We start from the raw sequence: 469,834 nt of genomic DNA, 5'->3' as shown, positions 1-469,834 counted from the left end.
GTTGTCTTTTTGTTTTGTTTAAAAATTTAAATTAACCCCAACTCTACATACAATATGATGGGGGCTAATTTAGCTACAACAAGTCAGGAAAAAGATCTTGGAGTCATCGTGGATAGTTCTCTGAAGATGTCCGCGCAGTGCGCAGAGGCGGTCAAAAAAGCAAACAGGATGTTAGGGATCATTAAAAAGGGGAGAGAGAATAATAAGGCTGAGAATATATTATTGCCCTTATATAAATCGATGGTACGCCCACATCTCGAATACTGCGTACAGATGTGGTCTCCTCATCTAAAAAAGATATACTGGCACTAGAAAAGGTTCAGAAAAGTGCAACTAAAATGATTAGGGGGTTGGATTGGGTCCCATATGATGAGAGATTAAAGAGGCTAGGACTTTTCAGCTTGGAAAAGAGGAGACTAAGGGGGGATATGATAGAGGTATATAAAATCATGAGTGATGTGGAGAAAGTGGATAAGGAAAAGTTATTTACTTATTCCCATAATACAAGAACTAGGGGTCACCAAATGAAATTAATAGGCAGCAGGTTTAAAACAAATACAAGGAAGTTCTTCTTCACACAGCGCACAGTCAACTTGTGGAACCCCTTACTTGAGGAGGTTGTGAAGGCTAGGACTATAACAGTGTTTAAAAGAGAACTGGATAAATTCATGGTGGTTAAGTCCATTAATGGTTATTAGCCAGGATGGGTAAGGAATGGTGTCTCTAGTCTCTGTTTGTCAGAGGATGGAGATGGATGGCAGAAGAGAGATCACTCGATCATTGCCTGTTGGTCCACTCCCTCTGGGGCACCTGGCATTGGCCACTGTCAGTAGCCAGGATACTGGGCTAGATGGACCTTTGGTCTGACCCGGTACGGCCGTTCTTATGTTCTTATGTTATGTTCTTATGTTTCCCTTTGAAAGAAGGGGAACTAAACCTGAGGCTCTCTTTCACAATGTGTTTGTGTACATTTGCATCTAATTATCTGTGGGGAAAGAAGCAAGGGTTTTTGTTTGTTTTGGTTTTTAAGCTCATTCAGTTTTGAGATAGAGTGAAACTTGTGCTAACGGCCACTCCATTTGATGTTAGGCCTCCTTAGGTGACCAGACAGCAAGTGTGAAAAATCAGGATGGGGTGGAGGGTAATAGGTGCCTATATAAGACAAAGCCCCAAATATTGGGACTGTCCCCATAAAATCGGGACATCTGGTCACCCTAGGCCTAATCCCGTACAACAGGGAAATTGTAGTAGTTTCTTTTGGAAGCATCATATTTGAAAATGATTTGGGCAAAAAGCAGAGTGTAGGCTGGGGCAAAAATACAATACAGTTGTGCCCTGGTTTATGTTGTCACATATATCAGTATTGTCACTGGTGTCAGAAATTTGAATGTTAAAGATGGCATGAAACGAGAAACAGAAAGAATTGTGGGTGTTTTGCTTCTTTATAATGGATTCAGAAGCCCTGGAATGATTTTTTCCAAAGGTATTTTGTCTATCTGTGTTTGTTTGTTTGTCTGTTTTTTACCTTAGAAATATCTGGAATATCAAGCCTGGTCTTCCCCGCTTTTTCTCGAAGACTCAGAAATAATAGTACTTCCCTACATCAAAGGGGTACTGTGAGGATAAACGCATGAAAGATTTTTAGATTCTCAGATACTGCTATAATGGGAGCCATATAAATACCTCAGATATCTAGATAGATATTAAATAGCTATTAAAATGATACCCAAAGAGATTTAAGCAATCTGTATAAAATTCACTTCCTTTCATGATTAGTCACATGGCACTTCCTCATTGCTTGTGATGATGTCACAATCCCACTGGTTCTGGTGCTCCAGTTGCCAGAGTCCATCGTAGATGAGAAATGAGTGGATACTGCAAAAGGAAGCACAAAAAATAACTCTGTAAACAATAAGGCCTTTGTTACGTGTCATGGAGAAGCAAAAAAAAAAAGGACACAAATACATTTTGATATCTTTTGCTACTCACCTTGAAATCCTGATCTTTACAGGGTTAATAAACAGTTTTAACCCATTTATAACACATTTTGGAGATGTTAAAAAAGGTAGAAACAAAGCTTCTTTTGCAACCCCAGATGGAGCTCAAGTGTGTTGCAGTCAGATCCTGAATATACTGTTGCCAGCTCACAATTTTATTGTGCACCTGGCCATATTTGGTGGTTTTCTTGGAAACCACAGCTCCTGGAGTCATGGAATTAATTACATGGGATTCAGATTGCATGATGTAAAAGTTTCTAGCTCTCATAGTTGTGAAGAAGAGCTTGTAAATAAACCACAGGCACCCTAAAGGCTCATAACCTGGAAGGCAAATAAAAAGAATCTACAATATATTATGTTTAAGCCAATCTCATGATTTTGGGGGAGTCTGACGTGATTTTTGGACAGTTGGCAGTGCTGCCTATTGCTTAATTACACTGGCATTACCCTGGGAGTTATCAAAACTGTGAATGTGTTTTTTATAGTTTGTTTATTCACTTGCAACTCCCTTTTGCTCTATTTTTCAGGTTTTCTTCTTTTTGGATGAATTCTGAAGTTAAACATAAAACATTTTGAAAATAGACTGGAGATTCGTCAAATGAAACAGACAAAAAAGTACTGAGAGTAAGTTTACAGCAACAGAGTTTCATAAAAATTCAGTGGAGGGTCTTGGGTACTAAGCCCTTTTGAGAACCTGGCCACTGATGTCCCTAACCCTAAATTTGACAGCCTAAGAAACCTTCCAGATTGTTTAACCTGCAGGTCAGCATATCAGGCAATAATGTTTCAAATGCCTTCAAGGTGACTTAAAGAAAAGCACTCTGGAGCTCTAAAGCTTCTCTCTTTCACCAGCAGATATTGGTCCAATGAAAGATATTACCTCACCTACCTTCTCTATCTTCAAGGCAATACTCAGGTAAGAGCCCTTCTGTGCAAACACTTGGGTTAAGACATACTAACAACTTCTTTAGCCTTTAAGGATTCTAGAGGCCCTCAATAAGTGCTCTCTGAGGGCACGTCTTCACTAGCAACGTTAAAGCGCTGGCCGCAGCAGCGTTTTAACGTGGCAGTGTAGTCACGGCATAAAAAAAACACCTCCACGCTGGGAATAGTTACCAGCGTATAGAAACAAATATAGTCTCTGTTCCAAAGTGCTTAACAGACAGCTTGCAATATCTTCTTACACTGAAGTGAAAACAAGATCAAAACTACACACAGACCACAATGATAAAATAAAACAAATACTAAACCATTACTGCAAATGGATAATCCCACTCACGCTTCCATTGCACCATTTGCATCAAAGGTACTTATAGCTCCTTTGTTTTGTCCCAAAAAGTCAAAGTATTTGTCTGACATTAAGTTTTGATAAATCATCTGACAGCTTGTTTGCAATGGTTTCTGATGATTCTGTGCACTAGAAATTGTTATTTTTTGGTACCAAGTTTGTTCATACTTGTTTCAACAAAATTTGCTTAACTTCCTTCTGAAACATTGTGTTATTTCCACTGCTAGAGATTCATCGTATAGTATCCATCAGCTAGAGTCTGGGTGTTATTGCAAAATCCCATATTTTCTGTTAGCTAGTAACCTTCTCCAGCTATCAACTCCAGTGACTTGGAGTTGTTATCAGAAAGAAGGAGGAGAATTCAGAAAAGGATGTAGTGGAGTGTAGAGATTTGTGAGGGTGAACATGAGTGCAGGAATAGGGACAGGATGAATGGAGGAGGAGACAGAATGATGAGAGCAGAAAATATAGTAGGGTAAAAGGGATGAGGAGAAGGAAGTGGTAAAGTGAAGTTGACAAGGAGGAAGAGCGGGAGAAACCAAGAAGTGTTTGGAAAGCACCTAGCATACAGGGAATGATACCACAAATAAATAAATACCTAAATAATAAAGAAGTGTGGAGAAGTAATGCAAGTAAGTTGTGAACTGTCAGAGAAATTAATTAGCCAGCACACCATAATGCAAGAAGTTAATCAATAAAATAAACCAGTTAAGCAATTTCAGATAACCAATAGAGCTGGTGGACATTTTTCATTTTAAGCATTTTTTCAGTAATAAAGTGACCCATTTCAAAACTGGCAATTTTCACCAAAAATTGATTTTTTTTTTAAATCATGGTTTTTAACTAAACAAAATTGTTGCAGGCTTCTGGGGTTTTTTTTTTTGTCCCCCCCCCCCCCCCCATTTCTCACCACTTGTTTCATTTTCACCCCTTTTCAGTGGCAAAATGAAAATAAAGGGAAAAAGGGGAGAAAGGAAAAAGAGAAAGGAGGAAAAATCTAAAATGGACACTGAATGTTTTATTTTGAAAAAAATAATTAAATTAAATATTTTGGTAAAACTTTTTTCACAAATTCCCCCAAGCCACCAAAATTATTTTTTCTAAACCTGCAATTATTTTGATTTTTTTTCTGAAAAAAATTAACATTTATTGACCAGCTCTAATTATCAAACAGAGCAATAAACTGAAGTCAAAGGTTTTACATCAGTATAAAACCAGTGGAAAAGACTTTAGAATCTGGCTCATTAAGTCCCTGTACTGTATCTCAGTTCACATTTGTGATGTCTGATTCTTGGTGGTCAATACTGTAATGAACTAGCTTAACAATAATATGTGAGCAGAGGGCAGTGTGATGAATTTTCTAAGGGTGAATATTCTATTGCTCTTCAGTTTCCGCACTGAGGGAAAGGTTCTGACTCTGTTGAGGGAAAGGTTCTGTCTCTGTTGAGAGAGAGTTTGAGACCCGGAAGGACAGAGAGAAAGGCAGCTGTTTCTGGTGGCTGTCAGTAGTCCCTGAGCTAGGGTTTCTGGAATTAGCTGTGTGCAATTTGGTCTATCTCGATTTAACAGGATTTATGTACATAGTGTAAATAAACAGATTACATTGTTCCTGGCTGCATAACTTCAGTTTCTTTCCGTCAATACAAACTGATGAGCTGTGAGGCCATGAAACTGCATATGAGTATCAAAAGATGGTGCATGTGTGCAAACACGCATACACACACTATAAGCCACTTGTAAATTGTATTTTGCAAATAGTTACCCTATTTGCACACACAGTCACAGTAACTGTGCAACCAGGTAGTTTCACATTCGCATGCACCGTTTGATACCGCAATCGCTTCCCTCACCTGTTTATAACTCAGAGCCTTAAACTCTCTGACTTGCTTTATCAATTTGTAACAAAACCTATCTCTTAGGGATGCTATGAGGCTTTACTAGCAAATGTTTGCAAATTGCTTTGTAGGTTTAAATACTACATAAGAGCAAATATTACTATTAGCAGGACTGGCATCTGTGCCAATAAATGGTTTGTTGTGCTATCAAGGATAAGCAGTTCTCTCTCAATAACATTGGAGGGCATGCATTTTCATGCAGTGAAAAATTTTATGCATCAAAAGACTCATTTTCCAACCATTAAGTAGCTAAAGAAGTAAAATTCAGTGAAAAGTATACTGTTCCTCCTCAAACAGACCCCAGACCATTTGAAAAATGGGCAAATGGAGTACTGATTCTAACAGTCATTCGAGCCATTTGAGTCAGTGGATATGTACTGACCCACATCATGTGGCAAGGATATTAGTCTTTTTTTAACCCTGGTTGATGCCAGAAAATAAATTCCAGCCAGTAACAGTGTGATCAGCATGTTACATCTTTATTACATCAATCATTACTCCAAGATGAACATGAAGAAACACAATAGGAATTATTCCATTCTAGGAGTGAGAAAGCTTCCTTAGTTTCATTCACCCTATTTTGGCTTGGCATAAGAAAAAGACAGGCTATTTTAGTCTACCAGAAACTGTGTATTAATATTTCTCTACTCTACTTGAACCACATGTCATGCAGGCTGTGCATCAAAAGATCATCTCTTGCTTTGTCCTTTGGCCTCTTCCTGTGTGTTGACCCACTACAGCCTAATGGCAACAAATTTAGGCCTTGACTATATGAGGAAAATTGGCCTTTTAGCTATTCTGGTTTAATTTACCTTATTCTAGAGTAACTCCCCCAGGTGGACATTCTGTTCCACAATACAAGTGAATAGAGCGACCACTTTCTTAGGGAGCTAGTCTGGAATAGCTATAGCAAAATAATTTATTCCACAATAGCTATGCTGGTCAATTTCCCCATGTAGACAAAGGCTTTATTGGGATGGACACTTTTGTTCAGGTTCCTTGCCCAAGACTGAGAGGGGGGAGTAGATTCCAGTAATTTGACTCTTCAGCACTTTTCCTTAAACGTTATGGGTTTCTCCTCTTTTTGGGGACAGCTGCAAGAATTATTGACACAATATTAATCTTACTAAAAACAAGATTAATTAAAACCAGAGAAAATGGACTTCACATACAAGAAATAGTTTGCTTAAACTCCTGCGAATGTTTCATCTTAATTAGCTTCTGATCTAGGGCTGCACCTTTGCTTTTCAAATATTTCCCCCAATTACCTGCACACACAATAGCATTTGGACTTGCTGCTTTCTCTGGCAGATGGACTGTTGCAGATATGAAGAACTTTTAATGATGATTAATAGCCATCCTTCAAAGGCTTTCCCAATGTGCACTTAGACACATGTCTAAAGGGAAAGGGATATTTCCCCAAGGCTGGCAGGAAATGGAAAGGTTGCAAATACTCTAGGTACAATGTGCAATTCTGATCTCCCATGTTTAAGAAAGATTAATTCAATCGGGAACAGGTGCAGAGAAGGCTACTAGGATGATCCGAGGCATGGAAAACCTACCTTATGAGAGTAGACTCAAAGAGCCTGGCTTGTTTAGCCTAACCAAAAGAAGGCTGAGGGGAGATATGATTGTTCTTCATAAATACATGAGAGGGATAAATACCAGGAAGGGAGAGGAGTTATTTAAATTAAATGCCAATATGGACACAAGAACAAATAGATATAAACTGGCCATCAACAAATTTACGCTTGAAATTAGATGAAGGTTTCTAAGCCTCAGAGGAGTGAAGTTCTGGAACAGCTTTTCAAGCAGAGAGGGGGGCCAAAAACCTATTTGGCTTCAAGATTCAGCTTGATAAGTTTATGGAGGAGGTGATCTGATGATATTGCCTACAGTGGCATGTGGCCAATCTGCAATTGCTCTCCAATGGCTGGTGATGGGACACTAGATGGGGAGGGCTCTGAGTTATTACAGAGAATTCTTTCCCAAGTGTCTGGTGGATCTTGGCCACATACTCAGGGTTTAACTGATCACCATATTTGGGGTTGGGAAGGAATTTTTCCCCAGGTCAGATTGGCAGAGACCCTGGGTTTTTTTTCCCTTCCTCTGCAGTAGGGGCACGGGTCACTTGCAGGTTTAAACTAATGTAAATTGTGGATTCTCTGTAACTTTAAGTCTTTAAACCATGATTTGAGGACTTTAGTAACTCTGCCAGAGGTTAAGGGTCTATTACAGGAGTGGGTGGGTGAGGTTCTATGACCTGCAATGTGCAGGAGCCCCAGGAGGTCAGACTAGATGATCATGATGGTTCCTTCTGACCTTAAAGTCTATGAATCTGGCCTCTGCTGCTTCCTACAAGTTGTACACAGACTGACTCCATCACTCCCTGCTTACCTGCCGTTCTCCAGCTCCTGCTGCAGCCTACTAGGCAGAAGCTCTGTGGCTCCTGCTTGCCATGTCGTCCCTCAGAAGCTTGCTATGCAGATTCTGCAGAGAGAGGTGTTACATCCTGGGTTAGGGTCTTTTAGAGAGTTTCTGCTTCCCCCCGCCCTATAGAGTGGGACTGCCCCTGTGAAACAGCTTTCTCGATTAAAAATTTCCCGCACAGGTTTTTTTCTTGTAAATGGCAACCCATCAGCATAATCTTATTATTGATCCAAGTCCTGCAGCGATGGGGGCATGGCAAAGCAACGGGTGGAGATGACCACTGGTAGTTGTAGTAGCCACAATCCTGCACATAGGGGGCCTTGGGACCAAAGGCCATTCAACTCCATCCCTGGGTCAGCAGAGAAGTTCGGCAGCATCCTAAGCGATTGAGCAGCCCTTTTTAGGATAGCACTTCTCACCCTTTTTAAAGGAGGGGGCTAAAAAAGGTGCCCTAAACAATGCCTGCCCCATAACATCTGGCCAGACTACCACAGCTAGCTGATCATCCTACAGCAGTCAAAAAACAACACGGAAGAAAAGACTCATTTTAGGAGCATGGAATGTCCGCACCTTTATGGATGGAGGCAATGCATGAAGGCCTGCAAGAAGAACAGCTCTTGTCTCTAGAGAACTTGCCTGCTACAATACTGATATTGCAGCACTGAGTGAGACTGGACTGTCCAGTGAAGGCTCCCTCAGTGAGCTAGGAAGCAACTACACTTTGTTCTGGAAAGGAAAAGCAGAGGATGAAGACAGGATACATGGAGTTGGATTTGCAATCAGAACATCTTTCCTGCAACAACTTCCTGATGGCCTGAATCAGGGGCGGCTCTATATTTTTTGCTGCCCCAAGCATGCCAGTCAGGCAGCCTTCAGTGGCATGCCTGCGGGTGGTCCGCGGTTACGCGGATTCTGCGGCGTTTCTGCGGGTGATCTGCCGGTCCCACAGCTTCGGCATACCCGCCGCCGAATTGCTGCTGAAACCACGGGACCGGTGGACTTCCCGCAGGCATGCCACCGAAGGCTGCCTGACTGCTGCCCTCACAGTGACTGGCAGGCTGCCCCCCGAGGCTTGCCGCTCCAGGCACGCGCTTGCTGCGCTGGTGCCTGGAGCCGCCCCTGGCCTGAATGAACGTCTCATGAAATTTCAATTCCCCCTGAATCCTTTACGGCATGTTACTGTCATCAGTGCCTATGCACCTACACTGACCAGCACATAGGAAAGCAAGGAGCAGTTCTATTCTGACCTGGACTCCATCCTCAGATGAACCCCTGCATATGACAAGCTCATCTTGCTGGGAGACTTCAATGCTAGAGTTGGTAGAGACAGCAGTGACTGGAGAGATGTGATGGGACAATATGGAGTGGGAAAGATGAAAAGTATTGGACTCCTCCTCTTGGGTAAATGTGCAGAATACAGTCTGTGCATCATTAACATCAACTTTAGGAAAAATTAAATATATATAATGTCATGGATGCACCTACAGTCCAAACAATGGCACCTGATCAACTATGCTATTATCTGCCAACAAGACATCCGTGATGTCAGAATTAGCAGAGCTATGCATGGTGCAGAATGCTGGACAGACCACAGATTGGTAAGAGCAGTGCTTAACCAACATAGAGCACAGGTGCTCCAAGCTCAGCAGAACAGCCTTCAACATAGCAAAGCTCAAGCAGAACTGTACAAAGCAGCAGGCCCAAAGCCTATTGAGGTTTCACAACATCTTGAGTAGCAATTGGGAGGAAGAAGAAATGCCACAAGACTATAAAGCTGCTATTATTGTATCACTGTTCAAAAACAAAGGCAGCAAAGCTGACTGCAGAAACTACATAGGCATTTCTTTCCTCTGTACAGCAGGAAAAATACTCACTCACATTCTACTGAACAGACTCATTTGAATATATCTGAGGAGAATCTACCAGAAGCACAGTGTGGTTTCATACCAGGTTGCAGTAATACCGACTTCATTTTTCCTGGACCTGCCTCATGACAAAAATCTTTAGAGCAGAATATGGACCTGTATGCAGTTTTCATCAACTTGACACAAGCCTTTGATACAGTCAACAGAAAGGGTCTACGGCTATTCTACATAAACCGGGCTGCCCAAGGAGGTTCATACAAATAAGCCATCTGTTCCATGACCACATGACAGTGCAAGTGCTCTCCAGTGGGGACTCTTCTGATACATTTGAAATCGAATGTTTTTGAGAGATGGACTCTCTATAGACGGCACATTAAACAGTTTGAGCAATTTCACATGCAAGTCCTGGCAAACCAGATCAAGGACTTATCTGTCTCTGTCCTTGTGTGTCTATCACTACGAGAATATTTTAGTGATAGATCCACAAAGGGGACTTAGGCTGAGTGTTGCAATGCCTAATGTTTAGGTGCTCTGCCACCGAGTGCCATCCACTTACCCAAGGATAGGGAGCCTGGGTGCCTAACAATGCACAGGGAGAGTGAGGCACCTAAAAAAGGGCTCCACAAAAGCCAGCTTGCTGAGTGGGGAATCACCTAAGATAGCCAGTTTGAAAATACAGAGGAAACAGGTGTAGTCTAAGCCCTTCTCCCCCATGCCCTGGTTGATTTTGGCATAGATGTTAGCGTTTCTTCTGCTGGTTCGGAGCTCTGCCTGTACAGACTCTTCTTCCCCCACAGCAATAAGATCCACTACTTCCTGTGTGCTCCAGGCTGGAATGTGTTTGCAGGCTTGAGCATCCATTGTCAGCTGTGCTGACGAGCTCTCCATGCCGATCAAACAGGAAATGAAAATACAAAAGTTCCTGGGGCTTTAACAGGGGGGCAGCTGTTTCCTGTATACCTGGCTGAAGTGCAGTGGAGTTGAAAGCGCTCTCCAGAGCGGTCACAGCGGAGCACTGAGGAGGCCAATTCATTCGAATTACACAGCGCAGTGTCTACACTATCCCCATGTTGACACGTGGATATCGACTAAAGCGATACGCGTCTCATGGAGGTGCAGTACAGAAGTCGACTTTACAAGCCCTTTAGGTTGGCTGAAGGGACTTGGTAATATAGACACATACATTATTAACTCGACCTAACATGGCATATGTTGACCTAACTTTGTAGTGTAGACCAGGCCTAAGTCTGGGTCAGAGGGAGACATCTCTCTCCACTCAGGATTCACAGCCATGCAACTTCTCTTGGAGCTAGGTACCTAAGTGCTTGCTCGGCTCCCCCCACCCCAAAAAGTAGCATGACTGGAACTCGGGTTCTTGCACCTTAGATGCGTGCCCTACCCATTTGGCTATAGAGACAGACTCACTCACTCTCTGGCCCAGTGTATATTTAATTAGTCAGACACAGTGGAACAGTGTGAACAGCAGAGGCGGAGCGCATTCTGTAACAGAATGCCCCACAACCCAGTGGATAAGGGCACACTTTTGCAAGGAGGAAGACCCAGGTTCAAATTGCTGCTCTACACTGAATGGGCAGGGGGAATTGATCCTGCATGAATAGTCTAACCACTGGACTAAAGGTTAGAAGGGGGATGATAATTTCTCCAGTACTGTTTTGTGTAGGGTCTGATCTGGTAAGCAGCTGCTGAGAACACCCACTGGATCGAGCCCCATGTGTGAGATAGGCACGGCAACACCTAGTTTGGGAATCCCACTGGAGCTTAGGTATGAGCTAGGCGTCTGAGCACCTAGACAGAGGTGACTGTGCACATGCCCAATCACAGATTTTTAGTGCCATGGGGACTTCACCAGTGGAAATCTAGATTGGGGCTTTAGGCACCTACAAAGTTAGGCAGCAGCTGAGCAGAGGTTTGGAGGATATTTGCATTTTGGATTTAGGTGCCAAAAGTGGCAGTTAGATGCCTAAATCTCCTCATGTCCCTTAGTCCCTCACAGACATTAATTATTGTATCTTCTGAGAGTTAGGAATTAATATCCCCATTTTACAGATGGGGAATGGAGGCACAAACAATTTGAGTGATTTTTACAAGAGCACAAAGGAAAACTGTAGCAGAGCTGGCCATTGAACCGAGGGCTCCTGAGTCTCCATCCAGCTTCTTAAACACAAAACCATCCTTCCCTTCTTAACAGCATAATTCTTCTCACAACTGATATTCTCACACGGATAATACTTGATTATAAATATTCTGTTCCATTCTAAAAGGAGAAGGCTCCAGGCAAATGCAACTGTTTCTATGCACAAATGTCCCATGCAGCTATCAATGTTCAGACTTTTAGTCAGACCTGAGCTTGCCATCTGAAGTCTTTAATGATTAAATAATTATCTTAAGCCATTTGCAAGACAAAAACTAATGTCCACCATGATGACAATTCAAGATGAATCACAGGACACAATGGATGATGCTATGAGCAAGAACCTTCCTGAGTGCTGTAGTCACAGCAGAAATATGATTTTAGATATAATGTGTGATTTTTTTTTTTTGGCAGATTCAACAATTTTATAGATATTTTTTCCTTCTCTGGCTTGAGGTTGGTTGGAACACATTTTGATGGATTGAGCATAATAGGAGATTTGGTCAGTTTGCTTCTTGGAGCTGGGGTGGGCATGGCAATTGTAATGTGTTTGATTCGCCACCACTTTGGACTTTGCTCATTTGGCCAATATGTGAATTTAAAGATTTTCACTCATGACTCACTGTAGAGTAGATCCATGCCATTTTAGAATAAAACTCTGCCCCAGTTTATAAAGCTGCTTATATCATTTTCATAATTGTCTCAACTTTGCAAGGTGCAAAAAAAACATCAAAAGGCAGGAAATTGAGTGCTAAGGCTAGTGCTTTTTATTGTGCGCTACAGTGCTTTTCTTTTATCTTCTTTACAGTAGTGAGTGTTGAGGACAGATTGTCCGACGTAATTTTCTATGTCCTAATTTTTGTCATATTTTGTGCCACAATCTTAAAATTCTTGAAAAATGGATCAGTTGAGGTTTTGGAGGATACTGTTCAAAGGCAGATGTGTGGAGACCCAAGAAGACTTCCTTAACCAGGACTGGAAAGCAGCCAGATTGAAGTTTTGAGTATCACTAGTGTCAGGGCCGGCCCTAGATCAAATGACGCCCCAGACGAGGAGCGTCTACTGACCCACCCCTTCCATTGTATGATCACTGGCCATAAAGTTTAGGCAGAGTTTAGGGTCACTGGCCATAAAGATGCACCCCGAGCCTGGCCCCCCCCCAAGCTCAGCACCCCAGGTGTCTGGGTTAACTGTCCCTAAATCCGGCCTTGACTAATGGGACCAGAAAAGGAGATTGTGGCTAGCTGCAACTGATATGGCAAAATGGTGAAGCAGATATCCCGATTCTTCTGCCCATGGATGGCATCTCTCTAGCTGAAATGTCTCCAGGACAGACAGCCCTGAGTAAATGCTCTTATAGCATGGCACCCTACAAAATATCAGGTTTCAGAGTAGCAGCCGTGTTAGTCTGTATCCGCAAAAAGAACAGGAGTACTTGTGGCACTTTAGAGACTAACAAATTTATTAGAGCATAAGCTTTCGTGGACTACAGCCCACTTCTTCGGATGCATACCTACAAAATATGGATCCCTTTGCTGCTACACACTTTTCCCATACCTAGGACTAGCCCTGCTTTAAACTAGACATGTCTTGATTCTGAATGTTAATTAGCTCTTAAACAGTGCAGTTTAAGAGGGATTCTGTCTTTGTAGTGCATTCTCCATTCTAAGGGATAAATTCTTTTTCTCCATACACATTCAGGATTCCAGCTGATATTTTTTGAGAGCTCCACATGCATATGGAGAGAACTGCCCCCTGCATTTTAGAGAGAGAGAGAAATTTAATCCACCATAAATTGGCTTAATAGTTGTTGTGTGAGGATTCAAAAAGAATTTATTTTGTGTATTGAAAAAGGTGTGTAGCCTCCATACCTGATTTGTTCAGGATATTAGAACACATTAGCCCTGAGGTTCTGATCTAATTCCAATTAGGGTCATTACATTCTGCCTATAGTACCTGAATGCCTCACAGTTTCAATTAGATGATGTACTCTTCCTTGCTTTCTCTGTGAAATTGTTTTGTAATAAACGTAATAAATGTTTGTCCCTGGAATAATTTGCCATAGCTTCTATTTTATCTTTCTATCATTACATGATAGAAAGCATAAGAGGTGTTTCTACTTCAAGCTGTACAGTTGTCTCTGTTGTAAGTGCAGTTCACAACTTACAGAAAGAAAGAGGTCACTTATTATGATCTCTCATTCATGCAGTGCATACTTTATTGAACAGACTGGCAAGACTAGCCTAGGCACACAATGATTATGGGAATAGCAAACTATAGTGGCTAAGCTAGGTATAGAGATCTGCATAGCACAGTGCTCACACTCTGCAGAACATAAAAACTGGAATGACACCAAGGGAGTGGGGGATGTTCCAGGAGGCATGTTTATTTTGGGGGTTGGTACAGAAACTTGGTTGGGTGTTGTTTAAATATTTCTTCAGAAAGTGATATTTACATTTCTGATGTTTACATTTTGTATTAAATAGTCTGGTATTAAATATATTAGTTTCATTTAAGAAAGAGACAGAAAAGGAAAATTAACACTTGAAATGACTAGGTGCACAAAGCAACTTTGTGTAGAGATTAGTGTCGTCCATGTAAACACTGCTGCCAGCACTTACATTCCTTCCATTAGGCCCTGTGCACACTGTGGTTTGTAACTTTTTAAAAACCCTTTTAAGACACAAACAACCTAACACAACTGTAGCTAGAGATGGGCTTGAGCTGCAAAATTGGAATCTGGAACTGAATTCTGATCTTCCCTACTCCAGGATTTGGCGACATTCAGATCTGGAGGTTTGGTCTGAGCCCATTTCTAGCTGGAACACAGCTTGCGTCTACAGTATCAGGTAAGAAACCCTCTATAGCCTGGTTTCAGCTAACAAAGATGTTTTTTAAAAATCCCCTTTCACACTGGCTGCAGTGGCTGTTCATGAAGGGCCAAACCCCACCAGTAGTATCACAACTGTGTTTAAGTGTGTTACTTCAGGTTGCAGAACCACCTGCTGCCACTGGGGCACACCTGGTGGGTCTGGGAGAACTCCAGCCCCTGGAGGCCGCAATACACCCGGCTGCCAAGAGAGGATCTCTGGCCCTGTAGCACATAGCAGAGTGATGATGCAGAACAAAAGTATCTGGCAGGTAGCCCCACACAGCTATTTGAATGTGCTCTCTGTTACCTCTTCTCCTGCTTTTCCAGACTAAATAACAAGTAGGTGGGGGGCTTCTGATGTATGGTGGGTGTCAGGCCAGAGGGAGAATAGTTCTGAGCCTTGGGATGGGATATTTGGGCTTGGAGGGTTGTGTGTGTAAATGGGGTTAGGTTGATGGTGTATTTGTGGCTTGGGACTGTCTGATGGGAGAGGGGGTTCAATGTTGAAGGAGTGATTCTGAGCTGTGGAGATTCTGAGTAAGAAGAGAACGGGTTATCCCTTTTATATTACTGTTGGTAATATACCACCCTGGCCTGTCACCCAAGCTCACATTCCTGGGGTAGTTTTTAACTGTTCTTTCACCCAGGGCCAATCGTGGGGGGCAGGAGGTCCATTTGGCCTGGGCCTCAAGCTCAAAGGGGGCCTCAAATTTAGACACTTGTTAATTTTTTGGCGTTTGATAAGTTTCACAAATTGTTTTTACGCGCATCCCTATTGGACCAAAATGTGACATGCTCTCTCAGCTTAGAGCTGCAAATTTAAGCAAATAAGAGACATGATTTGATAAAAGACATATTTTTTAATTGATATAGATTTTGTCATATTAAAGAATTAAAAATATTCATAAATATTAATAAAAATATATCGGTCCCGATGGCACAAGATTAGACTATGATGAACCTGTTTTCTCAGATCAGCTGATTATATAAACAAACCACTAGTAGTGGCTGGTGCTGGATCAAGTGTGTGTTGAAAGGTAGAGAATTGTTATATTTTAGTGTCTTTATAGTTTGACGTCTAGTTGACTAAGGAATTATTTATTGGTGATAATTCCTCATTATTGTCTTCATATGGTAGCTAAAAGAGGTGACTGGTTGGTTGGTTGAGCCCTAGCTTGATAGCTTGGCCATCATCATAGGCTTTCGTAGTCTATAGGCCCAAATTCAAGGTGAAAATTTGTGAGGACGATCTTGTATAGTGAGTTTTGTGAGAGAACACGTTTGAAATTTTTGGACATTATCCCACTGTCTGTATCCATGTCTGTGTTTACTATATATATATATGTCATCCCTTTGTCTTCAGCTCAGCCTGTTATATTATACCTTGCGTGCTTGAGTTTTGATTCAGTGATAAGGATAATAACCTGTGTGAGTGTTTCATTTTGTGTTCTTAATTAAGTATTCCTTTGTTTTAAGTCTTTTCAGCATTTGTGTATCATACAGCATTTGTGTACATGTTTACAGTAGAAGATTACAGGTGTAGATAAGCTACTTATTTATAGCAGAATATTTCAAGTATGGATAGGCTACATATTGACCAGATAGATCACTATGAAGAGGAGATTTGAAAGTGGTCCAAGCAAGAGACAGCGAAAACAACTGAGTGAAGCAGCAGCTAAGAGCTCAAAGCCAATAACTTCATTTCTCAAACCACTGGAAAACACACCTTACCCAACAAACAATGCTACAGATAATGAAAACTCCGCAGCTGCAACAGGCAATATTTCAATGCCAATACCTGAACATGAGGACAGTAGTCAAGAAGGAGATGTGCCAATAGTAACAGATGTAGCAGAGGATCCTGTGTACAGTCAAGAAACTCAACAGCAACAGGAAGATATAGATCTTACGCAGCAAGAGCAATTCATGAGTTTGACTGTGACTGACATTGGAATTATTGACAAGAGCAATGCTGCTCAAATGCAATCTTTTCTTCAAATTAGTTGTTGTGAAATTCCAAATAACATTCCACAAGATGCTGATAATCATGCTTTCCCTACTCGTCTGCTGACGAAAATTCTTCCAAATGGTGAGACCTGCACAAGAGACTGTTTATGGAAAAACAATCTCTGTTCTGTGAATCCTGCATCATTTTCAACAAAAGTGCTGCAAATGCATCTGTCAAGGCTGATTTCCCACTCTGGCACTCTGAGTGCAGAAGGTGGGGCCCTGCAAGGATTCTAAAAATTAATACTGGCCACTCCAGGCTTGTATTAAGCTCCCAAGGGAATTCCTTCCTCTGGGGTACCCTCAAGCCCTTTCACCCCCCCACCCTCCGGGGAAGAGCTTAGAAAGAAAAACAAAGGAAATCTGCTGTTGCCACCAGCTAATTAAACATGTGCACAAACCTCTTAGGACACAAAAATCCAATCCTGTTCTTAAAAAAGATAAATTTTATTAAGAAAGAAAGAAAGAAAGAAAGAAAGAAAGAAAGAAAGAAAGAAAGAAAGAAAGAAAATACATCTGGAAACGCAGGCTATTGCTAGATTTAAAAAAAAAAAACCCTTACAAGGATTAAGCATCAAGAATAACTTTCTTGAGATCCAGCTTAAAGGTTACAAGCAAAACAAAAGCTTTTGGGGTTAGCACAGAGGAGTCCACAAGCCGTAAAGAAAAAAAAGGAGATAAACCTCATTACGCCTTCCTAGACATTTCCTGATCTACTTACATATCTGGGGTTTCAGATGAGTAGTTTCTAGGTATAATGCCGATAATTTTTCATACCTGACCCCAAGCTTCTTACAGCATAGTTGCAGCCCTGTGTGCCTCTCTCCGAGAACAACAACAACAGACAGACAAAGGGGAAGTTTTTTCTCAATTTTAAAAAGTTCTAACCTTCCCATTGGCTCTTTTGGTCAGGTGCCCACTCACTTTCTTTTACCTATGCATAGCAGTGATACTTTTTAACCCTTTACAGGTAAAGCAAGTAGTGAACAGTTACTAAGAGGCATTTTATAGCTAACTGGCTGGATGTCCATAACAGGGAGCTATCCCCACTCCCGCTTCATTTATCACAGCATCAGTTCTCTCTGATCAATCAGTATGGAGTATCAACAGAGGTTGGAAGAAGTTGAAAGACCAAATACCATCAGATGAGAGTTCAACGTCATACAAAGAAAACTATATTGTATGGAAATCAGCCAGTAGGGCAGCATCAGCTGAAAGTTCAGTTGAGAATTTACTCTTGACTGAACTCTCTACAGAAAATAATAACTGGAAAATACTCCTTGAGTGCATCCTGAATGTCATCCTTTTTCTTTCTGAGTGGGGATTGGCTTTCTTTGGTTCCAGTCAACGTATTGGTGATCATGCAAATGGAAACTCTCTAGGCATAGTTGAGCTCCTCAGCAAATATGACCCATTTTTATCAGAACATGTCTATTATCTCTCCACCCGCATACAAAACAAGTTTATTGAGCTATGTGGGTCATTCGTACAAACAACAATTCTTGATGAGATTCAAAGTGCCAAGTATTTTTCAATCATTGTTGATGTCACTCCTGATTGTTCTCACAAGGAACAGACTACTATGGTTATTAGATATGTTAAAATTGTAGACCGCTCAAAGTTTTCTATTGAAGAAAGGTTTATTTTGTTTAATAATTTCACGAGAAAACTGAAAAAGAAATTGCTGCTCTAGTACTAGCAATTCTAGAAGGTTTTAAGTTAGATTTTCAAGTCTGCATTGGTCAAGCCTATGACAATGGATCTAATATGGCTGGAAAGTACAAAGGTGTACAAGCAGTTCTGCTTGAGCATAATTCAAACTGTATTTTCTCCATCTGTGGAAACCACACACTAAACCTTGTAGGTGTTGAATCATGCAAAGAGGCAATTACTTACCTTGGAACTGTTCAGCAAATGTACAATCTCTTCAGTAGCAATCCCCAAAGGTGGGAAATTCTGAAGCAATATCTTCCTGTTTCACTGCATGGGATGTCCAAAACTAGATGCTCTGCATGGATTGATGAAGTTCAACCAGTTGCACAGCATTTGAATTCAGTGAGAGAGGCTTTAAATGAGCTTGAATCTCTCAATCTCACTGCACAGCCTCGAACTGAACTTCAATCTATTCAGAAGCACATGTCCAAATTTGAATGTATTCTGATGTCCTCTTTTTGGATGAAGCTACTTACAATGATCCACCAAATTAATCTGGTAATTGCAGCACACAATGCTACACTTGATGTTGAGCGGGATAACATTGAAAATCTTATCAATGACATTCAACAGATTCGTGAACAATGGGATGCAATCCTGACTGAGTCAAATTAGTAGCACAGAATATTGGCATTTCATCTGAGTTCTCCACCAATTGCAATTTACCTACTGAATCTGATGCCAAGCAGCATTATAGGGTCAATGTCTTCCTTGTCGTCATTGACTCTATTCAATCAGGTCTTGCACGTCGATTTGAGTCACTGCGACTAATTTGTACCCTTTTCAGGTTTCTTTGGCAGTTCAACAGATTGAGTAAAAGATCCGCTTTCTGCAGCTGAACAATTTCAGCAACAGTACAACAAAGAAATCTCAAAAGCTCTCAGTGACGAGGACATCTTCCGCAAACGAATATATTCCACAAACTTTAAATTGGATTGCAAGCCAAAGGAATTACTTCAAGAAATACTCGAACTTAGATTCTGTCGGGTGTTTCCTAATATCACAATTGAATTGCATATTTTTGTCAGTTTGCCTGCATCAATGGCTTCAGGTGAACGCACCTTCAACATGTTGAAGCAGGTAAAGAAGTATTACGGTTCAAGTATGGGACAAGAGTATTTGAATGGGCTCTCCATGCTTAATATCAACTGTGACATTGCACGAAAGCTAGATTTTTTCCTCAATAATTAGTGCATTTGTACAGAAAAAGGCTACAAAAGCATTTGTCAAATAAAAAAATATTGAAATTATGTCACTCTTTTTTTGGTGCCTTATTTTGTTTTCATGTGTCATCATTTTTTATTTTTATTATAGCTCGGGGCCTCAAAAGCTGAAAGTGGCCCGGGCCTCTCTGGGTGGGCCTGTTTTCACCCCACACAGATATCACCCCGCTGATAGAAATGGTGGGATTTGGTTTCTCCACAACATTTAAAAAACCTGTCTTCCTCTCTACCCTTAGAGCTAAAACAATTGTTCCTGGTCAAGTTATCTCCTACTTGAACCACTTCCTCTCTGACCTCACTGTTTCCCACCTTGCACTCTGGATGGGCTGGAGGGAGCAGCAGCCAAAATTATCTTGGTTTCCCACTGTTTGGACCTTATTGCTCCCCTATTCATATCCTTTGTTCATCTAGATCCCCTTCATCTCCCAGATTAAGTCTCAGTATCTTATGTGAAGCCTTGAAGTCTCTGTACAACATGGCTGCTGCCTAGTCTTTGGTCTTGATTCTGATTGCATGGGTCCCTCCCCCCATCATTTCCGCCCTCACCACTTGTTTTGTTTCTGTAGCGGAGTGGTTACCCGCTCCTGCCCTGCGGGGCTTGAAACAGCCTAGGAGAGGGCTGTGGCTGGGGCAAGAAGCCTGGGCTGATTGGGGGAAAGTAGACTCAGCTGGGGCCATGCCCCAATCAGGCCCAGCTAGCTCCTATAAGAGGCAGTGAGCCAGGAGCCCACTCAGTCTCTCTCTCTGCATTCAGAGAGAGAAGGGCCTGGCTGCAGGGAACTTTACCAGACACCTAGATTGGGAGCAGGGCTGGGGAAGGGCTAGAGGAGCTGGGAGCTCCAGCCTAGGAAAGCCCCAGGCTGCAGGCTTGGCAAGGCCTAGTAGGTGTAGGGTTGCAGGGGGCAACCCACAGATAGGCAGAGGCAGCAGGTCCGAACCCCCTTTGCCTATGATGAGTGGCTTACACTGCAGTCTGCCCCAGTGAGCGGGGTGCTAGATGGGGACTGGCAGTAGCCGAACACTGAGGTGAAGTGGGGGTAGTGGGTGGGGGTTCCCCTGGGAGGGGGAGACCCTGAGGCTGTGAGGGGTTGCTGCCAGAGGGGCAGCACCCCAAGTAAACAGGGCACCGGGGTCCTGGAAGGGACACGGGGCCAGCAGTAAGGCAGATCACCGGCCTGCAGAGGGCACTCTGGACGCTGGGAGAGCTAATTCCCTGAGGACGACCAGCAGGAGGTGCCGCCGGTTGAGTCTGCGCTGTGTTACAGTTTCCTTGTCTCACTTCTGTCTGTCATGACCTCTTTATCCCAGTGCACCAGGCTCCATCCTCTTGAAAACAGTATTCCGACACAGGGTTTACAAATACTAACCAATGACAATAAAATGTCGTTACCACTCCCACTAAGAAAAATGTTCTAAGTTATCTCACTGGGGGATTTCCCAGTACATCTTGTCTAACCTCTGTCTTTTAGGCTGTGGGGAACCCCTTCAAAGTTAAGGAGATTAATGGGGCTCCACGTGGGTGCAGAACTATGCCTGTTGGAGTCCAACTGAAGAATTGGGGCTTAACTTTTTAGGTGCCTGTTAGAGAGACCCTGTCTGTATTTATGCATTGTAATTCACTTAGTACATTGTTGGCTCTTAAAAATAATAATGGTAAGGAATGAATCAGAACAAATGAATATATTCTTTGCTCTTTAAACAATGGAACAAATGCTTTTTTATTTGAGGGTGTGCTCACTTTTATTTCTAGGTTTTATTCATATGCTTCTGTATATTATATTATGTAGTAAAATAATTTTCTTTCCCTCATATAAAATTGGTTTAGAAAAATGAAAAATCAGTTGATGGCAAATTAGGATTATTTTATAGTTATATCTCAGAAACCAGTATAACTTAACTAGTGAGAAATACGAACAGCCCTGGAAAACTTCACAGTATTGTCTAATGTTGTATTAAGGAGAACCTTATGTAAAGATCAGGCTACTGTGTTATTTTTTCACTTAGCCAGTAGAGGGAGCAATTCACCATGAAAAGCCAAAACTAGACAGAACTAACAATATTAATGCATTGACATGTTCATAGATTCTAAAGTTGATATTTGCTATGAGGCAAATTCTGATCTCAGTTACACTAATACAACCCCACTTGAGTCAGTAGAGTTACTCAGGTATAACAGAAGACAGAATTTGGGCTTGTGTGAGTATTGCACATAGCCACATGTAAGCTTTGGAAAAGTGACTAATGATTTTGGATGTTTCAATTTTTAGGCATCCAATGTGAGAAACTTTGAGAAGGTGAACTTTTCAGATGGTAGGTGCTGAGCACTTTCTAAAACTGAGGCTCCCTTACTGTACGTTTCAAGAAGTCAGACACTCAAAAATGGAGGCAACTAAAATCATTAGATACCTTTGAAAATCTTGACCATAGAGATTAAAATAATGAATATCAAAAGTAATGAAAATATTAACATCATTTAAATGTTAATATAGGAAGCAGAAGGATAGGGTGGGAAAGGAGAATGGAAACTTCAAGTGATTTGGGGTACATTTCAGAAATACATCCAGACATTTCAGGGATTAATCAAACCAAGTCTTAGAACTTCTTAAAGTACATGAAATAACAGAAAAGTGACAATATTCAGTGATAAATTCAAAATATACATACATTCCTATATATAGCATTAGTAAGAGAGGAAGCATGGTTCAAGGATTAGAGCAATGAACTGGGAAACAGGTGAAAGCGGTTCTATTCCTGGCTCTGTCACATGTTCCCTATGTGAACGTGGGAGTTTGCCGTTGACTTCAGTGAAATCAAGATTAGTTCTCTTGCAGTGCACAAGGTGACAATGTTAGGTAGTAGTCTGTACATTCCGTATGCAAGGGAGATAGAGAACCAGGAGCTTCCTTTGGCTGCTGGAGAAGACCGGGGCTCTCCACAGGTCAGACACCTTGGAATAACTGAGAAGCCACCACTGGTATGGTAGTCTTCTGAATTCCCCATGTGTGGGGGTATGGGACCCTGCATACCCCTTACTCCTGAATTTTGATGGGTCATGATTAGGCCCCCTCTGTTTCTCCAAGTGCCATTGTATAATTATTTAATGTGGTTATCACAAGGGTAAAAACTTTCAATATCTCAAAACAGCAAAAGCTTTTCAAAAGAGCCTAAGTGACTTAGGAGCATAAGACCTGTTTTAAAAAGTGACTTAGGCCAGGTCTACACTAAAAAGTTAGGTAGGCCCAGCTACATTGTTTGGGGGAGAGGGGGTGAAAAATCCCCCATCCCCTCCACCCCCTGAGCGACATAGTTAAGCCAACCTAACCCCTGGTGTAGACAGCGCTAGGTCGACTGAAGAATTCTTTCATCGACCTAGAAACCACCTCTCAGGGAGGCGGATCAACTCCAACAATGGGAGAACCCCTCCCATTGCTACAGTAAGTGTCTACACTGAAGCTCTACAGCGGTGCAGCATTTCTAGTGAAGACATAGCCTGTGGGACTGAGGAGTCTGCATTTGGTAAGTCTGCCTGTGTTCTGTGCCTTTCCCTGTAGTAAGTTTGTATTTACTACTGTGATGCTTCTCTGATCCATAACTCAGGCTACAATTTAGTCACGGAGATTACGGCAGTCACAGATTCCATGACTTGACAGGATCTCCCATGAGTTCTTCTGCTTCAGCTGTCAGCTGGAACCAGGACACTGCTGCCCCTGCCCTGTAGCTTTGGGGCAGGGAGGCCTGCAGCCAGGCTGTGTGCCCCTGTCCAGCAGCTGTGGCCAGCTCTGGAGCAGGGGGCTGTGCACCCCCCATGGCTGCGATCCTCGTTGTGGCCGCTGGAGCTGGGGCGATGCCCCCTGCCATGGTGGGGGGTTCGGCCTGTCAGTCTCCTCACCCCCACATGAGGCTCCATTCCTCTTTTTTCTCTCTCTCTCTCTCTCTCTCTCCCTGGTTATTTTTAGTAAAGTCACGGATAGGTCCTGGGCTCCGATAATTTTTGTTTATTGCCATGACCTGTCTGTGACTTTTACTAAAAATAACCGTGACAAAATCTTAGCCTTACCCATAACAATTCATAGATTCTGTGTCCTCTAGCAATCTCTGTATCTGTATGCTCTATAACAACCTAGCGTTGTGTGTTTTTGATGTGTCTTCCCAGTAGGCAGCATACTGTCTTTTCAGGGTTTGACCTAACCATGTGTTTCCATGTTTGTTTTTGAAGAGTTGCTTTTGTATATTTTTGATTTAGTAACTTGCATTGTTGCCTCACACGAATGTGTCTATCAGATTTCCATTTCAGGTACGGCTTCGCTTTCTGATGAAGAGAGTGTAACAAAAAAACAAAATATTATTTTGTGTAGATGTCTAACGTGGAATCATCCTAGTTCTGCCCTGCGGGCTTCAGCCACTGTTGGGAGTGTTCCTGTAAAAAGATATTGTAGCACTTGTTTCCAGACTTGCAGATGCAAGAGTTTCTGTAGGGTTGTCGTTCCATTGAGTATATTCTGCTGTTAAGAGTTGTGCTCCGGACTTGCTGCCCTGCTAGAAACATGGTGCAAATTAAACCGCCAAACAGTTTCAGCAGTAGCTTTTTATGAGTTTTACTACAACAACAACAAAATCTCCAAGGAGAAAGAAACTTATTAATTTAGCAATAGCGCTCACAGCTTCAATGCACTGTACAAACATTAACTAAATTAATCCTCATCGCAATTCTGTGGGTTAAATACTAGTAAGTAAATGTTATTGAGTTAAATATTACTGAGGATTCTGCCAAGCATTGCATAAGGTCAGAAGAATACCTAGCTAAAATCGATCTCAGTAAATTAGCATGGTTAGCTCTACATCCAAAGGCTCCTAAGGAACCATTGAGATTGTCACAGGGACCACTCCCCTCCCTCCTCTCCCCACCCACTGGCAATCACGTAGCCTGTTACCACAGTTGTAAACATGTGAAAATAATATTCTAAAGGCAATTTAATAGCGCTGTAATGGGATCTACAAACCCCATACTGAACAAAGGCAGAAGGGGAAGGGCAGCCACCCCTGCCTACAGGCAAACCACACCCCCATGCAATTACCATAACTGCCAATCACCCTCAGCTGCAATCAGTGAGGAAAACAAGGCCTGCTATAAAAGGAGAGAGCTCCGAGACTAAAGGGAGGCAGAAAGGTCTGGGACAGCAATGAGGCTACGTCTCTGCACCAGGCTGCCTCCAGAAACAAAGCCCAAAGGGACCAAAGCAGACCACTAGGCCTACTTGCAGGACAGGGGCCAAGAACTATCCTGACCAGGAGCTACCCAAAGAAAGCCAGTCAGGGAGCAGTAGAGACCCCCTGAAAGGTGACATCAGGGATGGCTGACAAGCTGGAAATAAGGGAGAGAGCTAGCATGATGTCACAAGACAGCTCTTCATGGAGTACCAGCAAGTGCTCTGCAAAATAGTGGTCCATGGACCACAGTTTGGGAACCTCTGCTCTACCAAATTAGAGTCTTAGTCCTGGTCTATACTACAAACTTAAACTGGTATAACCGCATCTCTTAGTGGTGTGGAAAACACCCTTGAGCGATGTAATTATATTGACCTAACCCCAGGTGTAGACAGTGCTACTTCAATGGGCGGGCTCTCCCATCACCATAGCTATCACCTCTTGGGGAGAGGAGTACCTGCACCAATGCGAAGCTCTGCCATTGGCATAGGCAGTGTCTTCACTAAGCACTATGGAGGCACTGCTGCAGCCCTGTATGTGTAGACAAGCCCTTAGTGTCTTCAGGTGTCTCTGCAGGAGAGTGCAATGTCAGCTGCTACATGCTGTGCTTTAAAAGCATAATTTAGCCCTGGGTGCCTAATGATGAAACATTAAGCTCCAGTCTTCTCTATATCCCACAGTATATATCCATCCCTTAAGAACGTCCACATTTTACCATATTAACATGTTAGATCTTGTTGAAAGGGAAGTTACTGCTTTTATTAGTTATTTAAGAGCAGTTTTATGTAACATTTTCATGTGTGAGCTTATTTACATAAGCCATGTCTACAGATAAATGGAGGTATTGTTATAAATGGCTGTGTGATTGTCTCTGTATCTTTTCTCATCTTTTAGCTCTTTTTGGTTGTATTTGCAGTCTGCATGCTCTCTTTTGTGTATGTGTGCAGTCATTTGTGCATAACGGCTTTAACATATATGCACACAAAAAGAACTAGCATAGATGTACTTTCCGCTGGTAATTTTTCTATTGCTTTGTAATTGTCCAGTAGAAAGTACATGGTCAGAGGAAAAAGGTTTTAATAATAATGGCAAGCTTGCTTCCATTTAGCTATAGTTGGAAAGCCATTCAGTCTTTGATAAAATAGACCAGTGAGACAGGAAATACTGAAGTGACGGACTAAATTTCACAAGTAAATGATTGGTTTTTCCTTTTTGTGTACCATTCTCTACTGAGAGATAGACCTTTTAAGGCAGTTATAAAGCTGTTCCCTATAGATACAACTGAAAGTCTGAAGCTAAAAGAGATTTTCCATAAGAGAGAGCACACAGCACAGTTCATTTAGCTTGCATATTCCGGAGATTGTGTGAAAGATTTTTTTAAAACCTTATGGAGGTGTTGTGCCTATAAAACCAGCTGAGCAAATTATAGGGGGTGTGTGTGTGTGCGCATTTCCCACGCAACGTTTTGAAAGTTTTGCTTGGTGTATGTTTTTCAACCATATTACATTTGAAAATAATTTTTTTACAGAAGAAGATATACCATCTGTTCGCTAATTACACGGAGACTATGACTAAGATCTACTAAAGTGTGGGCCTCAACTGGTCATGAAGATTCTATGAATTTGGGACCAGATTTTCAAAAATGCTTGAGTAGGTTAGGCACCTGTTTACGTGCTTTTAAAAATCCCACTAGGTGCCTATGCATATCTTTAGGTGCTTAAAGATCTTTGAGCTATTATGATTCTAGGCATTAAGGGCCAGATTTTCAGACTACTAGCCTGGCCATGGCAACCCTTTCAAATAGGGTGGAGGTATCCTTGGAAATTACACCCACAGTATCACAATGTGGTATCTTCCAAAGATCTTTCCTTTTTATGTTCATTTCAGGATGCTGGAATGAATAGGGTGGGCTTGAGTTCTACAAGGCACAGACAATCATAGATGCAATGCTGCAATGACAGAGTTAACAACAAAAATAAAATTAAAAACCCAACCCTATGATTTTTTTTTTGACAAAGCATCAATTGGAACAATTCCAGGCCTCAAATTAACATGCAGACAAGTATGAACTAACAATGTCCATTCATACATACTTCAAGCCCCTTTTAAAATGACTGATTTATGATTTTATCATTTGATTAAACCCTATACAAAAGCTAACCAAGAGATGTCAAAGTGCTGGATTGCTGGTAGCTGAAAAATATGCTTGTGTGCTGTTTTCATAAAGAAGGTCAGCAATTTTAATGTGGAAATATCTGTGTCCGTATGATTGTTGCTGCTTATCTAGAAGCACTGTTATTTGGATCCCTTCCCCCCAAAATCAAATTCTGGCTATACACACACAGCTTGTAAAGTACTATACACTATAAATATGCCCCTCTCATCAGAGAAGCAACAGAGATGTATTTTACTACCACAATTTCAGTTTTGATGGCATAGAACTGTTAGCATGTGTCTTAGAAGCTATTGATTAATACTAATTTATATGCATGTATTTTTTCCTTTATTTAAAGCTACTGCTGCTTAGGTACACCCAGGACTGTCTAATAAAAAGCTAGGCCCCTTATGCTAGCATTTGGGAGGTAGATCATATGGATAACCTGTTAAGGCCCACACTGAGCACGCAATGAAATGCCATTGCGGCTTTCAAACCTTGAAGATGTGCTCCCAGTTGTCAGGCTGTAGAAGCATGGGTGGAGAGAAGATGAGGGTAAGGAAGTAGGAAAAGGACAGACTGTGGGAGGAAGATGGGGGGGGGGAAAGGAGGAATGAGAGGGAGACTCACAGAAGAGGGAAAGACAGATCAGGAGGAGAGAAACTTGGAGGGGGTTAGAGAAGGAAGGAGGGATGGAGTGGGAATAGCAGGGTCCTTGACAGTGAGGGTCTGGGTATGTGGAGAAGGCATCCAAGGAATAGAAGTAGGAGAGAAACTGGAGAAGGACATCAGTAAAGAGCAATGGGGAAGAAAGGACAAGGACTGGAGAACGCTGTGGGAGAGAGAAATTGGGGAGGAGAGAGGAACATAATGCAGTAGAAAGAAGTGAAGATCTAGGGAAGGAAAAAGGTACAAGATTTCAGGGAAGTTGTGGTAGTGAGAGATGAAGAAAGAAAACAGTAAAAGAGGAAAGGAAAACACTACACAGAAGATAAGAAAAAGAAAAGGATCCATTATAAATAGGGGAGAGGACAAAGATGAGAGGAAAAGAGCAATAAAATATCCACATATCTTCTTGGGCCTTGTCTACACTACCAAGTTTTGTCACTAAAACTGCCCTTTGTTGACCAAAACAGTGAGTGTGTACACACTGCGAGGCTAATTTTGTCAGGCAAAATGCCCAGTTTTAGTGTCAAAATACATCCACCCTCATGAGAGATTTAAGTCTTTTTCCTATACATTTTTGTCGACAAAAGTGCCAGTGTAGACACCATGCTTGATTTCATCTCTTTAATTGGCCTCCAGGAGGTGTCCCACAATGCCCACCCTGACCACTCTGGTCAGCAGTTTGAACTCCACTGCCCATCCACCCCACCCACCCACTTAGAACTCCCGGGAATTTTTGAAATTCCATTTCCTGCTGGCTCAGTGTGGAGAAGTCCCATCACATCTTCCCAGGTGACCATGGCGGATTATCGCAGCAAATGCTCTCCTGCTTGGACCACTGCAGAGTTGTTGGATCTGCTCAGTGTATGAGGAGAGGAGGCTGTGTAGTCCCAGTTGCTCTTGAGCCATAGGATTTGGGGTACCTACAGGCAGATTTCTCGAGGCCTGTATGAAAAGGGCTATGAGCGGGACACGCTGCAGTACAGAGCAAAGATAAAGGAGCTGAGGCGGGCATACCATAAGGCAAGGGAGTTAAACCGTCGCTCAGGTGCTTCACCTAAGATGTGCTGGTTCTATAAGGAGCTGGATGCTATCCTCTGTAGCAACCCCACCTCCACTGTCAAGAGCCTCTTGGATACTTCATAGGGCATGAACACGGTGGAAAGAAGATCTAACACGGAGGACGAAGTTATTGATGAAGAGGTGGAGTTAGATGAGGATATGTAGCTCCTGATGGGGTCGCGGGTGGGGCAGGCAGCCAGGAACTGTTCAGCACTCCGGAGGTGTCTAGTCAGTCTCAACAGTTGCTCTCCGGCGAGCAAGAAGCAGGAGATGAGACTCCTAGTAAGTGGCTGTGGCTTGTGTAGTGCAGAGGTGGGGTCAGGGCATAGAAATGTGAGAGGCTGGCTGTGTTTTTGTGAGCTGGACATTTCCCTGTGTAGCTAATCGGTACAGCAGAATGGTGTTGATGCACACTGAGATCTCATGGGAATCCTCCAGAGAGATCTCCAGGAAAGTTTCCTGGAGGTCCTCGGCAATCCTCTGCCCAAGGTTCCGTGGCAGAGCTGCTTTGTTCCTTCCCCCATTGTAGGAAACTTTCCCGCGCCATTTGGCAATCATTTGTGTGGGGCACATAGGCAAGCAGAGCAGAAGCCACAAGCATAGAGTAGATGTACCCTCATTTCCCTGCTTACCCTTAGCAGTGAGATGTCTGCTAGAATGACCCCTGCCTGTGGAAAAGTGTGGGAGAATTTTAGAATTTGTTCCCTAGAATGCTGCACCACGACCTTTGCAAAGAGTGCGTGCTCTTTTGTCCATGTGAAGTGCCTCCCCCTGCCAATACTTATCATACTTTGGGTGTTCACAGAGATGTGTGCCTGGCTAGGGTCAGTGAGAAAGTGATGGCAATATTGCAAAAGGTGCATTTAAATGAAATGTTTCAATGCTGTGTGTGAATGTAATAATCCCGCTTCTGTGCATTGTCCCCTGTGCTTCACCGGATGTGGCCTTTAGGAACACCCCACGCACCTCAGCTAAGTGTCTCCGCCAGATAAGAAACCGCTCAAGACGCAGCAAAGAAGACATGTTCCAGGAGGTTCTGCAGTGCTCCAATCCAGAAAAAAAGGGAACGCAAGGAGTGCTGGGATGCCGAACGACAGAACAGAAAAGAGAATCATGCGTTTGTTCAGGCCACAACTGAGTGGATGATTAATGTAATAGAGGAAAAATGCAGATGCTGAAGTCCTTAATAATGCTGCAGACTGAGCAGATCAGTGCTCAACCTCCAGTGCAGCACATTCAGAACTCTTTTCATGCCCCTCCCCCCCAACTCCGCCTGCATAGTCCTTTTTGCTTTCTGGGACTTCTCGGTTTCCCCTTCACTCCACCCCCTCAGACAACTTTCACAATGATAGCTGGACCTACACACAGCTCTGAAAGTCTGCCCTTCCCTGGTACCTCCTTTCCCACCAAGTGCCTTTGTGTGCGTGTGTGTGTGTTGTTTCTTGTTTAATAAAAGCAAAGTTTTTGAACAATAATTCATCTTTGTTTCCTACAAATTGAGATAGCAGGCACTACCAATACATGAACAGGCAGTTTAATCACTTCCTTACTGGAATATAATATCCCCATTGTCACCATTGCCCCCTAGGAAAACTACATGTAATGTAACATTGAAGCACCTCTGACAGCGATATGTTACTGGTGCTCATTGTCAAAGTGCTGCCTCAAAGCCTCCCTGATTCGAATAGCCCCCCTCTGACAGCCTTGGTAGCTGGCTGCTGAAAATCAGTGGCCAAGTGGTCTGCCTCAGTACTCCACCCCTGAGCAAACCTTTCACCCTTAGCTTCACAGAGATTATGCAACGTACAGCATGCGGCTATGACCATGGGACTATTATCCTCAGTGAGGTTTAGCCTGCCATAAAGGCATCACCAGCGTGCCTTTAATCTGCCAAAGGCACATTCAACTGTCATCCGGCACCTACTGAGTCTGTTGCTGATCTGTTCCTTACTGCCGTCCAGGTGTCCTGTGTAAGGTTTCATGAGCCACGACTGTAAGGGGTACAGAGGGGCCCCCAGGATCACTATGGGCATTTCAACATCCCCCACTGTAATCTTCTGGTTAGGAAAGAAAGTTCCTGCTTGAAGCTTTCTGTACATGCTGGTGTTCCTGAAGATGCGTGCATCATGCACCTTCCCAGACCACCCCATGCTGATGGCAGTGAAAAGCCCACAGTGATCCACGAGCACCTGCAACACTATGGAGAAGTACCCCTTCCTATTAATGTACTCCGTCGCAAGGTCATCTGGTGCCAAAATGGGAGTATAAGTGCCATCTATCGCCCCTCCACAGTTAGGGAAACCCAATTGTGCAAAGCCATCCACTATTTCACGCACATTTCCCAGAGTCACGGTCCTTTGTAGCAGGATGCGATTTATTGCTCTGCACACTTGCATTAACGCAGCCCCAACTTCCCCCACTCCAAATTAATTTGCAACCGACCGGTAGCAGTCTGGAATTGCCAGCTTCCACAAAGTGATTGCCACATGCTTCTCTACCAAGAGGACAGCTCTCATTCTGGTGTCCTTGCGCCGCAGGGCTGGGGTGAGCTCCACATACAGTTCCAGGAACGTGGCTTTCCGCATCCGAAAGTTCTGTAGCCACTGCTACATCCCACACCTGCATGACAGTATGATCCCACCATTCAGTTCTTGTTTCTCAAGCCCAAAAGCAACGATCTACCATAGCTCCTGCTCTGTGAATGCCAAAGGCAATCTAAAGTTGCTCCTATCCATATACACAGAATTTCAGGCACCTGCGAGTCTTCCTCAGTTAGGAATTTCACAATTAACTGCACTGCCATCCACAAAGTCTTCATGACAGTTAGAGCAGAGCAGAGCAGGGTGGGATCCATTCCTTCTCACAAAAATATTGGGGTGCACAGCAAAGAAGGGCTGTAGCAAAAATGCTGCGAAAGAAAGCTGGAAGCCCATGGAGTGCTGGGATGAAAGTAGTGCATCACTGGACATTAGCCCCGTCCCAAGATGCGCTGTGATCCGCTCCGTCTTCCCACAACACCTAGCGACAGAAGGTGTCGAGCTGGACTGTGGGATAGGTACCCACAGTGCATTGCTCACACTGTCAATGATGGTGCCTCCACTGTGGATGCGATCTGCTGACAGAGGGAATGAGTGTGGAAATGAAATTGTGATTTTTATTATGTCGACTTTTGGGTGTCAACATCACTTTTGTTGACACAAATTGGTAGTGTAGATACGGCCTTAGTATTAGAGCATCTTATAGCTCCCTGGAGCAAAGGGAGAGAGAAAAGGGGAGGGAACCTTCAGGCCATTAGCATTTGAGAAGAAAGCTTCTCTGTGTGGGGGATTTCTAGATTGATCCTAGTGCATTGTGAGCATTGTACTAGTCCTTTTATTTTTCCAATTCAAACACTGCCTCAGCAGAGCATCAGATCTCTTATTTATCTCCACTTTGTTCCTTTGGATTGGAGAATACAAGACATTTACATACACAAAGCAGGTGGGAGTTTGGTCCTTGGCATAGATAGGTGCTGACATCCTTTCTAGATGTCAGAAATGGGGCAAACCAGCTCTCTCCTTACAGTTCCAGACACCTGCTCCCTTTGCTCCCATTGCATCTGTTACACCATCTGCTGCTCTGTTTATGACTTATTTGAATACCAGACCATCATCACATTCTGCACACGTTTGTCATCAAAAGCCTGGAACACATAGAACAAATACAGCCAACTGGCAAATTTGTGTTACCCTCAGTGGTTTTGAGGTGTACAACCATCCACACCCCATTTCTGCTTCCCATCTACTTTAAAATAATCTTGTGGCCAGCTCCAGGGATACAGCAAGATATGTGATATTTAGAATTTGGCTTGCTTCAAATTCTCATCTTGTCTATTCCAGGACCTTGAACTTCAAGGTTTAGCACAGATACAGCTGGGCTCCCAAGTTTATAGTTTTCACAAGAGAGAAAGCTATAATCAAAACTGTAAAGACAACTTTCATTACACCCCCCAGTTTTAATTAACTAAAAAATAAGTGTTGTCCCTCTGAAGAATTTCTTCAAGATTGATTCTTATCTTTTTCTTTTCTGGAAGTTGGAGGAAATTCTGTTCAGTTGCTTTTAAGCTAAATAGGTGGGGGGAAACACATGGCATTTCCCCCTTTTTTGTTTAAAAACACCCTACTTTTTTAACAGTGATAATTAAAATAATAGCTGGACTTCACATATGATTGCCTAGTTATAATATCAGTTTAATAGAAAATAATTTGTACAGGTGATTAAAAGCTGTGTATTCCACACATACAGCAAACATTTGTAATAAATATAAAAAGATATATAACTTCTTATACAACTATGCCTACCGAGGTTTCTGGAGCTACAGAAAACTCAGCTACACAACTGCTGCTGTGCCAGGGTTGTTTTTCCTGGCTCTTTTGTGTTTTTTTATGACAAAAACCAAAGAACCTTTTACTCTCAAGGAAATGAAATGCGGATGCTTACACAAATGCTACTGCGTGGCCTAATTCTAACATAACTCCATTGATTTCTGGGGAATTACTCCAGACTCACACTTGGGTGAGAAGAAAATCAGGTTCTAAATGTTATTCAAGGTTGAGACTGCAGAAAAATAAGGAAGCAATGTTAAAGCACAGAGAGCAGTATTACCTCACTCAGATTACATGTAACCAGCACTTCTGAGTACTGGTCAATCTTCCCCTCTTAAAAAGCCTTTCTCTCCCACTATCACAGGTTGATTGGCCCCGGTAAGAAGGAATAGGTCCATTCACCTGTGACTAATTAGTTACCTCTCAATGGGTCCTGATAGAAAGCATCTGTTAGCTATAACAACCTGGGCAGCAGCTGTAGCCCCTGCCAGCAGAAGCTTGCCTGAGCAACTATAGGGAGGTAAGGGAAAGAGCAAATAGAGAGAAAGAATGGGGGAGAGTTGGCCTAGATAAAGGGGAAGATCTGACTCAGAAAAGGGCAGGCTAACCCCCAGAAAAGAGGGTGATTCTGGAGGTGCTCAGCAGGACTCACAGCCAAAGAAGGCTGGGGAATCTGCTTGCAGAAGTCCTGAAGTAAGGGTTATGGCAAAACACTTTTAAGAAGCTTTAAGAATGGCCAGCAGGATGGAAACCCTGGAATATAGGCACAAGAAACATGAACAGGGATTATTATCTCTCGGGAAGGTGACCTGGAGAGGAGGGATTGGTAACTCGTGAACTGTTGTCTTTTCAGCTTATTTTAATTTGGGGTTTGTGAACTATTGCTCTGGGACCTGTGAATAGATATGCACTGACTTTAAGTGATGCCCCAAAACAGGGCTCTGATTTGACTAAAAGGGACATCCATTATTTACTGGGGGGGTGAGATGGCTGAGACTGGTTTGTGGCAGGAAGGATGGGCAACTCAGTTGGCTCTGAGGACTGCAGAAGGTGAAATTGAGGCAGGATGCACCTGCTGTGCTGCAGTCAGCTGCTTGATGGGCCCCTGGCAGGGTGACTCTCATGAAGAGGCATTCTCAGTTAAGACCCTCTTGTAATAATAGCACTGCTGACTCTGTTGCTGAGGCTACTGGGCCAGCCCATGGAGCGGGGATTAGGTGCTTTGGTGTATATACTAAGGAAATAATAGCATCTCTCTCTCAAGTATACTTTACATCTCTAAAAATGTAACTGTAATGTAGACCAGCAGCCATTTTGTTCTCAGAGTTGCTGCAGCTTATGTAGAGGCAATACACACTGTGCTCTCTCATGAACACTTTAATTTTGTTCTTCCTAGTTGACTTTGAAAGTTGTCATTAAAAGCCATTGAAACTGGAAGTATATGGTTGCCTGCATTGCTACGGTCATAGAAGGAGCAACTTAACAGCACTTCATGCTATGAATGGATGTGTCTTTGGGCATGTCAGTTCTGTAGTGCCACCTGTGGTACTGTGAGCACTCCTTGTCTCAATTTCCCCTCATCTAGGCATTCTGTCTTTCCCAGGGATTTCTTGTGGCTCAGGCAGAGTTACTGTCCGAGATCAACTCCTTTCTGAGGAACAAAAGACCCAAACCAACAGAAGATTCTTGTGCCCTGTTTGGGCTCATCTTCAGCCCTCCCTACAGCCTCTGGTCCCAGTCTCTTCTGGGTTACTTTTAAGACACACTCTCTCTCTCTCTCTCTCTCTGGTACAGAGCACAGACTCCCATGCTCCTTCCCTGGAGTACCCTCATGCAGTCTCAGCCCCTGTGAACTACCTTTCTGCCTTAGTTGTTTCCATGGACTCCTTCCACAGAACTATCCTCACTCCCTGTGATTTCTCTCTCAAACAGACTTTTCTCAACCCTTTTATGAGGCCCTGGTGTGTCAGGATGTCACCTGATCCCAATTAGTCCAACCCCATTAGGGGCAGGCCACTCTGTTATCACCTTTCAGTCTGTATTAGAAGATCAGATTCTATTCTATGATCATCTATTTGGAATCTGGGGATGGGTAGGTGCAAGCCTGCCCACAGCTAAAGGCTCCTCCTCCCACCCTAAGGAGAGGAGCTAGCAGACCCAGATCCCAAGCAATTCCAGGTAACAACTAATGAGAAAACCAGGTTGGGTGTGAGGGTCAGAATCAAGAATCCAGAAAAGGACACCAAGCAGAGAATCCTGGTCAGTGCCCACTGCTCCTCAAAGGTGTCTAGGGAGCTGGCGGACATGGGCCAAAGGAACTCTGCCCGGATACGTGATCTGAGGGAGGAGGGGTTCTCGCATTCTTCTCTTGAAGCTATTGCACTCTGAATAAATTACTTGCATAGTAATTGGCAGAGGAAATTGAACTTGGGTCACCTACACCCTAACCACCAGACTAGAGAATCATTCCCACGCACTCTTTTCCTGGCCCAATATTCATTGTCATTATGAATTGCCACAGTGAATGATAATAAATAGTCACTGGGCCAGGAAAAAGGTGAGTGAGTCCAGCCTAGTAGGTAGGATGTGCACCTAGCCCAAGTTCAAGTCCCTCCTCCATAGCAGGTGGGGGAATTGAACCTGGGTCTCCCCCATCCTAGGAGAGTTTGCTAACCACTAGGCTAAAAGCAGGGCACCTTCTCTTTTGGCCATCTTGTGACTCCCCATGAAAAATTGAATTGCTTTGGTAATGTAAAAACACTGATTTTTTTTGTCATTACCAAAACACTTTGGGAGGTTTTCAGTTCAGCTGAAACTATTTGGTGAATCTGTGAGTAGTTTCAGGCTTGAGCACAACTGCATCTTTCAGCAAATAAACCATTTGCCAAAAAAACTTTGTTCAGCTCTACACAAGAATAGGAATATATTGGCCTAGTAGGGCTACAGTGCTGCTAACATTTGGCCTTATTTCTAACAAATGGATGAGTTATATCATTACTATCCTGGCCCTGCTCAACTTTTGCTGCTTCCTGCACCCTCGGTGGTAGAAGGAAATAGATGCTGTGTCTCATACTTTGGTAAAGTGCAGAACAAACATGTATGCAGCAAACTCAGGGTACATCTACACTACAGCGGGGAGTCGATTTAAGATACGCAAATTCAGCTACGTGAATAGCGTAGCTGAATTCGACGTATTGCAGCCGACTTACCCCGTTGTGAGGACGGCGGAAAAATCGACTTCTGATGCTTTTTGTCGGCGGCGCTTACTACCACCTCCGCTGGTGGAGTTAGAGCGCCGATTCGGGGATCGATTGTCGCGTCCCGACGGGACGCGATAAATCGATCCCCGAGAGGTCGATTTCTACCTGCCGATTCAGGCGGGTAGTATAGACCAGACCTTAGTCACTTTGAGTGGAGAATTCAGCTGTGCATTGCTGCTACCAACCCTCAAACTAGGATCCTACTGGACCCTAAATAGCTGTTCTGTGACATAAACCAAAGGGAGTCTCTGACCAAACCCGTAAAAGCTGTTCTAAGCTTTCCTCACCCTTTGCGTAACATACAAATCATGAAGCCTCCGTTTTTTTTCATCTTCACAAAAGACTGGTGCACATTACACTTAAGCTTCCACAGACCGAACAGGTGTCTAGTTTTCAGTGGGTCTCTTATGCACTCACCTGTATAAATGCTTTGCTGCATTGACACCACCACATGCTTGGGCATACCGTTGCCTGTGCACAGGTGGTCGTGTTTTCCCCCACAAAACCCATTTGAAAGTGCTATGCATGTACCCATATGCATGGGTGAGCACACTTAAGTGCATGACTAGCGCATGCTGACAAATTTGTGTATGTATGAAGCTGAAGCCAGGGTCAGAAAATCAGACCCTGAGTTTCCTCCTGAATAGGAATGAAATCATAATGTTGCATTCCTTATGGCATATAATCCCATTTATAATATCTCAATATGGTCGATTATAATTATCAATAAATGTCAGCTAGGGAGAAAAAGAAGTGCTACTTTTCCAGCAACTACTTACATAAAAAAATCCTGAAACGCTTTTCTGTTGCTCCTGGACTCTAGACTCACCTTCCCACTGGGAAGTATTATAGACTGGACAGCAGGGGGGCACAAATTTCAGGAGCAGCACAAACTGATGCTATAAAATGACTGGAGACTTTTACCTTGAGATTTGTCAAGATATCCTCTGTTTTTTTTCATACAATAAATAAATGCTAATTGATGAAGCCCTTTATGATTATACGGCGGGAAATTGCTCCCTGCTTTACACATTTTGCAACAGAAGCAATGGGAATGAAATACATCACTGAGCTCTGATGCCGAGTGTACTGATAACCATTCCCATAAGTTAATTATGTGGATAATGTTGCTTTCTAAAATAACATGTCACTCAATGAGCATCTTCTGATGCTATAATTGTTTCCCCAGCAGTGCTGAGTTGAAGTGAATGGTGGGAAACATAGCATTGCTTGTTGACTTATGGAGGTGTTTGGGTACCAAAATAGTAGATGCTTTCTTGGGTTTCTGAAGCATATCTACAGCTATTCATTCTTTGTCAAACTGTTTCAGCCCATTGTCTCAGTGGGTCAGATGCTAATCTCTGCAGAACACAATGGATTTACTTCAGTATCATTAAAGGAATAATTTGAACCAAAATTAAGGATTAGATATTCTTTCCACCATTAAGTACGTGTGAGAATGTATTACATCTCTGACATGTAACATGTTAATCACTACTGATAAAATAAAAAAATCCTTTTACTTTACAAAATCATCTGTAGCAAATATTTATTTTATATTGCAAATCCACTATTGGAATAATAAAGAGCTTCCAAGAGTTAAGTAGCACTTTGTCTTACAGGGGAAATACAGGTACCATACTGTAGTAGAAGGAAATGTTGGCTGTGGTTTTTCCACCCCATCTTTTGCTTGAAAAGATAAAATTTCCAAGTTAATTATCCCTCTCCTCCCTCTCATGTGCACACAAGGCATTTCAAGGTTGCTGGCTACAGCCAACACTCCCCTTATGATCGTGAGAAGCAGACAGTAGTAAAGAACTTCAGTGAAGCTGCGTGGGTGTGAATAAGAGAGTATGACTAAGCCTACGTCTATGCTGCATTGCAGTTCGGACAACAGAGGTTTGAACAGCAGTGTGCACCAAAGAGTGCACTGTTACTCCCCCATGTGGACATTGCAGGCACAAACTAAAAGGTTCCTAGTTTACGTTAATGTAGTCCTGTTGGAAGAGAATGCCATTAATATGAATTAGGAACCTTTTTGTTCACACCCTCATTGTCCACACAGGGGAGTAACAGCACAGCATTTTGGTATGCACTACTATTCACACCTTTGTAATCTGTACTGCAGTACAGTGTAGACATTCCCAGGGTGAGCATTAGTTAAACTTCTTAATAGTGAGGAGACATTCTGGGTAGCAGGCATTGTGTTTGCCATAATGATACTCCATCAGATGATAGATGTTGTATATCTCCAAGTGCTTAATGTGACAGTCTGTACTCTTATGTTCACCCTTTTTACAAGTCTATGATAAATTTTGTACGAAATATGCTTTGTGAGGTGTTATTTGAAAACTCATAATCTGCTGAACATAATTGTCCTGGTAAAATGGTGGCAACGTTATATTTAAAGTTATGAAATTCTACTGTATAAGGCATGTTCCAAGTCTGGGGAAACAGCTTCAGACCAGTTCCCCAAAGACAAAAGGCTAGCCAACACCTCAGCCAAACATCAATGTAATCAAATGAACTATCACCTAGTTAAGCGGCCATTCTTTGACAGGACAAAGGGTGTAAGTGAAAAATTTACATCTGGCAAAGGAACAGATTTGCTGTCACCTGAACCCTATGATTTTTAAAGAGGAGAAAAAGGATATAAATATGAGGAACAGAGGCCCCAAATCACCTCTCTCCCCTCATCTCTAATCATAGGATCAACAACATTTGAAAGACAAAGGAGGCATCAATGAACTGGGGAAGGGGTCTAAGTACTTAGTAGGACTAAGTATTATTTAGACCATCCCTAGGTTTGTCTAACCTGTTCTTAAAAACCTCTAGTGATGGATATTGAACAACCTCCCTAGGCAATTTATTCCAGTGCTTAACTACGCTTACAGGAAGTTTTTCCTAATGTCCAACATAAACCACCTTTGTTTCAATGTAAGCCCATTGCTTCTTATCCTAACCTCAGAGGTTAAGGAGAAATGGGGTAATTTTGGGCCAATGGAGAATTTTGCAGAAATTAATGTTATGCACACATAATTTATTTTTCCCCACAGAAATGGGCTGCAATGCTGCTAGCCACCACTAGGGGTTGCTGGACCCAGGAGAGCCCAGTTTGCAAATAAAAGACAAGGCTGAAGGGGAGAGGGAGGGAACTGGAGGGTTCCCGGCAGCTGCAGTTCCCAGCACACCCTGAAGGAATAAGGAGGCGACGCGCAAGAAACTCTGTGCAAGCCCGGGACCCAGCATTAGGCTGTTTTTCCATCTGGATCCCTGGGCTCTGGAGAGAGAAGGGTGTGAGTGTCTGGGTCTGGGGGGGGGGGAGAGCTGTAGCTGGCCTCTGGGGGTAGAGGATGTGAGTGTCTGGGCTGGGGGGAGGGGTGTGAGACTTTGGGCCGGGGAGAGTTCCACAGCTGGTCTCTGTGGGGGGGGGGGCAGAGAAACAGGAACTGGGTTGTCGTAGGGGTTTCTTTAACTCTCTACTCCTGTGGAAATTTTTGTGCATGTGTCTGTATTGTTATAGACATACTTGCTGACAGGTCTTTTGAAATAAATTACCAAAATAATTGAAACTGGAGAGATTATATAGTGTTACTTTGACAAATAAAATTTGCAGAATTTTAAAATATTGTATGCAGAATTTGTAATTTTTTGGTGTATAATTCCCCCAGGAGTATTTTATGTACATGAAAATGGTTATCATGGCTCACCTCAGGGCCTGGCTACACTTGCAGATGTAGAGTGCTGTAAGTTAAACCAGCCCTCAGAGACCGTAGTAGGGAAAGCGCTGCAATGTTTCCACACTGTCAGATTCAAGCACACTGGAGTGGCCACATTAGCAGCTCTTGCAATGGCCACAGAGAGCAGTGCATTGTGGTAGCTATCCCAGCATGCAAGTGGCTTCTATGTGCTTTTCAAATGGGGTGGGTGGGTTAGAGTGTGACAGGGAGTGTGTGGTGTGTATGTGGGGGGAGAGAGAGTGAGTTATGGGGGAGCTGAGAGCATATCAGCATGCTGTCTTGTAAGTTGAAACAGCAGCAGACCCTCCTTCCCCCCGCCTCTCTCTCTCACACACAGCATTCCACAGTAATGGTTTGCTTTGTCCCAGAGAAGATAAGCATGCCAGCTGTTAGAAACGGAGCTTTGAAAGGGCATATCCGCATTCTTGCAAATATTCCAAAACAATTGACTTAAAGGGATTATGGGACGTTTCCGGAGGCCGATCAGAGCGCAGTAATGCAACACCTCGTTCACACTGACACCCAGGAGTTTCAGCCGAGGCGCACCAAGCGTTATGCTTCTTCTGGAGGTGGATTACCAGGAGCGCTCCAGCTGCAGAGTCCAGGAGCTCTAAGTGCCTTGTCAGTGTGGATGGGTCATGAGTTAGGGCGCCCAGGGCTGCTTTAATGCACTCTAACTTGCAAGTGTAGCCATGCCCTCAGTCTTCTCTTCTCCAGACTAAATAAACCCAAATTTTTCAATCTTCCCTCATAGGTCATGTTTTCTAGACCTGTAATCATTTTTGTTGCTCTTCTCTGGACTTTCTCCAATTTGTTTACATCTTTCCTGAAATGTGGCACCCAAAACTGGACACAGTACTCTAGTTGAGGTCTAATCAGTGCGGAGTAGAGCGGAAGAATTACTTCTCATGTCTTGCTTACAACACTCCTGCTAATACATCACAGAATGTTTGCTTTTTTGCAACAGTGTTACACTGTTCACTCATTTAGCTTGTGATGCAGTATGACCCCCTGATCCCTTTCTGCAGTTCTCCTTCCTAAGCAGTCATTTCCCATTTTGTATGTGTGCAACTGATTGTTCTTTCCTAAGTGGAATACTTTGACATTTATCCTTATTGAATTTCACCTATTTTTTTTTTCAGCCTATTTCTCCAGTTTGACAAGATCATTTTGAATTTTAATCCTTGTGATGTTACACTCTATGATTTTATGAAAATATGCTAATGAGTGTGAATGTAATGTAACTGGAATATGCTTTATGCAAAAGGTCTCTTGTAAGGTATCATTACAACGCTTATAATCTACTGAGTGTGGTCATCCCATTTGTATAAATGTATCACTCTTGTATCTGAAACTAGAAATATGAAATATAACTCTGATCTTATTGTAATTATGCAAAGTGTGGGCCATTAATGGTGGCTTGGAACTTGATGGCTTCCATTAACCAGGAGAATTGTTATATATGGCTCTGTTTACTTGTAAGTCTTCCTGCATACATGTGTGCTGGCAAGTGGGTAATGAAGGCTTACAGTGACATGTGATCATGTCACCTGAGCTGGAATCCATCTTTAACCTGGTGCTTTTCCATTTAGGAGGAGGGGTGGGAATCCAGAGAGGGACAAAGGATTTCCCGCCTTGTACAAAAGATATATAAGGGAGTGGAACAGAACAAAGCGGGCTGCAATCATGAGAAATCCCCTAGCTAGTACCTGAGCTGGAACAAGGACTGTACCAGGGGAAAGGATTGGGCCCAAACTAGGAAGGCGTCCAGTCTGTGTTAGAAGCTTATTGAAACATCTCTGAGCGTGAGACTTCATCTGTAATCACTTTCTTACTGTATTAGGCTTAGACTTGCGGGTTTTATTTTATTTTGCTTGGTAATACACTTTGTTCTGTCCTTACTTGGAACCATTTAAATCCTACTTTTTGTATTTAATAAAATCACTTTTTACTTATTAATTAACCCAGAGTATATATTAATACCTGGGGTGGGGGGGGCAAACAGTTGTGTATATTTCAATGTTATAGAGGGCGAACAATTTATGAGTTTACCCTGTATAAGCTTTATACAAGGTGAAAGGGATTTATTTGGGGTTTGGACCCCATTGGGAGTTGGGTATCTGAGTGCTGGAGACAGGAGCACTTCTTAAGCTGTTTTCAGTTAAGCCTGCAGCTTGTGGGGGACGTGGTTCAGACTTGGATCTGTGTTTGCAGCAGGCAAGCGAGTCTGGTTCAAACCAGGCAAGGGACTGAAGTCCCAAGCAGCCAGGGAAAATAGGCTCAGAAGTAGTCTAGGCACATCAGGTGACAGTCCCAAAGAGGGTTTCTGTGATCTAACCCACCACAATCCTATCCTCCAAAACACTTGCAACCCCTCCCAGCTTGGTATCATCTGCAAACTTTATAAGTGTACTCTCTCTGTCATTATCTAAATCATTGATGAAGATATTGAATAGAACTGGACCCAGAACTGATCCCTGCAGAACCCCACTTGATATGCCCTTCCAGCTTGAGTGTGAACCACTGATAATTACTCTGTGGGAATGGTTTTCCAACCAGTTATACAGCCAACCTAGCTCCAGATAGGTTCTATTTCCCTAGTTTGTTTATGAGAAGGTCGTGCAAGACAGTATTAAAAGCCTTTTACTAAAGTCAAGATATACCACATCTACTGCTTCCCCCCCTATGCACAAGGCTTGTTACCCTGTCAAAGAAAGCTATTAGGTTGGTTTGACATGATTTGTTGTTGTCAGCATGGATTTGTCTGTTACTTATCACCTTATTATCTTCTAGGTGTCTGCAAATTGATTGCTTAATTATTTGTTCCATTATCTTTGTGGATACTGAAGTCAAGCTGATTAGTCTGTAATTCCCCGGGTTGTTCTTATTTCCCTTTTTGTAGATGGGCAGTATATTTGCCCTCTTGGTTAAGCCAGGGTGATCTCTGCCATACTTTCTATCTTTCCTACACAGTGGGAGGTTTGCTCTTGTGCCCTTAATAATGTCTCTTTGAAAAACTGCCACTCTCTTGAACTGTTTTTCCCTTTAGACTTGCTTCCCATGGAATCTTACCTACCAACTCCCTGAGTTTTCTAAAGTCTGCCTTCTTGAAATCCATTTATTGTGCTGCTTTCCCTCCTGCCATTCCTTAGAATCATGAACTCTACCATTTCATGATCATTTTCACCTAACTGTCTTCCATTTTCAAATTTTCAACCAGTTCCTCCCTATTTGTCAAAATCAAATCTAGAACAGCCTCTCCCTGGTAGCTTTCTCCACCTTCTGAACTAAAAAGTTGTCTCCAATACATTCCAATAACTTGTGCCCTGCTGTGTTAATCTGTGCCCTGATAATATGTGCCCTGCTGTGTTATTTTCCCCAGCAGATCTCTGGGTAGTTGAAGTTCCCCATCACCACGAAGTCCTGTGCTTTGGATGTTTTTAAAACAGTGTCAACCACCTCTTCTTCCTGGTTAGATTGCTGAAGACTGTGTGAGAGCTAGCCAGGAGTGGTTGCTCTCATAGTGAAACAGTGTAAAAGGCACCCACGTTGGAGAAGTGAAGGGCCACAACTGTCCAACAGTCCAAATAGTACCCTGGGGAATGTTACCTAAGTAAGCCTCAGAACACCCTAAGAGGAATGCATTACCAGTCTGCCTATGTTATATAAGAGACAATTGAACAGAAAGGAAAAGACAAGTAATTTAAATCATGCCTGGCCGGGTTCCGCAACTGTTCCTCACCTTGAGGAGTATTTACTCAAGTATGTAATCTTATTGACTTAAATGGATTTATTCACATAAAAGTGCTAATCGAAGTGAGTAAAGGTTGCAGAATCTGGTCCAAAGTGAGTATTTTGAGAGCTGGACATTGGACTCAGGAATTCTGATTCCCAGGGTCTTGCTTTAACCAACAGACTCACCCTTATAATTACCAACATTGCTGTGTAGCACCTGGAAATTGTAGGTTTTAATACATCATTCTGTTTTTAAAACTACAAGAATGTAAATGTGTGTACATAAAATTTCAGTATGTGTTCTTTGTTCTCAGCTTTAGTCCCGTGGCAGATGGAGGGAAAAAAAATTGGTTCAGATGTGCGGTAGGGGGGACTAGATGCAAAGAAAATTATCCTGAGGAGAAACACAGAACTATCAGAAGTTATTACATTTTCTTTAGCAGTCAGTGGACCCAATTGAAGGTGTTTTTTTTTTTTTTTTTTGTATTATTCTAGTTTGTGTACAATCATTTTGGGTGACTGGACAACAAAATGGCATATGAAATTTAATGTTGATAAATGCAAAGTAATGCACATTGGAAAACATAGTCCTAACTATACATATACAATGATGGGGTCTAAATTAGCTGTTGCACTCAAGAAAGAGAACTTGGAGTCGTTGTGGATAGTTCTCTGAAATCATCCACTCAATGTGCAGCGGCAGTCAAAAAAGCAAACAGAATGTTGGGAATCATCGAGAAAGGGATAAATAATAAGACAGAAAATATCACATTGCCTCTATATAAAGCCCTGGTACGCCCACACCTTGAATACTGCATGCAGATGTGGTCGGCCCATCTCAAAAAAGATATATTGGGGAAAAAGTTCAGAAAAGGGCGACAAAAATTATTAGGGGTATGGAACGACTTCCCTATGAGGAGAGATTAATAAGACTGGGACTTTTCAGCTTGGAAAAGAGGTGACTAAGGGGGATATGATAGAGGTCTATAAAATCATGAGTGGTATAGAGAAAGTAAATAAGGAAGTGTTATTTACTCCTTCTCATAATACAAGAATCAGGGGTCGCCAAATGAAATTAATAAGTAGCAGGTTTAAAACAAACACAAGAAAGTATTTTTTTCACGCAACGCACTGTGAACCTCTGGAACTCCTTGCCAGAGGGTGTTGTGAAAGCCAATACTATAACGGGGTTCAAAAGGGAGCTAGACAGATTCATGGAAGATAGGTCCATCAATGGCTATTAGCCAGGATGGGCAGGAATGGTGTCCCTAGCCTCTGTTTGCCAGAAGCGGGGATTGGGTGACAGGTTATCCTCAAATGATAGATCCCCTATCTGTTCATTCCCTTTGGGGCACCTTCCATTGGCCACTGTCAGAGGACAGGATACTGGGCTTGATGGACCTTTGGTCTGACCCAGTATGGTCGTTCTTATGTTCTTATTTTGAGATAACACAAGCTGATTCCCAAGCTACTAGGAGAATGACAAAATACCTTTGTGAAACATTGGCACCAACCACCATACAGGGGCTCAATATTTCGAGCCAAATTTTTGTTTGTAAAGGATTTCAACAAGTTTGAGAAAAGAAATTTTGTTGTTTAACAAATGATCTTTCAACAGTGAACTGAAACTGTACTGTATTGTTCTAAGATGTTGCCAACTTTCAAACATATAGTTGGGATTCTGTACATCCCTGCTTCATTTCCGTATTCATTCTTATTTAGTTAATCTACATGGTATTTATCAAGGATTAACCTCACTATACACTGCCTCACAATAACGATAGTGGAAACTGCAATAGGCTCTATTAACATCTTTCTACTAGTCTCTTGATTTTAATTGTTGGACCAATAGCACTAGTACAATCAATTTGAAAAATTTACTCTTGCATTTTCACTAGCATGAGCCGTAGCTTGACTGCAGCTATTAACAAACCACCATCAGGCAGAGCTACATTAAGAAAGGCAGAAGGTTCACTCCCCTAAGCATCAAAGGCAGCAGACATTTATGCTTTTGTATGTGGAGGAAAATTTTTTTACCCTTTTTAGTGTCTGTGCAGAGCCAGCCATAATTTGGCCACAGCTGTGCATGATTAGATACCTTACAGAGGATTCAGAATCTTGGAGTGGGGAGAGTCCACCAGTGTATAAGAACCAAGACATTTTTAGCTTCTAGCATATTGCAGAAGAGCTACATCACTGAACACCGCTAATGCAACAGCTGCTGCCACTTGTGCTGCCAGGAACACTGTTGCTCTTAGGTGACACTTCACATTGTCAAGTCCTGGATCAAGTGGCCAACACAGAATGTTTATGGATGAGGAAAACTAATTTCAGTTCCCAAATGTCTTTAATCAGAGGCTGTCTCTAATTATTACTGAGTCCTCCATGGCTGTGGAGTTTTGAAGAGGTACCTTGTAAAAGAAGATGTGTATGGAATAAAATCCTGGAGTAAATCAATACCGTAATTGATAATATACTAAGAGGAAAACTAAGAAATGCAAATAAGCTGGTATGGTGCAGGATGAAATTTCTCAACCTCAAAATAGTAAATGTCTGATATATTTGTAGTTTGCAGTGTTGTTGTAAAGTTTTGTAATATATTTTACAATATAAACCCAAATGGCGTAGTACCATCTTATACTTTGTTTATGGACTAAACCTCATCCTGTTACTGACTAGGTAAAATGCTGTCATGGTGTACTATCCTTTAAGGAATTGTCTGGCACTTACAGCCAGGGCAAGGCAGGGGGAATACTTCATTGCACTAGGCTTGCTTCAGCTGTAAGTTCCAGACTGCTCTGTTAAGGGCTAGCACACCCTGCCATGTATGCCATCCGCAGTTTAGGAATGCTGGAGTAGTGCAGTACAGTACTGTACAGCATTATTTTATATACTACCTGTATCCTGAAACACTTTGTAGTGAAAACTTAGGCTATGTCTACACTACCACTGATCTCGTTATAATTTGCGTCTCTCAGCCGTGTGAATAAGCCACCCCCCTGAGCATGGGCAGTGGGTGAACTGCCAGCTCAGGGAGATTAGCCCCAGACCGGGCTCACCCCTCCTGCCCAAGGCTCTGCGCCTCCCTTCCCCCACCAGAGCCCAAACCCCCTCACTCCCTCTCCCTGAGCACCGGGCAGGCGGCATGTGGCCCCCACTACTCCCTGAGTACCGGGCGGGAGGTGCGTGGCCACCCCCAAGCACCAGGCAGGTGGGTGGTGCACGTTGCCCCCCCCCCCCAGCCCCTGAGCAATGGGCGGGTGGGAGGCGCGCTGCCACCCCTGAGCACTGGGTGGGTGGGGCACCCCTCCCTCTGAGCACAGGGCAGCAGTCCCAGTGCCAGCAGCGCCCCCTCCGAGCAATGGGCGGTGCAGCCTCAGTGCCCAGGGGCCACCCAGCACTGGGTAACCCCAGCCACCCCAAACCCTAGTCCCAGCAGGCTTCCCGGAAGACAAGTAGCCTGCCTGGGCTCAGGCTAAGGGGGAAAGGCAAGCAGGGGGCCTTGGGGAGGAGTGTAGGTGGGGCCATGCCAGGCTGTTTGGGGAGGCATAGCCTTCCCCAGCCTATGATACACGCCGCCCATGCCCCTGCGCGACATTAATTACACCACCGAAGTGCCACTGTGGACAACACTATGTCAGCAGGAGAGCTTCTCCTGTGACATAGCTGCCTCCACTCGTTGGAGGTGGATTAATTAAGTGAACAGGAGAGCTGTCTTCTGTTGGCTTAGAGCACCTATACGAGAGTATAAACTCTAGTGTAGCCATAGCCTTAGAGATAAATAATGGCAGAGGGAAAGAGGAATTAAGAGGTTTATAGTTTTTGTTTTAAGGCTAGAAGAGACCATTATGCTAATTTAGTCCAGGGGTGGGTAAACTTTTTGGCCTGAGGACCACAGCTGGGTATGGAAATTGTATGGTGGGCCATGAATGCTCATGAAATTGGGGGTTGGGGTACGAGAGGGGGTGAGGGCTCTGGGGTGCGGCCAGAAATGAGGTCAGCACGCAGGAGGGGGCTCCAGGATGGGGCAGGGGGTTGAGAGGGGGTGAGGGCTCCGGCTGGAAGTGTGGGCTCTGGGCTGGGGCCAGGGATGAGGGGCTTGGGGTGCAGGAGGGGGCTGCAGGCTGGAGGTGGAGCAGAGGGGTATGGAGTATGGGAAGGGGCTCTGGGCTGAGGCAGGAGGTGTGGGATGGGGTATCAGCTGAGATATTCGGAGTGTGGGCTGGGGCTCGGGCTGGGGCTGAGGGGTTCAGAGTGCAGGATGGGGCTCCAGGCTGGGGCAGGGGTTTGGAGTGCAGGGGGTGTGAGGGCTCTGGCTGGGGGTGCGGGCTCTGGGGTAGGGCTGGGGATGAGGGGCTTGGGGTGCAGGAGGGTGCTCTGACTGGGACCGAGGGTTCGGAGGGCAGGAGCGGGATCAGGACTCGAGTAGGGGGTTGGGGTGCAGGTGAAGGTCAGGGGGCTGGTTCCAGGTGGCACTTACCTCAAGCAGTTCCCAGAAGTAGCGGCATGCCCCCCCTGGAGGCACGGCCAGTCGGCTTTGCACGCTGCCCCATCCGCAGGTGCCGCTCCTGCATCTCCCATTGGCCGTGGTTCCTGGACAACAGGAGCTGCAGAGTCGGCACTTTGGGTGGGGACAGCGTGCAGAGCCCCCTGGATGCCCCTATGTGTAGGAGCCTGAGGGGGGACATGCCGCTGCTTCTGGGAGCTACGCAGAGTCATGATACGCACGGAGTGGGGCAAGCCCCTGACCTGCTCCCCAGCGGGAGCTCGAGGACCGGATTAAAAGATCTGACAGGCTGGATATGGCCCATGGGCTGTAGTTTGCCTCCCCACCCTCGATCTAGTCTGACCTGCATACCACAGGCTATAGCATTTAGCTAAGTGATACAGGCAAAGAAAAAAGATGTGAATGGAGTTTGAGAGCTGATAAATGATTAAGAAAGGCTGTTCCAGATGCCATGAGTTGCAATGGAGAAGACTCTTGCACCAGAAATGGCTAGAGGGAGGAACAGAGATCAGGCCAGTGTTAGATGGGAATAGAAAATGGGGATGGCAATAGAGAGACAAGATCGATGATAGGCTGGAATGAGTCCGTGGACAGTTTTCCCATATGTAAAAGACCTACAGACTTTAACTGAGCATATTGATATTGAAATTAAAACACATGGGCTATGACTTAAAAATAGGAACCAGGGCCGTAACTGGGCTGGGGGTGGGGCAGAGGGTGAGTGGGGCAGCCTCCCAGAGTGCAAAGCCGAAGGGGTGGAAAAATGACAGGAAAGAAACAATAGGGGGTGCAAATATGCTTATATTCATAGAATATCAGGGTTGGAAGGGACCTCCGGAGGTTATCTAGTCCAACTCCTGCTCAAAGCAGGACCAATCCCCAGACAGATTTTTACTCCAGTTCCCTAAATGGCCCCCCTCAAGGACTGAACTCATAAGCCTGGGTTTAGCAGGCCAATGCTCAAATCACTGAGCTATCCCTCCCCCTTGCTCGCCCTGGGCACTAAAATGCCTAGTTATGGCTCTGATAGGAACCCAAAATTAGACTTAAATCCCTGGCTAGGTTTTCAAAATGCTGGATAACCTTTTGAATGCTTAGGACTTTTGAAATTCAGGTTATTTGGATATTCAACTATTGATTTAGGAGCTCAATTTTAGGGTCCTGTTTTTAAAATCTTGCCATAAACTACAGCTACCCCTAAAAGGCTGCATAAGCACTGCTGCAGGATGAAACACAAACCAAATACAAACCCAACTGTTAAATCCAAATAATAAACACAATCTTTTGTCCCCTGAGGATCACCAAAATGGTCTCTGGCAGATTAACAACTGGAGCAACTGCTGGAAAGTTCAGCTCCAGGAGCTGACAGCAATATCCTAGCTGATTGTAACTACTATGTGAGAATAGAAGATTAGACAAGTGGATGGCCTCATCAATTGGGTATAGGTATTTGACAAAGGTGCAGGGCCTCATCAGTCCTTGCTCCCTGAAAAGCTGTGAGATGGCTCTGCAAGTCTCGTTGGAGGGTGTAATGGGGTGAGACCAAGTGGGTATGGGGTTGTATGGTGGCCCTAACTACCCATGGCCCCTGTATTTAGTCCTTCATGCAATATATTTCTATTTCTAAATGGAACAAGACTATAGCAAGAGGTCTTTATTCAGGTCATTCAATACATATATGCATATATTAAGCTATAGTTACAGAGAGAAAGGAGGATCCAGTGGTTAGGGCACTAGCTTAGAACTTAAGAAACCCAGGTTCTATTCCCTGCTCTCACAGGCTTTGAGGTCACTTTCTTTCAAGTCACTTAATCTTTTTATGCCTCAGTTCCCCATTTGTAAAATAGGGACGCTCATACCTCACAGGGTCTTGTGAGGATATACAATGGTAATGGGAGTAAATAAGTACCTAAGTGACAGATTTGTGTTTGATTGTGGTGGAAGATTACACTGATTTCCCAGTACAAGGTAGAGTAAGGCCGCTGCACCAAATTTTTGAGAGATTATGGTATCAGATACTGTAATACTGAGCACCATGTAAATACGTAAGATCAAAAGATAGAATAGATGGAGTTAGGGACCTATATCTATGTTCAGAACTTAAATAAGTGGCTTAATTTTTCAAAGGAGCCTAAATATGAATGGAAGTATCTAATTTCAGGGTACCTCATTTAGTAAGTTTATTCCTGAAATCTAACGTGTTGGCCCAAGAGGGTTGGTTCTACCTGCTGCTCTCACTGAAAAATGTCACAGCAATAAGGCTGCATTGGTAGGCAGACATCAAAAAAGGATGAACAGGAAAATATTGGTTTGAAGAAATTGTTTAGAAACAGTTAATTTCCATCAGATCCCTTGTAGCACTGACCAGATCCCCCAAAATGGGGTTATCTGGCACGTAATTCCTCCTGCTCTCAGGTGAGACTTTTCAAAGAAGTGTCCATGTTTGTATTCTTTGTTATAATGTACTCCTTTGTGCTGATTCGTGCTCTTTTCCCTTTATTACATTTTGAACTTTTATAACTGCTCAGTTACACTCACATACTCATCAGCTAAGTGACTCATTGCGTATTGCTTAACCCACAATGATGAATATTGATTTTTATATCATGTGTTTAGGACAGGGAGCGTTACTTTGCAGAAGTCTTGCTATAAATAAAAAGTAGCTGGGGCACCCTTTATCATCATAAACTTCTTGTGATTCAATGTTTGACTCACGATTTTCTGCCTCTCAGTTGGCATCACCTTCACGGCCTTTCACACCATACTCTCTCACCACCTACATCTCAGCTTTCTCTTCCTCCTACTCGCCCTCTTGCTCATTATATTCCTTCCAGTCCTCCTCTTACTGCTCCCTTCATCTCCTTCTCCCATTCTCGGCTTTGCTCCTTCTCTCTGTTGCCTCTTATGTTTGGAACAGCTGTTCATCTACCTCTTGAATACCAAATGCCTTCCTGGACTCCTTCAAAGCCCTCTTCAAAACATCCTGCATGAGTCTCTTGAACCTTGATTTTCCCAGTGTTGTTAATAAAATTCTCCCATACCTGACCGGCTTTGTTTTTGTTGATGTAAAATGGTAAGGTTTTCAGGGCATGGCCCTGGTCTTACTTGTTTTGTAAAGCACCATGTATGCTACTGGCACCCTGATCTTACTTGTTTTGTAAAGCACCATGTATGCTACTGGCACTATACAAATAATATTCTGGCAGATGTCACCAGTGTTGCTGTTGCACATAATCTTCTGAGTTCTTTTTCTTAGTGTGCGAGCAAATGTTCGGTCCTGGGAAGACATGCTGTGTTGTTCTTAGGGTTTTGTTATGCAAGGTTCTGATCTGTACAGAGGCAGTGGCCCTTGGAAAGGGATCTGTGCAAGCAGCAGCTGTTCAGAATGTTGCCAAGTTATCCACTGGTGTCAGAACTGATGTCAGAGGAAGGAGTAATAATTAACTAATCTCCCCACTGCTGCTCCCAAGTGGATAGGGTCATTAGAAAGATGCCAGGTTTGGGGATTAAAATCTGTGTGTCTCTTATATCCCAAACTTTTTTTAAAGGTGAGTAATAGACCAAACCCCATATATTGTTTGGTTTCATTTGTTGCTTAATTTAATTATGCCAAAAGGCATATAGCATCAAAAACATGTGGATTCCTGCAGTAACAAGCAAACTACTAAAACACTAGTTTTGTTATGTGACTAGATTTAGCCTGTCTTAGAATCAGAATTTCTCTCTGGCAGAGCTGGAACAAGGAAATAAAGAAAATTGCAATACTGTTAGGCAGAATAATAGGAGCTATTAGATCTCTGTTTTGAAGACAGACTGGCACTGCTTTTCACAAGCCTGGTTGTGTCTTAACCTCTAGCCCCTGAAGAAAGAAATCTCTCTTTTTACTGAGAATGATTGTCTAGTGGTATCCAGATTCTGAAGAATATAAGCAGCAGGCAACAAATTTAGGGCCCAATGCTGCAAAATTTGCTGTCCACAACAGATATTCTGACATGGAAAGACTAAGGAAGATCAGACTAAGAGCTCAAGGGAGATCAGTAGCTGAGCTAGTGATCATGAGGAAAGAAAGCACTGAGAGGGAACCACTAGGAAGAAGGACGAGGCATGTATCCTAACTGATAGTTTCAAATTGAGGAAATACTTGCATAGCCTTACTGACCATAATTCTGGCATTGTTTCAGATATTGTGATATTTTTCCAAGAAGACGTTTCAATTAAATTCACACAATATTTCCATTGCAATTAGCCATTGTGCCCTCTTCGATACTTAAACTACCCACCAGAATGCCTCTTCCTTTCACAAGGGGAAATACTTATTATTTTCTTTCATTTCTTGCTGTTGCAGTTCTTGTGTATAATAAAGCCATCTCCCCAGAGTATTACACTCAACTCTGACCCCATAGCTATTCTTATTTGCATGCTCCCAGGTGTCACTCTTAAAGACATGGTCACACATATTGCATTTATGATGAGTTGTGCTGAACACTATTTAAATTTCTCCTCCATGCTCCATGTTTAGGTCAGACAAGTACTGGGAAAAGCAGAAGGAAAACTTTTTTAAAACTTCATTTGATTTCATGGTATTTATAGACAGTTAATTCATTGTCTGATGAAATTGTGACAACAGAGTTAATTCAACCAACTGACATTCAGGTTGAATTCAGTGAATACATTTGGGGGAAAAAATTAAAAGCAAAAATGTCTGAAATGTCAATTTTGGAAATGATGTTATCCCACTTTCACACACAAAGAAACTGAGGCATAGAGCCTTGTCAGGTTGAGGTGAAACATGTCCTTGTTACTGTTCCCTTCGTCCTCCTTCTCTTGCTCTATATGGTTGATCACAGTCCACTGTTGCATCCTGTTGGAATGTGAGCTCTTTGCATAGTGCCTAGTAAAAGGGGGCATTGGTTTCTTTACTATAATACCTATAACAAAATTGGAGCCACAAAGGAAGCCAATGCAGGCCTTGGAGCACTGGTATACAGGATCTCTCTGGTCAAGCCAGGAATCAAGCAGGCTACTATTGTCACTGATTAAATCTCAGGTGTTTGCTTTGCTTAGGGGTGGTTGTAGTTCTGCAAGAGAATTTAAGAGAAATCCCCTCTTAGATTCCGTTCTTGGATTCCTACCGTGCTTTGAGGGGGTGGCAGCAGATGGCAGCTTTCATTCATTCTCTCGCAAAACAAAATAAAAGCATTAATAAAAACAATAATAATGTATTTCATCTCTAACATAAGCTGATACATTCCGGGAGAAGATGATCTAATAAGTCTTCCCCAGCTCTAACTTCTAGGATTTTTCCCATCTTTGTCTGTTTTTCTAATAAAGAAAAAAACAACGTGTTCCACGTTCTGCAATGGAACAATAGAGAACAGTGTTTGCTGCATATTTACATAACTTTTTTAACATGGTGCGGCGTAAGTGAACATAAGAACATAAGAATGGCCCTACTGTTAGACCAAAGGTCCATCTAGCCCAGTATCCTGTCTTCCGACAGTGGCTAATGCCAGGTGCCCCAGAGGGAATGAACAGAACAGGTAATCATCAAGTGATCCATCCACTGTCGCTTATTCCCAGCTTCTGGCAAATAGAGGCTAGGGACACCATTTCTGCCCATCCTGGCTAACAGCCATTAATGGACCTATCCTCCATGAATTTATCTAGTTCTTCTTTGAACCCTGTTATGGTCTTAGCCTTCACAACCACCTCTGGCAAGGACTTCCACAGATTGACTGTACGTTGTATGAAGAAATACTTCCTTTTATTTGTTTTAAACCTGCTGCCTATTAATTTCATAGTTCTTGTGTTATGAGAAGTAGTAAACAACACTTCCTTATCTACTTTCTCTTCACCAGTCATCATTTTATAGACCTCAATCATATCTCCCCTTAGTCGTCTCTTTTCCAAGCTGAAAAGTCCCAGTCTTATTAATCTCTCCTCATATAGAAGCCGTTCTATACCCCTAATCATTTTTGTTGCCCTTTTCAGAACTTTTTCCAATTCCAGTATATCTTTTTTGAAATAGGGGACTACATCTGCACACAGTATTCAAGATGTAGGCATACCATAGTTTTATATAGAGGCAACATGATATTTTTTGTCCTATTATCTATCCCTTTCTTAATTATTCCCAGCATTCTGTTGTTGTTTTTTTTTTTTTTACTGTCGCTGCACATTGAGTGGATGTTTTCAGAGAACTATCCACAATGACTCCAAGATCTCTTTCTTGAGTGATAACAGCTAATTTAGAACCCATCATTTTATATGTATAATTGGGATTATGCTTTCCAATGTGCATTACTTTGCATTTATCAACATTACATTTCATCTGCCATTTTGTTGCCCAGTCACCCAATTTTGAGAGATCCTTTTGTAGCTCTTCGCAGTCTGCCTGGGTCTTAACTATCTTTAGTAATTTTGTATCATTTGCAAATTTTGCCACCTCACTGTTTACCCCTTTTTTCAGATTATTTATGAATATGTTGAATAGGACTGGTCCCAGAACAGACCCCTGGGGGACACCACTATTTACCTTTCTCCATTCTGAGAACTGACCATTTATAGCTACCCTTTGTTTCCTATCTTTTAACCAGTTACCAGTCCATGAGAGCTGTGATGTTGCACTCTATATAATATTATGAAAATTTGCAATGAGTGTGAATATAATGTAACTGGAATATGCTTCATTCAAAAGGTCTCTTGTAAGGTATGATTACAAAGCTTATAATCTACTGAGTGTGGTCATCCTATTTGTATACATGTATCACTCTTGTATCTGAAACTAAAAATATGAAATATAACTCTGAGGTCCTATTGTAGTTATGCAAAGTGTGGGCCATCAATGGTGGTTTGGAATCTTGATGGCTCCCATCATCCGGGACAAATGACTGTGGATGGCTCTGTTTGCTTGCAGGCCTTCCTGTGAGTCAGGCTGGCAGGAATGAGGGCTTGAAGTCTTACAGTGACATGTGATCATGTCACCTGAACTGGAATCCATCTTTAACCTGGTGCTTTTCCATTTAGAAGGAGGGGCGGGAACCCAGAGCTGGACAAAGGATTCCCACCTCATGCAAAAGATATATAAGGGGGTGGAACAGAACAATGCAGGAGGCTGCAGTCATGAGAAATCCCCTAGGTACCACCTGAGCTGGAACAAGGGCTGTACCAGGGGGAAGGATTGTGCCAGACTATGAAGGCATCCAGTCTGTGATAGAAGCTTATTGAAACATCTCTGAGGGTGAGATTTCATCTGTAATCACTTTCTTACTGTATTAGGCTTAGACTTGCGGGTTTTATTTTTTTGTTTGGTAATTTACTTTGTTCTGTCTGTTATTACTTGGAACCACTTAAATCCTACTTTTTGTATTTAATAAAATCACTTTTTACTTATTACTTAACCCAGAGTACGTATTAATACCTGGGGGGGCAAACAGCTGTGCATATCTCTTTGTCAGTGTTATAGAGGGCGAACAATTTATGAATTTACCCTGTATACTCTTTATACAGGGTAAAACAGATTTCTTTGGGGTTTAGACCCCGTTGGGAGCTGGGTACCTGAGTGTTGGAGACAGGAGCACTTCTTAAGCTATTTTCAGTTAAGCCTGCAGTTTGTGGGACGTAGTTCAGTCCTGGAGCTGTGTTTGTAGTAGGCAAGCATGTCTGGCACAACCAGGCAGGGTTCTGAAGTCCTAAGCTGCCAGGGAAAACGGGCTCAGGGATAGTTTCAGCACATCAGTTGGCAGTCCCAAGGGGGTTTCTTTGACCCAACCCATCACAAGAGTACCTTCCCTCCTATCCCAGGGCAGCTTACTTTGCATAAGAGCCTTTGGTGAGGGACCTTGTCAAAGGCTTTCTGAAAATCTAAGTACACTATATCCACTGGATCCCCTTGGTCCACATGCTTGTTGACCCCCTCAAAGAATTCTAGTAGATTGGTGAGGCATGATTTCCCTTTACTAAAACCATGTTGACTCTTCCGCAACAAATTATGTTCATCTATATGTCTGACAATATTGTTCTTTATTATAGTTTCAACCAGTTTGCCTGGTACTGAAGTATGACTTACAGGTCTGTAATTGCCGGGATCACCTCTGGAGCCCTTTTTAAAAGCTGGCATCACATTAGCTATCCTCCAGTCATCTGGAACAGAAGCTGATTTAAATGATAGGTTACACACTACAGTTAGTAGTTCTGCCGTTTCACATTTGAGTTCCTTCAGAACTCTTGAGTGAATACCACCTGGTCATGGTGACTTATTTCTGTTTAATTTATCAATTTATTCCAAAACCTTCTCTAATGATACCTCAATCTAGGACAGTTCCTCAGATCTGTCTCCTAAAAAGAATAGTTCAGGTTTGGGAATCTCCCTCACATCCTCAGCCATGAAGACCGATGCAAAGAATTCATTCATAAGCAATGGCCTTATAGTCCTTGAGTGCTCCTTTAGCACCTTGATTATCCAGTGGCTCCACTGGTTGTTTAAAAGGCTTCCTGCTTCTGATGTACTTTTAAAAAAAAATTGCTATTACTTTTTCAGTCTTGGTCTAACTGTTCCTCAAATTCTTTTTTGGCCTTCCTAATTGTATTTTTATACTTCATTTACCAGTGTTTATGCTCCTTTCTACTTTCCTCACCAGGATTTAACTTCCACTTTTTAAAGGATGCCTTTTTGCCTCTCACTGCTTCTTTTACTTTGTTGTTTAGCCACGCTGGCTCTTTTTTGGTTCTCTTATTATGTTTTTTAATTTGGGGTATACATTTAAGTTGCGCCTTTATTAAGGTGTCTTTAAAAAGTTTCCACGCAACTTGCAGAGATTTCACTTTTGGCACTGTACTCTTTAATTTCTGTTTAACTAACCTCCTCATTTTTGTGTAGTTCCCCTTTCTGAAATTAAATGCTACAGTGCTGGGCCGCTGTGGTGTTTTTCCTGCCACAGAGATATTAAATTTAATTATATTTATTACCAAGCGGTCCAGCTATACTCACCTCTTGGACCAGATCCTGTGCTCCACTTAGGACTAAATTAAGAATTGCCTCTCCTCTGGTGGGTTCCAGGACCAGCTGCTCCAAGAAGCAGTCATTTAAGGTGTTAAGAAACTTTATCTCTGCATCCGGTCCTGAGGTGACATGTACCCAGTCAATATAGGGATAAATGAAATCCCCCATTATTATTATTGAGTTTTTTATTTTAATAGCCTCTCTAATCTCACAGAGCATTTCACAGTCACTATCACCATCCTGGTCAGGTGGTCGGTAATATATTCCTACTGCTATATTCTTATTATTAGAGCATGGAATTTCTATCCATAGAGATTCTATGGTACAGTTTGATTCATTTAAGATTTTTACTTCATTTGATTCTACGCTTTCTTTCACATATAATGCCACTCCCTCACCAGCACAACCTGTTCTGTCCTTCCAATATATTTTGTACCCTGGTATTATTGTACCCCATTGATTATCCTCATTCCACCAAGTTTCTGCGAAGCCTATTATATCAATATCCTCATTTAATACGAGGCACTCTAGTTCATCCATTTTATTATTTAGACTTCTGGCATTGGTATATAAGCACTTTAAAAACTTGACTCCTTTTAGCTGTCTGCCATCACACAACGTAATTGAATGGGACTCTTTCTTATTTGACTGTTTCTGATCAGACCCTACCTGTATTTTATCATTTTCCATTCTCTCATCCTCACTAGGACATAGAGATTCTCTATTAATAGATCCTCCCCTAAGGGATGTTCGAACCATGTGCTCCTCCACACCTGTTGACTTTCCCCCAGCCCTTAGTTTAAAAACTGCTCTACGACCTTTTTAATGTTAAGTGCCAGCAAGTGTGCAGAATTCCATTGTGGCCAAGGGCAGCATAAAGGGCTGCACGCACAGCAGGTGTGTCTCCTTCTTGCTAGGTCTAGGAATTAGCTTTTACCCTGTATGGCACCCTGTGATGGAGTGTTAGAAGCTACCCGTTGAGTCAGCACTCTGATCTCTTCGGGTACATCTACACTACGAGAACTCTCAGCATGGTCCCAGCTGTCCTGGGCCAGCTGACTCAGGGTCACAGGGCTACAAAACTGCAGTGTAGTCAGTTTGGTTCAGGCTGGAGTCCAGGCTCTGAGACCCCATGAGTGGGGAAGGTCTGAGAGTCCAGACTCCAGCCTGAGCTCAAACATTTACATGATCATTTTTATCCCCGCAGCCCAAACCCCATGAGCTCAAGTCAGTTGACCCAGGCTGTCAGACTGTGTGCTGTGGGTTTCTTAATTGCCATGTAGACATATCCTGAGTCACCAATAGTGTCCTCTGGAGAAGGCTGATTGGGGATATGTAGCTAATTAGCTGATCAGGCTGGGAGGACTTACTAACCAATTAGCCATCAGCTGAGGGGTTTGAAAGAAGACACAGGAAGGCAACGAGAGAGAAAACTTGGGCTAGCTGAGCCCAATAAGCGCTGAGATCTCAAGAAAGGGAGACTTCTGTTTCTCTCTGGCTCTGTGGGAAAGGTCTAACAGGCAAGAAACACTGTAAATACTTTGCTGTGCAAGACTGTATTGATGAAGGGAATATATACACAGTTGCCACTTACTGGACAGGGTCTGAGATGTTTCTGGGGCATCAGAGGAGGTGGAAGGAGCCTGCCCCATTGCCCGCACTGTGGTCAGTCTCTCATTGCAACTCACAATGCGCTCTCTTCCTGACTTGGTCTTTCGGTCAGGTCACTATACACTCTCCCCCTCTGCCACTTCTAGGGTATCAAAGTCCCACCGGACAAGCTGTCCAGATGCTGCCTCAGACAGCCTTCCATTCCACTCTAGGTCTTGTGCCACTTCCTAGTGGCTGGTAGGGGAATCTAGTCTCACCCACCACTCCAGGTTCTAGCCTAGGGACCCTATGACTAGCATTCCAGGTCTGCTCAGTCTCAGTGCCTGTTGCTGTTTCCCAGGGCTCCTTCCTACCCTACCTGCCTACCTCCTGGTCTATCACTGGATTTACTTCCACAGCATCCTCTGCTCCTCATGGCTACGTCACTCCTCTTGGCCACTTGCCAGACTCTCTAGTCCAGGAGAAGATCCCAGGGCTTAGTCTTCCATTGGATTTCCTCCTTGTCCCTCACCAACTCCCTTTGCCTCTAGGGACAGATTTCAGGACCCTACCCTTCAGCCATTGCCACTTCCTGGCTTTATAATTCTAGCCCATCTCCTCCCCCAGTTGGGCTTCATTTGGGGTTAGGTCTTATCAAGCCCCCGGTTCCTCTTCAGGTGCAGCATATGGTTAATTGCCCCTTGCTGGCCCACATTAAATTGGTCAGGACTTGACGAGGTGAACACCCCATCCTAGGCATTCATACACAGCTCATAAAAAGATCAGCTGTGGCCTTTCAGTAATGTTAGTAACATACATTTCTTGTCATCCTCTGTCTCATAGCGTTGTTACATGTGCCATTGTAAAAGTGCCAAGGACTACTTCAGAAATCACCTTGGACTAGATTCCGATACCTTTGTGCTGTGTAGCACTTTCCGCCATGAATAGTCCCATTAACTTCAGTGGGGCTCCTATGGGGGTATGTTACAGTTCAACAGTCAGGGGATCAGAATCTGTCCCCGTGTGACCAGCCTAATAATGAGATCAACACAGTCACTTTATTATTTGTGTGGTATGATGTTATCGTTGCTTTGTGGTTAGGGTGGTGCTCAGATGCTAAACAACTATTTAGACTCCTATTCTCAGCTCCAGACCCTTTGCTCAATGGTTGCTGTTGAGCATAACTCTCATTCTGTCGCTGTTATAGCAGCTGGGTTTGCTACCCTTCCCTGTCTTCATCATTGCAATGCAAATCATGTAGTTTCACTGACAAAGCATATGTTGTTGCCTTTTATTAACACATAAGCATTGAATATGCATGCATATGCTCTATAATTACCAAGCAGTACTTCACATAAAGAAGTCTGAATCTTGCAATGTGCACAAGATGAAAATGGCCTAACACGTTTTTCCTTTTGAGTGCATTCATGGCTCCCTTTCAACATCAATTCCTCCTGATATTAGGAATAAATTGGCAGTCAAGGCTCAATCTGTCTGCCATTGAAATCAAGGACTTCAGCTCAATGCTATTGATTTCAGAATGAAGAAGACAATGTGAAAGCTGATTTTATCATTTTTTGATGGGGAGGGGGGAATCTCAACAAGTTATATACATCAGAAGTTATACTACAGCTATATGACCTTACCTTTTAGTAAAGTAGTAATATTTTTATCCTTCATACTATTACAACTATAGAGTGGACATCTTTTTATTTTTATGGATCTTTTCCTTTTTCAGGGTGGTTGTATTTTATAAAAGGAATGAGAGGAAAGGTGTACAACAAACTACAAATGTGTTTAAGGCCTTGAAGACGTTAGGACCTCAGGCTAGTTATCCACTAACCCTGGTCTCCTTGGGGGTGGAGATACTCAGGGTATTATTGTCCATTCTACTATGTAGTATTTTTCTTACCACAGTTAAGTACTGTGGTGATAATAATCACAGAGGACGCAGTGAAGGACAAATACCCAAGAAATAACACTGCAAGAAGCTTTAAATGACATAACATTACTGTAAATAATGTTGCCCACAACTTCAGCTTCATATTTTTCATGCCAGTAGTTTACAATAATGAAAACAAGAAACTACAAGTTGAAAGTGGGATGGAGGCAGATATGCTTTACAATGAGGGGAGTTCCTCCTTCTATAGAGCAGTTGAGAGGTATGATCTGTTGAACCAGTTGTGCAACAAAGAATCATCATACAACCTTCCCTAAGCTGCTATGGCCAAGGTTAGTCAAAATACTCCAGAGAATTCAAATCTCATGTGTGAACACTACACTTGAATGTTGTCGCTGGAAATGTTGTAGGGGAAACATCCTCTAAAAACTATTTATTTCTCTCTTAAATACTAAGGGAGATAAGTGAGAGAATGATACTGACTTAATACAATAACTGAACCATTAATCTTCTCTCACTTACTTCTTTTCCTTACTACTTTTTTTAAGAAACAAAACCAAGAAAACTAGCAGCAGCAAAGAACATGTTTAAACGGAGGAATCGTGATTGTGCTGCTGTCGCCCTCATTCTTTTTTACCCTATCCCATTTCCTCCTTGCTTTTAGTAACCCTGACTTATTGTATCATGTCTCAAACTTAGAATGGGGCAGGTACACACCTATCTTTATCTTGTAAATAGCACCTAGCACACTTCAGGCAACTAGAACATAGTAAGTAACAAATGTGAGATGGAAGATATTAGCATATGTGGTATGACTGTGATTCCTCCCGCAGCAACTTCTGTGACTTCAAGAAAAACAAATGTAACACAGCCCAAGGTGAAAAAAACATTTGTAATGGGAGAACCATGACACACTGATATTTATATGGACATGCTGCTATTCCACAGCAAACTTCTTGAGACCTGATATATGCTAAGGACTGAGATTATGGGACAGTTTCTTAACCGGTATAAATTGGCAGAGCTCCCTTTACTTCAGCGGAGCTCATCTTTCACCCTAACTGTGTACCCTGACCTATGACTGGTATCCACAATACAGACCCCACCACCACTACAGCAAGCATCCTTGCTGGCAGTAGAGGCCAAGGAATGAATGAGCATGCACAAGAAGTGGGCTGTAGTCCACGAAAGCTTATGCTCTAATAAATTTGTTAGTCTCTAAGGTGCCACAAGTACTCCTGTTCTTCTTCATGCACAGAAAGCCGCCTTTCCTCTCCTAGAAGTCTGCTTAGGACAGGGTAAGGGCACTGTGACAGAATATACCCATGTACACTACTGTAGTAATCTTTGTACAAAGTGTGCCTTGTGAAGTATCATTTCAAAATTCATAATTTGCTAGTCATTATCCTGGTAAAATATGTGTGGAAACATTGTATGTAAAGTTATAAGATTCCACTGTATGGTGTTACTAAAATATGTTCCAAGGCTGGGGAGTGGCCAAGCCAGTTCCTCAGAGACAAAGGGCAAGCTAGTGCCTCAGCAGGGTGTAAACAAGGTCAATGGGCCATTATCTGTTAAGTGGCTATTCATTGGCAAGTAAAGGGGCCTGGGCAGAAAATCTACATCTTAGCAAGGACACAGCCTGGGGTTCCCATCCACACAGTCTGCCTGTAGCCATAATCCCTGAAGATAGTTCTCAAAGAGGGGAGAGGACTATAAAAAAAGACAGGGGAAACACCCCCAGGGACGCCTCCTCTTCTCTCTCTCTCTCTCTCTGTCCATTGATTCATTGCAAAGGAAGCAACCATTATACAGAAGAAGTGGTCCTGGCCTAGAAGTTTGGCCACTAACACTATTGAGAGCATGTGGTGAGAAAAACTTTGCTTTGAATTTAACATAGTTTGTTAAGTTGAACATTAGTTGCATTTTATCTTTATTTCTCTTGTAAACATTTCTGACCCTTATGCCTCATTATTTGTGTTCACTTAAAATCTATCTCTTTGTAATTAATAAACTTGTTTAATAAGCTTGAACGGAAGTGTCTGGAAACCTCCATTTGGGATAACGGGATTTGTGCATAACATTTCTATTAATAAAATTACGGACTTTATATGAGCTTGTATTATCCAGGAGAGGGCTGGGCAGTATAAGACATACATTTGTGGGCGGAAATTTGGGGCTAGGAGTGTGTGTGGGTCACCCTGTTGTATAATTCAGGCTGGTAAAAGCCTGGATGTGACTGCCAAGCTACAAGTGCACACAGACATAAATGGGGGTGATTTACATGCTAGAGACTGTCTGTGATCAGTCCAAGTGTGGAGGCAACAACAACAAAGCAGTGTAAAGGGCACCCCAGGTTAGAGGGCAGGGGTGACACACCTACTCACTAGTCTAGATTATACCCTGGGTATGTCACAAGCACATAGATCAGGGGTGGCCAACCTGAGCCTGAGAAGGAGCCAGAATTTACCAATGTACATTGCCAAAGAGCCACAGTAATACGTCAGCAGCCTCCCATCAGCTCCCCGCTCCCAGTGCCTCCTGCCCACCAGCAGCCCCGTCGATCAGCGCCTCCCCCTCCCTCCCCACACCTCCCGATCAGCTGTTTCCTTGCATGCAGGAGGCTCAGAGGGGGAGGAGTGAGGACATAGCAGGCTGGGGGGGACAACAGGAAGGGGTGGAGTGGGGTAGGGCCTGTGGCAGAGTCAGGGGTTTAGCAGTGAGCACCTCCCGGCACATTCGAAAGTTGGCGCCTGTAGCTCCAGACCCAGAGTTGGTGCCTATACAAGGAGCCACATATTAACCTCTGAAGAGCCGCATGTGGCTCTGGAGCCACAGGTTGGCCACCCCTGACATAGATAAAGCAGCGTGTGTTGCCTTTTTTCCAGGATTGCCAATGTAGCAGCTGTCATAAGTTCTAAATTCAGAGCTGTGCTACAGAGATCCTCAAAATGTTTGAGACTTCGTTTTTGCATTTCTCTCCAACTAATCCGCTTCCTTCCCAACTGAAGGCCAATCTTGATTCATCAGAGCCCAGCGTTCACTATATTTAGCTACATTTAACTATTTTTAATTGTCTCCTCTGTAGATGAACTCCACTTTGCCTGCATACAGCCTGTGTATTTTGGCCCAGGTAGGCGAAGTGTGGAGGGTCTGGAAAGGGAATTCCACCTCAATAGCCATGCCAACACTGGTCCAATGAGCAAGGCTACTGCACACCTCCCCACATCCATTGGAGTAACACCCACAGTCCCTCCAAGGCAATTTGAATCTGGGGATCCTCAACACCAGTTAATCAGACAAAAAGTGTCTAAAATTGGGCACTCAAAATTAGTGGACACTGAAAATGTTGGCTTAAGCTTTTATCTATGGGCAAGGAAGCTGAGGCGATCACAGCAATATTACTGTCTCAGGATCCTATTCTCAGCAAGCACATTTGAAGCTTATACATAGTGTACCCTCATGGCCATGTGTTAAGATGGCATCGTGCCAGCTCCCAAGGGGATGTGCCAGTTTTAATAGGACATATGGGCTAAGAAAAGACATATTTAGTAGGGCAGCCTGCCTAATGCTGCAAGTACCAAATCTTCTGCCAAAAGTCCCCTTTATAGAAAACTACAGTCCTGGTTACACGTGATCATGCTTCTCAGTGCTTTTGTTCCTGAAGAGTCTACCTACTCTGGGGAGGAAGGGCAGACAAAGGGGTTGTGGCAAAAAAAATAAAAATAAGTGTAGTACCACAGGTGGTTATGAACTCATTTGAAACACATGGGATGATAGAACGTATGTTACACAAAAACACACCCTTGAGGCATGTTCTGTAAAGGCAGGACCATGGTAAACGATGGCTCTGGGACGAGATTTTTCATAGAGGAGGCAAGCAGCCGGACCCCCCAAATACACATTATGCATTTTCCCTGAGAAGTGGAAGACCAGCAGTAGATTCGTAATACATACTGACTGGTGAATGATGCCCTTTCAATGTCTTTTCTTTAAAAAACAAAAGAAACAAAAAAGGCTTTGAACCGATCAATTCTGCATCTAATTCGTGCCACCACTCGTGACCTAACTGTATGTGGGTTGGCTAAAGCAAGATCACCATTGTGCGGGGGTTGATTACGATTAATAGATCAGCTGGCTCTCAGTCACAGATGAAATACAAAAGTAAATTGACATAAGGGAAACTTGTATTCATTATGAGACAGAGGCTGGAACCTTTATCATATCTTTGACAGGTGTATTTTCCTTTAAGGACACCAGCTGCAGTAGTGTAAGCTAGCCTAGTAGGGGGAAGTGATGTGGGGGAGGAGGAAAGAAGGGAAAGTGTTCACACAGCTCATGTCTAGCTCTTCAGTCATTACGATGTCCTCTGTGTTGGGGCATATTCCATATATAGTGGGGGCTTGGAAGGGAGAAGGGAAGATTTATCTTCCCGTTTGCAGCAGATAATGGGGGATGGGTGCTTGGGTGGCAAACAAGGGCAGTAGCCAGAGCTGTTCATTAGGCTTTCTGAATCATCCTCTGACAAACTCCACATGCTCATGCAGTATAACCTCTGTGGCCAAAAGCATAGGACTCAGATTTTGTATCGAATGCAAGAGCCTTGTATGGGAGAACTTAAAGGCTGCATAATCCATACTGCAAATTCAATACTTGCTGGGCAACGGCATCAAATAACATCTTCCTTCTAGATACTGAAACACAGCAAATAAAGTGATTATTATGCTGTATTTTACCACACTCAAAAATACGCCTGATACTTTACAGAGAAATACAAATATGTGTCCCTGCCTTAAAGAGCTTGCAATCTAAGGCACCAATCCTTCAGTCAGATCAGGGTGAGTGCTGGGCCTATGCAGATGTGACTGCAGGATCAGAGTGTACTTTACACACAATGTGATGAGTGAAGGCAACAACCAGTATGGTGGGGATCAGGTGACAGGACAATATTATACCAATAAAATCACATGGTGATTCAATTAAAGCAACTGTACAACTAGATGGGTCCATTCAAAGCTTTTGTGACCAATCCCACCATCAGTTCTAGTCTCTGCCTTGATCTTTGGGGTTCTCCTCATGAGTTCACCCACTCTAGCCTCCAGGCAATATTGCTCACTGGGTTTGGACCCGACCTCAGAGGGGGTATATGTTCAGGATACACTTTTTTCCTTTCAATATGTCTGCTTAAAGGTTATGAGGTTCTCTCATCTTTGAAGATTTCTGCATGGAATTATCTGTACAACATTAGTCGTAACAAAAACAAGATTTATCGAAAACAGAAAAAAAAATGCAATTCAAGCAAAAGAAACAGTTTGCTTGACGTACCTAGATTTACACTTCTCATGAGCTGAAAGAGATGAGAGAGTCTCAGCTTAGTTACAAACTTAAAAAAAAAAGTGAATGGTTTATGACCCTTGAAAGCAATGTTATTTCTCTGACTGCTCAGGTCCTTTTGTCAGCATGGCGTTACTATCGAGCTAGAGTTGTGAATGACTCCTGTCAGGACCCTGGGCTGGAACCCGGTGGAGTAGGGTGGGCCTGGATCCCCATACTGCTTGCGGCTGCTCCACCCCTGAGGTGCCTGCCTACCCATCTTAGACCAAGATGCCTGTGTTTTATTTATGTATTTTTAGTGGGGCTGTCGATTAATCGCAGTTCACTCACGCGATTAACTCAAAAAAATTAATCGCTTTTAATCACACTGTTAAACAATAGAATACCAATTGAAATTTATTAAATATTTTGGATGTTTTTCTACATTTTCATATATATATATTGTATTCTGTGTTGTAATTGAAATCAAAGTGTATATTTTGATTACAGATATTTGCACTGTAAAAATGATAAACAGAAGAAATAGTGACAGGTTTCAAAGTAGCAGCCGTGTTAGTCTGTATCCGCAAAAAGAACAGGAGTACTTGCGGCACCTTAGAGACTAACAAATTTATTTCAGCATAAGCTTTCGTGGGCTTTTGTTAGTCTCTAAGGTGCCACAAGTACTCCTGTTCTTTTTTTAGAAGAAATAGTATTTTTCAATTCACCTCATACAAATACTGTAGTGCAATCTCTTTGTCCTGAAAGTGCAACTTACAAAGGTAGATTTTTTTTTGTTACACAACTGCAGTCAAAAACAAAACGTAAAACTTCAGAGGCTACAAGTCCACTCAGTCCTACTTCTTCTTCAGCCAATCGCTAAGACAAACAAGTTTGTTTACATTTACAGGCGATAATGCTGCCTTCTTCTTATTTACAATGTCACCAGAAAGTGAGAACAAGCATTTGCATGGCACTTTTGTAGCCAGTATTGCAAGATATTTACGTGCCAGATATGCTAAACATTCGTATGCCCCTTCATGCTTCAGCCACCATTCCAGAGGACATGCTTCCATGCTGATGACGCTCGTTAAAAAAATAATGTGTTAATTAAATTTGTGATTGAACTCCTTGGGGGAGAATTGTATGTCCCCCTGTTTTACCCGCATTCTGCCATATATTTCATGTTACGGCAGTCTCGGATGATGACACAGCACATGTTGTTTGTTTTAAGAACACTTTCATTGTAGATTTGACAAAACGCAAAGAAGGTACCAATGTGAGATTTGTAAAGATAACTACTGCACTCCACCCAAGATTTAAGAATCTGACATGCCTTCCAAAATCTGAGAGGGACGAGGTATGGAGCATGCTTTCAGAAGTCTTAAAAGAGCAACACTCCAATGCAGAAATTACAGAACCCGAACCACCAAAAAAGAAAATCAACCTTCTGCTGGTGGCATCTGACTCAGATAATGAAAATGAACATGCGTCGGTCCACATTGCTTTGGATGGTTTTCGAGCAGAACCCGTCATCAACATGGACGCATGTCCCCTGGAATGGTGGTTGAAGCATGCACATCTGGCACATAAATATCTTGCAGCACCAGCTACAACAGTGCCATGAGAACACCTGTTCTCACTTTCAGTTGACATTGTAAACAAGAAGCAGGCAGCATTATCTCCTGCAAATGTAAACAAACTTGTTTGTCTGAGCGATTGGCTGAAGAAGAAGTAGGACTGAGTGGACTTGCAAGCTCTAAAATTTTACATTGTTTTATTTTTGAATGCAGTATTTTTGTATATATTTCTATATTTGAAAGTTTAACTTTCATGATAAAGAGATTGCATTACCATACTTATATTAGGTGAATTGAAAAATACTATTTATTTTGTCTTTTTACAGTGCAAACACTTGCAATCAAAAATAAATATAAAGTGAGGACTGTACACTTTGTATTTCGTGTTCTAACTGAAATCAATATATTTGAAAATGTAGAAAATATCCAAAAATATTTAAATAAATGGTATTCTATTATTGTTTAACAGTGTGATTAATCGCACGATTAATCACACTTAATTTTTTTAATCGTGAGATTAATCGTAATTCTTTTTTTTATTGCTCGACAGCCCTAATTTTTAGTACTATAACGTGCATTTAAATTACATAAGAACTGGTGGTGATATACTGAACACAGTAATAGAAATGCCTTAATATGTATTATTTGATAGAATTCTTCTGATGCCTTAGGAAAATAATATGCCTTTAACAACTCTGTGTGAAAGATTATTGTTCCCTTTTCAAGCTAACAAAATGAGGAGATTTAAAAAACTAAATATTAATGTTGTATTCAGACTGATAAAAGATCTCAGAGTTAAGGCAGGTACAGATCCTCTGACCTTTGTTCAGATTGCTCTCCTTTGTCTTTTCAGTTATATGAGTCAAGGACAGAATGGTTCTGCCTTACCTTTGAACTTGCAAGGTTTAGTTTACTTTGTATCAGCATTGTAATTAAGCCATAATTGATTACAGTGCATTCCTCGGTGATTATTGCACATCTTTGAATAGTGTTTCAGCAAACACTCAGTGCCTAAAGCCCGTTGGCTAAAATGCAAAAAGTGCAAAACCACTTGGAAGTAATGTACACAGTGTAAAATCTTGTCCCTATGGAAGTCAATGGGAGTTTGCCATTTGTCTTCAGTGGGAGCCAGGATTTCATCCAATGTCCAGAGTATTTTATTATTGCTTGAAATGGAAGTGTCGATACAAATATTGGGTCAGATCTTTTCTACAATTTACGTCAGTTGCAAAACACCCATTGACTTAACAGGCGGTAGAATGAAGCACAGGGATAAGACGAAATTACCAGGTAAAACTGAAATGGATAAGAACTCAAGAACAGCCCATTCCGATAATTTCATTTATGCCTGCCATTTTTAAAGCCATTTCACAATGTTGTTGAAAGTAACTAAAGTACAGATTATGTCCAAAATAAATTAAATCCATGGATTTAAATGGATGGCACACAGCATTGCCATAGCTACAAGAGGCATAGCCCCAATTCAAGTATAAGAGAGAGAAATGATCCATTCCATTGATGTTCTAAATGAATTAAGGTGGGATTTACAAAAGCACCAAGCATTGGCTTAACTCAGCTCCACCGGAAATGGATGGTAAAGCTCCCATTGACTTCAGTAGGAGATGGGTTTGGTCAAAATTGAGCCCTTTTGAAAATCCTGCCTCTAAAGTTTCAAGTGATGCCCGATGCTAAAGCAGCACCTGAGTGATGACAGCAAGAATCACACAACACAAAGCCTTACTAGGAGTTCAAAGAAGGAACAGCCACTGCGAGGGTGCAATAAATTGGGGGGGGGGGAAGGGAGGGGTGTCTATGTGCACACAAAGGGATAAAAGAAAAAACACTTGGTCCAATTTATCTATTACTATCATGCTTGTCTTATCGCAGACACACAATGAAAATGTTTTGGTTGGTCTCCTGGCCAAACTTGATACCACTCGCTTTTAATACTTTCATTATTTTATGGTGTCCTGGCATGATAAGGCCATTCATCCACTGAAGATATTTTTTTTACTCTGCTTAGCCAGCAATTTATCTTTTAGTCAAATCATAAGCTTCCCCACTGCCCCACACACACACACTACAGATATTATCCTGTCCTCCTCAGAGGGGAGATTTAGGCCAGCATGGAACCAAAATTGTGGGGGTGAGAATTCTTTCCTTCCAGTCCCCTTGAGGAGCTGCATATCACCCAGGCCAATTACTTGGGCTATGCAATGAGACTGTGAAAGAATGATCTATGTCAGGGTGGAATAACAACAGGTGATTTGACCTTGTGTGATACACAGGTGCAAAGGAGTCATGCTGTTCTTTACAAGCAATTCCTGTCTCCGACCTGACAAACTCACTACAGCTAATATACCACTTTCATGGTATAGATCCATGAAAGGTAACTTGTGAGGTCTCCAGTGAAAGACTGTAACTTATCGGTACTCATAATCATGGTGAGAAGTGTGTACAGGAAATATTTAAGGGGTAACATAACTATATTGAAAATTATGCCCTGGTGGTTTTCGAGCAAAAGTGAGTCACCAAGGAATCATCTGTCTCAGCAATGTCCCATTCAAGTGGGAAGGAGTTGTCACACCTCCCTGGTTAGCCAGTTATGTAATGTGCTGCTCAATCATCTCCCTTTGCACCAACCCAGAAAAGTCAATGGAAAACCATCAAAGACAAACCATAAACATCTAAACCACTTGGAAGTGAAAAGGAAGGACAATACAACAAAGCTACAATACTACAATGCATTGGTGACCTCCCAGAAAACACCATCCTAGCCACCATGAATGTGGAGGCTCTCTACACAAACATCCCACATACAGATGGAATACAAGCTGCCAGGAACAGTATCCCTGATGATGACACAGCACAACTTGTTGCTGAGCTCTGTGACTTTATCCTCACGCACAATTATTTCAAATTTGGTGACAATATATACCTCCAGACCAGTGGCACCGCCATGGGCACCCGCATGGCCCCACAATATGCCAACATTTTTATGGCTGACCTGGAACAACGCTTCCTCAGCTCTCGTCCACTCACGCCCCTTCTCTACCTACGCTACATTGATGACATCTTCATCATCTGGACCCATGGGAAGGAGACCCTGGAAGAATTCCACCACGATTTCAACAGCTTCCACCCCACCATCAACCTCAGCCTGGACCAATCTACACAGGAGGTCCACTTCCTAGACACCACAGTACAAATAAGCAATGGTCACGTTAACACCACCCTATACTGAAAACCCACCGACCGCTATGCCTACCTTCATGCCTCCAGCTTTCACCTCGGACACATCACACGATCCATCGTCTACAGCCAAGCGCTGAGGTACAACTGCATCTGCTCCAACCCCTCAGACAGAGACCAACACCTACAAGATCTTCACCCAGCATTCTCAAAACTACGATACCCACACAAGAAAATAAGGAAACAAATCAACAGAGCCAGATGTGTACCCAGAAGCCTCCTGTTACAAGACAAGCCCAAGAAAGAAACCAACAGAACTCCACTGGCCATCACCTACAGTCCTCAGCTTAAACCTCTCCAACGCATCATCAGTGATCTACAACCCATCCTCGACAATGATCCCTTGCTTTCACAGACCTTGGGAGGCAGGCCAGTCCTCACCCACAGACAACCCGCCAACCTTAAGCATATTCTCACGAGCAACTATGCACCGCATCATAACAACTCTAACTCAGGAACCAATCCATGCAACAAACCTCAATGCCAACTCTGCCCACATATCTATACCAGCAACACCATCACAGGATCTAACCAGATCAGCTACAACATCACCGGTTCATTCACCTGCACGTCCACCAATGTAATATATGCCATCATGTGCCAGCAATGCCCCTCTGCTATGTACATTGGCCAAACTGGACAGTCACTATGTAAGAGGATGAATGGACACAAGTCAGATATCAGGAATGGCAATATACAAAAACCTGTAGGAGAACACTTCAACCTCCCTGGCCACACAATAGCAGATGTAAAGGTAGCCATCTTACAGCAAAAATACTTCAGGACCAGACTCCAAAGAGAAACTGCTGCGCTTCAGTTCATTTGCAAATTTGACACCATCAGATCGGGATTAAACAAAGACTGTGAATGGCTATCCAACTACAGAAGCAGTTTCTCCTCCCTTGGTGTTCACACCTCAACTGCTAGCAGAGGACCGCACCCTCCCTGATTGAACTAACCTCGTTATCTCCATACTGATTTATACCTGCCTCTGGAAATTTCCATTACATGCGTCTGACGAAGTGGGCATTCACCCACTAAAGCTTATGCTCCAATACATGTTAGTCTTAACGGTGCCACAGGACTCTCTGTTGCTTTTTACAGATCCAGACTAACATGGCTACCCCTCTGATACAATACAACAAAGGGATCCCCTGTCTGTGAATAAAGACAAAAGACTGATTCAGTATATCACAAGGTAGACAAAGGTTTCAGAGTAGCAGCCATGGAGAAAGACACTCTGCATCCATTTGCTGAGGACCTTGAAGAGCAGGGGTGCTTCAGGAAAGACTGAGCCCTAGCTCCTTGGGCTGGCAAGTGCTGCAAAAGACTGAACATTGGGGTGAGAATCTACTTTATTAAATAGGAATTAAAAATATCTATAATAAGCTTAGGTCCTAGTTCCCATTGTATAATTTTTAACCATTTTTAACCATTTATTTCCATCATTCTATTTTAATCTCTATTCTTTCCTAAATAAATTTATTTTTGTTTTACTATAAATGAACTCCAGAAGCAGTGGGGTAAGATAGAGCTGGCAAACTGCGGTGCATTGGTACTTTGGGAACAGATGATCTGGGAGTTCTGTCAGTGATTGGGGTTGGACACTACATGGGGACGTTTCTGAAGGGACTCCGGGGCTGGAGTGCATATATTACACTGGTCTACAATTTTTGAGAAGTCGTCTGCTTCAGAGATAAAATGTTTATTTTATTATGTATTTTGATGTGCTGAATTCAAATATGACAATTAAAACAACTGATTGGCTACTGTTTCTAAGATATTTAAGTTTTTACATTTTATGTCTATGTATATTGTGTAGATAGTACAGTTTTAATCATAAATTGTAATCCTAGGTCTTTTCACGTGTTTATGGTTGCTTTACATGATAATATTTCACCTGTCATGTTCATGTAACCCTTTAAAAATCAGCAAAAGGGTTACATAAATACAATTTATTATGAAACAAAAGGCAAAAAACTATTATGTACATAGTTTAGTCCTATTCAGTGTCTATTTGGCGCTTCTTGGCTCATCTCTTGTATTCATTAAATGGAGCATCTCTTGTCACTGTCCAGCAATAGTCTGCAAGCATTGTTGGGCTCCATTTGCCCTGATAGCGTTTCTCCATTGTTGCAATGTCCTGGTGAAATCGCTCGCCGTGCTCGTCGCTCACTGCTCCGCAGTTCGGGTGGAAAAAAATCTAGATGAGAGTGCAAAAAATGTATCTTTAGTGACATGTTGCAACCAAGGCTTTTGTATGCCTTGACGAGGTTTTCCACCAACAACCTGTAGTTGTCTGCCTTGTTGTTTCTGAGAAAATGTATTGCCACTAACTGGAAGGCTTTCCATGCCGTCTTTTCCTTGCCACGCAGTGCATGGTCAAATGCATCATCTCAAAGAAGTTCACGAATCTGAGGCCCAACAAAGACACCTTCCTTTATCTCTTTATCTTAGCTTCACTTAAGCTTGGAAATTTTCCATGAAGGTACTTGAAAGCTGCTTGTGTTTTGAAAATGGCCTTGACAAAGTTCTTCATCAGACCCAGCTTGATGTGTAAGGGTGGTAACAAACTCTTCCTTGATTCAACAAGTGGTGGATGCTGAACACTTTTCCTCCCAGGCTCCAATGACTGTCGGAATGGCCAATCTTTCTTGATGTAGTGGGAATCTCTTGGACGACTATCCCATTCGCAGAGAAAACAGCAGTATTTGTGTATCCAGTCTGCAGACCAAGCAAGAGAGCAACAACCTTCAAATCGCCACAAAGCTGCCACTGATGTTGGTCATAGTTTATGCACCTCAAAAGTTGTTTCATTTTGTCATAGGTTTCCTTCATATGGACTGCATGACCAACTGGAATTGATGGCAAAACATTGCCATTATGCAGTAAAACAGCTTTAAGACTCGTCTTCAATGAATCAATGAACAGTCTCCACTCATCTGGATCGTGAACGATGTTGATGCCATCACACCATCGATGTTGTTGCAGGCTACAAGATCACCTTTCATGAAGAATGGGACAAGATCCTTTTGATGATCATGGAACATGGAAACCCTAACATCACCTGCCAGGAGATTCCACTGCTGTAGTCTGGAGCCCAACAGCTCTGCCTTACTCTTGGGTAGTTCCAAATCCCTGACAAGGTCATTCAGTTCACCTTGTGTTATGAGGTGTGGTTCAGAGGGGGAGGATGGGAGAAAATGTGAGTCCTGTGACATTGATGGTTCAGGACCAGAAGTTTCATCCTCTTCCTCTTCCTCGTCTGACTCAAGTGAGAATGATTCTGGTGCATCAGGAACCAGCAGTCCTTCTCCGTGGGGTACTGGGCGTATAGCTGATGGAATGTTTGGATAATGCACAGTCCACTTTTTCTTCTTTGACACACCTTTCCCAACTGGAGGCACCATGCAGAAGTAACAATTGCTGGTATGATCTGTTGGCTCTCTCCAAATCATTGGCACTGCAAAAGGCATAGATTTCCTTTTCCTGTTCAACCACTGGCGAAGATTTGTTGCACAAGTGTTGCAGCATATGTGTGGGGCCCACCTCTTGTCCTGATCTCCAATTTTGCAGCCAAAATAAAGGTGATAGGCTTTCTTAACCATAGTGGTTATACTGCCCTTTTGTGATGCAAAAATCACTTCACCACAAACATAGCAGTAGTTATCTGCACTGTTCACACAAGCACTAGGCATCTCTGCTCACTTTGGCTAAACAGAAATGTGTCCCTTTGCAAAATCAAACACTGACAAATAAGAGAGCACGACACTGTATGATTTCTAGAGCTGATAGAGGGCAATTTGTTCAGCAGAGTGATGTAAGCTTCCTTATGATTGCATTATCCATGACTTCTAGGAATAACATGATGCAATTTATATCATGTATGACGTAATACCAGCTTTAGATTGCATCATTCATTGTTTTGCCTAAAAAGCGAGTACTGTCCAAACCCAGTCATAGATTTATTCATAGATCCAGTCAAAGATGTATTTTAGTCATTTCTGGTTTAAATTGAGATCCCTTCCCTTTATAACTCACTTATCCTCTGCCATTCCCAAGTCAAGGGTCGTATATACTGACTCAATAGAATATCTTGAAAACTAGAGTCAATCAACAATTTTAAGCATCATTTTCGTTCTCAGTGACCCAGAATTAGTAAAGTTTGACTACATTTATTTCAGAAGCATTTTGGCTGTAGAGCAGTGTAATCAGTGGGACTCTTTCATTTTTACGTCATTGAAATAATATTTTCTCATCTCCACGTTCATTTCTTGTTGTTTAGATTCTGTCTGACTACCACAAAAAAGCATTTGACATAAATACACTCTTACCAGATAGCTGTGCTGTTGCCAAAACTTGCTGGCCCTAGTCCAGCCAAGCACTTCAGTGTACACTTGAAGTGCTTTGTTAAACATGAATGGATGTAAGCATTTGCTTTAGAGTTTTGCAGAGTTAGAGCCTCTGTGACTAACTGGTATATTTTTGTACATTTTATTTAGGTTTATTAAACAAAAATCTATCTAACCATCTGCTGCATTTTTATAGAAGTTGAGATATTACAACATAGGCATATTAGCTAATCTGGTCAGCTCAGCCCTGAAATATAATTGAACCAGCCAGGCAAATAAATACATAAATAAATGTGTCCCAACAATCTCAGTCCTGGGATGTTCCCCAAACCCATCCCAAATATTTAGGAAAATAGACAGGCATTGCAGCAAGCCCTCAAGGTCAACAACACATTGGCAGTATCAACATCATATGGGAAATGTTTACTTACATTTCCAAACTGCAAGAGGCTTCACAGTTGTAAAATATTTTTTTAGAGGAAAATCCTGCAAGACAACTGATCTAAATATGAATGCAGTGCTCACTCCTTTCAAGACTCCTGCTTTCAGATGATGTCTGATACTGTGTTGGTGAGTTATGAATACTACAGTGTGCTACTTGAAACACAGTAGTAAAAGATTATTCAAATAACAGTGGAAATGTTTGTTTCAATTTATTTCTTGGCTGTATTGCGGCTGGTTTCAACTCTTACATAACAGCTCCTTTCTGGATGAAGCTACTGTGCTCATGCTGTGAAGCCTGTGTCTGTATGACAAACTTTTTTCGGAGATTAGGGGAAAGGAAAGCCAGGCATCATCATAGGTGCCTGAGAAGTGGGGGGGAGGAGAAGGAGGGTGTAAAGGGCCAGTCCCTCAACTTTTGAGAACTTGAAGTCAGTAAGGGCACAATGAGCAGCAGGGTAGGGCGTTGGTCCTTGACCAGAGTTGGCTGGCAGCAAAACCACTGCTCTGCTGGCATGACAGAGGAGCAAGTGGGCTGAATTTGAGTGAGTGGCTTGCTCCCTCACACACACTTTTGCAGACCTTCCAGAGCCCCTGGGCATCAGGGTTCATATTCAGAGGATGTGTAGTCTGGTGTGTTTGTTTAGTACTCATAAGGGAAGGGAAGGGTTAGATTTACCTGGTGCTGTGTCCCTTTAAGGATTGAAAGTCTGCTGAGGGAGGTCAAAGGTTGCAGCACCAAAGTTGGATGTGCTCTAAAAGGACTGAAAAGAAATGGGGCTTGGGCAAACTGTATTTTTTATACCCTGTTTTATTAAACTCCAGTTTTAAAACTGTGCCTGGTCTGGGAGTGTAACATTTGGTGAGCCATGCAGGAGAGGCAGAGTTTCAATGATGTGACTTTTCTGAGATGAACCTTCCTAGAAGCTGCTGTAGATGGGTTGAGGAAAGCTTACGGGGAAGATTTAATTGTTTACAAGCACTATGGCTGGAAGAGGACCTGGGAGGTCAGAAGACTTTTATACCAGCTAAAGAATAAGTATTTAAGAGAAGTCTATGACTCTGGACATTTCTGGGACGAGTCACAGCGAAACTGCAGCAAAAAGCCATTTCGCTTTAATCAAATGTCTAAGAAACTACTTAAATGAGCAGGAAGATTTGGAAGAGTTATGTTCTTATGAATGGATCACTTATGAAGATCAGGGATTGCCTAAATTGCTGGCATTAAAACATTTTACACTGCATTTATACAACAAAGGAGGAGCAAAGTGAAACAACCGAAGTAGAAACAATTCAGAAACAGTAGGCTAAAAACTAAAATTTCTTGAAATACAGTTTTTCAGGAAATCATGAAAGAAATTACAAGCCAAACCCCCATGGAAAATCTGTTATCCCAGAAAACAGAACCAACTTTAAAGAGAGGAACAGGACAGACTGGGAACTCCCCCAAAGTGGAGAGGCTAAGCCGGTGATACTCAGAATGAGGTTGGGGAGCCACAAGTGGCTCTTTAATGTGTCTCCTGCAGATCTTTGAAGCACTTGATATTAAAACAATGTGATTTTATTAGTAACCGATCTAAGTTATTAACTAATTGTCTAAGTTATTAGTAACCAAATATAAGTTATTAACCAGAGTTATTAGCGAACTGGTCAGCCATTTTGCTGTGAGAATAATATATCTAAACATATATAAATGAAACAATAAATTCACACTACTATGGCTCTTTTGACTAATCACTCTTTTGATCACTAATTTGGCTCCTGAACCATTGAGGTCTGAGTATCACTAGCTTAAGCCCAAGAAGTTTGGTTCATCACATTCGGAAGGAGTACATTGAGGCAGAGATCATGGAAGTTGTGATTGAGGCAGTTTGCCCATGATTGAGCCTCAGGGGCTACATAGAGGGAAATCTAATCTGAGCCTGCCAAAACTGAGGTGCATTTTAAGCTCCTATTATCAGGAAAAAGAGGTGCAACTGAACTTCACCAGAAGCTCTCAAGAGTAGCACAAGAGCCAGAAGACACACCTTGGGACTTCCTACTCTGAGCATCTGATCTGAGACAAAGTATGGTTTGCCTCACAAGAATCTGACTCTGACCTAAGATATGACCCTGTCCTTGTACAAAACACGTTTCTCTATTCAGTCCTGACAGGACCACAGAATGACAATATTCAGCCTGATGCAACCTTATTTAAAAGATAATCAGGGTGCAGATAAGACCTATTTTGAGACGCTGCATACTGCTGCAAGTGATGAGGTAGAGAAACAGCAGAAGAGGGGAAAGAGGCACATACTAAGCCTGTAGCTGGTAATTCTATGCAATTGCCCTAGACAGTGTTTCCCAACCAGTGTTGCCATCAGCCCAAACAAGGGTGCCGCGGGATTTTTGAAGAACTACATATGAACAAAGAAAACCCTTCCCTTGTATTTTAATTAGTGTCTGGACTTTTGCTGTCTGGGGCGAGGCCCCTTTCAAATATTATGCATGCGTCACATTCCATTCCCCAAAGCAAGGTTAAAATAGCAACTATGAGTCCTATGGAGAGGGGGTGGAGGAGAAGGAAGGAAGGGGGGAAAGCCATCTTCTGATTGGTTGTCTGCGTCACTGCCCCGCCTCTGCCAGGGGCAGAGCAACCAACCAACCACAGCTCAATCTCCCTCTCCTCCCCCAACTTCTACTGTAAGTAACGGGTCAGCTCCTCTGCCCCTCCACCTCCCTCCTGCAGCCACTGGCTGGGGGAAGAGCCCCTAGACCTGCTCCCCCCCCAGTCTGGAAGAGGAGCAGGGACCCTGCTGCAAGCCCCCAGGATGGGGTGAGGAAGCTATGTGGACTGAACTGGTGTGAAGTGGGGGCTGGGTGGGAGCGGGGGAGCTGAGGTGGCAGAACTGGATGAGACTGGGGCAGAACTGGGGTCTTGATGTGAATGTGTGAGTCAACTGAAAATACTTATCACAGTCTGTACAATAAAATTAATGATGTTAGACTCTAACATTAACTTTATTGCATAGACTGAGAGTGCCAAGGGTGGTAAACAGCTTAAACTGAGGCGATAAGAGGGCAAGTTCATCTGGAGACATATGGTGGTGTGCCTCAAAATAATTAAAGGTATCTTTGGTCATGGCAGAGAAAAAGTTGGAAATCGCTGCCCTATACAGAGCATGGGTTAAAAGCAAAGCAGCATCTACCTCTTCCAAAGAAAAAAGAAGTATCCAAAGGCGATTCACTAATTAATGAGATACGGATACTAAAGGCCAGTATTGACTGATTACGTCAATGATGTGAATGCCAAAGTTAACATATTAAAGCAAGCTGTCCAGGCATGTGACAAAAGAACTAATAATGGTATGAGCAGCCAGGCAGACAGGCAGCCCCAGAGAAGAGAAAGTGCTAGCAGCAAGCAATCTGGCAGAAGTTGTACTTGTGACCACTGTTTCAGATGTGGCAGTAAAGAACAGGACCAGTCAGGAAGTCACAAGAGAGCAGAAAAGAGCTGGCACTCCATCTGATTTACCAGGAGCTGCCTCCATTTGCCATCTAACACCCAAGAAGCAAATCAGAATAGCTAATTTAGTTGGAAAGAGATGGGTAGTGTACAGTCTGTATATGTGGGGATGCTAAAGAAATCTCACCTGCCTACCAGTGCTCCACTAACTAATATAGTTACAACAGAGCCATTTGGGCTCATATCAAAAAGTTTCTAGCATCTTGACAGAAGTAAAGAACGATATGAATACATCTTAGTCATAGTGAGTTACTTCACTAGGTTTGTCCAAGCCTATTCTACCACCAAAAAGTCAGGCAAGAAAAGATCTTCAATGACTTGGTTTTAAAATTTGGCTTCCCCAAAATAATCCAACATGACCAAGGCACAGAGTTGGGAAATAATTTATTCAAAAGATTACAGCACTACTGTAAAATTGAAACATCTTGCACAACCCTATTCCACCCACAGGGCAATCGGCAAGTAGAAAGGCTGAACCAAACTCTGCTGGTTACATTGAGAACTTTTCCAGAAGAACAAAAGTCAAACTGGAAGGACTCTCTTAATAAGTATTCCATGCCTATGATTATACTCAAAATGAGGCTACTGAGTTCTCACCCTTCTGTTTATTAAATGGAAGATCATGATTAAGCCACTAACTAGTCTGCCCACTAACATTGCATTTGGTTGACCTATACATTCTGAATCTGCAACTGGGGACTAGAACAGATATTGCAATCCCATGCAGTATTTTGGGGGATCAATTTGTACTAAGTTTATGCATCATTGTGCACCAGGGGCAAGGTTACCACAATTCCGTCAGGAACTAAAAGTGTGTGTGTGTGTGTGTGTGTGTGTGTGTGTGTGTGAGAGAGAGAGAGAGAGAGAGAGAGAGAGATTAAATGGAATCATTGAAACTAAACAATATTAGAGAGGTACCACCCCTAGAGTGGTTTAAATATACTGGCTTAAAATGGGTTTTCCAGAGACTAGAAGACAAAAGGAAGAGCTTTTCACATAAAAGGATGAACTTGAACTACACAAGGCCTTTTTTCTGCTCAAGCAAATGGACATGACCTTCCATCTAAGAGAGACCTACATTCTTTGCACAATGGTTGGAAAAAACTTTGGCTTACTAGGCCCCATAAGACTGATGGGTGACTCCTAGTATGTTTAGTGTGTGTTTAAAACTCTTTATTATGTTTTTTCTGTAATGCTTTTACCTTTAAGAACAAGTGTGCTTGCTTAGAACGACCTATGTGGTAACTTGTAACTGCTGACAAAGATCTTGGCGAGAGAGCAATGCATAGGGGCTGGCCTATAGGCAGACCGGCTTGCTGGGGATATCACCATGTAAGGCAGGGAGCTGCGCTGCTTTAAAACTCCAGTCAGGAAGGAGAGAGACACGGGTTTCCACCCAAGAGAGGTGATGGCTAGGAGCTGGAAACATTAAGTGGATGCCCTCAAGGGACCACAGAAAGAGAATACATTTGCAAAAAGTGACAAAGAGTCCTGTGGCACCTTATAGATTAACAGACGTAATGGAGCATAAGCTTTCATGGGTGAATACTCACTTCGTCAGATGCATTTAGTGGCATACGAAGTGGGTATTCACCCACGAAAGCTTATGCTCCAATATGTCTGTTAGTCTCTAAGGTGCCACAGGACTCTTTGTCGCTTTTTACAGAGCCAGACTAACATGGCTACCCCTCTGATACAATACATGTGCAGTTACCCTGAAACTGTGACAGGGACAATAAAGATTAGACTGAGAAATGGAAACAGGAGATGAAAGAAGTTAGTGAACTGCCATCAAAATCTTCTCAACAATCTGCTGCTCATGGAAACAATCGTGATCAAAAAGTGCATGGGGCTGCCCTCTTGCCAGGTGACAGAATATTTGTCTAGAATCTTTCAGAGAGAGGCACACCATGCAAATTCAGATCCTGTTGGAAATATAAGATTCATGTAGTACTTGAAAGGAAAGGGGGTATCCAGTCTATGAAGTAAAAGCAGAAGATGGACTAGGATGTGTTAGAGTTTCCCATTGGAATCATACTTCCCTGTGACTTCCTTACCCCTGGATATAACACCACACTCTAAACCACAACAATGAAAGACACAGAACAAGGCAAATTAGTGCAATAAGAGATTAAAATGAGGACAGGAATTTGGCCTCCAGTGATTCTGATAGTGAGAATGATGATGAACTACATTGTGTGATGGTACCAGATACAGCCCATGGCATGGAGACTCTGAATGCAGAGGGAGAAACATTTCACCCACATTTGGCTAATGAGGATGCTGATGTTCCTGTAAACTTGGAAACTGCTGATCAGGCTGATGTGACATTTGTAGCAGTCACAGAAAGACATGAATGCCAAAATGAGACCACGGAGCCCCAAACCAGTAGTGCACAAGACAACCACTCACCAGAATAATCCAGTGACATGCTGTGACTCACTGTATCTCAAAGTAGCATCCTGCAACTCCCATATTCATCATTGGTATATTGTTGTGATATTTCATACAAAGCATGCCATGTAAGATACCACATGAAAGGTCATGAGCTACTGACAAGCTACTCATTGTTCTGTCAAAATATGTATATCGTTAGTGTGTATGAAGTTATTAGAGTTTGCTATATGGTTGTTATTGAAATATGTTGTGGGTTTGGGAGATAACCTCTGCTAGCTCTACAGTGACAATAAAGGTGGTGACCCACATCCAAATGGACATTAAGCAGCGATCATGAGCCATTGACCAGCAGCAGAATTGTAAACAAAAGATTTACAATTCTGTACGAGACAATTGCACAAGCACCACACAATGGGGATTGCTCAACTCTGTGACTCAGCAAGGTCCACCTGGACATGCCTGGACTAGTATCTTTCCTGGGACGTGAATTGAGAGTGTAAAATAAGGGACAGTGGCATCATGAGATCACCTCTCCTCCCCCACCTACACTGAAAACAACAAGAATGCTGGGAAAACAAAAACTTTGAACTGAGGCCACTGGTCCCAGGTTAAGAAGGAAATTCAGCCTCTGTATTAAGAACTGTAACCTACCTGCAACATCCAGTGAGGAGAGAAAAGCTGTTTGATTCACATCTTGCTTAGTCTGCAAGTTTCGGGTTCAGAATGCATGTTTACTTTTTATTTTCTTAGGTAATTCTCTCTGACCTTTATGTCTACCACTTATAATCGCGTAAAATCTATCTTTCAGTAGTTAATAAACTTATTTTAATGTTTTATCCTTATCAAGGGGTTTGTCTAAAGTGCTTGAGAATCAGCTCAGATTACAAAGGCTGGTGCATGTCCACTATCCTTTGACGAAGTGGCAAACTAATTAATGAGCTTGCGTTGTCCGAGAGAAGGTCTTGAGCAGTATACGACAGAACGTTTCTGCAGTGCAAGGCTGGGGGGATTAGCTTGTGTTTCCCTCTGTATAGTTCATGAGTGGCTTAGCGAGCATTGATGCAATGTAGCTGGGTGTGTCTCTGTATGCTGGTGGCTGAGTGATAGCAGTGCCTGAAGGGGTTTGCTGCTTGTCACTAGCAAAGCATTGTGAGCGACAGCCCAGGCTGGAGAGTTAAGGGGGCACAGCAGTCCCACAGTTCCAGGTTGTACCCCAGGATCCCATCACACATACGAGGTCATCTGACTAGAGAGAAAAGAGCCTCACAGACACTGACATATGGACAGTTATTGACACCTACTTGTCAGTGTCTAAATCCAGCAATGGGACTGTTGAATGCACCATGGAGTTATCCTCACATTTGTCACATGCCATACCAAGTGCCTATTCCTGAACCTTATCCTTTATTCTAGCCAAGATTCATGTAATATTGGTAAATGAAGTGATATTGGCTTTGTAGAGGGGCACTCACCTCTTGAGCACCTCCTAGCAGGTGAGTGTGGTACTTTTCTTGCCCCTGGTATTCCCTGGCTGCTGTCCAACCTTGGTGGGTCTTCAGTGGCTTGGTCCTCGGGGTGTTAAAGAGTCCAATTAGTATATAGTCTATTTGTCCTCTCTAGGACCTTCAGCTGCAACTGTTGATCCTTTAAACTCAGCCCTTTGTTTGGACTCCCAGAGAAGCCCTGTCCTCTTCTTGGGGCTTATTGCACTTTACCCGTGGCTGATAGAGGAACACGAGTCCGCCCACTACTCCAGGTTCCAACCCAGGGACTCTATACACAGCAGCCACGTACTGCTCAGTTTGACTAGTTGCTGCTACTTCCTTGGATCTCTTCCTACCAGGCCCTTTTAGCTCGAGCCCTATCTATCTCAGGGCTGAAATCCTCCAGTTCTTCTCTCCCTGCAATCTCTCTTAATCTCTTCTCAGTACAGGAGCCTCCTAACTCTCCTTCACAAAGCTGGAGTGGGCCTCAGGAAGCGTCTTCCCCAGCTGGCCCTTTCCTAGTCTGTCCTTTTACCTCCAGGCTGGGAGGGTTCACCAGGCAGTCCACCCCTGCTGCGGTCTTCTCCCTGTTAATTTAGGGCCCTGCAGGAGCTTCCTTGTTCCCTGCTGTATCTGTTGGCATCTCCTATGAAGGAGGAAGCAGCAATCGAGGCCGGCTCTAGGCACTAGCAAACCAAGCACGTGCTTGGGATGGCACATTTTCAAGGGCGGCATTTGGGCCATTTTTTTTTTATTTTTTTTTTTTCCTTCCGGCGGCAAAAGCCTTGAGCCGGCTCTGGCAGCAGCAGCGCATCGCGCCCTGGGGCCGCTGCAGTTCACGCTGCGGGGGAGCAGCACCCGCACCAGGGCTGGGCAGGCTCCAAGCTGGGGACAGTCTGGCTGGGGGCTGCCCCACGGGGCACGTGGAGCTGCCTGCAAGTGCCACAGGGCGGCTGCCTCCCAGTGCGCAGCCGAGGCTGGGCGAAGCGGGCTGAGCCGCCCAGGGACTGCAGCAGAGGGACCATAGAGGGCGGGGTGCTGCTGTGCGGGGCCCGTGTCCCGCTATCTGGGGCTCCACTCCCTCTGGGGCTGCCCTGCCTTGGCTCCTCAGACTCCTGCCAGGGCGGTCCCCCGGCTCTGCCCTCTTGGGTCCCGGCCAGTCCTGGAGGCGGGAGCCCCAGCTGGAGGGACCCTGGGCTGAGGCACGGCCCAGGAGCCCCACTGCTTACCCCTACCCTGCCAGTGCCAGACCGGCTGGAGGTGAGGGGGGAGCAGGTGGAGTCAGCACTGGTGGGAGGGAGCCCAGGGCTGGGGTGGCAAGGGGTGCAGTTGGAGGGGGGAAGAGAGAGCCCAGCGCTGGGGTGGCAGAGGGTCCGGGGGGGGGGGGGAAGAGAGAGCCCAGGGCTGGGGCGGCAGGGAGTGCAGTGGGGGGGGAAGAGAGAGCCCAGGGCTGGGGTGGCAGGGGATGCGGTGGGGGGGGGGGGGAGAGAGAGCCTAGGGCTGGGGCGGCGGGGGGTGAGGGGGCAGCCAAAATTTTTTTTGTTTGTGGCAGCAAAAAACCTAGAGCGGGCCCTGGCAGCAATTATATTGACCCCTTTTTCCAGTTCATTCCTTATTGGCTAGGTGAGAGGGGAGCCTTGCCCCACCCTCTCTGCATGACTTCTGGCCCTACAGCCTTAAAGGAACAGTAATAGGATTCCTTCTGCAATTATGATTCATTCCTGGAGTCACTTCTTCTCTGGCTCTATCCCTCTTAGGTCTCTATCTCTCTCTCTATTGGACCCTTAATGGGACATGCCATATGTTGGAGTGGGCTGAACACTAGGCGCTACTGACATTAAAGGGCAGACTGGTCGTCACAGGCTTATGGTATAATTATTGTTGTTTTATAGTTCTGGATAGTTTGTAATTATGTTAATTTAGAATGTTTTCTAAATAGCTTGCCGTATCCCCAGTGACTTGGAGTTACATGGTTATACCGTTGATCACATCCCCAAAGATAGGAGTTATGGATATTTCAGGTCTTCAGAACTGACTATTCAGAAACTACCGCAGAAACTTTCTGCTTAATGTGAAATAAACTGAAGAGAAATGCAGAAACTTTCACAAATCATTACCAGAACTTGTGACAGAGGAAAGACCCAAAGACTAAATTGAGAATGGCAGGTAGAGCTGGTGGAACTCATGGACTACTGCTTATAAGTCAGATGGATGTCTGCCTGCTATATTTGGCTAATAGACATGTCGGCATGACATTACATTTACAAGGGGACAGTACCACTCATAAACAGGTGTGGAAGAATTAGATTTTTATTGGTGAATGTTGATTTCACTTTGCACACATAAATATTTCCCGTGATCATAACTGAAATGCACAGATAGGCAAAGTAAGAAAATTCTGCTTGAGAACACATTCGAATTTGATTTAAGAGTATATTTGTATATTTTGACATCTGATCTTGACAAATTATTTTAACATTTAAAATTTGACAATTTGTATTTTGTAAAGCTTTAATGTTTTGAATCTCAGAGTCTGTTATTAAATAATTGTCTGACAGCCTATTGCCTGACCTCCACATAATTTTGTGCAATTGTGAAAGTTTAAATTGATAAAAGTAAAAGTATAAAAATAAACATTGAAGGTTTTCCCTTGAAATTATAAACAAATTAAAATGGAAGTCTGCTATGCCTACTCATAAGGGAGTAGATTTACTTGTGCCCTGTCCCTTTAAGAACTGAAGTTCTGCTGAGGGGGTCAAAGGGAACAGTTCTGGTTGCAGCAGCAAAGTTGAGTGCACTCTAAAAGAACTGAATACGAATGGGGCTTGTGTAAGCTGTATTTATTTGTGGGTTTTTTTATACTAAGTTAAATAAAACAACACCTGGTCTGGGAGTGTAACTTTTTTTTTAAAAACACACACACACACAATTGCACAAAACTGAACACCCTAGCTCCGCCCCTGCTTTGAGGTCCCATCCCCTGCCCCACCCCTTCCCCGAGGCCTCACCCCCTGCTCACTAAATTCCCCCTCCGTCGGTGGCTCACTCTCCCCCACCTTGAGTCACTTTCACTGGGCTGGGCAGGGGGTTGGGGTGCCCGAGGGGGTGAGGGCTCTGGCTGGGGTGAGGTGGGGCTGGGGATGAGGAGTTTGGGGTGCAGGAGGGGACTCCAGGCAGGGGTGTGGGGCCGAGCGTTTGGAGTGCAGGAGGAGGCTGTGGGTTGAGGCAGGGGGTTGGGGTGTGGGAGAGGGTACGGGCTCGGGGTGCAGGCTCTAGGCTGGGGCCAGGGATGAAGTGTTCAGGGTGTGGGAGGGGGCTCTATGCTGGGGCAGGGGACTGGGGTGCAGGGGGGGTGAGGGCTCCAGTTGCGAGTGCAAGCTCTGGGGTGGAGCCAGGGATGAGGGGTTTGGGATGCAGGAGGGGGCTCTGGGTTTGGGGGGGGCTCAGGGCTGGGGCAGAGGGTTGGGGCTCAGAGTTGGGGTGTGGGCTTACCTTGGGCGGCTCCCAGTCAGCGGTGCAGTGGAGCTAAGGCAGCCTCTCTGCCTGTCCTGGCATCACGCTGCGCCCTGGAAGCGGCCAGCTGGTCCAGCTCGTAGACAGGGGGGCCAGGAGGCTCCGCGCACTGTTCTTGTCCGCAGACACTGCCCCCCTGCAGCTCCCATTGGCCGTGGTTCCTGGCCAATGGGAGTGTGGAGCCGGTGCTCAGGGCGGGGGCAGCACACAGAGCCCCGTGGCCACCCCACCTAGGAGCCGGACCTGCTGGTCGTTTCCAGGGTGCAACACGGTGCCAGAATAGGTAGGAACTAGCCTGCCGTAGCCCTGCAGCATTGTCAACCAAACTTCTAATGGCCCAGGCGACAGTGCTGACTGGAGCCACCAAGGTCTCTTTTCGACCAGGTACCTGGCAACCCTACACACACATTCTAACACACTGGGGCCTCAGTGTTGACTGGGCCCTGCGAACACTAGTGTAATGCAAATATTAAGTAAATACCTAATTGCTTAAATAGGTGTAAAGAAATCAAAGATGGTTTAATTTACAAACCAAGAGACAGGAAGAAGGTGAAAAAATCTGAATTAATTGGTGGGAGCTAATTTAACATACCCATCTTACAGTCTCCTTGCCAGTGGCTGGTTGTGCTTAGTCGTTGGAGCAGGAGTTAGGCCCAATAGCTGGAGTGGGAGTTGGTAGCCAGAAATTGGAATCCAGGGTTAGAACCACAGTCGGAGGCCAGAGGCCAGAGCCAGAAGGCCAGAATTGGAGCCAAGGGTCAGAACCTGGCATGAGGCAAGACAGGCCCAAGGCAGGAGAAGGTCTGGAACGAGGCAGGAGCAGGAGCTATTGCAGCCATGGGCAAATGATGTGAGCTGCTGCTGGACTGCTGCTGCTGCTGGGATTGAGAGCCGCTGCTGACTCTTATAGCCAGTCAGGCACCCCTACTATAGGTCAGCTGCACTTGTTAGGTTGCCTGGAGACTGGCTGTGCTGCAGGCCCTGATTCCTGATAGCACCCCTCCATTGAGGGCGCCTCCCATGGGCTTTGGGGCACTTCCAATGGAACTCTCACAATAGAGCTAGGGTGTGGATGTTCTTTACTGTTTCCCAAGACTGGTCGTCTGGACTGAAACCTTCTCCTAGCTCGCCGAGATCTGAGGATTTGGTGGACCAAGTAATCCTCCTGTCTATGAACTGTTATGGGTAGTGATGTGTTGGAGCGGTCTGGACGTGGGTTCTCAGTGTAGGGCTTTAAAAAAGTGAGATGTAGAAGACAGAGTGGATCTTCAAGGGCTAGGGAAGTGATAACCTGAAGGCCACTGGGTTCACCTGTTCTATAATCTTGAAGAGGCCCAGGTATGGGTAGTCTAGCTTGGCAGATGGATGGTTTGATTTAAGGTTATAGACAGAGAGCCAAACCTTCTCCCCTATGATCTGATTATGGGCAGCCTGATGATCTTGGTCCACATGGTGGTTATAGGCTTCTTTGACAGACTGCAAGTATTCTTTGAGCTCCCAGTGCACCCAGCATAGGTGGGTAGTCAGTACTGGGGAATATATGGGTAAGTCTGGGTGGAAGTGAGCGTGAAAGCCATAATTTGCAAAGAATGGGCTATGTTGGGTCAAGGCATCGATTGCATTGTTAATGTGAATTCATTGTAGCACAACAAGGGAAGTCAGTCATCCTGGTGGTAACTCAAAAAGCAGTGAAGATACTGCTCCAAGATTTGATTGGCCTTCTCTGTTTGTCCATTAGTCTTCCAATGATATGTGGCCGAGATGAGGGTCTCAATGACAAGGAGTCTGAGAAATTTCTGCCAGTATTGGGACATGAACTGGAGACCCCGGTCTGATGCAATGGCTGTTGGTAACCTGTGGTAGTGGAAGACATTTTCCAGGAAGAGTTGAGCCATCTCTTGTGTGGTAGAAACAGAACAGCACAGGATGAAGGGCACCATCTTGGTTAGGAAGTCAACAACAACCAGGATTACATGGTATCTTTGGGACCATGGCAGTTCTACAACAAAATCTATTGATATAGTAGACCAAGGCTTCAGCAACATGGGCAGATGCTGGAGGAGACATAGGGGGTCTGATTGTGGGTTCTTGGTATGGGCTCAGAGATTACCGGACTTTATATAATCCTTGATGTAAACTCATAGGCTTGGACACCAGAAGCTTCTCATGATCAGATTCCACAAGTACCAAATTGTGGCACAGTTTCAATACTTGTAACCTAGGTTGTCCCTCCAGAACATAAATACAACCCTTGCAATAGAGAAGGGCATTCTCTAGTTGGAACTCTGAGTTGGGTCAGATATCCGCATTGTTCAGGATCTAGTGGATCTGTGTTGAGAATGGGTCAGCAGGGAGCGGATAGAGGATATCAGACCATTGACAAAGTTGGATTTCTGGAGCACGGTGGCAGAAGGCTCTTCACCAGGGTAGTAGAAAGAGAGAGCCTGAGACATGAGGCCTGGTATAAGAGGCCTGAGGCCTGAACTAAAGTAGTAGTCAAGGCCTGCTAATATAAAGCAAAGTTAGCAAAAGTCAGGCTGTGAGCAGAAATCACGCTGTGCCTGCATGCAAGTTCACAGAACCTGGCAAGAACAGGGCTGGTCCTGCAAAAACACACATTCCCGGGAAGTACTAGGCACAGGACACTCACACAAACACATTCCAGAAGGTGGTACCAGAACACCCCGATACCAAGTATGGTACAAACACACTCCCTGGAGATAATACAAGGACACACTGACCTCCTCTTAAAGATAAGGTCAGATGACAACGTGATGCCAAGAGATGTTTTGATCGAACCAACAGGTATAAGGTAAAGGGTGGTAACTAACCATGTCAGAGGGGCAATGCGTAACTTGTTTTTATAGGTGTCCAAAGAGGGGTCTCAGAGGGAGTGTCTTTGGAAATCAGGCCTTAGAGCTGCTCCCAAAAAACATGTGTTATGCCAACCTACACTCTTTGAGCTTAATTCTCCTTTCACTTTCTTTTTTTTTACACCAGTGTAATTCAATTGACTTTAATGGAGTTACTGCTGATTTGCACCAGGGCAAATGAGAATAGAATTATGATCTCTTAGCCTTCTATATCAGCAGGAGAAAAAAAACTTTTGTAGTGATAATCAGAATGGCCCATTTCAAATAAAGACTGGGAGTGGATGAGTCATTACACAAAGTAAAAACTATTCCCCTGTGCTAATTTCCCCCCTACTGTTACTCACACCTTCTTGTCAACTGTTTGAAATGGGCCATTCTGATTATCACTACAAAAGTTTTTTTTCCTCCTGCTGATAATAGCCCACCTTAATTGATTAGTCTTGTTAAAGTTGGTATGGCAACACCCATTTTTTCATGTTCTCTGTGTAGATATATCCTCCAACTGTATTTTCCACTGCATGCATCCGATGAAGTGGGTTTTAGCCCACGAAAGCTTATGCCCAAATTAATTTGTTAGTCTCTAAGGTGCCACAAGTACTCCTCATTCTTTTTGCTGATACAGACTAACACGGCAACCACTCTGAAACCTCCACAATAGTTATGGCTGGTGGAATGAAGAAAGTGACTCTTTCAATTTGGTTTGTTGGATCATCTAAAATTGAATCCTTATTGAATATTAAGAAAAGCAGAATTACAACCATAATACCTAAAATATGCACAGCTATATTATAAGCATGGAAGAGATCTATGAAATATCACTGTGATCCATCAGAATATGAAAACTACTCCATTAGATAGAAATGATCTAAAGTTGTGATCCAAAGAGATATTCAGTGGGATTGTCTTACTCCTTCGAATTCTTTGTCAAAATCCAACCTTTCTCTCAAGCACTCATCTTTTCTTCAGCTGTATGTAAACTCAAAATCTTGTCTTTTTCTACCAACAGAAGCTGGTCCAATAAAAGATATTACTTCTCCCACATTGAATCTCTAACCTCCTGGTACAAACACAGCTACAACAATACTGCAAACATTAAAGATCGTGTCTTTATTCTCTTTAAAAGCACCATGCACACTATTGCACTAGATAAAAATGTTAAATAATCATCATCATCATCCAAATAAACAAGCAGACGCTAGTATTTTTAAATAAAGCAAGAGGGGATAGAACATCACTGAATAGACTGAACCACTGCAAAATCTTAGCTTTTTCTATTATTTGTGCTCATAATTTTTTTCCCCTGCTGAAGTCAATAGTACCAGCTGTCACTGAAATAGCAGAAAATGCTACCAAGAAGCCCATTTTAACATGCCAATATATATGCTTACATTTACATTGTAAATCCCTATTACTTTTAATCATGCCTTGTCAGTGGACTCATTCAAAGAAAAGATAAATAACCCATGATCTTCACAAAGCACAGATGGTTTTGGTTTTATAGACTTGATTTGAGCAATATTAATAGAGCCACAGCCTAGGCAGAAAATGTACTTTGGGAAATCAGTAGGCTGTTTCATCGGCTTACCAAATAGCCTTATGATGATGAACTGTTGCTGGGGCCTTTTGGACATTAACATACCAACAAATATTCTATTTGCCAGGAGTTTGCAAATTCCCAGCAACAGTTTATTATTATAACCTCCCATCAAATGGAAAAGTATAAGACACAAGTTCCCAGCAACAGGTTATCGTTACAAAAGCCATTATGTGTGTCAGTGCATCAACGTTATGATTCAGATCCTCAGCTGGGGTAAATCCAGGTCACTCCTTTGATTTAAATAGAAAGTGGACCATTATGCCAAGAATCCCAATTTACTGCTCTGAAGTAAAATGTTTATTTTTTTTTCTGCTGATAGATTTTCACTTTTTGATCTGACTACCTTTGACAGGGTGGCAACATCTAGGAATCTACATCGGAATACAAGGCTTTTCTCTTGAGTCATCCTGTTGTCAGTGATCTTTGCTGATTTATAGGGACAGGTGGATTGTGGTAACTGCGTAGACTTTCCGTCCTTCATCAGTTGAGACTGAGCCGATCACAACACATCTTCCAATCTTCTCTCGCTCTGGCCATTCTTCGCCATGCCTGTCCATATCTCGTTAGGAAATCATCCCACCTCTTTTTTCAAAATTATTGAAAGTTTTCAATTTTTGCAATGTTTCTATGACATCATTTAATATGTGTATTGAAGTTTCATCAATTTTAATATACATAATTTTTCAAAATATTAAAATGTTGGTTTACTGAAAACATGGTTTTCAATATGAAAACCTAGTTTTGGGCAAACAACATTTGATTTTAAAATGATTTCAATAATTTTTAAAATATTTTTTCATTATATTTCCATTAACATTTAATAAACATACAGAAATATCGTCAATTTCAAGCCCTGTGAAACAATCATTTTGATTTTTTTTTTTTAATTGTGAAATAGTTTTCCCATTTTTGACTACTTCTAAGCTCAGTGTTTTTATTGGGACTGAAATGATCATTTAAGGGTTACACCTCCAGACAGTATCTAGCTGAATTTTGGTCAAAATTCTGTTATTTATCTTTGAATGAATAATTTTCAAATGTTATGTCTTTGAAGACAAATACTAGAAGATGGTGCCACTCTTTTGGTATCTGCAGCAAGGCTGGATTGGCTGCTGTTTCTTGGGGCACTTCTTGGGGCACCCAGGGCTGTGAGTCACCTTATTGCCACCTGCGTCCAGCAAAAAGGAATCTTGCCTGTGCCAGCTGGGTGTTAGCTCCCTAATCCAACCAGCCTGTCAGCCTCTCAAGCACTCTCCTCTGGGCTACATCAGCCCTGTCTTTGTCCTGCAGGTTGATACACTGCTCTACAGCCAAAATGCTTCTGAAATAAATGTAGTCAAACTTTACTAATTCTGGGTCACTGAGAACAAAAATGATGCTTAAAACTGTTGATTGGCTCTAGTTTTCAAGATATGCTGTGGGTCAGTATATACGACCCTTGACTTGGTTATGGCGGAGGATAAGTAAGTTATAAAGGGAAGGGATCTCAATTTAAACCAGAAATGACTAAAATACATCTTTGACTGGATCTATGAATAAATCTATGAGTGGGTTTGGACAGTACTCGCTTTTTAGGCAAAACAATGAATGATGCAATCTGAAGCTGGTATTACGTCATACATGATATGAATTGCATCATGTGATTCCTAGAAGTCATGGATGATGCAATCATAATGAAGCTTACATCACTCTGCTGAACAAATTGCCCTATATCAGCTCTAGAAATCATACAGTGTCGTGCTCTCTTATTTGTCAGTGTTTGATTTTGCAAAGGGACACATTTCTGTTTAGCCAAAGTGAGCAGAGATGCAGTGCAGATAACTTCTGCTATGTTTGTGGTGAAGTGACTTTTGCATCACAAAAGCTCAGTATAACCACTATGGTTAAGAAAGCCTATCACCTTTATTTTGGCTGCAAAATTGGAGATCAGGACAAGAGGTGGGCCCCACACATATGCTGCAACACTTGTGCAACAAATCTTCGCCAGTGGTTGAACAGGAAAAGGAAATCTATGCCTTTTGCAGTGCCAATGATTTGGAGAGAGCCAACAGATCATACCAGCAATTGTTACTTCTGCATGGTGCCTCCAGTTGGGAAAGGTGTGTCAAAGAAGAAAAAGTGGACTGTGCATTATCCAAACATTCCATCAGCTATATGCCCAGTACCCCACGGAGAAGGACTGTCCGTTCCTGATGCACCAGAATCATTCTCACTTGAGTCAGACGAGGAAGAGGAAGAGGATGAAACTTCTGGTCCTGAACCATCAATGTCACAGGACCCACATTTTCTCCCATCCTCCTCCTCTGAACCACACCTCATAACACAAGGTGAACTGAATGCCCTTGTCAGGGATTTGGAACTACCCAAGAGTAAGGCAGAGCTGTTGGGCTCCAGACTACAGCAGTGGAATCTTCTGGCAGGTGATGTTAGGGTTTCCATGTTCCGTGACCATCAAAAGGATCTTGTCCCATTCTTCTTCATGGAAGGTGATCTTGTAGCCTGCAACAACATCGTGTGATGGCAGCCCTCAACATCGTTCACGATCCAGATGAGTGGAGACTATTCATTGATTCATCGAAGAAGAGTCTTAAAGCTGTTTTACTGCATAATGGCAATGTTTTGCCATCAATTACAGGTGGTCATGCAGTCCATATGAAGGAAACCTATGACAACATGAAACAACTTTTGAGGTGCATAAACTATGACCGACATCAGTGGCAGCTTTGTGGCGATTTGAAGGTTGTTGCTCTCTAGCTTGGTCTGCAGACTGGATACACAAAGTACTGCTGTTTTGTCTGCGAATGGGATAGTCGTGCAAGAGATTCCCACTACATCAAGAAAGATTGGCCACTCCGACAGTCATTGGAGCCTGGGAGGAAAAGTGTTCAGCATCCACCACTTGTTGAATCAAGGAAGAGTTTGTTACCACCCTTACACATCAAGCTGGGTCTGATGAAGAACTTTGTCAAGGCCATTGACAAAACACAAGCAGCTTTCAAGTACCTCCGTGGAAAATTTCCAAGGTTAAATGAAGCTAAGATAAAGGAAGGTGTCTTTGTTGGTCCTCAGATTCATGAACTTCTTCGAGATGATGCATTTGACCATGCACTGCGTGGCAAAGAAAAGACGGCATGGAAAGCCTTCCAGTTAGTGGCAATACATTTTCTCGGAAACAACAAGGCAGACAACTACAGGTTGTTGGTGGAAAACCTCCTCAAGGCATACAAAAGCCTTGGTTGCAACATGTCACTAAAGATACAATTTTTGCACTCTCATCTAGATTTTTTTCCACCCGAACTGCGGAGCAGTGAGCGATGAGCATGGTGAGCGATTTCACCAGGACATTGCAACAATGGAGAAACGCTATCAGGGCAAATGGAGCCCATCAATGCTTGCAGACTATTGCTGGACAGTGACAAGAGATGCTCCATTTAATGAATACAAGAGACAAGCCAAGAAGCACCGAGTAGATGCTGAATAGGACTAAACTATGTACATAATAGTTTTTTGCCTTTTGTTTCATAATAAATTTTATTTATATAACCCTTTTGCTGATTTTTAAAGTGTTACATAAACAGGACAGGTGAAATATTATCATGTAAAGCAACCATAAACACATGAAAAGACCTAGGTTTACAATTTATGATCAGAACTCTATCTACACAATATACATAGACATAAAATGTAAAAACTTAAATATCTTAGAAACAGTTGCCAATCAGTTGTTTTAATTGTCATATTTGAATTCAGCATATCAAAATACATAATAAATAGCACATTTTATCTCTGAAGCAGACGACTTCTCAAAAATTGTAGACCAGTGTTAGTAGTAGTATTACCATAGTACCTAGGCGTCCCAGTTATGGACCTGGACCCAATTGTGCTACAAATGCAGAACCAAAAGACTGTCCCTGCCCCAAAGAGCTGAAAATCTATGCCTTTCACTTGTACTGTTTGAGTTATTAAATGGTTGGATGTTTTAGCTTTTTATAAAGCAAAATACACTTCACTGAAATCTATTGAATGCGTATTTTAAATAATTGTGTCTCTATTCAACAGTGAAAGTGAGATCAGGGAGATATGTTCTGCTAGTGACCTACACACATTTTGTATACACAGAAAGTAGAGCTTCTGAAATAAACAGGAATGAAAAGCAGAATCACAGTGACTAAAAAGAAAGCTAAAAGGTCCACTCGATGAAATCTGATACAACTGTGTCAGGATCAAAGAACATTAAAAGATCCTCTCATAAGATTTTCTCATAAAATTTTTCACTAAAAGACAAACTTGTATTTAAAATTGTTGCATTTTAGTTTGGTTTGTTTTATTTTTAAATTATAAGATTAAAATCTGCCATGGAACCACTATTCTAAATGCTAGTTTTCGTGGCTCCAGTCTTTTATCCTATAAAAAACCAAAGGGCAGATCCTTAGCAGATGTAAATTGCCATAGCTCCACTCACTCTGTTGTGGATCCGTCCTTGTGCACATAACGTACCGTTTATCAGAAAACCAAGAAGGTCTGTTATAGTGGAAGTGATAGTGTAGTAGTTGCTAGATGGACAGGTGTGGCCAAACTGAAATGATGGGAAAAAAGAACACCTTCCTGGTAGATGTCAGCCACCGTCTGAGAGAACTGAGGGGAGAACTTCATGCCCTCACTTACTAGAAGGCTTAGGACCCCTAATAATCCTAAGGGGGGCTCCCGTAGTTGTCAGAGGGGATTGCTGGTTTAGTGCTTTGCCCATATCAAGCTAATCTAGTTTATCTATCTAAACTAGGGATTTACACTGTGCATCATCATGTTATCGGAGGGCCTTGCCATTCTAAAAGTAAACATCTCTTCTCTTTTTACAAACAAATCTTTGAAATTTCCTCTTCAACCCCCACTCAACAAGGCTGTAGATTTCTTTTTTTGTTTGTTTGTTTTTATATTCCCCTGACTGAACTGTATAAGAGATCACATGGATGGAACTTCTAGCTGTTCCAGTCAGCGTGGGCAGCCTATACCAAGAACTAACTGTCTCCAAGAAGGAATAATTTTTGAGCTTCTGCTCTGCAGGTGCACTGTAATAAGGTTAGCAGAGATCTAAACTGGCTGAGAGACATTAAAAAATGTAGGTAAAGGGTTAAATTCCACAAGGGAAATGTGGGAAGGAACCTACCCTCCTGATCTCATGGAGCTATAACCCTTGTGACCTTTGCACTACCTCCCCTATGAGGAAAGAAGAGGGATAAGAAGAGATACTGTGCTTGATTGGAGGGAAGAAGAGGAGTGAATGGTGGATCCATAGTATTGATATTCCACTGCTCTGTCCATTCTCAACTTGATCAGCTCCAAAATCCCCACCCCCCACCTCCATGATTGGGTGCCAGGAGTCCTCATAGCAAGGTGCTCTGCAGTGTGCATGGTGAAGGTTTGTATCCCATGAATGATTGGAATCCACGCACATAGGACCCTCTATGTACACACCATGCAGGATTTTTTGTCAGGGGGATGAGTTACTCTGTTACCACGCAACTCCTTAAAACATTGATTACTATGCACGCATTTCTGTAACTGCGTTCCACAGTTCCCAGAGTGCGTGGGGCAGTTCCTTCTGCCTCATGTTCTTGAGTTCTACAAACAAAAGGTCCTTTTCTGTGCCCATCTCTGCTCCCTCACCATACCTCATTCACATTGGTTGTCCTTGGCCAGTGAGGACCCAGGGTTCAGAAGTACATCTGTGTGAGTTCACCTCCCACCTAGGGAAGAAGGCACCTTGCTTGCTCTGCCATCTGAGCCCTTGCTCTGGCTAGCCGCTTCACCAGCCAATCATTTGCCGGCCAACTGTCAGTCACCTTTCTGCTGCTACCTTCCTCTCTGCTGTGACCTCTGCACATCAGTCTCCTAGTAATTTTCAACTCTTTGCAGACTGGGCAGAAACACTGCCTCATCTCAAGTGATTTAAGCTCTCATTTGAGCACTTTAACATAACAAAAAGGCTCCCAATAAGGCCTATTTAGCTCATTGAACAGTGGGGAGGAACAGGTTAAACCAGACTAGGGACCCTTAGGGAGAATCCACACCTCCTGGCTGGGACGCCTGTCCCCACCCCTCTTACTTTCACAGGGATCTGGTATTTGAGCCCCTGCCTTAATGAGTTCCTTTCAACTGAGGTGTTCCTTTCAACTGGCCCTCAATCAGGACAGATTCAGCACAGTTCTGCTCCCGTTTACTCATGCAATAAAGATAACATGGATAACAACATTTCACTACCCCTGCATTCAGTACTACAGTGTTTTGTAGCCCAATGCCATCCAAAGTTGATAACACAGCGCCTGTCTGCTGAATACCTACGCAGAGTAGGTGTGTTCATGTAAATACAGTTTGCTCCTGAAGTCTTTCCCCCTCCCAGCTAGCTGTCAGAGGAGAGTTCATTCAGACCCTGCTTACACATAATTAAACATTAAATCCAATATTTGGGCTTCTTGGCTGGTACTTTCAATGAGCTTCGTATGGGCCTGATCATGCCAATACTTACATGCATAATGCTTACTATTAGACATAGTCCTTGTCATAAACATACTGCTAAGGGTAGCATAAAATCCCTCCTTACCTGTAAAGGGTTAAGAAGCTCAGATAACCTGGTTGGCACCTGACCAAAAGGACCAATAAGGGGAGAAGATACTTTCAAATCTGTGGGGGAAGGTTTTTGTGATCCTTTGTTCTCTCAAAAACAACAAGGAAGTCTGGTGGCACCTTAAAGACTAACAGATTTATTTGGGCATAAGCTTTCGTGGGTAAAAACCTCACTTCTTCAAATGAGGTTTTTACCCACGAAACCTTTGCCCAAATAAATCTGTTAGTCTTTAAGGTGCCACCAGACTCCTTGTTGTTTTTGTAGATATAGACTAACGCGGCTACACCCTGATATTTGTTCTCTCAGAGTCAGCAAGGAACCAGGACAGGGAAAATACATCTCCCTAAGCCATAGCTAAACTAAGCATCTAATATTGCAGAAATAGTAAGTAATAGTAAGGAAATGTGTTAGATTGTCTTTTGTTGTAGCTTGTGAATTTTCCCTGTGCTAAGAGAGAGGTTTATCCCTGTTTTTGTAACTTAAAATTTTGCTTGGAGGGAAAATCCTCTGTGTTTTGAATCTTTTTGCTACCCTGTAAAATTATCTTCCATTCTGATTTTACAGAGGTGATTCTTTTATCTTTTTTTTAAATAAATTCTTCTTCTAAGAACCTGATTGATTTTTCATTGTTCTTAAGATCCAAGGATTTGGGTCTGTGTTCTCCTGTACCAATTGGTGAGGATATTATTCTCAAGCCTTCCCCAGGAAAGGGGGTGCATCGCTTGGGGGAATATTTTGGGGGAATAGGTCTCCAAGTGGTCCTTTCCCTGATTCTTTGTCTGAATCACTTGGTGGTGGCAGCAGCATACTGTTCAAGGGCAAAGTGGAATTTGTAACTTGGGAAAGTTTTTAACCTAAGCTGGTAAAAATAAGCTCAGGGGGTCTTTCATGCGGGTCCCCACATCTGTACCCCAGAGTTCAGAGTGGGGAAGGAACCTTGACAGTCCTGTTATTATTATTACCTGTTTGTGTTACAGCAGTGCCTAGGGCCCCCAGCAGAGATTAGCCCCATTGCACCAAGGGCTGTACAAACACCAGGCAGGAGAGTCCTTGCCCCAAAGAACTTACAGTCTGAATAGACAAAGCAGACTAGGAGGGGAGACAGAAGCATGCAGAGGTGAAGTGACTTCATAGAAGTCACCATCTTTGGTAGTGTCTACAGAATCAAGGCCTTTGTAAAGTCCTGTTAGACACAAGGAGAGTGTGTCTAATGTCTCTGGTATAATCACTTCAGTTAAAAATACATACAAGGTGCATGAGGCAGCACAGAAGGAATGATTCTTAATCCAACAATAAGGGGGAATTCACAATTCAAAATTAAAGTTTTAAACACAGTTTGTGTAGGGAAAACAAAGTAAGATGGGATATGACAATGTTATAAAGAGCCACAAATGGTATATAGTGTGGCAAGGCACCTACTTTGACTTCTAGGCCTCTGTGTTTCTCCCTCTGGCAGAGGTGGAGGGCATGGAGTAAATCAGTCCTATGGTGGAGGCTTTTAGTTTTTCACTCTGGTTTATTTTTCAGTATTTACAAAGTGGGCCTCAGGGTAGGCCCAAACAGTTCTCTTAAGCCCAGCAAACACCCAAATTCATAGCACAAAAAGAAATACCTTTTTCTGCCACTTCTCCAGAGTGTTGTCTTATTACATTGGCTTCTGGGGGCCAGTCCTTTCACAAATGGTTAACTGGCCTATTTCCCCTATAGATGAGGTAGTCAATAGGCAGGCCGCGGGTCAACTCAAATCCAGACAGCCAGATGCTTTTGAATGGACTGTGAAATCTTTTTATTTATTATTATCATTATTATTTTCTCTGGAGTCTGGATCTTGACCAAGAAATTTGGACCTTGACAAAAAATAATTGATTACCCCTGCCCTAGGCAGGGCAGCTTTCCACCCAGAAGCCTTTTTCTTCATGCTATCACTGACCCAGCTGCAGCTTGTTTCTCATTCCACCTCTCTCTCTCTCACCAGAAGAGGAGTTTTTAAAGGTCACTAGCAGCTCTTAATTGGACTCAGGTGTCTCTAACCTGAGATAGCCTCTTTTCAGTTCATCAGGAAAACGGCCTTCGCCGTTCTAGAGCTGATATACCTCCCTAGTACCTTCCACCACTCTCCTATATCTGTCAGGTCTGAGTTTGTCACAATAGGGAAAACCAGTCATTGATTCTACTTCCTCATGCCCCAAAATTCAAAACAAGGCAACACACCATTGAATGAAAATGTAAGAGTAGGTCTATGCAGACTGAAAGTTATTACCATCTGTTGGCAGTTTGGATGAAAACAAGTTGGTGGTCTCAGTCCAGATCTCAGTGGACAGGTATCCACACTAAAAAAAAAAAAAAAAAAAAAATCCAGCAAACAGTTACACTCACTGACTCAGCAGAAATTGAGTGATCATCAGGACTGAATGCCCCTCTGGGTTCCTCCAATGTATGCCAGCATTCTCATGCATCTGATATAATAGCAATGGATCACCCTGAAATAGGAAAACTCTGTCCATGCTCTCTTTTTCCAGCAGCTGAGAGTGGGAGCTACCAGAGGGTCTCCCTGCTCTGGTATGATCTTCCTGTGGCCAGTTAAGCTGGTTTTAGGGCTGCTTTACACAGTCAGCCCAGTGCAAAGCAGCTCCAGTGCAGGTGAGGAATAGGGCCTTTCTGTATGGTTTTGTTTGCCTGTATTTCAGTATATGACCGAAAGCGGTGAGAGCTGAAAGAAATAGCATGTAAAGGTACTCCGGTGGATTCTTTGCTGTTATTGGGGGTGAGCCATAGGGCCTTCAATATAGGGCCTACTGTGGGTTTTCACTATGCTTCATTGTTCCCAGTGATGTTGAGAAGTGTTGTTAGGGATGTACTTACACCTTCACCACCCCAGGACATTGCAGTTTGTGGAATGAATTACAGCAGGCGCTTATATGAAAACATAATAAGTTGATGCTGATGTAGTGAATTCATTATGGGAACATTGTGTGTGTGTGTTTAGAATAGATTATTTAGTTAAAGTTTACATGTCAGTGAATCTTTCCATGCTAATGTCTTGCTTATTATAATGATTATGCATATGCTAACACATATCTTCTTAAGCACTGGGTTGCCTAGAAGAACTAATATTTAATATGGGGCTTAGGACTTGTAAGAGTGTGGTCTGCCCCTTTAAAGGCTAGGAGCCTTGGGGCCAGTCAGCCCTGATCAGTGAGCCCCATCCTGTTACATTTGCACTGGGTGTTGGAGCACACAGCCCAGCAGCTACAGTTGTACTTTAGAGACTAACAAATTTATTAGAGCATAAGCTTTCGTGGACTACAGCCCACTTTTGCGGATACAGACTAACACGGCTGTTACTCTGAAATCTGACAGTTGTACTGTTTCTGCTGTCCTTTCAGTAGGAGTGTCTGCATCCATTCCTGCTGCACCACCAACAGGCAGACCATATCCTTCATTCAGTAGCCTGTCACCCAAAGTTTCCATTCTCTCCCCTTATTCCAAGGGCAGTCGTCCTGCCTGCATTCTCGACCACGTGTGCAAGACTTGCCATCCCAGAGCAGTCCCTTGTGGCACAGTGTGGCATTGCAACAGCTCTGCCTCAGCTTCCCCACCATGCTCTTTCGACTCCTTCAGATGGAGGTATGAGTTGGTCCTCCAGCCAAGAGGCTTTAGAGAATTCAAACCCTTCCAGGGTAACAGAGTCTTTTAGACAAAGTGCAACAAAAGCACAAAACAAAGGAATCTTCAGCCCAGTCAGGATTGGCATCCAGCCGGCTTCCTTGCAGACAGGCCCCAGCTAGAACAGCCTGTCTCAACCACCACCACCAAGTACCTAGACAATCTAACAATCTGGTCTAGGTCCATCCTCTACAATGGGCTCTGGCCAGCTACAGTCCTCAGACAGCGCCTGGCCATCAACCAGGCTTCTTGCCCACAAGTAGGAGCAGTCTGTCTGCTTTCCTCCCCATTCAGCTCTCTGACTCTGGGACCCATTTTTCTAGAAACTGCAGGAATCACTCCTACTATCGCTACTGGGCTTCCGGCTCTGAAGTCCAACACCTAGTGCAGGTATGACGGGGCAGGGCTCAATGAACAGGGCTGACTGATCCCCGGCCTCCTAGCCCTTAAAGGAGCCAGTCAGGACCCCACCAAGTGCAGGGAGGGATGCATACATGCTCACAGTGCAATTAGGCAGACTTGAGAGCTATCTGAGTTATACACATCAGGATGGTATTTTTTGACAGTCTCTATTTGTGGTACAAGCTATATACTTATTAGGATCAACATGAATACACATCTGTTACTTATATTTTTCTTAGATATTGTATGCAATTGTTACATTACCAATACGCAGTGAAATATTTCAACACATCAGTGATTGGAACTATAATATTATATTGTACTTCTCCCCTTCCCTCCCCCCCAGTAAACTGGTTCTTGGCCCCAAAATGGGCGTTTGCTCTTTTTTTAAAGTGGTATTTGTCCAACACTGAGAGAAGGCACTTACAGACCAAAGGACTGTGAGTTTGCATAACAGACTGTATACCATGTTTCCCCTTTTCTACCGATATGTTCAAATATTTAATATCAGTAAAGAAAATGGGGGGAGGGGGCATACATTTTAAAGGGATAAAAGGAAATCATTTTTAGTGCCATATATAAACAACCCAGGCAATTTACTACTGGAGGATATTAGTGAGGAAATGGTTTAGTGAAATTCAGAAAAGGATTAGTCATTTTTATTAATAGGAATAACATCTGCTGTTACACAAGCTAGGTGAAAAAGTTACAAGGGATATTTTTCTTCATGCTGATCCCCAGCTAGGGCTGGGAAGGAATCCCCCCTCCACCTCTCTGGTATAGCATTGCACATTTGGCTAGGGACATTACTGAGGCTTCCTTTGAATCATCAAGTATAGATCATAGTCAGAGGCATGGCTCCTGACTGTTCTGGTATGGCAACTTCTATTGTTCCTCACCTCCAATATGTAAATATCACAGAGTGCCACGGCATTATTCCCTTAGCTGCATCCTGTTCTATTCAACTATTCAAAGCTTGATCCTTAATTATGAATTTCCATCCATAATACATGGTTAATCTGATTTTTGTCTGAGACTTTTGAATAATTTAATGGACCTTTGGTATATAAAAGAATAGCTCTGAGGCCTGTTATAAATCACTCAAACTGCACACTGGAGATTTAGGATGTCAGCAGCATCCCTCAAATGAGTTACATCTCCATATTCACTCTAGGGTCATCTATTATCCTAGATGTAGTATCTAAAATGGAATTATGCATGTAATCTTCATAAGAAAATAAACCCGTAATCTCCATGATAAATGTGATGCTAAGGCATCATAATCCAATAAACCTGATGCCTTAATGCCAGAGAACACTAGTTTTCTGCTCTAGCATCAAAGATCGTCTCACTCCACAAATACACACACATATTTTGTGTGGAGAGCTGTTTTATCTCATAATAACAATTCTGCAGGCACAGTAATGTGTAAAAACAGAAAACCTTTGCTATATTCCATGAGGCCCCTAGATGGCCCCAAAGTGGAATTCACCCTTCCAGATCAGCTATTTGTCAAAAACTTTTACAGTATTTACTATGACATTTGGGTTCTTTGAATCACAACCAACTATTCATTTATTATTCTATACTTAGTAATCATAGATTATAGTAGTGAGAAATTCTCACTAGGAAAAAAAATCCACGTCAGATATTGATATGTCAAGATAGACGTATGTAAAGAGCTGAAATTTACTTGTAAAGATGAAAATGGAAATATGATTTAAAAAACCCTCAAGTCACAGTTGGATCTATCTGTGTGCCAAAGGAATTGTCAAAGACTGGGGTGGTTCTTTAAAGGATTTGGGCTCAGCACTACCTGTGCCTTGGCATCTGGTCCCAGGTGATGGATTTGGACCTAGTTGATGGGCCAGGTTACGAGGCATCATGTGATCGTAGTTCCAAGATGGGTCTTCCTATAAGAGAGAGCCTGCTTCATCAGAGAGATAAGACCAGGGCAGTCACTTGAGAGACAGGCAGGCAGGTGGGCAGGAGGAGGAGGAAACAGAAGCAAGTGCACACCCCCACACACAGAGAAAGCCTGATATAAAGGTAACTGAGGAGAAAGACCTGTACAGAGGACCCAAGATGAGACAGGACTGAGGAAGAGGCTGTCTATGCCAGCCAGGTGAAAAGGCCTAAAATGGAACTATGAGTAGTGAGGAGCAGAATCCTAAAGAGGCTTGAGGAAATGCCAGGGAGTAGGGCTGGGAGCCTGGGTTTGGGATAGAACTGTTAAGCCCAGCAATGGAGTGAAGAAATTGTGGAGAGGAGGGAAAGTCTTGTTTTGACATTTGAACTGTATTTTTCTGACTCCAAAAGAGGGTGTTGTTTGACTTGCACAAGAGTCATGTGGCAGTTTTAGAGCCCCTCAAAAGGGGAAACTGAGACAGCAGCAAAGTCTGATGCTGGATTGGGCATGACCCTGTTATAGCCATCAGCACTGAACTACTGCAGCTCTAGTTTGAGTGCAGTGGTATTAATTTGAAAACAGAGGTTCACTATTTGCTTAGTCATATTCTAGCAATTTGCCACCCTCTTAGCTTCTGTTTGTGTTGCCTAGGTATAGATCAGCCTTACTGCTTAGGCCAAATCATCCCTTCCCTCAGGAAAGCCTGTAAGGCCAGGAAATTAGAGTCTACAGTCAGAGTTCTTGTGGAATCCTTTAAACAAGAATATATGTTTTCCATTTCTCTCCTTCACCCTGAGAGAGCAGTGGGAGAGAGACCCTCCAAATGTATGGATTTCAAGATATCTGTGGAGCACTGGAGCATTCACATGGGGACCTATTCTTGCTTGTGTAGCCAACAAACCCCTTGCTATAGAACTATATTAAAAAACCATGCACCAGCCTAAGTAACTACATTTCCATGGAGTTTCAAAGGGGTTTGTGTTGGGTATGTTGGGGGAACTTGTTTTCACTGTGGCTACAGAAAACCCAACAACACTGTCCCTTCTTAAAAACCACCTTGCCATCATCCATGAACCAAATCAACAAAATCTAACAAGAAGAGTCACTATGAACATAAGACATAACCTCCCCTAGGTTTTTCTTCTTCTTCTTTTCCCTTTGACCTGCAGTAGCTCTTTTTTAATGGATTAGTGTTGAAGAGCAGAGTTCAGATCCTGGCTTGGGCTCAGGTACCAATTTTAAATGAGTTTCTAGGTTTCATCCTAGATCCTGTTTGTAAACAGTGGGAAACTATCACATTATTTGGCATAATTAGACATATGAAAGAATTGGTAGCAGATTTATTTTACATCAAACTCCTGTGAATTTGCATACTCACTGTTGAAAATCTGCTTTTATTTCCTTTGAACTATTAAAAAATTTAAGGCAAGATAAAGTCTGAGTTTGGATATATGATACCAGGTCCCTGCACACCCAGTGTAACAAATTATCTTACTTTTCAACTGGATTTTATCAATGAGCAGAAAGCTCAGAAATACCAATTTTAATCACAAACCTTATTTACAAACACAATTTACAGTTTCAGTGAAGAGGGGAAAGTTCTTGTGTCCACTTTCATGTTATCACACCAACCAACACTATTTTCTGGTAATTTTTCATTTGACTGGATCATTTTTGATTTTAGGAGGTTGATTTTATCATTACCTCCTCTCTAATCAATTACTTTCTGCCCCTATAGTTGAACATTTTCCACCTGGAGATGGACATGAGCTATAAAACTTGACTCTTTATTTGGATTTTTGACCTACTACCCCAAAACTCAAGATTGTTTGTATCTGGGATTTTGTTTTAGTCAAGGGCCAGCTGCAACATTTGGATTTTCTGAACTTTCCCAAAGTTCAGGGTTTTTGGTTCAGACTCATCTCTGTAAAATGCAAAAATGGAGTAAGGAATATCCAAAACCACTCTGCATTATAGTTATTCCAGTATTGGCATTGCTTTATAATGACAAGTAGCTGTCCTTTTCACAGATGTATGCTGTTGCACACCTTAATTAGATTAGTGAGTTTAATTATATATGGCCAATGAGTGATCAGATGCTAATAGAATCATGAAAAGTTAGGGCTTCTCTAATTTTACAGCTGACAAGGGACACTGTAAGTATGGAACTACAGATGCCTTTTCGGCGCCTCTTAATTGCCACAGAAATTGATGCCTAAGTGTCACTGAATTTCATGACCAAGCATAATCTTATTTAAATGGAAAATCTCATGCCTGAATGACATTATGAAACTAGTTTTTAAATTTCATTTGCACGTTTTAGGTTAATCAACATCCTAAGCAAGGTGAAACTGCCCTGGGTGTCTTCTGAGCAAAGCTCCTATTATTCTGAAAAATTATTTAAAACCTGATGGATTTTCAAAATGGCTTTAAAAATGGGTAACATGAAGCTACTAATATTCCTGAAGGAAAACAATAAAAATTGATCTTGAAAAATGGTCAGGACTTTCCCCAAGTCCTGGCTACAATGTCAGGAGCATATGGATTGGAGTTTGGGAAATGTGCGTCTAAGCAAAGGTTTCCTTTTCCTATTCACCTGAAAAAAGGAAGATTCTTGACCCTAAAACTAGTTTCTCATATTTTTTTATTTGGTACCACAGGGTAGCATGGTCTTCAGGTGATCCACCCTTCTAGCAAGTGCTGAAACCCTGCATGTAAATGAAGAGTAATTCCTGATGACTTACTGTAGCAAGCACAACTCACTAACCCCAGTTAGTGAACGAAAAGGAGTTATGGCTTGGGCTCCCCATTCCAAGAGAGCTAAGGGCTAGAAAGAAAGGTCCTACAGGAAAACCCAAAGAATAGCCTGTTAGAGAGATTGTGTGTGTGTGAGAGAGAATGCACATATGAGTGAGTTTAGGCTGTTTTTTGCTGTTGCTGTTATTTCAACTGTCAATAAAAGAAGAACCCTGGGAAGTAAATGTCTACATTACACAATTCCCTCGACTGATAAAACCCTGAGTAACTTCTCAAATCAGCCTAGCATGAGAGAGCACGATCACAATGCCCATAAAACAATCAAGTTCCGCAGGTTGCTCTACAGGCCCGCCACTCCACACTGGGGCTGTGCTCGGTCCTGTGAGATGCAAAGAGTGATGGGGGCACATCCTGTAGCATTACTGCAATGCAAGTGCGCCACTCTGCACTGGAGATGAATAAAGTTGCTGGTGCTGGAAGCCATGTGTGTCTGGGGACCAGGACACTGAGCAGTCCTACATGCACAGCGAGGTGACTTCTGGCTAGGGAACAGCCAATAGGTAGATAACATGACCAGCCAGAGGGGGGAAGAGTCCTGGGGAATTGTGGGAAGGCACTGGAGGACTAACAGCCATCAATTGTATTATGACACTAAGTTGTGTGCACACTAGAGATAAATGAGCAACATTTGAAAGCTGTTTGCTTGAGGTCTGCCCTGATTTCTGACCATGCTAGCTGCCTGAGGTAATGGCATGAGCAAGACAGGACTGAAGGGGGTTTGTATCTGGAGGGGGAGTGAGTTAATTGGAACTGAGTCAGACCTCAGAGCTAAATTAAATCTCTAGTGAAGAGAAGCCAAAGAAAGCTAAGTCTTGCCCTTATAGAACACTAACACTTATGCTGTGTTACAGTGTTAGAGTCCTGTAAGGATCTCAGCCCATTAAAAAGGGACCATATTATCCTTTTTGCTTGCACTGAAGCTAATGCGTGGGAGGGAGATCCTGAAGTCATTGTTTGAGTTGCCTGCTTATGCCCTGGTTAAGTTTGTCATGAAATTGGATGTTTTATCTGCATACAGGGGAACACTGAGCACTGCCATTGCAGCATGACCATAGAGACCAGGAATGCAAGTTCTGAAGTCCCTTTACTGGTTTACCTTAGTGACAGGGCTGGAGAGTGGCCCTGAGCAGGGAGGATGTGATAAATGCCTTCTTTCATTTTAGACTGGTCAAGAGATTGCATCCTTTTCTCTTAGATGCCAATCTTCAGAAAATTATCCTGTCTTTGATACCTCAAAAATAAGCTACTGCAATACACTCAACTGGGGCTAACTTTGAAGCTTCAGGTAGTTCACATTCTGACTTGAGTTTTGAGCAGGGCATCTAGCAAGAGAATATTAGACCTATGCTCTGTACTGGCAGATGAGATAACATCCTACATTGTCTTGGTCTCATAGACTAACCCATGCCTCATCATGATACCTGAATTGGCAGAAACTTAACGGAGAGAGATCTTATCTAATCCATCTATTTTATCTATTTGCTTTGGGCATTTATAGATAAATGCATCACCAAGGTATCCAGCTGCCAATGTCCAAAAGTAAAATCGGTAGTAGGGCATTTTTCAGAGCAGGCCTTTGTCTATGGCAGGGGTTCTCAAACTGGGGGTTGGGACCCCTCAGGGGGGGTCATGAGGTTATTACAAGGGGGGTCGTGAGCTGTCAGCCTCCACCCCAAACCCTGCTCTGCTTCCACCATTTATAATGATGTTAAATATATAAAGAAGTGTTTCTAATTTATAAGGGGGGGGGGGTCGTACTCAGAGGCTTGCTATGTGAAAGGGGTCACCAGTACAAACGTTTGAGAACCATTGGTCTATAGATTCAGTACTGCCATACAATCCCTTTTTGAGTCAGAGTAGCCCCTTTAAATGTGATATAGGACACTGAGCTTTCCCTAAACTGCAGGTTCGGACTCTGAAATCATTTAGGTTATTGAATAGATTTCCACATTTATGCCCTTTGTTCGGACTATTACATTTTGTGCTTTAGAAATATATTGTTTTCTCTTAATCTAAACATCCTAAAGCAATCACGCCTAAAGGGAGACCAAAGAAATGAATAGAATGCTTTATTAGTATATTTTAAAATTATACTTAAAACATTATTTTAAAATGTAAAACATTATCATCTTATACCGAAAATGTAGGTTTCATTTATTTTTAAAAGCACAAACCCTAGTGTCATTATAATTGCTTTTATGAAATCAGTACCAAATATTTGGAAACAGCACTTGTTTGTGTTTAAACATTTCCCCCTGCTGTGTTTGCAACCTAAACACTGCTGCACAGAACAGGGTGAAACTAACTACTTTATAAATAAACTCACTTGCTTGTTTGAGAGAAATGTACACAGGAACAAAGGAGCATAAACAACCACCAGCCAGTCAGGCTTTTACAGTCCTTTCGGTCGGAATAATCTCAGGCAAGCTAAGTGAGGACATTTATTTTTTATTATTATTTACATCTGATTGTTAACCTGTCAATGCCCGTTTAATTTTATGGAGGCAATTGCACATCTTGGCCACTGAGAGTCTCCCTCCCCCTTTGTCTCCCGGAGAAACTGACGCTGAGTGGAAGCCCAGATTGAGGGAGCGGGGAATACTGGGGACCGTACAAAGCCATCTCAGCACTGGGAGCATGAACCAAAAGCGCTAGACAAAGAGCAAAGGGTTGGCAGGAGTCTCATCAACAGCTAAGGCGATTCCTCCACTTCTCCGGCAGCAGCATCCCCACACAGCCAGGGGCGCGTTACAGGCAGTCCCCCCCACCCCCCGCTCTCCCCTCCTTCCCCCTTTCTTTCATTTGCAAAAATTGCTACCGAAAGGGGGTGGGGGAAGCCAACAAATCAACCCAACTTGGCGGTTTTTCCGCCCCTACCGATCGCGTCTTTGATTGGGCCGCTTAGGCTCTTTCCCCGCCCCAGTAGGCGGTGGCGGCGGCTGGGTCTCCCTGCTGCTGGGTCGGGACTGGAGCGTGGCTGGAGTTTGTGTGAGCGGGGCTCTGGCCGGGCGAGAAGGCGGCGGCAGGGGCGCGGGGAGCTGAGCGGGGCAGGCTCTGAGCAGCGGCCGCTACTGAGCCAGCCCGGAGCTGCGCTTGGGGCTGCCGTCTCTCGTTCTCATCCACCGGGCAGCAGCTGCGGGAGTGCCCGCCCCGGCCCCCAGTCTGCACGGAGCGCCCTGCCCTGGGGGAGGTGCGGGGCTCACCTGGATTTATTCGCCCGCGCGCTGGCTGTGTGCATCGGCGGGGCAGTGCCCGCTGCCAGCAAGCCCTGCCCGTGCACGGCCGGGGAGAGGGCTGCCCGGCTTTCGCTCCCTCCTCTGCCGAGCGGGACGCTCGCCCAGCGGGATCCATGGCTAGCGGGGCTGTGGAGCCGGTCTATGGACTTTCTGAAGACGAAGTAAGTCACTGGGCGTTGTGACCCTCTATCCCCCGTTCCCGGCTGCGGTCCCAGCTCGCTGCTCGGAGGGGCCCGGCAGGAACGCCCTTGCACCGGCCCCGGGGCTGTCCGCACAGCGCTGGCTGGGAGGAAGCTGTAATGCGACTCGCGGACACCCAGCCGGGAAGGGCGCTCGCGCGGGGGCCCCGGCGGGCAGCGAATCGCTGGGACGGGAGCCCCGTGGGTAGCAGAGCCCGGCTCCCCGCCTGCAGGGTCCCTGGCTCCGGGGAGAGCCCCGGCGCCTCCTCCCCCCACTGCGCTCCCTTAAGGGCGAGGGTCGGGCAGGGAGGCGGAGCGTAGCTTCCCACCCATTGCCGCTGGCCCCCGGGAAGCCGGGGCGGCGCTGGGCGAAGGCTGAGGAGCCCTTCGCAGCGCGCTGCCGGCAGGTGCTGTGAGGCCGGGGGCAGGGCGACCTTTGGTTGGCCACGGTCTCTGCTACAGGGCTGGAGCTCGGGGCGGGGAACCCGCTGGGCCCTCGCGGTAAGGTCCCCGCGGGTGGGAACGCCGGGAGCACCGGTGTGTGCGAGCCGCGGGGCGGCGACTCCGCAACCCGTGCTGCATTACTCAGCACGCAGGTATTTCCTAGCCTCGTGAACGGGCTGAGGTGCCGGCAGCGCCAGCCTCGCTGGGGTTCCCCTTCTCCTCCCCCCCCCTTGGGGAGGGAGTGGAGACTGCGTGGGGTTTGACAACGGCATGGCCGGGGGCTGGCAGAGCCATTGTCAGCCTCCGCGCTGGGTTTAAACGGGGTTCACGGGAAGGAAGGTATTGTGTGCGATCAGTGCCGGCTGCAGCTTCTGGCTGTGTCAGAGCAATCGGTATGTCTGCAAGTGTGACTGTAGGTCACCGGGCACACCCTGTGTGTGTGTGTAACATCGATTTACATCATAATAATGGATGTGTGAGGTGCCTACGTAAATTATCTTTATCTGGCAATGAGGCCACAGTTCAGAGCAATTTTTATTTTTAAACGTATAGAACCTCCAATCTGCTCTCTTGCATAAAGCTCATAACTGTTAGTGTTTAGATCCAAAGAGCAGGCAGTGTCTTTATTTTACGAACATACTTACCATGCACATATACATTGTCTCCAACTCCTGTGCCCTCAGTTTGTTGCTTGACTTCATTATAAACTCTTCTGGGCAACGTCTGCCTCTGCTTGTGTAGCACCTAACACAATAGGGCCCTGATCCTGACGGCCTCTTGAGTGCTGTGTACAGTAGAATTAGGTACAGCATAAATCTGTTGGGGTATGGCCCCTGTATTTTTATTTGCCTGTAAAGACATGTGGCACTATATATATTATATCTTGGACATTTCAGTTAAGTTGTACAGACACTCTTTATGCCATTGTAGTGTTACCTAGGCCTGCCTTGTTCTTTTTCTCTTATCTGATCTTTCACCTTGTCAGTAGAAAGGAGGCAGTGTCCCCCAGAAAGTGGCAAGATGCAGACATTCGGGAACAAAGAACCAGGCTTCAGGCTGAGGTATTGTAGGTGGAAAGACAGCTGCTGTTCCCAAGTCTTATTTAAGGTCTCTCTGAACACAGTGTAGGAATACACATTGCTCAGGAACTAAATACATTTTGTTATATATAATGAATGAGACTAGATGTTTGGGTTGCATGCCAAGTGTTTTATATCTGGGAGCTAGTGTCAAAGTTGGCCTTGTGTTTAATGGTGTAATGCAGATGGAGCTTGATTGTCTTATCAGTCCTGTTGGTTAGCCAAATTATGTAGTGTATGCTAGTTTTATTAACTAGTGCCTTGTGTAGAAACATGGGTGGTGCTAAAAAATAGAACCTTTGCAGACAGAATAATCCATTATACTGCATCTGATTGGAGACTGCATTGTTGAGATGCTGTGTGTGTGGTGAAGAATAGTTACCTTTGGTGAGTTTGCATAGTGGTCAATATAACAAATACCCAAACAAAGGTTGACATGCTATGTTAATAAACTCTTCCAATTTCATGTGTCTTCTTAGTGTCAACTTTAATGCTGCCACAGGCCAGCATCTTGAGAACCAAGGAAGTAGATATGATGGGCATCATAGCAGGAGATTAAGTGTAAATGCAGTTAAACTACTCCAGTTCTTATTGAAACTGACTGTTGTACTCAAATTGAATCAAATCTAGGTGACTTCATTATTGAATTCAAACTAGATAGGATCCTTTGTGTGTGGGTATTGGAGTGTTGATGATTATTTGGTTTATAAAGCTGTGAAAGCAAACAGGTAAAAACAAGTTTTGTACAAACGTGGGGAAGAGAGAATGCGTTAGAATGGGTTTAGCTGTTCAAATGATTAAGATGAAGACAAAATTAGAGTCTCTCTGCAATTCCTTTCCTCCCTCATCTGGCTTTATAAACCTTCTTCATGTACTCTTCAAAAGCAATCTTGGCTACATGTGAATTCTCAGGAACAAAATACAGTGGAAGCTCAATCTAACGAACTCTCAGCATGTCTCCTTGTTTTATTGACTGGGATCATCGGAACACTTCTGATGTCACCCAAGCAGATCAGATAACCAGGATTCTATTGTAGTATGAACTGTAAAAGGCTCAGAATCCTGCATTGACATAGGCCTGTTACTGTAATGGTTGAGGGCTTTAATAAGCTGAAGAAACAACTAGGGCAACTGTTGTATCCTGCAATACTTTGCCACATCATGGAGGTTTGGGGCATTCGTGTCTCAGAAGATCCTAGCAAATGTATAGATGTCAAGAGAACTGAGGGAGAGCTTTTTCCCTTTGATACTAGTGCTTGTAAAAGGTGTTGTTTTTTTTTCATTTTATGCACAGAACGTATATGGCCTATACAGTGGAAATGCAGGCTTCCCATTCTCCTTCACCTGAGTAACTCAACCCTGAGTTGGAGGGAAGGAGAGGAAACAAGTTCCCAGTCAGGATTAGAGACCCATTGTGCTATAGGAAGACATGGTCCCTGTCCCAAGGAGTTTACAATCCAAGAAAACAAGTACATCCCTCCGGAGGCCAATCTAATATTGTTACATTTTATGTATGAGCTTCCTATGCCTACTATGTCTCTGGCCCCTCTTCTAAGGCTGTTCCATCATTGCTGGCACAAATGCAGTGATGTTTGTGGTAGGCATGCTTGTCCATTGGGAACTGGACTGAGATTACCAGTTTGCTGCATGTGATGGCTGCTTAGTAGCCTACATGGGTAATAACTTTCCATTGCTACTGCCGTGGGCTGGTTTTGAACCAGTAATCTGGAGGTGAAAGAACCCATATCTCTCAAACCATCTGGTCTTCTGCAGACTTATTTTAGATCACAACTAGTTTTTAATTCTCTTCAAAGAAGACTTGTTTTGTTACACTGTTGGTGTGTATTTAGATGTTTAGTATCCATTCTAGACCCTATGTGCTTACTAATTGAAATAATTCATTCAAAAAATTAAGTTTCATGCATTTCATGACTGCCCACATAAATAACAATGCAACTTGAAAATAGTTAAGCACAAACTTAACTTCTATTCATATGTAAAGCCCTATGGTGTCAGTCAGTAGGACTATTTGCATGACTAAAGTGAAGCATGTGCTTGAGTATTTGTAAGATTTGGGCTTAAATTACAGCCCTTGGATAGTACCCACAATTTTCTATAGGTCTCTCTCATACAGAAGTGTTTGTCTTCAAAGAATTTGATATGCATTTATTATATTCAGGTTTTTTGTTTGTCTGTTTCCTCAACTGTACAAATAAACATGCACTTAATGTCACAACTCATTAAATAAGTAGAACTTGCTGTTCACTGTAAATAATTTTAAAATGTATAGTTGGTAGTTACACATAAACAAATTCTACAGATTCTTTATATATAGTAAAGTATTTGGGTACTGATATAAGCATAGTACTCTGGTGGGAGCTTTATCTATAGCTAAAAAATGCTAGTCCTTGGTATTGTCAGAACAATACTTCAGATTTCCCATCTTGAGTATACTTTCTCTCTTCCACTCTGCGCTGCATGCCTTTATTGTAGAGTCTTCATTTGTGCGATTTCCATTCAAGTGGGAGCTCCTGGTATGGAATAAGAACCAGAGATCTTCTTTGCTGGTTTGAGGGAGCTGAGGCAGAGAAAGTGCAAAACTATGGACAACAGTCTAGGTGGAAAAAGAAGACGGATATTTCTGCACTTGGCAGCATATAGAGTACAGACACTGCATGCCCATGCTTCTGAACCCCCAGGTAAATACTTTAGGCATGTAGACAGTCATGTAAGCAATTCTTCCCATTTGTACAGTGCTACACACCACACTGACAAGTGTGGACACAATCTGCCTTTCTCTGTGGTGTATAGCTACACATGTAGCGTCTGTATTCTATCCACTACTATAAGGGTAGACATAGCATATGTGGGCTTCTATTACGGTCCTCTGTTTCCTTGCCCATGTGCCTTCAAGGCTGAAGTATGTACTCAAATCGTGCAGGAAGCCTAATTTGCAAATACTGCTACCCAGCCAATCAGTCTGTTGTTACAGTGTTAGTATATTAACATCTTGATATTTTTTCCCCCACTGGAGGACAGAGTGTTGCCCTTTGTTGAATCTGTGCAACTCGCTTTTAATTTAATACATTTGAGTTTAGTTACATGAGCATAGCCCAAAGAACAATTTAACATTCTTTCATGTTCTTTCTCCCAAGCATATCTTTGCAAAGATCAGATTTTACAGCTCCTTATTCCAGTAAATAAGAAAAATATATTTGGAGAATAAGCTCCATCAAACACACAAAAGCTATAGCAAAAGAAAATCCTATCTTCTGATTTTTTCTTTATGTATTTGCATAGTTTGTAGCCTTGAACATTTTTCCTGCCTTTGTGGTGTGCCTCCCCTACCAGTCAAGGGTTTTTTCCTTTTTTTCAGATTAGAAATAACTTGCACAGTTTTTGAGTCCCTCCTTAGTTTGTACAGTATAACGTGCTGACATAAGTTACCTCTTCAGTTGCTTTGTGATGCATTGTGAACTGTCACAGAGGAATTTGTGTGTGGAAATTACTCCGTCTCAAGAGACAACAAAGATGAAACAAAATAGCTCAAGTGATAGTCATCACTATACACCAGTGGTTACCAAACTGGGGTTCGTAAAATGTTACAGGGGGTTCTCGGGGGGGGGGGGGGGGGTGTGTGTGTGTGGAGAGGGCGGAGGAGGCGGGGAAATTCCCTAATGGCGGACAGAGCTGTCCCTAGGGACCCTGGGCAGTAGGGTGACCAGATAGCAAGTGTGAAAAATCGGGATGGGGGTGGGGAGTATTAGGAGCCCATATATATATATATATTTTGTTTTTAAAAAAAAGCCCCAAATATCGGGACTGTCCCTATAAAATCAGGACATCTGGTCACCCTATTGGGCAGCACGGGGCCAGCAGCCTGGAGCCCTTGGGCTTCCAAGAGCTAAGCAGATCAAAGCAAGCCTATCTATCACACTGAGGAGATTTAAACTTCAAGACTCCTTGTAAGAAATGGAAAGGGAGGTGTATATATTTTGCTGTTTTTAAAATTAAATAGGCAGCTAGTATTGTTTTGAAAATTATTATGAAGAACAAGTTTAAGCTTTGTTGTAACGTGTGTTGTTTGCCTGGACTGCTCAAGACCTGAATGCTTGTGTAGGAGGAACTCTTTGAGTTGTCTTCTTAAATACCTTCATGCTGTTTCACATCTGATACTCCTTGATGAAACATAAGAGCCTTGTCTTATAACAAAGGATATTCAAAGCGATACAAGCTACGAATGTGAGATCTTGGAAGAGTGTTGCCGTTTTCATACAGTAATAATACTGTAATGCTAAATAATAATTAAGAATAGTGTGTAATATGCATGTCATAAAAACAAATTCTATATTTCCAAGATCACTGCTTTTATCATTTATACTCTGGTAAAGGAGAAAATCCCTGGAAATATTCATTTTGATGAGGGGGTTCGCAAGTTGTTAAAGTTTGAGAACCATTGCTCTACACTGATATCCCCTCCCTCATTAATTCTCATGCAGTAGACTAGGTCAAGTAAGTATGTGTTAAATAGACATTAGCTTGGATTTGAAATACTAAAAGAACCTTTGTGGCACTGCAACATTTTTGAATAAGCAATAATATAGCATTTAGAAATGAAACCAGAGAACTTAAAAATGTTATGGGAAGTGATACTAGTTGACTATATCTCTATCTTAGTCTGCAACGTCCAATTAGAGTAAATTTTAACATTTCATGCTGAAATTTTAGGTGACTTCTGTGATTTTGATGCAGTGTTAACAATAAATATAGCTCCTATAAGATTCTCTCTGGTGGTAGATTGTATCACAGATGATGCATGTGGGAAGTGAGGTTGGCTTTTGGCATGTTATGTTTGGCTGTTCCTGATGGAGTTCTATTGTTCTGGAGCAATCTCCCTTGCGAAACCACTTGCTTGTGCTGTAGAGCATCATTTGTACTGCTAACAAATGTGAGCTGCACAGGTTTCAATGGGATTGTGGTATGTAGTCTGTAACATTCCCAAAGAAGAAACGATTACTGCTGGTTTCTTAAATGTATTTAAACCAGGCTATTAGTATCACGATCTCCCTTGGATCCCGAGGACTTCTTGTTTTTTCTCTTTCTGTGGCTGATACTGGAACAGCAGTTTTGCTTTAAATTCCTAGTTTCACTTCCTCGAATACATTTGCTTACTCCTACTCCAAAGGTGAATTTCTCCACCTTCTGGTCCCATGTCCCTTTCTTATTTTAGAGAGGGTCAGGCGCACATGAGAGTTGCACCAAAACAGCTGGGAGACTTTCTTTTTGATACAGTAAAGGAAAAATCAGAACTGGTTGTGAAGTAAGTGTGTGTAATTTTGTGTGCGCTTTTAGAGACGAGTCTGAATCAAAGCCAGATCTGAATATCCCGGAGGTTCGGCTCAAGATCTGAACTCTTCAGGAGCGATGAGCCCACAGTGATCTTTTTAAAAACCGAGACTCCAACTTGGATTTTGTGTGGGGTTTCCAAAACCACCTAAGTCAATTAGTGCTTTTGAAAATCCCTTTCTTAATTTACATTGAGGTGAGAAAACACCTGACTGATTGGAAGATTTTCTGTCTCAAAGTTTTTAAGTCACATATGTAATCTCTTGAAAATGTAAAAAATAAATACACCTCTACCCCGATATAATGCTGTCCTCAGGAGCCAAAAAACTTACTGCGTTATATTGAACTTGCTTTGATCCGCCAGAGTGCTGCTTTACCGCATTATATCTGAATTCCTGTTATATCGGGTTGCGTTATATTGGGGTAGAGGTGTATAATCAGACACTTATCTATGATTTGTCTTCCTACCTTTTCTGAATAGTCTATGATAAAACAAACTCTTGAAGTTAGTCATGACACAAACAATATGCTAGTTATAAGCAACCGAAAACATAATTGCACAACAAGTAATTTTTCTGTCTTTGGACAAGCATTAAGTGAGTTTCAGTGGAAGATCTTCTAAACCTTTTTTGATTTCTCTTCGTGATACTCTTTTACTGTAAACTAGATTCCTAACACAGTGTCTAATAACCTTCCACCAGATATGATGTAAAATTCTATGTTCAGATTACAAAGTTGAGATAAAGAAGCATTCTCTCTTTTGAAGCTAAAATGTAAAGATGTGTTTTAGGTTGAATCTATCGGGTATACTGCTATTAAACCCTTTTGTGGGGCATTAGTAATGAAATGAGGCCAGTAAAAATTCTCACATGCCAGTCAAAATCTTCTTTAAACCTAGTGAGTTTTGTCATTTATCATTTAATACTTATGGGGCCAGATCCTCAGCTGGTGTAAATTTCCATAGGTCCACTGAAGCCAAAACTATTTACATCAGTTGAGGATCTGCCCAATGGCGTTTAAAGATTGATGAGCATTGATGTTGTCAATGGGCTGCCTTCACGGTGTGGCTAAACTTAAAGATTATCTGCTATAGAGATTGGCAGCCTAGCTTGCAATCCTAGAAACAGGGATGCTTGTTTACTACACAAATATAGTAAGCTTTTTTTAAAAGCTGTGTACAGCTTTTAATATTTTTTAAACAGCATCTTTAACTGTAATATTTGTCAACTGTTTTGAATAGTAAAACATTGAAATGCCATTCTGCTGAAAGAAAACTTAAAAAAAAAAAATGACTGGTGTATATAACAAAGGCAATAAACTGCTAAATAACTGAAGATTTCACCATTATTAGGCAAGAAAGGCAAAAGTTAGTGTTCCCGTCTTATTGGAACACTCTGGTGCTATATAATTATTCTGTGCTGTATTCAACAGTCTGTCTCTTGAATATACTTGCAGCACAAACACTAAAACAGACTATATAGCTGTGGCTTCCAAAGTAGCCTAAGAGATTTGGACACCTAATTATCATAAAAAGAATGGTATCTACATTGCACTGTAACAATCCCACCATCACAGGTTGACTAGCCCCTTAAAAGTGAGCAGGGTCTAGTGCACCTATGACTGATCACCTGCTGCCTAATTGGGCTTAAGGGAAAGCACCTGGGCCTGATAAAGGGGGAAACAGGGAGAGGTAGCTGTGGCAGTTTACATTGACCTAACCCATGAGTAGACCAGGTCTTAGAGGCTTGTGCTATTCTCTATTTGGAGTTGTTCTTCTGGTTAAGAGCACAGCAACTTGGCTGTATCTTTTCTATGCCTAATGATAGGACCTAATTGCAGTGGAAACAGTGACCCATAATTAAAAAATGGACTGGAGACTCTCTTCAAAATAAAATAAACTACAAAAAAAGAAAATAAAACCAAAACATTTTAAGAGACCAAAATATGGAAAATTCCACCTTAAGCCTGGGGCAAGTGCTAAGTATTTTAGAAAGGTATGAGTGTGCAAAGGCAGGGAGGTTGGTAACCTCTCTGAGACATCACAGCCAATGCTGCTATTCTTAGTTTACAGTCACTTGCAATTGTTGGAGATATGTACCATACAAAAAGGCCAGTTATGTTACTGTAACTGCATACATATTCCTCCTCCCCACTTTGGGTACTGTTCAGAGTTTTGATTAGTAAAATAGAGAACTGACCCTTGCATCAAGATCTTGTGAAGAGTATTAGCTGCATTAGATGTTTGCATTTAATAAGCAACTGGCACTATTATGAGTGTCAAGGATGTAAGTAATTACATATGTGTTTATTGTCTTGCTGTGACTTAATAACAAAATTACTGGGTTGCAGTTGTCTGTGTAGTACAGTAATTTTGGATATTTTTTAAAGGCTTGCCTTTAAACCTGCTTTTAATGAGTAATTGGTGTGTACTTGATATCCGCAGCACTAGCAAATAAAGTACTAGCTTAAAGTATTTAGAGTATTGTAAAGTAGTGTAGTTTGTTGCATTAAAATGTGGGTTTTGTGGTCTGGCCAACAATGTTTTTGACTACAGTGGAAAAAATAGGCTGTCTGGTACATTCTCTTGAATGCTGGCAACGTATTGTGCTGGATCTCTGCAGCAGTTTCAGTAACACTACTAAGGTGCTTGTGAAAGAGAGCTTAGCTTCTCCATCTCTTCCATTTGTCTCTTGGTACAAAATTGATTCAAGCGTCATTTCATGGGCTGGCCGTTGGAGGGCACTGCCTAATGGTAGATGAAAGTGATCCCTTCTATCATTGTGCATCATTATGGCTGTCTTGAAAAAGAAACCTTGGCATCCTGTGTAACAGCCCAACGTAATTCTAGGGAGGCATCAGGCTTCTTGATATTATGAACATGGTTCTGTGAGGCTGTAGCTACTTAATAAGCCTGTGCTATGCAGTTTTCTTTTTGAGCTGCTATACCCAGTCAGACATTTGAGTGAAATTTGGCTAGAGTTTTCAGAGGGGAAGCAATAGGGGTGGGCTTTCGGATGTTGGAAGAAGCAAGTATCGGGGGTAGCCGTGTTAGTCTGTATCTACAAAAACAACAAGGAGTCTGGTGGCACCTTAAAGACTAACAGATTTATTTGGGCATAAGCTTTCGTGGGTAAAAACCTCACTTCTTCGGATGCATAGCGTAGAAGTGAGGTTTTTACCCACGAAAGCTTATGCCCAAATAAATCTGTTAGTCTTTAAGGTGCCACCAGACTCCTTGTTGTTATTGGAAGAAGCAGTATCACAGTCTGAGGAGGTGATTGGCATCTGCAAGTGTGAGGGCTTCACAGGGCATAGCCCCTGCCTCTTGTAGCCTGGATGTAGCTCCTCCTTGACTATAGACTATCTGTATTACAGACTTGTTGCATCTTCTCAAGGGAGCTGTGTCAGGGATTGTGGGATAGGTGCAACAATCCATGGGTCTCGGCCACACTGTTGCAGTGCTGCATCTGAAGCTAACAGATACATGCAACAACTATTCACAAAGTCCTGGTGCAAGAAGAAATGGTGGAGTATTATCTAGTGTAGATGAAACCTTGGATTTCAAGTGAGCCACTTGCATGAGCTGATACCTGAAGCCAGGTTTAGCCCTGCTGACTGATTTAAATTACTAAATTCCCATCTTCTTCTAAACTTGAGAACAGTAGAACCTCAGAGTTACAAACACCAGAGTTGTGAACTGACCAGTCAACCACACACCTCATTCGGAACCAGAAGTATGCAATCAGGCAGCAGCAGAGACAAACAGAATACTGTACTGTTTTTTGTTTAAATGTAAACTACTTTAAAAAAAAAAAAAAGTATAGCAGTATTTTTCTCCAGCGTAGTAAAGTTTCAAAGCTGTATTAAGTCAATGTTTGGTTGTAAACTTTTGAAAGAACAACCATAATGTTGTGTTCAGAGTTCTGAACATTTCAGAGTTATGAACAACCTCCATTCCTGAGGTGTTCATAACTCTGAGGTTTTACTGTAATACAGAACCCTTTGAGGCTTAGGGCTTAAACAAGATTTGTAAGGGGTGTAAACTGGGTTTTTTGTAAGTAGATTTGAAATCTCCTGCCCTCCAAACCACAGCGAGCTCTGGATACGTGATACTTTGCATTGTAACAGCTGGGGGGCAATAATAAATCATAGGCGCAAAACCAGAGATCTAGACTTTTCAACAGAATCTTGACCCATTCAGAGCTTCTACGTTCTCTTTTTTTGCAATGGAGTAACTATGGAGTAAATCCTACTAACTTTTGGTTCCTTTTTTCTCTCTGGCTTTCATTCATACTTCCTTGTAAATGTTAATTTTTAATGGCTTTGCGTAAGAAGATATTACTACAGCAGCAAAACAAATGTCATCAGATAGCCCTGTGCCATGTGACAGAAACAAGTGCAATTCTGTAAACATTCCAGTTCAAGAATATGATTGTATACCAGGAAAGAACAACACAGTTCTACTGCTGGTCACTGCAACTCAGTTTCATGTTTACCATCAGCTGGAATTAAGAAGTGTGTGGCTTTCAAAAGCCTGCAACCCACTGTCCTACTGACTTTGATATTGTAGCTTTTTGATAATAAAAGCTAAGGTATGTGTGATGGGTTGGATCACAGAAACCCCCTTGGGACTGCCAACTGATGTGCTGAGACTACTTCTAACCTGTTTTCCTTGCCAGCTTGGGACTCCAGAACCTTGCCTGTTCGAGCCAGATGTGGTAGCCTGCTACAAACCCAGACCGAGGTCTGAACAAGTCCTCCAAAAGCTGCAGGCTTAACTGAAAACAGCTTAAGAAGTGTTACTGTCTCCAGCACTCAGATACCTAACTTCCAATGGGGTCTAAACCCCAAATAAATCCGTTTTACCCTGTATGAAGCTTTTACAGGGTAAACTCAAAAATTGTTTGCCCTCTATAACACTGGTAGAGATAGATGCACAATGGTTTCCCTCCCACCCCCCGCCCCAGTATTAATACATATTCTGGGTTAATTAATTAGTAAAAAGTGATTTTATTCAATATAAAAAGTAGGATTTAAGTGGTTCCGAGTAATAACAGTGAATTACAGAATAAAGTGAATTACCAAGCAAAATAAAATAAAACACGCAAGTCTAAACCTAATACTGTAAGACAGCGATCACAGATGAAATCTCACCCTCAGGTGTTTCAGTAAGCTTCTATCATGGGCTGGATGCTTTCCCAGTCTGGGCCCAATCCTTTCCCCTGGTACAGTCCTTGTTTCAGCTCCGGTGGTAGCTAGGGGATTTCTCATGACTGCAGTCCCTTTTGTTCTGTTCCACCCCCTTTAGGGTGACCAGATGTCCCAATTTTATTGGGACTGTACCGATATTTGCTTGTTCGTCCTGTGTGCCGACCGATGTGCGGTCGGGACACTGGACAAACAAGCAATTTTGCCCTCCTGGAAGGGCTCTCGCCCCACCCCCACCCCGACTCCGCCCCCTCCTTCCCCTATTGGCTCCCTCCCCAAATCCCCGCCCTGGCCCCGCCTCTTCCCCAAGCACGTGGCATTCCTCCTCCGTCCCAGGCTTGCCGCCATTACAGCGGCAAGCCTGGGAGGGAGGGGATGGTGGTCGGCTTCCGGTTCCTAGAGCTGGTGAGTACGGGCACCGGGCGGGCAAGGGGGCTGCTCCCCCAGGAGGGAGACGGGGTGGCTCCGGGGCTCTGGACCCCGGCAGTGGTGGGGAAGAGTGGCTCGGGGACGCACAAGTGGCCAAGTAAAATTTATTGGCTCGGGGGGACCCCGGCTGGTCCTCGCCCCTGTAGGGGGGTGGTAAGGAGCAGAGTCCCCCCCCCCCCCCCCAATCTCCCTTGCCTGCCCACCCAGTGCTTCCAGCTCCAGAAACTGGAAGTTGGCCACCACCGCCCTCCCTCCAGGCTTGCGCCGGCATTACAGCTGCAAGCCTGGGCGGGAGGAGGAATACCACTCAACTGAGGAGCCAGGACGAGGGGGAGGGGGACTCAGCTCCTTACCTGGCCTGCGGCGGCCGGTGGGACATGCTGGCGCGGGGCGGGGACGCTACCCCCCTACAGGGCAGGGTGAGGAGCTGGCCAGGGTCCCCCCCCAGCCGATAAACTTTACGTGGCCACTCGTGCGGCCCTGAGCCACTCTCCCCCGCCGCTGCTGGGTCCGGAGCCCCGCACCTCTCCCGCTCGGCTGCGGTCCAGCGGCTCCTTCCCTGCAGGGTGGCGGGATGCGCCGCATGTGCCCGGGGCCTGCTAATTCCCCCGGCACCTGCAAAACGCCTTCCCCCCCCCCCCCCCCCGCCCCGCCCCCGCGTCCCGATATTTCATGTCAGTGATCTAGTCACCCTGACCCCCTTGTATATCTTTTGCATAAGGTGGGAATCCTGTGTCCCTCTCCGGGTTCCCACCCCTCCATCTAAATGGAAAAGAAACAGGTTAAAGATGGATTCCAGTTCAGGTAACATGATCACATGTCACTGTAAGACTTCAAGCCCTCATTCCTCCCAGCCTGACTTGCAGGACGGCCTGCAAGCAAACAGAGCCATCCACAGTCAATTGTCCTGGTTGATGGAAGCCATCAAGATTTCAAACCACCATTAATGGCCCACACTTTGTATAACTACAATAGGACCTCAGAGTTATATTTCATATTTCTAGTTTCAGATACAAGTGATACATTTATACAAATAGGATGACCACACACCGTAGTTTATAAGCTTTGTAATGATACCTTACAGGAGACCTTTTGAATGAAGCATATTCCAGTTACATTATATTCACACACATTAGCATATTTTCATAAAATCATAGAGTGCAATGTCACAGTATGAATTTAAAACACTTCTTGTGCAGCAAATAAATAAATTGGCTGTGGAAATAAGTAAAATGTTGATAAGGAAGTACTGTCAAGTCTGACGTGCCCAGACTCTTACTTGGTGGGTGTGGAAACTCTATTTAAAACAAACAACCAAAAAAATATAACATAAAACTCTCTGAACTGCTTGTCCCTCTAAAATGAGAGCTGCTACACAGATACAGTCCTGACTGGGCAACAAATGCAGTATATGTAATTGCAGTTTTCTCCCTGAGGTCTTGATCTTGATTCTTATGAGCTGGCAGGATATGGCTACATGCCATATTTGTGCTTTTAGAGATCAGGATGCTTGTAAATTTTAAAACCCTACTAGTCATGAGAATGGAGGCAGGAAGCACGGAGGAGAGCACATGTGTGATTGCAAGCCAAAACCAAGCTGTTAAATCCATTTCTTTTGTCTTTCTCTTTGGATAGGTATTCCTTCTTTTAGTCTTGTGATAAAGGAAAATTAATTTTCATTTTATTGGAATTATTCACACCAGCTCACTGTCTTTATTAATATAATATATTTTATATAATATACACACACACCCCACACACACACACACACACACACACACCATGCAGGAACTAGTGTTCAATAATTTCTTGTTTTTTTTTAAGCTTTGGGAAAGTTCCAGTTCTAGGCTGGAGATAAACTACCATATTTCCTGTACTTTATTATTTAGCAAATTAAAAATTATCTCGATTGCACAACTTCTACTGGACTTTAAAATCTCTTCCTATGTATTATCACACCAAATAGCATTACAGGGTCTATGCATGAGAGTGAGTAGAAATAAGACTTTTAAAGCCTGGGAATCTTCGCAGCAACTGAATGTGTTTGGTGGTTGTGTCATCGGAGAACTTAGATTCTGGCCTATTGCAGTGATACCAGGCTTGAGATAAATGATATCAAGAGTACCTCTCTGTAAGGTCTTCTTTCTCCTTGTGCATGTGCAAGTGGAGCAGCAAAATTAACTTGACAAGATTTCTAAAGAACCTCTGCTTTCCACTTGGTTCCTCTGCTCATGCCTGGGTTGGGGTGGTAGGAAGGTAGAGAAAAACTAATCTCCGGGTAATAAAATGAAATGGGAAGGTGAAGCCATCAAAGATTGGGATTTGATTGCATTTATTCTGAGATCTATGGAGAAAAAGTTTGTTGCATTGGCTGAATATAAATAAGCAAACCCAACAATGGCAAACTGCTGGATGGGGCTGCATGTTCCTTAATGTGTTAGATTATTTATTTCAATATTTATATAACTGTAGAGGTACCTGTTCAAGGAATACATATATTAAGAATGGCCTAAATACTGTAACATCAAGCTAATATATACTTTCATCTATTACAGGTTGGGGGAACATGGGAGTGGGGGGGGGGGGGCACTACCTTTCACATGCCACAATATTTGGGTCCTAATAGTTTAGGAAGATTTCATGTCCATATGTATATGTTCAGAACCATCAAGCTATCCAATTTAAATAGCTGTCACTTGTTTGCAAAAACTTATTTAACTTTCTTAGAGTGACCTTTTGATAAAGAACTCAATTCTGACACAGCGCAAGGGCTGGGCCTGCCCAAGAAACGCTCCGGGACCCTGCCCCTCCGTAGGGCAGGCAGACTCAGCCTGACAGGATCCAAGTGCAAAGGGACTTAGTGCGAGGGGGGATCCAGGTGTGGGGTGAGAAGGTTCTGTGTGGGTGGCTCAGTGTGGGGACTGGGGGCAGGGAGATCTGGATGCAAAGGTGCTTGTTTTCGGTGTTCCAGATGTAGGGGCAATGGGACTCTGCAGGGGCAGTCCAGATGAAGGTGGTTGGGGCTCAGTGGGGTTGGGTTTTGAGTATGGGGGCTTGTCAGGGTGGTGGTTTAAGTGTGGGGGGGCTCAGCAGGGTTGCTCCAGGTGCAGGGGGTGTGTGGATGTGGAGGGAGAGCTCAGTGGGGTCTGAGTATGGGGGGAGGGAGGGTTCAAATGCAAGGGTTGGGGGCTTATAGGGGGTCTGGATGCAATGGGGGTGGGGTTCAGCAGGGAGTGCTGGGTGTGAGGGTGGGTGGGACTCTGGTGGAGGTTTGTGTGTGTGTGTGTGTGTGTGGGGGGGGGGGTCTAGATGCCCAGGGGTTGGGCAGATAGTGGAGCATCTCCCTGTACAGTGACCCCTCTTCTTGGAGCTGAGGAGCAGTGGGGTGTGGGAGGGTGTAGAGCTGGGGGAGCTTTCTGGGAGTGGGTCAGCCCTGGCCTCTCCCTACAGGGGAAGTGCACTCCTACCTCATGCCTAGCCCAACCAGGACTAGCATTTGAGCTTGGCGCAGGGTGTAGGAGCCACACATTGGGGCATCTCCAGCCCTGGGTGAGGCTGGGAAGAGCCGGATGCAGGAGAGGGGGCTCTGGATGTAGGGGATAAGGTTTGGTGGGGTGGAGGTGTGTGGGGGTGCTGGGAATGGGGGGGGGGTCTGACCCAGCACCAGCCAGGGTATCACCAGCAGTAATTTACCTTTCCTCTGGGTGCCCGAAATGGCGCACCTGTGTTGCTGGGGAGGGCATGTGACTGCTCTTGCAGTCATTTTTCTGTGGGGAAGCAAAGAAATCTGCAGACACATGAATTCTGCATACGTTCAGTGGTGCAGAATTCTCCCAGGAGCAATGTGCGTGCTATAGGTGTATGAGTTCTCTAGCAAAGAGATCTGCGAGAGCAATTGTGAGTTTGTTCCCTATGCTCGGGGATGGGGATCAAACAGGGCTGGCCTTAGGGAAAATAGCGCCCTGGGCAAACTTGTATTTTGACAGCCCCTGGTCCTCCCTCAGCCCCTCCAGGTTGCCCCTAGGCCATGGTGTCTTCCTCGTCCCCCGCCGCCATTGCCCCAAGCTCCCTTCTGCGGCTTCGCACTCCGGGTCCCCTTGCTCCTTGCCTCTTGACTATGGCGCCTTGGGTGGTCGCCCACCGAAAATGCCGGGAACAAAACGAGCCCAGACTTTGACTCTGTAGGGTCCTTACATTGTTCACTTTTGCTGATTGGTGTTGAGAGAGCAAATCTGGGCTTTGATGCAGTGGATGATGATGTAGTAGGCAGTTACATAATTGGCTGCTCAAGACACACTAGTTGTTCCATGGAGTAATATATATATTATTACTACTGGGGATCTCTCATTCAATCCATGGATAACTAATAACTATTTTCAAGTAACTCTGCTTAAGTATTCTAGCAAGACTTTGACCTAACCAGATCTTGGTTCACTGAACTAAATTATACCTGCATTTAAAAAAATCTCAGCCAGTATTTGCTTGTTTGGACTCCACAAAATGATCTTTAAACTGACTTTTGGAATAAGAATCTTTAACAGAGCACAAGACTTTCTGCAGTCACTGAGCCAACTCGTAGTTTAACATAGTAAATTTAAATTGGACTGTATATATGGCTTGTTGCATCTGTCAAATTTTTCAGTTTATTGGCTTGTAACTCATAGTTCTTTGTTTCTATGGGCTTGATTTGATGTAGTCTTGCTTAGTATTATGACCATTATCTAAATAAATCAGTAAATGGGGATGTGAGAAAAATATGCATTTTTTTTTATAGCACTTCAAATTTGAAGAGGTATCTAACCAGAATCAAGATTAAAGGCAATAGAACTTCCCTCACACCACTCCCTGTTCTTCCAAATAGGCTTTTACAGTGTGTACTGTAATACCCTGTTTGGGAGAATGGGGAGCTGTGTGGGGGAGATGGTTGCCTTTAGATGCCTCTTCAGAATTTAAAGTGCTATAGTGAATGAGTTGCTTAACTCCTTAAATTGGCCCAGTGTATGTCATTGGTGGTTTTAGATAGCAACGAATCCTTGTAGGATCTTGGGCCAGTTAGCTCTCTGGCAGACAGGAACTGAGGGCCATGGGTGTCTTCTGTCTGGTGAACTTTAAGGTATTTTTTTAAAATGCCAAATTATCAGAGCAATGTAACTACAGGTGATTCTTGGATTGCTCCATTGCCTCTTACTGGAAGACCAGAACTCAATTAAATCCTATTTTACTTCTTACATAGCACAATAGTATATGACACTGCATTATAAAGGTTCAATGCTACAAGATAAAAACCCAGAAGAGCAGCAACCCACCTTCCAGTATAGCCCTCAGTACTTGTAAGACTAATGATGGACCTATTACTCGTTTTGACAGTACAGTTACATATCCAGATCTATTGGAAGCTTCTGCAAGTGCACTCCTCCACCTTTTTGTACTGTGAAACCTTCTCTTGATTACTAGCTATGGCAAAAGTCGTTGCCTGTGGTCACAAGGGGAAAGAGACTATAATTGTCTCCTGCTTGGTGAGAAAAGAGTTGTCCTTTGCCTACTTCGAAAAGTGCAGAATCCTGAAATGTGGTATCTGGCACATCCTAGATACTTGTCATGACGACCCAGGTAAGGCTTGCATTTACCATTAACTTGGGTCCCTTTTTTGTCCATGTATTGCTGGGGTGGGAAAAAAGGACACATGTTCCATCAGTGACTGCTGGGAAGTTTGGGAAGCTCAATTGGCAGGTTGACTACCTTGATCGCACAACCGGGAACAGTGCATTGCCCTGGAAACCCACTATCAGCATAACAGGTCCCACTGCCCAGGAGAAGACCAGTAATTACTTGAGGTAACAATCATTCATTGATTCACAGGACAGTTGTCATTATTTAAAAAATATATATAATATTAGTGGTGAGGAAATGGCTCTTCTTTGGCCTGGTCTGGTATTGTGTTTGAAAGGTATGTGGTGACCCTTTACAGCTCCTTAGCAGGCAATGTGCTCCTATTTTGCTGAGGAGTAATAATAGTTCACTGCGAAGTATTTTTTCGTGTGCCAGACTTCTATGTAAAGTTGTGGTCCCTCTTGCAACAGCTACCTTTTCTAAAAGGAGAAGATGTGAGCTCATTTTGGGTTGTTTGTGTATATAAATCCACCAGCTTTTATCCAGTATTCTTTTCCCCTCAGTCCACTTCTAACTGGAAAATATTAAGTGTGTTCAAACTAAAATGAAATTTTGAACAACTATGCTTGAGGAAAAAGTGTGAACAATTGAGTGTGACAGACATGAATCTTAAGAATCAGTGAGGCATGAGTCTGTACTAAAATGTAAATGAAAATATCCATTAAAAACCTCCATAGTATAAAGAAATTCAAGTGTGTGGTTTCCAAGGTAACCATAATTCAGCTCTTTTGCGCATTATGGGATTAAAGTTATGGTCAGCTTTATAAAATTAACTTTAATCCTATAATGTGCAAAAGAGCTGAATTGTGGTTGCCTTACCCATAATTCACACTCCACTGGTGGTAGTAATAATGGAACTGTAGCGCAGACAGGACTTTGGTATTTTTACCACACCTTATCCTCCAGTCCTGGTGCCTCAGCAAATGTGCTCCATCATTGCTAATATGGCATCCTATTCACCTTGGACGCTATTTGTTTTTAACACTGCCTGTTACTGACCCATTGTATTCTCAATGCTTGTTTTAATACCTGTTGTTTCAATTGTTGAACAGCAGTAACTCCACCCTTCCCCACCACCATACTTCTAACAGTGGTTTTTTTTTTTTTTTAAAGTGTTACAGGTCAATATGCACTTTAATTAAACTGCTCCTCCCATCCTCCCTGCTACCAATTGATTGACTTAACAGTTATGTGCAGAATGCCCTCACATGAGTGCATTATGCAGACAGAGATTTCTGTTGGTTAGGTCCCTCAAACTCGTATTGTACAGCTCCACCTCTGGGCTTTTCTCCTCAGACCACCAACACATTTATCACTGGGTGTATCTAGTTCTAGTGGTAATACAAGTATCCTCAGGTCCTTTGTGCAGTAAGTAACTTACAACTGGATGCCTCAGTGGTGTAGGTATTTGCATTCTAGGGACTGCTTAAGTGTGTGTGCAGCGGGTGAGGCGTGGGGAGGGTGGAAAGGATGGAAGTGTTAGGATTGGGTGAAAAGCAGAACTAAATGCCTAAACCTTAATTGGGCAACATAGGAAGTTAAATGCAAATATTAATTATAATCCAGTTTCCTCAAATTCTGTAATTAGTTGTGAGCACCAGTAAACACCATGACCACAATTTTTTTTTATTTTTTTTTAATAAATCAAGGAATACAGAAGTTTCTCAGCATTAAAATTGCAGTATTTGAAATGTGAAAGCTAAGGCTTTTGAATTAACCGTAACTCTGCCCTGCTGAGTCTGTATATTAAGAGAAGTATTTAACACAAATAGTGTGATTAAAGTACTGAATGTGAGAGTTCACGTTGCTGTGGAAACCTGAATTGTAACACTTCATTCTCATTTTTGCACGTATCAAACATTTGAAACATTATAAATGAACTTACTGTAAAGCTGATCTACAAAGGAACCTGCTTGATCCTTGTGCCAACTCTACAACTGTACAAAGAAAATCCCAAAACTATTTTTTTTATATCCTTCCTGTAATCTCGTTACACTAGAAATACCAGTTTTGTTATCTTTTGGAAACAACTCTTCTGACATCCCTGTGGTGCTTTGGAAAAACAGAAGAGGTAGTGCTCTTCGGACATCACAAGAGCCTGGTTGTTGATTTAACTGAGAATGGATGGGAGATCTAGGCTGATTTGTCTAAATTGGTTTTGTTTTGTTTACTGTTCTTGTTTAACACCTATTTAGCTCAAACTCCTGACAAAGGAGAAAAACCTCTTGTGAAATCATTAATCAACTCCATCAAAAATAGGGAAGATAAGACTTATGGGGTTAGTCTCCATTGCCCCTTAGCACAGCTTCAGTATAGTATTTGGGGGAGGAGGAGGGAGGAAAGCTGCCAAGGAGCCATTTGTAGCTCCCTGACTCTGTCACCCAGCTCTGGCATGAGTTAAAACTGCAAGGGACAGCTTTTAACTTAACCCTGAGAGCTTCCACCAGCAGTGTATCTCTGCTCCGTTTGTGGTCTCTGCAGTGTTTAATTTATGCCAGGACTGAGCCCCAGCATTGCTAGGCTTGGCAGTTCATAGCCCTGGCATATTTTTGGGCTTGCTGCGTCAGTTATGAAAGTAAAAAATTGCTTGAGCCCCAGCACGTCTTTCATTACGAATTAAGCACTGGGTCTCTGAGTACACTCCCTCAGGCGTCTGGCCTTATGCCTCTACCTATTCTGAGGTGAAATTCTGCAGTTCTTCCATTCTTAGACCAGGCCCTGTGCTACGGCACCTTGTGTATCAACCGTGCTTATCCAATGGGTCTGACTGAGTTCTGGCACCTGTGGTTCCTCCCATTGCGGGTCTGTGACCAGGAGTATACAGGAATCGGACAGCCTTCTTAACCGAAATATTGCTCACATAATAGTGCGAATGAGCATTTAGAGCGAAACTTGTTTTTAAATAGTCTACGCACGTCTGTCATATGTCTACACTACAAATTATTTTGGTACAATTTATGTCATAAGTTATACTGACCTAAGTGCTCGGAGGAGCTTTCCTGCCGAAGTAGTTACCACTTCTCATGGAGGCAGGAGTTAAGCTGACTGTAATTCTCTTGTGTTCCCAGGACTTTTTGAATACATTTACATGACCCACAACAGCAAGCCTTGGGGATTTAGCACTCTAAAGATAGCTATGTAGACAGCTCTTGGGAGTTGTGGCTTGGATTCTGAAGCCTAGATGGGGAGTGGGCTTCAGAGTCAGGGCTCCAGCCTGAGCCATGACTTCAAAGCATTGTGTGCACGGCTATTTTTTAAAAGTCCTAGCGTGTGCTCTGGTAGCCCGTATGGGTCAACCCAGGCTGGAATTATCCCTTAACAATCCTCAGGTGTTGGAGAAGTGACTTATCTTGAGCCATTCTTTCTTTTCCTCATCTTTTCTAACAGCCCACCATTACCTTAAACAATGGTTTATTAAGAATAAGCTTTTCAACTGTATACTAGTCGGTTGGTGTGAAGAAATGGCTTCAATTTTTAAGCCATGACTACCTTTAAAAGAATTCTCCAGTATCATTGAAAAGACCATGACCTTCTCTCTAGGTCAGGGGTTCTCAACCTTTTTCCTTCTGAGGCCCCCCAACATGCTATAAAAACCTCCAGAGCCTGGGGAGGAAGAGGAGGGAATGCCTCAGAGCTCATAGCTTCTGCCCTGTTGGGGGGTGCCAGGGCTCAGACCACTGGGCTTCAGCCCCACGGCCCCTGGAATCCGGCTCCACAGACCCCTTGTTGAAAACTGCTGTTCTAGGCCATGTCCTAGACAAATGGGAAGTGTGTGGTGATCGATAGATAAATGCTAAGAATGATCTGCATTATGCCATTAACTTTCTGAAAATCTCCCTCCAGAGATTGCAAATCTCGTGCTCCACAAATGCCATGAGTACCTTACATGTAGTGGTGTTGTTGTCATATTGGTCCCAGGATATTAGAGGGACAAGGTGGGTGAGGTAAAATCTTTTATGGATGAACTTGTGAAAGACAGGGTTTCAGTCTTAGAGGTCAAAAGCTTGTGTATCTCAGCAACAGAAGTTGGTCCAATAAAAGATATTACCTCACCCATCTTGTCTCTTTAAGTACCTGATAGACATGATCAAGACTGGGCCATGCTTGAAGCCAGTGGAAGTGAAATTTTCAGGATTGGCTTGTTTCATTGTAGGGTTCCAATAAAGACTAGAGGAGGGAAGAGGGGAAAACTCTGGGATATTTCTCCCCTAAAACGTACTAAGAGCTAAACAATATGTACAGACAGTGATTCTAATCTGGTGACCAATCTCCATGGAAGAATTCCTAATATCAGTAGGTATAGGCCTATTTACATATTTCCATCAGAAAATGTCACTGCAAATAACTAAGATTTACATATCTAGACTCTGAATATCCATGCAAGACATGGCCATTTGGGCTGGCCACCACCTTTTAAAATATTTACAGAGATTGTATTGGTTTCAAAAGCCTTCAGGGGAAGGAATAAACTTCTGACTTCTGGGGGCAGGGGAGAACTAGAAAGACACAGTCCAAAGAGGTAACAAACATAAGACTGCATGTGGATTTGCAGTGATGTCATGTCAAAGATTACTTTGTTTTGGGATTGTACCAACCCCACACAACTGAAGGGGGGAAAATTCTTTGAGAAGGAAGAGTCCACAGCATGCTATAGTAAGAAGCAGAAACAAAACTAAAAGGCAACTAACGAAAGAAATAAGAAGTATTCAGACTTGCTCAATTCCCTTGAACAATACTGGTGTTTGTTACATTCATTGGATGCAATACCCTGGTGTAACTCAGAATTGAAAAGACGCTATTGTTAAAAAGCAGTAGGGAGCAATAGAAGTAACACACAATAAAACTGTAGATAAGGGCTCAGAACTGCTTGCAACCTCTAACTTTGGTGGGTAGCTGTGACTGGCACTTTCGGGTAGTTTAAGGAACAAGATCCACATGAAAGCAAGAACATCTATTTTCTAGAGCCAAGAATGGAAGCCCTCCTCCACTAACACAAATGTAGTGATAACCTGAAGCAATGACATTGTGCAGAGGTGTGTCTAGACCAGGGGTCGGCAACCTACGGCACATGTGCCAAAGGCGGCACGCGAGCAGATTTTGCCTGGCATGCAGCTGCCAGCCAGGGTCCCGGCCGCCGGCCCAGCTCAGCCTGCTGCCGGCTGAGTGAACGGAACCCCAGGCCGGCAGGAGGCTGAGCGGGGCCAGTGGCCAGGACTCCAGACCGGTGGCAGGCGTGCCCCCTAGCTCCCCCCTCACCGCGCTTGGGTTCTGCGGTTCCCGGAAGTGTGAGCCGCCGGGGCGCAGGGCCCTGAGCCTGCTCCAGGAGGGGCGGTGGCGGCGGTTCCCACTCCTGGGAGCCGCAGAGCCAGAGCGCAGTGATGGGGGGGGGTGTGCCGGGGGGTGGACAGGGACCACTGCCCGCATGCATCCTCTGCAGGAGTCCCGCCCCGGGGGGGGCACCGGGCCGCAGCCCGGGCAGGTGCACCCCCCGGCTCCCCCCTCACCGCGCTGCGGTTCTGCGGCTCCCGGAAGTGTGAGCTGCCGTTGCTCCTCCTGAAGGTCCTCCCTTCCTGGAGCTCCCCCCTCCCACTGCCTCAGCGCTCTGCGGGGGAGGGGCTGTGCGCGCGGCAGCCCGGCAACGTGTTTTGCCTCCATGTGGCGCGAGCGTCTGACCGGCATGGGCATGGTAAGGGGAGTCCTGGGGGAGGGGGAGTCAGTCAGGGAACAGGGGGAGGGTTGGAAGGTTCAGGAGTTCTGGGGATCCTGTCAGAGGGCAGAAAGTGGCTGGATGGGGCGTGGGAGTCCCGGGGGTCTGTCTGGGGGTGTGGATAAGGGTCGGGCAGTTGGGACGGGTAGGGTCGGAGGGGGGCAGTTAGGGTGGGGGGGGTCTCAGGAGGGGGCAGTCGGGGAACCGGGAGGCTTAGGTAGGGGGTGGGGTTCTGGGGGGCAGTTAGGGGCGGGGGTCCCAGGAGGGGGCGGTTGGGGGTTCTGAGAGGGGCAGTCGGGGTGGGAAGTGGGAGGTTTTGATTGTTGAAATATGGTAACCCTAGGTGAGAGGGGAGCCGGGGGGCGCATGGGGGCTGGCGCCCGCATGCATCTGCTGCAGTCTGCAGGAGCCCCCAGCAGAGGGGAGCAGGGCTGCAGCCTGGGCAGGAGGGGTGGGGGGGCATGGCTGCTCCCCACCAGCGGTGTCCCCACCTTTGCAGGGCTGCTGCCTCCCTGCACCGCGCCGGCTCCTCCATGGCTGAGGCTTGCTGCCGCCGCAAACAGAATGCTTTGGCTGAAGGCGGCTTCTCCCTGCCGAGCTGCTGCTGCTGCAGTGGCCCAAGCCCGGCAAAGCCAGTGAGTGGACTTGGGGCTGGGGCCAGTGGTGTGGGGTGGGGAGAGCTCGCGGGGGCGCTGTGCACCATTCAGGGGGTGGGGAGGGGGGAACCTGGTCTGGGGAGCAGCCCCTGGGCACGGCTGGCCTCTGGGCACCAGCCGTGCCCCAGGAGGTGCGTGCACCCCAGGTTAAGAACCGCTGCACTAAACTGATACGATATACATTTTAATTTAATTTTAAATGAAGCTTCTTAAACATTTAAAAAACTTGTTTACTTTACATACAATAGTTTATAGACTTAGAGAGAGAGACCTTCTAAAAACGTTAAAATGTGTTACCGGCATGCAAAACCTTAAATCAGAGTGAATAAATGAAGACTCGGCACACCACTTCTGAAAGGTTGCCGACCCCTGGTCTAGAGCTTCAGTCTATGCAGTGCTCAGTCTGTTACTGTGGTTGGAATTAGATGTTCTGTCCATAGCAATCAAATTAAGAGTCACAGTGATGGGGGTTTACGTAGGGTTACCATATTTTGAGCCTCCAAAAGGAGGACACTCCACCGGACCCCGGACCCACCCCCAGCCCCGCCCACGCCCCAACTCCGCCCCCTCCCCTGCTTCCCGCGAACATTTGATTCGCGGGAAGCCTGAAGCAGGTAAGGGCGGGTGTGGGGGGAGGAGGAGCAGCCCAGGCTGGCCCCCCTGGCCTTTCCAGCCTGGGCCGGGCCCGGCCCCCGGCCGAGCACCCCTGGCCTGCCCAGCACTGCCGGTCCCTGGCCCGGTCCCCGGACCCCCGGCCGAGCACCCCCTGGCCCCGGACCCCCGGCCGAGCACCCCCTGGCCCCGCCTGTCCCCGGACCCCCGGCCGAGCACCCTTTGGCCCCGCCGGCCCCCGGATCCCCGGTCGAGCATCCCCCGGCCCGCTCAGCACCCCCCAGCCCTGCCGGCCCCCCGGCCCGCTCAGCGCCCCCCGGCCGAGCACCCCTTGGCCCCGCCGGCCCCCGGCCCCCCGGCCGAGCATCCCCCGGCCCGCTCAGCACCCCCAGCCCCGCCGGCCCCCCGGCCCGCTCAGCACCCCGCAGCCCCCCCGGCCCGCTCAGCACCCCCTGGCCCAGTCCCCGGATCCTCGGCCGAGCACCCCCTGGCCCCGCCGGCCCCCGGACCCCCGGCCGAGCATCCCCCGGCCCGCTCAGCACCCCTGAGCCCCGCCGGCCCCCCGGCCCGCTCAGCACCCCCTGGCCCGGACCCCCGGCCGAGCACCCCCTGGCCCCGCCAGCGATCGGTGCCCCCGGCCCCCTGGCAGCGCTGGCCGGCGCTCGGCCCCCCGGCCCAGCACCGCCACCCGCATGTCCTGATTTTCCCGGACATGTCCGGCTTTTTGGGATTTCCCCCCAGACGGGGATTTGGAGCCCAAAAAGCTGGACATGTCTGGGAAAATCCAGACGTATGGTAACCCTAGGTTTACGGACCCCCATATGGAGACTTATGCTTTGTCTACACTACAGAGTTTTATCGACAAAAGGCAGCTCTGTGATGTGACTTTTGGTAACAAAAATGCCATGTTTTGGCAACAAAATAAAACCACCCCCACGAGAGACATAAGGCTTTTTGCACAATTTTTTTGTCAGCAAAGTCCAGTGTAGACACCACCCTTGATTTTATTGCTTTAATTGGCCTCCAGGAAGTGTCCCACAATGCCCATCCTGACCGCTGTGGTCAGTAGTTTGAACTCCGCTGCCGTGCAGCCAGGTAAACAACCATCCCCCCTTCCCCCTTAGAAGCCCCAGGAATTTTTGAAATTCCACTTCCTGTTGGCTCAGTGTGGAATTGCATCTTCCCAGGTGACCATGGCAGCTTATCGCAGCAAACGCTCTCCTGCTTGGATCACTGTGGAGCTGCTGGATCTACTCAGTATATGGGGAGAGGAGGCTGTGAAGTCCCAGCTGCGCTTGAGCCATAGGAATGTGTGTGCCATCTATCACCTGCCCACAGTTAGGGAAACCCATTTCTACATAGCCATCCACTATTTCACGCACCTTTCCCAGAGTCCTGGTCCTTCATAGGAGGATGCGATTACTTGCCCTGCACGCTTGCATTAATGTAGCCCAACGGTCGACTTCATGATTCCAAATTGATTCCTGACTGACTGGTAGCAGTCTGGAGTTGCCAGCTTCCACACAGCGATTGCCATGCACTTCTCTACCAATAAATAGGGCAGCTCTCATTCTGGTGTTCTTGTGCTGTAGTGCTGGGGCGAGTTCCACGCACATTTCCAGGAAGGTGGCTTTCCGCATCTGAAAGTTCTGTAGCCACTGCTCATGATCCCAAACCTGCATGATGATGTGATCCCACCATTCAATGTTTCCCGAGTCCCAAAGCAACAGTCTATCGTCTGCAGCTGTTCTGTGAATGCCAAAAGCAATCTAAAGTTGTTCCTATCCATATCATGCAGGATGTCAAGCAACTGGGAGTCTTCTTCAGTTAGGAACCTCGTGATTAACTGCACTGCCATCCACAATATTTTAATGACCGTTATCAGAGCATCGGAGAGCAGTGCGGGATCCATTCCTTCTCACAAAGATGCTAGGATGCACAGTAAACCAGGGCTGTTGAAAAATGCTGTGAAAGAAAGCCAGAAGCCCATGGAATGCTGGGACAGAAAGCAATGCATCATGGGACATTGAGCCCAGGCCCAAGATGTGCTGCGATCCACTCCGCCTTCCAACGAGACCTAGTGACAGAAGGTGTCGAGCTGGACTGTGGGATAGGTACCCACAGTGCATTGCTCACACGGTCAATGATAATGCCCCAACTGTGGACGCGCTCTGCTGACAGAGGGAACGAGTGTGAACATGCAATATTGATTTTTATTCTAGCGCTTTTTGAGTGTTGACATAACTTTTGTCAACAACACTCTGTAGTGCAGACAAGGCCTTAGGAAGGGAAGGAGAGTACTAGGCCGAGAGGGCCGCACCTCTCAACAGCTGTAGAGCATGCTCTAAGTGAAGGATCGTCTCAAAAGGGGATTTTTGTCAGCTAGGGAGAGAGAAGGGGAGGCTGTCCAAAGGGAGCAAGCTGGTTTGCAGCTTCTGGAGGCAAAGTGATCAACAGGAGAGGGTCTGGACCATGTGGAAAGACCCACCCAGGAGGGTAGGGGCCAGCTTGACTCTTCCTCCACTCCCTACTAAGTGAAGATAACTGGACACTAGGAAGAGGCCTGCAGAATGCTTATTTGACTGACTGACAGTTTCTGAGACTGAATGGGAACTTCTGTGACCACACCCCAAAACGAAGAGAATGAGGAGGTGAGAACCACTCCAGGGGAGAATGGTCAGGTGCACCAGGAAGAAGTAACCAATACACACAGCCATTTGGGTGCTGGGATGGGACTGGTGGAGAGGGAGGGCCTGGGTCCCCATACCTTCCCCCTGCCCACCATCTCACCCCCAGACTTTAGTAGGGGAAGAACTGTCAAGCTGTGGCCTACACACTAGGCCTGCTGGCCCCTAAAAGAAACCGTCTACATTTCTTTTGACCATTTAAATATAAATGGAGCCTTCACAGTACCTTGTTCGTATATAACAATACAGTTTGGGAATCGCCTTGAATTTCTTGCCTCTGTCAAATCTCAGGGCTATTCTATTTATTCAGCTCAAAAACCCAAAGAATCTTGGAGCAGTATTTGGTAGATGTTTGTAGCAAAGATGGGGCGAAAGGCCTTATCTAGCCAGTCTTCCTGCTACCTTTGATAAATGTGTAGTGTCTGCTCGTGCTGCATAGTACTCTGTGTATGCCAGATAATCCATGAAAAAGAAATGAAGTACGTAGTTAAATTGTGCTTGTGCAATGGACTGTCCTTATTTATAATGGAAGCAAAATGCAACCTTAACTATCTATTTTTAGAACCTTACAGCTCTGACATAGGAAAAACTTGTTCAGTCTGAAAATTGCCATATTTAGTCTTGGTACAAAGACAATGTTTCTGAAGTTTTGAAGAACGAGAAAAGGCTGTCTGATCAAACATACCTGCCTTTCATTGGTTGATATTCAATCCCAGGGCTTGTCTATACTTACCGCGCTGGTTCGGCGGCAGGCAATCGAACTTCTGGGTTCGATTTATCGCGTCTAGTCTGGACGCGATAAATCGAACTCAGAAGTGCTCCCCGTCGACTCCGGTAATCCTGCTCGCCGCGAGGAGTACGCGGAGTCGACGGGGGAGCCTGCCTGCCGGGTCTGGACGGGGGTAAGTTCGAACTAAGGTATGTCGACTTCAGCTACGTTATTCACGTAGCTGAAGTTGCGTACCTTAGTTCGATTTGGGGGTTTAGTGTAGACCAAGCCCCAGTTATCTCTCACCTTTCTATTAAGTTCTTTCTCCCCTTCCCTTTTTCTCTCTAGAAACAAATCTGCATGCTTATTGAACTCGATCACTGTCTAGTTTCTGATTTAAACATCTTCTCTGGCAACATTTTCCATCCATGTCTATTACTTGTTATGTGACATAGTAACTGTACAAGTGCCCTATCTAGGCTTTGTTACCTTCTATCTACTTCTCCTAATCCTGCGTGTGTATGTGTGTTTAGCAAAGGCACTAGGGTTCATTTACTTTAATTTGCCAGTCCTTTTCTTAACTTGGCTCTTGCTTCAGCAGTTTGAGTAGATAGCTAAACCTAACTTTGCTCATCTAGGTGAGCAGAGCGCTACACCAGCAGCAGTGAAGCAGTAGCTCTGAATGACCGCTGCTTTGTGCAACCATCACTTCTTCCTCTAGGTGGAGTTTAAATTGAAATCTCCAAAGAACACTTGCTCCATGAGTACCAGCCTCGCCTCTAGCCCCCATTCCCTTATGATCATTTTCTTACACTAGTTATTTCTACCAGAGAACTCATCTGCTGGAGAGCTTTTGGAAAGTGAACAATAGGGGTACAAACATGTCCAAAGCAAATACTTACTTGTAGCTCTACAAAAGGTTAACTCAATTAAGGACAGCCCTTACACAAATGAATGACTCCCACTGAAATCAGTGGGTGTTCAGCACTTGCTTAAGTGCTGTGTGCAGGGCCGGCTCCAGGCACCAGCTTACCAAGCAGGTGCTTGGGGCGGCCACTTTGGAGAGAGGCGGCATGTCCAGCTGTTCGGCGGCAATTCGGGGATGGTCCTTCACTCCTGATTGGAGCGAAGGACCTCCCGCTGAATTGCGGCCGCAGGTCGTGATCGTGGCTTTTTGTTTTGTTTGGTTGGTTGCCCGCTTGGGGCGGGCAAAACCCTGGAGCTGGCCCTGGCTGTGTGAATAGGGATTCCATGCTTCTGGGAGGATGTTATTGCAAGACTTTCACCTCCTGGTGTGTTGGTGCATTTTTGTTGCTTTGAAGACCAAAAGATTCAGATAAACATTCACATTTATCCATATTAAACTTTCTGGGGCTTGTTCATAAGACTTGCAGCAAGCAACTTCTGTAGCATAAATGCAGATAAACTTTTGAGTACTGGTATTCATTTAAAAAAGTTCTGTGTGTATGACTGTTTCCCCCTTCCTTCCTTTGATGCAAGTCTGAGAGGATGCTATTGCTTTAGAGATGAATTTCCTTCTTTGACTGTATAGGCTGACTTCTTCCTCTAGGTGGAGTTGAGATTGAAATTGTGAAATCTGTCTGGCAAACATGTTTATAAGATCAAATAGTGTTCATGGGCACAGTAAGTTTCAAAGGAGCACATAGCAGAAACTGCACTTTTGTACAGCACCTCACTAGTACACAGCTGTCCTTAAATCCAGCATTTGAAGACAACTGGAGAAAAATGATCGGTCACTCAGTGCAAGACACTTGAAGAGCATTCTAGTAAGGAAAGGTGAAGTACAGCAGCTCCAAAGTGTAGCAGAGTTTTATGGTTAAAATTCCTTTCCTATCCACATCCTGTTCTCTATTCTTAAATTTGTGGGTGAACTTAGTGCTCCTAGAAGAGTGATTTAACAGCACTAGTTAGCAGATAATGTATGGATAAGTTATGTGCAAACTTCCCCATGCAGATTTTTTTCGTTGCATTTCTCTCATGATAAAGAGCACTTCCCCATGTTCTGTGCTACAATGGAGGAGAGATTCAGGAACAGAGATTGACTATTGTGTTTTTCTGCTTCGCTTTTTCTTTTTCTTGAGACAAAATATTTATAGTGCTGAGACAGTTCCTATTTTGTGTGCTTTTGTTGCAGACCTTAACTGGGATGTAGTTCAGGAAACTAAAACAAAACCCTGAATCTTGAAAATCCCATCCCACATAAGTAATTAGGAAACTTTTTTTTTGTCACTGTATGTAATTCTGTGAGAACCTTTAGTCTCTGCCAAACTTTCGAATATTAAGCTACAAAACCCCTAAAGCATCCAGAAAATGTCAACAAAAGCTTAATGTTTCTTCTGTACTAGTAACACAGTGAATGAGGTAGAAGCTATTTACTTTACAATTCTGCTAAGAGTGGTGGTTGGTTTTACTCTCCTCCCCCCCCCCCCTTTTTTTTTTTTTTTAAATTTATTCTTCTCCCTCTTTCCACTTCTCCCACTCCACCAAAACACATCTGGGTTTTGCTGGTATGAGGTCCTGCTCTGATGTGATAAATAACTGAATTTCTTACAAACTTTGTGCAATATATTGATTCTGAATGTGGCTTTTGTTAAGCTTGGATGATCTGCATTTTGCAGCCAGAGTGCCTGGCAATAAACAAAATTGATTCTTTGTTTTGAATAATGAGCTCTGGATTTTTCTAATGAGTGTTTCTCAGTGTAGTCAGCATCAAGTACCATTTTAGTAACAAGTGATTGAGCTAACCTCCATTGCGCTTGTCCCTTAATCATCCTTTTTTGATGATCGTATTCTACAAATCTCGAATGAGTTCATTATACAGTCCCCTTTAATGTATAGGTCCAATTCTCATTTGCAAAATAAAGATGCTTTTATTCCAGGGTGACTTCTTCTAGTGAGGCTGATTTTGTTTATGGTTCATTCCTTTTTCGAAGAAGGAAAAAAAGCGGGGGGGGGGGGGGAAGGATCCTCTCTTTTTCAATAAAAAGAAGCTTGTTGGTTGCCTGTTTAATAGCCTGGCAAGAAATAATCACTGATTGCCTCAGGACAATTGCACAGTTCACCAGTCTTCAATCTGAAAGCAGGACACAATTTAAGGCTATGTCTACACTACCACTTACGTCGGTATAACATACGTCACTCCGGGTGTAAAAAAGCCCCATCCCCGGGCGACATAAGTTACACTGATCGAACCGCTGGTGTGGACAGGAGAGCTTCTCCCACCGACATCGCTACTGTCGCTTGCAGGGGCCAGAGTAATTAAGCCACCAGGAGAGCTCTTTCCAGTCAGCTTAGAGTGGCTACCTGCAATGAGCTCTTCCAAAGCTCTGCACTTGGAAAAACTGACACCTCTAAATAAACCAGTATTAACCATGTACACATGAGAATTCTGCCCCTGAGAGGCAATAATACAAGTCAGGGGAAGTAGCTGAGGTTACAAATGATCAAATAGTTCAAATAAAAATTTTAGAACCTCTCCTCCCCACTCCCAAAAAGGTGACATTGGATTGCTAGCAATAATCTCATCAGATAAAATAAATGGAAAAACTAAGAACCAACTTTTTTCTCTGACAAATGACTCTAATTTAGGAGATATTTCCTGTAGCTAAATTATTTCAATGACTGCTGCAATATTAATCAGATTCTTGTTACTCTTTAATAAAAGAAAAAACAAAAAAAACAGCTGCATTTTTGTATTTTTTTTTTTTTTTTTTTTTTTTTTTGCGCCAGTGTCTTGTCTGTTAACTTTCTCCTCTAGTGTATATGTTGATGTGGTAATCAACTTCCTTTGCTAAACTTGCTCTTTCTAGTCAGGATTACCTGCAGTTGTTCATTGTCAGTTTCTCAAGCCCGATCAGTCTCTGCCTGCATAATATCAGGATTTTTTTTTCTGTCTTGACTGACAAGATTTTAACCTCTTTTAAGCATACAACAGTGTTTCCTTGTAGCAATTCAGACGCTTAAATGGTAAAAATCCTATGTAAACATGAAAAAAGCAAAAGACTAATTCAAGGTGAAAAGGGCTTGTATTTATTTTTAAGGTAGGTGTGTGTGTGTGTGTGTGTGTGTGTGTGTGTGTGAGAAGCCAAGATAAATATCTTGTGTGCAGGATTGCTTTGGCATTGTAGAATAATCCTGCTACTGCATAGTACTGTCTGTATGTTCAAAAATAAAGATGGTGGTTGGGTGGATGACTCTCTCTCATTCATGACTTCCAGACCCGACAATGGCAACTAAAATAAAGCTACATGCTTTCTGGAAAAACTTCAATTGGAAAACAGTGTAGTGCTCTGCCTGCTTGACGATGGAGGCTTTCTCTTCAGTAGGGTTACCATATCTCATAAATAAAAAGAGGACCCTCCACGAGCCCTGGCCCCGCCCATTTCCCCACCCCTAGCCCCGCCCCAACTCCACCCCTTCTCCACCCTAACTCCGCCCCCTCCCACTCCCAGCCAGGGGGAAAGCGCTGCCCCAATGCTACCGGCTTCAGGGTTTGCTGGGCAGCCCCCAGACCCTGCGCCCCCAGCCGGCGCTTCCCCAGCGCAGCTGGAGCCCGGGAGGGGAAGCGCCCAGCCGGGGGCGCAGGGTCTGGAGGCTGCCCGGCAAACCGTGAAGCCGGTAGCGCTCGGGCTTTGGGCAGCCCCTATGCCTCCGGACCCTGCGCCCCCAGCCGGGCACTTCCCCTCCCAGGCTCCGGCGGCGCAGGGTCCGGAGGCACGGGGGCTGCCCGAAGCCAGTAGCGCTCGGGCAGCCTGGCTCTTAAACAGAGCCGAAGAGTCGGGGAGGAGCAGAGCCGCAATTTTCCCGGACATGTTCGGCTTTTTGGCAATTCCCCCCGGATGGGGGTTTGACTGCCGAAAAGCCGGACATGTCCGGGGAAAAAGAGGACGTATGGTAACCCTATCTTCAGAGACTGATAATAGAGGGGTTGCTACAGATACGTTACCACACTGCTTTCTAAGCAAGCCTATTGTATTCTTAAGGTAAAATGCACTTCAGAGAAAACCATATTAAAAACAATAAAAACCTACAGGCATGCTAATAAGCTTACCAGAGTTCACCCTAACATGGGTTCTGGCAGGCCCAGTTCTTCCAATTCTACCTTAGGGATTGGGGTCTTACGGACAGGCCACCTGGGCCACACTTGCTGGATTAGGAAGAAGGCACTGGGTCAGTTTAAACTCCAAAAGTATTGTCTTTGTGTGTTGGTCTCTGGAGAATCTAGTTTGAACGAGTTTATGCATATCCTATTGCGGGGGTGGGGTGGGTGTCTTAAGGCTGATAATGGAGGCAGTTCATGGGCATCCCCCCTCTACTAGAGAAAGTACATAGAGTGCCACAATAACACACACAGGGCTGTATTTTTAACACAATGTACCTATAAGGTATTAACCTTAATTCCATAAGGCTTGTTCAGAACATTACAGGATATTGTCTATCGGTCACAGTGTGCTTGAAAGCTTGTGTGTCACCCACAGAAGTTGAACCAATAAAAGATATTACCTCACCCACCTTGTCTCTCATATCCTGGGAATAACCTGGCTATAACAACGCTGCATACTTAATTTGATAAGATCACAGTTTGGCTTGAGAAAACGTAACCCAAAAGATTAACACTTCCTGAAAAGCTATAAGCTATTGAAAACAAGTTTTTTAAATCTGGGCTCTTGCCCTGATAACTATAATCACTACTGAATGTTGAGGAGTGGGAGGGGGGAAGAAAAAACTTAGAATTGTAAAAAGGCTGATGGAAGTGAAGTATAAAATAGAAAACTTGATCAAGAATGCATTCTAAGCTAGGGTAACCAGATGTCCTGGGTTTTTTTGGACTTTTTCTTGTATAGGCGCCTATTACCCCCTCTCCCCCCCAACCCCTTTCACAGTTGCTATTTGGTCACCCTATTCTAAGCAAGTCTTAAACTAATTTGAGTGACTTGTACAAATTTCTCTGTCATTGCTAACTCTAGTTGAGAATTGGAGGCCTTCATTCCCTTTTGTGTCGTGAAAGAACTGCATGGTTAATATAGGAAAACAAATTGCCCATGAAATGCATGTGTTTATGGCGCTGCTTGTTAATTAAAATCTGTGGACCCAGCAGAAGGCTATTTCCATTTTAAACTTAGAATAATGGAATATAAGAGTTGGAAGGGACTTCGGGAGGTCATATAGTCCAACCCGCTGCTCAAAGCAGGACCAATCCCCAACTAAATCATTCCAGCCAGGGCTTTGTCAAGCCTGACCTTAAAAACCCTTAAGGAAGGAGATTCCACCACCTCCCTAGGTAACCCATTCCAGTGCTTCACCACCCTCCTCGTGAAAAAGTTTTTCCTAATATCTGACCTAAACCTCCCCCACTGCAACTTGAGACCATTACTCCTTGTTCTGTCATCTGATACCGTTGAGAACAGTCTAGATCCATCCTCTTTGGGAACCCCCTTTTAGGTAGTTGAAAGCCACTATCAAATCCCTCTTCCCCCCCCCCCCCATTCTTCTCTTCTGCAGACTAAACAATCCCAGTTCCCTCAGCCTCTCTTCATAAATCATGTGCTCCAGCCCCCCTAATCATTTTTGTTGCCCTCCGCTGGACTCTTTCCAATTTTTCCACATCCATTTTGTAGTGTGGGGCCCAAAACTGGACACAGTATTCCAGATGAGGCCTCACCAATGTTGAATAGAGGGGAACGATCGCGTCCCTTGATCTGCTGGCAATGCCCCTACCTATACAGCCCAAAATGCCGTTAGCTTTCTTGGCAACAAGGGCACACTGTTGACTCATATCCAGCTTCTCATCCACTGTAAGCCCTAGGTCCTTTTCTGCAGAACTGCTGCCTAGCCATTTGGTCCCTAGTCTGTAGCAGTGCATGGGATTTTTCCATCCTAAGTGCAGGACTCTGCACTTGTCCTTGTTGAACCTCATCAGGTTTTTTTTGGCCCAATCCTCTAATTTGTCTAGGTCCCTCTGTATCCGATCCCTACCCTCCAGCGTATCTACCACTCCTCCCAGTTTAGTATCATCTGCAAACTTGCTGAGGGTGCAATCCACGCCATCCTCCAGATCATTAATTAAGATATTGAACAAAACCAGCCCCAGGACCAACCCTTGGGGCACTCTGCTTGATACCAGCTGCCAACTAGACATGGAGCCATTGATCACTACCTATTGAGCCTGATGATCTAGCCAGCTTTCTATCCACCTTATAGTCCATTCGTCCAGCCCATACTCAGGGCTGGCGCTTCCGCTAGGCGACCCTAGGCGGTCGCCTGGGGCGGCATTTTGCCACCCTCGGCGGAAATTCGGCGGCGGGGGGGTCCTTCCGCTCCGGGTCTTTGGAGGAAATTCGGTGGCGGGTTCTTCACTCGCTCCGGGACCCACCGCCGAAGTGCCCTGAAGATGCAGAGCGGAAGGACCCCACCACCAAATGCTCAGAGGAGGAGCGCTGCCGCCTAGGGTGGCAAAAACCCTGGCACCGCTCCTGCCCATACCACTTTAACTTGCTGGCAAGAATACTGTGGGAGACCATATTAAAAGCTTTGCTAAAGTCAAGGAATAACACATCCACTGCTTCCACTCATCCACAGACCCAGTTATGTCCCCATAGAAGGCAAGTAGGTTAGTCAGGCATGACTTGCTCTTGGTGAATCCATGCTGACTGTTCCTGATCACTTTCCTCCAAGTACTTCAGAATTGATTCCTTGAGAACCTGTTCCATGAATTTTCCAGGGACTGAGGTGAGGCTGACTGGGCTGTAGTTCCCCGGATCCTCATCCTTCCCTTTTTTAAAGATGGGCACTACATTAGCCTTTTTCCAGTCATCCAGGACCTCCCCCGATCACCATGAGTTTTCAAAGATAATGGCCAATGGCTCTGCTATCACATCCGCCAACTCCTTTAGCACCCTCATATGCAATGCATCCGGCCCCATGGACTTGTGCTCATCCAGCTTTTCTAAATAGTCCTGAACCACTTCTTTCTCCACAGAGGGCTGGTCACCTCCTCCCCGTGCTGTGCTGCCCAGTGTAGCAGTCTGGGAGCTGACCTTGTTTGTGAAGACAGAGGGGAAAAAATCAATCTAAGATATGTCGACTTCAGCTATGCTAGTCTCGTAGCTGAAGTTGCATATCTTAGATCGACCTAGAATGAATTCGCGTCCTCGTGGCGCGGGATCGACGCCCGCGGCTTTCCCGTCAACTTTGCTTCCACCTCTCACCGAGCTGGAGTTCAGCAGTTGACGGGAGAGTGATCGGGGATTGATTTATCGCGTCTACACTACACACGATAAATTGATTCCCGATAGATCGATCGCTACCCGCCAATCTGGAGAGTAGTGTAGATGTACCCTGAGGGAGTCAAAGTCTGCTTTTCTGAAGTCCAGGGTCCATAATCTGCTGCTCTCCTTTCTTCCTTGTGTTAGGACCCTGAACTCAACCATCTCATGGTCTCTGCCTCCCAGGTTGCCATCCACTTTTGCTTCCCTTACTAATTCTTCCCGGTTTGTGAGCAGCAGGTCAAGAAGAGCTCTGCCCCTAGTTGGTTCCTTCAGCACTTGCACCAGGAAATTGTCCCCTACACTTTCAAAAAACTTAACCTTTTAAAACTATATGTTGTAAGTGTATCACTGATGAACAGAGGGTAGGTAAAAACGTTTCAAACCTTGGGTGTTTAAAGTTTGGGCATCTCTAAAAAACATGGATTTAAATAAGACTTATCTTGAGGCCACAGCCTGTTAAGACCAACACTAAACTCTGATATGAAATTTCACAAGAATAGTAGCTGATCTCTTTGTGAGGTTCACCTGTACTCTGCTATAACACGACCCGATATAACGCGGTAAAGCAGTGCTCCGGGCGGGGGGGGGAGGCTGTGCACTCCGGCGGATCAAAGCAAGTTCGATATAACATGGTTTCACCTATAACGCGGTAAGATTTTTTTTTGGCTCCCGAGGACAGCGTTCTATTGGGGTAGAGGTTTATGTTGATGTAATCTAAGTAGCTGAGAGGGGAATCTCTCCTTTTTATCTCCAAGACTTTTCCCCCTTTCTCTAAAAACTGTCCTATTCTTCACTTCCCCAGGTTAAACAGCTGCTTACAGTATTTGTATTCTGGTAGTGGTCAGAGGCCCTGAAAAGCGTCAAAGCTCGTGATGCTGCGGGCAGTGTAAATGCACACAGAACAATTCCTGCCCTGAAATGTTTGCGTTCTCTATGAAGGGATTACACTGTAAATGGGTGTAACAGCTAATGAAGGTAAACAATGGCAGCACCTGGTTATATATGAGATGGGGGGGGGAGTGGGTTCACTCCAAAGGAGTCCCTGAAGATCCCTTCAAAGGATTGGGACCTAATTTTGTAATTGGCTTTGGGTTAAAAGGCATTAAGTATGAATGTAAGATATGATCTATGAAAACCGCTGTTTTTGATGGACTTTAGGAGGGAATATAGCAGCTTCCAGTGTGTCAGGCAACTTTTTCGTAACTGAAATGCATCTTTTGAAATAATGTTTTGGGGGGTGGGGCAGAGGGAACCTCAGTTTAGTCAGACAAAATTGTGCTGGTATGTACCTTCCTTAAAGTCTGGCCTGTTAATGCATTTTTAAGAAGAGTTTTTAAAAGTGCTCATCTTACATCATTTACACTGATTTCTCATTGGATCTAGTCTAAAATGAATAAACAGTAAATTGTCTCCATACATCATGTGGCGAAACTGATCAGTAAGATTTTCAAATGCAGTCATGGTGTGTTTTGTTGCGGATCTGAGAATTGCTAGGTCATGTGGACAGTGAAGAGGAACTGGAGTTTGAGGGTTGCGAAATACTCATGGCTCTAATGTGAACAGAAAGAGTTGCCTTTATTGCGATTAGCTTTAATGGCTGTCTAAACTAGACAATGATTTGAGACAGGAGGGGAAAGGTGCATCATGAAGCTGTTATATAATAAGATATCTAGGACAGCTTTGGCTTGCCTGGAAGTACAAAAACAACTTTGCAACAGAAGATAAGCTAAGAAGAAGTGCATAGGTTTGTTTGGTTTTGTTTATCCTGCTAATGATAGACAACTGAATGTATGTACAGGTAATGTAGCTCTGGAACACTTGATGATTGGGTGGAAAAATTGTGTTAAATGTCTATTGCACCTTACAGTGATTTGGACTGTCAGCAACATTGGCTTATATTGTATCTAATAGCAAGGATTGAGTGATTCCTTGGAGGGCACCCTGACAACGGAATAGTGGTGTTAGGTCCCCTCTCCCTTTGTCTGTTCTAAATAAACTTTTTGTCGTCTTTGAAGAATCCTATTACATGTGACCACTCTCAATACTTCAAAACAATGATATAACTAAAATGAAAATCTGAAATTTATATTCCCTCCACAAGCCTAATCTAAATAAGGTCGTCATGACAGTTCCTGTTTTTAGGAAAATATCTAAAAAATGTTTTGGTTAATGTAGGGATTCAGGTTTCAGTGTTGCCTTTTTAAAGAGGGGGTGGGAGGGTGGAAGAAGTTAAGACTGTAATATAGATCAGTAGTTTTCAAACTTTTTTTCTGGCCACCCAGTTGAAGCAAATTGTTGTTGCCGGTGACCCAACAGAACTGGGGATGAGGGGTTCAGGGTGTGGGAGGGGGCTCTGGGCTGAGGCAGAGGGTCAGGGCTCTGGGCTGGGGGTGCAAACTCTGGGGTGGGGCTGGGGATGAGGGGTTTGGGGTACAGGATGGGGCTCCAGATTTGAGGGGGGGGCTAGTATGAGATGATGCCCTATCTGTTGGGACCTGAAGTCCCTGTGGGTTACATCTCCAGGTTAGACATTATGGCAATCTAAATCTGTTGAATTGGGCAGAAATTTGAATCCCTTTGGAGTAGTAGTGAATGTGGCTCATTTGGTGAGAGCTGAGGGCCATCATGATCAGTCACACGTGGTTTCTGATTTTGGGTGGTAAATGTAATGTAAAGAGCTTTTTTCCCCCTAGCAAAAATTGGCTACCCCGTGTCACACATCATGGTCTGAAGTAAATAGACTAAAATTCAATAAGGACAAGTGCAAAGTACTTCACTTAGGAAAGAACAATCAGTTGCACATACACAAAATGGGAAATGACTGCCTAGGGGTTCTAGTGGATCACAAGCTAAATATGAATGAACAGTATAACACTGTTGCAAAAAAAAACAAACGTTCTGGGATGTATTAGCAGGTTTGTTGTAAGCAAGACACGAGAAGTAATTCGTCCGCTCTGTGCCGATAAAGCCTCAACTGGAGCATTGTATTCAGTTCTGGGTGCCATATTTCAGGAAAGATGTGGACAAATTGGAGAAAGCCCGGAGAAGAGCAACAAAAATGATTAAAGGTCTAGAAAACATGACCTATGAGGGAAGATTGAAAAAAATGGGTTTGTTTAATCTGGAGAAGAGAAGACTTGGGAGGAGGGGGCATGATAATCATTTTCAATTATGTAAAAGGCTGTTACAGGGAGGAGGGTGAAAAATTGTTTTCCGTAATCTCTGAGAATAGGACAAGAAGCAGTCGTCTTAAATTGCAGCAAGGAAGGTTTATGTTGGACAATAAGAAATACTTCCTAACTGTCAGGGTAGCTAAGCACTGAACAAATTGCCTAGGGATGTTGTGGTATTGCCATCACTGGAGGCTAAGAACAGGTTAGAGAAATACCTGTCAGGAATGGCCTAGTTATTACTTGATCCTGCCTTGAGTGCAAGGGACTGGACTAGATCTATTAAGGTTCCTTCCAGTCCTACATTTCAGTGACCTGAGATTCCTTTCATCATGCCATATAGCCTAGGCCCAAATCATGCACGCATGTAAATGTTCGCAAAACTCTACCTACATGAATAGTCCCTACTGAAGCCAGTTGGACAAAGATTGTGTCCATTACAGAGATCAAGAACCAGGCACACCTCTGGCACTACATACAAATGCAATAAATACAGTACAGACCTGTTTACATGCGAATCTGCTTAACGCGCAGCAGTGCCATGCTTCCCACTGCTACCTATTTAACATGTGAGACTCGTTAACATGTGGTACAGGAACTTGCTATGTAGTGCTACAGATTTGCTCACTAACTCACTGACCTAGAAATCGACAGGAAGTGCAGAGTGGAAACGTGTTGTACGTCTTTACCGCTGACGGGGGGGAGAGGGGAAAGGGGCATCAATGTTAAAGCGCTGCTGCAGCAAAGGACCCTGCAGTGCCTTAAAGTCCCTCCCCTTTTGTCCCCCTCAGTCACTGATGGGCGGGGGGGGGCGGAGGCAAAGGGAGCAGCTGCCCTGGGGCTGGCGATTTAAAAGCAGCAGTGGTGTCCAGAGCCCCGGGCCCTTTAAATCGCCACGGGAACCCCGGGCAGCATGGACTAGGCAGCCTGGAAGGGCTGGCTGGGGGATGCTGATCCCTAGCTCTGCCCCTTCCACCCAAGGCCCCGCCCCTTCCGGGGGCCAGAGCCGCCCCCGCTCTGTACCAGTAAGTGTCCTGAGTTACTTTCACCCCGTGTAGTAGTAATAGTAATGTTTTTTTTATTAGATTACACATTTGAATTTATATTCTTGCAAAGCGCCGTTAACAGATAGGCCTGCATTATTTGGGACACTGTGAATACGTATGTAATCCTAGATAATTATATATGTGTGTGTATCTATCCATCTATCTATTAGATAGAGATATAGAGAGAGGTAACTTAAGATATTTCAGCATGGCCCTCTTAACCCGCGGTCCGTTAACACGCGGTCGTGACAGCTTGACTCCTGACATCTGCGCGTAAACTGGTCTGTACTGTAATGACTTTAACAATGATTTTAAAGGTATTTACATATTTCATCCATGGTACTAAAAGAGAATGTGCTTGCAAGGTTTTCTATCCTGATGTCCTGATTACTGAATGTTCCTTTTGTACAAGTCTCTTTCCCAATTATAATTTAAATTAGAGTTTGGAGCTCTGACCCCCTGAAGTCCTAGGCATGTGACTGCTGGATGCCTTTCCAAATATCCCTGTTCCCCCAAAATAATTAAAATTTCCTTGCCAGTTAAGTTTTTAAATGTAAAATCTGATTTGGTTAAAAACAAAACATTTTTGTCCGGTGCTCATCGGCATAGTATTTGAACATCATGATAGTGGGATTCCTGCAAACTTGTTTGTTGGTTGTTGGAACGATGATCAGTCATTTCCCAGCAATTTTAGTAAGATGCACAGTGGTAAAACCATGATGCTTGAGTGAATATAAATAAATGTATGTATTGTGTGTTTTTTCTCTTTGAGGTTTACCCTGTTGCCCAGATTTGCATGGCTAAATTGAACCAATGTCATATAATTTAGGCTCTGATCCTGCACATGGGCCCTTGCACTCTCATGCAGCTCTAAGGAAATTGTTGGAGTTCTTCAAGGGTCCACTTTGTTTATCTGATTGCAAGATCGAGGCCTGAGTTTTGTGTGTGCTGTGTTGTTCACTTTTGTGTTAGAAGTGCTTACATCATGTTGGCCGAACATATTATTTATAGCAAAGATACGTGTCTGGTGTCCACAGTAATGTTCACAATTTTTCCTAAATTTGTACTTAGATCAGGTATTTTGATTTGTTTGTTCCCTGAGGCTAGCATTTTAATGTTTTTATTATTCAGTCACTCTTGGGTTGTGGATTTGGATGTATTAAGTGATTGAAAAGTAACTCCAGCACACACACTGGGACACCAGATTTCAAATTAGAGAAATAAAAATGTATTCCCTACTTGATTTGAATTGTGAAGGAAGAACAACCAGTCCCCTAACAAATTAGCTCTTACTTTTTGTAAGATGTTTAATTCCTCACTTAATTGATGATTTTCTTGATGACACCTCAACAAATGATATTAGGATACATTATTAAATTGAGTGCATTCTAGTAGTAATGTCTTAACTGAGGGATATAATTATTGATATACAGTAATAGGTAGTCTGTGGTGTGAAGAGAAAAAATGTAAACTGTTGTGTGGTTTATTTATTTATTTATTTTATTTATTTATTTTTTAAAGAAAAATGTTCCAAATTTCTCAGACTTCCATATTAACTGTTCAGCTGTCAAGTAAGAGATGGTGGGTTTTTTTTTTTTTTGTTTTTTTTTTAACTGCTGCAAACTCTGCCTTGAATCAGTCAAGCTGTGTTTTCATTCATGCATCATTGTCGGTAATAAATAATTTTGCGAGCATAACATACGTCCCATTGAGCCAAGATAGAATGTAGCTCACTGTTTCCTGTAGCTCTGTTATGTTATGTTAGCTCTGCGGTGTGACAAGTCTCAAAGATAATAAACACTTTATTTTTGGCAATAAAATAAGTAGATCAGAGTCAGAATATTTGCAGGGGATAGATCTATTAAGTAAGAAGGTCCATTTTTTTTTTTTTTCCCTTTTATATCTTAAAGGTTTAAGAATCTCCAGACATCTCCCATCCCCGTAACTATGTTTAGGGTGGGAGAATTTTGGTTCGTTTATTCCAATATATTTGGAGTTCTGTCAACAAATTAAATCTTGCTTTGAATGTACTGTGCACTCCCAATATTGTACTTTGAGCTGGTAGAACCAAATTATTTCCAGCACAAAGAATTTATTGGTGAATTAAAGAACAAAGTATATTTTAATAGAATGTGTTGCTGCCCCTATTAAAAATGCAAAAGGACAGTAAGAGGCTACTGTATGTGGCCTAAATCTTTAAATGTAGTTGGAATTGTTTTTTTTTATTTATATATTATATTTCTCAGAGGCCAAATGGGCAATTAAATTTAATTGAGTATAGAAGAATTAAGCCTCCCTCTTAAATATACCATCCCTCCCCCCAAGACAGTAATGCACCTGTTCATATCAAGTGAGTTTTATGTATTCCTCTTGAGTGAAAAGAGGGTGGGCTAATAGTAGAGCGTTCCCCATGAGGACTGAAATAAATTGTCCCTTCTCCCCGACCCATCGGGGAAAAAAAAAAAATACCCAAACCAGTCAACATTGGCCATCCTTTCTGGCCTGAACCCTGGTCTTGTGGCCTTTGGGACAAAGCTACAAGATGCATCTAAATCATATGAGCTGCTGAAGAGGCCTGGTTAGATCTGCATGGTGGAGCTGCTTTGGGGTTGTTATCGGGGTTGTTTTATTAGTGGTTTTGGGCAGATGGAATGAACAAAACTAAGATTTTATGGAGAGGCGGATGTTAGGGTGTAGTGCCCAGAAATATGTTAAATGCTTCACAGAAGATGCATCAGGACATACTCCTTGCCCAAAAGAACGTCTGATCTCAAACTGCTTTGCTTAATTTTCAGTCTGTTTAGCCTCTGAGACTTGCAAACCTCAGTAAAGCACAAGTTGTGAAAGCTCAAATTCTGGCAGACTGTTATTTAAGAAATGAACCTTTTCTTTTGATCTCTTGCCTGGATTTTTATTATTTATATTACTGTAAGGTTTAAGAGTCCTAGTCATGGACCAGGACCCCATTGTGCTAGGCAGTAAAACAGAAATAGAAAGCTGGAATTTGAGTGAGTGATCACTTTGATGCAAATGAATTTTCCACACCATCCAGTTCTGCCTCTCTGCTCGCAACTGTGCTTGAACGGTTTATCCCACTGGTGGTTTTACTGTCCACACTGGAGTATGTACTATAACAGGAGTTGGCAACCTTTCAGAAGTGGTGTGCCAAATCTTCATTTATCACTCTAATTTAAGGTTTCGCGTGCCAATAATACATTTTAACGTTTCTAGAAGATCTTTCTATAAGTCTATGATATATAACTAAACTTTTGTTGTATGTAAAGTAAATAAGATTTTTAAAATGTTTAAGAAACTTCATTTAAAATTAAATTAAAATGCAGAGCCCCCCGGACTGGTGGCCAGGACCTGGGCAGTGTGAGTGCCACTGAAAATCAGCTCGCGTGCTGCCTTCGGCACGTGCGCCATAGGTTGCCTACCCCTGCACTATAAGGTGGGGAGACGGATCCAAGACCTTGTCTGAAATAAGGTAAAAGCCAACATGTTAGCCAACATGTTAGCTAACAGGTACTAAGTTTGAAAATTCTAATGTGGACAAGCAGTGTCTATTAATATATGCTAAGATGTCAAGGAGGAAAGTCTAAGGAGAAACCTTGGCTTTAACTCCACCCACTTTAGCACATGTTAAAATAGACAATTCCTTGTCTACACTAGATAATTTTTTTCAGTGTTAGTTGGTGTTCAAACTATTCTAACAGATTTCAAAATTATACGTTTAAATTCTAGTTTCCGCAAGACCAACTGGCGGTGTGTGTATAAGATTCTTTTATGCTTCCATGTGAGTTGCTTTAAAAAAAAGTTACAAGAAGAGAGAGCCCCTGTACTTGGCCTGTGTTCTACAGGAGAATAGACTAGATGATCACAATGGTTCCTTGTGGTCTTGGAATCTATGAAAGAAAGGTAGAAAGTTCCCTCTAAGCTGTGCAGCCATGCAGCAGGCTATCAAGGGCTGCGCAGGTATACAGCCACAGGGGCCTGGACTGGAGAGGTAAGGGGCCTGCAGGGCTATGGTGGAGAGAGATGCCTCTCCCCTGGCCCCAACCCCGGGGCTGCCATGGCAAAATTACTCTGGAATAAGATTGTGATTGTTGGAGAAACTTTGATACAGATTCATTCCAGAGTGTCCCATAGACAATGTTTATTGGCATTTTTTTGTGACTGCAACTTTGGGATTGTCCGAGGAAGATTCATAGAGTTTATGGCCAGAAAGGGACCATTAAATCATCTAGTCTGACCTCATGTATATCACAGGCCATTAAATTTCACCCAGTTACCCCTATATTGAGCCCAATAGATTGTGTTGTGCTTTAGCCGGTGTCCCAGAAGAGGATCCACTCTTGATTTGAATACCTCAAGAGATTGAGAATCCACCACTTCATTGAGACAAATTACCAAGGGATTAGTCACCCTCACCATTAAAAATTTGTGCTGCTTTAGCCCTTTCTGCCACAACTTTGCGCTGGGAGTCGGGATGGATTAAGCATCAACGATATTTAAAAAAAAAAAAAAAAATGGGATTTTAAAAAATGTAACTGAAATACACCGTGACCTGATATAACAAGAATTCGGATATAACGCGGTAAAGCAGCGCTGTCGGGGGGGTGGGGCTGTGCACTCCAGCGGATCAAAGCAAGTTCGATATAACGTGGTTTCACTTATAACGCAGTAAGATTTTTTTTTTTTTTTTTTTTTTGGCTCCCGAGGACAGCGTTATATTGGGGTAGAGGTATACAGGCTTGTTTAAAAAAAAAAAAAAAACAACCCTGAAATTCACCATTTACATTAAGGCCTAAACTTCTCCTAATCTATTCAAACCATTTAAATTAAATACATAAATAAAAAACGAAGGAGCTGCCACGTGTTTTTTTTTTTTTTTTTTTTTTTTTAAGTCAAACCACTGAACTGTTAGAAGCCACTAGCTAAATATCTGGAAGCAGAGTTTGTTGAAGTTCTAAACCAACTTTTAACAGCAGTAGCCTCTTCTTAGATGCAGAGAGAATTTTTTCTTCATTTCAGTCTATTCAGTTCCATGACTAGTTCATTCAAAGTTAGGAAACCAATTGGGAGTTCAAAAAGCAGGAAAGCTTGTTTTCCTCTTGGAATATATGAATAAAAACAAGGATGACATCTACTAATACTAAAATCTTGAAGGTCACGGTGACCAGAAACAATCAGTTCAATTCATTAGCTACAGATACTTTCTTTTTAAATAATTCAGTTTGTTTTAAATGCAAAACATATTTTGATAAACCTTTTTTCTTATGTATCTGGCATATTTAAGGTAGTTTTTATCCAATAATAAAAACGCTGGTTTGGGACATTAATTGAATTTAAATTTCCATCCAAATAGAGCTTGACACGGATCACCGGGGGGGGGGGGGGGGGGAAAGAAATGCATCATTCACCATTTTCTAACAAAATAAAAACATAAAAATAAAGATCTGAATAAACATAACTTAAGCTATATAATTGCTTAAATAAGGTATAGGTGTTCCCTCCCTGGTGAGCAAAAAGTACCAAATTTAGTGTAAATGTTGTATTTACACTAGTTAGCAACCAATGAGAACCAGCCTTCCTTTAGGAAAATAAGTACAAATGAAAATGCTGTTGAAATTAATGTTTAAATCTAGGTTCTACTTTTTGATTTATGGTTAAAATTGGTGATCTAAATCAATCCACCATGCTTGCTCAGTTGTTGTTTTTTTTTCCAGTATGCCCCCTTAGATTGTTCTCCCTCAGAGCCTTCTAGGATATAGTCCCCGATTCTGTAGGAATGGTCTGCACTCCTTATTCATAAATGTAATTATACATTTGGGTGCATTAAAACGTTTGAACGGGCTCAGCTTACTTTGTGATCCAAATGGGTCTGTGTGACTTTCCTGTCCTCGTTATTATTTTTCTGTCAATCTTTATCATCTGCAAATTTTATCAGCAGTGATTTTATTTTTTAATATTATCTTCCAGATCATTGATGAAAACGTTGAATAGCATTAGGCTTAATACTGACCCCTGCAGAACACCACTAGAAACACCCTCTTTTGATTATAATGATTCCCCATTGACAATACTTCTTTAAGAACTGGCCAAGTGACAGTTCTCAATCTATTTAATATGCTTTGATATTGTACGTTGCTAATTTTTTAAAGAGAATGTCATGAGGCGCTAAGTCAGATGCCTTTCAAAGTCTAAATATATTACACCTGCATAGTTATTTTTATCAGCCAAACTTATAATCTCATCAAAGAATTAAATCAGGTTTGTTTGACAAGACCTATTTTCCATAAAGCTGTGTTGATTGACATCAATTATATTCATATCCTTGAATTCTTTATCAAGTGATCTCATGACAGCTTTTCCATTATTTTGCCTGGGATTGATGTCAAGCTAACCAGACTACAGTTATCCTGGCCATCCTCTTATCCTTTTCGTATACACCTCTACCCCGATGTAACATGACCTGATATAACACGAATTCAAATATAACATGGTAAAGTAGTGCCGGGGGGAGGGGCTGCGCACTCTGGCGGATCAAAGCAAGTTCGATTTAACGCGGTTTCACCTATAACATGGTAAGATGGGTTTTTTTTGTTTGTTTGTTTTTGTTTGTTTGTTTTTTGGCCCCTGAGGACAGCGTTATATTGGGGTAGAGGTGTACTAGAACAACATTAGCATTTTTCCAGTGTTCTAGAATTTCTCTGGTATTGAGGACTTATTAAAAATTAATGTCAATGGGCCAGAGATCTCCTCAGCTAGTTGTTTCATGATCCTTCTGTGCTAGTTACTCGGGCCTTCCAATTTTAAAAATATCTATCCCTAGTAGATAACAGTTAAGGGTAATAAAGTTTTCATTGTGCTAAGATCCACAAGTCAATTATGAGTCCTTCAGCCTGCAACCTGTTTTTGTTGGCAAAATGAGTTCTACCAGTTGCTGGCAGCAGGTGAATACCTGATCTCCTGAATCTCCCTTCAGGAGATTTCCCCCCCCCCCCCCACCTGCCTTTCCCTAGTGGTGGTGACTCAGCCAGACCTCCCAATTGCAGAGCTTCTTTGAGAGAGATTCCAAACTTCATATCAAATCTAAGAATTATTAAAATGAATTGTTAGACTGTCTAGTTCCCAGCCATGTCCTTGGGCTGGGAACAATAGGGGACTTAGAGCGGAAGCAAAACTGAGTCAGGGGCATTAGCAGTGGCTGGTGTCCAGCAGACTTCAGGGAGCAAGCTAGGCCAGCAAAAGGATAGGTCTGTCTCTCCTGATTTACCTCCTTCCCCATTATTGAGTGCCTCTTTGGGGAGTCTGGGCATCTCTGTGGGTGTAGTGCAGTTCCCCAAGCCCAGTCTGGGTCTAGTCCCCTCCCCATGCTCCCCCAACACAAAAAGAACCAGAAGGGCAGCGCACCAGATGGAAGATAGTGCTTGCATCGCTATAGCCAGCACCAGCAGCACTGCCTTTGACTGTGGAGCTCAGCCACCACCTCCCGCTCCTTTCGTGCCATGGAAGAGCGTCAGATGCAGCATGGATGCTGCCAACATCAAAGTGCGATAAGGGTTCTTCAGGCCCACTTCCCTCCCCCTGCTGCCAACTCTGTAACACCTCCCTCCCCAATCCAATGACCCCTGCTGATATCCCAGGTTGGGGTCTCCAAGGGAAATGCAGACCCACATGGACCCCATACAGTAGAGGGGTGGATCTGGGGAATCTATCCTTAAACCCCTAGGCCAGTAACCTTCTTGAAAGTCACAGAAGAGGCCCATGTACGGGAGAGCAGACAAGAAGGCCAGCCTCTTTGATACCAGGGAGGTTACTCTGTCCCACTCCCACTTCTAACAGGAACAAACTCCCAAAGAGAAAATAAATTAAACAAAATCAGCACATGATTCTCTTGCTCACCTTTCCAGGGTGTAGCATGGCACATCAATGTAGAAAAGACCAGACCACAGACAGGTGCTGATTCCTGTGGGTGTGCACAACACTCCAAAAGGGAACTCTCCTTCCTTAGGGAAGAAAAACCCGCTGCCCAATCCACACAGAGTTAAAGGATCAAACAGTAAATTATCCAAATAAAACAATAAACAACGCCAGGCAATAGGCTTTCAGGCAGAGTAATAAGTCCTGTGGAACTATGCTTAGGTGATCTGTATAAGCTATTGATGTATATTTCATCGTTTTATTTATTTTTTATTATGATTATTAAAAACCATCTGGGACCATTAGATCTAGTCTGACCTCTTGTATCTCGCAGGCTAATCGTTTTCGCCCAGAAACCTGTATAGTCTGCCCAGTAAGTTGAGTTGTACTAAAGCATTTCAGGTTTCAATACCTATTTAGTTTATGTGCCACAGACCGAGAAAAGGAGAGACTGAGGTGCCTCCAATGTCAGAGCCCCTATGATAGCGGGCACTTCGATTAATGGAAGTGCCCAGATGATCCTTGCTGGCAAATCAAGCCCCAGGCTGCAGATGGAGGTAAACCCCCTTCCCTCTCTTCAACCCTCTGCCCCACAAGAAACACACAGTGGCACTGGAACGGTTTTTGGAGTGGGGGTGCTGAGTTGCACCCCTTTTATCCCTGTCTGTGCCCCTCACTGTTCCCTACAGCGGGGACCAGGCGTAGGGAGGGAGGAATGTGGACGGGGTAAGGTGGCGGAGGCTGGGGTCACAGCTAGGGGCGGGAGTGGACCCCTGGGTGTGGGGTTGGCAGCTGGGACCCCGCATGCAGGGCCAGTGGCCGGTCGGGATCCTGGGGCCGGCGGCCGGCTTGTAGCTGGGGCCCTGGGATGCTGGCAGCCAGTGTGCAAAACCAGGGGGTGCTGCAGCACCCCCTGTACCCCTACTTACCATGGCTATGGAGAAACACATTGGTTCCCTACCAATCTGACCTGGGGAAAATTCCTTCCCATCTCCACATCTGCTAATCAGCATAATCCTAAGCATGTGAGCAAAACACACCAGCCAGGCATCCAAGAGTATTCACTGTACCCCCTTCAAGCACTAATCCACCTCGCCTAGTGTTCTCTCCAGCTTTGGCCAATGTCTCTAATGCTTTAAAGGAAGGTTCCCCTTCGTCCCAGAGAATACATCTGGCCAATTACGTATCGGAGAAGGAAGTCCCCATCCCTCCCTTGCATCTCCCAGGGTGCATGAAGAGAGATATAAAGAGGGATTAGATGAGATTAGATATCATTTTATGAGATATGCTTTAATCCAGTTTCTGGGAGGAATTTTATGGACTGTGTGGAGCTGTTGGGGGGAATGGGAGGGTAGGTGGGCGGCTTCTTCTGGTATTTGAATCTTAATTGATGAAGCCTCATTCATCTCCTTACTTCATGGGGAGAACAAGACTGCCTGCGTTGCCATCAGCATGCTCCTAGTACCTGCAGCTCTACACTAAGATAATGACTACAGTGTATACCAAATCTCATGCTTCATGGCTTCAGCTGGTCACCTCAGGGGTCAGAAAGAAAATTCTGCCAGACCTAAAAGACTGGGAAAGTATCAAGCTGTTGTTCCCAGGTACTGCAATGATCACCATGCCCAAACATCCAACCAGTTGTTTCCAGTTACTGCTGCAGGTTGCCAGGCCTCCTCATCACCACCACCTCCTAGCAGCTGGCTATGGAGTGACAAGATGTGGCAGAACAAGCATACTGTAAAGGGTCTCTTGGCTCACTGTTTAGTCTTTTGCTCCTTCCACCTCTGGCTTCCATTGTATGAGGTCAAAACGTTTTTCAGTTTGCAACCTTCGGAATTCAATCTACCTTCAGTCATGACAATAAATGTGGCTGTCCAGGGTCGTCCCTAGGGAGGTGCAGGGCCCGGGACAGGCATCAAGTTTCTATCTGCCAAGGGGTGCTCCCCTGGCCCCGCCCAAGTTTGCCTTTTCCCGTCCCTGCCCCACCTCTTCCCTGCCCAGTTCTGCCCTCTCCCCCCAGCACGCTGTGCCCTTGCTTCTCTCCCCCCAGTGCTTCCAGACTCCGTGAAACAGATAATCAGTGGTAGGCGCTGGGAGAGAGAGAGAGGTGCTGATCGGCGGGGCTGCTGGTGGGCAGGAGGCACTGAGGGGAGAGGGAGGGGTGGTTCCTTGGCCCCCCGCCTCATCTCCCTGCCTGTCTCCTGCCTCACCTCCCCGCCCACCTTGGCACAAAGCGGGTGGCCCCCACAAAGCACAGGGCCTGGGGTGGTTGCTCTGTGGCTGTCCAGTATATGGGCTAAACAATCTGGAGCTTAATAGGCAAAGCTTAAATAACAATAGCATTTTAATATTCTATTACGAAAACAATTTACATCTAATCACTTGCTAGTGCTTTGGCAAATTCCATCTTGCCAATAATGTTGAAGGCTTGGTGATGTCATGGTACAGAAGGTTTTGACTTCCTTATTTTTGTTGTTTTTAGCGGTCTTACTGCTGCTGTGGGCTGGCTTTTAGAGGTGTTCTCTTGAGGTGTGCTGGGATGAATAAGCTGAGTGGAGAGTGTAAGCATTAGCATGAGTGCAAATATGTGTAAGAGTAAGAGCATCAGACAGCGTGTAAGCATGAGATGTTCATAAGGGTTTAGGAGTATGAGAATACCGAGGAACTTCTTTCCCATCATCTCGCTGAAGGTGGAAAAGACATCTTTCGTGGACTTGACTGGATTCAAATATCAGGGAGGGGTTGTATCTACATGTAGGAGGGTTGTAATTTTTCTATTCAGTGGTTATATTGCTTCTGTCTTTGTATCAGGAAACTGAGAACATCTGTAAATTAGAGTGTTAACACTTCCTTTTATTCATTCCCTTTTCTGAGAGATCCATTTAGTTCCATCAGGGATTAATAGGAATTGAAATTATATTTACAAATGAGTCCAAAAACTCCTATTTTCAATATAAAGTCTATCAGCTCATAAAATAGTTCTTAAAAATTTAAATGATGTGTAAAGAAAATATTTAAATGTACATGATTAAAGAAGCTATTGTCCTTTCTTACCGTCCTTGGAGAGGTGGTTCTTATCCTCCTGAGTTTGGTAAGGAGTTGCTTAAGCATTGCCAGATAACTAACTCCCCAACTAACATAAATATTTTGATTCTCAAATGGCTTCTTATATTTGTAAACAGTTATAGTATCAAATGACCTTGCTGTATTTATACATAAAATATATTATTATACACATAAAATTGATGTCAGGCAATTAAATGAAAGGTTTGGATTTAGATATAAATTATTTGCTAATAAACATCTCCAAAGGAAGCTTATGCCCTTTAAATCATTTGAGGGACAACTTAAGGTTTTTTAACATGAGTTAGAGAGAACCAATATCTTAAAACTTTTTCCACCCAGAAATGTCCTCCAAGTTTAAAGAGTGAAGACATTAGAGTGTTTATAACCTAAACTGGTTTCAGTAAGAATATTTTTGGTTTTCATTTGTGTAGGTTTAAAACTAAATGGCTTTCTCCTTCCAAAAGAAGAGAGAGTAAAGAGAGCTCACTTTCACAACCTGCTGTATAGCTCTGATAACATGTTATAAGCATCACTACTCTTTGGAATATCTGGAATAGAGAGCACCATTCCATTCTTTTACACAAGCAGGTCTTTGTAAAATATCATTAACTTGAGATAAAGATGCTGTCCATACCAAACTGCTGTCTTGTTGGTTGTTTGCCTTTTGACTAAATGGTTGCTAGACTTAAAACCTACCATTGAAATATACTCATAATTTGTAATTAGAATCTATCAAGTGTTCTATACAACACACGGATAGCAATAACTAACTTATATTTTGAAAGACGTTAATGTGAACTCTCATTTTCTAAGCATGATGTGTGTGAAAAGAATTGTACTTCCTAAACTCAGTTGTCAAAGAAAAGTCAATATTGGCATTTTTTAAATTCTGATTGTAGGTTAATAATAACCATTTTGCATCAATATTGAGGTCTGCCCCTTATTGCCCCTGAAATCAACTTTTGAATGGTATAGAGAACCAGTTTAGAAATATTAGTTATTAAACTCTAAAAGCATTAGCACCTCTACTTATAAAAAGTTTGCATCTGTGATAGCAGTTGTTTTCTCAGAAGCTTCTTAGAGTGAGACTCCCTGAGTAATGTACAGTGGCTTAGAGGAACGTGACCTGCAAGGGCCATAAGTTAGATCATCTTCTCTGGGGTTTTGTGTTGTGTACACATGAGGTAATCTGTTACTCTCTCAACCCTCTTGCCTTCCTATTGCTTGGGGTCAGTAATGGGGATCATGGTGCAATATTTTTTATACTAGATCCGTGTTACAATGTACCATAATGTGAACCAGACCAGCAATATCACGTAAGGTCTGTCTGTATGAAAATGATTGTTGTTCTGTTAGTGTAAGGAGGAAAGAAGCGGTTGGTCAGAGATGTGCAGTATGGGGATGCAGGGGGACTTTCAGCTCCGTTCCACAAACCCCTCACATTGGTCCTCTCCCTCCCCTCTCCCATATTTCTGTTTCCCTTCCAAAAATGCCTGCACAGACTTCATCAGTCTGAGGGGCCTCTGCGAATGGCTGCCTTTCTGTGGAAAGGAGTAGGGATTCTGATCCCTCAAGGCACATCTGCACTTCTCTTCGTGTTGTAGTGATAGCTGTGCCAACATGCTCCAACTAATCCCTCTGCCCTTCAAAACCTCTACACCCAAGACACTGAACAGCAGTTGAAGTGCCTGTAGATAAATGCAAATATTCACATCCGTGGAACACAAACAACGGCATGTTCTCTTACTGGTTCCTACTTGTGCCCACTCATTATGACAGCACTTCATTTGAGCAGTTCCTAGGTACTACTGCAAGCTCAAGAGCTGGAGAAGAAGGATTTATCTGGGGGGCAGAGCTCAGTCAAAAGGGGATTTAGAGGCTTGTAGAGATAACATAAGGAAACTGAGCTGACTCTGTAGACAGGGAGGGATGTGACCTTGTATCTGGGGGTGGGGTTGGGAGCAGGAAAAGAATAATTACCTTATAGGGAGACGCCAAACAATCCTAGCTAATACAACTGCAGATGCACTTAGCCAAAGAATACCAGCAGGGAATGCTACATTTTTAGGGCATGGATATAAACAGACAAACCAACCACTCACTGATGAGTACAATACACCGTAACTGAAAACAGCTAATCATACCCATTAGATGTATTCCAAAGTGCCTAACGGGTAGATCTAGCTCAGTGGTTCCCAACTTTAACAACCTGTGAACCCCTTTCATTAAAATGTCATCTTGCGAGCCCCCTCATAAAAATGAATATTTCCAGGGATTTTCTCCTTTACCTGAGTATAAATTATAAAAGCAGTGATCTTGGAAATATAAAATTTGTTTTTATGACATGCTTATTGCACACTTTTTATTATTAATATTTATCATTACAGTATTTTTATTACATTATGAAAACGGCAACACTCGTCCAAGTTCTCACTTCCGTAGCTTGTATCACTTTGAATACGCCTGTTCTAAGACAAGGCTCCTATGTTTCATCAAGGAGTATCAGATGTGAAACAGCATGAAGGTATTTAAGAAGCCAACTCAGAGTTCCTCCTACACAAGCATTCAGGTCTTGAGCAGTCCAGGCAAACAACGCACGTTACAACAAAGCTTAAACTTGTTCTTCATAATAATTTTAAAAACAATACTAGCTGCCTAGTTAATTTTAAAAACGGCAAAATATATACACCTCCCTTTCCATTTCTTATAAGGAGTCTTGAAGTTTAAATCTCCTCAGTGTGATAGATAGGCTTGCTTTGATCTGCTTAGCTCTTGGAAGTCCAGGGGCTCCAGGCTGCTGGCCCCGTGCTGCCCAGGGTCTCTAGGGACAGCTCTGTCCGCCATTAGGGAATTTTTTCCCGAGAACCCCCTGTAACATTTCACGAACCCCAGTTTGGGAACCACTGATCTAGCTATACCCAGCCTTTGATTAACTGTCACACACTGCTGCAGAGTACACGCACTCCGGGTGGGGCAATATGCACACCTCTTGCTGTAAACATGTAGTATAGCCAAAATGACACACGGGGCAACATACCCCATCAAAACACACGTTCCAGTGACAATCCTGCATGCTCTCCTACTTTGCCTCCAAAGCACATACAACCTGCTATGCCTTTGAATACGCATATGCACACATCTCTCTTAAACATTTAGATAGTGCACCACAGGATATTTGTAAACTGGCACAAAGACAGCACAGTATCTAAAATTTAACCCAAAGCAAACGCTGGGGGGGGGCGAAGGAGTCTTGGGACTGCATTTCTCAGGGATAAAAACATAGCCTTTCTGAAAAAACTTAGGAGAGTAACTGTTTTTGGCAGTTAACACAAAGTTAAGTTTGCCCATCGCTGCAGTGTGCCCTTCCAGAATGTTGTGTGCACCTATATTAAAACTTCGGAAAGCTAAAAAAAAATCCAAAGCTGAGATACACACCTTGTCCACTATGGATATTTATTCTGCCCTCTTTGAGAGATGCTGTAACATGCACCTGCTACTTAACACTTCTGGAACAGAGCACATGAGCATTGTAGGACAAATCCTAACACTTTCTGCTTGTTAAGGCAAAACTTAGGGTTGGGTTAGGGGTGGGGACTAGCAGCTGCCTACTCTCTGATACAAAGCCTATACACAATCCATATCAGATTTGCAAATCCCTTTACTCTTGCCCTGACTATTCCTTCTGAGATACTGCCTTCATTGACCTCTCACTAAGCCCTGGTGATTGTTGTCATGTATGCTACAAAACAAGTGGCGAATTAGTCACTGGGTCAATAGGGACTGTGCCCAGGGGCCCCGGTCAATTGCGGCACCCCCGTGCACCAACTTGCTCCACCCACACCTGCTCCCTGGTAGAAGCGCCTGGCAGGTGGGGAAGGGCAAGCCCCCTCATGCCCTGATCCCGCTCCCCGGCAGGAATGCCGGGCGGGGAAGGGCAAGCCACCCCCCCCCAATTCCCTGACCCAGCTCCCTGGCAGGAGTGCTGGGCTGGTGGGGAGGGCAGGGCAAGCCCCCATGTCCTGACCCCATTTCCCCGGCGAGGGGGCAGGGTCTGCAGGTGGAAGGGGTGAGGAGGGGCCCCTTGCTCTGGCCCAGGGCCCTACAAACCCCTAATCTGCCTCTGTACAATACCCATGGCAAGGAGACATCCTCATGCACCTCTATTGACAAAATGTAACTGCTGAAATGGGACATACTTTTGACAGTACATATGTGCTTCTCCTCATATCACTGACAGTTCTGCCAATCTGCTCCAACTAATTCTTCTGCTGTTCAACACAGTTGTACTTAACAGAGTGACTGTCAATTGGAATGCATGCTGATAAATGTTGGAATTCAAATGCGTAGAATACAATAAAACATGACCGATTCTTAGTCTTTTCTCATGTCTACCTTTGCTGAGCCAGTCCTGGTGGCTACTGGTAGATCAAGAAGGGCAGAATTAAGGCTGTGTTGTGGAGATATTGAGTGTTTTCCAGACCCTATTAAGGTTAATAATGTTTCGATTAATGGCCAATTGATCCGACTGTGATAAGGTTCTCCCCCCCCCCTCCCTCCACGCCCCCTCTGCAGAAATCCGGCTATGCAGAACTAACGCTACAGAGTTGAATATCTTGTGGGGAGTCTCGGGATGGATGACAGGGACACTCATGCTAAGGGCAAAGTAAAACCTTAGATACCTTTATCAAAATAATGGATAAAGCTAGAAAAGGCCCTAGCCACATAACCTTGATATTGTATTATCTCTGTCTTATCTGTGGCATCACACTATGCATACTCAAAGTCTTTGAGGACTTGGTGATAAGAGACAAAAGAATTAGCCCTCTCTCTGGCATGGTCCAAGTTCCTCAATGAGTTGAAGGGTCAAGTAGTAGCAAAGCGGACCGCAATGGAAGTTGACCAGGAAAGATGAAGCCCCGGACCACGTGGTGACTGCCCTGTTATAGGGCTTGAGCATCATCTGCTCATGCTCAGTCTTCCATGCCTTTATTTTGCCTTTTCACCCACATAATACTGAAATGTACTTATTCTATAGGTTAACATATTGATACGTGTAACTGCCATTTCAGCTCGTTACCATACCCGTCACCCCTCGCTTAAGCAGATTTTATGGTTATTACTTCCTTGTTCCTTGCAGTAGCACTTACTGGAACGTTCTAACTCCTACCATTGAGCAAGCTCTCCTTAGCTCCCAAAACCTAAAGGTAACCAATAGGCCATTAATCTAGGCCAAGGGTTATGGCCTACTTGATCACACTTATGCTAACTTATCCTTCAGCTAATAATCTTACAGGATACAGGCCTGTAGATTTCTTGTGGGCTGAATATAATGAAAGCAGCTAAATAGAATGAAGGCAAGCCAGTGAATATAATAGGCAAGCTTGCCCTGTTGGCTACACGAGTACCTTAAACCTAAAAAACAGGAAATAGAAGTTTAAGTATAGGTTCACATGTTCTGGAACAGCACAAGGCGGCACTGGACAAGCTCAACTCTGCTTTAACAGGTGTTTTTTTTATTTTTTGAAAGTTTATTCATCTAAGGAATTTAGCTAACGTGCTTTAATAAACAAACTCTCTGAAATATGTTTATTTCAATTCAACTGAATTTTCAAACTGATAAGTTCCCTGAGTCAGCCATCTGAAGATAGGTGACACTATGGATCATGTATAAATCTAAATGATACCTTTATAAAGACATGCTAACTGGTTCGTACTTCAAGCTGTAATTATGGCTTTTCATTAATCAAAGTTTCATAATAGTCCAAAGCAATAATCAGTACTGTAGGGGTCTCTGGTATCTCTCTGCTGCAAAAATATTATGTTGCTCAGTCCAGCCAATTATGTAAAAAATTACTTGTTCAGGCCCATTGCCAAACAAGGTGAGTCAAGGGAAATTGGTCTGCCAAAAACAATACAAAAAAAAAGGCAAGCTTAACTTCATCCAAAAGAGGTTGGTGCTCACTAGACACCACAGATGTCAACTCTGCCCAGTTCGCTTCCAATAACGCTTTGATCTAGATTTCTAAATACATTTTCATCTATTTGGAGTTCTATTCACACATTGTATAAAACTTTGCTATGGATAATGCTAAGGGCAAAACTCTCTTCTCCCCCCCGCCCTCCCCCCCCAAACAAAGCACAAAAAACAAAACAAAAAACCCAAACAAACAACAATAACCAAAAACCAAACAAATATTCTGGCTAAAATATAATTAACTTACGTATATGCAGAATATATAGATCTGAATATCTGGACATACACTGCATCAGAGGAGTGATGGAATAGCCATACCAAAACCGCACTTTACAAAAACTTAGGTGATTTTAAATTATATTCTCCTATATAATTCCTTCCACCATTGCAGTTAAAGTCACCAGTTCCAAAAGAGGAACTGGTGAAGATGACTGTGATGGGGTGTACATGTCCTTTGAGACTCCCTACAAGAGACCCTGCAGTCCTTCTACACCCGGCCCCAGGAAGCAGCAAAGTGGCAGGAAAGGAGCAGCCAATCAGAGCAGAGCAATCTCAGATTAAAAAAAGCTGCAGGGCCTTAGCCAGTCAATTCTTGGCTGGGATCAGAGGAGTGAAGAAGGGTGCTGCTCTCTGGCCTGGAGATGGAGAAAAACCTGAGGACATTGGCCCAGAGAGAGGGCTGGAGATAAGAGGCCCAGTAGGAAGAGGCCCAAGGAAACAGTAGTGATGGATTGAAACACGCAGTATGTGGCTAATGTGTGTAGGGTCCGTGGGTTGGAACCCAGGGTAGTGACTGGGCCTGGGTTTTCTTACCAGCCATAGGTAAAGTGGTATAAACCCCAAGAAGGAGGAAAGGCTTGTTTGGGAGCCTGAATAAAGGGACTCAATTTAAAGGGCCCAGAGCCAGGGTTGAGAAGACCTTAGCAAGGGAAAATAAGCTATTAGTTATTGGACTCTTTAATACCTGGGGATGGGTTCATTTGGACTTGCCAGAGGGTCAAGCCCCCTTCTGAAGACCAACTAAGCATCCAGGAGCTTGCAGGGGGTGGCAGGGACAAGACGAGGAATGCAGTATCTTGCCTAGCTCGAGGTGAGTGCCTCTTTACAATGAGGAAGAACATGGTTTTCTTTAACCTTTGAGAGACCATCTATTACTCAATTTAAGGAGCATTTTAAAAGAGAATCTTTCATTCTTACACCATTCCACCATGGATGGTTCAGGAAACTGCAAACAAGTATGTCCCCAAACAAAATAGTAATAGGAAGAGGAGGAAAAAAAGCAGAAATTGATGCTCTTTGAGGAAGGGTGGCTAAGATAAAATATGCAATTTATGTTCACACTGCATATTGATTAAAAGGTTGGGTATAAACTAGCTGCAGTGAACTGCAGGTTTTATTTGAAGAGAATATTGTATGTGACTCTGTATATTTCAGTGACCATCTGGTGACTTGAAGACATGGTTTTTCTTTTTCTTTAAATCCAAATATCATTATTCATTGATTACTCCAGATCTTCAGTCAGTCTTCTCATGAACAATTGGAATACAGAACAGTAATCTCTATAGACCCAGCAAACTTCAGCAAAGGGTGAAATATCTAATGAAATGACATTGATATGTTCTTATAAGCATTGAGTGATGCTTTTTTGACACATTCAGATTTAAAACAATCTCATGTCCTAATTTAGGATAAGAGCCCAGGTATATAATTTTGCTTACATTGTTGTTGCCTCATCAGATTTACTCAGTATTGTATTTTTCTGTTTTGAGACATGCCATAATGTCGGGAAGAAACAAAATTTTTCTAATTTTAAACAATAAGGGTGAAAATCTGATACTTATTGTGGCAATATTCAAATGGCAACATGGCAACATTCAAACTCATGAAGCATTACAAGCTCATGAAGCATATACATAAACAAGAACTTCCCCTCACCCCCTGGCAATTTCACTCAAAGAAAATGCAGAATGGTAGTAGGTCACCACTCTATCAAGATAGCCTTGGTAAAAATGCAGATCCGTGGCCTGACACAGTGCTCTGTGCTGTGTGGTGGTGTGGCTGGCTCCAGCCGGGCGGCATGGCTGCCTGTCTTGGTGCTCTGGGCGGTGCAGCTGTAGCGCCGCCAGCCACCGGTGCTCCAGGCAGTGCGGTAAGGGGGCAGGGAGCAGACGGGGTTGGATAGAGGGCAGGGGAGTTCAGGGTGGTGGTCGGGGGCGGGGGTGTGGATAGGGTTCAGGGCGGGGAACAGGGGGGTTGAATGGGGCCAGCAGCTGCAGGAGGGCAATCAGGAAGGAGGAGGGGGGGTTGGATGGAGTGGTGGGGGGCAGCGGTTCGGGGGGAGGTCAAGGAGAAGGGGTGGTTGGATGGGGCAGGAGTCCTGGGGGGACAGTCTGGAATGAGAGGAGGGGTTGGATTGGGTGGCCAGGGGCAGTAAGGGGCAGGGGGTCCAGGGGCGGTCAGGGGACAGGGTGGGGTGGATGGGATAGGGGTCTCGGGGGCGGGGGGCATCAGGGGACAGGGAACGGGAGAGTTGGATGGGCAGGAGTCCTGGGGGGGCTGTCAGGGGGCGAGAAGAGGGGGGTCGGATAGGGGGTGGGGGCCGGGCCACACCTGGCTGTTTGGAGAGGCTTAGCCTCCCCTAATCAGCCCTCCATACAATTTTGGAAACCTGATGTGGCCCTCAGGCCAAAAAGTTTGCCCGCCCCTACGATAGTCCCTTCTGACCTTAAAGTCTGAGTCTAACCTCTTGGGGTTAACTTTTTTATAACTGAAACCAAAAACTTGCAACACTGACGTCTGCATTCAAATGTTGATTTATTTCCTTTATCTCAGATGTTATCATACTTGATTGCCTGCAGGAAATGTCAGTGAAATGGCAGTTCTTGTTGAAAGATCTGTAGAAAATGGATGTAGCGAGTGACTTTTTGGAACTATTTTGTAAATTCACTTCTATATGTTAGTCGGTAAATATGTACTTTAGTTTTCTGTGAAGAACAGTTTTACTCTGGAAGTGGCTGTATGTGTGTGCACATTAACTTCAATTTTTTCCCTTGGTTTACAAGTCAGATGTATTGGGTGCTTTTTCTAGGAGACAATCCATTTTTTAAAATATCACACCTGTCTTTTTTGTTTGTTTAGAATGGCAGTAACTGAAAAATATTTTACTTTGTGAGTTTTGATGGCACTTTGTGTAGAGTCAGTTTCACTGTCTCCCAGGTATAGTAAACTTCCCCAGTTTTATGGAAGACCCATAAACAAATAGCTATAGGTGGGTGAGGAACATTAAAAAAAAACAAACAAAAAACAGTTTTAAAAACACTTGCTGGGGTAACAGTTTGTGGGGATTTCCTGTGTGTTAAACTTCTGTACCCCTTTCAATCGTCACTGCTGCAAATTCACTCTGAGGAAACAAAGTCCAACTAGTTTTTCTGGCTCAGAGATCACCAATAACTAAAGATTGTGTAGACTAGACTTTGCTCTCACTTAAATTGGGAAGTTAGACCATAATCTGTTAAGCAAGAGAGAAAGGCATGTCTACACTATAGACCTATATTGGTATAACCAGGTCACTCAGAAGTGTGAAAAATACACACCCCTGAGTAATGTAGTTATACCAACCCCTCCTCCTCCAATAGACAGCATTATGTCGCTGGGAGAGCTTGGGGAGGCGCTGTATATGAAGACAAGCCCTAAGTCTAGCTGTGTGCAACTACATCTGTGTTGGTTCTACAATGATAACAGGAGTGAAGTAGTGTAAATGTCCTCTCCAAAAATGCGTGCTTTTTGGAGTACAACAGAGAACAGATGTGAGTTGAATGCCTCCCCCTCCTCACCCCCCCGCAATACCTGGCTTCCTTTAGTCTGTTCTTTTGGTAAGTCCCCATTCTCTCTACTTTCCCTCTCCCTTCAATTAGGAGGTGGAAGGGCCTTCTTCCTGCTGAGCAAACCCACTTAGGATCTCTTATCCATTCAAAGTACTATTGTTAATGTCCAATATTCTCCATTGTTTCTGGTCTAGGAGAGATATACATTCAAGTTGGTCGGATATGGTGGATAGACCTACAGAAGGCTTTCATGATACAATTTCATAATGCCAGCCAGCCACAATTCAGAAGTTATACAAACAGATCCCCAATTCATCACAGTTGGATGTGGCTGCGAAAAGTTGTAAAAACAGATCAGTGCTCACATGGGGTGTTAGCTTCTTTCTAAAATACGGAGTATTGATATTTTATAAGCAGATTCTTGTAAGGAAATATCTATATAAAGAGGGGTAGTAGCTAAGCTAAGTTTTTCAATATATGGTGAAGTGGATGCCGCACTGGACTGGGACTCAGGAGACCTGGGTTCTATTTCTGGCTCTGCACTGGCCTGCTGTTCTGTGTGGGGTAAGTCGTTTAACCTTTTTACCTCAGTTTCTCCACCTGTAAAATGGGGATGATGATACGGACTGCCTTTGTCAAGTACTGTGAGATGTGTGGATGAAAGCCCTGTATAAGAGGTTGGGTCATCTCTTCTTCCCTTGAAATGCAGGACCGCTGTGACCAAGACAGTTTTTAAAATAATCACTTGTGTGCATTTAGCCTGTGAGCAAGTCTCTTGCCTTCCAAGTCTGTTGCCTTCCAGAAAACTGTCATGTAATGTGAAAACAATACGCTACCACTTAAATAAGTGGGGGGAGGGATAGCTCAGTGGTTTGAACATTGACCTGCTAAATCCAGGGTTGTGAGTTCAATCCTTGAGGAGGCCATTTAGGGATCTGGGGCAAAAATCTGTCAGGGACAGTACTTGGTCTTGCTGTGACAGTACTTGGTCTTGCTGTGAAGGCAGCGGACTGGACTCACTGACTTTTCAAGGTCCCTTCCAGTTCTATGAGATAGGTATATCTCCATATAATAAATAACTAGTAGCTACTGTAAATGCTTGTTTCTATTAACCATGTGAAAATTAAGATCACGTAGTTCTTCAGATTCTGCTGTCTTCTTAATTATAATGTGTAATGGTCCAATTCAAGAGCTGGTTCAGAGGCATAATATATTTAATAAAAATCAGTTCTAATTAATGTGTTTAGCACAGAGAGCTAATGATCAAGCCTGTCAAATATGAAATTCATTTTGACCTGCAGGAGTTTAGGTTACTAGTGAAAATTAGTTTGCTGAAACCATACAAGAAGCCCTCAGAATCCCACCCCTCTCCTTTGAAAACCATGAGGTCCAAATCTGACCACATCCTTTCTCTGCCTCCAGTTCCTGGTGTGATGGTTAGCTAATATTAATTTTATTCAGATATGGGGCTTTTTGGTTTGTTTTTTAAAAAGGATAGATACCGTGTCTCTTATATGCTGTGGGTTCCTATCCTATTGGTTAAAACACATTAGGGGCTGGTCTCCATCACTGTGTAAGATGATGTAACGTAGGGCTTGTCTACATTATCTGCTAGATCGACGGGCAGCGATCGATCCAGCGGGGTTCGATTTATCATGTCTAGTCTAGAGGAGATAAATCGAGCGCTCTCCTGTAAACTCCAGTACTCCACCAGGGCAAGAGGCACAGGTGGTGTCGACGGGAGAGCATCGCAGTGAAGATGCACGCGGTAGGTAGATCTAAGTAAGTCGACATTAGCTACATTATTCACGTAGCTGAAGTTGCGTAACTTAGATGGATTCTCTTCTCCCCTTCCCCCCCCCCCCCACCGTGTAGACCAGGCCTTACAGTTTGCTCAGGGGTGTGAAAAAGACACCTCCCTGAAAGACGCAAGTTACATTGACTTAAGTGCTGTCCACACTGGCGCTATGTTGGCAGGAGATGCTCTCCCAGCGACATAACTTCCACCTTTCGCGGAGGTGGAGTAATTATGCCAATGGAGAGCGCTCTCCCATCTGCATAGAGTGTCTTCCCCAGACGCACGATGTAGCACCGTGGTGTAGACTTGCCCAAGGGGCAACTGGATCTTGTCCCAGGTTTTGCCTATTTGCTCTGAGAAAATCCTCAACTTGATGTGTGAAGGAAATGCTGAATGTACTTAAAAAACTAATCCAAGTATAAATTTTGCAAAAATTCTCCAGATCGAACTTTTTTCATTTTGATAACTCGGCTAGGTAAAACTCTTACATTCTGTTGTCCTGGGCTGTTCATCGAAAAACAACCCCCTTCCCCCCCCCCCCCCCCCCGAAAAAAAAGCTGTTCTCTTTCCTGTTAGAAAGACCAATCTATAGCTTAAAAAAACCAAAAGGTACATTCATCCAGTTTCACAAGTTGCTGCTGCTGAAGACACCTCTAATGGGACATTGATTTCTGTTTTTCTGTCTCAAGTTAAATAGCTCTTGTACCCTGGAGACTTCTGATATCTTAGTTCTATTTCCTGTGCTGATGAGATAATAGACTTGAGCTTCATATCCTTAATGCTTCTGTTTTGTTGTCTCACTGCAGAAATGCTGCTTATTAGTTCAGTCTAAAACTCTATTTGGTATTGTAGTGTGATCCCAAGAGTGTTAAGTCATCACAGGAATCTTAGTGCAAGTTCACACCAAATATAAATGTGAAGTTGAGTAAAATATTCTAGAAATGCCCAACCTCAGAAGCATCCATGCACAAATTGGGCTTTCCACAGAAGTAGTGGTTGGCCATGTGCCTCTTCTCTCCCCCCCCACCCCCATCCTATAAATAGAAAACCATCTACTTCCTATAACGGCACTTCTCATTGAGAGAATGCAAACTGGCAGCTATGCTTATAGATTTATAATATGTTGACTGGCCTTGGCCATGCTCATGGGCTTTCTTCGTCCATCCAGTGTGCAAACACGGAGGTTACAGCTTAATGCTATCTGGCTTCCTCTTCATGCTTTTGTTTCCTGCAAAGTAGGAGGAGTCCAAGTCAATATGGTTTTATGCATGGTAAAACAATGTAAGGCCTTCTAGGATTGAAATTTTGGGAACTTGTTTGAGTGAAAGGTCCTAGGGGGTTTTTGGTCTCTGCATACTTTTGTCTTGTCCCTGTGATGACCTTTTTGCATCTTTCTGGTGATTGCCTCTGGGAGGAGGCCCTTACTAAGCCAGTTGGAACACACAATTGAGGAAGCTCAACTCCAATTAACACTACTGTGGTTCAGCGCCCCTCCCAAGTAGACTGTCCTACTTTGTTGTGTGGATGATGGGACACACATGTAACAGTGTGTTTTAAGTAAGGGGAAGACCAGGAGCTGCCAGAAGTCTAAATTGCAGAGAAGGGAACCACTCCTTTTTACTCCTCACCTTTTCTTGAATCTTCACCAGTTTATGCAAGCTCCTTGTTCCCTTTTTACTGTTGCTTTGTCCTGGAGTCCTCTCTGGGTTTCCTAATTTTGTTTCAAGATCGTGGTCCCTGGTTAATTTGTTAATTTGTAGATGTGGCAAGTGGAGGTATATAACCTCCCTTTCTTAAGGGGGAGGTTACACTTATCTCTCCTAGCTTAAGATTGGACCAGACAGAGGATGTATCTCCTTCTGGTCCAAGCACTCCTGGTTTTCACACCTGATGACCCTACCTGTCAGACATACCGTTTGATACTGGGAACTTAGGTCACAATTTTCCTAGGGCCGTTCCTGTCTCTTATTCCAGAGCCCTGGTGTGCTTGATCCACGGGTGCGAGAGTAAGGCTCATTTGATGAAGTATTTTGAGCACAGAAGGAGTACTGTGTTGGTCATACCTGTGTCACAACTGTAGTATACCGATATGGGGCTGTAATGGTTATTTCTTGCATTTGTCTTGTCTGCCACATTCCCATCTGAAAGACTTAAAAGATTTGCGCTCCCTTCAGAGTGGAAATCACAGGTGGGTTTTATTTTTTACCCGCAGGGTCTCTTTCTTTAATTGAACTGGATTAAACTCCCATCCTTTTGTTTTAGGATTAATTTATATTTTTGGCCGCCTTTCATACTTGTTCTTATTTCTCAGTGATCGTTCTCCTGCAACCCTCAAGGGCGGTGGATCAGAAGTTTGATATTTAAGGTCACATTCCAATGGCCATTTCTCATTTAGGAAAATTGGGGAGTTATGGGCAGTGTCAAGCGTACTGTGAATTCCCTTTCCATGGGACAAGTTTCTGTGTAGCTTTTTACATTTTTTGTTTAGACTGCCTGAGGTAGCTTGACTCCTCTGTTTCATATTAACTGGCTCAAAATGGGAATGCCTGTAAGGCCCTGTTCTTAGTCATTGGAAATGTGTTAATCAGTCAGCCAGCAAACCGGTAAACCACAGCGGGAGGGCATTCAAGCCTGTCCTTTTACAGAGCTGAGCGCATTCTTGGGTGGAGATAGGAAGCCTTAGTGAATGAGGCATGTGAATGGGAACCTAATCTCATCTTTAAACTGGGAGCTTGTTGGGGTATATGGAATACTGATCTTGCAGGTTGTTGCTTGGGTAATTATATGTTTGAATAGTGCCTAGCACAACAGCACCTCAATTCTGATGATGCCTCTAGGTGTTGTTGAGACACAAAGAATTAACTATCATATATGCTCATCTTGAATTAAAAGTGGGATGTGTGTGCATGGGTTGAATTGTGCTTCAAGCTTCCCTTAGTTCTGTTTGCACAGGTTGCTATGTAACCTGTCTGAAGAAAGTACAGTACATGTCTTACTTTCTAAAGTAAAATGTAAAATTTTGTTGCACTATAACTTCTTGTAATGCATTACTCTTAATGTGGTTATAACATTGATTGATTGGTTTTAGTCCACAAGGCAGAACCAGTGCTAGAATGTTTGGTGCCCTAAAAGTACTAACTGCACTCCCACATGTTGATTGTCTAGCAGACTTGGTGCATAAGAACTAGCCCAGTCTGGTGTCTACACAGTATTTTGGAGTAAGTCTCTCCCAGTTGCGTTGGCAGGCTGGGACTAGAAGGGCTCTAAAATTAGCAGTAAAGACAGCACTTCGAATTGCAGCTTGGGCTCTGAAGCTTATGGACTGTAATCGAGTCACCCCTTAATCTTTTCTTTGGTAAGCTAAATCTTTTCTTTGGTGAGCTCTCTGAGGCTATCACTAGAATGTTGGTTTATTAATCCTTTAATCACTCTTGAGACTCTACTCTGAACCCCCTCCAATTTATCAACTTTCTTCTTGAATTGTGGACATCAGAACTGGGTACGGTACTCCAGCAGCGGTTACACCAATGCCAAATACAGAGATAAAATAACCTTTCTACTTGAGATCTCTCTTTATGCATTTTAGGATTTCATTAGCCCTTTAGGCCATAGCATTGCGCTAGGAGCTCATGGTCAGCTGATTATTCACCATAACTCCCAAATTATTTTCAGAGTCACTGCTTCCCGGAGTAGAGTCCCGCATCTCATAGCCTACAGACTTTGTTGCTAGATGTATACATGTGACTTAATACGCATACATGTACATGTTGTTTGATTGCACCCAGTTTACCAAGTGACCCCAAAGAAACGCACTTGCTCACTGATGATTCCCTGTTTATAATTGCATTTTGAGACCTATCGGTTAGCCAGCTTTTAATCCATTGAATGTATGGGATATTAATTTTGTGTTCTTCTGTTTTTCAAATCAAAATGTAGTGTGGTACAAAGTCAAACACCTTACAGAAATCTAAGTATATTGCATCTGCATTATATTACTTTTATCAACCAAATTTGTAATTCCCTTTAAAAACAAAATCAAGTTAGTTCGACAGAATCTATTTTTCATAAACCCATGTTGATTGGCATTATTTATATTGCCTTCAATTTTTTATTAATAGAGTCCCATATCAGCCACTCCATTGTCTTGCCTGGGATTGATGCCTTGCATTGTATGAATGAAAGAACTGTTTGCATAAAGTTCCTTGGCATAAGTAGCTTTCCAGAGTTGTGGTATTTCTATATTTTCTTTCAGTGGAAATTTGCCTCACTCATCTCTCTCTAGGTTTAAAATCAAAAACGCCTTTACGGAGAAAAGCATTGCTGTGATTCATGTTGAGCTTTCTTCAAATTAAATGAGGTCTGCTGGCCTTTCACCTGGTTACCTTGGTAATGAAAATTTACTGTTTTGTCATTCATACTTCCTCATACTGATCGATACTCCTTAGTTTCCTGGCTTCTTCACTTCTTCTGCTTAAAAGTCCATGTTTCTAAAAAGATAACATCTTATAGTGAAGAAACTGCATGTTTGGTAAGTTGGTTAGTTTTCATTAACTAGTCAGAGGGCCTTTCAGTATATCTGTATGAGTTTTTATGAATCTCTAGTCTTACGGTTGTATGGGGACAGTCTAATTTTAATGTATTGGAAATGAAGGTGTCTGTCTTGTATGAACTGCTGAGAAACAAACTGTACAGTAAAGGCTTTGTTATCTGGCATGTTGGGAGGATGAGGGATGCCGGTTAGCCAAAAATTCTGGTTAACTAAGAGTTATACTTACCAATGGAATACCAATTTTCAAAGAATTGGAATACAGTAAAATGAATAAAGTATGAAATAGTATACAGGTACTCACCAATCCAGTAGTAGTACTGCACTGCAAAGTGGGTAGTTTCTTGAAGCAAACAGTAACCTACTGTATAGAAAACTTTAACACTACATATGACTATGGGCAGCGCATGGCATACACCCAGATCACTAAAAATACACTTAACACTAAAACTGTACTGAACATAATTTAATTTTTCTTTGATTCAGAAGGATCTTGCAGTGTCTCAGGGTCATCATTATCAACATCAATTATCATTGTAGATGTAGAAGTTGTAGGAGATTGGGCTGAATCTGTAATAACCCTATGACATATCCTCGAAGCTGCTTTTTTGAATAAATCTCTGATATCAGCTTGCTTATCTTGTGCCTCTTTTACATAAAAGTAGACTACAAAACTTGCAATTGCATAACCTCCTGGGCAGTATACTAGTCCCGGTTACTAGACTGAAGATTTGTATTGGGAGAGATCAGAAATGCCGGTTAATGGAGCTTTCTGATTGATAAAGTTCTGGATATAACAGCTTTTACTGTACTCTGTAACGGAGCAGTTCTTGCCAATTTGAAGCATTCTGTTAAACTGTGTGATTTCATAATAAAGCAGGAACGCTTATTAACCAGTTGAATGTGTAGTACTGCACCTGGACAAGTAAAAGGAGAATCTAATTCTAATGTAATAAACATTGAAATTCATTAATATCGGAATGTTGTGAATGTTTCTCTTAATGTTTAGTTATAATAAAGAGTTGTTTTAGTCCATTTTGGGAGACTTAATTTTCCTCTGATCTTGTTTACACTATATTGCTGAAAGGATTTGTTGAATGCTCAAATACTATTTAAATAACTTCTCCGGTCTGTCCTGTGCTAAAATATTCATAATTTCATTTCAGCCAAACTTAGTGTGTTTTAGGCTTTTAGAAAAAGAAAGTTCTTCATTTGGGTTTCCCGGTTGGCTTACCTCCTGCAGGGTTCCCTTTGCCTGTGCAGAGCATGAGTTCCTATGGTACATGTCTGGAAGAACAGATGTTGAGAAACTGTGGACATGAGAGTAATGGTTGCCCTTAATTAGCAGCAAACATCAGGAGACATCTATCTTGAACCTTTCCCAATTTGGGCTCGGGGGTAGGGAGAGTGTATATGTCCTTCTAGCAAAAGTGTATAAGATCAACAGAAGAAAATAATTTTTCCCAAAATGGACTAAAAATAACAAGCTCTTTACTCGATTATGACGAAACATTAGAAGACAAACTTGCACAACATTCTGAGATTGAAATTCATGAATGTTATATTAGGTTATAATTGGATTCCTTTTACTTTTGTATACACATACACTTTTTATTTATTTTTATATTTTAAGGTACTCTAAATTTGCCTCAAGTTGATTTGCAGGAAAAAAACAAAACTAAATTTCCCTTAGTTCATAGGGAACAAAACTAGCTCTTCGAGATTATTCTCTGAAAAGGATGAGTTTAGGAATGGAAACAGAGAGCAATAGTATCTTTTGTTTGGTGGTTTCTTTTTGTTTGTGTTTTTTAAGACAAATTTTAAAAAGAAACCTATAGGGTTGCCAACTTTCTAATCATACGAAATGGAACACCCTAGCCCCGCCCTTTCCAGGAGGCCCCGCCCCTGCTCAATACATTTCCCCCTCCCTCCATGGCTCACTCTCCCCAAACCTCACTCACTTTCACTGGGGTGTGGGAGGGAGGTGAGGGCTCTAACTGGGGGTGTGGGCTCCGGGGTGGGGCCAGAAATGAGGGGTTCAGGGTGGGGGGGGGGGCCATCCGGCCTGGGACAGGGAGTTGGAGTGCGGGAGGGGTTTGGGCTCTGGGGTGGGGTTTGGGTGAAGGGTTTGGGGTGCAGGAGGGTGCTCTGGGTTGAGGATTAGGGGTTTGGAGGGCAGCAGTCGGGGATCAGGGCTGGGGCGCGGGAGGGGTGCAGGCTCCGGGAGGTGCTTATCTCAGGTGGCTCCCGGAAGCAGCAGCATGTCTCCCCTCTCCCCCCCGCCTCCCAGCTCCTACGCCAGGTGCAGCCAGGCAGCTCTGCGCGCTCCCCTGTCTGCAGGTGCCGCCCCCGCAGCTCCCATTGGCCGCGTAGGAGCCAGAGGGGGGATATGCCAGCTGCTTCCTGGGAGCCGCGCGTCACAGAGGCTAGCAGGGAGCCTGCCAGCCCCACTGCGTGGCACTGCCAACTGGACAGTCAACAGCCTGGTCAGCGGTGTGGACCGGGCCGCCAGGATCCCTTTTCGACCGGGTGTTCTGGTCAAAAATCAGACACCTGGTCACCCTAGAAACGTAGCTTGTTTATGTTGGGCTACATGAATGATGCAGTAGATATTGAAATGGTTTTGCACTTTAGGGCACTTGCAGGAAAACAAATGTGTAGTTCATTTCATAACATGGAAAATGTGTATTAAACTTTCATTCCCATAATTTTGTAAATACTACGAATATATTTTTTAGTCTATTTTTTTTTTAAAGAGAACTGGGTCTTTGCTTATTTGTTGGCCATTAATAAAACCTAGTTGCTTTTTCATTTTATTATTTTTTGAGACTGAAAAAAGCTAACTTTGAGCTCAAACATGAGTTGGTACAGGCTTACTCAAGCCTGTCCTCTGTAAAATGGCAAGATGAATTATTAAAGCAAAAAATGAAGTTGTGCAATCTGTTAAGAGGCTATAGATTTTGCTTCCTGCTAAAGAATAACCTGCCTGCCATTTTTAGGGCTGCAAGAGTATATAACTTCATGTTAATCATTGGTCAAAACAAAACTCAAATTGAACGTGCTTAGCAATAAATTTAACTTGAACGTCTAACCAACATTAAACACTTCATGGTCTCAGAACTCTACAAGCTGAATGGATAGACTGCATCCGTACACAAATGCGCGCGCGCGCACACACACGCAGAAAATTGAAGATACAATAGTTAGAAATTTTAATATTCTCTTATTTAATCTTTTGTGTGTTAAAATTCTATGGAATTAGAGCAAAATATTGTATATGATTCTTCGGTTGATGTATTTCAACCGGTGTAGTTTAATTCTGAGTCCCATTCCAGAGCCTAGTAACAGAAGCTCTTTAATGTTTCAGTGCAGGAGACACGAGTACAACGCCAGGTTTTATTCCATTCCAGGGCTGGTTTTAAAGGGCTTGGGGATAGCACATCCAGTCCTGCAGTTGCTCAACTGCAACTCTTAACTGATTAAGGAGTGGCACTGGCTGGCATTTTAAGAAGACCTTGCAAGCTCTGCTGGCTGGTGGATATAACATTGCACTCTCAGGGCAAGGAGGATTAAAAAGGTTAGAAAATTCCTGTGTGGTGTTGGGATTACGGGTATTTCTAAAGGAAGAAGGGATAGCTTTGGGGGTGAGGGCTTTTTTTGTTATGTGAGAAATGTTTGGGGCAAATGTAGAGTAACAAAATGACAGGAGCGGAGTTGAAACCTGCACAGGGGTTATGAATGTATTCACCTTAAGATGAGCTGAATGAAATGCAACATAGGAATTGTCAGACTGGGTCCTAGCCAAAGTCCATTTCATCCAGTGGTCTGTCTGTGATAGTAGCCAGTACCAGTTGCTTAAGAAGAATATATAAGAATCCCACAGTAGACAGATGTGGGATAATCTGCCACCTGCATTCAAGGCCGGCTCTAGGCACCAGCAAACCAAGCACGTGCTTGGGGCAGCACATTTTTAGGGGCAGCATTCTGGCCATCATTTTTTTGTGTTTTTTTTGCTTAGGGTGGCAAAAGCCTAGAGCCAGCCCTGCCAGCAGCAGTGCAGGGGGGGCGCCCTGGGACCGCTGTGGTTCGTGTCGGGGAGCAGTGCCCGCACCTTGTGGCTGGGTTGAGCGGGCTCCAAGCATGGGACACTTGGGCTGGGGGCCACCGGGTGGGGGGAGCTGCCTGCAGGTGCCGCAGGGCAGCAGCCCCCCGGCGCCGGGGCTGGGTGAAGCAGCCCGAGCCACCTAGGGACTGCAGCAGGGCGGCCAGGAGCAGTAGCAGCAGCGGGGCCATAGTGGGGACCGGTGTCCGGGGCGCTGCCATGTGGGGCCTGCGTCCCGCTCTCCGGGGCTCCGCTCCCTCTGGGGCTACCCTGCCCCAGCTCCTCAGTCCCCTGCCGGGGCAGTCCCCCAGCTCTGCCCTCCTGGATCCAGGCCGGTCCTGGAGGCAGGAGGCCTAGCTGGAAGGGCCCTGGCCTGAGGCGCGGCCTGGGAGCCCCGCTGCTTACTCCAACCCTGCCAGCGCCAGACCGGGTGGAGGCGAGGGGGGAACGGGTGGAGTCAGCACTGGTGGGGGGGAGCCCAGAGCTGGGGAGGCAGGGGTGTGTGGGGGGCAGCCAAAATTTTTTTTTTTTTTTTGCTTGTGGTGGCAAAAAACCTAGAGCCGGCCCTCCCTGCATTAGTTCTCATCCTGGTCTCTAATAGATAGACATTGGCTAAAGACCTGAACCATGAGGTTTAATATCCCTTCTAGAAGTTTTGTTAGTAGTAACAGCTTTGAATATGTTTGTTGTCTATATGTCAGTGCTGATGGGTGAAAGTCAATCATTGTAACAATAGTTATGTGTGCTGCTTTTACTTAGTAAAATCTAGAGACTGAAGAGACTCTTTAGGTCCCCTTATTGATCTCCTATGCCAGTACAGGACTGTTCACTTTTGTGCTTCAGCCTACAATCTTAATGTCTAATAGACACATTGTGATATCATGGTAGTCCTGTTGAAATTTTGAAAACACTCTTACTTTGTTAAATAAATATTTTTTTCTTTGAAATAATGCAGCCCAGAATGAAAATCATTCATTGCTATCTCTAGAGATCCCTTCCGAGATAACCCATGTCCACACCTTGTTTCGGGTAAAATTTCATATAGCTTGTAAAATCTCAGGGTTGTTTCGGAATGTTCCCAGGTATGTGACTTGTAAAATCTGATCTTTGGCTTTATTTTAAGAGCCAAAGGCAGGGCAGAGTTGAATTATTGTGTTGTTTATGTGGACATAAACTGCTTTGATTTACTCGCTGGATGTTTAGTCCTCTAGAAATTTTGCTGAGGTTTCCTACACTGCAAAATAGGTGTTAGGATTGTATCTTCTACTTATAAAACATTTTTCCTTTAGTAAATGATACTGATGCTGTTGTCTGTTGCCTAACTGACATTTAGTACAATTTATGTCACTGTTTTGAAATGTTTTGTTTTGACTGCTTGATTTAGAACAATATTAAACTTTGAATTACAAGGCTTTTATAAATGCACAATTTGTGCAGCTGCTGTTCACCTGTTCTACAATGTTTGATGATGGGAGGCGCAGCCATTCCAGAATGTAACTAATGGGGAGGGGGAGGGGAGAAGAAATTTTGTGCAAGCAACTAAGATGAATAAGTGTGTTGTTAATGAATGATGAGAGTTTGCCTAATCAGCTGTGGATGAGAACTTCAGGAGGAAGATAAAGGCTCAAGTATAGGAAATCTTTTTGATTCCAACTGCAGATATGTTACCTTTCTTTAACCAAAAAGGTTGGGGAGGGGGACAAACTTTAAATTAACAATGATTTTATGAGCTGCTTGTTTTGCTCTCCATTTTATAAAGGAGACCCCCATAATTAGAATAGTGCTTAGCTTTTTGTTATAATTTTGTTTTGTTTTTTTGTAATTTCCCTTCCTATCTTCATCAACACTGAACCAAACCACCTGAGTTCCTAGGTATGTGCTCCTCTGCTAGAGAACTGTTTTTCTAAAAAGGCTTATGTGTAATTGAACAAGATATCAATGAAAGATTTTACAAAAAATTAAGTATTTTACTTTTTGGTAAATTGCTATATTTTTGTTTGAAAGTCATCTTAGAAATGGCTTGGCCTGTAACTTATTCTTGTAAAATGTAATTTAATTTAAATGTTACCCAAATGGAGCTCTTAAAGTAGTTATTACAATGTTTTTGTGCATTGTTTGGATGTTATCACATTTTGCTCAGGTGAAGAACCGGTTTTGGGGAGAAGGAGCAGAGTGTCTGGTATATGACAAGAAATCCCCAGGTCTGAGAGTGAGGGATCTACAACCTATCCTGAAGGAACCAAACCCTGCCCCTCCGCTGTTAATTGATTTATCTCATTAGACTGACCTAACACTTGGTAAAGCACCCCCATCCTTTCATGTATTTATACCTGCTCCTGTATTTTTTTTTACTTCATACATCTAATGAAGTGGGTTCTAGCCCATGAAAGCTTATGCCAAAATAAACTTGTTAGTCTCTAAGGTGCCACAAGGACTCCTAGATTTTTTTTTTTTTTTGGTCTGATTGTCCATCTTGGCAAGAAAAGCTAGCAACTTACCCTTGTTGGGTCCAACTGCCCAACGGACCTTACTGGCTCCATGCACTAGACATGCTCCTGCATGGAGTAGACAGAAAATATTGTATCTTCTGGGCCTGTGGGGAGAAGAGCCTTAAAAACATAGACATCTACAAGCAGATTGCTTGGCAGTTGCAGGCAAAGGGATATGACAGGGATTAGCAGCAAAGTTATGTGAAAGTGAAGGATCTGCACCAGGGATACCACAAGGCTAGGGAGTGCAACAATAGATCTGGTGCTGCACTGTAGACCTACGTCTGCAAGGAACTGCATACGGTACTTGGCAGAGACACTACCACCACTCCACAGAGCATTGTGGATATGTTGGAGGAATATAGAGAGATCGCGATCTCTTCTGTGAACAGTCAGGAGGAGGAGAAGGGGGGGGACATGGCAGGGGACTCCAGCTGTGCCCGAAGCCAGGACCTATTTGAGGTGTAGCCAGTCCTGCCAGGCGAGTGCAGGTGACCCTGACGAAGGAGAAGGGAACTTGAGTAAGTGTGTGCGCATGCATTTTTACAGTGTTTAAAGATGGTGCCTAGCCCATGTCTCTCTCTGTCACTCTAGTGTGTATATATAGATACAGTGCCAATATACATTGCCACTTCCCTATACTCAGACCTGTGGAATAAGGATTGAAATAAGATTATAGATTCATGCAACTGAAAATCCTCTTCTCTTCCCCCACTTCTCCTTTCCCCTGGCAGGGTGTATGCACCTAGAGTGGTGCTGTGAGGAGGTGCTCCAAAGCTGAAGTGTTTAAGCATTTCTTATTAGAAGTGTTTATGGGAATAACAGAAGGGAGTTTTTACTTTTACTTTTCTCTTTCCCTTGCAACTGTAAATCCGATGCTATTTCTGGCTAGGGTGACCAGATCCGAGAGAGAAAATATCAGGACGCAGGTGGTGGTGAGCAAAAAAAAAACCAACCACCAGTTTCGCTGCACAGGGAGGGCCCGGGGCCGGGAGCACAGCGCGGAGGCTGCTCCAGCCCTACAGCCCGCGGGGCAGCGCGGTGGGTCTGGGCCAGGGGTGGGAGGCGCGTCCCACCGGGAAGGAGCTGCAGCCGCTGGAGCGCTGCGCAGCTGAGAGAGGCGCAGGGCTCTGCGGCAGCAGCGGGAATTCGGCCCGCACCGCCCACCCAGCCCCTGCCCGCTCTGTGCTGCCCCCGCCTGGACCCACCGCGCTGCCCTGCGGGCTGCAGGGCTGGAGCAGCCTCCGCGCTGTGCTCCCGGCCCCGGGCCCTCCCTGTACAGCAGCCCGGGAGCCGGGCAGGAGCCCTCTGGTGCGGCGGGGGGCTCAGAGCTGAGCGCCCCCTGTCTCCCTCCCTCCCTCCCTCCCTTGCCAACCCCTCTTTGCCTGCCCGCCCGGGTGCCGGAGCTGACTCAGTAGCTCCAGCATCCAGGCGCCGCTGCCACTCCCTCCCTACAGGCTTGCGCCGCCATGCAGCTTCATGCCTGGGAGGGAGGAGGAATGCCACATGGTTGGGGAAGAGGCGGGGCCAGGGATTTGGGGAGGGAGCCAATGGGGAAGGGAGGGGGCGGAGCCGGGGCGGGGGGGGGTGCGAGAGTCCCACTGGGAGGGCAAAATTTCTTGTTTGTCCAGTGTCCCGACCAAACATCGGTCAGGACGTGGGACAAAGAAGCAAAAATCGGGACAGTCCCGATAAAATCGGGACGTCTGGTCACCCTATTTCTGGCCTGGTGACCTTGGAGGGTGCCCCCATCATGTCCCTGATGATGAGAAAGAAGAGGACTAGAGAGGACATGTTCTTTGAGATCCTGCAAGTCAGTGGGCTTGGAGACCCAATATGACCACCAGTAGGGAGAAAAAAGGACAGGAAACAGGCCTAGGAGTCCCACGGGGACAAGGAGAGGGAAATGAACCAGGTCATAGTGGGTCTTCTCAGGCAGCAAACCGAAAAGCTGCAGACCCTGGTTGACCTACTGGTCCAAAAATCGCTTTTCACCATTTGCAGTCCTTGGAGAACCACGTGACGTTATGCCCCCATGTACACATCAGTACTTGTATGACTCCATGCTGTGGGACAGCAAGGAGAACCACAGCTTTACATACGCTGACCTGTGAGACCACAGTTGGCGTACGTGTAGCCACAATGGACTATGTTTGTGCACTCAAATGGATGTAAATGTTTACTCCTTTTCATATTTTAAAGTTTCCTCCCCATTAATTTGTTAAAAAATTGTATAGCATTGGATGTCTTTTTTTTTTTTTTGCATATTGATTTTTCTGCACGTTTTTTCCACTCAATAAAAGTCTATTTTTGGAAAATCAGATTATCTTTATTAGTTTTACAGCAAATATTGCAGAATGCAAACCATACTTGTAAATGCACACCGAGCACCACATAATTGATAGTTTCAGGAAAATACCCAGTCAGCCATAAACATACAGTAATCACTACACTGTTAGACACACCTAAAACTCCAGCACAGAACACAACTGTGGCTGACTGCTAAAGTGCCTTATAGTGATAGACTGAGCTCCTTGACGCTAACAAAGAGAAGGTTATAGAGAGGAATCAAGTCATGTCTTAAGCATAGACGTGGGGGAAAAATGTTTAATAATCATAGAATTGGAAGGGACCTCGAGAGGTCATCTAGTCCAGTCCCCTGCACTCATGGCAGGACTAATTATCTAGACCATTCCTGACATGTGTTTGGAGACTTTTAAGAGTAGGTTAAACAATGATGGAGATTCCACAACCTCCCTAGGCAATTTATTCCACTGCTTAACCACCCTGACAGTTAAGAAGTTTTCCTAATGTCCAACCGAAACCTCCCTTGCTGCAATTTAAGCCCATTGCTTCTTGTCCTATCCTCAGAGGTTAAGAAAAACAACTTTTCTTCCTCCTCCTTGTAACAACCTTTTACATACTTGAAAACTGTAATGTCCCCTCTGTCTTCTCTTTTCCAGACTAAACAACCACAATTTTTTCCATCTTCCCTCATCGGTCATGTTTTCTAGACCTTTAATCATTTTTGTTGCTCTTCTCTGTACTCTCTGTAATTTGTCCACATCCTTCCTGAAGTGTGATGCCCAGACCTGGACACAATACTCCAGGTCTAATCAGAACAGAGTATAGCGGAAGAATTACTTCTTGTGTCTTGCTTACAAAACTCCTGCTAATATATCCCAGAATGATGTTCAGTTTTTTTGCAACATCATTACACTGTTGACTCATTTAGCTTGTGGTCCACTATGACCCCCAGATCCCTTTCCGCAGTACTCCTTCCTAGGCAGTCATTTCCCATTTTGTATGTGTGCAACTGATTGTTCCTTCCTAAGTGGAGTATTTTGCATTTGTCCTTATTGAATTTTATCCTATTTACTTCAGACCTTTTTCTCCATTTTGTCCAGCCATTTTGAATTTTAATCCTATCCTCCAAAACACTTGCAACCCCTCCAAGCTTGGTATCATCCACAAACTTTTGTAAGTGTACTCTCTATGCCAGGGGTCAGCAACCTTTAAGAAGTGGTGTGCCGAGTCTTCCTTTATTCAGTCTGATTTAAGGTTTCGCGTGCCAGTAATACATTTTAACGTTTTTAGAAGGGCTCTTTCTATAAATCTATAATATATAACTAAACTATTGTTTTATGTAAAGTAAATAAGGTTTTTAAAATGTTTCAGAAGCTTCATTTAAAATTAAATTAAAATGCAGAGCCCCCCGGACTGGTGGCCAGGACCCAGGCAGTGTGAGTGCTACTGAAAATCAGCTTGCGTGCCACCTTCGACACATGTGCCATAGGTTGCCTACCCCTGCTCTATGCCATTATCTAAATCACTGATGAAGATATTGAACAGAACCGGACCCAGAACTGATCCCTGTGGGACCCAACTCATTATGCCCATCCAGCATGACTGTGAACCACTGATAATTACTCTTTGGGCTCTTCAAATTAGCAAAGAACAGTAAAACAATACCATGACTGGGAAGTTGAAGCTAGACAAATTCAGACTGTAAATTTTTAACAGTGAGGGTAATTAACTTACCTATTTGAACAGCTTACTAAAGGTTGTGGTGAATCACTGAGAACTTTTAAATCCAAGATTGGCTGTTTCTCTAAAAGATATGCTCCAAGAATTATTTTGGAGAAGTTCTATGGCCTGTGTTATATAGGAGGTCAGATCAGATGATCACAATGGTCCCTTCTGGCCTTGGAATCTAAGAATTAACCCATTGTTGTATGGGTCATAAGTGATCTCTTCAGCACTCTTTACTGACTCATGGTGCTATTTAATGGTAGTTTTGGTAGAGCCAGGAAATGGAAACTTGTGTTATGTTGGGAAAAGCAGACGATGTAAACCTATTAATTTATCACTTTTGAAGATCTCAAAGTTATACACTTAACTACCTAAAAAACATACTCCACTTGATTTTTGTATATCAATAATGGCAGTTACAAGTATCTTTCCTATAGTTTATCCTTGTCCTGCATTACCTAAAACTCCTTATTACTGAAAAGTGCATTCCTTTATGGAGTGGTGCCTTTATTGGAACATCTGTTTTTAAAGACATGCACCTAAAAGCAGTATAGTGAAGAAAGAGTATACTTTTTGAGGTCCGATCAGGAAGAATGGTGGGACAAGTCTTTGTCTTTGAGGATTTACTTCCATGCAGTTTTCTCTTCCAATGTGAGGGAAGCAGAAGGATAAGATTTCAGTGAACGGTGCTGATCTAGAATGTCATGTGGCACATACTATCAAATATGATATTAGTTAGGGTGACCAGATGTCCCATTTTTAAAGGGACAGTCCCATTTTTTGGGACTTTTTTTTATATAGGCGCCTGTTACCCCCCGATCCCATTTTTTCACAGTTGCTATCTGCTCACCCTAATATTAGTATATTTCCTCTATTGATGAGACTCATACAGAGGCAGTGAATCAGGTTAATAAACTTTTGGCCATGCCTTCTATGCTGAAAATCATTTGGTTCCCCCCTCTTCTCCCCCCCCCCAAATCTTTCAGTTCAAACTAGCACAAGATGTACACCCTTTGAAGCCAATGAAGAGACTCCAGCTGACTTCAAAGGAAGTTTGATCAGGCCTTTAACTTGTGACAATCTCATAAGAACAACACATGTCCTTGTAAGATTGGTTATTGCAATTCCTTCCTAGGAGGATAATAGTACTTCAGACGGTAGCAGACTGTTTAGCTCATTAATTTGAATGACCACTATTGTATTATTTCTGCTTCTCTGTTCGGTACATAGAACTTAAACTTCATGTTCATTTAATAATAATAATTAAAAAAAAAAAAGCAAATATGCTACAATGTAATACAAAGTTCACCTTGCCCCTTGCAAACAATGGGTATATCAAAAGTATCTTACTGGCTGATTAAACAAAGTTGTGATTTGTTTGAGAATTCAGTATAATTACACAAGCTGGACCTTACTACACTTTTTTTTTTTAATTGTTTATAGTTTCTATGAAAACTGTAACCAACTTCAAGCGCACCTAAATGCAATACCTATGCTTTTTGGGGGACAAAGACCGCCAGGTCTGAGACCTTTTCTCTCTCTTAGCACACAGTGGGAGAATCTTTAGCACTATGCACTGTCTCATATGTTCATGTGTGTGCTTTCTTTTAAAGATGCCAAGAGAGACTGAATACAGCACAAAAACTCCACAACAGTGCATTTAAAGCTTCAATTTAGTACATCTCTTGAACTGGTGTGCTTTGGGAGTTGCTGAGTCCCATCCATTACTTTAAATTTCTTCTTAGGAGAATTTCAAAACACCTGTGAGTGGAATGATACCTTACATAGTGGTGTTTAAGTTTAAGGAGGGGCAAAATACCACCACAGCATAAAGCAGAGTCTGCTGACTTTAGACATAATGGTGGAAACCTTAAATAACAGTTGTGAGTTCAGGTAGCTGTCTCTATAAAGTCCTCTGTGACTGTCCCTCACTACTTATCAACCTTTATCATGTCTTTAACAATGATGCCAACTGTAAGCCCTCAGTTTATCCTACAATTATTTCCTGGCATTCTTCCACGCCTACACCCTTTGCATGAAAGAATCTTGTGCTTCTCTGCACAGGCCTCACCCGTTCTAAATTGAAGTCATTCCTGAAGACCATGTCTGTTGTAATGCCTATAAGAAAACTATGGACACCTCCATGCTTGTAAACAAATTAGGATATGTAAAATATACCCAGTTCAGTATCTGTTTGTTAGTTGCCCACCCACTGTACTGGTCACTTTCCCTGTTTTAGACGGTAAGTTCTCTGGGGAAGGGATCATACTTCCTCAGTTTGGAAAGCACATAGCATGCTGTGAGTGCTGTTGGAAATCAGTAATAATAAAATGAAAAGTCAAAAACCCTGTAAGCTTCGAAAAGGTATATAAATAGTCAAGCTTTTGGTCGTGAGACATCCTAACTATTGAGAGGAGGGGGATTACGAGGAAACTTTCCCTGCAGGCAGGTTCTACCAAAACAGCCTCTCCTGGGTTTCTTCCTTTGAAGCATGTGACTCTGTCTGCTGTCAGAGGCAAGCTAGTGGTCTGCTTTTAGAATGGACCTCTGGCCTTCCTAATCATGTGGAAATCTTAAATACAGATTTAATTGATGGATTCACTTTGTCAGCTATCTAAAACAAATTGGAGTAGGCATAATATGATCGATAGTACAAACCTGTGAGAAATTCACTGCTTTTTGAACAAGCTACGAGCAGCGGGCGTCTGTTACAATAACGGAACCTTAGGGTCATCCATTACTAATAAGCTGTTTGCAGGTAAAAAGATGAAATTGACACACGTGATGGCAAGACCAGTTTCAATGGGATCTTTCTCAAAACTGTTTGTTTGTATTATTGTAGCACCTAGGAGCCAGGCCCCAAGCAACATTTAGCTGGGCAGAGGGCAAACTCGTAACAATGGGCTGCCATTCCATCCCACACAGATACAGAGGTACAAACACACTCCCTGAGATTATACACAACACTAAGTCAAACTCAAATGTCCACAATATAGCCTGACTTCCCCCCCTCCCCCATGGTGAAGGGCTTGTGGCCCTCTTGCCAGGCCCCTCCCTTGGACCAGGCCCTGGTAAAGTGTCTCCATTTCCTCCTCTTCCTCCCCCTGCCCTTTTACTTGGGGCCTGCCTAAGAGCCTTAGTCATGCACCAGGATGGTGTACAAACACCCCCACTCCCACCACCAAGTGTCTGCCCCAAGGAGCTTGCAATCTAAGACGAGACAATAGGTGGATACAGGCAGATGGGGAGTAAAAAGAAACAGTGAGATAATATTGCTCAGTATGACAGACTGGTCTTAGCACACAAGCCGCCTAACTGTTACCAAGGGTTTTGTAGGCATCACTGCAAATGAGAGTATTTTTAAGGAGGGGTTTGAAAGAGGATTCTTTTCATGTTGGTGACAACCTTTTTATTTAAAAAAAAGGCTGGCCAAAACACCGCGCACACAAAAAAGCAGTGTCAATATTGATGTTCAAAGACAGTGGAATGTGTCAGCATGATCGACTGCTGTGCAAGGTGATGAGCTGGTAATTTGCATTTTCAGAAACTGTCACACAGGTCTTTGAAAAGTAATTTAAAGCTTTGTATCTGCCAGAACACAGAATGTCCTTTATTTCAGTGGTTCTCAACCTTTCCAGATTACTGTACCCCTTTTAGGAGTCGGATTTGTCTGGCATACCCCCAAGTTTCAACTCACTTAAAAACTACTTGCTTACAAAATCAGACATAAAAATACAAAAGTGGCACAGCACACCATTACTGAAAAATTCTTACTTTCTCATTTTATCTGTATGAAATTTTAGTTTGTACTGACTTTGCTAGGGCTTTTTATGTAGCCTGTTGTAAAACTAGGCAAATATCTAGATGAGTTGATGTACCCCTCGAAGACCTCTGTGTACCCCCAGGGGTACACGTACCCTTGGTTGAGAAACACTGCTTTATTCCTTTGCTTTTGGAAAATCTATGGGGCATGAGAGGGGGAGATTGGAAATCAAGATAAAAATACTTGAAATTTTGTACCATATCTAGATCTCATTTGCTGTTTCTGTGTTTTGTTTTTCTTTCCTCATGCATTGGTACTCTAAGTACACATTATTTGATAAAAAAATTTAAAAAATTCACTATTGGCAATTAATACCAAAATAAATGTTGTTCTTTTCAAAATCATATGGCCTTGTATTGAAGAGATGAACTTGAAATCTGAGAACCAGGAATTCCTGTGGAAATTCTCTGGATCATTTGAAATTTCAAATGGCCCTGTTATGCAAATAATCCCGCCTCACCCCTCCTTTTCAGTGCTCTGGCAGTTACTTATTCTTGCCAGCTTTTGCTATGGCTGGACTAAGAGCCCTTCATGTCTCTGTTTGGCACTGTTCTCTGGGAGCTGAACTGTGCAGCTCCCTCCATAAGGCTTTCAGAGTTTAACCAGACTCCTCCTATTCAGAGACTGACAGTTCTTTCATGTTTGGGAAGTAGTGATCCAACACCTTCAAAAGGTCACTTGTATTTGCATGAGTAAAACACCTCTGTTTTTTTCTTTCTTTCTTATTTTATTAGGACGAGTCTCGACTCCTCAGAGTTAAGGTTGTTTCTGGCATTGATCTAGCAAAAAAAGACATCTTCGGAGCCAGGTATGTGTGTTGCGTTCAGCACTTGTTTGAAATTTATAGTACGGGCACTATAGCAATTTTGTAGCTGTTTATAAACACAATGAAAGATTCTGTGATGTGATTGCAACCGGTGTAGATCATGGGATGTCTGTTAGGAGGCTAGCAAGCAATTTAGTTTCACACCCTCTGGAATAGTCCCTCCCACACCACAGAGTACTCCAGTTTTCTGCCGCTGCAATAGGCACCACAGAAGGAGGCAGCTCAAGCTTTGGTAGTGGTTTTAGATACTGTATTTAAAACGACTTTTTTTTTTCTTCCCCTCTGATTTTAAGAGGGGCAGAAGGCATGAAGGCTGCAGTAACTCACTTCAGTTTCTGATAAAGCACCACTCCTGCTATTGGTTTCAGCAGCAGTTGTGCTGGTGTTTAGATACAGAAGCCTGATAGAATTGTTGCACTGTGATTTATTGGTTGGTTTGTGTGTATGGGTGTTTTTTTGGGTGTGTGGGGGCATTGCGGTTAGGGCAGTCAATCTTATCCAGATGTCACTGGTAAAGTTCCTGTGTACTCTGCCTTTTAAAAAGAAAGTGGTTTGAAAGGTTTCTCCAATCCAGTCCATGTGGGAGAAGGCTAGGAAGTGTTAATGTGAAAAAAGCATGGAACAGACCATGCTGATATTTTTGCCAAATAGGAAGCCTTTGCACTCCACGTGAAGGGCCTGTTTAATAAAATGCTGATTTAGTGGAGTGAAAGATTTCAGGCTGAGGAGTCAGCATTTATGCAAAAAGGAGTACTTGTGGCACCTTAGAGACTACCAAATTTATTTGAGCATAAGCTTTCGTGGACTACAGCCCACTTCTTCGGATGCATAGAATGGAACATATATATATATATATAATATGCACACATACAGAGAGCATGAAAAGGTGGGAGTTGTCTTACCAACTCTGAGAGGCCAATTAAGTGAAAGGAAAAAAAACTTTTGAAGTGATCATCAAGCTAGCCCAGTACAGACAGTTTGATAAGAAGTGCGAGAATACTTACATGGGGAGATAGATTCAATGTTTGTAATGGCTCAGACATTCCCAGTCTCTATTCAAGCCTACGTTGATTGTATCTAGTTTGCATATCAATTCAAGTTCAGCAGTTTCTTGTTGGAGTCTGTTTTTGAAGCTTTTCTGTTGCAAAATTGCCACCCTCAGGTCTGTTATTGAGTGACCAGACAGGTTAAAGTATTTTCCGACTGGTTTTTGAATGTTATGATTCCTGATGTCAGATTTGTGTCCATTTATTCTTTTGCGTAGAGACTGTCCAGTTTGGCCAATGTACGTGGCAGAGGGGCATTGCTGACACATGATGGCATATATCACATTGGTAGATGTTCAGGTGAACGAGCCCCGGATGGTGTGACTGATGTGGTTAGGTCCTATGATGGTGTCCCTTGAATAGATATGTTGCAACCATTTATGCATTTTTATGCAGCCATTTCACAGATTTCCCTCCCCCCCCTCCGACCTGCTAAGTGTTTCAGGAATCACTGGAATATGCAGGCTCGCAGTTCAGTTAGGGTGAGAATTACAGAAGTTTTTCAGCTGAAGACCAGTGGCTGGATGAAGAGAGAGAGCCAGCCAGAGGGCATAAACCAATTTTCACACAAGTGGCTGCAACCTGTCAATCAACAGAAAGTGAACAGTCCATGGTCTGCACTGATATAACCTCAAACAGGGTGACAACTGGCAGAAATGAAAGCTGTGGTTAAGTGTTTCTGATTTAAAAAGTATGGAAAGGCCACTAGGCTTACTTCCAAGTTCTTTCCTTTTAAAAATTATATATTTTAAAACACTTTTTGCTCCCAGCCTAGACTTATTGTGCATGCACTAATCCAGTGGTTCTCAACCTCTTTTCATTTGCGAACTCCTAAAAAAATTTCAGATTGAGGTGCGGTTCCCTTTGGAAGTCTTAGATGTAGTCCACGAACTCCCAGAGATCTACAAACCACAGGTTGAAAACTACTGTTCTCTGGTAACGACAACCTTTCCTTTCGCGGATCTCTTAGATGTAGACTGCAGACCTCCAGGGGGTCTGCAGACTACAGGTTCATAATCACTGCACGAGACAGCTCAAGCCACAACTTGCAGTCCTGAAGGAGTGTCCACTTAAACATAAAAACACTCTCTGAGAAGCGATATTTCTTGAACAACCATGCAAATTAATAGGACGGGCATATTTGAGAATTTTTGGAGTGTGCCTACAAGGTAAACAAATCCCAACCTCTGGCAGACGACTGATAGAGAAGGAGTGAATTCTAAAGCCAAGGACCCTTCACGTAAATCATTTAACCAGCAACCCCCTTTTCAAGTCCCCTTTAAACTGAGTAGGTTCTAGCTTGAGTATCCCTGCTGACCTCAACCATGTTGCATGAGGAGCGAGGTAGTTTCCAAACCATTTAGAGCTTTTTAGGTTAAGACCCACAGCTTGAATTCCACCAGAAAAGTTACTGGCAGCCAGTTTAGCGCTGAATGTAAAAAGTGGACTCCCTTACTGCAACTAACTCTAGCTTCATAATGTATTAATGAGCCTTCCTATGGATTATTTTGTGTTTTCTTTAATTATGCTAAACTGTAGTCCATTCGTTTGATTATCTAGTTTGAAACTACTTAAAAGCAGTAATTGAAGGTTTAATCACCTCTTGATTTTTTTTTTTTTTTTTTTTTTTTTTTTTTTTTTTTTTTTGGTGAATCTTGCATAAGACGAAGTCCTTTCTTTCTCCTCTAAAATTGCTATTTGAAATAGCTTTTGACTGCTGACTATAAGCAACAAAAAAGCGGCTCATGTTTGGAAGTGATCAGATACATAGTGCTTGCTGAGTAGACTAGTAATAGTACTGTTAATAGTGTTGGCTAGGGTTACCATATTTAGTGCCTCCGAAAGGAGGACACTTTAAAGGGGCCCCGGCCCCAGCCCTGCCCCCAGCCCCGCCCCAACCCCGCCCCCTCCCCAAAGTCTCCGCCCCCTCCCCTGCTTCCCGCGAACATTTGAGTCGCGGGAAGCCTGAAGCAGGTAAGGGGGGTGTGTGTGGGGGGAGGAGGCGCGGCCCACCCCCGGCACCGCAGGTCCCCAGCCTGTCCCCCGAGCCCCCGACCCAGCACCCGAGCCCCCGACCCGGCCCGGCACCGGGCCCCCCCGAGCACCGCCGGCCGAGCCCCCGGCCCGGCACCCGAGCCCCCGGTCCAGCACCCGGCCCCCCCGAGCACCGCCGGCACCCAGCCCCCGAGCCGCCGGCCGAGCCCCCGGCACCCGAGCCCCCGGCCTGGCACCCAGCCCGGCACCCGGCACCCGGCACCCGGCACCCGAGCCCCCCGGCCCCGGGCCCCCCCGAGCACCGCCGGCACCTGGCCCGGCACCCGAGCCCCCGGCCCGGCACCCGAGCCCCCGGCCCGGCACCCGGCCCCCCCGAGCACCCCCGGCCCCCCCGAGCACCGCCGGCCGAGCCCCCCGGCCCGGCCCCGGGCCCCCCCGAGCACCGCCGGCTGAGCCCCCGGCCCGGCACCGCCGGCCAGGCCCCCCGAGCCCCCGGCCCGGCACCGGGCCCCCCTGAGCACCGCCGGCGGAGCCCCCGAGCCCCCGGCCCGGCACCCGAACCCCCGGCCCGGCACCGGGCCCCCCCGAGCACCGCCGGCTGAGCCCCCGAACCCCCGGCCCGGTACCCGAGCCGCCGACCGCATGTCCGATTTTCCCGGACATGTCCGGCTTTTTGGGATTTCCCCCCGGACGGGGATTTGGAGCCCAAAAAGCCGGACATGTCCGGGAAAATCCGGACGTATGGTAACCCTAGTGTTGGCTAACTTGCACTACAGGAGTACAATTACTTGCACATCCCATGTTAGCATTTATCTCATGGGAGACCTTTCACCTACTCTTTCAGCTGAAGGTGAGATGCTGCAGTAGCAAAGGGAAGAGGAAAAATGGGAACAAATTCTGGATGAGGGTGGAGTGGAGAAAGGAGAAAACAATTTCCATTAAAAAAAAAATTAAGACTAGAACTATGTTTTGTTAACTTTGGTTTTCAGCTCTTTAATTTGGCTCCAACCTTTTTGTACTGGTATAGACAGTGATTGGCTTTATATATTTAATTGTTGCAAATGAAGAAACAAAATCTGGCCAAGTTGTAACTAAATTTGACCATTCATGTAGTTTATTTAAAAAACAAAACAAACTAGTGTTTGGGTAGGCAAATTATCTTATCATAGAGAATGTTCGTGTTGGGGTGTAAGGGCAAATTTAAAAAAGAATCTGAGGAAAATGAAAAATTCCTTAGCATACATGTAATTCTTTACAGGATACATGGGAAGCTTTATAATTGAATCCCTGGCACTGTAGTATCTTCTCCATCAGCCAGACCTCTCCTACGTTGTAAATATTTAAGATGCCTTAATCAAAAGAGAGTCTGAAGTTTGCTGAAGAATGAATATACCTCAAAAATCAGTGTTATATCTTTGAGTTCAAATGCTTAAGTTGTGTGAATTGGCAATGAGTTCTATTGATATGGCCCTTAAATATTTAAAGTAACTGTCTCAAGTCCAGTAGGGTTTTCATTAAGCTAAACAGTTGAAAACGTAAGTTGGAGTATGTTTTTAACGTTGTTTGAAATAGATATTTGCTAAAAATGATATTCTGGCATTCAGTTTTACTGAAATGCTTGCACTGCTGAGCTGACAAGCTTCTCAGAAAGGTTTTTGTGGGAAAAAGTTTTTTTAAATGGATTTGCATTTTCTGCTGCTAGTTTTACAGTTTATGCTGCTTGACTCTAATATGATTAAGTTTCCACAAATATCTAGCTTTCCAATGTAATTGTCAAGCATACCTCCCCTAAAAATTATCATGCTGATAAATTGTGTTGAGTTAATCAATAATCAATGAGGTATGGAGCTCTACATTACTTACGCTGTAGAACCTAATTTCAAATAAAACTGTCTGGAGGAAAAGTGTGAAATTCTAAAGATTGTTAAATTTTCTGAAGCATGGCGTATGTGTGAGATCTGCTAAAATAGCACTCAAATAATCCTATCGAAGAGGGTGGTGTTTTTTTGGTTGGGGGGAGGGGGGAGAAACGCGCATACAGCATAACTCTGTCTGCTGTAAAAAAAAAAATTTTTTTTTTGGAGGGGAATTGTGATGGGATAATCTTTCAGCACCCTGTCACGGGTTCAAATCTTGTCAAACTCAGCAGCAGCTGAAAGCCATTGTGACATGTTTGTTTTTGTGAAGTCTGTGGATAGTCGCAGTCTAGCTGCTGGGCGGTAAGTGTCCACGTCATGGAAAAGCCCACCACGGTTGCCACCCTTTTTGGCAGACGCAACAGAGAAACGAACTGAGTGGGCCACGTAGCCTGAACCATCCTCTTGTTCATAGGTGGGAGAAAGTACAGAGATGTGGAGATCAGTGAATCAAAGGGCTGGAGGTAGGAACAAAGAGGTTGTTCCGCAAATTAGTTCAGTACTTTTCTTCAGAAAGACCCCTGATTGTGCCAGGTTCTATTTTGCAGATTTCTGGTGTAAATGCGTGTGATGGTGCCTGAGTTTTGTATAGCGTGCTGAACCCACGCATGGCCCAGTCTCTGCAATGCAGGAAAGGGGGTGCTCATCCTCTCTTCCCCAGTCAGAGGTGGACTGGTAGATGTTGTCTCTGCCTCCTTACATGTGTTCCAGGCCTATGAAGCCTCTACCTTCCCTCCAGGTGCCTGCCCTCAGGAGGAGAGGAGATGGTCGGACTCTTTCCTCTGGCTCCTCCTGTTGTCTAAGTCTGAATCTGCCTTTCGCCTGGTGAGTGGAGCTCTTATCTGGGCAGCCCCACACAGAAAGGAAGGGTGGGGTGGGTGAAAGCAGGGGCTGCGGAATGCCATTTGAAGTGGGAGGCATAGGTTCTTTTCCTCCCACCCCTGTCTGATGCTCCTTTTCCCCTCTCAGGTACCCTTTCCCATCAGCAGCTTGGCACCTCTAGCCCATGAGCCCCTACAAATCTCCCCCTACCCCCAACATTTGAGTGAGTGGTGCTATGACCTGAGCACGGGGTTGCAGCACCACTAAGTGACCCCACTGCTCTGCGCTCTCTGGGTCTTCACAGCTGAAGATGAGAGAGAGCTTCCCAAACCTATGCCAGTCTTTTTAGGTGACACATCTGAGGAACTGTCCCGGATTGAGGTGTCATTAGAGGAGGTTTTTGGAACAAACTGATAAATTAAACAACAATAATTCACCAGGACCAGATGGTCTTCACCCAAGAGTTCTGAAGGCACTCAAATGTGAAATTGCAGAACTACTAACCGTGGTATGTAACTTAACTTATTTAAATCAGCTTCTGTACCAGATGGCTGGAGGATAGCTAATGTGACTCGAATTTTTAAAAAAGGATCCAGAGGCAATCCTGGCAATTGCAGGCTGGTAACCCTAATTTCAGTACCAGGCAAACTGGTTGAAACTATAGTAAAGTACAGAATTATTGGACACACATATGAACATGAGAAGGAGAGAAGTCAGCATGGTATTTGTAAAGGGAAGTCATGCCTTGCTAATCTACTAGAATTCTTTGAGGGGGTTCAACAAGCACATGGACAGGGGGAATCCAGTGGATATAGTATACAGTACTTAAATTTTCAGAAAGCCTTTGACAAGGTCCCTCACCAAAGGCTCTTAAGCAAAGTAAGCTATTATGGGATAAGAGGGAAGGTCCTCTCCTGGATCAGTAACTGGTTAAAAGTTAGGAAATGAAGGGTAGGAATAAATGGTCAGTTTTCAGATTGGAGAGAGGTAAATGGTGGTGTCCCCCAGGGGTCTGTACTTGAACCAGTCCTATTCAACATATTCATAAATGATCTGGAAAAAGGGGTGTGGCAAAATACCCTCTTCTCCTCAGCAGCCTCAGTCCTTTTTAGCCTTGGAGAGACAGGCTTGGGCAAGGCAAATCCTTATAGGTAGCACAGAGTCCAGCTATTCCTTTCCTCAGTCAGTCCCGTGGGCTTGTTTTGCTTCCCTTCTGGGGAGGGAGTGCAGCCTTCCTTCCTGGAAGGGTTCTATGTCTTGCTACACCTAGTCTACTGGCAGCTTCCCTGCTTCTCTCACACCCTCCCCTTCCATGCTGGGAAGGTTTAAAAAGGTCTCAAACAGTTGGAGCCAGCTGAACCTAATTAGTTCCCTGGTAACCCCTTTTCCAGCTGAACCTTATTTCCCCCTGGTTATCTCTCCTCAGTGGATAGGGAGAGGCCTTTTAAACCCCCTGGGACTAATTACTTACCACCCCTCCCCCCCCCCGCCCCCTTGTAGCTGTTTGTCCTGGGTTTACCACAGGGTAAACAGTGAGGTGGCAAAATTTGCAGATGTTACAAAACTACTCAAGATAGTTACGGCAAAAGTAGACTGCAAAGAATTACACAGGGATCTCACAAAACTGGGTGACTGGACAACAAAATGGCAGATGAAATTCAATGTTGATAAATGCAAAGTAATGCACATTGGAAAACATAATCCCAACTATACATATAAAATGATGGGGTCTAAATTAGCTGTTACCTGTCAACAAAGAGATATTGGAGTCATTGTGGGTAGTTCTCTGAAAACATCCACTCAATGCAGCAGCAGTCAAAAAAGATAAGTGTTGGGAAACATTAAGAAAGGAATAGGTAATAAGATAGACCCAATATGATATTTACCTATATAAATCCATGGTACGCCCACATCTTGAATACTGCGTGCAGATGTGGTCATCCCATCTCAAAAAAGATGTATTGGAATTGGAAAAGATACATAAAAGGGTAACAAATATGAGTAGGTGTATGAAACAGCTTCCATATGAGGAGAGAGAAAAAAGATTGGGACTTTTCAGCTCAGAAAAGAGACGACTAAGGGGGGGAGGATATGATCGAGGTCTATAAAATCATGACTGGTGTGGAGAAAATAAATAAGGAAGTGGGTTTGTTTTTTTTTTACCCCTTCTCATAACACAAGAACTAGGGGTCACCCAATGAAATTAATAGGCAGCAGGTTTAAAACAAACAAAAGGAAGTGTTTCTTCACACAACACACAGTCAACCTGTGGAACTCTTTGCCAGAAGATATTGTGAAGGCCAAGAACAGGGTCCAAAAAGGAACTAAGATAAGTCCATAGAGGATAGGTCCATCAATGGCAACCCTATCCTCTGCTTGCCAGAAGCTGTGAATTGGTGACGGGATGGATCACTTAATGGTTACCTGGTCTGTTCATTCCCTCTGAAGCAGCTGGCATTGGCCATTGCTGGAAGACGGGATACTGAGCTAGATGGACCTTTGGCTGGACCCAGTATGGCTGTTCTTATGGAGTGATGACCTGCTGCTGTTGTACACATGAGCACTTTTGGGTCTGGAACTGGCCTCCGCTCCACCAAAGGCTCAGTTTGGAAGATACGGGGAAAATGTCACTCTATGATGCACCTACCCATACCCTTGCCAGTACAGGACATCACTCCCCATGTTGGTGGGGCATTGTTGCCCACAGCTACTGGTTGTGTAGATCATGTGCTCTGTGGATAACTGAAGGCTGTTAATTTCCCAGTGCTTTCTTTGTCTCCTTTCAAAAGTGAAAAATATGGTTTGAGGAAAAGCTGCTATTTAAATGCTCTTTGTGAGGAGGGCAGTCAGGTGACCTACACTAAATATTGATACACTTATAATCTGGAATGAGTGACTCATAAAGTGTTTAATGAAATGGTATTTTGAAAACTAGCATTAGAACTGCATAATTACAGTCATAGTAGCTGATAAGCTACTTCAAGGTTGAGTCATGGCAGTATTTAATACTGGGGCAGAATGTGAACACTACTGTGTGCCTATGAAAGGTGCCTTACAAAACATGTTGTATCTTACATATAGAACCACCTCAATGGGCTTTCTTTTAAGGATTTAATATCAGGAATTACTGCTATGGGTCATCTTAATTTTAGACATCAACAATTGGCAAGTGATCATTTTTAGAGTTTGAAAGTCCTCTTTTCCCACTGATTACTTCTGAAGAAAATCACTATCCTTTGGAATACTTGAGAAAGTATTTTAAAACAAAAATTGGGCTCCACAATTTTTTTTTTTTTTTTTTTTTTTTTTTAAATGAAAAACTGTAACTGTTTTTGATCTGTGGTATTGCAGTTAGGCTGTAATTCAGGATATTCCAGAGTTGTTCAGTTAAGGTGGCCAATTGAACAAAAGAATAGATTGGCAGTTAGAATAGCCCTCATCATTGACCTAAGAATGCACTCCACTGGAATGTAAAGTTCTATTTCATAGAGCGGTAGCTAAATTGGAGTGATTTCTAGGTGTGCCAGATTTCTTCCTAAGCAATTTTGTTAACATTGAAATAACTGCGTCTTATCTTTTTTTGGTCTACTCAGTATGGCATGCTTTTTATAAAAAAAAAAAAAAAAAAAAAAGGGGCAGGTGGGATCTTAACTGTAGAGTAACAACTTTTAAGTATTGTAAATCAATATCTAGTGAAACTCAGTAGTTTTGGATGGAACATTGCTAGCTCTGCACTGGGCAATAACAGAGTATTAATTTCCGTGAGCAGCTTTGTTTGTGTGTAACCATTATTGCATGAGCACTGATGCACTTACATATTTTACAACCTGAGGTTGCTATTGAAATTACGGCATTATAATTTGAGTAACTTTTTAATTCTTTCTCTTAAAAACGATTGTTTCTTAAATGTTTGGGTTAAATTATTGAAGGAATTCCTTCTCTTGTTTATCATCCAGTGCAAATTATAAAGCCATGAGTCATAATCGTGGTGCACACTGAAAACAGTGCTGTATTTATTTTTTCTGTATGTATTTGTATTGTGAGAGTGCCCAAGGCTTCAGTCAGGATTGAAGTCCTGTTGGGTTATTCACTGTACAAACAAATAAAAAGACATGGTTCCTGGCTCAAAGAATTTGTAATGTTAAAATATAATCTCATGTCCTGACTGGGTGTTGTTTACTAACATTTCAGTGATGTGTCTGTGAGCTTCTCGTCCTTTTCTCCCTTGTCACACCTCCCTGCCCCCCGCACTCAGTAATGAATTCCCCCATTCGCTGCTTAAGTGAGGCTCCTGTGGTGGTTCTGATGACTCTTCCAGTAATAAGTATTTACAGGATCATGCCTTAAATCTGTTTTTTAAATAGATGAATAAAATAGATCTGATCTATTTTTGGAAGTGTGGAACTTAACTCGATTAATCTAGGTCTTCTCTGTGTGGGGACATGGATTCATAACTGTAGCGGAATAATGATTATACTGTAGTTTTGCCAGAGAAATTATTCTGCTATGGCTCGGCCAATCCATTTCCCCATGTAGACAGGCCTTTAATGTTCAGGTATGGCTGTTCAGCAGCCCCTGAAAGTTAGGGTCCATGTTGCTAGTCCAGTGCAATACTTTACATTAACTATCTTATAAAAAGAGATCATCATAAATCACGTGTTGAAGTTCTGAATGATTTACTTTATATAGTTCCTCTCCCCTGCTGTCTTGTTTTTGCATCATGTTAAATTTTATAACTTTAAAAAAAATTATTTATTACACATATAAGCATATTTTAGGGATTTAACATTTAGTAATCTTAATTCAGAATTATTAAGGAGTATTTGTGTTGGGTATCTAGGACATCTCTGAGGATGGAATTTGGTTGGATGTATTGGTGGGTTATTTGGCTTAATTATGGGCAAATCTTTTTTAATAGGTATATGCATGCATGAAATGCTTTCAGAATAGAAGGCAATAAATGCATTATTGGCTGTATGAAAGTTACGCTGACATTCTTACTCCAGCAAATTTGGAAAGAATGAAGGGTATGTTTTGGACATGGGACTAAATTACTCTGCTACTACTTCCAGAGTCTTCGAAAAATATACTATACGTGAAATTTTGGCTATCTAAAAGTTTTTTAAAAAGAAAAGATTTGCAACCGAATGATTGAAAAAAATCCTTAACATGAAACTACATTTTACTTCTAACTGCATCATTGTTCAGTATTTGCCACCAGTGGGTTCACTGATAGACAAGTTGAAGTTGTCCCTGCTCTGAGGAGACTACCATCTAAAAGGCACAGCTAGGACAGCAAGCTTTTATTTGCCCTAAATTTTCTGCTCTTAATACCCTTGGTTAACTTCAATGGTGGGCGTGCTAGAGCCAACAGACTCCAGGTTGCTGCTGGCATTTTAAGAACATAATTTTGAGCAAGTCTGTGTGAAATGTGGCTGAATTCTTCTGGTTTACATCAATTCTGTTCTTATTGATTGCTGTGGAAGTAGCACATGTATAACTGAGAAAAGAAAACTTGGCTCACAGATAATAGATGACAGACATTTATACCTTTATATTTACCAGGGCTCCCATTATTGTTTGTTCTGTTCAAATAATGGGCAAAGAAGCCTGGTATGAAGACCCAGAGGTCATGTTAGCTTGGAACTAGGGTGACCAGATAGCAAGGGTGAAAAATTGGGACAGGGGGTGGGGGTAATTGTCACCTATATAAGACAAAGCCCCAAATATCAGGACTGTCCCTACAAAATCGGGACATCTGGTCACCCTACTTGGAACATAATTTTTAAATACACTTTTCTTCCCACTGTTCATTTCCTCTGCAGAAGGCAATTGAGTGACGTGAGTTAGTGTCAAGAAGTTTAGATTACTTGCCTACACAAATTCCTTTTTTAAAATGCACTAGTACACAAGAATTAGTTGTTCAGAATACCCTAATAAGGAACTTCTGTATAGATTATATTCATGGGAGCCTGAGCTCCCTCTGGTGGTTAATTGAACATATACATTTTATCTTTTACTTTAGCTAAAATACATTGATTGACTTTTTAAAAATAGTTAATGGTATATTCAAATCCTGTTGTCATTAATTGTCATTGTCCTTGCTAGTAAGATGACTTCTTGAAACTAAAAATAAACTAACTCAAATTAAGCACGATTTTTTAACAGTGAGGTTAATTAACTACTAGAACAACTTACCAAGTGTTGGATTCTCTATCGCTGGCAATTTTTAAACCAAGGTTGAACTAGAGCATTTTTTCTTTCTTAACCCCCTCCCCCCAACCCAACCCTCCTAAACAAAAAAACCCAAAACAACTCCACCCTCCCCAGCCCCCCATCCAAACAGGAATTAATGCAGGGAAGGCCTATGGTTTTTGTTACTCAGGAGGTCAGACTAGATGATTTCTTCTGACCTTAGAATCTATGAAACCCTTAATTCAGCAAAATAACATAGTCATATGGGGTGTTTTAAAAAAATGCTCATAATTATTATCCTTGGACATCAGGGATTGAGCAAAAACACACTCAGGACAATGCCAGCCTGACAAAAGAGTAAGTAATGCTGTCAAAATAACATTGTAGTGGCACAAAACAGAACATATTTGTGTGACTGTGATTCTATTACAATATTTAGTCTAGAGGGTCTTTCTGCAGGTGAGGCAAAAAGAAAAGCTACGTCTACAGTGCAGTTACATACCCATGGCTGGCCCATGCCAGCTGATTCAGGCTTCCCAGGTTTGGACTGCAGGGCTGTTTAATTGCGGCATAGACGTTCAAACTGGGGCTGGAACTCAGGCTCTAGGACCCTGCGAGGTGGGAGGGCCAGAGCTCTCCAAGCCTGAAGGTTTGCACTGCAATTAAGCAGCTGTTTAGCCCAGTCCAGAGAGCCTGAGTCAGCAGGCATGGGCCAGACACTGGTGTCTAATTTCAGTGTAGACATACCTAAAGTGTACAGTTCTGCAACCCTAACTCAAATGAGTAATTACTTACATGAGTAATGATTGAATCCAAGAGGACTGCTTGCCTAAATAGTAATTATTTAAGTAGGTTTAGACAGGTTGAAACCCTGAAGCATGAGCTTTAGGAACATAAGATATAACCTGGAAGCCCCGGGCTGTTGAGCCCTGTCCCCCATCATCCCAAGCATCCCCGTCATACAATTGCACTCATAAATTTGCCCAGCTCTCTTTTAAAACTGAGTCGTTTGACCCCCCCCCACTCCCCAACTCCTCTTGGGAGGCTGTTCCAGATAAAATGGGAATTAGCTGTGTTTAAATTTAAAAAAAACACACACACAAAAATAGCCCTAGTTAAATTTTAAAATGAGAGAACGTGCAGAGGTTTGAAGTGAGAGTGCACACACAGAAGGAAAAGGGGTGGGGTGGAGAATTGAGCATGGGTGTAAGCAAAGGTTATTTTAAAATAAGGTTAGACATTCTCAAATTATCTAGCCCTTGTAAGTACGTGAGCTTTATCAGTATTGCCCTCCTCCTTCTCTCACCCACTGTTTAAGCCCACTTGTGCATCTGGTCATAATAGGGGTGGTGTTTTTCTTGAGGTAGGATGATCCTGTGGTTAAGCACCAATTTGGGATTCAGGAGAGGTGGGTTCAGTTCCTGGCTCTCATATGCTTCCTGTGTGAACTTGATCTCTGTAACTCAGTTTCCCATCTGTAAAATTGGCATAGTACTTCTTTTTTTCCTGCCTCCTTACTGGTCTGTTATATGGGGCAGGACTGTCTCTTGATACTTGATAATATCAGTTATTCCAATCCGCCTTTCAAGCCAGCCACTTCTTGTTTGGCAGATTTCTTAGAGGCATTGTTGCAGAGGTCAGTCTTGAAGAGGGATTTGAAAGAGGGCACAACAGTGGCTTTAAACTAAAGAAGTGTATTCCAAGGGGCAGAATGGAAGATGCAAGCATTTATACAAGAAGCTGATAAACGGGTGGTCGATGCTGGTATTGTGAGTGGAGAGGGAACGCCATTCAATAGAAAACTGACTGATAGTAAAGTTAATGGTGTGTGTAAGAAATCTTCATTTGTAGAGGTTGAAAAATGCAGGTTAATTCTGGCTGCTGTAAAAGAGGGGGGAAATTTTGACAACCACGATCATGAGGTTTGAGGTCAATAATGAGGTCTAGATACATATGTATTAAATTTGCAATCTAGTGTGTGTCTGATGGTATTACATTAAAAAGCGGTTGTGCTTTTATTTTTAATGCAACAAAGCTTTCTGTAAAACCTCGTGTGCTCTTCCCCGACCCTCCCTCCCACCCCCCGTTCTAGCCAAGCCATCCTGTCCGCCCCCTTCCCCATCCGCCCCCCTCATCAGGCTTCTGTTTGCACTTGAAAAGTTGGGTAATGCACAGAGATTGGGCTACTGTGGGCAATAAACGGTATGCCCCTCTATGTTGTGTAGGCAGCAGCAGAGGGCACCAGAGGGCTTCATCTGTCTGCAGCACCAAATGGAAGTTTTGTGGGCCTGATTATTGGGGCATTCAGGCTTTTCTAGCTTCCCAATTGGCATCAAAGGGTTCTGCCCATTGATACCTAGAATACCCTGAAATTTTGGAATGGATCAGATGTAGTTTTCAAAAGTTACCTAATTATATAAAGATCACTAGTTGAGTATAGGGCCTTGCTTTGCTCGACCCACTAGTAGGCATTGTTGAAAATTTGTTGAGGGGTTTTATGAAAAGTTTTTAACTATTGTTTGGAAATTTGTGATGAACCAATTTTGAAATGAAAACTTTTCCTTTTGATGTGAATGGAAATGAATCTTCTTTCCACTTTCTTCCCAGCTTATTTCATTTTGAATCATTTTGTTGAAAAATAAGAATCTCATGAAACACTCTGATTTGTATTTTTTTTGCATGAAATGAATAGTTTCATTAAGAAAGCATTCACATTTTTCAGCCAGCTCTGCTTACTAATGTTCTTTGTGTATTGATTTGTTTGTAGATCTTACCTAATTATAGGAGTGCAGGAACCCACTGGGGAAGTTCACGGGGCAAAGTCCAATGTTCAAACAAATTCAAGGGGAAGAAGTGGCTCTAACTGAGGGAACTAGTGTTGTGCTTTTTTTTTTTTTTTTTAAACATAGCCTTCCAAAGAACTGAAGACAAACACGCATTTCAGAGTGAACTGAATTATGGTATAAGTAACACCTGCTATTACTATAATTGAAAGAAGCAAAATAAGCAGAGTATTTTTTTCTACTTTGAGAATTTGACAGCGCTGTTTCAGTGGTAGCCATGTTAGTTTGTATCGGCAAAAAAAGCGAGGAGTCCTTGTGGCACCTTAGAGACTAACAAATTTATTTGGGCATAAGCTTTCATGGGCTAGAATCCACTTCATCAGATGTATGTACAGCGCTGTGTGTATAGTCAGCTTCACTGTTTCCCCTATGTTTCCAATTGGTTTTTTTTTTTTTTCTTTTCTTTTTTCTTTTGTGGGCCTTTCACACAGCAACAAGGAGAGGAAAAAAAAAACATTGGCAAAATAGGAAAATGTGGCTGTGGAACCACAGAAAGAGTGAGGTGACACTAGTTTGAATTTATCTAAGCTGACGATTCTAAATTGACACTGTCCCTTTTTAAGTGTTCAAAGTGAGTTGTAGTTGGCACTCACCTAAGTGGATCAATAAACTTTGACATTGGCGTCTTTTGAGTTTTGATACCAAGGCACAATATTTGGGATGTTAGACTAATCCTGGTTAGAAGGGAAGTAAGCCCATGTGATTAATGAGAGGGGAGGAGGTCTATAAGACTGTTGTTAGTGAGATGCAGTATTGCTAGTGCAAGATGTTCCACAATTGAGTCAGACCCCCAAAACATGAAATACTTTTGGTAACTGAGCCTTTACAGTTTGTTTTCCAGCTTTTCTCTGCAACCATGAGGGCTAGAATCTTTTTTATTTAAATAAAATAAAAAGCTTTGCTTCTCAGGTAATCCCAGGACTCCAGCGGGTGGGGATTTAAGAAAAACACCAGATACAGCAAGAGGCGGATGATAGTGCTAAATTGAAAACACTGAAGACGCAGCCCATGTTCTGAAAGTTTGAGAAACTCTGGATAGTGGGACCTCACTTGGTATCCGCACCTTATCTCAGGCATTCTGTCTCCCCCAGATAGCATGTTTAAGAAGAAATTAATAGCTTACTAGCTGTCTGTGCACAAGATACTTAAAAAGGTAACACTTGGAGTTGAATGAACCTTTTAAACATTCTATTAAGATGCTTTTTGTGAATGTGATCTGCAGTGGGAGATGGATTTGTGCCCCCTTTTGCTTCTTTCAAGAAATAGTCTGAAAGTCTCTCTCTGTTAATATTAGAGTATATGTGTCACAGGAACTGGCTTCTAATTTTCCCTGGGGATGTTCAACCCCCGCTCAGCCCAAGGCCCTGCCCCAATCCACCCCTTCTCGCAAGCCCCCACTCCGCCCCGCTTCTTCCTGCCCCCACCCATGCTAAACCCCTTTTCCCAAGGCCCCACCCCCACCTGCCTCTTCACCCTTTTTCTACCCCCTCCTCTGAGCGTGCCCTGTCCCTGCTCCTTCCTCTCCTGCTCCCTCTGAGCACCTCCTGAATGCCACAGAACCACTGTTCCATGGTGTGCAGGAGGGGCTTAGAGGGAGGGGAAGGAGTTGATTAGCGGGGCTAGCGGCAGGAGGGAGGGGAGCTTGTCTGCCTGCGGGTGCTAAGCACCTGCTAAATTTTTCTCCATGGGTGCTCCAGCCCTGGAGCATCCATGAAGTTGGCACCTATGATATGTGTAATGTCAAGTTTAGTCTTCTCTGGTTATGCTGGAGTACTCCTTATGGATCAGATGTGGATAGCAAGCTCCCTCAGACTTAAACGGAAAAGGCAGAAGTGTTGAATCATTAACAACACAAATTTTTGTCCTTAACATTTCTCAGGTGTTTGAGTTAAATGGTTGCTAGCAACATGTATTTTAAGTAGTTTGAATAAAACACACTTCCTCTCTCTGCTAATAAGGATTTTTACTTGCATGATGCACATAATAAACTTACAACTTCACCAGAATCTTGCAGTCTTTTAGGAAAAAGATTAGTGTATAAAAACCAAAGCTTAATTTTATATGGGGCAAAACCTCTCTGACCTCCCTCCTCTACTGATCACTTTTAGCCATCCAGAAGAGGTTTCCATTTTTTATGCTTTACTAGCCTTTTTCCTTTTAAATTTAGGGGTACCCCAAATCTGACACAGAAGGACATACTGGCAGCTTGTACAGATAAATTTTCACTGCCTCTTGACATTAGGTTTTTTTTTTTAAGAAAAAGTAGTCATAACTTGTATCATAGAGTCAAAGTCTTGTCTCTTCCTTGATGAATGAATTGAAATGTGCTCATCTGAGTTCATTAGCAGTAAAAGCCTGCAATTCTCCTCACCTTGCAGTTATGGAGGGTGCACAGCGGCAGTTATTACCTCAATTCAGCAGTCTGGTCTATGTGGGCAGTCTTATGCCTCATCAGTGTTCCGTTGGAGTCAGTGGGGTTTCCCAAGGGCACAGGAGTTTGCCTGTGTGGTGGTAATTGCAGAACTGCAACCTAGGCCTGTGCCGGTATATTTGACTTCATACACCTCATATTTCAGGTGGATCTTCCATATCCTTTGCTTGTCTGGAATTAATGGTTATGATTTAACAAAATCTGTGTAACAATGGGAACATCCTGAACCTTTGTAAGCCTCCCAAGTAATCTGAAAATATTGTTCTAATTTGTCTACTATTCTTTGATACTCCACGGGTGCTTCACTCTGTAAATCCAGAGTAATTGAGCAGGATTTGATGTCTTTTCCATTTAAGAACATTAACTTATGCTTGGGAGGAGGGAAATGCTTTTTAAAAAAAACAAACAAACAAACAAAAACCCTGCCTTCCTGCTAACATACTTATTACAACCACAGAGTAACCCTTGGAGCTGTACAAAACGTGAAGTAGAAATTATCCATTCAAAAGTAGGTAAATTCCAAAACTACTTGTGATGTAAGTTGTTTTTTTCTGCCTAATGCAATGAAATAAAGATATTGGTCAATCATTAACAACTGTTTAAAAACCTGCCCCAAAGCCTTTCCTCGTGAAACAGCTCCTAGGTTAACTCAACTTTAGACAGGTGCAACAAAACAAAGTGTCTCTTTAAATCCCAGTACCTTGACCTGTGTGGTCCAGGACATATTAAATACAACTGGTAAAATGAGTGTTGACAGATAAAACATCAACCAAACCTATAAAGTATAGATCAGTAACATGATTGAGCTGATAGGATAGTTATGTAGTGCTTTTCCCACCAAAAAATCCCCAGGTGCCCTACAGCACGGAGGTATCTCTCTTCATCTGCTTAGGACACAGAAACGGCTGCCTTTGAGATGGAGGTTGGCAGCCACACAGGTAACTGGTTTGCAGTATATTGCACAACTGGTAAGGGAAAGTAGGAGGAAGTTGCACTCTGGTATCAAGGCAAATTTCCATTTAAAAAAAATGACCACTGGGGATGTAATCCATGTACAGCAGACAGGATGTCCACTTTAGAGATCACCAGGACTGACTGTTCTCTTGAGAGACTGATTCATTTGTATGCAGTGTTGGTCCCAGGATATTAGATGACGTAGGTGAGGTAATATCTTTTATTGGACCAACGACTTCTGTTAGTGAGAGAGACTAGCCTTTGAGCTTCCTGTTGGCAGGAATGACCTGCAATTGCTGATGCCACCCACCAGGCACCATTAGAGCACCTGCTGAGCAGGTAGTTACATTGCCACTGGTTTTGCTGCCCTCCTCATTGAATCTAAGCAGGAAAGGAGGAGCCAGGAGAAGGCAGCTGCAGCAACAGCAAATGGAAGAGGCTGGTTCCAGACAACACCATCTTCTCCCTCAATTTTCAGTTACCCCATATGCTAGCATCCTGCCTGGTCCCCACTCAGCCATCCAGACATTGACCTGCCTAGTGAACAGTTGTAATTTTGCTCTGAATGTAGTCAAACCAAATGTCTCAAAGCCAAAACAACCAAGAAGCTAGTATAAATGCTGCATGATACACTTTAACATTTCTTAAAAGGGCTCCAGAGGTGACCCTGGCAATTACAGCCTGGTAAGCCTAACTTCAGTACCAGGCAAAAGGGGCGAAACTACAATAAACAGAATTATCAGACACATAGATGAACATGATTTGTTGGGGAAGAGTCAACACAGCTTTTGTATAGGGAAATCCTGCCTTACCAATCTGTTAGAATTCTTTGAGTGGGTCAATAAACGTGGACAAAGGTGATCCAGTGCATATAGGATACTTAGACTTTCAGAAAACCTTTGCCAAGGTCCCTCATCAAAAGTTCTTCTTCATCAAAATAAACAGTCATGGGATAGAAGGATCAGTAACTGGTGAAAAGATAGGAAACAAAGGGTAGGAATAAATGTTCAGTTTTCACAGTGGAGCAGGGTAACTAATGGGGTCCCCCAAGGATCTGTACTGAGACCTTTGCTGTTCAACATATTCATAAATGATCTAGGGAAAGGGGTAAACAACGAGGAGGCAAAGTTTGCAGATGATACAAAACTACTCAGGATAGTTACATCCAGAGCAGACTGCCAAGTTACACGGAGATCTCACAAAACTGGGTGACTGGGCAACAAAATGGCAGATGAAATTCAATGTTGATAAATGCAAAGTAATGCACATTGGAAAACATAGTCCCAACTATACATATAAAATGATGGGGTCTAAATTAGCCTTTACCACTCAGGAAAGAGATCTTGGAGTCATTGTGGATAGTTCTGTGAAAACATCTGCTCAATGTGCAGCGGCAGTCAAAAAAGCTAACAATGTTGGGAATCATTAGGGAAAGGGGTTAAGTAATAAGACAATAAACACCATAATGTGAATTTATAAATCCATGGTACACTCACCTTGTCTACTGCATTTGGTTCTGGTTGCTTCAACTCAGAATTGGAAAAAGTACAGAGAAGGGCAACAAAACAGCTTTCATACAAGGAGAGATTTAAAAAGACTGGGACTGTTCAACTTGGAAACAGAGATGACCGTTGGGAGATATGATATAGGTTTGTAAAATCACTGGTGTGGCGAAAGTGAATAAGGAAGTGTTCTTTATTCCTTAATGTAGCATGTGAACCAGGGGTCACCCAATGAAATTAGTAGGCAGCAGGTTTAAAATAAAGAAAAGGAAGTATGACTTTACATAATGCACAATCAGCTTGTGAAACTTGTTGCTAGGGGTTGTTGTGAAGGCCAGAAGTATAACTGGATTCAAAAACGTATTAGGTATATTCATGGAGGCTAAGTCCATCAATGGCTATTAGCCAAGATGATCAGGGATGTAATCCCATGCTCTATGTCCCTAGATCTCTGATTGCTAGATGTTGGAACTGTATGATAGGGGGTGGATCACTTTAGTATTCACTCCCTCTGAAGCATCTGGCACTGGCCATTGTTGGACGACAGGATGCTGGGCTAGAGGGGCCATGGGTTTGGCTCAGTGTGACCATTCTTATGTAACGTAGCAACGTTTAAAAGGAAATTTATGTATTAACATTATCAAAACCTATTATTTATCAAATGATTCCAGTACTTCTGTGACCAACCTCAGAACCAAAAATGTGTTGTTACAGATCATCACAAAACAACTTTTGAAACCCAACTATTCATTGTAAGAAGTTCAACATAACCACTGACCTGAACTTGCTAGGCCTCTGACAGTTCCTTTTATAATCATGAGTTTTCCATCAAATATGTAGAGACACTTGGATTAAAGCAAACAAACTCCTCCTCCTATCTCTTCCTATACAACAGCATCTCTCAACCCTTCCAGATTGTACCCCTTTCAGGACTCTAATTTGCCTTGTGTAGCCCAAGTTTCACGTCACTTAAAAACTACTTGCATACAAAATTAGACTTAAAAATACAAATATCACAGTACACTGTTACTGCAAAATTGCTTACTTTTTAATTTTTATCCTATAATTATAAAATAAATGAACTGGAATATAAATATTGTACTTACATTTCAGTATACAGAGCAGGATAAACAAGTCAGTCTGTATGAAATTTTAGTTTGTCCTGCGTCACTAGTGCTTTTTATGTTGTAAAACTAGGCAAATATCTAGATGTGTTGATGGACCCGCTGGTAGACCTCTGTGTATTCCCGGGGTACCCATTCCTCTGGTTGAGAATCACTGCTATAGAAAATGATAATGGTTGATGAGAAGCAGTCATTGCCGCTGTTGACAATGTATCTTTGTCCCCTCCAAAAATTCCGTGGGGTTGGGTCTGTTGGTAAGGTATACCAACTTCACACTGACTGGAATAGGGTTAACTATCTGCTATGGGCTCAGTCAACTCTACCCTGCTACACCTGCTTGGATGAAGGAGTTAAAAGGGGAGAGCACCGCTCAGCTGGGGGCTGACTGGGAAGCAGACCTGACCTCCAGCTCCTGATGAGAGAGAGAGACCGAGACCTTGCTGGGGACAGGGACTGCTTGAGAAACTGCTGTCAGCCAGATCCAGGGGGAAGGTAGGTCTGATGTGGGACTACAGTCAATGGCCTACCTACAGTGTCCTTTAGAGACTGCTGCCTGACAGAGCCTCCCTGAGGGAAGGGAGGCCTGACACAGGACTGCTGTTGGAACTTACTGCCAGAAACTTGCCTGGGAAACTGCCACCTGTTAGGGCCTCCCCAAAGGAAAGGAGGCCCGACACAGGGCTATTTGTTGCTCCTTTGCTCCCTGTGCCTTGTTTGTTATGCAGCAGGTGGCCTTACCTGATGGGAGCAACAGCCAAATAAAACTCCTTTTTGTTTCATTACATTTGACCAAGGTTCTTGGTAGTGGTTTGTTCTGTGCCCAGGAGCAACGTGGGTCACAGCCTGGTAAAAGTCAAGATGTTGCAAAAAGTGGAGTTGATAGTTGACATTATTGAAACCATAACCGGGATGGTGCTAGGAAGCACTAGTGCTGGAGAGGTGTAATTGAGGGCAGAATTTATATTGATCATTATGAAGTACAGGGCAGGGGCGGGGGAATAAATCTTTGTACATAGAACACGTTGGCTCTGGAAGCCCAAGTGACCCAATAAATATGAAACCACATGATGCCAGATTTAGTCAGTTTCTCAGGTTACATGAACTTTATCCTTTTTTGGAGGAACAGGTAGTCTCTATTCAATGTTGTCTCAACACAAATTGATTAAATCTGTAGTAATTTTGGAAATCAGTTATGTGCACATTATGCTAACATTCACTGGCTGTATCAGTAGTGAAAACAAAATGACTTACTACATTTTTTTTGAGAGAGAGACAAGGTGGGTGAGGTGATATCTTTTATTGGACCAGCCTCTGTTGATGAGAGAGACAAGCTTTCGAGCTACACAGAACTCTTCTTCAGGTCTTTTCTTCAGCTTGTCTCATCGACAGAGGCTAGTCCAATAAAAGATATTACCTCACCCACCTTTTTCTCCAATATCCGGGGATCAACGTGGCTACAGCAACACAGCATATGTTTTTTGAGGCTTATTAAGGTAAATTCAAATAAGCTGGTATAAATGAAGAAAAACAACAGTTTCTAAAGGACTTTAAACTTACTCCCTTTCCATTTGCTCTTGTAACTTTGTCTTCGAAGGTACTGTGGGGCTTTTAGACAGAAGATATGGATAATTGGTATTGCTACAGTGTATGAAATCATCTGAGGTTGCATCAGGTAGATGACAAACCCCAAATTACTTTCAGAGGTAGGGTTACAGACATGTAAATGGCAAATTCTTTAGCCCTGTAATGGTACCTGCAGGGGTACTGCATTTTTTTCCTACTATCTTTTAACATTCAATAGAGTTCTTTTCCTTATAAGCCTGTTTGTATAAAGAGAAAATATATTAGATTTTATTCATGTAGTTCTCAGCTCTAACAGGAGGCTATTAAGAAATGATGTTCATTTTAAATGCAGTAATTGACAGGTTACTTCATATCCTTTTATAGAGTCAAATACAGCATCTTTTATGAAAAGAAATTTGAAAACTTCCAAAAACAAAATAGTCGTAGGAGCCTTAGAGCTCTTTAGATATCACCAGTTTATTCAGGCTTTTCCAGGGATAATTGGAGCAGGTATAACTTGGCAGTTTTTATTATGCTATTTTGCTACGGGGCAATACAGGAAAACTCTAGTTTGTATTGCATTTAATGCCACTAGTGTGCATTAGAATACACAAAATTCCACATACAATAATCATCCCATCAGTGAACAAAAGGCGTGAGTATCTTCAGGCCCTGCACTGAAATCCTGATGCATGTGTAAGGTATGCAAAGAACAAATTTCATCAGAGACTAGTTTAGCCAGAGGGATTTTCCTTTCTGATTCACCTGACCCGGTTAGTTTTTGCTATAAAGTGTAGTATGTAAGCACAGTTCACTTTGCTCTAGTATATGGCCGTCAGTTTGAAAATATAACAACATCAAGGAGCTAGGATTTAGTGGGATGAAAACTCATTATGTTTGAGCCTGCTGGTGGCACCTGATTCAATGTAAAGAAACCTCCTCTTTAAGCATTACCCACATACTGGAGGTTTTTGTCTGAGTTTGTAAATTGTCTTTTAAAATCATGAACTAGCCCCCTAAATCAGATTTTTAAGAGTTGGACCATTATACTGTAATTGTTCAAGAATGTATTACTGTTCAAATTCCTGTCCAATCTAAATTATAACTGATGTGTACAGTTGCCATTGTATCTCACTTAAACCATGTTTGTTTTATAGGGCAAGAGTGATATATTACTGCATACGTACTGCTTCTGTGCTGGGGGTGGGGTGGAGATGCATTTGTGTCTCTGCTTGAAGTTGTGTTTTAAATGCACTCCAAGAAGCAGTCGGTCTCTGTTCTTAGATCTGCAGTATGCAATCATAATAGGGTGAATTAGGGGGCAGAGTGGAAGCCTTAGCTTTCTGTTCACTTGGTTTAGTAGGCTAATAGCATCTAAATATGTTGGGTTGCTCCCCCACCCTAGTTGGATATAATAACTGTGATAGTGAGAGGGAGGTGAGGCAGGATGATAGAAAATCCCATTTTGTTGTTATTCCCCCCCCCACACACACACACCTTGCTCAAAATAAAACTAACCCAGCCAGTGTGGGTGTTTTTCCTTGTTTTTTCTTTGGGGGGGCTTTTTTGGAATATTAGTGTTACACTGAGTTGTTCTGCAAGTCCATAAACTATTATTGAAGCTGTCCAGCCCCTGGGCCTCTTCACTTGACAGTAGTTAACCTGCTGGTATGCGGAGGCCACTACCTATCCTACCAACCAATCACTGCCTATTATGCTGCCCAATATTATCTCATGATTTCCTTATTCTGTCTGCACAAGTTATCACTTCTCTTTATACATTGGATTGTAAGCTCTTTGGAGCAGGGACTATCGTTTTGTTCTGTGTTTCAGCAGTGCCTAGTTTTTTGATAATACAAATGATCTTGATCAACTGGAGGAAAGAGGTGGTAGTGGTGACCTGACGAGCCATTACACCAAGTTAAGTTACCACATCACTTATAACATTTTATCAGTAAGCGGTTTTTGGTGATAGCAGTGTTCTTCCTACATAGATCTGATTTAAAAAAAATAAAAATAAAAAATCCATGCATTGATTCTCTTTCTGTTTTTTAGGTAATGTTTTCACCTGCCTTGGTTCTGAGGGATAATGTTGGACCAAATAAGCAACCTTGGAAAACCAGTAATTTTAATAGACCACACCTCTTAATTCTAGCTATATGATATATACACAAAAAGATTTACCAATACTCTACTGCTGGGTGGAGCTCTGCTATGTTGGGTGGTGTGAAACTGTCTTGTGGGAAACTACTGATTCCAATCCCGCAAAGCACCTCACCCTCTTTCCCAGCCAAAATGTGCGTTTGGATGAGATATGCAGAATGTGATGGTGCCTCTCATCAGCCAGCTTATTGTAACAATGAATTCTAATACAAACGAGTGAAACTTAATTGTGTCTACATTTGATTTCTCTTCACAATGGTGTTGTCTTCACTAACTCATTTCTGTACCCTCAGTTCTCCTTATTTATGTGCATCTGAATCCTCATTTAGGGGTATGCCTGCAGTGGCTTCTCTTTAACCCACTGTTCTTCAGTGTGTTGTACTTAGCATAACATTTTTTAACCCCATCTTAGTAAACACGTCCTCATGACAAGTTAACCATTGTGAAGTAAGTTCTTAACCTGCTGTGATTTCCTACCTTCATTAAAGTATCTTGAAATCCTTTATCTCCTGCTTTGGCAGTCACAATGATGCTTCTGTGAAGTGTTTCTATTATTAAATGTGCATCTCATGGGCTCAACCAGTCACGACTATGCATCTTTCAAAGTATGCATTGACTAGGTACTTAGAATGCAACATACCTTCTTCAGGTTAAAATCAAGATCTCACCACACTTTTAGATGGGCTTATTCCACCCAAAAGATTCCCAACAACAAAGCTTCAGGATCTGACTGTTTTACCTGCTGAAATCTACAAATGTGCAAACAAAGCTTGCTGCAAAGATTACACGAGGCATTGCTACTTTGTTGGGAGGAAGAAACTGTACCACAAGATTTTTAAGGATGCTCGTTTCATTCAACTCTATAAAAACAAAGGAGACAGAAGTAATTGTAATAGCCACAGAGGTGTATCTCTTCTTAACATCTTGGGAAAAATCTTAAGCTGTATTCTTTTACCTAGCTTTCAAACTTTAGCTGAGAGAATCTATCCTGAGAGCCAGAGTGGCTTCCGCTCAGGAAGGTCCACCATAGACATGGTCTTCTCTGTAAGACAACTGCGGAAAAAGTGCAGAGAGAAGCATGTTCCACCGTACACGGCTTTTATAGATGTAACGAAAGGCTTTGACGCGGTGAGTTGGTCAGGGCTTTACATTATTCTGAAGAAGCTTGGTTTGCCATCTATATTGCTAAACCTTGTGAAATCCTTACATGATGGCATGAAGAAACTGTGATGTATGAAAACTAAGAGATTGACTTGAGATTGTTTAACATCCACAGAGCAGTGAAGCAGGGTTGCGTACTGACTCCTACATTGTTTAATATTTACTTCTCATTCCTGATTCAACATGTGTTCCATGATATTCGCGACGGTGTCTATCTTAGCATTAGACACGATGGAGGTTTTTTAAAGATTGCAAGGTTCAGTGCTAAGACGAAAGTGAAGGAGATCATCATAAAGACCTGTTAGCAGATGATGCATCCCTTGTGGCTCTCACTGTTGATGCCTTACATCTTATTACCAAGTTCTCTGATTCATGCAAAATCTTTGGGCTAGCAATAAGCTTGAAGAAGACTGTTCTGCACCAACGCTCTTCAGAACCAGTTCCAGATATCACCTTCAATCGTATTCATCCATATGTTGTTGACCAGTTTTGCTACCTTGGCTCTCCTGTTACCAGCAATGTAGATCTCAATGCTGAGCTCACTAGTAGAATCAGCAAAGCAGCCAGGAACTTTGACCTTTTGCAAGACAGAGCCTTGAACAATAACAAATTCTCAACTAAAGTGAAAATCCGTATTTGAGAGTTGTTTTAGCCCCTCTTCCATATAGCTCAGAAACATGGATGACTTACACCAAACATAACAAAACACTAAACAATTTTCATATCAGATGCCTGCATAAAATTCTTTGAATAAGATGGCAAGACAGGGTGACAAATGTGGAAGTGTTAAATTGTTCTGGTATGTCATTCGTGGGAACGTTGATTAGTAAGAGAAGACTCAGGTGGCGATGATTTAATATCCTTTGGAATCTCTGTGGATGATTGGGAAAGGAGTGCAGAATGCCCCTCTGGTTGGCAGAGCCAGCTTGTAGATGGAGTGAGGCAGACCTGGATCAAGCTTTGTGGTGATTGGCATCAGAGAAAGAAAGAATCTGCTGCTCGGATTTAGAGCATTGCTAGTGTGTGAGTGTGTCCTACCTGTGGATGGGACTATCGTTCGGACATTGGACTCAGTGGCCATCAAAGAACTCCTTGGCGCATGCGACTGTGCCTCCGTCCCCCCCCCCCCCCCCATCCACTCTTGGGAGGTATCCCCATTTTGTTGTGATCATTACTGAATAAACCACCCCCCGAGCGACATAAGTTACACCGAGATAAGTGCTGGTGTGGACAGGGCTATGTTGGTGGGAGAGCTGGCATAGCTACTGGTGCTCACAGGGGTTGGAGTAGTTAAGCTGACGGGAGAGCCGTCTTACGTCAGCTTAGAATGGCTACATTAGAGAGCTTACAGCTGCAAGCTGTCTAGTGTAGCCATAGCCTAAGTGAAGATGGGGAGAAGATTTTAGTCCCTATTTTCAGAGAATATGTTGATCGATATATTTTATCTCCAGTGCCAAGATGTTTCTGGGGACAGGTACATAAGAAATACGTGACTCTGTAAGAGAAGAACTGCCATATTTAGATTGTGATGGTAAGGGAGTGTCAGGCTATCTGGAGCGACTCAGAAGCTTGAGTACGAACCTCAAGGCAGACCGTTAAGAAGCAGGACACAAATCCCAAGTATCTAGTGTGAACTTCTCAAGTACTAGAACAGCCATAACATGGAGTCTCAGACTCCGGTCCATCTTGATATCCAGGCAAGCTTGCCTTTGTCTCTTGCACCAAAAATCACACCAATATTCATGTTGTTCGCACTCCTGAAGGACGAGTCACTTATCCGAGGTCATTTGCACTTTAGATCCTATACCAAAACAATACTTGTAGCCATTCTATAATAAATTAACTAAAGAGTTATTAACTAAGAAAAAGAAATGGGCATTATGTATAAGGCTAAAGCAGGTAAACACACACACAAATGAATTATAATCTTAGGTTCCAAAAGGCAATATACAGCCTATTATAGAAGATTCTATGCCCTTTAGAGCTAACCCAGGGCAAGCACTGGGGATCCCTTGCTTATACTTAGAAATATTTGCCCCTCAGAGTCTAAGCAGCATAAAGATATATTTCTTTCTTGTCAGGGATTTTTATTCCCTTCCCCCAGAGTTCAAGCTGATGGTTTGAGTCCTCATGTACATCTCCTCTTCATCAGTGTGGGGGTGGAGGGGAGCAATCACGGAAGACTTTTTCCTTTGTTTCACAGTGGCTCATTTGGTTTCAATTGGCCTTCTTGTGTGCAGAACCCAGCGTCTCCTGTAGGAAACTAGCCTTTATGTTAATCAGTGCTTTTTTCCTATTTTACGGTGAGTTACACAGTTACCGAGGTTTACCATGCAAACACTTAATATAACCTTAAAGCAGATGTACAGATGTTAAGGGGTACAGATGTTAAGTTAGAGTAATACGTGCAGCATCCTACAAGCATTTCATAAAGTCTAAACACTAAATACATTTTTATAAATCTAACACCTATTTTGATAAAGCTAACACGCAGGGGAGCCAGACAGGTTTCCAGCTATGCATTCGTCAGTGTTCAGCTGGCGTCTAGGGACCTTGGCATGAGCTGGCAGCTGGTCTGCCAGCGTCACAAGGAATATCATCTTTTGTCTATCAGATAATTTTCCTGGCCTTAATTTTCTACTGGCTAGAATTAATAGGTAGAAGTAGCACAAGTGGGATTTCTATTGGGACGCTCCTCTATGAATTCAGATGTCTTTTATTTTTCATTATAGTACTTTCATTGTATATATGTACAATTTAAAATGAAATATGTAAAAATGTGACTCTCCTAGGCCAGAGTTGAGGATTTTGTTTTCCCTTGCAGCAGTTGGTATTCAGTATCTCCCTAAAATAGAGCAGGAAATGTTAATTTTTTTATTATTTTTTTATCAAGTATTTAATTAAGTGTAAACATGGATTCTGTTGATTTAATAGTGAATTTTGTTCTGAACGCAAGCTTTGCCATGTTATTGTACTGGTTCATAAAGCATATTATTAATAATCTGTGCTACAGAAATAATTTATTGTAGGTAAGTCTATACTGGAGGCACTTGAGCTACTTTTTAAACGCAGTAGAACAAATATGTCAAGCCCTAGGAATACAGTTTTCTGGAATGCAGCTTTTCAGGATAAAAAACATTCCAAAGCGCAAGTATTTCTGAACGTATGTAAGTGGCAAACAAATGACCCTGTGTTCTAATGAATGCCAAGAAAAAGGAACTGCTGAATCTGTCTAAGGCCCCAGTCCCACTTTGGGATCAGCTCTACTTGTACACCACTAGTTTTTAATTGTGTAAGAAAGCAGGGCTTTTCTGCAGTTAATCATAATGAATAAGCAAAGAGGCTATTTGCAGCATATGCACAATGTGTAAAATATGGCACGTTTTTCATTAAAAGTTCTATTAGTTTCAGTTTTTGTTAGAACACTGATATCAAGTGGCTAGAGCTACACACAATAGTTTGAATTAACCCACATTTTGTCAAGCAGAATTTTTTTTTAAAAGCTGTAAGTCTCGGGGATCACATGACTGCTTCTGCTCCCGGATCTCATGTGGCTGCTTCTGCATCTCCTTCCTCTCCAATGGTTCCCTAATTTACTGCTCCACTTATGGGCTGCTTCCAGTGACCCCGGATCACTGTCCCACGCAGGTTTCTCTCTCAGGCCACGTCTATACTAGAAAGTAAGTTATGTCTGCGTACAGCTGCCGAAGTTTGTTGCTTGGGCACGTGCACGATTTGGGTGCCTGCATCAGCACTGTGTGCACTCAATGGGAGTGCTTGTGTCCGTGTCAAATGCGGTGAATCACAGATAGGTATCTCAGTGTGCCCTGCACTGCAGGCTGGCTCAATGCTTTGTGGGACATTTTTGCAGCATTTTTGTGGGATACCAATGATTTGCCTAGGGATTTCTGGAAGCTTAGGGGGTTAAGTTCCCACCATGCCACTTTCTCCATCCCATACTTTCCACATCCCATAATTTTCGTGGCATTTTTAAAAAAATCCCACAATCCTATCTGGTGCTTTTCAGTCTCCGGCATCTATCTGTAAGAAGCATGGTCCTGCTGAGCTCAGCACAATTCTCATGAGTGTTGCTTCTGGGCCTGAAAGACAAGCACTGATTGGTGGGATTGCCTGCATATCCCCGTTATGGAGCCACCCCCTTGCCAGTGAATACATCGACAGAAAGGGATACTTTTCCCTGGCTATGCCAGGGCTAATTGCTCACTGGGGTGCTTCACTGATGTAGGTGTGGGCTGGTCAGGGAAGGTGCATGACACTTGCATCTTTAAGAATACAGGACTTTATCCTGTGTAGCTTTTCGAATTCTTTCCCAAGGGCAGATTAGCATTGGCGATGTTGACATGCCAGTCTTGATTCTGGGGAATTCAGCCTACTCCTTGCTGCCTTGGCTCATGGAGCTGTAACCTGGTCACCTCAACACCACCAGGGAAAGGTTCAATTACTGATTCAGCAGGTACAGAATAACTGTTGAATGTTGTTTTGGTAGATTGGAGGGATGCTGGCAGTCTTTACTAACTAGAATGGATCTTAGCCAGAAAAACATCCTCATGGTTATAGTTGCCTGTCACGTATTGCATAAAATCTGTGAAGTGAAGTGGGAGAAGCTGCAGCCGGGTGAGGTGGACCAGCAATCTGCTGAGTTTGAACAGACAGACACAAGGGCTATTAGAAAAGCTAACTTTGGATCTGTGTTGCTGAGGGAGGCCTTAAAAGACAATTTTAGTAGTCAGCCACAGTGTTGTCTGTTAAGTATAGGTGGATTTTTGCCTCCCACTATGAATTCTTTAGTGCTTGGGGTAAATGAATAAAGATACTTTGTGGTTTCCAAAAATAGAATCTTATTGTGCGCAAAGAAGCGGGGAATAAAATTTAAAGTGCAACCAAACACATACATTGTTCAAAAATTTATTTTTACCAATACTAACAGGGTGAACTATACTTGACTTTGTTTTCATTTAGGATTTGAAAGAGGGAACACTTATGTCCTGTAACTAAAACATACAACAGTGTAGCAGGTGACATGTACTTTGACTTCTGGTTGGTGTATTTGTAGCAGTTCTCCTTGTTGTGTGGTGGGGTAGATATAAGGATGTTCATCATGGTGCCATGTGGCACCATGTTGGGGGTGACCATTGAATTCTCCCAGAACTGAAAAGACTACAGAGTTTGGGCTTTTTGGGCATGTAGGTCAACAGTGCACTGCAACAATTGGGTTTGTTGTCTGAGCAACCCCACTATGTCCTGGTGTATTTGGATTGGAAAGGCAAATATAGTGCCAGTCTTTAAAAAAGGGAAGAAGGAGAATCTGGGGAACTACAGACCGGTCAGCCTCACCCCTGCCCCATCCCGGAGCCGCCTCCCACCCTCCAAACCCCTCGGTCCCAGCCCGGAGCCCCCTCCCCTGCACTCCTGCCCCAGCCCGGAACCGCCTCTTGCACCCTGCACTCCTCATTTCTGGCCTCACCCCAGAACCAGTACCCCCTCCCACACCCCAACCCCCTGCCTCAGCCCGGAGCCACCTCCCATACTCCTAACCCCTCTGTTCCACCTCAGCCCCCTCCTGCACCTCAAACCCCTCATCCCAGTCCCCACCCCAGAGCCTGCACCTGCAGCTGGAGGCCCTAACCCCCAATTCCATGATCATTCATGGCCCGCCATACAATTTCCATACCCAGATGTGGCCCTCAGGCCAAAAAGTTTGCCCACCCCTGGACTAGCATCACATAAGAGCTCTCTGGCAGAGGCAGGGATAGCATCCAGTTCTCTAGGGCATCATTCAATTACTTACCCATGAAACCATCACTTCTCTTCCTGCAATACCCTGTCTTATTCCCTACACATCTTCCAATCTAATGGCCCTCCGAACCTTATCAGGCATCTGTCCCATGAGTCTAAATGGCCCACCCCAATGCGCAATCTGAGCCATCTAAAAACATCCAGCTGGTCCGACTCCGAACCGTGCCCAGGAAACATCTGTACGTGCTCGTGCTCCTCACCATCCATTTCCTTGCCCTTGTGTCCTGCCCTGACACCCAAGTGGCAGGACATGCCACCTGAGGAGGGCAAGGAACACCAGTGGACCACTTTCGTCCCACAGCCTGATAGCCATAGTCAGTGCCTTCACAGAACCATGAGCACGGGCCTGTACCTGGCGCCTCCCCTGACACCTGTTTCTTTTGCGGCAAAAAGGAGACCCTAGCTCACCTCTAAGTAGCATGTCAGGTTGCAGCCTGTTCCAGTTCCTCCAGAACCTCTTACTGAGGTTTTGTCTGCTCTTCTCCCTGCACCTTCTGATCCACGCACACCCCATCCATGGCTCCATGAAGTCATGAGGCCTCCTCCTGGTGCTGGCCAAGATGGTCATCCATCACTCCAGGAGGAGGATGCTGGACAGGGACATGCTCTCTGTGACTGTAGGACCTATTTCTGATCCCTTACCCGATCATGGCTCCAGGAAGAGGAGTTCAGGGTGTGGGAGACGGTTCTGGGCTGGGGCAGGGGTTGGGATGCAGGAGCAGGTGAGGGCTCCAGCTTGGGGTTCAGGCTCTGGGGTGGGGCTGGGGATGAGGGTTTTGGGGTGCAAGAGGGTGCTCTGGGCTGGGACCCAGAGGCTTGGAGGGTGGGAGGGGGATCAGGTCTGGGTCTAGGGGTTGGGGAGGAGATTAGGGGTGCAGGCTCCAGGCGACGCTTACCTCAAGCAGCTCCCGGAAGCAGAAGCACGTCCCCACTCCGGCTCCTATGCAGAGGTGTGGCCAGGCGGCTCTATGTGCTGCCCCGTCCGTAGGCACCACCCCCGCAGCTCCCATTGGCTGGGAACCACAGCCAATGGGAGTTGCGGAGATGGCGCTTGGGGCAGGGGCAGTATGTGGAATCCCCTAGCTGCCCCTATGCGTGGGAATCAGAGGGGGACATGCTGCTGCTTCCAGGAGCCACGCAGAGTGGGGCAAGGTCCCAACCCTGCTCCCTGGCTGCAGCGCTGGAGCGGGGCAAGCCCCTGATGCTGCTCCCCAGTGGGAGCTTGCAGGCCAGATTAAAAGATCTGACAGGCCGTAGTTGGCCAACCCCTGTGCTAATCACTCTGATGCTATCCTGATGAGTGCCATATAAGAGCTCTTGAAGAAATTAATAATTCTGTGTTTAGAGCAGGGCTTGAATAGCGTGCTGTAAATAAGGCCTATAAGGCCTGGGGCCACACATACAAAAATGAGGAGAAAATGGGACTGTGAGGAACGCCATCCATCCTGATTGCTGAATGAAGTAAGAAAGAATAGTATGTGATCATGTCATTGAAGACTATCATGATGCCTACACACTTGGAAACTGAATTAAGATTGCATGGGCAACCTTAATTTTGGCATTTCCTAACTTTTGAGTGCTTGACACGGAAAAATTAACATTTTTAAATGTAGGTGTAATCGGGTCGCACTCACCTCTTGCGAGTGCCCTGTGGCCGAGTGCGTGTGCCTGTACGCTCTCGCTACTTGTTTGTGGTGGGTCTTTGCTGACTCAGCTCTCCGGCCGAATCTCTCACAGTCTGTATGTGAAATAAAAACAAAGCAAACCCCTTCCAGGGGACAAGTCCAACTCAGCCTATCTCAAAGTCCTCAATAAGGTCTCTTGATCTGCAGCCCTATCTTTGAGCTTGCTCCTCAATCAGTCCAGCAGGGCCTATCACAGTACCCTGGTTTGAATTGTCTCAGCCCCTTCTGGGCTCTCTCAAATTGTCCCTGCTCTTCGAGCAGACTTGGTCCAGGCCCTGGTGTAGGACACATCCCCCCCCCCCCAGGACTCCCTCCCTGGAGACTCTTCACTTCTCTGGACCTTCTGGCTGCAGCTCTTCAGCTGGGCCACTAAAAGAGTTCAATACCTCTTCTGGGGTGCATCAAAGTCCTGGACACTTTCCCGCTGGCTGGTGGGTGAGGGCGAGGGGAGGCGTAGCTCCAGCACATTCTTCACCCTTGTCCTGGTGGAGTCTCAGCAGCCAGCCCAGAGCACCATCCACTTTCCTCCAGCTCTAGCAGGTGACTACTGTCAGTCTGGCCCCGCAGCTCTTCTTATACTAGTCTGCTGGGCCCTGATTGGTTGCTGCCCACACAGCTACTCTAGACCGCTTGGAGGACCTCTCTACTGCCCTTTTCTGGGGCAGGGTGTGGCAGGGCCACAAGGGCTTCCGCAGGGGGCCTCAGGGCCTAGTCCACTCCATCACAGTAGGAGTTTTTAATGTAATTTTATATTTATGTTAAAATAAAAGAATGTATAGTCCTTGTTCGTTTAAGTGCAGTTCTGCTCTGAAGAGCATCTCTCCATGTGTCAATGTGGGCTTCCAGACCTATTGGGTCTCTGTGGTTTCCTTACTAGATTGGGAGAGGTTTTTTTAGTTGCTGGAGGACAGATTTTGCTGAGCATCAGGAAGATGGGTGCTGGCTCTTTGGCTTTCTGTGGTTACTGTATCTTTTTGGGGTGTCATTTTCAAAAGCATTTAAAGGGTGGCAGTTGCACCATTGACTTTATGGGAGCAGAAGCAGGCCAATGCTGTGTACTTATGAAAATCCCAACTTTTAGGTCTAGGACATATTCTCAACCAGGGGATCATGATCAGATGTCGGATTTATACTAAAATGTGGGAGGAGGTTCCAGGGAGGATTTTGATATGGAAAAGGTTTCCCAGGCTGGAAATGGTGAATCAAAGAAGAATTTAAAATGCTTTGTCATCTAGCAGTCAATTGCTGCCGAGGTGGCTGGAGGCTAAACCTGAGAATGAAATGGTGCTGGGTGTTCTTGTGAATAGGAACTCTCTCGTTGTACTAATGTTTAGTGCATTGGATTTTGGTAAGAGTGAAGCTGCGGCTTCTGGTGTGAGTTGGAATGGTTTATGTGGAGCTCATTTGGATCATTTGGGGGAGGAGATCTTTTGGGGGCTGTGGAGATTGGAGCAAGACCTTTTTTGTTCATGGGATGGTAGAAGGAGGAGGCGCCATTGAGTAGCTGCTGCTAAGCTGTGTAATCCACTTCCATGAGTGTAATGTTTAGTGTACAGCCCCTTAATTATGTAGTAATAGAACTATTTTACAAGAATTAAATTTATATGGCACTCGCAGCTGTTGGTTTCTGACCACCTAACAAATTAGAACGGAAGAAAATGGCAACATATCTCAAAACCCATCCTTGAAACTGCATACAGATGTAACCTTCAAACCTCACCCCAGCATTAAACAAATATCCTCCCCATCAGCAAACCAAAGCAGAAACCATGTTTATTGCCAATAATGAGTTCTATTCAAAAACATTTCTTCTGTTTCAAGGGAAAAAACAGTCTGATAGGGCCTACTTGGACAATCAGAAGTCCCCCAGTAATATTTAATGTAAAAATTCAGTTCCTGGGTAATAGGCAAGCAGTGTTCATCCCAGACTATTGTGGGTGTAGACTTTTGAATAGTTGTGTAGCCACATTCCTTAATAGCCTTTTTTTAAGACTAGTTTGCAAGAGTAGCTTCAAATAGAGTATATTCAGTGACCTGGCGAAGAGGTCACAAAGATTTGGGTTGTCATGGCAAGGTTCATGTCTGGAAGAACATGTTGCAACTCTCAAATGTTCCTGAGATTGAAACAGTGGTGATCAACCACTGCTGAACACAAGCTTTATGTTCAGCAGGAGGCCAAAACAGTCTTCTGTTTTTGTTTCTGAAGAGTGAGTTTGGGCCTTCCTGCTGTTAATTACTTGATTAGTACATGTGTCTACACTGGTGCCTGTAGTAGAAGTGTGTGTCTGACATGTGACCACTGTCCTAATGAGCCAGCAGGGGTTATGACTTGTGGAGTGTCAGTTCTTGTGCTCTGCACTTCAAAATATAAAGAGAAGGGTCCTTCTCTGCGGAATTTGCCACAAAGTGTGTTTAGCTTTCAGCTATTGACAGAACTTCTCTTCTGTGGAATTTGTCCCCACCCCCATGCAATACCGTGGTGCCAAGTTCTCTCCTGTTGTGGAGCTTGGTTGCACAGGCATCTAATAATAGTGCTTTTATGTGAAACTTTTCAGCGTCACGACTCTGAATATATATTAAGAACCTTTTCCTTTTATGCTAGTTAGGTAAATAGAAAATTTTCTTTGGCTTATGATGTTCCTATATTTTAAGATCTTCAATTATGTCCTCTGTGGCTCTTCAAAGTCAAGATGTGAACTGCTTCCTGTTATACCTATGCATTGTACAATGTAAAGAACTGCTATTAATTCTTCAGTGTATTCCTCTCTCGTGTCCCAGTTTTCCTTCTAGTGCAGCTAACCTATCTAATGTATTAATCATTTTCACAGATATTCTTGATCTTACTGTCTCATCCAGTTGCACATTTTGCTCATTCAGTCTACAGCATGTTCCTGTGGAAAAAATAACCTATTTTGTTTAACACTGTGAGGCACAGTGAGTCCAGTCTGAAACACCATCTTCAAAGCAACCTACCTTTGATCTACATTGCCCTGTAGAGCCCTGGCCAGAAGGTGTGGAAGGCAGAATTCTCTCTGTGGTACCCAGTCCCGAACCCACAGTCTTTCTGTGGGGCTGTGGATCTGCATACAGAGGAGGGGATAAGGTATTGTCATTCCTATCCACAGTATGAGGAATCCACACACTGCTGACTAAGTTTGGTGGGAGTTCTCACAGGAGTAGGACTATTTCTGACAAAAAGGCAGCAACCAGCCAGAGACAGCCTGGCTCCATGGAATCGTGTTGGCGAAGGGATGGCGTGACACAGTGGGTAGGAGAAGCAGGCATGGAGTTTCTGCTGAGATAACTATGATGCGTCCATGGAGCGCCATGTGTCTGGGTGTGGAGGACATCAATTATATATACCGTATATACTCGTTCATAAGCTGAATATTTTTAGTAAAAAAGGGAAGCACCAGAGAAGGGGGTTGGCTTATGAACTGGTATAGAGAGGGAGAGGTGGGACACAGTCCCTCCCCACAACAGAAGGAGCAAGGAGAGGCAGCAGAGCCAGAAGGGAAGAGGCGGGGCCAGTGTGTCTCTGCTTCTGGCCACGCTACTCTCCCCCCCCAGCCTCTGAAGCAGCTGCAGCTCCGGGGCTGGCAGGCTGCAGCCGTGCTGTTTGGCCCCGCCCCCCAGAGCAGCCTGTGGCCGCGCCACCCGGCCTGCTGGAGCATGCTGCGGCTGTGCCACCTGGCCCAGCCCACTGGAACATGCTGCGGCCGTGCCGCCCGGTCCAGCCCGCCGGAGCAGGTTGTGGCCGTGCTGCCCACCCTGCCGGAGCAGCTCCGGCCAGGTCAGAGACCTCCTCCCCTTGCCCTCCCCAGATAAGGTGGGAAGGGATGGGATGGGGAGAGTGTGAGGGTCCCGGGCTAGGCATGGGGTCGTGTGTGTGTGTGGGGGGTGGTCACAGGGGTTACTCCCCTGACTCCCAGCTTCTTCCCCCTCTCCCAAATTTCCCCACCAGTTGCTGTCCCAGCCCATCAGGGTAAGCCGCTGGCACGCCGGGATATTTTGTTTACCTAGGTTTATCTCTGTGCCTGTGGATGCTCGAGGTAAACAAACCATCTCGGCCCGCCAGCGGCTTATCCTGATGGCCCAGGATCCAATGTTTGCTGACCCCTGAATTATAGGGTCGACTTATGAATGGGTTATAAAAATTTTCCATTTTTATTTATCCATCTTGGGGGGGGGGGAGGCGTCAGCTTATAAACGAACCGGCTTATGATAGAGTATATATATGTGTGTGTGAATATATAAAAATAATATGGGGGGGGCAGTTTTAGTTCCCCTGTCTTAATTTTAGTTTGCATTTGCTAGAAACCTACAAAAACTTCCATTACTTATAGACTTTAAGGTCAGAAAGGACCATCATGGTCATGTGGTTCTCAACTGGAGGTATGTGCACCCATGGGAGTACACAAAGGTCTTCACCAACTGATCTAGCTATTTGCATAGTTTTACAACAGGCTACATAAAAAGCACTAGCAAAGTCAGTACAGACTAAAATGTCATACAGACAATGGTTTGTTTATACTGCTCTACTTACTGAAATGTAAGTACAATATTTCTATTCCAATTGATTTATAATGATATGGTAAAAATGAAAGTCAGCAATTTTTCAGTAAAAGTGTGCTGTGACACTTTTTTGTATTTTTAGGTCTGATTTATAAGCAAGTAGTTTTTAAACGAGGTGAAACTTGGGGTATTCAAGACATATGAGACTCCTGCAAGGGGTACAGTAGTCTGGCAAGGTTGAGAGCCACTGATCTAGTCTGACCACCTATATGTCTCAGGTCACAGAACATCACCCACCCGCTAATAGGCCCATAACCTCCTGCTGAGTTGCTGAAGTCCTTAAATCTTGATTTAAAGTCTTCAAGTTACAGAGAATCCACTCTCTACTTTAGTTCAAAGTGGTGAGTGATCCATACCCCATACTGTACAGGAAGGTGAAAAACCCCCATTGTGTCTATTAATCTGACCTGGGGGGAATTCCTTCCTAATCCCTATATGGCAGTCAGTTAGATCCTGAGCATGTGGGCAAGATCCACCAGCCACACACCCGGGAAAAAATTCTCTGTGGTAACTTAAAAGCCCTCCCCATCTAGTGTCCCATTTCCAGCTGCTGGAGATATTTGCTACAAGCAGTCATGGATGGGCAATATACCATTGTAGGCAGTCTCCTCATACCATCCCCTCCATAATCGTATCAAGTTGGGTCTTAAAACAAGTTAGGTTTTTTACCTCCCCATCTTTCCTTGGAAGGCTGTTCCAGAACTTCACTCCTCTGATTATTAGAAACCTTCATCTAATTTGAAGCCTAAACTTAGTGATGGCCAGTTTATATCCATTCTTCTTCGAGTGCTTGCTCATATCCATTCCATTAGGTGTGTGCGCGCCGCGTGCACGATCGTCGGAAGATTTTCTACCCTAGCAACACCGGCGGGTCGGCTGTGGAGCCCCCTAGAGTGGCGCCTTCATGGCGCTGAATATATACCCCAGCCGACCCGGCGCCCCCTCAGTTCCTTCTTACCGCCCCTGACGGTCGTTGGAACTGTGGAGCGCGGCATAGCTGTTCTCCACTCTCCCTAGCTTAGTTAGTTATTCGCAGTTGTAGTTATAGTTATAGTTCTAGTGTTTATAGTTAAATAGTTAAATAGTTTTTAAAAAAGTTGTTATAGTTGTTATAGTAGTCTAGGGGATTAAGGGGGTCGTCTCCCCCGGCCGCGGGCCCGGGCTCATGCCCAACGCTCCCGGCTTCAAGCAGTGCGCCTCCTGCGCTAAGCCTATGCCCACGAGCGACCCGCACGATTCCTGTCTGAAGTGCCTGGGAGAGTCCCATCAAACAGATAAGTGCAAGATCTGTAAGGCCTTCAGACCAAGGACCAAGAAAGAGCAGGACTTTCGGCTCCAGCAACTCCTGATGGAGGCGGCACTTAGTCCGGACACTCCCTCTACAAGCCAGGCCCCGGCACCTAGCGCCTCGGTGCGCAGTGCCCCGGCAGCACCGGCCATGCCGACCACGCGAGTGGCGTCGGACAAGCCTCCCCGGCACCGGACCTCGTCGGCACCGCAAGCGCAGCAAGTGCCTCGACGCCGGTCATTATCCCCGGGGCATAAAAAAGCCCATAAGACGGGGGCCTCCCTTCTGAAGACGCCGGCTCCCCCAGTGCCGGGGATAGAGCCGAGTCCGCCGGTGGAGCACCGAAAACAGGTGCCTCCAGCACTGTCGACTCCGGCGCCGAGGCCGTTGAGTCCGGTGCAGATAGCGTCTCCACCGAGACCGGCGGTGATACAACTCCCGTCGACTCCAGAGACCTTCGCGGCGGCGAGAGACTTGATAGCTCTCACGGAGCCGGTACCGCCTCAACCGACGGCACCGTTGACTCGCCCGGTCCAGTCGAGGGGGAAACCTGCCTTGATGCGCCCTCCATCGCAAGGGCTGGAACCTCGGCACCGGTCCAGGTCCCGAAGCAGGTCCCCACGCCGCTCGCAGTCCCGGCGCCGAATATCACCTCGGCACCGGTCGTACTCGCGGCCAAGATCTTCGTCGCGGCACCGCTCTACGTCTCGGCACCGCTATGATCGTCGGCACCGATCAACGTTGAGACGTAGTTCTCGGCACCGCTACGGTCGACGCTCGGCGTCGAGAGGCCGCTCCCGGCACCGGGCATACTCCAGGTCCTCGTCGAGGTCCAGATCCGACTCCCGGCACCGACGAGGTCATCGGCACCGATCGCGGTCCCGGCACCGTTCGCCGGCACCGCGTAGAGATAGATCATCTCCAGACCGGCACCGTGCGGCACCGCAGCCCACGGGGATCGTTTCGTCTATCTCGGCACCACCATGGCCATCAAGATCGGTGTCTCGCTCCTCGGAAGACCTGTCGAGATTGGCATACCCCCCTCAAGGGCAAGCCGAGGAACGGGACTTGGGCCATTGGCAGGAGATGACAGAGGACCATTCTCATGGCCCATCTCACTGGTCGTTTTGGACCCCGTGGGCGTACCACCAGGAGCAAGGGGCTCCGATACCCTCGACCTCTCGCTCGGGCCACTCCGTTAGAAGGGCCCCGGAGTCCACCATCTCTCGGCCTCCGCCAGGGGGCATGGAGGCTTCCGTGTCCACGCCACCTGACACCATGGACCCAAGCACAGGTGATGCTCCGGCCCAGGAGCAGGGGGACCAGGACCCTCCCTTGGATCCTGTACCACCGGAGGCATCTTCCTCTTCCTCTCCGGATGAGGCAGTGGCGGGCACATCATGTACAGGTCCACCTCCGATAGATCTTCGGGCTCACCAGGATCTCCTGCGTAGGATGGCCCGTAATATGGACCTGCAGGCGGAGGAGATAGTGGAGGTGCAGGACCCTATCGTGAACATCCTCGGAGCGGATGCCCCATCGAGGGTGGCGTTACCCCTGATCTGCACGATACAGGCCAATGCAGCGACGATATGGCAAACTCCCGCCTCTATCCCACCCACAGCGAGAGGGGTGGAAAGGAAATACTTTGTCCCGTCTAAAGACTACGGGTACTTGTATACCCACCCCCAACCGTGTTCACTGGTGGTGGCATCAGTGAACGCAAGAGAGCGCCACGGTCAGCAGGCTGCAGCGCCTAAATCAAAGAAGGTGGCTCGGACCTCCTTGCAGGCCTCCTTGGACATAGCGGACTCGGCTGCGAGGACCCTGGCTTCGGGTATCGCTATGCGGAGGATCTCCTGGCTTCAGGTTTCGGGTTTGCCTCCGGAGCTGCAGCAAACCCTACAGGATCTGCCCTTTGAGGGACATGGATTGTTCTCGGACAAAACGGACTCTCGCCTGCAGAGCCTCAAGGACTCGAGAACAATCATGCGCTCCCTGGGGATGCATGTTGCGGGCCCTCAGCGCAGACCATTTAGGCCGCAGCCTCAGCGCTTCTACCCCCCCCGCCTCGCCAGAGACAGGACTCGGCCCGGAGGCGAGGGCGAGGTGGTAGAAGAAGGTGGACCGGCCCTCAACCCAGCCAGAACCAGGGGCCACCTAGACCACCTTCAGGCCCCAGGCAGAACTTTTGAAGGTGCGGTCGAGGACAGCGCCCCAGTCATCCCCCAGGATCCAGCCCCCTCCTTTCGGGATCGCCTCTCCCACTTCCACCGTGCTTGGTCCCTTATAACTTCGGACCGTTGGGTCCTCCGCACGGTGGAGAGGGGATACGCTATCCAGTTTTCTTCTATCCCCCCCTCCCACCCCCCTTCCCCGTCCCTCTTCAGGGACCCTTCTCACGAGCAACTTCTTATACAGGAGGTTTCTACGCTCCTGGCCTTGGGGGCCATAGAGGAGGTTCCGATAGAGTTAAGGGGCAGGGGATTTTATTCCCGTTACTTCCTGATCCCCAAGTCCAAAGGAGGTCTGCGGCCCATCTTGGACTTGCGCGGACTCAACAAATTCGTAGTAAAGTTGAAGTTCCGCATGGTCTCTTTGGGGGCCATTATCCCTTCCCTCGATCCTGGAGACTGGTTCGCCGCCCTCGACATGAAAGACGCTTACTTTCATATTGCAATTTACCCGCCTCACAGACGCTTCCTGCGATTCATGGTAAGCAGAGTGCACTACCAATTTGCAGTCCTTCCCTTCGGCCTATCCTCGGCCCCAAGAGTGTTCACTAAATGTATGGCTGTCGTGGCAGCGTATCTTCGTCGACAAGGGATACAGGTGTTCCCGTACCTAGACGACTGGCTGGTACGCGGTCGCACCAAGGAGCAAGTTCAAGCTCACGTCCACATAATAGTGCACACATTCAACGAGTTGGGCATCCTACTCAACAAGGACAAATCCACTCTAGAACCTACCCAGAGAATAGAATTCATCGGCGCAGTTCTAGACTCCAGACGTGCACAAGCCATCCTGCCAGACAACCGCTTTGGCACCATCAAGAACCTCATTCAAGGGCTCAAGACCTTCCCAACTACCACGGTGAGGTCGTGCCTCACCCTGCTGGGTCACATGGCTTCCTGCACGTACGTAACCAGGCATGCCAGACTTCGGCTTCGCCCACTTCAAACCTGGGTGTCATCAATATACCGCCCACATCGGGACAGCCTGAACATGGTGGTCACGGTCCCGAATTCGGTCCTGACCTCCCTCACCTGGTGGCTAGATCACAATGTGGTCTGCGAGGGGATGCCTTTTCACACCCCACAACCCTCTCTGCACCTGGTCACAGACGCTTCATCTCTGGGTTGGGGCGCCCATCTCAACGAACACCATACCAAGGGCCTGTGGACTGCACCCCAGTTAGCCCTGCACATCAATGTTCGGGAACTGATGGCGGTGTGCCTGGCGTGCCAGGCATTTCTCAATCTCCTACGTGGCCGTTGTGTGTTAGTTCTCATCGACAACACCACGGCCATGTTTTACATCAACAAGCAAGGAGGAGCACGTTCGTCAATTCTATGCCAAGAGGCCATTCGCCTGTGGGACTTCTGCATCGCCCACTCAATCCATCTCACGGCATCGTTCCTCCCTGGAGTCCAGAACACTCTAGCGGACCGACTCAGCAGGTCCTTCCAGACGCACGAGTGGTCTATACGTCCGGACATCATACATTCCATCTTCCAGAAGTGGGGGTTTCCCCAGATAGACCTGTTTGCATCTCGAGGCAACAGGAAGTGCCACGTGTTCTGCTCCCTACAAGGTCGAGCTCCGGGCTCCCTCTCGGATGCGTTTCTCCTTCCCTGGAAAGACCACCTGTTTTATGCCTTCCCTCCGTTTCCTCTGGTCCACAAGGTACTGCTCAAATTGCGCAGAGACCAGGCACAGGTAATTCTGATCGCTCCAGCGTGGCCGAGACAACATTGGTACACCACACTGTTGGAGCTCTCGGTTCAGACACCGATCCCGCTTCCATTATGTCCGGATCTCATCTCTCAGGACCACGGCCGGCTGCGTCACCCCGACCTGCAATCACTCCACCTCACGGCGTGGCTGCTCCATGGCTCACCCAAGCAGAGCAGCAATGCTCGCACTCTGTCCAACAGATTCTGCTGAGCAGTAGGAAGCCCTCAACACGCACCACGTACCTGGCCAAGTGGAAGCGGTTCTCCTGTTGGTGCGAACAACGAGCCACGTCCCCGTTGCAGGCACCCATTCCTCTCATTTTGGAATATCTCCTCTCCCTAAAACAGCAGGGGTTGGCGATATCTTCAATTAGAGTTCACCTGGCCGCTATATCGGCCTTTCACCCAAGGGAACTCGCGTCCTCGGTATTCTCTAACCCGATGGTCATTAGATTCCTCAAGGGCTTAGACCGGATGTACCCACAACAACGTCAGCCCGTCCCGACGTGGGACCTCAACCTGGTTCTCTCCAAGCTCACAGGTCCTCCATTCGAGCCACTGGCCACCTGTTCACTTCTGTACCTATCCTGGAAGACAGCCTTCCTCGTAGCCATCACCTCAGCAAGGCGCGTTTCTGAACTCAGGGCGCTTACATCTGAGCCCCCTTACACAGTTTTTCATAAGGATAAAGTGCAGCTTCGTCCACATCCTGCCTTTCTCCCTAAGGTGGTTTCTCCTTTTCATATCAACCAGGATATATTTCTCCCGGTCTTTCATCCTAAACCACATGCCACTCGCCAGGATCAACGTTTGCATTCCCTGGACGTACGCAGGGCCCTGGCCTTCTATATTGACCACACAAAGCACTTTAGAAAGACGACGCAACTTTTCGTTGCAGTGGCCGACCGAATGAAAGGCTCACCGGTCTCCTCACAACGCCTATCCTCCTGGATTACGTCTTGCATCCGGACTTGCTATGATCTGGCAGGTGTCTCAGCACCGCACCTCACCGCCCACTCCACGAGGGCCCAAGCTTCCTCGACTGCTTTCCTGGCACATGTTCCGATCCAGGACATTTGTAGAGCGGCGGTTTGGTCATCAGTCCACACATTTACAGCTCACTATGCACTAGTGCAGCAGTCCAGAGACGATGCTGCTTTCGGATCAGCGGTTTTGCACACAGCAATGTCTCACTCCGACCCCACCACCTAAGTTGGGCTTGGGAGTCACCTAATGGAATGGATATGAGCAAGCACTCGAAGAAGAAAAGACGGTTACTCACCGTTGTAACTGTTGTTCTTCGAGATGTGTTGCTCATATCCATTCCAAACCCGCCCCCCGTCCCCACTGTCGGAGTAGCCGGCAAGAAGGAACTGAGGGGGCGCCGGGTCGGCTGGGGTATATATTCAGCGCCATGAAGGCGCCACTCTAGGGGGCTCCACAGCCGACCCGCCGGTGTTGCTAGGGTAGAAAATCTTCCAACGATCGTGCACGCGGCGCGCACACACCTAATGGAATGGATATGAGCAACACATCTCGAAGAACAACAGTTACAACGGTGAGTAACCGTCTTTTTCTTCTTGTGCCAACATGGGCCTTTGACTGGCTGCAACAGAACATTTTTTACCCTCTCCTTTTGGGCAGGCAGTCATTAAAATACACTTTTCTGAAAAGGAATAAATATGCTTGTTGGAACTGGAAGCCAAGATCAATAGAGTTGTTTTTAAAAACAACTTAAGGTCAGAGCCTCAGCTGATGGACATTAACTTAAATGGTGATACATCTATGGACATTAGCTGAAGATTGGCCCGTAAAGTTTTTGAAGGGTTTTGAGAGGAGGAAAATCAAGTTAAATAGGTTATGGTGGTTTTTTTTTTTTTTTTTTAATAAATCTCTTGGGTTTTATAGGGGCATAGGCTAACATTTGCCAAGTAAGTGGTTTTTTTAAATGGTTTTCAGAGTTGCCTTACTTTCATGTTGTCCTGTGTTCCTTCATAACTGTTTGGTTTTATGGTAATTGACAGCTAGTCTTGCCATGTAAAACAAAATTGCTCCTTTTACATGGGGGGCGGGGGGAGAATCAGCATGCAGTGTTGCATTTTGGATGAGACAATTGCATTAGATTATTTCAGAAAGATTTATTTAATAATCTGATGCCCTACAGCAGCATCTTGCGCTGTCCTTTTGGAGACGAGAGTTAGGAGATTATCTTGGGGATTTTCTTTGTAAAGTTGCTGCTCATATGCTATTGTAGATGGGGAGGTAAGGCACTATCAGATGGCCAACCTGTTCCTCTTTGTAACAGGGTAGGACTCACCACTGTGCCACCTCTTGCTGGTCGTTCTGGGAATTAGCTCTGTCTTTCTGCAGGGCGCCCTCCTCCAATGGTGTCTCGCCTGCCATCACTTCTGTCCAGACCCACGTCCTCTCAAGGATTGCAGCATACTTTTCAGGACACAGTCCTCCGGCCATGCCCCATTCTGTTCTCGCTCCTCCCCTCCCCCCGGGGGAGCAGCAGTTGTCTGTCCAGCCATTCGTCTCTGTGGCCGACTGCAGCCCAAAGTTCTAGCCACTTGTCTCAGTGGCAAACTGCAGCCCTTCACTGGTCACGCCCCTCAGTGGCAAGTGGGGGCGGAGGAAGATCCAGGCCCACCTACTACTCCAGTTCCCGACCCAGGGACTTTCTAGGCGGCAGCCACATGCTGCATCTCCTTCAACCCCCACCGTCCATTTCCCTAGGCCACTTCCCCTTAGCACCTTCTCTGCCCTTGTATCCAGGCTTCATTCTTTCAGCCAGTCAGGCTGGATCACCCTCTTTCTCCCCTGACCTGGCCCAGCACTGGTCTGTCCAGGGGGCTAGCGGTTCCCTCAGCCCTGCAAGGATCCAGTCCTTTCTCCTGGGCTCCCAAGAGGGAACTGACTCCTTTGCCCTGCAGCTCTCTTTATATATGAGCCTGCTCTGCCCTGATTGGCTGCTTCTTGCAGTCCCTCACTGATTGGCTGTCTGCTGCGTAGCCTCCCCAGGGCTGCTTTTAACCCTTTCTCCACCAGTGTGAGGCAAATTCTCCATCACACTCCTCTTCAGCATACAGACTTGCTCAGCCCTAATGATGCAGACCAATTGCTCTTCTCTGTAATAAGGCTTGTAAGAGGGATGTAGGTTATGCTTTTAATACTTTGGGAACAAACAAAAAACACTGTTAATGTAGAGTTCTAAGACACCAGATCCTGTCACTATCACCTGTAGGCAGTGTGAGAGGACGTGGGTGAGGTAATATCTTTTATTGGACCTCCTTCTGTTGGTGAAAGAGACAAGCTTTTGAGCTACACAGAGCTCTTCAGGTCTGGGAAAGGTACTCAGAGCGTTACTGCTAAATATAAGATTGAACAAAATTAAATGGTCTGTTCAGTAGATACCACGCTCACCTTGTTGTTCTAATAACTCCTGTATGCAGTGTGTTGTAGCCACGTCGGTTCCAGGATGTGTATGTCTATCTCCAGATTTCCTCTCTGTTTCTTGATTGCCTGTTACTCCCCCACCTCCGCTGCCCTTGCATTTTTTTGGCCCTTGGGCAGTAGCGTGGCTGCTAGAGTCTGGTTGACCATAATAGCAGATTTTATGTAGCTTTCATCTTCACAAAAGAAAAAACATCATTGTATTGGGAGAAGAAACAGCAGGAGAAGCTGATAGGGCTAATCAGCGGAAAAAACCACCCACCCTGAAATTAGTAGTAATGATGAATAAGTGACTTTCATTCTAGTGTATTCTCTTTTTCTCCGTTTTTTAAACTTCCCTGCTCATGGAGTTGCCAATTTCCTTCCTGATGATATACTGTAGAAAGATTCAGATTCAAACTGAGCAAACCACCTTGATATTTACTTCATTTGCATGTGTCTGCACTTAGGAACATAGGAATTGCCACACTGGATCGGCCCTGGGGTCCATCTAGTCCACTCCAGTATCCTGTTTCTGATACTGGCCATTACCAGAGGCTCCAGAGGAAGGTGCAAGAACCCCACAGTAGGCAGAGGTAGGATAATCTGCTCCCACTTTAGGTCTCAGGCTTATTTCTAATAGGTAGAGACTTCTGTAAGCCTTGATGCAGTAGGTTTAATATCCCTGCCAAAATTTTTGGCATCATTAATTATAACTCTGGATATTCTTATCCATATAAATGTCTAGTCCTATTTTGAATCTTGCTAATTTCTTGGCCTCAATGAATTCCATAGTCTAATTATACATTCTGTGCAAAAGTATTTCCTTTTTTCATTTTTGAGCTTGCCACCTTTTAATTTCATTGAATGCCCCTTTGTTCTTGTGTTGTGGGTTTCAACAGAAATTTAACATGATCTGCTTAGACAAGTTGGTAGCATGGAAGTACAAGAACTCTTCTGAGCAAATCTGCCATTGTGAGATATCCAGCGTACAAGGTTTGGTTAAGCATGAAATGTTTGGTTGCTTATCTAAAGTTTGAGGCCTGCACATCAGTAATGGAGCCTCTTTGCATGTACCTGTCCCTCACCTTGTCTATTTGTTTAAACTCTGCCAAACCTGTTTATCAACTCAGGCAGCGTATTAGAGCTCATTAGCACAGCTGTTTCCCAGCACGCCTGTGTTGACTGTTTCTGCTCCTAAAAATCACCAGTGTCACTAAGTTTGCTTATTTCTTCTTCCACTTATAGTTAAAGTACCAGATTATTTGCATTTAAGAAAATTCAGTGGATTGCAATGACCTACAGGAAATTCAAATTTATAGGCAGATGCACTTTTGTTCTGAGCTAAGATCATTTGTTTTCATTCCCGTAAGCGTGCGTGTGTGTGTGTGGTGGTGTTTTGTTTTTTAAGTTTCTGGAGTAAAATATTTTATAAACATTTTCATTTATTTTTATGCTTTTATTTGGGCAAAGTGAGAGAAACAAAACCGTAAAGATTAAAATTTGTTCAGCTTTTTTTCTAGAAAGACTTTTGAACCTGTTGTGTTCTTCATGCATTACTATAGCAAATAAATATTCAAAATTCATAAGCACACTGAGCTATGACTATTGGAGCAGAGGGTTTTAAAAGAACTACCTGGAAGGGTGGAGACACTATAGGTGGAGTTTAGTTTTTTTTAAACTCCTCTTTCACCCACAGGCATTTCTTTGTAGCTGGCTTTGATATGAATCATCGTTATACCTAGCAGCTCTTTGAATACCTTCTTAGTTATGTTAAAGCTTTGCTAAACGTCTGGAAACGTAAGCTGAGGTGTGTGTCTGCTTGTAAAATAGATTTGGGATTTACATTAATACTGCAAGCTTTTACTACTCTTGGATATGGTACATTGCTGGTTCTGACTGTGAGCAAGAAATAAGGTAAGGACAAAAAAGTCGGAAATATTTTTCTCCTGAATGTAAGTGTATCTTTATTCGAGAGACAAGGTGGGTGAGGTAATATCTTGGATCATCTTCTGTTGGTGAGAGAGACAAGCTTTCGAGCTTACACAGAGCTCTTCTTCAGGTTTTTTATTTGAGCGCAGTCAGTAGGAGCGTCATGCTTTGTTTTCGGAGTGGTATCTGAGACTTATATAACAATGAAAACACCGTGCGCCTTATTTCTTATCTGAAAGGATCCAGAATGTGCTTGGTGTGATATAAACACCCAGGGAGACGCAATCTGTACCCTGAAGAGTTTATACTCTAAACAGAGAAGGCAAAGTGCAGTAGGCAAAATATAAGCAAAATGTTTGAGGTGATATTTCCTAAGCATTAGGTACAACTAATCCTTGTGCCTTTTTGTGTCTTCCTACAGTACAGCCAAGCAAAAGAAATGCTTATAGTGACAAAACATCATAATTTTAATAGGCATCCTGTCGCAATAAGGCTGCTTTTTTTACTGTCTCATGATGGCTATTATTTACTTTTTCTGCTAAGTTTTTATTTCACTCTTAAAAATGTTTTTTGTGCTGATGTTTAGAAGTTCACCAGTATTAACTTGAAAATGGTGTGTTGTTGTGTAGTTCCCTTACTGCTTTTAAATTTAAAAATCTCCTAACAAAACATAGAGCTCTGTCTTTTGCAAATATTGATCAGTCAGTCTGGACTACACAAAAAACAAAGGCTTTAACATAACTTTAAATGTGTTTAGATGAGCTTGCAAAACATAGAGCTTTTCTCCCACACCCAGATGTAACCATCTCCTATCTGCCATGATTGTATCACCATGCACAGGCAGACACTACTTTGGAGGGGATCACTGAAAATTCTTCAGCTCACTTAAATATTGAACTGATTGTTAGTTTATAAAAATGAATGCAGAGGGTATTGTTCCCTCCCTCATGGCTTATCTCCTGTAAGAGAAATGTAGTTTAGTTGCTTGTGCCAGGTTATGTGCATAATCGTCAACATTTTAAAGTGCTCTAGGGCAGCATTTCCCAAGCTTTTGAAAGCTGAGTCCCACTTCAGGAAAATGACTTCAGTTGTGCTCTCTTCTGTTGAAAAACCCAATAGGGTTCAGAGAGGAGCCACAAGCATAATTAAAGGATTAGAAAACCTGCCTTACAGTGATTCACTCAAATAGCCCAATTTGTTTATCTTACAAAGGGAAGGTTAAGGGGTCACTTGATTCCAGCCTGTAAGTACTCACATGGGCTCTTTGATCTAGCAGAAAAAGGTATAGAAGATGATCCAATGGCTGGAAATTGAAGCTAGACAAATTCAGACTGGAAATAAGATGTAAATTTTTAACAGTGAGAATAATCAACCATTGGAACAATTGACCAAGGGTCACAGTGAATTCTTCATCACTGTCCATTTTAAAACAGAGATTGGATGTTTTCCTAAAAGATCTGCTCTAGAAATTATTCTGGGGAAGTTCTTGGCCTGTGTTGTATAGGAGGACAGACAACATGATCACAATGGTCCCTTCTGGCTTTGGAATCTATGAATCCTACCATGTCAGCAGAGCAGCATGGAGGAAACTTGCGCTGCTACCTTGCTCCAGCTTCAGCTGGTTCTTTCCATCCCCCAGTGGGCATGATGCCCTGTGATCTGGGAAATGATGCTGTAATTCTCTGCAGTTCTCAATATGAACTAACTAGAGCCTGAGAATCGCTTTGTCTGTAGCTTCTGGAAGGTTTTATATGCATTCTGTTCAATGTTAGCACTTGTGCTAGCACTTTACAAACATTGTCTAATGATCATGATATCCCAGTGAAGGTAAATACTAACCCTCTTTACAGAGGAAGGAAACAAACACAGGAAGGTTAAGTGACTTGACTAAGGCTCAAGGAGGAGTCTGTCAATGCCCTGGTCAGAATGCAGGACTTTCTTGCACTATACCACACTGATTCTCTTGCACTTAAGTTTGGCTACAAAGGGAAGAGGGGTCTGAGCAGCAGGCTCAGTTGCGGACAACTGGCTGGAGCTTCTAGCAACTGAAGCTATGTGTAAGCAGGTTGAGTGGTGTTGGCATCTTTCTTCCACAAATGGACCTGTGCATGCCCCTCTTTCCCCCACCCGCCCACCAAATAGACTGACCATGGGTCTCACAAGTCCCAGAGGCCAATCTGTGAGGTAGAAATATTTTTTTTTAATGAGCAGAAGTACTCTGTTCACATGTATGATCCCTGAAATCAGAGGTCAAGGAGTCACAGCAGTGGGCTTTGGGGGTCCTAAAGATCAACTCTAGAAAAAGTGACAAAGTCTATGAACAGGCTTGGCAGAACTTATCAGCTGTGTAATATTAACATTCACTGTTATGTTACCCAGGGATTTGTAGAGAGGGGGTGTGCGTGTCCACGCAAGGGAGTGAGAGGGACCTTCAGAATCCCTTTTGTTCAAGTGGCGGAAGAGGCTAAATCAGAGCAGCAGTCAGATTATATCCCCAGGCAGGTCTCCCAGCCAAGAGCAGGTGGAGAGCTGAACCTTGGCTGCCACAGCAGGAAAATCCTTCTCTGCTTCCACTTTTAAGTCCAGCAAGTTGGTCTCTCACTAGTCAGAATCACATGTGCTGTGATAGTCACTGGAGAGGGTTGGATAGCACAAAGGAATGTCTGCCATTTTGCTTTCAATAGCAATGGAGTCATGTTCAAGACCTCAGTTTCCTTTGAAATAATAGTACTGTTTTGAAACATGACATTCCCTTTCATAAGAGGGGCCTGGCATGTAAGGACTTGGATCCCAAGTGATACTAAATTTTATTTTGGGGGGGGTAGGTGGCTGCAGGTTTTTTTAATAAACTGAAAAAAACATTCTGGGGACATAAGTCTTACTGCTTTCTCACATGTGCCTGCACACTCCTCTTCTATTTGTTATAAGTGGAATAAGATAGCATGAGGTTATTGATACCATGTAAACTGTTTCATGACAAATGTAATAACTCCATTGCCCATCCCCACATGTTAGCTATCATGAATAGGGTCCCAGCAATCATGAGATTTTAAATAAATTGTTGGGGGTTCTGTTTTTTTTCCCCTTCTGGCTTCTGAGCCTTTCTTGACGGCTGATAGGAGTGAATCTCACAGCCTGTGTTGACAGATGCAGGCTAGTGGTGCTTGGATTAGCATGCTAAAAACAGCTGTTGTAGATGTTGCTTTAACATTCAGGCTTGTCCCTCCCTAAGCTTCATCACCTGAGTGTCCACATTGCTATATTTAGTATGCTAGCACAAGTGTGTCAACCCAGGCTGTGCAACAGTGCTCCCAGCACCTATGTAGACATACCCTCAGGGGTTCATAATTTTCCACTTTCCTCCACAACCCGCAGGACCTTTTTAAATGAAAGCTGACATTCTCCGGAGACTGTATAGCTTCAAGAGCTGGGGCTTTAAGAAAAAAATGCCAACTATCGTGAGAGTTGACAAAACTGTAATAAACAGAAAATAACTGAGTATGTTTTGGAGCTTCTGGAGAAGTCTTGCTTCAAAAATTTGACATCTCAAAGCTCTTGCTGCTGCTCTTTTTACAGAACCCTCCAATTAGGCTCCTAAGTTTCATTTGCGCACTGTTCTTAAACAGGATTCTGTTTGTTTGTTAGAAGATGCAAAATGCTGTTAATCTGAGCATGCTTTGGTATTCTCTTTGGGTTTGTGTAAATAACTTCACGATAGATGAGATTAGCCTTTGTTGATCCACTTGGGATATTGTGTGCAGGGATCCTGTCTGCAGACATTTTACAACTAATGCACTCCCTTCCACCCTCTGCCACCACTATGCTAGGCTAATAACTGAACGCCTGTCATGGTTCCTACAAATTCCGCTTCCTCCCCAAACAACAACAAAAAAGCACCTGATTTTAAATCCCCTCCTTGTTCATTGAATAAATGCTGTTTGTCAATAGACTTTTGATTAAACTTTTACGCAGCAAACTTGTAAGCAGCAATACTACTGTCACGTACAGATAATGTATACACCTCTACCCCGATATAACGCTGTCCTCGGGAGCCAAAAAATCTTGCCGCGTTATAGGTGAAACCGCGTTACATCGAACTTGCTTTGAACTGCCGGAGTGCGCAGCCCCCCCCCCTTCCCCCCGCCCCCGGAGCACTGTTTTACTGCGTTATATCCGAATTTGTGTTATATTTGGTCGCGTTATATTGGGGTAGAGGTGTAACCCGAGGAGAAAAATCTCTCCCTCTCCCCTTTGTACAAAGCAGAGGCTTGCTGGACAGAGGGATGATGATTAAGAAGCTGTAAGAGGAAATAAAGGGGCGCAGAAGTTTCTGTGGCAGTTAAGGTGCGCACTGCACTTAGGGGCAGGGCAGTGACTTCAGAGGTGGAAGTTGATCATAGAATCCAAATGGTGCATCAGTATAGATGAATGGATGTGGATCAAGACAGTTGTCTGAGATGAGTGAATGTGCCTCAGGTGCTGACATAGGATTCTTTTGCAGAGCGTTAACTACCCTATTTCACATTAATTTTCCAGGTAACAGAAACTATTGTTAAATTAATGTGGATTGGTTTGGAGGAGTACAGACTATCACAGGGTTTTATGTAAGGATAAAAAGTGTTTTCCTGGTAATACACTTGGGGGGAGTTTTATTAATGCTAAATAAGAATTGCAGTCACTTCTGAAATTCTCATTTGATTAAATAAAACCCATTGATAGGGAGACATTCAGTCCTGTGAAAAACAGATGGGCTCAACACCTTTTTTCCTATTTGTTTAATGCAATGTGTGCTTGCTAATTGTGGTTTTGTCACAGAATAACTGCACGTATGAATCGGTGCTCTAAATGCTGATATTAAAAAATACAAGTTCCATGGAATAAATTGACTGAACTAAAAAAAACCCAAAGCGGATCAGAATAAATTACAGCACAACTGATTTATTCTTTAAAAACAACCAAATAAAAAATCAGAACAAAAAAACAAAAGCACAAAAACCCCATGCATACCCCTTTATCTGTACAAACATTTTATTTATACTTAGCTTCATTCTTCAGCTCCCAGGTACCTTTAATCACAGTTGGTCCTACGCACTATATGTTCAAATGAGTCAATGAAAAGTTCAATGTGCTCCAAAGATTCTATGACAAATTTCTCAAATGATGTGGCAGGGTTTCCAGTAACTGACTGTAATTAGACAATTCTTTACATTGCAGTTACATAAGCTCTTGGTGACTAGAAGATGTCTGACTAATGTTCATTAGTTTGGTTATTTTTAGATAACCAGAAAGGGTATTTGGAATAAGTTTTTAAAAAACTGATTATTTAAAGTTAGGCTCCTATGTTTACATTTTAGGCAACTAAATCAGCAGTCCATTTGATAAGTGCTGAGCAACCAACCGATCCAGATAAAGTAAGTGGGGGTTATGCATGGGAGCGAGGGTCCAGTTGCTTGGAGAGACTGTCAAATCAGATTTCAGAGTAACAGCCGTGTTAGTCTGTATCCGCAAAAAGAAGAACAGGAGTACTTGTGGCACCTCAGAGACTAACAAATTTATTAGAGCATAAGCTTTCGTGGACTACATCCCACTTCTTCGGATGTCAGATCCGAGTATTGGTTTACAGATAAGAGCATCAGGTCATTCCATGGGACCATCACCAGCCTTACCAAAACTGTTAGGAGGTAGTTATCAGGAAACTTGTGAAGTGTCAACTGGTCAAGTGAAAAATTCTCTCAGTTGCTATCTGACCAGGATCGTTAAGCCTCAAGAAGTGTTTTATTCCAACCAGCACATATATCTGGCTCAGTTTTTAAAAACTTCAGAAAGAATCATGTACAATTTTAAATGGCTCCAACTTGGAATGATGAGCTGTACCAAATGTTAGCGTTATGTTTGGCAGAAATGGCACTTTATAATACTTGTTGCCAAGAACAATTCTTATTTCTCAACAGTAACTCTTGTCAGTTCTCTAAATAAAAACATGCAGTTGTTCTGTGACAAAACCACCATTTTGAGAAATGTGTTTAAAGAGCTTTTATTGATTACATTTGCCACTTGTGTTGCTTTGGCAAGTAACTTTATTAAAGTATCTATAAAATCGAGATACTTGCTTATGTGCCCCTCCGGGGTATTGTGAGGGTACTTTTAGAGTATTTCTTTAGTGCAAAGATGAGTGATTGACACTCACATGTGACCATTAGAGTTGCCCTAATTGAGGTAAGAGTGCACACACTGCAAAGCCCTACTCAAGTTACTGCATCCACACTATCATTGTACTCCATTGTGTGAGGTGAAATGCCTCCTGGGGCATATCCCAGAGTTCTTAGCGCTACATTAATTTGAGCTGCTATCTGAATACTTCCACAGTGTATTGTGGAAAATCTTATCTTTCCTTTCTGGCCACCTGTGCAGAAATGGGCTCAGCCCACCAACTCACCAATTTCTGTCTGCGGCCTTCATTTTGATGCACAGCATAGCTCCAACTTGGAACGATGAGCTGCACCGAATGTTAGCGTTAATGCAATTCTCAATATTAGCAAGTGAAATATTTTGCTTATCAGCTTCCTTAATGCTAAGGGTCATTACAGCCATAAGAACATTAAAGACCCAGTACATCACCTTCCGACACAGCACTGAATTTGTTTAAAGTAGAAGTAGAACAAGTTTATTAACAAAAGAGCATGGATTAAGTAATACCAAGTAAACCAGAGAAAGGTAGAGGTGGTTACAAGCAAATAGAAGTGAACACACACACCTAAAAGTCTAAAACTTAATATAGCAAGATAGTCTTTGTTCAAGATGGTTTCTCTCACCTACAGTTTCCTTTCCAGCTTTTTACTTGCCAGGACCCATCACAGATATCGGAGGGTTTGGTTTCTTTGTCTCCTAAAATGAAGGAGAAAGGTGGAGTCTCTCTCTGTTCGTTATATCCCTAAAGGAATGCTTTTGTCTTACAAGTCAAGACGACCACCTGGGGATTCAGTCTCCTGGGTCTCTTGGAGCCATGTTATTCTCTCTCTCTCTTAAGTTCAGGATTGGGATATAACCCCTGCCATTTAGCTTTGTTTACTGCCAATATGTAAATTGATGTAAACCCACAATCCTTTGTTAAGGACAGACCTGCTTATCTTTACCTAGGCTAGGCTGTCTGGCCTTAAACATGTTTTAAGTAACAGCATACAGAGGGAATTCATAACTTGACATATAACATTAACACACACATTTTGCAATTATATTAATAAGTAGCTTTCATGTGATGTCTCACAAGGCATATCTTGTACAAATATCAATGCCTTAGTGTGTAGGATGTGAATACATAGGTGCCTACAGTCACAGGGTTTATTTGGCTGCTTTTCATCTGACTCTTCACTCTGACCTCCTATCCCCCTGACTCTCCCGAGGACCGTTCACATGCTGGCTTCCAGAAATGCAGTTGGTCTAAGGTTCCCAGGCTTGAGATTGGCAAACTTCTGGCATGGGGCTGAAATGCCCTCCTACCATTGGCAGCAATCCCTGGCAGAGAGGCCAGTCTCACCTCTCTTTATAACTGGTACCGACTACAGGCCTTTGGTAACTTGCCACAAAAAGAAGAAAACATACATACACCACAGTAAGAGAGCCTTTCCCCAGTTACACTAATTACACACCCACACTCTTCCCACCTTGTTTCTGTAGACTTGGTGAACCACCAACAGTGAGGTACTGATGTTGCCACAACTCAATGCCAGGCTTAAATAATATATGGAGATATACCTATCTCATAGAACTGGAAGGGACCCCAAAGGTCAGAGTCCAGCCCCCTGCCTTCACTAGCAGGACCAGGTACTGATTTTGCCCCAGATCCCAAAGTGGCCCCCTCAAGGTTTGAACTCACAACTCTGGGTTTAGCAGGCCAATGGTCAAGCCACTGAGCTATCCCTCCCCCACAGGCTTCATTTAATCTGTGGATGGGGGGGGTTGAGATCAACATTTTCCTCCTCTTAGGCTGCCCCTGTACCCCCAGACTAAAGGGCCCCACCAATCTGATTATTCTAGAAGCACCAGGTACCTGCCTTTCACACCCCTACTTCTAGTAAAAATGTCTCTGCCACATGAAGGCAAGTGATGGGGAGTTTGACTGTCAGAGGCTATCATGGATGTTGGCCTTTTATGGGAAGTTGTAGCGTAGCGAAGACTCACCAGTGCAGCGCCTCCTGCTGGTCGTCTTGGGAATTAGCTGTCCAGCATATGGAGCGCCCTCTGCAGGCTGGTGTCTCACCTACCGCTGGCCCTGTGTCCCTCTCGGACCCCTTTACCTCGGGGATCTGCCCCAGCAGTATCCCCACACTCTGGGTCTCCCCCTCCCAGGGGAACCCCCACCCACTATCCCCACTTCACCTCAGTCTTGGCTACTGCCCAGTCTCCATCTAACCCTCATTCACTGGGGCAGACTGTAGTGTAAGCCACTCATCACAGGCCAAGGGATTCGGACCTGCTGCCTCTGCCTACCCATGGGCTGCCCCGTTGCAACCCTGCACCTATTCGGCCAATAGTCAGGCCTGCAGCCTGGGGCTTTCCAGGCCGGAGCTCCCAGCTCCCCGGGCCCTTCCCCAGCCCTGCTCCCAATCTAGGTGTCTTGCTTAGGTCCCTGCAGCCAGGCCCTTCTCCTTCTACAAGCAGAGGGAGACAGACTGGGCTTCTAGCTCACAGCCTCTTATAGGGGCCAGTTGGGCCTGACTAGGGCATGGCCACAGCTGAGCGTACTTTCCCCAGTTAGCCCAGGCTTCTTGCCACAGCCCTCTCCTAGGCTGTTTCAAGGCCCGCAGGGCAGGAGCGGGTATCCACCCCGCTACAGGTATCCATAGGGGACTGGCTCTGGTGCTCTCTGGAGTGGAGTGTATATGCCATGTTATAAGGGGCGGCACTGGCTCCCCCAACCCTCAGTTTCTTCTTACCATCAGTGACGGTGCTGGAACGTTCCTTTGCTTGGGCAAACCTTTCCTCCTTTAGAACTGTTCGTTGCGAACCTTCTATTGTAAATAGTTATATCAGTTAGTATTAGTTCCCTTAGTGTGTTTTTAGTTATAGTGCCCCAGATGGGAGTTAGCCTTTGGATGGAGTATGCCCTGCTCCCTGGGATTTAAGAACTGCAACTGTTGTGGGAAGCCTATGCCGGTCAGTGACCCCCACACTAGTAGTTTAAGGTGTTTAGGAGAGTCTCATATTAGTGAAAGGTGATGCATCTGCAAGAGCTTTAAGCCTCGCACTAAAAAAGAGCAGGATATCCAACTTAAAGCTCTCCTTATGGAGTCGGTGCTGACACCTGCACCAGAGCAGCTGCGATCAGACTCCACGCACAGCACCGTCATGGGACAGGTGAAAATCCACCTCCACAACACCGGCCAATAAGAAGAGGAAGACCGGGAGAGGTTGTCTCCTGCTCGCAAGGGAAATGAGAGGGCGGGAGGAGAGCCTAGACCCACGAAGGGCGGCTCATCATCCCCAAGTGGGAGTCAGACCCCAGCTTCGGTTGAGTGGGTTAGCCCATCCCGGGATGCGCCTGCCACCCCAGACAGCAGCATGGGAGTCCGGCACCCGGAGATTCAGTTGACCCCGAAGGTGCTGCAGGCAGCACAGGATATTTTGTCTCTCCCGGTGCTGCCCACACCAGCTCCCAGATCAAGGGGTAAGCCTGCCCTTGGACCACCCTCTCGGTCCCCATCAACGTGGCTCTGCTCGCCACCTCAGGGAGCATCTCGCCAGCTCTCGACTGCTCAGAGCCACTGCGCCTTGGATGTAGAGCTGTCTACTAATCAAAGCCCTCAGCGCCAGTCTCTGGATTCTGGACATTGCTCTGCGGGCTCGAAGTGTTGGTCGCTGGTAGTATGGCGTAGAACTACCAAGGCACGCACGATCCCGCGACCCGGGTACCGGGAGCATCGTAGCCGTTCACCCTCAGTACGATGCTAATCCTGTGAAAGTCTCCATTGGGACTCAGTACAGTCACCGGCCTACCGACATAGATTGCCTTACCAGCGTTAGAGAGGCTTAGGATGCAAGGTACGTGGTCCACAGAGGAGCTGAAGTTGTATATAAACCTCAAAGAGCTCAGGGTGGTTTTCCTCGCATGGTTTTCTGGCCAAGTTGTTCAAGTGCTGATGGACAAAACAGCCTTGATGTTTTACATCAACAGGCAAGGGGGGGTAGCATGCTCGTCAGCCCTCTGTCAGGAGGCACTCTGCCTATGGGATTTCTGCATCCAGCATGCAATACACTGGGAGGTCTGTCACCTTCCCTGCCTCAGGAACATGCTGGCAGATCGCCTCAGCAGGTCCTTCTTCTCTCACCACGAGTGGTCACTCAACTCAGAAGTGATCCAGATGCTCTTGCAGAGGTGGGGAACTCTGAGTAGACCCATTCGCCACCAGGCAGAACAGGAAATGCCATCAGTTTTGCTCCCTGCAGGGCTTCGGCAAGGGCACTCTCTCGGACGCCTTTCTCCTGATGTACGTGTTCCCGCTCGTCAGCAGAGTACTGTCAAAAATCAAGAGGGACAAGGCTTGAGTCATTATGATCGCCCCGGCGTGGCCGCGCCAGCATTGGTTCGGCACGCCATTGGATCTGGCAGTAGCCCCCCCCCGTGGCCGCTGCCGGACTGCGCAGACCTTTTCTCGCCTCCTGCACCCCAACCTCACCTCCCTTCACCTCACGGCATGGATGCTGCGTGGTTGAACCCGGAGGAGCAAGCCTGATCCAGGAAGATGTGGCAGGTCCTTTTGGAAAGTAGAAAACCTACTCCACTAAGGCAACGTACCCGGCAAAGTGGACGAGGTTCTCCTACTGGGCATCTGAGCGTAGTGTCTCCCTGACGCACTCTTCTCTGAAGTCCATTTTGGAATATCTGCTCCTGAAGAATCAGGACTTGGCCCTCTTTTCTATCAAGTTTCATCTAGCTGCCATCTTGGCTTTTCATCCGCTGATCCAGGGTTAGTTGGTGTTCTCACACGCAATGTTGGTCAGGTTCCTGAAGGTCCTTGAAAGGCTCTTTCCTCCTGTTAGGGATCCTGTCTCACAATGGGACCTCAATCTGGTTCTCTCCAGACTCACGTGTCCGCCCTTTGATCCCTTGGGCTCTTGTTCCCTTTCCCACCTATCGTAGAAAGTCGCCTTCCTTGTGGCAGTGACATCGGTTAGACGAGTGTTTGGCATCTGTTTTACATCCTTTCTGGCTGGTCAGGGTCAGTGTCTGAGTGTATGTAAAAGCAAACTGATTATACAGCACTAACAAAATTTTATGGTCCCCCACATAGACAGTACAAAGTGGATAAAATTCAAGTGACTCTGTTACTATAATTTTCATTCATTAGGATGTCATTCCGCTGCATCTGTACCGCTACTACTTTTATTCTTGTGTGTGTGTGTGTGTGTGTGTGTGTGTGTGTGTGTGAGATAACCAAATACAGATTGTTTTACGGTTCCTCATACTCAGGTATTGACCTTTGCCGTGTTTCTCATATGTAGTTGCAATGCTATTCATGTTTACACCACACGGAGATATGATATGATCCCTGTCCTCAGTCAACAATAATGCCACTAATCCCCTTTCACGTGGAGATAACATTTGGACGGAAGTACTGCATGCAAATGTTTATACAACTGTTCTGAGGAGGTTTTTCGTGGTAAATTTAAAATGCCATTGCGGTATGCTTGAATAATTAGGAACTTCTCAGAAAAACATTTTCCAAGGTTATTTGCTATTAGAAATTACTCACAAATGGTAAAATGACACTTCAAAATTGCCTGATACTTTTTCAAAGATGCCAAGAGCCCACAACTTCCATTCTTTCTGCTGGGTACGTGGCTACCTTTGGCAATTTAATAAAGCTATGTTTACACTACGCACCTTTTAGCGACACAGCACTAAAAGGTGCGTGGCGTAGCCGCTCTTTGTTGGCAGGAGAGAGCTCTCACACCAGCGCTTTTCGTCGGTAAAACTTTTGCCGTTCGTGGAGGGTGGTGGTGGTATTTTTTTCACATCCCTGAACAACAACAAGTTTTACCGATGAAAGTCCAGTGTAGACAAAGCCTAAGACATACAGGTTTACCGCTTATGGGCCCAATCCTGCCAACACTTACTCAGTGACACTATGCTCTGTAGTAATTTTTCTTAAGATGACACCTCGATAAGGTGCAGGAAATTGAAGATCATTTTCTATCTGGTTCATCTGATGTGGAACAGAAAAAGTTATCGATTCTCCAGTGTTAGAATAATTCTTCCCTTTTTAAAAATTATCCTCCTCATTTAGTGTATAATTTGCTCTTTCTAGACACGGTGGGATGAGCCTTTGGTATGAAATTTATTATTTTGTAAAGATAACATATGTATCTTTGGCTGCCCTTCCTGCTCCACTGCAAATTGTTGGCAGTAGTGGAAAAAGGACTTTTTCCTTTCATTGAACAAACCATTTATAGATAGATCTATTAAGTCAGTGTTTCTCAAACTTTTTTTTTCGCGGACCACTTGAAAATTGCTGAGGGTCTCGGCAGACTACTTAATGATCTTTCCAAATGTTGTTTGTACTGTTAACTAACTACACCTCTACCCCGATGTAACGTGACCTGATATAACACGAATTCGAATATAATGTGGTAAAGCAAAAGTGCACCGGGAGGGCGGGGCTGTGCACTCTGGTGAATCAAAGCAAGTTCGATATAACGCGGTTTCACCTATAATGCGGTAAGATTTTTTTTTTTGGGCTCCCGAGGACAGCGTTATATTGGGGTAGAGGTGTATTGTAAACGCTTTGGATAAAAGCACTATAGTAAAAAAAACCCTTAATAATAATTGGTTTTTTTTGTTCTACAAATAAAAGCACACAACTCCTATTTTAATATCAGTAGTCTTACCTTTCTAATGCAATGGATGTACCCTCTCTCCCCCGGTGCAGCAGTCCCTGAGTTAAGGCTGGGAAGGAGGAGGGTCTCTCCCCTGCCACGGCAGCTGCAGCCCTGGAGCTGGCGAAAGTCGCCTCTTTCTCCGTCTGCTGCAGCCCTGCACTCCCAAATTCCCCCCTCCCCCTCTTCTTACCCCACTGCCCCTTATTTCCCCCAAGACCACCACCTCACCTTACATGTGCGTTTTCTTCACGGTCCGGACACCTAATTAGTGAAGCCACGCCTGCGCCTGCCTGAAACGGTCTGCTGACCACAGTTTGAGAACCTCTGTATTAAATGATATCTGCATCTAAACCTTTTAAAGGGTTTTCTGACAGGCTCTTTAACCATTGAATATTTCTGTGGGTGGGGTGATCTTCCTATCTCCAGGGATATCTCCCAGTGGAAGCAAATGGCCATATCTAGGAGAAGCAGAGATTTTTGGAGCGTCAAAGTGCATTTCTAATCCAAAAATTAATCTCAAAATCAGATATGCTCACTTGACGTGCAACATCCAGCCCTGCAAAACCAAAGGTTGGTATGTGACCGTCATGCTGGATTTGCATCTCCTTGCATAGAATCAGACGTAAAAAGATGCAGTAGGAAGCATGGATACAGAACAGAATGATGTAGCAAGGCAGCCAGCCAAAATCAATATGGTGGAGAGGAACTGTTTTGGTGCAGATGATAGTACATTTGAATCCTCTGATATAGTGCTTGTGAATGGCAATAGTGTACTCTGTAAATTCAATAGCTAATCCTTATCTGGCTACCTGCCATTGCAGACTACCTAGTAGAAATTTCTACACCTATAATTCATGTTCCAAGAAAGTTTTTAGACTTTAGTGATAGCTTTGACTGCAGACAGCTATCTCTTAATAACTACAGTGTAACTTTATTTTGTGAGAACACAAGGTCTTTCCTGACTGCATTTCCCCTCCCTTTTTAAAGAGAACAAATAATGCTGAAAGATAGATCTTGGGCAGTATGTCTATTAAATAACGTGAAGTATGTAAATGTGGGAACAAAATTGAGTGGAACTCTTGGAGCATCCAGCCAGATAGCCTGTACGGATATAATTGCTCGACGCAATCTGCTGTACGGTTTTATTTGTCAGAATAAAAGGCAACTTGTTCCAGCAGTAAACCTTAAGAATTTTACAGCTAAATTAGCAACCTACTAAAATTGAATACATCTCAGTTGCCTATTCACAGTAGATTCAAATTAGGTTGCCAGTTGGATGAAACATTTGCTGCTTATTGCAGATTTACAGGCTGCAGTTATTGACAAAAAGAGGCTTGGCATAAAGTTCTACTGTATTTTAATTATGTACAGGGTTGCCAACCCTCCAGGATTGGCCAGGAGTCGCCAGGAATTAAAGATTAATCTTTAATTAAAGATTATCATGTGATTAAATCTCCAGGAATACGTCCAACCAAAATTGGTAACACTAATTATGCATGCTCCAGGATGTGACCTTAGCCATGCACCCGTGAATGTTTGTAAATGTCATATTTGATCAATCTGGCAGAATAGCATAGAAAGATGTTTGTTTTCTGGTTGTACTGAAACGGTCTCATTTATTACATTGTTTGATGAACATAACCAGCGGTCAGAGTTAAATGTAAATGAATGTTAAAGTACATAAACACATTCCTGCCTTTCTGAAACTTGTCATTATACAAGCAAAGGCACCCAGTGAGCTAGTTGGTACTAGAAGGAATATTGCCTATGTAAATTATCTTAGATTTCATTTTCAACCAACCAAAAAACAAAACAAAACACATGTTTGTTAAAGGTGATGGTGATTTTTTTTTAAAGAACTATTTGAATTATTTGAATCTAAAACTTGATTGATTAATATTTTCACAGTTAAAAGTGCTGAGTTGTGTTTGCAATGATTGGTGTAGGCTTATTATTCATCTTGAGTATCTGGGGATGACCACCATGTATTTGTCAGTGTTTGAGTCCTGACATTTTTATTTATTTTAGAATAAATGTTGTGAACTTGAAAGTTGAGTGTTTGTTGTTCGTTTTATAAAGTTTTCTTAATCTAATGGTGGATCAGAGCCAATACCATGTGATTTAAATAATCCCAATGCAAATAATAAATAGCTGAAGTGTACAATTAATGAAAAACCAAAAGGCTGACAATATATTCATCAGAATTCTTTGAATACTGATGGCTGACTAATACATTAATCAAAATCAGGATTTTCATGTAAGCCCCTCTCAAAACATAAAAAGGGGCTAAACTCACAATGTATGCTATTCAGAACTAATAGATGATCAGCTCTAGTTATTTAGCTTCAGTAATGATGGGCCAAATGCTCCTGAATTTACATCCTCTGCAGCTGCCTGAAGTCAGTGGGGTTGCATAAGGTGCGAGTCAGGACAGGATTTGGCCCATTTTGTTCACAACCTTGGTCTCTATGCAAACAAGAAATCTATAAACCTTCCTCTTGTTTTAAAAACAGATATGCTTCAACTACAAAACAAATTCATTTGGAATGTGCCCGATTATGCATGGTTATCCATTACAATGACAGTAATTTTTCTTCATGCTCTGGCCTTGAGTTCGGTCTAAAGTTTGGTCTATACTTACAAGTTAGGCTGACATAATTGCATCAAGGGTATGAAAAATCCACAATCCTGACTACGCTGACTTAATTCTCAGTGTAGATGTAGCTATGTGGATGGAAGTATGCTTCCTTCAACCTAGCTACCATTGTGCAAGGAAATAGTATTACTACTACATTGGAAAAAACCCCTTCTGTGCATGTAGGCTGTGTCTACACTGTGGGATTATACTGGCATAGCTATGGTGATGTAACTAGGCAAGTATATTCTCTGCAGACTTGCCACATTTTGGTCAGCAAAGACAAATTAAAAAATGGTTTGGGTTACAGTTTAAGGTTTAAGGGTTAAAAATGCTACCTATGTTTTAAGTTGCGTTTTTAAAAAATCAGACTTTAGAAGCAGTTTTTAAATAAACCATTTTAGTTTAAGTATCAGAAGGGTAGCCGTGTTAGTCTGTATCCACACAAAAAACGAGGGGTCCGGTGCATCTGAAGAAGTGGGTTTTTACCCACGAAAGATTGTGCCCAAATAAATCTTAGTCTTTAAGGTGCCACTGGACTCCTTGTTGTTTTCATTTTAGTGTTAAAATTTTTGCTTACAAAAAAATAATTGTAAAAGCCTGGTATTGGTATCCTCTTGCCCAGGATTACAAACACAGGGTGGGTAAACGTCATCTGAATTCACAGAGGCATATCTATGCTGCATGCTTCTTTTGGTAGCGCATAGAGTTCAAACACACAAAGCCCCCCCTTGCATGTGTGTTAACAGCCAGTGAGGCATGGCTTACACAGGTAAATACACACTTGAAGGGTGGGGTATGTACACGATTACATACCCTACATGGTTCCTCACTTGTCCAGGCTGTCTCCCCCTGTCTACACCAGTGGTGTAGTGTCCCAATGCCTGTCTGCTGCTGAGCCTTTCCTCATCACAGAGAGAGACTGCAGCAGGGGAAAGGCTCTAGCAGGGGGTTTCGCTGCTGCCTTTCTTCGCTGCAGTGAGAGGCTCTAGCAGTGGGTTACTGTTGAAGCCTTTCCCTGCTGCCAGTCTTTTACTGACCTGTACTACACACTGCAGTGTGGATGCAGCTCGCTACACGTACCCTACATGCTGCTGCCAGTGGTCATAGTGTAAACCGGGGTGGCTAACCTGTGGCTCCGGAGTCACATGCGGCTCTTTAGAAGTTAATATGCGTCTCCTTGTATAGGCACTGACTCTGGGGCTGGAGCTACAGGCGCCAACTTTCCAATGTGCCAGGGGGTGTTCACTGCTCAACCCCTGGCTCTGCCACAGGCCGTGCCCCCACTCCCCCCCTTCCCTCCCCCTCCCCTGAGTTTGCTGTGCCCTCGCTCCTCCTCCCCCCTCCCCCGAGCCTCCTGCATGCCACAAAACAGCTGATTAGGAGGTAGGGAGGGAGAGGGAGGCACTGATTGGCAGGGCTGCTGGCAGGCGGGAGGCGCTGGGAGCAGGGGGGGAAACTGATGGGGGGCTGCTAATATATTACTGTGGCTCTTTGGCAATGTACATTGGTAAATTCTGGCTCCTTTTCAGGCTCAGGTTGGCCACTCCTGGTGTAAACCTAGCCACAGTGGAATGTAGTTGCTCTAGATACTACTGTGGAGTATGTCTTCCTCCCTTTTTGTACTGTTTCAACATCAGGAACAAATTTAGCCCAGGATTTGAGAACTAAAATGCTTTGGCTGCAGAATGGAGCCATGGGGTGAAATCCTGACCCCCATTGACTTGAGTAGGACCAGGATTTCACCTATTGTGTTTGAAAGGGGCATCAGGTATTTGGAGGCGGAGGCTGTGAGGACATGCAGATTCTACATAGTACATGGTTTTGTTTTGATAGGATTCCAAGATTGGTTCTAATACTTTAGATCTCACCAAAAGATCTGCTATACATAACTAAACACCAATTGGCCGAGGCTTAAAAAAATTATTATATGGCCAGACCAACCATGATCAGTGGTTCTTGATACTATTGCAATGTAGAGCAATAATTCTGTCAGTATACTGCATCTAAACCTGCAAATTATGTGGTATAGGACTTCTGTAACTCTTAAGCAATCTAGTTAGAATGGATTCTTAGTCTGATATTATAAAATTTAAACTCAACTATACCACCTGACTGCAGCTTACGTACCACAATTTGAGAACCACTGAAATATGACATTTGATTTCACCCCTCCTGAAGAGTCCCTCTGAAGATTAGAAAGATTTTAAATACTAATTTTAAAAACATTGTGTGAAAAATTCACTAAGAATATATAGGCTACCCATGTATGTACTTCTGTTCTTGTTCTTTCTCAAGGATGTTGCCTCATCTTTAAGGGTCTCCAGCTCAGTGCTTAATTTGTAATGCTGGGGCGTAAGCAATTTTTTTTTTTTTTACTTTCATAACTGATGCAGCAAGCTCAGAGGTGCCGAGGCTGTGAACTGCCAAGCCCTGAGGTGATGAGGCTGTGAACTGTCAGGCCCCGAGGTGCTGGGGCTGTGAACTGCCAGGCTCAGAGGTGCCGTGGTTATGAACTGCCAAGCCTAGAGGTGCCGGGCCCGGCTCAGCCCTGGCAAGCCCTGGCACAGATTAAGCACTGCTCCAGCTACAAAGCACACAAAGAGAAATGACACACCTGATCAGAGGAGAGCTTTAGAATGGATAAATACACTCACTGTAGAATGTAATTGCATCTTCTCAGTATATTTTGTTTGAAGTTAACTTGAACTGGATTTCTAATAAATGTCCTGTGTTTATAAGGCTACATGTTTGATATTAGTCAGATGAAGGTAAAATAAGAGTTTGATGTTCCATATGTTTTATACCCAGACCCCTGGCTGAAAATGATGTATTTTTGCATACATGTGTTACTTAAACACTTCAGCCAGGCTGATCCAACAAGTGACATCACCATTTAATTGCTTCTGCATGCTGATACAGCAACTGCTTTCTCAAACTGGCAGTTGCCTCTTCAGGGTCTTTTTCTTCGTTTGTTTTTCCCCTCATCCAATTGTTGGCCTGGGGTTGCATAGGCTGTGCTTTTCATGTACACTGTGCTATGAATTTGTTAGGGAGTGGCTGAAATAACTCATGAGATTTCAACTCTTGTGGATTATGTCCCTCACTGTACTTAGTTTTTTATAAAGTTTTTTCTTGGAAAAGTACAAAATTAAACAAAATAAATGACAAGACATTTAAATTAATGACCATCACTTTGTAATTGACTGGAGAAAGTGGTGCAAATTTAATTTGTACTCCATGTAAATTTATGATCTCTTGCTTTTTATTACTTTTTGTATCTAGGAAAGGTCCCATGCATGACTAGAAGATCAGTGTGTAATCAAAAAAGTTGTTACTGAACTTATTAAAATCTTTTAAAAGAGAAAAGATTGCTTCTGCTATGTTTAAAACTTCAGTGAATCCATTTTGTATCTTTCCCTGGGGGAAATAGCCATGCCTTTCACCCCTGGACGTGGCACTGAGCATTCTGTCAGGTGCAGGGCTGGTCTGAGTGCCCTATGTGAAGTTTGGAAGGAATTTTCCACCAGGTCAGATTAGCAGTGACCTTGGGCACTTTCACCTTCCTCTGCAAAACTGTCTGTTCAACAAATGCTTGATTTTCGCACACCCTTCCTCTGGTGCAGTGGTTCTCAACCAGGAGTACACGTACCCGTGGGGGTACGCATAGGTCTTCCAGGGGGCCCATCAACTCATCTAAATATTTGCCTAGTTTTACAACAGGCTACATAAAAAGCACTAGCGAAGTGAGCACAAACTAAAATTTCATACAGACAATTACTTGTTTATACTGCTCTATATGCTATACACTGCAATGTAAGTACAATATTTATATTCCAGTAGATTTATTTTATAGTGATATGGTAAAAATGAGAAAGTCAGCAATTTTTCAGTAACAGTGTGCTGTGACATTTTGTATTTTTATCTCTGATTTGGTAAGCAAGTTGTTTTTAAGTGAGGTGAAACTTGGGGTACGCAAGACAAATCAGACTCCTGAAAGGGGTACGGTAGTCTGGACGGGTTGAGAGCTGCTGCTTGGGTGGGTCTGCAGCAGTGCTTGTCAAGTACTGAATACTATTCTGTGAGATGTATCAACATGCTCAGTTATGCCGGTATACTAGCAAGAAAGCTTGATTAAATGTGTAGTGGTGATTTACTTTGAGAAATAATATTTGAGGTGCATAAAAGAACATTTTCTTGGGCAAACCAGTTATGAGGAATTACTGGCCTGAAGAACAGCACTGGAATTTAATCATACTCATTTATATATTCAATGTTGTTTTCTTTTTTAAAAGTACATCAGTGTGGTGTTTCCTATTACCATAGAAAGTGGGGTTGGAGGGTGGGTGAAGAAGTGGTATAATTTTTTTTTTTTTTAAAGGCTGATTTTAATTCATATGAGCAGGGTATTACTAGAGACCTAACACTTGTAAATTTGCCAGTCAGATTACTTAACGTCCTCAACATTCCTCTAAGTTTAACATTATGGTCTCACAGTAGCAATACTATTGTTAAGGTTGCGCCAGAATTTTCAGTTTCACGGTGTCTGTATCCCAGTGTCTCACTCTGCCACCCTCTTCCCTCCAACCCCTTTTTTGAAAACATACCTTGGGGAATTTGAACTAAATTTCAGCCACTAATTAGCTTGTGGGGATTGATTTCAAATGCACATTTTGTGTTTGCATGTGATTGGTTTCCTGACAAACAATAGGAAAATCGGAACACTGGAAAAGACTGATTTCCTCCCCCTCCCCTCCCCACCCTGCGCGCAGTGCTACATTTGCTGTCCCATGCTAACTAAGCAGTCACATGACATAAGAGATAATTCACCACTCCCTCCCTTCAGTTAATTTGCATACTTGGTGATTTCTCCGGTGCACTGAATGAACCAGGGTGTGTGGTTTAAAAATAGAAAAGAGGGAAATACAGGCTGTATTATGATGCATACACACAAAGAGGATGAATTAAGGTTGCACGTTCGTTATAAATGCATACAATCAGAGGAAGATAGACCCTCCTCCAAATATTTATAATGTAAAATGACATTATTATTATTACTTATTATTAAAGAAGGCCAAGGAGAAGGGGATAAAAAAAACATAAGCAATGGACCAGGATGATTCGTTGTCCATTTCATTTAGAAAATATTGTTTTTATTAATATCCCAAAGTTCATTCTCCTGCGGAAGGGGTGTGTGTGTGTGTGTGTGTGTGTGTGTGTGTGTGTGTGTGTGTGTGTGGCAGATGAAAAATAATGCACAGGAAGTGAGATTGGGCGCTTGGATGGTAGTTGAGGGATGTGATCAATGGAGACAACTGAGGGGGAAGGAAGATAAAGGGTACTGTAGTCTGGAAGGTGGAGATAAGGGGTTTTTGAAGGATAATATTTGGAGGAACAAATGATGAGACTAGAAATTTGAAAAGAAGAATGAGGGAGTAAATTTTTGGAGGGGAGTATTTACAGCCTTGTTCTGTGTTGGGGGGGAGGGAGCGGAGGATGGGCCAGAGGTACCGTGTGGGTCGGTGTTCTGCCGCCCTAGCTTTGCTGTAAAATTACTCCGTTGGACTCCTATGCTTCTGGGACCATTTGGCATGAGAAATGGGGGAAGTATCCTTCCAGTGCCTGTAAAATGGGTTATAATACTTAGAACATTTGCTAATAAAATGAAGAGTCCTTCTTTGAGTGTTTGCACATGTCCATTCCAATGTAAGTGTGTGCACGCCCCCGAGCACAGTTGCCGGAATTTTTCCCCGTAATGGTATCCATCGGGTCAGCTCCAGCACCATCTGGTGCCATTCACTCATAGCATTGCTACAAGGGGCCCTGTCAACCCTGCACTCCTTCAGTTCCTTCTTATCACCTGTGATGGTTGCTGGAACTTCTCTCATTGACCAGGACATGCCTGGGTCACCAAGCTTCAAGCCCTGCACTTCTTGCAGCAAGTCAATGCCACTGAGTGACCCGCACTCGAGTTGTCTCTTATGCTTTGGGGCATCTCACAGGAAGTGGTGCTGCTAGAACTTCAGGGACTTCAAACCCCGCAGCAAGAAGGACCAGGAAGTGGGGTTGAAGGTCCTTCTCATGGAGGCAGCCCTAAGACCTGCTTCAGAGCCATGCTCAGAATTGCCACCAAGCACCTCAGACAGTGTACCAGTCAGTTCACAGTACTGTTGACTCCATAGGCATTTGCAGCAGCCAGAGACCTGCTTTCACCAACAGTCCTGGTGTTCCCAGAGGTTCTGGAATCGGTACTACTGAGCGGCAGAGATCCATCTCCCTGCCTTCGCCCGGTACCACTGCTGTCCTCTAGGGGAAAACCCCCTTTCGTAGGCCTCTGCTCAGACTTCTCTGTGGCGCTGATCACCAGCACTGAGGGGGTCAGCACTGCTTTGGTCTCCTCACTGCAGTTCATCCCCTTCATCGGAGTCCGAAGTGGGGTCCTACTCTCCCCACCGTCATAGCCGCCCACGCTGCTCCCCAGGCCATTCCTACCATGCTGTGGCCCCAAGTGAAGGGGTGCCCCTGAACATCCGGCCCTAGATGGGCTCTCCAGCACAGCTCCGCCACATTGGAGACCAGAGATATTGAGGATTGGGGCTGCGAAAAAGGCACTCCCACATAGACCATGTGTTGGTTCAACCCTCATGTCAATGAATTGAGGACTTGAACTGAGGACGGTGAGCACCAAGTCCAGATGATGTCGCAAAGGTGAATATACCATGGCCAACTAGGTCTGGAGAGGTCTGAGACCCAGTCTTGTGTATTGCACTGTGTATGTGCATGATGCCATGTGGCCCAGAAGGTTCATACATTTCCAGGCGGTCGTCATCAGATGTGTTTGAAAGGACCTGATCAGGCTGTGACTGACTGAAACTGATCTTCTGGAAGCAAGGTCTTCGCCTGTACGGAGTTGATACCCACCCCAATAAACTCTCTACTTTGTACAAGGATAAGAGTGGATTTCTGCTTGTTTATCAGTAGACCTAATGCCCGGAAGGTCGATTTGGATGAGATGGATGTAGGATTCCATCTGAGCTCTGGACTGGCCTCTGACTAGCCAGTCGTCGAGTTACGGGAATATGTGAACTCCCCTTTTTCCAAAGACATTTGCTACTACCAACATACATTTGGTGAAGAACTGTGGGGCGGCCAACAGGCCAAGCAGAAGACCTGCAAACTGGTAATGAACTTGGTTGAGGACACATATTAGGAACCTTCTGTGGCCTTGGAAATGCAATATGTGGAAGTATGCGTCCTTTAGATCAAGGGCAGCATACCAATCCCCTGAATCCAGTGAGGGAATGATGAAACCAAGGAGATCATGCACAACTTTAAGTTGTTGAGATGATGCAGATCTGTGATTGGTCTGAGACCATCTTTGGCTTTCGGAATAGAACCCCTTTCCTCTTAGATGATGCCAAACCTCTTTCACGGCTCCCACTCAAAGGAGGAATTAGACTTTTTGTTTCAATAGTTGTTTGTGATGAGGATTCCTGAAGGGGAGTGAGGGGTTAAGAAGATGAGATAGACAGAAACTGGAGGGTGTATCCCACTTCTATTGTGCTTAGTACCTGATGGTCTGAGGTAATGTGGGTCCAGACATTGAGGAAGTGGGAGAGTTGGTTGGAAAACACAGGGGTAACTGGGTCCGGTACTGAGGGGATTGAAATGTCCTCAAGTGTCTCGTCCAAACGAGTGATTTGAGCTCCCTGAATGGGTGAGGGTGGACTGCACTAGCACTGTTTAGGAGGTCAGTGGAGGGGGGGGTGTCTACATTTGAACTCCTTGTTTTTCCTCCTTCAGTGGTCTTGTGTGGCTGGCTGAGCAAAATAACGGCCAGTCTGTTGGGGCCTATAGTGTTTTCTGGATATGGCTCGGGCATTACAGTTCCAGATATTTCAGGGTCCCAAGGCTAGAGATGATGCCAACTTCAGCCACACAGTCTTGCAGTCAGCTTGTTCTTGAACTTCAAGCCCACCACTGCTTGTGAGTCACCTACATCGGAATGGACATGTGCGAACACCTGAAGAAAGAACAGTTACTAACCTTTCTGTAATTGTTGTTCTTCAAGATGTATTGCATATGTCCATTCCCAATCCCGTCCTCCATCCCCTTTTATTGGAGTCAGTCGATAAGAAACTGAAGGGGTGTGGGGTTGGCAGGGCCCCTTAAACTGACACTATGAACGCGCAACATCAGAGGGCACTAGAGCCAACCCGACAGGTACCATTAAGGGAAAAAATGTCCAGCAAGTGTGCTCAGGGCACGCACACACCTATGTTGGAATGGACATTTGCAACAGTTACAGAAAGGTTAGTAACTGTTTTTTCCCCCCACTGAAAATGAAGGTGATAATTCAGTTAGAGAGAACATGGGCTGAGAGAAAAGGAGGAGTGGGTAACATTCCAAAATGTTTGTACTTTTCTTGCAGGACTGAATTCCAAAATAGCTTAATCACAGACTAGTCACAAAGCATATGTTTCTTATTGTTTCTCAGTCTTGCAATGACACTATGTGCCTGAGTCTCTTAATTTCATACTTTGCTGTACATAGGTGGCTGGTATAATTTCTGTTGTTGCTTGGAATTCTAGGATTTGGTTACTGACACAATTTTTCTTAAGTGAATGTTTAATCATTCAGTGTCTATGGCGTGTCTGTTTACGTTTTCCCCCAAATTGATTGGAGCTATAAAAATTGTATAGAAATGACAGCTCAGGTGCATAGGTTAGTAGGGAGCAAATAACTTGGTTATATGAAATCGTGGTTGCGCAATGGACTTAACTTGAAGCAATAAAAGACAAAAAAAGCGGTTAAATATCTGTAATATCATTTCATTAATATTTAAAAACAAATGGTAAATATAAATAAAGCTATAAATATGGAGATATACCTATCTCCTAGAGCTGGAAGGGACCCTGAAAGGTCATTGAGTTCAGCCCCCTGCCTTCATTAGCAGGACCAGGTACTGATTTTTGCCCTAGATCCCTATGTGGCCCCCTCAAGGATTGAACTCACAACCCTGGGTTTAGCAGGCCAATGCTCAAACCACTGAGCTATCCCTCGCCGCACAGGCTAATGTCCAAATTGTTCTTTCTAATGGCTCTGTTAGTATAATGCAATCTTGCTTTTATTGCAGTTAGCAAACAGTTTCTATTCACCTGTTAATGTTCATGTTTAGAAGTGCAAGCTGACATGGTTGTTTATATTGCTTTTTGTACAGTATGTAAATGTATATGCCAATTAGGTCTGGCCATCCCTGCTGTTGGGCCAGTAGGTTCTGTCTCTGTTCTTTTCTGGATAGATGTTTTACCTGATGTGTTGCACAGGAAGTCCTGAGATACATATTTCTGAAGTGCAGAGCTTTGCTCTGTGTGAGGGGAATCGAAGGTAGAGTGACCGAAGAGAGAAATCCTTTAAAAAGAGTACACTTGAAGCTGAAACTCCAGATATGACAAGCTGGCCCCTTCCACTGATATGTCATGCTTAATTTACATTTATACTCCGAATGCCAGATTGATTAATGAGCAGCCCTCTCAAATTTTTTTATTATACAATACAACCAGAAATCTGAGAGCCTGATTATGATCTCTTTTACACAAGGACTAATTCTATAAAATTGAATAGATTTGCTCTTCCAGATTTATGTTGGTATGAGCAAGGTCAGAATCTGTCTTTGAATTTTTAATAGCCACGATAACCTTTCAATACCATTCCTTACACTCCACCCACAGTGGTTGAACAGAGTGAGCTAGAAATTCAGCCAGTGGTGGTAGGTCGGAGACAATGAAAGCAAGATAGTGTGAAGGATACTTAGGTCTTGTGGGAGGCCAGAGGCCGAGAGGTGCATTTGGTATGGCTGGACATTGCCCTCCTCCCCACCAGGCAACATTTTACTAAGTCTAACAAAATAGCCTGATTTTTCAATTAGTGTCTGGTACACTCTGCATTTTGATTAGGTTATTGTGACAGTAAATATTTGTTTAATGCACAACATTTACTATCTAGCTACAGTTCCATTGAATTAGATACTTTTTTGTTATTTAATGTGATGCTTTAATCTCATTTAAACCATGGTGATTAGTGTGAATTTAATTACATTTTCAGCAGCTCAGCTATTGATATAATGACCAGCAAGCACAGTGTGGAGTATTTATTTTTTCTTTTCTTCATCCTACTGTGATATTTCATTTTCAAAGGTAAATTAAACTTCTTGTGTGGTGTAAATTTACTTGCGCGCCACAGTGATACTATCAAGTAGTTTAGTTAGTTAATTAGATTTCAGTTAGTGAAAAGTAGTGGGGATGAAACCATGAACAATTTAGAAAATCCTTTCAAATAATTTGGATGATCATCTGGATCTGTTTTAGAGTAAATATGCATCCGAAGAAGTGGGCTGTAGTCCACGAAAGCTTATGCTCTAATAAATTTGTTAGTCTCTAAGGTGCCACAAGTACTCCTGTTCTTCTTTTTGTGGATCTGTTTTGTGCATCCTTTCTCCAGTCAGGCCCAGATTCCATCCCACTGGCTGTGTTGCAGTCTCGGAAAGACGACATGGAAGGAGTTCAGCAGTCTAGTTACTACTCTCTTAAGGGTTTCCTTCCTCTCCAGGTGGAGTGAATGGTCCAGTCCCACATTCTGGTGTTGAATCTGTGTGAGGTTATTCTGCTTCTCTGCTGTGTAGCAGCAGGATGCGTTAATTGCTTTGTTGGGTCCTAGCAATTTGCTGCCACTTAAACCATAAAGGGCAGGCTGCAGTTGATACCCCAGAGTGAATGGTGGTATTGGGAGTTGCACAAGCTTGGTATGGGGCAGTTCAGGTTCCTGGAGCATACCGGGTTCTCTTCTCCTTCAGCTCCTGTGAGAGTTCTTTCATATATTTTGAGACTTCTCGGTACTGCCATGCACATTGTCCTAGGAATGAGACTGGGTGGCTCACTGTGCAGCTTTGATGCAGTAGGACTCACTAATCCCTCTGCTGGATCACAATAACCTGCCTCTTCAAAGTGTGTACTCCATTTGGGCCACCCAGTCTCATTCCTAGGAAAATCCCCAGTGTTGGTGGGAAAAGTGGCCCTAGATGTTACCCTAACACTTCACCACATTTTTCAGGAAGGCTCTTTTCTGTAGGAGAGGGAGGGAAAAATGAAGGGAGCATAACATATTGGATTCTAGGGGCCATATTAGAAACCGGTTTACTTTTCTCCTTCCCAAGAGACAAAATCAGGTAAGGAAAGAGTTTGGAGGCTAGTGGAGCTGTAGCAGCTGTTCTTGGCTGCATGGGTGAGATTTTCCCTCAATGGAGATAAAATTAATATGGAAGGGAATGGCAGCTGCTTATGACCTTTGTGGGTTCGGGAGTTGGGGATAATACCTCCTTCCTACAAATTTGGTATTAGCCCAGCTTCACCAGAGAAGGGGATTGGATTCACATAGTGACCCCAGGCACTAGTAGAAGACGTGGTGATTGCCTCAGGCCTGGGAGTAAGATGGGCCGGATAGGCACAGGAAATGTTGGAATGCTATGGATTGGAACATCAAAAAGAAGGGGCATGCTGACAGTCTGAAGAGGCTGTGGTCTTAACTCCCCACCCTCCACCCCTCTTGGCTGGTGCCAGTACATGTGTATTAGGAGATATCTTATGATATAAAATTGTGACCACTTGGCCAGTAAAGATAATTACTGTCTCCATCCTCATTGGCCCCTGCCATTTGCAATAGACCTTTTCCAAAACCCAAAGGTTAGAATTTGGTCAATTACTATTTTAATTCTGAGTGAAACATTTATTTCTGTTAAATGGATATGGTGGACCAATGGGAAATTGGATGAAAATCTGCAGAATATAAATAGTTAAGAATTACTTAGGCAAGTTAGATGATTTCAAGTCGTCAGGGCCTGACCGGGTACATCCTCTGGATAATATTTAGTCCTGCTTCAGTACAGGGGATTGGACTATCGAGGTCCCTTCCAGTTTTAGATTTCTGTGATTTTATATATATCAGAAACTTTACATACATACATATATACTTTTTTTTTTTTTTGTCATTTAAGTGCATGCTCATCTCAGGTAGCTCCTCATCTCAGTCATTTCTTGTTATGTGGAAAAAAACAGATGTTCAGTTCATTTTCTGATACTATAATTAGTCTTTAACATATTTCTGTTTGCACTTGCTTGATTAAATAAGGTTAAAATAGGTTTAATACAGAGACTTTTGCCCCAGTAAACAAGTTTTTTACTAGGTGTATTTGAGGCTATTAATTATTTGTGTAATGAGACTAAATGAACAATTCACATTGAATTTACATCTATTATAGTTGTCAGTAAAATTATAACCCTATTAAATGTGACACCTTCTTTTGCAGTGACCCCTATGTGAAACTTTCCCTGTATGTAGCAGATGAGAACAAAGAACTTGCTCTGGTGCAGACAAAAACTATAAAAAAGGTACGTGGTGGTTCTTCCTTCACTGTGTTCTGGAAGTATTGAGAATGCTGGAGCATGCTTCTTCTCTACACGATATTACAGTATTGATTTAAAGATATTGCCTGTGAATGTTTGTATGTATATTGGATAACATTTTCTTTTTTTTTTTTGTTATCAAACTCTTCTAAGCCAGTGCATGCATTTGCCTGTAGCCAAGTGCAGACTGTGAACCATAAAATAACTACTTTATATCAAAAACTTCTCAGTTGAGGTTTGATGTGTTGAATTGCATTGTTGCTTGCTTTTGTAAGATTTATTTAAAACTAATACTAAGCTCTAATAAAATATTCTTTAATTCTTTAATTCCCAAGTCTTTCTATATCTATTTGAAAATATTGCATGTGGGTATTAAAATGTAGGGCAGAATTGTGAACTACTGAAATTCATTTTGAATAATCTCTGAAGATGTTTTAAAAAAATCATTTCCAACTGGTACCAAACCTAAGAGTATGAACAGTGAAAACTAAAAACAGTTAAAATTGAAGGAATTAAAAAACAAAACCCTCAGGTGTTTGCTAATTACACTGATGTGGAAACTCCTTTTTATATATATATATATATAATAGTGTTTTTGATCTTATGTTGTCCACTTTAAAATATGTTTGGCTTCTACTAACTTTAGTTTCAGAGCCTATCCAAATCTGTTTTTAGTTTTGGTGAAAATTCTTAGTGAAAAATTCAGCTCTACTTAGTTGCTACAGTAACAGCATAGAACATAGTGTTTTGGGGGATTGTTTTTAAATACGTTTGACATTTATAACAAAATAATATAGATATGTGGGAGGCTTTCTTTTGATAATGGAATTTTTTTTTTCATAAGTAGGATTCACCTGTCATCCTGCTATCATGGAATTTTTATTTGTACACTATGAACTCTTACTCTTTTTATATCAATGGCAAATGTTTAAGCCTGGTCTGTATAGGAAAGTCTTTTTAGTAGAACCTAAGATTTGAATTTAAACAGATATATGTTCTTTCCTGTATTTATATATTGTTATTCCAGTTAAACTAATCTGTAAAAAAGGAACTTTTCATGTCGCTTGGGATGGGATTTAAACTATATGAAGAATAAAAGTTCATTTCTTGACCGATTTTATTTTTTAAATAAAAAATTGGATTTTTTAATTTAAATTAAATAACTTTTTTTTCCTTTTTACAAATATACCTATTTAAAATTAAATTTTAAATTGATAACTGTTCATCTATTTAAATAAAAAAATAAACAGTACATATTTGCTGCCTAAATTTAAAAGAAAGGCAAACCACTGAACTGGTGGACGTCACTGGCTAAGCACATGAAACCATAGTTTACTGAAGTGCAAAATCAGCTTTTGACAACAGTAGTCTTTTCTGCAGGTTCAGAGAGAATATTTTCTTCTTTTCAATTCATTCAACTAGTTCAGTTTAAAGGCTCATGCATTCAAAGATAAAAAACTGACTGGGAGTTGAAAAAGCAAGGAAGTTTGTTTTCCTCTTCCAGTTTATAGTAAAAACTAGGGTGAATTGATGACATTTACTAGTACTAAAATCTTGAAGGACGTAGTGACCATAAACAATAAATCCACTAAGCACAGATTATTTATTTATTTATTATTATTTTGTATTATCATAGCTAGGGGCCTTATTCATGGCAAGAATATATTTTATTTTTATAATAATCAGTTTTAAATGCAAAACATGTTATGATAAACTTTTTTCTTATCAATTAATTTTTCTCATCAACTAATGTAAATAATTAAAAAATAAATTAAATTATTTTTGTTCACTTTAATTGATTTCTAATTTCCATCCAGACAGAGCTTAATACAAATCATGAATAAAAAATTAATAATCTAATAAGTAGAAAATGATGCATTTCTTAACACAATAAAAATAAGAAAATTGAATACGTATATTTTAAGCCATGTAATTGCTTAAATAAACATGTATAGATATAAGCATATTCTCCTGCCTAGCAAAAAAGTACCACATTTAATGTAGAGGAGGCTATATTTAGTTTAAAATCAACCAGTTTTAATGGTTACCAGCCAATGAAAATCAGCCTTTCTTTAGGAAAATAACTAAAAAGTACAAATGCAAAATAAAATTAAAGTCAGTAATTTAAATCAAGGTTTCCTGTTTTCTGATTTAAGTCATAATTAAAATAGTAGATTTAAATTGCTTTGATTTAAGTTGGTTTACCCTGCTTCATATAGGGGTTTATACCTATAACTGGTAAAACTTTCCCTTGTAGGCAAATCCCTGAGGTGGCAGAAGGCTCCTTCTCTTGTAAGCAATAATGTGGGGTGCTACTGGTTGTGGGCAATATAATTTTATAAGATATGAAATTATTCTAATGTTGGCCACATAGGCACTGGTACATGCGATAAAACCCTTCCCCCACATGGAGCCCTATTGAGGTCAATGGGTCTGCCCCCATGGATCTCTTTATTGGACTAGGGATTACATCTGCCAGAAAACAGTGAGTTTGTTGTTGTTGTGAAGTGGACAGTAGCTCTGGAGTTGGGATTGTTTTCAAAGTGTTGTGATGTTTTGATTAGCTGGAAGGTGGTGAAAGGCAATTATTTTCTGTTTTCCGTATAATCTGCGCTCAGAATACCTAGGGTTACCATATTTCAGCGAGCAAAAAAGAGGACGGGAGAAGCCCCGCCCTAGCCCTGCCCCTGCCCCTCCCACTTCCCGCCCCCCCTGACCTCCCAACCCTCCCCCCGTTCCTTGTCCCCTGACTACCCCCTCCTGGGACCCCTGCCCCTAACTGCCCCCCAGGACTATCTAAGCCTCCCTGCCTCTTGTCCCCTGACTGCCCCAACCTTTATCCACACCCCCACCCCCAGACAGACCCCTGGGACTCCCACGCCCCATCCAACCACTCCCCACCCCCTGACAGCCCCCCCCAGAACTCCCAACCCATCTAAACCCCTCTGCTCCCTGTCCCGACTGCTCCGATCCCTCTCCCCACTCCTGCCCCCTGACAGCTCCCCCCCAGAACTCCCAACCCATCTAAACCCCTCTGCTCCCTGTCCCCTGACTGCTCCGATCCCTCTCCGCACTCCTGCCCCCTGACAGCCCCCCCCAGAACTCCCAACCCATCTAAACCCCTCTGCTCCCTGTCCCCTGACTGCTCCGATCCCTCTCCCCACTCCTGCCCCCTGACAGCTCCCCCCCAGAACTCCCAGCACCCTACCCCCCCGCTCCTTGTCCCCTGACTGCCCCCTCCTGGGACCCCTGCTCCTAACTTCCCTCCAGAACCCCACCCCCTACCTAAGACTCCCTGTTCCTTGTCCCCTAACTGCCCCCTCCTAAGACCCCCCCCCCAACTGCCCACCAGGACCCTACCCCCTACCTGTACCCTGACTGCCCAAAACTTTCTCCACTCCCCCCAAAAGCCCCCCCCCCGTTTCTTGACTGCCCCCTCCAGAACCTCCCTGCCCCTTCTCCTGCCCCCCTTACCCTGCTGCTCAGAACAGGGTGTTGGGCTCTGTGCAAGCCGGACACGTGGCTAAGCTCCCCAGCACAACAAAACCCGGTCCCTGGCCCTGCACAACAAAACCCGGTCCCTGGCCCGGACCGGGTTGCAGGGGAGAGCTGCCCTTGTATCAGCACAAAGTGCTCTCGCTCCCGTTTTGCTACGCTGCATGGCAGTAACTGCTCCCAGTTGCAAAAGGGGAGGGCTGCACTTTGTGCTGAGACACTTGCTCAGAATGCAGGGCGGAGCTCCTCTCCAGCTGCTCCGGAGTCCAGCCCGGGACTTTCCTGCAGCCCTCCCAGCCGCTCCGGGGGAGGGGGGAAATCCCGGACATTGTGAGTGCTTTACAAATTCCCCCCGGACGCTATTTTTAGCACAAAAAGGAGGACATGTCCGGGTAAATCCGGACGAATGGTAACCCTAAGAATACCAGTGTATAATGTTGCTGAGAAAGGATGGAAAATCTGGTTTTGCTTATTTCTTTTTGAATTATGTTATTACTACTGTTCTAATTGGTATAGCAACTTTTATGGTGCTCATGTCTTTTCTCTTGGAGGATTTTCTCCTTCTTTATTAGTATATTGTTTGTAAAGCTGCTGCTGTTTCGTTGTTGTCTATGTAGTGATTGCCAGGATCCTGTGTAGTATTTCTGTGCTGTACTTCTGATTGTACGTTCTCTTGTCTGATTTTTTGTTTTTTGTTGCTGGGGTTTTTTTAGGCCCAGGAGTAGTGTCATTGAAGCGGCTGGGATAAATCTTGTGGTTAAAGCGAAACACATATTTAAATGCTTTTTCTGAATCAGAACCTTAATGTTCTCCCAAAACGTACATGTTCCATTGTTCCCAATAGGTATAAAGGTTGTCATGGGAACTACATCCTAGCTTCTGCATTAGTGAAGGAGACCCAGATAGAGGATTTGACTTTGAAAGGAAAACTACAATGTCATATAGAGCAGTTTTTTTTCAACAACCAGTCCATGGACCGGTCCCTGAGATCTCCCTGACACAATTTTGGAAGGCAGCAAACCGGTCCCTGGTATCAAAAAGGTTGAATATCCTCTATATCAGTGTTTTTCAGTATAATATACAAAATATAATTTAATGCTTTATCTAGTTACAAAGAGGAGGAAGACACTAATATTTTTAAAAATTTCGGAATGTAGTAAACACTCCAAATAAGCTTCATGTTTGACAACATCACGAGGAAGGGCAATACAGTATTTTGTTTAAATTTAGTTTTAAACTTAATTTTATTGAAAAATTTAACAATTTACAATACAGAGCTACAAAATACCAAAATCCTGAAAAATAAATTAAATAAAAATAGTTGCCTCTCCAACTGACTTATGAAAACAATCATAATGCTCATAAACATATCGAGAGAAATTCAGTGCTTGTGTAAATGTGAGGAAGACATGAACATTTCTTAAAGGGGCAACTCCTACCATATTTTGTCATAGGTGTTTTTATTTCTCCCCTGGACAACTTTCTCTCTCCCAAGACTCTGTTCCCTGGTACAGATAACCACTCTGCCTTTGCAGGGCAAACAGCGTACTTACACTTCTTAGTATCTCACTTCTTAAAATTGTCACAGCTGCAGATAACAAAGATGCAAAGGTGTAAATCTGCAAGACCAAGTATACGAACTTAGCTGACAGGTCAAAATATTAGGCTTCAAGAAAAAGAGCAATGTGCTGGTAAAGCCCAAACTTCTAAATTTGAGAGGTCAAACCATCTCTCCTGACCTCAGACCAGACACTTTCACGTTCTCCACTTATATGGTGCTAGTCTAGACCTATATTTGTAATCAGAGGAAACATAGTACCTTGTAATTCCTCCACAAAAAATAAGGTGCAAAGGAGACAAATGCAGGTAAGTCTCCTCTGCCCTCCCTGTCCTGAATATTTAAACAAATGTAATCTGCTTGGCTTCTGTTTTAAAAATACTTGGATTTTTCTTATTCCATATCTGGGGGTGGGGGAGGGAAGCTTCATTTTTCATTGTCTTTGTTTGATTTTAGATATTTGAAGAGCAGTACAACCATGTTAATGGGTGAAGAGGAAAAGTGTAGTAACATGACATTGTTTGTACATATTATAAGCATTTGCTTTCTAGACCTGGTCTTTACTCGCATTAGAAAAGCAAATATTGAAAAATACTTTCTTTTAAAAAGCACCAACCATCAGTTAAACTGAAGGAAGTGCTAAGATTAATATTATAGTTCCAATAGCTACTATGATTAAATGTTTCACTGGAACACCTTATCCAGAATCCTCTGCCATCTTATACTGCACTCAGTTTTTAAGGGTAATTGCTGTTTATGGGACCAATCCTGCCAACATTCTTGTGGTAGCCCCATTGCCTCCAACAAGGCTAATGATTAAGGCTACGTTTTAGTCACGGGTATTTTTTAGTAAAAGTCATGGCCGGGTCACGGGCAGTAAACAAAAATTCATGGTCTGTGATCTGTCCATGACTTTTACTATATACCCCTGACTAAATTAGAGTGACCAGACAGCAAGTGTGAAAAATCAGGACAGGGGAGGGGGGTAATAAGCGCCTATATAAGATAAAGTCCCAAATATCGGGACTGTCCCTATAAAATTGGGACATCTGGTCACCCTAGACTAAATCTTGGGTGCTCTGGGGCGGGGTGGCCCGGGTTGCTGCGGGTGTTTAGGGGGGTGGCCTGGGAGTGCTGAGGGGGTTGGCAGCGTGCGGCCCAGGACCCCTGCAGCTTCCGGGATGGTCTGGGGACCCCTGCTACTGTGGGGGGGAGACAAGGGGGAGTTGGTGGGGCTGGCAAGCTCCCTACCTGGCTCCGCGCAGCTCCCTGGAAGCAGCGACGTGTCTCTTTGCTCCTAGGCAGAGGTGCGGCCGCGGGGCTCTATGCATGACCCCGCCCTGAGCACTGGGTTTGCAGTTCCCATTGGCAATGAACCACGGCCAATGGGAGCTGCGGGGGCGGCGTCTGTGGGCAGAGGCAGCATGCAGAGCCGCCTGGCCACACCTCTGCCTAGGAATCGAGGGATATGTTGCTGCTTCTGGGGAGCCCCCTGAGGTAAGCACCATCCAGAGCCCTCACTCCCTCCTGTGCCCCAACCTCCTGCCTCAGCCCTGAGCCCCCTCCCACACCCAAACTCCTGCCGCTTCTGGGGGGGCGGGGGGGAGCAGTGGTCCAAGACTGCCCCAGCAGCGGCTGGTGTGGCTGGCCCGGGGCTGCCCAAGCTGCTCAGGTGGCCTAGGTCCAGCTGCACCAGCCACTGCAGAAGTCACGGAGGTCCTGGAAAGTCTCGGAATCCGTGACCTCCTAGACAGACTCGCAGCCTTATTACTAAGTACATTACATGTTGGTAAGTGTTGGCAAAATTGGAACCATCATTTGATGATCAAATATCTTCTTTGGATATTGTGTCACAATTGGGAACTGATGCTAATAGACGGTAGCATGACTGCTCTTATGGTAATCAGACTCTTTCCCCCAGTTACTCTTGTAGCCAGAAAATTCCCCCTACATTTTAATTTTGTTCTCTGAATTCGTGAAGCTAACAGAATATCACGGATTCTTGAGTATAAATAGGTAATCGGTAGGCCTGTTCATTTTGATAGATGTAGAGCATTCCATAACTCCTTATCTGATTGAAAAATACATGCACCAAGCTTAACCCATCAAAGTTGAATGTGATGACAAATCCGTTTTGGCACTCACTTCAGGTGCAAATAATAATAATGCAGAGAAAGAGAGAGAGAGTTCACTGCCATTTATTACTGATAACAGTCATGAACCCTGAGAGGAAAAAGCTGCTGAATACTCTCCCTTTGTGAACAGAATAATTATTAGGGCTGTCAAGCAATTAAAAAAATTAATCGTGATTAATCGTGCTGTTAAACAAAAATAGAATCCCATTTATCTAAATATTTTTGGATGTTTTCCACATTTTCAAATATATTGATTTCAATTACAACACAAATACAAAGTGTACAGTGCTTACTTTATATTTATTTTTATTATAAATATTTGCACTGTAAAAATAAGAGTATTTTTCAGTTCACTTAATACAAGTACTGTAGTGCAGTCTCTTTATCATGTAAGTTGAACTTACAAATGTAGAGTTATGTGCACAAAATAGCCGCATTCAAAAATAAAACAATGTAAAACTTTAGAGCCTACAATTCCACTTAGTCCTACTTCTTGTTTAGCCCATCGCTCAGACAAACAAGTTTGTTTACAGTTGCAGGAGATAATGCTGCCTGCTTCTTGTTTACAATGTCACCTGAAAGTGGAAACAGGCATTCTCATGGCACTGTTGTAGCCCTTGTCGCAAGATATTTACATGCCAGCATGGGAGCATGTCCTCTTGAATGGTGGCCAAAGCAGGAAGGCGAATATGAATGTCTAGCTTATCTGGCACGTAAATACTTTGCAATGTTGGCTACAAAAGTGCCATGCATACGTTTGTTCTCGCTTTCAGGTGACGTTGTAAATAAGAAGCAGGCAGCATTATCTCACGTAAATGTAAAAAATGTGTTTGTCTCAGTGATTGCCTGCACAAGAATTGGGACTTAGTGGACTTGTAAGCTCTAAAGTTTTACACTGTTTTGTTTTTGAGTGCAGTTATGTAACGAAAAAAAATCTACATTTGTAAGTTGTGCTTTCACGATAAACAGATTGCACTACGGTACTTGTACGAGGTGAGTTGAAAAATACTATTTCTTTATCACTTTTACAGTGCAAATATTTGTAATAAAAATAAATATAAATTGAGCACTGTACACTTTGTATTCTGTGTTGCAATAGAAATCAATATATTTGAAAATGTAAAAAAAATCCTAAAATAGTCAATAAATTTCAATTGATACTCTATTGTTTAGTTCTTTTGTGACGATTAATTTTTTTCAAGTTAATCGTGTGAGTTAACTGTGATTTAATCAACAGCCCTATTTTATTCCGGAATGATTTGCCCACATGTGGAACTATGGCAGAAGAGGCATTGCAAAATAGCATATGCCAATCAATTTCCCCATGTAGACAAGACCTTATGCTAGGGTTACCATATTTCCTCATTAAAAAAAAGAGGACACTCCACGGGGCTCTGGCCCCGCCCCTTCCCTGCCCCAACTCCGCCCCCTCCCCTGAGCGCCCGGCATTCCCCCCTCCCTCCCAGCCAAGCGAAAAGGGCTGCCTGAGCGCTACCGGCTTCACGGTTTGCTGGGCAGCCCCCAGACCTCCAGACCCTGCACCCCCAGCCGGGCATTTCCACTCCCGGGCTCCGGCTGCACTGGGGAAGCGCCCAGCCCGGGGCACAGGCTCTGGAGGTCTGGGGGCTGCCCGGAAAACCGTGAAGCCGGTAGCGCTCGTGCAGCTCTGCTCTTCAGCTGCACAGCTAAGGTGTCTGAGAGGAGCAGCAGCAGTCGCCGCCGCGGGGGAATCCGCCTGCAGCTCCCCCCAGACACCTTAGCTGTGCAGCTGAAGAGCGGAGCTGCACAAGCGCTACCGGCTTCACGGTTTGCTGGGCAGCCCCAGACCTCCAGACCCTGCCCCCGGCCGGGCACTTCCCCAGCACAGCCGGAGCTTGGGAGGGGAAGCGCCATCCTAACTGGCTCCCTAGGGCCCTATCCCCTACCTGTCCCCTGACTGCCTCCTCCTGAGACCCTCCCCCCATCCTAACTGGCCCCCTAGGATCCTACCCCCTACCTGTCCCCTGACTGCCCCAACCCTTATCCAGACCCCCAACCCCAGACAGACACCAGGGACTCCCACGCCCATCCAACCACTCCTCACCTCCTGTCAGCCCCCCATCCCAGAACTCCTGACCTATCTAAACCCCTCTGCTCCCTGTCCCCTGACTGCCCCCTTCTGGGACCCCTGCTCCTAACTGCCCTCCAGAACCCCACCCCCACCTAAGCCTCCCTGTTCCTTGTCCCCTAACTGACACCTCCTGAGACCCTACCCCCTACCTGTACCCTGACTGTCCAAAACCTTACACCCCCAACCCCCAGACAGCCCCCTCCCGAACTCCTGACACATCCAACCCTCCCCCTGCTCCCTGTCTCTTGACTGCCTTCTCCGACCCTCTGGCCCCATTACTGTGCCGCTCAGAACAGCGTGTCTGGCTCCACGCGCAGCCCGACATGCTGCAGCGCCCCCCCACGGAGCGCATAGCCTGGTTCCCGCCTCGCAGAGTGCTGCGGAGCAGCGCGCTGGGCAGGGGAAGGAGCTCCAGACTGCCAGAGGCCCGAACGTCCGGCGATCTGCGAATGCAGTGAGTGAGTGATCTCAGCTGCAGGGGAAAGGAGGGGGGAAGTGGAGGAGGGGCTCTTTCTGGCTGCCAGAGCCCAGTGCAAGTGGCACCGTCTGGCTGGCTGCCCTGTCAGCCGCGCGTGCTCTGCATGGGGGGGGACGTCCGGACATTTACAGATTCCCCCCAGACGCTATTTTTAACTGAGAAAATCTGGACATGTCCGGGGGAATCCGGACAAATGGTAACCCTACCTTATGCATGATTGAAGTGCATTATCAATAGCCTAGTAGTTAATGTGAAGGTAGAAAGGGATTCCACAAATCTTTCTCCTTAACTTTTTATTTCCATTCATTACAGTCTTGGTGGATGGGTATGTCATGCTATAACTTTAAATGCCATTAAATGTAGTTTTTGTTTGCTAATTAGCATTTAGCTTTCTTCTTAATCCATTTTAATACCTCTCTGCTAGGCTTAGCCTTGTGATGGCCTTTACTATAGAATTTAAGTTAAAACTACTTTACAACTACTTGGCATTCAGTGAGGCCCATAGGCACCGACTTCTGCTCCTGCCGGTGGGTGCTTGACCCCCCCTGCCCCTGGCCCCGCCCCCACTCCGCCCCTTCCCCCAAGTCCCCATCCCTGCCCTGCCTCTTCCCACCCCTGCCCTGCTTCCACCCTGCCCTCATTTCACCTCCTTCTCCAAATCCCCACCCCGCCTCCTCCCTTGAGCCCGCTCATAGACTCATAGACTTTAAGGTCAGAAGGGACCATTATGATCATCTGGTCTGACCCCCTGCATGATGCAGGCGCTGTGTCCCTGCTCCTTCCCCTCCCTCCTGGAGTGCCACCAAACAGCTGTTTGGCAGTGAGCAGAAGTGCTAGGAGGGAGGGGTAGGAGCAGGAACGCAGCACGCTCAAGGGAGGAGGTGGGAAAGAGCCGAGGGGACCTTGGCTGGTGGTGGTGCAGAGCACCTGCTAATTTTTCCCTGGAGCACCCTCGGAGTTGGCTCCTATGGTGAGGCCCAGAATGTCTGTGGCATTATTAGAGTCTTGGTCCCCTATTGGGAAATAGGGACGGTTACACATTTTTGCTTCTGAAGGCTGCGCACGTTGCACACACCAGGGGCTCTTTACGTTCCTCCATTCTTGCTTCCCTCAATTTCCCTGGGTGCCACCCTCCCATCCCGCTCTATATCAGGGACTCCTGTGATTCCCTACCCCATTAAGCCAAGAGTTCTGTGTTCCCCACATTCCCCCATCATGTCAGTGGCTCACTGTCCTCCATTCTTCATTTCTTCCTATTCTCCCCTCCTCCCCCCACCACTTTTCTTTTTTTTTGTCTGAGAGATAGATCATTCAGGATGTCAACATTTTAAAACTATTGATGGGCAGAGCTGAGATGGAGGTATTGCTATGCTGGAAGATGTTAATGGCCGCTATCAACTGGTTCTTTGATTTATAGAGAATTGGTGGTTGAAACTGCTGGCTCTGCTGATCAGATGCCAGGAGCTCCATGTGTTCCTCTTTTTCCTTCTCCTGCTTTTCCAGTTTTCACCCAAACCATTAGGATTCTGCCCACTGATGCTTAGAACATTCCCTGAAATTTTGGAATTGGCTGGATAAAGCATTCAGAAGCTATTGCATTACATACAGAAAGAGAAATACCATTGAGTTAAGTGCAAGACCTCACTTCCCTCTGCCAATTAGAACAAAAGCCCTCACTTTGAGTGGGATTGTTGTCCCTCACGACAATGGAAATATTGAAACAGTGACAGGTATTTCTTTAACTTGTTTGAAAAAATGGCATGGTAGACTTAGGAAACTTAAAAACAAGTATTTCCCAAGGCAATAAAACAAATCACTGCAGTTTTCCTTGCAATGTGCTGAGACATAGGATTGTTTAGTATGCTTTGATACTTGGTGTTGAGCCTGTGATTAAGGGCAGCTTGTGGTCTTGTGGCACAATGTGATATAGCTTTAGGTCTGTGTTTGGCTTTTTGGGAGAATTAACGTTTTGTCCCCAATTCTGAGCTGTATGGAGCAGGGATGATCAATAATTAGGGTGGAGAGAGACAGGGGGCAAGGGTGCATGTATGTGTGTGTGAGGGAAAATCATTTGACATTAAAATGATCTGAATGGGGACTTCAGATTATTCTTTTTCAAAAACTGAATTACACATATTGCTAATATTCTTATTACTAATCTGTTCATCTTGATAATCTTATATTTGGTCTCCTTTTAGGTTGTAAGCTAAGTGCATATTCTACTCAAATCATTAATACAAAATTGTGGTGCTCTATAGCCTTTATTTGGGAAACTGGGGGAAAAAAGCCCTAAGCAAATTCAACAAAAACAAATGTTACCTTTTTGCAGTCTAGAGCTATAACTTTCTTTGGAGAACTAAACTCATCCTTGTATTTAAAAACTGGTCATTTTCCTTACTTTGGTTTATATTATATTTCATTAAAATTAGTCTTCATTACGATCTCTCTGCAGAGGTCCTCAATCATTTCCCTTCTACTGATAGATTCCTATTTATAGTTAACATCTATTTCTGGATCATCCGGCTGAAAATACCCTCCCACGCTCAGTTTGCTTGGTAGATGAGTTTTAAATCATTTGACAGCAATGTTTTTATTCTTGGTGGTTGTTGCTATGAAATATTAGGGTTGTTTTTAATTGACTTTTAACAGAGATTGTCATATGCATGCACTTGTAAGTGACTGCAAATATACTGACAGCCTCAATAGCCTTTAAGATTTTAATAATGATGTTTGCATAAAAAAAATTTAATTTCTTTTACAGACACTGAATCCAAAATGGAATGAAGAATTTTATTTTAGAGTAAGTTTTTCTTTACTTGTAATAAATTGTTTAACTACAAGTAGATTAGTAAAATTAAACACACCACATTGTAAAGGGGTGGGAAGAAACTTATTATTTTTAGTATTTTACCCTTTAAATATTTCTTGTGTATTTCAAAGAAAAATCACTTGAACTGACGTAGTTACTGGCTAATATCTGTTCTAAAAGATGGAATAAAACATAGGATTTGCCATATGGTTTAATGTATGAAACGTTTGTTGCACAAATTGATAATTGAAATTGTTGCACAATTCTTTTTATACATGCTTTGAGTTGATGTATATAGAAAATGTAATATGCTTCACTCAAACATGCATTTTTAGCATATCATGTTTGCTGTGGTATTAAACTGGTAATGTAGTAGCAAATAACCAGAAATTCTTCCTAGGGCTATATGATAGCCCAGCATAACTAGATGAAAGAGACTAAGTAAGTGTTTCATGGTTAAAGATCTTGAAAGTTGAGCGAGCATGACAAAAGTAGTGAAGTGCAAACATAGAAAAGGAGGATTGAAAGTGCAATTTTTGGCAAGTAGCATAAAAGCAAAGAGAAAATATCAAATTTATTTTATTCTTGTAACTTTTTAAACGTGTGTCAAATCATGTTAGAAATGTTAATAGAACTGCACTTAACATCTAGTGCTTTTCTATTATAAGTAGTAGTTCACATTTTCATCATAAAACATTAAATATTCACAAAATGTGAAATAATAGGCTCAATATGAAAAAAATACCCTGAATTAAATGTAATATATTTATGGAACATAAATAGCTAGCATGAAAAATATCTCTGATCTTCAATTATTACAAAGAGTTTTCAAGGAGTAGTTACTTAGCTTCTGTCCAGTTGTAGTTTTTACAAGAATAGGTTAGGTAAAATTTCAACAGTTTAAATTTAATCTTCAGAACAGCTGTTTGAGAACAGAGAAAGGCATTGTGGATTGTTAAAATGGTAGTATCCTGTCAAAATGCATTTTAGCTGTTGACCATTGTGCTAATTTGGTAATTTACAAGAGAATATTTGTTAATATCTAATTTGGGGAGATTATAAATGCTTTAAAATGTCAATTCCATTAAAATAGCTTTTTACAGGGTGAAATTTAATAGATTTTTTGATCTCTAAAGCAATCTTCCCAGAGATAGCTATTTTGATTCCTATAATATATAGTACAGAAGGCACTTAAATCTGTTTCTTTGAGTAATGCAGAATCTCTAGGAATTGTCTTGGCACTAAACTCAGTATGACTGGCCCCAGCTTTTTCCATTTCAGTCACAACAAGATTTGTTATATGCAAGATTCTCATTAGTAGAACGTTCATCTGGTCATGTTACACTTCCACATATTAAGTTTGACATTTCTGATTCTTGGGATTCCCCGTTAAAGGCTACAAGAAAAATGTCTTAGAAGCAAGCAGCAAATCAAAATGTTTATCCATTGTCAGAATTATGTGTTACCAGTTGCATCATTAGTATTTATTCCCAGTTAACGTACTTTGCTAAACATAATTTTGAGTACACATCAGTAATTTACCATATGGTTCCAGTTACCAAAAAACCAAAGCAGTAAAAGCCCAGGAAATACTGTGTTAAGAACAAACTTAAAAGGAATCCAAACATCAAGGCACCCAAACAGCCTTAACTCTGTCCCTGTAGTGATGTGCTGGAGGGGAAGAAGCAATCTTTGTCTCTATCTTCTCTAACTGGTGGTAAAAACTGGTAGTAGTTTTTACCACCAGTTAGACTAGGTGAGGTCAACACTATCCTCCGCTTCACAGCCCTGTGACTGACCTCACCTAGTTTACCTTATGGTATTTTGTCTTCACTATGTATTTACTGCAGACCCTTGGAGGCACAACACCGGAAGTTTTCAACACAAGGTAAACTAGGTGAGGTCAGTCACAGGGCGGTGGGGGAGGAGAGCGATGACCTTAGTTTGCCTCATTGTAAACACTGTAAGTGCCTTGTCTCCTCTTAAGGTTTTACAATGTGATAACTATCACCTCTTAGTTAACTCGCTGCCAATAAACAACAACAACAACAACTTTGTGTCAGCGAAGACAAAGCCTTATGACAGGTCTATACTACCACTTAAGTTGATCTAACTTACGTCACTCAGGGCTATGAAATAGACCCCCCTCTGAGCAACGGACGTTAAAGCGACCTAAGTGCTGTCCACACTGGCACTATGACACTCTCCCACCGACATTGCTTCCACCTCTCACGGAGGTAGAGTTATTATGCCGACGGGAGAGCGCTCTCCCATCGGCGTAGAGTGTCTTCATCGGACAGTGGCGCAGCTGCTTTGATGTAGTGCTTCTAGTGTGGACCTGCCCTAAAATAACCTTCATGCATCTCCAGCAGTTCCATCTCTTAGAAAAGTTTGCACAGGGTATGCCTTCTCACCTCCTCAGCAGTGTTTCTGAAGTGGCATATGTGGTTAAATGGGCTAGGAACAGTGACTGACTGGATCTGGGCAGAGGTTGAAAAATAGAGGAACTGCATAATTCTGAATGGCATGTTCAGAATCCATAACAAAGGGGAATATCCTTTAAAAATTCTATTTCCTGCATCACACTTGAGCTATGAAGTTGCAGTACCAAGAAAGACCCTATAACCCTATGTGACATCCATAAAATGTCTCTGCCTCTTTGAAGCTTTCTTAAGGAACAAGGATGTAGTATACTAAGTGCTCTATTAATAGCTGTAAGTAAAACATATTGAACACCAGAACATTTCTAGTTGTACATTTAGGACATAAATGTGTATTTACACACTAGGTATACTTAGAGATATATACAAGGCCTGTCAGACCTATTACTATTGCCTTGGATTGGTCATTTAGCAAATTATTGTACCCGTGAATAGTTTGTCATAAAGATAATGAACATGAAGTAACACTATATATATTTTTTATAGGTAAACCCAACTAATCATAGACTCCTGTTCGAAGTGTTTGACGAAAACAGATTGGTGAGTGTTCTACTGTACTCCTCTTTGTGTGTGTTTTATTAATCACACCGCTAAATATGGAAGTAACATAGCTCCTGAATTTTAGTTCCTGGAAATTTGGCATACCTTAAATTAGTTTATTTTGTTTCAGTGGTGTAAATATGTACACTAAGGAAAGTCAAGTGAGGTATATAAAGCAGGAAATTTGGCTATTTTATTGGCTGAACATTCATAACACTCATCTTGAGCCAAAGTTATCTTATGCAGTGGAGACATTTAGGGAAGCCATAATGCAGTTACTTACTTTTTTAAATCTTCTTTGCCATTTTTGATAAGATTAAATAGGTGTCTAAGCAAAAATCTCTAAGGTCTGATTTTGGATACAGTTGATGTAAGACATCAATATAATCACAATTTATAAATGTACTTTGAGGAAATTTTAAAAAGCAGTATTATTGGAATAGCATACGGTCTGACCCACTAACAGTATATTTATGAACACTTTTATAATAGAGGATGTGGCGCTATAGCACAAAATATTTGGTTCCTTCAGATTAGTTAAGTATAGTACGTCTCTGCCAAACTTGCTTACTATATATTGGGGGAAAATTTGCCAGATATATTTTGGGTAGTTTGAATATCCTTTTGTTAATTAAAAAAAACCTCTCATTAAGAGAGAGGTTTTTTTTTTTCTTTCAGCTCCATCAAAGCAAATGTTAACATAATGCAAGGAAAAAGATATAAACTCTGTGTAGGTAACCTTTTTCAGGGGGAAAAAATCTAGAGGGCCACTCATTTAATGTTGTGAGGAAGTACAGTAACAAATCCGTGGCAGGGTGGCAACATATATGGAGACTGTCTGTGGTGATCAGTGTACTGAGAGACATTTAATCTGTTTCACAAACCCAGGCCTCTACCATTTAAACTAGCGGAGAATCTTGATTAACTTTTGCTAGTTTTAGCTTATTATCCTCTTTGCCGGCGAGCAAGAGTGGAATAATATCAGAAAACTTGAACGAGTTTTATGTGAACCAGCAGAGGGTAGTGATGTGCACAGTCAAACCAATATATGACAGTATAGTGGTGGTCGTTAAAAAGACATTTTTTAACCATTACCACACAGGGACATCTGAGAGATGGCAATTTCCCTTCTCTCATACTAGTGTGTGGTAACTTTGCACCCTTTTATTTTGAGCCAATATTTGTATTAAAAAAGAGCACTTATGGTTAAATATATATTAGGATTCCAGGTTATGTGCCTAGATTGAGGGAGTATTGAATTGATTACTCTAAGATTAATTTCTGTAGCATGAGCATATTTTTAGGATCTAAAACAGTTTACTATGTTTGTCTGTTTTCTGTTACAATTTATGCTGGGAATAAATACCTACTTGTAAAGCTTACATTTGTAAGATTTGCCCCAAGAATAATTTTCTTGCTTGTTCATCTCATTCCTAAACCAGTTGTTCGAGACTGCAGTAGGTTCCCCCCCAATCCTTGCCACAACAGAGACCATGGATGCAAATTTAGTCTTAGAAGAAAAGAGAGACTTACTTACTTAAATAGCACAGAAACATGCTGTTGTCTGAAAAGTGAATTAAAATAATTCTAACACCTGTGCTTGCACAAGGCAATCTACAGTGCAGTTACTGTGTAGCAAATACCCATGTTTTTCTCATTGTTGGCTCATAGTCCGGTTAAAACAATAGAGGATTGTACTGGCCCTTGGCAGTTTTATCGTTTAAATCAGCTTCAATTTCTCTTATACTTGGTTGTTTTCTGCATTTGAAAACAAGCTGTTGTAAAACAGTGGTTTAAATGTCTAGACGTAGTATTGACCCTACACCTACAAGTCAGTGTAGAGCTGTTGAAAAAACTAATTCTTTGGAGCTTTCATAGGACCCAAGTTGCCACTCGTTGAATTGAATTATTTTGTCTCTCTTTTGTAGAGAAACTTTTTGTTTAAACGGATGTTGTTTCTGATTCATGCAAAAATGTTCTAAAACTTCAGTGCACCTCAGCTGTGACAGCCCCTTTTTAAACACTGAGATTCTGCAATGTGGCAGGGCTGAATTGGGATGTTTACTTTAATTTTTGGTTGTATCCCATATGTTCTTCTTTTGAAATCTTTTGGCTTTCAGCAAGCATAGCTATACTCCATGCTGGCAATCAGACGGAAATATTGCTAACTTTCTCATTGGAAGGCTGCCAGCGTTGGGCAGCGTTTCTGTACGGCGCTTAAGTCAAATCATTACAAAACTACATGCATACCCTTCTTCAGTTTTCGCTCGTCTTTGCTGCCTGGTAAAACTGAAAAAGAAACGGTCTCCTGCCATCTTGTTCATTTCTGCTGCTATCCTTGTCTGAGAAGTCTTTGTCATATGTAAGGTTTCTTTGTTGCAATTTCTAAGGGAAGAAAAGGATCTGTGTGTAGGATGAGTAGGTTATGCTGTGTTTACCGTGGTAATGTGAAACTTGTGGGTTTTTTCCAGAGTGAATAGTTAGTTACTTAATCTTTTAAAGAACTAGTGAAAAAATTCTAGAGTATAACCATGGACTAATATTTATTTATGTTCTACCATGGTAGTCTAATGCTGTAGCATTAGGGGGTTGACAGATGAAGCCTGAATTTGTCTACTTGAACCAGTTTTGTTCTTCTCAATCTGCATTGTGAAGTCCACTTGAACTTTTAACACTTAAAGTGCTTTTGTGGCAGTTAACATTTTTGTACAAAAGTGCTCTGTGAACGTGATGTGGCTTAGATTTATAGCAGTGCCGAGTGTGCTTGCTGCCTTAGTCAGCTGTGAGACCTCTCCCGCGGGGGCAGCTCTTTTCTGATGGAAAAGGAGCAGCTGTGAAGGTGCTGTTTCAGGCTCTTGCTGGTATTAAAAAAAAAAAAAAAAAAACACTCACAACTAACTTGCAGTGGAGAGGGGGAACCAGATCATGTGACTCCAACCATCCTACCCTATGTCACAGTGTGTAGGAGCGCTGATTGCTCTTATCCAATCATGCCTGGAATGCTGCTTGCCACTTGGGCTATTTCTGCTATCTGTCGCTATCAGTGCTGCAGTGCTAACAGTTTGGCAGATGGGACACTTTTTCTTGGAGTTTGTCTTTGTTTTTTAACTTCTGGCAGTGCCTGAATTGTTGCTGTTCTCCCTCTCTCCCTTTCTTCTCTTTGTTAAACCATGGCCCATCGGCTGCGGTTTCATTTTGGCTCTGGCCGAAGCAACACGGCCCCTGAATCTGAGATCCTAGACCGAGAGAGAGAAGATGACTTTTTCATGGCATTCCACACTTTGCCAAGAAGAAACAGTCCTCATCCTTTCTCCCGACATGGAGCGGATTATGGTGGCGGTGATTTGCAAGAAGTGGGCTCCTTAAAAAGAAGCACATCGATGTTTATTCCACAGCTGCTGAACAATATTGAGGTGCGTCCAACAAGGAGCTCATCTATGCAGATTTCTCTTCAGCGCAAAGCTGTGAACGGCTGTGCTGATGAGTGTGGAGCCCCAGAGTCTCCTGAGGAGACTCTTCCATGTAAATTCTCAGACTTCAGGGAGCATTACACGTGCCCAGTTGACAGTCATTCTTTTTCTCCAAGCAGTCCACAAGTAACCCCAGAGAATTCTCCACCGAGGATGCCTGAAGAGACTGGGCAACGGCTTAATGGAGCTGTTTCCTGTAATCACAGAATATTTTGTACAATTCCTTCCAATAACCAGAATGATGATGTTGCAACGACTGCCGAAGAAGATGAAGCAAGTGAAGCGGCTTCAGGGTTAAACATAAGTGGTGTAAGAATTCAGCATCGCGCTTCAAGCGCAGATATGCATCAGGTTATGCTATCGCCCTTTGGTTCCGAGGTTCAGGATAACGCCCCTGCCTCTGAACCCAGACGCTGGTCTTTGCAGCATCTGCCAGACACGTCAGCAAATTCAGGGAAAAAGTTGTTTGTTTTCCAGTTGCAGCAATCACAGGCAAGTGGTCCAGGTACAGGAAGTGACTATAATTTTGGTTTTACTGGCACAAAAGGGAATAGATTGGTCAGGTATCCTCGCATACGGCTGGAGAGGAGTACTTCCTACCCTGTCCAGCCGCGACCAGAACGAATTAGCCTTGTAGAAGGCGGAGGGAATTCAGAACTGCATGGAAATAGCAGAAATGGGTCAGAAATATCTAGAAGCAATTCGGTAGAGAGGATTCCTCAAGGGCAGGGATGCTTGTTTAAAATCAGACCAGATCAAAACACAAGGCAGCAACACTTCAGAATTCTTGTAACCCGTGGTACTGAAGAACAAAATCAAGTTCCTGATGAAGACATCCCTGATACCTCTGGGCCTACAGTGACCAGTGCCACAGTAAGTAACATGCTGAAAATGCTTCCACTTGTGTTCCAGCAAAATGTAAATGGTAACATAGAAAAGCTTCTGAATTCTAGGTAACTAAAGAATTTCACTCATTAATACTGGTAAGATCTACATTTCTCTGGAACAATCTGTAAAGCATCCCTAACTCTAACCTAAAATAGTTTTGCTTCCAGTGATGATTACATCCAGTGCAATGTTTTGTTGGAGTCCTAATGTCTCACATGTTGCTTAACACAGTGTTACGTCAGCTGAAGAGTTTTAACAAATTGGAAAGCCCAAGTGTTACTATTTGCTCTTATTTCTTCATGAGTTTGCTAAGTCCTTGCTGTACAAAGAATTACATTTTTGAAACAAATGCTTTAATGCTTTCCATATTATTTTAAAATATATGTATAAATGAAATGTAAATATAATTGCAGTTCAGGACATTGTGGGGGACAGAAATCAGTAAAGAAACCAATTTTGTTTTCTCAGTACCAAGCGATGAGAATTGTTTTATTTCAAAGAATACTTTTGCTCTTGACCTTCTTTAAAATAAAAACTTTTCACGTTGTCGTTTCAGTCTCATATGAAATGTGATCAAACTACTGTAAATGCAATTTAGGCATAATTTGCAATATCTTATAATATAGCTTTGGTATGAAAGATGATATAAAATCTTCTTATACTGCCTACTTCTCACGTAATATGAGAGAGAGAGATGAAGTTCTATAATATTTTTTTAAACATACTTTATAGGCCCATGCGTGGGTAAAACTTACGGGGGCATGGATTGTCATTTGCTTGAATTGCTTTGCCGTGCAATTTAACACTGCCCACTTGAGTTTCTAAGCTCAATGATGCTGTATATAGAATAGTAAGTACCCTATCTCCAGCTGTGAAAACAGACTCACAAGATCAGCTTTTGGTCTTTATTGCTTGTGTGTGTTCTCATTCTCTCGTGGTCTCTTTCAGTGAAATGTAGTATAGAAAGACAGCTGCTAAATACAGTAAGACCATATGATGACTCTGCAGCTTTTATAGCAAAAACTAACTGTGAAAGTTATTCCAAGATAACTTTCTTTTTAGCACGTCAGTATACGTTTTTAAACACATGGACATGAATAACTAGCCCTCACAGCCTCTGTGGGGAAAATTCTTCTCTTCTGCTATATACCATATCACACCCTTTCTGTATAAATTGCTAAATGTGTTTGCTGTCAGCCTCTGAATATTTTACATTGAGTATTCCTGCTGAAAACACCTCTAGTTCTTTTGTTTGGATTTCACTATCACACTCAACAATATGTTAAGATTTGTTCTTTCATTTAAAATATCTTTTTTTGAGAAGTTTTTATCTTGTTTACATTAGAGTTAGGCCTTGAAGTGTAAACTTCTTATCTGGACACAGATTTTCCTGAAGACTTGAGGACAGGGCCGGCTCCAGGCACCAGCTTAACAAGCAGGTGCTTGGGGTGGCCAAGGGAGAGGGGCGGCACCTGCGGCAATTCGGGGGCGGCAGGTCCCTCACTCCCTCTAGGAGCGAAGGACCTGCTGCCGACCTGCCGCCGCCGATCGCGGCTTTTTTTTTTTTTTTTTTTTTGCTTGGGGTGGCAGAAATGCTGGATCCTGCTTGAGGATGTCTGAATCCTGGATTTTGGGAGAAAAAGAGCCACTGTGAAGTTTTACTCCAGGCCTGTCTCTTCTCTTCTACAAGTACAGTTGATATTCTTTAGACACCCTCACCCAACATCCAGTGGATTGCACACAGCTCTTCATCATAAACCATTACTCCACATCACCCAAGTCCTATGTCTAAACTGCCCTTTTCCACTCATTATCCCTGGTTCATTTCCAGCACTGTAAATATTATATAAATGTTTCCATAAATCAGACAGTGGAAGAAGATTTGGACACAATCAGATTTGTGTAACTTCCCAAAAGGTTGTTCATCCCCCCACTTCATTGTCCCTGCAACAGTGCCCATCTCTGTTTAACTGGAGAAAAGAATCCCTGATATCTCTCCTGAACTTGGCCTCCATTAAACAGTAAATTTATGTTTTGGGGTATAAATTTATAGATTTTCTAAACCAGTTATGCTGCTTGCTACTGAGTGAACCCTTGGCAATCCGTTTTAGCCCCACATAAAGTTAGTCAGTGAGTCGTGTACCTTGGCAGTTGCGGAGGCACTCAATCTAAACAGGGTTTAAAATCTTTATTGCAAATAGGTTTCTTTAATTAAGACTTTTTTAAAGATATATCCTACTTTCTTCACATTATATCTAGTGAGCCCAGAAATGTTCTGGGTGGAGGCAGCTTACTAGACACATTTACTAGGTGGAGGAAAGCTAGACAATGAAAACAACTTAAGGATGAAAGATTTTCTTTATTTAGTCTACACACACAATGTTTTTCAGTGGGGTGTCATTTTTAATTCATTCCTTACAAGTTTGTTTTGATGGTCCCATGATGATGATAAATTGTGTGCAGAAATGATTGTTTCATTAAACTGGGGAGAAAAGTTTTTCCTGTTAAAGCTCTTAGGGTAAAATAATTTCTAGACTCTTCCAGTTAAGCTAGTTTGTGTGTATTTGATTGATATAGGGCATGGGCCCTGGACTGTAGACAGCAGCTGCTATAGCCTTATTTATCTTGAGTGAAAACATTCATGCGGGCGTCTGCAGTCCTACTGCTACTAAGTGTTTATGATCTTTCAAATATCTTCTGTTTTAATCAGAAGTGTTTTTGGGCAGGCAGGATATATTTCATTGAGTTATCATGAAATATTAGGTAAAATAAGAACATATGACCAACTTGAAAAAATGTATTGGAAATCTCGGTAGATTCTTTGAGTTACTCTGATATTTTATATGCAGTGTGAAAGTTTTCATGCTGTGTATGTCTGCATATTAAAAACAATAGTTATTCTGTCTATTGATCGTGTTTATATTATTGGGTTTTTGTGTATGTATGCTAGAAATACTGTGATAACTGAACATAAAAAATCCCATGTGAGGGGTAGCTGGTGTTGGAGAATATCTGAGTATTCCAGTGGGCATTTGTTATTGTTTTGTTTTTATCTTGACAAATAAATTATTGCAGTATTGTATTATAATTACTGAGAAGGAAGACCTAACACCTCCAGAGTTTTGGAATGCAGTCCTGCAGTTGTTACAACTGAACTTTCATTCTTTTTCTTCTTTCCTCAGGAATATCTATCTAACCAGATCCAACTATTACAGTAATCACTAAATCCCATTGAAAATTGTCTAAATTTTGCTGTTGGAAAATTATGAGCTTGGAACTACTTTTTAGGTGGCTTTTTTTAATGGATTTATTTGGGCCTACCTGCTTTTAAAAATCTAAATTTCTACAAGATTCTGATATAAGCAGATAAAGATTCTGGTTGTGTTTATACACCTATATCTGTACTATACAAGCAAAGGTATGTTGCCACGTACTTACCTGGTGCTATCCTGTTCCCATTGAAATCAGTGGCAAAAACCACATTAACTTCAGAGAAAACAGGATTGAGCTGAAAATATGTGCAAATATACAATCTCTCTTCCTCCTTGATGGCTTTCTTGTGGTATATATGAAAAAATAAAACATTGTAAATAGATATTTTAAGAGAGAGCTGGACTATACTTCTACTATATGTGGTTGACACTTGACTATAATTTCTGTATATAGGATTTCCTACTTACTATTTAAAAATTATATTTTTAAAAGAATACCTGTTTCCAATATACTAATTAGTCATTAATGGAAACACAAGAAATACTAGAAATGAATTGATCACATTATCTAGTTCATTGTAAAAATATCTGCTCTTTTCAGATAACTGCATCAGAATATTCTCTTATGGTATGTCTACACTGTAATCTTAGCCTGTGCCGCCACATGTGTTTTTGCCCAAACCCCACTACCATCCACATGCACAACCCTCAAACAAGGGTTTATTTGCACTTTGAACCTGTGCTTGCTTGCACAGAATTAAAGCCTGAGCTGTGCTTTATACCTGGCTGGAACCCCTTTGCTGTGAGGGTGCAGACAAATACTAAATCATTCAAATACTAATAGTCTTCCATTTCCTTCCTGCTATTCAGATTCTCCCACAATTGATAGAAATGACTGGGAAAGAATGCTAGAGCATCTCAGCACACACAATCACAGGATATTCCCCCAGACACACACAGACCAATGCAGAAAAGTGAGGACACAGTAGCACGGGTAGGGCTTTGCTGTGTCAATGCTCACACTTGGGCTAGGCTAACCTGAGTGCTCAGACCTGGGTGCCAATCACCTGCTCTAACTGTGCAGTGTCCCTACCCTAATGCCTCTGCCCTTCTCTGTTTGTTTTCAGAAGATGGGAACATAGACAACGAATGCTCAATCTTCAAACTCCCTCTTGTAACAGATTCTTGCTCCTATTTAGTTTATTTGTATCTGTTTTATACTTGGAGTATATTGAGCTGCACTCTCCAAGGCCTCCTACCCACTTAAAATATTCAAACATAAGCATTTTAAATGTTCTTCATTGGAGCCAAGTAACTGTAAATACCCAGAAAGATACTGGAACAAATTATGAATCAGGATGGGTTTTTTTGTTTTGTTTTGTTTTTTAAATGGAGATATCCTATCTCCTAGAACTGGAAGGGACCTTGAAAGGTCATTGAGTCCAGCCCCTTGCCTTCACTAGCAGGACCAAGATCCCTATGTGGCCCCCTCAAGGATTGAACTCACAACCCTGGGTTTAGCAGGCCAATGCTCAAACCACTGAGCTATCCACCGCGTTCAAACCTGGAGCATAATAAGATGACAAGTAATAGCCAACATGGATTTGTGGAGAACAAATTGTGCCAAAACAATCCTCCTTTGACAGAATAACCAGATTAGTGAGGGTGGGGTGGGGATAGGGCAGAAGTAGACATGTTATGTCTGGACTTTAGTAAGGTGTTTGGTACAGTCCCATATGGCATACTCATAAGCAAATTAGGGAAATGTGGTCTAAATAAAACTACTATAAGGTGTGTGGACAACTGGTTGAAAGACCATGTCAGTGGTTTGTTCTCAAACTGGGAGGACATAACTAATGAGGTCACTCACCGGTCTGGGACTATTCAATATTTTAATTAACACCCTGGATAATGAAGCGGAGAGCGAACTTATAACATTTGTGGATGGCATCAAGCTGGGAAGGGATCTCAAGCATTTTGGAGGACAGGATTAAAATTCAAAATGACCTTGAAAAATTGGAGAATTGGTCTGAAGACAAACGCGAAGTACCTCACTTAGGAAGGAAAAATCAAATGCACAACAACAAAATGTGGAATAACTGGCTAGGTGGTAGTGCTGCTGAAAAGGATCTGAGGGTTAGAGTGGATCACAAATTGAATGAGTCAATAATGCAATTCAGTTGTTGAAAAAGCAAATGTCATTCTGAGGTATATTAACAGGAGTGTCATGTATAAGCCTCAGCTGCAGCAGTGCCTCCAGTTTTGGCCCTCACAGCTCAAGAAAGACTTGAATAAATTGAAGAGAATTCAGAGGAGAGCAACAAAAATAAGAGGTTTGGGAAAAATAACCTATGAGGAAAGCTTAAAAGAACTGGGTATGTTTAGTCTAGGGAAGAGAAGACTGAAGGGGGGATGTAAGTCTTCAAATTATATAAAAGGTTGTTATAAACCAGATCGTCATTAATTGTTCCTCTTGTCCACTAAGGGTAGCACAAGAAGTAATCTTAGTTTCCAGGATGGGAAATTCAGGATATATATATTAGGAAAAGCTTTCTAACTGTGAGGACAGTTAAACACTAGAACAGGTTACCTAGGCAGGTTGTGGAATCATTATCATTGGAGGTTTTTAAGAACAGGTTGGACAAATACCTATCAGGTATGGCCTAGTTTTACTTAACCCCTCCGCAGAGAGGGAGAATGGACAATATGACCTCTTGAGGTCCCTTCAAGCCCTGCACTTCTGTGATTCTACGAAATCAGGATGTATAGAGAGGGTAGAGATTTGTGCTCTTCAGACTTACATAAAATGAGTAATTGACAACTGAAAATTGTATGGCTACAATGTCAGTGAGGATTTCTTACGTTTGTTGTCTTGTTCCCAGAATCCCCAGGCTTTATAGAATGGCATTTGAAAGTTGTCTTGTGCGTGTGTTTGTAAAACAGAAGTATTACATTCTAAATGTTTTCGTAATATTCTTTGACTCACTATCTCTTTCCATAGTCCCAACTTTTTTGCTTTTTGCACCTCTTGGAGACAAACTTGCTACTACTTGTTCTTACAGCATTGGCTGCCTTAGGTTTTATGTGTAGAAGCTCATTTGGTGGATTTCTGAAGCTTTTGAGGTTTCTAAATAAGAGTTGCCTGCAAGTTACCGTGATCCCCATGGAAAGGCACTACTGATGGACAGTTAAACTGGCGTTTCTTTAAGCCACTTGGAGAACCAGAAGATTTCATTGCTCCCCTGATCACACTGGAAGTCATTTATTTGTATTTTCTATTATCCTGGCTACCACCTCAGGGATATGCTGTCAATTCCACTACGAATCAGTGTGGTGGGAGCCACTGGTGACAGTGAAACTTGATTATACTGGTGGCTGAGTGTTTTACTAACATAGATCATTCAAGCATAGTAGCGTCTAACTGCTGCTAATTGTTCATGTAAAGACAATATCACTGTATGCTGTATATATGATTGCAAATATGTATTTGCACACAGTATTCAACAAAGTAAAGGCCTTTTAGCCACATGCCAGCCCTGCAGTGGTTGTGGGAATGAGATCTGAGCGCTTATATCCAGATCTCTTGCAGAGAATACCCCTCCATTTCTATAACCAAGCCGCCAAGAAAATGGCATTACCTCAATCTCATTTGTCAAAAGTGTGTTGTGACTGGGATGTACTGTGTGCTAATTGATATGTAGTCTTAATTGTAAAGGCAAATAAGCAATTTCACTCACTGCAAAGGTGGGCTTGTTTCATTACCTGTTTGGTCGTGTGTTCTTGGAGCACCATGCTTCAAGGCTTCTCCACTGTGCTAACTCCGCACATGATCTGTGGAGAGCCAGAGTGTTTTCACCTGGTCAGTGTTACTGTAGAGCAGAATGTCTAGGATATGGAGGGCTGAAATGCTCTAACCTCCCAATGATTAACATTTCAAAAAAGGCACAGCCGAGGACTAAAAGAATGCAGCGTAGTTAGATAGAAAAGATGATGTATTATTGTACTTCTGTGCCTTTGATGTCACCTGTGTAGACAGGGGGATTGGTCCCTCCTCTCTGTGGAAATCAGATAGTTAGCAACTAATAGCTGATCATTTTGAAATGGGTAGTGACATCTGTGTACTTGAGCTCTTTTTATGCTCTCTCCCCCCCAAAGTATAACCTCAGTGGCTTAGCTGAAAACCGATTCACCGAGTGCTCGTGAAGGAAGCAGCATTCCAAGAAATAGTATCTCAGGCCTTCTGTGCAGGCAGTAACAGGAAATGAGGCAAATTCTGTAGTTGTTTCAGACTAGGGTGAAAAGGCTCAGGAGTCTCTGATGGCAAAATGCTTATATCTTTCAAGCTTAAGTCTCCTGTCATGTAATATACTTAGACTTCTGTAAGGCATTTGACTTGGTATTGCACAACATTTTGATTAAATTATAATGATATAAAATTAACATGGCACACCTTAAATAGATTTAAAAGCTGGCTAACTGATAGGTCTGAATGTCATTGTAAATGGGGAATCATCATCGAGTGCTTGTGTTTCCAGTGGAGTTCTGCAGGGATTGGTTCTTGCCTTTGGGCTGTTTAACATCTTGATCAATGACCTGGTAGAAGACATAAAATCATCAATGATAAAGTTCCCCAATGACACAAACATTGGGGGAGTGTTGAATAACGAAGATAACTGATCACTGATGCTGGGCAAATCGGATCACTTGGTAAGCTAGGCACATACAATTTGTTTTAAGACAGCTAAATGTATTCGTCTAGGAACTAAGAAAGTAGGTCCTACTTACAGGATGGGGGACTCCATCCTGGGAAGAAGTGACTCTGAAAAAGACTCGGAGGTTGTGGAGGATAATCAGCTGAATATGAGCTCCCAGTTGATGTTGGGGCCAATAGGACTAATGCTATCCTTGGATGCATAAACAGGGGAATCTTGAGTAGGAGTAGAGGGTATTTTATCTCTGTATTTGGCAGTTGTATGACCGCCGCTGGAATACTGTGTCCAGTTTTGGTGTCCATAGTTCAAGGAGGATTTTGATAAATTTGGAGAGGGTTCAGGGAGTAGCCACAAGCATGATTAAAGTATTAGAAAATATGTCATATAGTGATAGACTCAAGGAGCTTGATCTATTTAGCTTAACAAAGGGGGAGGGTTATGGGGTGACATGATCACAGTTTTATAAGTACAAATATTTAATAATGTCTAGCAGAGAAAGGTATAACATGATTCATTGTCTGGAAGTTGAAACTAGACAAATTCAGACTGGAAATAAGGCACACATTTTTACCAGTGAGGGTACTTCACCTTTGGAACAATTTACCAAGGTCGTGGTAGATTCTCCATTCCTGGCCATTTTTAAATGATGATTGGATCTTTTTCCGCCTAAAAAGTATGCTCCAGGAATTACTTTGGTGAATCTTTGTGACCCGTGTTCTACAGGAGGTCAGACTAGATGATCACAATGGCCTTGGGATTTCTGAATCTCTGTCCCGCATGTCCTGTTAATGTAACAGCCATTTTCTTCCCAAACCTTCTACTAAAAATTGCTGGGGATGCAAGTTAGATCCCATTAGACTGCAGAAAAGAGGATTCTTTACCTGGTAATTCCTTCCTGTAGCCCAGACCCGCCAGTGCTGATAGCCAACCATCAGTATGTAGGCAACAAATGTCTGCGCATATTTGTGTTATGGCTTGTGTTATTCATGTTAATTGTTGAGAGGAAAGGGGAGGAAGGAAGGAAAATGCTATTGATAGTCATCTGTCTGATTTGAAGGTGGGACTAATCTATGTACTCTGGTGGATCAAAGCTGCAGGAAGTATTAACAGGCAAAGATTTTATTGAGTCGCTCTCTTGGTTTTTCTCTTTCAAATAAATGAAGCCCTGCTGAGACTAATGAGACACAACATAAACTTTGCATTTAAATGAGACTCTTTCTAGGCCATGACAAGTCCAAAAGAGTCTATATGCTGAGAGAGGGTTTAGATACTGACCTGGTGTGATTTATTGCAGAGCATTGCAAGGTAAATTTACTGCATCTTTAAAGGCCAAATATAAATGAAAAATTGGGCTGAGGAAAGCCAGTTAACATTGTAAAGAGGTGACCTGTTTCAAGCAAGCTTGCCTTACCAGTTTACTCACTGAGATGGGAAACCCAACTTTCCCCTTAATTTCACTCTTCTTGTTGAATCCTATAGTCAGTCACCAGCCTGCCCCAGGCACCCCATGGCACTTCCTTTTCCTAGAACGCTTCATTGTATACAGCTGGCCCAGCTCTCCTATTTTTCAGGTGTCTGAGTATAGGGAGCAGTGGTCTTTCTGGTCTGGGGAGAGGATTAACTGCTTCCCTTTCAACTTCTGGAAAGAGTCTATACAAACTATGAAGGAATTTGAAGAACAAATAGACAAAATGATTTAAAGACAAATGGTGCTTCTGGTGTACTTCAGAGAATTTTAATTATTTATTCATCCAACTTGTTCTTGAGTGGAAGATGAAATAGGTTAGGACCAACCCTCACTCCATTCAAATTGCACAGAAGGCAGAGATGATAGTTTTCTTTTTGTATGTATGTATGTTTATTGCTCTGACCTGTTGTACAAGGATATAGAGAGAGTTTTCTTTGCAAAAATCCAAATCCAGATGCAGTCACATGCCTGATGTCCCTGAAATGGCAGATGAAAGTGATTATGGATGAGCAGAGCTGAATGTTTTTTGCTGCTTCCTTTTAAAAACTTGTATTAAATTTTCCAGTCTTTGTAAAACAGATAGAATGTATCCTGCTTTCTTTCCTTCCTTCCAGCAGCTTATTTGTGAGGCTACACTGGAGTAAGTCACTTTAAAGCCAAACCTGACCTCCAACAAACCCCTCTGGGTGCAGAGGGCTGTCTTGTATATGAACATGGGGAGGGGGCCCAAATTGGGTTATATGCCTCTTTCCAGGGAAGGAGCATGAGGGAGGCAACTTCACTGATTTCAACGGGAGTTGAGGGCATATAGTACCTTGCAGGTGGTTTCTGTCTTGCAGAATCAGGCAGCATCATTCCTATAATACATTTATTTAAAGACTCAAGCACTGAAAATGCTATGTCTGCTCTTTATCCACAGCCCTCCACAAAGTTTCCTGGAGTCTGTTCCACACTCTGATAGATGTCCCTTTTGGAAGTTGTTTTTCCTGAAAGCCCAGACTTTTTCCTCATTTAATCTGTAAAGAAACCAGAATAAAAGCTTGACTAGGAGTGCTGGAAATAATATCACTTTTTATAACAATAATAAAACATTTGCTCTGCCTGGAAAATTCGTATGTTGAGTTTCAGCCCAGAGTGATCTTTTTGTAAAAAAACAAAACAGAGTTTATATGATACTTTGTTTATAACAGAAATAATGACACAGAATTTTAACAGTGAAGGTGACAGTCAGAGTGACTTCAGCATAGATACCGGTACATCAACAGAACATTCTAGACATCCGTACACCTATACAGTGTTACTTAGTTTGTGATATCAAACTAGGGTACCCACTTGATGAAAGGCACCGAGTAATACAAAATTTAAGAAATGGTCATTTTGGGGGGGCTATTTATTTCACAAAGACTGCTCTAAAGCCAGCAGTTTATCTCCTGTTTTGTTTTAATTCTTTCCTGATTATCTCTCTATGAAGTGCAGTGTTAAATAAGTTCACTTGAAATATGCTGACTTTTTTTTTTCTTCAGTTAAGATGCTTATTGTAGCCTCTAGATGCCGACACATAAGTAATGAAAAAAGTGTATGTTAGTGACGTTGGCAGTATGTCAATCCACGCTCTGCAAACTGCTAAAACTCAACCCTATGTGTGTCATCTCCACCTTTTGGCAAAATCCTGAGTGAACAGATAGGCTGGGCAACTGTGACAAGATCCTTGGGGTACAACCTGGAATGGCGTACCGCTGTGCTGCTTAACTCTCCAGCCTGGGCTATCTCTCACAATGCTTTGCTAGTGACAAGCAGCAAACCCCTCCAGGCTTTATCATCATTCAGCACAACCGCATATGGAGCCCCTCACCCAGCTAAATTGCATAAATGCTCCCTGAGCCACTCATAAATCCCACAGAGAAAGGCACTAGCAAATCTACCAAGCCCCTAGCCTTGACCCCAAAACTGTACCATCTTGCCCTGGTCAGAAGCCTGGCCAGTGTAAGTTTATTACCCAATCCGCCCCTCTCTCAATGTGGAGAGCAGGGTTCCCTCTAATTTTTCCCACCCATGAGCAGAATGAATTTTGTTATGTCCACCAATATGGAGGTGATGTGTGACACCTGACCTTCATATTGGTGGACATAACAAAATTTATGGGGTGGGGGGTGGGGCCGAGGGGTTTGGAGTGTGGGAGGGGGCTCAGGCTGGGGCAGAGGGTTGGGGTGCAGGGGTGTGAGGGCTCCGTCTGGCGGTGTGGGCTCTGGAGTGAGGCAGGGGATGAGATGCTCAGGGCTGGGGCAGAGGGCTGGGTGCAGGGGGTGAGGGCTCTGTCTAGGGTGCGGGCTCTGGAGTGGGGCAGGGCATGAGGGGTTTGGGTGCAGAAGGGTGCTCGGGCTCCCTCCCCATCTCTCTCTCCATGCAGCAGCACCTGCGCTGGGTGGGGAGAGGCGCTTCTCCCCACTGTGGCAGCTCTTGGGCTGCGGCTGCACAATAGGTGCCCCTCCTCCAGCCCTAGCAGGTCCAGTCTGGGTCTGGTGTGCTCCAACGGCGCCCCGCCCCGGCCATGCCTGGGTCCGGGCCACGCCACCCTGGCCATGCCGTCCCAGCAGGTCCGGGTGCCCCAGCTGTGCTTGGGGTTGGTCTGGGCCGTTCTACAGCAGAGTTGGGGCCGGGGAAGTTGGGGGCCGGGCTTGATAGGGGTCCTGTCTATATCAGCCACTGAGTCCACAGGACTGTCTTAACTCCATTATTTATAACTCCCCCTCCACTCTCCTGTGCTCTAATTGGCTCATCTCTTGGAGTGTGACAGGGTGTGACCTGCCAGTTGGATTGCCTACAATTAAAACTTCCTATACTGCTTCAGAAACAGTTACTGAGCATGTCTAGTAACTGTGACACCCTATTTCTGGGCACAGTGTAAAATGCTGCAATATAAAGCATGTGGGTAATGGTAAGAGTAGATCAGTAATATACAGTCAAAATTTATTACCATACAACAACACACAACAGGCCACAACTTACTTTGCAGTACTGTTGGCTTACGAGTGTTATTGGGCACACAGAAGCATGTAGCCCTGGAAAGTGATGATATGACTGTTTTATTAAAAAAGCAAAATACTTGAAAATCCCATAGTAGTTATCAAACCATAAAAATCTTTTGAAGCTGAAGGGTGGAGCACATATTAATCCTCGTTAAAATACTAATCTGTACTTTAAACCCTAACTTTCACATGCTGTTAAATTTTTGTTTGAAAATATCCACCCCTCCTGATTATAGCTATGTCCTATTTTAAATTAATACCTCTTACATTGGTCCATTGTTTGAAACTGCTTTTATTTTAGGTCCTAACCATAAAAAAAGCTGTGCATATCAACATAGTGCATAACAAAATCATATCTTTTAAAATTGATTCTGTGAAGTTAAAATTACACTTTAAACAAAAATACATTAAAATTGTTTAGATTAAAAATGTTTAGATTATTAGAGCTGCAGCTGTTACTTTCCACTTTTTTTTGTTGTTGTTGCTGTTTTACTTTCTGCATTTTTCTCAGCTTGGACCATGAAAATTTAATTATATCAGTTTCTTCTTTGTTCACTATAACAATTGTCTGTTTCACTTCTAGGTCCCGAACACATTTGTTAATTTCAGGTTTTGAAAAAGTGTTTTTTAATCTAAGATTAAAGGTAATTTGGGGTGTGTTTCTCTTCAAAGGCAGAGTTAGAACCTCACTTCCTAATTTATACATATGAAAAGTCCTCTTTTCATATCTCTCTGCAAAGCTTTAAAACTGTAGAGTGTAGTAGTTGCTATATTACTAACACTTCATTATTTTTAGAAACTCTATCAGAGAACACTTGCCAGTGTACTGAACTATTATAAACAAAAGTGAACTATACTTGCTGGAAAATGAACACAGTACTTTTGGTGACGCATTAGCCATACTGTGCTGTTTATTCATATACTGATTTGCAAAATTCAATAATTCATAATGAAGGAACCCAGTCATTAGTGTGAATTAGTGAGGTATGTGTTAACTGCAAAGCCCAAATTAGCTTTAATAGTTTCTTCATGTCTTATGTTTTTCAGTGTGGCTACATATACTGCTGGCCTTATGGCAGTGTAAAAGCCTTTGACAGCTTTCTTGATGCAGACAGCTAGTATCCCGTTTGAGATTCAGAGGGCTTTCAAGCTCTGACCATTTAATTAGACCTTTTTAAAATAAATGATATTAAGTGCTGTGTAAACTTCCTCAGAATTAAGTTACTTGTTGCATTGTTATTAGTTGCATTGAAACAAATGAGAGACTAGACAAGTATGCGAATTGTCATGGATGAAGATGGAATACTTTAATTCAGAAATATAACATTTCATCTAAAACCTTTTTCTTTTTGGAGCTGCGTATTCTGTGAAAAGCAACAGTTATAGAAAATTTCTACCTCTTATGTCCACATAGGATACCAGGGTTGGAAGGGACCTCAGGAGGTCAGCTAGTCCAACCCCCTGCTCAAAGCAGGACCAATCCCCAGATAGATTTTTGCCCCAGATTCCTAAATGGCCCCCTGAAGGATTGAACTCACAACTCTAGGTTTAGCAGGCCAATGCTCAAACCACTGAGCTATCCCTCTCCACCTCCCCCTCCTATCAATCTGTGGAGTGGTTGTGGTGCCTAATAAGTTTTGCCCAATGAAATGTAGTGAGTTAAGTTAGCCCTACAATGCTTACTATGAGAAGTCAGTTAGATTCATGGATATTTCTAACCTAGTTTGTATCGATTTAGAAATTAATAGTCTGAATCTCTAATCTGATTAGCAGCTAATACGTTTTTTGTTAGCTTGTGTTTTAACCTCTAATGCAGATAAGTAACTCCATTATCATCATTTTTAATAATGTGTCTAATTTAAACTATTCCAGCAGGATTTTTCTTTCTGAAATTTTGCAAACCAGACAACCGAAGATCTGTCCGCAGGGTTCTGTAACAGACCAGTTGTTGCTTCATGCATCTTTTCCATTTCCGTTTCCTAAATATGTAATTTAAAATGGGTCAGAAATTATTAAGAAGTTTCCAGAACCCATCCAGAGGTTGCCAGGAATGGGGTTAATCATCATCTTCAGGGTAGAGGGAGGACTATTGTGATTTTCCCTGTGTGCAGGGAATTTTAAGGTAGCGTTGCTGGGGCAGGCAGGTGGAATTACTTGAGGAATGTTTTGATTCTGGTAGTGAGAATTGCAAAGAAAGGATTACTGGGAGGAAGGACTAGATCAGAGAGGAGAACTGGGATTCCTCTTGAAGTTGGGTGAAGCAAGCTGAGAATTTGAAGCCTTTCCTGGGACTTCACCTGAAGAAACCCCTGTTGTGTGTTTTGACTTGTTAGGGTTCACATGGTTTTACAATAAAGCATATCACAAAGGTGTTGAAACTCCCCTTAGGCGAGCAGATATCTTTCCTGCATCAGTTGAATATAAATTTCAGGAAAGATCCCTATTTACTTCCTAATATGAGCCACTGTACGGAAAGTGTATCTTACAACACTAGGAAAATACCATTTAAAAACACTGGTGTTTTTTTCTAAGGGGATTTAGTCATGATTAGTCATATTAACTGTAACTTTCAGCGTCCAAGCTTTTGCAGAATGGCTAATAGTTGGATGCTTCAACACTTGGATGCCTCTAAATGTTTCTGACAACGGAGGTCTGGTTCCATTACTAGGGCTCCTAGGTGCTACGGTAATACAAATAATAATGGAAGCCGTTGTCTGGTCTTCTCTATGTTCTTCTTTGGCACTACTTAGACCAGGGGTAGGCAACCTATGGCACGTATGCCAAAGGTGGCACGTGAGCTGATTTTCAGTGGCACTCACGCTGCCCGGGTCCTGACCACCGGTCCGGGGGGCTCTGCATTTTAATTTAATTTTAAATGAAGCTTCTTCAACATTTTAAAAACCTTATTTACTTTACATACAACAATAGTTTAGTTATATATTACAGACTTATAGAAAGAGACCTTCTAAAAACGTTAAAATATATTATTGGCACGCGAAACCTTAAATCAGAGAGAGATTAAATGAAGACTCGGCACAGTACTTCTGAAAGGTTGCTGACCCCGACTTAGACTAACATGCCTTTAGAAGATGGAGGCTTTGGCTGTACAATGACTCAGAAGAGTTAATTTGCTTGGCAGCTTCTACCCATCCACCCAAGTTACCTTTGTAAGGAACTGCTAGGTAGATCCCAGGAGTTTTAGACCAATGAATCAGAACTGCAAAAACCTCATTTACAGGTATGAATATTAATATTTGTCTACTACATTGGTCAACACTAAAAAAGTAAGTCAAAATAGCTTAAGCCTTTTTCCCATTCCTACAATGACATCAGTTGCTCAAAGCTTAGACAAATGTTTCTTTTTAACGTCAATCATTAAGTTAAAGTTGCAAAATTAATTTTGGAAAGTGAATCATGTTATTTTTAGGAGCCTATGTGTCTGCTGCTATCTGCCGGTATCTCCACTGTATAATTTCTTTTCCTGCGCGTATTATTTCTAGTTATTCACCTTTTTGCCTGTTGTAAGTGTAGGGCGTTCAGCATCAGCAGTTTAGCATTAATAAAACGCAAATCAAAATGGAGAAATCTAGGGGTGGAATATAAAGTATATTTTAAAAATATTATAACTAACTTACATTTTGGGGCTTATATATGCTTTGTGTGTGTGTGTGTCAAGTCCTAGGTATTGAACCTGAGTACTGAAGTAAGTTGGCTATTTTGGGCAGAAACATTCATTCCCTGAAATCAGAAGTTGCAGAGTATCAGCCCATGTAATAGTTTTTTGGTGTGTATTAAATGCCAAAAAAAAAAAAAAAAAAAAAAGGTGGCAATGCAGTGCCGATAGGTAAGTTTACAAGACCAAGTGTAAGAACATTCCAAAGTGTTTCTTTGGTAGCATTATCTCTGTCACATTGTACATCTTGTATTATATGGGTCTGGTGTTAACTAACCAAGTTAAACATGACTTAGCATTCTTTGTAGACTGGGACTGTTGTAGCTACCGTTGTCACCTGGTCATGGATAAACCCAGCTGAAACCATAGGTTTAATCACAATGAGCTGACATGATATTAAATCAGATTTGTTTTTTCTATACTGGCTGCTTGGTCTTGTTTAATGTCCTGTTAACACTGCTTCTCAAGGTCATGTCCTAACACAACCTAATTTTCTACGGAAGACCAGACTTATCAGAGTAAGGCATTAAGCTTTATATTTAATGAGGAAGAGAGAAATAAAAAACAATACTACTTCTGTGCAATCTGAGAATATTGATGCCCCCAGAGCAACTTTAAGGACGACCTGCCTTGTGGGTATTTGAGCTGACAACCTTCATATTTCATTATGCTAATTTTGGTCATTTAATTTACTAGTATTAAAAAAAGGGGGGGGCTATAAGAGACAAACAGAAGCAGGGGGAGGGTTTTTAAGGAATTCACTATGCAGTAAATACTATGAAAGCCACCTGTGTGCACTTAATTAACTACCCAAGCAAGTACAGTGCATCTGTGCTTAACTGTGCATCAGGAGATTTAAGAAAATTTCTTCTTTCTGTACTCAGTAGACACTTTTTAAAATTATTATACCTTTTTTAATAAAACCTCACTATTTTTCAAACTGAGCAACCTCACTAGTCCATAATTGTTTCTATGTCATGTTAAAAACATCAAGTTTTCTATATGAGTTTAAAAAATATTTTTTTAAAAGAAGTGTGGGAGGAAAAAATGGAAAATTTCACCCTAAATGGTTAATATTTCATAAAGCTAAGAGCGTATTAAAATGGGGAGGAAGGCAGCTACAGTGCAGTTTTTCATAACTGTAGAGTATGCTACAAGTCATCTTCTGTAATAAATTAATAAAAATCTTGGGCAGGAGTAACTGCCCAAGTTAATGAGAAATCAAGCTCTATGTGTTGCACTTTGCAGGACTTGTTTACCACTGTCAAATTATACGTGGGCCATTCAGCAAACATTAAAAAAAAAAAAAAAAAAAAGTTGATTTCTTTTGCCAGCTTCATCCAAAAGGGAGCAGACTTTTCAGAAAGATTGGCTTCAGTCCTGGGCAGGGAGGGGGGCTCAGATTACACGCCCCCACCTAGGGCTGAAGCCCTTGGGCTCTTCCCCCGCCCCCCTTTCTCCCGGGTGGCTGGACTCAGGCAGGCTCAGGCTTCGGTCTCCCCCCTGGGATTGTGTAGTAATTTTTGTTGTCAGAAGGGGGTTGCGGTGCAATGAAGTTTGAGAAGCGCTGTGCTAGAGAGTATTTTTCACATCTATTGTGGCCAGCACTTGAGTCACCATTCCAACTGTTGTCCTCCAGCCAGTCATGTGCTGGTCTGTCACCGTTCAGTCTAGAAGTGTGAAACAGAACAAAGGAATCTATCAAACAAGAGAGCAATTGTAGTGGGGAGACATATTAATCAGCAAGGGTTTAAGCAGTGCTGCTGAAAAGCAGCCACAATGCTTAAAACCCTTTTTCCCCAGCTGCTGAGCTGTCTGCCTTCTTTTCTGGTAGGTTTTTTGTCTTGACTAGCATGCCGTAGCATTGGTGGACTCGCCAGGTGACATCAATCGGAATGCTTGTGTCAGACGCCAGCCAAAACAGATGCGGGAAGAGTAGGAGGAAAAGGAATTCAATGTCCTCAATTTGCAATGCCAGCTTCATTCTCCATGGAGCTGGTGCGTAGTTTTTTGTTTTGTTTGTTTTTTTAAACTGTTCCTTTCTGTAGCAAATGTTAGCCTTGTGAAATGCTGGAGTTTCAGTGAATTTGGAATTGGAAACAGCTCCTTATTAGATATTGCTATGATCCTCAATTTTTTTGTAGAATTTTATTAAGGTTGCTGCAAATAATTTCAGAAGTGCTGGAGATTTCTTGAATTTCCAGCCTTCCTTTTATATTGCAAACATCAACATAATAAGTGGGGTTTCCTCTAGGTTGCAAAACTGTATATTTGTATTACTGTTACGACATCCTATCTTCCCATTTGTTGTTGCATTCACATATTCAGTCTGATCTTCATACTTGAAGTCTCTGCCCTAAAGAGTTTACAGTCTCTTACTTGGTACATCACCTAGCACAATGGAGCTGTTCTCATTTATGGGGACTCCATGTGCTACTGTAACATAAAAACAAATTTTCTTTTACTGATAATAGATATTATCCCTTAACTGCTACCCAGGACTGTAAATTACATGCACAGTGTCACATCATAAATATCAAATTGGAAGTACTTTTTTGCCATTTATCGACACTATAAATATGTTGACAGGATTGAACGAGGCTGAGAAGTATGAAAGGTTCTATATAAAACCATATTCTGCTGGCATGTGCAAGAATTAATGTAACTAAATTGTTTAAATTCTTATGTGATTATTTAATATTTCATAATCTCCAGTAGGAAAAAACTATGTGAGGAGAAAAATGTTGGAGATGATTGGTGGAGTCAGTGAATTAAATTGTATTTTCTGTTTCTGTTTCCTGCTATATCTTTGAAGCCAGGGTGAGGTTATAGATTTCTATAATCTAATGAACTCTACATGGTACACTAGGTCATGTCTCAAGAACAGTGAAGTCTAACAGAAGCATAATTCATCCAAGAATTTGAGCTATAATCTATCAGATGCTTGCTTTTCAGTTCACTCTTGCTTAGATAATGTATAATCCAAGTTGAACAGGAACTGCTGGGCACTTTATTATGGAGAAGGCACATTACAGAACTGGAAAAATGGAAAGGACAACGTTTGTGGAAAGTTGATAAGTCATGACTTTTTTATTTAACTGTGTTTGTTACTAATGAGTCTTGGTATTGGAAGTAAATGGATGAATCTTAATTTTTAACATATTGTTTGTCTTGTGATAGAAATAGACATTTGTGTTTGAGTATATAATTTATTTTAGAAAGAATTTTAAGAAATTAAAAGCACTATCTTTCTTTAACTGGTCTATAAATCAGAATTTCATTGACAGCAGCAGCATATTTCAATGATATAATTTGCCTTTGCTCTTGCATGCATGTTTTTGCTGCACCATATTAAATAAAAACAGCTGTAATACATATTTGCATAATACATGCCCAGAATTTAGAGCTCTGCCAATGTTTTGTAACCATTAGCAAAACTGTTAAAGACCTGTTCATCTTGAGAAAAATATTACTCCAAATGCTGCCAAGGTTTAGTGTCTGGTTGGGCAATTTCTGCGTAAGTGCCAGTCAGGGAGCTTAGAAAGACTAGATTCTTGGTAGAACTTGCTTAGCTGATTTTGGGGAAATTTTTCTGAATAAGACTCAGTATGTTTTTCTTACTTCCGTTCTATCCCATTTCTCCAAATTTGCTCAATTTTGCCAATTCCTTCATTTTTTCTCTCTCATTGCTCCCTTTTGCTTAACTTCAAACCAGGATGGTTTCATTTACCACGTTCCCTTCCACATCACTGAGGAGTGTAACCAATTTGGAACAGAGTTTTGAAAATGTTAATGTGACATTTATTTAGAAACATACATGCCGTTTTTAAACATAGATGTACAATAAAAATGTAAAAGTCACTGTCTTAATGATCCTCCAGGCTATTGAAATTTAACACGGATGTATCTTCAGCTTCTCAGAAATAAGAGAAAAGTAGTGAGGCTCTGCTTCTGGTAGCTTGACATAACTCGTAGGCCTTCAGTGGAATTGTAGCTTGCATAAATAAATGTTAGTTATTGTTTGTGTGCCCGTACAGCCAAGGATTTTATTAAGAGTTCTCAGGGGTCAGTTGAACATTTTAGTGGCTTTCAAAAACGGTCTCTTGTCATTTGACTATGGTGTTTTATGTGGTCAAGTTAGTGAATTTCAAGCACCACTGGGATTACTGGTGATTCAGCCTGCCTTCAACTGTTTACAGTGGCATGTGTCCAAGACTATGGTATGTTTAAGTGGTGTATGAAATTGCAGAAATTAGTGTACCTTAACAATATGGAAAGTTGGGAATGTTTTTGTCTTGAGTGTAATATATTATGATTAATTGCCAAGTGGTCAGATGTATATTTGCATTTATTGCAATATTTATTCAGAAATCTTAATAGAGGAATATTACCACGGTGTAATAAAGGTGTTCATTGTGTGTGATAAATAACTAAAAATATGTTCCCTCTTAAAGAACTCCTGTCATACCACAGAAACAATTCTGATGTCTCAAATCCTTGCTGGAAAATGATCTGCATTTACATAGAATAAAGCCAATAAATTTATATCTGAATAGAAATTAACAGAAATTATGGGGAAAATGCAGAAAAGATACATGACAGTTAACCGAGGGTTTTATAAAAAAGGATAGTGATTTATATTTGCATGCATGTGTTTGCCATGTGTAGATGATACCTAAATTCCCACCAATACTTTAAATCCTATTTACTTCATGACTTAGTCATCTTAAATGGATAAGTAAGTATAGCTTTAAACATATTTATACTTATTACTTAATAATCTAATACTATTAAATAAAGCATGAATGACTGTCCTGTTTAAATATACTGAGCCATAATTAGAAGATCTAGCAAGAGATAATTATAATCCTAATGAAATGTGGTGAGGCCAGGAAATACCTGCCAGGAAAAGACCACTGTGAATACATAGTAATGGTAGATGATTTGCAAGAAAACCCCAGAGCTGGCACATTTAACCCTTTTTAGAGTTTTATTGTAAATAGGGTTGCCCAATTTGGTTGGATGTATTCCTAGAGATTTAATCACACGATATAATTTTGAATTAAAGATTAGTCTTTCATTCTTGGAGGCTCCAGGCCAATCTTGGAGGGTTGGCAACCCTAGTTGTAAACCTAAATCTCCTCTCACTTTTTCACACCTTCTGGAAGAAGTGGGCAGAGGTTTTTCTGGTTCAGTTTTGCCCTACTTTCCCTCCCTCCCCACAGGCACTCTTTCTGTCCCCAAGATCACCCAGGTTCCATTTCCCCATTTTGTCATCCTGAATGCACACAATCCATTCCTCACAGGGACACTATTAAGTTAAAATGGTAAGATAAAATAATAATAATAAAATCCACAATTGCTACAAACTACACCTGCAGTTTCACTATAATTGTTTTTTTTCCCCAATGAAACTTATTACCTAGCCTTTTTCTTAATATGGTCTAGTGCATAGTCTGTTACTAGTCAGTTTCACTTTCAGAATTTCATATATTGGCATAATCCTGCAACGGTTAGCTGCTTTTCCTTTTTCCATTTTTCACTTAAAAAAAACCTAAGTAAAAAAATAAATGTTGTTGTAACCCTTGTCCTCCTTTTTTTTCTTTCACTCTCCCTACAGTTGTTTGCTGTCATTCCTTGTATCATGTCTAAAAATAGATTGTTAGCTCCATGGGTCACTGTTCTTTAATACACTTACCAAACTTTGTGATGTCTAAATAATTAACATTTTTGGAGGATGCTTGCACCATTCTGAGAGTCTTTTTTTTTTTTTTTTTAAAGTGCCATTTCAAAAAAAATGTTTTAAAGTTGAATTAACATATCAAATATTAGACCAGGTAGCCAATATTCAGATATGCCCCTCTGTTTAATGGAGAAAAGTCCTTTAATCAACTGCTGTAGATTAGTCATTGGCTTTTTGGGGAAATGTTTTGTGGTGTCATCTTTGACTAAAAACTGAGTGAAAAGAACTATTACTCTTGGACATCAGTTCTTTGTTAGGATTGTAGGTAGCATTTTAGCACTTGGAACTAGTAAACATTGATTAGTATGAAAAATATGGCATGTAACGCTTCAGAAATCCCCATAGGTAAATCTGGGTGAACAATAGCTTGGTGATAACTTGCTTTGGCAGAAGAGGAGAGCGAAAAGGAGGGGAGTGTATTTTTCATGTTACATAGCCATATTTTGTTATGTGATGCAAACATTTGGTGAAAGTGCTGTGTAAGTGCTATATACAGTAGCCGCTTTCTGTCCTTTTTATAAAGTTATAATTCCTGGAAATGTGGGTTCTAGCTAGTTATATACAGGCATACATTCTGCACATAGCACAGCCAACACGCTTTGACCTGTTGTGCCACTGCTGTTCTATTCTTGATCTGTTTACTGAGGAAAGTTGCCAATTATTGTACTAAATTATGAGGGGGTGCTTTTACAATATGGAGAAATAAGGGCTGAGGGCTAAATTGAAACTGGCAAATTTATTGCATGCTTTCAACATAAGCTTTTAGAGACAGAAGGTGAGTGTGTTTAACCCACTTCTCTAACCCTCTATTTCTCTCCTCACTCACCACTAATAGTTTAAATTTTCAAGTCCACTAATTCATTCATTAATTTACGTAGACTAATCGTTTTCAAACTAGAGCTCCCAGCGGCAGGGAGGGCTATGACAAAGGGAGAGATTAAAATTTTTTGCCCGACTTTTCCTTAATTGCAGGAGTTTTGATGAACTGCAGTCCAATTGACTCAATTAATATTGGTATAATATTTTATGTTGAGAAAATGCTGTTGCTATTTTCTGTGCTTTATAAGTTGTCAGTAATATAAGGTGGAATCAGTTTATCATTTAAGATAATATACTATGTAAGATAGTGAGAGTTTTTAATGGTATCAAGATAGAATGATGGTTGTCCAAGAAATCTTGTTGATACACATATCAGTTTTATTGTACCCATGTAGCTAAAAAGAACATACAAAGGCCTGGTCCCCACTAAGTCCCCAAATCGGACTAAGGTACGCAAATTCAGCTACGTTAATAACGTAGCTGAATTCGAAGTACCTTAGTCCGAACTTACCGTGGTCCAGACGCGGCAGGAAGTCTCCCCCCGTCGATGCCGCGTACTCCTCTCGGCGAGCTGGAGTACCGGCGCTGACTGTGAGCACTTCCGGGATCGATCCGGGATCGATTTATCACGTCTTAACCAGACGCGATAAATCGATCCCAGAACATCGATGGCGTGCCGCCGGACCAGCCGGTAAGTGAAGACTAGGCCAAAGTTCCTAACCCCAGATAAAATAAATTATAATTCTTAAATGTGAAGTGGTGGTCAGGGAAAAAACAGCTGGACAGATTTTTTTTTTTTTATAAATAATTTAATCTGTGATGAGAAACTGTACACATGGTTAAAACCTGATACAAATTTTAAGAGCCAAGCTATAAACTTGTCAACAGAGTTTATAATGGAAATGATGGCAGACGCTTAGCTAAGAATTTCTCAAATAAATTTAAAACCGATTTCATTTTTTAAATGTACTGACATTCTGGAAAATGAGTAATTTAACTTATGAAATGTGAAAGATCCGTTTGAAAATAATACTCTCCAGTTAGTTTTACTCAAACCTACTGTTAATTTTGATCGGTTTTTGACATGGAATCATAACTATTATTGGATCTAGCCTTTTAAATTTTTAAGCAGAAGAATCTATAAAGTCAGAGTTTAAAATAAAAGGTTGTTATTTTGAAATAGCTGTTGCTCTTGAAATGAGATGTTGACCGAATAGACTTAGAAACCTATAATTGCAATGCATTGTAAATGGATTTTTAAATCCCGTTATGCTGATGGCTCAACTGTGAATCTGAAGGTCGTGGGAAAACTTAAGAGTTTTAATAACTTTGTTATACTAAAATGATAGTTCACTAATACAATCTCTTGTTCTAAATGGCAAATGGGGGTATGAGCTTTCAAACAGATTATAAAAGAAAAAAAAAAGTGTTTATCCACTGAATCCTCATCAAGTTTCAGCCCACAGGCAAGACTCATAGCCAAAATTTAAACTTCCAAAAGGTTTGAGTGTAAATCCTAAATGTTGATGGGATAGCAGAATTAGGAAATAAGATACTGGATATTTGTTCTTTCTTTAGAAGGTGAATTTGGTTTTAATAAGTCTGTTTTATAGGGAATTTTCTAGACAGACTATGGTAGGAATGATTAATCTTGGCCTGGCAGAGATTTGGATGATCAAATAAGTTTTTTTTCCCCCTCCTCTGATTAAGGTCTAGATAATCCCCTCTACAAGGAAAATCCAGTGTAAAGAAAAGGAAACTGAGATTCCGATGGAGTCTTCTGTGGAGCTGCTGGTTGTTGCTCTCTCTCCCAAGGAAGGTCAGGGAATTTGTCCCTCCAGATCTACAAATGTCTTAAAATCTGCAGAGGACCAACTCCTCCATACAGTTCCCTAATGACCATGTTGCTTTCATGAATCATGTTCCCATCTTTTCCCTTTTGTTTTCGATCAACAAAGGAGCAGTCAGTGTTACCTTATGCTAATGTAGTCCGCATCTTTTTATCAGTCCTCTGGGTTGATTGAGGACTGCTGTAGAGCATGCCCAGGTCTCCAGCCTGATGCCTTCCATACCACAGATGCATGGCCTGGCATGGGCATTTGGAGGGGCTTGTGCTCCTCAGGACCTATACTTCTCCCCCCCCCCGCCCCCCCCAAGTCCACTCTCTCTGGCTTCCCCTTCATGCACTGAAGCAATGAGGACATTTGGACCCTATTCTGATAAGAGAAAGATTAAAGAGAGAAGAGCAGCAGAAATTAAACTTAATGCCTTTTTAAAAACGCAGTGGGTTGCAGGACAAGTCCAGTATGAATTTCAAGGTATTAAAACAAATACAGATGGAGATTTAAATGATTAGTGCCACTGCCAATAATTAGATATGAACAGGGGCATTTCACCAAGTTAAACATTTGAGTCCTTGGAGACTTAGAGGTGAGAGCTGATTTCTTTTAATCTTTAACAAGGTAGATTACTCATTAAAATAACAATCTAAAGCACGAGGATGACAGGAAAAGGAGAACAAAGAAGAAAGTTGCAGGGAAATGGAAAATGCAGCAGTGGAAGACCTAAAGATTTTTAACTTGTGACCACCTACATTTTATGCAGCACACAGGAGCCACATGGCAATTAATAGGGACAGTGGGGAAGAATTGATATCCTGCTTCAAAAACAGACAACTACTGCTTTGAGATAAGGGAGCCTTTAGCTTTCAGTAGTATAGGGTCTATGTCAGTTGAGTGGTTCTTGCTGTATCCAGTAGAAGCCAATGGTACACATACACATTAGCCAGTTCATTACAGTTCATCCCATTTAATTTTTCTACTGGTTATGTGGATCACCAGAGTTTTTAAAGTTAAGCTACCAAAACACTGGGTGCTTGCAATAAGTGATCCTGAAAATAAGTACAGTACTTTGCTAATGCTCACCACTGCAGGCTTTAGGGGGTGACTTTACATTTAAAATGTCTGGGGATAATGCCCACAAACTTCCTAATATTTTCTCACATTGCTGGCACTAAGTCCTTATCATATTAGATTATTATTTGTCCTGTTTTGATGTCTTGGGGAGGAAAAATGGGGGATCTGGGTTATTTCTCCTTAGGCAGGTATTAGTAGAGCACATAATTGTGGAATCAAATATTTGGAACTTGATTATGCACTTTTATCTTTATAACTTATTTTTGTAAAGTACCACAGTATAAATAAATTTTGTCTAAAACAATGGCACAGAAGCACATACACTTTTCTCTGTTTGGCTTAGTTCATTTGTCATCAGTTTTGCTACAATTTCAACTTGGTGAATTTCAAGGTCATTCTCCACCTTCTTCCAGTTTAAAGATGTAAACAACTCTAGTTAAATTATGGACCTTGCCCAATCTCATTTCTGGCATCATATGCTGCCGGAGCATGGGAAAGGGTGCAGGGAAGCAGGTCAGAGCTTGGAATGTTATGTGCAAAGTAAGAATTGTTTAGTGTCTGTGAGAAATTGCTGGTAGCAAAGAGTAGCTGGTGTATTAGAGAGGCAGCAGTCTCTTTCACATAGTTAAGGTTAAAACAAAACTTCCATTGTAATCCTGATTTTTGACACTGCTCCCTAACTTTTCTAAGCCAATAACAATCCCCTTGAAGTTTCACAGCTCAGATTGTATGCCAGGGTAAAAGTGTCAAGGAAGGTAAGGACAAGCAATTGTTGTGTTTCAGAGACATGAGGGTCTTGTATTGAATCATTCTCACCTGGACATGTTCTTTGTGCTGTTATGACCCAGATCTAGAAACTTTAGTTTTAGTTTAATGTGCTCTCCCTGGAGAGGACTGGTGCCTTTAATTAACTTTGGGGGGTATGTTTTTAGTTTAGTTTTACGTGTGTTAGGAGAGCTGTAACATATTAAACATGAGTTGCTGGCTTCTGCGTGACTGTGGAATGGTGTATCTGCCTGCGTTGGGCTTCTCAAACAAAGCATCATTGTTTTGTGCTTCTTGGAAAGCATACAGATGCTGTGGGTGTCAGGCTGGGTAAGACCCATAAGACTTTTTGCAGGGTCCTGCTTCTCCCAAGACAAGACCAAGGAGACATGATGACTGGGAGAATGTTGTTCTTCCTCTACCAGCGCCTTCCCTCTCTCTACTTGCTCTGGAGAAGAGAAACTCCTGGACTTCATTCCAGGTTCCCATGTAGGTATCATCTAGCTTGACCGCCTTTCTTGTGGGGTGACCTGGTGTCTGGTTTTTACCAGAACACCTGGTTGAAAAGGGACTCTGGTTGAAAAGGGACTCTGGGCCATTAAAAGTCCAGTCGGCAGTGCTGCAGGTCTAAAGCAGGCTAGTTCCTACCTGTCCTGGTACCACGCTGCGCTTTGGAAGAGGGCATCTGGTCCGGCTCCTAGGTCGGGGGGGTCCACGGGGCTCTGCGCGCTGCCCCCGCTCCGAGCACCGGCTCCGCACTCCCATTGGCCAGGAACTGCGGCCAATGGGAGGTGTGGGGGCGGTGCCTGAGGGCAAGAGTAGCGCTCACAGAGCCGCCTGCCGCACCTCCACCTAGGAGTCAGACTAGATGCCCGCTTCCATAGTGCCAGGACAGACAGGAAGCCTGCCTTAGCCCCCCTGCTGTGCCGCTGGCCCAGTGCCACTGGAGGTAAGCCTGCTCCCCAGCCCTGAGCCCCTCCCCCCCAAACCCGGAACCCCCTCCGGCACCCGAAACCCCCCACCCCCATCCCAGAGTCCACACACCTGAGCCTGAGCCCTCATCCCCTCCCACGCCCCAACCTCCTGCCCCAACCTGGAGCCCCTTTCCACACCCTGAACCCCTCATTTCTGGCCCCACCCCAGAGCCCACACCTGCAGTTAGAGCCCTCACCCCCTCCCACACTCTGCCCCAGCCCAGTGAAAGTGAGTGAGGGTGGGGTAGAGTGAGCTACCGAGGGAAGGGGAATGTAGTGAGCTGGGGGAAGGGGTGGGCTAGGGTGTTTGGTTTTGTGGGATTAGAAAGTTGGCAACCCTACTTTCTGGTGAAATGTTAAGCTAATGGAGGATAAAACATGGAGATAATACAGCCAAAAATTTACTTTGTGGCTGGTCAGTGAATTGGCATGTCATCTGCAGTATAGCTTCTGAATATAGTAACTGTCATCAAAATAACAATGTTCATCATAATTATTTCCTGCATTGTTAAGGTAAAATAAAATAAAAATCCTATGGAAGTGGAAAAATAAGACAACAGATATATTTACAATTTTTTATTTAAAGTTCATAGGAAATTAATTCATCTGTGATGTACTTTCAATGTATTTTAGGCATTACAGATTTGTGTGTATGTATATATGTATGTATATATTACACACACACGTACTGGTGTTATAAAGTAATAACATCATAACATGATATGGATACCCATGGTTAAGTAACAAGAATGCGTAGCCCAGCACGCAGTAATCAGCACTATTGCAGTCTCTCTCGTCTTGCTTAAACAATGTATTTGTTCGGTGACCTATGCCGGAGATATTTGAGATACTGAGGAGTTCTTTTGGAGACAGGGTGTCCTTTTTCCAGTCTGCTTGGAACTGCCCTCCTTTTTCTTTGCACTAATGTGTCTCACTGCCCTCTTTCAAATATCTTCAGGAATTTTTCTTTTTGCAACCTTTCCACTATTAACTGCTGCTCCTGTGCCATTTACGCTTGTGCTGGCATGTGAATATGTATTTTTATAATATATGAAATTGACAAAGTAAATAAGAAGTATCCACACAAAGAAATAGGAAGAGTGATGTGGCAAAACATATGTGGAAAAAATACACGTTTCCCCAGAGCAATATTCCTTGCAGATTTACTATTTTACTCTCCACAACCCCACCATGGTATGTAGTAAATGTATTTGGTCTGATTTAGGCTTCCATCCTGCAAGTTACTGCCATTAGCCTTCCAACTGCTTCATGCAGGTGCAGCCCCATTGCACAGAGCAATTAATAGGATTGTGGATCTTATGCCCCAATCCTGCTACCGCTTATGATATGTACTTAACTGATCTGTCGCCAGTAGCATCATTTAAATTGATGGGGTACTCCTATTAAAGGTATTTGTGTGCATGGGCGTGGAGCTTATTTTGTAAGTTCCTTTTGGCAGAGACCTCAAATTTTACTTACCTGGGAAGTGTCATGCACATCAATGGATTTATGACTTTCTAATATACAGATTGTCTTAAAAAAATTTTCTCCACTTAGATGGTTAAAATAACATTAATTATTTTAACATGGGCATTTTTATTGCCGGACTTGCTAAATTATCTTTTTTTGAATAAAATGTAAGTTAGACTTATTTATAAAAGGTGATCTTGGTGGATGAGGAAGCAAGAGGCATACCATGCTCAGTTAAGGTTATAACGCATATGGCTATTTGGGGGGGAGCAGAGTTTTCAGAGTTTCTCAGCTTAGCCAGGGAAGACTTAATCTGATCTGCAATCTCAGCAGTCAAGAGATAGTCGCTATGAACGGCATCCTGAAAGACAGCCAAGGCCGTCCATGTAAATCGGATGACGACATCCTCTCACGCTGGGTGGAATATTATCACAGCGCCCTGAACCAACTGCCACTTGCTCAGAGCTGGACAGTTAGGCAGCCACTCTGGTTTCATTTCCAAACCCTTGTACCGTTGCACCAATGTTGGATGAAGTGAAGTGCGCCATCTGCAAACTGAAAAACGGATGCACAGCCGGCACTTATGGCATTCCCCTAGAGCTGCTAAACTGCACTCTTGACCCTGGGGTAGAATCACTTCTGGCCATCTTTTGCCTGGTGTGGAGAATTGGAACCTTGCCAACCACCTGGAAGGATGGTATTGTGATCCTCACATTATAAGGGCAAGGGAACAAATGTAAGAGGCTACAGGCTGGTCACCTTATTGTCTGTGCCAGGGAAGGTATTTTCACATGTTCTGCTGGCGCATTTGGAGCCCCTGCTGCATCGGAAGCATCACCCCCAACAGTCAGGCTTTATGAGGAATAGGTCCACATTAGACACCATTTTGGCCATCCGCTTGTTGTCGGAGACACACTGTGAGTTCAGGAAGTCCCTGCATATAGTGTATGTTGCTCTTAAGACTGCGTTTGATTCAGTTGAGTGAGTCGTGTTATGGAAGATCTTAAAGGACATAGGTGTCCCAACTATTCTGCTGGACTTGATTCGCAAGTTGCATAACAGAACCACTGCTCATGTTTGTCTGGGGAGTTGGATGTCGGCACCTTTTAACTCGGTATCTGATGTCAGGCAGGCTATGTCTTGGCCCCTGCACTCTTTTGTCAGGCCATGGAATGGGAAGCATTCCGTCAGGTCCATCAGCATTGCTCTCAGACCTTGCTCTCTTGCTCTCAGACCTTGACTACATAGATGACATTGTTCTTCTAGTACAGAGCCCCAACAGGTTTTGTAAGGTACTCCAGCAAATGGAAGGTGAGCTGGCTAAAGTTGGCCTCCATGTTTTGTGATCAAAAACAAAGCTGCAAAATCTAGGATCAGGCCCACCCATGACACCAATCTCTTTGAATAGTGAAACTACACAGCATTCTCCAGCTTTTGCTATTTGGGTTCTATGCTCACCAGCTCCTCCAACTCTCACACGGAGGTTCTCCACCACATTGGCATCGAAGTCTTTGCCATGGGTCACTTCTGTTTTTCTTATGTTTAGATGTGTAACCTATTCATTAGTTGTCCTATCAAAACCCTACACGATATTATGCTTTTCTCCTTCCTCCTATCTGTTTTTCTTATTTTAATATCTTAATTTTGAGTTTAACTTTGGCTGTTGTTGAAGTGGTTTCTCATTTAGTTTGAGAACTTCTTGGAATATTATCAGGTTTGGTTGTGGGCAATGACCAGCAAACGCCAAAAAGATCCACCAGATTTCTCAGTAGTTATATTTTTTTTCTTTCTCCCTGTAAAATTCTGACTTGATGAGTTAATTTTTCTAATACCAGAACATCCCACACTATTTGATACCAGTCAAAAGATTTACGGGAGTCACTCCTCTTCCGCCGCCTTGCTCTTCTAGCAACAACTAGGAGATGAGTATCAATTCTTTGTGGCGTTTTTAATAAGATAAGATGCAAAGTTTTCAAGACAATTTAATCAAAATGCTAACGGGTTATCTGACAACTGACACCCTGTTATCTCCCTTCTGGGGTCTTCAACAGCTTTTTAAAATGTCTTAATATGTTGGCACATCCACCATATGTGGAGAAATCCTCCCGTTTCGTTACTTTCTCTCCAGCATTTGCCCATCCTGTATCATAATGTTGTTTTATTTAAAGTGGATTTAGGTACCAATGATCAAGAATTTTAATTTAATTTTCTTTTACGACTGTGTTTGAGGGGTGGGACGAGTGCTGCATATGTTCTCCATTTCTCAATTTTGGTGTCTCTGCCTATGCTATTAGCTTTGCATCTTTTCAGAAACCTCGATATTTTCTTTAAGTAACAGTTAAAGATTACTATGTACAGAATGGAGAGTAAACCATTGTGTTTCAAGGATGTGTAGTGAGTAGATTTTCAAATACTGTCAATTTTCTGCTTAGATTTGCCTTTTTGTGAAAGTGGTTTGAAAAATGTCTCAATTGTAGGTATTGTTATACTGGAATTTTGGTGTCTTTTGCTAGTTGTATTTTATCAAGTGATCTAAATGTATTATCTTTAAACAGTTGGGCGAATTTTGATATACCTATGAGTTCTCGTAGGTCAAAACTTCCCATGCTTTATTGGGGTTAAATTCTATATTATCTACTTTGGGTGTTACATGGGATGGGTATGGACTTAGCTTTCTAAATAAATTATCCCAAGTTTCCATTGTTGCTTTCATAAAAGGGGGTTATATAATGGTTTTGGCTTATAGGATTTCTTTATCCAGGGGATGATGTTGAGTTTGATTGCACAACAATGGATATGGAGTTTGATTGTGCAGTAATGAGCTAGTTCTGTTCTACCAAGTGCTAATTAGGGTTTGGTGTTATCCAGTATATCAGGTTTCTGATCTTACTAGATTGATAATAATGCTTAATGTGTGGTAGAGCTAATGCACCTTTTTGCCATGACCTTTGGAAACTAGATTGCGTAACCCTGGGTTTCTTATTTCCACAAATGAATTTGTTCATCATGGGTTGCCATTGATCTAATATATTTCTTGGGACCAAAACTTGGGAGTGTTCAGAAAAGGAAGTTAATTTGTAGTAAGATATTAATGTTAACTACTGCAATTTTGCCTGATCATGATACATCATAGTTTAACCAATTTTTGAGGTCTGTTTTGATTTTCTTACTCAAAGGAATATAATTAATATTACATAAATCTTGCTGTTTTTTCAATAATGTGTATTTCCAGGTGTCTTACTGAAGTAAATACTCCTTTCTATTTATCGTTTATATCTTTCTGTAGATCAGAGCCTATACCCACATCCAGGAGTTCTGACTTGTAGTTTATTTTAAATCCTGATATTTTGCCAAATTTTAAGATTTGCTCATTCAGTTTTAGAAGTGTTGAGCTGGATTCATAACAAATACCATGACTTGGTCTGCATAGGTTAATTTATGTTCCCTATTTTCTATTGAATATTTGTTTATATTAGGATTATTTCTTATCAGTTGGGCAAATGACTCCATCACCATGTCAAAAAGAAGAGGCAATAATGGGCGTCCTTAGCATGTGCCCCAAAAAACGGGGAAATTTTCCGATCCATGTCCATTTACTCTTACAGTAGCGCATGGGTTATCAGTTGTGCAAACTGATATTTAGTAGTTCTAATATCTGCTAAAGGTTACGTTTAAAAGACCAACCTTTTCAACATCCTTGAAGGAGAGCATTATGAACATAAGAACATAAGAACGGCCATACTGGGTCAGACCAAAGGTCCATCAAGCCCAGCATCCTGTCCTCTGACAGTGGCTAATGGCAGGTGCCCCAAAGGGAATGAACAGACAGGTTATCATCAAGTGATCCATGCCCTGTCATCCAATCCCAGCTTCTGGCAAACAGAGGTTAGGGACACCATTCCTGCCCATCCTGCCTAATAGCCATTGATGGACCTATCTTCCATGTATCTATCTAGCTCCCTTTTGAACCTAGTTATAGTATTGGCCTTCACAACACCCTCTGGCAAGGAGTTCCAGAGGTTGATAGTGCGTTGCGTGAAAAAATGCTTGTGTTTGTTTTAAACCTGCCACTTGAACATGCAAGTTCAATGTCTAAATTCTCAAAGCCAATCCTACTAAGAGACTCATAGATTCCAAGGCCAGAAGGGACAATTAGGATCATCTAGTCCAGTGTTTTTCAAAGTTCGGGTCACAACCCAGGACTAGGTTGTGGCATGTAAGGCACTGGGTTGCCTTGTTCAGCACCCAGGGACCCTAGCAGCTCTGGTCCCGGTTGGCAGTGCTGCCCAGCTAAGGCAGGCTAGTTCCTACCTGTTCCAACACTGCGCTGTGCCCTGGAAGCAGCCAGCAGCAGGTTCTGCTCCTAGGCGGGAGATAAGGAGGCTCCGGCGCTGCCCCCACCCCGAGTACCGGCTCCGTACTCTAATGGGGGGTGGGGAGGGGGCGGTGCCTGGGGGCGAGAGCCGCACACCTCTGCCTAGGAGCCGGACCTGCTGCTGGCCTCTTCCAGAGCGCAGCGCGGTCTGTGGTGTCAGGACAGGTGGGAAGCCTGCCTCTGCACTCCATCTGCGCTGTTGACCAGAAGCCACCAGTGGTAACCCCATGCCCCAGCCCTGAGCCAGTTCCCACCACAGAGCTTGCACCCCCAGCCCAGAGCCCTGACCCCTCTCTCGCACCCCAACCCCCTGCCCCAGCCCCCTCCTACACCCTGAACCCCTCATTCCCAGCTCCATCTTGCAGCCCTCACCCCTGCACCCCAACCCTCTGCCCCAGCCCTGAGCCCCTCCCACAGTCCAAACCCCTCATCCCCAGCTCCTCTGGGTCACGGGCATCAACCATTTTTTTTTCAATTGGGTCCCCAGAAAAAAAGTTTGAAAATCACTGATCAAGTCTGACCTTCTGTGTAACATAAGCCATAGAACTTCCCCAAAATAATTCCCAGAGCAAATCTTTTAGGGGGAAAAAAATCCAATCTTGATTTAAAAAAAATTGTCACTGATGAGGAATCCACCACAACCCTTGGTAAATTGTTCCAGTTGTTAATTACCCTCACTGTTAAAAATTTATCTGATTTCCAGTCTACATTTGTATAGCTTCAACTTCCAGACACTGGATCATACTATATCTTTCTCAGCTAGATTGAAGAGCTCATTACTAAATATTGGTTCCCCATGTAGGTACTTCTTGAATTGTGAGCACCAAAACTGGACCATATTCCAGTTTTTAATCCATTTAATGTGTGCCGTGTTAATTTTATATTCTAGTTTTTTAATCAAAATATTGTGTGGAACCAGGTCAAACACCTTGCAGTAGTCTGTTACATCAACACTTTTACTTTTGTCAACCAAACTTAGCCTTGTTTAAAAAAAAAAAAATCTGACAGGATCTGTTTTACATAAACCCATGTTGATTTGCATGAATTAGATTATCCTTCTTTAATTCTTTATTAATCAAGTCCCATATCATCTGCTTCATTAACTGGCTTGGGATCAATGTCAGGCTGATAGGCCTAAATTATCCAGGTCATCCCATTTACCCTTTTTTTAAAAATGGCACAACATCTGGTGTCCAGTCTTCTGAAACTTTCCCAGTACTCCCAAGACTTATTGAAAATCAACATTAGTGGTCCAGTGAGCTCCTCAGCCAGCTCTTTTAAATCTCTTGGATGCAAGTTATCAGGACCTGCTCTTTTGAAAATGTCTAATTTTAATAGCTTCTATTTTATATCCTCATAAGATACTAGTGGAATGGAAAGTGTTGTCATCATCATATGATGTGATGAGACTGCATCATCTGTTTTTTCCCTAAATGCAAAACAGAAGTATTTATCAAACATTTTTGCCTTTCCTGCATTATTATTAATAATTCTACCATTTCCATCTAATAATGGACCAATACCATTGTCAGGATTCTTTTTGTTTCTACCGTATTTAAAAAACTCCTTTTTAAGGTCCTTAACTCTTTGGGCCAGAGATTTCTCTTTGTATCCTTCGGCTTCTCTTACCAATTTTCTATAATTCCTAACTTCTGATTCATGTTCATTACTATCAACGTCGCCTTTCTTCTATTTGTTATATATATTTTAAAATTTTTATAGCTGCCTTCACTTCCCCTCTAAATTAGGTCAGTTTTTTAACCAGTTTACCCTTCGTTCTTGATTTTGGACTTTTGAGGCATCTAGTAAGGTGTTCTTAAAAGATTCCCAATTATCATTCACATTTTTCTGATTCAATTCTTCTTCTCAACTGATGCCCTCTCCCTATCCATCCATCTGTTCTCCCTGATTCTCCTCTTCCTCACCAATTCCTGTTAGATTTTGGACTTCTCTTCTAAGCAGCTCATTTGAGTTAGCTCCCCTTCTCTTCTCCACAAGAGCTGATGAAACTGCTGCTTTTTAGGATGGTGGCTGTGACTCCCTCCTCCCTCTCTCCTTCCCCTGTTGGCTGCTCAGTGCTTCTCCCTCAGTTTCCTGCAGGTCTGTGCAGGACCCTAGATATTCCAGTAATACTAGTGGATACTGATTCTTGCCGTGTGTGTGTGTGTGTGTGTGTGTGTGTATATATATATGTATGTGTGTGTGTGTGTGTGTGTATATATATGTATATAATCTTTTGTAACCCTCACCCATATTATGTGACTAAAGACAGGAAACAGATTACCCTGTTTCCAACAATTTTGTGTGTCTTACCTTTATTACAATAGGGCTCTGAATAGGAAGCATTTTCATTCATGGTCATGAAATAAATCTTGCCTTGCTGTCCTTTTCCTGGCATTGTCCGGAGTTTTTGCATGTTACTCATGTTTCAATAATACTTCAGAATTTGGCATGGTACCGAATGTTTCTGAATATATTTTAATAACTAGTTGTCATCCTAGAGAACTATTTTGTATGTTAAATGTTAGCTGTGTGTTTCATGTACGGTAGCATGCAGGATCTTGTACAGTAGCCTTTTCTTACTCAGCTGCCACTATTTTGGGGCACTATTTCCTAGTCATTGTAACTTTAACTCTAACATGGTGTCTTTTGTTTCTAGCTTAATCCATGAAGGTCCTCTGTCTGGATGTTAGACATTTCTAATTTATGGTAGGGCATTACTCTTGATCAGGCATGCACAAGTGTACATAGTGTCCTGGGAGCCAATTCTGCAGTGTCTCATAATTAACTGCTCTTAATGGATGGAAACAATGCCGAGGGATTATGGTAATGAAGACTTTTCATATAATAGATTCTGATTGAGTGAGAACAAACTCATTCCAGTGGTATTCTAGGGAGAATCACTCATTCAGTAATACATACATGTCTATTAGAGCCTTTTATGTGCCTCGAAAAGACTGAAAAAGCATGCAGAGTCTGAAGGAGCACATTTTTTACTCAGAGCAATCTTGATAAGGTTCCCTGACCAGTCTCTTCCACTTTCTAGCCAACTTCAGGCTCTGGGTTTTCTTCTCAGAAAGCCTTGTGAATAAATAAAACTAAATGTTTCATCTAATACTATAAAACGTAACTTAAGTACATCATCCTGATAACATGTCGTCATAATAGAACTGGCTTTGGCAATGAGAGAGCGAGAAAGAAAGTATTATGGAAATTCAAGTTTTAATTCATTGGGACAGGCATTTTTTATGTAACCTTCTGCACATACTAGCAAATGAACAGACAACATCATTATGTACAATAATAAATAAATAACAGAAATTAATTGGGTTGGAAATGCAATGAAAACTTGAAATTGGTGGTGCTGCGCTTTTCAGTTTGAGAGGATGAGATTTGAAATGGGTAAAATGACTGTCGCAAGAATACTTTATTCTACTCTCTATTCTATGGTTATATTATATCCTTTATAGTTGAACACACCAATGAAACAGCATTTATTATGGAGCCAGTAATAGAAAGTTATTTTTCAGATGCTAGATTAAAGTAAGCATAGAAGCTCTCTTCCAACAGTTCTTTTTTTTAAAAGTTACTATTTAAAAAGTATTTTTTTTAAAAGGCTCCACTATGCGTAATTTCTGTATCAAAATTTAAAGGGCTAGAATCTCTTGTACTGGCCTAATAGAAAGAGCCCCACCTAACTTTCTGCTACGCCATGGAAAATTTGTCTGCTGATGAATTAGGTTTAAAGGTATTTAAGCCAATAATGTTAAAATCCAAAAATCCAGTGTCTGGACAGATTGAGTCCAAATATGAAATATTTATGTGATATAAATAAAGAATATGAAAGAAACAACCAAGTTGATTTGATTTGTCCATGCAATAAAGCCAGCAGGTAAGAGATAAATAAATGGGTCAACAGGAATTTCATGCTTGAATGTGCTAGACAACAAATCCCAGACCTGAAACCAAAGATCTGAGATATAGCTATAGTTCCAGAAAGGATGATAGAATATACATCTGTACACAATTTTAAACAGGTTGCAGATTGCAAAATTGCTAATTTGAAATGCGGGGCTAAACGAATTAAAGCTCTAGACCAGGGGTAGGCAACCTATGGTATGTGTGCCATAGGCGGCACGTGAGCTGATTTTCAGTGGCACTCACACTGCCCGGGTCCTGGCCACCGGTCCGGGGGGCTTTGCATATTAATTTAATTTTAAATGAAGCATCTTAAACATTTAAAAACTCTTATTTACTTTACATACAACAACAGTTTAGTTATATATTATAAGCTTATAGAAAGAGACCTTCTAAAAACGTTAAAATGTATGACTGGCACGCGAAACCTTAAATCAGAGTGAATAAATGAAGACTTGGCACACCACTTCTGAAAGGTTGCCAACCCCTGCTCTAGACTAAACGTTATATTGGATTTCCTTGATGTCAGAGATGAAAATTGCTGAAATGGATATAAGGGTCTGATCCAGAGGTCACTGAAGTGTTCCGTAAGCCTCAAATCCTCAGGCCTCAGTAGGATCCCATATTCTCTTTTCATTTTTAATCAGATAACCTCCTAGTTAGTGGCTTAATCTCATAAAGAGAGTATACACAAGTGGAGCCCAGTCTATTACAGCAGGATTTTTTAAGGAACCTCCCCCCTTACAATTAATAAATATAAGTGGGTAATGGACAACTTAATCTCTGAGCCTTAAAATGGTAAACAACTAGTAAGGTGGAGGAATTATCCAAGGGCAAGGAATTATATTTAAAGTAGAAGGAAGATCATCTGGGAGTCTGCTGGTCATTTCACTTGCTATACACACACATATCTAGATCTATTAATATTATGTAAAGAGCAACATGACAGATTTGGGCAGTGAGATCGTATAGTATGAATTCTGGAAAACTGACTCCTGTGAGCTAAGTAAAAAGCATCAATCTCTTCTGAGCCTCACGAGAACCGATTTCTGCTCAAGTAAATCTTGTAAGTATGTGACTGAGCTTTTTGATACAGTCGATAATATACATGGAAGCTTTTGCAATTTATACAGGAGACCAGGAAATAGCATTTTAGACACATGTATATGTTCAAAAAAAGTGGGAGTGACCATCGATATTACAAAGTTTGACCTTGTATATAGAGTGAATACATTTGCAACAATTATTAGTCCCAGAAATTGAGCTGAATGCTGGGACTTTTCAAATGGGAGGGGAAAAAATTAACACAGGAGGCTGGAGTCTGCACCAGCAAGATTCTCTGATATTTGTATATCAGGGCCCCGGGCAGAAGGTGCAGGCCAGCTGGGAGCTAGCCTCCGCAAGCCTGCAGTTCACCCGCCGCCTATGGGTACTGGTAATCTCATTTCATGCTTCAAGTTGTAAACTGATTGTGACAAGGGATTTGAAGGGTTGTTTCCACATGCACAGCATTGCACAATTAGCTACCTACATTTGCCAGAGCTTTGGATAGGTGTTCAACAAAATGGAATAAAATTATGGTATGTTTTTCCTTCCTCTGAAGTTTTAGGTATTGGCCACTCCTGGAGGCAGGTTATGGTATATTATGGATCAGTGGTCTGATCTGCTATGGCAAATCATATGTTCCACGTTATGGCGAATCTTTAATCAGTCAATTAAATGAATGTATATATATGAAACAGATGTATTTTTCATTACAGAATAAAAGGTATGGTATTTAGATGTATGAGGATTTATACAGAGATGCTGGAAAAGCTCACATTTAAGGGAGTAGTTTGGAATGGAGTATCTCTCAACATTGTGTAAGAGAAGCTAAAAACTGTAGATAAGATTGTATCCAGCTACTTCATGGCAGGAGATACTTAAATCATTTACTTGCCTCTTAAGTGACTGAAATGTTGGTTGAATACAACTCTTTTGTGGGGGGAGGAGAACAAAGTCTACTAACATATTTGATGTACTCAGAAAAGTACAGAGTAAATCCTGTAAATTTTTGGTATCTTCAGTGTAATTTTGACACCAGTAAACCCACTATAAAATCCTTGTACACAGTCACAGCTCAGCAGTTCACTTTGGGCTTTCTCACATAATAAATTACAATGTAACTTCCTGCTAAGAAGATAATCAAGAAAATACTTTAAAGGAGTATTGATAGTAATACTATATATTGATTTACCCATGGAGAGCTTGTAGCATCTTGGTGTTCTTACATGTAATGCTGGAAATTAAATTGTATTACTGCTTTATGGCCACAGGATTCAAAAGGCCCTAATAGCTTTGAAGTATTTGCCCAGAAAGATTGAATTACACAACATTATCAGACTCAATTAAATAGTCTCAGATTAAAAGAAGACTGGAAGTGGTGTTAAGGCTGAGAATACCTTAAATCCTTCTTTAAGTTTTTCTTTCTTTTAACTTCTAGGGCCAGATCCATCAGTACTGTCTGGCTGCTTTGCCCCACTCCAGAGCAGCACATTTTTCCTCCCTCACGCCTGTCCCTCAGTCACTGACTGGAGTTGCTCTTTTCCAAATCCATCCTAGATCCTATCCTATCTGGTATCTGCCTCTCGTACGCCACTGAAACAGCTCTTGCCAGTCTCTAATGAACTTGCCGGTCTCTAATGAACTGTTTCTAGCCAAAGCTACCTTGGACACAGCTAGCCATGCTCATCTTCTTGAAATAGTGTCCCGTTCACCACCCCCAACTTTCTGGGGAGGTTCCCTAGGCTTCCCTTTTCTCCCCTATTCTTCTCCCTCTACACCTTATCTCTGGGACTCTGTCCTCTCCTGATTCTCCTCCTCCATCTCTTATCTCTGAGTAAACTCATCCTCAAACACAAACTCTCCTTTTCTATCATGCCTACAAAATCCTTGACAGTGATTAGTCTGCTGTTGTGCTGAGACCACTAGATATCATGCTGACCAATACTGTCTCATTGTTTCCCTGTTCTCCCCTGTCTATATGTCTGCATTCATCTGTTGACTCTTGGCTTAGATTAAAAGCTCTTTGGGGCTGGGACTGTATTTCTCCCCCCCCCCCCCCCCCCCCCCCGTTTGGATAATTCCAAGCATGATGGATCCAATATCAATGACTAGCGCTCCTAAGTACTATGTAATACAAATAATTAATAATAAATTAATGATGGGAAATATTGTTTAATGGTTCAAAAATAACTTCCCCCAACATGCATCTCAGGAGCCCATTCTCCATCCTATGTAAATCTTGTCCACTTCTAATTCCCTTACATACCCATCCCACAAACCTGAAAACTAAGGTTTAAAACTATATTCACATTCTGAAAAATGGAGTATACAATTCTATACTTTTTGAGATGACTTGTGGCTAAGCATTCTAGTGTTGTTATATAAATTCATGATGATACATTAGTCTATGTGGGAGTCCAGTCCTACTTCCATTTAAGGTAAGTCAAGCACTCAAAAGTTAGGAAATGCCAGAATTAAGGTTGCTTGCGCATATGCGGTATGACAATAGTTTCTTTAATTACATGATCAAATATTATTTTTCCACAAAGTATATGGTGCACATAATGGATGGTACTCAAAAAATTAGCAGCTATTCAATATTTTGTTTCCTCTTCATTGTTCAATATGTGGCTCTGGGCCTTATTTACTGCACACTTTTCAAACCCAGCTCTGAAGACAGAATTATTAATTTTCTCATTGGCTTTTCTGTGGTGCCCATCATTATGGTATCTGAGTACTTCATGAACACTAACGAATTTATTTTCACAAGACCCTTGTGAGGTGAGGGAGTTGTATTTATCCCTAGTTTATAGATAGGGAACTGAGGCACAGAGGTTAAGTATAGAAGCATCCCATAATTTTGGGTGTCCAATTTGAGACATGTAGGGTTTGTTTTTGAGTCCTTAGCATTATACAGCCCTTGCTATGTCCAGAACACAGCTCCTGTTGATTTCATTTGCATTTGTTTCATTTGCAGTTGTTGAGTGCTTAGCATTCTGTAAAGCAAACCACAGGAGCTCAGTACTCCCCAGAATCCTCATCCAATCTCTCTCCTGCCCCCTCCCCTTGGTTTCTTGTCCCAGTCTTCTTGCTCAGACAATCAGTCTCTCCACTCACCCCAACTCCAAGTCCTAGTTTCCCTCTCCCCACTCCTTCCCCTCAACCCACCTCTTTTTACACACATTCTTTAAAGGGAACGATCAGGAGATGGATTTAAAAAAAAAGACAAGGTGACAGTGTCCCTTTAACATTTCAACATAAGCTCTCCATTTGGAATAAATTTTATTCTTTCACTTGCTGTTCTTTTAATTTGTTGCCAAATGAATAAAATAATCCTACTGCCAGGTTTGCTGTTTACAAACGAGAGGAAAGGGTAAATGTTTCAAATATTCAATGCTAAAAATATCTTTCTGTAAACTCATATCTAGTGCAAGTATTGCAGTCTGATTGTGAAAGCTAGAGAGAGGTATAGTAACACATCATGGTATTTGAAGAGACCAGAAACTGACAAGGTGTCTCTGATTGGCTGTTAAAACCCTTCTCTATGAAAACACATGACAGCATGAAAAACATTTTCCAGCATGATTGCTATCCAGGTATGAAACCGGTTAGTGAAAACTGAAATAACAACCATATTGTGTTAGCTGTATTTTCAAGAAGAAGAAAAAGAAGCGAGGCTCTGGGGGATGGATGCCGGTGTTTTTTTGTCAAAACATCCTTACATTTTGTGTGATATTTAGAATAGAATTAGCAATACAGAGGACCAAATCGGTGAGGGAGAGATTTTAGTGGTAAATACCATTTTAAAAAGAAGGCTAACAAATCATTTGATAATTAGCCAAGACTAGAATTTAATTATCTGTTTCTATGCCACATTTGATGTCACCTAAAACCATTCAACCATTTCCGACAGGGCTATAGTTGTAGTGATTTTTTAGCTGTGGCATGAGTAATGCATAATGTTGAACTCTGCTTCTGTTAGATGAGTTTTTTCATTTTTCATTTTTGCGTGAAGCATAGCATAAATAAATATAAATAAATACTGTGGTTCACAAAAAATTTAAATGAAAAAACTCATCTAACAAAAGCAGAGTTCAACATTATGCATTACTCCTGCCACAGCTAAAAATCAGTACAACTATAACAATGTCAGAAATGGCTTTTGGTGGCATCAAATGTGGCATAGAAACAGGTGTGTGTGTGTGTGTGTGTGTGTGTGTGAGAGAGAGAGAGAGAGAGAGAGAGAATGGGTGATGGAATGGATCACTTGATGATTACCTGTCCTGTTCATTCCCTCTGGGGCACCTGGCATTGGCCACTGTCGGAAGACAGGATACTGGGCTAGATGAACCTTTGGTCTGACCCAGTATGACCGTTCTTATGAATGTGAGAGAGAGAGAATTAGTTACTAGATAAAACATGCCCACCACAACCTCTAGGTACATGTACAGAAATATAAATCCATATATGTTCAATAAACTAGCGATTGTGTTATAAACTAACGATTGTGTTATAAAAATAAACATTTCCCTTCTCAAACAATCTTGAATACCTTATTTACACTTCCCTTTTAAAAGAGCACTGCCATTCAACTTTTAACATAAGTAATTGCAATTGCACCAGGTTATTTAATTTATTAAAAACACAAAACAGCTGATCTAAATTAATTTCATTTATCTGAGTATCTCAATGATGTTTTCAGGCTCTGTATAAAATTGTCTTTCATTCTAGTCTTAATGATTCTAATATTTTCTTTCTAATGTAGATTTTAAGATGTTCTGAAAATTCATCATCTTTACCTATTTAAAAGATTTGTTTAGTGGGGACAAATTTGTTCAAATCATAATTATCAGCAGAGTACTACTTAGCTGCATAAGTATGATGAAATGTCATTGTTGACAAAAGGAAAATGTGGATCTCAGTGGTGCTTGGGAATTAGTCCTTAATAAAAGGAAGCATTGGCACAATAAAGGTAGTCTAATAAGAAATGATCATGTAAGTCACTTTTTGGTTGTACATTATTAATTTAAAATAGTTTAGTCTGTGCAAAGTATAATTCTTAGAAAGGTTGCATTAAATTGGCAGGTGATATCATTCATTTAAATCCCCACAAATAACAAAATGTCTTAGTGCAATTTAGTTAATAGGAAGAAGAAAAATATATTGGAACTTGGCCAGCAAGAATGGTACTGGAATAATCCTATCATTAAGTAATAAATGGGTTTAATAAAATTATCGTCATGGTTTCATTCATTCAAATTAAATAAGGGACTTGCTGTGCTACAGATCTACAATAACTGTACTCAGAAATTTAAAATGTAGAAAGTAAATATATTTTAAAAATACACAAAAGAAGTTAAAGGAATAATGGATAAACCCATCATGTCTAAGTTAAGAAATCATACTATCTAGTTTTTGTTTTTTAAAAAAAAAACTTTGAATGTTTATAATAATATGTGAGTCTTTCTTTTTCACTTTTAAGATCCCAAATTAATGGGGAGCTAAAGTTCTTTCTCCTCCATGTCATCTATTTGTGGGGCGGAGTGTGTGTGGGGGGGTAGGTTTTTTAAGCCAAACCAACCAAATTGAAGATCTTCCAATTACATTTTTGATAGGTTTTTAAATACATCAGGTTGGTAGTCCCGAAATATGATTTTTTAAAAAAAAATACATCATATCTATGTACACTGTTCATACAATTACTGGCATGGCTTTTCCCATCTGTTAATCTCCTAGAATAATTGTTTATAAAAGAAATGTTGGCTCCCTCTTAAAGTAACAAAACCAGAGCTTTGCTATAATTAGGATTTGAGGCATCGGTATGTAAGCTCAAGGAGTGAGAATGATAGCTCTATTTCGAGGTGAACTAATGGTTGCATGTACAGTTATTTTCAGATAGCAAATATCTATGCTTTTGGTTTGGTTGGTTCTTCCACCTAAGCATATGTCATTTTATTAAGTTAATTTCAATGAGGAATTAGTGCTGTATAAGTGAGAAACTCATTACGACTCTGGAAACAGTTTCCTGAATGGCTTGCAGTGATGTTACTTCTGTGTTGTATCTCATGTGTAATGCACAAAAACTCTCTTGCTTAGTTTTACATATAAATTAAGTTTTATAACAATTGCTCAGCCAGAGGAGAGCATTTTTACCCCGCTATAAGCTTTCGTGAGTATAAACCTCACTTCTTCGGATGCATAGAGAAGTGAGGTTTATACTCACGAAAGCTTATGCCCAAATAAATCTGTTAGTCTTTAAGGTGCCACCAGACTCTTTGTTGTTTTTGTAGATACAGACTAACACGGCTACACCCTGATACTTTACCCCGCTATAGCACTCACATGGTTTTAATCACTTGCTTTTAGCTTTATGATTTAGGACATGACACTTGGTGTTAGCGTCCTTTCGTCTGCGACAGACAGTGGGGAATTGCGGCCTATGAAGTAGATAATTTGCAGTGTCTCATGTGACTGAATAGTCCAATCCGAGATTGGCATGATCTTTGGCAGTTATTGCAAATGTACGTATCTTGGTTTGGAGCTGCTTGCTTCCTACGGGCTCTTTTCTCTTCAAGCTGTAGGAGCCAGCTTCTATCATCGATTTTGATACCCTGATGGAGACAATGGCACCACTTGTTATGATTACTTGCCAAGATTTCCTTTTGGTCAGGATCAATTCCAAATTCCTTCATAGCTCACTTGCATGTGTCTTTATAGCGAATCTTGGGACGTCTTGTTCTTGTTCTCTCTGATAGCTCCCCGTATAGCATGTCCTTGGGTATGCATTCATCTTCCAACCTACTCAAATAGTCCAGCCAGCGCAGTCATCTTTGCTTGAGTAAGGCTGTCACACTTGGTAAATTTACCCATCAAAGAACCTCAGCATTGGTGACTTTATCCTGCCATTTGGTGTTGAGTATGCAGTGTAAACAACGTAGGTAGAAACGGTTGAACCTTTTCCTGATGAGCATAAGTTGTCCATGTTTCCCCACCATACATGAGAGTGCTGAGGATGCAAGCTTGCTACACTAGCATTTTGGTTTTGATGGTAAGCTTTGAATTGTTTTATGCTCTTCTAGCTAGTTCGCTAAAGGTGGTGGCTGCCTTTCCAATGCAAACATTTAGTTCTTCATCCAGTGGGAGGTTGGGGGTCACTGTAGAACCTAAATAGCTGAACTTTTGGACTACTTCTAGCTGGTTTGCATTTAAGGTAATTGAAGGATCTTGTGGAACCCGCTTGTCCTAATACAACCGTTTTCTTGATGGGAAAAGCACATGCCTGACAGGCACTTGAAAGGCGGTCCATGAGTTCTTGTAGTAGATCTTCCTTGTGGGCTATGAAGGCAGCAGCATCAAGGAATAGAAGTTCCCTGATTAGCACCTTTTTGACTTTGGTCTTTGGCTTAAGTTGGGACAGATTGAAGAGTTTCCCATCTGATCATGTGTGGAGATGCACTCCATCTTTCATGTCCTTAAATGTGCAGTGCAAGAGTACTGAGAAGATTTCAAAGAGTGTAGGGGCAAGAACACATCCTTGCTTCACTCCGCTTTTCATCTCAAAGCTGTTCAAAGTGGACCCATCAAACTGGACAGTTGCTCTCATGACACTTGAGGCATTCTGTAACTACCCCAAAGCACACTTTCACTCCTGTCTTATGGAAGTCATAGCCTGTTGTATTGTCACACTTAGCAACATGTTCTGTACTCACTTACTGAATCTCTGCAATTCCTAGACTTGAATTCAACGCATCTCCACTGTTCCCTAGTTAATAGTATTTGAAACTGACACAGATTGGCAACAAAGAAATGAAAGTGAAAATGGCATCTGAAAATACTGTTAAACAAAACTTTCTAATTATAAGGAAAGTTGAGTACTTGAATAGGCTACCAAGGGAGATTGTGGAATCCCTGTTACTGGTGAGACAAACACCTGTCAAGGATTGTCTAGGTTTACATGGTCCTGCCTCGGCACAGCGGGATGGACTAGATGACCTCTCGGGGTCCCTTCCCGCCTTACATTCCAAGATTTATTTAGTACAAAGTTTAAAGATAAGCTGGCTGTGAAACTGATAAAAACATTTGTTACCATTGCTGCCTAACACCAAGCTCTGATAATTAAAAAACATAACTTGCATGCTGAGCCATTATAGAGCTCTGTTTGTAATCTAAGGATAGAACAAGGACTTCTGGGACTTTGCAGTTAAGTTACAGTTAGGTTCAAGCAGAAGCAGCAATGAGGACTGTGGATAAAAAACAGAAATGATCCCCATATCATTAACCCTTATGTAAGTGATCTAGTTTTCATGATCCAAACCAAGCAAATACAGGGATAATGTCACTTAGTATTGAAATGTAGCAATATCTGGGGATGGAGTATGGGATCTTTTTAATAGTGCATAGAGATAGTATACCACAAATTTTAAGATGGGAAGCTAGGAACATCATGATCAACCAGAAATGCAGAGGGAATTTTAGGTAGGCAGAGTGTAATCACCCAAACTGGAATTTGACCAGCCTCAATTTCATGTCACCTCTGAAAGTACAGTACAGTTTCTGTAGCATCTTTGATTTTTTTCCCCCTTGATTTCCCCATGCAAGTACTGATCAAACATCACCCTCCTTTGCTTCTAAATACTGATGGCAAGCCAACGTGATATGGCTGCAGGTGATCAGGTTGGAGAACAAGCCATATATTATTTGGGGGATTAATAACATCAATTAAAATCTTCCTAGGCCATTCACATCACATCTTTTATCCAAATTGTTTTATTTTCCTTATTTGTTAAATGTCTCTAATACTCTGGACGCAGAACTATTGTTGTGATGTCTGCAATATCTAGTAAATGAGTCAGATTGCCTCGTAATCTCATGAATGAGGTAATTGTCTAATGGCATTAAGACCTCAGATAATAGTGTACCTTCCATGGTGTTGAGACTAAATCCCTTGAATTACTCTTAAGGTACATTGTCACTTAAATTTGTAAAATACTATCTGCGCTGTATATTTTCAGAAATGGACAGTCTATCGCTTAATTTAAAAAACAGTTACAGAGCACCAATAAAACTTACAGCATTCTGACTTTAAATATGTTATGTTTTTAATGTGTGCTGAACTGCCACAGTCTGGGTTGTGTTAGACTCCACAAGACATGATGGGGTGACCCGGTTGTTAACTCCTTTTGGGTATGAAACAACTGAGACTATTAGAAGTTGCATGTAACACTTGACATCATTGACATTCAATCTTATTCTGTTCTAACCTTTATAAAATGACCTTTCATGTTCGCACAGAGGAAAACTGATACTATATCAACATTATGGAAATGTATAACTTATGTCCCCTTGGTTTTTTAAAGCACATTTTTATAATTGTCTTGATGGTGTTTGTTTAATCAAGCACTTGCTGTAAAATTGGGTTAATGTTAATTGATGTTGAATGCTGGTTGTCTTGTATTTGATCATCAAAGCAATGTATCTAAACATTGTGTTCAAGAACTATGGAATTACACTGTCACTGATTGCTTTGAACTGAAAGTCACTTTCACATTCTGCTGTATTTTTGCAGAAGCAGCTCAGTAAAAATATGGTTTTTAAAAGAAGAAAAAAAAGCTATTCCTGCACTTAGTGGCCTGTGGTAGAAACAGAACATACATTGCATTTTCATTGTTTGTTTGTTTTAATTTTAGTGACTATGCCCATTTTTTTTTTCTTCTGTTGATGTTGCTGCAACATCACCTAAGGACTCTAATCATGGACCAGTAACCCCCATTATGTTGTACGTAACAAAAAGACAGTCCTTGCTCCAAGGAGCTGGCCATCTAAATTGAAGACCAGTGACAATAGATGGAAATGACAGACAGACAAAGGAAGCATAAATTAACAATGAGACTATTCTGTTCATCATGGTAGGCAGTAGTCTAAGCACACCGGGTGTCTACCTATTGCAGAACCTTTTTTTGTGTGTGGATAACATGGCAGAGGAGAGTTTTTATGGAGTTTTTTGTAGGTAACATGGCACAGGAGAATTTTTATGGCGGGATTAGAAGGACAGGAAGATGGCTTTGTGAAGCTTTTACAAGCACAGTTACTTAACTTTGTTTCTTTATTTTGAATATAAACAAAAAGCAGTGAAAGCATATGGAAGTTTCCCCTGGTGGAGAGAATAAAAGATGTTAACGTGATGTGAAGTACTTGCTTAGAACAGACTGTTTATTTTGTGGGGATGAGGGTAAACATTTGGATGTCTTTACCTAGAACCCTTCTAAAATATGTCTTAAATAACTTTGTGTATTTATCTGTTCTTGGGCATGCCTGGCATTTTAGTTTAATGCAGTGTTGATCATATAATATTATTACCATTTTCCAGTCAGCACGTCTGGAATGTATGTTCCCTCTGCATCCTTCATTCAGATAATTTCAGCCCATTGAACTAAATAAGCATTAAGATGTCTTGGAATTTTTGAAATTACAAATTAGACTATTGTGATAATCTTGGAGTGCCAACTGTGTAGGAGATACCAGTGCAAATGTACTTATTTTGTAAATCGCTACAACGTTAAGCCAGGTCAGGTAAATTTATATGCATTGCTTTACACATTGTGGATCTTTTTAGCTTTGAGTGTATAAGTGGACATTTAGATCTATAGTACAGACCCCTACCACTGCAGGTAGTTTAGTAAATAGTAGCAATAGTAGTAAATAGTAGACTATTGTCTTGCCAAATTACCCCCTGCTCCAAAGCATGCAGGTATTAATCTCAGTTAAACGGTTTTAAGAATTTTTTTTATTATGTGCAAAACAAGTCATTGTTCCCTAATCACATTCTGGGAAAGGGCTGAACCATTTTAGCTGAAATTTTCCCAAAAATTGAGCCTAAGGCAAACACTTGGCATGCAAAATTTCAGCTTGAATAGTTAAAGTTAGGCAAAGTTACAAGCAACCTTAACTGTGGGGGCACTGCCCAGCCCTGCCTATAAGAAACATAATGTGTTGGCCTTCATTTATTATGCTGTATGTTCCTCTTTTCACATTTGATTAATGTATATTCACAAAAGACTAACTATTCCCAAGAGATTGCCGGACTATGGACATTAAATATCATGTATTCTTCTGATAAAATCTTTAGTAGGTTGGTCTTATGTTTTTTGTGATGGGGTAAGGGGTTTGTAATAGAAGTGTTTAGTTTAGTAACCAGTTGGTTTATATAGATATTAAGTTTTCCAGTGTGTTTTTTATAATTAGATATTAATATAATTGCTTTTATTAATTTTTTTTTATTTTATGTAAGTTTCTAAATATTGTATCAATTTTTGCTTGGCTTTGCTTTACAAGGTGTAATTACATCTAATCTTATTGATAGTTCAGTGAAAAACTAAGGTGACTGACTGAAAATACCTGATTACAATGTTTTATCAGGGAATAATGCATTTAGTTGTAGTTAAGACTGAGTCCTAAAATGTTTAAGAACTCTGAAATATAACAACCCACCAGTTCATATGTAATGCCAGTCAGCTTGCAGAGCCAGAAGGAAGACCATTTATTTTTTCAATAGTATTTGGCCTTCTTAAAATTTCCCAGCACCTTCAGCAGCCCATGCACTCACTCCTTGAACAAGATCAGTTGCAGTAACAGGCTGCACTGTTCTATTTCAAGAAGTGACAAAAAGTTATTTCAAGAAGAGATGTTGGAGTGCTACTAAGAGAGCCAGAAATGATGCAAATGCACCTACTCTGGGAGCACTCTGCCATGTGGAATTTCACTGATCCTTTCGGTAGCACATCTTCCACACAATCCCTAGTGAGATGGAGACAAGACACCAAAGTTTTTGCTTAACTTTATAGTAGGAAAAAGGCTAGCATAGGAAGAACATTCTTACAGATTAGCTGAAGATATAATTATGTTAAAAATATCCGTGACTGGAAGACCTGATTCTTTTTTCCCGCCAAGTTTTTTGTAAGATATCTCTGCTGAGTGATTGTTTGCCAAAATATCTGAAGAAATCTCAAGGATATCAGTACAATGGTCCTTTGGGGAATGGAGAAGTTTAATTCTGAAAGGCTTGCCCCTTTGTTTGCCAGTCCAAATGCTGAGCCTACTGTCTCAGCAAGATCATCTTGTGAGAAATTGTAACATGCATGGGAGTAGATCTTCTATCGGCAACCTCCTTTTTTTCTGTGATCCCACCCTTATCTGTAAATGTTCCGTTTTTTTGTGATTTTCCTTCCATAAGACCTCTGTAGCTGACCCTTAGTTGTCTTGTAAATCTTTTCCAGAAAAGTCAGTACACATAGTCATAGATCACAGAATATCAGGGTTGGAAGGGACCTCCGTACATCATCTAGTCCAACTCCCTACTCAAAGCAGGACCAATCCCCCGACAGATTTTTGCTCCAAATCCATAAATGGCCCCCTCAAGGATTAAACTCATAACGCTGGGTTTAGCAGGCCAATGCTCAAACCACTGAGCTATCCCTCTCCCATGGGAGTCAACAAAGCTGGAGGGTTGCCTGTCTGAATCAGATTAGACAGGGACTATTTTGTCAAGGTTCTCTCGGCTTCCTTGGCTAATTAGTCGAGATTCAAGAATGCTAACCTAGGTATTTTTTCCTTTGCCTTTTGAAAAGCACTATAGGTTGAATGTTTCAGGGTCAGCTCAATAAAAAGTTTTGTTTTGGACCTACTTTCTATAAAATATAATACCTTTTTAAAAAATAGGATGGATCCACTTCATCTTTTTATAAATGGCATTCTTTTATTGATGGATTTAGAGGGAAGACTATTTTTATCTACAAATTGTGTTTGTGACTCTCGCCTCAGACCATATTATATACCATTCACTTTTGTTGTAGTTCTGCTTTTTTAAGGCAGATTTCCCTATTTTTCCCGTTTTAATTTGTGTCCTGTTTCTTAATTATGGAAGATTCCTCATATTTGGAGAAAATAATAATAAACCCCATTTGTTCTGCTGCCTGCCTGATGATTGGATGGCAGGGAAGATATCCATCCAGTCATAGAACTGTAATCTTTAGGTGAATAACTGCTTCCCTTTCCAATAATTTAGGGACATGTTTCTACAGGTTTGTTCAGTGTACTCTTGAAAATGTTTGAATACGATGGTCTAAAGCTGTGGGCTAGTACAGATGAATTGTAAAAATTCTTCCTCGCACTTGTGACTTTTAAATAGATCCTTTCTTGGAAACAAGGTACATGAAAGATTATAATATGAAAATAAAAGATTAGTCATCCAGTGTGCAGTATTCCATTTTAGTGTAAAGCTAATGTGCACATGCACTCTTAAATTTTAATTTAGTTTTAATTTTTTCTTCCTGAATATCTCTCATATGCTTACTCCAATCCTTTCTGCTACAACAGAGGCTCTTAGAATGGCATAGCTTTATTCCATGCAAGGAATTTGCTTTGAGTGCTGACTTCATTGTCTGGATACAAGCTAGGTTTTCAGATGAGCTTTTAAGAACATGTGGTTTTACAGTGTTTCTTCATAGCATTGATATATCCTCACTCACCTGCTGAACACTCTCTTCAAATTGTGATTTAAAGTGCACTCACTTGTGAAATGGAATTGTAAAGGATTAATGGCTAAATCAATGACTGCTAATGATGCTTCATAGCATCACTGGGGCTTACTTCCTTTAACTGCCTACAACCTTTAACTGATGACAGCTGTCTTCTAAATGTGATCTTTAATGACACCACAGATAAAATATGGGTGAACTCTGCTACATGACAAAATTGTTCGTATAAATTGTATATTCTACATATTAATGTCCATTTCTAAACTAATATCTACCTTACTGCATGAAGCTATGATCTCTGCTAGTAACCTCTGATATTAACATTACGGAATTGTAGTTCACGTCCCAGTTCTTATTGCTCTTCTAGAGCACACCGAAAATGAGATTCAGGGTGCTTTTCAAGCTACTTTTTCAAACATCTTATTGTCATAGAAATTGGAGATGGGAAAAGACCTATTAGCTTAACTACTTTATTCCCCCAAGTGGAAGGGAGTACCAACAATAATATAATTCCTGCAGCAAAGAAAAACCTTTTGTATAAGACGAATTATGATAAAACTCTAAAGAAACTTTAATAAAGGTATGTTTAATTTTATTAGTTTACAATATGTGAATCTGCAACAGAACACATACAACTGCCATTCAAAAGGGAAGTAAATTAACATGAAAATATTCAGCCTTTGTCTGACACATACGAGTAATTACCATGCTTTCTAAAACTGGCTTCTGTTTTTTGGATGGGAAAACCCTTCCATTTGAATGAGTGAATGTTTGAAAGGACATACATAAATTTAAAAAACCTGCAGGTTGTTCATTTCCTTTCTATGTTTTTCTAACCAGGTCTTCCTGATTTTTAATAACTCAGATACTACAATGAGGAGCACAATGCTTATAAATATATTTTTAAAAGGTGGCTTATGTATATTTATAATAATTGAGTGCCAATAATGCTGAACACAAAGAGTGATGTGGCCCCTCCTTACAATTTAAATGTTCTAGTTCTACACAGACAGCAAAGTCAAATGTAATTGATTCCCAAAATACATAATTCTGAAACTTCATTCTGTTGACTACTGTAGCCTCCCTTAAGTCTCAAGTTATGTGCCCAAGCTTTGTTTCTTTGTAAAGTCCCTTTCCATACAGAATCCATGCAAGGTGTTAGTTAAAGGAAAGCAATTTTGTGGTTTTGACATTTTCTGCCATTCTGTTTGGAAATACTGGATGGCATCAAGAAAAGTGTGAACCATTCTTCAATTTCTTGTCTTTCCTAAGCTTCTGTTACCCTTGAAGTTGCTGCCTCAGATGAACACAGTGGATGAATTGCAGAGCATTTCATCTTTTCTCCTTCTCTGTTTCTTCATGCACAAAGCTGCAGAGGCCATCCACCTGTTCACTCAGTGTGTACATCTTTGGTCCTTCTCATCCTGAACTACAAATTTCCATGACTTTTAGAAGGTGGCTTAAAATGTTAGCTTTGGAGTCATGGGTTTACTGTGGATTTCAAACTAGGATGTATGGGTTTTTTGTTTTTTTTTCTATTGGGGCTTCATTGACCTTTGAGTGTGCCTCATGCCCACTGTGGAGAAACTAGAGTTGTTTTCATAGTACATTTCAACTACTCTGACTATGTTGTAATTGGGTTTTGATGTTTGGGGAGAATAGCACTGCATTAACATCTCTGCTCCCACTGGATTTGCTGGGTGACTGGAAATATTTCTCCCTGAATGGACAGCTGGAGCAGGTCTGCTGGCTCTGAGACTCTCTCCCAGTATAATATTCGCATGGATATTTCAATCACTAAGTAGGACATCTAAGGCCTTTTCTGCACTTGAAATTCATCAGTCAGTGACCATTAACTGTCATAATCACAATGGTGCAATCCTCTAGTGTAGATAAGGAAAGCAGCAATTTCCTCACGTATTGACAAGACCTAAGACTCTGGCTATTGTGGGCATACACAAGGGGAACAAAGGGGGTCTCCTAGTTCTTGCAACAGCACTGGGTTCCTACAAGACAGACTGGTAGGTGAACTAGATGGTTGGGTAGGTTTACATCTTTGTAAGAGGTCATATACAGTACATTTATATCCGATGTGAGAACAGAGAAGTGGTTGCTACTCAATTCAAAACGGTATCTCAGTAAAGGAAAATGAGACCACATAGGAAATGGTGAGGTGTTTGTGTCTTAAACACTGTATATAGACATTTTTAATCATGATATTTTGCTAATTTGTTTTTTTTAAATCCAGTCCACTTACTAACTCTAACTGCCATGAACTTGTGTGTCAATTTAACCACCATAATTTCTCTGTTCTGGGAAAAATAACCTTATCAGCCTGAAATATCTCTTCCAAAGTGGGCTTCTTCCTTTTCTGGTGATGCAAGTTAAAATAGACAGAGGATGTCCTTGCTCTGTACTGTATGCATTGGTGTTGTAGCCATGTTGGCCCCCGGATATTAGAGAGACAAGATGGTTGTCATTGGACCAACTTTTGTTGGTGAGAGAGACAAGCTTTTGGGCCTAGACAAAGCTCTTCTTCAGGTCTGTACTGTCACATAAGAGGCAGAGGTTATGTTTCTCAGCGTCTGTTCCTTAGAACTACAAAGGGCTGTATGTTGCATAGGCACCATGTTCAGATCATGGTGGTGGTGGAGAGGTGGAGGAGGACAAGGTATCTGTTGGTGAAAGGGCCCCTTCTTGGTAACAGTGTTGAGCCCTGAAGGGAACTACACTGACGCATGTTGTCAAGCTATGGATTATGGGGCATAACTATGGGAAACACTGAGGTTTGGAGCACTGAGAGGAACACAAAGATACAAATGAAAGTGTTCCAGCAGTCCAATACTTATGCTTATAGTTGCTTCTTTGCAGAGCAGATTGGCTGGTATTTTCCCTGATTCTGTTCCTATCCAACAGGGATATTTTAAAATATCTCTTGACATCTGGCAGATAATCATTTGGTACAGATGATAGACATTATACACTCAGATAAAACAGTTTAATTCCATAGCTGAACTGCTCTGGAGTGTGCTAGTCCAATTTAGTAACCCAAAGCGTAGCCTCATCACACAAGCAGAACTGTGGCTTGGGATTTTCAATGCCTCCCACCCAAGCCCAACGTAAAGCATGAAGACTCACCTCCCACCCCCTCACCATATGCGGCTGCTATCTCATTTGGCCCACACTAAGGACATATTACAGATAGAACAGAACAAATACCGAAGAACAATGACATTTATTCAGGGATTGGTCCCTTCAAAGGGTAACACATGTTGGTTGTCTTACTGCCAAGGCTCTGCCTCTTGATGGCCCATCTCAGCTGTGAATGTGTACGTTGGCTGACTCAGAGGTTTCTCACACAGAACAAACACTGCAGTTCAAAACAAGGCACTTGCAAAATCAGTGTTGCCATTGCACATCCTGTTGTTGACTATCTGAAATGGCACAGGCTGCTAGCTTTAAATTCATTGGGCTGAGTGCACTATTTTGTTCTTTACAGTTCCATCAATTATCCAGCTAACGTTATTGTTGCTTTAGTTTTAAAAGATTTTGAAGCACGATAATGTGCTGAGAGTAACCACTCTGACACCTAAGCTGGTCTCAAAGGATTTCCCATGAATCTGATATGGTAAGGTTTCTTTTTTGCTGGCAGCTGCAATTATCCATCAATGAACTAGATCTACCTTTTCTCTGCTACTTGTGTATATTTAGAGAAACGACTATGCTTAACATCATACAGGATGCACCAGGCCCACTCAAAACCACAGTAATTTGATAACTGTGACCTCAGGCAGTCAGACAAATAGAATAATTTCTGACATATCACTGCTAGCCAGACAGAGAAGCATGACTGCAGACAACTGACTGACTCTATTGTGTCATTCTGAGCATTGGTCAGTTGGTGAAGAAAATGGTCCTGATTGGTAACTTCCAAGCTATTCTTCATGTTGAAGTTGTCTGGGGTTTGGTTGGAAATGCAAATTTTAAGTGGAAAAGTTAACAATATTGTTGTATACAGCTGAAGTGTCCTTGCTTCTCAGCTGTCATCCTGCTGTGCTGCCAAACTATAATTAAGTCTCCTGGTTGGGCATGCTTCCTCATTGCTGGGAAAATTCCAGTCCCTACTTTCTCCATCTTGCAGGCAGAGGATTGTAACCCAGTGTTGTGTTGCCAATATCAGCCCTGTGGTAAGAACCTCAGAAGAAACATAGAGGAGGGGCAAGCACCAGGGATGAAGAACTAGCAGACAGCCTGAGGGCTTCATCCTCAACTGATATATATTGGTATAGCTCCACTACTTCATTGGAGCTATGATTGCTTACACCACCTAAGGATCTAGCCCTCAAGGTGGAAGGAACTGGGAACAATAGAAAGGAGGGAAGAGTAAATGAACAGTGTGTGGAGATAATGGTGTCCAATATTGTATCCACATTGGAGTCCTGAGAGGTCAAGTGGTATGTGTAACAAATGATAAAGATGTTTGGCCACAAATTCGAGTTGTTTATTTGATAATGCTTTGATCACTGTGATATTGAGTAGAGAATCATAATGATAACAAGTTGTGTATGTCCAAACCTCTATGGGTCTTGTTTAAAGAAGAAGGTAATCACACCAGCCAGCAGTCCAAGTATGCAAGCCAGTGTGGGGACTAGGTCTAAGATCTAGAATTAAGTATCTTGAGTGCAAAGAAGTGATTCTAACTATTAGTCTAACTATAGCCCTTGGTAACATAATGGAACAAATGTTAGAAAGATTTTGTCAGTGCCACGAGGATAAACAGCAACACAAGCAATAGACAACAAAGATTTGTAAACCACAAATCATAGCAGATGGTTTTGATCCCCTTTTTTATTCAATATAAAGTATTAGTGGATGAAATGCATTTTAATTTTAGTAAAGGATTTATTATTGGAGTTGTAAAATTATTTCTTTTCACTCTAATATGAATGTCATGTGCAAGCAAAATCTGTTAAATTGTGCCTGCAAAGGTCCTGTAAACTTCACTGTTAAGACTGGGTTATTTAATATCTTCAAAGAGAGGTTAAAATATAGACAAGAAAAAAATGTGATTCAACTTAGAAAAATGCAGGCTTGTGTATCTGGTAGAAAATAATCAAAAATGTAGATTTTCAATTGCAGGGAGATAACTGGTGGAAAGCAGAAATGCCATAGGAGAAATACTGTGGACAGTAATAATAATAAAAAAAAATTGCCATATGGCATTCAATGTGGTTTATGGACTACGTATGCAGAAGCATCAAGCCACAAGGCTAGGAAGTCCTAGGAATTTATCATCACACCTTGATTGTGTTAATTTCTTAGCACATCTGTGTCAGGAAAATGTGGGGGGAAAAGGAGAGAAATTAAAAAAAAGGGGGGGTGGGAGGGAGGGAGACAAAGATAATTCAGAAGCTGGAAGATGCGTAATACTTGAGAAATAGTTAAGGTTTGCTACACACTCAACATACCTAACACACACAACCAAGGCAATGAAGAAAAGTAGTTACCTAACAACAAAAGATACCCTCTAATCCTCCATGCACAGCCACACATGTCCCCACTATTCCTTGACTTTAGCAAAGCTTTTGATATGGTCTCCCACAGTATTCTTGCCGCCAAGTTAAAGAAGTATGGGCTGGATGAATGGACTGTAAGGTGCATAGAAAGCTGGCTAGATCGTCGGGCTCAACGGGTAGTGATCAATGGCTCCATGTCTAGTTGGCAGCCAGTTTCAAGCAGAGTGCCCCAAGGGTCAGTCCTGGGGCCGGTTTTGTTTAATATCTTTATTAATGATCTGGAGGATGGTGTGGACTGCACTCTCAGCAAGTTTGCAGATGACACTAAACTAGGAGGCGTGGTAGATACACTAGAGGTTAGGGATCGGATACAGAGGGACCTAGACAAATTAGAGGATTGGGCCAAAAAAAACCTGATGAGGTTCAACTAGGACAAGTGCAGAGTCCTGCACTTAGGACGGAAGAATCCCATGCACTGCTACAGACTAGGGACCGAATGGCTAGGTAGCAGTTCTTCAGAAAAGGACCTGGGGTCACAGTGGACGAGAAGCTGGATATGAGTCAACAATGTGCTCTTGTTGCCAAGAAGGCTAACGGCATTTTGGGCTGTATAAGTAGGGGCATTGCCAGCAGATCGAGGAACGTGATCGTTCCCCTTTATTCGACATTGGTGAGGCCTCATCTGGAATACTGTGTCCAGTTTTGGGCCCCACACTACAAGAAGGATGTGGAAAAATTGGAAAGAGTCCAGCAGAGGTCAACAAAAATGATTAGGGGTCTGGAGCACATGACTTATGAGGAGAGGCTGAGGGAACTGGGATTGTTTAGTCTGCAGAAGAGAAGAATGGGGGGGATTTGATAGCAGCCTTCAACTACCTGAAGGGGGGTTCCAAAGAGGGTGGAGCTCGGCTGTTCTCAGTGTTGGCAGATGACAGAACAAGGAGCAATGGTCTCAAGTTGCAGTGGGGGAGGTCCAGGTTGGATATTATTAGGAAACACTATTTCACTAGGAGGGTGGTGAAGCACTGGAATGCGTTACCTAGGGAGGTGGTGGAGTCTCCTTCCTTGGAGGTTTTTAAGGCCCGGCTTGACAAAGCCCTGGCTGGGATGATTTAGTTGGGAATTGGTCCTGCTTTGAGCAGGGGGTTGGACTAAATGACCTCCTGAGGTACCTTCCAACCCTGATATTCTATGAGTTACTGTGTATCATGACCTTAAGGTATATCATGACACTACTCCTCTATCATCCGTTCTGCATAAACCCTATTTATCAACCTGCCCCCTCCTCGCACAATTAGTTCTGGCTGTTTTGGTGTTGTCCTTTGGTAAAGAGCATGATGAAAAGCTGGCATCCATGAGGAGAGGATAAGAATTAACAACCCTTCCCCCCCCGCATACCTTAAGTAATTGCTGAAGTTGAGTGCAGGACTCTTGAGTGAAGTAGTGTCTATGTGAAACTTACAGCTGTGAGCTAAAATAAATGTTTTACTTAGGGTTACCATAATTCACAAATAAAAAAAGAGGACCCTCCACGGGGCCCTGGCCCCGCCCATTTCCCACCCCAGCCCACCCCAACTCCACCCTTTCCCCGCCCCAACCCCGCCCTAACTCCGCCCCCTCCTCCCTCCCACTCCCAGCCACGTGGAAAGGGCTGCCCGAGCGCTACCAGCTTCACGGTTTGCCAGGCAGCCCCCAGACCCTGCGCCCCCGGCCGGCGCTTCCCCAGCACAGCTGGAGCCCGGGAGGGGAAGCGCCCAGCCGGGGGCGCAGGGTCTGGAGGCTGCCCGGCAAACCGTGAAGCTGGTAGCGCTTGGGCTTCGGGCAGCCCCTATGCCTCCGGACCCTGCGCCCCCGGCCAGGCACTTCCCCTCCCGGGCTCCGGCGGCGCAGGGTCCGGAGGCATGGGGGCTGCCCAAAGCCCGTAGCGCTCGGCTCTTAAACAGAGCCGAAGAGTTGGGGAGGAGCAGAGCCGCCGCGGCCGACGGCTCTGCTCCTCCCCTGACTCTTCGGCTCTGTTTAAGAGCCGAGCTGACTGAGCACTACCGGCTTCGGGCAGCCCCCATGCCTCCGGACCCCAGCCGCTGGCCGGGCACTTCCCCTCCCGGGCTCCGGCGGCGCAGGGTCCGGAGGCAAGGGGGCTGCCTGAAGCCCATAGCACTCGGGCAGCTCGGCTCTTAAACAGAGCCGAAGAGTCAGGGGAGGAGCAGAGCCGCCACGAGAGGGGAAGTGCCTGGCCGGCATTTTCCCGGACATGTTCGGCTTTTTGGCAATTCCCCCCGGACGGGGGTTTGATTGCCGAAAAGCCGGACATGTCCGGGAAAAAACGGACGTATGGTAACCCTAGTTTTACTGCCGCCTTGTGCAGAGCCCTGGGTGCAGGGCCGTCAACTGGGACCAGTGGTGTGAGGGGAAGAGGGAGCAGCTGGGATGGGGGGGGCTGGCAGCTGGTACCCTGGGGGTGGGACAGCAGAGGAGTCCCGCAGCTGGAGTTTAAATGTTAAGGAATACCTTACCGATCAGACAGATATTTATCGGTTAACCGGTTAACATTTTACATCCCTAGTGAGTGGTGTGATCTGTCCCTTGCATCGCAATAGGTGATTTACTCTACAACACCTTAAATGTCAACATAAACTATTTCATTTCTGATTATTTTTGTTGTCAGCTACTATGTTTATCCCACAATCCCAAACTGTCTCCAGTCATCTCCCAGCCACCAAAATTGCTACTCCTCGCAACATTACTTCTCTGATGCAATGGAAATTGGAAATGTGGGAATAGCTTAGAATATATAAATAACCCAGGGGCTGTTGTACTGATTGCATTTTGTATTTTCAGAATTAATTGATTAAATACCTCAATCTTTAATGATGCTGCTACAGAATCCAGGGACCTTATTGCAGATTCAGTACTGCCTCCATTGGAATAAATGGACCTTGTCCACTGCAAGCTATGAGTTAATACAGAGAATTAATTTTACAAAAGCTGTAAATTGTATAAAACTACTAACTTGAGGTTAATTTTCCGTATTTGGGAAGTGTATTAGACTTTTGGCATATGTGGAAGGAACGGTGTAACAGGAAAGAAAGGTGTGTTTGAAATCTCTCTCAATATACTCCTATAGCTTCCATTTTCATTAATGGGAGTTGCACATGTGTATTGATGAGAGAATAGGCATTACATAATTTTACAGAACCATGCAACTTAATGTGCATATTCTGTTTTGAGTATTCCAGCTGATGTTATAGGTGATAATTGAGGAGGAAATTTACAATAGCCTACTTGGATCAAAATACCCCCAAGAAGATAGAGTATTTGGGTCATACAGAAGCTAAGATGAGGGATGTGTGTTAATTCACCCAATTGAAATAGAAGTTACATGCTAATAGCGCTCTTCAAATATGTGCTCTTCAAACTTAAAATGCCTGCAGTTTTGAGATAAGTAAGCTGCATTTCAAGAGGATCTTTGGAACCTAAGTTTAGGGTTTGCATCTATAGTAGCAAAAGTATTGTATACTGAGAAATGCTGACAGTTTTAAGCCACAAAGCTGGAAGGATAAAACAAGAAACTCCAGGATACCGGGAGGAGGGGGGGAAGGGGAGAGTGGGATCTAGTATCCAGGTCAAAGTTTGAAGACATATTGGTGTGCTCTCTGAAATTACTCACCATACCAAAACATAAAAATAAAAGTGTTAACCCCACGCTAGCAGGTGAAACTCCACTGACCTTCCTGCCCTCTCACCCCCTTCATTCTTTTCTCAGTCAGGAAGCTTTGCCTTTCTGTGAAATTCTAAGGCTCTTAACTCAGAATGGAACTTAGTACTTGGACTTTCCTCTCCCTGGAAACTACAGTTGATAGCGTTTCTTCTTAATTTACAGTGGATACCATTTCTTAATTTACCACCTTGAAAACTCTAACATCACAGCATGTTGAATGGCTGGTCTGGATGTTAAGGCACAACCTATGCACAGTAGTGTCTTCATGCAAACTACTTGGTCCAAAAAAAACCCTCATTGGGGAGACTTGTTAGTGATCAGACGCCACTGAAAACCACAATGCTTGACAATGTGAGAAATCTTGAAGTCCTAGCAGTCAGCATCCTTTTCATAGATGATTTATTATGGTAGCACCTAAGACAGGGGTAGGCAACCAAAGGCGGCACGCGAGCTGATTTTCAGTGGCACTCACACTGCCCGGGTCCTGGCCACCGAACCGGGGGAATCTGCATTTTAATTTAATTTTAAATGAAGCTTCTTAAACATTTTAAAAACCTTATTTACTTTACATACAACAATAGTTTAGTTATATATTATAGACTTATAGAAAGAGACCTTCTAAAAACATTAAAATGTATTATTGGCACGCGAAACCTTAAATTAGAGTGAATAAATGAAGACTCGGCACACCACTTCTGAAAGGTTGCTGACCCCTGACCTAAGAGCACTAATCCTGGACCAGGATCCCATTTTGCTATGCGCTGTACAAACACAACAAAAGCAGTCCCTGCCCAAAGAGTTTACAATCTAAGAGCTACCCAAAGTGCTAAATCTTAATAAACACACCGGATAATACTGCTTATATGGGGGAGTTGTATGTTCAAAGTATTGCATACACATTCATCCACAGAACACCTCAGTCTGAGAGAGAAGTAAATAGTAATATTTCAATTTAGATATGGGGAAACTGAAGGACAAGGGGGAAATAATGTGCCTAAATTTGCACTGCGACTCAGTGATAGATATAGAACTCAGGACTTACTCATTCTCTTGACCACAATACCTCTTCTCGCCAACCTGACATTTCCCCATGTTTGTTGTATTTTCTTTGAACTAAAATGCAGATAACCAAAAGTAGTCATCGGTTCCAGAGGAAGAGAGCACTAGGCTTGGGGAAGAGCTAGATAAGGCGATCTGCAATTTATAGGAGCTACAATGTGGGCCTCTATCATCTGCTATACAGGCTGTTCAAGGAAATCTGACTTCTTCCCAAACAAGCATTTTCAGTTTTCCTGTAGATGGCCCTAATCCTGCAAAAGTATACAGAAGTATTTAAGTGAGTATCCCCACTGAAGTCAGTGGGAGTATCCATGTGCTTACCATTAAGTGCATCTGTATGTTTGCAGAACTGACGACAAAAGGTGTTAAATTCCCAAAAGCAAACTCTAGATAGAACCAATCTAAACATTTTAGTGTGATAGTGTATTCATTAATGACCTGACTCAAAGGCCATTGAATCAGTGGACTTTGATCAGGCTCTAAATGTGGAGAAAACGTTGTGATTACCATTAATTTTCTATTTTTAATGAACCAACATGTTACTTCTATAAAACAAATTTAGATTTTTGGTTATAGAATTTCTATTATTTTGTGGTGTTTTCTGTTTTAATTGAAAAAGATAGTCCTTGCCCCAAAGAGATTACCATCTTCTCACTACACATTTGTCCAGCACTGAGCATAGGGCAATCCTGTCCCTAACTAGGGTCTAGAGAGGTTATTGTCATACAAACAAATAATATTCAAATATTTTGGAGGTAGAAATAAAATTCTTAAGGGTTGTTAAGTAAAATATTAATGCAGTACTGACTTAATAATGCTCTGCTATGATAAATATGTAAACTTGGCTTTAGAATGGCCATGTGCACTTCCTGGAATCTGTGCATAGTGTGGTTATAAATGAGCACCAGGTTATTTGGGCAATCACGAGAGCTGGTATCTGGAGTGGGGTTTTTTTTGTCTGGGAGGCAACTGATTTTTGACAAATTTGTTAAACAGTTCACTAAAATGATGGGAAATTGTTCCATGTAATACATTAATGAATGGGAAGAATAAACCTAGCCTGCAGATTTGCCAATAAGAGAAGTGGACACAGACTTGCACTGTTTCACTGCTGTATATGTATCGGTTACCAAAGGTTCATTCCTTTGGAAATGTCAGTACCCAAGAATCTCTTCAGATCAAGCTGCAGGAATTCCTCATGCTTAGATAAGATACTAAAATGAATGACTGATAAATATAGTGTTATAAATATATTTTTTAAAATGGCTTTAAAACAAGCTCAATTCATTTTAAATGCAAATTAGCAAGGTTCATTTATTTATACACTTTAAAAATCCATCCATCTTAAAAACATAACACCACTTCCCATATCAGTAGTTTCTTCCACCAGTTCTCTGTACCTTGCTGAGTTTTTAATGAGCTGAAAGGATCATGTCTGGTCTCTGCTTCCTTGTTTGTGTGGCAATATCACAGCTATTACCACATCTGTAGGAAGAGCATTTGTTTAGTGCCAGCAGTATGTTTCTATGATAGATAAGATATGACAGATAGATTTAGATTTCAGACCATACATCTTGCCAGATGATTTCTGAGCTATCCATATTTTAGTCCTAAATTACTGGAGGCAGTATCCCTCTCAGATTATGGTCACATTGCTTGTATAAATAATGGAAGAGGCAAAAAGGGACTCTCACCTGGAATGAAGGATATAGTAACAGAGTGCTCCCTTCCCTGGAACCCTATGGTCATCCTATTGGAGTTCCTTTGGGTCATTGTGTATGGATTTGAGGGAGAAAGATTGAAAGGGAGTAAATTAGAAGACTTTTTCCTGCTGAGCCTACAGATTTCCAATTAGATGTCAGTTTGAAGTAGCACAAACTTCCACGGTTCCCTTACGTGCCTCCTGCTACTGCATAGCTGCAGAAAGAAATTCAGAAGCAATACAATTCCTGGATGAGAGGGTCAGCCTTCTGTGCAGATATGTGGGTCTCTAGGACTGATTACTTGATCCCAGGGATCAGTTGGATTCACAGCCTTGCCTGCATCTCTATCTTTGTCCCTCCAACCTGAGCGCACAATCACTTGCCCAACTCTTCTGCCTTGTTGTTAGTTTTTTCTCCATAGGAGAGAATGATCTAGTCTTGAGCTAGTAAGTGAATAAATTGTCATATAAACAACAAAATTATAATAAAGAACAATTTACAAATCAGATTAATTGTAAATCCAACCTGCAGTATGTATGTGGATTCCACCTGTACGTGAGAAACATGGTACAGCTCAGAATATGTGCTCTGTAGGTATGTTCCAGGGAAATAAAGTGGAATCGGAACAATCCATGTGGTTGAATCCATTGAAGGGTGTGAAACCACTGTTGAAGGTACTGTGTCAGTAAGATGGCTAGTTAATAAGGAAGTAATTAGAATATTCAGTGTTTTAACGTTTTCTTCAGAATTGTTTTGCGAAGTGTATGGACAGTGGCTACCCCAATGTGTTAAAGTTGCTGTGCTTGTTTTCACAGAGCAGTACACTACAGTTCATGTTCTGACTTTCATAGTAAATTATCGTTTGGCAATTATCATATTTTCTGTTCATTCATTTTCAGTGTTCGTTTTATCACATTCAAAACCATTTTATAATCTCAGATACTGAACACATGCTATTTGAAATAACACAGCATTGGAGGCAGAAGGAAAAGGCTGAAGAGGTGCAGTGTCTGGCTATAGAGCACATATTCTTCTTGACTGACTTTTATTTCCCTCTTGGGAGGCCTCCTATTATACACACCAGCAATAAGGAGTCAGTTCAGCACAAACCCAAGTAGAAAGGTGAGCCACCTCTTGGATTTGCACAGTGAATGTGTTAAATGCTGGGCTGGGAAGTGATAGTATTTGAGGAGAATTCATCTTATCACTGAGATTTAGACTGATTCACAAACAAGACTGTAGAACAGTTCCTGGGGCCATGTCAGCAGAATTGTAAAAGTCTCTAAGACTATTAATTGCTTCAATAGTTTAGAGCCATGATTTCCAAGCAGTTTTTGAAATATATGCATGATTTAAACAAGTCCCATTCCATCCAGTATGCAAATATAACTGGAAATGCTATTGCCAAGCCTTATAAGAATGAAAAAATTAGTGATGCTTTTCTCCTTTAAAAATGTTTTTTTGATGAGAGCTTGCTGCAATGCTAGTCTTTACCTAGATCTTAAGTGGGCAGTCTTGGAACATTTTCTTTCATTCTCAAGGCCGACTCTTCTCATTTCCTCTAACATGGTTAACTTCTCATATCCCCCCCCCCCCCCCCCCCCGACACCTAAAATACTGTGGTCTTACCTAACATTTAGTTCATGGCAAGCTGAGACGTGACTCTAGCCTGCCATGCTCTGGCAGTCTGTGTGGAACCTGCTGGCATGCACTAACAGTTTGTTGTTAAACTTTTAGCTGCCCCTGCTTTGAAACAAGAGTAGATAACGTCCACTAACAAACTGTTAGTGCACATCAGTGAGGTCACATGTGGCCCACTAACATGTGGTAGATTCACACCTCAGCTTGCCGTGAACTAAACGGCTACGTCGACAAACCCTGTATCTGTAAACTGATTAGTGAAAGAGCACTTTGAAGCCATTGCACAAATTATAAGTTGCTTTTTAAACTACAGGAATTAATGGTTGTTTTGACCACAATGCACATTCTATATTCTGAATGTTACCCAGTGGCCACACATTCTTTGATTTTTCATTTTGAAAGCATCATTGAGTATAGCAAAGATTAAACAGATAATGTGAACCTTTCTGTAAGACCCTGAAAAGCTTTCTTTTATCTTCTGGACTTCTTAGTAGGGTTACCATACGTCCGGATTTTCCCGGACATGTCCGGCTTTTGGGGGCTCAAATCCCCGTCCGGGGGGAAATCCCCAAAAGCCGGGCATGTCCGGGAAAATCGGGAGGGCTGGGTGGTGCTCGGCCGGGGCCCGCGGTGCGGGGCCGGTGGCATGGTGCCGGGCCGGGAACTAGGGGCGCAGTGCTGGGCGCGGGGCCGGACGGGGAGCCGGGAGCGCGGTGCCGGGCCGGGATCCGGGCTGGGAGCCGGTCAGCCGGTCCGGCGGGGAGCCGGTCAGCCGGGCCGGCGGGGAGCCGGTCAGCCGGGCCGGCGGGGAGCCGGGCCCGCGGGGAGCCGGTCAGCCGGGCCCGCGGGGAGCCCGGGGGTGCGCCGGGCCGCCGGGGGCCGGCAGTGCTGGGCGGGCCGGGGGTGGTCGGCCGGGGCCGGCACCCCAGGGCCCGAGCCGACCCAGGCTGGAGCCGCCGGGGGGCCAGCCTGGGCCGCGCCTCCTCCCCCCCACACCCCCCTTACCTGCTTCAGGCTTCCCGCGAATCAAATGTTCGCGGGAAGCAGGGGAGGGGGCGGAGACTTTGGGGAGGGGGCGGGGTTGGGGCGGGGGTATGGGCGGGGCTGGGGGCGGGGCCGTGGGCCGTGGAGTGTCCTCCATTTGGAGGCACAGAATATGGTAACCCTACTTCTTAGTAGTAGAGCATGTATGATTACAGTAATTATTGATGGGTTTATTTTTGCTGCTTTGAACTATCCAATTTGACCATCCATTCTCCACCTTTATTACTACACATCAAATGTAATCGCATTGTGGGTCAGTCTCTCTGTCTTTCTATTTGTTTGTTTTTGTGTGGTTTGTACTACTGTACTTCAAGATGAAGTTTGTGGTGTCTCAGGGTTAAGAGACTTAAAGATATGAATGCAGCATTTTGGGAACTGGGAGGGAGTGGGGGATGTTCTGTGTGTGATTTTAGTAAGGCAGATGATATAATAGACAATAACTGAGGAGGTAAATTGGAAGCATTTTACCACCTTAAAAATAACCACAAGAGATGTCAATACTTAGAGTGAGGTTATGTTTGTTGATTCAGTGTAGAGTCATAATAAGCATCACTTTCACTTGGGTTGATAGTCTTTTTTTAAAAGATGTTTTCATTACGTTCTGTATGGTGCACCTAGAAGGCGAATGCTGGCCTTCTAATTAAGGCATAGAACTTGGAGCTGGGTAATCTCTTTTCTATCCCTGACACTCCTTACAAGGTAAAAATAGGTTTAATACTTATTTACTCCTGAGTGTTAAGAGTCTCAGTTCATTAATATTTGGTATTCTTTTGATGGACAGCACAACAGAAATGCTTTCAGCTAGGTTAATGTGATTTTGTCTGCTACGTGATGCATACATTGCAGTAGTGCAACTTCAAAGAACTATTTGAGCTTGCTCTGTTAAATAGAACAGGCTCTAAAGTGAATATTTCTAACAATTGCATTGAAGTATTTGAAGATCAATTTAATTTATATTAAGTTTCTCTAAAACTGTAAATTAATAGTTTAATATGAGTGAAAATTTTATTCTGTTCACATCACAGTGGAAAAAATATTTAGCAGTGCTTCACATCTGTGGAGCACAAAACGACTTACAAAAGCAGTGGGAGACAGTGGGAATCAGCTGCAGAAATGCTAATAATTTGTCCAAAGTTACACAAGTCAGTAGGAGAGCTAGAAATAGAATCCAGGTCTCCTGATTTAGTTGTCCTGTGTCCTACCCACTGAACCATACTATCTTGCCACTGAAGTACACTGCCTTTTAATATATATTAGGGTTATCCTAGCTTGTTAAAATTACACATTCACTCAGATAGTCTGTTTATATGACTTCATTGGTTTTGACAGCACTGTCATGGTTTGAAACCTTGCTCTGTTAAATCAGGACATCCAATAGTTACTTGTAGAGCACCTGTTTAGGCCAGTTGGCTTTATCCAGTTCTTGTTTTATACTTGACAAACTATTGACATTCTAACTAACTTGATTTTTCCAGTTTATTTTTATAAACCTCTTTACTTTCACTATGCAAGTGTTGTCCTTGATGTGCACAATGGAAACAGAAATAGGAAGCTTTATGGTTTTAATTTTAGCTCAGAGCTGTTCTGTCGTCATCTTTGTTGGAAATTACATGTGGAACAGGAATATTTAAATTCTGTGCAGTAAGCTTGTAGGTTCATTACTACATGTAAGATGCCAAAAAAAGACATGGATAACTTCGTTATGGGCTTTTTTAAAAGTACAGCAATTGGGGTAGTAACAGGTTTCAAAAATCTGAATGTAGAAATGCCATTTTGTGAACAGTACAGTAATAAAGCTAAATGCATATATTCCGGAGAATGAGCTGGCTCTGCGGAATGGTAAAAGGACACTAAAATCTCTCTCATCCAGGTCGTCAATTCAGTTTTCATCTATCAAAGAAGTGAGAGTACCACGGTTGTTTAGCTTATTTCGTAACCTAATTCTCCATGCTATCCAGTCAGTCATGAAATACTTTATTTGGTGCTGACACACTATATTTTTAATGTGAAGATATATTTTGTTCTTTACTTTCTCTGTTCTGACTGCACAATAGCTCTCTAATATTAGAATCATGAAAACATGATATTGGGCAAATGGGAGGATTGGAGGATGCACTAACTGCCTTAAAATAAAAAAAAAAGGGGGGGGCAGGAAATTCAGCATTGTTTTTCTTATGCTTATTGTAATGTTGCTTTTTTGAGATCAGTTGTCCTTGTTTTGCATTTTTAATAGTAGTATAACACTAAAATGAATTGCATTCATATTGCAGGGCGCTACCACTGACATTATAATTATTATGAATGCAAGTTGATGGGACAACTTCTGCTGGAAAACATCTTCCCCTCTATTGGTGCTATAAGACGCATAGGTGCTTAGTACTTGTTAAACTATCAGTTGCAACTGTCCCCCAGTAAAGGAATCCAAACAGCTCCACTGACAATGTAGCAAAGTTTCTGTCCTGGAAGGAGATGGTTGCTGTTGAATCATAGCATTTTATTTATTGTATGTCATCATTATGCCAATGAAAACATTGAGATGCTTGGTTTTTCAGCTATCGTTGTACTAAATGTTTTACAGCACAATTAGAACGATGTGGTCCCTGCCCCCAAAGCGTTTACAATTTTATTTTAGATGTAACCTATCAATCAAGGCAGTGGAGTGAAAGGTTGACAATGGTTTTAAGACATTTATATTTTTGAAGACTCAACGTATTGTTTTGTTTTTGTTTGTAATAGTGGAGAGGTATGTGAATAAAGAATTCAGCACTTCAAACACTGGGGTGAAAACTATTCTTTCAAGCATTCCATACAAAGACTATAAAAATATACAGTACCTTGTTCCATTGTTCACTCAATACATCAGCTGTATAAACTTGCAAGATTCTTGTTGGAACTGCAAGGGATCCACAATAAATCATTCAATCCAAGTAGAGAGGAAACCTGCCCTGAAAGAGGGCTCAACCAGAATATAAATCCAGAACCCCTTTTATTCTGTGTGTGTTGTATTCGATAATAAGACCATGTCTCTGTCTAGAGATCAGGATGATCTGAAAAGTAAATTCAAAGCCTGAGGCTGCAAGCACCATAAATAAAATGATTCCACAGGGCTTCGGTCTGTGTTGTAGAGCGGTGCTGTTTTCACAAGAACCACTAATTGCAGCGTAGTTATCATAGTAAGGGCAGACTTTACTTCTTTACCACATCTGTTTAGAAACTAATGTAGTTAAAGCAGTACAAGCCCTTTGTCTTTTTATGTGCAACAGAAATAAACTGTGCTGATATTAATACCTTTATACTGGCGATGCTGCATCCATGTGCTTTAACTATATCTGTTTCTAAATTGATGTAGTTAGAGGTACAAAACCTGCATGTAGATCAGCTGTAACATGCAATGTGGGTCATCAGAAGGGGGATTGAAAGCTTAATCAAAAGGCTCCAGGTATGATGAATCACTGCATCTCGTAAGGTAAATACTTCACAGTCGTTGAGAACACCCTGATACTTGTTCTTAAAAAATATATACACTGATATTTTAATTTTCTTTTGGTAGAACATTAATAAGCAAGCTCTTAATATGGGAGTCAATTGTTGTTTGTTGGAGAGGAGCAGCACTCTATATATGTGGCTCTTTAGTGTAAAAGAAGAGGCTATGAAATTTTGAAGTAAACATGACTGGGTAGTAACTTAATTTTCGCTTTTAAACGCCCATGCAGTCTACAATATGCACAATGCCAGGAGTCCCAGTGAAATACATGGGAATATACGTGTGAGAGTTTTTGATATGTTGCATTGACAGCAGCTTATTAGAGGAAACATTAGCTAAAACTTGTTAGTAGTGCAGGTGCATACAGTGGCCTAGGAGAACCTTTTGGAGGGACATAGTAGAAATATAATAAATATTTTGCTGAAGTCCAGGAACCATGCCTGCCAAGTAGGGATGGTTATCATGTGTGGGGGTAGAGTCTAGGCTTAGTAAAATATTAGTACAGAGTTGTCTCTGGCTCCACTGTGACTTGACTTCAGTTTGCCATTTCCCCCCTTCCTGTTGGTTTAAAAATGAACTAATAAACAAACATTTTTTTCCTTTCTGTTTTATTAACAGACTAGAGACGACTTCCTGGGTCAAGTGGACGTGCCACTTAATCATCTACCAGTAAGAGATGTTTATATGCTCATACGTAATGGATCTCAAATTGAATAAGGGCCAACAATGTGGTGCTGTTGTGAAAAAGGCTATTATCATTCTGGGGTGTACTCACAGGAGTGTTGTGTGTGAGACATGCGCGGTAATTATTCTGTTCTACTTGGCATTGGTGAGGCCTCACACGGAGTACTGTTTTGGATGCCACTTTAAGAAAGTTTTGAACAAATTGGAGTCCAGAGGAGAGCCAGGCTTAGAAAACCTGATCTATAAGGAAAGGTTAAATATACTGGGCATGTTTAGTCTTGAGAAAAGAAGACTGGGGTGGAGGGAGCTGATAAATCTTCAAATATGTTAAGGGCTGTTGTGATCAATTGTTCTCTATGTCCACTGAAAGTAGGGCAAGAAGCAGTGGGCTTAATCTGCAGCCAGGGAAATTTAAGTTAGATATTAGGAAAAAGCTTTCCAAGTATAAACCTGGGAGGATGGACTAGATCAGGGGTCGGCAACCTTTCAGAAATGGTGTGCCGAGTCTTCATTTATTCACTCTAACGTAAGGTTTCACATGCCAATAATACATTTTAACGTTTTTAAAAGGTCTCTTTCTATAAGTCTATAATATATAACTTAACTATTGTTGTATGTAAAGTAAATAAGATTTTTAAAATGTTTAAGAAGCTTCATTTAAAACTAAATTAAAATGCAGAGCCTCCCCGAACAGTGGCCAGGCCCCAGGCAGTGTGAGTGCCACTGAAAATCAGCTCGCTTGCCGCTGGACTAGATAAACTTTTGATGTCCCTTCCAGCGCTACATTTCTATGATTCTGTACTCTGCCTTGTCAGTGCCTTGTGTGAGAAACTTTTACATAAATGTTATACAGACTTTTCTCTCCACCGAAGGTGTAATCCCATCTCTTTACAACCACCATTGCTACAGCAGCAACATTAGTAGCTATCAGGAGAGTGTGAGGCACCACAAACTAAGGAAAAACTCAGTGGCCCCACAAGTCACAGCAGCTTGGAGACGTTTTCCTCCTTGGGAGTGTTGGGCCTGGAGACAGGGCAGCTAGAGACTCTGAAGGCTGTCATCCATTTCTATTGCTTCTTCCTTAGATCTACCTAGACTATTCTGTGTCAAATGGTGACTGAAATGCTAGCCCACAGTTTGGTCATTTCTCAATTAACTACTGTAATGTTCTTATAATCGTCTTCTGGCCTCTTTTCACACTGCTGCCTCCACTGTTTGGAACAATTTTCTTTCCTAGTCTCCTCCAAACCTTTCCTTAAAAATCACTATTTTTACTTTGCTTTCTGTTGCTGACCTAACCCAACTCCACCACTCTTAGGCTTGTGTTTAATCCTATAAATGTGTGCGTTGTCTGTCTAAGATCATACACCATTTGGGGCCTGGAAAATGCCTAGCATGTTTTGAGCACTACTTCAGTCCTAGTAAGAGCAGTAGCCATAGGCTGCGGTATGAGAACAGGGCTGTGTTAAGGGGGGGTTAAAATGGTTCCAGTGCAACCATATAAAGGGATCCTTTTTTTTTTTTTTTTTAAACTTCACTCTTTTCTTCCATTGTGGGGCTCCAGGCTTCTCCATTTCATGTCCCAAATTCAGGGGCTGCATTTAACGCTTCATTGATATCTACACCAAAATAAGGGAGGGCCTTTCTGGAGATGAGGTTGCAGTGAGATGCAGTGGCATTGGGGCAGCGGGATTTGGGCGCACTGTGAAATTCAGTAGGATTGGGATTCTCTCAGATATGTGAAGGTCTGTCTGCAGATAGGGAGCTGGGGGTGCAGTGAAATTCACTGAGTTTGGGAGCTTTGAGGATTTGGGGGGGGGTTCTGTGGGGACACTGGCCTGGTGGTGCAGTCAGATTCAGAGGCATTGGCATCTCTGTGGCTGGGGGTGCAGTGGGATTTGATGGGGTGCGGAGTCTCTCTGGGGGTGGGGGTACAGTGACAGGGGGAAGTTGAGGAAGGGGCTCTCAATCCTTGGGGTCTGTGCTGGGGCTTTTTCTGCCCTCCCATTCCTGCTCCTCCCTGCCCCACCCCGTTCCCTCTCTTCTGGCCTCAGCTCAGAGCCTGTCCCTATAAGATGCTGGGTGGCCAGTGTGGGAGGATGCATGCCCCCTCCGGCATCTCCTGGCCCCTCCCCAAGTTCTAGGCTGCACCATCCCTGCCCAGAGCTGCTAACTCTGCTCCGCTTCCCCATGGATGCAGGCATTTCCCACTCCCTGTTTGCTGATGGGTGGGCCAATGAGTGGGCAGTATCTATCCATGGCAGGGTGGAGTGGAGTCAGGGTAGCTGTATGAGGCTGCAGCTCTGGAGGAAGCTCTGTGTAGGCCTCAGTGACCCTTCTCGAGGTTCAGAAAATGTTGGGCGGTCTTCTACCCCCATCCCCAGTTCAAGCACAGGTTATAGCTCCAAGTTTCACAGAGATATTAGCTAGATCTTTCACCAGCTACCATAATCAGTCCAAACCTAGCAATTAATTTGTGAAGAGCTTGATGGGTGAATTGTTATGGTCAACTGTGATTTCTGACATGAATAGCTGCAAGCACAAGAGTGGTGCTCACATGCTGCAGCAGGCCCGTGAAAAAGATCAGAAAAGTTTGAGTCTACAACGTTGCGTGAAATGTGCAACGTTCAACCATGTTCCAGATGAAAAATCGGCAGAAGATTCTGCTGCTTTCATTTCTGAGCCTTCCTTAGCTAGTGAGGATGTTGATTTGGGTTTATCATGTTTGTTGAGTGCCAGAGTATCTGATTCTAGACACACAAAGCTACCCGCTAGTTGCTAGTGCAACTTATGGATGTGGACAATGAATGTGGTTTGATTATTGAAAGCATGGGGCAGAATTTTCACTTTGACAAGACAGATCCAGCTATTTGGCTCCAAGTGATGGATTCTGTTAGCCTGTTTTTGGTAGACAACTGTCTCATTGTTAATTTAGATCAAGACTTTTTGCCTAATGAATGCAAAAGAAAGCAAGTATTAAAATAGTGGTTCTTTATCAAATGCCTAATGGGAAATTACACCAGTGATCTTGGTTCATGTACAGTTAGTCTTGCCACTTCGTTCTATTTTGCTTCTTTGCTTTTCCAGTCAAATGCATCATCTTCCTTTTATAAAACTGCATTCACAAACTTCTTCCACTTTAGTGTACAAATTTGCCAACACAAATGTTCAAAGGAATGCATGGAGGCAATCACTCGCTGGATGGAATTTGCAGAACAATTGTAAAAGGTTCTCACAATTGAAAAGGGTATACAGACCTGCTATCAAGTGCAGAAGAACATGTTGTGCCATCATCTTTTGCTGTATTTAGGATTGAGAGATGAGAAATTAAACAGTCCTCATAGTGCCAACTTTTGGAGTTTACTTGAAATGCTTGCAAAGTATGATAGTATGTTGCGAGATCATGTGGACGCTACTAAAACCAGTACTGCAAAGGTGAGGTACTTATCACACCAAATTCAAAATAAATATATAGGTAGGATCGCACGAAAGATATGGCAGACTATTTTTGATGAGTTTAGGATAGCTAAATACTTCTCTGTTATGTTTGTTTGCACTCCAAATCTCTTCTGAATGAAACAAATATATCAGGTGTTAAGGTATGTTGAGGTTCTGAAAACGGAATGAAGGTTGTTGAGAGCTTTGTAGATACTCTTCCCTGTTCTGGTGTGGATATTAGAGAAGCTGGGGGGGAAAAGGGTTTAGTTATGGCTGATTGCAAGGGCCACAGCTGTGACACAGAGCTAATGTGGCTGCAGCATACAACAGTGTTGAAAATCAAATTCAGCAGGTAAATCAACATGTCTTTTGTCCCATGTGCTGCCCATTCACTGAAACTATGGGGGAAGCTGCTTCAATGATTGTTCCTCAAGTTGGAATTGTTCAGAGATCGTATACCTTGTTTTCCGCTTCTACTAGTCATTGAGATATGCTGAAAAAGCATATTAGCATGAAAAATAACAAGATGGTCAGCAAAGGCAGAGGGAATCCAACCACTAAAAATCAAGTTGAGGGTGTTTTTGATGCTTTTAGACACGATCATGGCTTCACACAATCTTACACTAGAATTTAAGTTGGAAGCTGATAGCTTGCAAACCAGAGCTTTCAATTGTTGTTTTGGAAGAGATACAATATACTATCTCATCAAAAATTAACATTATGAGCAACAAATTTGAGTCTGGATCTTGACATTCAAATGGTTTGCAGTTTACTTGGTGGCCTTCAAGATGCTTTGTCAGTATTATGGGCTTTTGGGTTCATCGCATCTAAGAAAGCTCCTGCTTCACAGACTGAAATGTTAGGCATATCCATGCAGCCCAAAGAGAAATAAAGTCAAAAGAGAAAAATAATGCCAAGTGAACTTGCAAAGAACAAAAGATCATCAGATCCTGAAAAAGTTTTCAAAACCCATCTTAGACACAATATTAACACAATTGGAGACTAATATGCATATGTATGATGAAGTCAGAGAAAGGTTTGCTTTTTTGATTAGCAGGAAACTAAGTCTCAGCAGCGAAAACCTATAGAGGCACGCTTGAAACTTAGCAAGCATCTACCCAGAGGATTTAAAGTCTGAGAGTTTTGAAAACAAGATTGAGCTCTTTGCCAGTTTTTGCAAATTAATTTTTTAGGATGACTTAGAAACAAAGGTACCCATTGATCTCCTTAGCTACATACATGAAAGGTCTTTAGATGTGAGTTTCCCTAACATGGAAACAGCACTGCGTATATTTTGCTGTCTTCCTGTAACCATGGCTGCTAATGAAAGCAACTAAAATTAATCAAGTCCTATCTAAGAATGTCCATGAGACAGGAAAGATTAAGCAATCTGGCAGATCTATGGAGAACTAGGAAGCAAGGCAGATAAGCTGGGATGAGCTAATAAATTAGATTGCTTCAGAGAAGGGTAGGAAGGTCCCTTTGTAAAAGTATTTAGTGCTGTGTGTGTCTTTTTGCTATTGGTGGTGAGGGGCAGATTTGAGTCTTCAAATCAGACCTGGAACACCCGGGTTACAGCACTGCATGAGAAGCTGCTGAACAGTAGCTGGAGGCTTTTTAAGAAGCCCCCATTCATCTAGCTGGGGTTCTTTTGGGGTGACAGGTCCTTTGTGACTATTTTCTGTTACAGAAGAACTCCCCAGAAGCTAATAGTGAGTCTTCTACAGACATTACGTGCAGAAAGGAGTAAATAAGGCAATCAAGTTAATGAAAATTCTACTTTAAAAATGTAATTTTTTTAATGATTGACCTTTGACTGTAGCAAATGTGACTAAAATAAATTTTTACTGTTTTGAATTATTGAAGAGAATTCCTATCCAAATAACACTGAAGTAATAGTGCAAATTTAGTAATGATATTCAGTATCATTTAGTATGCAGTATTACTGTTGTATGAGTCAACAATGTAATACTGTTGCACAAAAAGTGAACGTAATTCTGAAATGTATTAGTGTTGTGAGCAAGACACAATAAGTTATTCTTCCACTCTACTCAGCACTGACAAGGCCTCAGCTAGAATATTGTGTCCAGTTCTGAGTATCCCACTTTGGGAACGATGTGAACAAGTTGGAGAAAGTCAAGAGGAGAGAAGCAAAAATTATTAAAGGTCTAGAAAACATGAACTATAAGGAAAGATTGAAAAAATTGGGTTTGCACAGTCTGGAGAAGAGAAGACTGAGTGGGAGCATGATAACTGTCCTCAAGTATGGAAAAGTTTGTTGTAAAGAGGAGGGTGATAAATTGTTCTCCTTAACCCCTGAGGCTAGGACAAGAAGCAATTGGCTTAAATTGCAGCAAGGGAGATTTAGGTTAGACATTAGGAGAAACTTCCTAACTGTAACGGTAGTTAAGCACTGGAACAAATTAATTACCTAGGGAGGCTGTAGAATTTCCATCATTGGAGGTTTTTAAGAGTATGTTAGACAAACACCTGTCAGCATAATACAGGATGGTCTAGATAATACTTAGTCCTGCCTCAGTGCAGGGGACTGGACCAGATGACAGATTGAGGTCCCTTGTAGTCCTACATTTCTATGATGCAATGATTCTATTTTAGAAATTGTGAATAATACGAACTCTATGCTAGTTGTGCAATCTAAAACATTCTCAACCCTCACACACACACACACACACACACACACACACACACACACACACACACACACACACACACACACACACACACACACACACTGGTGTGGGATGGAAGTCTTCCTTCTCAAGGAAACTGTAAATGCAAGTGGGGACTCTCTCACAGGAGCTTTCTAACTTGCTAAGCGTTGCCACAGACCTCTTTTTATCTTTGAGGTCTGTTATGGCTGGACCCCTTTTGCTTTAGGTTTCCTGAAGGGCCAACCTACCAATCTTAGTAGCTTCCTTTGGAGCAATTACACCTCAAAAATGCTGGAGATACTGTGCTGGGTCATGGAGGAGGGATGCAGCAAGGGAAAATGTCAAATGGCTGAAATTTAAAACTCTGAAAAGTGGCTACCCACTACTAGCTCTATATGTTATAAGGCGTTTTGCTCAGGACCAGCCTAGAGAACTAGCAAAGTGGCAGGCCACAGAGTGCCCCACTTTCCTTACAAATTGTGCAACTCAGAGCTTGACCCAGTCTCCCAATCCAGCGATAGGACTGGGGGTGTAAAAAACTCATGGTCTTTTTGGTAGCTCGCGTCCTCTCTTGGTCAGGGCTCTGCACATTGAAGAAGCTGAAACCTTTCTTTAATATGTGAGTTAAATATGTGTTTGTCATGCAGCTGTTGTTGTCCTATTCACTATTGTGGGGAAATAGAGCAGGGGGGCCTTCTTTTTAATAGCCAGAGCTGTGAATCTGAAGGCCCCTAAATAAACCCTCCAACAGAGATCTGTTATGCTAGCTGCCCGTGCACAAAGCAGTGCAGGCCAGGGCCCAGGCCAGGGCCTGAACTAGACTAAACTGCACAGTTTTCTGCCAAACTCGGTCAAGGGTCATGTCCAGAGGAGGGTGGAGGGGCAAGGAGGAAAAGAATAGAAGAAAAGCCCCAGCAGCAGCACTAATGAAATATGTTCATGACTAATGAAATATAATAACCACTTGTGTGAAGCAATAGGTAACTTTAGCTAAATGCAGTTTCTTGACTCATGCAGCTTCTCCTTTGGGTGATCTGTGACCCACTCTGTGATTCCAGCTATCTGCAAAAATAGCCAATCATAGATCCTCTTTAGGCGTCCCATGGAAACCCCCCCACCCCCAATCTTTAACCAAAGGATCCCGGAAAATAACATGTGTCTTGAGAAATGTACCCAAACTGGTGCCAAGTACCACCCCTGGGGAAAACCACCAAGCACCCCTCTACCCAAATAAACACCCACTTCTCGGAAAAATGAGGAAGGTACCTAGGGGGGAGGGGGAGGAAACTGACCCCGACCCTAGGTTCTTAACTTGCGGTTTAGGGGAGGAACTGACCCCAACGCTAATTTCTTAACTCATGACGCATTGTTTGTATTTCGTTTGCGGTTTGACGAAATAAAAGCCCGCCTGCGAGCGGCCCTCAGTGTGTCAGTCTTCGGACTGCACCCCAGTGCACTGGTATGTATGTCAATAAACTGGCCTCGGGCTTGAGTCTTTGAACTAAAATTATTGCGTGGGTGTCTTTGACCACAACACTATATAATAGAGCTTTTAAATACATTTCTAAGCTACACTGTTTTGCATACAGTATAAGTTTTGGAGTGGCAGGGGAATGGATTATTTAAATATTTACTTCATAGGTGAAGTCATTCCAGTTGGATCAATAAATGACTGCCTACTTATCACCATTTATTGGTTGCAAAAAATCCAGGTTTGTTTTTTTCCAGTAAATATTTATGCCCAAAACAAATTTTCTTTTCTTTTTTTTTTTTTTTTTTTTTGCCTTTTTATGCTCCTGATATTCTGCCACCTATTATTTCCCTATTTTAAATTGACTAAAAGTGAAAATGTAAACATTTGAGAGCCCAGGGCACAGAAAGCTTGGATCCCACCAAAAAAAAAAAAATTTCTGCATAAATAAATGCTTATAAATAAATCCTTGCTCCATTTTTGGTAGACCTTCTATCCATTAATGTTTGTAAATAAAGCAAAGTAACTCTGTATTTTATATCTTAAGATATGTTTGACTGATATAGTAATGTTTAATTTCTTGGTTGCAATCCTAACATTATTTGAATATCCTTTTGGATTTAATAAATACTATATACCTTATCCTTGTATTAACTTACATCATATATGAGGGTATAGTTTTCAGTTAGTTTATACTTTAATGTATGAACATAGTATTGCATGGAAGTGACAAATATTTACATGACAATAGAAATAATAGTATTATAAGGGATCCCTTATATATGGACAAATCAGAACTAATTCCTATGCTATGTATTATCGGAATGGGGTCCAATATCTTTTTTAATATTCATATTTAGCGGGAGAGGGATGTGTGTATTCCATGTTGAGATATTGCACATATTCATTCCGAGCTCATCATTTTTTAAAGGTGAGGTCTGCTTGAGTCATAACACTGTTATTGGCTGCTTGTATATTAAGTAGTTGGAAGAGTATAGTGTAAGTTGTAAAGCTGCTGGACGATCATGTATTCTGATAAGAAAAATGATAGCACTTCTAGACCGAACAGCACATGTACTGTAATGTGTGGGCGAAGGTTGTCCTTTATAGATGTGTATGGCAATCTACAATTTAGATGTGAGAAACCCCACTACTATAATATGTAGTGTAATGTCATACAAGATACTATAGAGCACATATGGTGTGAACAATCACATGCTATTTTTACATTTGTTTTTAGTAGTGTGCGTTAGCCACAATTAAAATGAAAAATAAAGAGCAAGAGCTGACATAGAGGCGCATATTGTGTAAGTGAGTTGAAAAGGCATTAGCTGCTCCCAGTTCTGTCTCCACAATCCGTAAGATGTCTCAACACAGAGTTCCCCTGTGCATGACTAAGATTCCAGACTCTGTAATTGTGAGTTATCCACATGCCTCATAATAAGGTAACAGTAGTATTTTGATGCTAAAGGAACCAGATAGAAAGCTACTTTGACAGATGAAATGATTATCAATTTTTTTTCTCATTCTTTCTTTTATTACTGAAAAGCATCATAGTAAACTTTCAGACTTCTTTGATTAAATTTTCATCCTGTCTGTTCTGTTGACTTGTTTGGCAAGTCTCTGGATTTTTCTGTACTTCAGCTTTGCCATCTACAAGATGGAGCTAATAAAGCAGAGTTCAGGACTTATTGTATACGCTCTGTACAGCACTCAGAGTGGTAAAACATTATAGAAGTAAGGAGTGATAAATCTCATCTCTATACATATTTTAGGATCCTGTCCACTTACTAACTCTATCTTCTTTAAAAGAATGAAATGCGTCTCTTATAGGAATTCAGTGGAAACAGAATGCAGGAAAGGAGGACTTTTCAGCTGAAAAAACTGCACGGTACTTTAATAAAAAACCCTGAAGAAATTAGTGTGGAGTTTTTTAAATCTTTGAATATTGATCAGTGACTTTTCGCTTTTCACTTTTTTTGCAAATACAACACACAAAACCTTGAATTTACAGTAATTTGGAAAGGAGGATGGCTAGTGATAGGAATCAGTGCTCCTGGGTCCACTTTCCAGCCTTATGGTTCTATAATGACCATGGACAAATCAGTTGAGCCCATGTTTTCAGAAGTGTCCATTACTATGGAGTGCCCAGTTGGAGATACCTGTAATGCTCCCTCGTTCTCCAGTGGGAAGGGAGGCCACTCTGCCTTATTCTGTTCGGGTTCAGTCCTCAGGCTCGGGTCGCATCGGGGAGGGGGCGAGCCATAAACGGTCTAGAGCTCTGGGCCTGTCTGACAGAGGCAAGCAGACAACAGTCGGGGGCTCTTGCCCCTCTGCGGGCAGCGCCCGGCATAGTTTCTAGCTCGTAGCCCCTCAGTGGGGTTGACAACACTTAACAGTCTAGGGCCCTAGCCCTCGGGCTGGGCTGGTGGTAGGCTGTAGCTTAAGCCTCCCAGCCCAGGCAGCCAGCAAATACACCGAGTCAATAAGATCTAGCCCTTTGGGCAGAGCAGAGTAGGGGGCAGGCTTTAGACTGGGCTTGTGGGCTCAGGCAGCCAGTAAACAAATGCAGTCAATTAGCTCTTGCCCTTTGGCAGGCAGGGCTGGGTCCAGCTTTTTTGCTGCCCCTAGCGGAGGGGGGGGGGGGAAACCCGCGATCAGCGGCAGCTCTACCCCGCCGCTTCATTCTTCGGTGGGAATTCAGCGGCCAGTCCTTCCCTCCGAGAGGGACTGAGGTACCCACCGTCGAAGACCCGGACGTGCCGCCCCTTCCCATTGGCCGCCCCAAGCACCTGCTTCCTGCGCTGGTGCCTGGAGCCGGCCCTGTTGGCAGAGCAGGGAGCAGGCTTTAGCCTAGGCTTGGAGCTCAGGCAGCCAACAAACGCACACAGTCTTGGGGTTCAGGTAAGGGGGAGCGCCGACACAGTCTGGGGGCCCTGGAAGGGGTTTGCGCACTGGCAAACAGTCTAGGATGCTAGCAGGGAGGTTCACGGAGCACAGGCCTCCTGGCCTAAGGTGGAGAGTCGGCCACCCCATGGTTGGGGTGGCAGGGGGATGCAGGCCTGCCCTGCTTCACCGCGTCCCAGCCCAGGGCCCTAACAGTGGCAGAGTGGTCTGCTACTGGGTCGGCAGGGATCCAGCCGCAACACACTGACTGAGACACGGTCAGCCCTGTGGCCGGCCAGTCGTCGGCTACCCCTGGGCTACTGCCTACCTCCCCGGGGTTTGGTACCTCTAGCCTCCACAGGTTCTCGGGCTCCTCGGAGTATACTGCCACTGGCAGTCCCAGCAACTCCTCGTCTGCATTAGTCTCCTCTGGGGGCAGGGCACGGCAGGGGGCAGGTTCTGTTCCTGGGTGCCACAGCAAGGCAGAGGCGTGTCTCCTCCGCTGGCTTCGGCCCAGCTGAGCTTCAGAGGCTTCCTTTTATACTTCCTACCCTGCCCTGCTCTGCCCTGGTGCTTCCGGCAAGGGGGGTGGGGTGGGTTTGGCTCTGCCCACCAAGGGGAGTGTAGTGCTCCCTCCGGTCCAGAGAGAGGCCACTCTGCCTCACTACAATACCCTTCTGATTTTCAGAGATGCTGAGGACTTGGAGCTCTTATGGTCTTCAAATGGAGTTTTGGGTGCCCAGCAGCTCCTGGAAATCAGATTTCTGTGAGCAGACAACTAGTGTACAATTCCAGAATTGACAACCCCAAGTGTTCAAAAATCTTGAATTGGGCCCCAAAAATTCATGAGTTTTAAAAAAAAATAATAATTTTGAGTCTTAAGGTTCATGTTCCCAAGCTTTTCCACAACCTTAAAGGCTAGAATGGGGGTGGGGTGGGGAGGGTGTTAAGTGAAAGATGAGATTCTCATGTAAGCAAAAGACTCCAAGAGCTGCGGCTTTACGAAAACCACCAAATATCATGACACTCATGATAAAATTAGGAGAATTAGTAACATTGCACATCAGAAAATCTAACTTCTGTGCCTGATGTTACTTAGCTGCCTTGTGAATTTGTTGGGAGACTTAGATGTCTTTGTGATGTGATGTGATGTGATGTGAAATCCTGAAATGAAAGCTAATTTTATAGCTGAATAGTGTTTTATTAAACTTCAAATGAGTAAGAAATATTATTCATATATTCATGCAGCTCCTTCTGGCTGAAATCAGAGCACAATGCACTGTACTTTTCAAACATTACTGTTAGGTGGCTGGAGCAAGTTACAGTGACTTGTTTTAATCTGCTTTTTTTTCTTCCTCTCTTCACTGATTTGTAAATATTTCAATAGTGTACAGTAATTCTTCACTTAAAGTCATCCCGGTTAACATTGTTTTGTTGTTACATTGCTGATCAATTAGGGAACATGCTCATTTAAAGTTGTGCAATGCTCCCTTCTAACGTCGTTTGGCAGCCACCTGCTTTGTCCACTGCTTGCAGGAAGAGCAGCCCGTTGGAGCTAGCTGGTGGGGGCTTGAACCAGGGTGGACCGGCAGCCGCCCTATCAGCTCCCCACTCCCATAAGTTCCCTGTGCAGCAGCTGCCCAGCAGGCTATCAATTGCCGGCAGTTCAGCTGTCCCTCCCCACACTGCCATGTGCTGCTCCTGCCCTCTGGCGCATCTTCCATAGAGCAGGGGGGACACACGACAGGGCTCAGGACAGAGGGAGCTTGCTGGCAGCAGCTGTGGTCTCAGCAAGCTGATCTAATTAATAAGGCAGTGTACTTAATAGTAGGGTCAGCGTACCTAAAGGGGAAATGCGCATCTCTCTCTCTCTCACACGGTGTGTGTCTCTGCAATACTGTCTCCCCTCCCTCCATTGTTGCTGCCTTGTAGAGTGTAAAAGTTAACCCTTGAGGGCTCAGCCAATTGCTAGTTCATCATTTAGCAGTAAGGCATTCCCTGGGAAATATCCCACCCTCTTGACTCCTCCATCTCAACCAAGCTTCACAATCATCATCACTGTGTGCCAGTATTAAATTTTTGTTTAAAATGTTGTGTGTGTGTGTGTGTGTGTGTGTAACCTAACCCCCTCATTTACATTGATTCTTATGGGGAAATTGGATTTGCTTAACATCGTTTCGCTTAAAGTCTCATTTTTCAGGAACATAACTGCAACGTAAAGTTATGTTACTGTACATAAACAATTGCTGGTCCAACTTACTGTTGGTGTTTATAGCGACATCTAGTGGACCTATTATTCAATAATATGCAACACCTATAAATATCACCTCTTACTGCTAGACAAGCGCTTCCTTTGACTTTAACTTATTCAAACATGTTTTTCAAGTGTTTTTAGTAAACCCTTATAACAAATGTAGTGTGTATTTGTGTATTCTTGAGAGTCAGCACTTCAATTGTATTTTTTCTATGACTTTAGACAGAAGACCCAACCATGGAACGGCCATACACATTTAAGGATTTCCTTCTCAGACCAAGAAGGTAAGGGGTTTTGTATCCAACGAAAATTCTGTTTAACTTAATAAAGAAATGATGCTTTATTTTTAAAAGAATGCTGCCTAATTAATCTCCTTTGTTAATATTGTCTTGTTCTTTAGCCACAAATCTCGGGTAAAGGGTTTCTTAAGACTGAAAATGGCCTATATGCCAAAAAATGGAGGACAAGAGGAAGAAACTACTGAACAAAGGGAGGAATCTGAGGTAAGAAATTTCACTTATTTCCCTTACTATTTCCCCCCAGTCCCATATTATAACCATGTTGAAGTTTTTGGGCTCATTAAAGATCAAGTATAAACTCAATGGATGTGGAAAAATTGGAAAGAGTCCAACGGAGGGCAACAAAAATGATTAGGGGTCTGGAGCACATGACTTATGAGGAGAGGCTGAGGGAACTGGGATTGTTTAGTCTCCAGAAGAGAAGAATGAGGGGGGATTTGATAGCAGCCTTCAACTACCTGAAGGGGGGTTCCAAAGAGGATGGAGCTCGGCTGTTCTCAGTGGTGGCAGATGACAGAACAAGGAGCAGTGGTCTCAAGTTGCAGTGGGGGAGGTCCAGGTTGGATATTAGGAAAAACTATTTCACTAGGAGGGTGGTGAAACACTGGAATGCATTACCTAGGGAGGTGGTGGAGTCTCCTTCCTTGGAGGTTTTTAAGGCCCGGCTTGACAAAGCCCTGGCTGGGATGATTTAGTTGGGAATTGGTCCTGCTTTGAGCAGGGGGTTGGACTAGATGACCTCTTGAGGTCCCTTCCAACCCTGATATTCTATGATTCAACACAATGCCTTCCTGTAGTGCATAGAGGAAGAGTAAATGATGATTTTCGAAGAAATGGACTAGGGGAAATTACTATTGTGTGCTGGGTTATTTAGCCTCATCTTCCTTTGTCATGAGTCATTTCAAGTCAAGGCCATTATTGTACATTTTGCTGTCATCAGAAAAATAATGTATTTAAGACTCCTTCCTCCAAAGAACCTACTTAATTATAAGATTTTATCTTGATTAGACAAATGAAGTTTGTCTCAGCTTATTATATTTGTGTCTTTTTGAACCTGGCAGGTTTTCTTCCTTTAGTGCCCAGCAAGATGCACTAGCTGGCTCCCTCTACCCTACCCTCCTATTCCCCCCTCACCTACACTTCCAAAAAAACCTTCCTGAACTGGATTTTTGTTAAGTGCTATGTTTGTTTATTATTGCCAGGTCTGTTTTTATGCTAACCCATTTAATTAAGTTTTTGCTTTATTTTTCACCAAAAAGGAACTTTTTTCCACAGCGATATTTTCATGATGAAAGCAAGCATGTTTTTGTTTCTTGTATCATTTTAGTGTTAACCTCTTTATTACAAATAATTTTTAAATGAATTTACTATGTTCTCTTTTATTTTTATTTTTTCATTCTTTCCTTCACTCCTCTTGCCTTTCCTTTTTAAGAGTGTGTATCTTTACCTCTCTTTGCTAGACTGTTTGTTCCCTTGGTCTAATTTTGAAGTAGTCTTCTTTTTTCTTTCTTTTTTTAATATTAGTTACCTTCATAAATAATTTAAAAAGGATTAATAAATGATTAATAGATGCCATATGCGTATGTACAGACATAAGTCCTACATCTCATGCATGGTTAAAGGATATCAGTAGAAGGTGTTATAAAAGTCATCCATAAGCTACCTATTGACCAGTGGACTTAATAACAATTGATTAAAACATTTACTAATTTATTATCCCTTTATAAACTATTTCTTCAAGGAACTCTAATATAAAGTGTGGCCAATTTTAAGTACCACTACTTCTCTTCATCTTTCTACTTCCTTGTTCCTCTCATTTTTCCTGGTGCAATATGTTCTCACTCTCCTTCCCATTACTTCCTCCTTGCTCTCATTTCCTCTTTACTTCCACACACTCATTCCATCTTACTCCGTCACTGTGTTGTCTATCCACCATTCTCATTCTCTCTCACTTTTCCACTCTTTTCTTCTATTGTATCCCTTTACCCCTTTCCCCATTGCACTTGTCTTCCTTTTCTGGAGTCTGGGCATCATTGTATTGTCTCAGTGAACATCTCTGCCCAATGTGAAGCTGCATTCAAAAAAGCTAACTATATGTTAGGATGCATAAGAAATGAGATGGGGAATAACACTTGAAACATTAGAATGTCTTTATACCTTTATATTAAATCAATGGTATGGCCTTACCTAGAATACTGTGTTCAGAACTAGTTAATCAGTCTCAAAAGGATAATGCAGAACTGGAGAGGGTTCAGAGAAGAGCAACAAAAATGATCAAAAGGCTGGAAAAACTCCCATATGAAAAGAGTGAAAAAGGATTGGGAATGTTAACCTTAGAAAGGAGATGAAAAAGAGTGGACATGATAAAAGTATATAAAATAATGAGTCATCTAGAAAGGATAGATTAGGAACTTCTGTTCTCCCTCTCTTCCCTATCTCATAATACAGGAACAATGGGCATTAAATTGAGTTAAAAGGTGGAAAATTATAAACCGGTAAAAGAAAATACTTTTTCACACAACATGTGACTAATCAGTGGAACTCATTGCCACAGGAACTCATTGAGGCTAAGAATTTAACAAGATTCAAAACGGGACTGGACATTATATGACTATCAAGAATATCCAGCATTATAATCAATGGCAACAAATATTTTGGACGGAATATTAGACTTTGTGCTTCAGGATGAGACCTATGCTGCAGGATAGATTATTCCTCATCTGATTACTGCAGGGTTCTTCCTCTGAAGCATCTGGTTCTGGCCATTGTTGGGGACAGGACACTGAACTGAATGGACTATGGGTTTGATCCAATATGGTGATTCCTATGTTCCTCTTTATCTGACAGTTTTACACTCTTCCTGCATACGTGCTCTCTCTCTTCCCCTCTTACATATATGTGTTCTGTCTCCGCTTCAGGGAAAGTTCTGACTCCCTGTGTACAGTGTAGCAATGTAGCTGGGGGTAGCACGGGTGATGGCTTGGGCCATGCTGCACAAGTTTGTACCCAGGTGGTCTGGGCAGGTGTGTACTCACGTGGCTAGCCCGAGCAGCTACCTGCCCTACCCCCCAGTTACACTGCTATTTTTAGCATGCTAGCTCAAACATACCCTCAGGGCAGGTCTACACTTAAAAAGCGGCAGTGGCACAGCTGCACTAGAGCGCTTCAGTGAAGATGCTAACACACCGCTGGGAGAGCTTCTTCCATGGGCTTAGTTAATCCACCTCCACAAGAGGTTTCAGAGTAGCAGCCGTGTTAGTCTGTATCCGCAAAAAGAAGAACAGGAGTACTTGTGGCACCTCAGAGACTAACAAATTTATTAGAGCATAAGCTTTCGTGGACTACAGCCCAGTCCACAAAAGCTTATGCTCTAATAAATTTGTTAGTCTCTAAGGTGCCACAAGTACTCCTGTTCTTCTTTCTCCACAAGAGGCAGTAGCTATGTCGACAAGAGAAGCTCTCCCATAGCGCTGTCTATGCAGGGGGGTTAGGTCGGTATAACTGCATCGCTCAGAGGTGTAGATTTTTCACACCCCTGAGCAACATAGTTCTACTGATGTAAGTTTGTAGTGTAGATCCAGCCTTAGTGTCATCTGTCCCTCCACCCTGTAGTGAGACAGTAATAATAAACAACCTTCGTGAGTGACATAAATTAATGCCTGCATAAGCTTCTGCCACTTGCGGAGATGGGTTTTTTTTTATGCCGATGGGAGAGCTCTCACCCATTAGCATAGAGTCTCTTCACCACATCTGCATCACTGCAGCGCTGTACGTATAGACATGGCCTAGGTGAGAGAGACAAGCTATCGAGCCACACAAAGTTGTTCTTCCGGTCTGGAAGAGGTACTCCCAGCATCACAGCTAAATGCAAGGTGGAACAGACTGTTTAATACATTAGTAGTTAGCACATATTGTAAGGGACCATTCAAGGTAGAGTGGCCCATTAACACCTCTGCAGTCATAGGACATGATATCCTTAAATTCCAGCGTAAATTGTGGTGTGGGGTCTTCTTTGAGTTCTTTTATAGTAAATGGTGTCGGAAAGTAATCGGTTGGCCTTGTTAATGTAGTCATCAAGGTTGAGGACTACAATGGTGCCCCCTTTGTCTGCTGGTTTGTTCACTATCTCGTGGCTAGATTTCAGGGCCTGTATGGCTGTCCTCAGCAGTGGAGAGATTATGGTGGATGTGATGTTTAAGAATTTCAAAGTCAGTTTTTTTCATGAAGCTATCAAGGTGATGATCAAGAGTGTGGTTTCATCTGCTTTGTGGTGTCCAGTCAGATCTCCACCCTCCTAAGCATCTGCCCAGCCTAGCAAGAGGGACATGTAGTTATGATTATCATAATGTTTGTTTTGGTAATAAGTTAATCTCCCTCTTACTACTGATGTAGGTACTGATGCTCTATACCAGGGGTAGGCAACCTATGGCATGCGTGATTTTCAGTGGCACTCACGCTGCCTGGGTCCTGGTCACCAGTCTGGGGGGGAGGGGTGTCTGCATTTTAATTTAATTTTAAATTAAGCTTCTTCAACATTTTAAAAACCTTATTTACTTTACATACAACAATGATTTAGTTATATATTATATACTTAGACAAAGAGACCTTCTAAAAACATTAAAATATATTACTGGCACGCAAAACCTTAAATCAGAGTGAATAAATGAAGACTTGGCACACCACTTCTGAAAGGTTGCCGACCCCTGCTCTATACCTTTGCAAACACACCAGCTCTTGCAAGTGTTTCTGAAATTCTACCTTATTCAATTACAGTAGTTCTATTATGATTTTTCTTTTATCCCCTCTTGAATACTTTCCCTCTTCTGCAGATTACTCAGTAGTTAAAAACCTTCAGAAAAATGTATCCAAGTATTTTATATTTGGCATAAACACGATAGAATGCATTAGATAAGTCTCCCTTTAGAAGGATTACTTTGAATCAACTGTCTTCATGCATTTTTCATTGTTCCTTTCTTGGCAGGACTGACTGTGCAGAGTGTAAAAACTCAGTCACAGCAATTGCCTTGCAGTAAATTTATATAACATTCTAACATTCTCAACTCTTGTCTTGTTAGGCTTAATTTCAATTAGATCTCATAGTGGATGTTAGTTAAAGCCCAACTGTTGTTTTACTTTACCATGAGTCTGCAGTTGTCATATATCCATATTGTGACAATAATCTCTGTTTTACTAAAAAGTAAAATTTTTGGCGGCATCTCATCCTAAAATATTTGTCTGTCTGTGTGTGTGTCTCTCTCTAAGGGTGGGGGTTAGGGGGAAGACCTCTAAAGCATATCTGCATTTTCTGGAAATTAACATAACACCTGTTTTTAAAAAAATAACTTTTTTTCAAAAAAATTATAGGAGTGAAATATTTATTGATGAATTTACAATTAGTGTATTGAAGCTGTCACTATAAAATCTAAAATATGTCTCAAAATATTACATAAGGCAAAATGATTAAATAGAGTAATTATTCACCTACACAGGAATTTGAAGAGACACCTCAAATAATATGTTCCTAATAGCAGTGGTAACTGTGTGGTTAATGAATTATTTACAAGGTTAAGTACATTTTATTTATAAAACAAGTTTGATAGATGGATCCCTCAGTCACTTTTCAGTGTATAAAAAACTGCACTATTTTACTCAACGTCTCTGCTCTCTGTCCCTGTTTTGTATTCAGAGTCATTCTAGGCTAGATCTACAAAGGGACTTACACGTTGCAATGCTCAGTGTTGCAACATCTAACTTTTAGGTGCCTTGCCATCCAGTGGAATTCACAGCCCTGACTTAAGCACCTAGGTGCTCTAAACAATGCATGTGAAGCGTTTGGGATTCACACAAGCCAACATGCTGAGCAGGGAGCCATCTTAGCTGGCCAGTTGAAAATTCCAAGGAGAGGGTATGTCCTCAGTCCTTTAAAGGGACTTATCTCTGCTTAAATTTCCCCCTCTGCATGGTGAGGAGAAGAGATTTAAAATTGGGTCTCCCTTCTCTCAGGTGGGTGCCCTAACCACTGGACTTCAGAATCATTCTCATTCTTTCTGGCCCAATTCACATTTAATTATTTATACACAGTGGAACAGCTTCAACAAGAGAGACTGAGAGAGCTCCGCATCAGAATATCCCATCGTTTTGTGCTTAAGGGAGGAAGTGGGAAATCCAAGTTCAAATCCCTTGTCCCTCTCAGGCCATTTCCCACTCCCACTCCTCAGGCAATTTTGTGTGAGTTTAGGCATGCTCAGAGCGTGCCTACCAGATCAGGCCTTGCAGGCAAGATAAGCCAAGGAATGCCTAGTTTGAGGATCCTGCTGTGGCTTATGCATGAGATGGGCACTTTGGCACCTAGACAGAGGCAGCTGCATGGATCTTCATTGGCAGAAACTTAGGCACCTGGGAGACTTTAATGCTGGAAACTCAGACACCTGAGGATTTTAGGCACCTACAGAGCAGGGGCAGCTGAGTGCAGGCTTTGAGGATCTCTGTGATTGTGAAAAGTTGGACTTAGATGTCTGAAGTGGCAGTTAGGTACCTGAGTCCTTTTGAGGATCTAGCCCCATCAGCCTAGTTAAAATATGCTTTTATATCTCTTTACTTTGTGAGCTGGATCTCCTTCTGGCTCACGCAAGGTCCTGATATTACAGGACTCTGAACGTGAACCCTGAGAAGGTGAGCATCATCAACTCCAGTGGAAGTCAATGGGAGTGGAATGCTCTTACGCCTCACTTAAGCAAAGTGCTTAAGTGCAAGCATAACTTTGCACATGTGCAACTGGGGGGGAAAGTTGCAGACTAGGAGTAAGAGGAGGTTTTTAGATTCAAATGGGGGTAGAATTTGGTGTACAGAATCTTGTACTGAGGATGAAGCATAATCTAGAAAGAACCCATATTGACAGCTAGTGACACAAGTACAGGGCTCTTTGCTAGTTCTAAGAAAAGTAATTTACTAGGGGGTTGGGAAAAGGACAAAGCATACTTTTTTAATTTTTCTTAAATAAATGTTAACTTCCCATCTTCTCCTCTACTTGGACAATTCACGGGGCTAATTTCTGTTGAGAAGTGAGCTTACTATAACACAGTGTCTGTTAGCATTATACAAAGTACTTGCTAACATTGAGGTGTTATTGAGAGAGTTTAAATACATTCTACGATCTGAAAAGCTTATACTGACTTTCTTTTGTTTGCCAAGATATGAGGTATGTTGTATATCAGTGGGACAGGTTCTGTGTCATTCCATTTGAATTTTATTCTTAATTTTAATTCTTAATCCATCACTTCAGAAACTTTTAAATATAAGAAAACATTATATCCCAAATCCACAGGAATTTAACTTTTGTTTAACTTAAATTTTATAATTCTTTTTTATTCCTAAGCGTGCATGGGAGGTGGTTGACTCCAATGACTCTGTATCTCATCATCAAGAGGAGTTACCACCTCCTCCACTGCCTCCTGGATGGGAAGAAAAAGTGGACAATTTGGGACGTACTTACTATGTCAACCATAACAACAGGACAACTCAGTGGCACCGACCAAGTTTAATGTAAGTATCAGAGCAGTTCAATAAATTGATGGAACATGCAAGATTATGAGTAAGGATGCTTATTCTTTCAAACAAGTATTATTATTATGAATTCACAATAGATATCCCAGGCAGTAAGCAGAACAAATCTTAAAACAAAAGACCTAAAGACTTTTATGAGGTATGTTCATACGTTGTTCTTTACAATAACAGATTAGTTGTAAATTTGATGTTAACTGAGATAAATATCGGGGAATATAATTTGGTCTGAGTGTGTGGGTTGTTTGTTTTTTCATAAACCACTCTAGTTAGTTGAGAATTAAAGGCTAAGGTCCTTCACTTGGAGATGAAATTGTACTCCTTTAAAAAGTGGTATTCTCTTTTTTAAAAAACTGTGTGGGAGCTAATGAAACAAACATCTAGACCATTTTACTATTTTAGACACATCTGGAGTTAATCAAATTTTTTTATATGAGACAATCTCCAAGCACATACAAAATCTTAAACACTTCAATAGGTATTCATTACCACAGGGACATGGGCTCAGGAAAAAAGGAGTGTTTTCTGTATATAATAGTCCCAGTTTGAAACCAGGTGATTCCTTAAACACATAGGGCCCGATCCAGAATCCTCTGAAGTCAATGGATGTCTTTCCAGTGACTGCGGTGGATGCTGGATCAGACCCATAGAGACAGGTTCTACAAGGTGTTAAGTGTTTTCTTTATGTTGCTGAATGCTCTCAACTCTTTATTGGCTTTAGCAGATGGTAAGGATGTTCAGCAGGATTGGGCACATAGTGAAATACCCTGTCCTGCCTTGGGATCACCTAAATTAGGCCCTTGTACCTCTGACTGCAAATTGTAGAAATTAGAAAACCTATGTTAACAAACTAGAGGGTAATCTAGTTGAGCCCTCCATATACATGTTATCTCTGTAAAATAGACTTAATGAACAAGTTTAACTGAACAGAATTGGTTGTAATTAGTTTTGCTGCTTCAGGGTGTTGGTTTACATTTCCCATCTGGTCAAAAAGAGGGATTTTTGTTTTGTTTTTTGTTTTTGTTTTAACCTAGACTTTCTCTCACAATTCAGTTTTTATAAAGGCAGACTGACTTCCACTTTCATTGAGCCTCACTGACTAACTGTAATTTGTTACTGACTAATTTGTTAACATATATTTACATAGTAACCATACAACCTAGATCTCTGCTTACCATTCCTCTTTGATTTGTATGCATATGACATTTCTCATGCAACTCCCATTCGCAAGTGTGAGGTATGCTCACACTGAAGGGCAAAATCTGACACGTACTAGAGTTGGAAGAGCCTTGGGGAAATTTACAGAAGGAAACAATGCAGCCTGCCTTAGGGGTGTTCTCTGGCCTGCCAGGTTAGATAATTTACAGTGGCTGTGCTGAAATTGAAGTTCAGGCAGTCACCTCAAAAGCCCAGCTTACTCCGTACGATGACATCTCGCCTGACACACATTTGTAGAGATCCTGAAGTACGGAAGAGCCCTTGTAGGTCACCAATCAGTAGGAATTTTCAAACTGTCATCTTATTTCTGTAATGTTCAGTTTTCCCCTTCTTTATAGATGTCAATTGAAGCTTAGAGACACTGGCTTCAGTGGTGGTGCATTTATTAATAGCTGTTGATTAATTCTGATAGTAAATTATAGATTTTTCTTAATGGTGTTACAATATTTGAAGGCAGGGGGACTTATGGTAAGAAGCTCTCAGTGTTTTTAATGTTCTGTCAGCTTTTCTTGAACCTCACATATGAATATCTGTAAATGATTTGGTAGTTGCGTTAAATATTGGGGGAATAAAGGGGTCACAAAAGGTATTAGTATCTGTATGGTTATTGGAAAATGCCCCTATACAAAGAGCCGTATCTCCTTACGAGGGTTCAAGAACTCTCCAGTTTTATTCATGTGTGGTCTAGGTGTCAAGATACCCATATTAGCTTTGTGCCATTATAGATAAGTTATTTGTGCTTCCATGTGTATATATAAAAAGCTTGCATATTATGTACATATATGTATTGTGGATAAAGTGTGAACAGCAGTACAGTATTATTCTAACTCCATCATACCCATATAATAGTTAACACAAATTGGTACCAACAAGGCTATTAGGGGCATATTGCAGGTTATTGGGAGGTCTCTGCTGACTAGATAGATTATTTATTTGATAAGAGTGTGCTTACAAGAGGAACTGTAAAAGAGGAAAGAGAAATCTGCAGCACACCTTTTGAGTTTAAATACAGCTAAAAATATTTCACTTTGCTAAGAGATTTTAATATACACCAAAATGTATAATTTATGTAATCTTCTACTGATGGCAGAGATCCTTTCATGTTCTTAATTCTACATTTCTTATTGTTACAAAATACGGTAGGCCATGCATAATTGAGTAGGTAAGATCTGTACTGAAATCAAACATTAGTCAAACACCTACATTTATTTTGCTGTTTGACATGTAATTACTCTTCTTCCACGATGGGATAATTATTACAGTAACATCTTTTGAATATTAATTTATATTTATTATCATAATTATGTAAATCTGTGTTGTCTACATTTCTTAAAACCCTACTGTTTATTTCTAGGTTTCCTCTTAGTTAGAGACTTGGATACTAATATTCTTATGCAGACAGTGATTTCTAATTAGATTATATATTTATTAACAATAACAGTTGTAATAATTAACATGATATTGTGCCTTTTTATTCTATACATTTTGCATCGCTTTTAAAACCAACTGATATAATGGAATTTGGGATGTTATATACTGAATGATGGGGCTGTCCTCAGTTGTCTTATCGCTGTGGACTTGTCAAACAAACATGATTTCATTTTTTGAGTACAAGTTCGGTTGATAAAGATAACTGGGTAGATGTAATACACCTCTACCCCGATATAACGCGACCCGATATAACACGAATTCGGATATAATGCGGTAAAGCAGCGCTCCGGGGGGGCAGGGCTGCGCACTCCGGCGGATCAAAGCAAGTTCAATGTAACGTGGTTTCACCTATAATGCGTTAAGATTTTTTGGCTCCCGAGGACAGCGTTCTATCGGGGTAAAGGTGTATATTGAAACTTTGTAAGGCATTTGACTTAGTACTGCACAAAAACCTGATAAAAAAAAATAGCACAATACAATATCAGTAAAGAACACGTTAACTGGATTAAGAACTGGCTAACTGACGGATCTCAAAAAATAGTTGTCAGTGGGGAATCATCCTCATCAAATGGGGATGTTTCTAGTGGGGTTCTGTAGGGCCCAGCACTAGGCCTAATGCTATCTAACATTTTCATAAATGATCTGGAAGTAAACGTAAAATCACTGCTAATAAAAAAGAAACAGAAGTAGGAAACCTAGTGGCTCATGTGATTGCTAGTAGACTGTGTATCATCTCACTCACAGGTCAGTGTTCCAAATATAGCCTACTCAGGTAATAAGGAAATGTGGTGATGAATGTTCTAGGGTCTGGATTTGTGGTGTGTGTGGCCTATGAATCACTTGTGCCCCTTGAGGCTGTAAATTGTAGCTGTTGAAAGTGATGGTTATGAAGAAACTTCTTTTCTTAATACGATCGCCTTGGAAGGCTACAGTTTCAAGCCTCAGGTCATAAGTGCAACTCCCCATTACTCCCAACATGCTCCATGCATCAGGCCTGAAGGGGAGAGAGGTGTAGGAACTGGCTGTTGTGAGCCTGTGCCTGCTTGGGGATCCCCAAAAAGGGAATTATAGGTGGCTTTCACTCCCAACCACTTGCATTTCTCGTTGGTGATTCCCCAGGAGGGAATCTCTAGCAGGCACAGAGCCAAAATATGTTTCCTTTGTCCCCCTCTCCACAGTCCCTGGTGCAGGGAGCATGTTGGGATTGGAGAGAAATTGCTGGAGCACAATGTGATTAAATTACTTAATTTTTACTTTGTGCAAAGTGGGCAGAGCAAAGCAGGAAATCTACCCCAAAGTAGGGTTACCATCCGTCCGTATTTCCCCGGACATGTCCGGCTTTTGCGTCTCTAAATAGCCATCCGGGAGGAATTGGTAACAAGGTTAAAATGTCCGGGGAGGTTTTCTCCCTCGCCTCCCTCCCTCCCTTCCATGCAGAGTGTGGCTGCTGATTGGGCGGCTAGGCCGATTGACCCACTCCCATTGGTCTCCAGCAGCCAGAGCCCTCCCCTGCTCCCCCCTCCCTCTCTCTGTAGTCCTGTGTAACACACAAACCGACCCACGTGGAGCCAGAATGGTAAGAGGAGTCGGTGGGGGGGGGGGGGCAGTCAGGGAGCGGGGGAGTGTTGGATGGGTCCCCAGCCTCCACCTGCCATCCCCCCTCTGCGCATCCCCCCCTCCGTGGGTCCCCCCTCCCTGTCTGCCTCTCCCTTGTCTGAGTGTACTCCCAAAGCCAGCAGCAACTGCTGTCTGCTGCCCCCGGGTCCTAGTGCCCCCATCCACTAATGGGAAAACAGGCTGCCCTTACCCTGCCCTTCCACCCTAGCCCTGAGCCTCTCCAACACCCCAAACCCCCCAGCCCTCATCCCCACACACCCTAATCCTCTGCTCCATCCCTGAGCCCCCTCCTGCATCATGAACCCCTCATCCCCAGACCCACAGCCCTCACCCCTGCATCCCCTCCTATCCCCAAACTCCCTCCCAATCCCCCTCCCCCTTCCGACACACCCCCTCCTGCCTTCAAACTTCCTCCCAAAGCCTGCACCCCCTCCCTTTGCACCGCCTCTCACCCCCAAACTCCATCCCAGAGCCTGCACTCCTCACCCCCTCCTGCACACCCACCCCCTGCCCCAGCCCGGAGCCTGCACCCAGCACCCAAACTCTATCCCAGAACCTGCACCCCTCCTGCACCCTAATCCCCAGCCCAGGACCTGCACCCCAGACCTCCTCCCCCCACCCAACCCCCCTCCCAGAGCCTTAGGCAGGTGGGGTGGGGAGTTCTGGGCACCACCAAAATTTCTACAACCCTGCCACCCATGCGAGTGGATAAGGGTCAGGGCAGTCAGGGGACAGGTAGGGTCCTGGGGGGGGGGGGCAGTTAGGGTAGGGGGTTCTCAGCAGGGGGCAGTCAGGGGACAAGAAGCAGGGGGGGTTGGGGTTCTGAGGGGAGCAGTCAGGGGGTGGGAAGTGGGAGGGAGTGGATAGGGCGGGGCTTCCCCCCCCCCCCCCCAGTGTCCTCTTTTTTGTTTGTGGAAATATGGTAACCCTACCCCAAAGTATTAATTGTGGCTCCTTGAACTTCCTGAAATAACACATTCAGTCCTTTATCTATGTGAAATGAGTTGGTGGTCTGAGGCCAGTTCTTTCTGAAGAGGCTTCCATCTCACAAAATCTCTCAATAACAACTACCATCCTTTGTTGGCAGCCTCATCAGAGAGAACCAGGATTGACTTAAGCATAGAGATGGAAGTAGCATCTCAGCTCTTGTGATGGTTCCTCCTAGCTCAGGAAATGATGTGCAGTGGTGGGGAACCTATTGCAGCTAATGGGGCAGGCAGAGCTAAAGGCCCATTCCCTCAACCAATGGGGCAGAACCATTGAACCCAGGCCACAAAAGAATTCTTGGAGCTACAAATGAAAAAAACAGGAATGGGAGTGAGGTCCAAAGTTAAAAATGAAGGAACCAGAAGGGGATGCTGAGCAGAGAACCCCAGGCAGCACCTCTGATCCTCTAAGGAGTCAGTGTTCACCACCCAGGGAATTCTTCCCAGATACATGACCGGACAAGGGACTGGAAATAGGTCCTGCAGTTGCAGAGCACACCAGAAGGCTTTATGACTTTGTGGGGCCACCAATGAGGTGTCCCTGAATGAGGAAGTGTGGGGGAAAATGCAACCAGAACCACTATAAGAGGTTCTGGAGGACCCAGAAGAGGGGCTGCAGCCTGGCATGTAGATGTGCACCAGGGTCTCCCTTTTGTTGCAAAAAGAACAGGTGTCAGGATTCTCTGAACTGTACCAGATGCACACTCATGGCTCCATAGAGGAGCTGCCTGCTAATATTCCCAGCAGGCCATGGAACCAGAGTGGAGTTCAGACTAGCCCACAGTAAGTGGTAGCAGGTCCCACCACTTGGTGTTGGGGCAGGACACAAAGGCAAGGAAGTGAATGTTCTTGGCACACAGTTCGGAGACGGACTGGATAGATGGCATTGAGCCTGCTCAAGTTGTATGCTGGGGATGCCTGGGGCAGCGGGTGATGAAAAACTCCAGAAGGCCAGGAGTGAGGGGTGAGCAGGGAACACTGACCTGCAGGACTCGCTTGTTATAAGCCACAGAAGTGGGTGGTCAAGGCTGCCATTGTCTCCTGCAGCACCTGATGGGTGATATGCAGGGTGAGTAGCCCCATGCGCTAGCCGAGCGCCACAGGGTCCACCCAGTCCCTCCAATCAGGACTCCAATTCTGGTGGCCCTATAGATCTGGTTGCTGAAAACAGCTTCCAGGTCCTGGGGAGGTTGTAGTATTGGAGCCCTGAGAGGTGGTGGAGGAAGGTGTGCACTAGCATGTTCTATACCAGACTACCTGCACCACAAAAGAATCTCTGCAGGGCTGAAGGCGGATGGCATGTACCTGTCCACCCCTCCAGGAGGGGGCTCAGGACACCTGCAGGGAGCCAGTACAGTGCCAGCCAGAAGAACTCTAGGATTGTCTTTTGGAGGCTGGCCAGAGTTCCTAGGGGGTGGGTGCTTGGTGTTGAACTGGTGCCAGAGCATGGGCAGGACTAGTTGGTTGATCACGAGCCCCCACAATGGTGGGGTCGTGTATGGAAGTGTGAGCTGCTCTACCGGTTTTATATATAAAGGATCTCAGTATCAAAAGTTGTCAGAATAGCTGCAATGAGTACTAAAATCTGTTCTTCTCTTTTTTAATTTAAACAGAAGTTTTGTGATTGACTTCAGGTTTTATTTGCTTTGGACTATGGGTTGATCTGTTTGAATATATTTTGACAGAGTTATGATATAAGAATTAATCTTATTGTGCCTTTTTAATTACTTGTAGATGGACAGAACATCTTGAATTACAATGTGTTAATTTAGGATTAATAGTTTTGCTGTTCTCCCCTCTATCCTTGCTCGTTTCTATTATGTCCAGTGACGTTGCATCTGATTCTGACAACAACATCAGACAGATAAACCAAGAGGCAGCCCATAGACGGTTTCGTTCTCGGAGACACATTAGTGAGGATTTGGAGCCTGAGCCTTCGGAGAGTGGAGATGCATCTGAAGTACGTACAGGTCTTGAAATCATTTCCTCAGCAATAAGAAACTGTTCTACGGTGTTACAAGAGTCCCTATAACTAAGTTAAATTCCTCCAAACAGATTCCTTTTCATTGTAAGTTAGTTAATACGTACAGCAATGTTTTCACACAATTTTTGAGGTAGCTGCCTGAGCCAAATTCTGGTGATAATTAGGTGGAATGAAAGTGAATGAGGTGCTTTTTCCAAAGCCAGGCAAATTCACATGTCTAACTTGCCATAATCTTTTTCCTTTTGTCAGCCCTGGGAAACCATTTCAGAGGAAGCGAGTCTAAGTGGAGATTCCTTAAGCCTGTCACTGCCACCACCCCCGGCTTCTCCAGTCTCTCGGACCAGTCCTCAGGAGCTGTCTGATGAATTGAACAGAAGACTTCAGGTCACTCCTGATTCCAATGGGGAACAATTTGGTTCTTTGATTGTAAGCAGTGCGCTCACCAGATATATTACTGAACTAACCTTGGTTACTTTAAGTCTGATATGGTCTGAATCATCCATCTGTGTAGGTAGTAGTTGGAAGGTATTATGAATCACCATTATTTTACAGTTGAGGGCTGGGATTCTCGTTTTAATAACCTTAATCTTGTCCCATAATTTCATATTTGAGGCTGAACAAGAGCAAGAATTATTATTAAATATGCATGTATCTTCTAAACAGTTGTAGACCGTGGATAAAATCCTGTTTCCACTGAAGTTAATGCAAGTTTTGCCATTGACGTCATTGGAGCCAGAATTTTATCTAGTGTCTTTAAAAACAAATCTGGCTTATAGTATGTTGTTGTTTTTTTAAATATCACCTTTTGATTATTAAAACAGAATATTTTAAAATCCTATTTACTTTTTACTGTTCGCTTTTTGCAGTTCAGTTAGAAATAGACTTGTCAGTTTTGATGTCTGCTTGTCAAGTACTGGCAAAATATTGCAACGTTGAGATGAGTTGCACACCACTGTGGAATGTTTATTTGGATGTCAGTGTGTGGTGGTTTTGTGTGGGTGTGTGTTTTAGAATTTTAAAAACAAATGTGGAAACACATCTCTTGATCTTCGGTTTTAGCAGATGCAAAATTTCAACTGAAAGTGTCCCTTTGAATTTGATTGTACAGCTTGATATGGTCAAAATGTCACCATTCAACGTAGTACTAAAAATAACAAACAATACTAATGTTACTTAAACAGACTTACCAAGTTTCACTCGTATGAAGGAAAGCTTCATCTATTTTGGTTAAATTTTAAGGCATTTTTTATTAAAATACTATACTTATTATGGATTTTGTAATTTGTTTCACTGAGATGAATTTTTTTTTAAATCCTACTAGTGGAAATTATCTTAGCTTTAGAGCACTGTTACAGTAATGGTCATCTTACAAATAAAAGATATTGCTTCAGTGTATGTTTGTAATATATTTTAAAACAAGTGCTATTCTCTTAAATTGGAACTTGGAAAAGACCTCACAATTTGAACTGGATCAAATATTAAAAGGCTTAAATAAGATATAATTGGAGCTGTTTAGTTGTGGTAAAATATGAAATTTCAGGGTTTTGTAAGATTTGTATATGTTCGCCCTCCTTAGTAAGATGAAAAGTTATAATTTGTATTTGTAGTATCTTATAATCAAGGCAAATTGATGATCATGATCATATCATGGCGGACGAATAATATAATTGCAATTGTGGGAATGTTTCATGTCTCTCAGATAAAATAAACAATGGTAAATATTGAATCGAACATAGGAAACTGAATATATTGTTGTCTCCCAGGACATCTTATTGTCATTCAGGAGATAAGAAACCTAAATTGAGATACGTTCTGATTAAGTGTTACTTTACAAAATTACAAAATTAAGTAGATGTAAATTCTACTCAGAGTCCATTTGAATAGATGTCTTATGATGATTTGAATGTCAGCTGCGGGCTAGTTTAGCAGACTCTGTAACCCCAGTCCTGCAGTCAGAACCACATGGTAGGGCCTGGTACCTTTGTGGATACCGACTGATTTCATTGGGACTCTATGCTGGGGACAGGAGACTAGCCACATGGAACCAATAGCTTTGACTGAAAAAATTGTCTAAATTAAGGTACATCAATAATAATTCTTGTTCCACACATAGTGTATGTGGCAGCAAAATGAGATTTTCTTTTTAAAAAACTGATTTTCACTTTGTATGTACTCTTAATTCAAACTTGCTAGATCAAAAATTGTATCTTTTGGGGAAAGACTGGAGGTTCTGAGATGCACCTTATTAACTTTCTTTATGTTGTTATTTATTTGTATTCCCATAGCACCTGGGAGTGTCAGTCTGAATCATTCTTTAAACAGGCCAGATAGTTTGTATATCTGTAGTTCAGTTATTCCATTATTCATATATTGTTTGCCAGTTGTCCTCTGCATAAAATGTCTGAGATATGAATTGTGCAAATAAACAGTCTAAAAATACCCAAGATCTATTTCTATGCATGGAACCTGCAATCTCATTCAGACGATATAGAAAAGCAATGCAATAAGGTATCCAGAAAGCAGCTGACACACAAACAGTGTTTGTCAGCTAAATTAATAGGCTTCTTATTTGCACTAATTCAGTTAAGAGGGAGCATTGCTGATGCTAGAAAGAGAGAATAGGGTTCCAAGTAAGAGGTGGTTTTGAAGCTGATTGATTTTCTTTCCATCTTGTGGAATTCTCATGAGTAATAGAAAAATCATTGACACTCGGCCTAATGCCTTGAATCTAAAGTCCAGATGCTAGTGTGTGACGCTAGTATGCTATATGGGGATATTATAAAGTGAATGTGTGTTTTAACCGGGAGGCAGTGTTATCCTAAGAACCTACCTTGTTAGCAGGTGTTGAGCCTGCCAGGTTTTGCTAAGCCCTGGTTCGTTGTTGCAGGTGAACCTTTAACCCTACTCTAGGTATAAGAGAGATTGGAGTGGCTGTCTGCACAGAGAGAGGGGATCTGGGAAGAACAGTCTTTGAGAAGGAACCCTAGTTGCTGCCAAATCTGAGAAGGCTTAGGGCCGTAATTTGTGTTTCATTTTGAGTCCGTTTGTTTATAAAGCTAATTTCCATGGAAGTAGCCTGTGTTTTGAAGTAGAAAGGGAAAGCCACCTGTTCAGGCTTATGTGTCAGTGTAAAAAGTTGACTGGGACCAGCATTAGTATTTTTAAAGATCAAGCAGGGTGATTCTTTGGGGGTCATCAATAAACTAGTCCCTTCCCCCCTCACAATAGCTCTAAAATGAGACCCATTTTAAATAAAAAGGGGATGGGAATGTGCAACCTTTGGACCCTCACTCTCTCTGCTGCACTGTAGCCCAAATCCTTGTGTTGAGGTCCATGCATGCAAAGGGTAATTCTCTTAAGTGTCTAGAACTGTTAGATCTCCATATGGTGCAGTTTTTTGTAATCCTGACCTATGTCACGTGACTGGAGCCAGGAAATACAATTCAGTCATTTACTAGTATTACTTTGTGTCACACTTAGTGTTGACAATTCTCGCAGTTATATCATGATAATCCATCTGACTCTCAGTCTAGTAAACTCAGATTTTTATCTTCAAAAAATATAGGTAAGAGACAGACAGAGATTTCCCCCAGCATAAGAGCTGGGCATGCTACGTATTGCATTCTTGAGGCTTCCTTTCATTTGTGGTTCAGAAATCCTATGGGAGGAGGACTTCTAAGATCACAGATGCTCTTACCCTTTGACCACCATTAAGAACTTTGTGGTGGTGATCTTGGTCTTCAGTGAGTTCAGACTCTGTTCCCCGTCAGTCTTTTACCCACTATGATAATGCCATGTGCTGCTAGGCTGTTTCTTTGATAGGGAATACACATGTCTTAATAAAGAACCAATTCTTTAAGGCAGGAAGAAGCTTGCACTGCCATGCAAAGCTCAAGTGGTAGGTACCCGTCTGCAGATAAGAGTGTCTCTGTTTCCACCAAATCCAGTAGCAGCTGATAAAAAACATAGGAAAACCTGATTTTTAAAAAAGAGGGAGAGCAGCACACACAGATAACCAGAGCACATGCTTAATAGTTATTAAATGTCTCTTTATTATACCACCTGTAATGTTTATTATGACTACCGATACTGTTGTGATGGATACAATATAAATACCTATACAGAATGACAGAAGGCTAAGAGTAATATCTATTCTAATCCTCCTAATGAATTGGTCAACTTCTGTGTTAAATTTCTGAGTTGATATCAATTACGTATTACTATTAACTGCACTTTCATCCCGGACTAGTGTCTGCACAGCAGTGGAAGATGTGACTTGCAGCCCGGGTAGACATGCCCACGCTTGCTTTTATCTAGCTACTATGCTAAAAATAGCAGTAAAAAGGCATTGGCACAGGCTTCAATATAGGCTGAACAAGCTCACACAGGACCCTGGGTACATACTCTCTGCTATGTCTAGCATGCTAGCTGGATTAAAGCTAGCCCAGGTATGTCTATTCAGGTGGCAAATCATCACTTCCATTGTAGTGTGGACATAGTCGCAGTCGGTATACAATGAATTCACATTTTACACCTGCAGTTGTTCTTACTATTTTAAGGTAGGAATTGATTCTTGGGAGTATGTTTGATAATGCATTCATCCTACCAATCCATGACCAGGGCATTGGGTTCCAGCAAAGACCCACCATAGCCGCTATTCCAGCATATGTTCTGGAATAGAGCTTTCCGCCCTCAATGCACAGGGTAATGGGGGCATTGGATCCACTTACACACTCCTGTGTGGGAGCAGCACCCTTCCCTGCCCTTATGTGGGTGACAAACGCAGCGTTTATTTGGCGCAGGGAATCTTGTGTAGATTCTTCACGTGGAGTGAATTCCATCCTATAGGTTAGTGAGGGGCTGCATTGGAGCCCCAGAGAGTCAAGCAAAGGTTTGTATTTTTCTTTGTACTGCCCAGTTCCATCCTATATTCCCTGAGGTCTCTCCTCTGAAGCTGCATACAAACAGACTGTCAGAAGCACCATGGGACTTTTACTCAGAATTTCATTTGGGGTCAGCCTTCCCAACTTGCTGCCGGTTACAGGACTGTTTAATCTGCTGTGTATTTTCCCGGAGAAGTTGCCAGCTAGCCAGCCCTCCACCCTTGAAGTCTGTCCGTAAGACACCCATGTCTTGACTGTTAAATAACAGGATGAGATGTGTGGCCCACTTCTTCCTGTTCCCGGTTAGTCCAAAACAAGCCAAGGGTGAAATGCTGAGAATTTAAGAGAATGGTTTTTGATTGTGAGACAAGATTATGTAGAAATATAAAGGAGATGGAGATTGCAGGGCAAGCCTGGTTTATTTTGAACTCCGAAAGCAATATTGAAAAATAGAAATGAATTTCCACATGTGTTTAATGCATTACAATTTAGAAGTTTCTCCTTTCTTTCAGCAGAGAGATCCTTCTTCAAGATTGAGATCTTGCAGTGTAACAGATGCAGTTGCTGAACAGTCTCACTTATCACTGGTAAACCAAAGCTCATTTTTATTTCTTCTATGCTTTGTTTTAAATATTCTTTGGTTCTGAGTGGAACCTTTTCCTGTTGCAATGGCTTCAGAATATTTATACATAGGTGGTAGGAATATGACTGTACCAATCGGTAACTGATTCCAAATTAAGATCATGTTGCATAGGTCAACAAAGTAATACGGTTAAACTTGTTTTACAAAAGATTAACTCAAGATGATTGAAGACCGTGGACGAAATCGTGGCCTCACTGAAGTCGATCCAAGTTTTACCATTGACTTTATTGGGGCCAGGATTTGAGCCCATGCATCTAGTTCTGTCCTCGTTTATATCTCTGCAATCTGGAGTTGCGTGTCGCAGAGGGAATTTGGCCCAGTGCTATTTTTTTTTAAAAAACTAATGCACACATTTTGAAATAGACTTATGCCTGGGCTTACAGGTAGCTATATAATTAGAATTGGGCAAAATTGGTGACATTTTTTATTAAATTTGAGAGGTGGGCGGAGGGTTGCTTTTTTGTGTTTTGTTTTTTTGGAGGGGGAGAATAGTGGTTGTTATACTTGAAAATTCATGGACTGTTTTGTGCATGGGTTTTTGTTTTTGTGTGTCAGTATTATTTAAAGCCATTCAAAATTTGCACAGAAGTGTTATCATAACCTTTTCTGGCCTGTGAAGAAACGTAACACGAAAAAGAAATAGACGCACACCCGTAGAGGTGGTGGGAGCGGTGAGGAAATCAACACTTTTTGCAAATGTGAAAAAATTTGCAGCATGTTGCAAGTCAGTTGCCAATTTAAATAAAAAGAAATTGACCAGTATTTCACCCAGCTTTAACAATCCCCTTTATGAAGGGCCATGTAAAACCAAAATCTAACAGTCACAATAATTTTCTGACCAATATGATATAAGTTAACAAGTCAAGTTTTCCTAATATAGTAGCTAAGAAATTAACTGAATCCCTTTAAACAGGAAAAGGATCCACATCCCAAGATGGTTCTTAAACAGGAAAGGTAGCTTTGGGTTCTCTTTTACTCTATATTTATGTAGCACTTTACTGCTGATGTCCTCCAAGCTCTACATTTTTTTCCATAGAATTGGGCAAAGTGGTGGTGACACGGATAAAATGACCTATAATAAAATTGAAGTAGATCAGCATTTGACTATGGCTGGCCAGAATATTGCATAACAGATGACATTGCAACGAAAAAATAACAATATTTCCTGTAGAACTTTCTGCAGAAATCTTTTCCCCCTTTTTTTTTAACCGGAACTGTAAATATAGACATATGAATGAAATGGATCATTAGAACTTGCTTCTTCAGTAAATAACAAAATATGAATAATTGAAGGCTTACGTTGTCATTTTTTTATTGTTAAATTGGTGTGATTCTGCCATTTTAAATTTTAAATTGGCTAATTTTTTTATATCAATTTGTAGTTAAACAGTTGACTTTTTTTTCCTATTTTTATTAATTCACCATAAAGCTGGAGAGTATCTAATGATTCTATATATGTCATGATGAAATGGTGGCTTTGCAGTAATAGATGTTTCTGTGAGTGTTCAATGGAAATGTATGTAAAGTACTACCCAGCTACTTACTTATCCTCCTGCATTAAAAATATTATGGCTCTCAGCAAAAGCATACTTTAACTGTCTCTTCTCTCTACTATAAGTGATTGGCTTGTGCTGGAATCTGTACCCGCGAGCTTCTACTTTTTCAATATTTTTGATTCACTCCTGTCATTTGTGGTTTGTGGGTTGTTTTAACTGGTGTATAAGGTTAGGCTCTGTTATGACTCTTCCTTCAGTTTATTGTTTTAAAATGTTTACTAAATGAAATTAGGTGCTCAAAACAGTAGTATAAAAAGCATTCCTTTAAAACTGGGACATACTTGATCTAACCAATCATCAATCTCTACTGAACTAACAGTCATTTTTCTTCTAGCAACTAAACCCTTACTTTATTTCTAATTAAGCTGTCTGTCCCGGAACATATTGCTCCTTACAGAAAACTTGGAACACCAATTTCTTTTATTATTATTCTGATTCTGACTTTTCACAGGGCTGTGCACTCACTGCTGGCCAGAAAATTGCCTCTTCATTTCTAAATGTCTGCGCTTTATGCTTGTAGAGCTGAAGATGTAAAATTGTTTTTGTTTGGAAAAAGTAATTATTTAAACACCTTACATTATAGCACTAGTGTATATAGAGAGCCCTGCACCACAGCTATTTGACTAGTGCCTCAGTCTTTGAATTTATAAGTGATATGTTCATCTGGGTTATCAGTGATTGATGGCTTCGTTTTCCTTGCTGCTGTCTTTTATTTAACATAACTTCAGTCTAATTGCTTTCCATTACAAAGTGTGAGAGAATGGCTATGATTCCTTATTCCTGAAGATGTGAGCATAATCTATTACCTTCATCACTAAACATACTTATCTGTAACATTAATTATCATTTAACAGCAGAGTGGTCCATCTAGGAGAGCTCGTTCTTCAACTGTCACAGGTGGTGAAGAACCAACGGTAATAATACTCTTTATCAAACACTTTCTGTAAATTAAATATGGGTTGGGTTTAGCATCTTTTATGACACTGGACATTTTTTCACACAGCAGCAGTGTATTGGTCTAAACTTTTCAGAAACCATAGCTAAATTTTAACATTTGTTTTTCACCTGTTACACTTGAAAAAATTATTTCAAGTATACGATAATATCACAGTAATATTAGCTTACAGTAAAGATATGGTTATAATGCAATTGATTTTTAAACAGAATGACACTCAGTAAATATCATTGACTAGTGCTCAAAAATTGAAAGATGTAGCACTTAATTTTTAAATGCAATACTAATTGCAATGTAGATTATACAAACAGACCCTTTAAATATGGCACTTACCATTTGCACTGACTTAACACTAGACTAATTCAGTTTTATTCTTAGGCCTGGATCCTGCTTTGAGAACCATGCAGCAGAGGGGTTTACACTGTAATTCTCAATGTAGTTAGTATATGGTCTTTGTTTACTACCAAGTTTTACTTTCCTGTTATCATTAACTAGCCCAGTGCTGGATATTTGACTCTGAATGGTTCAAGAAAATATTCTACAATGTTTAAATTGGAAGTTTTATATCCTGAAACCATTTTTCATAATACATTGTCGTTTGTGAAGCTATCCCATACACTTACAATCTGATTAAATGTGAATTTAAAGCAAGTGGATTGTCCAATAATAAATATATTCAGCTTTTATAAATATATATGTGCACCAATGAAAACCATTTTATTTTATTTTATTTTTTGTTGTTGTGGAAGTAGCATGAGGCCCTAATTCAGGGATCAAGGCACCATTGTGTTAGGCACTGTATAGGTTCTTTATTGAACTTTTAAGGAAATGTACCTTGAATTAAGTGTCAATACCTTTCATAAACATGGAAATGCCTTTGATATCTGTGGAAAAACTGATTAATAGCTACATGAAGCAGGCAAAATGTTCTGTATTGATTTCTAATGTAATGTTGGCAGATAGTTCCATTAATTACACATGCGTTTTGTACAATTTTATATTCCTCTAATAAAAACTGAATTCAGATTAGAGCTACTCTATGCATGCCTGGTCAGTAACGCCACTGTATTCCAAAATAGGCATACGGTGTTGCTGTGATAGCTAAATATATTGGTGCATAGTACAAGGAAATTCTTGTTGAATTTTTACATTCAAATTGATTTGGCATTTACCATACCAATGTAGACCTTCAGAGTTTAGATAGCACGTAGAAATTAATGCACAAAATATTAATGTACAGTGTAATGATACGAGATCTGTCTATTGTATTGCAGGGGGCCTTCTTTTTCACTTAAGTCAATTACAGAAGATGAGCAAAATTTGATACATGATTATGTAAAGTGGATGCTTCTTTGAATGTGTGTTGATGTATATTTGTGTGTGTGTAAATACATAATGTTTTTTAATTGGATTGCTTTTAAGAGCTTTATTGAAAGCTTCAGAGGAAACTGAATACTTTCCCTTGAAATGTTTTATGGTAAAACTAGACTGGACAAAGCACTGGTTATCACAAATGGCAGGAGCATAATCAAGATTACTTGAATAAGTGTTTCCCATCTCTGATTTATCTTATGAAAGGAAACCAGTAAAGAAAATTAAGTTTACCACTGAGAATGCATAAAGTACTGGTAAAGAGAACTGAAAGTTCTAATTTAATGTGTTTTAAATGAATTGCCTCTGAGTCTCTATTTTGGTTTGCAAAGCTCAGTTCATTTTACAAAGGAATGCTGCCAGTAACTGGATTCAGTTTATAAGGAGTGAGGAGACAATAAAAAGGAAAAGACATGTTGCCATGTGAACTTTAATGGTTCCACCTCTAGTGACTCTTTCCTTTGTGACTCTGTCCTCATAGCTCCCTGTAAATCAAACCTGCTGTTGGCAATATTCACTAACAGACTTAAAACAACATTTTTCAGCTCAACCACATGAAGCATGTGCCCTTAAATGAGAGAATTCTCTTAGCACTGGCTACTGTAATAGTTCAAAGAAGAGTTCTGGAACTGATAGGGAATCTGATCAGAGAGTAGAGCAGATGAAAGAGCTACTGAATAATATGTTGCTGGCGCTTTAAATAAGGAAACTAATGCACCTGGGATTTCAACAGGGATCTGTGGGCGACAGAGAGAGACTGTGACCCACAGTGCATTGTCATCCACTTTTTCAGTCTCTGGGACAATCATTTTCCACTGTCCTCAACTTGCTTTACAATATTTATTTTTATAACCGGGTGAATGTACAACACAAGTTGCTGTTTATAAGGCTACACAAAAAAGAGGATGTTAGATTGCAGTGTAATCATGATGGTGAATCAGGCCTGAGAGGTTTGTGATGTTACTGAACACACAGGTATCTGTAGAGCTATGTAGCCTTACCTCAGGCCTCATGCAGAATATGCCCCATGTGCAGAATCTGTAGAGCATCAGCCTTAAATTCTTTGGTGGGTGTTTTATCAAAAGTAACTGGAAATTTAGATGCCACAATATTTTTAACAGGAAAAATAAACTTTTATTAAAATCCCTCATGCCTGCATACAATATTCTGTCAGTAATGCAAGAAAAAACAAGTGGGAAACTTTAAACCTGTTAGATTTCAAGGTGGTTATGCACAGAGTGATTGAAGCAGGGGGATAGCAATGTTTATGAAATTAAATGTAATCTGCCATGCATCATGCAGTTCACTTAATTTGTTTGCCTCCTTCCATCCTCTGTAGGTATAAATGATTTAAATTGTTTCTAGGGTTTTCTTATACTTTCAGCCACATTACTGTTGTGAATGACTTTCATACCTGGTAATGGAATTTTTTTTTCTCTTTAAATTGAACATAAATACTGTAGTGTTCTATAGATGAGAATCCAGTAGTGATATTTCTTATAAGATATTTACATTTCCTTCATTTAAACAATTACTCCATGTGTTTTTCTATCAGTGAAACCTCATGATTTCTGCTGCATTAAGCTGCTTCCATGATACATCCTACTAATACCTCTTCGTTACAGTTTTCCAGTTACCATGTTTGGCATTTTAGTTTTGAAATACTGTTTACTGTGTCAGCTTTATGTGGAAAGTTGAAGATTTTTAAAATACCATAACAGATAATAATTCAATACAGTCAGAATTACACAAAAAGCATTTCCACCATATAAGGGAAATTAAATGTTATATCAAGGTATAAAATGCAAAATATATTTTGTAAGATTCACATACAGATAACGAGGACTGAATTGGAACAGAGGGGATACATATTTTCTGAATTTCCAGAAGAGTGATGCATGTGAGCTCCTGAATGTTCCTCAGTTTTAACCAGTGGGGGAACAATTTGCCAGTTTTGTAGGATAAGAATAACACTTTATGATGGTGGTGAATTTTTAAACTAAATACAGCAAGCAGCAGTTAATATTAACATGTTGGTTTGCCTCCTGTTAAGAATTATCTTACCCCTTCCTCTGTGCAGGTGGTAGTCTTTTGTCAGACTTAATCAGGTGGAATACTTTCCAAAAATAGAATATCTGTGTCTGCCTAAAAAGAATTAGGTTCCACCTGTCCTAAGATGCTCAGTAATTTTCAGTCTAATTTATTCCAAAAAATTGGTTGGCTTTATTTATCGATCTGTCTTGAAAAAGTCTTCAAAGGGCTACTCATCATGTTACTCATGTACATTACCTCTCTCTTATATTCAGACTTCTTCCCTTTTTATGAGAGCTCAATATTTATAGAACCTCCTGGATGGTTCTCCATTGTCATCGACTACATGACAGCATATACTCTCAGCCTCTTCTCCAGACTGTGATATCTTTGCAAGATCAAGCCCTTGATACGTAGATCTTGAAAAAGTACCGACAGCCCTCAATTCCCACTGACCTCAGCTTCTCCGTACCGCACAGGAGTATCCAGTACCTTGCAGAACTGAGCCTCATTTGAACTATTAGGATTTAAAACTCATGAACAACATGTGCCTCCTGATACTTGGGGGGGCACAATGTAAAGGGCACATCTGACTGCCCCATGTATTGCTACTGAGAGGGACTTTCAGCCCCACCTTCCTGGGCCAGGGCAGCCAATCCCGCCAGCTCCTGGGGGGCTGGGGCCACATGGGTAGGGAGCACATGCCTTTGGGCATGGCTGGGGCCAGCCCCGGCCCAGGGAGACTCACAGCAGCAGTGTCTTCCCAGAGCTCGTGGACATCTCAGCAGGGGTGGCATGAGCAATGCCCCTACCTCTGGCACAGACCAGGGAACCTGCTCCCGGCACCTTCCCCAGCAGTCCTGCACCCAGCCCAGGGACTGCTGTGCTCTCCCTGCCCCACCAGAGTTACTTGTGGGGAGGATGGGGGCTCTGCACGGTTTCTGGCTCACTTGGCTGCTCTCCCTGGCAGCCAGGTCCAGGTGGGGAGAGGAGGCAGCGAGAAGGAGCCACTTCTCCCGCTGGCTGAGGGTGGCTGCTCCGGGTCGCTGCCTCTGTGCAGCACGGCAGCTGCCTGAGAGAGAGTCCGCCTGGGGAGGTGGCAGCCCCACCCCCTCCACTCCCTGCCAAACCCTGGCTGCCAGGGATGGGAGGGCCGAGGGAGATGGAAACATGATGGCAGAGGGCTCCGGGTTCTCACAGGCAGCTGCTGTGCTGCACAGAGCGGCGACCTGGAGCAGCCACCCTCAGCTGACATAAGAAGAAGCTCAATTTCGCCTCTTCCGCTCCCGCTTGGGCCCAGCTGCCAGGGACAGTGACTGAATGTGCCAGGGGGCAGGCGGAATGGGAGAGGGACAGAGGCTCTGTCCTTCCCCTCCCTCCCCCCCGACAGGCTGAGCAGAAATCTGGGGGGGCACTTGACCCTGCATGTTGCCTATATGCCCACAAAACATGCTCTTGGTACATCCTTGCTTACTGATACCTGAGATCAGGCATTGGTATAAGAAATACTCCCTGGTACTGAGGTATCTGTATATGAAAAGTAGTTCAGTGCAGAATTTCAGAGGCTCTGTCCCTTTGCTTCCTTAGCTTCCTGATGTGCTGAAGGACACCATGTTCCTCTCTTCAGTTTTCGCATGATAACACTCACCTCTGATCTCCACCATTATTTCTTGCTATTGGCAAAAGCATCAGAATGAGAACTGGCAGTAATGTAAATGGAATCTCAGTAGTTAAAGAAACTGCTGCTTTTTACACAATAAGTAAGGAAGATTGCACACTGAGAACCAGCAGAAAATCCTTCCCCCCTACAATACTTTAGTCCTCCTGTTTTCTTGCGCCTTTCTTTAGTTGTGTACCTTTTCCATGGCTTACTTGAAATCGCAACATCACCCCCTATGCTGTTAAGCAAAGATGAGACCTTTCTAGTCTGATTTCTGTCTAAATATGGAGCAAGAGCATGACGAGCTTGTCAAATCCGTTCTTTCCCTTTTTACTTAACATCTGAAAAGAATGTCAAAGATGTAAGAAATGTTCCATCTTCAAGGTGTATATGGACCTTTGGCTTGTGTGCTGGGAAATTGCCTTAAATGTCTGGCGTCATTGCACAGCATAAATGAGCATTGGAGGAATCTCTCCTCTAGAATAAAGGGCAACTGAGCGTATGCATGGGTTTTTCCGCCTACTTCAATTATATGCAGCAACTGCAGGTTGTCAGGCAGTGGCAAGACTTTACAATCCCTTTCTTCTGTTCATGTTTTTGTTTTGGTGCTTTAATGTGGCTTCTTTTAGAAATAGGCTTGTCTCATCTTCTCTTATCCAAACAGGCTTAAAAGAGCTCTTAAATTTTCCCTTGCATGCAGCAGACAGGGTTCCCCCTCCCACACACACAGTGTTAAAACTAGCACAATGGCTATGTGCAGCTTGGACACGAGCATAGACTCTTTCTCTGGCTCAGCTGTCAGCCCCGTTTCTTCCAAATCCAGATACTGGCACTTGTTATAACATCAACACTACAACACTCAATGTGAAACTCACAGGCTATGAACAGAATAAGTTTAACTGCTTAAATACGGGCATTCTCCCTAGCCACCTTGCTCTGCTTCCACATCCAATAAAATGCTGGCACAGCTCCTCTGCCTTAACATCAGTATTTTTATTTTGACTTCTGTGAGGGGAAGTAATTTGTCCTTTCATATATATAAGATAATTCCACATCTATTGTTGCAGTCCACACAAGGAAAGCCATTATAAAAAGCAGATTACTGTAAGAAGGGGCCTTAGTACACTTTCTTATAGCTAGAAAGCTGCCTACTTCTAAGGGGATTAGTGGTACTGATGCTAAAATAAAGCATTACATAGAAACTGACAAGACAATTAAGCTCAGGCACTTGCTTTCTCTTTCCGGATCTTCTGATAGAGACATTTGGTTTCATCATTCTCCCGCCAATCAAAACTTTGTCATAAGAAAGAAGAAACTCCAGAATTTAAAGATTCTCTCAATAGTCTAGGCTTATTGAAAGGCTACTGCTGACTCCCTGCATATTCTTCAGGTCTCTCACCACATACCTTTGGATTAATTAGAGGCCAGAATCTTGTCCTACAAAATGTAAAAGGTCTTTTCAGCAGAAAGGTCTCCTGAAAATAATTAACCCAGTGAACACGATACAAATTTACTAAGGGCCAGATGCTCATTGGAGTTACACCAGTTTACACCAGCTACGTATCAACCTGTGACCGGACGCACCCTCACCACTTGTCTGGCGCCTCCTCCTGGTCACTCTTGGGATTAGCTCTCGAGGCTGGTCTTGCTTGCACCACCATTATCTGTATGTTAACACATTTTAGAGCCATGTCCTCATTTTCCATTGCTTGCTAATATGCTCCCTATAGTAAGGGAGTTGGGGAAGACAGTGGAAGAAATGCCTTTTCCCATACTGATGAGACACATGTCACTTTGTATTTTGGGGAGAAGTTGCAGGAGGGCACGACCATGGCTTTATCTTTAAGTTGGATACTGAGTCTCAGAAAATTTAAGCAGGACTTCCAACCCTGAATCTGTTTGCATTCTTTCTTAGCACTTACAAACTGTTGCCTGAACAATAACGAATTAATCTATACTACACCCTATGAGGTAGATTATTTATTCCCTCCATTTTACAGAGGTGGAAACTGAGAGGGGTTGTGATTGACCTAAGGCTGCTTACCCAGTCCATAGGAGAGCCCAAGTGAGAATTTAGGAGTTCTTGACTTTTCCTTTAGGCTACGTGGCCTCTCTAGCAGTGACTCACGTATATCAACTTTAGTGAATAAATACTACCTCTAACAAGGGGAAAACTTTTTTATAAAAGTGAAAGCAGTTCCTATCATAATGTGTAGTCTCCTGTTTCTTTTGTAGCTCCTTTAGTTTCACGACGTGGAAGCTGAGCTGTTTTCTGAACAAAGTGCCTGTAGCTATGCAAATGTGAACCAGAAGACCAGAAGGGAGGAGGGTGTTGGGTCAGATATATGAAAAAGAGAGCCTGTGTTAGAGAGAAATTTGAAGAAATGCATTTCAAAATTTTCCACTGTATTTGATTGTAAGAATTGCATAAGTAGACTTCTTCTGAAGATAATTCATTTTTTTCAAGCTGCCACAAAATAATGATACACAATTGTTTTGCATAAACAGCCATCAGTGGCCTACGTACATACTACACCAGGCTTACCTTCAGGCTGGGAAGAAAGAAAAGATGCTAAGGGACGTACATATTATGTCAATCATAACAATCGAACCACAACTTGGACTCGGCCCATTATGCAGGTATGGAGTTTGCTGTTGAAATTAAACAATACAACAGAATGCTTAAAATGTGTTGGGTCTAGCTCCATTTGAAAAGCTGTTTTAAGGTTCTTAAGCAGAAACAGTCTATGCAGTGCAAAGGCAATTTAGAATAAAGTTATTACATTTAACCAGGAAGATTTATGGTGATTAAGATTATTTTTGCTAAATATCTCTTAGGACCAGAATAAAGATATAAATTGAGTTTATAACTGCAGTGGTGAGAAATGAGAGAGAGAGTAAATATATTCAGACATATTTTAGAATCAAATTCAAAATGAGGATTTTAATCTATGTACTAATAAAGCCATTTATAGTAGTTTGTTCTTGTCTAAGCAGTTCATTATTTAAAGCATGAATCATTTTTAATTCCATTGAACGTGCTCTTTGAAATAATATATTTAAAGCTTATTTAGAAAAGGATTAACAGAGTATTGATGGCTTTTTTTTTTAAACAGCCTAACGGCAGATAAACTGACACTTAGCTAACTTGTTCTTGCCCCTGAAATAGCTTGCAGAAGATGGTGCAGTTGGGTCAGCAGCAAACAGTAACAACCATCTAAGTGAGCCTCAGATAAGGCGGCCTCGTAGCCTCAGCTCACCCACAGTAACTTTATCTGCTCCACTTGAGGTAAGAAGTCCTGTCTCATGTGACAAAGATCACTTCTGTCCTGACTTCTCATTCTTTCTATTGTGTTTATGACCTTTTATTTTCATTCCATTTTTGCAGCCAACACATTCTTCTCTCCTGATCTGTTAGCTTTGCTTCTTGATGATGATATTTTCTTCTGGAGTTTTTTTCACATGCATCTTCACTTTGTACAGTAACACTGCCTAATTCTTCTTACTCAACTCTCACACTCCTTGCGTGGCGTGGGGAATATTCTTTCTCCATTGCTATCATTAGTTTGTTTCATTTGTGTGTGCATATCCTGTAGTACATACATTACCGTAACTTCTTGCTGCAAAAGCATCAAATTAGAAATATTCTCAAAAGCTGAAACAATTATTTTGAAAGGCAAGTGCAATAAACTGTAAATAAAGGCTGTGTCGCTTGAGTTTGGAAAGTTGTGGTTGAAGTAAGGATATCTCAAAGCTTTTGCTTTTGTATTTCATTCTTTTCAGCAGGATATTTTTATTTCCTTTTAGTGCTTTTGAAGATATCTCCTGGATTTAGTGACAGACTTAGCTGTCAGCTTTCTTCATTGGAAAAAGTTCTCCTGAATGGTTTTTGTGGACTATGATACAAGTAAAGGCATCAGGCTAAACTTTTCAAGTCTACATGCCTAAAGTTCAGGTTCTAAATCCATATTAAAACAACTACAAATAAGTGCCTGATTTTCAAAGGTCTGAAATGCCCATTGACTTCAGTGGGATTTGTGGACACTCAGCACTTCTGAAAAAAGGCCATATATATATTTAGGACCATAATTTTAGGCAACCAAATCTTAAAATTTGTCAATTATTTATTCTGTAAATGTATTCCTCTAACAATAATTTGCAGTTTACTATCCTTGAACATCACTGTTCTTGCCTGAGAACTTCTGGATAATAAACTGAAGTACACTAGTATGTAAGATTAGTAAGTAAGGCACTGATCATGCAAAGTGATGCACTTGCATAAATGTTTTTGCTGGAATGGAATTCCACTGGACCCAGAGCAGGTGAATCTCCTTGTAGAAGTGGCATCTGAAATATGCAAAAATATTCTTGACTACTGCAGAATAGATACTTAAATTTGAAAGTGGAACCAAACTTACCAGAATGGTAGTTTTTTAATCCATACCTGTATTATGAATTATGTAGAAAAACTAATTTGTATACTCAATAGTGAAATCAAAGATTTATAAGTATCTGAATTAGAAATTGCATAAGATAATAGAGGTAAATGTAAAAATATTTGATTACAAATCATGCTTCAGAATCTACTTATTTGTTCCATTTGCTGATCTGTAAATATATTGTTAAAAATATAATCAGTGTTACTCAGCAAGGCAATAAACAAAGTTAAAACTAAGCGGTTACTGTATTGGGTAATGGGTAAAACTTTCAAAAGTGCCCAGGTCCCATTTTCAGAAGTGTCTTGATTTCACTGGGAGTTAAGTGCGTATGCACTTTTGAAAATCCTACTAGGTGCCATCTTTAGGTGCCTAAATACCTTTAGAAGTCTGTCTGTTAGGTTTTGTAGTCTCATTGAAAGTCAATGAAATTGCGACACTTTTGAAAATGTTATCCACTATCTGTAGTTAGAAACTGGTCTGAATAGTTTGAACCTCCCTTTATTTTAGGAACTTGCTTAATGCCTATTTTAAACATTTTGGTTGGTGAAATCAGTTCCTAATTGATGAAAAATGCATTTGAAGTATCTTACGCTGCCTTCTATTCATCTACTTTTTTGCTTTAAAATGTTTGTCACGTACAGTGCCATGCAAACAGCAAAGCAGTGCCTGTATTTTTCTATATAAAATTGGTTTTTGTTATTTATAAAGAGGCAGTAGAAAAAGGTATCTAAGATCTGAGCTACAATAGCCCTGTTTCTGAGAGAGGAACGTGATAAAACACCATGACCTTCGCAATGAAAGCGTATTATGTAACAAGGAGCAGCCAATTTTAAAATAAATTAGTGACTGAGATGGTGATACCCCTTGTTCCTGTAAATTGTATCCCCATTGAAAATGTGTTCAGCTCATGATACCAAGTGTTGTTCATAATATAATATAAAGTGAGATTTGTGGAGTCTTAATGTTGCTCATTTCCCACAGTTTGCCAAGGACTCGCCTGTGCGCAGAGCTGTCAAGGACACCCTTTCCAATCCACAGTCTCCACAGCCGTCACCCTATAATTCTCCTAAGCCCCAACACAAAGTGACACAGAGCTTCTTGCCACCTGGTTGGGAGATGAGAATAGCTCCAAATGGCAGGCCCTTCTTCATTGATCATAATACTAAGACTACCACATGGGTAAGATAAATTCTAGCTTATAAAATTTTAAATCTGTTGGTGTTTTCTGGATATTTTTACCTTGCTATTTTTGTCTTCCCTCCTGTATACCTTCCTTGCTGTTGTTCCGTGTACTTATATCTTGTCTTTAGCACAATTGGGACACGAATGTGATTGCGGCCTGTGGGCACTGCTGTAGTACAAAGGTTTGAGTCACACACCTAACAAATGAACATCCTGAAGTGGCTGTTGTAGTACGTAGTCCTGCTGTTAGAGGATTTACACATCTTTTTCTAGTACGTCTTTGCCTCTTATATACTGTGCTATACACTGTATATTTGACAAACCGGTGGACATGACTATCATTTTGAACAAAGATATTTCACTTAGGCTTACATTTTAAAATCCCGAACAAGACTTTGAATCTAGGGTGTTGTCTAAAGCTACTGTCCCAATTGCAAAATCTGAGTGAGTTTGGCAAAGGCACACACTCTTCCTAAGTGTTTTGGATCCACTGCTTAGGTTTGAGGCTCTCTTGTAATTTTAATAAATTTCAATATCCCTTTCACTGCTCTCGCACTAAAATGATCATCATAAATGTTCTTCGGTCATCACGAATGTACTATGTTATCCGCCTTGCATCAGTATACTGCATTTTTCTTTAATTTTTTTATTGCATACGAAGTTAAAAAAGAAAATATGAGAAGCTAAACTATTTTTTTTAAAAGTTAATGGAGAATCAGGGGACTCAACTGCCCATTTTCTTTTTGCTTTGTGAGAATAATGTTCTCGGCAGTTCACCATCCTTCATTTATCTGGTTATACTGCATACTTCTTGGACCTATGTATGATATATATTGTCTGCTGCAGAATTTAGGCATCCTTAAGGACAGGGTATCAGCCTGGAATTTTAACTTTGATTTTCCTTGCCTAATTCTGTTAGCTGGATCCTTGATTTTACTTCAGTGTAAGGTCTTTGTGGTTCATTGTTAATTTTGTTCTCAGAATAATGTTTTCTTTACCCTAGGATGGCTTTGTGAGTTTTGGATTGGGAGTTAGCTGGATCCCTTGTAGCCATGTTTCTTAGACTGATGTTTGTTGCTGTCGGAACACATCATTATCGCTCTCTACTCTAGAAGCACATTGGATTATACAGTCACCCATTTTTATTATAGTGTTATTGTTCAAAATACTTGCACTTAATGGTCTACTTCGTTTTCATACTTACAACTTGACTCATAGTTGTGTGTACTGACTCAGCTGGGACAGACATATTTTTCCCCTTTAAAAACACTCGCTATTTGAATTACATAAAACTGCTTTGAGATACTTATATTTGTGCACGTAGAAGTCAAAAAATCAGTTTCTGCTTAAACAATAGAAATTTAGGAATATGTTTGTATCAACATATTAATACCCGGGAGAGATTTTCAGAGGCACAAATGGCAGGTGCCCAGTTCCCATTCATTTTCATTGGGAGTTGGGCACCTAACTCCATTTGTGCTTTTAAAAATTCCTCCATAATCATTATAGAACTCTAATCTCAGATCCAGGAACTATCTGTACATTGTCCTGTGCTCTCATTAGCACTTACACCTAATTCACCAAAGTGCTTAAGGGTGTTTTTAATTCCCATTGACTTAAACACAGATTAAAATTAGTCTTGTATGTAAGTGCTTTGCTGAATAAGAATGATTGATTATTCACATGGTTAAGTGCTTTTGTGTATCATAGCCCTAATAAATAATAATAATGTTTAATATCTTATTGTTCTGGGAAATACATAAATGGCTGATATATCATCCTGAGGTTTAAAAATAGTTCTAATATGATGCCTGATGTTGAATAGGAAGGTACTTTAAAAAAATTATACCTGTTCTCCCTATGTCAGAGTGATTACTGTGGGTATGTCTACATTGCAAAAAAAAAAAAACCAAAACAAAAACAAACCCCAACCCATAAACCTGTGTCAGCAAGTCTCAGACTACGGTCAACTGACCCAAGGTCTGAGGCAAAAGTAGCAGTGTGGATGTTCCCGCTGGGGCTGAGAGACCCACGCCTCTCACTAGGTTTCAGAGTCTGAGCGCCAGCCTCAACGGGAACATCCACACTGCTATTGTTAGTGCTGTAGCACGAGTCCAAGTCAGTTGACCAGAGCTCTGGGACTCAGTGCCACGGGGTTTTTGCAGTGTAGTCATACCCTGAATTAACTGTCTCTGTTTATAAATATTGTCTAATTATTTGTTGGTCTATAATGTCTTCAGAGGTTCAGCAAATTAATTTTAAAGTTAACAATTATGTATTTATAAAATAAATTAGCACAATGTCAATTTATTTTGGCAATCATAGGTTTTTTTTAAATAATTTTCTTTTTTAATGCAATTTAACATTCAAAGAAAACTCAGGTAAGACTACATTATGTGGGCCAGCATTCAAGCCTTAATGCAAAGGTTTTAGTTATATGCAACAATATGAATTAAGAGTCCATCAGTTTTTAGCCTTAGATCTGAATTTGCTAACTTTTGTCGTTTTAATTAGTTACACTATATGTCACTGACAAAGGGTCTATGTGATTTAATTCTAACACTTGTACTGTTTCATTGTGACTTCAAATCCTCATATTGAATTTGGAACTCTAGAAATAGAGGGTGAATGTGAAAAAATGGAATGGATTAGCATATGGAGCCACTGTGCCTTGTCAGTCCAAGCTATGACTTTAGTAATTTGAGCTAGCTTAGTAATGAAATACTCTAGCTTTTCCACATCATCACTGCAGTGTAATTGCTGCTGGTTGGATTTAATTTTAAATACCATGCACTTTTATTTGTTATATGTCATGCTGATGCCAAGTAATCACTATCCAGATTAGAAGCCTCAAATGATGGCTGTTAGTTTTAATGCTGCAGTATTTGGGTAAAGCCAGGTAAGCCCAAATATTTTTGTATCTTTGTTTTCCATGGGCTTTTGTTTTATTTAGATTGTTGCTTATGGTATTTTATTTGTACTGTTTGGATCCGGGCAGCCATTAATTTAATGTCTGTACAGTGATACGAACATAAGAAGCTCTTCTTCCTCTTCCTCTTTTTTCCAAAATAAGTGAGAGAGATGGCCTCCTGCCTGATCTGTTAGTTTTTCTCTCTAAATTTATAATAACCAGAAAGATGCCTATTTTGCTCGAAACCCCCCCATTAGTTATTTAAATTATAATTGGTTATAGACAGAGAGAATCCAGCAGTAGTCCCACATGATACAACAAACACTAAATAAACCATACAGTGCAGAAAACAGAAATACTCCACCCTTCCTAAACATCAACTGCCAAGCAGCATCTCCCTCCCTAAAAGCTAGTGTAAAAAAGATGGGCCTTTCTTTTTGTCTCCTGAACATCAATAGATTCAGGCTGTCTCAAACAATGCAGAGGGTACATTCCAAAGGATAAGGGCCTTCTTGTAGAATGCCCTGCTCCCAGAAGACTTCGTACACATCCAGAAAGTGAAATACCCAGGGGGGAAGAGATCCTGCATCATCATGGCTCCCTTTGCCATTAAAAATGCCATTGGAAAAACACAAACCTGAATACAATACTTGAAACCCACACAAATATTAGAAACTATAAATCTTAACATGGACAAACCGCTTTCCCGGCTTCTTGTTAATTGATGAGAATTCCTGGACCCGGTTAGCTGTGCTGTAAAGTGATGACTATTTTAAAAAAGAAATTCTGTACCAGGAACTAAGACACTACAAGTTAGCGTGTTTACAAATTCAGTAAATAGGGACCTGTGACACCATTGTGGTGTGCATCTGGAATAAAGAATTGAAGCTGGTTTCATCATGAAATGGCAAATGGTGAGGTTAAGGTTGTATTTTGACTGGGGAAAGAAGGCACTATAAAAAGATATGTTTTTCCTTCTCTTTCCTCCTTTTTAAATAATGTTGAACTGGACAGGTATTATCTTGTTAGCAACTGAAAGAAAAAATACTACAATGAGAAAAAATTGAGATGAAAAGAAAATACACTCCCAAACCTGGCCTTCGACATGACTTGCAAATATGTACCAATTAAAAAATAATATGAAAAACTCTAGGGCAAAATTGTCAGCTACTTCTTCTAGAAAATGTTCTGATGCCATAGTAATGAATACAGTGTAAAAGCTGAGACGCACACAGTTTTCTTAGTTTTGAGTTGGCCAAGTGCAAAACTTTTAAAAAGGAATGTACCATAGGGCTGACCGTCTCTTGCCTTCAAAAAAAAACACCCCTTCTTCCATTTTTGTATGAGTATGTACATTATATGGACTTTGACTTGCTTTCATATGCTTGCTATGTAGCAAGCTGACAAAATCAAGAATGGACAACAATGACAAATGGAGACAAGGTGTAGAATCCCAAACACATTGTGAATCTCTTTCTGATTTATTGTATGTAACTTTCATAGCTGCGTGAAGGTTTGCACTTTGGCAGTGCTTGCATGGCAACTTATCATGCTATAAAAGTATTATTGGATTGAATATTGACTTACTAATGGTGATAAAGCATTCACATAAAGTATTACCATACAATGTATAATATCTCTTAATACAACTGAGAGCCCGTTCATTTAAAGCAATTAGGTGCCTCATTTTATTACATGGAATACTAGCTCTGCAGTTTGGTTTGACTGTCTTTTATAAGCTGATAGAAATATCTTATAATAGCGAATTTCCACACAACTATTGTTACCTGTTTTGCCTCCTGAAAACTAATAAATAGTGAACTGGCTCTGATCTAACTGGCAATATTATAACTGTAAATAAGAAGCATCTTTGTGGTTTAAATTTTTATGGATTACAGTGCTGTATTTATGTTACAGGAAGATCCACGGCTGAAATTTCCAGTGCATTTGAGATCAAAAGCTTCTTTGAACCCTAATGATTTGGGCCCTCTTCCTGTGAGTGTCAATTTGACATATTTTACTATATGCATAAAGACCTCTTTTGAGAATGAATGTATACTACTTTCCGCATATACTATATGTGAATCTGTGTATTGTGTGTATAACATTGTGATCTGAGTAATGTGACAGGAATACACTTGCCAGAGCCTGCTAATAACATTTTTGAAGTGGTCAACCACTTATTAGCTTAGCTAAAAGTTCAAGGAATGCAGAAGCTTTCTCCGTGTCTTTATCATTGGCTGTGTGACATGAATGGTTGAAAGTTGTTGCTATGAAAACTAAAACAGTATACAAGCTTGAATCAGTGGTTGGGGGGGGTCTAAGGAAGGGCACATCCTGTAATCAAAGAACATTTCTAAATTAGTTCTGTCAGTTAGCTTGCAGATCTCTTTGCCTCTGTTGTTTTATTGGCATTCACAAATCTAACTTAATATTTTGTTATCTCTTGGAGAAGCAGTAGGTGGTGTGCAGTAGGGTTTAATTTAGATTTTGAATGACACTTCTACATTCCACATAGAAAACCGCCACTGTGATGCAAATGCTGCTTGGGATTATATTAGTAACCAAAGTACACTGTTGCTTTGCTTCATAATCAAAGTAAATTATAGAGCCTTTCTATCTTGATCAAAAGCTTTGCTCTTAAAGGCAGAAAGTAATATCTGAACATTTTGGATTTCTTCGTGTGCTTCTGATTCAGTACCTGATGTCAGTAGTGCTCATTGGTCTTGTCTACACTGTGAGGAAGATACTAGCAACACTGGAAACATTAGTGTAGGCAGGCCACTGGTTCCACCAACACTCTCAGCATCTAATCCTGCTGGGAAGAAGTCTAACTGGCCCTGTCTTGACTACCAAAAAGATATTTTTGAAATCAAGTTAGGTAATTTGTTAGTTACCTTGATTTGAAATACCAATTAGCACCTAGTGTAGGCACAGTTTAACACCTTTACAATCATTTGTTAGCTGGTAACAACACAAGACTAAAGCAGTTTTAAAAGAAAAATAGCTGTGCACGAGGCTGTTTTATTGGCATTTTTCTCATATAAATTGGGCATGCAGTTATGTCCAGAGAGGCCTTGTTTCCATGCAGAGTTGCACTGGCTTAACTAAGGTGTGATTTTTATATTGATTCATTTTAAACAGAGCAAAAGGCTATCTGGACATTCTTAAATCAATATAAACCTGGCTTAAATCATTTAGTGCAAGTTTATCAGAAAAGGGTTTAAGGTAAACTGAAACAAGCCATTTTTCAACCAAATGAGTGTGTGTTTACATAGGTTTTTGTACCAGTTTAACTAAACCCGTTTAAACTATTTTAATTTCAATCTGCTTTTAATCTTTGTGTTGTAGACAAGGCTGAAGATGATGTAGAAGGTACATCATGGAGTAGGAGTAGGTTTAGGGGTAGTACATGGAGTAGATAGTGGTTTTGAATGGTGCTTGGTGTACTAAAAGTCTTCTGCTTCTAATGGTGGGAGGATAGGAACATAAGGATAATCATACTGGATCAGACACATGGAACTTCTAGTCCAGGGTCCTGTTTCTGACATTGGCCAGCACATTATGATTTAAAGAGAGGTTCAAGAAACCAGATATAAAGTAGCTATTGGGATAATCCGCCCCTTATGAAGATCTCCTCCTACCCTTTATACTTACCGATTGCCTTAAACCCTGAAGCAGCAGGTTTCACATCTCTTCCCAAACTTTTTAGTATTTACTATTCTAACTCTGAGCACTCTTGTTATCCATATAAACATCCAATCCCTCTTTGAATCTTGCTAACTCCTTGGTCTTTGATGTTAGCCTTCTAACTTATTTTAAAAAAAGAACTAGTTTATGTAAACGTAGATGATGTATTTCTCTATGCCGTGTGCACACTTAATACAGTAATGCTATTTTAATTAACATCCTTTTATCATTTTTTTTTCCAGCCTGGTTGGGAGGAAAGAATCCATTTGGATGGAAGAACATTTTATATAGATCATAGTAAGTAAGCACCTAGGTACTTCTGCAAGTAGACAAAGGGAGGTAATAAATATTGAAGTGAAAGCTTTATAATTTTACTCTTCATTTAGGAAGCCAGGTGTTGATATGTGGAGACATTGATACCAGAGACTTAGTGCCCTCATACGGTACTGTATATTCACCAAAAGCTTGCTTTTAATTGGCTCATCAAGCTTTGTCCCTCTCTGATCTTGTGAAGCATTAACATTTCTTCTTTGTGGTTTTCTTTGTTTTTGTTGATATTTTGGATTCTTTGTTGTTGTTGATGATCCCATGGCTTATTTGCACTTATTTAATAAATTAAAATACACACTAGGAATAGAAAATAAGATGAGAAAAGATGATATATCCACAAGTCCATATGTAGGCAGTGGAAGAAATAACACCGATAAGTAATTTTCCCTCCCACTTCCTTAAAAAGGTCTTGTGGCAATGCCAATTCTGACCTTATTTTCTATTTGTAGCATGTTTTATTGCACCCAGCCCGTTAATATCTATCCAATTCTGTTATTGAAGTTCCAGTGTAAGTGATGTTTCATTGTAGACTTGTCTTATTACAGCATCTCAGAACAAGTGTGTGGATTTTTGTTGTTTGAATATAAGTGGCAGTCTAATAGAAGATTTTTTTTTTTACCTTTCAGCCGGGTTTATTTGAAAGGTGTTCCTATTAATGGGGATAATCCTCACATAAAAATATAGAGACCATGAAATACCCTTATAAAAATTGGAAGTGGGGAGGATAGCTGCACAAAACCTGTGAAAATTAAAATCTTAAACCATTCTACCGGTTTGTCAGTATTATGATTTTTACTTTATTTTAGTGTCAGTAGTATTAACTGCTATGCTTATTCTCTGTTTTAAAAAAAAAAACTGTCTGTAAAGCAGATTATGATTTTTTTTTTAAATTGCATGCTTAGCTTTTAAGAGGTACCCTGCTTTTAAATAAGGAATTCAACTGACACGTTCTTTGCAGAGAACAAGATTAACCTGTTCCAAATATTACTATGGAATTCTTAGTGCTCTTTGCACTTTTACTAATTATTTTAATTAGCCAACAAATGTCTGGAAACTTAGAGTTAAGGTTAGTAATTTATCCTGAACTCCTGTTATCAAGGGGTCCAAGAAAAGAAAAGAGCTTGATTTAAGACAGGGGTCACATTTACACTGGCTGTAATTCCCTGTCTTTCAATAGTTTAATTCGCCAGACCCTTAAAGTTATTTGAGCATACGTTTGTGTCTCAATATAGAGGAAAATTTTAATGTATACCTTAGTCAGATTTTTAGCAATTGTTAAACATTTTACATTTTTTTAATTTGAAATTTCTTCCTCAATTCCCTCTCCTGAGATGCAGGGTTTTTTGGCTTTGCGGATGGCAAACTGCAAAAAGCAATTTTTTCCTGGTGATACTTGTTTCCAGAAAACACCCTTGTTCTCACATTGTTACATCACTGTGGTAAACAGTGAACCAGCAGCGGGGGTGAAATCAATGGTATCACAATGGACTTGTTTGAGTTTCTTTGCGATAACCTCATGCTCAATATTAAGCAAAAGACAATGCAGAATGTTCAATGACTTGACTTGCCCAATATTAATAGTAGTGTCTGTCTTCACAATATTCCTAAGGAATATAATGACATGGTATTCATGCAATACACAATTGCAGTAATGTAAGGATATGGTAATATTATTCCTATTTCATATATATTAATAAACTAATAAATTTATAAGTCCCAATTACAAGTTTATGAAACAGTATGTACAATGAGAACAGGAGTACTTGTGGCACCTTAGAGACTAACAAATTTGAGCATAAGCTTTCGTGGGCTACAGCCCACTTCTTCGGATGCATGTACAATGTACCCCATTAACTAGCCACTCAACTGACCATCAGCATCCCCTGTATTCGCAGTCCTTTGTCAGTTAAAGTGGCTAGTTATTAAAGAGCTATAACGGGGTATACTGGCCTTTTATAGGGTTGCCAACTCTGACTGAAGCTATTTTTCCCCCAACATGATATGATGTCATTTTTCTTAAAATACTCTATTAAAATCTCCTGGATTGCTTTCAGTAGTCACTGGGAGATCGATGCTGATTCCTGGAGACTCCAGGCCAATCCTGGAGGGTTGGCAACGCTAGCCTTCTAGGAGAAGAGGGGGCCAAAAGGCCCCATTCAGGGAGTTGGAATGAACAAAGGCCCAGGAAATGGCCTGGTAGTGGAGGAAAGGAAGCGCTCCTGAGGAATTGGAAGTCAGATGGGTGGAAAATCCAGAACTGACCCTTTAAGAGCCTGCGATCAGGAGCCCTCTAGGGTGGGACAAGGCTCCCCTCTCTTTCAGCCAATCAGGAGCTATCTCTCTGAAGGACAACAGAGTGAGGCTGCTGCAAAGGGATATCTGGCCACGAGAGACAGATCAGTAAGCAGCAACCCTGCTACAAGTAATACATCATGCTAAAACATTTCTGTGTAAAAGATTGTGATTATTTAAATTAATGATACACCATCAACTTGAAATCCAGCCAACGTTATTAAAGGGTTAATAGCTTCAGCTACTATTCGTGCCCTGGTTCCCCCATAATTTTTGTGATTCTCCAGCTCTGTAATCCTATTTGGTTAATGTTTTTCTCTCCCCTATTACGGTACAAAAGGCTTGTGCAAACAGCAGAGAAACTGACTCTTGGGGAACAACAAGACCCAGTGCTGTCAAATGCTCAGCATAAACTAATAAAAGAAAAATAGACTTTCAGTTGTAATAATCCTGGATGTCACTTGTGGAAATAGTAGATTAAAAAAATCAAACAGAAATTTCAAATTTCAGAAGTGATTATTAATTTTAAAACATTCCTTTTAATAATGATGATACATAAATATTTTAATTCCCCAGCCCTCAAAGGGGGAGTGCACTGGTCATAAGATACAGAGCTTTTCTTTCCCTAGGACTGGTTCAAGTTCAGCTGGGTCAGTATTATGGCCAAATGTCATTTTCCGTCGGAAAGCTGTTCGGCAGCCTGTGTGCAATGACTTAGTAGTCTCTGTCCACCTACACTCGCTATATCTGCCCAGGCTGTGTGGAAGACATTGGTCTCCAGTGCCTTCCATAAGCATTAAATACACTTAAGATGCATAAAGAGAAATACAAAAACAGCATTTTAATATTAATTGTTAACAAATAAGAAAATTGCCAGTTTTAACCTTTTTTTATTCTCTCAACACTTTCTTGATAAACGTTATTTTAAACTTCAGCTTTCCCAATCCAATCTATTTTTTTGGCCATTTTAAAATTAAATTGATATTAAAAACCAACAGATCTTTCAGGCAAGCAAATTGAGGACTTAAAAAAATGTGGGGTGGGAGGCACTTGATCACAGTTGTTACTATACAAATTGTAAAGCATAGCAGTACGCATAATACAAGGATTGTTATTCCACTACTAGGGCAGAAAATTGATGACTTAGACTTTGCCATTGCAGATGGTACCTACTTGGTTTTTGGAGCATTGTCTTACTGTTGTGATACCATCATTCCATTGTGGTTCTACTGTGTTTAGATTTTTATCAGGAATATGCTGTGTGGAGGCAGGGAGAATATCACTATAATACCGTATAATCATGACCCTACCGGTGCTCTAAAAATCTGCAAGTGAAAACACATTGTGTTGCTATTGTATCATTGGCAAGAGCCATTTTGGTCAAAATTTAATATGCTTCCCTTGTGCCATAACTTCATAAGGGAAGGCAAAAATGTGCACTCTTAACCTGTTTGTAAAATCTGTAGCTAGGGTCTGTGTGTCTTTCTGGAATGGAGGGAATTTCTTCCGAGTTCCATTTCAGGTCCTATTTTAAAATTGTTGTTTCTTAGTTATTCTAAATTTATAAAAATAATTTGATCGTATCATGGTGTGAGCTCTTATCAATTTTTTTCATTTTAATTGGAAATAGTTTTAAAGTTGCACAAGAACACACAAAAAGTTTGAATTTGGTAAAATTAATCTGGCATTTGAAGGGGTTCTTTGCTTGTCTTTACCTTTTGGGCTCAAGACCTTTGTTTGCCTAATCTGAGTTAAGTGCATTTCAAACTCAAGTTATAAATCCCTGAAGAAAAGGGGTTTATAATTTAAATATTGACACTATAGATCTTTAACAAAAGCAGTGTGAGTATACTGGATTATACGGTAGTTTTGCATTTTTGAATGAGTGTTCCCAACTAAACAGTGTGATGGGGTTTCAATGGATGGGGTGTACGCAGTTTTTTCCTAACCTTGAAGTACTAAATTATGGATGTTGCAGGGAGGTGGGATGCAAGTGAAAAAATTTTAAAGGATGATTTTACAGGGTGGTAGAAGAGAACTAATGGTATGATTTCTTTTGTTAATTTACAGATAGTAAAATTACTCAGTGGGAAGACCCCAGATTGCAGAACCCTGCTATTACTGGTCCTGTAAGTACTATGTATGCTAATGGTTTTGAATGCCACACATTAAATGCTATGGCTCAAACTCTCTCCTGTGCCAAGATCCAGTTGATGCAGGGCAGGAGGGACTGTCATGTAGCTGCTTACAGCTGATTTTCTAGGTCAGTCTGTGCTGCTGCTGCACAAGTTAGAACAGCCCCATGGTTGCTCTAACTTGCTGGCAGCAGTCCCAAGCAACAGGACACCAGTTGGGGATTGACAGAGCACACTGAACTCCAGTCCTACCCACTGTTCCAGGGCCAGACAAGGTATGGTATAGATAGAGGCAATTTCTGTGTCTTCTGAGACCTACCCATGTCAGCTGGCCAGATTTGGAAGCTTGCAAGCCCTCTAATTTCGTTCCTTTCTTCCACCAATTATTATATAATGCCATTTCATCCTGTAAGTACCTAGGAAAAATATTTGATCAGTGGATCCTCCAAGAAATCCCTGACTACTCCATAATCTTGACACTGATTTATCTTAGATAACTGATCAGAGCGTATTATTTGCTGCATTATTTCCTCTTATGAAAATCCTATCTGTTCGGATACTGTATGGCTAACAGATGGACATTTGCAGCTTTGACTTGCTAAAACCCCTTCATTTGTCACTGTTTCCATTCTCCTGCAGCTACAACAAGAAACCATCTCCACCAAATTGAAACCATGGAGTTAGTCTCTAAAGGATATTCATTATTAAGATCATCCCTAGGTAGATAAAGTACTTTTCCAAGGCAGATTTTTCACTGTAGGAAACAGACGTCGTGGTAATGAGACTCCAGGATAGAAATCGTGCAGAGGCCATATCCAATTTAATACAGTATAAGAGATGCTACTTACTTGCCCTTGGCATCCAAGAAAAAGGCAGTAAAAGTGTAAATCTGGATATATTTTGTCAGCATGCAGTCAGGACGACTCCTCTGGCCTCCCTCACTCTTTCCTCACCCATCTTTCCTATATTAAAATCCTCTTCCTCTACTATGGCCTAGAACATAACAATCCTTCATTCCCTCAGCGACTCTTCTTTGGCTTCCTAGCCCTTCCTCCGTCAAGCTGAAATTGCATATCCATCCCTTCAAACTTCTGCACAGTAATACCTCTGTCTGCACCGCAGGTCTTATCTTCTACACTTTATGCTCTCACTTCCCAGTTGTGACTCAATGCCTGTTTTTCATGCCATTCCCTATGCCCTGAACATCCTCCCTCTCCTGTGTGTCAGGCCAACTCACTCTCCTAACCCTTCCTCAGACATGTTCAGATGGTTTTCCAGAACTTTCTCCTCTGGTTCATCTACTGCTCTGGGGCCTCAACGTTTATCAAAATAAACAGAAGACAATCGAAAAAGTAAAATAAAAGAAGCATGATACATGGCCAGATCGCTGACTGGTGTAACTTGGGCTAAAATGGAGTTATGCCAATTTATACTAGTTGAGCATCAGGTTAAGAACAAGAATTGCGTTAGAAACAAAGTTTGTAAACAGTCTGTTAATTATGTATTTTTCTCAAAAATCCTGTGTCATTGAAATTCAGTGCAAAACTTTGACTTCAGTGGCACAGAATCGAGCCCTGGCATCATAATATTCTTTGGCCATCTTGTCTTTTTATCTGTTTAAAAAAAAAAAGGCAGATTAATGGTATTTCTTAAATGGTTGGTCCATTTGCTGTTGGTACCTATCTGATGTTGCTAAGTCTATGTCATTTAGCCCTTAACAGGAACCAGACAGTATATTGAAAAGCAGATAATATCTACTTTTAACTTACCAGTTGAGCATACTGAAAGTTGCAATTTTATTACTGCATTAGAAAAATTCCAACTAATCACTAATGCACTCAATAGGCCGATCTTTTTCAAATTCCATATGCGTGGTCACCAAGAATGTCTTTCGCGTAAAGTCGTTCAATTCTAAGGACCCTGCAAGAAACGCTGAGACTAGGATGTTGGAGTTTTTTAGTCTAATGCTTATGTGAGCCTAGCAACCTTGTGCGATGCTGAGGACTCATGTCTAATCTGGGTTTTCAGTTCTTGGGTTCTTAGGGATTTGGACTGCTGTGGAAGCACTATATTGTGCTTAGTTCCTGAGCATGCAGTGGTGAAGGAGGTGGGGCGGGAGGGTAGAGGAGCTCTTCACATTCATCATTTATCGGGGTGATAATTGTTGACAGAATTCTGGAGCTGCAAAGTTAGTGTTCATTTATTTAGATGTATTGCTAACCAAAAAAAAAGCTATACCTAGCCATTATGGAAAAGTGGTGACTGTCTTAGTAGCCGGTGGCATAATCATAGTATCTGGGCACTATTACAAACATATAAAGTATGTATATTCCCTAAAGTGATATTGCATTGTGTGAGTAAGGTATTTAGACAATAGGCATACCAAAAGATTCCTTCACTCCTGTAATAAAGTCACATTCTTATGTTCATCAGGGGATAATGCTTTTTTCAACTTTTCACATCTCATCTTCCACAAGGAAGACAGCCTAACAGGCATATTTCAACCTCCCAGTTTACACCCACATCCAGCCAATTACAAACCCACTTCAAGACAATCTGAAACCTTCTTCTCCCCCAGACGCATGTCCTGAACCAACATTTGACATTTGTGATGTAGCTGGGAATGGCTGAAGAATATGCAGCTCTCACGACATTTTGGAGTTCAGAACTGTTCTTTTGCCCTCGTGAAAATATACTTCAAATGTTTAGAATTGCTGCTCATTTGCATTAACTGTTTTGATAGATCTATTCTTTTGTCCTGTGGAAGCAGCAGGGCAGAGGAAAGTAATGAGGTGACAGGAAATGATTTTTTGCTTTTTATTATGATCGGTCAAGGCCAAGTGCCCTCTTCTTTTTCTCTCTCTCACTCTCCCCTGCTCCTAACCCCAAGTACATTTCCTTTGTGCATGGAATCTGAGGGAGAATGGTGAGCTAAGTGCGCGCGCACACACACACACACACGTTGATTGGCATGGAGCAGATTGCAGCTGCTCCTCTACCATTACTGCAGTCTATTTTTTTTTTTTTTTTTTTTTAATTCAAGGTTTTTTGCACATGACTTTTCTATTTGAGGTTTGACAACCATAAGGATGGTGAGGAAGAGCTTTGATTGATGTCTTCTGGCTGTACCCCTGTCTTAAGGCTGGTACAAATGAATGCTTTCGGGTCTGGTGCCGCTAGCTAAAAGGGTTGGCTTTAAAGATTTCCCTTATGTTTTTGCACCCGTGCCAGTTTGTGCTGTGTTTCCTTCACGTGTATAATCTAAGCAGAGTCTAGCTGGGTAAGTTCTTGAATAGGAGACTTTCCGGACCCACCTCAGTGTTATGCATGTTGATGGTAATTCAGTAGAGGGCACACTTTTGAGTTAGTATCATAACAACATAAGAACGGCCATACTGGGTCAGACTAAATGTCCATCTAGCCCAGCATACTGTCCTCTGATAGTGGCCAAAGCCAGGTGCCCCAGGGGGAATGAACAGAACAGGTAATCATCAAGTGATCCATCCCCCGTCGCCCATTCCCAGCTTCTGGCAAATAGAGGCTAGGGACACCATCCCTTCCCATCCCTGCTCTTAGTCAGTGATGGACCTATCCTCCAGGAACTTATCTAGTTCTTTTTTTGAATCCTGTTAGTGTCTTGGCCTTCACAACATCTTCTGGCAAAGAGTTCCACAGGTTGACTGTGTTGTGTGAAAAAATACTTCCTTTTGTTTGTTTTAAACCTGCTGCCCATTAATTTCATTTGGTGACGCCTAGTTCTTATGTTTAGAGAAGAAGTAAATAACACTTTCTTATTTACTTTCTCCACACCAGTCATGATTTTATAGACCTCTTTTCCAAACTGAAAAGTCATATTAATCTCTTCTCATACGGAAGCCGTTCCATACCCCTAATAATTTTTGTTGCCCTCTTCTGTACCTTTTCCAATTCCACTATATCTTTTTTGAGATGGGGTGACCATCTCTGCACGCAATAGTCAAGATGTGGGTGTACCATGAATTTATATAGAGGCAATGTGATATTTTCTGTCTTATTATCTATCCCTTTCTTAATGATTCCCAACATTCTGTTAGCTTTTTTGACTGCCCCTGCACATTGAGTGGATGTTTTCAAAGAACTATCCACAACGACTCCAAGTTCTTTTTCTTGAGTGGTAACAGTAATTTAGACCCTATCATTTTGTATGTATAGTTGGGATTAGGTTTTCCAATGTGCATTACTTTGCATTTATCAACGTTGAATTTCATCTGCCATTTTGTTGCCCAGTTTTGTGAGATCCTTTTGTTGCTCTTCGCAGTCTGCTGGGGACTTAACTATCTTGAGTAGTTTTGTATCATCTGCGGGAAATAGCAGGCCCGTTAGCGATAATATTTAATGAATCTGTAAACTCGGGGGTGGTCCCGTTAGACTGGAGAATAGCTAATGTGGTTCCTATTTTCAAGAAAGGGAAAAAAAGTGATCCGGGTAACTACAGGCCTGTTAGACTAACATCTGTAGTGTGCAAGGTGTTAGAGAAAATTCTGAAAGAGAAACTAGTGGAGGACCTGGAGGGTAGTGGCAATTGCGATAAATTACAACATGGTTTTACGAAGGGCAGATCGTGCCAAACGAATCTGATCTCCTTCTTTGAGAAAGTAACGGATTTATTAGATAAGGGAAATGCGGTGGACCTAATATACCTGGATTTCAGTAAAGCGTTTGATACTGTACCCCATGAGGAATTATTGGTTAAACTGAAAAACATGGGGATCGATATGAAAATCCAGAAGTGGATAAGGAATTGGTTACTGGGGAGAATGCAGCGGGTTGTATTAAAGGGTGAACTGTCAGGTTGGAGGGAGGTTACTAGTGGAGTGCCTCAAGGTTCGGTTTTGGGACCCATTTTATTTAATCTATTTATAACTGACCTCGGAACTGATTGCAGGAGTGGGCTGATAAAATTTGCGGATGATACGAAGGTGGGAGGCGTTGTAAATTCGGAGGAGGACAGGGATATCCTGCAGGGAGACTTGAATGAGCTTGTGAATTGGAGTATCAGAAATAAGATGAAATTTAATAGTGAAAAGTGTAAGGTGATGCATTTGGGGATGACTAATAACAATTTTAGTTACAAGATGGGGACGCATTGGTTAGAAGTTACGGAAGAGGAGAAGGACCTAGGGGTTCTTGTAGACCGCAGGATGACTATGAGTCGACAATGTGACGTGGCGGTGAAAAAAGCCAATGCTGTCTTGGGATGCATTAGGCGAGGTATATCTAGTAGGGATAAGGAGGTCCTGCTTCCGTTGTACAAGGCGCTGGTGAGACCTCATTTGGAGTACTGTGTGCAGTTCTGGTCTCCCATGTTTAAAAAAGATGAACTCAAACTGGAACGGGTGCAGAGAAGGGCCACTAGGATGATCAGAGGAATGGAAAAGCTGTCGTACGAAAGGAGACTAGAGGAGCTTGGGTTGTTTAGTCTGACAAAGCGAAGGCTGAGAGGGGATATGATTGCTATCTTTAAATATATTAGAGGGATTAATACAAGGGAGGGAGAAGAATTATTCCAGCTTAGTACTAACGTGGATACCAGAACGAATGGATACAAACTGGCCGTGGGGAAGTTCAGACTTGAAATTAGACGAAGGTTTCTGACCGTCAGAGGGGTGAAATATTGGAACGGCCTACCGAGGGAAACGGTGGGGGCGACGGACCTGTCTGGTTTTAAGATAAAGTTAGATAAGTTTATGGAGGGAATGGTTTAATGGTAAAACATAGTAGTCAAGGAAAGCCAAGCAATGGTGGGTAAATAGTATAGTGGCTAACGGGGTCAGGCTGGAGACTCTTGCCTATATGCTCGGGGTCTTACTGATCGCCACATTTGGGGTCGGGAAGGAATTTTCCTCCAGGGCAGATTGGCTGAGCCTCTGGAGGTTTTTCGCCTTCCTCCGCAGCATGGGGCAGGGATCTCTAGCAGGAGGGTCTCTGCCGATTGAAGTCACTAAAAACAGGATTGGGGACTTCAACAGCAGAGTCCAGGGAAGGGGTAGGGACGGTTTTATGGCCTGCAGCATGCAGGGGGTCAGACCAGATGATCATAATGGTCCCTTCTGACCTTAAAGTCTATGAGTCTATGAGTCTATAAATTTTGCCACTTCACTGTTTACCCCTTTTTCCAGAGCATTTATGAATATGTTGAACAGTACTGGTCCCAGTACAGATCCCTGGGGGACACCACTACTTACCTCTCTCCATTCTGAAAACTGACCATTTATTCCTACCCTTTGTTCCCTATCTTTTAACCAATTACTGATCCATGAGAGGACTCCCCTCTTATCCCATGACAGCTTACTTTGCTTAAGAGCCTTTGGTGAGGGACCTTATCAAAGGCTTTCTGAAAATCTAAATACACTGTATCCACTGGATCCCCCTTGTTCACATGCTTGTTGACCCCCTCAAAGAATTCTAGTAGATTGGTGAGGCATGATTTCCCTTTACATCTTCCCCAACAAATTATGTTAATCTATGTATCTGACAGCTTTGTTCTTTACTATAGTTTCAACCAGTTTGCCTGGTACTGAAGTCAGGCTTACTGGTCTGTAATTGCCAGGATCACCTCTGGAGCCCTTTTTAAAAATTGGCATCACATTAGCTATTGTCCAGTCATTTGGTAAAGAAGCTGATTTAAATGATAGGTTATACACTACAGTAGTAGTTCTGCAATTTCACGTATGAGTTCCTTCAGAACTCTTGAGTGAATACCATCTGGTCCTGGTGACTTATTACTGTTTAGTTTATCAATTTGTTCCTCTAATGACACCTCAATCTGGGACCGTTCCTCAGATTTGTCACCTAAAAAGAATGGCTCAGGTTTGGGAATTTCCCTCACATCCTCAGCCGTGAAGATTGATGCAAAGGATTAATTTAGTTTCTCAGCAATGGCCTTATCATCCTTGAGTTCTCCTTTAGCTTCTCAATTGTCCAGTGGCCCCCACTGATTGTTTAGCAGGCTTCCTGCTTCTGATGTACTTTAAAAAAAAAAAATGCTATTACTTTTTGAGTCTTTGACTAGCTGTTCTTCAAATTCTTTTTTGGCCTTCCTAATTCTATTTTTACACTTCATTTGCCAGAGCTTATGCTCCTTTCTATTTTGCTCACTAGGATTTAACTTCCACTTCTTAAAGGATGCCTTCTTGTCTCTCACTGGTTCTTTTACTTTGTTGTTTAGCCAAGGTGGCACTTTTTTGGTTCTATGTTTTTTAATTTGGGGTATACATTTAAGTTGAGCCTCTATTATGGTATCTTTAAAAAGTTTCCATGCAGCTTTCAGGGATTTCACTTTTGGCACTGTACCTTTTAATTTCTGTTTAACTAACTTTCTCATTTTTGTGTAGTTCCCCTTTCTGAAATTAAATGCTACACTGCTGGGCTGCTGTGGTGTTTTCCCCACCACAGGGATGTTAAATTTAATTATATTATGGTCACTATTACCAAGTGGTCCAGCTATATTCATATCTTGGAATAAAGAATTGCCTCTCCTCTTGTGGGTTCCAGGACTAGCTGTTCCAAGAAGCAGTCATTTAAGGTGTCAAAAAACTTTATCTCTGCATCCTGTCCTGAGGTGACATGTACCCAGTCAATATGGGGATAGTTGAAATCCCCCATTATTATTGAGGTTTTTCTTATTTGTATAGTCTCTCTAATCTCCCTGAGCATTTCACAGTCTCTATCACCATCCTGGTCAGATGGTCAGTAATAATCCCTACTGCTATATTCTTATTATTAGAGCATATAATTACTATCCATAGAGATTCTGTGATACACTTGGGTTCATTTAAGATTTTTACTTCATTTGATTCTATGCTTTCTTTCACATATAGTGCCACTCCCCCACCAGCACGACCTGTTCTGTCCTTCCAATATATTTTGTACCTTGGTATTACTGTGTCCCACTGATTATCCTCATTCCACCAAGTTTCTGTGATGCCTGTTATATCAATATCCTCATTTAACATGAGGCACTCTAGTTCACCCATCTTATTATTTAGACTTCTAGCATTTCTATATAAGCACTTTTAAAAACTTGTCACTTTTTAGCTGTTTGCCATTACGTATGTAATTGACTGGGACTCTTTTTTTTTTATTTGACTGTTTCTTCTCAGATCCTACCCCTATTTTATCATCTTCTATCCTCTCCTCCTTACTAGGACATAAAGAATCTCCATTAATAGATCCTCCCCTAAGGGATCTATTGCCTCCTGGTATGGAGTTTTGGTGGGAGAGTGGAGAAAGACTGCACTGTGAAGCTAACACTTTTTTTACTGAGCTGTGTCAGAGAGGTCATGACATCCTGCTGTGGAGTTAGCTTCTACTTGATTTCATTTGGCTTTGTCATTATCTGTAGAAAAATTCCTAGAATCTCAAGAGGGGACTTGTTTAAACATTTATAAACCCAAATAAATAAATTTATTCTCAAAGATCTTGTCATTTCCCACAAAGGTGCTGTCAGATTCCAACTCTAATTATTTTCTTCCAACCTAAATTCCTTCTTATATTTTTAGCTTTTCATTTCTGTTCTAAAATTGTTCCGTGGTGTTGCTGTGGACTGTCACACAGCAAATGCGTTCTTCTCCAGAGGTGTCTGCGTTCTAGTGGTGATTCACGTGAACCCTAGATATTATACAATGTCACTTAATTCCCTTTTTGGGTGTTGTGAGCTAATTTAATTTATAAAATGCTTTAAAATACCTGGAATAAAGGAGTTATACAAGTGCATTTGATTTGTATTATTATTAACATTATTAGCAATTTTAAATTTTATAATCCTTCTTATTGGCACACATACAATCCAAAAGTTTGGTTCTTACATATAGGGCTATTAAGAGAATTTCAGGCCTGGGAATATCAAAAACTGATGGATTTCAATACCCAAACTGTATTTTACTCGATTCCCCATTTCCTACCCTTCTTCTTTCCTTCTAGCCTTTGAAGTTGCAAAAAGTTACCTTACAAAAGTACATATCTTTCAAAGCCTTGTGCTAGCAGTGAGTTCTGACCAATCTAGTCTATCATTTTGGGAACTCTCCATGCTGATATCATGCCTCTGCCTATATGGACAAAAAGCCTCATCTACCTTAATTGCCCCGCTCTCCATTCTGCACTAGCTGGAGCACAAAGAGCACCCATCACAAATATCAGTTTTGTCAGCACATAATGATGTGCTCTCAGGGCCATTTTAAGGGGGTTCGCTTTTTTTTTTTAAACAGTATTTAACTTCCGTTTACATTCTGTAAAAGGGAGATAAGAATACTTCCTTTCAAAGTCTGTTGAAGTCTTTACTAAGACACTCACTAACATCAGGAATTTCTCTGCATTGAAGAGCTTGCAATCTATTGTCCTGTACTGTTTGTACACCTCAGTTCCTCAATCTCGGTTGGGGCTTCTAGGAGCTATGACAAATAATTAAAAATAATTTAAAAGACCTTATGAGGACACCTGTGCCTTCCTAATATGACAAGTGAGCCCTGAGAATCAGTCCTGCTTTTTTCTTTTCTTACCTTTTTCCGGGTGTTCTTTCACGCTTTCTGTTGCTAGTACCAGAAAAAAGAGGATTGTGTAGTGGTTAGAGCAGAAGATTGGGATCAAATGATATGGTGCTGTGAAACACAGGGTCTCAAATTACCCATTTGTAATATGGGGATAATACCTCCTGAGGAGGGGGTTAAGTTTTAATATTCCTGAAGTGTTTTCGGATCCTCAGGTGATAGTTGTTGTGTTGGTGCGAGGGTTATTTGCAATATACATATTTAGAGCAAATTACAATTGACTAAGAAAACATGTTTTTAAACTGCTGGGTATTTTTAACTAACATTTTAGGGGTTACAGTACGTCAGATTGCATGATATATTCAATTATGCGTATTTATAATTTTCTCTCTTTCAGGCTGTTCCCTATTCCAGAGAGTTCAAACAGAAATACGATTACTTCAGGAAGAAGTTAAAGAAACCAGTGAGTAATTGTCTGTCCTGTGTTGAAGCCGATTGCCTTAGGGTAGGAAAACATCAATTGACTGCCCAAGAATGGATAAGCAGTGCTGCACTCTATTACTGTGCATTCGCCAGTTTTCCCTGCTCGTCTTACCACAGCTAGTTGAATATGAACAAATTGACTGAAGCTTTTCTGTATGGATCAAAAACGCTTTCAATCTCAACCAAAACTGATACCCAGCCCTCGAGGATCAAGTTTTCATTTAAAAATGGACAATTTAAGCAATGCGGCAAGAAAGAAGCAGCAACAACTTAATATCACCTCACAGTTGATACTAATTGGCATGTCTGAGGACAGGCTCAGATGAAAATCCAAGACTTGAATAGGCATAAGGACTGAGACTGCCCTCGCACCTCAGAGGTGGTCTGTCCAAGAGCATGGTCACAGGAAATTGGCAGAGCTGTGGGGAAGTTGGTGCTGTTGCCACTTCTGGTATATTGGGTCTGTGAACAGAGAGGACTTCAGTCATTCAACATCTTTCACCAGCACTAAAAATCACTGAATGAAAATAAGAGATGAGCACTCAATGCTAACTTGCCTGTGGTATTGATTGGCTCAATAATGACTTTAAAGCTTTGGTGGCCTTAACCAAACAGATTACAGGGGCCCTTAGGCATTCTTTTGCAATATATTGATATCTCCTTACCTTTGCATCCAAATCTGTGAGGGCTGCTTCTTTCACTGTATTAAAATGCAGCACTTCACAGGCACCAAATAGCAATTGGCTTTCTGCTGCATTAAACAATGTAATTGGCAGTAAAAATGTTTGCTTCAAGCCCATCTTAGCAGGAATACATTTTCGTGGTTCTCTCCTGTCGCTTGTCTGTTCATCCCACTTATTTTCATTCTGCTTATTCCACGCACATTCTTACGTCTCCTTTGCTTTTTTGCTATTTTTCTTCTTCTATTGATTAATTTTCCTTAATATGCAGAATAGGATGGAAACCTTTGAGCCATTACAATGGAGCTGTCCCAGACTTATACCTGAAGTTAGTTGAAAATTTCTAGACACAATAGCAGGCTACCATCTTGTAGGTGAAGCTCTGGAAAACAGGGTGCTGGAGAAACCTTTGATTACTTAGCTGGGTTACTCATTGCTCTATGCTGTCATCTTAATACTGCCAGCAATGGCGTGTATGCTATGCATTCAGACCGACTTTTCTTCTTTCATGTAGGCTGATATACCAAACAGATTTGAGATGAAACTACACAGAAACAATATTTTTGAGGAATCCTATAGAAGAATCATGTCTGTGAAGAGATCTGATGTACTAAAAGCCAGACTCTGGATTGAATTTGAGTCAGAAAAAGGACTTGACTATGGAGGCGTGGCTAGAGAATGGTTCTTCCTGTTGTCTAAGGAGATGTTTAATCCTTATTATGGTCTCTTTGAATATTCAGCAACGTAAGTGTCCATTAAAATATTTCCATTGTAAGTGATCTAGATTAGTATTTGGATAGAGAAAAAAAGTTATGTAGTAGACCCCTTAGATTTTCCTTCAGGATGTACTTTTAAGTTCTTTAACCAAGACCAGTGTAAAATGTATCTCTATACTGTGGTTTGTTACTTATTCGATGTTCAGGAAACCTTCTGAAATGAAACTGCTGCTGTGATCTATTTAGCAACTTCCATTGTTTTGTAAATATTCCACATTGTTTTGCAAGGCAATGTACTGTATGCATTTGTGCGACTAGCAGTAGTGAAAGGAATGGTGCAAGAAAGGGGGCTCTTTTTATGCCACTCCCAATACGGTGCATGGTTGTTGCTGATTTAAAGTTCTGGGGTTTGAGTTGAAATTCAGCTCTCATGGGCCAGTTTAAACTAACGACCCTTTACACAACTCTGGCACTATAAATGGGCCTTAAAGTGGGAGTGAATTACATTTACATTCATTGTAAGGCCTGTTTATGTTGTCAGAGCAGTGCAAATGAGAAGCTGTCCCTTGTGCTCAAAGTGCCTTTGTGTAATGTAATGTTATGTACTTAACTATGAATATAGTGGTTAAAGATTGATTTGTTTATTGCAGGCAGTGCTTTCTGTGTTTGGTGTCAATATCGAGTTCACTACTTTTTTCCAATAGAAGTGTTGAGTAGGCTGTAAAGGAGATGAACTGTATAAACAAAAAATTCCTTATTCTGTGCTTCAGCTTCTCTTTTCTTTTTAAACAATTGCACAACTTGCAAAGTAACCTTCTATTTTTGTGTATACAGAAGCACAAGGTTGTAAAATATATGACTAGTTCAAAGTGTTTGTGCTTTACTGAATTTTGCTGCAGAAACATTTTTGCCTTTGAAAAGGTCCTTTTCATTCATTGGCTATATGCAACAATGCATGAATATTTTAAACTAAAACTATTTAAGTTTTAGATTCAATTTGGCAGAAAAATAAGTGACAAGAAATCCCACTGAAGTGAGAATTGTCATTAAAAATAGGAATAAGAAATCATTACAGGTGACATTTTTAACCTATGCTGCTAGAGAGCTTATTTTTCCCCCCTAATAGTGTGGTAATAAAATGAATTTAGAATTCATGCTGGGAAATACTCATATTTCCAAAGTATCACTTACCTATTAGTGTAGTTATTCAGTCCCCCATTGCTGTGTGGATCACATTACGTTTAACTCTTGCAAGATGTATTCAGTCTGAAGAATATACACAAGATAGCACCTATCCATGGTTTTGTGGGTTTTTTAATAAATCCGTTGTCATATTAACACAATGACTTTATAGCAAATTTGGCAAATACTGCATGCTTAGATCTAGTTCTCTCCCAGGCTTAATCATTAGAATCTGTATTGTTCAGAGGCGGAATGCTGGCTGTGACTCAGGTGCTAGGGCGGGGGGAGATGGGGACTGACTGAGGATCTCTTGCATTTCCACCTTCTTTTAAATTTCCCTCTCCTGTCGCTTGATTTTTTTAAAGGCTTCTCCTCACAGGAACTTTTTCTTTGATGAAGGAGAACTATGCAAGGCTCTTTTCCGTGCCAGTCAGGATATGTCTACACTGCAGTGTAAGCCCAGAGTTTGTGGGACTCGAATCAGTTGACCCATGTTAGGGAACCTTGGGCTTGAACATCTACCCTGTATCTTAACCCTATGTTAAGATTTTTCTCACCCATGCTTGAACCTAGGGCTGTGAGATCCACACTGCAGTGCACAGACCTGAGTCAAAGTAACCATATCCCAGAATCCCTACTCTTCTCTCCCCCCTGCACTGAAATGTAGCTGCTATAGCCCTAGAACTGTGGTGCACTGTGGGAAATCTTTGCTGCTCAACATGCAGGAAGCAGCTTGCTTTGCAAAAGACTTGATCGATTTGCAAAACCAGGAGGCTCTCTGATAATGTGCTTGCAGATCGGTGATCAGAAGACCTGGTGGTGTCTGCAAAGGGGGTCAGCGTCTGTTTTCAATAGTGTGGATTTCAGATTGTTCGGGAAGAGAGGACTAAGGAAATTGTCCCATGGAATTGAGATGCTGCCAGCTGACTGCTGGGACCCAAGTCAAGCGGGGCTGCATCTACACTGCAAAGCAATAGAGCTCAGACCCAGGGTCCTGGGACCATGGGTCCACACCCTGGGTTAGCATAATAGTAGTGTAGACACAAGGGGGGTTAGGCTTGAGCCCAGGCTTAAGCATGCTCTTACATTGCGGTGTAAACATACTCTCAGTGCTGTTCAATGTGCCTGCAAGAGGACACGCCTAGAGATAGTCATCTTAAGTGCTCTCTGGGTGAAAACCTGCTTCTGTTGAAGACAATGGGACTTTTGCCATTAACTTCAATAGAGCCAGGCTTTGACCCTGTCTTCTCCAAGGGCCTGGTGTAATATTTTTTTTATTTTTGTCAGCCGGAGAGTTCAGGACTCACATTGTGAACAGTCACATGGCAAATGTCATTCAGTGGGTTTATTGTAGCAATCTATTATTTTCTGTTCATGCTTCATCATTTTACAGCTCTCCTCTTGTTCGTCCTTGTGCCCTTCTTTTCCCCCAGCATACAAACTGGGTGAAAGAATATTCCCCCTTCATTCTAGAGCTTGCTGTGGTGACCAATGGCCCATCTCTGTTAAGCTTTTTTTTTAAACAATTAGACATTTATATGAATAAGAATAGTATTGGCTGTTGGGTTTAGCGACAGGAATGATAAAATTACAGCAGCAGCAATCCTTGTGCTTCGTGGCATGAGCCGATCAGCCACTCGGGTCATGTCTTAGACTGTAAACTCTTCAGAACAAGGACTATATCCATTTCTGTGTGTGTACATGTCTCAGTTTGATCATCTAGTGAAGGCTATAGAGGTATTAAATATTTAATAAAAATAGCATTTTTCCTATGGTAAAGTGGTGCATGGTGGAGAATAGGGTGTAATGCCTTTCTCACCTATCCTGCACTGGCCACACCTGGAGACAGGTACCACACAAGTGGCAATATCAGTCATGTCTGGTATGGTGATTCTTACATTCCCAACAAAACAGTTTTGACTCCCTCAAAGTTCTGTAAGATACAGCAGCTAAGGCACACAAAGACAAATTAAAATACTGAGCTACTTGATTGCAGAAGTAGAAAATAGATGACCCAAAGTCAAATTACTTATTAACGTATCTGATGTCAACTACTTGATTATTTAAACAGGTTTTTTTTTCTCTTCCAAAAAAAAAAAAAAAAAAAAAAAAAAAAGGGACAACTATACCCTTCAGATTAATCCCAATTCAGGTCTTTGTAATGAAGATCATCTGTCCTATTTCACGTTTATTGGACGAGTTGCTGGCCTGGCAGTGTTTCATGGGAAGCTATTAGATGGTGAGTTTAAATAATAATAATAAATGTTGTTATGGCATGTGTAATTTTTACTGACTTTTATTCCTGTGAGCCCTTCCTGAGCCAGCATTGCTAAAGAAGAGTGAGCTGCATTCTGTTCCTGTTTGTGCATCACCTACAGAATTGCTTCCTATGTTTAAATCAGCCATAGCTGAAGGCAGTGAGGTTGCATAAGTGTCAGTGAGGATATAATTTGATCTGTAGAATCTTTATTACTGGTGTGGGGTGAGAGAGAAATATTCCAGGTTAACCTTGGGATTCTGAAATAAGCATGCAGTTACAAAGATGTCTCTTTCTAAACGGAGTCCATTTTATCTGGAGTCCCTAAGGCACAATAAATCATGCAACCTCACAATGTCATTTTTATAGTCACTTTGCAGAGCAGAATGGCACCTCGTAAATTGGGAGCTCAACCCTTGCACCTAAATTCTCCAGACTTTTACATCTCTTTTACATTGTAACTCCATTGATAGTTACACTGCCATAAATCTGTTGCCATGGAGTGGAGAACTGGTCCTTCTGTGCTTACAGAAAAGATGAGAAAGTTGTGTTAACTTAAGCACAATTGTATCTGCATTAACAGAGGGGAATTTCTTTGCCATTGGCAAGCTAAAGCAATATGACGCTGTTTTAAACCTGAACAAATCTATTCTATGCCTTGACCTATGGTGGGTAGAGCAGAATAATGGAGGTTACACACTCTTTCCTCCACTGCCTGGATGATTTTATCTTTTAACAAATTTAATAATTGGAATTGCTTCAAGCTACATCATAGCCTTGAGGCAATCTATAATCCTAAAATAAGGGTTTTCTGTGCAGCTGCTGTGGCTGGAGTACTAGTGCTATTTCTGCTCATTTTCTCCCAAGGACTCTGTAAAAGAATGACAATGGATGTGGATGCTGGGTGGATTGTGTGTGGAAGGCAGGGGATAGTGATCAGTTTTAATGACAACAGTAACACAGGACACTTCCTAGGGACTGTTAGAACGAGTGGCTGTGGTTAATAAACGGCCCCTTGGCTTCACTTCAGGATGTCATTTCTCTCTTAGCAGATTGTTAATCCCCAAGAAATGCCCTATGCTTGTACTGTTACTACTCGAATATATTACACTACAATGACTGCTGATTATAATTTTTTGTTTTACACTTGCTAATCTGACATCAATGTGATATATTTTTCTTTTCTAATTCTCTCTGTCTTCTTTCCTTGGGCCATTGAAAGGTGTGAAAGAGTGATGGTTTTAGCAGTGTTATTATTTGCTTAGTCAGCCCTTTTTGTCTCGGAGTGCTAGCAGAACAAAAAAATACAGTTTAAAATTAAATCTATTTACTTGTGCCTCTTGGGTTTTTTTTTTTTTTTAGGCTTCTTCATCAGGCCTTTTTATAAGATGATGCTAGGGAAACAAATAACGCTGAAAGACATGGAGTCAGTGGTAAGTGAACACTTAAAAATTATTAGTGTTAAGAGAGACAAGGTAGGTGAGGAAATATCTGTTATTGGATCAACTTCTGTTGGTGAAAGAGACAAGCTTTTGCACTCCACAGAGCTCTTCTTCAGGTCTGGCTCTTTGAGCTCAAAAGTTCTGTCTCTTTCACCAACAGCAACTGGTCCAATAAAAAATATTACCTCACCTACCTTGTCGCTCTCATATTCTGGGGCCAAAACAGCTACAACAACACTGCAAATAACTTCTTAGTGTTGTCAGTTACATGAGTTTCTTCTCTGGGGAAATTATAAAAGCTAATACTTCTAATAAACTACATGGTGACAAACACAAGTTAGAGCAGTGAGAACTTGGGGAACATGTCTTATTTTTTAGTAGAGGTACTTTTGTGTCTGCCAAGATAGTGATTTTAGGGGTAATGCAATTAAAATTATGGAGAAAAATAGGTCAGTTAGAAAAACAACTTGAGGTGCTTTTTTGTTTTCTTAATTATGCTGTAGACTTTCTGCTTTTTCCTTTTCCTTCCCAAACTAAGCAGAACAATGGGCAGGCGATATAGACCCACAGAAAAGTAAGGCTGAAAGGGACCTTGAGAGGCCATCAAGTCCAGTCCCCTGTGATAAGCCCAGATCAAATAAACCTAGACCAGCCCTGACAGATTTTAGTCCCACCTGTTCAGAAAAACCTCCAGTAATGGGGATTCCACAGCCACCTTTGGCAGCCTGTTCTACAGCTTAACTCTGGTCCCCAACCTTTTTCGTCTGGTGGGTGCCAGATGATGAGCCACGGAGGACCGTGGCGGCGGACAAGCATCCGCCAAAATGCGATTTTCGTCGGCATTTCAGTGGCGACGCCTCTGGATGATGGTGCTTGTTGGCGGCATTTCGGCAGATGCTCGTCCGCCAGCCAGTACACGGGCATATTTAGACGCCCCGGCAGGCGCCATGGCGCCTGCGGGCACCGCATTGGGGACCCCTGGCTTAACTACTCTTATAGTTAGAAAGATTTTCCTAATATCTCATCTATATCTCCCTTGGTTTAGATTAAGCCCATTACTACTGGACCTATCTTCAGTAGACATGGAGGGTAATTGGTCACCATCCTCTTAACATTTTTGAAGACTGTTAACAGGTCTCTCCTCACTTGTCTTTTTTCAAAATGAAACATGCTCATTTTTTGTTGTCCTTTCCTCATCGGTCATGTTTCCTAAGCAGTTTTATCATTTTTGTTGCTCTTTTCTGGGCTCTAGGCAGTTTATCCCCATCTTTCATAAAGAGTGGCACCAGGAATTGGACACAATACTCTAGCTGAGGTCTAACCCCAGTGATGACTAGAGCAGGACAATTACATCTGTGACTTACATTATTACTGAGGGAATTCTGTGCCAAAAAAATAAAAATTCTGCAAAATTTTGCATAATGTCAATAAATGTGTGGAGGATCTAGCATGGCAGTGGGGAGCACAAGCCGCAGAGGTGGGAGATCACTCTGCAAGGCCCCCCCCTGCCCCCCTCCCCCGGTCTCCCCCGACACAGACTCAGGGGTGAGGCTGCACCAGACCTTGACAAAGCGCAATGGCTGGGCCTGTCCCAGAAACACCCCAAGGCCCTGCCCCTCCACACCAGGTGCACCAAAATAGTAAGTGAGAGGGACAGAGTCTCACTCTATTCGGACCTGATTCTTAGTTAATAAACTTTTCACTTACTTTTTTTTGCTTCTTGTAATTGGAAACCTTAATTTTTGATCACCTTTGCTGGTGTCGTTTTCACTATTTGTTGTTTTGTTTTTCTCTCCTGTTGGCTCACTGTTTAATTGTAAATCTAATAGAAGTTGAAGACATGAGCCATCCAGGGAAATAGTGGGAATCTGGTAGTTGGTGGATTTTTTTCAACTCAATAAAGCAACTTAATAAGTTGGTAACAACTTTGCCTTGGAATGAAACGATACTACTGGGCTATTACAGACCATTTTAATTTGATTTATTTTTGTATAAGTAACACAGTCATGAGTGTGAACATAGAAAATATAGTATTCAGGAATAATGTAAATTAATAATGCAAACTATCTGATTTCCACTTTATTATAGCTGTACCAAAATGAAAAGGAAGACTGTACAATCAGATAAGAAATGTGAGAGATTGCAATCCATTTTAATTATTTCTAGAGCTCTAATTTCAGATTATTGGTTTTTATATTTGTAGAATATAGCATGTAATGGCAAGTAAACAATAATGTACGCATTTTCAAAGAGTGCTTACTTGTAATCTGTTCTGTTACTACAGGATAGTGAATATTATAACTCTTTGAAATGGATCCTGGAAAATGACCCTACGGAGCTGGATCTCATGTTTTGCATAGATGAGGAAAACTTTGGACAGGTATGTATCGGTTACTAAAAAAGAAAACAAAGATTTCAAACTTATCTTTCCTTCTTCTTTACTTGTCACTTACTGACAAACATTCACTAATGCTGGGCAGTATTTGTGGTTTGGGAACTTAATCCGAACTTTCAAGTGTTAATGGTCAGTACTGCCAACTGCCATGCAGGGCTCAGATCCTGGATTCCTTTCTCCCAGCGGTCAGCTAAGACTATGGGAAAGTTCCATAAGTAAGTCTGTTCAGGCCCAGTGGCCAGGAGGTCACTAAATAACAATCCTCTCAGCAAGGTGAACTACAAACAGTATGGGAAGCAGTGGTGTGCGCAAGCTTCCCCAACACTGTGCTAGAAAAGTTCCTCAGCTTTTGATCTGGAGGGACCACCTCCCGGGTGAGAGAGTAGGTGTCTTCATGCCCGATGCAGACTTTGGCCTCTGCGATCAGACTGCCAGTTAAGGTGCCAAGTGAAGATGGGGTTTGGGTTTTTTTTGTTTGTTTTTACTATATAGACACCACTGTAAATGAACTAGATCAAAAACAACCAGCTTATTAATGGGGGAGCTGGTAGCAAATGCTATTTTTACGTTGCCTAACACTCTCCATTATAAAAGATTCTTGTGACATTTTTTGTGGAAGCTCTTTCACTGCCTCTGTTTGCAGCAGGCCTTTGATATTTGCAGGGGGACCCACCCTGAGGCTACCAAGGTGCCTTTTCTTTGTCCCATGAAATTCTGTTAAGCCTTTGCTGAGAAACTGTTAAAAATCATGGGGGGAGGGATAGCTCAGTGGTTTGAGCATTGGCCTGCTAAACCAAGGGTTGTAAGTTCAATCCTTGAGGGGAACATTTAAGGATCTGGGGCAAAAATCTGTCTGGGGATTGGTCCTGCTTTGAGCAAGGGGTTAGACTAGATGACCTCCTGAGGTCCCTTCCAACCCTGACATTCTATCATCACTATTTCCTGTCTCTCACTTACATTTGTCAGGAAAACTCTGGCAGGCTGCCAGAGTAACTAAACACCACAAATGTTCTAAGGCAGTGGTCCCCAAACTTTTCAGTCACGCTCTCCCCTCTCCCCATCCTGGAGCTGGGGGGGAAGTGTGGACAGGGGTAACAGGGCCAAGGTTGGGGCCACAGCTGCAGGAGGGTCTGGGGTTGGGGCTGAGAACGAAGCCACAGCCAGGGGTCAAGGCTGGCACCGGAAGTGGAGCCGAGGCTGGGGCCAGGAACAGAGCCATGGCCAGCCCACAGCCTATTCCCGCCTCTCCTTCCCCTTGGGGCACCACAAAGGCCAAAGCTCCCCCATTTCTCAGAGGGGTGCAGATGGCTGGACAGAGACTCAGGTCAGGGTCCTCCCAGCTACCCCCTGCATCCCATATAATCTCTGGGAGAGCCACATAGGGCAGGAACTTCCTCAACTCTTGGGTGGTGGGGGAAGAGAGATACAGGCCAGGTTGGGCATTCATTTTTTTCTCCCCCACTACCCCCAGTCCCACCATCTGGCCAGCAGTCCATCTCTCTTAGGTGCCTCTCCTGGGGCCAGCCAGTAGATTTGCTCTCTCCATGTCATTTGTGAGTGGTGGAGGGGTGGCGTTGCCTGATGTGCCTCTTGTCACCTCCTTTCTGCAATGGTAGAATTGAAAACATTCCCCTTCCTTCTGGTCTACTATTTTCCGTCTCAGCTTTGAGACTGATAGATTCCCCACATTAATGCAGAGAAATCCCCCAAGTAGCAGTGGCACATACAGGAGTATTTCCAGTCTTACTGCAGTTGACTGGGGTTAGGAATGGTAAATTAGGAATTTTAAAAGGAAGGATACTTCTTGCTTCCCCAAAAAGGTATAAATGGAAGCAGGTGATTGGTAAGGGAGTATGGGACCTGTTATGGGAATGAGAAATCACAGCTCAGCCACAGACTGAATGAAACTCACAACTAGACAAAATGCATACAGCTCCTCTTGCAGCAAATTAAAAGCCTTTAGAAGGTAGCGTACGTGTTAGATGATACAATAGCCCAAATTTTCTCCAAGTTGATTTCACTGTATTGCACTGAAGTGCTCTGAGGAACTAGCATCCTGGAGAATCTCTTTGTGGAAGTGACTGAATAAAATCCGTAAGGAAGTTGTGTATACCAGAGAGGGAGACATCTTTGCTTCCTGAATTTGCTATTGTCCTTGATGTTTTTATTCTACATACATAGCCCAAAAATATGCAAGAAGTGAAGAACAATAATAGAATTTCAAACATCTGTTCTTTCTCCTTTAAAAAACAACAGGGGGAGGATTTTGATAGTTCTTACTAACAAGGCAGGAAATCCATGGGGTGGCTATTATCAATATGTAAAGTGCTGGGGAGCCTCCTTTCAATAACAGAAAATGAAAGGACCTGTGCTACATTCAGAGCCCATAATGGCTCTGAGATATTGTTTGTCATTGTCTAAATGTGATGTAGCTTCTGGTGATGGGAAAGAAACAAGCAACAAAATCCTACCTCGTCTTGGATGCCATTATTTGTGTCTGAGATCTGAATATCTTTATCCCCTTTGACCAGGAGACTAAAGCTGTTCTTTTATTTGTGATTTTCTTTTGTTGTCTTCTCTGACCTTCAGTTATTGCATAGCTGGGAGTCTGTGCTCTGTGTATGTGTCTGTCCCATATTGATGATAGTTTTTATCAAATCTCTCTTTTCCCTCCGCACCGTTTTACTAGGTACTTAGTTTATTGTTGTGTCCCCAGTTACTGGGGACTTCTGAAATGAAAATGCTGAGAGTGAAATACAAGGTTGTACCTAACATGGGATAGATTCACTTCATGGGTTCCACCAGTAGAACTAGACTTCAGGATTGGGCAGTAGAAATTGCCAGGAGCAGAATAGTAGTTTAAAGTCAACCAGTGCCTTTCATCCTAGACCAAGTGCACATCCTGCACTGCAGGAGTGAATCAAAGCTCATGTTTGCACTGTAGGTGTAGTCACACATTCTGACTAAATACCTAGAATCCAGTTCCAGCATAATGTGAACTCGGACTAATACTTTAGAGGGTTCTCTCAGGGACTTGTTTGGCTGTTCCCAAGTGTTGGTCAGGAGTCTGGAGAGACTAGCCTGAAGACATTGTATTCACCTTCATGACAAATATGCTGTTTTTATTTTTTTCCTTTGCAGCTGCTGCTAAGGGGCATATGTTGGTTGACAGCTCGTCTTGTGCTCAATCTGCCATTCCATTCTTTAATTAAAAGATCCCATTTTCTGGCTTATGCAGTGCTCATCCGGAGTAATTTTTGTTAAACTCCTGCTTGTCAATTTTATTTTGCTCAGATCATTGTTTGCATCTATTTTAGTTTACTGTAAATTTTGGCATTTCTTGTTTTAAAGGATCTACCAATGAGTAAGTGGCAAACAAATACAGTAAATGGCTTTCAGTCTTACTCCTTTTTTCCCCGTCTAGGTTACCTCACTTTCTAGCAGAACTATATAATCATCAGAAACTTTCTTTAGAATTCTGTCCTCTTGGTTTTTGTGCTTAACAAAATCTTCTAACAACTCTGCCTGCTTTGTGGTGGTGCCCTTTTTCAAATCAAAGTTTCTCTGGTTATTATGCTGTCTGCTAACCTTTTAAAATTCTTCAAAATATTTGTCTAGATCTTCAGATAGCTGTTCCGCATTTTGCCGAAACTGTAACATGTTAATTATCCAAATGACTCTTCATACTCTGACACAGTGTTCTGATCGTGTCCCTCCTGCTAAACAATTCAGTATTAATCAACTACTAAAGGAGATTTCATTTGTAATGGGTGCCTCAGATCTTCATAGATGCCAGGGGCACCCTCTGGCCGTGGCACCACCTCAAATGGGAGGCTCCATTGAAAAGAGCATATAGCCTGGGCTGTGTTTTCCTCACCTAAGCTCCACAGGGAATGATGTGTGTCACCCACCAGTCAGATTTCACCCTTTTAGCAACCCCAGTAATGTGAAATAACACCCCCATACAGAATCTGGAGAAGGGGAAATGGAGCCTTGGAAGAATGATCTCCCCTTTTCTGCAAGGGAAGAGGGGTCACTTGTGAATGGAGAAGGAAGGAGAATGACCCAGACTCTGGTGTGGTAGTGGGCAGTTCAGGAGGTGTAGAGGGTAAAAGTGCCACCTTTATAGCCCCCAATCCTGTTTCCTCCACAGACTGGACTGGTCCTTAGCATAAGTTAAAGCAACCCATGTCTGTCTTATGTCTAGCTGCCATGGCCCCAGCGCTCATTTTCTTTTACCCCTGGACACTTCTCCCAGTACTACCCAGGGGTTTGCCCATGCTGGAGAAATACTACCAGCCAGTTAAATTGACACTATAGCAGCTTTGTGTTGCTGGAAGACAGCCACCATAGCAGGCTTGCTGTCCCAGGTGTTGTGAGGTGGTCATCCAAAAATTGCTTCACAGTCAGTCTGTGTTCTTGACTCAACAAACTCTCTTTTCCCTATTGAGCATTGTTCATTTAATTCTTTACTAGTTGAATAGTAAACACAAAATGCAGTATTGCCTCCTCACTTAATAATGAAATACAATGCATAATTCAAGCTCATAAATGACCATACAGCAATCTGTCCTAATGACGCCAGCTTTAAATATGAAGCATCTCGACACTCAGTATAAAAGCCTCATTAGCTATTTTAACATATTAGTTACTTTTTAACATACATTGAAAACTATAGAGAGCTTATGAATTAGAAAATAGTTTAACAGATACTTATGTAATAACTCTCGTCTAATGAACTTTTAACACACTATTCAAAGATAGTAGATCTTAAAGATATATTTCCTGAAATAATTCCATGTTTTGTTTTTGTTTGTTTTTGTCTTTTAAAATACAGACGTATCAAGTCGATTTGAAGCCAAATGGGTCAGAAATCATGGTAACAAATGAAAACAAAAGGGAATATATTGAGTATGTATATACTTTATTGTATTAATTTAAAAGTCTAACAAACCACAATAGCATGCTTTTTGGAACGTAACCTGCTAAGATATTACAGTGTGTAGCATAAACGCTACAGACAACTGATCATTAAGTAGAAAAATCCTTTTTACTAACATGACTTGTCTGAGTATTAGTGTTTTGCTGGTTTGAATTTTATCATTTTTAATCACTGTAGAAAGTACAACCAAGATTAATCAACCCAATTCATGGAATGTATTAAAAGCTATCTGGATGTTTTGGCAGGTAGTACTTTCAAGACTGGGTATCTATCCATTCTGGGTTTTGCCATTATTAATACTAGACTTTAGGGTATAAATTCTAAACCAAAAGAAAGTCCAGATCTAAACACTACCATCTGAAGTCAAATTTACTATGGATGGAAATGGATATTAGACTAGATTGCTTATTGTATCTTAATTGAATAGGCTAACAGTAAAGCTCTAATTAATCTATTAACAAGCACGCATAAACAAAACTCTTTTTACTTACGTAGTATTTTATAACTTTTTGTTCAGCATTCTGGTCATGATTCAGCAAGATGCATGAGAGTTAGGCACATGCTTAAGTAACATATTGAATTGGAACCTGTAAAATGAATAGTTGCTACTTCTTTTCCTTTATATTGTTTGCAGTTTTCCAGTGTACTGAGTGACTCTCATGGGAAAAGCATTAGAAATTCTATTTTCTTCTCTGTTTTTATGAATTCTTTTTTGTTGCTGCTCTTCATATCTGAAATATATCTACAAGCCTAATTGTTTTTACTTGATTGAAGGCATGTTATTTTTCCTGACTATTGTGTTTGCAGACGCATAAAATTAGGTGCCATAAGCATTTATTTTCTCTTTCTTCTTAATACTGAGCAATAAAGAAAAGCTCCTTGAAAATCTAGGGCTATGTTGTGAAAGTTTGCACAACTGAATTCTGCTTGCACCAAGGTTCTTCCTGTGTTGACTCACATATTCAAGTTATTCTCAGAGATGTGGAATGGGTAGCTTTTACTTGTACACTTCCTCATTTCCTGGTTGTACACTCATATGGAAATAATTAGCATATCTGAAAAAATCCTGTCATAAAATTCCACTGGGATTCCCCCCACTCCTCCCAGAACATAGAAATAATTTGTATTCTCCATTACACTAACAATACTCAAGCTATTATGTATGAAAATATAAACTACACCTTCGTCTTCCTCACCTTCTCTACCCACAAAAAAAAAACACATACAAACCAATAGCTGCTCACAAGCCTGCCTGATAACTAAAATGTACCTCTTAAACAAACCCTATATTAATTATATGTTCACAATAATCAAGAGTGTGTGCTTGTGAATGTAGGGAAGGAATGAGGAAGGAATTGGAATTATAAAGTGTTATTCAAAAAGACACAAAATGTTAATGCAGAAGTGATTTAGTATTGTAACACAAGCAGCATAAATGCTTGAGTTTCTGTACACGTTGGTGGCAGTGTAGATTGTTTAAATATAATAGTGACTATTGTTTGCAGATTATTTAAATCATTTTACAGTCCTTCCTAGGGGATGCTGAGGCTCAGTATTCTTATTAAATCAAAAAACAAACAAAAAGCCCTTCCCAAAAACTGAATTCCTTGTTTTATCACAGATGGATGTATCAGTGCTATTGTCTGTAGATATAATTTCTGCATAAATTCATTTAATCTGTAGAAAATTGTTAGAAGTTCCAAACTCTCATTCTTTTGGTCCTAAATCACACTCAGATGAATTCTATTTTAATGAATTGTTTGAATTCATTAAAATAGTACTCTTTTACTAAATACTCTTATAAAAATACTACAATGTTCTAAAGTAATAATCCATCAGTATAATGTATACCTTCTCTTGACCACTCATATAGTTAAATGCAGTAGTAATTTTTATCATGGGACGACGGTATGCAATCATAATAGTAATACAGATTTCAGCCACAAAACAAGTAGCACTAGAAAGTTGATAATGGAAATTCAGGCTGTAGGCAAAACTTTCAGAAGTTTTGCTTTTTAATTGAATTAATGGGATGACTTACTATCCCAAATTCACTTTATATGTGTAAAACATAGAAGCTAAGACTTTTAAAAATGGGTGCCTGAAGTTAGGACCTTAAATCCATATTTAAGTATCTAGGAACTCCTGGGTCTTTCAGTGCTTTTGAAAGACAGACTATTTCTTCAGCTGCCAAAAAAATAAGGATAAATAATAATCTTAGAGTCTACCTTGAAGGCCCCATTTTTTTAAAAACTTAGAGTTTTCTAGGCTATTTCAATCAGAGACCAAGTTGTTTCACCATGTTCTACTTAAAATAAATTTAATCTCCATAGGAACAAAAAGATTAATTTCATTTAACTTCTGCACTTTTACTGCAAACCTCCTAATGATATGGAAGGGTCATATCTAAAGATTTTTAAACATATGTCCAAAGCCATTTAAATGTAAGCTATTCTTTGGGAATATTTTTTTTTATGCTCATTGGTGATTTTTTTTTTCAGCACCTCATGTCTTCTCATGGAAATTTGAGCAGTTAATGAAGAGATACACATATTCATATGCTCAGTAGACATCCAAACTCAAGCATAAATTGGAGGCATTTTTCCCTTCGTTTGCTCTGTTTATTTTATATCAGTGTTTGATGAATGATTACTGAAGCTATAAATGAGAAACTGAAAACATTAGAATAGGTGAGATCATTAAACATTCTGTTTATATCTTCTAATAAAAGTGTTTTTTGTTTTTTTTATCTGCTATAGCTTAGTCATCCAGTGGAGGTTTGTAAACAGAGTTCAGAAACAAATGAACGCTTTCTTGGAGGTAAGCTTCATTAGTTGTTTTCTGCCAAATAATCTTCTCAATTTATTGTGGTAGAGGAAGAGTCATCTTTTTTGCATGGACTTGTCAGGCCTAAAAGTTATGGATGGGAAATCTTGCTGTATCCCAAAATTCTAGTGTTTAGAAAAAATCAGTAATATCCTGAAAACGTTTTTATGGCTCCTCTCCTGTCATATTCATTCTCTTTCAACGTAAAAGATTTTCAAGGCCTTAAAATTAAGCAACATGAACTTCTAACTGATGATCCTAACATTACCTTTCTATTGTGACCACCAACTATATTCCATTCTCAAAACCCTTCTTTTCCTCCCTAGCCAGCAGTGATTACTTCTGTGCCATGCTGCCCTGCAACCATGGATCCTGGAACCCAGCGATCCACAGATCCTACCTTTAATTCTCCCTTGTGTGTTTCAAATTTCATTGCAGTTCTGTCCATTGCTGCACATTTTTCAGGCTCTGGCTTCTAGAAGATTACAAGGATTGCTACTGCAGAGTGTCTGGCTTCAGTCAGTTCCTCCCTCCCATTAATTCACTAACTAGAATAATTTCATTCTTAGTCTTATGGAAACCACATAGTGGTTTGGGTTGTAGAAGATGACAGAAATTCTACTCACCATAGGCCTGTTGAACTGAAAAATCCTTGTCTTAAAAAATAAATAAATAAAATCTCCATGCCACAATATAATATTCACCATCTGGTATGGAAGTGTACGTTCATGTTGAGGGAGTTTGCTCTAAAATTAAGAAATGTCTGCCAAATGAAAACCAGATACTATAAATCTATTTTTGAGAAGACATTAGTTTTGTTTTGTTTTCTTTCAGGGATTCACAGAACTCCTTCCTATAGACTTGATTAAAATTTTTGATGAAAATGAGTTGGAGGTTAGTAGCTTTACATGACTTTGTTTTGTGGACAGTAGATCAATACTGCATATTATTCTTAGAAATGCTAGATTCTGGAGTGAATGCTGTATGAATGGATTTGAAGGACTGGGTAGATTTTTCTCTCTAATTATTTGGTCTGGTTGAATGTGTGTTTTATATCATCATGATTAGAGTGGAGAGAGGTGCTTTTCATTAAATCGGGGGGAGGGGAGGAAACAAACATGTCTGCACAGATTGAGCTAGGTCCTTAAGCATGTTCAGAACTTGCTGATTCAGCGACAGATGTGGCCCCTGTCTCATTGAGTGTACATACTAATTACATTCGTCTTAGTGGGGTGCACAGGTCAACATTCTCCAGGAACTCTACTAAAGATAGGAGAGCTTCCCTTTGTATTTGTATAAGCACTGCCTACCAGTTTAAAAGGAGACCGCGGAGGGAGGGGTTAACACTGTTTTGTGTAGATATTGTTTTCCTTTGTGCACCATTTTCTATTAAAATCTTAACAATTACATCCATACTTAGTTATTAATGTGTGGCCTTGGCGATGTTGATGTTAACGACTGGAGACAACACACAATCTACAAGAATGGTTACTGCCCAAATCATCCTGTCATCCAGTGGTACTGGAAGGTAATACTATTTACCCTACTCTTCTCATGATCCTTCTATTTCTGAGAGGAATGCTGCACTGTATGATGTACATTTTGGTGTGAAGTCTGGGTTTTTTCTCCATGAAAACACCAAACAGTATCTTCTACACACACCGGATAATAACTACCGCTCTTCTTTTGTTGGTTGACAGAGTTCATTGTGTCTCCCTGTGATCATTACTTAGCCTAGCTAACACACTTAGTTCTCTTAATATTTCCTTGATAACGAAGAGTACAGTCGCATCATAGACATGTAGAGAGGGGCTATTTCCTCTTCCCCTGATTTGATGCCTCTGCACATACAGCCCAAAGTCACACTTTGTTTGTCTTTGTTTTGTTCATCACATAGCGAGCTTGGCTCTAATTGGCTATCAGCTGCCACATCTGTTTCTTTCCATGCTGCTTTCTTTCAGCACTGATTCTTCCTCCCAATTTAAATCATCCTAAGGTTAGCCTTGTTGTAGCACACCCCCTCCTCCCAAAAGCCCTTTGTATAGACATGAGCACTTCAATTTTACTGTTATGCTTTTTGTGCATAATGTTTCAAGAATGTCTCCTTTTTGACCCTCTCCCTCCGCTCTCCCAATCTAGTTTCCCTTTCACGTGTTGCTCTGATGTTCGTAGCAGCATAGGGAGCTAACCCACGATACTGGTTTGATTTTGCAGCTTCAGCAGTTTATGCGGTCATTTTGATTCTCTCAGATCTTGTTCTTTGCCTCATTCATTAATTTTTCACTTCAAGATACACCTGTACTTGCTAAATATTGAGCTGTTTTGTCAGGGAGGCAGGAGTGTTAGCTTAAATAAATGTGAGCACTTGTGCCTACTTGGGTAGAACATAAAGCAAAACAATACCTTAGGGAATAATTTGATGTAAAATATAGAATTTCTCTGCGATCTGACTACAGCAAATTTAGCACATCCAGTTAAGTGAATCTAATCAAATTATATCGTAGAAGATAGTAGCAAGGAATTGCATTATACAGTTTTAAGGAATCTCTGTCATTTGCTTTTCTGCGACTTCTGTTAGGAAGATTCATTTCATACACTTTGCTTGCTGCAGCTGTTTATATATATCTGTCTTCTTTAAGTGATTGTGCAGGGGCCTATGGTGGGATGTAATTGTGCACAACACATCTTGAAGAACAACAGTTATTATACTACTCCAAGGGAATTCTGCACCACTACACAATGCAGAATTTTGCAGAAATTAATGTTGGGCACACAGAACTTCCTTTTTTCCCATAGAATAGGCTACAGAGATGTTGGCTGCCACTAGGGGCTGCTGGACCTGGCAGAGCCCAGCTCGCAAATAGAAGACAAGGCTAGGCGGGAGGGGGAGGGACCTGGAGGGTTCCCAGCTGCTGCAGTTCCCAGCATGCTCTGAAGGAAGGAGGCGGCGCACACGAAACTCTGTGCAAGCCCAAGACCCAGAATCAAACTGTTTCTCCCTCTGGATCCCTGGGGGGGGAGCGTGTAGGGGGGGGGAGGGGTTAAGGGTGTCTGGGCCGGGGGGCCCCCCCAGATGGGCTCTGGGGGGGAAGAAGGGGGCAGAAAGGCAGGAACTGGGTTGTCGTAGGGGTTTAACTTTCTGCTCCTGGAGGAGATTTTGTGTGTGTGTCTGTATTATTACAGACATACTTGCTGACAGGTATTTTGAAATAAATTACCAAAATAATTGAAACTGGAGTAATTATATAGTGTTATTTTGACAAATAAAATTTTCAGAATTTTAAAATATTGTGTGCAGAATTTTTAATTTTTTTGGTGCAGAATTCCCCCAGGAGTATTTTACAGGTAAGTAACTATTTTTACTGATTGTACCAAAAGGAAAGTCAACTCATCCAAAATACTGAAGTAACGTGTACTACTCCCAACTGCTGCCAAAGCACTGGGCTGTTTTGGGCTAATGGCAGTTGAGAGAAGAGTCTCTTTATCTAAGACTAGAAAGGCTGATATCACGCCAGCCAAAGAAAATACTGTAAGACTCTCCAACCTTTGAAGTTATCTATCTAGTTCTTGTGCTACAATACAAATGAATTTTTTTTTGAAATCCACCTGATGCCTGCACACACTGTTGTATTATGTGATACAGCCTGCTGACTCTCTCTGTTTGTGACTAGGCTGTCTTACTGATGGACGCTGAAAAGCGTATCCGGTTGTTGCAGTTTGTTACTGGGACATCACGAGTGCCTATGAATGGATTTGCTGAACTTTATGGTGAGTTAAAAATTGAAGGTACTTAAGGATGTTTAGCACTAAAAACTTCTTATTTTTGCTCTTTGAAATGGGTTGGACCAATTCTGAGTAGGATAATGGGCCAGCAAGACAACCTATGCACGACAGGGTTATTACAAGATGGAAGTTTTCACTCCAGTGTCCGTTGAATTGCTCCTTCCCAACCCAAAAAAACCTATGGAGGCTTTATGACAGCAGCTGTGGAGGGCGCGTTCTTGCTCTCTGCAAGAATAACCTTGATAGGGTAAAGGGTGCGTACATATGGCCGCTGCTGTGCTGATTGGAAGCCCACAAGTACATCACTGTTGCAGTGTTAATGTGTACTTATTTTGTGGCATTATATACACTGCACCTAAAATTAACTGTATGGAATAATGAGTAGACAGTATTTATAAATATAGGGCCAGATACTTATCTTCTTTAACGTGTACTTTCACGTCAGTGCAGTCTACCAATTATACAAGCCGAGGATTTAGCCTATAATTTTCAAACATTTAATTTTGAGTTATAGCATTTATGTAGTCTATCTAAAATCCAGTGCTTAAACTATACTTGTGGGGATTTTTTACTCTTTGTCCAGGTTCAAATGGTCCTCAGCTGTTTACAATAGAGCAATGGGGAAGTCCTGAAAAATTGCCCAGAGCTCACACATGGTGAGTAATGAAAACATAAAATTAAGGAGTTTATGGATTGTTACACTGCCAAGAAAGGATGGATACTGGTGACCAAATTTGACAGGAACATACTCTATCTTAGGATCATGCCTTTGTGCTATAGAGACAGTTTTCTATAAATGGGATAATCTACAACCTTGTGCATTCACTGCCACGGTTCTAAACATTCAAGGAGTTTAGAATTATCTGCTCTCAAACTGCAGCCGGCATGGAACCGACAAAATTCCAGGAACTAGCCAGCTCAACTTCGGTCTGTTATAACTACTTCTCTTAGTTTCCAAAAGGTTCTTTGTTTAATCCTGTCCTTCAACACATTAAAAGCTGATCTATGTTAGAAAACTAATAGGTGCAAACCCCTAATGTAGATGCACTTAAGCCACTTTAAATCATACATACTTTTTTTTCGGTAAAGAATTTCTGTTCTATGTGACGGTGATCCAGTTGTCCCTTAAAGTTGGGAGATAGTTCTCTTGGGCTATAGCTGATATGTTTTAATGTATTTGTTGCACAGAAGGGATTCTACTTGAAAGCTTTTTCACCTTATTTCAAGCAATTGCTACTCCTGTACAGCAGCTGTTAATTTTCTATCAAATTTGAAGGAACCCATTAGTCTGCAAATTGCCTTAAGCACTTGGCAATTAAACCAGTGTGCTAATGAGATGGAAGTGTCTTCTATAACCGTTTTAATCCCTTCTGCTAGAAGACTTTTTTGTGTCTCTAATATAATTTACCTTTTTCAAATGGATAAGGGCTTAATCCTGCAAGGTACAGAGCAGTGGGACCTGATCCACCACATCACTTGAAGCACATGACTAAGTGTTTTGCTGTATTGGGGTCAGAGCACTCGACACCTTTGATGATCAAGTCCCACATTTTTGCCATATCATTATTATGCTGGGTGAATCTTCTGACTGGATCACTTTCCCTCTCTCCATAAAAATACTAGTTTTAAATTAATATGAAAACACTTGTAGGTGTTGGCATCCTAAAGTTTGCTCTGTCGCTTGATAGAAATGGTGAGATTTGAACAATACAGAATAGTGCATGGGGCTATTTACAGTGAAAGGTAGATTGTACAGAGAGGGGGACAGTGCTTCTGAGAGGCACGAGGAAAGGAACAAAAGTGCCTCGCATTAGAAGTACATTACTATTTTGTCCCTTGTTTCATATGTCTTACAGAATTACTACCCCTTCCTCTCTCTCTGAGAACCTAATGAATGGAAACAAATACGTGACATGGGAAAGAGGGACTGGCAATTGTACAAATAGAATCTACTTCAAAAATCTCTTGTTCCCTTCCTCCCTCTCTCCCCCAACCAGTCCTACTTTTGCAGGCAGCTTTTACTCTCATCACCGCATGCCTGGGTTCAGTTTCGGTGAATGACTTTTATTCTCTTCCTTGGAAAGTGGATTGAATGAGCTCTGTGAAAATCTGAGAGCCAACAAAGCACAACCACAGGAAAAAAAAATGTGCCCAGGAGCAGCTGGTTCCATAAGCTCCATCTGCCCCTGCCTTGTCAGACAATTCACTGAAAAGCGGAGGCCTCAGCCCAATTGACTTAATTTAAGTTAGCCAGACACATCCATAAAACTCAGATGACAGGCCCTGAGAATCTGTGAAGCAAAAAAAGAACCAAAAGATTAATTATTGTGAATGTTTTCCATGTATGGAAGCCCTATAAAATAAATGGGGCTTAAATTCTTTGGCGTTCTATAGAAAATAAAACTTACAGCATTTAATAGGAATCACCTTTCCATAGGTTTTTGAACCATCCTACAGAATTCTATAGCAGGAGGCTGAACTTACTTACAGAACAATTTCTGTTATCTATTAAATTATCAAGGATGTTTTCAAAGAGCCTTCTCTCTGTTTTTTGTTGCTGTTCCCACTCCCCTAGAGGGAAAATGAGCATCTGACCTTTAAATTCAGTGCATCTCTGTTGAGTCTTTGGAACTGATACAACTCTGTCTGAAGCCGGGTTTCCTATAGAAAGAAACCATTAAAAATACATTATTTTTTCTCTTCCAAGTAGAGGTGAACAATTTTCCACTCTCAGGTCTGAATTGGAAGAAAGGGCTGGTTATCTGTGGATACCAACTTCAGAGCAACCAGAGTTATTAGCAGGGGTACAAGAGAACAAGGAAATATGTAGCTGGTTCCATTTAGACAAGAGGATAACACACCCCTGATGAGGCCTCCAAATTATTTGACCTCCGTATACTTTTTTTTTTTACTTTAAGTTGATTATCAAATGATACTTTTTCCCCCTTCGATTTCAGCTTTAATCGCCTTGACTTACCTCCTTATGAATCTTTTGAAGATTTACGAGAGAAGCTTCTTATGGCAGTTGAAAATGCTCAAGGATTTGAAGGAGTGGATTAAAACAGCTACTTTTTTTTCCCATCGAGCAAGTTCTGCTTGAACTGTTGAATTTGCCTAATGGACATTAACAAGTGACAATGGCAGAACAGTTGCACAATGTTGGTTCATGGAGCAAACTCTTCTACAGTGCAGTTGCCTAAATTCAGAAATTTGAACTACAACCTGTGGATAACATTTCTGATATTTCCACAGTAAATCACCAACTGGTTGACATGTACTCTAATTACATTTCAGCAGGACTTGTTCTATTTATGTTGTGCCTCTGTAGGCAAAGCCCTTAATAAATATTTTACATACTTTCTAATGACAATGAATGGAATTAATCACTTTACAGGTATAGTATTACAACTCATGTTTACTTTTTAAATGATTTAGACATTTTCAGATTTTATTTCATCACAATTAAAAATGTCATCTACTTGGAAAAATGAGCATTTTTTCTTATCTTAATTTCATACCAGACTTGATGCCAGTGGCATTTTTACTTTCAACATGCATTTTGAGCCTTGTCCCCCCAACCTATTAGAAAAGCTGGAGTAACTGATGTGAGAAATTTTCTGCAGATGGAATATATTAATGGCAAATCTAAAAGCTTTTCATTGAGCACATTAATATTTTCTGTACCCAGAAGAAAAAGTACAGATTGGATGTTACATTTTTGTATAAATCAATAGAATAGTTACAAGCTGAGAGAGGATCATAACATAGCATGCCAAATCTCACGGTCAATAAAGAAATCACCTCATTATTTCTTGGTAATATTTATGTGTACTATAAAACATTTTGGGATAGGGTCGGCATTATCATTATAGGGAAAAATGCTTAACCCTGTCATTAACTTCGTACAGTGATTCTTTTACTATCCTTTCTTCTTTACTATTTGCAATGGAGGCAACCTGCCACTGCTTGATTTGGAACTGTGGAAACCAGATCTGTTTTGTTTCCTGTTTGTATGCATTTGCTAATGATACCTAAAGAACAAGGTTGGGTTTTTTTGTTTGTTTCCAACTGCACCAACTCTAAAGGCACTTTATGTAACACATGGAGGTCATATCTGTTTTTTATCATAAACATTAATGTGATTATATTCCTTCTCACTGCACATGTCTTTCGGGTGCAATATCTATCAATTGTGAATTTGGCTGCTGCTGCTGCTGTATAAAAACCAGATGTAGAGCTGGGCCTGCAGACATGTTCTCACCAATTGTTTTTGTGATTTTTTTTATTCAATCACAAAGATTTATTTAATATATACAGTTATCTAATCAATTTTGTTACCTATGACATGTTGCATGCTTAAACTATAATGCCTGAGTTGTATCTGTTGTGTGATAGATTAAAGGCAAAAGAGAAGACTTGCATTTGATCCACTGAAGTTAAATGGTTAACATAGTAGTAGGGTAGGTTTGAGGGTATGCATTCAACAATTTGATTATGTTCGGCTTTGTGAGTTTTTGTCCATCTACGTAACACACTTTGTTGTTTTTTCTAAGAACCCGACTAATACTTATTCACAAGCAAGATGACAGAGTGCAAGAATATCTGAAACAATTTCACCCCTTATTGCCAAGAACTGAGCTTTTTTTTATTTTATTTTCTTTTATTTGGCACATGCAATCCGCTACCAGCAATGCATTCGGCAGCAGTTGCAGGCAGGGAGTGTAATAAGTATTAACTAGCCATGAGAGCTAATTTAGCAAAACTCATCAAAGCTAATAACATTCAGCAAATGCTAATTTGTCAAACTTTGCCTGGCTTGGGATGCAGCCTCAGTTTGCTCACAAAAGTTTGAAGAGTCAATAGGTGCATGAAGAAGTTTTGAACCTTCTCATTTGAATGTAGATTAAGGTTAATTCCCTTTCTATATTAATTTTATTTTCAGACATTCCTTTTTTTCCATCTGGTGAGCTGAAAATCTAGACATGAGAATGAAGTGGGCTAGATCTGAATAGATGTAAAACACTATATTGATAGCCTCTTACGCTTTTAGAGAGTGGGATCTGATCTTTCTAATGTGTATCTACATGCCAAACTTCTGTAGCTAGAACATGGAATTGCCTTTAAAAATCTGTCATACTCCACAGTCAGTTTTTTTTTTTTAAAAACAATGTCTTAACTGGAAGAATTTTTGTATGTTTGGAGGCAACATTTTGCTTCAGTGCCATGTAACAGAACCTTATTCCAAGGACTACTATGAAGTTTGTGCTATAGACTTGAAATATAAACTAACGCTTGTGTAATAAGGGAAAGTGTAGTTTAGCAGTTAGGCTGGGGGAATTGGGAGTCAGGACTTGGGTTAAATTCCCAACTCTGCCATCACTCTCATTGTGACTCCTTGGTTGAGTCATTTAAATTCTGTGCCTGTTTCCCCATCTGCAAAATGGGCTTCAGATCTGTGTGTAAAGATGAAAGGCTCTGTATAACTGCACAAAATGAAACAATGGAGCATAACTTTTTAAGACCAGGCTTTTAGAAAATTAGGCTAACGTCTTTTCAGATCCACTTACACATAAACTAAGAATAGAAACTCCAAAAGACTTCAGTATACATTACTGTATTGAGGTAAATTCCTGCCAAGGAGAAAATTTGTATTTTTAATCACTGAAAGTACTCAGAGTTGGAAAATAAGTACAAGAAATGTTTCTCAAAAAATATCCCCCAGCCCCTTAGCATCCAGAGAACTTAACACTTACTGTAGAAGTGAGTCTGTCCCTTTTTGTCAGGGTCTCTAAGAGATCCAAAGTTGGTATTCCAAATCCCGGCTATTGCCAAGGTAAATTTATAATGTGAAAAGTTAATTGTTCGTCTAACCCCTTTATTGCACCAAGTCTTACGTGTTGCATATTAGAAGTTCTTTTTCGTTCGTTCACAGGCAGTTCCTGAGCAGCACAATCCTTGGCCTTGTCTACACTTGGATTTTAGCCACCAGTGAAGTTGTTTTGATGTAGCTGCCCTGCTGCAAACCTCTAGTGTAAATGCACTGCACCAGTGCAAAGCAGATGTTGCACTAAGGTAGCTTACCTTAGTGGCTAAAAACCCTACTGTAGAAATCCCCTTGTGTCAGCCAAAAGGCTGTTACCACCTGTGGAATCTGTTCTTTAAGCCCAGAGAATTGTCTTCAGTTTTGCGAATGACTTGTGTGAGGTCCAGGTACATAGTGTGTGCTTCAGCAAAACAGCACCTATAAGGGAGTTTGATTCTATTCTAGAGATTACTTTGTAACTAAGAACTGTATATGTTGAAGCTGTTTTTGCACTGACTATTAGGATATAAAGTAGATTTCTTGGAGTTTCTGTTCTAATGCACTGAACCTCTTAGAAGTTCTTCCGGAATTCCTGATACTGTATTTGAAGGACTCTTTCTAGGGAAAGGTGGCTAAATGTCTCTCTTATTTATTAAACCTTAATTAATGAGGAAATTGCTCCATTTGGACTTGTGCTCTAACTTGGTGCCTTTCTTTAATATTCAAATACTGAATCATAAAACAGATACTTTTGTAGAATTTGTATTTTTAAAAAGATTCTAAATGGCCAAATTATTGTGATTTCTTGCTCACATCAAGTCTTTTATATCTCTGGCTCTCTTGTGAGGCAGGTCAGTTACATATCATAATTCCAGCGTTTATTCCTAGTTGATGGAAACTCATTATGACTGGACCTAATTTCTTCCTGAAAATTTATCTTCCTTTTGTCTTGCCACTGAAGTTAACCAAAAAAAAAGCGAATTTGTTATTTCACTCAATTTTATTTTTAAATCTCTCATCCTAGAGAAGACATCCCTATCTCTGAATTTCTCATGCAGGGAGGGCAAACTGCGTGCTCTCTTGTAATATTTTCTGACAAACCAGCAGAGGATGCTGCTCTACAGACTAATCAAGTATCTCATTTCCTCCCTCCCCCCACCCAAAATCTCCACTACCCCCAAAAGACATCCACTACCTCTGTTATGTGATTAGCCTTTACTGACTGGGGATCGAGACTGCAGAGTTCGGTATCATACTTGCAAATCTCACTTCTGAGATATTTAATCTGTTCTTATACTTTTGAGTGAAACCCTGGCCTTGATGAGGTCAATAGGAAAACTCCTACTGACTTCAGTGGGGCCTGGATTTTACCCTTTGTGTTCTGGAATTTATAACCGGGAGGAATAAGTGACACGTTTGGACCACTTTCTCAAATATATATAAATAAGTACAGTATACCCAACTATATACAAAATTGAATTTTTAATAGGTAAGATGAAAAAGAAAAAAACCCTTATAATTACTAGAGTGGACATTTTACAAGCATGACGGTGTTTTTAATAGCAAAAGTCTTTTCTTTTGCTTGTATGGAATTTTGGAAAAAAACTCTCTTCCGACATCTGTTAGACGTTGCACTAAAAAGCGATACATGTTTGAAATGCATGGGAAAATTGTTTTGCTAAAACTGGAATCTAACCCATATTAATGTTACATATCCCTCAGGTCTGTCATACTGCACACATAACATTACATTCATATCACGTGACCACCCCCACAAACCATATTTAATCACATGCCTCTATATTTCTAAGCCATCTGGATTTTCTTACGTTGCTCTTTCATTTGTCATGTTTTCCTCTTTCAGTTAACGTCCATGTAGCTTTTGTTCTTTTTTACCACTATATATATATACATATATAAACACAGTGTGTACTCACATACAGTAGTACATATATGTAATGCATTTTTATACTTCTTTAATCAATTCTGTGTTCAGGATTGGCTCCTAAAGAGGACTGTGAGCAGTTTGTCTCCAATGCAGCTTTAGCAGAGCCATGCCATAGTGAATACGTTATGATTCTCAGAACCCAAATAAAACCACTAGAAGGTGATTTTGCTATGCTCTGTGTTTGTGAACTTATGACCTTTATTCAAATTTAAACCTGAAATGACTACTTCCAAAGGTGAAAAATAGTTTCAAACATTCCAGATGAAATTCACGATCTTTCGTAACTTTTTATTGTAAAACGCCTCAGAATGTGAGGCTATTTAAAATTATACTAAAACTACATTAAAATTGATTTAAAAAAAACAAACTGAAAACTACTACTTATAAATAATGCTCATTTTCACAATCAAAATAGCTTTAAAGTATGGTTGGATTTGATACACAGTGGAAAATGTTTTTTGTTTTTGTTTAAGGACAAAATCATTTTTTCCATTTATTTTCTTAAGAGAAGTGAAGGAAATTGTAGTTTGTTTTCCTGACAGCAAAAGATCAATGTGACAAAATGAAGTTGTTGTAATGAAATGATGCAACTTGTTAAATATTTAATAAAGAATTATGGAAGCTGGAACATTTTATACTTCAAATACATGGTCTGTCTAATTGAAAGCTTGTTGTATGGTGTTAAAAGGGTTGTAACTTCCAGTAAAATTCGGGGGGGAAGGGGAGATGCAGGGAAGTAAACAATGGTAATCAGAGCACCTATGTTAATGTATCTGAAGCATTACTACCATCCAGGTACTGCACCTCTTTTCTTGATAATTACTACTTGACAGTTGTTGACTTGAACAATTAATGCATGGTCAGTATGCATACAATATACTGTTTTACACATTCTTTTGAAGGAATGCCATGGTATTAAATACAGAATCTCCTTCCCCCCACACACATCTCCCTACCCCTAACTCATGCACCAATGTTAAGCTGTTTTTAATACCAAAAAGTAACTTTTGTTAAAATTATTTCAGCAGATGCAAGATGCAAACTGATTCAAAGTAAGCCCTTCTGTTTTTATATTATTCAACTTTCAGGAGTTACTTACAAGCTTTATTTTATGATTCAACATACCTACAGCAAGTATATATTTTTAAATCCTGCATCTGTGAACAATCTTTACAAATCTTCCCACTGTAACTATTCAAACGTAGGTTTTGAACAAGAACACAAAAATGTGAACATTAAATGCAATTAAGTGTGCTGCTTTTATCTCATACATATACTACCAAGTTCCTAAACATCTATAAAAGGAAACTTACTATATGCACTTTAAATAGAGCGTGCTAACTTATCTTAGAACATGGATTAAAAAGAGAGATGTCTTAATTTAACAACCAAGCCTATATTAGTGCTATGTAGCTCATCCTCTTTTGTACCATGTGTTTCAGTGCCACAATTCAAACTCGAAATACAGCAGTACTAAGTAACTAAATTCTTGGCCACTAACCGTAACATAGATGCTGTGCATTACAGTCGCCAAACAGGAAAGGCTGGAAGCTTGGGCAGGGATGTTCTTTCTTCTGTGTTTGTACTGCGCCTAGCACAATGACATGACAAGGGCTCCTAGGTACTGCGGTAAATACAAAGAAACACTATCAGAGAAATCAGACCTCTTGGTTCAAGCAAGTCACACTTCTGACTCAGCAGACGACTTTGGAAATACCGTACCTTCCTCCACAACCATCAGACTCTCTGTCCCCAGTACTGATGAGCAAGATAGGAGGCATAATAACCAGAAAGGGAGATGTATATGTGCTCAGTAGGAAGTTAGTCTTTAAAACTAAGAATAATGTGAGGTTTGGGGGCTCCCTTAAACTGTCCTATTGCTGCCCTGAACTTTACTTCAGATAGGTGCAGAGGCCGCTCAAGAAAATCTGCCACCCAAGGCAAAACTTCAGTGTACCAGTCCCTCCCATCACCTAGAACAGAGGTTCTCAACTGGGTGGGTGTATGCATTGGGTTTTCTAGGGGAGTATGGCAAGCCTTCTGATGGTTCAGTGGTTATAGTAAAAGGGGGGAGGGGGCAGGGTCCAAGCACCAGGTCTAGCACCATGAAGGTTTGGCCTGACCGCCCTGCCACCCCAGGTAGAATCAGCCACCCTAGGCAGCTGCCTTGGTAGCTTATAGCAGACCCTGTCAGCTGAGTCTGGGCATGTATTTGACTTACACCAACAATGCAATTAGCTGCCTTGTGACCTTCTATCATACCTTCCCATTAACCACAGCTGAGGGATCGCACAGATGGTGCAATTCTATTGTCGGCTCAGGCTAATGCTTGTTTGTGTATCATTGTCCAGGGGCTGGGGGAGAGTCTTGGGAAAAGAAGGACAACGGGCAGAAACATGACATTGCCCCAACATCTTCCAGAAACACTGCAAGTCACCTGCAACAAATACCTGATGGCTATCAGTGACTGGAAACCTTTGCCATTACGTTCCTGTGGGGTGTATCATTGAACATACCAAGTGATCATACTGAACACCATTTAAGGACTTAACCCTTCAGGATTCTGAGTAGATATTTTCCTTGATGAGTTGCTTGAACATACCGGTATTCTGATCAGGTCTCATTTCAACAGGAAAACTACTACTTCATCTTTCTCCAACCAGCCCTTCACTCTCCAGCTATGGAGACTACCCGTTCCAGAAAGCCAAAGGTTACGCCAGAGACAGCTTTTGTTGACAGACTCGCATGGTTTGTTTTTGAAGCACTTTGTTTTCGGCCTAATCACTTTCCAACAATTCTTTCCCTTCGTTAGGCTTGGAACATGTTCAAGCTGCTCACTGGTGCTTCTGCCTTCAGCTCCCTCACTCCTGCCTCCGCAGCAGCAATTAGTTTATCTCTGAACATTCTTTTTCTGTGCTTGCCCGTTTGCTCCCTTGACAAGGAGTTCCCCCTTGCCCATAACTCAAATCCTGTCCACCTTTGGGAACCGGAGCTCCTTCTGAGACCACCTGTTGCCAGGGCATCCGGATGACATTTTTCAAAGCTGATCCTACCAGCCACAACTGAGTCCTTCATTCGGCTGGAACTGGCACCGTCTGCAATTGTCTGCTTGCTCCTTTGAAAGAGCAAATATCTTGGTAATACATAGTAACACACGGTATGTAGTACTCCAGCACACGATTAACCTGGGCTTTTTACCAAATAAATAAAAACTAAATGGCCTTGAAATTCTGCACTTTTCTTCCAACGATGCCTATTTATTTTGTTAATGCTTTGGCGGTTATATCTAGTATATGCTGTTTCAAAAAACTAGTACAGCAATTTCTTTACTATTTCAAATATGAAGTGAAAAGCAAATTGAAATATGGCAGCTTCCCTTTGTGGATATTGTTGGTTCATCATCCTTGGTAGTAGCAGATGCCGTACCAGTAAAGTGCATCCTACAAGGAAGATTTGCTACTATGTCAACAATATCTTGCATGTTACTCTTCATTCTGATGGATGCCAACATACCTGACAAATTATGCCCACTACTCACTGCAGTCACCTCCAAGGAGCAATGCAGTAACTATTTAACAATGAGATTCTTCCTATTTCTAGCCGCCGCCTCCTCCTCTCTTAGTGGCAGGACCAGTAGCAGCACTTCTTCAACCCTGGGGACTCCCCCACCTCTGACAGTAAGTCATGGGGCTTGAGAGGAAAAAATAGTAAATCATGAAATCTCTATGTAGGTTCTTGCATTGGACCAGCTGAGTGCCTCCACTTGCAAGGTCTCATTTGAAAGGTCCTTATTAACTACTCCTTCTGTTACCTTAATCTTGAGAAAACTTTAACCTCCTAGGCATGTGCGGAATAGAAGGGTTCACATGACGTTCTGTCATCAAGTATAAAATGCTGAACAAATTGAAAATGGCATCAGAGACGGGCACGGGGTTTTGAAATAAGCATCTGTTTAGAACTCATAAGCCTGTAATAGAATGTTAAACGTGATCAGTAATAAACGTGTCATTCTCTTTATCTTATTGAACATCAGAGGGACGGGGACAGCCTTTACCTTGTATCTGACGTTCAGAATGGAGATCATCCTAGAGACTGTAATGTGTAGACCTCTCTACAGACCTTGCCAATTTCAGTCCTTAGGCACCTAAGTACCTTAGTGGAGCTGGGCCTAGGTGCTAAGTCTGGAGTTTAGACTAAGTCCCATTTTTTGGCACCAGTGCCATCCACAAAACTCCCACTCAGCTACCGTTTTACCCTAAACTTACTCAGCACTTATTTTTGCAGTAAACGTTCCTTTGGCACCTAAGTCCCTGCCTCCGGGCATGCAAGCTACTGCCTTGCTTCTCAATGGCCTGAGGTCTATTTCCCAAGTGCAATCCACCAACCAGAGGAAGAGAGACAGTGGAGTGCCTATTTCACCTGTGGGGCCCAATCCAGTAGGCATGCTCCAAGGCCACCTCCCGATCTGGTCCCATTCAAAATCTGGCTGGAGAAGGAGGCGCCTACACAAAATGGTCACTGAGCCAGAGTGAGAGTGACTATAACTTGGTAGTTAGGGCACCCCCAGGCCAGTCTTCCTGTTCCAATGACTAATTATTTACTCACAGCAGAACAGTTTCAACAGGAGAGACTGAGGGAGCCCCACCTATTCCATTGCTCAGGGGTTAGAGCACGGTCCTGGGAGCTAAGAGACCCCCCTACTCACATCCTCTCTCACCTCAGATTGAAGGGGGAATTGAACCTAGATTTCCCACATCCCAGGTGAGTGAGTGTTCTAACCACTGGGCTAAAAGGAGGTCGGCACCACCTCATACTCCTGTCATTTTGAAGGAGGATGCACTTAACTCATTCTCAAAAGAAAAAATGTAGGCACCTAAGCCACATGACTCCAGGGGAAGGGTTCCCGGTTGTGGATCACAACAGAGAGAGGTGCCTATCTCCAGGAAAGGGGAGGGGCTTAGGATACACCCCCGCTAGTTGGCATGTCCCATTGGCTAGCGTAGGTGGCTCCCCCTAGCATACTGGCTTTTGTGGGATCTCGTTTGTAGGTGCCTGTCTCTTCCCATTCAGCCCTAACTCAGGCCTTGTGGAGCTAAGCATTCGTTCGGTAATTTTCTAGAGGCCTAAAAGTTAGGTGTTGCAATGCTGAGTATCACAACATCTAAGTCCCTTTGTGGATTTAGGCCCTTACATCCAATAAAACTAACCATCCTTAAGTTTTACCGCTTCACCTCCACAGTTACTTGAAACACTGTAAAGCTAACAGTAAACGAAACAAAGAGATACACATTTCAGAGGACCTTGTGAATAAAGCACAGAAATAGGAGTCAAGACGGCTGGGTTGTATTCCTGGCTCTGCCAAAGTTTACTAAATAACTTGGGCAAGTCACTTAACCTGTCAACTTCCATGTTCCTCACCTGTAAAATGGAAGTAGGAATACCTTGCTGACTTTTAGGAGTCTTAAGACTCAATTCAGCAATGGTTTTATTGCACTTTTGAGATCCTTGGATGGAAGATGCTAAACCAAAGTACCAGGATGAACAAGTCAGCTGCAGATACCAATGCTTGTTTTCCGGCAGCTGGATATTGGTGATAAGAGATCTGTGTCCCTAACATGTCAGCTTAACAGGTTCTCCCTAGTAACACAGCTGGGTCCTGGGTGGCCAGACCTAGTAGTCTGAGTCACAGTTCAGAGTCATGAGACAGGGAGGTCAGAAACAGGAGACAAACTGGAGATCAGACCGACGAGCAGCCAGGAGTCATGCTGAGTCAGGAGGCCAGGAAATCAAGCCGGGGTGAGCAGGAAGCACAAGGCATCAATCCAGAACAGGGTGAAGCCCCATTGTTCAGAGAGTTTCCTGTTCCTGCTGCTGGCTTAAGCAGGGCTGGTGGGCCAACCAGAGCAGCTGATTGCTCTGCCAATAACACCTCCAGGACAGAGCCTCAAACTGGGGCTGGGCTTGCTGGGTCCCAGGTAAGCAATTGTCAGCGGACCACCAGGTGGAGGGTTGGCATGTGACCACTCCCATGAATCTTTTGGAGCCAGGTTTGAGACCTGTAGGTCATGACATCTAGACGAGGAGGAAAGTTGTTGAGGACTTGACAGTTAAGGCTACATTTGTAAAGGTATTTAGGCACCTACCTTCCATGAAATCAATGGGAGTTAGGCACCTAGGTGCTTTTGAAGATCCCATTAGGCACCTATCTGCATCTTTAAGCACTTAAATACCTTTAAAAATCTGGCCCTTACTCCCTCCTAGAGGCTGAGCCCCTATTACCTCAGCAATCCCTCCTATTTTGAATTAATTAATTCCAATTACATGGCCATCTGATCCTCATACTGTGCATTAGTCCAAGAGTGAAGCTGCTGTAAACCAAGGCCATTTACATTCTTGAGCAATGCTGTCATGAGAACGGCACCCTAGGGTGTGCTGTGGCAACTTGACAGGTAGAGCTACTGCTCCAAATGGTTCCCAGGCTGCATGGAGGGAGCTCAAATCAAGAGAAACCATCCTTTGATAATTAGTCATTGATTAGTTTCCCCAGTCTTGGTCGGCAGGAACCTTGTTGTTCTAACTCAATTTATTCTTACTCAGATGCCTCGGCTATTTTTACCCAATTTATCGCTTCTTCAGATTGCCAGGGGAGTCTCTCTAGCCTGAGTTTCTGGACTGGGTTTGAATCACCTGCCCAATGTTGTATTCATGGATCTTCTGTTTTGCACTAACTTGATATTTATAACTGCAGAGAAGATTTCCCAGCAAATTCAATTTCAAACAGCAGTGAGAATTTGGGGCTGGAACTATGAAATGGCCTTAAATTTAAACAGGGCTAATAAACGCTATGATAGAGTCTACTGCTTTGATTTAATAACTCATTAAAACCTTTCAAGGGGTCATAACTTGTTTGCCACAGTTTGTTTCATGGAACAGTGACATTATAGACATCTCATTTGTTTCTCTGCTGTTTCAACTTCGCCCCAACTCCTTGCTCCTTCTCCACAATGAAAATGAAACAGGTTTTATACATGCAGTGGTTAAAGCAAGACAAGGTGGGTAAGATAATATATTTTAGATATTAAAGACAGACGTGCAGCCAGCACTATATGCTCATTTGGATTGTCAGGCAGCATTTTGCCTCAGGGACTTGAGATAATACACCTCTACCCCGATATAACACTGTCCTCGGGAGCCAAAAAATCTTACTGCGTTATAGGTGAAACCGTGTTATATCGAACTTGCTTTGATCCGCTGGAGTGCGCAGCCCTCCCGCCCCTCCCCCCCCCGAGCACTGCTTTACCGCGTTCTATCCGAATTCGTGTTATATCGGGTCGCGTTATATCGGGGTAGAGGTGTACTTAGTGACTAGAACTGTACAATAATCCGAAGCCTTTTCTTGGGCTGTTATTTGAGTTCTGCTGTGTCACCATCTTCTGTATGTCCCTGGGTCACAGCAATTGGTAGGGAATAAAGCAGATTCTTCCTTCAGATCTAGCGCCTTCATCTCTGTTCTAGGAATACTGAACTAAAATCAAAGAGTGAAATGGAATCCAAGACCTTCAAAGCTGTCTGCCTAAAGTTAGGCAGCTAAAAATCCAGTTAGTCTCCTAAATAAGTGGCTTGATTTTTCAAATGTACTAAGCATCCAGCTGTGCTAAACGAGATCAGTGGGAGCTGCTGGGTGCTAACTATTTTTGAAAATCAAGGCCAGCTCTACACTAGGAAATTAGGTCCATATAACAACATTGCTCGAGGGTCTGAAAATTCCACACGCCTGAACAATGCAGTTAAACTGACCTAGTCCCCTAGAGCTAGGACGACGGGAGAATTCTCCCTCCAACCTAGCTTCCGTCTCTCGGGGAGGCGGATTAAAATGGATTTAGGAATCTAAGGCTATGTCTACACTATGAACCTTACAATGACACAGCTGTACTGCCATTGCACAGCTGTGCCACTGTAAGGTCTCCCGTGTAGCCGCTCTTTGCAGGCAGGAAAGAGCTCTCCTGCCAGCATAATTAAACCGCCCCCCAACGAGCGGTGTTAGCTACATCAGCAGGAAAGCCTCTCCTACCAACATAGCACTGTCCATACCAGTGCTTTTGCTGGTGAAACTTGTGTTAGTCGGGGAGTGTTTTTTTTTTTCACATCTGACAACTGACAAAAGTTTGACCGCCAAAAGTGGTAGCACAGACAAAGCCTAAATGTAGGCACCTAAGGAAAAATCTGGGTCCCATTAAAGTCAGTGGGAGTTTTGTGATAACCCTGAGGTTATGTCTACACTTACAGCAGCATGTACAGTACAGGCACTACACGTACAGCTACATGACCCAGCAAAAGACAGATTGTGTCCACACTTGTCACTGTGGTGTGCAGCTACACGCTGCACTCCAGCAGCAAGGAGGTGTAGCGGGACACTACACTGCTAAAAAGAACAACGCAGATGTGGGAGGCTCTGGTTGGGCATGTCGAGAGCCGTGTAGGGTATCTACCCGTGGGGGTTCAGGCGTGTAGGGCACTCTATTCGACTCACCTAAGCCATGCATAGCCATCTACACTGCTATTTAGATCTGTGCTAGCTGGGTGTAGTGTCTGTACTCTACACACAGCTGTAAGTGTAGACTTACCTTGAGTTCTAGGTGTGAGCAGGCAGGGATTGTATAAAATCTCACTAAATTTGGAAGACTGATTTTAACCAAAACCCTAGATACACACAAACCTGTCCGGACATTGGACGATCGGGATCTACAGTGTCCTAAACCAGGATCCCGTGTGATTCAAATTATCCTCAAACTTTGGGAAAGTCCAACTTCAAAGTTTGCAGCCCAGCCTCACCTCATGTAGAAATTCTCTCAGATTTGAGTCAGTGTTCAAGTCAGCATCAGGAGGGCCAGTTAGTGCAGCAAAAGAGCCTTCCCAGCCAACAAGGGACATGCATTCCAGTCTGCATTAGCCTGAGGCAGGGATGTTGTCTCCCAGATCCAGATTCCCCTTGGCAACCTAATCTCACTTTTTTATCGCACAAGAATTTTTCATGTGGCCAGCGGACTGAATTCTAGCTGCCTGTTTGCTCTCCATTCACTTTGGAATCCTTGTGCAGTAATATGCAGACTGTTAAAGCTGCTAAGCTTAAAACTAGAACAGGCCTTAGTATTTCAGAGTGGGCCCATGGAACTTCCAACTGCAAACTACTCTTCTCCACTGGGATCACATTATAATATGCAGGGCAGCGCTAGAGGTTGTAGTGGGGAGGTTTAGCAAGCTGATCCAACAGCACACTGAACTTTCTTGCTTTGGGTTCAAAGTTTGTATAGAGATGCAGGAGAAGAAGGGCCAGCCACTTATGCTGTGGTCAGGGCGTAAGGTGGGGCTGTCTGCTTTCAGTATGGCTCTCTCCTTCAATGTCCTGCTTGGATTTTCTACTTCCAAAAAAAAAAAATCACAACAGAAAGAGTCACAACTGGTAATATCACTTGCCATTTTCTTGGTCCAAATGAATTTGGAGTTGAGTATCTATTCTCTGATCTTATCTCATCTTGGCTTCAAATCAGTCCTAGACAATTTATTACAGTTCGTTTTGGTTTGTTAGATGTGAGTCCTCTTGAACGTCAGGCAGCTGTTCATTCCTTTAACAGGCAAAACTGCACTGAGAATAGTTACGCATTCTATACCATTTTTTTGTGCTGCCTTGAGTCTAACTAGTAATGGCATCCTTATACGCCTAACGTCCTAATGCTCAGAGAGCATGTAATGAGTGATGTTATTCCCTCTGCTTCAAACATGCAAAATTCTTGGCGATCATCACTAAACTATCTGCCCCAAAGCGCTTTATTCTGGTGGTCTTGTTAAATATCTTTATTGAATCATTCAGAATAAAGAACTGGGCTCTTTCATCTTTCATTTTTAATTAAACTGAAAAGCATCCAGGAAATCTTAATAAACAAAACAGGGAATGTGACAACAGACGCCAACTTAAAAAACACAGCAAAAAACGTGCACGCCCCAATTCAAGAAGCATTGGCAACCTGTATCTTGGGTAAATACAGGAGCAGAGAGGAGGAAGCTGGCCTACTGCCACGGAGAAGCACTTATTAAAAAACTACTTAATGTAATGACATAATCCTTTGCTGCTCTGCTGAGCATTTGTGCTACTTTTTAAATTGTTTCTCATATTATAACAAAATATTATAAAAACCTCTTGTGCTGCAATGGAGTTCTTTCAGATGTGCCAATCCACCATGCTATATTTTAATTGTTCACTTCAACTCCGATGCAGTTAAGAGGTGACTTTACTGGCACCCATTAATTAATGTTTCTTAGAATCATAGGACTGGAAGGGACCTCAAGAGGTCATCTAGTCCAATCCTCTGCACTAAAGGCAGGACTAAGTATTACAGACCAGCCCTGACAGGTGTTTGTCTAACCTGCTCTTAAAAATCTCCAATAATGGAGATTCCACGACCTCCCTAGGCAATTTTTTTTCCAATGCTTAACCACCCAGACAGTTAGGAAGTTTTTCCTAATATCCAACCTACACCTCCCTTGCTGCAATTTAAGCCCATTGCTTCTTGTCCTAGCCTCCGAGATCTTTCACCAAAAATGTTTGCCATTTTCCAACTAGTTCTAGACGAATGTGAAACTGAAGAAGAGACAAGAGTTCCTTCTGGAGGGTAATTAAGCATTGGAACAACTTATCTAGAGATGTTTTAAATTCTCCAGCATTTGAAGTCTTTAAATCAAAACCGGATGTCTTTTGAAAAAACAACTATAGCTCAACCAGAAATTATGGGCTTGATGCAAAAATTGTGTAAGGGTTTTTGGCCTGTGTTTATACAGGAGGTGAGGTTAGATCGTCATCATGGTCCCTTCTGGCCTTAAAACCTATGAATCCAAGAACTTCTGGTCATACTACAATATAATACTTTTTTCCATGGTAGACAGATTGATAGAATAGGTGGGACATACTAGTTTTGTGTTGGGTGACTGCTATGGGAAATCTAGCTTAATTTTATATAGAGCAGCACAAACTTAAAGTTTGTCTGAGTTTTTAAAATGTGTAAAATATTGTTTTTTAAACTGACTTTTGGGACAGTTAGTGATCAGCGTAAATGACTGATCAGAAAGATCTGTGTGAGATTACATTGTATTACTTGAGAAATACCACGTGAGCATGTAATTAAAGACTGGCATAAGGTGTATATAGACAGGATGTGTGGTCAACCTTTACCTTGTCATTACATGGGTTTTTAACAGTAAAACCCTGGTTGACTTTTGATAGGAAAAGAGGGCTCGATTAGGCAAGGTGCTGAACAGTCTAGCCCTGATCCAGGGAAGTACAGATTTATTTTAGCTAAATGAAAGCAGAACTAAGGCCTTTGTATATTTCTGAACCAATTGCTCTGTCCATTGGGTTAGCCATGTTTTAGAATCTTTCACAGCTCTGGAAATGTACATACGGTATTGCATGTGTGTACACGCAGGCAGCTGTGTGCTAAAAAAAATTCTTCAACGTGGGGAAAATGAGTTTTCTGTCCGATCTTCAGAATTTTCTTTCAAGTTACGGTAAAATTTCTCATTCTCTCTCCCTATGGCCCTCTAGCACCATTAGATTAGCTAGAGGACGTGCCCTAGTAATGAAATCAGTTTTTAAACAAAAGACAGAACTTTGAACCTTGGGCCAAAGTTAACGAGTAACAGAGATGGATGCTAGATCAATAGCTGGCAAATATTAGCTATGTGCAACTGATTGGCAAAGACCCTCACATTTCCAACCTCCAAATATCCCAGGGCCTGGATGGAAAAAGAGCAAGACTTTGAAACTGCTAGAAACTAAAGAAACCCTTAAAACTGAAGGCACCATGTGAAGTTTCCTGTCCTGCCCATTAAGGCCCTGATCTTGCAATGAGCTCTCTATGAGGTCTGCCCATTCAGAGCTCATTGCAGGACCAGGGCCTACAGGTTCTCAATACTAATGAATTTCATTTTCCTGTTGCCTGCTGTTCCAACCATTTCTTTCACCCCAGTGCTTTATTTTTGTGAACAAAGGCAATAAAGAAAAGTTGCTATTAGTTTTAAGCAGCAGAATTTTCAGTCAAGTTTTTAGACAGTTTGTTTAGTTCCATAGGAAGAAACTAGGATGCCTTCTTGTAGTCTCATAAGATTATCACACACACACACACACACACTCTGCACCTCCACACTTTTCTATCGTGTCCAGAGATGAGGAAGCATAATCCTGCTGTCCCTTTCAGCCCGTTGGTCACTGAGAACACAGTTAATTGCTATCAGTAGAAATATAAGTTCATTCTCCTTTACTGCATTCTGTTTACTTTCAGTTATATCCAGGCAAATGACTAGCTCCACCCAAGCTAGTGCAACCAGGCATGAATTATACCTCCCGGCATGTGCATGACTCCCCCCACCCCCCCCCCCACGCCACCGTATTCACAGGGAATTCACCCTAAAGGAAGGTGAGTGATGTTTCACGATGGGGAAGCAATCGAACCAGCCGAGGCTGTTTGGAGGATGAACTGAATCAATGAAGCCTCCAGCTACCCAGGCCATGCATTTCACCACTTAGCTTTTAAATCTCAGTTCAACTTTTGTGTCCCCTTGGTAGAGGAAAAACTTGAGCTGTTATCTACTAGCACAACCTCTGCCTTTGCGCCTCCCTCAGGGTCTGCACTGGCTTCTGCTGGTATCGATCAGGAATTAATCTGGGACTGAATGTGAACTTTATTGTACAATGCATTCAATATATCCAGGCACATCCAAAAATCCCAGCTAGAGGCACTCAGGTACTACACTGATGGGGCCCAGGTGAGCACCTGAAAAGGTGGGTGAACCAGTTTGGATTAGGAATGAGCCCAAACCACAAAGTTTGGATCAGAATCCGAACCTCCCTAAAGTGCATGGACACTTGTATCTGGGGTTTCTGTTTGGCCTTATCTCTAGATCAGATGAAATATGAACTTCCTCTCCCCTATTCAATTTAACAAAGAGATGGTTAAAGGGTGACTTGATTACAGTCTACAAATACCTACACAGGAAATAAATATTTGATAGCAGACTCTTCAGTCTAGCCGAAAAAGGTATAAAATGATCCAATGTCTAGAAGTTGAAGCTATAAAACTTCAGACAGGAAATAAGGCATTTATTTTTAACAGGGAGGGTAATTAACCATTGGAACAATTTAACAAGGGCTGCGGGGGATTCTCCATCACTGGCAATTTTTAAATCAAGATTGGATGTTTTTCTGAAAGATCTACACTAAGAATTATTTGGGGGGAGTTCTATGGCCTGTGTAATACAGGAGGTCAGACTGAATGATCACAATGGTCCCTTCTGGCCTTGGAATCTGTGACTCCCCAAATCTTTCTCCCATCTACACTCATTCCTTTTTTTTAAAGGAAATGGTCTGATAAATTGACTCTTCATTTCCAGCCCCTGTCTGGACAGGACAGGAATCTCAGGACAGAGCCAGTTACCAGATCTCTGACCCACATTACAGACCTATACATTTTAGATAGCAGCAAATCCACTGTATGTTGTTCATGCCTTTGTGAAGAGGGGGGGCCCTGTTGATATAAAATGATTAATTTTACCTGGACTGAACCCAACCTCTCTGAGGTTACCCCTTCCTAATACAGCAACATTCACATGCATATTGGAAATCAGAGGCTAGAGAGAAATGTTTCATGGCCCCTGCACAACAGGTAACACCTGTAAAGCACACTGGAGATGTTAAGCTGCATGCACTATGGCTGACATTTTCGAACATGCTCTGCATAGGCCTAACTCTGCTCCTTTCAAAATTCAGGTTGACTTCAAAGAGAGTGGTGTTAGATCAAATCCCAGCCTATATGTGCCCAGTACTTGTCCTGGGCCATCTACATCTCAAGTCTAATTGTTTGCACTTCCCACCATCTCCCTTTCTTCTCATTCTT

At 42.3% G+C, this 469,834-nt stretch overlaps 1 protein-coding gene and 1 long non-coding RNA gene across 11 annotated transcripts; both read left to right on the top strand.

The window, feature by feature from the left end:
* Positions 1 to 2,863: 2,863 nt before the first annotated feature.
* On the top strand, positions 2,864 to 29,957 carry LOC128839587 (uncharacterized). Its single transcript, XR_008445481.1, has 4 exons — positions 2,864 to 2,913; positions 14,399 to 14,476; positions 22,816 to 22,958; positions 29,482 to 29,957. It is a non-coding gene; the product is annotated as an uncharacterized LOC128839587 (long non-coding RNA).
* A 79,263-nt stretch (positions 29,958 to 109,220) lies between these two features.
* NEDD4L (NEDD4 like E3 ubiquitin protein ligase) lies at positions 109,221 to 456,519 on the top strand. 10 transcript variants are annotated; one of them, XM_054032687.1, is made up of 32 exons: positions 109,221 to 109,747; positions 193,134 to 193,207; positions 269,501 to 269,582; positions 282,135 to 282,173; positions 285,110 to 285,163; positions 359,951 to 360,001; positions 372,960 to 373,021; positions 373,138 to 373,240; positions 380,412 to 380,578; positions 387,676 to 387,808; positions 388,082 to 388,258; positions 393,228 to 393,302; positions 395,769 to 395,828; positions 403,440 to 403,571; positions 404,101 to 404,220; positions 406,352 to 406,549; positions 411,381 to 411,458; positions 413,396 to 413,450; positions 413,540 to 413,596; positions 417,846 to 417,904; positions 427,832 to 427,897; positions 429,112 to 429,341; positions 432,613 to 432,734; positions 434,115 to 434,185; positions 436,479 to 436,574; positions 441,427 to 441,500; positions 444,291 to 444,351; positions 445,192 to 445,251; positions 445,778 to 445,885; positions 448,029 to 448,125; positions 448,724 to 448,796; positions 451,098 to 456,519. In XM_054032687.1, exons 1-32 carry the CDS (start codon positions 109,700 to 109,702, stop codon positions 451,198 to 451,200), a joined length of 2,985 nt encoding a protein of 994 aa, XP_053888662.1. In that variant the 5' UTR covers positions 109,221 to 109,699; the 3' UTR covers positions 451,201 to 456,519. The 10 variants fall into 10 exon arrangements, with proteins under 10 accessions (XP_053888662.1, XP_053888664.1, XP_053888665.1 ...); XM_054032689.1 differs by lacking the exon at positions 413,540 to 413,596 and having other exon boundaries at positions 109,222 to 109,747; XM_054032692.1 differs by lacking the exons at positions 109,221 to 109,747; positions 193,134 to 193,207 and adding an exon at positions 241,530 to 241,613.
* The last annotated feature ends 13,315 nt before the right edge of the window (positions 456,520 to 469,834 follow it).

This window comes from Malaclemys terrapin, chromosome 6 (assembly GCF_027887155.1).
Source record: "Malaclemys terrapin pileata isolate rMalTer1 chromosome 6, rMalTer1.hap1, whole genome shotgun sequence".
In the NCBI taxonomy this organism is placed as follows: Eukaryota; Metazoa; Chordata; order Testudines; family Emydidae; genus Malaclemys; species Malaclemys terrapin.
Note: the sequence above shows the minus strand (reverse complement) of the source record. Positions and strands in the feature narration are given on the sequence as shown.

Coding starts and splice junctions, on each gene's coding strand:
- NEDD4L (XM_054032682.1), top strand. CDS start 288,334: ATGGCCCATCGGCTGCGGTTTCATTTTGGCTCTGGCCGAAGCAACACG. Junction 404,221..406,351: donor CTTTATCTGCTCCACTTGAG/GTAAGAAGTCCT, acceptor CATTTCCCACAG/TTTGCCAAGGACTCGCCTGT. Junction 413,597..417,845: donor AGACTTAGTGCCCTCATACG/GTACTGTATATT, acceptor GTTAATTTACAG/ATAGTAAAATTACTCAGTGG.